Here is a 572854-nt window from a genome sequence, read left to right on the forward strand (position 1 = left end):
TGCTTTACAGACACCGATTAACCCCACAGCTGCTCCCACTGAATTTAACGGCAGATTGGCCAGTTACTTCAACGGAAGCCAGATCGGGCCCAGGGAGGTAGATTACATGGAAAGCCAATGGCAGAGCTAGGAACAGAATCTGGGAATCCTGACTCCCCCAGCTCCTGTTGTCTTAGGCTCCACTCCTCTCCCACAGTGGGAAGTAGAACCCAAGAGTCCTTATTCAAGCTGGGAATAGAACCCAGGACCCTCTGCTCTAACCACTAGACCCCCCCAGCCCCTCCGGAGCTGTGACTAGAACCCAGGAGTCCCAATGCCCAGCCCACTATCATATTAAGAGTGCGCTTCCTCCCAGACCCAGGCTATTAGCCCAGAATCCCAGCGCTCAGCTCTGACTCACCTCCCGGCATTTCACCACCCCGAACATCTGTCAGAGCCGGCGCAGCCCCCAGAGTGCTCCAAACTCAGGTAGGGAACGGTGCAACTCTGATCAATGCAAACATTGCCCTCACGAGAGCAGAAAGAAGGGCAGAGGGGTCTGCTCTTTAAGGGTAAGGGTGTGTGTGGCAGGTCCTGTGGGAGACAGGCCCACAGCCTCCCATGTCCCCTAGGGAGGCGGCATCCAAGTAGGGTGACCAGACCGCAAGTGTGAAAAATCGGGACAGGGGGTGGGGGGTAATGGGCTTCTATATAAGAAAAAGCCTCAAATATTGGGACTGTCCCTATAAAATTGGGACATCTGGTCACCCTACATCCAAGGCTTGGAAGGATTCGATTTTTATCTGTGTCAGTAAACGTCAATTTCACCATACACACCCACAAACCGAGGACAAAAGCTATTTCCATTGGTAATCGTAGAAATGTACAGATGGGCAAAGTGAGAAAAAATGCTGCCTGAGAACGTATTGGGGTTTGATTTCAGGCCGTTTACTTTGTATATTTTGACATGCGATGTTTGACCATTTGTGTTTGAACCGTTATAAAGCTTTAACAGTTGAAATCTCAACCCCTACTTAGTTAAATAACTGCCTCCCCCCGCCTCCCCGTGTCTCCCAACTATGAACACTGAAACCAATAAGAACAGGAGGGGAAAAGCGACCCGTAATTTTGCACCATTGTGAACATTTACATTCATAAAAAAAATTTAAAATGTCTAAAATAAACATCAATATCATCCATCAAATTATGAACAATTCTGCCCCCTCCCCCCCGTCCCAAACATGCCCAGTGGCCCTGGGGTAATGGATAAATAACCCTTAGATACAGCTGCTCCCTGAATATCAGGGAATACTCATTGGAAAATAAATAGGTGCACACACTTACATACATTCACGGCACATAAAGCAGCACAGGGAATGGCGGGAGCCGGGCCACATCCCCAGCGACTGGAAATCCGCTTCGCCCCAAGGACTCCGATGAGTCGACACTAACGTCTCCCCACCGGAGATCTGGGCCCGTCACGCAGGATCCTCCCCTCGGCTAAGTCTTACATCAGCGCCGCTTCCGCGAACTTCCTCCGGATTCACACCGCAGCGAGTGAGAGGAGAACTTGGCCCGTTCTCGCCAAGGGCGGAGACGCGGGGCTAAATAGCGAGGGCCCGAGCCTCGGCAGGGATATTGCCCCATCGCAGCCATGCTGATTTGCACCAGTTGACGAGACGGCTCTCTGACGCTCTTCCTCGGGCAGACTCCTCAGGTCAGACCCTCAACGGGAGGTGCCCGAATCAGGATCTTCCCCGTGAGCAAAGGGAACGGCAGGATTTGATCCCGTCAAGCACCATCAGTTGCTAAGCAGAACGGCAAGCCAATTAAATACACTTCCCTCCCTCCAACACCCGGTCAGCTGGCACAAACAAGCATGGAATGATTGAAGTTACACTGATATACAGTGGCTGAGGGTCGGCCGGCCTTGGCGACCTGGAGGCAAAATGTCCCATAGTCCCTTGGGGTAGCCAGTTTCTTTGTCTCTCCACTTTCAAAGCTCATCTTGGCTTTCGAAGCTATTTGAAAACCGCTGGACCTGATGGCGGGACAGTGGCCAGCTACGCAGGGCAGAGCATTATGGCCTATAACACAAGGGTAAGGGAGAACCAGCATCCCTTTTTTGCAGCTAGGGAAATGGAGGTACAGAAAGGCATGGTTTCACAGCAGGTGGGTGGCACAGCTGGGGATAGAACCCAGGAGTCCTGACTCCCAGTCTCCCCTGAGCAAACTGCTAGATCCAGCTGCCTCTCCCAGAGCGAGACTAGAACCCAGGAGTCCTGACTCCCAGTTCAGTGACCTCCCCCTGGACCGACCTACTGCTTACTAGAGTCTCTTCCGTCCAAAGCACTCCGCGCAGCTTAAGCTTCGGGATACCCTCGTGAGGCGGCATTTTTGTGCAGCAAGCCATACAGAGAGAAAGTGTCTGGACTGAGGTCACTCAGCAAGTCAGTAGCAGAGCTAGGACGAGGCCCCCGGAGTCCTGATTCCTAGTACAAGGCCTCAGCTGGAAGCCCACCCTTCCTTCTTCTGAGCTCTATGACCAGCCTCTGAAGTTAACCTCACGAGCCGGATCCAGTCTGGGGAGCATATTAGACCGGGAAGGTGCAACAGTATTTTGGGGGGTGCTGGGTCAGAGGGATGGTCCATGTAGGAAAACCAGATCAGTGGCAGATTAAAAAGCACAAGGCCTCAACCCAAAACCCAACACTTGCAGCTGTGGGAAGGGCCTGCTCAGATCATGAAGGTGCCGAAATAAGACCTGGTGCCGTCTCTGACCTGTAGCATCTGTCTCTGTGACACCTTGACGTAAATCTGCTCCTCCTCCTCCAGGTGGAAGATTCCTCCGAGGAAGCTGTTTTGCCGCCAGAACCTGCTCTCTTTCCCATCGCAGAAAAGGATCAGGTTCTCCACCAGTTTCATCTCCTCGACATACCTGGGGGTCTTCTTATAGATGCTATGATAGATAACGGAATTCTGGTCCTGCTGAGAGCAGCTCTGCGCCATGAGATGGATCTTGGAGTAGATGTAATAGTAGCCCGGCTTGATGCAGACCAGGGAGCCGCCCTGGTAACGCATGTCATGCAGGAAAGCCCAGTCCTTACTGTGTTCCCACTGCAGAGAACCGTTCCCAGAGGTGGTGAAGGCTGCACCTGGGGAACAGGATGCCCACAACATGTCAGGCCTCAGCTCCCTCCCCGGGTCTCAGCCCAGAAGGAGGCATAACTGGGAAGGGAACCCTGGAGTCCTGGCCCCATCCTCCCCTGCTCTAATCACTAGACCCCACATCCCTCCTAGAGCTAGGAAGAGAACCCAGGAGTCCTGGCCCCATCCTCCTTCACTGCTTCTAATCACTGGACCCCACATCCTTTCCAGAGCTAAGAATAGAACCCAGGAGTCCTGACCCCATCCTCCTTCACTGCTCTAATCACTGGACCCCACTCCCCTCCCACAGCTGTGAACAGAACCCAGGAGTCCTGATCCCATCCCCCACTGCTCTAACCACGCCCCTCTACAACAGAGGCAGCAGACTATGCAGGGTTAAGGAGGACTTCAACCTACCCAAGACGTGAGCTGCTGGCTTCTCAGCGTGAAGTTTCCGGTCTGCAAATGAGACAAACAAACAAACAAAGGCCCAGCTGTGAGATCAGCCCAGTTCCGAGTCCTGTCCCCAGCGTGGGCTGGAGAAGAGCTGAGTTCTGGAGATGGCCCTGGATCTAAACTGGGACTCACCCTCCTATGTAAAGCAATGGTGCCCTGTGTCCCCCCCCCCCAGTAATGTCACATTCATCTTGTCCCCCATCTGCCTTGTTCCATTGCACCCTCATCACGTTCCCCCCACTCACTCCATTACACCCCCATTCCATTCACCCCTCACTGTTGCAACCCCCTCTCCTTCCCTCTCCCCCCCCAACCCGTCACCACTTCCTTCCACTCTCCCCCGCACTGGGTCTAGCCTGCACTTTCATCGGGGCCGCTATTTAATTTCTCTCTCTGTTTCCTTTCTGTCTCGTTTCCACACACACCGCGGCCCCCCCTCCCGCCGCACGCTTCACTGCACCCAGCTCAGAAAAGACTCCCCCTCCCGCCCCCCCCGGAAAGCAGTTGCGGGGGAGGATGCACTAGGCAAACATGCTGCTTCATGTTGTATTGCAGTGAACCGTCTAGCACCTCTGGGCCCCACTGTCCTCTGCTGGATGGGGTTGGAACTGCTTAGCCATGTGTCAGAGACCCCATCCCGCTAGCAGCTAAAAGGAGATTTTCTGTTAGGGGGAAGCGTTTTTCCAGGAGCGGGGTCTGGGCCTGCAAGTTCTTTTGTGCGGCATGGCTGCGGAGCCATCCCAACCCATCCCACGGCCACTATTCAACTGCCTAGGCCAGAACCTCAGATGGTGCAAAGCAATGGAGCTCCTTTGACTTCAGGGAAGCTCTGCTAATTTGCACCAGCTGAAGAACTGGTACACTAAAAGCAGTAAGCTCACTGGGGCAGGAACTGTCTTTTTGTTCTGTATTTAAATTGTACAGCGCCTAACACAACGGAGTCCTGGGTCATGACTGAGGCTCCTAGGTGGTACCGTAATACACCTAATCAATAATGTACAGCACCTAGCACTGGGATCCCGAGCCATGACTACTGTATACGCTACTGTAATAAAAATCCACCACCCTGACTTGGCAATATCCCCAACCCCCACCCGCTGTACCAAATCAAAACCACCTCATCCTGTCCTGGGTCTTGCTTTGCTGAACGACAGGGATGCTCAGAACCTGAAAGCAGCAGCAGGGACAGGACCCATAATTTCTGTTCCAAAAAGAGCTGAAGGAGAATCTCTGTTCACAGTGTCGGGACTATGAAACACAGATGAGCAGTTCTGGTACCATCCAGCAGAGGACAGCGGCGCTCATACACCACTAGCCACCTCATTACTGTGCTCTTGACCAACATAATCAACACATTAAAGACATAGTGCCACTGCCAAGTCAATATCATCATCATCCCTAACTCACGTATATGCCCCTTTACATCAGTGGACTCCACAGGCCTTTACAAAGGAGGTCAGTATCATTGTTCCCATTATAGAGAAGGGGAAACTGAGGCACAAAGAGGGGAAGTGACTTGCCTAAGGTCACCCAGCAGGCCAGTGGCATAGGTGGGGATAGAACCCAGGTCTCCCAGTCGAAGGCTCTGTCTGCTAGGCCGCACAGCCTCCAAATACCTGCAGCCATTAACCTCATCGCAAAATGCTCCCCGAGCAGAATGGTACCCCGGCTCCTCACTCTAGAGTCATCGATTCCCAGGCCAGAAGGGATCGTTTGGATTATCTAGTCTGACTTCCTGTATCACACAGGCCACAGGACTTCCCTGGATTAGTTCCTGTTGGAACTAGAGCAGGTATGTTAGAAAAACAGCCCATCTGGAACACAAAATTCCCAGGGATGGAGAATTGTAGCCCAGTGCACACTCTGATCCATTACATCAGAGTCACGCAGCAGGAGAAGTTTCCTTTCCTCCTCCTGCCACCAAGAAGGGCTATATATATAAACCACCGAGAGGCCCGACCTGAGAGTCCTTGAGGCTATGAATAAACCTTGGTTGACCAACCCATTACAAATAACCCATTGCAATTCTTTGTGCGAGCACACATCTCTGTCCCTAGCGTGGAAGGTCTGATGCAGAGCTGTTAACCAGAGGAAATGGGGTGGGGTGTGGAGACAAGGGGGCTTCGTTAACAGAGATTAGACCCACCCCCTGTCGGAGTCACACTAGGCTTTGTGGAAACTCACTTCTGGGTACGGTCGGTGGGACTGTTCGTGGCAAATCAGTCGACCGACGAATTTAGAACCAGATTCCAAGCTGGTGTAAACGGGCATTGCTCCACCGGCGTCAACAAGGGCTAGCCTGACTTACACCAGCTGAGGATCTGGCCCCAGTCCGCGTCTGCTTGGGAATAAATGGGTGAATGTTTTTATTTCAGCGGGTCCAACCGCGGGGCAGGAATTCTCCTCTCCCCGCTGGCGAGGTCACAGCCGCATAAGGGAGCTCATAGTCAGGCACTGGGAGATTGTAGCTGCGTTTGGCTGGTTCATTCTCCTGGCCACACCCCTCAGCTGGTGCGAACTCAACGGGGCTACTCAGATTTACAAGAGCTCAGTTCCCATTTAGGCACCGACATACGGATCTTCCAGTGGTCAGCACCCCGGGTGCCTCTGAATATCTGGCCTTGACTTAGGTCCCTTTGGGTGCGTCTACACAGTGGCGAGTCTCAGAGCCTGGGCCAATTGATTTGGATTCATGGGGCTTGTGCTACAGGGCTAAAAATAGCCATGTAGACATCTGGGCTCAGACTGGAGCCCGGACTCTGAGACCCGGCAAGAGGGGAAGGTCCCAGAGCCCAGGGTCCAACCTGAGCCCAAACGTCTACCCCACAATGAAACAGCCAGGCAGCCCTAGCCCTGTAAGCCGGAGTCAACTGACACAGGTCACCTGCAGGTGTTTAATTGCAGTGTAGACATACACTGTGTAATGTAGTGGCGCGCTTCTGGAAAAAATCTGTCCTTCATTGGGAGAACCGAGTTCCTAAAATCTGGTCTGTGTTTCAGTGGGCTGGCAGCTGAGGGTTAGCAAAAGGGGGAAGAGATTTACCTTGAATGGACTTCTCGGAGATGGCCCCTGCTTCCTCCTAGAATACAAAATACAAGGCTGTCAGAAAGGCCACACACACACACACACACACACACACACACACACACATGCACACACACACACCCCGAACCCCTAATATCAGAGTAGGATGAAAATATTCCATCAGCATTTTTTTTTCCAATTGAAAACATTGGGCTTTTCACTAAACAAAAGGGTGTTTGGTTTTTTTTAAAGGAAACGGCCTGATTTCCTTGAAAACGTTTGATTTTTTTTGTCAGCAAAAAAAAAAAAACCCTCAACTCCCAAACCCTGAACATTTTCAGCCAAATCGTTTTTGGGTTTTGTCTGAAGAATTTCCGGGGTTCGTTTCTTCAATAAAGGGTTGACATTTCCAGTGGATCCCCCCCACCCCCATTTTCCGACTAGCTCAACCTACCTTCCTCCCACTGGAGCTGTGATTGGCTCAGCCCCGGGCAGGATCAGACACCTGGCTACGTGGGGTGTGCAGACACCTGGCTACGTGGGGTGTGCAGACACGGTCACGACTCTGCCAGTGACATTGGCTGCCCAGCTGGGCAAGCTTCAGGCCTGATTCTATGAGGTGCTGAGAACCTGGGGCTCGCCTAGAGTTTCAGGTGCTTGGGCCCAGACCTTCAAAGGTATTTAGACACCGAACTCCAGTGCCTGTGGGGGTCTGAGCCTTGGCATATATGAAATTGAGGACTGAACTGCTGCAGCATAACTAAAACCTTTGGGCTTTAGAGGGATATCTGGCTGAAATGTAATGGCCTGTGACGAATAGGAGGTCAGACTAGATCACCTAATGATCCCTGCTGGCCTTCAATGCTATGGAAGTTTGGCCCAGAGTTGGGGATAGAACCCAGAAGTCCGACCTACTTACCCACTCCCCTCCCAGAGCCGGGCGGCCCGGCTCTGTGCCTGAACTTAAACCCAGCCTTATAACAGGATGCAGTTTACAAGCTCTTGTAGCTGACCCAGGTTCTAACACCGTTTTTGAGGGCAGCACGAGCCAGGCCGGCTCCCCAGTAGGGGAGGTAAAAGACCCACAAGGGCAGGGGCAAATCAGACTCCCAGGGGAACAGCCCCTTCTCTAGCTGCCCCTCCGGCCTGTTCTCCTGCCTGCCCCTGGGATCCCCATGGTCAACGCAGATTTCTGCAGGGGTTCTTGGGGCTCGTTGGTGGAGGGGGTTGGTTGTTGGGGTGGAAGGAAGACCCCTGAAAGGAGGGGGCTTGGACACGGTCCCTGGATTTTCCCGCTGTAGAGACCCCCCAGGAGGGGCAGCGGCAGGGCCCGGGCCTGGGCAGTTTTGAGATTCCACAGGAATGTTTGCAACCAGCTGGCCTGGGCGCCCACAAGCACAATGTGGCTTGAAACGTGTCTCATGTTATAAGGTGTGTACACACACACACACACACACACACACACACACACACACACACACACACCGGGTGTTCACACACAGACACACACAGTAATACACAAGAGTGCCACCCCAACCTACATACACACACACACACACACACACACACACACACACAACTCCAACACCATTTATACACACAAATCCATACACACACACAACACACACACACACACACACACACACACACACCGGGTGTTCACACACAGACACACACAGTAATACACAAGAGTGCCACCCCAACCTACATACACACACACACACACACACACACACAACTCCAACACCATTTATACACACAAATCCATACACACACACACACACACACACACACACACACACACACACACACACACACACACACTCTCTCTCTCTCTCTCAGAACCACACAGTGCCCTGTCAGAGCACACAGACACACCCGGGCTCACCCTAGCAAAGCCACACTGCTCATTCCCAGCACACACACAAAAGCAGGTGTGCACATGCCTGTCCTGATTCAACACACACTCCAGGTTAACACAAACATATTGTCCCATACTACTGCACACAGCCCCATTGCAGCACACAGACACACGACTCTCTGCTTAACACAACTCAGCACGACTCTCTGCTATCACAAACCTGCGTTGTCCCATACTAGCAGACACGAGTCCCCAAAATCACATAGTCCCATCACAGCACACTCACACACAGCCCTGTCCCAGCAGACACACAACTCCATCCTAACATACACTGTCCCTTCTGCCGCACACACAGTTCCATCCAAACTCTCTTACACACAGCTCCATTCTAACACACAGATGCTGCCCAGACCCCGCACAAGCGCACAAACACACGCCCAGATCCCTGTCCCAGCAAATACCTAGCTTTATCCTAACACACACACACACACTCACACCAGCGCATTTCCAAATTACAGCGCACGCATGCGTACACACACACACACACAGCGCCTTCCCAACACACATGCAGTCTGCTCATTTTCACATTCCAGCAGACACACACACACACACACATACACACACAGCCCGATCCCAGCACACAAGCACTTCCCAGACACTGTGTCACTACACCCCTGCCTCCAAGTGCATACCAGCTCATTTCCCTATTACTGTGTACACACATACACACGCAGAGCCCCCTGCCAACACACGCTGCCCCATCCTCTCGTGCACACACACACACACACACACACACACACACACATGTCCCATCACTGCCCATGCGTGATGCAAGACTCTTGTCTCCCAATCCCCTTTCCCAGTCACTCACCCCAACCTGGGACGTCGCCTTCTCCAGCTCTTTCTGGAAGCGGATCAGGAAATAGCCTTCGGTGGCCACACCAGCCAGGGCTAAGATGACCAGAGAGGCCAGGAAGAACTGGCTGTGCAAACACACCCGTCGCTTCCTCCTCATGGGCGGGACAAAGGGGACCCCGTGCTGCTGGCCGTCCACCACGAAGACAGAAGGATACACCACCCCATCGCCCATGATTGCTCTCGGTGGAGCAGGAGAAGGTCCACAGCAGAGCCCGGGAGATGCTTATGGACTTGACGGCAGAGCCAGAAGCAGATTGGACGCCGTCCCTAGCAAGAAGAGGATTGATCATCCCCGCTGTGGCCTGGGTTATGTATCTGAGCTGTGATGACGCCCACAGCCCCAGAGAGGAAACCACACTATTACCCAACTGGCCTGTGTGTCCTTACACTTTTCTCTTGCTTGGCTGGGTGGGGCTACCCTGCCAGAAGCCACGCCCCCCCCGGCTTTGCCTCCTTGCGGGAGCACATGTCTTTCTGCTAGAGGCAGCCACAGGCTCTCTGTGCTTTCCAATGTGTGGTAGGAAAAAGGGACCTCCATGGGGATTTCCCAGCCCTGAATAACTCCCTCCTTCAAGAGCTTCATGAGAGACCACCCGGACTCATAATTAATCAGCGACCTCAGTTATCGAGGGGGATCAAACCCAGGCCCCTCAGTGTGGAAGCCCCCACCCCAGGCCACTTGAAGTAAAGAAGCGACTCCTGTTGTTATAGGTTAAACACCAGGCTGCTTTAGTTGCTAGGGTCAGCACTAAGACCTAGGGTTACCATATTTTGTGCCTCCAAATGGAGGACACTCCACAGGGCCCCGGCCCCGCCCCCAGCTCTGCCAACGCCCCCGCCCCAACTCCGCCCCTTCCCCAAAGTCTCCGCCCCCTCCCCTGCTTCTCGCGAACATTTGATTCGTGGGAAGCCTGAAGCAGGTAAGGGGGGTGTGGGGGGAGGAGGCGCGGCCCAGGCTGGCCCCCCTGGCGGCTCCAGCCTGGGTCGGCTCGGGCCCTGGGGTGCCGGCCCCGGCCCCCGGCCGACCACCCCCAGCCCGCCCAGCACTGCCAGCCCCCGGGCCCCCGGCCGAGCACCCCCAGCCCGCCCAGCACCCCCGGTCCCTGGCCTGCCCAGCACCGCCGGCCCCCGGCGGCCCGGCGCACCCCCTGGCCGCCCAGCACCGCCGGCCCCGGGCCAGCCCCCGGCCCAGCAGCACCGGATTTTCCCGGACATGTTCAGCTTTTTGGGGTTTCCCCCCGGACGGGGATTTGAGTCCCAAAAAGCCGGACATGTCCGGGAAAATCCGGACGTATGGTAACCCTATAAGACCCCTCCCTAAGGTGGGCACTAAATATCTTATTACTACTATTATTTATGAGGTGTGTTATGGCCGTGCCTAGAACCCCAGTCCTGGAGTGGGATCCCATTTTGCTACCTGCTGTACAGACACAGAACAAATCTGTCCCCTGCTTCACAACCCCAAACTGCCACCACCAAAACCATCACTTTCCGTCTGAATCGCAATGAATTACAATCTGGCTTTTCAAGCACTTTTTCTCAGCGAGAAAAGCGTCTCCGGCCTCGCGCCTCTTCAGCTGGTTGGGCTGAACAAAATGGGGTTTCTTTGGATCGGGAATGGGCACCTCTCAGGTTCTGCCCTCCGGTGAGCTCAGCATTTGCTTTGCAAATCGTCATTAAAAGAAAATAAAGTAACAGTTCTCCGAATCGCCCCTTCCCCGGAGCTCCCGCCCAGGGTTACCCGGTGAGCCTAGAAGAGAGCAGGGAATGGAACCCAGGAAACCTGGTTCCTAGATAGCCGCTCTAATGCATTCCCCCTACCGGAGCTAAGAGTAAGGGTGTGTCTATACTGCAATTAGAGACGGGTGGCTGGCCCAGGTTAGCTGACTCAGGCTCGCCTGGGCCATTAGAAATCCGATCGGCAGTGGAGTGGGGGCACATGGCTAATGCAGGCTCCCTGCCTGCTCTGGGTCCGCACGGCTCCTGGCATCAGCTGCCAGGTCCCTGTGGCCTCTTGACACATGGGTGGCCAGGGATGTTCCATGCACTGCCCCTGCCCCGAGTGCTGGCTCCGCAGTTCCCATTGGCCAGGTCCCCCTCCCACACCCTAACACCCTCCTGGAGCCCGCACCTCCCAACACCCTGCCCTAGCCCCCTCCTGCACCCCAAACCCCTTATCCCCAGCCCCATCCCAGAGCCCACAACGCCAGCCGGAGTCTGCACCCCCACTCCCTGCCCCAGCCCGGAGTCCGCTCCTGCATCCAAATACCCTCCTGGAGCCCCCCCAACCCCCTGCCCCAGTCCCCTCCTATGCCCGAAACCCCTCATCCCCAGCCTCACCCCCACCCCAGAGCCCACACCCCCAGCCGGAGCCTGCACCTCTTCCAGCACTCCGAACCCCTCATCCCCAGCCAGACCCCTCACCCCCCAGATCCCAACTCCCTGTCCCAGCCCAGAGACCTCTCCCGCTCCCGGAACCCCTCATTTCTGGCCTCACCTGAAGTCCGCACCCTCAGCCCAGAGCCCATACCCACCCCAACCACTGCCCCAGCCTAGAGCCCTCTCCCGCACCCCAAAGCCCTTATCCCCGGCCTCACCCCAGAACCCACACCCCCAGCTGGAGCCCTCATTCCCAGCTCAGTGAAAGTGAGTGAGGGTGGGGGAGAACGAGTGACAGAGGGAGGGGGGATGGAGCGGGCAGGGGAAAGGGCCTTGGAGAAGGGGCGGGCTCTCGGGGAATGGGCAGGGCCAGGGGGCGGGGCAAGGGTGTTCAGTTGTGTGCGATTAGAAAGTTGGCAACCCTAGTTTAATTGCGGTGTAGATGTTCTGGCTCGGGCTGGAACCCGAGCTCCGGGTCCCTTCCCACTCACGGGATCCCAGGGTTTTTCTCCAGCCTGAGCATCTACACCACAGCTAAACAGCCCCTTAGTCCGAGTCCCTTTCCCCGAGTTGGCTGACCTGGGCCAGCCGTGAGTTTTCAATTGCAGTGTAGACATACCCTAAGAGTCTGGACTTCCAAGCCCCAGCTCTAACCCACTAGACGCCTCCCCTCCAAGAGCCAGGAATAGAAGCCAGGAGTCCTGACTCTGAGCATTTCCCGCTCTAACCCACTAGACCCCACTCCCCTTGCAGAGCTGGGAATAGGACACAGGAATCCTGGCTTCCTGCTCTAACCCGCTAGACCCACTCCCCTTCCAGAGCTGGGAATAGAACACAGGAATCCTGGCTTCCTGCTCTAACCCGCTAGACCCCACTCCCCTTGCAGAGCTGGGAATAGGACACAGGAATCCTGGCTTCCTGCTCTAACCCGCTAGACCCCACTCCCCTTCTAGAGCTGGGAATAGGACACAGGAATCCTGGCTTCCTGCTCTAACCCGCTAGACCCACTCCCCTTGCAGAGTGAGGAAGAGAATCCAGGTGTCCTGACTCTCAGTATCTTGCTCTGACTCACTAGAGCACAGACTTTTAAATCCTTTAATTAATTTGCCAGGTCACTAGGAGCCTTTGGATGATGAAGTCGCCTGGTAACTCTCCATGGGAACCATGGACTTGGGCTCATGTGGAACTACACAGATAAAGAACACTTCAGGGATGTGGGAAAGGAGGTGAAGAAGAGGAAAGTCCAAGTTATCTTCTCGGAGATCCTTCCGGCTCCGAGTGAGAGACAGGACAAGGCCGAAAATACTGGAGGTGACCCATCGGCTGCACGACCGGCGGGAAGCTGAATGTTTTGTGGAACATTGGGCCACACTTCAGGGGAGAAGTGGCTCTAGGAATGGGATGGCCTGCATCTCACAGGCAGGGGGCTAATCTCCTTGGCTGGAGCCTAGCTGGCACAGGTGCCGACTTTCCAATATGCTAGGGGATGCTCGACCCCTGGCTTGGCCCCAGGCCCCATCCCGACTCCACCCCTTCCCCCAAGGCCCTACCCCACCTCTTCCCACCCCTGCTCCTTTCCCCTCCTCCCCAGAGCCTCCTGCACACCGGTGGGTGGGAGATGCCGGGGCTGGGGGGGAGGGAGCTGATCGAGGTGTTGCCGGTGGGTGCTCAGCACCCACCATTTTTTCCCCGTGGGTGCTTCAGCCCTGGAGCACCCACGGAGTCAGCGCCGGTGCTAGCTGGAGCAGCCAGGATGACATTAGAATAATAACACGAGGGGAGGGTGCTTAGGAGGCAAACGTGGTACAAATTCCGTGAGCAAAGTGAGCAGATACGACGCAGAACGTGAGAACATTGTTCAGCGGCCGATGTGCTAACGCTAGAGGCGTTGGTAACCAACAAGAGGAATTGGAAACGCCCATGGAGGAGATGATATTTGATATAACTGGCATTACTGAAACGCGGTGGCGGGACGATTTGCATGACTGGAATGTTAAAATCTCTGGTTCAGGAAGGATGGAGTGGGTAAAACAGGAGTGTGGGGGAGGTGGCACTCAGCATTAAAGACACAAATCGCTTGTTTTTGAGCTATTGATAATTCACACATTCAAGATCCTGCGAGTCTATGTGAATGCGCTCACTAACAAAGCCCTGGACCGGGTACTGGTGGGGGTCTGTTACAGCTCACCGGATCCAACCAGAGAACAGGATGAGTTACTCCTTAAACTCCTGCCTGCAAGGCATGGAAATAAAAATTGTGTTCTTATGGCAGACATATATTGGAGGTCTCAGACAGCCAGGAGGAAAACATCATTCGAAATTCTAAAAGTCATAGATGATCATTTTCTAACACGAAAAGTATTGCCCCCGATATGAGGCAACTATTTTGGACCTCATTATGTCATATAAAGATGAAATAATCACTGGACTGGAAGATGGTGGTGCGGGACCAGTGATCATGACCTGATTACATTCAGTATGGACAGAGGACAGTCCTGACCAGTAATACAGATACTTGTAGAGCCTTGTGCGGATACGAAATTTGTATCCGCATCCGAGCCACGATCTGCAAAAATGGTTCATGGATATCTGCATTCGTGGATATAAAGCAGATAGCTGCAGATTTGCAGAGTTTTACATACTTGGTCCCTCAAAAGGGCTGGTTTCCCAAAACTGAGAAAAATTATAAACAAAATTGATCAGAAGGGAAAACGTTAGATAGAAAAATGTGAATGAAAATTGGGAGTTCTTTAAGAGTTTATTAGGTGGCCAAAAGGCCATAGTTCCACAATCAAGAAAGGGGGCAATTTTGGCAGAAAAGTCCATTGTGGTTCAGTGGCAAAGTGAAGGCCAATTAGAAATAAAAAAATCAATATATAAAAAATGGAAAAAGGGGGAAATAGATAGCAATCAATATAAATGGGAAGTTATTAAATATAGAATATTGATAAGGGAAGCTAAAGACCTGGAGGGGGGGGAATCTATGGCTGGCAGGGTTAAGGACAATAAGAGGAGGGTTTTTTAAGTATGTTAGGAACAAAAAAACCCTCTAGCAATGGTACAGGCCCACTACTAGATGTTCTGGCACTGGTGAAATTGTTAATAATGATACTGAAAAGACAGAAGTGCTCAATAATTATTTCTGATCTGTATTTAGAAAGAAGCATTAGGATGTACTCAGATCCAAAGCCTATTGATGTCAGTAGTAGTCTTTCCATTGACTTCATTGGGCATTGGAACAGGCTCAGAGAGCCTGTCTCCTGAGGTCACTGTGTCAAACCAACCTAAGTCATCCCAAATGACCAATAGTCATTCCAATTTAGTAGCTGTTGAATGGCCCTGGTTTGAAATGAGTTTGCTGGGTCTCAGTCCAGTTCCAGGATGTCATAAAAACCCACCCATAGTTTTGTGCTAAATTGGGCCCACCTTGGTAGCGGTTTCAACAGAAAAGCCAAGGATTGAAGGGGACATGGATATTTCTTCTCACCCTCTAAGATGCCTCCTGTAGACTTAGGAGCATCTGCGGGGAGTGCAGCAACTTGCATAGAAGTGGGAGGCAGGGCACAGGTTGTAGGAGGGAAGAGAGTTTGGAGAAGACCACAGGAAGTCAGTCTGTGTGCCCATGGCTAGAATGCTAGCCACAGTTGCAACACCTCTTTATATAAACAGCTCTCTTAATAAAGAGTTTAGTTTTAGAAACAGGAATCCTTCCTGGTTATTAGCCAGTATGAGGCACATGAAAAATGGCGGCTGTGGTCATTTTAGCGAGACCCACGGCAAGGAACAGAATGTGGGTCTAAAAACAGAGCAAAAAGGCAGCATGGAGGAAATGCTGGATTTCTGGACAAAAAACTTTGCACAAGCATGGAAGCAGTAGAAACAAGCACTGAGTCTGTGTACGAAGCTGATCACGGATGTAAAGATGAGAAAAAGAAGGTAAAGATTTTATACCATCTCTTTGGGAGGAAAAGGACAAGAAGTGAGTGAGACACTGTGGTCAGAAATAAAGCCCAAACTGTTGGAACATCTGGTAATGGTGTTGGTGAGTGCAAGGAGGCCAGACACAAGCAGACTGTCCAGAGAAACTTTTTTTTAAACTCAAATCCAGGAAGCGGAAAGATGGAAGAGACACTTACATTACAGAGCTGAAAACTCCAGAGTCCACATGTAACTTTGGAGTCATTAAAGATTCCCCACAAAAATGTTGGTGGAACATGTGATTCCAGCTTACAAGCGAGATGGTTGAGAGATCCAGAGCTCATCCTAGGGAAATGCATCCAAATAGCAAGGGCAGCTGAACTGTTCAGGGAAAGGATCAAAACTATGACAGCCACTTGCACAGAATAAATACGCAGGTTCAAGCCAGAGGAACCCAGGAGGCAGGAGAGAGAGACACAGACTGAGAATGCAGAGAGGTTCAGTGAAGAGGAGAATATCTGCCGTGTGACTCGAGCAGCGCCAACGACTCAGTGTCTTCACACTGCAGAAGGAGGCTGCCACCTATTCTGCTGGCGTAGCTGCAATGATGGTATTGCATCAATGAGCAGTTTGGGTCCAGCAGGATTGCAGGATCAGCTGCAATGTAAGTCCAGCAGTCCCAATAAGCCACCAGGCTGGTCTTTTACAATGAACCCATTCTGAGGCCAGTGGGCAAACGCAGGCTCAGAAACCAACCAAAGGAGAGATGTTATCACAGGAGTACCGCCAGCTGCTGGGCACTGCAAGCATGGATTGGGGAAGCACATGGGATCCCTGTTGGGAGGGCAGGATTCCCTGATGTTAAGACCAGAAGGGACCATACTGATCATCTAGTCCAGGGGTCAGCAACCTTTCAGAAGGGGTGTGCCGAGTCTTCATTTATTCACTCTTGTTTAAGGTTTCGCGTGCCAGTCATACATTTTAACGTTTTTAGAAGGTCTCTTTCTATAAGTCTATAATATATAACGAAACTATTGTTGTATGTAAAGTAAATAAGGTTTTTAAAATGTTTAAGTAGCTTCATTTAAAATTAAATTGCAGAGCCCCCTGGACCGGTGGCCAGGACGCAGGCAGTGTGAGTGCCACTGAAGATCAGCTCGTGTGCCATCTTTGGCACATGTGCCATAGGTTGCCTACCCCTGATCTAGTCTAACCTCCTGCATAGGACAGGCCAGAAGATTTCACCCAGTGGTGCCTGCCTCCAGCCCACATCCTGTGAAAGAAAGCAGGGTGAGAACAGCAACACGCACCAGATGTTCTTAGAAATCTATCCCAGGCAGGAATTGAACTCCTAGCCTGCGGAAGGGGGTTCAGATGACTGCTTTCTTCCTTAAGGCACCAAATGACACGGCTGGTGGAAATTCATTCTCCAGGGCAGCTGTGTTGGTTACTTTCAGAAGCCTGACTGGTTGAATCTGGATAGCGGGACCCTCTGTAACAACCTGTTGGTGGTTGTGCAGGAGTCATCTCTGTATGGTATCTCATCGCCTCCTCTTGCACGCCCACAGTCACTTCCTCACCAGCCCCACTATTGCTAGCCCCAAGAGGCCTGTTATCTCATCAGGATCTGTGGTTCTGGTGGAAGCTGCTCATTCACGTTCTCACCAGCAGGTGTCTTCTCCTTCCCCACCATGTCAGGAGTTCTGAAGCTTCTGGGGGTGCCTGACTCATACCATGGCCTGTACTGGGTGAGCTATGACCAGAGTGAGTAGGACTGGAATTCCCCAGACAGGGGTGTGAAGGCTGTAGATTTTTAACCAGGGCCAAAAAGAAAAACCCAAGGGCCTTCTTCAAACTCTCGATGACTTCAGCGGGAGCTTGTGTAATAATTCGATCATCACCAGGAACTGCACTCCGGCTTCCCAGAGCATAAGACGCTACAGCTTGAGATAAGCAGCTAAGCCCGCCGGCCTTCAGTTATAGCACTCAGACGGTTACGTTCAAGGCAAACGCACAGAGAAGTTAGATAAAAACCTAAAATATTCTTGTTGGAAGGCTGCAACATAAAACCACTTTATGTCTTAGAATCCAGACCCCTAAGGCACAAGAACCAAAAGACAGAGAGAGACAAAGCAGGTTGTTTCCTAAGATAGAAAGACACAACTCAACCCATCTTGTGGTAGGCTGGCTTTCTGCAGACTGACTGCTGAAAGACCCAGATCATATGCTTCCCTACAGAGCCTCTGGCCTTCCAAGAAGGACCAGGCAACCCCTCACAAATGTAAAGTGATACCTTGTCATTTGAACGCCGTTTTCACTACACCACACACATCCCAGGTGAACCGCTCGCTGGAGGAGATTGCATAACACGTGCTGAACAATGGGTTAGATTCATCTGCCACAGATAGACCTCAAGTCTGTAACAAGATGACTCCACACAGGAGTCCCCTTGTGACCCCCTTCATTCAATCACTGATTGGCCGTGTAACTGGATTGATTCAATCCTCCCATCTCCCAGGCCTCCGTGAAGGAGGCTATCCCAACACGCACCGCAGCGTGTGGGAAAATAGCTGCCGTGCGCTGCACCAGCAGCTGAGGCATTATGGGAAAGCTGCCCGTATGTCCCAGCCCAGATGCACACCGGTAACAAAGACAGCGATCTCCCCCACAAAGCCACTGAGGTTTCTCAGCGCTCATCCGTGACACTTGTTTATCCCCTGACGTGATGGAGGGTTTTGTTGTACTGTGCTGCACCACACTGACCGGATACAACCCCCACTCCGCTTCGCCCCCCCCTCGCCAGCGCTAGCTTGATGCCCTTCCTGCCCACATACAGCAGAGAGCCTGCAGCTCCGGTCCTGTCAGTCAATGTCACCTGTGGTTGGGCCGGCCGGGCAGAGAACGCCACATGATGGGAACAGAGTGAGTTGAGAAGGAAGTTTATGTGAGCACCTAGCCACAGCAGGGGAAGAGAGGGGAGCTTATACTGAAATGAGGAAACCGTCTGAGCCAGAGGTTCAGCTCTGCCTGTGCCCCCTTGCCGTGCTACAGCTGGGTGCTGTCTCACCGCCGCGCAGGTGGAATGCCTGGCAGGCATGGGGGTTTTACCCCACTCTAGAGCAGGGTGTGCAGGAAACTCCATTAAGAGGCGGTAAGGCTGTGAGCATCCACTCTAGGAGGGGGTGTTTGCCCCCCACCCCACTGGGCTGTGAGCTCCCAGCCCCAAAGATCACACCCCGGTCAGCATCCCCCAGTTAAGCAAAGCCGGCTGCTGAGAACGTGCAAGAGGAAGAGATACTCAAGAGGCTGTGCGTTCATTCACTCACTTCTCCTCCTGCTGCTGCTTTGGCCCAAATTTTCAAACCAGGGCATCTACAGGGTGGCCCCTTTAGGCTCTGAAAATGTGTGGCCTGATTTTCAAAGGTGCGGAGCATTCTCAGTTCCTGCACGAATCACTGGGAGAGCGTGGACTTGGAAAATCAGTCTCCTTATTTCCAGAGCTGCAATATGGATTCAAAAGCATAACGTTAGGGACCCTGGTTTGAAAATGTTGGCCCTGGGGCAGATTTTCACAGGTATTTAGGCAGTTAAAGATAAAGGTATCTAGTGGGATTTTCAAAAGTGCCCAAGCAGATGAGGCACAGGCCTGGGCACTTCTGAAAATCCCATTAGGAGCCCAAATAACTTGGAAACTCTGGCCTTTAGTGGTTTAAACTTCTGAGACAAAGTTCTCCAATTTATCCACCAGAAGACAGTGCTACCTTGTGCCTAAGTAGTTCTTTGGGAGACATGTTAACTAGGTCCCTGATTCAGCAGAGCGTTTAGTCATGTACTGAAGTCCATCCCCATTCAGTCAAGCACATGTATAACTTTAAGCGCACGCCTAAGTCCCATTAGGATGTGTTGAAGAGACAGGGACCATCTTTTTGTTGTGTGTTTGTACAGCACCTAGCACACGGAGCCCTAATCCATGAGTGAGTGAGCCCTAGACATGTCCGCATTATGAATAATCAATAATAATATTAAGTGCTTTGCTGAGAGTAGCGAGGGACTGCTTACTCAGGGCCCAGGAGAGGAGTGGTTTTTAGCTATGCAGAAAGCTTTCTGAATTTCAAACTCTCCAGCCTACCTGGATTCTCTGTTCATGACACATTGTTTAGAAAAGAACCAAGGTATAAACTGTGTAACAGAATCATAGAATCATAGGACTGGAAGGGACCTTGAGAGGTCAACTAGTCCAGTCCCCTGCACTCAAGGCAGGACTAAGTATTATCTAGACCATCCTTGACAAGTGTTTGTCTAACCTGCTCTTAAAAATCTCCAATGATTGAGATTCCACAACCTCCCTAGGCAATTTATTCCAGTGCTTAGCCAGGAAGCTTTTCCTAATGTCTAACCTAAACTGCCCTTGCTGCAATTAAAGCCCATTGCTTCTTGTCCTATCCTCAGAGGTTAAGAAGAACAATTTTTCTCCCTCCTCTTTGTAACAACCCTTTATGTAGTTGAAAATTGTTATGTCCCCTCCCGGTCTTCTCTTCTCCAGACTAAACAGACCCATTTTTTTCAGTCTTCCCTCATAGGTCATGTTTTCTAGACCTGTAATCATTTTTGTTGCTCTCCTCTGGACTTCCTCCAATTTCACAGAATGATAGAAGATTGGGGTTGAAAGAGACTTCAGGAGGTCATCTAGTCCAACCCTCTGCTCAAAGGGGGACCAACCCCAACTAAATTATCCCAGCCAGGGCTTTATCGAGCCGGACCTTAAAAACCTCTATGGAAGGAGATTCCACCACCTCCCTAGGTAACCCATTCCAACGTTTCACCACCCTCCTAGTGAAACGGTGTTTCCTAATATCTACATTTGTCCACATCTGTCCTGAAATATGGTGCCCAGAACTGGGCACAATACTCCAGTTGAGGCCTAATCAGCGTGGAGTAGAGCGGAAGAATTACTTCTCGTGTCTTGCTTACAATGCTCCTGCTAATACATCCCAGAATGACGTTTGCTTTTTTTGCAAGACTGTTACATGGTTGACTCATATGTAGCTTGTTAAATATTAAGCTGTACTATACTGTTCAGACACTAGGTGGAGCCATATGTAACATACTTAAGGTCACAACATTTCCTGGCGGTGTATTAAAGGATTTTATAGTGAACACATCTGGTGCATCTCTCTGAGACGGAAGCGCTGTAGCCAGTCCATACCTGTACAACAGTCTGTCCTGCAACCTACCGTGTACAAGCACAACATGACATGGTGTCAGAAGTAAAGGTACCCTAACTGGTGCCACAGGAGACCAGAAACGGAAGGAAAACAGCAATGAAGGTTGCAAACAGAAGAAACAAAGCACCAAAGGTTGCAAGATCTTCAGTGCCCCAGAGAACTTCAGCTTTGATAGACCTTTGGAATGGACAGACTGGAAGCAACATTTTGCATGATTTTACATTGCTACAAAATTTCATAAGGAAAGTGAAGATATCCAGTTATCATCTTTCATTGATGCTATGGGGAAGCAGGCAGACCATATCTTTAAATCTTTTACCTTTACTGAAGATGGTCACAAGATGAGTATGAAAGGGTTTTGGCTATGTTTGATGCATAATTTATACCTCAAAGAAATGTGGTTTATGAAAGAACATATTTTCACTAGAGAATTCAGGAACTAAGAGAGCACGTTGAAGCTTTTATAAGAGCTTTGTATGCATGGGTTGAAAACTGTTTTTGGGATGGCAAAACCTGAAAATATCAAAGACAGGTTTTGGGTTATTGGGTTAGCAGAAAAGAACCTTTCACAGCATCTACCATTAAAGACAGACAAGCCTACCCTCAGCTATACAGATAAGTCTGAACTAGTCAAACAGCAGAATAAAAGGCAGGAGCAAACGGAAACACCTGAAACTAACTTAGATGCTGTAAACACACAACGCCATAAAAAGCCCTGAGGCTCTGAGGCTAACTACAAAGCATTTCAGACTAAATGCACAAGATGTGAAAAATTTCCTAGCTCAAGACGTGTGTCCAGCTAGCAGTGACATGTAATAAAGGCACAAAATATGGACATTTTTGCAGATGTTTGCTGTTCTAGGGCAGTCAGGGAGCTGACTACGATGGCAGACAATCAAGAGCCATTGTTTCTGGGATCTATCATGTGTGATGAAACAGGGCAAGCCTGGACAGTGAAACTGAATATTCATGGAAAACTCCTGATTTTAAAATGGACTCAGGAGCAGATGTGACTGTCATCTCAGAAGGGCCTTACAATCATCTTCAACCACTCCCAGAGCTGAAATCACCTATCACAGCCACGAAGGGGTATTTAGAATGGAACAGTGCACCACAAAAACAACGTACAAAGACAAAACGTTGGCCTTCAGAGCGCATGTGGTCAAAAGATCAAAGACCAACAACCTTCTCAGCTGCAACATAATAGCCGTGATGGGCCGAGTGAGAAAGGTGCAAGAACACGACAGAGAATTTGGTGATTTCTGAAAGGAGCTCCTGTACAAATAACCTCAAGAGACGCTGCTGAACCATCTCGTGTCCAAACATCTCCAACGCACAGACCCTGGAAGAGACTAGCTGCAGATTTATGCAAATTCAGAGAACATCAGTACCTGGTCTTAGTTGGCTATTTTTCCTGGCATCTCAGAGGAATGTACTTGAAAGACATAACATATGGATTGTTATTGAGAAACTGAAGTGCACTTTTGTTCATTCCAGGACCACTAGTGACGGACAACGGACCTCAATTCACCACAGCAGAATTTAAATAATTCCAAACGAAATATGATTTTGATCATATTACCAGCAGCCCACATTATTCACAAGCAAATGGAGAGGCTGAGAGAGCTGTACAGACAGCCAAGAAAATCCTACAGCAGGAAAAATCCATTCCTTGCTCTTCTGAGCTATGGATCAACACCAACGGCAGCTACCAGATATAGTCCAGTACAACTCCTGATGGGATGACAACTCAGAACTACAGTTCTGGCTCTGGGAAATAATCGGTCTCCAAAGTGGCCTGACGTGAAGAGTAGCCAAATCAGATAAAAAGGCAACAAGAGCTTACAAACACTTTTATAACATGTCACTAAGTTAGAGACCTGCCGGGTCTACAACTTGGTGAGTGTGTTTTTGTGTCAAACCGGCTGGAGAAAAAGGATGGAGAACTCCAGCTACCATGAAGAAAAAGACGTCATCGCCCAGATCACATGTGGTCGAGACCGATAGTGGAGAAGTTCAACAGAAACCTTTGACATCTAAAGAAAAATCAACAGAGCCAACTCTACAGAGGGTGGATGCAGTCCAAGATGATGACACCTCACAGATTCCAAACCAACCAGAGACAGTGGGACAGCCAGATGGCCAAGTTGTGACATGTTTGGGTCGTGTAATCAGAAGACCAGTATGATTCAGAGACACTCAAGAGAGTGAGCCAGACTGAACTTTAAAGATAGTGTGATCGCATGGGCGGCAGGTGATACTTCCCCTTGGGGAGGCTAGCCCACTGCCCTACTTCTTCCGATCAAGGCCAGGCCCCTGTTTGCTGCTCTCTGCCCCCCCATGGCCCCAGCCGGGGGGTGGGGAGGGGCGCTAAGAGACCAGCCCCTCACCCCATGGCCTCGTCTGGGACCGCAGTGGAGCTCTCGGCTCTGGCTGGAGCGCCAAGCCTGGAGCCCCTCCCCCGTTCCGCCCCTTCCGTCCATGGCCCCACCCATTCCACCCCTTCCCCTGTGGCCCCACCCCCATCCCACCCCAACTCCACTGAGGCCCCGTCCCCCACTCACTCCTTTCCCATACCCCCACTGCGGCCCGGAGACCAGAAAAGCTCTGTGCCTGCCAGCCCTGATGCCATGGCAGGGGGAGATTTTTCCGGGGGCCCCAAATCCGCCACGGTCCCCTGCCTCCAGCAGCACGAGGTTTCGGGAGGCTTAGCCTCCCACAGCCTCCATTATGTGCCACCCGTGCGTGATCCTGTAAATGGTAGGAATGTAAAACCAAGGGGAAGAAGTAATTGAATGTTAAACTGGATTATACTGTTCAGCCACTGTGTGGCGCCATGCGCAACATACATTACTTAAGCTCCTAACAGCTGTTCCTAGCAGTGCATTAAAGGATGGTATAAGCAAACACATCTGGAGTCTCTCTCTGAGAAAAGCTCTTCCGTCAGTCCATATCTGGCACAGAAGCCTGACCTACTAGTCACAGTCCTGCAACCTACCGTGTACATGACAAACTGCACACATCGAATTCCTCACTACTTTACTCTGGACTTTTACTCTTCCCTCGAACCTGATTCACAGAGTTTTAGGCCAACAGAGACCATTAGATCATCTAGCCTCACCTCCTGTATAACACCGGCCGGAGAATTTCACCCACTTACCCCTGTACTGAGCCCAAGAACCTGTGCTGGACTGAAGTATATCCAGTCTTGATTTGAAGACATCAAGAGGCGGACAATCCACCGCTTCCCTTGGGAGTTTGTTCTTGTGGTTAATCGTCCTCGCTATTAAATCTGGTTCCTTATTTCTAATTTGAATTGATCTGGCTTTAACTTCCAGCCTTTGGTTTCTTATTATACCTTTTGCTGCTAGGTTTTGCCACCTGACCTTTCCCCTCTCATTCATTACAGAGCCGTCACCGCTCGCCTCCGATTGGCCCATGGTGCACAAATATCTGCAAATCTGCCTCATTCTCCCCCCTTCAAATCCCTCCTCAAAAAAACTCGACAACAGTTCGGCCGCTAGTGTGGAGTGACCACCACCCATCATGCTGACCAATATCTGTTTCCTTGCACTCCCCGATCGGTCTATATCCATCTGTTCGCTCTTGTCTTATTCTTTGAGTGTAAGGCCCTCGGGGGAGGGGGGGGGGCGGGGACAGTCTTTTTGCTCTGTGATTGTACAGCGCCTGGCACGGTGGGGTCCTGGTCTCTGATGAGGCCCCTTAGGCGCTACAGTAATCATCACCAGCTTCTTCTCCCAACCCCAAGGTTGGGTAGGGCCAAGCTAGGGTGATACAAATAAAATAAATAAATAAATAAATAATCTAAGAACATTAACGAACCTTTTAGTACCTGGCATTTCCTCCCCATGAAGGTTTTTATACATTAACTTAATTGAGTGCACTCATGGCCCTCATAATTAGCCACATGAGCTGTATTGTAGATGATGTGATAGTTGTAAAAATCCACCACAAGAGATCCGTGTAAGAAGTCAGGCATTTTATATCTACGGAAATGATTGGTAAGGGGGCAGGAGAGGAAGCACAAGCAGGGTAGGGGATATTACACCATAGGAATGTCGGAAGGAAGGTGTCTCAGCCTTGCGTGACGCTGCAGCTGAGCTCAGACCCTCCCATCTGGACTCTCGCCGCGAGTGCCGGTTCCGCCTTTACGTCGGGCAGCCGACCATGGTCATGGCTTGCGAGAACTCTTCGAATTCCTCGCACAGGGTCTGGAATTCCTCCTCCTGGCAGTCTCCCTCATTGGGCCACTTCTCGATCCAGGTGTCCTTGCTAATGATGTAAGTGATCCTGGAATGGAGAAGAAGGTTTGTGCCTTTGAGCTCAGGATTTACTGAGTAATCTACCTGCGTGGCTCCTCGAGGCTGTCCAGGCTTTGCCCTGTTGGCGTAGCTCACACCCGCGCTGGGGCAGGCTGGGCCACATCCAGTGGTGTCTGTTACAACCTTGGCTGACGGAGATGGGTCTTTTAGCTCAGGCAGTAGATGCTCCTGCTTTAAGTTCCAGAGGTCCCAGATTCAACCCATGCCATCGTCAACTCATCCAGGATCCTGATGTAGCATTGGCCGGAGTCTGAGGAGCACATCTGACTTGCGTAAGAATTGAACTGACTGCATCCTGTTTATCTTTAATATGGAGGTGGAGTCTAGCCAGAGACTACAGTTCCCAGCATGCAATGCTCTGCATTCAGCCACACTATATTAGGACGGAAGTCTCTGAAGAGCAGCACCCTCCTTGTTAAAGAGGAAGGCCCCATTTTGGAACTCCCTGGTTATGGGCTTGGAGGACTCTGGGCTACCCTGGAGAACAACTCAATAAGGAAGCTCAGTTGAAGCTATTGGATAAACTAGACAAAAGGGCAACTGTTTCAGGTCACACATCCTAAAGAGGCCCTCTCCTCTGGTCACTTTCTATCATCAGGAGGTGTCCCTGACTATTGTCCCATCATGTCAGATCCTAACAAGTCCCCCCAAGAATCTGACCCAACATTGCTAGTAGGTAGGGCCCTACACATTCATGGCCATGAAAAATGAGTCACAACTGTGAAATCTGGTCTTCATTGTGAAATCTGGGTATTGTGGTGGGGACAGGGTCATGGTATTGCCACCCTTACTTCTGCACCGCCTTCAGAGCTGGGCGAAACGGCACCTGCAATCTCCAGCCCGACAGCGCAGACCTGAAGACGCTTGGAGGGTAGGTTACTTACTCAGTTTTCAAGTCCCACAAGTCACTGCTGAGTCCCCAGATCAAGTAGTCCTTGTTAGGTTCCAATCTCAGAGACTCCCTGCACTTCACGTGGCTGATGAACGGGCGGGTTTGTCCTAGTGGATTTTCATCAGTCCCTGGGGAAGAGAAGAAAGATGGTCATTTAGCTGTTCCAGGTAGGGGAGCCAGTTTATTAGCTTGTTTATTAGTGTCCGGAAGGGGGAGCTCTTACCTGCTTTAATGACTCGCAAAATGTTCATCTTGTAGTTGTCATGACTGTTTGATTCTTCAATTCCAACCAGCCTGGCTTTATACACTGAGGGGGGAGAAAGTGACACTGGTTAAAGACTGTAGCAGTTTTCTGTAGGGAAACTGGTGTGTGGTCAACTCACGGAGAGGCAGAGAGAATTAAGCAAACAGGGTAGTAGACCTTGATCCATTCCATTTGTTCTAAGATTCCTCCAGGGCTTGGATTAGGAGTTTCACATCATTTTTTTGATCTGGTGCTGATAATAGTGACATACATGGTAGACAGACAGTTTCGTCAAGGGACATTTTGGCAGCTTGTCATAAGCACAGCCATACTGGGTCAGACCAAAGGTCCATCTAGCCCAGTATCCTGTCTTCCAACAGTGGCCATTGCCAGGTGCCCCAGAGGGAATGAACAGAACAGATAATCATTCAGTGATCCATGTCCTGTGGCCCAATCCCAACTTCTGGCAAACAGAGGCTAGGGACACCATCCCTGCCCATCCTGCCTAATAGCCATGGATGGATCTATCCTCCATGAACTTATCTAGTTCTTTTTTGAACCCTGTTATAGTCTTGGCCTTCACAACATCCTCTGGCAAGGAGTTCCACAGGTTAACTGTGCGTTGTGTGAAAAAATACTTCCTTTTGTTTGTTTTAAACCTGCTGCCTATTAATTTCATTTGGTGACCCCTAGTTCTTGTGTTATGAGAAGGAGTAAATAAACATTTCCTTATTTATTTTCTCCACATCAGTCATGATTTTATAGACCTCTATCATAGGTGTCAACTCCGTGGGTGCTCCGGGGCTGGGGCACCCATGGGGAAAAATTGGTGGGTGCTCTGCACCTACCAGCAGCTCCCTGCCCCGCCCCAGCTCACCTCCACCTCCGCCTCCTCCCCTGAGCCCGCCGCGTCCCCGCTTTTCCCCCTAGCTCCCAGCACTTCCCTCCGCGAAATAGCTGTTTTGCGGCAGCAAGCGCTGGGAGGGAGAGAGGTGGAGGGGGAACGTGGCGCGCTCGGGGAAGAGGTGGGGCTGGGGCGGGGATTTGGGGAAGGAATCCAATAGGGGCAGGGAGGGGGCAGAGTTGGGGTGGGGACTTTGGGGAAGGGGTTGGAATGGGGATGGGGCAGGGGCAGGGCCGGGGTGGAGTCAGGGCGGGGAGGTGTCAAGCACCCATTGGCGCCAGGAAAAGTTGGCACCTATGACCTCTATCAAATCCCCCCTTAGTCGTCTCTTTTCCAAGCTGAAAAGTCCCAGTCTTATTAATCTCTCCACATCTGGAAGCCGTTCCATACCCCTAATCATTTGTGTTGCCCTTTTCTGAACTTTTTCCAATTCCAATATATCTTTTTTGAGATGGGGCGACCACATCTGCACACATTATTCAAGATGTGGGCGCACCATGGATTTATATAGAGGCAACATGATATTTTCTGTCTTATTATCTATCCCTTTCTTAATGATCCCCAACATTCTGTTCGCTTTTTTGACTCCGCTGCACATTGAGTGGATGTTTTCAGAGAACTAGACCACAGTGACCCCAGGATCTCTTTCTTGAGTGGTAACAGCTAATTTAGACCCCATCATTGTATATGTATAGTTGGGATTATGTTTTCCAATGTGCATTACTTTGCACTTATAACTTCAAGAGCTGCACCTAAACTGGGGTTCACAGAGTGAGTGGCCAGGGTGGCCAATGGAGACTCCAGATTGATACTGTAAGCCTTCTATTAGGGTCAAAATGGAGAATTGCAGGCCCTGGGCCAAAGATAGAGCATCCGATCTCAATCTGAATATTTCCGTGCAAGAGGTTGGATTTGAATTCTTAGAACCTCTGGTTTTGGCTCTGGGTTGGGTTCCAAAGCAGAAGAGGTCTATTTTCCAGATCTTGTTGGTAAAGCAGGCGAGATCTCGTGAAAACAGCTGATTTGGTGAGATTTCTGCCATTTTGGGGACCCAAAAATCTCACGAGTCTTTTGTACTGATAAATCCAAAACCTACCCTTAGTTCAAGCTCAGATCCAGCTGTAAATCTGGACCGTGTCTCTACTCTCAAAATGTAAAACTCTGCAGATCCAAAGAGCAGTTTTACCATAATCGACTCCAGGTTCACATGCCAACTCAATTCGTCTGTTCAGGTTGATGGGACCCGTCATCTTGTGCTGCAGGAAACAGTTTTCTGGAGGGGAAGAGGAAGGAGGGAGTCACCAGGGAAGACATTCAAGTAGAGCTGGGTGAAATTTTTCAACCACAATTCATTCAGCACAAAAGGCAGAATCAGCGATACTGAAACATTGTGCGAATCTGTGTCAAATTCGCCAAATTGTTTATGAACTTCCCCTCCCCAAATTCTGAAATATCTAAACATTAAAAGCACGATAGGAGAGCTAGGCTGGGTCATTACATGCTCCGAGAACCTGTATCCTAGCCTGCCCTGGTTTAAGTAGAAACAGGACCATCCTTACCCTCCGCACACCGACACACGTCCCCGTGACAGATCTTATTGAGAAAGCCGCTCTCTTTAGGCAGGCGGTAGAACATAGTGCATTGGTCAACTACAGAATGAGCAGAGAATCACAGATTAGTAGATTTTAAGGACTCAAGGCACCATTGGGATCTCGCCTGACCCCTTGCATCACACAGACTATAGAATTTCACCCGCCAGACCCGCATCAAGCCCATATCTTGTGATTGAGCCAGGCTCTGTTGTTTAGAAAGACATCCAGAGATGGGAAGCAGGGGCGCCGGAACTGGGGAGGTCAGGGGGGCCGTGGCCCCATCACTTTTTACCGGCCGTAAGGGTGAGCAACAGGGAGGAGGGGCAGAAAGGAGGGAGGGGCAGGGTCTTTGAGGGAAGAAGTGGTGCGGAAGCAGGGCTTGGGGAGAAGGGGCGGGCTGAGGGCGGGAGGCTCGGGGAGAAGATGCAGCGCGGGGTCAGGGCTTCAGGGGGCAGGGCCACAGTTCGGGCACCGGCAGTCAGCCCACTTTCAGGAAGCTTCCGCCGCTCCTGATGGGAAGCATTACCCTTCATGCAGATTGATACCCATTAACAAATTGGAGCTCCTAGGGGACAACCCTGAAGTCCTTACTCAACCCAAAGTCTCACTGAGGTCATTGCCAGAGCATTGACTGAGCGAAGTGAGAGTCACGACTAAGATCTGGAACCAACTCGAGCAGTGAGAGATTTTAATGTCTTGAGTCTCTTGGGGAGACCTAGGTGGTGCTGGGCCCTAGAAGAGACCAACTGGCCATTTTATCTAGAGATGATCCTGAATCAAATCTTGTATCTTCTTTTCATAGATTGAGAGCTTTTAAGGCCAAACTAAATGTTAAACGACTTATGCCGACCAATCTGTCCCACCTTGCCTTTAGCTGTGACGCTCGGAGTACCTTTCCCAGGCCTGAAGAAGAGCTGTGTGTGTCTCGAAAGCTTGTCTCTCTCACCAGCAGAAGTTGGTCCCATAAAATACATTCCCTCTCCCACCTTGTCTTTTTGATTCCATGACGACATCAAGAGATTTCCCGTGGTCGCACGTTCCAATGATTTATTGCCCTCAACTTCTGAGCAGAAGTGTGGAAGTTTGGATCTGGATCTGAATTTCCTGACTCACCTTTATTAGATTCTTGTATCCTCTCTTAGACAGAGACCGAGGCCAGATACTACATAGGGAGGCATGAAATGCACCTTACAGTGCCACATGGCTTGTCTGTTCTTTCCTGCTCCTGCCTGGTGATCAGCTCATGCTTTGATGCATGAAGAATGAGAACTCTTGTCACTTTCATTCTAGCTACGGTCACTCCTGGTGCTTTCCTTATTCATGCACCTGAGAAAGCTCTTCTGAGTGTCTGGGAGAAAGGGACATATTGGGGGTGACCCCAGTGATGAGAAAAGATTACCTAAAGAGTAATACTCATAGACTTTGACAGAGCCCGGCTGAATGAGACCAACTTCGAAAAACTGGTGAGCTTTGAACTGCAGGCATTCCTCCTCTGTGTGAGAAACCTGGGTGAGGAGAGAACAGAAAAGGAATGCTTAGGTCTTTGGAAAGGAAGAAATGGCAGAGAAGACAAAAAGAAAGAGAGAAAGGTTGAAGGAGAAAGAGTGATACACGGGGGATCAGATTCAGCCGTTGGTGTTAGCTGGGGCATCTCCCATTAAAGACCATGGGACCTGTGCACAATTTATCCTGCGGGCGATTCTGCCACCAGTTATACCTGGGCATCTCTGGGGACACCTGGGTGTGCAAATTGGCTAAAGCGGGAGCCTGCAGCCGTTGGTCCTGAATTTAACACAAGATCAGAGAACGCCCTTGTAAAGTCTTACCTTGTCCAGGTAGATGATGAGGGTGCTTCTGTCCGAAGGGGATCGGTCAATTTCATACTTGGAAATGTATCTGTCGACCCCTTTGGAAAGCTAAACACAACGAAGGAAAAGCAAGAGGCATCACGGTAAGGCAGGGACACAAAATCCTGAAGAAAGAAGAACAGGAGGACTTGTGGCACCTTAGAGACGAACAAATTTATTAGAGCATAAGCTTTCGTGGACTACAGCCCACTTCTTCGGATGCTGTAGTCCACGAAAGCTTATGCTCTAATAAATTTGTTAGTCTCTAAGGTGCCACAAGTCCTCCTGTTCTTCTTTTTGCGGATACAGACTAACACGGCTGCTACTCTGAAAATCCTGAAGCTGCACCCAAATGAGTCAATCCCCACTACTAAGCCGTACCATATGGATGTGATCATAACTCCCTCTAGTGGCAGGCCTGTATAAAGCCTGACCCTATTTCGAGCTGAAAGAGTTATTGCTTTAGGTCAGTGGCTCTCAAACTTTTTTACTGGTGACCCCTTTCACATAGCAAGTCTGAGTACAACCCCTCTTAGAAATTAAAAACACGTTTTTATATATTTAATACCATTATAAATGCTGGAGGCAAAGCGGGGTTTGGGGTGGAGGTTGACAGTTCATGACCCCCCCATGTAATAACCTCGCGACCCCCTGAGGGGTCCCAACCTCCAGTTTGAGAACGCCTGCTTTAGGTCAAGTGCAAGAGGTAGGGCTAAAGGTCCCAGGTACCGTCCTCACTGACGATCATGATTTCTGTATGGATGGGGACCTATTTCACATAGGCCTGATGGTAATGAGTTTCCATTGCTGACCAGAGGAGACCTGCTCTCCTACAACTGGAAGGCTCCATGGCCTGATTCCTTGAGCCATCCAGCCTCTAACCTCCTCGTGTAGCTTCCACATCTCAGACAGTGGGAAGAACCTCCCCCAGCTCGAGCTTTAAGCTCTGTTTAGCCTGGGCCTTCATGTTCTACTGAATAGTTCGGATGATGCCAACGTACTCTGGTCAGATCTTCCACATCTGGCGAGAAGCCCGTGAGCATGGAGACATCGAGGATTGACATTGTGGCATCAACTTCACGGAGGTACCTAGCGAGGAAAAGAAAATGCCCTTGCATCAAAATTTAACACTGAGAAACCCATTTTGATATTGACTTGCCAGCTCTTAATATTTTTTTCTGCTGTCCTCTAGGAAAATCTATAGCCCATGAGCATTCATCCCCATATACACCCATCTATCTATCTCTCTGTCCCCACATACACCTAGGGTGACCAGACAGCAAATGTGAAAAATCAGGACAGGGCGTGAGGGGTAATAGGAGCCTATATAAGCAAAAGACCCAAAAATCGGGACTGTCCCTGTAAAATCGGGACATCTGGTCATCCTACATACACTCCTCTATCTCTCCCCACAGTATCCATACATTTCTGAAGCTCCCACCAACACTGTATGGTATTAAGCGGTAAAGCACATCTGTCTGAGGCATTTAGGGCTAGATTTACTAAGGTATTTCAGCACCGAAAGAGTTTTACCAAAGCAGATTAGGTACCTAACTCCCACTGAACGTCAATGAGAGTTAGTCACTTATCTCACTTAACTCCCCACTAGGCACCTATCTGCATTATTAGGCCATTTAAATACTTTTGTAGCTCTGGGTCCTTTTCCTTGCTTAGATGCTCTAGTTGTAATGAGGGACAGTAAAAAATTAAAAACCTCAAAACCGAATAGTCTTTGCAATTTGATTCAAATTTTCAAAATTAAAAAAAAACCCAAGTCGATTTGCATGGGAAAGAAAACAGGGCAACGTGTAGCATTTTTACACTCAAATAGGGGCCTTCCTTCCTTATCGGAGTGGAAAATGCATCCTTTTCAAACACGTCGTGGCTGAAAATCAACAGGCACTGGAAAAAAAATGTGCGGCCTTGCTTGTGGAACTGGCCATTTGGACAGAAATTCAACGGAAGTTCTCATTTGTTGAAATAGCCTGGACTAAGAGGGTGAAGTAGTTGCGTGGAAGTTTCTAGCCAGAACGGTTCCACGGCAATGCTGGGAATTAGCTATAAAGTCTATTTATCTGCCTTTCTCTCTCGCTAGGTATTATTAATTATTGTAGTGCCTCGGTCCCCAGTCATTGTGCTGGGCACTGTAAAAACATAGACCCAAAAGACGTTCCCTGCCCCAAAGATCTTACAGTCTAAGGATAAGGCCAGATCTAACTGGTGGATACAGACTGATGGGAGAGCCCAAAGAAACAATGAGACAATATTGGCCAGCATGATGGGCATTGGCCTCAGTTCACCCGCTGCCTAACTGTTGTCAATTTTTTTGTGTGGGCATCAAAGCAAAGGAGCGTTTAAAGACAAGATTAGAGGGGCAGTGAGGTAGCTTTGTGGAAACTTACATAAGGTACTTATATGGCTGTCATCACAGCAGGGCCTAGCCCCTATTCCTGACCAGGTCTTTATTTAAAGCATGCCAACCAGAGACTTTCCTTGAGGATGCCATCACAGGATTTATACAAGACCAGTGCGTGCTGGGCCAGGATCCTTCCATGTAGACCAGCATCAAATCCAGCTGTGCTGCAGTGTGGTCTAGTGCACAGAGCACTGGACTGGAACTCAGGAGACCTATCTTCTATTCCTAGCTCTGCCCCAAGCCTCCCGGGTGACGTTAGGCAAGTCACAGCACTGCTCTGTGCCTCAGTTTCCCCACCTGTAAAATCGGGGTCATGATACTGTTTTCCTTTATAAAGCACGTTGTTAGCTCCTAATGACAAGGGCTAGATAAGAGCTGGGGCTCGTAATAGTTATTCAGTAATACTGATCCTTATTCTATGGAAGTGTGTCCTGTGTAGCAATATTCATAGGTTCTAAGGCCAGAAGGAACCATTGTGATCATCTGCTCTGACCTCCTGTATAACACGGGCCATAGAACTGCCCCCAAATAATTCCTGTTTGAGCTAGCACATATCTTCCAGAAAACCTCCCCATTTTGATTTTAAAATGGCCTGTGATGGAGAATCTGCCACACTCCTTGGTAAATTGTTCCGATGGTTAGTTACCCTGGCTGTTAAAAATTTACACCGTATTTGTAAATTTGAATTTGTCTAGCTTCAACTCCAACATTATCATTAAAGGTCAGTGTTGTCACCTGGTGCAGATTTTGATGTAGACTGAACGCAGGGCTCCTTCCGGCTTCTTAGCTAGAAATGTTTCAAAAGAGGAAAAAATATTTTTTGGTGTAAGTTTCATTTTTGTTTTGTAGCAAGCCCCAAAACTTGGAAACTCAGCACTTTAATCAAATAGATCCTAGAACTGGGGTGAAAACCCCCCCAAAGGAACCAGCCACCCTGAAGGATACCTGACACACAAGCTAAAAAACAGCATTGCCAACTCTTGTGGTAAGTCTTAAGATTTTTGATGTGTTTCTTTATGCCCCAGCTCCTGGAACCAAAAGATCACACGAGAATCTCAGCTTTCACTTAGCACAAAAGTCCTTTTCTAGACCTTGAGCTTGTGGAGAAAAGCTTTCGTGAAGTGGGAGCAACTGAAAGACTCAGAAACCAGAAGGCTAAGAAAACGAACCCCAAATATATTATTTTTTAAAATCTCATGATTTTAAGCGGATGTCATTGTTTTTTGGGGACATGACTAATGGGTTTTGAATGCTCGAGTTTGGCAATAGTAAAAAAGCCTCTCCCACAGAAATGTGGTTTTGTGTTAGCAGGAGAGAGAGGCCTGAATCAGAATCTCGGATCTGAACTCCCTTGAACTTTGGAAAGTTCAGAACTTGATCCAAAACTCCTGGCTGGCCTTGATCTCTCCAACAGGCCAAGACAAGATCCTGGCTCTGTCACAGGCTACATCTACACTACGCGCTAGGGTGTGATTCCCCGGCTCATGCTAGCTCTCATCAAGGGTATGAACAGTAGTGTTGCTGCAATCAGTACTCAGCGGGGCTAAGCCGTGCCTCTGTTGCCTTACCCATGGCACGGCAGCGTCATCACTATTTATACTCATGCTAGCTAGATGTGTGCTTGCGTGGGTAAGTGAGAACCCCTAGCCTTCAGTGTGCACATGGCCCAGGGGTTCTCAAACTGAGGTCAGGACCCCTCGGGGGTGTGTGTGTGTGTTACCATTTTATTACATGGGGAGTCGCGAGCTGTCAGCCTCCATCCCAAACCCTGATGCATCCAGCATTTATAATGGTGTTAAATAGATAAAAAGTGTTTTTAATTTATAAGGGGGGGGGTCGCACTCAGAGGTTTGCTATGTGAAAGGGGTCACCAGTACAAAAGTTTGTGAACCACTGACATAACCTAAGTGTGTGTGCTCATGTCTCCATCTAGTGGCTCATATCAAGAACAGCAGCCAGTTTAGTCAGCCACATTTTTCAGTGCTGATGGCTGGAAGCAGGGCCGCCGAGAGTGGGTTCGGGCCCCGGTGAAAATTTCTTTTCAGACCCCCCAGCAAGGGCGGACCGGCTAAACAGGGCCAATGGGGGGCGGGGGGGGAGGGAGGGACGGGGAAGCTGGGCCCCCTTCCGGACCGCCGGGTCCCTATAATTTGTACCGGCTTCCCTCACCTCTCGTCGGCCCTGGCTGTAAGTCCGAGCCCACTGACAAGTGTGATGATTCTACCTCCGAGGCGACATGAATGCTCCCAAACTTTAGACCCTTATATCTCTAGCAAGCTGAACTGAGCTCTAGATCTGAGCCCCCAGCCCTTGGGAGAAGTGTGGACCCGGTTCTAAACTTGGTTCAGACTCATCTCTCCTTTAGAGGGAGCGAGTCCCGTGCCTGACTTTTCATCCATATTGGATTGTGGGATCATGAGACGTTCTAAGCCTGCTGATCACAGGTGTCATGATGACAGCATGCTGTCCTTCAGCTGGACTGACCCTGTGTCGGAACATGTAGTGCCTAGTGAGAACAGTAATAGTAGCAAAATAAAAAAGACTTATTAATTATTATTATTATTATTAATAATAATAATACCTTGCTCTACAGTATTTTTCATTTTACAGTGTCATTATCCCCATTTTACAGCTGGGGAGACCGAGATACAGAAAGGTGAAGCAAGTTGTCCAAGGTCACCCAGCAGGCCAGTGGCAAAAAGGGAACAGAACCCGGATGTCCTGAGTACCAGGCCAATGCTCTGTCCACTAATAAACATTGCTGCATTTGCTAATCTACCTGCCCTGACCTCACTATTACTTTACACTCCACTCAACTCTGCACTGGTCCGGTGGTTAACACACAGTTCCTGGCTTTGACCCAAACTCCAGAGGAAAGTAACTGAAATGTTCTGTTTCCCCTGTGTAAAATGGGAATAAGACTCCTCCCTTTGGCTGGTTAGATTGGAAGCTCTTTGGGGCAGGGACTGTCTCTTACCATTTGTATGTACAGCGCCTGGCACAATATGTCCTTGATCTCGGTTGAAGTCTCTAGGTCCTGCTCTAATACTAATATTTCTATTCTGGTCCTTCCACTCTGTGCATCCTGTTCTCCTGGTCTTAATTTAGCCCGCAATTCTGAAAACATTTATGCACATCTTTGATTTTATGCTTCTTTGACTTCAATGGGACTTCTCATGTGTGTAAAGTTAAATACTTGTGTAGGTGTTTGGGTAGCGACAGCAAACTTAATTTAACCAGTCAGAAGGGAACTTACCATTCTGGGCTTCCCTGACAGACACCTTCAAGTCAAAGTTCTTACATTGAGATGTATCCTCCGGTATCTTTGCATTGTAAACAGTTACCACGGTCAAGGTTCCTTGTCCGGTGCCTCTCGCGCTCACAACAAAGTCTTTATTCAGCCTAGTCTGTAAAGAATCCTCAGTCAGATTGGGTGACTCTTACATTTCTTAATTTTAAATAGGCTAGTGCCGATGAAACATGCCAGACTGATAGCCTGCAAGATTTCTGATGTTCTCTATACGCCAAACAGGTGAAGGGCGAGCTTCATACACGCCTACTGCCCCTTAATGGGCTTTCATTTGTTCTTATAAAGCAGTATATAAATGCTAAATCTTATTACAGAAGGGAGTTCACTCTCATTCACCCCTTCAGCCGTTAGTTTCTCTGCTGAGCCTGTCAACCAGCGTGATGGGGATTCACCATCAGTGAACGGAGACCTCTCAACTCATCTCATGCAGGACAGTAAACAACCATCTGATGGTAATGCCTAGAACTGGGCAAATAACTACGGAGCTGGGCGAATAACTGATCTTTCGGTTTGCTGGCAGGTCCAAAAAATTGGCAAAAAAAAAAAAAATAGGTTCAACCCAAACCAAATCTTAAAATTACAAAAAATTTTGGCAAATCAAAAAAAAAAAAATAATAATCCATTTTGGGTGGAAAGAAGCCTTTGTTAAGAGGTAGCTTCACAAAAGAGCAGCAGGAAAAGGTAGTGCTCTGCTTGTGACCCTTAGATCAGTGGCCTGGGATATCGGAGACCCTTGTTCAATTCCCCTCGGCCTGTGGTGAAGGGTTTTGCGTTGGGGTCTCCCATATTGCACCAGGGTGTCCTAGCCACTGGGCTATGGGATATTCTCCTAAAGGGCTTTCTCAAGCTTTCCAGTTCGAGCGGTTCCACTTTTCAGAAATAATGACTCTCACTGGAGCAAATGTAAATGGAGCGAGGGCGGGGCTGAGCACCCACTGGGAAAAAGAAAAAAGTCAGCGTCTGTGGTGCCTAAGGACCCCGAGATTGGGCAGGGGCTGGACTCCTTTCAGACTGCAGGAGCATGAAGCACCCTGGGCATCCAGAGCAGAGACGCTTGGATTTCCCTCGCAGCCGTCCTAGCGCATGGTCAGGAAGGGGCACACAGTAGGATCTGTGGCAGCAGGGAAAGACAGTACCTCCGCCGTTCTGAGCACCATAGCAGTCTCATACTCAATCCTGTAAGTGAGGGGTTTAGTCCGGCCAGGCAGAAGAACAGAAACATCTAAATTCAGCTCCTCGTGTTGGGGGATGTCTATCTGGTACTGCGCAAGAGCCTGGAACGCCATGACGATAGCCTGGAAGACCAGGAAAAAGACAAGAGTGTTACACCTTATTGTCCTCAGCGGCGGTTCCAGGCACCAGCACTCCAAGCGTGGGGCGCCCTGCCGGTCCCTGCGAGGGCGGCAGTCAGGCAGCCTTCGGCGGCTTGCCTGCGGGAGGTCCGCCGGTCCCGCGGATTCGGCGGCAATTCGGCGGCGGGTACGCCAAAGCCGCGGGACCGGCGGACCTCCCGCAGGCAGGCCGCCGAATCCGCGGGACCAGGGACCTCCCGCCAAAGGCAGCCTGCCTGCCGTGTTTGGGGCGGCAAAAAGATTGTCCTATTGCCACAAACCAAGGGCCTGCATCCTTTTTGCTCCTGAATTACCCCAGTGGCCCGTGAATGAGATCAGAATCCAACCCTGACTGTTTAATGAACAGGAACTGAAAATACAACAGTTAACTCTCAGCGTTAGATGTTACACAGGATAGCAGGAGGTACATTTTTGTGCGGTGATTAACATATAGTCATTAACACAGATATGAGCCAGCCCAGTAGCAGAGGCTCATGGGGAAAGGGTTATCCATCCGCTATAGACCACTATAGGCCTTATGTTTAGGTTACACATTAGGAAAAACTTTTTAACTGTACCGATAGTTCAGTACTGGAACAAATTACCTAGGGAGGTTGTGGAATCTCCGTCATTGGTGTTTCTTAAGAACAGGTTAGACAAACCCTGTCAGGGATGATTTAGGTAATACTTTGTCCTACCTCAGTGCAGGGGACTGGACTAGATCAGTGGTTCTCAACCAGGGGTATACGTTACCCTGTGGATACACGGGGTCTTTCAGGGGTTACATCAACTCATCTTGATAGTTTTACAACAGGCAACAGGGTTGTGAGTTAAATCCTTGAGGGGGCCACTTGGGGATCTGGGGCAAAATCAGTACTTGGTCCTGCTTGTGAAGGCAGGGGGCTGGACTCAATGACCTTTCAAGGTCCCTTCCAGTTCTAGGAGATGGGATATCTCCATTTATTATTATAATTGTATGGTAAAAATGAGAAACTCAGCAATTTTTTAGTGATAGTTTATGTGACATTTGGGCATAAGCTTTCGTGAGTAAAAACCTCACTTCTTCGGATGCAAGAAGAAGGGAGGTTTTTACTCACGAAAGCTTATGCCCAAATAAATCTGTTAGTCTTTAAGGTGCCACCAGACTCCTTGTTGTTTTTGTAGATACAGACTAACACGGCTACTCCCTGATATGTGACATTTGTATTTTTATGTCTGGGTTTGTAAGCAAGTAGTTTTTAAGTGAGGTGAAACTTGGGGGTACACAAGACAAATCAGACTCCTGGAAGGGGTACAGTTGCCTGGAAAGGTTGAGAGCCACTGGACTAGATGACCTAGTGAGGGCCCATCGTGCACTATATTTTTATAATTCTAGGATTAACAGGAGCCATGTCTCAACTGTATGGGGCATAAAATTAGTGGCAATTTATACACATAAAAAGTTACATATGAAGTCTGTGTAACAGTGAGGATCATTAACCGTTGGAACAATTTGGGAAGAGTCATGGTGGATTCTCCACCCCGGGCAATTTTTAAAATCGAGATTGGATGTTTTTCTAAAAGCTCTGATATTGTTAAAAAAGGAATTAGACTAGGGAAGCTCTGTGGTCTGTGTTATACATGAGGTGAGAACGGATGCTCACAACAGTCCCTTCTGACCTTGGAAACTATGAATTTATATTAGGTTATCATGTCCACCTCCTGGACCAACACACGGTTGTTCCCTACGGTGGAGTCTCCATCTCAGTGGACCAAGTGATGGAGTTTCCATTCCTTCTATTGGGAGACCTTCCTACAAAACATATTATGTCTGCCAAAAATTATACTCACTTGGGTAGATCCATACCACCCGTCATAGAATTTCTGCTCTGACATCCATCTGACTATGGGACTGACCAATTCGTACTTCTTCATGCGCAGCAAGGCCAGCAAAGCGTACGAGGTGGCCTCAATGCTGTAGGTGAGGGCGTTCGTGTCTTTCCAGTGATTTCCCTCTAAATGCCATAAAAGAACGAGAACTAGAATCATCTTCACCAGGACACCGAACAGCACAGCTCCAAATGGAAAATCCCACCTCTTGAACCATACCCATGGGAAGAATGGTCAGTGTGATGCAAATCCATAGCTACATAGATATTCCCACAGAAAATATCTAAGTGCTACAGAAAGGATGACTGGTCTTGCGGTTCAGATGCTGGCTTAGGACTCGGATCGGGGCTCAGTTCCCAGCTCTGCAACAAGCTATTTTGGACAAGTTGTGACTAAGTGGGAATGTTCTTAATGTTTTCTCTGAATACTGTGTGGGTGCCTCAGTTTCCCCTATGCATTTCTTAGGTATGTAGGTGGGGAGGGATCAGGGTGTATGATTGTTGCAGAGCCCAAGAAGGCCCCTGTGATACTGTCTGCACAGAGAATGGCCGGCACTCTGTCTCCTGGCAACTAATGGCCTGGGCCCCTCCTCTGCAAAGATGCCAACTGAAGATGTTGGAGAACAAAGAGATCGGGTGACCTCCTGGCCCGGGAAAGAGACAAAGGCCAGAGAGGCGGGGCTGGAGAGTTTCCGTTTGGAGCTGGCTGTGAAAAAGGGGGGGGAGCCCAGATGGGGCTCTGGCCTCCCTGGGCCCCCCCCAAGATGGACTTAACTGAGGGGTGTTCTGTTGTCTGTACCTGCAAGACCTGTCTGGGACTGTGTTCCTGTCATCTAAATAAACCTTCTGTTTTACTGGTTGGCTGAGAGTCACGGGGTATCAGGGCTGCCCAGAGGATTCAGGGGGCCTGGGGTCTGCAGCAGCGAGTCCCAGGGCAGAAGGAACCCCCGCCACCGAATTGCCCCCAAGTCCATGACACAAGTTGCATAGGGTACATGTCTACTGCGATAAAAGACCCATGGCACAGCTGCAGCTGGCCCGGGTCAGCTGACTTGAGCTCCTGGGGATCGGGCTGTGGGACTATAAAATTGCAGTATACATTTGAGCTTGGGCTGAAGCCCCCACTCTGGGAAATCCCTCAGAGCCCAAGTTTGAGTGACCATGCTGCAGGTTTCTAGCCCCATTCCCCAAGCCCTGCGAGCCCAGATCAGCTGAGCCAGGCTGTCTTTTATGGCAGTGTAGACACTCTGGGTCTTAGTTTCCCCATCAGTCTGCCTTGTCTATGTAAACTGTGATTTTTCAAAGCAGCCTGAAAGAAGTAAGCAACCCACTCCCGTTGGGCCTAATGAATTTGAATAGGCGCCTTTGAACTAGACTTTAAGCATTGTGGGATAGGGACTGTCTCTTGCCATGTGCCTAGCAAAAAGGGGCCCTGATCTGGGTTGGATGTCATTGTAGAACAGATTAGAATAATATCAGGCCAACTAGACAATACTCACTGTTAAACAAAACCACACCAAACTCTCAGCTGTTGTAGATCTCGCTAGCCCTTTGATCACTTCCCTCCTCCCCTACCCCCCGTGAGCTCCCTCCCAAGTTGGCCACATCTTTCTGGTACTGAGTACCTGCCAATAATCTACCTGTTGAAGCGCTCATAAGCACTTTCTCGCTGTCCAGTTCCCCCATCAGGGCTAAGGCATAGGATGTGAGAGCCACCGTGTAAGGTCTTCTCAGAGATGGATACCTTCTGGCTAAGTATTCCCCAGCTTTGTTAATGCCATTCTTCAGACTCTGGGAGGTCAAAAAAACCCCAAAACACATCAAGAAACCAAACCCACAGATCAGGCTGAAATTCTATTAATTTATATATTTTTACATTACATAGTTTAAAAAAAAACCCACAATTCATTGAATTGTATTGTGGGTGAATTTCATTCTCTCCGCACACACCCTTCCACCATTGTGCCTTACCTTTGACCTAGAGGGGCTCCCCTAGAGGTTAGAGAGGGGAGTGCATCCTCCATGGACCACTTGGGTCTTGGTTCCCCTGGTGAAACTACTAACATGGGGACCAACCAGGAGGGTGGGTTTTGTGATCTAGACACCTGTCTGTCAAGAACTGTACAGACACACTCTCCTTCCACAATTCACTTCCCATAGGAGAACTAAAAACCTCAATAACATTTTTCCATCACTGCAGGTCTGAATTTGGCGGGAACAAGGTCTCTAGAAGCGAAAGACTCCATGTCCCATTGACAATCCATCGAGCTAACCAGTTCCTCTGAATATGTTTGCCATTTTTACTGCTTCTATCAAATACTGGAAATGGAGACCAGCCTGGCCTAGTTGGATGGGTGTATTTGGAAATTCCTCTCTCTTACTGGTAAAAAAAAATCAAAGGAGAAGGATGGTCTTACAGGGACAGCATTGGGCTGGCAACCTGAGCGCTAGCGGCAGGTTTGGATAATTTTTGGTGGTGCCCAGAACGGGTCCAAGTCTCGCCCCGTACCCAAGGCTCTGGGAGGGAGTTTGGGTGCAGGAGGGGGTTCGGGCTCTGGGAGGGAGTTTGGGTGCGGGGTTTGGGCTCTGGGCCGGGGCAGGCGTTGGGGTGCAGGAGGGGTGTGGGTTCTGGGAGGGAGTTTGGGTGCGGGAAGGGTGAGGGGGGGGTCGGACTCTAGGAGGGAGTTTGGGTGCTGGGTGTGGGCTCTGGCCTGGGATAGGGGTGTAGGAAGGGGTGTGGGCTCTGGGAGGTAGTTTTCGTGTGGGAGGGTGAGGAGTTGGGCTCTGGGAGGGAGTTTGGGTGAGGGCTCTTGGAGGGAGCTGGGGGGATACAGGAGGGAGTCAGGGGGTCGGCGCTTACCTGGGGTGGCATCGGCTCCCGAAAGTGACCCGCACACCCCTCTGGCAGCAGCTCAGCGCTCAGGGAGGGGAGACACCCTCCTCCCCCAGGGGCTGCAGAGACATGCTGGCCACTTCCAGGGGCGACACGGAGCGGGCGGGCAGAAAGCTGCCATAGTCCCACTGTGCTGCGGGTGGTGGCTGCAGTGGCCGCCATGGGCTCCTGGCCCAGGCCCTTTTAAATAGCTTGGGGCTAGCAGACAGGGCGGGGGGATGCTCTGGGGGAGAGACCCATCCCCAAACATTGGTGGAGCCGGGCTCTGGGCTCTGAATATTCCTGGACCCAGGGCACCACAGGCCCATACAACTCGCCACCCCTGAACCTGGGTCAATTCCTGGTTCTCCTACCCATTTCCTGCATGGCCTTGGGCACATCAGTTGTCTCTCCATGCCTCTTCCCCCCCATCAGTAAAAGGGGGATAATAATACATCCTTGCTCTGTCCTGTTTATTTAGATTGTAAAAATCTTTGGAGCAGGGATTTGCTGTTATTACAATATAAATCTAAGCTCCTGGAGGATTGTGCTGAGATCTCTGGAGGACGTGGAGTCTGGCCCCACAGCCCAGTTTGACATGTGAACTCAAATCTGGCAACTCTATTCATTCCTTTAGGCCAAATTCTTTCCACCACATGTTCAGGCACCACATCTGGAAAGGCAAATCATGCGACTAGATGAAGATACATGACAGACATACTCACCGGGACATGATTCTCACAAATGTCTTTAGACTCCAGCAAGGCAACAAGAACGAAAGCTGTTAGAGATGCCTCAGGCTCAGCACCCCGGTACCCTCCCTAAGGGGGAAACAAAGAACAAACCTCAGGAACAGATTCATGACATTATCTACCTACCTCTCTACTCTACCGAATCTATTGACAAGATTTAGCTCTGCATTCTTAATCCCCTCATCACTACAGTATCAGGGCACCAATTACAGTAATAGTATTGCAATGTTCTGACGTCACACCGTCACGGTCCTGCATCAAATGCAATGTCACAGTGTGCCAGCTCCAAAAAGAAATGATCTATCTACCTATCCCCACATAAACACTATCCATCCATCCCCGTACACACCCTCTCTGTTTATTTATCTGCTTCCTACATCCTCCATGGGCCAGCTTACAGCCGCTCTCTCCATGGCAGTGTCAAATGTTATTACTCCTGGGGGAATTCTGTGCCGCTGCAGATGCGCAGAATTAATGTGTCCTGCAGAATTTTTTTCCCTGCAGAAAATACATTTCTGCGCAAGAAGTGCTGCAGTTCCACCTTTCGCTCACTAGAGGCCACTATGGCACCAGAACAGCCCGCAGCATGAATGCAGTTGGTTGTTCGGGTGCCACAGCAGCCTCTGGTGGGCAAAAGGCAGAACTGCAGCGCTTCTGGGACAGAGTGTATTTTCGGTGGGGGAAAAAATTCTGTGCATGCCCAGTGGTCCCCCAGGAGTAGAAATGATCACAGTACCTGCCTGTGGAGCCAGGTTAGGACAGAGTGGGGCACACAGGGCTGCTGGGGGGGGGGTCCACAGGCTGGGGTTCAGAATAGCTACTGGGGGACAGACTGGGGCAGGAACTAGTGGGCTGACATTGTTGAGCCTGGGGATGGGGGAGGGGAGCTGCAGGGACACAGAATCATGGAATATCAGGGTTGGAAGGGACCTCAGGAGGTATCTAGTCCAACCCCCTGCTCAAAGCAGGACCAATTCCCAACTAAATCATCCCAGCCAGGGCTTTGTCAAGCCTGACCTTAAAAACCTCTAAGGAAGGAGATTCCACCACCTCCCTAGGGAACCCATTCCAGTGCTTCACCACCCTCCTAGTGAAACAGTTTTTCCTAATATCCAACCTAAACCTCCCTCACTGCAACTTGAGACCATTACTCCTTGTTCTGTCATCTGGTACCACTGAGAACAGTCTAGACCCATCCTCTTTGGAACCCCCTTTCAGGTAGTTGAAAGCAGCTATCAAATCCCCCCTCATTCTTCTCTTCTGCAGACTGAACAATCCCAGTTGCCTCAGCCTCTCCTCATAAGTCATGTGTTCCAGCCCCCTAGTCATTTTTTTTGCTCTCTGCTGGACTCTTTCCAATTTTTCCACATCCTTCATGGGGATGGGCGAGGAGGCTGCAGAAACCCATGGGGATGGGAGGTGTGGGGACAGGGGCAGATGTGCCTGACTGAATGGGAGAGGGCTTGGGCCAGGGTCTATATGGGGGAGGCTCCCCAACTCTTTAGCAATCCTGCCCCGCCCCCCCAAAAAACCTGTTCCATGTTTCTCCCACCCATATCCAACAGCCCTCCAGCCTGGTTCACTCTAAGCTCCTTCCCTCTCCTTCAGCTCCTCCATTACCCCTGACTTCCCCAAGCCTTTGCACTGCTTCTGACAGGTGCAAGAAATATAGTTCTGTATTGTCATTTAAACAAATTACTCAAAGTTCTGTATTAATATGCCTAGTAAGGAATCTATGTGTCAAAAAACATTGCAAGAATCTTTTTTTTTGGTCTATATTGTTATAGACACACTTGCTGACAGAAATTTTGAAATAAATTACCAAAATAATTTAAACTGGCATGATTATATTGTGTTATTTTGACAAATAAAATATGCAGAATTTTGTGCGCAGAATTCTTAATTTTTTGGCACAGAATTCCCCCAGAAGTATGATGTCCCTGTTTAAGCAGGCTCAGAAATGCCAGAGGTAGCTATAAATATAACCCATGCTTACTCAGGGGGACGCAATTACACAAACACTGGGCCAACCCAAATATTTTACTCACTTCTGCTTCAGATAAAATTTCCATTGACTTCAACAGAGGTTTTGCCTGGGTAAGGACCCAGTGAGAAAGAGTAAAGACTTTGGGATCTGGCTTAGTGAGTCAAAGTGCTGATTTAGGAAGTGTCAAGCTGCTAGGCTGAATAGAATGGGGACAGTCTGAGGTATTATGGGAACTAAGGTTAAACTTACCGTCATAGGTGTAGACGACACGGGAGCATTTTCCTGGAAGACACCATCAGGTTTCTGCTTTTCTAGGATCAGCCATTTCACAGCCCCACAGATAACTTGAGATTCTATGGGCGCTAGCTTGCTAGCCAGGGCAAAGACCTTCGCTACGTATGCCGTCAGCCTGAGGGGTTAACACGCAGAATCAATCAGGTCAGAAGGTCACTCCTGCCTTCCTGAAATTCTCCTTGACACAGATGTTTGAGCCAAAGTGCTACCATCTGTGCTGATGGATGAGTTAAATGTGTATGAAAACGTCACCAATAATTAGTGTCGGGACAGGTTTTGTGTGGATCAACCTAGTAAATCAGTTGTTGTAACTTGATTACCGTGCCCACAAATAAGCAGGGGAAAGAGAGAGAGAGAGAGAGGGGTGAGCTTAGAAATACACGAATGCTTAGAAATCCTTGAGTGTATGGCGCAAACTTCCTGCAGTAACTGGGTTTTCACTGGCATTCCACCATCCAAGTACTAACCAAGTCTTACCATAGGCGCCGACTCTGTGGGTGCTCCAGGGCTAGAAAAATTGGTGGGTGCTTTTCATGCACCGGTAACCAAGATCCCCGCCCTGCTCCAGCTCACCTCCGCCTCCGCTCCGCCTCCTCCCCTGAGCGCGCCACATCCCCGCTTCTCCTCCCAGCGCTTGACGCTGCGAAACAGCTGTTTCGAGGTGTAACAAGCTGTGGGAGGGAGGGGGGAAGAGCGGGAACGCTGCGCGCTCGGCAGGGAAAAGGCGGGGCCGGGGATTTGGGGAAGGATTCCAATAGGGGCAGGGAGGGGCGGAGACTTTGGGGAATGGGTTGGAATGGGGGCGGGGCAGGGGGGGAGTCGGGATGCGGCCGGGGGAGAGGGGGTGTCGAGCACCCACCGGCGCCCCTGAGTCTTACTTTGCTTAGCGTGAAATGTGTTGGGATCATGACCAGTAGAGCTGTGATTATAAAATTTTTGTGTGCCATGGACACCTTCCCACTGGGAACTGGCCTGAAACCCACCAAATTCATTTCACACAAGCCATCATGTTCTAACGAACACGTGTTAGACCTCTACTGATCTAGGCCACTCTGGTATCAGCAACCAGGCAAGGATCTGTGTTCCATTACCAATCTCTGATGCTGTCAAGTCCCCTCCGTTTTTACTCCCCTGGTGTATTTTTCTAACTATCCAGTTCTACACATTAACTTTGTCCATTCAGTGTAGCCAGGGGACTAGATTGCTCTGGCTCATGTCTTCCAGAGGACTGGTTTACAAAGGAGAAGCTGAACCCAACTCAGCAGAGCGTTATAGAAAAGCTGCCTTTACCATGTGCTTGAGGGTGAACTTAAATAGGCTGCATAGGAGTGGTTGGGTTTCTTATATGCCAGTTGCTGTGTGTAACCTGAAAAGGAGAAAGAAAGGTCTTTGAAATGTGTTGTGCACTTCTCCTGCCTTATCCCTCCCATCTGTTATCCCTCTCCCCTTCTCTCCTTCCTCTTTGCAAAGCACCATCTCTATCCTCAGCTACCTGCCTGCCTCCATTCTGTGTTTGTTAGCAGCAGTCAGTTTGACTGGCCATTGAAGCAACTAAACTGAGCACTCCAGAGACCAGGATCCAAGGTCATGCCCACCCAGTTTTTAACATGGGTGGAGTAGCCCTGGTCAGGCGTGGAGCAGTGATGGCATGGGCGTAGTTTGGGAGAACAGGGGAGGCCTTGCCCCCTCAAACTGCAAGCTTAGGGCCAGGGGCGACAGGAGGAGTGGTGCCACAGGCGGTGGGTGAACCACCAGCTTGGGGAGGCCAACCCCCCGCTCACCCCTTCCACCTGAGGCCCTGCCCCTGGAGGGGGCAGGAGGCTGGACTGGAGCCCCTGCCCCTGGGTCCCACCAGCAGTGGTGTGCCCCAGGTGGTGGGGACATGGGCTGGGAGCTGTTCTCGGGCACCCAGGCCCTCTCCTCAGGGCAGGTGGAAGGTCCAGGGCTTCCCACAGCAGCTCGGGCTCCATAGGCAGCTCTTAGCATTGCCTGGCTCTGGCTTCTGGCCTGGCCAGGAGGCGGGGCCCCAAGGGGAAAAGGAGGAGCAGGGGGCAGGGACACAGTTCTGGTGCCAGTGCCCCCTACACTTCTAACCAGGTTCCGGCACTCCTGCTGGTGCCCCCAGATTGGATTTTGGTAACACTGATGTGTCCCGCTAGGAACTGACTTGAGATCCATCAATTGAGCTCACAAAGACCCCCAAACAGCAGTCCCTAAGTAATTTTTTTGCTGTTATCAAGATGGAACAGATTTTAACCATCAACTATGTACATCTTTCCCACTAGGAAGTAGGCTAAGACATACCAGTCCAGAAAATAACAATTTAATTGTTGAGGTGAAACAGATCTGAGCTGGAAGCATATGGGAAAATGGTTCTATTATAATCCTGGGGGAATTCTGTGCCACTGCGCATGGGCAGAATTCATGTCCCATGCAGAATTTTTTTTGTCTGCAGAAAAAACATTCAGCCAGAGAGGTTCTGCAATTACACCTTTCACCCACCAGGGGCTGCAGTGGCACCAGAACAGAGGGTAGCTGCTTCTGGGTGGGTGCAGCCCCAGCTGCAGATAGGGGAAGAGAAGAGGCTGCGTTCCTCAGCGCTCTGCCCATGGGGCCAGGTCAGGAGGCACGGGATATGGGGGGATGGACAGCATGGGTACATGGGGCTGCTGGGTGTGTGTGTCAAAGACCGCTAGTGGGAGGGACAGACTGGGGTGGGGGCTGAATGGGAGTGGAGGTGCAGGGATACATGGGGACAGGCAGAAAAGGGGCGGTTGAGTGGGGGTTAAGGGACATGGGGCACAGGGGGAGGAGGGGTGGCTGAGTGGGGGTGCAGGGTCACATGGGGACCGGGGAGGGGGTTGCAGTGACACATGGGGGAGGCAGGAGAGGGTGGCTGAGTGAAGGTGCAGGGCCATATGGGGACAGGGGGAGGGGGTGGCTGAGTGGAAGTGCAGGGACACATGGGAACTGGGGGTACAGGGACACTTGGGGATGGGGCAGATGTGCCTGACTGAATGAGAAAGGCTAGGGGTCAGCCAGGGTCTGCATGGGGGAGGCTTCTTAACAATCCCCCCCCCACCCAAAAAACCCCACATGTTCCATACTTCTCCCACCCACACCCACCAACCCTCCAAGTTCACACGAAGGCTCCTTCCCAGCCATTACTACCCTCTCCCTCAGCTTCGACTTCACTCCCGGCTCCCTCAAGCCTTTGCACTGCTTTTTAGGGGTGTGGGAAATAAATTTCTGTATTGTAGTTTAAATGAATTATTACTCAGAGTTCTGTAGGAATATGCCTAGTAAGGAATCTATTTGCCAAAAAACATTTCCTGAATCTTTTTTGTTGTCTGTATTGTTACAGACAAACTTGCTGACAGGTATTTTGCAATAAACTACCAAAATAATTGAAACCGGTGTGATTATATTGTGTTATTTTGACAAATAAAATATGTTGAATTTTGCAGAATTTTAAAATATTGTGGCAGAATTTTTAATTTTTGGCACAAAATTTCCCCAGGAGTATTCTATAGGTTGACACCACTCACCTTAGCCATCCTGGCCCCCCACCCAATAGCCATATGCAGGAATAACCTAGTAATGAACAGGAATCTGGAGAAGGACCTGCTGTCACCCAGGAAAGCCTCTTACCTCTCCTGATCAGGTTGATGGCTTCAGCCCGGCGATCCACCCCCATCTTCTCCCACTGGTTGGTGCTGTCCAAGAAGTAGGTGGAAATGACCGTTGGGGTCAAACTGATCATGTTCTGTTCCCCACAGCCAGAAGGCACCACGATAAGATGCCTCAGCTTGGCCCCGTCGATAGAGTTTTCTACAATCTGAGCCACGGGGTTTCCTGGCCAAGAGAAGAACCTGGTGTGAATTCAAGCATGGGAGTGGTGGCCTGTGGGAATGGGGAGAAAGTGACCCCTCAATGGGTTCTGTAGACTTAACACTCTGAAATGTGCCTCAATGTACCCTGAAGTCTGGGGCACCCACTGCCCTGTAGAACTGGGTCCTAAGACTGGATCAGTTGATCCAAACCCCTGCTGGGACCTTGCAGGTTGGAAGAGAAATCAATGACGTTGAGTCTGGGTATATTTTCAGTGCAACTTGTTTCATTTACACTGCACTTCATTTACTATGCACACCAGTCCTGGAGCAGAGGGAGTTGCATACTGCATGCAGGTCAGTCCCCTCTCTCCGGGATCTTGGCCGCAAACACTAATTCTCAGATCCCAGGGAACAACTCTAGTAACAGAGATGAAAGCAAATGCTCCTGCTGCTTTCCATAGCTCCCCCAAAGAAAATTCACAAAAAGAACACAACCACCATATTTCTTCCTCGACTAAAAACTCGCTCGCACATTAGGAAAAAACTTGTAAGACTGTGTAACATTTGGTCCATTTGTTGACCTCTGGCCTAACAGTCTTACAAACTTCTGAGTTTCACTCAGTATGATTTCTAAGCACTTCACAATCACAGGCTCTTACTTACCACTGATGGAGACTTTGGTTTCTGGTTCAGTATTTGGAACGATATCATTTATATCTGGAGCTTTCACCTTTGTTATCTGTTCCCCACCTGTGAAAAGGAGAAAAGAATCCACAGTGAAAATATGAGCGTCCTGTGGGCTTTGCAGCTGCTATTTCTCCAGGGTTACAGGATCCCTGCCTTCAAACAGAACCTGAAATGATGTCTTGTGGAGGGAGATGGAGGAAGGTACCAAGATGAGAGGGGGGTGGTGACATTGCAGTCCAAACTGAGTGTCCCAGGATTCATACTGCTGACTTCCGAATAAGCCAAACCAGCTGTGTGATCACAGGCATGAATTCGGCTGATTTAAAGTGACGGTAAAGACATTAATATTAGTGGCCTGATTCTCCACTACTTTTCACCTTATTATTAATTATGATTATTTGTACTGCAGTAGTGCCCAGAGGCACCAGTCCAGGGCCGGGCCTCCGTTTTTCCTCTGTTGCCTCCAGTGATGGAGATTCATGTCTAGTTTTGGAATCAAACATTTTCTAAAATGTTCTCCTCTTCTACCCTGTTGCATCAGCTAACAGCAAAATCTGTGTCACACTTTATATTCAAAAGTATGATTATACGGAGTTTATAAAAGGATTGACAACTTCTTAATACATGTTTTAATAGACGGCTAATCAATTGTTATAGATTGTTAGAGTTCAGCAGATCAATAAGTTGCTTATAAGCATCTACAACGCCTTCTATTGATATCTGCAACATATCCTGCTCATGTCTGCACCCCACTTATAACATATAGTAATATTTTAAATCCTTTATTAACTGCTGTGACGGGGCAAGGCCAGAGGGCTATAGAAAAGTAGTGGGTGCCAGATATATTAGCCCCAGGTTAAACAAATCCCTGGTACCAGGATAAGTAAATGGCAGCTGCTCCAGGTCAATTAAGACACCTGGGGCCAATTAAGATCTTTCCAGAAGGCAGTGGAGATTGCTAGGTTGATTGGGGCTCCTGATTGGCTTAAACTAGTTAAAAAGCCTCCCAGTTAGTCAGGTGGGCGTGTGTGTCAGGAGCTGTAGGAGGAAGCCGTGCTGTTGGAGAGACTGAGCTGTACACACCATATCAGGCACAAGGAAGGAGGCCCTGAGGTAAGGGGTGAAGTGGAGCTTGAGGAAGTGGGGGTTGCTGTGGGGAAGTAGTTCAGGGAATTGTATGTGTCCTCTTCCTAAAAGGTCAGCTACCAAAGCTGATACTATTAGGGTCCCTGGGCTGGAGCCCGAAGTAGAGGGCGGGCCCAGGCTCCCCCCCTTTTGCCCCCTGATTAATCACTGAAACTGGGAGACAACAGAGACTGTGCGAGGGAGGATAGTTTCTCCTCCCCTCCCTTGCTGGCTTATGATGAAAATGGCTCAGTAGGCTGTGACCCTTGTCTCTAGAGAGAGAAGGGTTAAGGGGAAGGTCAACATGAGCCTCTGAGTCTAGCAAAATCCGTCAGGAAATGCAGGGCCCACGGAGACAAGGACAGAGCTTTGTCACACTGCTTATAAATGTACTCAACATTGTGTGACCAAAATCTGTTTTGATTTCTGTCTGACTCCTTTGAGAAGAACATTAGTCCACCGGCTAAGACATTATCCTTGGACTGAGAACCTGGACTCATTCCTTACTCTGGTGCAGACTCCCTGTATACCTTTGGGTTAGTAGTTAATAGCTTGGTGCCTCAGTTTCCCCAGCTGTAAAATGGGGATAAAAACATTTCCCTATCTCATAAGTGTGTTGTGAGGATAAGTACATTAAAGATCATGAGGTGCGCAGTGTGACACTGCACCCCATATTCTTCATAGAAATATTGTTATGAATTGAATATGGCACAACAAAGATACGTTTTATGTAAGATGGGTCATGTGAGGTATCATTGGAAAGGTTATGATCTACTGAATGTGTTTATCCAATTTGTATGCATGTATCATTTCTGTATCTGAGGTTAGGAATATTGACTATGTAACAATTACAACTGTGTGTATTTGGGGGAACGCCCACCAGACAATAGGCCATCAGCCTCAATGGGCCATTAGGAAGAACAATAAGATTTAGAAGATACTAATCTCAGCGCCTTCCTGAGAAACTCCTGGGGTTGCTGCTTTGAGACTACAGGGTCAAGTGATCAACTCACCTGGTACTAGATCCCCATCTTGGGCTTTCAGTGTTTTTCCATTAAGAGGTGGTGGTTGGGGGGGTCAGACTGGGAAACAAAAGATTCCTGCCTTATGTATATTCTGTTTAAGGCTGGGAAGTAAGACAATCGGATGTTTTCTCCATTGCCTCCCGTACAAGGAAGAAAGACTGCTAAAAACATCTGAACGAAAAGGAACTAAGCAAGGGCTGAGTCCAGGCTGAGAACAGGGGTTTACCCTGTAAAGAGACATAACTGGAACTCTGACCTGCAGAAACTCGGCAACCTGCCCAAAACAACATTTAGGGTGAGAAATTACAATGTGTGACCTGTTTCTTTAGTATATTAAGCTTAGTTTGCATGTTTTGTTTTATTTACTCAGTAATCTGCTTTGTTCTGTTTGCTATCCCTTATAATCACTTAAAATTTACCTTTTATAGTTAATAAAATTGTTTTTAGTTCATGCCAAAACCCAATTTGTGCAATTCATATCTGGGGGGAAGGGGTGGGCAAAAAGCTGTGCATATCTCCCTCCACATTGAGGAAGGGGGCGATTTTTATGAGCTTGCATTGTCTCTATCTCTCTATATAGAGCAAGACAATATTAATTTGGGTTCACACCCCAAATGAGGTGTGCATGGGAGTGTTGGGTAACTCCCCGAGCTGAATCTTCCCACACAGAGATGATTTCAGTCTGTGTCTGCCGCTGGGTGTGGTCTTACCTGTGTCTGGGCCAGAGAAGGCTTGAGGGCCTGGCACAGCAAGGACAGGGTGAGGAAGCCCAGGCTGGTGGAACGGACAGATGCAGTGGGACCCCTGTGCATCAGGTGGCACCCTGGACGTGGGGGGTCTAACCTGTCACGCTCAGTTACTACGGTATGTGTAAGTACCGCAGACGGATATAATGCTGTGGTGTTACATGATTGTGTAAGGCAGACACAGGGACCAAAGAAACGTCAATATTTCACACAAATTTTAAACAAGTGTGGGGCATTCCATGGAACTGATGCAAGTCGTCCATTGACAGCTTGACACTGGCAGCCTCACATGTCCCCACAAATCGAAGCAATCCATTTGAAAATCCCCAGGCACGATCGTATGCTAGGTGCAGAATTTTTCTGGCGAGTTTGAGGCAAACTGGGCAAAGTGTGTGAAAGATACGAGGGCTCCAAAAATGAGAGACCCTCCCTTGTCTACACATTGTGTGTTCGCTGGGCTCTTGTGGAAGGAAAGGCGCTATGTAAAGACAAATCATTGTGGTTGCTCACCTGCTGCAGCTGGATCCAGCACAGTGGATACAACAGTCTGTGATATTCTCATCCCTTCAGGCTAGGAGGGAAGAACAAGAACACATGATCAAAGTGTAACAAAAGTTATTTGCAGTGTTGTAGGCGGGTTGGTCCCAGGACAGGGGTGACGGCATAGGCACCGACTCCCTGGGTCCTCTGGGGCTGGAGCACCCACGGGACAAAAATGGTGGGGGCGGATCACCCACCGTTAGTCCCTCCCAGTGTTTGTCGCCCACCGGTCGGCCCCGCGGATCAGCGCCTCCCCCTCCTTCCCACGCCTCTTGCTCACCGCAAACAGCTGTTTTGTGGCGTGCAGGAGGCTGGGAGGATGAGTGAGGACACGGCATGCTCGGGGGAGGGGGCAGGAAGAGGCAGGGAGGGGGTGGAGCCTTGGGAGAAAGGATGGAGTGGGGGCGGGGCCTGGGGTCGAGCACCCCCTGGCTCTTTGAAAAGTTGGCTCCTGTAGGCAATGGATTCTTAAAAGTGGGGGGCCCATGAGGCCCCATGCCCTCTGTGGCCCTGCCCCTCCTCTTCCCCCAAAGTCCCACTCCCTCAGCCAAGCTGACAGCTGGAGCCCAGCTGGGGAGCCCTGGGCGCACCACCTGCCCGGGGTCAGAGGGCCCAAGAGCAGCGCCCAGCCCGCGTCCCTACCTAGGGCAGGTGGAGGGTCTGCGGCTCCCCACAGCTGCCCATGCAGCTCTTACCCCAACCCCAGGGGGTGGGGACATGGGCCAGGGGCTGCTCTCGGCCCCTCCCCCAGGCAGATGGAGGATCTGCGGCTCCCCACAGCAGCCCAGGCTCCCTGGGCCGCTCTTACCTGGGCCGGGCTCCAGCTTCCGGCCTGGCCAGGGGGCAGGGCCTTGGTGGGGGGGGGGGGGGGAGAAGAGGAAGGGCTGGGGGCTTGTCCCATGGCAAAAGTGGGAGGGCCTTGGCCCCCCCATCCCGGGATAAGAGAGAGACAAGGGCAGGGGGTCAGGTAATATCTTTTATTGACCAACTTCTGTTGGTGGAAGAGACAAGCCTTTTGAGCTTCACAGAGCTCTCCCTCAGGTCTGGAGAAAGAAACTGGAGAAGGAATGTTTCCTTCTGGTCTGGCTAAATCTTGGACAGAAAAGGGGGAAGCCCCATTCACAGCCCCAAATGCCACCCTGGTGTACATCTACTGACTTCACTGGAGCGCTACCAGGAATGAATCAGTCCCCTAGAACCAAGCAGGGTAAGGAATCCGTGTTCTCACGGCTATATGTTGTTGCAGTTCTCAGTGAAGGACTCCTGATCCCCAAGTGAAGTCTCCCGTTAAGAGGCCAAATGGCACTTCTGGTACTTCTGGACCCACCTCGCTCTCAAATATAACTGACTCATGTCCTCCAATATCAGACCACAGTTCACAGGGTCAGCCTAAAGAAGTTTAGGAGGGTTTATCTTGGCCCTCATCACTGTAGTATCTGAGTGCTTCATGATCTTGTATGGATCTATCCCCACAACCCACCCGGGACGTAGGGCAGCGCTAACATCCCCATTTTACAGACGGATAATTGAAGTGCAGAGAGACTAAGTGACTTGCCCAAGGTCACACAGGGCGTCTGTGGCACAGCAGGGAATCAAACCCAAGTCTCCTACGTCAATACTTTAACCACTGGACCATCCTTCGTGTGTAGTGAGGGCTCGTGAGATGATTCTTTGAGATACACCAGCAACGTTTTCCATGAAGTGTGTGAGAATATCTTTAAAACGTCCTCCCACAATTTTACGGCAGAAATGGAGCCCGCTGAGGATGTTGGTCCAAGGAGCAAGACACTAGGGGGCTTAGCACCTGAGCTCGGGTCTCTCATGGGACACCTTGCAGAGTTACGTGCAGCAACGAGGCCATTAACAAGGCTGCTGTGGTCACCACAGTGGAGGGAAGGAAGTGGGCCGAGGACATAGGTGCTAACTTCTGAGGTAAGGTAAAGGCCAGATTCCAAAGACAACCTAGCCAGGCCACCGGCTGCTTGTCCTGTGACCAGACGGGAGGGGCCTGTGACCCGATACGTACCACAACCTTCAGCTTCTTCTTCACACCGTCGGACACGTACGAGTCCCACACAGCTGCTTTCACCTCAACGTCGTGCAACCCTAGCTCCAGCGGGACGATCACGAGTGGCACCGCCCAGGAAGACATGGGCGCAATTTCCAGGATCTGCCGGTATTTTGCTTTGGAAGAGGACGCGCTGCAGAAAGCTGGATTGTGTAACAGCTCCATTCGGACCTGGGAAGAGAGCACAGGGGCAGCTTTGAACCAGAGAAATACGGTAACCAGAGGGGAGCTGTTCTCTCTGTTACAAACGGCCGCTTTGCTGGCTGGGGTCTGCGAGTCCGGTCCCGCCCAGTGCTGAATGCCTCCAGCAAGCTCAAGGTGCCCAGCGTTTCTCCAAAAACAAGTCCTATAACAAGGCTAAAAAGCACTGGTTGATGAGTAATGAAGCCGAAGGATCCAGACTGGCAGCCTCTAGAAACGTAAGTACCACATTTGTCCACAGATCAGGGACAGCACACGCAGTAAGAGGGCAAGCCTGCCTATTCATCTCTATTGAATCTTTAGACTGACGGCTGAGATGGACAGGAAGAAGGCCAATGAACGTCAACCGGGCCCGTGGCTTTGCGATGAGGAAACTGGGGGGAGGAGGTCAGCAAGCATGTGGACAAGGGTGATCCAGAGGATACAGTGTACTTGGACTTTCGAAAAGCTTTGACACGATCACAAACCAAAAGCTCTTGAGCAAAGTAAGCAGTCGTGGGATAAGAGGAAAGGTCCTCTCCTGGATCAGTAACTGGTTAAAAGATAGGAAACCAAGGGTAGCAATAAATGATCAGGTTTCAGAGTAGCAGCCGGGTTAGTCTGTATCTGCAAAAAGAACAGGAGTACTTGTGGCACCTTAGAGACTAACAGATTTATTAGAGCATAAGCTTTCGTGGATATGCATCCGAAGAAGTGGGCTGTAGTCCACGAAAGCTTATGCTCTAATAAATCTGTTAGTCTCTAAGGTGCCACAAGTACTCCTGTTCTTTTTAATAAATGATCAGTTTTCACAGCTGAGAAGTAAATAGCGGGGTTCCCCAAGGATCTGTATTGGGACCTGTTCTCTTCAACATCGTCATAAATGATCCGCAAAAGGGGATAAACAATGAGGTGACAAAGTTTGCAGACAATATAAATTTACTCAAGATAGCGAAGTCCAAAGCAGACTGCAAAGAGTTACTAAGGGATCTTGCAAAACTGTGTGACTGGGCAAGAAAATGGCAGATGAAATTTAACGTTGATAAGTACAAAGCAGTGCATATTGGACAACATAATGCTAACTATACGCATAAAATGATGGGTCTAAATTAGTTGTTCCCAGTCAAGATAGAGATCTTGGAGTCACTGTGAAGAGTTCTCTGAAAATATCTGATCAATGTGCAGCAGCCGTCAAAAAAGCGAACAGAATGTTTGGAACAATTAGGAATTAGATAGATAACGAGACATAAAATATCATAATGCCACTATATAAATCCATGGTATGCCCACACCTTGAATACTGCTTGCAGTTCTGGTCACTCCATCTGAAAAAACATATACACCTCTACCCCGATATAAGGCGACCCAATATAACACGAATTCGGATATAACGCGGTAAAGCAGCGCTCCGGGGGGGGGCGGGGCTGTGCACTCCGGATCAAAGCAAGTTCAATATAACGCGGTTTCACCTATAACGTGGTAAGATTTTTTGGCTCCCGAGGACAGCGTTATATCGGGGTAGAGGTGTACAAGAATTGGAAAAACTACAGAGAAGGGCAACAAAAATGATTAAGGGGATGGAACAGCTTCCATATGAGGAGAGATTAAAAAGACTAGGAATGTTAATCTTAGATGACTGTGGGAAGGGTATAATAGAGATTTATAAAATTATGAATGGTGTCAGGAAAGTGAATAAGGAAGTGTCATTTACTCCTTCACATAACACAGGAACCAGGGGTCATCCAATAAAATTAATAGGCAGCAAATTTAAAACAAATGTAAGGAAGTATTTCTTCACGCACTGCACAGTCAACCTGTGGAACTCATTGCCAGGGGATCTTGTAAAATCCAAAAGTATAATTGGGTTCAAAAAAGAATTAGCTAAGTTTATGGAGGACAGGTTCATCAATGGAATTAGCCAACATGGTCAGGTGCAAACCAATGCTCTGGGTGTCCCTAAAACTCTGACAGCCAGAAGTCGGGACTGGATGACAGGGGAGGGATCACTCGATAATTGCCCTGTTCTGTTCATTCCCTCTGAATCACCTGGCACCGGCCACTGTTGGAAGACAGGTTACTGGGCTAGCTGTCCCACTGCTCTGACCCAACATGGCTGTGTATTCAGAACTACCACTAGAGGACACTCAAGCCCACATTACAAACATATGTCCCATTCGGAAGTGAAACCGTGAACTCCTTTTAATCAGCTGGTAACCAACAAGCAGCCCTCATTTTGGGAATGACCTTCTGTAAATACACACTGTGAATGGGTTCTGTTTGACCTGATCACTTTGATTTGTCTATTTCAGGACAGAATCAGCTTGGCATGGGTGATGCATGACTCCCATGATGGGGAAGGGTGGGGGCCTGAGTGTTGGAAGCTCCCTAGAAGTGTGTGTGTGTGTGTGGGGGGGCCCACCAGCACCCAGACCGTGGCCCCGCCCCCTGCTCCCCCCGAGGCCCCACCTATGCTCCACTGCCACTCCGCCCCAGGCCCCACTCCTGCTCAGCCCCCTCCCCCGAGGGCCCCCCCACTGCTCACGCCTCTCTCTGCTTCCTCCCCCACCCGCCACCTGCCACCCTCATCTCTCTAACCTCGTTATCTCCACACTGATTTATACCTGCCTCTGGAGATTTCCTTTACTTGCATCTGAAGAAGTGAGGTTCTTACCCACGAAAGCTTATGCTCCCAATACTTCTGTTAGTCTCAAAGGTGCCACAGGACCCTCTGTTGCTTTTTACAGATTCAGACTAACACGGCTACCCCTCTGATACTCTCTAGAAGAGGTGTAAGTGGCGGGTGTGGGAGGGGGTGAAGAGGCACGAGACGCGGGTGGGGGGACACTTAGGGGGGTGCGGAGAGGCATGACAGGTGGGCGGGGAAGTCATGGGGGAAGTGGGGGAACATAAGAACATAAGAACGGCCGTACTGGGTCAGACCAAAGGTCCATCCAGCCAGTATCCTGTCTGCCGACAGTGACCAATGCCAGGTGTCCCAGAGGGAGTGAACCTAACAGGTAATGATCAATTGATCTCTCTCCTGCCGTCCATCTCCACCTTCTGACAAACAGAGGCTAGGGACACCATTCCTTACCCATTCTGGCTAGTAGCCATTAAAAGGCAGCACGAGAGGCGGGCAGGGTGGCCTCGGGGGAAGAGGAGCAGTGTAGGTAAGGCCAGGGGGAAGAGCGGAATGCAGGAACGGGCCTCAGGGCGGAGCGTTGGTGGGCCGCATCGTGTTTTGGGCTTCGCCTCCCCAGGCCTATTATACCCACTGCTCATGCAACTTGGGGCTGTAGTTTTCTGTGTGGAATGGCGATCTCGAGTTGGCCACTCCTGGATCTAGTGGCCTGTCTGAAGTGTAACTAGCAATGCAATATCTAGGTGCTAGATGGGAGTTTACCTTGAGTTTGTCATTCTGATAGTTGTAGAGAATAGCCCGGATCTCCACCTGCTCATTCCTCACGACCGAGTAGGGCAGCCGGAGGTCAATGAAAAAGTCCTTCATCACTGTTATCTCATAGGGGTCAGCCACACAGATCCCTGCAGTGGGAAAGGACCCCGGGTCAGGATCAATGGGGTTTACGCTTGAATATCGAAACCTGTTTGTTATCGCCTGGATTGTTCCATCTCACGGTGAGGTTTTTAAGGTCCGTTGCTGCCTGGAGCCCCTTTCCCCCCACTTTTGATTTTCTATTGGCTCACTTCAGCAAGCTGGCTGAGTTCCTCACCTTTGGTCTCGGAGAGGCTCACAGCCAGCACCTCCCAGGTAGTGATGGAATCTTTCAGGTAAAAATTCAGGGTCTTGGAAGAAACTCTACAAGGAGAGAGAGGCAGTTTTAATTTACAGAAGGAAGAAGCTAGATCTCACGGGCATTCTCAATCCAAGGGTCTAAATCCCAAATCCACCCATCCTTAAATGAGATCGGACATTGAGATCCTAACCAGTTATAGACACTGACTTCAGCAGTGGTTGGACCCACTTATGCCATCCCTTTGGTTTTGGGGCACAAATATAGCACGGAACAATGGGCCAGGTCAGCAGAGATTTACTGATTTACACCCATTGTGGATCTGGTCCCATGAGAACCGCAGAGCTACACGCTCTTACCCATCTTTGTTTGACAGCTGGGGCAGCTGTTCCACTTGCCATAACCAACTTTCTGGAAAGTGGCTCCTCGAGGTAATATCTTCATCTTGTAAGAACCCTTCATCAATGTCACCTGGGAGGTTAAATCAGAGGTAGTTAGCCGAGCTGTGAAATCCTCAATGCCCTGCATTGAGACTCAATGAGATGGCAGTGATGTCGTGGCATAAACTGTTATGTTTTGATGCCACCATGTTCTGGGGTTGGAGCACAGATGGGTGGCTAGATGGGGGAAGGTGCCAGCCACCCACATTTGGTTGCCTCTCTCCCCCACAACATCCCAGAGTGACGTGCTCTTCTTCTTTGGCTGCTTCCGCATATGGTGAACCTCTTCCAGCTGTCCATACTCTGGGACACGGATCTCACCCAGGGAACGTGAGCAGCACTGGCTCGTGTGGCCCAATATTCTTCCACCATCCCTCCTCTGAGTGATATTAAAACCCCGGTACTTGCTTCGTGACAGTTCCAGGTGGAGCTCCCGCTGCCGCTCGTCCCGTATAGTTTTGATATAGTTGCAGCAGTCGAGGAAGGCCTTCTTGCACTCGGCTGTATCCAGGATGTACCCGGCCCGCTTCTCACAGCTGTGCCCCATGGGGTTCTCGTACATCCCATCTTCGCAGCATTTCTTCACTGCCTGGTCCTGGTAATCTGCCGCTGAAACGTACAAACCACAAGGTCTCTCCTACTGAGCCTGTTGTGTCGCGCAATGTCTCAGTCCTCTTAACTCTCTAGTAAAGATGGGCGAAAGGCAGAGGGGAGTCAAACTGGTGAAACTTGCCCCTTCTCCCAGCCCACGCAGAGTGTATGTTACCCCAACATAGACTCCCTTACGCTCACACTCACCTACCAGTGCGTCTCACATCCCCCCTTGCGCATCACACCTGAATTAGGTCCCCTGAAACTGGGGTCCAGATTTTCCCCTGCATCTGAACGGGGATTCAGTTACAGTGCCCTTATCCAGGGCCGGCTCCAGGGTTTTTGCCGCCCCAAGCGGCAAAAAAAAAAAAAAGCCGCCACCACCATCGGGGGCACTTCAGTGGCAGCTCCACCGCGCCGCTTTCTTCTTTGGTGGCAATTTGGTGGCAGGTCCTTCCCTCCAAGAGGGACCGAGGGACCCGCTGCGGAAGAGCCCGACATGCTGCCCCTTCCCCTTGGCCACCCCAAGCACCTGCTTGCATGGTGCCTGGAGCCGGCCCTGCCCTTATCCTGTAGGTGGATCTTTCCCAGTGATGCATACAGCAGCCTATGGGTTGTTCTAACCTATGCTTCTAGCATTAGGTCCATTGTTCCAACGGGCCTTACCCCAGAAGAGGATTGGCAAAGCAGAATACCCCCTTTCAGTCTCTCCCTGCCTTGTTGTCCTTCCCCCCCCCCCTCCCCCTTGAGCAGCTGCCTACACTGGAGATGGAGCAGGGGGGCTGGCACAAAATGTGCCTTTGCTGATTTAATGGGGAATTCCCATCCACCAGGGGAGTTGTCCACTATGGACATAGAATCTCAGGGTTGGAAGAGACCTCAGGAGGTCATCTAGTCCAACCCCCTGCTCAAAGCAGGACCAACACCAACTAAATCATCCCAGCCAGGGCTTTATCGAGCCTGACCTTAAGAATCTCTAAGGAAGGAGATTCCTCCACCTCCTCCCTAGGGAACCCGTTCCAGTGCTTCACCACCCTCCCTGACATTGACTGAATGGTTCATGCAAATGAGCATCTGGCCCAGAGTCGAAGCCCGTGTAATCCGCACCGGGAAGGGACAGAAGAGAGACGTGCAGCACGAAAAGCAACAAAAGAAGGGTGCTGGAGTACGCATGGGAAAGTTCCTTCCTCATTTTCACGTAAACCTTCTTCCAGCTTCTTGGAGTGGGCATTAGACCAGCCTAGATCCCCCTACACCTGCTGTTCCAGTGCATCACGCAGACAGCTGCATCTGAACAAGCTAAAACTGAGCTTCTCATCTCCCCCCTTAATCCAGCTCCACTTTCCCTAGTCTCGATTACGGCGAGCACCATGCTCCACTGCGTCACCCAGGCATCATCCTCATCTCTCCGGTACAGAGGCAGCGCTTCTCAAACGTTAGCAACCTGAGGACCCCCATTTTGATTTAAAATTTTTCGTGGACCCCCAAACCCCCTGCTCAGCCCCAGGCCCCGCCCCCACTCTACCCCTTCCCCCAACGCTCCACCCCACCTCTTCCCACCCCTGCCCTTCCTTTCCCCCTGTTCTTTCCGCCCCCTCCCCTGAGCACACCCTGTCCTCGCTCCTTCCCCTCCTCCCAGCGCCTCCTGCTGAACAGCTGTTCCCCGGCGTGCAGGAGGCGCTGAGAGGGAGGGGGAGGAGTTGATCAGTGGGGCTCATGGACCCCTTGGAGTACCCTCGCAGACCCCAGTTTGAGAAATGCTGCAGTAGGGGGTCAGGTGCCTTGGCATGGGAGGGAATTTTGCCTTCCTCTAAAGCGTCGGATGTTGGTCACTCTTGGGAAGCAGGATATCCACCTTGCTGGACAGATGGTTTGACCAGGGATGACAAACCCTTTCCCCCAGTCTCACTGGTACCTACTTTTGTTTGCCTTATACTCAATGAGCTGAACGGAGCGACGTCGGCGTTTTGCGGGCCGGGGACACTCTGGATCTGCGGAAAGAGCAGAGAAACAGAAATGAAGCCCTGGACAGAGGGGAGCTGAGTCTCTGTGACCCAACCAGTCCTTAGCCTCCCTGCTGAGTGGGTGGGGATGGCTTTTGTGATGTAACAATCACACACTGCACGTCTATGCCCCTTTCATCCAAGAACCTCAACACACGTTACAAAGGCAAATATCACTATCCCCAATTGGTAGATGGCAAAGCGGAGACACACAGAGGTGAAATGATGTCCGCCAAAAAATCACGCCAATGGCAGAGTCCGAAATGGAATCTAGGCTTCCTGAATCCTGCATCCTACTGCAACCACCTAACCTACCCCACTACCTCCAAGAGCTGGGAACAGAACCCAGGAGTCCTGATTCCCTGTCCCCCTCTAAACTCTAGGCCGAGGGTCATCAATTATTTTTTGCCAAGGTCCAAATTTCTGAGTCAAGGTGTAGTCAGGGTTCAGACTAAATAGAAAGATTTCGGGGTCCATTCAAAAGCATCTGGCAGTCCGGATTTGGCCTGTGGTCCGCCTATTGACTACCCCGTTCTAGGCCAAGCCGCCTTCTCTGGACGCTTGCCCACTGGGAGGCAGATTGAAACCATCACAGCACAGACCACCACGAGGCCGGCTTTCAATTGCCACTGTCCTGGGGCAGGCGAACAAAGACTTGGAGGTGGATGGTTTTGAAACCCTGTTATCAATACCTCGAGCCACCCAGAGATCAGCCAGTCTGTGAAGCAAGTTGTGGAATGGGGAGGTAAGCAAGGAGTTTCAGATCCATGCAGTGATACCTGATCTCGGGGGTGTTGAAATCTTAATGCTGGTCTCCAGGCTCAGTCCAGCATCTGCAAACACACCCTTATTGTCCTTGCCACTGCCAGGTGTGCACCCGCTGTCGCTCTTCTCCACGGCGTCCCAGATCTGTGACGAGTGGGCACAGATGATAGGAAATCATTAGGAATCATGGAATTTTGCACCTGTATAGGCCTGGACTTCCACAGAGGTCTAATTCCCCTTGGTCCCTTTGGACTCCCAGCCAGAAGGGTCTCAAAGCACTTTATCAGCAGAAGACTAGATTTTGCGCTTTGAATGCTATGGATTAAAAATGGTCTATCTACACAGCGTTTTGTGTCTGGTGCAGGTCGACAGACTTGAGCTAATAGGGCGCGTGCTAGCCCTCTGAAAATAGCCACCTGGACAGTGCCGTGAAGTGGTGGCTTAGGCTGGAGCTCAGGCTCTGAAGCCCACCCCCCTTCCTCGGCGCCATCTATATATTTAGAGTGCTAGCAGGAGTCCCATTAATCCACATGTGTCGACTAGGGCTGGGAAGCTCGCTCCCGCTTGCTCCAAAATGCTGTGTAGACGTACCATGTAAGATCATAGCCACCTCTAGCATTGTGTTGGAGTGAGAACTGACTCAGAGGGAATAAGGCAGAGGTGCTGGAACACTTTTTAGAGTGGGGGAGCTGCGCCCCTTCCTCCCCGTCCATGCCCCCTGCCACCTCCTAGAGCTGGGGCCGGGAGCAGGACCATGGCTCCAGGAGCAGGGGGACGGGACGGGATAAGGGGGCCAAGGCTGGGGCCACAGCTGGGGATAGATGTGGAGTCCTGGATGCAGGTCTGGCAGCCGGGACACTTGGCACAGGAGCAGGGGGCTGGGCGCGGAGCTGGCAGCCGGGTCCCCAGGCCTGGAGCCCCGCCCCATGTAAAATCTGGGGGTGCTGCAGCACCCCTCACACGCCTAGTTCCCGGGCCTATGGAGGAAGGCCTCCTTCTGAATCACCAAAACTACTTCTTGCAGCTCCCTGGGTTTCCTTTAAAGTCTCCCATTCAAGGACTGAACCGGCCCACCCCTGCTTTGATTGAGTCCGAGGAAGAGCCCACCCCAAGGAGTACGCTCGCAAGCGAAAAATTCTTGCTATTACCAAACAAAATCTCAGCTCGGTACCTTCCACCCCGTAAAACACCACCAGCCACCGCCAATGTCCTGATGTTTTCACGGCCCACCTTTGTTTGCGAAATCTTGTGTTTCTTGTTCAGAACGTAGACTCCCTTGTCCACAGCCACCAGCCCGACACGCGCTCCGGCATCTCCTTCCACTTTGATTTTCATTGAGGACCCTGGCTTGTGGATTCTATTGTCTGCCTCGGTGGCCCCTTTCACCACCAGCTATTTGGAAAAGGGCGAAGCAAGGGGGTTATTCTGTGGCAGAGGGAAGCCATTTACTTCCTTTCTTAGCAAAAAAAAAAAAAAAAAAAGGAGTAAATCTGAAGTTGATTCTAGATTTCAAAGGAATCTATTTATAGACCTTAATTTCTATCCATCTTTCTATTGCATCTCTAAGGAATCTCTTAATTGTGCTATTGACTCCGGAGACGCTGAGAGCTGCATCTGTCCCATTATCCCTAAAAATGACTTTGTGTGTGTTTCGACTCTCCAGTCATGATTGAATGGTGCCCTGGTCTCCGTTGTGCTAAAGGAGGAGGAAAAAAGTCTGAACCTTGAAACGAGAAGAAAATTGTGGATAATAGTGATGGCTTTATGACAAGTGTCAATTTGTATTAACAGGCCTAGACCCAGAGGACCAGAGAGAAAATCAACCCACCGTTCCCATGCAGGTGTCCTGGACGTCCACCCAGACTGAGTCTGCTACAATCTCTGAATTTCCTACTTGGTAGTAAGCCACAATGCGGAATGAAGGGATGAGGTCTGGAGTGATGTGCAGGGACATGGTCACCAGAGTTTGTGCAGCTTGCTTGGCCTGTCTTCCAGCCCGGATGATCTTCCCTTTATTCAGGATCTAACAGGGAAACATGAGACATGAGTTGTGAAGGACAATGAACCTCATCATGCACCTGGACAAGACCAAGAGACTTGGAATGTTTCAGATATGCATTAAGATCTAGAGTTGATGGAACTGGTTGAGGACTGCAGGACCTGGCTCTGAGGTATGGAGGGTCTGGTATTCAGATACTCTTCAGACTCCCAAATCCAAGCATCATCCAATTTAGGACCATCCCTCACGACTGGAATGGGTTAGACGAGGAACTGGTTGGAGCAAAGGCCTGGGAGTCTGGACCCCTGGATTCTAATTCTGGTTCTGAGTAGGAGTGAGATCTAGCGGTTAGAGCAAAGGACTGTGGGTCAGTGATGGATTTAGAGTTAGTGGGGCCCTGTGAGCGGCTTCATTTTCGGGGGGCCCCCCTTCAGCACCCAGCCAAGAAAAAGAACGTTCTCTTATCTCCCCTGTTTTTCCATTCTTTTTTTCTTCATCCTCCTCCTATATTATAAAGTAATGAAAAGTAAATGAAAATAAAGTGAGGTACCTTGATTGTGGCAGGGGGTTGGGGTGCAGGAAGGGTGTGGGCTCTGGGCAGGGGTGTGGGAGAAGGGGTGCAGGCTCTGGGAGGAAGTTTGGGTGTGGGTTGCAGGCTCTGGGCTGGGGTTGGGGGGCAGGTAGGGGGGCAGCACGGCTCCCAAAGCGACCGGCACACCCACCCCCCTCCAGCAGCAGCTCCTAAGCGGGGGATGAGGGGTTATCCAAGATAGTTCTGTGCACTGCTGCCCCCAGGCGCCGCCCCTGCAGCTCCCATTGGCTGCAGTTCCCAGCCAATGGGAGCTGTGGAATCAGCGCGGAGACACCCTCCCTCCCCCCCCGCCAGGGGCCGCAGGGACATGCCAGCCACTTCCAGGAGGGAGGGAGGCAGAGCGGGCAGGAAGCCACTTCAGCTCTGCTGCTGGCACGTCTCTGCGCACCCCTTAGGGAGAGGGGGGCAGCGGGTCTCCGTGCACTGCCCAGGGCAGAGGGAGTGTGTGGAGCTGTCTCCACCCCCGCCAGGGGCACGCAGAGACGTGCCAGCAGCTGGCTGCTTCCTGGAGCGGTGTGGGGTCACCGGCCATTGAATCTCCTCCCATTTCCCAATCGGGACTTGGGAGCGACTAAAGCAGACTCCTGTTCCCAGATAATCCAGCCTCGGTTTATGTTCAACCTTGAGAAGATGACATTGGGGGTTTAGTCAGTGTTGGGTGGCTACTCCAGGCCACATAGACATGAGTAATAAAGCTTCTATGCAGGGCTTAAATTCAGCCGGAGCTCTCCGGGAAATATTTTCAACCTCCCTTGAGGTTTTTATAGCAGGCTGGGGGACTCCGGGAAATACTCTATAAGAATGTAAGCCCTGCTTCTGTGTCACTTTGGAGTCTTCAGTGCCTGGATGTAAAAGGAGAACCTCCTACCTTGGAGCACAACACTTACCAGGTAGGTGAAGTACATGTTCGTGTTCACAATACTTTGGCTACTAGTTTGCAGGTGGAAGTTCACAAGTAAGTTGTCTCCAGGTTTGATTTCAGTAGAGGTGACTGCCAGATGGAGATAATTTCTAGATCCTCCTTGGGTCTGATAGGCTTCAGCCACCATGGACTTACGGGCCTGGCGGTTCTCTGGGAGGTCCCTACGGTCAGTTTTTACCTGGAAGGGTCAGGGGTATAAAAACAGTGTCAGTTAAACTAAATTTGAGCCTGAAAACAGAGTCTTTAACACATCCGTCTGGGCCAGATTCTGTTCTCAGTTACGCTGGTGTAAATTCAGCGTTGCTTCAGATTTACGTCATTTTCATGAAAAGCGGAGTCGGGACCCTAAATCTTTAAATAAATAAAAACTAGTTCATTAAGCCAAGAAAAATTAACGACCTCCAGTCCTTATTCTAATAGCAGCAACTAGTGCTTTTCATGCCTGGCTCTCCGAGAGCTCTACAAAGGAGGTCCCTAGTTTACACAGTGGAAACTGAGGCACAGAGAGGGGAAGTGACATGCTGAAGATCGCACGGCAAACCAGTGGCAAAGCCAGGATTTGAACCCAGGCCTCCTGAGCCCAAGGCACAAAGCTGCATTGCCTCCCTTCAGGTATTCTTAGTGTTTCAGAAGCGTCCATTCAGTTTCTTTATATAGTTTAGTGCTTTGAAAGGCCCAGGAGACTGAAGCCTCTCTAGCCACAGGACAACCACAGCATGGATTCTGGCAGGGGAAGCTTCCCCACATGGCCCCCACATCACTGTATCTCAGCCTTGCCCCTTCTGGTATTAAGAAGGAAGTTTAGTCTCTACGGCCCAGTCAATCATTGGCTTCTCTGGTGCCCTTTTCCAAGCCCCCAACCAGCCAGCCCTCCATGCTGTTGCATTTTCATTAACCATACAGTCAATTCCTTTAGCTCTTTGCCAGATATCTGTGCATTTCCCACAAGACTCTGCCCCTTGTGAAATCCAAATCACAGGCTGCTGGAAATGACCTGATCTCACCCAGCATAGGGAGAATTTTTTTAATTAATGGAGATATCCCATCTCCTAGAACTGGATGGGACCTTGAAAGGTCATCGAGTCCAGCCCCCTGCCTTCACTAGCAGGACCGAGTACTGATTTTTGCCCCAGATCCCTAAGTGGCCCCCTCAAGGATTGAACTCACAACGAGTGTTCAGGAGCTATGCCAGTCTGAGATGGAAATAATGGTCATATTGAAACTGCATCACTATTATCCATGAGTTTCCCACGACTGATTTAGGGCTCAGTACAAAGCCCAGGGTGCTGCCCAGAGGGAGCTGCCCAATGGGTGCACACCTCGTGCCCAGCCTCCCGTGATACCGGAAGGTTACTCACAGTGATGTCTAACTGTGATTTCCCCCCAGGCGTGTTGATAACCAGCTTTGCCGTCCCGTCTCCGTGAGTCAGCCTAGAATCTTGGGAGCCATCCACCTTAACGGGAACGCGGGCCGCTGGCGAGCCATCGGGGTTTGTAACGTAGACCTGAGATCACGGGGAGACAAAGGGATTACTGCCTAGCATCATGTTGGACTAGGTTAGAGATTCTGTGAGTTCATTAAGCAACGGAGACACAGACAGGAGAGAATGATCCCACGGCTGCCCCACCCTCCAATTTCACTGCCTTCTGCAGATCCACACTAGCGCCCCCTACTCCCCAGGGCTGTGGATTGCCAATTCTCCCCTTCCTCCACCATTCACCCATTCCCCACCTCTCCCCACCCCTCAACCCTGGCCTCTCCCAAACCTTTCTTCTTACTGCATTTGAACCTCAGTTCAAATTTGCAATGCAGGAGCAAATACACATTTAGCTGCATACTGAGGGTATATCTACACTGCAATCAAAGGGGCGACCCCAGCATGTGTAGACATACCCAAGCTAGCTTCGGTTTAGCTCTCTGGAATAACACAGGCTGGTTGCTTGAGTTCCCATCCAGGGTCCCTGGCAGGGTTGTACAGCCTGCCGTGGCTTCACTGCTATCATAATTGGAGCTAGCTAGAGCAAAGCTGGATCAGGTATGTCTACATGGGCTGCAGTCACACCTCTGATTGCAGGGTAGACATGTAACCCGAGCCAAACAGCCCTGGAGCACTGGGCCCAGCATACAGCCTCATTAGGAGAGTGGAGGAGTCTAGAACCCCGAAGCGCTCGTTACTGGTACAAGGCCCAGGAAGTAGCATGCACTGTCCTAAGGTGTATGAGTGACCTCATGCCATATTTTGTATCCAGTGCCACCGCACCGCTTCCTAGATAGACCGTCAGCCAGATTCTGATCTCAGTTACATCCGCATGAATTGATGTCAATGGAGAGACTCCGGCTTGAGATAAGAACCCGGCCCTTTGTCTCCCGTTAATACCCCAAAAAAGGCCTAGATCCAGGCAGAAGAGATATTACCATGAGTTCAAAGGGCATCCCCGGCTTGAAGTACTTGGCTGTTTTTGTGAAGTGGATCTGATAGGGAGAGGTCACAATGTTAATTCCGGTTCTCTCCGCTTCCACCATGTCGCTGCCTGCAGAGAGAAGCCACAGGATGGGTTAAGAAAAGCTGTTTCAGGACAGATTCTGATCTCATCTTCCCCACTGTCAGTCAGAAATAAATCTACTGGGGTCACTCTATATTTATGCCATTGGAATTAACAGTAGGATCTGGCCTGGTGTTTCCAAGGTACAAGGGACCTAAGCCATGAAAGGGCTTTAAAGATCAAAAGCTATGCCCTGAATTGCTCACCAGACTGCGTCAAAACCGTCACCGTAACATAGATTGAGTGGCCGATGAGCTCCCTCAGGTCGACGAAACGGCTCTGCAGCATTGCTCTGGTTAGCTCTGCTTCCCCATTCCCGTCAGTTATCTAGAAAGAGAGAAAAGGTTTCTTAATGTCACATGCGCACACGTATGCGTGCAGCTCTCAGCTCCCAAACTTCCATGGGTTTAGAGCAGAGGACAACTTTCTCCGAATGCCTCAGGTTGGTCTTCTACCCAGAGTCAGAGGATTGCACCCGGAATGGCATAGATTGTAGCCCACTTTATTAGTTTCGGGGTGGGGAGGCCCTGGTGTCCACAGGTCCCAGCGTACAACTCTGAGCTCTGTAGTCTCTGCTGCTGCCCCTCTGTATCTGGGTGGTGGGGTGACGCATCGCAGAGCTACATATGGTTCACCAGCAACACTTTGGCCACCCCGCCATAGGGAGCAATGGTGCAGTCCCTATGCTGTCCCTTTAACTCCTCTTCTGCGGTGGCTGCAGGGGGAGCTGCATGAAGCAGGCATGGCAGCGAGGGTCATGGCAGCAGAGACGCTTGAGCCAATGGACTATTCCCTGAGCCCAAAGCCCTATACGGGCGAGTAGCACCTACAGCCAGCTGGTGGGAGAGCAGGTGGACAGCTTTTAAGGAACCACCTACCACTTTATACGTAAGAGCACACTGGGACTTTGTGCGGCCTTATAGGGCGAATCTAGTAGGGACACACAAGTTGGCTCTGCTCCATCTCATGTCCCCACCCCACACTGACCTTGACTACAGCCCTTGGTGGCATTGAAGGTAAATGCCTGATTAAGGTGATGTACACTTGGGGAGGCTCTTAACTACTTCGTTAGTGCGGGCGCATCACTTCCCCAGCATTTCCCCTCCGAGAACGTTACCTCAATTCTCTTGAGTGACTGGGGGATGCTTTTCTTCTCGTCGCCTATCTTCACCCCAAAGAGGACAAAGGCAGTGCCCTGTAAGTCTTTCCCATAGAGGAACCTGAAAGAGGAGGGGATGGGTAAGAAAAGCCCCACGGAAACCTCCTGAGAACCTGTGGTGCTGGCTTGTGGGTTATACCAATGACATTTCCATCGTGGTCTCTTGAAAGATACCATGTGCCCTTGGTTGAAGGTGGCCCAGTCACAGATCAAACTAAAATAACTCATTTGTTTTCAATTAACCTCTTTCTGATGTGGTAGCTGGAGGTAATGGCAGAAATAGTAGATGAAGGAACTGAGCTGAAGCCACGGAGTTTGCTTATGGGTCAAGCCAGGTTTCAGTTCCTCACCAGAAGAAACTTTACTTTGGGAGAATAGCTTGCTGAACGTTTCCCCTCTAAACTGTTTTTCGATGGCAAACCGGGTTATTTACCAAACAAATTTTTCTGTAAGAACTGTCTGCTTTCCATAGGGGGGAAAAAGAAATCTATTTTTAATTGAAAAAATGGAATGCCTGAAAGCCCAAAATATTTAAATTTGGGAATGCTGCCATAATGCCTCATGGGAGTTGTAGTTCTGTTGTCTCATGTGCCCATTCTCCTCTCTGGGCCCAGGCCACCCAGCCAGACAGCATCTCCCATGATGCACCATGGCCAGGGACTCCCATGATGCACCGCCTCTCCTTCCACTCTACCAGCTCACAGAGACTCACCTCGCGTTGATATGAATTCTGAGGTCCTCGTTGCCATCTATGTAAAAAAACTTCTCAGATGGCTCCAATGTGACTTCAAAACTCGGTAACACTGGAGAAACGAGAGGGGAAGGAGAGAACGTTGAGTTTATAGGATGGTACAGCCGGTCTGTAAAGCCAAATTGAATAAAAAGTCTCCTCTACGATGGGGTCAGGAGATTAGAGAGAGGAGAGCTTTCTGGGATGGATGAAGGACAATAGCGGGGATCCTTACCATACTCTTTAATGTCAAACTGCGCACTGAAGCTCTGCTTTGGGGAATCTTCATACTTAGCCACAATAGTCCAGGTTCCCAAACTACAGGGGAAAATAAAAAGACGAATGAATGCTCCTAGCACTTATTTTGCTATGTCTGACTTTCCCTCTTCTTTCTCCAGGAAATTTTATTGGCCTGTAATGCTAAATTTAAGCCATGCATTGATCCCAAGATGACTTCAGGTCAATAAAAACGACAGTTCACCATCTTAGCTTCTGGCAATCTAACATACGGTTGCATATTTTGAGGGGTATAGGGAGCCCAACAAAATCTACCCTCCTTGGGGCAGGAGTGAAACATGCTGGGTAGGAGGACAAATTTGGACGGGTTCTCCAATCAAAAAGGGTTTGGACATTCATATGGCTCCTAAGAATAAGAACAGTTAATGCTAACGACAATTCTGGAAGGGTTCTTAAACCTCAGGCTTCAGGGCTTACGCCAGTCTCTAAATATCAGGATGACACTGTCATAGGGATATTATCCCACATCTGCCTACTTCAGAGGATCTTACACTGTCCTCTGCACCATCTGGTGGTAGCACTTTTGGCCACAGAACATTGGACTAGATGGATCTTGAGTCTGATCCACTCTGGCAATTCCTAGGTCACAATCACTGTGTTACTGGGGATAGATCGCTCTCAATAGGAAAACAGCCACCATGTGTCCACATCTGCTTTAAACACTGCTTAGGAGGTTATTATCTCCAGGAAAGGTGAAACAGCTTATGAATCATACAGATAAATCTTCCGTTTCACTGCCTGATCGCTGTAGGTCTTTATTACTAGGGCCCTACCAAATTCATGGTCCATTCTGGTCAATTTCTCAGCCATAGGATTTGAAAATTAGTCAATTTCACTTTTTCAGATGTTTACATCTGAAATTTCACAGTGCTGTAAGGATGGGGTTCCCGACCCAAAAGGCAGCTGTGTGGGGGGTGGGGGTTGCAAAGCTGTTGTAGGGGGCGTTGTGGGATTGCCATCCTCACTTCCATGCTGCCTTCATAGCTGGGCTTCCTGCAGCTTCAGGAGGTACCTGGAGGTGGGTCTGATTCCCGCCCCCCCCCCCGATAGTGGCTGGGCAGGAGAAGAGTAAGTCCTGTTCCTCCCCTGCCCTGGGGACTAGTAGCTGGAGCCTGGGGAGCCCCCTGCCCTGCCCCTCTCCTTCCCCTCCAATCGCTAGATTTCATGGGGGAGGGCTTATTTCACAGTCCGTGGCATGTTTTTCACAGCCATGACTTTGGTAGGGCCCTATTTATTACATATGCATATGGTGACATTTAGGGCAACTTACCTGATAATTTCAGGTAAGCGATGATTCATAGGGAAGATCCCGACTTTGCTGGGTGACGATACAGATTCCCTCTTCACGATAATGCCCTCAGGTGTCTGGCAAGTAAAATCAGGTCAGAGTTTAGAGATGTCAGAAAACATTGTGAATTGTTCTGCCCAATACGATCATGTGGTTTTAATTTGTGGGCTTCCTAATAAAAGATTCGGAGGTTTATAAATCAGCATGTAACAGTCAGTTGCTTCGGCTGCTTTGGTTGATATGATGCAGAGACCCCTTGGAAAAGGACCCCCTGTTCTTTGCAAATAACTCTTGCCTCAGACCTGACAAACTTACTACACCAAACACACGTCTTGCAAGGTGAAAAGCAACAGAGGGTCCTGTGGCACCTTTGAGACTAACAGAAGTACTGGGAGCATTAGTCTCAAAGGTGCCACAGGACCCTCTGTTGCTTTTTACAGATTCAGACTAACACGGCTACCCCTCTGAGTCTTGCAGGGTGTTTATCCATGAGGGATAACATGTCTGGTATCTACAGAAGGCTTGCAACCTATCAAGACTCAATCATTGCAAGATTGCTCAGCACGCACCAGCCACAGATGTCTGGAGGTTTGGGGGAGGGCGTAATATGCACTTCATGGACATGTCATGAAATAATGTAAAAATAAGAGAAACATAATATATAAATAATTATTCTAATATAATTATAAATATATTTTGAAACAAAAACACATTTGAAACAAAACATGGATGCTTTCTCAAAACAACTTTTTCCACTTTGAAAATATTTTTTTTGCAGAAATTTCGTCAAAATCATATCAACGTTGTGAAAAATTTTGCTCTTTGTCAAAATGGCATTTTCTTGTGGAAAACTGTTTCACCAAAGACCAGATCTATTTGTAGCTTCCACTTCAGACCCATGCTGGTTACTGATAACCTTTCCACCCTCCCAAAGTGCTCCCAAAACCTTGCTCCAATGCTACACACAACATCTCCAACTGAACCATGAAACCTCCCAAACAGCACAGCTGCCCCTCCGGAACCATAGAACTTTCCTAGTCAATGACAGAAGGAAACTTTCCACGCATTAGGTTTACAAGGTGAGGCTTCAATCAGCTATTAACTCATCTCCTATCCTTACCATGTTTTTATAGGTTTGCAGTGTTGTTGTAGCCGTGTTGGTCCCAGGATATGAGACACAAGGTGGGTGAAGTTATATCTTTTATTCTGTTGATGGAAGACACACAGACCTGACGAAGAGCTCTGTGGAGCTCAAAGCTCGTCTCTTTCCACCAACAGAAGTTGGTCTAATAAAAGATATTATCCCACCCACCTTGTCTGTCTCCTGTTGCTGCTGGAGTGTTTACATTCAGTGATGCTAGTTAAAACAGTTATGTTTACAGAACTCAATTCTTACACCTAGCCATTGTGACGAAGGGACAGGAAAATGTCTTACATGAAATTCAACAATAACTGGTTTTGACACTGGTTCCAGTTGATGACCCACAGAGAAGATTCGACAATAGACTGAAAAAAAATTCAGAAGGCAAATTAATGGTTTATTGCTCTGCCAGGCCCTTTGGTTGGTTTATTTCACTTTAAGCAGAGCGCAATGTGAGATATCCTGAGTATAGAGGTTAAAATATAGGAAACAAAAGGTAGGATGGAATTAATAGGCAGCGTGTTTAAAACAAACAAAAGGAAAAACTTGGCCACACAACACAGAGTCAACTTGTGGAACTCATTGCCATGGTATGTTGTGTGAAGGCCAAAAGTATAACTGGTTTCAACAAAGAATGAGCTAATTTCATGGAAGATTGACCATCTTGGCTAATAGCCATTGGTGGATCTGCTTCAAGTGTCCCTAGACCCTCACTGCCAGGAGCTGGGACTTGACAACGGAAGATGGATCACTCGAAATTGCCCTGTTCTGTTCATTCTGATGAGGCCTTTGTGACTACGTGCATCTGCGCCATGAGGAGTTAGGCTGAGATCAAATGATTCTATTTCCATAGGCCACATAACAGCTGTGAAATGTAATGGCTGTGTCACTACCAACATAAAATGGAACTGAAAGGGGTCCATATCCCATTCCCATCCAGGTCCAATCTGTCTATGGTGCTTATATGGCCCCTCTTTCTGTAATATATGGGTGCCTCACAATCTTTAATGTGTTTATCTTCACAACACATCTGCAAAGCAGGGCAGTGGTTTTATCCCCATTGTTCAGATAGGGGAACTGAGGTACAGAGAGGCTAGGCAACTTGCCCAAGGTCACACACAGTTTGTAGAAGAACAGGAACTTGACCACCAATCTTCCAAGACTTAGACTAGTTCCCTAACTACTCGACCATGCTTCCTCTCTTCCCGCATCGATATCTAAAGCTCTGAACACTCAATGGAAACGTCTTGAGGCATCATTCACTAATGTTTTGTACCTTGTGTCCAGAGTTGAGTGAATGATTTTTTTTTTTTTGGTTCAGCGGCCAAACTGAAAAATCCCCCCCAAATTTTTGTTCCGGATCAACACGAAACGGAAGTTTGTTTGTTTTTTCTTGCCAAAACAAAAAATGATTATCTATTATGACGGGCAATGCCCTTGCGTGAAGTGTATTATGACTGGTAAACATTTTGTTTCAGGTCAAACAAAATGTTTTATTTTGTTGAGTTTTCTGGTGGTTTTTACTTAAAAGCAAATTTAACTGAATTTCTAAATGGAACATCATTTCCAAACAAAACGTCAAAATGTTGTATTTCCAAAACATCAAAATGAATCATTTTGACTTTAAAAAAATCATCTTTTTTTCAGTCAAAACCATTCTCCAAAATCAACCTGAATTTGTGAACAGTTTTGGTCAACTCAAAACTGATTTGTTTGGAGCATAAACTATTTGTCTGAGAAATTTCACGCAGCTCTACTTGTGTTATCATTTACCCCAGGGCAGAGTGGAGTAAAATGCTACCTCTGGCATGAGGGGAGAGTTCTGTTTGGGAGCGATTTAGGTCTGATTTGCACAGGTGTGACTGCTGACCCAAGGTGCAAGGCAGCAGATGATCAGGTGTGAAGATATGACAGTTCCCTTGCAAGGAGTGTACTGCAAATGGTCAAGTACCAATGAATGGTAACATACTCCTGGGGATGGGGACTTAAGAAGCCACTAATGAAATACAGAAGAATTAAAACCGGAAGATGAGAGACACAATAATCTCCACAATATGCAACCTGCAGCCCTGCTGTAGATCTAAAATGAAGTCAGTGCACCCAAAGCCCAAAAGAGGTCAGAAAAAGACAGTACCTGTAGATCCAGGTGTGTAGATGGTTTTATCTGTCTGGATGAAGATGTAGCCACTGTGGAAGGTGACCAGAACCACTTTCTCCAAGTTGAATTGTGGGCTTCTGGCTTGGATAGCCACATACTGTTTGCCATCTTTCTTTAGGTCTTTGGTAGGAACCTGAGTGAACATAAGATTATTCAGTGTGGGGTTATTGGTTCACCAGGTCAATAGTCACAATGTATAAGGTATCCATGCTGGAACAGTGAAACTCAATCATAAATCATGTTAGCAATCCTGACAAAAGTTACAAAGCTCCATGAGAAACCCTATGTCATAAATTTCCCCTTGATCCATCTATCTCAGGGGCGGGCAAACTTTTTGGCTTGAGGGCCGCATCGGGTTTCGGAAATTATATGGAGGGCCGGTTAGGGGAGGGTTATATGGAAATAATATGGAGGGTCGGTTAGGTAGCCCGGCCCCGACCTCCTATTCCCCCCCCCCTCCCCGGGACTCCTGCCCCATCCACCCCCCCGTGCTCCCTGTCCCCTGACCACCCCCGCCCCTGACTGCCCCCGCCACCCAATCCAACCCCCCTTCTCCCTGTCCCCTAACTGCCCCCAGAACCCCTTCCCCCCACTGCCCCATCCAACCCCTCCTCTCATTCCTGATGGCCCCCTGGGACCCCTGCCCCATCCAACCACTCCTTCTCCCTGTCTCTGGGACCCCTGCCCGTGACTGCCTCACTGCCCCATCCAACCCCCCCTCCTTCCTGACTCCCCCCCCGGAACCCCTGCCCCATCCAGCCAGCCCTTCTCCCTGTCCCCTGAAACCCCTGACTGCCCCCCATCACCCCATCCAACCCCCCCTCCTTCCTGACTCCCCCCCCGGACCCCTGCCCCATCCAACCACCCCTTCTCCCTGTCCTCTAACTGCCCCCGGGACCCCTGCCCCTGACTGCCCCCTGCCGTCCCATCCAACCACCCCTTCTCCCTGTCCCATGACTGCCCCCTGCCCCCCATCCAACCCCTCTTCTCATTCCTGACTGCCCCCCCCAGGACCCCTGCCCCCATTCAACCCCCCTGTTCCCCGCCCTCTGACCGCCCCAACCCCTATCCACACCCCGTGACCACCACCCCGAACTCCCCTGCCCTCTATCCAACCCCCCCTGCTCCCTGCCCCCTGAGACTGCAGGGGAGGGGGAACAGCAGGGGAGGGGCCAGGGGCTAGCCTTCCAGGCCAGGAGCTCAAGGGCCGGGCAGCAGGGTCCCGCAGGCCAGATGTGGCCCACGGGCCATAGTTTGCTCACTTCTGGTCTATCTGAATGGTAAGATCTTCAGGACAGGGACTGATTCGTAGACTTCGTACAATACCTAAGAGATTGGAGCTTTGGCTTTGCTTAGGGCCTCTGGACACCGGAATAAGAAAGTGTAATCTAGTGGATATTAAAAGAATGAGTTAAAAGTAATTTCAGCTCCTACCCCTGCCTTGGATCCTCGCCCCCTCCCAATTTTTGTGATTTACAATCCTGTTTTACTATTTTTTTTTTTAAACCTCTCCCTGGGTGCTGTGGGCAAATCCCACCCAGACAACAGAAATTCTGACAACTAAGTAGATGGGGGAGCCAGTGAACTGGAAAATCTCCCTTTCCGTGTATCAAAGGCACAAATGGGTTTTAGCTTTAAACCACCTTTGCACCCTCCTTATCCTGGGCTGCTCCCCGGCATCCAGTTTATTTGGACGGCCCCAGGGACTTGACTAGGGCTGCAGCCCAGATATGCTTCTCCACTCCAGCGTGCTTCCTATGCCAGGACTAATGAAGGGATCCTCAGAAGGCAGCGTTATTCCCTCAGTGCTTGGGCCTGACGGTATCCTCCCTGGCCAGATATGGGGCTTTTAGGGCCCCTTTACGCCACTTTGGTCCTTTTCCCTGGTGTAAAGAGGCCGTGAAAGAACTGATGATCTCATCCCTCAACTCTTTCCATGGTAATGAATTTAGGGGACAGGAGTCCGGGGGGGCCAGGCCACGACCCCCTCCCCTAACCGGCCCTCCATACAGTTTCCGAAACCCGATGCGGCCCTCAGGCCAAAAAGTTGGCCTGCCCCTGATTTAGACAATGCAAAAGGCAAAGAAAGGACTACAGGAACAATGACTACTGGGGGATTTGAACCAACTGGCTAAGTGATTTATTTTTTCCCTCTTTGGTGGAAATTACCCCAAAACATCCGTGTTCCCAACGCTCATGATTTTATTGAGAGTCTCACGATAGTCATTATTTTTCCTCAAAGCTCCAGCTCCTGGATTCATGTGATTAGGCGCAAATCTCAGCTTTCCTGTTTTTAAACAAGGAAGTTCTCATAGTTGCAGAGAAAAGCTTGAAAACATGACCCAAGTGCACCCGAACGGCCCAGAAGCCAGAAGACAAACAAAATGATGGGGGCGGGGGGAGGGGGAGAGAGGCAAAAAGCCCTCATGATTTTTAAGCCAATCTCGTGACTTTTTGATGCCTGACCGATGGTTTTTGAATACCTGGGGTTGGCACCATTGAAACATATATTGTGATATGGTTTAACCATTTGTTTTGCTGAGCGATACGAGGCTGGGGTTTTACTCACCTTTATTATGGCTGTGCCCATCATCCCATTGTCAGCGTTCAGGTTGGTTCTGACTTGGTATAAAATGAGCCTCTTCAGAGGGAAGTCTTGTACGGTGATTGTCACCTCGGTTGGAGTGGTGAGGCCATGTGCTTCTACCACGATATTCTCTTCGCTCTCCACCCGCAGAACGTTAGGGGTGATCAGAGTGTATCTATGAAATGTTTATTCATTTACAGAAAATCTTTGACAAGGTCCCTCACCAAAGTTCTTAAGCAAAGTAAGCTGTCATGGGATAAAAGGGAAGGTCCTTTCATGGATTGGTAACTGGTTAAAATATAGGAAACAAAGGGTAGGAATAAATGGTCAGTTTTCAGAATGGAGAGAGGTAAATAGTGGTGTCCCCAAAGGGTCTGTACTGGGACCAATCCTATTTAACATATTCATAAATGATCTGGAAAAAGGGGTAAACAGTGAGGTGGCACAATTTGCAGATGATACAGAACTACTGAAGATAGTTAAGTCCGAAGCAGACTGCGAAGAGTTACAGAAGGATCTCACAAAACTGGGTGACTGGCAAACAAAATGGCACATGAAATTCAATGTTGTAATGCACATTGGAAAACATAATCCCAACTATACATATACAATGATGGGGTCTAAATTAGCTGTTACCACTCAAGAGAGAGATCTTGGAGTCATTGTGGAGAGTTCCCTGAAAACATCCACTCAATGTGCAGCGGCAGTCAAAAAAGCAAACAATGTTGGGAATCATTAAGAAAGGGATAGATAATAAGACAGAAAATATCGTATTGCCTGTATATAAATCCATGGTATGCTCATATCTTGAATACTGCATGCAGATGTAGTCGCCCCATCTCAAGGGGACTTGGAAAAGGATTTGGAAAAGGTTCAGAAAAGGGCAACATAAACGGTTAGGGGTATGGAACGGCTTCCATATGAGGAGAGATTAATAAGACTGGGCCTTTTCAGCTTGGAAAAGAGACGACTAAGGGGAGATATGATAAAGGTCTATAAAATCATGACTGGTGTGGAGAAAGTAAATAAGAAATGTTATTTATTCTCTCATAACACAAGAACTAGGGGTCACCAAATGAAATTAATAGGCAGCAGGTTTAAAACAAACAAAAAGGAACTATTTTTTCACACAGCGCACAGACAACCTGTGGAACTCTTTGCCAGAGGATGTTGTGAAGGCCAAGTTTATAACAGTGTTCAAAAAAGAACTAGATAAGTTCATGGAGGATAGGTCCATCAATAGCTATTATCCAGGATGGGCAGGAATGTTGTCTCTAACCTCTGTTTGCCAGAAGCTGGGAATGAGCGACAGGGGATGGATCACTTGATGATTGCCTGTTCTGTTCATTCCCTCTGGGGCACCTGGCATTGGCCACTGTCGGCAGACAGGATACTGGGCTAGATGGACCTTTTGTCTGACCCAGTATGGCCGTTCTTATGTTTTTATGTACTACATTTTAAACTTCATCTGAGACACCCACTTCCCCAAGCATGCCTCCTGCCTCTTCATCACCAATGAGCGTCATACCCTCCCTGCCCACCTCTAAACCACAAAGCCCAGGAATTACAGAGGAATGCAATTGGCCCATATAAATCACCTTCTCTCTTGCTGTCTCTCTGAGACACCGCCCCCCATTCCTCTAGCAAGTCAACAGTTGCCTACCGAGGTCAGAAATGTGACACTGGTAGGCAACCTAATTCTTAGACAACCTAATTTTTTCTTCTTAACTTAACTTTCTTCACAGGGTTCCCATGGGACAACTCTATGTTTCCTAGCTTGTGGCTTCGCTTCGGGTGTTATTTGCCTGTTGGAATTTTAACTCGTTTAAAGGTGCCTTTTTGTAGCTTCATAATACCAGAATTTGGGAACTATATTATGTGGCTACTAGTAAGGAGCAAAGGGTCATATCTGAAGTCTCCTTCGGATAAGCTTGCATAAGTTGATGCCAAGCCATAAACACATTCACTGGAAATAATCTCAAACTAAATCTCCAGGATGGGACATCGTTTTTTGAAATCTAGCTCTTGGCCCACCCCTAAGATTTACACAGCATGGTCAAGCAAAGTTCTCCCTTCACCGGGAGAGACGCAGCCAACCATGCCTACTGCAGACATCTCAGTAATGAGATCTGAATTCACAGGAACGTACAAATCCACAGGCAAAATTGTTACCAAGGCTCAATCACGGATTTTCATCTCAAAGCTGTTTCAAACCAGTGCATCGCTGCTGACTTCAATGCAATCATTCCTGATTTACATCGCTGGAAGTGAGAGCAGAATTCTGCCCAATGGGAAGGTTGCCTTATGCTCACATTATAGAAACTTGGCACTAGAGTTCTGCTTTTCAGGTTAAAGCACTTCCAAATTTTACAATCCTGAAATAATTTGAAAATGAATGAGGTTGACAAAGATCAGAGCAAACGGGAAAGAGAATTTCTGAAGCTGGCTTCCACTTGTCACAGAATTTCAGCGAAGGAAGAAAAATTCAGGGTAGGCTCCACTCAGAACAGTCTAACGAACCCCAGGCTAATATCCTCACCTGCTCAGAATCACGGGAGGTACTTACAGTTGGCTGTGAGAAACGGCTGGGAAACAGAACCCAAACACGGCCAGTAGATAGAGAATACATCCCTCCATGGCGATGAGGGTTGAAGTAGTAGCTCCTACTGGGCTATTTATATTCAGAGTCCAATGTACACCAAGCCCTTATGCAAACCACTGAGCAGTTATTAAGTTTTGGGAAGAAGCCAAGACAGCTTTGCATCTTAATAGAAGACCTAGGAGGGATATTTGGACTGCTAGTTTGATGTTTGTTCTGTTATTTATTCAGGCTAGTGACAGCCAAGAATGGCCAGGCTCAAATCTACGGATGGGGAAATTGATCAAAACACATCTTGTTCAGATCTCCACAGGGAACCAAGTACAAGGATTAGGAGTCAGGACTCCTGAGTGCCGTCGCTGTCTCTGCCACTGCCTCGTCATAGAACAGGGGTGAGCAAACTACGGCCCGCAGGCCGGATGCAGCCCGCCAGCCGTTTTAAGTCAGCCCTCGAGCTCCCGCTGGTGAGCAGGGCCTGCCCCACTCCGGCGCTCCAGCCTGGGAGCAGGGTCAGGGGCTGCTCCACGCAGCTCCCAGAAGCAGCGGCATGGCCCAGCTCTGCTCCTAGATGGAAGGGCAGCCAGGGGGCTCCGCTCTGCATGCTGCCCCCGCCCCAAGCGCCGTTAATAGCCATTGATGGACATATCCTCCATGAACTTCTCTCATTCCTTTTTGAGCCCAGTTATACTTTTGGCCTTCACAACATCCCCTGGCAATGAGTTCCACAGGTTGACTGTGCATTGTGTGAAGAAATCCTTCCTTATCCTTCTTTTAAACCTGTTGCCTCTTAATTTCATTGGGTGACCCCTGGTTCCTTTGTTATGTGAAGGGGTAAATAACACTTCCTTAGTCACTTTCTCCACACCAGTCAGGATTTTATAGGCCTTTATCATATCCCCCCCACCCCACAGTCACCTCTTTTCTAAGATGAACAGTCCCAGTCTTGTTAATCTCGTCTCATACGGAAGCTGTTCCATATTCCTAATCATTTCTGTTCCTCTTCTTTCCAATTCTAATATATCTTTTTTGAGACGGGGTGACCAGAACTGCAAGCAGCATTCAAGGAATGGGCGTACCATAGATTTATACAGAGGCATTATGATATTTTCTGTTGTCTTATCCATCCAGTTCCTAATAGTTCTAACATTCTGTTCGCTTTTTTGACAGCCGCTGCACCTTTGAGCAGATGTTTTTAATAGCACAATCCACAATGACTCCAAGGTCTCTTTCTTGGATGGTAACAGCTAATTTAAACCCCATCGTTTTCTATGCATAATTGGCATTATGTTTTGCAATGTGCATTACTTTGCATTTATCAACATTGAATTTCATCTGCCATTTTCTTGCCCAGTCATACAGTTCTGTGCGCTCCCTGAGTAACGCTTCATAGTCTGCTTTGGCCTTAACTATCTTGAGTAAATTTGTATCGTCTGCAAACTTTGTCACCTCACTGTTTACCCCTTTTTTCCAGATCACTTATGAATAGGTTGAACAGCACAGGTTGCTGCAAGATTCTTAGGGGACCAATATTCCCTCTAATTTTTTACACCCATGTGCAGAATGAATTTTGTTATGTGCACTAATATGGAGGTGATGTGTGGTGGGGATGGGGCCAAAGGGTTTGGAGTGTGGGACAGGGCACAGGGTTGTGGTATGGAAGGGGATGAGGGCTCTGTCTGGGGGTGCAGGCTCTGGGGTGGGGCCAGGGATGAGGGTTTGGGCTGCAAATTGTGGCAGGAGATAGGACTCTCCCCAGCTCTCTCTCGCTATGGCAGCTCTGAGGCTGGGGTCGGGGGAGAGGTGCCACACCCTGCCTGTGTGGCCCTTGGTAGCCTGCTGTGCAGCTTAGAAGCAACTTAGTGGGGGACCCAACTATTTTTACCTGTCTCCACTGTGAAAACTGAGTTTATTCCTACCCTTTGTTTCTTATCTTATAACCAGATACCGATCCATGAGAAGATCTTCCGTCTTATCCCATGACCCCTTACTTTGCTTAAGAGACTTTGGTGAGGGACCTTGTCAAAGGCTTTCTGAAAGTCCAAATGTACTATATCAACTGGAGCCCCCTTGTCCACATGTTTGTTGACACCCTCAAAGAATTCTAATATACGATGAGGCATGAATAAATTGCCTAGGGAGGTTGTGGAATCTCCATCTCTGGAGATATTTAAGAGTAGGTTAGATAAATGTCTATCAGGGATGGTCTAGACAGTATTTGGTCCTGCCATGTGGGCAGGGGACTGGACTCGATGACCTTTCGAGGTCCCTTCCAGTCCTATAATCTATGATTCTATGAATCTATGATTTGCCTTTACAAAAGCCATGTTGACTCTTCCAACAAATTGTGTTCATCTACGTGTCTGATCATTCTGTTCTTTACTATAGTTTCAATCAATTTGCCTGGTACCCAAGTTAGGCTTACCAGCCTGTATTTGTCAGGAACATCTCTGGAGCCTTTTTTAAAAGTCGGCATCATATTAAACATTCACCAGTCAGCTGGTGATACAAGGATGATACAAGCAGTAGGTATGTCCCCCATGACATACCACCGTTAGTAGTTCTGCAATTTATATTTGAGTTCCTTCAGAATGCTTGGGTGAATACCACCTGGTCCTGGTGACTTATTACTGCTTAACTTATCAATTTGTTCCAAAACCTTCTTGATTGACATCTCGATCTGAGACCATTCCTCAGATTTGTCACCTAAACAGAATGGCTCAGGTATGGGAATCTCCCTCACATCCTTTGGAGTGAAGACCGATGCCTCTATTACGTTTTTTTTAAAGTTTCCATGCAGCTTGCAGGCGTTTCACTTTTGTGACTGTTCCTTTTAATTTCTGTTTAATTAGCCGCCTCCTTTTTATGTAGCTCCCCTTTTGGAAATTAAACTCACCACAGTAGCATTTCTTTGGATTTTTCCTCCCTAAAAGGATGTTTAATGTAATTACATTATAGACTCAGACTTTAAGGTCAGAAGGGACCATTATGATCATCTAGTCCGACCTCCTGCACAACGCAGGCCACAGAATCTCACACGCCCACTCCTGTAACAAACCCCTAACCTATGTCTGAGTTATTGAAGTCCTCAAATCGTGGTTTAAAGACCTCAAGGTGCAGATAATCCTCCAGCAAGTGACCCGTGCCCCACGCTGCAGAGGAAGGCGAAAAACCTCCAGGGCCTCTGCCAATCTGCCCTGGAGAAAAATTCCTTCCTGACCCCAAATATGGCGATCAGTTAAACCCTGAGCATGTGGGCAAGACTCACCAGCCAGCACCCAGAAAGAATTCTCTGTAGTAACTCAGATCCCACCCATCTAACATCCCATCACAGATCATTGGGCATATTTACCTGCTAATAATCAAGGATCGATTAATTGCCAAAATTAGGCTATCCCATCTGGTCACTATTACCGAGTGGTTCAGCAACATTCACCTCTTAGACCGGATTATGTGCAACACTTCAGTCTAAATCAAGACTTGTCTCTCCCCTTCTGGGTTCCAGGACTAGCTGCTTCAAGAAGCAGTCATTAATAATGTCTAGATATTTTATCTCTGCATCCTGTCCCAAGGGGACATGTTCTCAGGCAATATGGGGGATAGTTGAAATCCCCCATTATTATTGGGTTTTCTGTTTTTATAGCTCTCTAATCAACCTGAGCATTTCACAATCACCGTCACCATCATGGTCAGTAGTATATTCCCTCCTGTATACTCTTACTGGTCAAGCAAGGAATTTCTATCAGAGATCCTATGATATTATTTGATTCATTTAAGAGTTTTACTATATTTGACTTTATGCTTGCTATCACATACTGTGCACTCCTCCACCAGTACAACCTACTCTGTCATTCCTACACAATTTGTATCCTGTATTACTGTGCCCCATTGATTATCATTACAGTTCCTGTAATGCCTATTACATCAATATCCTCATTTAATACCACGCATTCCACTTTGCCTATCTTAGTATCTAGACTTCTTGCACTTCTATACAAATACTTAGAAAATGTGTCAATTTTTAATTGTCTGCCTTCATAGGATGGAATTGGACTTTTTTGTTTGACTATTTCTCTTCAGTACCTTCCTGTACTTATTGGGGACATATGTCTCGTTTGTGAGTACTGCACCCTTGCAAGAAATGCAATTTTAAACCTGGGGATTTAGGGTTTGACGTGTCTAAGCCCCAGTACCAGGAAAAAAGATATACAAAGTTAAAATGGAAACCTATCAAAAGCATGTGGCAATGGACAAAAAACCTAAAGCGATGCATTAACGCCAACAGGGAAACTAGAAATATACACAATAAACTAAATGGGACTGAAACAGACACCAGCCAGCGCTGGCTCACAGCCATGGGTAGCAAGAAGGAGCTGAGTGGAGGCTGGGCAGCTCTGCCTATATGCCCTCAGCACAGGGCACGAGGACAGTGAGGGTGCACGGGCATTGCTAGCCAAAAGACTCTGATCTCGGATGCATGGGGCAGATGAACCCCAAGAGTGGAAGCATATAGACAAATGTTCTAAGAACTTTTTTTTAAACTTACTCTAAGTGCCAATGCAAAAAGTAACCCCCCCCAAGGGGTCCAGCTGCAAGCCAGCAAAGAATTAATGGGAAAGTCGGTTATCAGCTGGTTTCCGATAATAACGGTTTGTTTGCCTGGCATTAGACAAGCTAGTTGGAAGTGATCCAAGTCTGGGCAGTCTCCAAAATATGAAATTTGCAAAATATTATACTATGGGAGCATCAGTCATGATTCCATCGTTAAGGTTGGCACAAGAAGTCTATCAGTTCCCCCACTCCCATACATACAACCCTCTCGGACTTTCATGGGACAGGGCAGTCTTTGGTAAAAGGGTTAATCGTGCAATGTGTGTTGGCCTCCCTGGCAGAGGGTCAGTATTTTAAGAGGACGGGCCTGACCGCCCCTGACCCTGCATTGCATCAGCCTCCCACACAAACTGCTGATCCTGTTCGGTGGGTGGATTATAGACTCTGATAAAGGCTGAGTGTTGGGTTTGAGTTGTGTCCAGAAATCTCCTGGGTGAATGATATCGTTTGCAGAATGCTCTCTGCTCCAAACCTGCCCTCAGCTTAACCTTGAGTGAAACCCTTCCTGCCCCAAATTTACCACTGTTGGGTTTTGGTTTTATTCTGGGTTAGATCTAATACCAGAAGAAGACCTGTTTTTCCTGCTCTGGCTTGAGCATGGCTGACGCCACCTCAGAACAGTGTAGTCCCTCCAGTTAGTCATCTTGTGCCTCCTCTGAGCCCAGGGACACATGGGACTGGGTTGGGGTGTTGGATTTTCATGAGTGGGTTCACTCCAGTGCCTGCCCTCACAGGCCATAAAATCTCACCCAGTTACTGACCCCAATCGCTTGTGTTTGACTAAAGTATATTGCCAGAAAGGCAGCCAATCTTTATTTGAAAATCTCAATAAATGGAAAATCCACCACTTCCCTTGTAGTCTGTTCCAAACGTCAATCTTCTTCACCGTTAAAAAATGTGCCCCTTGTGTGATTTGAAGTAGCCTGGTTCTTGTTATTCCATTCTCTGCCAGATTAAGGAGCCCTTTAGTATCTGGTATTTCTCCCCCCCCCACCCGTGACTAAGACCACCAGTCCCTATTTCACAAAAGTCATAAGATAAGAAGGCAAGGTATATACTAAAGGGTTGAATAGCTTGTAACTGAACTGGTGGAATAGAACCACCTAAGCATAAATGGCTCAACTTGTCCATAGCCATGGTGATTTTGTTTAATAACTCTCCCACTTTTGCTCTGCATCCACACTGGTATTGTTCTCATACTCAGACTTTAAGGTTAGAAAGGGCCATCACCATCAGCTAGTCTGTCCTCCTGCACATCACAGGCCACAGAACCTCGCCCACCCATTCCTGGAATAGACCCCGAACCTCTGGACAAGTTACTGAAGTTCTCCAATCATGATTTAAAGATTTCAAGTTACAGAGAACCCACCATTTGCACTATTTAAACCTGCAAGTGACCTTTGCCCCATGCTACAGAGGAAGGCAAAAAACTTCCAGGGTCTCTGCCAATCTGACCCGGGGGAAAATTCCTTCCCGACCCAAAACCTGGTGATTAGTTGGCTCCTGAACATGTGGGCAAGACCCAGCAGCTGGACACCTGGGAAAAGATTTGCTGCAGTAACTCAGAGCCCTCCCCATCTAGTGTCCCATCACCGGCCAATGGAGATATTTGCTGCTAGCAGTTGTAGACCCTAACCCTAATCCTTTCTTCTTGTTCTAAACCATTTCAGTTGCAGTACCCTCAAGGGACCTGTCCCAGAGCCCCTGCCATAGCTTCCAGAAGCAGTGCATTCTACATCCTAACAGGTGCATTAAGGGACAAAAGTGAGAGGACTTGTGGAACAGGTTTGTGTTGATCTCCATCCACAATGGCACCAGAATGATTCCAATTTAAACAGCCAAATTCTAACCAGTTCTTAAACCATCTCAAAGTGAATTTTACAACAACTGGTTATTAGACTGCTTGGAGAGAGTGAGCACGCTGGGGTGTGTGTGTATGTGTGTGTGTGTGTGTGTGTGTGTGTAGCGTTGCACAACTAGTTCTTAAGATGGCCAATAGCAGTGTTGACAAGCCTAAAAAGGACTATGAAGAACAAAGCATTAAGGAGAACTACCCATCTCATGGATGGCAAAGTGTCTGCTGTAACTCCATGCTCCCTTCTACCACAAGCCAAGCAAAACAATAACTCCAGCATTCGGAATCTGCAGACCTCCTATATAGCTAATGTGAAGTCAATAGCTCCCCCCGCTTCCTGTTAGAAGGAATAAGTGGAATACAGCACCTGAAGACCCAGGTGTGCAGATGGCTTTATCCATCTAGACAAAGATATAACTACTGTAGAAGAAGATAAGAACCACCTTCTCCGGTCCAGGGTGAACTGAGGGGCACGTGGCCTGCATGAACACATACTGGTTTTGCTTGGAATCTTTCTTCTTGTCTTTGATGGGAACCTGAATGAGAAGGAGATCATGGGGGCTCTGGGAGTTCTTCCTGGTTTCAGTCACCAGGACAAAAGATTAATTATCACTACAAAGCCTTTTTGCATAAAGCGTGAGCTGCGCAAGTCCAGAGCTGCTCATACACCATCGACGGTGTGTACATTATATGTTTGCCCGACGTGTGACAGGACGTTCCACGCCCGAATCGGACTGATCAGTCATCTCCGGACGCACAGAGCCCGGTCATCAAAAGAATGAGTTGTTGAGGTCTTCATCGATAACGATGGACGAACATCATTTTAAGGACTATATTGATATTGACAAGACTTAGTAAGAGAAAGAGTCCATCAAAATCAAGGCGGTCAGGAGCCTTGTACTACCCAGCCATACACACAATTCCTCCAGAAGCACTGAGGTATCATAAGACAGTGGATCTGCTCAGTGGAGAAGACTCTCGGTGTAGGGGGATTCCCTGGATGGCATAAAGCTAGCAAGGTGGCTCTCTGCCCTCCCCTCTTGCAGTCTATGTCATAGCATGTACGCTCGGAGGAAATGGGGGTTTGACCGAAGCAGGCTCTGTATTCTGGCTACTAGCACTCTACAGGGAGCTGCTGTGTGTGAATAAGAGTCGCTCTGAGGATGATCTAAATTATGCCGGAGGCTGGACCCAGAGTACAAAGAGGGGCAGAGGTGGCTTAAAACTGCATCAAATGTACCTGGGATGGAACAAATAATCCAGACTTTAAAAACAACAACAACAAAAAAGCCCAAACCCAACAACCTCATCTATGAAAACTGGATTCAACATGTTGATAGGGATTTAAGACCAATGTATTCTCCAATCAAGTCCAGATCCTCACCAAAAATATTACATCTCCAAAATACTGTATAATTGAGGTGCTGGTCGTGACTCCGTGACTAAAGTTGATACCATGAGTCTATTATGGTTGCACCTAAGGATGGCTGCTTCTGGCTGAAACGAACATCAGATAGACACATGCTCTGTGGCGACTTCACCACAAACAGACCATGGCAGGAGGAACCGCTTGGAAACCAAGTGACTCTAGGAGCAGAAAGCCATGGAGATTAGTTACTGACAGATGTCCAGTAAATGATAATTAGCTCTTAGATAGTACTTGTCATCAGTAGATCTCAAAGCTCTTTACAAAAGGTCAATAGCACTGTAATGGGGGTGCTCTCATCTCTCATGAGCGCCCCCTGGCGGAGTGCGTGTGCCTGGACCCACTCTCCTTTGCTGACTCAGCCCTCCAGCCGAGTCACACACAGTCTGTATGTGAAATAAAAACAAAGCAAACCCCTTCCGGGGTACAAGTCCAACAGGGGCCTCTCTCAAGTTGTCCCTGCCACTTTAGAGAGCAGTGGCCCAGGGCTCCCTCCCTGGAGGCAATGTCTTCACCCTCTCAGGGCCTTTCAGGCCACAGCTCTTCAACTGGGCCACTACAGTTCAGTTCCCTTTCTGGGGTGCCTCAAAGTCCAGGCCTCTTTCCCGGTGGCTGGTGGGGGGAACCTAGACCTGTCCACCCTCTACTCTGGGTCCCAGCCCAGGGACCCTATCGATAGCAGCCATCCACCATGTCCCTTTAAATAAACTGTGTGGTTGCTACAGTTCCCTGGGCCACTTCCCCATGGTTCCTGCACAGTCTTCACCCTTACCTCAGTGCATTGTCTTGGTGGAGTCCAAGCAGCCAGCCAGGAGCACCATCCACTCTCCTCCAGCTCTACCAAGAAACTGATCTCAGGCTGGCCCTGCAGCTCATCTTATACTAGCCTGCTGGGCCCTGATTGCTTGCTTCCCACACAGCCATTTTAGACCTCTTTATTGCCATTTTCTGGGGGAGGGTGTGGCAGGGCCACAAGGCCTCCAGCAGGGAGCCTCAGGGCCTAGTCCACCCTGTCACAATCATTATACCCATTTTACAGATGTATAGTTATAAATAAAATCCTGGCACCATTTGTTTTTAATTGTAAGTTTGTCCTGCGGGTATGTGGTGTGTATCACATGACTAGTTTTTATTTGTTTGTTTTTATTTTGTTGCAACACAAGTCAATTTTATACTTTTATTTAATTTAAGTGGTACCACACTATTTTAATATTGTGATTGGGGTATAACCATCATCATATTATTAATACCAATTTTTTTGCAAAGTTCAAAAAGGCATCAATTATAAATATATGTACATATATTTTTGCCTACACAAATAATGCAATTGCAAACAAAAATATTTTTTTTTTATTCAAAGAAAAAATGTATTGTATAAATGTAATGTAAAGAATTTATTCAAAATGTAAGGGTAAACCACAACATTAAGATAAAGGTAATATTAATGTAACATCAATTTCTTGTTTGGATTTTTATAAACTTGTTTGCACTTTCAAATACGGTTATAAGAATGTTATAGCAAAAATTATTAAACCCTCCCCCCCCCCCCACAGTTTATGCTATGTCTGGTTATGTTGCAAAATGTTAACGCTAACCAAACAATTTCAACAGGTTTCCACCTTTGTCTCCCAAACAGATTGAAGTATCATGAAAGTTTAATACATCAAAGTATTTGCATACCTGTATTTAAAATTCATGTTGGTTTATTTTGAATTCTCTTTTATGTTATGTTCAATGGAAATAGTGGTTGTTAAAGTTTATGCTTCTAAACAGTTAACAAAAGCGGAATTGGTATCACAAGCAAATTAACAATATAAAGCTTGGGTAAAATTTCATTTACTAACTCTTTTGCTAAAACAGAGTGCTCAGCAGGGGAAAGCAACACTTTCTCAGAGAAGATTGTGAGCATCTATTTTAGCAGTTAAGCGTTATATTTAGTATAAAATATTAGTAATGCACCTCAAGTGAAAATAAATGTATAACAATTGCAAAAGTATAGTTTGTGTTATAAAAGACATGGTCCCCATTACAAACTAAATTTATCTGTGTATTAAATTTGGATTACTGAAAACAAGAGAAATGTAAAAAAACAAGCAAAAAACTTATGTTATCTAACTGAAAGCTGTTTAAGGTTGCCTCCCACAGACTGAAGACACCAGAAGATATCACACCTCGAAGACACCAGAAGATATCACACCTCGAAGACACCAGAAGATATCAGTATACAGTCAAGAAACCCTCAAGCATCAAGGCCTGTTAGTTTAACATTGTAATATGCAAGGTCTTGGAAAAGATGTTGAAGGAGAAAGTAGTTAAGGACCTTGAGGTCAATGGCAATTGGGACAAATTACAACATGGTTTTACAAAAGGCAGATCGTGCCAAACCAACCTGATCTCCTTCTTTGAGAAAGTAACAGATTTTTTAGATAAAGGAAATGCGGTGGATCTAATATACCTCGATTTCAGTAAAGCGTTTGATACGGTACCGCATGAGGAATTACTGGTTAAATTGGAAAAGATGGGGATCGATATGAAAATCCAGAGGTGGATAAGGAACTGGTTAAAGGGGAGACTGCAGCGGGTCGTACTAAAAGGTGAACTGTCAGGCTGGAGGGAGGTTAGCAGTGGAGTTCCTCAAGGTTCGGTTTTGGGTCCGATTTTATTTAATCTATTTATTACTGACCTTGGAACCAAATGTAGGAGTGGGCTGATAAAGTTTGCAGATGACACAAAGTTGGGGGGTATTGCCAATTCAGAGAAGGATCGGGATATCCTGCAGGGAGACTTGGATGACCTTGTAAATTGGAGTAATAGTAATAGGATGAAATTTAATAGTGAGAAGTGTAAGGTGATGCATTTAGGGATGACTAACAAGAATTTTAGTTATAAGCTGGGGACGCATCAGTTGGAAGTAACGGAGGAGGAGAAGGACCTCGGAGTCCTGGTTGATCGCAGGATGACTATCAGTCGGCAATGTGACGTGGCCGTGAAAAAAGCTAATGCGGTCTTGGGATGCATTAGGCGAGGTATTTCTAGTAGGGATAAGGAGGTGCTGCTTCCGTTATACAAGGCACTTGTGAGACCTCATTTGGAGTACTGTGTGCAGTTCTGGTCTCCCATGTTTAAAAAGGATGAACTCAAACTGGAACGGGTGCAGAGAAGGGCCACTAGGATGATCCGAGGAATGGAAAACCTGTCGTATGAAAGGAGACTCGAGGAGCTCGGTTTGTTTACCCTAACCAAAAGAAGGCTGAGGGGGGATACGATTGCTCTCTTTAAATATATCAGAGGGATAAATACCAGGGAGGGAGAGGAATTATTTAAGCTCAGTACCAATGTGGACACAAGAACAAATGGATATAAATTGGCCGTTGGGAAGTTTAGGCTTGAAATTAGACGAAGGTTTCTAACCATCAGAGGGGTGACGTTCTGGAACAACCTTCCCAGGGAAACAGTGGGGGCAAAAGACCTCTCTGGCTTTAAGATTAAGCTTGATAAGTTTATGGAGGGGATGGTTTGATGGGATAATGTGATTTTAGCAATAGGTCAATAACGTGCCATCACTGGTAATTGGTAACAATGGTCAATGAGGGTCTGGCTAGAGAATCTTGCCCACATGCTCGGGGTTCTGCTGATCGCCATATTTGGGGTCGGGAAGGAATTTTCCTCCAGGGTAGATTGGCAGAGGCCCTGGAGGTTTTTCGCCTTCCTCCGCAGCATGGGGCAGGGGTCGCTTGCTGGAGGATTCTCTGCAACTTGAAGTCTTCAAATCATGATTTGGGGACTTCAACAGCTGAGTCAAGGGAGAGAATTCTTCCAGGAGTGGGTGGGTCAGCTTTTGTGGCCCGCATCATGCGGGAGGTCAGACTAGATGATCATAATGGTCCCTTCTGACCTTAAAGTCTATGAGTCTATCAAAAAAAAAAAAGAAAAATGAATTGCTTTATAAATAACAGAGTGGTCAACTACATCTCATTCTACCATATATGGACAATTAAGTAGACAATCAGCTAAAAACCATTAGCTGGACCAGGTCTAATTGTCATTTAAATTGTATACTATTAAGCAAAGTGAATTCATGTGCCTTTGGTTTTAAATCTTTAGCATCAAAATATGGATGAATTTGACGACTGTGTAAAAGCAACTGCCTTATGGCTGTATTACTGCATTATTGCTGTACAACATTTACAAAGTTCATAACATTTCTAAACCGTTACACCAACGCACAGGTAAAAATTAACAAAAGACTGGCAGCAAACAACATGAAGGCAAGAAAAAAAAAAAAACAAATTGGCACCTGCCTCTATGGGGCCTGCATTTCTCCCGGAGTACCTCACCCTTAGGAGAGCTTCTCTCTCAGCACCACCACCTAATGATGGGCTTTTATCATGCCCAGGTGCTCGTTAGTCAATTAACTACCCAGGTGGGCTCATTCCCCTTAAATTAGCTCCTCTCCGGTCTGGATGCTCTGGTTTAAAGAGGCCAGCAAACTGGTGATCGTTTCCTTTTGGGGGGAGGGGGGGTTGGAGGGGGTGGAGGTGTTAGTCTTATGGTGGAAAGGCTTTTTCCAGAAAGGGAACTGAGGCATAGAGCAATGAAGTGACTTGTCCAAGGTCACCCTGGGAGTCAGTGGCAAAGGAACCCAGGAGTCCTGACTCCCAGCCCCCACTGCTCTAACCAGAGCTGGGAACAGAACCCAGGTTTCCCCGAGTCCCGGCCGCAAGACTCTGAAGGCAGCTCAAGAGAAGAGCTATCCTTGTAGCTGAGCACCTCGTGAGCTTTAAAGCTGTTTTTGGGACAGAGCTATTCTCCCTATGTTATGAAGGGGGAAACTGAGTCACAGAGCAAAGGTCAAAAGCAGAGCTGGGGAATCAAACCCAGATCTCCTGCCTCACAGGCTAGTGCCCTAGGCACCGTACTGTCTTGCCTTCCTGAAGAGCTAGTGGGGTGATAAGGATCAAGCCTGTTCTGATTCGGTAAAGCGCTACACCAGGGCCAGCGTGCTGAGACGAGTGAGTGATGAATGCTCTAACCCAGGGAGTAGTACTCGTACACCGTCACGGCTGCCGGCTGGATCAGACCCACTTCGAAGTGCTGGTGAGCTTTAAACTTCAGACAATCTGTCTCTTTGCTGGACACCTAGGGAGGAAGAGAAAGGCCCTTAGGCGCTGGAATGGTCCAGTCATTGCAGGCAGGAGAGAGCAAAGGGGCAAAGGGCCCGATTCCCAGTTACTCCACTCTGCACTTGGCACAGGGGCCATTTATCAATCACTCTCAAGCATTTATTAATCCATTATCAGTCGGACCTTAATATTAAGTGTGACTGAAAGAGAGAGAGAGACAGAGAGAGAGAGAAAGGTGGGGAAAGAAAGAAGCGGGGATGGCCAAGCCGTACCTTGTCTAGATAGAGGATGAGGGAGCCTCTCTCAGACAGGTCCGTGTCCAGTTCAGACTTGGAGATGTATTTGTCCACACGGTTCGTGAGCTGGGCATGGAAACCAAACGGATCAGCCGGTAGAATCCGCAAGCTGGATGGTGCCCACTTCAGCCCCACCTCTGCCAAAGCTTTGGGGGTGCCCAGCTCTGCCCCTCCTGGCTTCGTACCCCCTTCCCCACCCCCTACTATCTGCGTCTTGCTCTCCACTCTGATCCCATGAACAAGGCTTGGCCGACTGACATCCCCAGGATCTGATTCCTCTTGTGACACCCTGGTCAGGGCATCGATAGTGTGAGTCCTCCTGCGCTTCTCACCCTCTCTGGAAGTGGTTCAACCCTGCCTGGGAGGGACCCCGCCTTAGGAACGAGAGGGGAGCACCATCTCCTTGGCCCGTCCGACACCGGGGCTGCCAACGAGGGGGCTGGTTCGTGCCAGTGACACAGTGACATTCCTGTCCCGCTAGGAACCGGGCTGAGAACCCACCAAACCAGCTACTGCTGCCCCAAGCAGGGTCGGAGTCTGTGACCGAGGGTGACCAAGAGGTGAAAGGCACCAAGCCCCTGTTTCCTGACCCAGCTAGCATCAGGAGGTTGTGATGCCCTTCCCAGATGGCTAAGTTTGTGTGTGTGTGATCCTGGCATGGAAGAGTTTAACCCCCCTGCCTGAACCACCACCACCGCCACCACTCTTAGGTTGGTCCCAGGGGACCAGTCGACTCCCCGCACGTTGAGGGGGTGGGACTCACCTTATCCAAGTCGTCCATGTCTGGAGAGAAGCCTGTGGGCATGGAGACGTCCAGGATGGTCATGGTGGAGTCCACCCCTCCCAAGAACCTGGAGGACGCAGAGAGGATTTGGCTAGGAAAACACCTGCCAGGCAAGGAAGCGGATCCCTCTATGGAGGCCACTGGCACTCCTGGGGGGCTGTGGAGGGTGTCGTACCCCTTTAGGGGGCAATCTAGAGCTTGTACCCAAAACAGCCGGGGTACAGTCAAGGAGATCGGCCGGCCTGGCGGTGGGCACTATAGCCAGGAAAAGAAAGCTGAATGGGGCTGGGGGAGAGGGTGGGCCTGGAAATCACACTGGCTGCTGCAGGCCCCAGGGCCCAGATCCTCCAAGGTATTTAGGAGCCTAACTCCCATTGGTTATCATTGCTACAGGGACACTAACCACTAGAGCAGGGGTCTCAAACTTCATTGCATCGCGACCCCCTTCGGACAAGAAAAGTGACTACACGACCCCAGGAGGGGGGACTGAAGCCTGAGTCTGCCTGAGCCCCACACCCAGCATGGGGGGCCAAAGCCTGAGCCTCACCGCTTCAGCCCCAGGCCCCAGCAAGTCTAATGCCAGCCCTGGCGACCCCATTAAAGCGGGGCTGCGACCTACCGCTTGAGAACCGCTGCACTAAACGGAGACGTGGACGCACGCCTCAAGCCAGGATCTGACACGCTCTCCGCCATTCTAGGGTGCGGGGAGACGGCAGGGGGGCCTGGTGCAGCTCCCACCTGGTCTGACTCACCGCATGCAGATCTGGATGAACACAGAGTCCAGGGCTCCTTCTGGCTTCTTGGCTGCAAAGACCCATCAGCACAGCAGGGGGGGTCACATTCCTGTCTCATCAATGTGTCGTCCCCCAACCCCCCCCCCCCCCCCGAGCATTTAAAAATGGTTCCGGAAAGGAAATGCACCAGGATCGTCCCAAATTTATTCCGAGGGGAGGACTCCCAGCTCCTCAGGGATTCCCCCACCCCACTTACAGACACAGTCACACAAGATGGGTACCAAACTATCCCAGCCTGTTTTACACTGGTCCTTATCCTGCTCCCATCACCGCAGTGTCTGGGCGCCTTCCAGTCGCTCATTTAAGCGACACGATTCTCATCTGTCCTGTGTGGTTCCTTGTCTCTCTTTCAGTGCCTCTTTGTCCTTGTATCTCCTCTGGGAAGTGCTTGGGGCCAGACAGTTAAAGGTACGTTGGTGTCTAAGTCTCATTGATTTCAATAGGAGCTAGGAGCCTAAATACCTTTAAAGATCTGTCCCTTTGAGAGCCACTGATGAAAAGCACTAGATAAGAGACAGGACTTCTCCTCTCTCTCCAAAGTATTTCTCCGGGCCCCATCGCCCTAGTATCTGAGCACCTCACAGTCTGTCCTCGTTGTGGGGGAGGGAAGTCCCATTTCCCCCCATTTCCAGATAGGGAAACTGAGGCACTGAGAGACTAAATACCGGACCAAGGTGTGACAGGAATCTGTGGCAGAGCAGAATTGAACTGCGGGTTGTTGACTGTTCACCTTCCTCTGTATGCAGCTCTATCCCACCCCTTCAGTTCCTCCCTTCTTGTAAACAACCCTAATCTTTTCGATCTCTGATAGCGGTTTCCAGGGAAGTGTCAATTGTGACTAGTTTGTTTGCCAAGTGCGGCTGCTTCCTTCACGGGAAGAAAAAGGATCTAGTGGTTACTGGCATGCAAATCAGGAGCCCTAGGGTCCAGTAGTCCCAGCTGTGGGAGAGGAGTGGGGTCTAATGGTTAGAGCAGGGGGGCTAGAAATCAAAACTCCTAGGTTCTAGCCTTGCCTGTGGGAGGGGAATGGGGTTGAACGATCTAGGTGGGGAATGGGAGCCAGGGGTCTATACCCCACCGTGCTGCTGAGTGACCCGTGCCTTAGTTTCCCCATCTCTGAAGTGGCTAATGCGTCCCCCACCGCACTGGGGCGTAGTTAGGTTCTGAGATCAAAGCCTGTAGAGGAAGCAATTTTTCTTTCAGTGGGGAAATTCATCCACACCCCAACCTGCTTCCCCAGCCCCTTGCGGCTCCTGGCTAATCATGAACCAAGGGGCCCATTTCTGGGAGAACCCCGTGCTCAAACCTTGCCCGTGCACCCCTGCTCCAAGCAAGCCCCAAGCAAGCAGCTGGAACCCGGTCGGATTGAACTGGTGACCAATAATGCCACTGTTATACAATTGCAACAAGTCTTGTCAAAGCGTGTCATGGAAAAGTGATGATTGGCTAAGTAGGATTGTCCTGTTTATATGCATGTATCAGCTGTGTACCTAAAGTGATGACTATTGCCCAGGGACTTGTATTTTACACCTGTGCTGTGTTCCCGGGTAACACCCATCAGATAAGATTTACATCAAGGCTAGACAGCTGTGGGGTGATGGCCCATTAAGGACACTTCACTCTAACAATGGGCCACAGACAATGGCTGCCCCTGTGAATTATCAAACTTGCCAAGGAGGGGTGATATGCCCATGTGACCTGGACTCCATCTCAGGCCAGTAACTTTGCCCAAACAGAGACCGTACGTCTCCGGGCACATGGCAGAGGAGATAAAAGACCCCTGAGATGGCTTCATTTTGCCACTTGCCTGCCCTGATTCTCTGGCCTGTGGATTTACAATTAGAAGGAGCATTTTGAACTATGGACTGAGGACCTTCCAGTCTTTTGGAAGTTCCCAGAGAGACTTTACAAGCCAGCCGTCTATTCCATCATTGCTACAGGACTTTGCAATTATTTGTATGTACACCTCTACCTCGATATAACGCTGTCCTCGGGAGCCAACAAATCTTAGTGTGTCATAGGTGAAACCGCGTTATATTGAACTTGCTTTGATCCACCAGAGTGTGCGCCCCGCCCCCTGCGTTATATCCAAATTCGTGTTATATCCGGTCGCGTTATATCAGGGTAGAGGTGTATATAATCTATTTAGGGTGACCAGACGTCCCGATTTTGTCGGGACTGTCCCGATATTTGCTCGTTTGTCCCGCGTCCCGACCAATGACCAAAAAACAAGCAATTTTTGCCCTCCGCTCTGGCTCGCGCCCCCTCCCTCGCCCCAACTCCGCCCCCTCCTTCCCCCATTGGATAGCTCCCCAAATCCTCGCCCTGGCCCCACCCCCTCAACTGCCCCATTGGATCCCTCCCCAAATCCCCGCCTCTTTCCGAAGCACGCCGCATTCCTCCTCCCTCCCAGGCAAGCGCTGGAGGGAGGAGGCCCGGGGACAGCGGGGTGAGTCCGGCCTGGCCCTGGCCCAATCGCAGGCAGGAGGGCGGGGGTACCTGCAGGGGGGCAGCCCCGGATCCAGCCTGGGGAACCGGCTCCCTACGCGCCCATGGGTGGGGGGGCAGCAGCTGTCCGCGTGGGGACTCTGGTTCCTGGGGGCTTCACCTCCGCCACGTGCGCCCCGGCCCCGGAGGGGTGTAGTTGGCGCTGGGTGCCAGGCAGATGCCTCTGCCTGACACGCGGCGAGGGAGAGGCGGAGTAGCAGCTGGAAGGGCCGGTCGGGCTGCGGCTCCGCCGCGGTGCTGGGGATAATTAGAGTCTGTCTGCCTCCGGGGGGCAGGGCGGGGGGAGCAGTGCATGCCTGGCTGGGTGTGCGACCCTAGGTGAGGCGATCCCGTCCCGCGATGCTTGGGCGAGTCCCGGCCTGGGGGCCGCGGCAAGGTCCCGCTTCTCCAGCGGGGTGTAGCCCAGTGGCGCGAAGGTAGCTACAGCTCTGCACTCCCGGGCCCGCGGGGAGCTGAAGCCTGCCAGGGTATGGGCTGCCACACGCTGGCGCGCCTGCGGCCAGCCCAGGACGGTCTCCGCGCAGGGTCTCCCTCCCCCCCCCCCCCCCCCCCCCCCCCGCGTCCCGATATTTCGCCTCTCTGATCTGGTCACCCTAAATCTATTAACCGTTATTATCTCTTCTTCTTTTCTTTTCTTATTAACCCTTTAGTTTCAGTTACTACAGGATTGGCATCAAGATGATTATTGGGTAAAATCCGAGTTGTAGATTGACCCGGCTAAGTGGCTGATTCTCTTGGGATGAGAAGGATCCTACAATTGGATTACATTGGTTTTCCGTAACCGCTCATCATAAAGTCTAGTGCCTGGGTGGTGAGCCAGAAGTTTTACTCGTCTTACTGGCTTGCTATAATCTTGTGACAGAATAACCACCGGTGGGGGGTGAGTCTGCTCTATTCTTCACCAGTTTGTCCTGAATTTGGCATTCTCAGCTGTGCCCCACTGAGGCCTGGTGACAGAGGTCTGTTCCTCAGCCAGCTCGGAAAAGGGGTAAGCTGCATGGAGGTTAACCCCTTTCTCACCGGGGGCTTGCGGCCTGGCACCCCTCAAACCAGCCCCCCTCTCCCCCGATCAGGAATCCCAGCTCTTTACCATCAGGTGCCCTTTGCACAGAGACGCTAAAGTCAAACTTCTTGCAGGCTGCCGCCCCCTCCGTCAGGGGCGTGTAATAAACCGTCATCACCTGGGAAAGAAAGGGGCAATGAGCGGAGGGATATTGACCAGGCTGCTCCGGCCCAGGGGGTCTATGGGGAGGGGTCTCAGGGAAAGCCAGGCTGTCGCAGGATTCCCAGGGCAGATAGAAATGACCAGACCTGAGAGAAGCTCGGGATGGGGGGAGAGAGGGATAGAACGAGGGACGTGGCCTCCCCAAATCATGTCATTGCCCGGCAGCCCTGCTCAGATCCATCCAGCAGGGGGCAGTGCCGAGATGGGGGGTTGCTGCCCCCTCAGAACCAGGAGGACCCCTGCCAGCTGGGGAAATGGGCTTTCGTCCAGGAGCCCCCTAGGCCGATGGGAGGGTTCTCAGCGGCCCATACGTACCGACAGGGTCCCTTTGCCGTGTCCCTTGGCCGAGATGGTGAAGCCATCGGTCAGCTTGGTCTGTGGGAGAGGGTAGGTTAGCGTCCACGTTGTCCGAGACACAAGTGGTTTGTTCCCGGGCAAGGCTGGGTTCCCCCACTTTCTGTAGGGGGAAGGCACTGCCCCCTGCCCATGGCACCTCCTCACCCTAGGGCCATCCCCCTCCCCGCCTCTTCACACATGGCCGATTTCCCACCCTCCCCATGGCCTCTCTCCAGGGTGACCATGCCATCCCCGCCCACACAGGCGAGCCCCCTGCCATTCCACCGACCCCCCCATGCCTGCATCTGCTGCCATTCACCCTTGTGCCACCCTCACCCTGGCGGGGCACTCAGCCCAGTCCCCCCTCTCCACGCCCCTGGGACTTACTCGCTCCGTCCGGGCCACCATGGCATTGTCCCTGTTGATCCTCCAGAGCAGCGGCCTGCTCCGACCCGGCAGGTTAATGGAAACGTCCAGGGCCATGTCCTTGGTTTCCGACACATCCATCTGGTACTGGGCCAGAGCCTGGAAGACCATGATCGTGGCCTGTCGCGAGGAAGGGGCGTGGGGGTTAATACACAAGGACTCAGAGGAACGCCCAGCAAACCCGGCAGCAAGACCCCTGCAGCCGGGGCGGATGGGGCGCAGGGAGGCTAGAAATTCAGTGGCAGCCCCAGGGAGGCCAGTGGAAACTGCAGCTTTGGGGAGATGGGCCCCGAGGAGGTGGATGGGGGTGCGGGCTCGACTCATCAGCTGGTGATTTGCGCTAAACGAGGCTCATCAATGAAAGAGAAAATCTTACGCCACAGCCACAAAGGGGAATTGTGCTACTCCGCGGAGCGGTGACTAAGAGCAGGGAGGGGAGTTTTCCTCTGTGTACGGCATTGGTGAGCCTGAAACGCTGCGCCGGGGGCGCTGGAATGGGGAGGGGGGCCATGGCCCCATCACTTTTTACCGGGCAAGCGATAGCAGGGAGGGGGCAGAGAGGAGTGAGTGGGGGGCGGGGTCTTGGGGGGAAGAGGCGGCACAGAGGTGGGGCCTTAGGGGAAGGGGCAGCGCAGGGGCGGGGCATCGGGGGAAGGGGCGGCACAGGAGTGGGGCCTTAGGGGAAGGGGCAGCGCAGGGGCGGGGCATCGGGGGAAGGGGCGGCACGGGGGGGAGGCTGCGCCTAGTTCTGGTGTGTGCAACAAAGGACGTGGGAATATTGGAGTGGGTAGAAAAGAGCCACGAACACGATTCGAGGGGCTGGAGAAAATGCCTTTAGTGAGACACAGAAGGAGCCGAATCAGCTTCTCAAAGAGATCAAGAGGTGACTTGCTGACACCCTTCGTGGGGTGGGGGGTGGGGGAACCCCGGGTTCTAAAGGGTACTTTGATCTAGTGCAGGAACGCAGAACAAGAACAAACAATAAGGCCAGACAGGACCATTAGACCATCTAGTCTGACCTGCTGGATTTCACAGGCCAGGGGATGTCACCCAGTTATCCCGGCATTGAGCCCTATCACTCTGCTAGGCTACAGAAGTCCTTCCTGGAAGATACTTTAGTCATTCTCTGCACTCTGCGACGTGCTCCATAGACTGCCTGCTTTAGTCATTCTCGCCACTGAGCACAGCGGGCTGTCATCATTAGGGACCAGAGTGAACACATACTTCTGATGAGCCACAGCAAAAAAGGAGCAAATAATACTCCACCACCAGCATTAGCTCCTGAGGGTTCGAACACCGCAGTGGGCTAGCCAGGGGCCAACTCCTTTCTCCCACAGCCAAGTCAGACTGTCTGCAGACTCAGGCAGGCAGCGCTGCCTGGGTGACCCTTGGCTGGCAGCTTCCATAAAAGGCTAGAAGTGGAGATTCCATGGCACGATTCTGTGACCACGGGGCAGAGTCTGGGGCTTCATGGGATCCGCTGGGCCCTGCTTGCGCATTGTGGGGTGAGACCTGACCCAAGAGGCAGGTGTTTCAGACACAGCCCAGCTCAATCTCACCAGACCGACCAACGTGTTCACTGAGCCGCTGGCAAGATTTTAACAAGAGGCTCCCACAGCAGCTGCCCCCTCAGTCTGTGATTAACCCAGGGCAGCCGGGCTGCGCTTCCCCCTTGGAACAAAGAACCCTCTGTCTGCCATGCAGAACAAAGGGCTGAGAGCAAACGGCCTTGGCAAGGGCTGTGGGAGGGGCTTTCCTAGGAACTGGGAGGGGCACAGCTAGCGCTGGAGGCTGGCAAGGAATGGGGGTGTGAGTCGAAGGCTTTGGAAAGGGGATAATCCTGGGGTGGGGGCATAACCCCTCCTTGGGGAGGAGGCAAGGCTCTGGAGGGGGCAATATTGGGGGGCATATTCCCTTCGGGGGGCAAAGGCTCTGGAAGGGGGTAACATATCTCCTCATGGGGACTGGGGGTGGGGAGGAATACCAAAGGAGATGTATTCTCTCCTAGAGGCAGCGGTGGCAACGGGTCTGAGGGAGGTAATCCTGGGGGGGCAGGAGGAGGGGGTGTATCCTACTTCTGGGAGCTGGAAGGGGGGGGGAAGGCCCAACCGCCAGCAGCGGAGCAATGACCCACACTTCACGTCAAGCTGGCCATGGGGTTTCAGCAAGGAGCTCCCCAGAGGGGAGGGGAATGCTTTACAAAGGGGGGAAATCACTGTGCTTTTCAGAGGGGGAAACTGAGGCACGGAGCAGGAAAGGGGCGTGTCCGAGGTTGTGGAGTAACACAATGGAAAAGCTGGGAAGGATCCCAGGCCCCCTGCTCTAACACTGGAGTCCATTCCCCTCCCAGAGCTGGGAAGGGAACCCAGGAATCCTGCCTCCAAGTCCTATGCCCTATCCGCGGGGCCAGGCCACCCCAGTACATAAGCCTCCCTAGGATGTGGCATAGTCTCCCCTGGGACAAATACAAGCCCCATGCCTGGAGCCGTCCCCAGAGATGGGATGATGCCCTGGACCTAGGCAATATGCTCCTCACCTGCCATTTCTCACGTCACACGTGGGCCGCCTCCGGCCTGGGCCGGGGCTCTGCAGTCGTGATATTTACCTGGGTCGAGCCGTAGCCTCCGCCGTAGTACCGCTGCTCCGTCAGCCACCGGACAATGGGCCCCGTCAGCTCCAACCTCTGCTGCTTCAGCAAGGCCAGCAGGGCGTAAGAGGTGGATTCGATGGAGTAGAGCCGGGACTGGGGGTCGGCCCAGTGTGTTCCCCCTGCGGAGCAGCGAGGGACCCGCCCCGTCACCTCCACAGCCGGCAGCTAGCGCGGAATAGCCGGTGTGGCTGGGAGTGGGGAGGGGTATCGGGTGGGCCCGTTGTCCTGATTTTGGGGGCAGGGAGGCAGGATACCAGGTTGGATGGGCCCATTGGTGTGATCTGATGGTGTAGTTATCGGGGAGAGACACAAGGCAAGGTGGGGCTATTGGTCTGATCTGAGGTGCACAGGCGCTGACAGCCCTGGAGCACCCCTGGAAAAAAAAGTGGGTGCTTAGCACCCACGAGCCACAGCTGTTCGGCGGCACCCCCGATCAGCTGATCGGAAGCGTTCCCGAACAGCTGATCGGGGGTGCCGCCAAACAGCTGTTTGGTGGCTGGGAGGGGGCAGAGAGCAGCATGCAGCGGGCGGGCGGGCGCCTTGGGGAGGGGGCGGGAAGAGGCAGAGTGAGGGTGGGGCCTCGGGGGAAGGGGAGGGTGGGGGCAGGGCCTGGGGCAGAGTAGGGGTGAAGCACCCGGGGGAAAAGAAAAACTCAGCACCTATGCTGAGGTAGCAGGAGATACCAGCCCATGGCTCTGACCCAATGCCGTGCTGGGGGAGATCTCAGCCCAGCTGGGCCCGTGGGTCTGATCCACACAGCAAAGGCGAGGGGGGATACGAGGCTAGTCAGCCCAATGGCTTGCTCTGGCTCAGTGTCTCTCCTGCTGCCCGGCTGAGACGCAGACGTGGGTTCTGGAGCCAGAGACTCGCTCACCCGTGGAAAGCGCCATGAGCCTCTCTCCTGCTCCGGCGTGGCCCAGCAGCGCCAGCGCATAGGACGTGATGGCCACGGAGTAGGGTTTCTTCAGGTCTTTCAGGCGCCTTGCCAAGTAATCTCCAGCCTTCGTGATGCTTCTGCCCAAGCTCTGAAAGGCACCGAGACCCCGGAGCCCACATTAGAGCCCAGAGGGGAGACAGCGTCAACTGGGGAAACTGAGGCACGGGGAGGGGAAGTCATATTTTCCAAGGTTAAATGGTGAATCTGCAGCAGAACTAGGAATAGAACCCAGGGGTCCTGACTCCCAACCCCCCTGCTCCAACTACTAGGCCCCACAAATCTTGACTCCCAGCCCCTTGTCCTGACTACTAGACCCCCACTCTCCTCCCAGATCATCCTGGGATAGAACCCAGGAGTCCTGTTGCCCCGTCTCTTCCCACCCCAGAGTTGGGAATAGACCCCAGGAGCCCTGACACCCAGTCCCCTGGTCGCTAGCCCCCAGTCCTACATTCTTGTCACTAGATGAAAAAATGCCACGTGCTAGACTCGGTGGCCTCGCGGGCTGCATGACTCACCTCCACATACCGCTGACAGGCGTCTCTGGCCTCCACCATAGCGATGACAACGAAGGCCGTCAGAGAAGCATCCGGCTCTGAACCTTGGTACCCTCCCTAGGGAGAGAGGAGCCAGAGGAAAGGCTGGGTTTCCGGAAGGCTCCGCATCCTATGCCCTGTGGGCCCCGTTCCCAGGCGCTGCCCGAACTCGGAACCCGGCTCCCGAGCTCCCAAGCTGCTGGAGCAAAGTGACACCAGCCCCAGATCCAGCCCCCCAGGGCGAGCAGCTCACCACCATCTCCCCGTGGATCACGGGGGCATCCTCCTGGAACGCCCCGTCAGGCTTCTGCTTGTGCAGAATCAGCCACTTCACAGCCCCGCACAGCACCTCGGGGTCGATAGCGATCAGTTCGTAGGCCAGGGCAAAGACCTTCACCACGTAGGCCGTCAGCCTGCCAGGGAGGAAAGGCAGGGGTGAGCGGGGGAGGAGCAGCCAGTCGCCCCGACCCCCTATTAATGTGGGTCACTCTTTAAACGAAGGGTACATTTGTAACGGGTTAATATGCCCCGGAGACGAGTCGCAGCCTTATCGATTGCTATCAGCCGGGTATAAGAGCTGGAGACTCGAACAATCTCTTAACCAGTTCTTGCAACAGCTCTTAACTAGGGTTACCATACGTCCGGATTTTCCCGGACATGTCCGGCTTTTGGGGGCTCAAATCCCCGTCTGGGGGGAAATCCCCAAAAGCCGGGCATGTCCGGGAAAATCGGGAGGGCTCGGTGGTGCTCGGCCGGGGCCGGCGGTGCGGGGCCGGGGGCATGGTGCTGGGCCGGGAACCAGGGGCGCAGTGCCGGGCCAGGGTCACAGTGCCGGGCCGGGAGCCGGGCCCGCGGGGAGCCGGTCAGCCGGGCCCGCGGGGAGCCGGTCAGCCGGGGAGCCGAGCCCGCGGGGAGCCGGTCAGCCGGGGAGCCGGTCAGTCGGGCCCGCGGGGAGCCGGTCAGCCGGGCCGGCGGGGAGCCGGGCCGGCGGGGAGCCGGTCAGCCGGGCCGGCGGGAAGCCGGGCCCGCGGGGAGCCGGTCAGCCGGGCCGGCGGGGAGCCGGGCCGGCGGGGAGCCGGTCAGCCGGGCCGGCGGGGAGCCGGGCCCGCGGGGAGCCGGTCAGCTGGGCCGGCGGGGAGCCGGGCCGGCGGGGAGCCGGTCAGCCGGGCCGGCGGGGAGCCGAGCCCGCGGGGAGCCAGGGAGCCGGGGAGCCGGGCCCGCGGGGCGGGGAGCTGAGGAGCCGGGCCCGCGGGGCCGGGAGGTGCACCGGGCCGCCGGGGGCCGGCAGTGCTGGGCGGGCCGGGGGTGGTCGGCTGGGGCTGGCACCCCAGGGCCCGAGCCGACCCAGGCTGGAAACGCCGGGGGGCCAGCCTGGGCCGCGCCTCCTCCCCCCACGCCCCCCTTACCTGCTTCAGGCTTCCCGCGAATCAAATATTCGCGGGAAGCAGGGGAGGGGGCGGAGACTTTGGGGAGGGGGCGGGGTTGGGGCGGTGGGTGTGTGGGCGGGGCTGGGGGCGGGGCCGTGGGCCGTGGAGTGTCCTCCATTTGGAGGCACAAAATATGGTAACCCTATCTTAACCATTTGTTAATCTAAAGAGTGACCATAACCTGTCTTATGGTTGAACCTAGAGGCCCCCAACTGAGATCACATCCTACCCCTACCTCACTGTCATGCTGGGGACTGCCCGGGATCCCAACCAAGACTGGGCCCCCCAGCCACGTCATAATGGGCACACTGCACAGACCCCGACCGAGATGGGGGCTTCGTTGTTTCAGGTGGTGCCCAGACACCGACTGAGATCAGGGCCCCGTTGTGCCGGGCGGTGCGCAGACCCACAGCCAGCGGCAGTCCCTGCTCCAAAGGGCTCACAATCAAACCAGACAAAAGGAACGGCCTTTAACCCCATTTTACTGATGGGGAACCTGAGGGCCAGAGCGACAAAGGGACTTGCCCAAGGTCCCACACGGAGATGTCAACGGAAGAGGCAGAATTGAACCCAGGTGTTCTGGGTCCCACTCCAGTCCCCCCCGTGACAAGGCCAGCAGCAGGAGACTTTAGCGGGGAGTCTCTGGAGTCAGATGTGTGTTAGGACAACAACTCAGCCCCAGTTCCCCCCAGGTTTCTGCCCCCCGCGCTTTACCAGGTGCTCGCTGGTCTGTTTGTGAAGGCTGCGTAGGAGTTATCTGCTTTCCGGTAAGCCAGCTGCTGGGTGTACCCTGAAATCAAGAGATCAGAGATGGGGCCTGAGCTGCAGAAGTTAAGATCTGGATTCCCAGTTTGAGGTGCTCAGCCCAGCTGTAACACGCTCTGCTCCTGCAGCTGGGCATGGAACCCAGGCGTCCTGAGGCCCACCCCCGCACTGCTCTAGCCCACTAGTCCCCATTTCGACTCCCAGTCCCCACTGATACCACTAGACCCCTCTGTAGCTCTTTCATCTCATGATCTCCCGGGGCTCCTTGCTAGCCAAGGAAAGTACAGATTGCCACAGCATCTCCACCCCCAGGGACGAGGACCTAGCCCCACGTACCCACATTCCCATCCCCTTTGGGTTAGATGCTGCATCTCAGTCTCCCTGACACTGAGCGATACTGCCACAAGGCGACGGCTGCTGGTGCAACGCATGTCGTAAGCAGCACAGGCCAGGATGAGTGTGTTACCTCGGTGCTTCCCAGACACTGCAGAGACTCCCCTCGTGAAGGGGTGATCCCAGCTGCAGTGCAGGGTCTTGCTCCCAGCCTCCTGGTGGAGGGGGCAGATTGTGGGCATGGCCAGAGCATGCTGCACTATGGTTAGTCCCTGATTCCCATACCAGAGTAAATCAGAGCAGCCCCAAGGCTGCTGTTGCTCACTCCAGGGGCCAGGAAAGGCCCTGCACAGTCCTAGAACAGGGAGAGCACCAAGGGGGTTTAAAGCCCTGCCCCATGCACGGGAACTGGGAATCAGGCCCCTGCGTCTAATCCACCAGGTTCCTCAAGGGACTGGGACCCGGCTCCCTTACAGACCCCAGGCTCCCAGCCAGCTCCGCTCTACTCAGACAATTCGGCCAGGGCGGCTCAGTGCCCGGGGGCAGGGCAGCAAGAGCCCCGGCGCTATTGCTCAGTGCCCGGCCCAACTCCTCCCCCCCAACCCAGAGAGAGATTCACCCCGAGTGATGAACTTGACGGCCTCCGCCCTGCGATCCACCCCGAGCCTCTCCCATTGCCGGCTGCTGTCCAGGTAGTGGGTGGCGATGACAGCGGGGGTCATGCCGATCATGTTCTGTTCCCCGCAGCCCGCCGGGACCTGGATCAGGTGTTTCAAGTTGGCGCCGTCGATGGAGTTCTCCACCGTGTCGCCCACAATGTCCCCTGGGCAGGCCGGTGGGAGAGGGTGAGAGCTGGGCAGAGCCTGTCATACCGGGCCCTCCCCACCCCCTGCTACCCAGTCCTCACCCACCCAGGCCAACCTCTTCCCTCCTTTGTCCTGGTGGGCATCAAGCCCCACACCCACCCCTCAAAGCCAGCCCCCTTCTCAGCTGCTTCCCCCCCAATGCCCTCAGTCCCGCCCCCTCCTCCCATTACCCCCCAACACCAAGTCCAGGCCCCTCCCCACCTTGTTGGGCGCTGCACCCTCCAACCAGGGGTGCCAGAACAGGGGGCACCATGGCCACATCACTTTTTACTGTCCGTAAGGGCGAGCGATGGGGAGGGGAAAGAGAGGAGTGAGCGGGCGGTGGGGTCTTGGGGGGAAGAGGGGACGGGGCCTCGGGGGAAGGGGCAGTGTGGGAGGTGGGGGCATAGTTTGGATGCCAGTGGCCCCCTAACTTTTAGGAGCATTTTAGGGTTGCCAACTTTCTAATCTCACAAAACCGAACACCCTAGCCCCGCCCCTTCCCCTAGGCCCCACCCCTTGCCGAGGCCCCGCCCCCACTCACTACATTCCCCCTCCCTCGGTGGCTCGCTCTCCCCCACCCTCACTCACTTTCACTGGGCTGGGGCAGGGAGTTGGGGTGCAGGATGGGGTGAGGGCTCCAGCTAGGGGTGCGGGCTCTGGGGTGGGGCTGGGGATGAGGGGTTTGGGGTGCAGGAGGGGACTCCAGGCTGGGGGGTGGGGCCAAGGGATTCGGAATGTAGGAGGGGGCTGTGGGTTGAGGCAGGGGGTTGGGGTGCGGGACGGGGTACGGGCTCTGGGCTGGGGATGCGGTCTCTGGTGTGGGGCTGGGATGAGGGGTTTGGGGTTCAGGAGGGGGCTCCAGGTTTGGGGGGCTTAGGGCTGGGGCAGGGGGTTCAGGCTTGGGGTTGGGGCGTGGGCTTACCTCGGGCGGCCCCCAGTCAGCGGTGCAGCGGGGCTAAAGCAGGCTCCCTGTCTGTCCTGGCACCACGCTGCGTGTTCCCCGGAAGCAGCCAGCCGGTCTGGTATCTAGACGGGGGGGCCAGGAGGCTCCGCGCGCTGCTGTCACCCGCAGGCACCGACCCCCAGCTCCCATTGGCCGTGGTTCCCAGCCAATGGGAGTGTGGAGCCATTGCTCAGGGTGGGCACAGCGTGCAGAGCCCCATGGCCCCCCCGCCTAGGAGCCGGACCTGCTGGCTGTTTCCAGGGCACAGTGTGGTACCAGGACAGGTAGGGACTAGCCTGCCTTAGCCCCGCAACACCGCCAACCGGACTTTTAATGCTGACCGGAGCCGCCAGGGACCCTTTTCAACTAGGTGTTCCAGTCAAAAACCGGATACCTGGTCACCCTAGAGCGTCTGCCGCTCCTGCCGCCTATCGCTCCTGGACTAATGAGACTGCCCGCCCTTGTAAAGCGCCTGGAGAGCTACTGATGAAAGCTAGGGAGTGTTCTCTCCCTAGCCACGCAGTGGGAGGATTCGAGGGCTGATCAGAAACAGCTTAAGTGCCCACCCCAGCATTACTCCTATTTAATGCACAGAGGAAACTGAGGCACAGAGGGGCTGGTGAGCCTGGCCCAGGTCACAAAGCCTGAACCATTTGAGCTAAAGAAGTAAATCCACTCACTGGTAGCGGTAGTAGGCTGTTATCCACTTATGTGGAGCAGCCCCTATGGAGAGACACAGCACGTAACCAATGGACTCCAGCACTGAGCCCATTAACAGGAGAAATAAGTGGATTACGAAGGTGACAGCAGGTATCTGGAGACACCGATGAATGCAGATTAGAACAGGTCAGGCTGTGAGCCGACCGTTAGCCCAGGTGATTATACTTCATGCGCGAGCCCCAGAAGCCTGCCCCACAGCACTGAACCGCAGCAGAAGCACGAGAGAGAAAGAGGGGGACCCACTTGGCTGTAATGTCGATACTAAGCTCATTCTGGTCAACGAGAAAGAACTTCTGGGAAGGCTCCAGTGTCACTTCGAAACTAGGCAGCACTGCAAAAGATCAGAGACATTGCAACAGTCACCCGAGGGCCCGGGGCCATCAGGCTGGAGGTCACAACCCCCAGGGGAAGGGGGTCCTAGGAGACGAAAGGGAACCGGTGTCCAAGATACACAGTGGGAGCGGGAGAGACTCTCCCAGGAAGCAGCTGATGGCCATAAGCCATGGCGAGATGGATCAACAAAGGCAATCGGAAGGTTGGGACTGATTCGGACACCCCAGGTGCTGGGTCTCTCGGGATGCTCTCCCTGGCCCTCGGGAAAGCAGAACCTCACTGCTAAGAGGTGCTTCCCCTAGGACTGTGGTCCTCTGCTGCTACGTCAGCCTTTCTCCCAGCGGGCTCTTCTCCTTCAGTCAATGAGAGACGGGGTACACTGGTACTCAGGACGGCTGGGTTCTAGCCCCAGCACAGGGAGGAAAATGGGGTCTAGTGATTAAAATAGGGAAATGAAGAGTCAGGACTCCTGGGTTCTAACCCCGGCTCTTGATTTGGAGTAGTTCCTCATTTACTTTTCACCTACGTAGCTCGGAAGACACTTTGCATGTTCAGTGCCCTTTACAAACACTGTCACTGCCCTGGGAGGAAGACAGGGGAATAAGCAGACTCCAAAGTTCCTACCAATTGGTATTAAGCCACTAGCCACATGAAGGCAGGATCAGGGGAACTCCTGGCTGTCAATTCCCTTCTCAGTCCACTGCAATCTCACAAATACGGATGCAACACACTTGTATAGCGGGCAGGGCCGGCTGCAGGTTTTCTGCCGCCCCAAGCAGGAAAAAAAGAAAAAAGCAACAGCAGCACGATCGCGCTGCTCCACTCTTCGGCGGAGGGTCCTTCGTTCAGAGAGGGACCGAGGGACCCGCCGCCGAAGGCCCGTCCGTGCCGCCCCAAGAGCGGCCGGAGTGCCGCCCCTTGGTATTGGCCGCCCCGAGCACCTGCTTCCTTAGCTGGTGCCTGGAGCCGGCCCTGATAGCGGGTGTGGTCCTGTCGCTCTCTAGTGGCGGACCCCCAGGACTACTACAATCGCTTGCTCATTACCCATTGCTAAGCTTAGACCAAGTAGCAGGAGATGTTGTGTGTTTCTCAGCTGACGCAGCTAAGACAGCAGGTGAGCTGTAAGGCCGTCCAGATGTTAGCAAATAATCCCATCTGCAAATACTGGGGCATGCAATTAAACACAGTGGTATGACATGCCAATAAACCAATATGCAAAAGAAATTGGTATGCAAATCAGCAGCATGCCGCAAAGCTACTGGGGTTCTTCCAGGTTTATTCTGAGCGCAGTAACAGCAGTTTCCAGCCCCTGATACTAAGGCACTGCCTTTCACTGAAAATCCCCACAGGGCTCCCCTTGTTTGCAAATTGCAGCAGGGACCTGTTGCCCAATAAATCCTTCCTCGGTGGAGTATTGAACCCAGTTCTTTATCCAGCCGAGATCACAGTCCACCCATGTGTTTTTTCAATAACAGGCGCAGGTTGTCTGTGGGTTGGAGGGTCAGGGCCATGTTCATCTGAATCAATCTAATATTAAATTATTCAGTGTGAAAGGTGGAATTTTCCAGAAGCCTGTGTCTGAAATTGAGCAAGTGTGCCTAGAAGCGTGCGGTCCCCGGATATTTCACACAGCAGCTACAAGGTGGCTCGCTAATCCTGCAAATCACACGTCTCGGGCACGCTGCATTTCTTTTATGTTCTTTCTGTAGCAACTTGTGGCAAATAGTATAAAGTGCAGATCTGAAACTGCAGTTCCTGGGGGCCGCCTCAGGCTAAACTTACTGTTATGACGTTTATTTCTCTTTTCCACGTCGCACTGTTTGGCTTTTGTGTTTTCACGTTTCACTTTTCATCATCGCTCCGATCTCACTGAGAGCTTTGTTTTGATGTGTTGTAGAGCAGCGATTTAGTGTGCATTTGAGTGCAGGCTTTGCGAAATGGGGCCCAGAAAGAGTTTTTGGGAAATACCTGGACTCCTCCTCCTACCCAATCCCCTGATTTCCAATTATATTTTTCAGGAGTTCCTTTCCTGACCTTTCAGAAGTATGCGCTGAAGTGAACCAAATACTTTATTTCATAAATTGAAATACACCCCTTGAATTCTGCTTGCAGCTCTGGTCGCCCCATCTCAAAAAAGGTGTATTAGAAATGGAATAGGAACAGAGAAGGGCAACAAAAATGATTAAGGGATTAAGCTTCCATATGAGAAGAGATTAAAAAGTCTGGAGCTCTTCAGCTTGCGAAAGAGATGGCTAATGAGGGATATGACAGAGGTGTGTAGAATCAGGACTGGTGCGGAGAAAGTGACTAAGGAAGTGTTATTTACCCCGTCACATAACACAAGAAGCTGGGGTCACCCGATGAAATTAATAGGCAGCAGGTGTAAAACAACCAAAAGGAAGTACCAGTACTTCAGACGTCATGTAGGCAACCTGTGGAACTCATTGCCAGGGGATGTTGTGAAGGCCAAAACTATAACGGGGTTCAAAAAAAGAACTACATAAGTTCATGGAGGATAGATCCATCAATGGCTATCAACCAAGATGGCCAGGAATGCAACCCCATGCTGTGGGTGTCCCTAAGCCTCTGACTGCCAGACACTGGGACTGGATGACAGGGATGGATCACTTGATAATTACCCTGTCTTGTTCATTCCCTTTGAAACACCTGGCATTGGCCACTGTCGGAAGACAGGATACTGGGCTAGGACCATTGGTCTGACCCAGTATGGCCGTTCTTATGTTCTTATCTTAATAATCCTCTTTCCACTGCTGGGAAGTCATCGTCAGGACAGAAAGGGCAAGATTGCAGGACCACTCATCCCCTACCAGTCCTAGAATAGTCAGAGAATTGCTGTATAGTACGGCCTGGCAGAGTGGTCACGGTCCAGCCTTTGTCTGTCTTCCTTATTCAGATTGTAAACAGTCTCTCATCATGAATCCGTGCAGCACCTGGTACAATGGGGCCCTGATCTCAGCTGGGGCAGAGGCTGTCTCTCACTCTGTGTCTGCGCAGTGCCCGGCATAATGGGGCACTGATCTCAGCTGGGGCCTCTAGGCACTGCTGTGATACAAATATTCATTAATGAGGGCACAAAATCTACTTGCCCATTGATAGTGGGACAACTAATGACATTTTACCTGCCTGCTAAAATAAATTTGCAAGGCTGGTGTGTGGATTATGGATTATTATTGTATACTCACCCCCAAATCGAGACGGATACCTTTCTGGAAGATATATGCTTTAGAGGGTCACCAGTTATTGGGCTCAATACAGGGGGAACTGAGTGAAATACAATAGCCTGTGCGTTGCAGGAGGTCAGACTGGATGATCAGATGGTCTCTTGAAAATCTGTGCCTTTTGGACCAGATATTGCCTCGGCCAGTGTAAATCGGTGTCGTTTCACTGACGGGAGTGGGGGTAAACGGCTTGACATCAGCTGAGCATCTGTTCCATTCAATACTCACTACTCATTCAATACAGTAACTCCACCGAGACCAGCCTGTGATCTGACCCTGAGTGTATAAATTAACGCGTTGGGACAGGGACTGCATCTTGCTGTGTGTAGGTACAGCGCCTAGGACAGTGGGCCCCCGATCTCAGCTGGCGTTATCCTAATACCAGGCCACAAAGACGACTTGCTCCCCTGTCACCCTGATGGAAAAATTAAAATCTTGCTTGTAAAACAAAGGGCGAGGCTGATTATTACAGTAGATTCAAGTCTTAGGCCTTGGGCTCACGCACGGATTTGGGGCCAGCGCCTCGGCTGGTGCAAACCAGCATTGCTCTAACGAAGTCGATGGAAGTTGGGCCGTTTACGCCAGCTGAGGATGTGGCTCTCAGGTTTTAAATGGAGCTAATGATGGAAGCATCTGCCCAGCTCTGTATTTATTATTCATATTGCATTAGCACCTCGAGGGCCCAGCATGCTAGGCGCTGGTCATACATAGCAAGGGGCAGTGGCTCTGTCCCAGAGATTCATCATCCAGAGGCAATGCTAGAGGTCACACTGCAGGTCCGGGGCAGAGCCTGGAAGAGAATTCAGATCTCCTGGGTTCCAGGCGACTGCCTTAGCCACGACACCACGTTGCTTTTACTTTCACCGCTCCCATTCTATTGAGCCCTCCTTGGTCCCGCTAGCCATATGGCATTGTCACTGCTCAGACGTGTGACACCCGTTGTTAGGTAAGCCCAGTCAGCTGTTTATCCATAAGTAAATACGTTGCAACTGGGTGTCTTTGGATATTGTCCAGACTGAAGCCCTGTCCAAATACCACTGTCATGAAAAGAAACCTGTTACTGGAAGGCAGCTGATAACCTGCCCTCCCCCATTAACCCTTCCCTGGTTTGCTTTTACATAGAGGAAGGAAAAAACAGACTCTGAGATGAGTGATCTCAGTGGGGCGAGGCAGGTTCATACCAGTGGAGGATCTGGCCCAGAGATCTGAAGGTCTGGTTCATCAAGGAGGTTAACCTCTAAAAGGCCAGGTACTGGATTACAGGGTTATTGCAGGTGAACACCGATAGGTTAACCGGTGTCTGTGCAAATTGCTGTTTCAAGCTTCAAAGCCACCGAAGGGATTTTGATACCCTTCTGCCCAGGTCCGGTGCAAGGATATTTTGCGCCCTAGGCGAAACTTCCACCTTACGCCCCCCCTCCCCTCCCCTCCCCCTGGAGCATCGCTTATTATAAACTTTCAAAAATGAACACTGCATAATGTGGCATTGTTCATTAGAATTAATACACGTTCGACTTGAACATTTATTAATTTCATTATTTAGTCTACATATTTAATAAAAATAAATGAATAACCTGACAGTGTTGACATTGTTATTGTTTTCACTTTGCACAACATAGCATTGATCTTAAAATAAATCACATACATTATACACAATACACTGTCACTTCTGTCCTTCATTCTTTCATATCAAAATCTACTACATTTTATTCTACCTTTATAATATCCAATTATTGTTATTAATAAAATTTATAAAATTAGAGCCTTGCATGGTGTCAAGTATTAGGGGGTAGCCGTGTTAGTCTGTATCCACAAAAACAACAAGGAGGCTGCCAGCAACTACACACCACACCACAGAAACACTAACCCAGGAACCAATCCCTGTAGCAAACCTCGTTGTCTACTCTGTCCCCATATCTACTCTGGCGACACCATCAGAGGACCCAACCACATCAGCCACACCCTCAAGGGCTCATTCACCTGCACGTCTACCAATGTGATATATGCCATCATGTGCCAGCAATGCCCCTCTGCCACGTACATTGGCCAAACCGGACAGTCCCTACATAAAAGAATAAATGGACACAAATCTGATATCAGGAATGGTAACATACAAAAGCCAGTAGGTGAACACTTCAATCTCCCTGGACATTCTATAATAGATTTAAAAGTCACTATTCTTGAACAAAAAAACCTTCAGAACCAGACTTCAAAGAGAAACAGCAGAACTAAAATTCATTTGCAAATTTAACACCATTAATTTGGGCTTGAATAGGGACTGGGAGTGGCTGGCTCATTAGAGAAGCAGCTTTTCCTCTCCTGGAATTGACACCTCCTCATCTATTATTGGGAGTGGATTACATCCACCCTGATTGAATTGGCCCTGTCAACACTGGTTCTCCACTTGTGAAGTAACTCCCTGCTCTCCATGTGTCAGTATATAATGCCTGCATCTGAAACTTTCACACCATGCATCTGAAGAAGTGAGATTTTTTTACCCAGGAAAGATTATGCCTAAATAAATCTGTTAGTCTTTAAGGTGCCACCGGACTCCTTGTTGTTTTTATAAAATTAGAATGGCGGATACTCTGTCATACTGGGGGATCGGGTTTGGTGAGGAACAGAAGCAGACTGGGTTCGGTCAGTGGGGGTTTGGGTTTGGCTGGGGAGTGCAAGGGGAGCAGACCGGGTTCGGTCACTGGGAGGATCGGGTTTGGCTGGGGAGGGGAAAGGGAGCAGACCGGGTTGAGTCAGTGGGGTATTGGGTTAGGTGGGGAAGGGACGCAGACTGGGTTCGGTCAGTGGGGGTTCGGGTTTGGCTGGGGAGTGCAAGGGGAGCAGACCGGGTTCGGTCACTGGGAGGATCAGGTTTGGCTGGGGAGGGGAAAGGGAGCAGACCGGGTTCAGTACTGGGAGGATCGGGTTTGGCTGGGGAGGGGAGGGGAAGCAGACCGGGTTTGGGTGTGGAGGGGGAGAAGGCGCAATCTGGGTTTGGCCGGGGGGCGGCGGACGGGGTAGGAGCCACAAGGTGAAATGGGCGCTCTCCTCTCCAGTCCCTGGCATGCAGCAGTGGGCCAAGTGCAATTGCAACAGGGCAATGGGAGCGTGTCGCCTGCTTTGCCTTCACGAGTCCGTCCTGCGCCCGGGCTGGGGAGTTGAATGCAGGGCCGGCTCCAGGCACCAGGCAACCAAGCACATGCTTGGGGCGGCACCTGGTAAGGGGCGGCGGGGGGAGCGCGGCGCGGCATTCCGCGGGGGGGGGGGGCGCTCTGGCGGCGCGGCGCTCGGCGGGGGGGGCGGGCTCCGGCGGCGCGGCGCTCGGCGGGGGTGGGGGCAGGCTCCGGCGGTGCGGCGCTCGGCGGGGGGCGGCGCGGGGCTCGGCGCTGGGGGGGGTTTCTGGCAGCGCTCGGCGGGGGGGGGGGGGGCGGCGCTTTTTTTTGCTGCTTGGGGCAGCAACAAAGTTAGAGCCGGCCCTGGTTGAATGCTGGGCTCTCGCTCCAGCAGGGGGGCGTGGGGCAGGCAGGACTGTGAGGCAGAGCGTGCGGGGCTCTCACGCCAAAGCAGGGTCGGAAGGGTAGAAAGCCGGGGCGCAGGGAGGTGGGTTAAAGCGGCTTAGCCGCCCCTCCACGCGAGAGAGCCCACAGAGCTGCCAGCTGCGGCCTCCCTCCCTTCTCTCCCCAGGGAGCACCAGAGCCTCCTCTGCCTGCAAATCCTGCAGCCCGCTCTCGGAGCAAGCCGGTCCCGGCTGCACCGCACTGACAGCACCGCTCAGCCCCAGCGGGGGTCTTACACTTCCCAGCGCAAGCTGCTCCACTCGCCTTCTGGCTGCCTAGTTTGCCTAGTGGTTGCACCGGCCCTGCTTCTGACATTAAAATGTGTCTGAATCTCCTATGTGGCTTTGAAGATGCCAACCACGATGTATTGCTTAGGGGCACAGGAACTGCCACACCGGATCAGATCATAGGGTCATGGCCAAGCATTGCCATTACCAGACATTTCAGAGCCAAGTGCAAGAAACTCTACTATGAACAATTATAGCCTGCGTGGGGAGGGGACATTGCCCCATGATAGTCCTGCTTCAGCAGATAAGGCAATGGGTGTTAAGAGGTAATGAGTTCCACAGGCTAATTCCACATTATTTCCTTTGATCAGTTTTATGTTACCTGGCAGTAGCACCCAAAGGCCTTCTTTGTGCTAGGTGCTGTGCAAACATACAGAGCAGGTATAGATGATGGGTGGCTGAACATGCTGGTGCCCTGTCTTTATTAGCACTCCCACCATTGCTACCAGCAGCGTAGATTCCCTAATAGAGTGTAGCGGAGTCCTGGCGTAAGAGACAGTTTCTGCCCCAAAGGTTTTACAATTCAAGTGAGTGGGATAGACAGAGAGATCCACCCTTCCGGGGCTCCCTTCATGACTGGGACCGCTTGCCCTACTGAAACATCCCAGGACTTGCCCAAGGTAAAACAGAGTCAAAAGGCAGATCCAGGAACAGAACCCAGGAGTCCTGATTCTCAGCCTGCCTCCTCGTTGTAACCCAGTAGATCCCACCCCAGCATCCTGACAACCAGCCCCCCCGCTTTATCCCACTTGATCCTATTTCTCATTCACAGCTGGGAGCAGAACCCAGGAGTCCTGACTTCCAGCCCTCCCCCTCCATGCAAAACTGAACTGCAGTATTGATCAGAGCCCCTCCATTCTGATCTGTGGCCAGCACCTTGGCATGGAGTAAACACAACCGCAGTCTCAGGTCCCTAATTCCAACTCTCCCCTTGGAAAGACAAATAAACTCTTCTGTCAAGGGAGTGAAGAAAACATCATTTGTTCTGAACTTTTCAGGTTTCCTGGACTCCTCCCCCTCACTGACTAACCCGCCCAGCTGTGTGCACGAGGGCTCAGCTTACAGGCAACTCAGGATAAATAGCCCCGGAGGAGCTACTTCTCCTGACCCTCCTGTCCTCACCATGGGGGGCTCTGCTCTCTGCCTGGTGGCCGTGTTTGCTTTCTACTTCCCGGCTGTTTCTCACAGCCAACTGTAAGTACCCCGCGCTTCTGCCACGGTGATGGGGATATTACCTGGGTTCATTACATGGCTGCCAATGGAAACCAAGCTCAATTTTCCTCTCTTCTCTGCTACTGTGAGTGGAGTGGGAACAGGCTGTAGAAATTCTCTTCCTCACCTGGTCCAACCCTCTTCTCCCTCGCTCAGTTCCGAGGCTAATTTGGGGGTTTGGAAGATGGAATTGTTTTAAAGAATAAATTGGATTTTGAGCCTCACTTGGTCTAAATGAACCAGGTCTAGACTGGGAGTAACTCCATAGAAAACAATAGGGTTGCACCCCCCTGAAATGCACTGAAATCAGTGGGGTTGTCTTTCCTTTGGCTTCAGCGGGCTTTGGATCAGGCCCTAAAAAGAGACCAGAATCAGGTTCTATAGGGCCACATCTTGAACTCCTTGCTCAGTTTCTATGTCTGCAAGACACCCAGTGGGGCTAAATTCTATTTTCAGTGTATACTGGTGCAAATCTGGAGTAACTCCTCTGAGTTCAAAGGGTAGTTACACTGGTAGTTAGTTACACTGGAATAACTCCATAACTTGGGGGAGGGGGCTGCTTAAAGGTTCATCCTACCTCAGGGGCCTGCTGAGCCAGTGAGAAGCCAGAAGCTGCATGAGATGCATTGATGTGTCAGGATGACCCAACTCACCTATGGAGGTTGGGTTGGGTTCCCACCTTCCCCTTGGTGCTGGAGTGGCTGCCGTCCGGATGCCAGACTTAGGGGTGGTAGACAGAGGTCCGGATGTGGGTCTGGGTTTTGCAGCTTGACCCCACTGGGAATGCACCACGGTGGGCTGCAGGCCAGACGCGCAGACCTCGGTGCAGCTTTCCCCAAAGGGTTCCAGAGATTTATGTTTCTGAGCCTGGGCCAACTTTCAGGAAAGCAGGAGGGAGGGGTCCCCCAGGAGGGAGAGAGGAGATTTGGTAGCCACCGTGCAGTGCTCACTCCAGGTCTCACCCCTGACCTGCATCTCTAGGACTTCTAAGAGGAACATCAGGGGCTACCTGGTCCATTTTGACAGCGCTCTGGTGGATGGCTGATACCAAGCACACGCCCTGCTTAGATGCTCCTGGTATTGCCTGCGGAGCAGATGAGCAGTAAACATGGCCCATGCTCGAGGACTGCCCAGCGCAGCATGCTCCTCTCTAGGCAGGGTCAGGCCGTGCAAAGGACAACACATTCCAGAGGGCTCCGTAACGGGGTCACACACGCTGGCTGCAGACTGTACGATCGGAGTTGATGGAATGCAGGACACAGTATCGCCCTCTCCAAGGGGCACTGGGGTCAGCACTAGCTCAGATGGGAGAGCTCCTTCTACTGAGCCACACACCCTGCTCCCTGCAGCACAGCGCCCCCTAGCGCCGCACTGGGGCATTGGGGCCAGCACTCACTTCCAGGGGCCAGCGCCCCTGCTGAGCCCCCACCCCCAACAGTGCCAGATTAAAGAATTTTGGGGCCCTGTGTGCACTATGGCAGTAGTTCTCAAATTTTTTCACGGACAACTTGAAAATCGCTGAGGGTCTCGGCAAACCACTTAATGATCTTGCCAAATGTTGTTTGTACTGTTAGATAAATATTGTAAAGTGCTTTGGATAAAAGCTCTCTATAAAAAATAATAATTAACTTATTTTTGTTCTACAAATAAAAGCACACAACTCATATTTTAATATCAGTAATATTACCTTTCTAATGCGGTGGATGTGCCCTCTCTCCCCCACCACAGCAGCCCCCGAGCTGGGGCTGGAAAGGAGGGGGGGTCTCTCCCTCTCTCCCCCGCTGCGACAGCCCCCGAGGGGGGGTCTCTCCCTCTCTTCTCTGCCACAGCAGCCACAGAGCTGAGACTGGGAAGGAGGAGGGTCTCTCCCACCGCAGCAGCACCCGAGCTGGGGCTGGGAAGAAGTTGAGTGAGACATTGCACTCCATATACTTTATACAAATATGTTTATGAGTGTGGATATGATGTAATTGGCATATGATTTACGCAAAAGGTCTCTTGTAAGGTATCATTACAAAGCTTCAAATCTACTGAGTGTGGTCATCCTATTTGTATGAATGTATCATTCTTGTATCTGAAACTAGGAATATGAAATATAACTCTGAGGGCCTATTGTAATTGTGCAAAGTGTGGGCCATTAATGGTGGTTTGGAATCTTGATGGCTCCCTTGAAGTCTTGCAGTGACATGTGATCATGTCACCTGAACTGGAATCCATCTTAAACCTGGTGCTTTTCCATTTAGAAGGGGGGTGGGGACCCAGAGAGACAAAGGATCCCCGCCTTGGGCCAAAGCTATAAAAGGGGGAGGAACAGAACAAAGGGGGCTGCCAGTCATGAAAAATCCCTGAGTTACCACCTGAGCTGGAACTAACAAGAACTGTACCGGGGAAAGGATTGGGCCCAGACTAGGAAGGAGTCTCGTCTGTGTAAGAAGCTTATTGAAACATCTCTAAGGGTACGTCTTCACTACCCGCCATATCGACGGGTAGCAATTGATTTATCCGGGATCGATATATCACGTCTCATTAAGACGCGATATATCGATCCCCGAACGTGCTCACGGTCGACTCCAGAACTCCACCAGAGCGAGCGGCGGTAGCGCAGTCAACAGGGGAGCCGCGGCCGTCGATCCCGCGCCGTCTGGACCCCAGGTAATTCGATCCAAGATACTTCGACTTCAGCTATGCTATTCGCGTAGCTGAAGTTGCGTATCTTGGATCGATCCCCCCACCCCCAGTGTAGACCAGCCCTAAGGATGAAATTTACCTATATTCAGTTTCTTAACGTATTAGGCTTAGACTTGCATGTTTTGTTTTATTTTGCTTGGCAACTTACTTTGTTCTGTTTGTAATTACTTGGAACCACTTAAATCCTACTTTTTATACTTAATAAAAATCACTTTTGTTTATTAATTAACCCAGAGTAAGTGATTAATACCTGGGGGAGCGAACAGCTGTGCATATCTCTCTATCAGTGTTATAGAGGGCAGACAATTTATGAGCCTGGGCCAACTTTCAGGAAAGGAGGAGGGAGGGTTCCCCCAGGAGGGAGAGAGGAGATTTGGTAGCCACTGTTCACGGATTTATTTGGGGTTTGGATCCCATTGGGAGCTGGGTGTCTGGGTGCTGGAGACAGGAGAACTTGCTGAGCTGTTTTCAGTAAGGTCTGTAGCTTTGGGGGCGTGGCTCAGACGCTGTTGCAGCCAGTTAACACATCTGGCTCAATAAGACAGGGTTTTGAAGTCCCAAGCTGGCAAAGAAAACGGGCTCAGAGGTAGTCTCAACACATCAGGTGACAGTCCCAAGGGGGTCTCTGTGACTGAACCCGTCACAGGGGGTCTCGCCCTCTCTCCCCCACTGCAGAAAGTCACCTCTTTCTCTGGCCACAGCAGCCCTGCATGTCCCAAATTCCCCCCCCTTCTCACCCCACTTCCTCCTCCATCCTACCCCTTATGCCCCCCAAGGCCGCCACCTCACCTTACATGTGCATCTTCTCTAGGGTAAAGGCACCTAATCAGTGACGACACGCCTGCGTCACTCCACTAATTAAGTGGATGGCCCTTCATTCTCTCATGTGTGGCCACCCAGGTGCGCACCTTAGAGGGAACTATCTGCGGACCACCTGAATGGAGCTCGCAGACCACCTCTGCACTATGGAAATGGTGGGGGAGTGTGTGACTGGGGGGGTTGGTTCCTACCCCTAGGGAGTGGGAGGAACTAGGAGGGTATTGGAGAGTGAGCCCACCCCACAGTTACCCCACATGGTGACTCCTGTCACATGGGCCTGGCATGGCTCCCTGCTCCGACTCATTGGCTCTCACCATAGTGCACCTGCAGAGGTAGGCGGGGGGCTCTGTTTCCATCCTGGTCCTGGCGCCCTCGGCTGGACTATGATGGGCCAAATAAAATAATCTGGCAGGTTTTGTTCACCCCCACCCCCTCGGGTGGACAGGCACCCCCGGAGATGGGGGCCCAGTGCAAGAGCACTGAATACATGTGGGTTAAACCGGGCCTGCCCCCACCAGCACAGTACTAGCATCAAACTGGGGCCTCAAGATCAGCACAGAGTTGGAAGAGAGCGCCCCCTACTGGGCCAGCCACCACCTAGCTGGTTGCAATGCAGCACCCCCAGCACCATGCCAGGGCATTGGGGTCAGCGATGACTTAAAGGGAAGAATATCCCCTACTGTATCGGTGTACAGCGGGGCCCCCCATTTCAGAAAAGTGGCAACAGCAATGTCTTTTATGACAGAGGATCGGGCTGGGGACACATCCACTCACAGCAATTTTCATTAGGGACAGGAGTGCATTATGCCCTGAACTTTTTGCCTACGTGTGTGTGTGTATGATCTTTATCTGGTATGAAAAACTCGAGTCCAATCGTCCATCAGCATTCATACTAGAGTGACACACAGACAACTTGGCTGACATTTAGCAAAACTTTTTATTTCCCTCCAGGCCTTCCTTGTGAATTCACAACACCCTGGGTGATGTAATCAGTCAATTATTTCTCCGGGAAGCAAACTCCTGGTGGCCACATTTGAGAAATACTGGCCGAGGTACCCCTGACCCTGCCTAAGTGTGGACGGATGCACTAGATCATCTCTGGAGGTCTCATCAAGCCCTACATCTCAATGATTTCATTATCTTATATTAGTATTTATTAAAGTCAAAACAAAGTGCCTCCATCTTATTGAAACACATCCTTTTTTGCATTGAAAAAGCTGACAAAATCGCTGTGTCTCTGCAGAACGTTTTCATTTTTGCCAAATCAGCATTTTCCCACGGAGACGCCCCCACTAGGCACCAGCTCTACTTCTAAGCTCTTCGGCTACGTCTGCACAGCCGATGGCAGGTGTGATGCCCAGCTCAGGGAAACTTACACGCGCTAGCTCGGCTCGGGCAAGTGCCAAAAAACAGCAGTGGCCGCTGTGGCCAGAGGGTGGCTTGGGCCATCAGCCTGAGTCTGTAAGCAGGGAGTTGGGTGAGATTGTTCTCAGGCGGCCAGTCCAAGCAGGGCCCCAGCTGCCGTGACCCCGCTGCAATTTTTAGGCACCAGCTCGATCAGAGCTAGCACCTGTGTGCCCTGGTCTACATTTAACATTTAGGTCAACCTAGCTACATTGCCCAGGGGTTTAAGCAGTACTGTAGTTAAGCCAACCTAACTGCCGGTGTGGATGTGGCTAGGTTGATGGAGGAATGAATGGTGCATTATCTACGCCGACAGAAAAACCCCTTCCATTGATGTAGGAAGCATCTATGCTACTGTCGCCCTCATAGGTCTGGTCTATACTACCCGCCTGAATCGGTGGGTAGAAATCGACCTCTCGGGGATCGATTTATCGCATCCCGTCGGGACGCGACAATCGATCCCCGAATCGGCGCTCTAACTCCACCAGCGGAGGTGGTAGTAAGCACCGCCGACAAAAAGCGGCAGAAGTCGATTTTGCCGCCGTCCTCACAACGGGGTAAGTCGGCTGCAATACGTCGAATTCAGCTACGCTATTCACGTAGCTGAATTTGTGTATCTTAAATCGACTCCCAGCTGTAGTGTAGATGTACCCATAAGTGTAGACAAGCCCTATGTCTATCCAAATTGGGAGTCACGCCTCCCAGCAGCTGTGTAGACATACCCCTAGGGGCAGGAACTGTCTCTAGCTCTGTGTTTGTACCGTGCCTCAGTCGCTGTTGGGATTTCAAGATGCTGCCGTAAAGCAAATAATAACTTATAAACCGTGGTAACAAGCTTGGTATCAAACCTCCTTGGGGATGTGGGAATCGCAGCCAGTGGGGTTTTAAATACTGACTGAATTAATCACATTGACCTTTTTGCCATTCACAGCTACTCCCTGATCACGCCCAACGTCCTGCGGGTGGAGAGTGAAGAGAAGGTTGTGGTGGAAGCCCATGGCCTCAATGCCCCAATCGCGGTTACAGTCATCGTGCAGGACTTCCCGCTTAAGCAACACATCTTATACCAGGTCCAAACCGACCTCAACCCTGCGAATGGGATGATTGGCACAGCCGTAATAAAGGTGTGTAAAACCCCAGCCTCAGGTCATCCAGTGACACAAAGGGTATCATTGTCAACAGTGTCCTACTCATTTTAGGAGCCTCCAATATTTTGGCTCCCCAACTCTACAATACCGAGACGTTCAGACCCGTCCAGGTTGGATGTCGTTCTAGAAGAGACACTCTAGCCCAGCATGAAGTTATGAGCTGGAATTGCTGGGTGAAAGTCTATGGCCTGTGTTATACATAGGTCCCTACCAAATTCACGGCTGTGAAAAACGCATCACGGACCGTGAAATCAGACCTCCTCTGTGAAATCTAGCTATTGGAGGGGAGGAGAAGGGGCAGGGCTGGGTGCGTCCTAGCCGGGGGCTCTGACCATGCCCCTGGCTCCAGCTGTTAGTCCCCTCAGGGCTGGGGAGGGACACAACTTACTGTTGCCCTGCACAGCTGCTCTTTGCAGGAGATCAGACCCACCTCTGGGGAGCTCCCTGGGCTGTAGGAAGCTCCATCACTGGGCAGCAGCTCCAGAGCTTCGTGCAGCCACAGGAGGTTGCCAGAGGTGGGTCCGATCTCCCCCATGCTGCTGGGAACTCCCCAGCCAGGGGAGGTACACAGAGGTGGGTCTGATCTCCCCCCGAGGGCTGTGCAGGGGAAAAGAAAGTCCTGTCCCTCCCCAGCCTGGTTGGGACTAGCAGCTAGGAGCCCCTGGCTGGGGCGCTCCCAGAAGTACGGGGGAGATCAGACCCACCTCCACCTCTGGGAACCTCCTGCAGCTGCAGGAAGCCGAAGGCAGTGCAGAAGTGAGGATGGCAATCCTATGACCCCACTATAACAGGTTTGCGACCCCGCCCCCCCACAAATCCCTTTTCGGTCAGGAGCCTCACAGTTACAACACCCTGAAATTTCAGATGTAAACAGCTGAGAACATGAAATTGACTAATTTTCAAATCCTAGGGCCATGCAATTGACCAGAATGGACTATGAATTTGGTTGGGCCCTAGTTATACAGGAGGTCAGACTAGCTGATCGTGTTGGTCACTTCTGTTCATAACATCTACGAATCTATTAGTGATGGGGGATGTATAGCTAACTAGTCAGATAAGCACCGTGGGGGTCTCTTGTTGGGGACTTAAAAACTGAGGTGCCCCAAATTTGGAGGTAGAAGAAAAAAAGTTGAGAGGAAGGATGGTCTGGTGGTTAGGGTGCTAGCCTGGGACTCAGAGGACGTGGGCTTGATTTCCAGCTGTGTCATAGACTCTCTCTGAGTCCTTGGGTAAGTTGCTCTGTGCCTCAGGGTTTTCCCATCTGTGAAATATAGATAATAGCTCTTCTTTATTTTGTGCGGGGGAGGGCGAGGGGGCATGCTGTGAGGGTAAACGCATTAAAATTGAGGCACTTGGGTAATAATATACTGACATGTTAATATGGGCCATATAATAACTTAAACAGATAAACTGAATCACAGTGAGATCTAACATCAAACCACATTGGACAGATAGTAGTTCCGTTGCTTAAAGCATGACTGGGAGATACTCAGGTATTGCGGTGGTGAGGTCGGTACAAGAATTTGTACTGAACAAAACATGCCAATGACATGATTTTGTTCATTTTTTGGCATTTTCCATTGCAAATAAATAAAAAAAAGACGACTATGAAATGGTTAAAGTCACAAGAGTTTTGGTGAATACTTTGGTCTTAATTCCTGTTAACACGTCAAAGCCAATTATTTGTGTCTCAGCTGACTTGGGAGCGTCTTCATTCAATGCACCGAGGTTCTGTGGTCAGGTACATAACCATATGCACTATGGCTCGTGTGTGCACTGCCTGGGAAACTTGCTCAGAGCTTGCCAAGTCCTGTCCCTAGTCTGCACTGGGCACAGCAGCATTTCTGGGTGGGGTTCGCTGGTGGAGCAGGATTCTCGTTGTGAGTTGATCCAAAGTCCTGGCCAGGAATGGAGAATTGGGGGGACAGAGGGAAGGTCTCCAAGATGTTACAGTTTTAGGGGAGCACAGTAGGAATAGTCGGGAGCACATCAGTGCAGTAGAACTGACTTCAGCAGGGCACCCATGGGACGCCCTTTGGTTAACAAACATTCCATATAAGAGGAGGTGACCGGACAATGGGTACTGGGCCGTCCAAATGGTCTGGCCTGATACACTGGTGGTGACCTACGCTGACTGTGCCATCCTGGGGATCCCCCTCCACCTGGGGTATTCCCCAATGAGGAGACCCACCATCTTCTCCCAGCTGTGTAAGCTGCTGGAGGAACTGAATGTAGAGCGGGTTAGTAAAAGGCCAGGGTTTCTTATGGATTCTTTCCATGTATAACTTAAGCATCATTAAAACTTTTGCGTAGAACATCCCTTGTGGTGGTGAGTAAAAGCAGGAAGAACTCGTCCATGCTCTTCTTCTCATGCAGGTTTCCACTAAAGACATAAAGAAAAATTCCAAACGAAACCAGTATGTTGTAGTCCAGGCTAAGTTCCCTCAGCAAACCCTGGAGAAAGTGGTTCTGGTCCATTTCCACAGTGGATACATCTTTATCCAGACGGATAAAACCATCTATACACCCGGGTCTACAGGTACTGCCTTCCCCTGGTCTCTTCTAATGGGAAGGGGTGGGAGCTGCTGATGTCATGTCCTATCTACAGCAGGGCTCCCGGGTCATATCCTGTGCATATTGCTTTGCTTGTTGAAGACAGAGGAGAATTGGAGCAGAGACTCTGCCACCACCAATTTGCAATATTTCACCCTTCACCATCGTCCTAGCTGGGATGTCCCATTGAGTGTTAGATACCGAAAGACTGGGTGGGCTTTGGGATTGTGAATGGGTGATAGAACTTTTCAAATCCAGTGACTGGTTCTGCTCCACCTTGTACCGAGATACATGTCCCCATCGGACGACCATCCCAAAGGCTGTGTGAAATAGGGGCTGCTAATCCCAGCCCATTCGGAGCAGGACAGGCCCCTGCAATGACAAAGCCCGCCCACCTGGTACTTAGGGACAGGGGAGAAAAGCAAGACAGGCACTGGACTCCCGTTGGTTTCAATCAGACTTAGACACCTAAGTAGCTTTGAGGATCTGGGCCAAGGTGTCTATCAGTTAACGACGTCCTTCTCTTCTCTCTTTATTTTCTCAGTCCTCTCCCGGATCTTCACCGTGGGTCACAAACTGGAACCGGTGTCTAAGACAGTGATCGTGGAGTTTGAGGTGAGGTCGCTGTTCTGAGTGAGCCCGTGGGGGGATAGGTGGGTTTAGCCACTTGTCTGGGTAACGCGCAGCAATTTATTGTGTGTAGCAGCAACATGGTACGGCCGGGAGAAAAGCAAATGATTGTCTGAGGTCTCTCCTTGCAAACCTCTTCCATGCAAATTCTCCTCCAATCATTAGGAAGGTTACAGAGATTGCAGGGGCAGCAGCCAGGCAGCTCTCAGGGGAGGTCCCGCGGTTCTGCAATGGTGTTAACGCTTGAGGAAAGTTGCGTGGAGTTCTTTGGGAAGAGCCAGGCAGGTGCTTGTCTGGGAAGGCTGAAGACAAGGAGGAACTGCAAGGAGCCCTTTGAAGGACGTGTAAAGTGGTGGCAGGAACAGGGATTATAGCTCCAGGCGTTAGTCCTATTAAGGCCCTTTCCACTGGGCTTTATGGTCCATAAAATAAAGTAAATCAGCTGCAATCCCCTGGGCAATAATCCTCTGGGGTTTCCTCACCTCAGCCAGCTGGGAGGGGAGAGAACACATCTGTCCCTTCAGTTCCTATTTGACTCAGTTTCCCCTTTCTTTGACACTCTGCCTTGAGCAGCAGCATAACCAGCTGGGGCCTTGCGATGGGGAGCAGCTGTGTCTGGCAGAGCGACGCAGCCCTTGGGGCAGCTCCAAGGTTTGCAGATAGCTCAGGGTTAAGCCTGGCGTCTGCAAGATTCTGCCGTGGAGGCTCTTCAGCTTCCGAGCTTCTTCCTTGAGTTCTTTGGTGGCCTCGCTGAGCCAGGTCAGGAGAGATTTGTCGGTTTTCCCAGTGTCTCTGGCTAGTTAAGAAATTCAAGCCAATCAGTGGAGTCCAGATTGTTACATGCTATTGTTGGAAGTGTGGAGAACCCTCCACTGGCCCAGGAATGTAAACGTGGCAGATGATGTTGTTAAGAGCAATTAACAGCATTTTTCTCCCTAAACTTTTAACTCGTTTCCTTTCCAGACCCCTGAGTCCATTATTGTCAAGCAGATTCCCATCTCCACCCCCTTGGTATCCGGCATCTTCTCTCTGAACCACACCTTGCCGGAGATTGTCAGGTAGATTGCCCTGATGTTACTATGCCTGAACAGAACAGAGCTTTCCAGGAGTTGGGCAGGGAAGCAGAAGAGATGATGTGGAGCTAGTTACTGTGTGTGGCCCATCAGCTAGATCATCTCCTACAGGCATTTCCAAGTGACGTGGAGAAAACAAACTCTCCTGCCACATACCCAGTCTTGGCATAATTTGATTGGTATTTGTTATAGTTTCGATGGATAATCATGTTTATTTGTAAGCCTTTTTTCCAGTTTCGATCACTTCAAATGCTCAGTTGTGCAAAATTAAATTATGGGTTTTTATTGTCCCCCATTCTGAGTTTTAGCACTTTAAATTTTCACAGGTGGGTGAAAACATGGGGGGGCCAGACAACGGTGGCGGGGTCTGAAAATAATTATTTAATGACAATAGACAATGAGATTCAAAAAAGGGAAAGCTTTATAGCCATTAACACACAAATTCTCAATATCATATGTCCAAATACACAAGCTATAAAGTATAAAGACTTAAATCAAACAATAGTAAGTTCTCAAGCAGCATTTTTCTTGCTTTGCCTATCTGTAAATTTCGATATTAGCGATGGAAATGTGTTTTTGTCGGTATGTGTGTGCACAGTGAAATCAATGACACGTATCGATAAAAATCTAATCCTTCCAAGTCTACGCAGACACCAGAATGAAGCTGCACTGACTTCCTTGCCATTACTCCTGATTTATTCCAGAGTATGTGAAGGCAGGATTAGGCCCTGTTGGCCTGTTTTCCAAAAGTGCTGAGCACCGTACCTCCCATTCTGTGGGATTTATGAATGCTCAACTATTCTGAAAACTATGTCAGTGAGCTGGTGAGCGAGGGGCCTGATTTTGGTATGCATTGGAGTTTCCTTAAGTTTCAGGGTGTTTGGATTGAGGGTTTTGGACCACGCAAACAAGTGCCGGCCACAAAGTTTAGATCCAAACTTCCCAAACCTTGCTGGCCAAAGGTTGAGGTTCTGTTCCAAGTCCCTACCTCTAGTTCTGGTTCATGAGAACATCAAGGTGCAGCAAAAAATGACTTGTCTGAGGTTCCCTGTGGTTCCCTCAAGATGGCTTGAGTTCCATGTATGGCTCAGATTTAGCTTCAGGACCCGATAAAATTACTCAAGAAATAAGTGAGCCAGGTGGGCCTTGCGAAATGTGCATGTTAAGTGCATTCAGTGTTCCTTCTTATTTCCTTCCTCCAGTCTGGGAACCTGGAAGATCACGGCCAGGTATGAAGACTCCCCTCAGCAGACCTTCAGTGCGCAATTTGATGTTAGGGAGGATGGTAAGAATCCAGCACGCACGCAGGCTCAGGGAGCGGGTCTGTCTCTACTCTCCTGACCCCATCTTGGAGCAGACTCTCCATTTGGCTTGGCTTTGCTGGCAACCCACCCTGTCCTACAGGCTCAATGTTCTCCTCTTCCCCTCTCATTTCTCCAGTGTTGCCGAGTTTCGAAGTTATATTGGAACCGTCTGAGAAGTTTTTATACATCGATAGCAATGAAGACTTCAGGGTTTCTATCACTGCGAGGTGGGTCTGTGAGAGGGTGGATCAGCTGACTGGGGTAGCAACCGCAGGTTTTAGTGCAGAAAGAAACCTAAATCTTGCATCACTTTGGGAATGTTTTCCACTCAATGTTGTTTTTTTCATCAAGAGCATCCATTTTCCAAGGAAAATTCCGATTTTTTTTTCATCCAAAAACCAATGTCCAAAAATGGAAAGAAAAAAAAAATTGGCTGAAAACCTTGTGATTCAGAAATGCTGGCGTGGTGCCTCTTGGGAGTTGCCATTCAGGTGCTTCATTCTTCTCCATGGGCTGGGCTTGCCAGCTGGACTTAAACTCCCATGATTCACCATAGCCATGATATTCCACTTCTCCTTACCATGGTGGATCATGGGAGATATAGACCAACCAAGGAGCTGGGCCTGTAGAGAAGAAGGGTGGCATGAGGCCATAATTTTCAGCAATAGGCAGGGGTGAAAGTAACTTAAAGAACTTATCAGTATGCCGGAGTCCTGAGCAGGGGGTGGGGCCTCAACCAGAAGAGGCGGGGCCTTTAAATCCCCGGGCCTTTTAAATCAAGATTTAAAGGGCCCAGGGCTCCGGTGCGGTAGCGGTGGCTGGGAGCCCCGGGCCCTTTAAATCACCACCGGAGCTACCAGCTGCAGCGGCGACTGGAGCCCCGGGGCTCGGGAGCGATTTAAAGGGCCAGGGGCTCTGGTCGCCACTACTGCAGCAGAGCCCCGGACCCTTTAAATGGCTGACGGAGCCCTGGGGGCCCCCGGCTACTGCTGCTACCCCAGGACTCAGGGCTCCAGCAGAGATTTAAAGGGCCCGAGGTTCTGCTGCGGTAGTGGTGGCTGCGAGCCCCTGGCCCTTTAAATCACTGCCAGAGCACCGCCGCCGCTACCCTTGGGCTCCAGCAGTGGGGCTCCAGCAGCGATTTACAGGGCCTGGGGCTCCCCACTGCAGCCGGAGCCCCGGGCCCTTTAAATCACCTCCAGAACCCCGCTGCCGGAGCCCCTGGGGTCGCGGTGGCAGCCGGGGCGCTGGTGGTGATTTAAAGGGCCCTGGGCTCCCAGCCATGCTACCACAGCGGAGTCCTGGGCCCTTTAAATCACTGCCCGAGCCCTGGGGCTCCCGGCCGCCTTCGCTACCCGGGCGCTCTGGCAGCGGGGTTCTGGCAGCATTTTAAAGGGCCTGGGGCTCCAGCCGCTGCCGGGAACCCCAGGCCCTTTAAATCGCTGGCCTGGGGAAGTCGGTCCGGTACAGTGTACCGTACTGGACTGGACTGGCTTACTTTCACCTCTGGAAATAGGTTTCCTTGTGGCTTCTCTTACCCATCCGTATCTCCTCCAGGTATCTATATGGAAAAAAACTAGATGGCAATGCCTTTGTTCTCTTTGGGGTGAAGATGGATGATGAGAAGAGGAGTATCCCGCAGTCTCTCAAGAGAATCTCGGTAATTCCTGTTCTCAGCTGGGGGGTGGGGAGTCATGCCTCCTGGGGAACTGCGTGGGTGAGGTCATGAAACTCTCTCTCTCTTTCTAGATAGAAGATGGAGACGGGGAAGCAACGCTGACCAGAGAGATGCTGCGGGCTCGGTTCGCCAACCTGAACGAACTGGTTGGCCACTCGCTGTACGTCTCTGTCACCGTTTTGACAGCATCTGGTGAGCATCAGCAATAAGTGCAAAGCCAAGTGCTTTATTCACGGGATGTTCCAAACCGGTGCCGAGTGCAGTTCAAGGTGTTGATTTAGATGCATAAAGCCCTATCTGCTTAGGGTCTGCAGATCTTAAAGGCTGCAGGCCAGATTCTGATCTCATTCGCTCTGGGGTAAACCTGGTGTGAGGGTTGCTCCCCCCCCGGGGTGCCACCTGATGTATTGGGGTATCACTGAGCCTGCCTGTTCCACCAGCCTGGGCTCCCTTACACTGTTCTGCTGAGCCAGGCCCTCTCAAGCCTCCTCCAGCACAGACACAGGTAGGGACACGCCCAGCTGCAGAAAGACAGACACTGAAATCAGCACTGCACGGGAAGGCTTCAGCTAAGGAATTTCCCAGCACTCAAGTGCACACTCCCTGGAGTGTAAAACCCAAATTGTACTGTCTTGCACTGCACAGAGAACTGTACAGCGTAAGCCCTGAAATCTGCCCCCTCCCTCAATGTGGAGGACAATATGCACAGCTTTTTGCTCCCCAGTTATGAATTCCACTAACTGGATTTAGAGAAAACAAAACCAAGTTTATTAACTACAACAGATAGATTTTAAGTGATTATAAGGCATAGCAAACAGATCAAAGCAGATTACCCAGCAAACAAAACAAAAATGCAACATAAGCTCAGATAATAAAGAAACTGGTTACAAGCCATTATTTCTCACCCTAAAGGTTGTTTAGGCAGATTGCAGAGTTTCTTGAAGGCAAGCTGCTCTTGCTTGCAGCTTCAAACTCCAGGTATTTCTTTCACAGGCCAGACACACTCTAGCCTGAGTTCAGTCCTGTCTTCCCCAGCTCAGTCTTAGGTGTGTTTACAGCAGTCACCTTGGGCGGGGATTCAGTGAAGAACAGACCCTGATTATCTCACTTCCCTGCCTTAAATAGGTTTCACATATGGCGGGAATCCTTTGTCTTGCAGTGTGATTCCCATCTCTGGCCAGTGGAAAAGTACTAATTTTATTATGGAGTCTAGTATCAGGTGACTTTATCACATGATCCTGCAGCCATAACTCAAAGTCCATTTGCAGTGTTCAAGGAAGGTGGGAGATTAGCCTCTTCAAAGTCCTATTGTTCTCCCTAATAGTCTATTGACTTGTATCCAGCTAGCCAGCCAGACTGATTGTATTTTCTCTAGTGGGCGTTCTCCCGGTGCAAACACTTTTGTAGTACAGATGTATAGTCAATATTCCTAACTTAAGATACAAAAATGATATATGCATACAAATGCGATAATCATATTCAGTAAATCATAACCTTTCCAATGATATCTCACAAGACCCATCTTGCATAAAACACGTCTTAGTTATGCTATAATCATATAATAACAATATTTCTCTGAAGAATATGGGGTGTAGTGTCACACCTGGAGTAATTCCAGATTTATACCAGCGAAAGTAGCTTGAAACAGTTGCACCTTTGTTTTCTGTGCATTGCACCTTTCCATTTCTAAGAGCTCTGGGTCAGCTCTTAGGGATGGTCTAGGCATACTTACTCCTGCCTCAGTGTGGGGGATGGACTAGATGACTTCTTGAGGTCCCTTCCAGCTCTACATAGCTATGATTTCTAAACTTTCCCTGCAGAGGGAGCAGCCATTCTGTTCCGAGCAGCTGTAGCTTGTTAATGATGAAACTAGTAACTGAAAGCCTGTGCCGTTGCACGGGTGTGGCAATTGGACCAAGTAATCCAAACAACCAATGATATTACGGCATGCAAATTAGTAGTAGAGTCAAGGTGGTGATTGGTTGGTTGAGTTGTGTCTGATATCACAATGGTCTAGAACTCTTGGCATGGCACATGCCTTACTGGAGTTGTACACCAGCCTGGTAAAGGCAGAATGCCTCGGGACTTAAAAATTGGCCTGTAACAGACTTCAAATCCCGGTGACGATTGAACCTGGTGATATTGTAAGTAAAAAGAGCCCTTCTCTTGTTTGTATAGCTGCTTCCATCACTTCACACAGATGCAACAGATGTTCTAGGCTTCAGAGTGGTACATGGACAGAATGACAGTCCTGGAATATTATTATATAGATACACACACACTGTGCTCTCTCTCTCCCAGAGACTTTGTTTTTGTTCTTTCTTGTTGCTTCTTTAAAAGCTAAAATAAGTCGTTTTAGCATGAAAGGGGCTGATTCTGTTTTCACTGCTACAGTGCCACTGACTACAGGGGAGTTATTCCTGATTTATACTGGCATGAGAACAGAATCAGGCTCAACGGCCTGCATTAATGCCAACCCCTAACGTGCAAAAATCACAAGTCATTCCCCCCGCTGCCAAAATCATGAGATCATATTAAAAATCATGAGCTGTTGTTTTTTTAAATAGTAAACTTTGGGTGTTTTTTATTTCCCTCCTGACTTTTGAGACATTAGATCGCACTTGGAACATGTTTTCAAGCTTTTCTCTGCAACCAGGAGGGTTAGAAACTTATTTCTTCTTTTAAACGACAGCTGAGATTCTCATGCCATATGGTGATTCTAGCAGCTAGGGCTTGAAGACAAGGAATTAAAACAGGAGACTCATTATAAAATCACAAGAATCAGCAGCACTGAATCAACGTCTGACTATGGCCTATTCCTTGTGTTTTATTCTGGACCTTAAGGACAAAACCTGTATTCCCTAGCTCAGTTTTAATTGACCCATGGCTTCTCTCTGCAGGCAGTGACATGGTGGAAGTGGAGAGAACCGGAATTAAAATTGTGACGTCTCCCTATCAGATCCACTTCACAAAAACACCCAAGTACTTCAAGCCGGGGATGCCCTTTGAACTCATGGTAATATCTCTTCTTCTGGATCATTCCCACTGTTGCCTGAGGTGTATAAAGAGGAGAGAACTATGGGTACCAGGGTGATGAGGGTGGTATAAGAACGTAGAATACAATGGAAACAAAGGGCCACATTCCGATCTCAGTTACACCAACCTAATTCCAGTGCGACTCCACTAAATGCAATGGAATCACTGTAGATTTGCACCAGACTAACAAGAACAGAGTCTGGCCCAAAAGCTGACAGCAAATACAAGGTGTGGAATGGCACCTAGCTACAGGCTTGGCCCAAAATGTGCCCTGGGGTCACTCATGTATTGTGAGATAATATTCCCTGGACTGTGTGTTAGTTGCTGGCACTTCAGGCTTTTCTGACTGTAGAGGGGAATTGGGCACAGGTGAGGAATTCCAAAGAGGGGGGGGCATTTGCAGAACTAGGGGGCAGAGGGACCATTGTGGATAGGAGGATGTGGAGGAATTTCAAAATTGACACTGACAGAATGATTCTTCTCCTAGAGAGTTAGGCTGCATTACAGGGGGAGAAATATTATGCTCCTTAAATTCTGAACCAATCAGCATCAGTCTTCTTGTCTGCAGAGAATATGGTTTTGGGGTCCCACGCTCGTCTGGGGCTGAAGAGTTTGTGAAGGGAATTTGGTATTTTTCTGACAGCAGGTGCGTAAGACTATAAATTAGCAGAGAACTGAAGCAATTATCTTTGGCTGCAGACCAAAGGTGCATAAACGAGTAATCGATGACCACAATAATGAGCAGGTTAAGTCCATTTCTCATCTGGATATTTGCTTTACATACAGTGGTGAATGGGATAAACATAAAAAGGAGTCAAAGGGCTGAACCGTAAGATCCATGCAAGTAGCTGTTTGTTTTTCTTGTGTGCCTGGGGGTAATTGAATTGTACCGGCCCTCTGAATGCTTAGGGCTAACGTGGGTGCTCAAATTTTATACCGTGTGGAAATTTGGGGCTGGAAAGTTCTTAGGTCCGAGGTGCTGACTCTCTGATTTCCCGGGGGTGCTCAACCCCTGCTCTGTCCCAGGCCCCGCCCCCACTCCACTCCTTCCCCCCTGGCCCCACCCCCCTCTTCCCGCCCCCGCTCTGGCCTGGCTGCTCTTCCCCCTCCCCCACAGCACCTCCTTCCCACTGCTGAACTGATCCTCGGTGGGCGGGAGGCGCTGGGATGGAGGGGGTGGACCTGATCAGCAGGGACTGCCAGCGGGTGCTATGCTGAGCACCCTGTGACGGGTTGGATCACAGAAACTGCCTCAAGAGTGTCACTAGATGTACTGGGATACCATTGAGAACAACCCCCCCCTGCCAGAAAAGGCTTTCCTCCACTCCCGTCTTGTTGAACTAGGCACACCAGTCTGCTCCACCACAGAGCAAGAGGTTGGGCCATGCCCCCTGAAATTAAGGTTCACTTAGTCCAGGGGCTTCTCAGTTAACAGGGACTTTCCCAGAACCCAGTATTCAGTCTTTCTGGGAGCCTAAACCCCAAATAAATCAGTTTTACTCTGTATAAAGCTTATACAGGGTAAACTCATAAATTGTCTGCCCTCTATAACACTGATCGAGAGCTATGCACAGCTGTTTGCCCCCCCCCCCCCAGGTATTAATACATACTCTGGGTTAATTAATAAACAAAAGTGATTTTATTAAGTATAAAAAGTAGGATTTAAGTGGTTCCAAGTAATTACAGACAGAACAAAGTAAGTTACCAAGCCAAATAAAACAAAACATACAAGTCTAAGCCTAATACATTAAGAAGCTAATTACAGATGAAATCTCACCCTCAGAGATGTTCCAATAAGCTTCCTCCACAGACTGGACTCCTTCCTAGTCTGAGCCCAATCCTTTTCAGACCAATGTTGTAGTTTGTGGTCTGGGTCCAGCAATCACTCACACCCCCATAGTTACTGTCCTTTGTTCCAGTTTCTTTCAGGCATCTCTTTGGGGTTGAGAGGCCATTTCTTGAGCTAGCTGAAGACAAAATGGAGAGGCTTCCAGGACCTTTTATATTCCCTCTCTTGTGGGCGGAAACCCCTTTGTTCTTCTGTGCAAAATCATAGCAACAAGATGGAGTTTGTAGCCACCTGAGCAAGTCACATGTCCATGAATGATTCTGCTTTTTGCAGGCCAACGCCACTGTTTACATATTAGTTTGAACATTCCCAGGAAAGCTCAGATGTGGATTGGCATCTCCCAAAGTCCATTGTTAGTTAAGTACTCTCAATTACTTGAGTAATCCCTTCAGTGTCCCTACAGCAAACACTTTAAATACAAGCACAGAGCCAACGCTCATAACTTCAAATATAAAAATGATACATGCATACAAATAGGATGAATATATTCAGTAGATCATAACCTTTGCAGAGATATGTTACATGGCACATCTAGTATAAAACATATTCCAGTCATGTCATATTTCCACTCATAAGCATATTTCTATAAAGCATTATGGAGTGCAACATCACACACGCATTTTTTTCCCTGTGGGTGCTCCAGCCCCGGAGCACCCACAGAGTCGGCGCCTATGCTTAGGTCATTAGAGGTAGTGCAAAATACATTCTTGAGGAGAATGTTTGATCTTCTTAACTAACCCCCAGTTGATTTACGTAGGACAGAGGTGGCTGAATGTTCTACATCAGCCAAAGCCCAATATGTAAGGGTTGGTGTCAGAGTAGGAATGAATTTACGTCGGCTACCAAGGTTCTGTTTGGAGCAATAGCATAATAAATTTAAAACTTTAAAATCCCCTTGGCTTTTGCAAGGCCATTGATCTCTGCAGTCTTGAGGGTTTTAAGAACCAGGTCTAGTCAGCACTCAAAGGATATGTCTAGACTGCAGTCACGGGGTGCAACTGGAGCTCTAGCTGACATCGCTGAACTAGCTTCCATCAGGGCCGGCTCTAGGTTTTTTGCTGCCCCAAGCAAAAAAAATGGCTGCCCCCCACCCCAGCCCTGGGATCCCCCCTGCTGCCCCAGCCCTGGGCTCTCCCCCCAACCTGCACCCTCCTGCTGTCCCAGCCCTGGGTCACTGGTAACTCGCTCCCAGGGCGGGTCATTCAGCAGGAATTTTGGATGTGCACAGAACACAGACAGGATTGGTTCCCATATGGTTACAGAACTGCAGTGAAGTGGACCAATTTTCAGCTTGTGTGATTGGAGGATATCTGGATGCATATTATGAGACTGTCCTCCATAAATGAGGAAAAGTTGAGGTGCCTTTATTATTCTTTTGTTCCACTCTTCGTTTCTTTGGGGAATTTGCCAATGCAATATCACTGTCTTCCTTTTAAACAAACAAACAAACAAACAAACAAACAAACAAACAAAAAGGCAATGGCTGTTGAAAATAGCAATTCCAGTCCTAATAACCATTGGGAAGCATTTCTTGCTCAATTTTATCCTACTTTTTCTACAGCAAGTTACAGTGGATCAGTAGATTTGATTTGGGAGAAATGAAGTAACAGCCGCCCGAATTGAGCTTGAGCACTGCTGAATTTTGAGGTGTTCAAATCTGGAAGGCAGGTGCTAGATTCCCTTTCTGAATATTAGCTACATCTGGAAAGGAAAAGTCAATTTCTGCTTCCATGGCTCAGAAGTGGAAATCTTCCTACGTGCCTGGTATTGATCTACAGCTGCCCAAGTACTCTAGCAGAGCCTCCCCTCCCTTACTTTTCATTTTAAATTCTAGTGGGATCCACGTACCTCCCTTGCTAGGTTTCAGGTAGAGAGGGGCAGTGTCCATTTAGTCCACCCAATTCCTTCTTTGGGGGCTGCAAGGTGAGATCACACCTGTTTCCCTAATCCAGTCTGGGGAAGTCTTCTGAAGGGGATATCTGGGGCAAAGCCTTCTACTCCTTGGGCAACTTGTTCCCCATTCACAGTGCCACCCCTTTCGACTCACAGCAAGCTGCAGCATGGCTCAGCTACCTCACTCCCTACCCCTCCCTTTCCTGTTGATAGCTGCCAAGGGATTGCTGGGAAACGTAGTTCTTTCCCTGCTCTAGGGCTGGCTCTATAAGCAGGGAGCTAACCAAGGAACTACAGCTCCCAGGGTCCCATGGGTTCTCCACTTCTGCAGCATTGCGAGAGGGGATGAAGTGAGTGTTATGGGGCTCTACGGCGGGCCACCAAGCAAATCAAAACAAAACAAAACAAAAAAGGATGGCCTGAATGCTGCCCCCTGCAAATGTGCTGCCCCAAGCATCTGCTTGCTTTGCTGGTGCCTAGAGCCAGCCCTGGCTTCCATCATCTAGCTTGGGTCCAGGAACAGTGAAACCGCGGCAGCGCTAGCTATAGAAGCCCACCCTGGACCCTGGACAATTACTCACGGGTCTAGCCCGCGCTGATGCTCACGCTGCCTTGGCTTCACCGTTCCAGGACCCAAGATAATGAGATTAAAGCTAGTGTGGGTACGTCAGCTCGAGCTGCCTTCACACCCTGTGGTCTGTTGGAAATATTTGGAAGTCTTGACTCACTGGCTTGACTACGCCAATCAACTCTACTCCCATCCACTTCCTGTGTGTTAATTGCCACTTGAGAAGTAAATGGCTATCTCCAAGCTTGGCTCAGAAGCCTTTTGCCTCATTAGCTCAAAAAGCAGAATATTTGTTGGCAGTGATCGTAGATGGGCAGTTGCCTTATTTGCCTGGGGCCAAAACAAGAAAAGACTAGCGTGACATTAATTTCCTCTCTGGCCTACATGAATCAATTTATTCTTAATTTTTGTATATTGTTTTGCTGGGTATATAAAAGTGTACACTGAATTTAGGAGCAGGGTTGAAGTTGTGGTTTTTATATTTTTGTATGCTTGTAGTTTTTAAAATGTGTGTGCATTTTGTGGTGTGATACAGCAGATCACTGAGACCCCATTCCTCAAGGTTATTTACATGCCTAATTCCCATTGAAATCCACGGAAGTTAGGCACCTAAATACCTTTGAGGCTATGGACCTGAGATGCGGATTGTGGAAGAAAACAGAGTCTTCACTCTCAGGTTGGTTGCAAGAAGCCAGAGACAGCTTTATTTTCGAACAATTGCAAATGCTCGGGAGAGTACACAGGGTCGGGTCTCCGTTAAATAAACAGTTAGAGCAAGCTTTTATACCTGTTGTGACAGGCGATAATGAGCAACAGCTGCATTTTGTTATACATATTTCTTCCTGATATCTCACTTTTCTCATTAATTTCTGCTACAGTCTACATTCCATTCTTCTCTAACACAAGGTCAAAACAGTATCTCTTACTGTCTGTTCCCATTCACTTTCTCGCTTTCTACCCGCCAAGACCTTCAGGTCTCGCGTTATTAGAGTCAGTGTTGGCCTGACTTTGTTAGCCTGACTCTTGCTCAGAGACAAACTAAGATCTCTATGTTCAGTTCCCTTTCTCTCTTTCTCCCTTCCACAATATGCAACTTTGATTTGAAGTTAGGATGCAGGGAGCGCTGCACCCCTTGTTTGATGCATCCCTTTTTGATCGTGCCCCTCAGGTCTACGTCACAAACCCCGATGGCTCCCCAGCCCCCCGTGTCCCAGTACAGGCTGAAGGATTCCAGTCGGTTGGGTTGACTCAGGGAGATGGAACTGCCAAGCTGATTATAAACATGCCCGGGGATAGGCAGCAGGTTCCCATCACGGTGAGTAACCTTCAAACACTGAGGCTGGGCTAAGTACTACATGCACCCAGAGGGCAATGCCCTGTTGGTGGCGTTCACTCCCCTCTCATGCACTAAGCAGGAGGATAACTGAACTCCGTGCATTCCACCTGTGCCTGGGGTCAGATTCATGTATACCAGGGGTCAGCAACCTATGGCACGCGTGCCAAAGACAGCAAGCGCGCCGATTTTTAATGGCACACTGCTGCCTGTTGGGGTCCCAGCAGGCAGCAGCGTGCCATTAAAAATCCCGCCCAGCCCGGCCCGGCCCACTCTTCTCCGCCCTCCACCCCCCCTTCTCCCTCCCGCGGGGGCAGGGGGCAGAAGCGTGGTCCTGCCGGCTCCCCTGCCTCTTCCTGCAGCGTGCTGGGTTCCTGCCCCTTCTCCTCCTCTCCGTCCCTCCCTGCCGGCTGATCAGCTGATGGCCCTTGCAAGGGAGGAGCTGGGGGGGAGGAGAGGGGTCAGCGTGCTCGCCGCTCCTGGTGGAGGCAGAGAAGAAACAGGGGCAGGGCCTTGGGGAAGGGGTGTGTGGAATGGGGCATATCCCCTCCAGCCCCTTGCCGTGAGCACCCCACGACCCCAGCCCTCTGCCCTGAACCCCCCTCACACACACCCAGCCCTCTGCCCTGAACCCCCCCTCACACACACCCAGCCCTCTGCCCTGAACCCCCCTCACACACACCCAGCCCTCTGCTTGACTCCTTCACCACCCCCCCACGACCCCAGCCCTGACTCTGCCACCCCCACACATACCCAGACCCCCCACCCCATTCCCTGACACCTGCACCCCCATCACATGCCCCCAGCCCTCTGCCCTGACTCTTGCATCCCCCCCACATACCCAGCCCCCCCACACCCCATGCACCCCCCACATCCTGACTCTTGCACCCCCCACATCCCCAACCCCACCCTGAGCATCAAACGGGAACTCCTGCACCCCCTCCCCACATTCCCACCTGCACACCTCGCACCAAATGGGAGCTGCCCAAGTAAGCGCTCCACACCCAAACCTTCTACCCCAATCATGAACCCCCTCCCTCATTCTAGCTCCTGGCCAGACCCTACACCCCAACCTCCAGCCTGCTCCTTCACCCCCAGCCCTGTGCTCAGTGCACTCCCACCCTCAGCTCAGTGCAGAGAGAGAGGAAGAGAATGGGCCAGAACCAGGGAGAAGGTAGGTACCCACTGTATGTGGGCAGGGCCGGGACCCCAGACCGGCAGCGGGCTGAGCGGGTCTGGCAGCCAGGATCCCAGCTGGCAGGAGCCGGCGGATGGAACCCCTGAGCGGCAGTGGGCTGAGCCGCTCATCCCACTGCCAGTCTGGGGTCCCAGCCGCTGGCCCTGCACAGCCTGTTGCTGGTCCGGGGTTCTGGCTGCCGGCCCCTTGCCAGCCAGGGTCCCGGCTGCAGGCCCCGCTCAGCCCACTGCCGGCCTAGGTGAACGGAACCCCAGACCAGCAGCGGGCTGAGCGGGCTGGTGGCGTAAGATCAACATTTTAATTTAATTTTAAATGAAGCTTCTTAAACATTTTGAAAACCTTGCTTATTTTACATACAACAATAGTTTAGTTATATAATATATAGACTTATAGAGAGAGACCTTCCAAAAAATGTGAAATGTATTACCGGCACGTGAAACCTTAAATTAAAGTGAATAAATGAAGACTCAGCACACCACTTCTGAAAGGTTGCCGACCCCTGATGTATGCCATTTGGTTTTGGAGATGCTCCGATCACCATGTAACCAATGCTCCATCGTGGGGCCAGAAGAGATCCCAGAAAACATTGACATGGGCATAGGCATGTCCAGATTAGTCCCCTTGCCACAATGAAGGTACCCACCATGCAGCAAAGGAGCCTGTAGACAGCACATGGCTGCTTAGTGTGAAGACCCTGTGAGGTGACACCAGGCTCAAGCTACAAAGCCCGAGAGAACACTGGATCTATCTGTGTCTGGCCGCTTCAGGAGAGAGTCCCTCTTCATATTCATCTCACCCCTCCTGCAAGGGGCTAGGCAGTCTCCTCTGTTCAGGGACATGTTCTCTGACAGTCCAGAAATCTGGAGTCCCAGCAGGACTGTGCTGAAGCGACGGGCCAGTTAAAAGTGACATTTGGCGTTTCTCTGAGGTGTCATGCCTAGAATGGCTGTTAGCGGCAGAATCCACCAACAATGGCGTCTCAGGGAAGCTTCCTTTGCTATTGCTCATGGTGTGACCCAGCGTGAGGGGCTATAGACCCTAAGCTCAATCCCAAATTTAACTAAGATTTTATCTCCACCTCCCCTGCAGGTAAAAACTGCCCATCCCAACCTCCCAGCAAACCGCCAGGCCTCTAAGTCCATGGTGGCTGAAGCCTATCAGTCCCAAGGAGGGTCTCAAAACTATCTCCATCTGGCGGTGACGGCTTCTGACCTCAAACCTGGAGACAACTTACCTGTGAATTTCTACCTGAAGAGCAACAATCCAGCTGTTCTGAACCAGATCCGGTATTTCACCTACATAGTAAGTGCTGCGTCCCTGGGTCCTGGGATCTCCTGGAACTTAGGCATCATCTGAGTTTCCACCTGTCCTTTAATAGTCCCACTGCATGTAAGGAGAACCTGTAGCACAGAATTCTTCCCAGTCAGGCAGTATATTCATTGTGTGTCTGTGTAGCAGTGTGTGGCAGGGCCCCCTTGGCTTTTGCCTCTGCTAGGTTCATAAAGTCACTCTGAGACCCTGGGTTTAGTAACCACTGGTGCACTTTATTCTCAGGCTTGTTCCCATCACTGTTTCACCACGTACAGGTAACCCTCACTGTCTGCAGGCAGGAGGGAGGGGGAGCTACCTCCCTGCTTTCATTCCCTGCCTTTTTCCTTTTCTCCTGCTCTCCCCTGGCTTCCTTCCCCTGAGACTTTTATGCAGCCACAGTCTAATTAGTAGCAGCTGTCTCTGCCCCTCCAGTTATGGCCAGATTACCTCCAGCCTGTTCTAATTTGTTCCCCTAATGAGGAGTGGGCATGACAGAGGGCTGAAGCTGCAACCCTTTGCCCAGCACCCTGTCGCAGTGTGAATGAAATAAAGTCAGTCATGGGGACGACCCCTTATCCACTTCTGGTTACTGATTCCAGGCCCTGTGATAATCAATAGAGCCCACTTCCTCCAGGAGCTGGAGACAGAACCCAGGAGTCCTAACAACCATCCCTCTGCACTCGCTGCTAAACCATCTTCCTCTTCGATGTGCGGATGGAACCAGGAGTCCTGACTCCTCCCCGTGCACTCACTAGAGCATATTTCCTCTGAGAGCTGGGGATGGAACCCAGGAGTCCCAGGTCTCAGTTCCCTGTTCTGAACACTAGACTGCACTGCGACTTTTTCAACGCAGAGTAGAAGGTCAACGCTGTTATTTTTAGAGATGGACAATCAAATAATAAAGTTGCCATAGAGCGCGGATATGAAGTATATTTGGCGAATAGGGTGGGGGAAAGGAGGGGTGGTCTCTGTTGGTGAAACATAAACAGTACTCAGATTTGGGAATCAGATTTGGTGAATATTAGCAACACTGCCATTACAGCCTGTTCCTGGAACACATGGATTTTAGCTTATTTTCCTCTCTCCGCTCAGATGTAAATGCCCATCTGAAAAGTTGCAAGTGACCGTCTCTTACTTGTAGAACACAGGTGGATGGAATCTGAATCACCCATTGTGCTAACCCTTGCGGCCTTTAACAATCCACGTCTCATGTTTCACTGTTAGATCCTGAATAAAGGGAAGATCATTCGTGTAGGGAGACAGGCCAGGCAGGTGGGACAAAATCTGGTGACCATGTCCCTGCCCATCACTCCAGACCTCGTCCCTTCATTCCGCATCGTGGCTTACTACCAAGTAGGAAATTCGGAGATTGTAGCAGACTCGGTCTGGCTGGACATCCAGGACACCTGCATGGGAACGGTAGGTTGATATTCAAATTGGCCTTCTGCATGTTAATTCCTATAAAGGTGTCATTATGGGGGAGTTTTTCCTAGCTTGAAAGACTCTCAAATGGGACTCTAAAAATGGCACTGTGGGGCTGCTCATTGACTGTTTCCCAGCAAATTCTGGATGAGATTTGATCGGTTTACATGTACAAAGATGTTCCTCAGTCCCCACAAGCCAGTGCTGTCAACCCGCTCTAGGATCCGGGCGTCAAGCTGAGGTTCTTTCTAGCTCAGCAATAAAGACTCTGTGGATGGTGGATTGAAGTGGATGGAGCTCTACTGACTTGTGCCACCTGAGATCAGTGATCAAGCACACAGAGCAGATCCATTACATTTCAAACTTCTTTGTAGATTTCCCAGGACTGCCTGAGGGACAAATTCCCCCGAATCAGGCCCCGCGCATAAGAGGGCCCCACGCTCAGTGGCCTTTTTAATTTTTACTCACCTGGCGGTGCACCGGATCTTCGGAAGAACTTCGGTGGTGGGTCCTTCACTCCCTCCGGGTCTTCGGAGTGCTGCTCCCCCAGATGGAGTGCTGCAAGCCCCCAGCCCCGCTTCCCTGGCCGGAGCACAGGGCAGAGTGTGGCAATCCCCGCAGCCCCGCTACCCCGGCCGGAGCCCAGCAAGCCCGTGACCCGCTTCCCCAGCGGAGCGCGGCAAGCCCTGCGGCTCCACTCCTCCGGTCAGAGCGCTGGCTGGAGCGCGGCAAGCCCCGCCGCCCTCTTCCCCCAGCCGGAGAGCGGGCAGACTGCTCTAAGCACACGGCCCCGCTTCCTAGACTGGAGTATGGCAAGGCCGCGGCCCCACTCCCCGCGCCGAGCTCCGGCTGGAGCGCGGCAAGCCCCGCCACCCCGTTTCCCTGGCCGGAGCCCGGGCAGACCGCTCTAAGCCAGCGGACCCGCTCCAGGTACAAGCCCCCGGGCCCGCTCCCCTGGCCGAAGCACAGCAATCCCCATGGCCCTGCGACTCCGGCCGGAGCGTGGCAAGCCCCATGGACCTGTGACACCGGCCGGAGCGCTGCAAGCCCTGTGGCCCCGCAACCCTGGCCAGAGTGTGGCAATCCCCATGGCCCTGCACCCCCTGCCAGCGGACTGCAAGTCCCGCAGCCCCGCTTCCCTGGCCAGAGCACTGTGAGCCCCACGGCCTCCCTCCCCCGTCCGGAATGCCGCTGAAGACTCGGAGCGCCGCCCGGTGAGTACAAGCCCCATGAATTGGGCCCCACACTTGCTAAAGCCGGCCCTGGTCACCTTTCCATGATGGCTGGAACAAAGGGGCCTCATGGACATTGGGTCCAATTCTGTTCTTAGTTTACACAAGCATGAATATGGAGTAACAGCACTGAAGTCAGTGGAGCTCCTCCAGATTTACACAACTGCCCCTGAGATCAGAACCAGGCTTTCAGATGCTCAAGGAACAAGAGGTCTGACATCCTTTTCTCCTATGTTTTGCAAAGGACAGGTTCTTAGCTGTTCCCTCTGCTTTAAAACAAAACCTCTCCCTTCACTCTCTTTCATACAGCTAGTGGTGACCGGGGCTACCGATGAAGACAGGGGAATCCATGAGCCGGGAACTGAAATAAAACTCAAGCTGGAAGGAGACCACAGAGCTTATGTCGGCCTGGTGGCCGTGGACAAAGGGGTCTACGTTCTGAACAAAAAACACAAAATTACACAATCTAAGGTGGGGCATGAAAGATGTTGGTTGTAACTTGTGATGTTTTATAGCGGGAAATGCAGCTCGGCTCTTATCCTTGTTCTACGCCCCAAAGCAAAGTGAGCCTTTTGTTTGCAGACCTGCCGCTTGGGGTGTGAGCTCCACTGTACTTTAACTGAACTGGGCCGGGCCAGGTTAGTACTTGGCTGGGAGACACCCAGTGAAACCCAGCGTACTGCAGGGAGCTGTTCTGCACACACTAAAGGACACCCTGCCCTTGGGACACTGTTGACCCAGATGGTGCTGGGCTGTAGGGAGCTGTGCGGGTGATGCAGTAGGGGGCGCTCTCCCTTCAGAGGCAGTTCTCACCCCAGTGCCCATGGTGGTGCTGTACATCAGGGAGTGGGGGTGTGCTCAGGAGGGGGCGCTCTCCCTCCCCAGCCAGAGCTGAACCCAATGCCCCAATGCGGTGCTAGGGGGCGCTGTGCTGCAGGGAAAAGCGTTAGTGACTCAACAGAGGGTGGCTTTCTTCTGAGTCAGCGCTGGTCCCCGGGCCCTATCAAGGTTTAGGGGATGCAATGCTACTGAAACTGCCATTTCTCAGCTGACATATCAAACAGAGGTTCTGGTCATTAAATGTCCTGTGACCCTTTCCACAAGGGTCAGGCCCCGGGTGCTCTGTCTGAATTCTAATTTGGGTATTTAATGTCTCTCTGCCTAACATCCTCCTCTGTCTGGGTTCAACTGGCTGCCTAACACTTTCTTTCTCCTCCTAAGATCGGTTGTGTTGCTGGTGCAGAATGGCTGTTGTGCTCCATCCCAGAGGTGGCTGCATTTCAGTGTGGATTGAATTGCAATAAATCCTTTACTTATGGCTCAGATTTTGCTTTCATTTACACTGCTGCAAACACGGAGCTAGTCAAAGGAAGTCAGTGAAGTTACTGCAGATTGCACAGCTGTACCTGAAACCAGAATCTGGTCACAGCCTGTATAATGCTTTGGGATCATGCTGGATGGCACCGTATAAATGGGAGGTACCATTGTTAACAATAATCTCTCAACCATTGTGTTTGCACCTCACAGATCTGGGACTCCGTGGAGAAGAGTGACATTGGCTGTACGGCTGGCAGTGGAAAGAACAATCTGGGGGTATTTACGGATGCTGGACTGGCCCTGGAGACGAGCAATAGGATTTCCACAGCCCAGAGAACAGGTATCACTCTATAGAGCTGAACGGTCGCCATGAGCGATGGAGGAAGGGAGGAAAGAGTCAGTAAAGCAAGGAAGAGTGACCTACACCATGAGCCCGGGGTAGGGACATCAGTCTAGCAGGGCAAATCCCACTGGAATGGCCTAGGAATGGAAATGTTGGGGTTACCGTCGGGGATGAGAATAAGGTCCTGAATTCCCACTGGCCCCCACCTATTAAAAGAGGGATTAATTTTAAGGATGGGATGGTTTCAAGGATGGGATTCAAAGAGTTTCTCTTCTAGCTCACTGGGTTTCTCCCATTTCCAAAGTATCTTTCTTCCACCTGGCCTGGAAGGGACAGGCAGGTGGCTGGTGCTTCTCTCTGACTCTCTCTGTCCCAGACTGCAGGCTTTTGGGGGCAGCGCGCTAGGAAGGAGGAAGGAATGAAGCCTCCTTCACTCTCCTCTCTTTCTGGTTGCCCTGGCTGGCTGAGCATCTGCCCAACAGCTCTTATGTGGCAGGGACAGGAAGGAGCAATATGTTATGTGCCAAAATGGCTTTTCTGGTTTTCTGATTCCCCCCTAAATCAATGGGGTTCTGCTCATTGAGCAATAGACCATTCTCGGAAATTTGGGAACTGACCGGATGCGGTGTTCGAAAGTTACCCTGTTACATTCACACAGAGAAATGGCAGTAAGTTGAGTGTAGGGCCTCACTCGGTGGGTGGGTTTTATTTTCTGTTTCTCACTTCCTTCTGCAGATCCAGAGTGTCCCCAGCCAGCAAAACGCCGGCGTCGCTCCGTTCAGCTCATTGAGTATAAGGCAAACAAAGGTAGGTACTAATCAGGGGGTTTGCTGTCCTTGGTCAAAGCAAGCATGCGAAGCAGGAACGTGATTCCCTAGTGTGACCAGTTTCACCCTGCTACAGCCTCCTGCCAGCTGCATTTTCTGTAACTGGAGATGCGGGAGTCTGGATAGACTTCCATATGAGGAGAGATTGGAACTGGTCAGTTTATAGAGGGGATGCGATAGAGGTATAGAAAATAATGAATGGTAAATTGCTCTTTGGGACACAGAACGTCTCTCTGTTCTGTGTTGGTTCAGCACCCAGCACTGTGGGGTGCTGGGCCATGACTGGGGACCCAAAGTGCTACTACAACTCAAATAACAACAACAGGTACATTGTTAAATTACCCACTCAACCCAACTGATGGTTTCTAATTAAGAATTTATAAAAGGAACTATTTTCATACACGATTCATAATTAACCCATAGTGCTCACCACCACAAGATTGTATTGAGGCCAAGAGCCTAGCGGGATTCAAAAAAGGATGAGCCATTTACATGGAAAAGGAGGATGTTCACCATTCCATAGGATAGAATTTTTTAAGAAGAGCTATACATCCTCATGCTTCAGGGATGAGCCAATCTCTGATTGGGGTCAGGAAGGAACTTCACTGTGGGCACTTAATTCCACTATGGGGTTTCTTGCACCTTTCTCTGAAGCTGCTGGTGCTAGTGACTGTTAGAGACAAGATACAGGATTAGAGCGGAGTGCCAGTTCCTATGTTCCTTCTTTGGCCATGTCTACAGTAAATTAATGAGAGAGAGAGTGAGGACTAGAAGACGCTTGGTAGGAATGACCTTCTGGCTTGTACATTTCAGTGGCAGATTACCAGGACCAGAAGCTGAAGAAATGGTGTGAAGACGGGATGCACGAGAACCCCATGGGGCACAGCTGCGAGAAGCGGGCTGGGTACATCCTGGATACGGATGAATGCAAGAAGACCTTCCTCGACTGCTGCAATTATATCAAGACCATGTGGGACAAGCTGCAACGGGAGCTCCACCTACAACTTGCAAGAAGCAAGTACCAGGGTTTCAATATCTCTCAGAGGAGCAAGACTGGGGGGATTGTTAGAGAAATAAGACCACGCCACATGAACCAACCCTGCTCATGTTCACACATCCCCCCGGGGGGAGATGGGCATGAATGCAGTGGCAGCAATCCTGTTAGCGTTGCACCATATTGATATGGGGACCCAGATGAGTCAGGGTAATAACCTCTTCACAGGTCTCCGCTGAGGTTTAACCTTTGTTTCTAAAGCACAATTCTCTACCACTTGAGCTAAAGGGGTAACTCCCCTAGCTAGGAATAGTAGTAGGCTCTTACCCTTTGCAGAATATCCACTAGAGGGCGCACATATAGCACTGAGCCAGTGGCTTATATCAGTGTTATAGGAGCCCAGAAAAGGCTAGCTCCTGGGGGAACAGCAAGGTAGGCATGGAGAGCCTGTGGCTTCCCCTCCAGCCATTCAACCACACTCCAATTCATGCTCTTCTGGGCTGGCAGCATCAAAACCTGGCAACGTTGATGAAATCACGGATGCTTTCAGGTCAGTAGAGCAGGCCAACCCCCAAATCCTTTCAGGTTTGCCCCCATCCCAATCAATGTCACTGCAGAGCCAGACGGTCTGTGATTTGACTTCCCAGGTGACCTGGATGAAGATTTCATGTCCGACGAAGATATCACCTCCAGGAGCCAGTTTCCAGAGAGCTGGCTGTGGCAAGTGGAGCAGCTGACTGAGCGACCAAATAAACTGGGGTAAGAGCCTGTGGCCGTGTCGCTCCCACTCATCAAAGGGCCACATTCAGACGTGGCATGGTGTAGCTCCCACTCAAGTCAGTGTCTCTCCACAGCAAGATCCCCCGTGGAGCCGGCTGGAGTATTTGCAATGAATTAGGGCCAGCATTCAGCAGCCGATCCATATTCATAGAGTCACGTCTAGATTTTAAAGCCAGAAGGGGCCATTAGATCATCTAGTCTCACCTCCTGTGTAACAGAGACCAGAGAATTTCATTCAGTTACTCCAGTTTTGAGCCCATATTTAGGTACCTAAAAGAACTGGCCCAACTTCCAGAGGTGCTGAGCAGCCAGCGGTATCCCCTGGCTTCAGCCCTAATGAAAAACCAGGCTGCTGATTTAGGTGCTAGAATAGGATGTAGGTGTCTGGCTGTTTAGCGTTGGCCTTTTATCCTGTTTGGGAACCGTTCCTCATTTGTGTTTGTTGTTCAGGGTGTGTTATTGGGTTGTTGAGTCATGTGATATTGATGGTGCTTTCTAACTGGATGGCTGAACCTCTTTTTTAAAAAAATGGTAAATGAAACACTGGGCCAGGTCCCTCTCCACTGGAATGGAATATAATTCCCCTGCTTGGATAGCTCAGTGGTTTGAGCATTGGCCTGCTAAACCCAGGGTTGTGAGTTTAATCCTTGAGGGGGCCATTTAGGGAACTGGGGTAAAAACCTGTCTGGGGATTAGTGCTGCTTTGAGCAGGGGGTTGGACTAGATGACTTCCTGAGGTCCCTTCTAACCCTGATATTCTATGATTAATTGAATTAGACCTGGACACTACAATTAATATCCTTGCTCTTGAGACCTTTAAAGGAGGATCTAGACCCTTAGCTGGGGAATGTCCATGAGTCCTAGCTCCTTCCTTCTATAAAAGACTCTGTCTTTCTCTTTCCATGTAGAATTTCTTCCAAGACGGTGCTTATTTCCCTGAAGGATTCCATCACCACCTGGGAAGTCCTGGCTGTGAGCCTTTCAGAGACCAAAGGTGAGGAACACCACAAGCTCTCCAGAGAACAGGCAGAAAAGCTAATAGGGAAAAGATGCCAGGCCACAATGGACCTTGGAAATGTCACAGTTAAATGGAACAATCGAGGAGACAGCAGACACATTTCAGGACTAAAGTATCAGCCCCCCTTTGTCTCTGACCCTGGGTCTTTCCCCATTGCAGGGATCTGTGTGGCTGACCCCTATGAGATAAAAGTAATGAAAGATTTTTTCATCGACCTCCGGCTGCCCTACTCTGTAGTGAGGAATGAGCACGTGGAAATCCGGGCTATTCTCTACAACTATCGGAACAAAAACCTTAAGGTAAGCTCACCGCCTCATGGGGCTCTGCAATGGACCTGAGGTGTCAATGCTTTGACAGACAGCGAAACCAAAACAAAATGGTGGAAGGCTTGTTCTTCTAGGGTCTGATCCCTTTGGGGCTGGACACCCTTGTCTCCCATTGACCTTGTTGGGTGCTCAGCACCTTGCAGGATCAGGGCTATGGAATCCATCCAGTTAAGAACATAAGAATGGCCATACTGGGTCAGACCAATAGTCCATCTAGCCCAGTATCCTGTCTTCTGACAGCGACCAGTGCCAGGTGTTTCAGAGGGAATGAACAGAACAGGTAATCATCAAGTGATCCATCCCCTGTTGCCTATTCCCAGCTTCTGGCAAGATTGCATGATATAAAGGGAGATAAAAAAATACCTTTCTGTCTGCCATTCTTCTCTGGTTGGGCCCCAAATCTGTGAGTGGGTACCAGGTTCAGAGCTTTCTGCTGACTCACACTGGTAGCCAGACCAGGTGGATCTCATTACTTCCACTCAGGAACACCACAGGCTGAGGGCCTCTCTGAGGCAGGACAGAACTAGAGTGAGTCGTGAAGGGCCTCTCAGGAAGGAGGTGAGGATATAGTCATGTGCTTTGTAAGTACAGTCCTGTCTGTTATTTATTAAGATTAAAGGCAAACTCCAGTCAGTGGGTACATTTTGGATCAATGCCCTACAGTCTCATGGTGTGCAGACTGCCCTCTCACGAATCTTTGTTCTCTTCTCAGGTCCGGCTGGAGCTGCTGCATAACCCAGTTTTCTGCAGCGCATCCACTTCCAAGGCTAAATACCGGCAGATCCTTGACATCAAAGCCAAGTCCTCCCTGGCCGTGCCATTAGTGATTGTCCCCTTAGAGCTGGGATCTCACGACATTGAGGTCAAGGCAGCAGTGTGGGGCAGTTTTGTGTCTGATGGCGTGAAGAAAAAACTGAAGGTTGTGGTAGGTATCAGGTGACAGGAGCGTGATGTGTGCTGGAGGGCAAGAGGCTGAAGGCCAGATTGGCTGGCTTCTGGAATCGGTGCTGTACCTTAACCTGTAAAATTAACAACCTGCATCTCCATCCTCGTCTCACTTCCTCCCCTCCCCTGTGGCAACTACAGCAGGGCTGGGGCTGGCCTGGTTATCTTACACTCAGTCCTCTGAGCCATCGTATAAGAGACCTAGGTTCAGTTCCTCAGGCCCAGGGTCTTGCTTCTTGGATCAGTGGATGCTGGAATCAATGTAGACTCAGTGCACCCAGGGAGAACCTTATATCACTCGGCAGAGAGAGCTGAGCAAAGGAGCAGCATTGGTGGGTTGTGCTGGGCGTCCCATTGGCCTGCTCTAGGAGATCACTGCAATGCTGGGTGAGAGGAAGATCCTTCTCTGAAGATCAGGGCATAGAAAAGTCCTTGAGGGAGGTCACAGAGCAATGATAGAATGAATTGAGCTTCTCACTTCCTCCCCTTGCCAGACTCTGTAGTCCAGATTCATAAGAATGGCCATACTGAGTCAGACCAAAGTCCATCTAGCCCAGTATCCTGTTCTTAAGGCTAAATTCCACTCTGGCACTTCTAGTGCAGAAGGTGGGGCCCGCAAGGATTCTAAAAATTAATACTGGCCACTCCAGGCTTGTATTAAACTCCCAGAGTTACAGCTTTTCTCTGACCTTGGCTTGGTAAACGCTGCCACCACCGAAATGCAAAAAAAGCCCCCTTGAACTCGGGAAGGAACATTTGGGAATTCCTCCCTGTGGGGTACTCTCAAGCCCTTTCCCCCTTCTTCCCCCTTCCCCGCTCGAGAAGAGTTGAGAAAAAAAAAAGGAAATTAGTTGTAGCCACCAGCTAATCAAACAGCAGAAGCACAAACCTCTTAGGATAGAAAAATCCAAATACTTCTTAAAAAACGGTAAATTTTATTAAAAACAAAAGGAAGAAAATACATCTGGAACTTAGGCTTTTGCTAGATTTTAAAAGAGCAATTCCAAAAATTAAGCACCCAAACTAGCTTTCTTGGGGGTTCAGCTTAAAGGTTACAAACAAACAAAAGCATCAGGGTTTAGCACAGAGGAGATCCAAAAGCCCAAATAAGAAATAAACTTGATTGTGTCTAACTAAACATTCCCTATCCAAATAATTTCTTCTAGGTATGGAAGATACTTTTTCATACCTGGTTCAAACCTTACATAGCATTGCTGCTCCGTGTCCCTCCAGCCCAGAGAACAACAGACAAAAGGAAAGTTTCTTTCTCAGTTTAAAAAGTTCTAGCCTTCCCATTGGCTCTTTTGGTCAGGTGCCCACTCCTTTTCTTTTACCTGTGAGCTTGTTAACCCTTTACAAGTAAAGCAAGCAGAGAACAGCTGTCAAGAGGGATTTTACAGCTAACTGGCTGGCTGGGTGTCCATCAAAGGGAGCTATCCCTCCCCACCCCCAAATCAGAGATGGTGCTGGTCAGCCTGGTTCAGGTCAGGTCCACACTGCCTGGGATTTTTTCCTGGAGGTTTAGGAAGCAGAGTTAATAAGATACACGCACCTCTAATTTTACTAATAATTACATGAAGAACTAAACTTTTTACATTTCAGAGATTACAATGACTTAGAATACAGGGACATTTTTACCCAGCTGATTCTGGGAAACCTTTCCGAGAAAGTACATCTGCCACTTTGGTAGAGGCTTCTGAAATGTGTTGTATTTCAAAATCAAAGTTTTGAACAGCTAAACTCCACCGAAGACGTTTTTTGTTAGTCTCTTTGACTGTGTGAAGCTACTTCAGTGCAGCATGGTCAGTCTGCAGGTGGAACCGCCATCCCCAAATGTATGGGTGTAGCCTCTCCAGAGCGTACATAATGGCATAACATTATTTTTCTGAGACCAACCAGTGGCTTTCCCTCTCAGAAAGTATTTTGCTGAGAAACATGACAGGATGGAATTGTTGATCCGGTCCTTCCTGCATTAAAACTGCTCCTAGACCACGCTCAGGCATCTGTGGTTACGATGAAGGGTTGATTGAAGTTTGGGGCCCTTAGTACAGGATCAGACATAAGGGCTGCCTTAATCTGGTTAAAGGCTTTCTGACACTTCTCAGTCCACTGAACTGCATTTGGCTGTTTTTTCCTGATCAGGTCTGTCAGTGGGGTGGCAATTTGGCTGTAGAGTGGTATAAATCGTTGGTAATACCCGGCCAAGCCCAAGAAGGATTGGACCTCCTTCTTTGACTTAGGGACAGGGCAATTTTGGATAGCATTTACCTTAGCCTGTACGGGGGTTGATAGTACCTTGACCCAGGTGCATTACCCTGGTGTCCAAGGTGCGTTACCCTGTTTAGGCCTATTTGACACTTTTTGACCTTAACGGTTAATCCTGCCTCCCTTATGTGCTGGAAGATAGCTTGGAGGTGTTCCAGGTGTTCTGCCCATGAATCTGAGAATATAGCCACATCGTCGAGGTAGGCGACTGCAAATTCCGCAAATCCAGCCAGAAGGTTATCTACCAACCACTGGAAAGTGGCGGATGCATTTCACAGTCCGAAAGGGAGCACTTTAAATTCATACAGCCATACATGGGTGATGAAGGCTGACCTTTCCTTGGCTGGGTCATCTAGCGGAACTTGCCCCTTAGTTAAGTCTAAGGTGGAGCACTGGGCACATCCCAGTTTCTCCAGTACCTCATCTGTGCATGGCATTGGACAGTTGTCTGGGTGAGTTACAGCATTTAGCTTATGGTAGTCCACACAAAAGCGGATGTCCCCATCTGGTTTGGAAACCAGAACCATTGGAGAGGCCCATGCATTCTCAGAGGGGCGGATTACACTCATCTGTAACATGTCCTTGATCTCCCTTTTTATTGCAGTTTTGGCTTGAGGAGCCATCCAGTAGGGTTGGGCTCTAATTGGGTGAGCATCACTTGTGACAATGGAGTGGTACGCCCGTTCTGTCCCTCCTGGGGTGGCTGAAAACATTGGCGTGAAGTTGATGCATAGCTGCTGGATTTGCTGTCGCTGCTTACGCCCAAGGGTGATGGAAAGGCTCACCTCTTCTATGCCACCATTGCTTTTTCCGTCATAGTAGACTCCTTCAGGCCACTCAGTGTCGTCTCTCTCCTAGGCTGTAAACTGGAGAACCTTGAATTCTCAGGGAATAAAAGGGCTTTAGACAATTAACATAGTATACTTTAGGTTTTAGGGTAGAGTCTGGCAACGGTATGAGGTAATTAACAGCTCCCAGGCGCTCTTGAACCATAAATGGCCCCTCCCACAACGCTTCCATCTTATTGGTCTGGAGCGCTTTCAGGACCATGACTTGCTCACCTACTTTGAAGGAACGCTTTCTGGCATGTTTATCATACCAGGCCTTTTGCTCTTGTTGAGCATCCTGTAGGTTTTTCCAAACAAGGCTTAGAGAGTCCTTGAGGGTGTTTTGCAGGTTGGTTACAAAGCCCAAAATGTTGGTTCCTGGAGAAGATGTAACCCCCTCCCATTGCTGCTTCACCACCTGTAATGGCCCCGTAACTTCGTGGCCGTAAACGAGTTCAAAGGGTGAAAATCCCAAACTGGGATGTGGTATAGGCCTGTGGGCAAAGAGCAACTGCTGCAACACTAGGTCCCAATCAGTGGAGTGCTCATTCATGAATTTATGTATCACGGCCCCCGAAGTCCCATTAAACTTTTCCACCAGGCCATTCGTTTGATGGTGGTCAGGGGGGCAACCAAGTGGTTCACCCCATGAGCTTCCCAAAGACGTTTCATGGTCCCTGCCAGGAAGTTAGTTCCCGAATCCGTAAGGATGTCGGAGGGCCAACCTACCCTGGCAAAAATGTCTGCCAATGCCTGGCTAACGCTTTTAGCCCTGGTGTTGCTTTGAGCTACAGCTTCCGGCCATCGAGTGGCAAAATCCATGAAAGTCAGCATGTACTGCTTTCCTCTGGGTGTCTTCTTAGGGAAAGGACCTAGAATATCCACAGCTACATGCGGAAATGGAACCTCAATGATGGGGAGTGGCTGGAGAGGGGCCTTGACCTGGTCATGGGGCTTTTCCACCCTCTGGCACACCTCACAAGACCTGACATAGGTAGAAACGTCCATGCCCTTTTCCTCCCAGTGGAATGACTTCTCCAAACAGTCCTTGGTCCTGTTTACCCCAGCATGGCCACTAGGGTGATCGTGGGCTAAGCTCAAGAGCTTTTCCCTATACTTAGTTGGAACTACCAAGTGTCTCTGAGGATACCAGTCCTCCTTGTGCCCACCAGAAAGGGTCTCCTTGTATAAGAGTCCCCCTTCTTTAACAAACCTGGACCTATTAGAAGAGCTGAGAGGTGGTGGGTTGCTCTGTGCCGCCATCCAAGCTTCCTTGAGTCTTCCATTTGCTTCCTGCTCTGCCTGGAACTGCTCCCTTGATGCTGGAGACATTAGTTCCTCGCTGGGTTATGGACTTGGGCTTGGTCCCACTGGAAGCGATGCAGGTGATGCGGTTGTTTCTGTTAACTGTGATCCGCTCTCCGCTGGTGCACTAGGTGGTATTTTAGGCTCCGGTTGAGCCTCTTGTGCCAGTTTAGCTGCTGCTGCAGGTGCAGGCTCTGTGGCACCCTTTGGTGCTGGCTTCCCTGACTCTGGTGGGGTTGCAAGCTCGGGCTCTGGTGCGGACTGCTCCACCCGTTCCGATCCTTGGGCTGGTTCTGGCTCGGTCCCAGGAACTGGATCTACAACTGCTGCCTTAGACTTTGGTTTGGGGTCTGGTTCCACCACCTCTGGCTGGGTTCCTGTAGGAGGCTGAGGAATGGAGTTAGGTGTGGAGGCCTGTTTAGCCTGGCTGCGGGGGACCAACCCCACCCTTTTCGTTAGCCTTACATGGTTGGCTAAGTCTTCTCCCAGCAGCATGGGAATGGGATCATTGGCATAGACTGCAAAAGTCCATATTTCTGACCAGCCCTTGTACTGGACAGGCAACTTGGCTGTAGGCAAGTGTCATGAATATAGGGGGAAGGATAGCAACCTTTATGTATGCAGTAGCATAAAATCCCTCCTTGGCAGCTGTACTGGATTGCCTTACCTGTAAAGGGTTAAGCAGTTCAAATAACCAAGTTGGCACCTGACCAGAAGAACCAATGAGAAAAGAAGATACTTTCAAATCTGGGGGCGGGGAAGGATTTGTTTGTTGTTCTGTGGGTTGTTTCCTCTCTGGACGGAGGGAGAAGCCAAGCAGGTACAATATCTCCTGAAAAATATACCTGGAATAATCCATATAAAAGCACAGAAACTGTGAGTAGGGCAAGGAAATCATTAAGTTATCTCTTGTTTTGGCTGAATTTTGGTGAATTTTCCTATGCTACAGAGGTAGTTTCATTCCTGTTTTTGTAAAAAGCGACAAAGAGTCCTGTGGGACCTTATAGACTAACAGACGTATTGGAGCATAAGCTTTCGTGGGTGAATACCCACTTCATCGGATGCATGTAGTGGAAATTTCCAGAGGCGGGTATAAATATGCAGGCAAGAATCAGTCTAGAGATAACAAGGTTAGTTTAATCAGGGAGGATGAGGCCCTCGGTGTTCACACCTCAACTGCTAGAAGAGGGCCTGTGGTTCTTTTACCTTTTTCTATATAAGAAAAGTTCTTCTTTTAAGAACCTGATTGATTTCAGTGTCCTAAAGACAAAGGGTCTGGTTGAGCTCACATTGCTAAGGCAACTGGTTGGTATTTTATTCTCAAGCCTCCCCAGGAAAGGGGGTGAAGGGGCTTGGAGGGATATTTTGGGGGATAAGGATTCCAAGTGACCCTTCCCTGAATTTTTGTGTAAATCACTTGGTGGTGGCAGCAATATACCGTCCAAGGACAAGAAAAGGAATTTGTGCCTTGGAGAAGTTTTCATTTAAACTGGTAGAATATAAGCCTAGGGGGTCTTTCATGCAGGTCCCCACATCTGTACCCCAGAGTTCAGAGTGGGGGGGTATCCTGACAGCAAGTTAAAAGAGTTGGCCTTAAAAGGTTGCACCGTCACTTGGGCCTCTGGGTCGATGAATTTGGGGTCACCAGGGATTGGTGGATAGCTGACACCTGTGCGCCAGTGTCTCTCCATGCAATAATCTTCTCCTGCCCACATTCACAGTTCTTCTTTGAGTGATTGCTCATGTGTATTCCCGTAGCGACCCCTGGAGTGGCACCTCCATGGCGTGGTATAAGGGGCGCTACGCGCTCCTCCCACCCTCAGTTTCTTCTTGCCACCAGTGAAGGTGCTTCAGGACTGCTCTGCTCCAGCTTGTCTGCAGTGTCCCTCCAGAACTCTTGTTCGTTCAGTGTAGTAGTACCTGTAGTTGAAATTAGCTTAGTTTAGTGTAGTTTAGTTTAGTTTAGTGCGCCTGGGCCAGGGCATGCCCCATGCCCCGGGTTTTAAGTTGTGTGACACTTGTAGGCGGCCTTCCATCCGCTGGTGCAGGGGCACACGGTCTTCTCGCATGCTATGGCCGATTCCTTAAGGTGTTCCATAAGGATAAGGTCCAGCTCCGCCCTCATCCTTCGTTCCTCCCGAAGGTGGTCTCCGCCTACCACATGGGTCAGGACATTTTTCTGCCGGTCCTCTGCCCCAAGCCCCATGCCTCCAGTGAGGAGCACTGCCTCCACACGCTGTATGTTAGATGGGCTCTGGCCTTTTACCTGGAGTGGACTAAGCCGTTCAGGAAGTCTTCGCAGCTGTTCATCGCCTAGGCCAGAAGCATGAGGGGTCGGCCGATCTCCACTCAGCGGCTCTCTGACTGGATCACCTCATGCATCCGTACCTGTTACGACTTGGCGGGTATCCCCCCACCGTTGATTGTGAGGGCATATTCAATTAGGGTGCAGGCCTCGTCGGCTGCCTTTTTAGTCCATGTCCCCATTCAGGACATTTGTAAGGCTGCCACATGGTCTTCAGTTCACACGTTCACCTCTCATTATGCAATCGTCTCCCAAACCAGGGAAGACACTGGGTTCGGCAGGGCTGTGCTCCGTCCTGAGAGTTTGTGAACTCCTACCCATCTCCAACAGATATAGCTTGGAATCACCTATTGTGGAATACACATAAGCAATCACTCGAAGAAGAAAAGACAGTTACCTTTTCCATAACTGGTGTTCTTCGAGATGTGTTGCTCATGTCTATTCCAAAGCCCGCCCTCCTTCCCCTCTGTCGAAGTTGTCTGGCAAGAAGGAACTCAGGGTGGGGGGAGTGTGCAGCGCCCCTTATACCGCACCGTGGAGGCACCACTCCAGAGGTAGCGGGGGGCGCTCCCCCCCAACGGGTACTGCTAGGGGAAAAACTTCAGTCACCAGTACACATGGCAAGCACGCACACCTATTGTGAAATACACATGAGCAACACATCTCGAAGAACACCAATTATGGAAAAGGTAACTCTGGGGGTATTTACGAGGCATCTGGGCCTGAAGGCTCTCGGTGTGTCTCCGGGGTGATGAGTTGCAGTCGGCTGGTGCTCTTGGGGAAGTTGGCCTTCACATGCCCCAGCTCATTACATTTGAAGTATCGCCCAGCTGACTGTAGGCTGGGGCCAGGTGGGTGATTGGAGAGTGGGGTGGTGGGACGAGAGCATCTGGGGTCTCCCTGGCTGTGTGGAGGGTTCCTCCTTGAGAGGTGGGGCTTTGGGCTGACCTTGATGGTGGGGTGTTGTCTCGGGTTGCCCCTTCTGGTATTTGCTCCAATTGCTACTAGCTTTCTTCTACGCCACCTCCACCCATTTGGTTCCGATCTCCCCTGCCTCGGTTACAGTTTTGGGCTTCCCATCTAGGATGTACCTTTCTATTTCCTCAGGAACACCCTCTAAGAACTGCTCCATTTGCATTAGGAGAGACAGATATTCCAGAGATTTAACACAGATTTATCCAGGCATCCCAAATGTTTACAATGTGGTAGACATGTTGGGAAAATGCCATGTCTGGTTTCCACCTTAGGGTTCTGAACCGCCAATGGGCATGCTTGTGTATTAGCGCCATTCTAATTCTGGCCTTTTGTTTAAAAAGTTCGTACTTGTTCATGTGTGCTTTAGGCATTTCAGCTGCCACTTCTGCTAAGGGTCCACTGAGCTGTGGCCTTAGCTCCACCATATACTGGTCTATAGGGGTGTTGTACCCAAGGCAGGCCCTTTCAACATTTTCTAAGAAGGCCTCTGTGTCATCGCCTACCTTGTATGTGGGGAATTTCTTAGAATGGGGAGCGGTACGTGGTTGATCCAGGTTAGCCTTTTCCATCTCTAAGCACTTTAGCTCCATTTCCGCCTCCAAGCACTTCATTTCTAAGTGCTTCTCCGCTCTCCTCTCCTACCTGCCAGCACTTCGCCTTCGCTTCCAAGATCTTTGCCTCCACTTCCGCCTCCAAGCGCTTGTCCTCCACTTCCAAGCACTTCATCTCTAGGAAGAAATTCCTTTCTGCCTCAGTTAGAACTCAGCCTGAGTTAAAGGCAACCCTCCATCTTGGCAATTGGATCTTGGGTTAGGGAGGGCTGACCCTTCTCTCCTGGGAAGTTCCCGGTCCCTCATCCTTTCCCTGCATTTCTGTCATGGAGCTGGATGTCTGGGCTTGATCTGGGTCTGTCTTCTCCGTGGCGTGCTGCTTTGGGAAGACTGGTTTCTCTAGGGTTTCGGTGCCTGACCGCAACCTCGTGCACAGGCTGCCCTACTCTAGTCTAGCTATTTCATTGCCACAAAGCTAGAAAAAAAAATAAACTGCTTCTTGGACTCCCTGGCTTTGCAGGCTAATCCTTTGGCGTGCCTGTTCCCCCCAAGGAAGCAAAGAAAAGAAAGAAAAAAAACCTCCCTGGCTTTTAAGCAGCCAAAAGGAAAAATGTGTCCTTTTAAAATCCCGAGGTCTGTGCTTCTGGTTCAGAATGATCCCACCGCTCTGCCACCATGTCAGGGCTGAATCTCCACTCCGGCACTTCGAGTGTAGAAGGTGGGGGCCCGCAAGGATTCTAAAAATTAAAACTTGCCACTCCACTTCTCTGACCTTGGCTTGGTAAATGCTGCCACCACCCAAATTAAAAAACAAAAAAACGCAACAACCACCGTTGGACACAGGAAGGAGCACTTGAGAATTCTTCCCTGTGGGGTACCCTCAAGCCCTTTCACCCCCCCCCCAAACTCTGGGGAAGAGTTGAAAAAGAAAGAAAACAAAAGAAATTAGCTGTTGCTACCAGCTAATCAAACAACATGCACAAACACCAAAAATCCAATCCTGTTCTTCAAAAGGTAAATTTTAATTTTAAAAGAGCAATTCCAAAAATTAAGCACCCAAACTAGTTTTCTTGGGGGTTCAGCTTAAAGGCTACAAGCAAACAGAAGCATCAGGGGTTAGCACAGAGGAGATCCACAAGCCAAAATAAGAAATACACCTGATCGGGTCTACCTAAATCCAAATGATTCTTCTAGGTATGGAAGATACTTTTTCATATCTGGTTCAAACCTTCCACAGCATTCCTGCTTATAGCCTTGTTGCTACGTGTCCCGGCAGCCCAGAGAACAACAGACAAAGGGAAAGTTTCTTTCCCAATTTTTAAAAGTTCAAGCCTTCCCATTGGCTCTTTTGGTCAGGTGCCAACTTTTTTTTCTTTACCTGGGGGACTTTTTAACCCTTTACAGGTAAAGCAAGTAGAGAACAGAGTTAACTGGCTGGCTGGGTGTCCATCAAAGGGAGCTACCTCCCCGCCCCCTTCTTTTATCATACCTGTCTTCCGACAGTGGCCAATGCCAGGTGCCCCAGAGGGAATGAACAGAACAGGCAATCATCAAGTGATCCATCCCCTGTCGCCCATTCCCAGCTTCTGGCAAAAATCCCTCCTGTTCATCTGTGGTGGAATCAGTGGTGTTATGCGAGGGATGAATTTGGCCTAGGGACTTCTCCTTGGATGCATCCTAACCAGGATCCAAAACGAAAGGGGACGCTGCCTGAGGTTGAGGACAGATTCCAGACTTATTGGGATGGAGCCTGATCTCAGTTTCACTTGAGCGCTGACTTCCAGTGGAGTCACTCCTGATTCACACTGATCTCAAGATCAGCAAGTTGATCACCTTTTCCTACTGCTCTTCATTGTCTCTGAATGCTACTGTGCTTACTATGCTCTTGTCATTCCTTTCTAGCCAGAAGGGATGAGGATGAGCAAAACAATTATGTCTGTGGTACTGGATCCATCTGCGAAAGGGCCAGGTGAGTAGCCGCACTGCTTTGTGTTTACATGGCGCCTCTCATCCTGAAGGTCTCAAAGAATTCCACAATCTATATCTAAGTGAGAGCATCTCTGTTTTTGGAGCCCTTGTATCTAACCCAAACCCTTAATCGAATCTGCAGCAAACTTCCCTGAAAAATTCTACCCTGGCATTCGATTGTGCATGGGAGATTTCAGAGGGATTGGTTTCATGTTGGCTGAGATGGAGGTCAAAACCAGGCTCATCGCCGAAGACTAGAATCGGCAATATGCTGATTCCCATCTCAGCTGTCCCCTCCCTCCCTTTGCCCTAGCACATCAGTGGATAGTGCAGGGCTCTATGAGCATTGTAGAGTATTATTCAAGAACCAGCAGCAAAGCTCACCCGGCTGGACGGATGGCATTTCACTGTCTCTTCTCCTCGTCCTTCCTTTTCAGGGGGAGTCCAAGAAGTGAAGGTGAAAGCAGCAGATATGGATGACATGGTTCCAAACACAGAATTGGAGACCAAAGTCAGCATCCAAGGCAAGGGCCTCTGATTTGAAAGTGTTTTATGCTGTAGAAACAGTGAAGGGAGCAATGAATTCTTCCCTGGTAGCCACACTCGCAGGAGGTGAACCGATTACCCACTTGGTTCTGTTACAACTGTCTACGTGCACTATCGAGCATTTATGGCCAAGATACAGCAAAGTCGTTGTCGGCATGTGGCTAAGCAAGGTGCTCTCGGGAGAGACATGTGCACAGAAATAAGGAGCACCCAGGGGGCAGCCTATGTCTCTGGACAAGATGGCCTAGTGGTTTGAGCCCTCGCTTAGTATTTGGGAAGCCTGAGTTCAAAACCTTGCTCTTCCACAGATGTTCCTGGTGACTTCGGGCAGCACCCTTAGCCTATCTGTGCTTCAGCTCCCCATCTGTAAAATATGGATAATAGTCCTTCCTTTGTCCCCATTTAGCTCGACCAGCAAGGGCTGGTGCTTTCACAGTGGAAGTATCCAGGTTCTATCCCCACTGCTGGCGGGGCTGGAGTGAAGTAGCCTAGGAGGGCTTGGTGAGAAGTGCTCAGAGCATTGTGGGGACCTTGTCAGCACACAGGGCCCGGATCAATTGTTGCTGGTTAGGATCCAACCTTCATGGGGTTTGGGTTTGCTCAGCACCATGCCGGACTGAGCTCTCAATCCACCACTGCCCGCAGAGAGGTCTGTCTGTCTCTCTGTCCCCACCAACGCCTGCTCTCCGTGCTCGAATTCACGCCGTGTTATTTCCTTGGTCAGGAAACCCTGTGACAATCATTGTCGAAAACTCCATCGATGGGGCCAACCTTAAGCACCTCATTGTGACGCCGTCTGGCTCCGGGGAAGCAAACATGATCCGCATGACCCTCCCGGTCATTGCTACCATCTACCTGGACAGCACCGAACAGTGGGAAAGGATTGGGGTGGAACGCAGGGCAGAAGTCATCAAGTTGATCATGCAAGGTAAGTACTTCTCATGCCAGACAGCAAATCCCTCTTCAGGCTCGCGTTAGGGACACAGGACTGGCCCTGAGGTCCATCTAGCCCAGTAGCCTTTCTCGGAGAGTGGCCGGTACCAAATGCTTCAGAAACCTCCCTTTAAGCACATTGGGCAATAGAGAGTCCAGGGATCAGGCAGGTAGCCTGGCACTCAGGGGACTCCAGTTCAGTTCCCTGCTCTGCCACACACTCCTGGTGTGATGTTGGGCAAGTCACTTTAATTTCCAGCAGCGGCAGGGGTCACAGCTCTGACTTTGTTTGCCTTACGCATGTAAAGTCCTCATTAGACACTCGCCAGACATTGTCACAGCTCCTTCTTACTCTCCCTGTTTCAGGTTACACGCAGCAGATGGTTTACAAAAAACCCGACTTCTCATACGCCGCTTTCAAAGACCGGCCATCAAGCACTTGGTGAGGACAGTGGGTTTTCTAATGCACCCTCTTGATCAGCGTTAGCCTGACCCTACACATGCAATACGTGAGCCAGAGCAAGTCAGTCTCCAGCCCAGAACCAGAGGGCAAAGGTCAACACACACAATGGGAAAAAAATACTGAATCCAACTCCCACAGATGGCAATGGAAAGACGCCCAAAGATGAGACAGGCACCTGGCAGAATCTACAAAATCACCTAAGCACAGTAGGGGCTTAATTCCCTTTGAACGTCAATGGGAGTTGGGTGTCTAACTCACTTAGGCACTTTGGTAAATCCCATTAGGTGCCTATTTGCATCTTTAGGTGCCTAAATACCTTGTAAATGTGGCCCCCAGTGATTTCAGTGACAGTTCAGTGTGGGCGAGTGGAGGGCTTGAGGGATTGGCAATGAATAAGGCGAAGATTTAGTCATGGGTATTTTTAGTAAAAGTCCTGGACAGGCCACGGGCAATAAACAAAAATTCACAGCCCATGACCTGTCCATGACTTTTCCTAAAAATACCCCGTCAGGGTGTCACACCCTTGACTAATTCTTAGCTGCTCCTAGGATGCTGCTGCTCTGGGGGTCCCCGGGGTGCTGCTGCTCTGGGGGTCCCCGGGGTGCTGCTGCTGTGGGGGGTCCCTGCAACGCCATTGCTCTGGGGGATTCCCGAGGGCTGACAGCTGGCTCCTGCTTCAGCGGCAGAGTCTGACTGCATCCGGCCGCCCGCTGTTCCGAGGCCCCTGGGGACTCTCTCCACGGCCTACGGGGCTGCCCCCTGGCTGCTGCTCCAGCCGCTGCTCAGACAACCCCCAGGGTGGCCCCTGGGACTGCTGCTGCTCAGGGGGTACCCAGGGACGCCCCAGGGACTGATGCTTGGGCAATCCCCTGGGCCAGCCACACCAGCCGCTTCATCTGTGGAAGTCATGGAACTTCACGGAATCCGTGAAGTCATGGAACTTCCACGACCTCCATGACAGACTCACAGCCTTAGTAATGAACTCCAGGTCCTTTCACTTTTAGGTGGCTAGTTTGTCGCTGGCTCAGACTAACCGTTACCATCTTGACGGCTGTTCACTGGCTTGTGTGAAGTTGAGTTTGATGACTCTCCGGTCCAGTTCCCAGTGGCCAGCTGTCCACAGTGGGCCCCCAACCACACCATCCTGGTCATACCACTGCAGGTGGTGAGAGCTCGGCACATCTCAAGTAGAGCCGGCCGTAATAGGGAGCAGTGTCTGGATGCGCTTTCCCAGACAAGCGGTGACATTTTCCCTAGCTCCTGCTCACTCAGGTTACCATAAACTGACCCACATGAACCTCACTCCATTTACTGCGGTGAAATGTCTCAACTGATACCTGTGTGCAGCCGGTCCAGCTTTCACACTGAGGGCAATTCCGGGAAGGCAGGAGTGACCGTGATGTGATTGATTCTGCCCTTAGGTTGACGGCCTACGTGGCGAAGGTCTTTGCCATGGCTAAGAAACTGGTGCCCATTGAAAACCAAGTTATCTGCGGAGCGGTGAAATGGCTGATCCTGGAAAAGCAGAAACTGGATGGGGTCTTCCAAGAAGATTCCCCCGTAATCCATGGAGAGATGGTGGTACGTGTTTCCTTTGACTTTTACACACCAATCACTACCCACCTCAATCATCACAGCAACTTGTTGGTTCATAATTCAAAGGGACGTGTTACTGGGCTACATCCCAAAGTCTGTGCTCACGCAGACTGATCTCCTCTCTCTCTCTCCCTTCAGTGGAACAACCCAGTGCAGTTACCTGGGCAGCAGTGAATGGAGATTCAGGCCCAGTGGGCCAGATTGTATCTATTTAGTCCTTAGTGGACTTCATGGAGTCTTAACACTTCTCCCCTGTTGGGGGTAGATCATTTTTGGTTTTGTTGTTGTTTGGGGTTTCGGAGTGGAAGGGGGGGGTCATTGTTGGAGCTAGGGGTGTCAGGGTTGGGATTTATGGGTGCCAGGATTTAGGGTGTGTCAGTGTTAGGGCTTATTAGGTAAAAGGGGGTGTCAGTATCAGGCTTTTGGGGGTGTCAGTGTCAGGCTTTTGGGGTGTCAGTGTTAGGGTTTAGGGTAGAAGGGGTTGTCAGAGTCAAGGTTTGGGGGTTTCAGTGTCAGGGTTTAAGGTGTAGAAGGGGTTGTCAGGATTTAGGGGGCCTCGGTGCTAGGTTTTAGGGGTGTTAGTGGTGGGTTGAGGGGTCTCAGTGTTAGGGTTTAGGGTTTGAAGGGATGTCAGGGTTTAGCAGAGGTGCTGGAACTAGGGGTGCATGAGGTGCTGCAACAACCCCTGGCTTGAAGTGGTTTCCCTTATATACAGCAGTGGTGGCCAACCGGCAGCTCTGGAACCGCATGAGGCTCTTCAAAAGAAAATAAGCAGCTCCTGCCAGGAGCCAACTCTGGGGAAAAAATGGTGGGTGCTCAGCACCCACCAGCAGCCCTATTAGTCCCCCACCCCTCCCGCCTGCCAGCGCCCCCTCATCAGCGCCTGCCCCTCCTGCCCGCCCACCGCTGCAATCAGCAGTTTCGCAGCATTGCGGCTCTGGGAGGGAGGGGGAGGAGCGAGGAGCACCCAGCCCCCCTCCCTCCCTCATCCCCTCCTGCCGCGATCAGCTGTTTCGCGGTGTTGAGGCGGCTCGGGGGGGAGGGACGGGGGCTGGGCGCCGCGTCCTTGCTCCTCCTTCTCCCTCCCTGAACCGCCTCAATGTCGAGAAACAGCTGATCACAGCAGGAGATGCTGGGGGAGGGAGGAGCGAGGACCTGGTGCACAGCCTCCCCCCCCTCCTCCTCTGTCCCCTGGCCTGCTGCCCCTGTTTTGCACCAGGAGGCTCTGGGAGGGAGAGGGGGAGGAGCAAGGACATGGCTCGCTGGGGGAGGAGGTGGAATGGGGCAGGAAGAGGCGGGGGTGGGGCAGGAGCAGGAAGGGGCAGGGTGGGGGTGGGGACTTGGTGAAAGGGGTGGAGTGGGAGGTGGGGCCTGGGGCAGAGCCAGATGTCCAGCAACCCCTGGCTGGAGCCTGGTCTCCTTCAATAAAGTACACAGCGACTACTAGCTGCTGTGGAAATATTTAATCAACATTTTTCTTACACTATCTAACAATGGAAGGCAAGTGCAAACGGAAAAGAAAATACACAGATGAAAATCAAGGCTTCCAGCAGGAGTGGGAGCATAAGTACTTTTTCATTGAACGTAATGGTAAGGCCATGTGTCTTCTTTGCCAGACGTGTCTCTCTCAGTTCAAATCTTCAAACTTGCAGCGTCATTTCGCTTCTAGCCATGTACATATGGATCAAGAATTCCCACAAGGTTCTGAAAACTGAACATTTTGAAAAAACAAACAGATGTAGAAGCCCAGTTCTTCACTGGATTTGCCAACCGATCGCAGACTGTAACGTTAGCCTCCTATTATGTGGTCTGGCACATAGCCCGCGCAAAAAAGCCCTACTCTGAAGGCGAGTTTATAAAAATGTGCCTCACTGATGTGATTTCAATCCTGTCACCAGAGAACCAGAATCTACCGAAGAAAATTTCTGGCCTGCAGCTTTCATGCCACACAATAGACCACAGAATCTCCGACCTGAACAGTGACATCGAATCGCAACTGCACTTGCAACTTCAGCAGTGTGAGTTTTTGAGCATCGCTTTGGATGGCTTGTGCGATGTACAGGATAAACCTCAATTATCGGTATTTGTCCGGACTGTGTTTGACGACTGTGTTGTAAGGGAAGAACTCCTCCTGGATATCGTCCCACTAAAGGACAGAACTCGTGGACGAGCTCTAAAGGAGTCATTGATGTTGTTAGCTGTGAAACACCACTTCTCTTTACAGAAGCTCACTGCCATTGCAACAGATGGGGCTCCATCCATGTGGGGATCTGTGAATGGATTAGTAGGGCTTTGTAAGTCTGACGAGAGCTTTCCCGAATTTTGGATATTTCACTGTATTATTCATTGGGAGCAACTGGTATCTAAAAATCTCAAATTTCATCACGTCATGAAACCAGTCTTGCACATTGTGAATTTGATTTGCTCAAATGCATTCAATCACAGACAATTTCAAAATCTAATCGAAGAACTGGATGAAGACGATTTCCCTGCTGATTTGCCATTTCACTGCGCAGTTCGATGGCTCTCAAGAGGTAAAGTTATTTCCCATTTTTTCGAGCTCCTGGAACCAGTAAACTTGTTTATGGAGGAGAATCAAAGAATACACCCTGAGCTTGCAGATCCTGGGTGTGTTCTAGACTTGGCATTTCTTGCAGACATGCTGCTGCATTTGGATAAACTAAACATGGACTTAGAAGGAAAATTCCGGTTGCTGTCTCATCTAGTGCAAAGTGTATTTGCTTTCATGAACAAACTGCAGTTGTTTCACAGACAAACGCTTGAGGGAGAGCTGACACACTTTCCCTCAATGTCACAACTTCCAGACAGATCAAAAGAAGATGCAGCAGAACCCCTAAAATGGAGCACAGCTAGATATGTGAGCATGATTAAAGATCTTAAGGACAGTTTTGAGGAAAGATTTCAAGATTTGCAGCAGAAAAGACCTCAAATCAGATTTCTGATTGACCCTTTTAGTGCTGAAGTTACTGACGAAGCAACATCCCAGATGGAAATAATAGAACTTTTAGAAGATGACAGATTGAAATCTGTTCAGAAGACAGAGGGGACTCTTACTTTCTGGAAATCTGTACCAAAGGATAAATACTCCAACATCAGAGGTGCAGCCCTAAAATTAATCTCAATGTTTGCCTTGACCTATCTTTGTGAGTCTCTTTTCTCAACACTCAAACATGTGAAAACCAAGCACCAATCCATTTTGATAGACAGCCACTTAAGAGAACTGCTGCGTGTGAACACAACTGAACACAAACCAGAGTTCAAGGGAATTGTTGAAAGCAAAGATTGCCAGAAGTCCCACTAAGTAAAACGTTGAGACAAGTTATTGTTATTATCGTTAACTGTATATTATAAATGCATAATAAATATACATTATCAAATTATATAATGATTGTGTGTGCATATATATATATACACACACACACACACACATACATATACGTACATAATCATTACATAATACCGTGGGTCTTTGGCAATGTATATTGATAAATTCTGGCTCCTTCTCAGGCTCAGGTTGGCCACCCCGATATACAGGGTTACAGTTTGGTTCAATGGCTCTCAGCACCCCACTTATAAACATTGTTCCAGCACCCCTGGGGTTTAGGGCTGTTGGGGTTTAGGGCTGTCAGTATCTAGGTTTAAGGGGTCTCAGTGTTAGGGGCTCAGTGGTAGGGTTTAAGGTAGAAGGGGGTGTCTGTGTCAGGGTTTATTAGATAGCAGGGGGTGGGGTTAGTGCTGTGAGTGTTGTTCTGGTGGTGGAGAGACGTCTCCAAAGGGGATAGTTTTGCAGCGTTTACTAAAGACACTTAGGCTCTGGCCTGGCCTGATGTTCCCTGGGCATTGGTTCCCCAGCCAGCTGCCCTCGACTAAGAAGGCCTTGTCCTCGCCTCTCATGTGCTTCGTCCTGGGCTTAGTGATTTGCATTGTCCCAGAAGAGCGCAGCTGTCTTGGTGCTTCACAGGCCAAAGTTTGGTCTTTGATATCGCTGGGGCTCGATCCATTAACTGCACGGGAAGCTGCCTGGGAGCTAGTGACAGGACCTGAGCATCGGCCTGGTGAGCTAAATTCTCTCATGCTGGTTTAATACGAAGCATCTCTATTGACTTGGATGGAGTTCCTCCACACTGACAAAGGAGTAACTGACATCAGAACCTAGCCCTTTGCACGACAGGTGTTCATTAGCCAAAAGGAGGTTCAGCGATAGGTCTAAGCATGACTGAGAGTCCATTCTTGGGTACCTTTCTAGGAAGCATGTGTTCTAATTTCCGATGCTGAGGGCCTGGGATTAATTCTTTCTTTTCATGGTACTTGGGGGACTTTCTTATCCCAAATCTGTCCTTTGCTCCCCTTTAGGGAGGGTACAAGGGTGCTGAGCCTGATGTCTCTTTAACGGCTTTTGTGCTGATTGCATTGGAAGAGGCCAAGGTCATCTGCAAGGATCAAGTCAACGTGAGTATCTCTGCACCGTATGTGCACTTCTAAGTTCATACCCAGGTTTGCCCATCTTACCATCCCCTATGGACAGTGGCACATGGAATTTACTGGGGAAGGAGTTAGTGGCGTTGCCAGATAGTCTTCTCTCCTCGCACACCCGTTGAGGAGCTCAGATCTCGAATGTCTGGGACGCAGCCTTCGGAGTCCTCCAACGATTTTGCAAGAGTCTGCCAGGAAAACGAGAGAAGCTGGGCTTGGATATTTATCATATAAAAAACCAAGCAGGGGAAAACAAATTAAAATAATGTAGAGACCATCTTCATACATTGGAAAGAAGCAATGAGTCCTTATTTGGGTTTGGCTTTATGCTATGGTTTATTGGCTTCTCCATGTACAAAAGGAGAGACTATCAGAATACAAGGCTTTCAGAATTACAAGCTGGGCGGGTTTATGTTTCCTGTTATTATATTGAGGTAGCCCCTTGGAGCTGCAGTCCATGACCAGAGATCCCGTTGTGCCAGGTGCTGTACAAACACAGAACCAGAAGACAGTCTCTGCTCCAGAAAGTTTGCAATCTAAGCATGAAGGAATATTAAGCGGAACTGGACGGGTCAGGGGATTAGTTACGGGACATTGATTTACTTATTTAGATTTTAAATAATTTTTAAAAGATGCATGTGCAATGCTCTAGCACAGTGTGGGCAAGCTACGTCCTGCAGGCTGCATCCGGCCCGTCAGACATTTTAATCTGGCCCTCGAGCTCCTGCCAGGGAGCAGGGTCAGGGTCTGCTCCACATGGCTCCCGGAAGCAGTGACATGTCCCCACTCTTGTTCCTGCATGTAGGGGCAGCCAGAAGCTCCGCACGCTGTCCCCGCTCCAAGCGCCTCCCCCGCAGCTCCCATTGGCCAGGAACTGCGGCCAATAGGAGCTGCAGGGGCGATGCCTGTGGATGGGGCAGCGTGCAGAGCTGCCTGGCTGGCACTGCGCCTCCACGTAGGAGCCGGAGTGGGGACATGCTGCTGCTTACGGGAGCTGCACCTGCAGATGGGGCAGCGCACAGAACCGCCTGGCCATGCCGCCGCATAGGAGCTGGAGCGGGGACATGCCACTGCTTCTAGGAGCTGCTTGAGGTTAGCGCTACTCAGAGTCTGCATCCCTGCCCCCCTCCCGGAACCCAGCCCCCTGCCCCAGCCCTAATCCCCCTCATGCCCTTCGAACCCCTCGGTCCCAGCCCAGAGCATCTTCCTACACCGCAAACCTCTCATCCCCAGCCTCACCCCAGAGCCCTCAACCCCGCCCCCCTGTACCCCAACCCCCTGCCCCAGCCCAGAGCCTCCTGTACCCTGAACATCTCATTTCTGGGCCCACCCCAGAGCCCAAACCCCCAGCTGGAGCCCTCACCCCATCCCACACCCAAACCCCAATTTAGTGAGCATTTGTGGCCCACCATACAATTTCCCATACCCAGATGTGGGCCTCAGCCCAAAAAGTTTGCCCACCCCTGCTCTAGCACCCTGCCACGTCATTAACCACAGTTACATCCCCCAGGGTTAAAGTGATCATTTCAGTAGGAACTCAGCTGGCCAGACAGCAACAGAACCTCCTTTCTACCCCCTCATCTTTAGGAGAAGCAAACCCTCAGCCCTCTCCAAGGACCCTATCAAAGAGGTGTCTTTTGCAGCACGCTCAGGTCACCACATTTGAACTATTTTAAGCCAAGCTGGGGAACAACTTCCAGAGTCTTGGAGCCCTTGTAGAGAACAGCCTGGCAGCTGTCCCCTCTCTTTTATAGTGTGGGGGGGCCCGCTGACTGCAGCTGTAGCAATACAGCATGAGGAGAGAGGCAACCATCTGTAGGATGAAGACAGTGTGGTCTAGTGGGTAGCGCACTGGGCTAGGCTTCAGGAGACTTGTGTTCTCATCCCACACCTGCTGTGGTACCTCAGGCAAATAATTTTCTTGCTCTTTACCTCAGTTTCTCTTTCTGTAATATGGGGCTAACAAGACTGACCTCCTTTATAAAGCGCTTGGAGATCTGCTGAGGAGAAGTGTTATATAAGAGCTTGGTATTATTAGATCCTAGGACCCGGTAAAACCGGGACTGGGGGACGACACTACCCTCTCATCGTGCGGAGGCTTGCTCGGCCACTACCGTTCGTGGGGCTAAACAGAGGACATCCTCCTCCAGAATTGCCTCCATCTTTCTTCTTCAGGCTTGCCAGTCCTACATTTGATCCATATGCGCTTTGTCCTCCTGTACACTTTCTATCCACTATTTTTTTGGCCGTCCTCTTGTTTTCTGCCTGTAAACGTTACTCTCAAATGCCTCCCTAGCAGGATTCCCTTCACAAGCGCTGACTTTTGTTTTTCCCGGTGGGTGCTCCATCCCCGCTCTGCCCTGAGGCCCCATCCCCACTTCACCCCTTCCCTGCCCTTGCTCCACCTCTTCCTGACCCCGCTCCTCCCCCTCCCTGCCAGCCCACCGCTCCCTCTTCTCCGTCTCCTCCCCCGAGAGCTTCCCACCAGCCGCTTGCTGATCAGTGGCCAGCCCCAGGGACCTGCTAAACAGCTGATCGGCGGCTAGCCGGGGCAGAATCACTGTGCCTGGTGGGTGCTGAGCACCCCCTATTTTTTTCCGTGGGTGCTTGAGCTGCAGAGCACCGATGGAGTCAGCACCTATGATTCTCTTCATCCCCTCTTTGTACATGCCCACCACAACATCTCATCCTCCTCTCTTGCAGCTTCTGTCTGATACCACAGACCAGGGCCAGATTTAGGGGTAGGCAATCCAGGCAACTGCCTTGGGTGCTGGGCTGTGGGTTGGGGCTGGGGCGATGGGCTCAGGGTGCTGTTTTTGTTGTTAGAGACAAAAGGGAAAATCGAATGTTTGAAGTAAAACGTTTCCGGTATTCCGCATGTGGATTCATTTCTCACTAACCTCCTAGAATGTTCTGGACCTATAAGCTTTGTTTCTATAAGCTTAGAGGAAACAAATGTTTTTTTTTTATTTGCTTATATATGGCATGAATAAATACAGATTTACAGCTCCTAACCTGCAAATGTATCATCTTATACGACAGGGATAAATCATGCATGCGAATCGTGCATCAAAGTGGTGAAATGGGCTACAAATGCAATAGAAAATAAGGTATTCAAAAATTTAACAAATAGACGGGGGGATGCCAAAGATGCTCTGGTCTCACTCCTGATGACATTCTGCATGTGACTCATAGACTCATAGAATATCAGGGTTGGAAGGGACCTCAGGAGGTCATCTAGTCCAACCCCCTGCTCAAAGCAGGACCAATTCCCAACTAAATCATCCCAGCCAGGGCTCTGTCAAGCCTGACTTTAAAAACCTCTAAGAAAGGAGATTCCACCACCTCCCTAGGTAACCTATTTCAGTGCTTCACCACCCTCCTAGTGAAAAAGTTTTTCCTAATATCCAACCTAAACCTCCCTCACTGCAACTTGAGACCATTACTCCTTGTTCTGTCATCTAGTACCACCGAGAAAAGTCTCGATCCATCCTCTTTGGAACCCCCTTTCAGGTAGTTGAAAGCAGCTATCAAATCCCCCCTCATTCTTCTCTTCTGCAGACTAAACAATCCCAGTTCCCTCAGCCTCTCCAGAAATGTCCCCTTTTGCCGCCTTCAAATATCTCACTTCCATGCCTTCCTACCTCCTCCATCTTTCACCAGCACAAAATTCACTGTGAAATTAAATAAAGCTGGAAGCCACATGAATTCATAATGTCTTAATGTAACCCAGACACCTCCTGGTGTGGTGTTCTGTCCCATCTAGTAGCACTGAGACCACTTAGAGAGTCGAAACAGTCGAAATGACAGACTGGACCTCTACATAGAGTGCTTCCGCAGACGTGCACAGGCTGAAATTGTGGACAAACAACATCACTTGTCCCATAACCTCAGCCGTACACAACGCAATGCCATCCACAGCCTCAGAAACAACTCTGACATTATCATCAAAGGGGCTGACAAAGGAGGTTATGTAGTCATAATGAACAGGTCGGATTATGAACAGGAGGCTGCCAGGCAACTCTCCAAGACCACATTGTACAGGCCACTATCCTCTGATCCCACTGAGGAATATCAAAAGAAACTACACCATCTGCTCAAGAAATTCCCAGCTACAGTACGGGAACAAATCTACATGGGCACACCCCCAGAACTCCGACCAGGGGTATTCTATCTGCTACCCAAGATCCATAAACCCGGAAACCCTGGACGCCCCATCATCTCAGGCATTGGCACTCTTATAGCAGGATTATCTGGCTGTTTGGACTCTCTCCTCAGACCCTACGCTACCAGCACTCCCAGCTATCTTCGAGACACCACCGACTTCCTTAGGAAACTACAATGCATTGGTGTTCTTCCTGAAAACACCATCCTGGCCACCATGCATGTAGAAGCTCTTTACACCAATATTCCACATGAGGATGGACTACAAGATGTCAGGAACAGTATCCCTGATGAGGCCACAGCACGCCTGGTGGCTGAGCTTTGTGACTTTGTCCTCACCCACAATCACTTCAGATTTGGGGACAACTTATACCTTCAAGTCAGTGACACTGCTATGGATACCCGCATGGCCCCACAGTATGCCAACATTTTTATGGCTGACTTAGAACAACGCTTCCTCAGCTCTCATCCCCTAGTGCCCCTCCTCTACTTGCGCTACATTGATGACATCTTCATCATATGGACCCACGGAAAGGAGGCCCTTGAAGAATTCCACCTGGACTTCAACAATTTCCACCCCACCATCAACCTCAGCCTGGACCAGTCCACACAAGAGATCCACTTCCTGGACACTACAGTGCAAATAAGTGATGGTCACATAAACACCACCCTATACTGGAAACCTACTGACCGCTATACGTACCTACATGCCTCCAGCTTCCATCCAAGACACATCACACTATCCATTGTCTACAGCCAAGCCCTAATTTGCTCCAACCCCTCAGACGGAGACAAACACCTACAAGATCTTTATCAAGCATTCTTAAAACTACAATACCCACCTGGGGAAGTGAGGAAACAGATTGACAGAGCAAGATGGGTACCCAGAAATCACCTACTACAGGACAGGCCCAACAAGGACAATAACAGAACACCACTGGCCATCACATACAGCCCCCAGCTAAAACCTCTCCAGTGCATTATCCGTGATCTACAACCTATCCTGGATAATGATCCCTCACTCTCACAGACCTTGGAAGGCAGGCCAGTCCTCGCTTACAGACAACCCCCCAACCTGAAGCAAATACTCACCAGCAACTACACACCACACCACACCACAGAAACACCAACCCAGGAACCAATCCCTGTAGCAAACCTCATTGCCTACTCTGTCCCCATATCTACTCTGGCGACACCATCAGAGGACCCAACCACATCAGACACACCCTCAAGGGCTCATTCACCTGCACATCTACTAATGTTATATATGCCATCATGTGCCAGCAATGCCCCTCTGCCATGTACATTGGCCAAACGGGACAGTCCCTCCACAAAAGAATAAATGGACACAAATCGGACATCAGGAATGGTAACATACAAAAGCCAGTAAGTGAACACTTCCATCTCCCTGGTCATTCTATTACAGATTTAAAAGTCACTATCATTGAACAAAAAAACTTCAGAAACAGACTTCAAAGAGAAACAGCAGAACTAAAATTCATTTGCAAATTTAACACCATTAATCTGGGCTTGAATAGGGACTGGGAGCGGCTGGTTCATTACAGAAGCAGCTTTTCCTCTCCTGGAATTGACACCTCCTCATCTATTATTGGGAGTGGACTACATCCACCCTGATTGAATTGGCCCTGTCAACACTGGTTCTCCACTTGTGAAGTAACTCCCTGCTCTCCATGTGTCAGTATATAATGCCTGCATCTGAAACTTTCACTCTATGCATCTGAAGAAGTGAGGTTTTTACCCACGAAAGCTTATGCCCAAATAAATCTGTTAGTCTTTAAGGTGCCACCAGACTCCTTGTTGTTTTTGTAGATACAGACTAACACGGCTACCCCGATACTTAGAGAGAGATTCATGAGTCTGCTCTAGGGCCTTAGGGCTTTTAGTTCATGCAGTAAAGGCTCATGCATTTAGCTCCCGAGGTCCCAGGTTCGATCCTGCCCTCCGACGACCAGCGTCTGTCGGTGTTACATGAACACCACCCAAAACCTCAGCCTAACTCACAAGTTTGATTTTCCTTTTGTTTTCTTTGTCACCCCTCCTAGAGTTTCGAAGGCAGCATCAGCAAAGCCGCTGACTACTTAGTCCAAAGGTACCAGTCTCTAACCAGACCTTACACTGTGGCTCTTGCGTCCTATGCCTTAGCAATGGTGGGGAAACTGAACACCGAGAAGACGCTCATGAGAGCTTCGACAGGTAAATGAGGGCATCTTATCAACTACTGGAAAGATGTGGCCAAGTCAGGATGGGGTTCAGGGAAGAGAAGCAAAGGAGGTTGGAGAGGGAGTAACTTAGGAGGAATGAATAACAGGCATAGATTTGTTCCTTTTGGCCAGATTTGAGCTTTTAGAGTCTGTCTGGGCAAAAATCACATTGGGGAAGAAATCTATTAGAGCCTCCCTTGGGATAGTGCTTGGGGTGTGGTATAGACCGCCGGGATCCGACTTGGATATGGATAGAGACTTCTTTAATGCTTTTAATGAAGTAAATACTAATGGGAATTGTGTGATCATGGGAGACTTTAACTTCCCAGATATAGACTGGAGGACAAATGCTAGTAATAATAATAGGGCTCACATTTTCTTGGATGCGATAGCTGATGGATTCCTTCACCAAGTAGTTGCTGAACCAACAAGAGGGGATGCCATTTTAGATTTGGTTTTGGTGAGTAGTGAGGACCTCATAGAAGAAATGGTTGTAGGGGACAACCTTGGTTCGAGTGATCATGAGCTCATTCAGTTCAAACTAAATGGAAGGATAAACAAAGATAGATCTGTGACTAGGGTTTCTGATTTCAAAAGGGCTAACTTAAAAAAATTAAGGAAATTAGTTAGGGAAGTGGATTGGACTGAAGAACTTGTGGATCTAAAGGTGGAGGAGGCCGGGATTTACTTCAAGTCAAGGTAGCAGAAACTATCAGAAGCCTGCATCCCAAGAAAGGGGAAAAAACTCATAGGCAGGAGTTGTAGACCAAGCTGGATGAGCAAGTATCTCAGAGAGGTGATTAAGAAAAAGCAGAAAGCCTACACGGAGTGGAAGATGGGAGGGATCAGCAAGGAAAGCTACTTTATTGAGGTCAGAACATGTAGGGATAAAGTGAGAAAGGCCAAAAGCCATGTGGAGTTGGACCTTGAAAAGGGAATTAAAACCAATAGTAAAAGGTTCTATAGCCATATAAATAGGAAGAAAACAAAGAAAGAAGAAGTGGGACCGCTAAACACTGAGGATAGAGTGGAGGTTAAGGATAATCTAGGCATGGCCCAATATCTAAACAAATACTTTGCCTCAGTCTTTAATGAGGCTAATCAGGAGCTTAGGGATAATGGTAGGATGACAAATGGGAATGAGGATATGGAGATAGATATTACCACAGCCAAACTCGAACAGCTTAATGGAACTAAATTGGGGGGGAAAAAAAGTGATCTGGGTAACTACAGGCCCGTTGGTTTGACATCTGTAGTATGCAAGGTCTTGGAAACATTTTTGAAGGAGAAAGTAGTTAAGGACATTACGGTCAATGGTAATTGCGACAAAATACAATATGGTTTTACAAAAGGTAGATCGTGCCAAACCAACCTGATCTCCTTCTTTGAGAAGGTAACAGATTTTTTAGACAAAGGAAACACAGTGGATCTAATTTACCTCAATTTCAGTAAGGCATTTGATACAGTTCCACATGGGGAATTATTAGCTAAATTGGAAAAGATGGGGATCAATATGAAAATTGAAAGGTGGATAAGGAATTGGTCAAAGGGGAGACTACAATGGGTCATACTGAAAAGTGAACTGTCAGGCTGGAAGGAGGTTACTAGTGGAGTTCCTCAGGGATCGGTTTTGGGACCAATCTTATTTAATTTTTTTATTACTGACCTTGGCAAAAAAAAGGGAATGTGCTAATAAAGTTTGCGAATGACATGAAGCTGGGAGGTATTGCCAATACAGAGGACAGGGATATCATACAGGAAGATCTGAATGACCTTGTAAACTGGAGTAATAGTAATAGGATGAAATTTAATAGTGAAAAGTGCAAGGTCATGCATTTAGGGATTAATAACAAGAATTTTTGTTATAAACTGGGGACGCATCACTTGGAAGTAATAGAGGAGGAGAAGGACCTTGGAGTATTGGTTGATCACAGGATGACTATGAGCCGCCAATGTGATATGGCTGTGAAAAAAGCTAATGCGGTCTTGGGATGCATCAGGCGAGGTATTTCCAGTAGAGATAAGGAGGTGTTAGTACCATTATACAAGGCACTGGTGAGAGCTCATCTGGAATACTGTGTGCAGTTCTGGTCTCCCATGTTTAAGAAGGATGAATTCAAACTGGAACAGGTTCAGAGAAGGGCTACTAGGACGATCCGAGGAATGGAAAACCTGTCTTATGAAAGGAGACTCAAAGAGCTTGGCTTGTTTAGCCCAACCAAAAGAAGGCTGAGGGGAGATATGATTGCTCTCTATAAATATATCAGAGGAATAAATACCAGGGAGGGAGAGGAATTATTTAACCTCAGTACCAATGTGGACACAAGAACAAGTGGATATAAACTGACCATCAAGAAGTTTAGACTTTAAATTAGATGAAGGTTTCTAACCATCAGAGGAGTGAAGTTCTGGAACAGCCTCCCAAGGGGAGCAGTGGGGTCAAAAGACATATCTGGCTTCAAGACTAAGCTTGATAAGTTTATGGAAGGGATGGTATGATGGGATGGCCTAATTTTGGCAATTAATTGATCTTTGACTATTAGCGGTAAATATGCCCAATGGTCTGTGATGGGATGTTAGATTGGGGGGGGGGGGGAATCTGAGTTACTGCAGAGAATTCTTTCCTGAGTGTCTGGCTGGTGAGTCTTGCCCACAAGCTCAGGGTTTAGCCATATTTGGGGTTGGGAAAGAATTTTCTTCCAGGGCAGATTGGCAGCGGCCCTGGGGGGTTTTCACCTTCCTCTTCAGCGTGGGGCACTGATCACTTGCTGGAGGATTCTCTGCAGCTTGAAGTCTTTAAACCACAAGTTGAGGACTTCAATGGCTCAGACATAGGTCAGGGGTTTGTTACAGGCATGGGTAGGTGAGATTCTGTGGCCTGCGTTGTGCAGGAGATCAGACTAGAAGATCATAATGGTCCCTTCTGACCTTAAAGTCTATGAATCTATTAACTTGATTGGGCTGGGTGTAAATCTAGAGTAACTCTCCTGGGTTGAGTGGAGTTACTCCAGATTTACACCCATGTGTCTGAGCTCTGGATGTGGCAGAGATATATGGTATTACTTGTCCTCAGGAGGAATCGGAGAGCCCTGTACGTATATCTAAAGCAGGGGTCTCAAACTCAATATACCCTAGGGCCAGGGCCAGTCCTCAAATCCTCCCAGTGGGCCAATAATGTCACTCATGCCGCTCAGAACCTGCCCCCCAAAATTCCACCCCTACCTGCCTAAGGGTCTGGGAGGGAGTTTGGGTGGGGGAGGAGGTCTGGGGTAGGGGATTGGGGTGCAGGCATCAGGAGGGAGTTTGAGTGGGGGAGGGGGTCTGGGGTGCAAGCTCTGGGATGGAGTTTGGGTGCTGGATGCAGGCTCTGGGCTGGGGCAAGAGGTAGGGATGCAGGAGGAGGGTGGGGTTGCAGGCTCTGGGAGGGAGGAGGGGGAGGGGTGCAGGCTCTCTGAGGGAGTTTGGGAGCGGGAGGTGGTATGTGGGGAGGGGGTGAAGGCTCTGTGAGGGAGTTTGGGGGTGGGAAGAGGTGTGTGGGAAGGGGGTACAGGCTCTGTGAGGGAGTTTGGGGGTGGGAGGGGGTATGTGGGAACAGGGTTCAGGCTCTGAGGGAGTTTGGGGGTGGGAAGGGTATGTGGGGAGGGGTGCAGGCTCTGTGAGGGAGTTTGGGAGCAGGAGGGGGTATGTGGGGAGGGGGTGCAGGCTCTGTGAGGGAGTTTGGGAGCAGGAGGGGGTGTGTGGGAAGGGGGTGCAGGCTCTGTGAGGGAGTTCGGGGGTGGGAAGAGTATGCGGGGAGGGGTGCAGGCTCTGTGAGGGAGTTTGGAGGTGAGAGGGGTGTGTGGGAAGGGGGGTTAGGCTCTCGGAGAGAGTTTGGGGGCTGGAGGGGGGTGGGAAGGGGGTGGGGGTGTAGGCTCTGGGAGGGGGCCAGGGGGTGCGGTGCTTACCTGGGGCTCCAAGGCATAGAGGGCCGGGGAGCCTCCGCACACTGTTGTCCCCAGGCACCACCCCCACAGCTTCCCACTAGCTGCAGGGGTGCTCGGGGCCGGCAGACACATGGAGGGAGTAGGCAGACACCTCTCAGCTCCGCTGCGCTGCTGGGCCGCTAGACCATTTTAAATCACCCGGGGGAGGGGAGCGCCCGGGGGCGGCAGGTGGGGCCAAGGGAAAAACCCAGTCCCAAAACTGCTGGAGTCCCGCGGGCCACATTGGAGAGGTTCACGGGATGCAGATGGCCCACGGGCCGCGAGTTTGAGACCCCTGACTTAAAGGATGTAAAACCCGAAATGAAAGAGAGAGAAAAGTGTGGGTCAAGAGGATGTAACTGGATGAAACTGAGGAAAGGGGAATTTCAGAGGATATAGAACAATATTACTCACCAGGAAAATGGAGTTTGCCCCATTGTTTGGGATAGTTAAAACAGGGCAGGACAAAGCTGTTGTCTAGATATAACAATGTTATGTTGAAAAGTGCCAGGTGGGTCTTTGATCCCAAAACGGTCACTGACCTTGGCTATGTCTACAATGCAGGGACTAGAGCGGCACAGCTACGGTGCTGTAGCTATGCCGGTATCACCCCCTATTGTAGATGCAGACTGCACCCATGGAAGGGGTTTTCCATCTCTGTAGGGAGTCCACACCCATGGTCAACGGTAGCTAGGTCAACTGAAGCATTTTTCCATTGACTTAGCTGTGTCTGCACTAGGGGTTAGTTTGGCATAGCTATAGCGCTCCGGAAGGGTGTGTGTGTGTAGATTTTTCACATGCCCTGAATCACACAGCTATGACGACCTAAGTTTTAAGTGCAGACCAGGCCCTTGTTGAAGTTAATGGGTGTGCCAGACACTCTTTCAGACTCAGTGAAAGGAGCAATCAAGACTCTTTCTGTAGTTGATACAGCTAAAAACAATGTAAGGACTGCCCAAGGCACACAGCAGGTAAAGAGCTAAGTCATGTGGGCTGAGGGGTTTCCCTGATTGCAAACATAGGGACTAGTATGTTGGTTTTGCACCCTGTGCGTTAGAGGCAGAAACCAGCTGAAAGCCTGGAGAAGTGTTATGAAACAAGGAGAGAGACATTGCTTGATGGGCCTAGAACTCACTTCAGGGGCAGACTTGGGGATTTCTCAGCAAAGAAGTTGCGTGCTGTTGGGTTCTCTTATGCTCAGGGAAGTGGGACTTTCTGTGCATTTTCGTAAGCAATCCAGTTTACACCAGAGAAAATACCTGAGGCCTATCACCAATTCCTCATCCTAATTGAAACAATCCTCCAAGACCCCAAATATTGGGTAGCTGCTCGGCCCAAAAGGGGCAACAATCAGTTCGACTTACCGATCCTCCATGCGGAAAGTTGGGGAAGTAGTCAGGCGATGGCATGGTCCAGTCAGATCTGCTCAGAATGAGTGGATGTCCTTGGGAAGAGTCCTTTAGCTCGCCTTCTTTGATGCTGCCTAGAGGGAAATCGCTGGGAAGAGCTGAACGCCCGCACCTTCAACATTGAGGGCACCTCGTACGCCTTGCTGGCCTTGCTGAAAATGAAGAAGTATGAGTTGACCGGTCCCATAGTCAGATGGCTGAGAGAGCAGAACTACTACGGCGGGGGATATGGATCTACCCAAGTGAGTATGATCCTTATAATCCCGGGTATCCTTCCAAGACTGTTTTTTGTGGGCAGGTCTCCCATCGGAAGGGATGGGATTCCGATCACTTGAGTCATTGTAGAAAGCCCTGGAGAATGCCCAGAAGAGAACAATCCCTTGTTAGCAAGGGAGGTTTAGGTTGGACATTAGGAAAAAGTTCCTAACTGTCAGGGTGGTTAAACACTGGAATAAATTGCCCAGGGAGGTTGTGGAATCTCCATCTCTGGAGATATTTAAGAGTAGGTTAGATAAATGTCTATCAGGGATGGTCTAGACAGTATTTGGTCCTGCCATGAGGGCAGGGGACTGGACTCGATGACCTCTCGAGGTCCCTTTCAGTCCTAGAATCTATGAATCTATGAATCCTGCATTGCCTGGGAGATGGGCAATGTGACCTATCAGGTCTTTGCCATTGTTAATCTAAGGCGGAGACCAGCATAGGAGTATGACTGAATCTTCTCACTAGAGGCTGCATCCTGCCAAGGTGATGGGTGTGAGCACATGCTTCAGTTTAAGACAGGGAGTTGTCCCAGGGAGTCAATGGGCCTTCTCTTCCCATGGGCAGAAACACACGCACATCTGGATTCATTCTGGCATTTGTTTGTTTTTTGGCCATTAGTCTGGAGACAGGGTACCAGGCGTGTACGACCAATGGTCTGAGTACATATGACAAAGCCATGGTGGATCATGACTAATCTGAATAAATTTGGGTTTAATCCATCGCTGAGTAGAACTGTAAACTTATTATTTTTGGATTTTTTTTAAACTGTTCTTATACAAGGCACTGGAGAGGATAAAAGCCCTACTGCTAGTGACAGCTAAATAAAGATCACTATGGAGTGTCCTCAGATATCCCTCCCTTCTCTGGGGTACGGGGCCACTAGGAACTATAGGGTCTGTCTGTGTCCAGCAGCCTCAGTAGAGAAACCCCTTTACATTCCTTGCTACCGAGTCTTGTCTTTTCTCTACCTAAATGGATGCTACAAGCTCTGCTGGGAGTGGTCTGTATTTTTGGAAAAGGTAACAGAGGGTCCTGATGGCATCTGAAGAAGTGAGGTTCTTACCCACGAAAGCTTATGCTCCTTATACTTCTGTTAGTCTCTAAGGTGCCACAGGACCCTCTGTTACCTTTTACAGATTCAGACTAACATGACTACCCCTCTGATATATTTTTGGAGTCACAGGCCATGTGTTCTATCCCTAACACTGTGCTGTGTGTGGCATAGATGTCTCTATATATGTGACCTACACACCTCCTGGGTGTGGTGCCTGTCCCCTCCAGTGGCACCGAGACAACTTAGAGAGAGAGTTTAATGTATCCGCTACAGCCTTAGCTAAGGGACACAGGGCTTTTAGCTCAGGCAATAGAGGCTCATACTTTTAGCAAGAGGTCCTGTGTTTGAGTCTTGGACAAGCCCCCACTTGTAATACCGATAGATCCTGGTTGTCGGTGGGTGGGATCGAACCTGGGACCTCTGGAGCTAAATGCATGAGCCTCTCCTGCATGAGCTAAAAGCCACATGGCCCTTAGCTAAGGCTGTAGCATACTCATTAATCTCTCGCACTAAGTGGTCTCAGTGCCACTAGAGGGGATAGAGCACCACACCCTATGGAGGTGTGTGGGTTACATATACATAGAAGGAGCCACTATCTTGTTGCGCTGTGTCCAGCTGACAATTGGCCCCTGTTAATAGCTAAGGGCCATGGGAAGCTAATTGACCATGCACGATTTATTTATTGACCATGGGTTCTATTCCTGGCTTGGCCACTGGCTTCCTGGGTGACCCTGGGAAAGTTAGTTCCCTGCCCTGTGCCTCTGTTTCCCCATCTGTACAATGGGGATAAAGATACTGTACTGCTTTGTAAAGTGCTTGGAGGTCTACTGATGAAACACACGACAGAGGAGCCAGGTAATATTATCATATAACCCTTTGCCTGCGTGACACCCAGTGGAACCCTGGTGTTCTTCTTCGAGTGCTTGTTCATGTCAATTCCAATCAGGTGTGTGCGCGTGCACGTGCACGTTGGCCGGAATATTTTTCCCTTAGCAGCATCCATCGGGTCAGCCTGGGTGCCCCCTGGAGTCGCACCCTCATGGCGCCTAATATATAGCCCTGCTGACCAGCCACCCCTTCAGTTCCTTCTTACTGCCAGTGACGGTGGCTGGAACTTCCCTTAGCTCTTGCTCAGCAAGTTTCTTCTCTATTCCATTGTATATAGTTAGTTCTTAGTGTTGTTTGAGTTAATAGTTTAGTATAGTACAGTGTTTATTGGGGTTTCCTCCCCCACTCTGGCCCCGGCACCATGATATGCCGCGGTCCCCGGGTTTCAAGAACTCTGTGGCCTGCACCAAGCGCATGCAGAAAAGTGACCCGCACTCGTTGGGTCTACGGTGCCTGGGGGGATACCCATCAGAAAGATTGTTGTAATATCTGCCGCGAGTTCTGTCAGAGAACATTTAAAGAAAGGGAACAGCGGCTCAAGGTGATCTTCATGGAGGCAGCCCTATGCCCCCACTCTGACCCGGGCTCGAGAGACCCGACCCCTACGGCGTCATCCTCAACGCGGAGCGCCCCAGTGCCGTCGGCGAGTTCAGCACCAAGGAAGGACTCCTCCAGGGACATGGTTCCGCACGGGGCCTATCTCACAGTAGGAACCGCTCCCACTTGCCAGTGCCTCAAAAGAAGAAAAAGCTGGACGACCGTTCTCCTCCAGCTAAGCCAGGAGACGTCCGACCCCAGGTGGGCCACTCCTCGGCATCTCCTTCTGGGGCCGTGTCGACTCCTGCCCAGGGGTGGCAGTCGAGTCCGGCCCCATCTTGATCACCGGGGCCTACGCAGCAGCTGCAGCTCCCGTCCACGCCAGAAGCGTACCAGGCTGCTCAGCACTTCGTCCACCTGATGGCACCGTTCTCGCCTGCCAGGGAGGAACCCTCAGCACCGACATAGCTGCATCCTCCGGTGCACTCTAAAGGGAAGCTGGCTATGATGTCGAGGTGCTCCCCTTTGCCTTGTCCATCGGCGCCTACCCGCTCCAACAGAGAGCCTTACTGCTCCTCAAGCTCTTGACATTCGAGGCACCGAGGACCAGCTCCTCCGTGGTCTTCAGTGTCTGAGACCTTGGAGTCGGAGTCTGACTCCTATTGCTCGGGTAGGAGCAGAAGTCGTAGAGTAAGGTTGGGTAGAGACAGAAGAGAGCATCAGGCGTGGCCTCCACAGTGGCAGAACCCGCCTCAGTGGCCCTTCTGGACCCCCTGGGCTTTTCACCAGGGCCAGGGAGGAACCCAGGGCCCACGCTCAGCAACATCTTCACCACCTTCGTACCACCTTCCGCGGTGCATCTGCCCTTTGCCTCCAGCCCAGTCGTTGACTCCGGCACCGTGCTCAGCTCCGACTTCGGCACCGGCCTTCACGGCATCGATGCACCCGTCTCCCACTCCTGCACCATTGTTGATGTTGACCTCGATGCAGACACCTACGGCCCCAGTACCAATGTCGGCACCGGGCCCCCCTGCCACCCACTGCCAAATGCAATGAGTGGCAGTATTTCATGTCATCAAGAAGCTTTGAGCATCTATATTCCCACCCACCTCTGGACTTGCTGGTTGTCGAGGCGGCTAACCAGCGGGAGAGACAGGTTTCCAAGGTCCTTCCCCAAAGAACAGGGACGCTAAATGCCTAGACTTCGTGGGTAGAAAGGTCTACTCGACTGGTGGTTTGCAGCTCCGTATTGCTAACCAACAGGCCATTGTGAGCAGGTACTCTTATAACACCTGTGCGGCAATGGCAAAGTTCACGGAGCTCATCCCTTCGGATTCCCAATTGGAGTTCACCGCCTTGGTGGAAGAAGGGAAATTAGTGCCCTGGTCCTCCTTGCAGGTAGCTTTAGATGCTGCCCATGCTGCCACTAGAGTGATGGCGACAGGGGTGGCTATGCAGTGGGGGGGCCGACAGCAAGTCTCAGGGTTACCCTACGAGGTCCAGTAAACCATTCAGGACCTTCCGTTTGAGGGTGAGACTGTTTTCAGAGAAGACGGACAAACGGCTCCACAGCCTAAAAGATTCCCGAGCCACCCTCAGATCCTTGGGCTTGCATACCCCTGCCACACAGTGGAGACACTTCCGCCCGCAGCCTCCTAAAAGGTTCCAGCAGCAGAACCGCCAAGTCAATTATCGGAGGAGGAACCGGAGTGGCAGGAGGAGGCAACATCCCTCTGCTAATCAAGGCTCTGGCCAGCCCAAACCGCCCTCTGGCCCTACACCGGCCTTTTGAAGGTGTGATCGAGGACGGCGTTCCAGACCAGAGACTGGATCTACCCCGCCTTACATTTTCCTCATGACTATCCCCTTTCCACTGTGCATGGTCCCATATCACGTTGGTCTGCTCCGCATGGTACAGGGGGGATATTCCATCCAGTTCTGTGCCCTCCTGCCTTCCCACCTTCCTTCCCCATCCCTCTTCAGGGACCCTTCTCATGAGCAACTTCTCATTCAGGAGGTGCAGTTGCTCCTAGCACCAGGGGCGGTGGAGGAGGTTTCACTGGAACACAGGGGCGAGGGTTTCTATTCCCACTATTTCCTAATACCGAAGGCCAAAGGTGGCCTCAGACCTATCCTGGACCTGCGTGACCTCAATAAGTTTGTGAGGAAACTCAGGTTCCCCATGGTCTCCCTGGCCTCCATCATCCCTTCACTGAATCCAGCAGACTAGTATGCTGCCCTCGACTTGAAGGACACATATTTTCATATAACAATCGCGCACAACCCCAGAAAGTTCCTCAGGTTTCTGGTCAATGGTTCCCATTACTAATTTACTGTCCTCCCGTTCGGCCTGTCATCAGCACCTCGAGTATTTACCAAGTGCATGGCAGTCGTCGCCACCTTTCTGCGGAGACAACAGGTACAAGTGTTTCCGTACCGCGAGGGCTGGCTGGTCAAAGGCCGCTCCAGGGCTCAGGTGGAAGCTCAGGTGGCATTTATCAGAGCCACCTTCGACAATCTAGGCCTGTTACTGAACAAAGCCAAATCGACTCTGTCCCCAGTCCAGAGGATAGAGTTCATGGGGCGGTACTGGACTCAACTCAAGCCAGAGCATCCCTCCTGCAGGCGAGATTCTAGGCCCTCAACACCATGATCTAGGGACACATGCAGTTCCCCACCACCACCGCGAGAAATTGCCTGAAGCTTCTCGGGCACATGGCAGCCTGTTCGTACGTGGTACAACACGCCAGACTCAGGCTTTGGCCGCTTCAGTCGTGGCTTGCGTCAGTGTACAGACCTGCCAGGGACAGCTTGGACCGGATCGTGACCCTGCCTCGCCCTATCCTCGACTTGCTCCGGTGGTGGACGGACGTTCAGCAGGTGTGCTCAGGAGTTCCCTTCGCTGCCCCACAGCCATCCCTAGGGCTGGTGACGGACACATCAGATTTGAGATGGGGAGCTCATCTGGGGGACCACAGGACTCAGGGCCTCTGGTCGCAGACAGATCTCGGTCTTCATATCAACGTCAGGGAGCTCAGAGTAGTGCACCTAGTGTGTCAGTCATTCCGCCCTTATCTAACAGGTCAATGTGTATCGGTCATAATGGACAATATGACTGCAACGTTCTATATCAACAAACAGGGGGGTGCACGCTCCTCTCCCCTGTGCCAGGAAGCCCTCAGGCTATGGGAGTTTTGTATAGAACACTCAGTTAATCTACAGGCGTCGTACCTTCCCGGGGTCCAGAACAAGCTGGCAGACCACCTCAGCAGGTCGTTCCACAGCCACGAGTGGTCCCTTCGCCCGGACGTCGCATGTTGGCTCTTCCAGAGGTGGGGCTGCCCCCTGATCCATCTCTTCACCCCGTGATGCAACAGGAAGTGTCAGCAGTTCTGCTCCTTCCAGAATCACAGTCTGGGTCCCACAGCAGACACGTTCCTCTTCCATTGTGGGGGACCTCTTCTATACGCCTTGCCACCTATACTGCTCATCCACAAGATCCGCAGAGACTGGGCTTGCGTCATTCTCTTAGCACCAGCCTGGCCCCGTCAGCATTGGTACACGTCTCTCCTAGACATGTCCGTGGGAGCCCCGATTACCTTGCCGCTCTTCCCGGACCTTCTCACTCGGGATCATGGGTGTCTCCAACACCTGAACCTGCAGTCGCTCCATCTCACAACATGGAGGCTCCATGGCTGAATCTGTTCAAGCTTTCCTGTTCAGAACAAGTCAGACACGTCCTTCTTGGAGTAGGAAACCCTCCACTCCATGTACCTGGCCAAGTGGAAGAGATTTTCAATCTGGTCAGCGCAGTGCATCTTGCCCCCGGCACTAGCCTCAGTGCCCCACATTTTGGATGATCTTCTCCACTTGAAGCAGGAGGGTCTCTCCTTGTCTTCTATAAGAGTGCACCTGACTGCCATCTCAAGCTTTCCATCCGGGGGTACAGGGCTGTTCAGTTTTCGCTAACCCTCTGGTCAGCCACTTCCTGAAGGGACTTGACAGGTTGTACCTGCACATCTGCCAACCGGTTCCTGCTTGGGACCTCAACTTGGTCCTCTCTAGGCTCATGGGGCATCCCTTTAAGCCTTTAGCAACCTGCGCCCTGCTCTACCATTCTTACAAGGTCTCATTACTGGTGGTGATAACTTCAGCCCAGAGGGTGTCTGAACTCAGGGCCCTAACGTCGGAGCTGCCCTTCACCGTATTTGATAAGGACAAGGTTCAGCTCAGGCCCAATCCGGCCTTCCTCCAGAATGTTGTATCGCAGTTCCACATCAACCTGGACAGTTTCCTCCCAGTTTTCTACCCTAAACTCATTCGAGTAGTAGGGAGCAGAGGCTCCACACTCTAGATGTCTGCAGAGCGCTGGCCTTTTACATCGAGAGGACAAAACCATTCAGGAAGTCGGTACAGCTCTTGTGGCAATAGCGGCCAGGATGAAGGGTCAGCCGATTTCGACCCAGTGCATTTCATCATGGATTGTGGCCTGCATTACTGAGTGCTACGATCTAGCAGGGATCCCAGCACCCCCCGATAACGGCGCACTCTACAAGGGCGCAAGCTTCATCAACAGCATTCCTGGCTCAAGTCCCCACCCAGGAAATCTGCAGGGCGGCAACGTGGCCATCCATATACATTTTCGCTGCGCATTATGCGATTACTAGGTAGGCCAGAGACGATGCGGCCTTTGGTAGAGCAGTACTCCAATCAATGGACAGCTCCGACCCAACCTCCTAGATTTGGTTTGGGAGTCACCTGATTGGAATCGACATGAACAAGCACTCGAAGAAGAAAAAGCGGTTACTCACCTTTTGTAACTGTTGTTCTTCGAGATGTGTTGTTCATGTCCATTCCAACACCCACCCTCCTGCCCCTCTGTCAGAGTAGCCCGCAAGAAGGAACAGAAGGGGTGGCTGGTCAGCAGGGTTATATATTAGGTGCCATGAGGGTGCAACTCCAAGGGGCACCTAGGCAGACCCTACGGATGCTGCTAAGGGAAAAATCTTCCGGCCAACGTATACGTGCGTGCGCACACAATTGGAATGGACATGAACAACACATCTCGAAGAACAACAGTTACGAAAGGTGAGTAACTGTTTTTTTTCTTTCATTGTACTTTTGGTTCCTCTTCATTAAAAAGTCAATTTAGAAGCTGTCAGATGTTCAGAGCAATAGGACAATATGGTGTAACCCTCTTGTCTTTCTTCTGGTGTTCTAGGCGACCATCATGGTGTTCCAGGCTCTTGCGCAGTACCAGATAGACGTTCCACAGTACAAAGACTTGAATTTGAATGTTACTATTCTCCTGCCGGGCCGTGTTAATCCGATAAAGTACAGCATCTTAAATCACAACGCTCTGGTGGCCCGAACAGCAGAGGTATCATGCTTTCTGTGTGATTAGTAGAGACCACTGATTATAGAGAAAGGGGATTTGACTAGAACCTCCTATCCAAACCCTTTTGGGAGGGGGAGGGGAATTCATATTCCTGGCACCAGATCCAAATGCATCCACACTTTTGACTCAGATTTTTAAGACCAGAAGAGACCATTATGATCATCTCGTCTGACCTTCGGCATGACACAGTCCAGAGAATCTCACCTACTAATTTCGGCATCAAGCCCATAACTTCTAGCTGAGCTGTGAGATGTCTCTTAGATAGATAGATATCCAATGTTGACTTAAAGTCTTCAAATGATGAAGAATCCACCACATCCTGTCAGGCTCTCGGTTCTAGGCAGTCAGGCCTGGTGGTTGGAGCTGGCAGTAGAGTCGGGACTGGGCCAAGGGCAATGCTGAAATCAGGGTCTGGGGACAGGCCGTGGGTCAGAATCCACAGATAAGCCAAATCAATTGCAGTCAGAGTCCGGTTGCAGGCCACCGGTCAAAGCCAGGTTGGAGTCAGTCCGAGGGCCTGGGAGGTCAGGAGGAGGATGCAGGCTGGAGCGGGTCTGTAACAGGGCTGGAGCAGGGCACAGACAAAGCTGAAGTGAGATGGAACAAGGCTTGGGCATGGCTGGGGCAGGAACAGGAACCGGATCAAGGGCAGGCCAGAAGCCTGGGGCGTCTGTAACACTGCAAGGCCGGAGGAAGGTCCCTGGCCAACTAGAGCTGTTGTTCAGAGTAACTCTCAGCTCTAATGGGGACAGTGAAATACTTGTGCCTGGGGGTCATCTGGCCTGGGCCCTGACCAGGGATAGTCACTGCAGGCTCCGTTGGAGGGGTGAGTCGCCGCAGCTGAGTGATCAGCCCTGGGCTGGCTGGGGTTTGCCTCACACATCCCGAGGTAAATTGTTCCAGGGTTAGTGACCCGGAGTGTGTGGTTTTGAGCTGAATCCAGAAGTAGGAGGGGATGGGTTGCTATTTAGGCTTGTCTCTGGAGAAGCAATATGTCTGGAGATCAAAGAGTTACTGCCTGGGAGTGACCTTTTTTCTCCTTCATGCTATTGTCTCTGCAGAGTCCCCCCAGCCCCTCCGGGTGAGTGACTGTCAATCTCACCAGCTTCATTTTCTTCATTAGCTTCATTTGCCCTGTCTTTAAATAATAAAAATAATTAATAATGAAGTACAAAAGAAAATTAACCTTGGATCAACTTTACAGACCAAACGGAATGCAGACTTCACTGTGAAGGCAGAAGGAACTGGACAAGGGACCTTAACTGTAGTAACGGTTTATAACGCAAAGCTACGGGAGGATGATTCTCAGTGTAAGAAGTTTGACCTGAGGGTATCGGTCGAAGAAGCCCAGGGCGGTAAGTAACCGCCTGTCTTTTCTCTTCTGAAGCTTGCTGTCAATCCTCAGATCTGGACAAATTTGGCTCCGTTACAGCAGTTTAACTCCATGGACAGCAGCGGATTGACACCAATGTGTAAACCAACCACCATCTCTGCAATCACATTCTTAACTTTGGAAAGTATTTTTGTGAAGCTTCTTCAAACTCTCCCAGTTCCCGAGTCCTACAAAATTATACCCATAGGGCAGGCACTAAATAATATTTCCAGCTACTACATGTTCTAGGTTGCAACTAATGAGGGAGCAGATGCTGCCTTCTCTCATCCTGGCACTTGTTAGCAGCAGAGGTGGAGCATCGGATGTGGATGGGAACACAGGCGAGCTACTCTGGGTATGGTCTCTCTCTAACGTAGAGATGAGCCCATGCCAGGCAGTCTGGTGACAGACCCAGACTTCTAGTGCACACATTTCCAGACAGCCTGGGTGTGAAATCAGCCTGGGACAGAGGTCAGGATCTTCAGCACCCAAAACACAAGCCTCTGTGGCCTGGGCTAAAGGAGTAATTTCCTTTAGCTGTGAATAGCTGATCGCTAGTTGCTAGGGCTGGCCAGTAGAGGGAGACATGACCACACATTAGACCAGCATAGGATAGAGGGATCCGGGATTTTGGCACTGCTTTTACAGAAACGAGCCAGCCATAAATTGTTCTTAACTTTCCCAGCTGTCCAAGTCCACACCCACCGGCTCTGTCTGTTTCAGTTCCCCTTTCTGCTAACCCAAGACTATATTTCGTTTGTGCCACCCAGCTGGGAGAGGCTTTTTAGTTTGCGTGCCACGGATGGGAAGAATTATTTATGGATTGCTGGAGGGGCGGGGAGGTTTATTGAGGGATTTCTCACACCTACTGTAGGACCTGTTTAAGCCATGTTAGTGCACCTAAAAAACAAAAGAGGATTTATTTGGCATGAAATTTACACTGAGATATGAATTTCTTTTCTCTTCTGCAATGTTTCTAGTGAAGAAGCCGGAAGGAGCGATGCGTTCAGTCTATATTAAAATCTGCATCAGGTGAGAACAATGCCCTTTAATGAGGATAAATAGATGGACAGATGCAGGGGGTACCTGGAGAATCCTGGGCTATGAATTTTTCTATGGAATGGCCAAAAAAATTATGATAAAGCAACAGGAGCTGGTGGAGTGATCACAAAATCAGTGTTCAAGTGATGAATTCTGATCAAAAGGGTATTTTCTCTTCTCCTTGTTAGGTTCCTCGGTGTGGTTGATGCCACAATGTCCATCATCGATGTCTCCATGCTTACTGGCTTCTCACCGGACGTGGAGGATCTTAAGAGAGTACGTCAGTGTAATCTGAGAACAGGGAACGTAATAAACAATGCAGTGGCTCGGCTGGGGCTTTCAGATGAGAAAATCCAAGGCAGCAGGTGAACAGTCAGGCTCCAGGGTTAAACCTGGAGGGAGACCAGAAGGTTGTAAGGATTGGTAACAGCTTTAGGAAACCGCAACCAGTTCTCTCCAGGTCGGTGATGGAATGTCATCTCCAGTGGGCAGTTTTGGGGGCCTTTTGGGGACTCAACTCAGTTTCCTTGGGGATGGGTGTTCACATCTCCATAACCAGCTTGGCAGTTCATAGCCCCGGCACCTCTGGGCTTGCTGCTTCAGTTATGAAAGTAAAAAAAAAAAAAAAAATTGGTTGAGCCCAGGTACACTGTGGTCACTGAACCTGGGACCTTTATCATGAAAAGCACAATTGTTTCAGCGAGAGTACCAGCTCCCTTAGCTGTGGATAGGGTTGCCAACTTTCTAATCACATGAAACCGAACACCCTTGCCCCGCCCCTTCCCTGAGGCCCCGCTCCTGCCTCGGCTCTTCTCCAAAATCCGGCCTCCCCACTCACTCCATCGCCATCCCCTTGTCGCTCACTCTCCCTAACCCTCACTCACTTTCACCAGGCTGGGACAGGTGGTTGTGGTGCGGGAGGGGTCAAGGGCTCTCGCTGGGGGTGCGGGTTCCAGAGTGGGGCAACAAATGAGGTGTTCAGGGTGCGGGAGGTGGTTCCAGGCTGGGGCATGAGGTTGGGGTGTAGGGAGCAGGTTAGGGCTCCGGGTGGGGATGTGGGCTCTAGGGTGGCGCCAGGGATGAGCGGGTTGGGGTGCAATAGGGGGCTCCAGACTGGGGCAAGGGGTGGACTTGCGGGAGGGGGGGAGGGGTGCAGGCTATGAGAGGGCATTAGGGTATGGGAGGGGGTTCTAACCTGGGGCAGGGGTTGAGGTGCAGGAGGGGGTTCATGGTGCGGGCTTCAGCCAGGCAGCACTTATCTCAGGCAGCTCCTGGAAGCGGTGACATGTCCCTCCAGCTCCTAAGCGAAGGGGCCAGGGGGCTTTGTGTGCTGCCCGCACCTGCGGGCACCGCCCCTGCAGCTCCCATTGGCCGCTGTTCCTGGACAATCGGAGCTGCAGAGCTGGCGCTTGGGGCAGGGTCAGTGTGCGGAGCCCCTGTGACCGCTCCTGCGCCTAGGAGCTGGACATGCCGGCCACTTCTGGGAGCTGTGCGGAGCCAGGACAGGTAGGGAACCTGCCTTAGCCGCACTGCGCTGCTGACTGACGCTCCCAGGGTCCCTTTTCGACCAAGTTTTCCACTCGAAAACCAGACGCCTGGCAACCCTAGCTGTTGAATAAATAGCAGGCTAGTATCCTCCATGCAGATCCTATCATGGGAGACGTGATCACAAGCGCGACACCACTGAGTCACGTAGTGAGATGGTGGGTTTTTTTCGCCCAGCTGCAGGACTTTCACAGAGACGCTGCCTTACCCACAATGCCTCTTGCTTTTCCTTGTTCACATTTAGCTTTCCCAAGGGGTCAACAGATACATTTCCAAGTTTGAAATCAACAAAGCCCCGTCCGACAGAGGCAACCTCATAATCTACCTGGACAAGGTAAAGACTCGACGGGGGCTTCTCTGATCCTGTGTTAATTTCATGGGCTCCTGATGATCCAAACTGCTCTCCCAGATACACCCTGGCATCCCCGCAGACGTCAGCAGGTTGACAAACTGCAACCCATGGCCAAATTTGACTCACTGGTCCAGATTCAGGCTTTCCACTAGGAACAACTGAATGGGCCAGATCCTCAGCTGGTGTATATGGATGTAGGTCCATTGACTTCAGTGGGAAATGCAGCATCAGACACTGAGGTTGAATCTGCTTCTCTGTGTCATTCACTTCTTCTTTCCTTTCCTTTCACTTCTCTAGTTTTTCTTTCCTCCACCTGCCTCACTTTCTCTTTCCCCTCTTTTTCCCCCAACATCTCCCACTCTTTTATTCCTTTTCATTCTCTCTTTTCCATCCAGCCACCCTTTGGCCTAAGCAATCCTGTTATTTCCCCCGCACCCAGGTTTCTCACACAGAGGAGGAATGCCTGCAGTTTAAAGCTCACCAGTTTTTCGAAGTTGGTCTCATTCAGCCGGCATCCGTCACAGTCTACGACTATTACGCCATAGGTAACAGATCGCAGCTCTCCTCACCATTCAAGGCACCATGGCTTCAAATTCTGCTCTGGGTTACATTGGTATCATTACCTCTTGCAGTCTTTTGCTGCAGTACTTAGGTATCATTATCCCCGTGTCACAGAGGGGATGCACTGAGGTGTTGAGAGACTTGCTCTCAGGTAAGCCCTAGACAGCTAGTAGCACAGCTGGGAGCAGACTGCCAGTTCAGAGCTCTAAGTACAGCTTCCGCACACACAGTCCCCTCCCACCATTGGAAATAGAACCCAGGCGTCCTGAATCCCCATCTCCTGCTCTTCACTATTCACGCTCCCTTCTTGACTTTTCCAGATCACTGTACCCCTTTCAGGAGTCTGATTTGCCGTGCGTACCCCAAGTTTCACCTCACTTAAAAACGACTTGCTTACAAAATCAGACATAAAAATACAAAAGTGTCCCAGCCGCACTAGTACTGACAAGCTGCTGACTTCCTCATTTTTTACCATGTAATTATGAAATAAATCAATTGGAATATAAATATTGTACTTACATTTCAGTGTGAGACGTGAGCCTGTTTTCACTTATGAGCCTGGTCATTCGGTGGCTGGAGAGCGGCAGCTGCCGGCCAGTTCCCAGCTCTCAAGGCAGCACCGCTGCCAGCAGCAGCGCAGATATTAGGGGGGCATGAGCTGCTGCTGGCGGGAGCGCTGCCTTCAGAGCTGTGCGGCCAGAGAGCGGCAACTGCTCGCCGTGGAGTTCATGTTGCTGGCGGTGAATGAGGACTAGTTTTTCAATCCTGCTCCTATCCCGCCCCACAATATCTACTCCCACTCCCACCCGCTCCTGCATTGTTTGTTGAATTTTTATCCTGCTCCCACTATTTTGGTAGCAGGACCTGTGGGATCTCAGTCCCACTGCAGGGCTCTAGAGCCTGTTGTAAAACTAGGCAAATAAGTTAACATACCCCCTGGAAGACCTGTGCGGACCCCAGGGTTATGTGTCCCCCTGCTTGAGAACTACTGAATTAGAACACAGGGGTTTTAGACTCATAGACTTTAATGCCAAACAGGACCATCATGATCATCTAGTCTGACTACCTGCCCACCTCCTAGTTCCTCTTGTTCTAACATTACCCCATGTTGGAAGTATATGGTCACGCTCATCGCCTTAACACACCCATGCAAAGGTAGACAAAATAATAAAGGGACCTCTGACTACTGGCAATAATTATCCTACTTGCCATCTCCCCACCTTTTACCTCCAGCGGTGAATTTGCTGCTAGTGTGATTAAGAGGGTGTCTCCAACAAGCACCAGCCCATCATTTCAAGTTGATGGTTTCCTATAGCTAAGAAAGTCGTTCCCACAGACTGCTGTTCCCTTCCCCAGGGTCACCCGGGGGGACTTCTGCTTGAGTAAGGGCTTCTGGGTTGTCTCCTAGGTGCTGTAAACTGTGGCCGTTGTTCTGCGGGAGGGGGAATGATCCGTGTCTCTGATCTTTCTCTAGATGACCGGTGCACCAAGTTCTACCGCCTGTCTAAGCAGAGCGGGCTCTTCAATAAGATCTGTCACGGGGAAGTCTGCCGCTGTGCAGAAGGTAAGGAGAGTCCTGTCTCTGCTTACACCTCTGGTGGGGGGTCCCCTGTCAGCTTTACCAGCAAACGTGCACTCCCAGGGGCCCCCAGCATCAGCCCTCTCCATTGCCGATCTGGGTCCTCCTTCCCTGTGGGCTCTGGGCGATTCTCACGTGCGCTACAGGCTCATGGCAGCCACAGGCAGGATGGTTCCTGAGTCTGTCCCCCAGCCTGAAGCTCTGACTCTTGGCCAGCTGTGTCTCTGCTACACACCACCACATACGGGAATGGTGGGACCAGGGTCGGGGTGAGGGCACCCTCAGTGGAAATATGTGGGGGATGCACCCCCACATGAACTCATGCATGCCTGGGGAGGGGAGACAAGAAAGGACCCAGAAGGGACTGCAGGGCCTGAGATTGGGCCCGGGAGCGGAACAGGCCTTGGAGGCTGTAGGAATCCCCAGGACCCACCTTCCCAGCCTGAATCCTGCCCCTCACCCCCACAGAGTTTCAATATCTTCCTTCACTCCCTCTCCTATCCCCTCTCCCCCACATTTGCAGATGGTTTCCACCCTCCCTGACCACCTATCCTCATATGTGGTCCCTCCCTCTCTTTTCCAATGGCAACCCCACCCGCCAATCACAGGAGAGCTGGCGGCAGGACGTAGAAGCAGAATTTCTCTAGCTAGCTGGGTGACCAGGAGGGAGCGGGTATTGCAGACGTCAGTTCCTCCTCTCTGCCCATCCGGGGCTTGGGGGCTGGGCCAACCCAGCTGATCCGTGTGTGATGATATGCTCCATATGTTTTATGAAAATTTACTTTGAATGTGAATATAATGTAACTGGAATATGCTTTATGCAAAAGGTCTCTTGTAAGATATCATTACAAAGCTTATAATCTACTGAGTGTGTTCATCGTGTCTGTATGAATGTATCATTCTTGTATCTGAAAGTAGCAATATGAAATATAACTCTGAGGTCCTATTGTAGTTATGCAAAGTGTGGGCCATTAATGGTAGTTTAGAATCTTGATGGCTCCCATTGACTAGGACAATTGATTGTAAATGGCTCTGTTTACTTGTAAGCCTTCCTGTATACCTGTGTGCCAGCCAGCGGGTAATGAGGTCTCACAGAACATGTGAACATGTCAAATGATACTGAAATTCATCTTAAACCTGGTGCTTCTCCATTGAGAAGGAGGGGTGGGAACCCAGAGAGAGGCAAAAGATTCCCGCCTTGTGCCAAAGATATAAAAGGGGGTGGAACAGAACAAAGGGGGCTTCCAGTCATGAGAAATCCCCTAGTTACCACCTGAGCTGGAACTAACAAAGATTGTACCAGGGGAAAGGATTGGGCCCAGACTAGGAAGAAGTCTAGTCTGTGAAAGAAGCTTATTGGAACATCTCTAAGAGTGAGATTTACCTGTATTCACTTTCTTAATGCATTAGGCTTAAACTTGCGTGTTTTGTTTTATTTTGCTTGGTAACTTACTTTGTTCTGTCTGTTATTACTTGGAACCACTTAAATCCTACTTTTTATAAGAACACTTTTGCTTATTAATTAACCCAGAGTAAGTAATTAATACCTGGGGGAGCAAACAGCTGTGCCTATGTCTCTATCAGTGTTATAGAGGGCGGACAATTTATGAGTTTACCCAGCATAAGCTTTATACAGAGTAAAACGGATTTATTTGTTGTTTGGATCCCATTGGGTGCTGGAGACAGGAGAACTTGCTGAGCTGTTTTCAGTTTAATCTGCAGCTTTGGGGGCGTGGTTCAGACCCTGGGGCTATGTTGCAGCAGGCTGGCCTGTCTTGCTCAACAAGACAGGGTTCTAAAGTCCCAAGGTGGCAAATAAAACGGGCTCAGAGGTAGTTTCAGCACTCAGGTGACAGTCCCAAGGGGGTCTCCGTGACTGAACTAGTCACACCGTGGAGTGGGGCTGCACACATTGAAGCAGGGCAGTCTGGGATGCAGGAGTTGCTGGGTTTCCAGCCATTTCGACAGGGATGCTCCTCCCTGGTTATGAAACTTCAGTGGAAACATACCAGCTGTTTCAGTGGTTGGAATCCGGTCTGGGGGTGGGGGGTGTGACATGAAGTCAGGCACTTCTTGAAAATATCTGGGTCCTCTTATTACAGGATGCCCAGAGCTGGCCCCCCTAAACCCCCCCGCTGTCAGTTTCAGCACAGAGGCCAAGTATTGAATGAGCCATGGAGGCTCCACTCCCCGCTGACTCTTAGGAAGGGATCCCCTAGAAGAGGGTGGAGACCCATTGGTGGGGCCGTTGTTCAGTGGGGAACTTGCTGTAGCCCGGCTGTCTGCCGGGCACACAGAGAGGCGCTCAGTCTCCGGATCTGTCCTTCCCATCACCTTTGATTCCCCATCTGCAGCTCCACTAAGTCCTGTGACCAGGCTCCTCCTGGCGCTGACCCAGGCTGATATCCATCAGTGCAGAGAGGGAAGTGAGCTGTGATTGCCAGGCCTATTTATGGTCCTTGGTTATTTCATACATCCAGGCAGAGTTCCTCTGGGCAACGTCTACGGATTCCTTTGCAGAGTGTCTGAGTCGGTCTGCTCAGGATCGCCTCATTTAGACCCTGCAACCTACCCCTCCGTCCCTTGTTTCTTCTTTTACCGTGCCCCATAGCACTGGCGCTGACTTTTATTTTTCCCGGTGGGTGCTCCACCCCCACTCTGCCCCTTCCCCCGAGACCCCACCCTCTCTCTGCCACTTCCTGCCTCCGCTCCACCCCCTCCCCCAAGGCCCGCTGCTCTCTGCCAAGTGCCTCCTGCCAGCAGCCAAACAGCTGATCAGCAGCCCCGCCGAATGGCTGTGGCTGATTGGTGCTGAGCACTCCCTATTTTTTTTCCATGGGTGCTCCCTTGTCGAAGGAGGTGGGCCTGTCACTGTTTGGGTTAGCGCGGCTCACCTTTCCCAGGATTCAAATAGATGGGCACCTGTGGGTCACTAATAACAGAGCTGAAACTATGGTCTCCCTTGGTGATTCTCTACCCATCTTCCTTCCCCATAGAAAGCTGCTTCATGCAGCAGAAGATAGAGGGTCCCATCACCCTGAACAAGCGAATGGAGGAAGCCTGTGAACCTGGAGTGGATTATGGTAAATCTGTGATTTGCATCTGTGGAGTCTTTCTCCATGAGGAGGGCGCAGAGACAGGGTTCGGAATTCGATTTGGATTGTAAAGTTTGCCTTTGAGGCTGAATCAGGGGTAAGGTCTGAATCTGCTGGGGCAGAAACCTGATGAGATTTTGGGACCTTAAACTCCCAGAAATGAACAAGATCAGATGACTGGTTAAGATTCAATCTAACCCTAAGTATTTATCTGCCCCCCATTTCCCTAGTATCTGAGCACTTCACAATCTTTAATATGCTTATCCTCACAACCTCCTGTGCTGTGATCTTTTTCAGGGTAAAAGGCAATACACATTGTTTACTGAAGATGCAACAATTAGAATATGAATTCAATTACATCATACACACACACACTGTCCCGCCAGTCGATGTTATAGTTTCCAGTCCAGAGTCCGGATCAATCTACTGGCCAGCTAGGTTGATCATGGGTACGGAGGAGCCGGGTTCCATCGGTCGTGACACGATGCTCCGGGGAAGCCTTGGCAGGATGAACCCAGGGTTTCATGGCAAGGCACTCTGTTTATAGAGTGATTTTCCTTCATTGGGAACAATGAGTTGTGCACCGTCATGCTGTAATCAATTATTGTTTGATGAGTGCTTGTTTTCTTAAATTGTCCTTCCCATTCTTTATCACAGCTGTCTTGTCCCCATTGATAGGTGCCTGTCTCATCTTTAGAGTTGTCAATCTGCCCGCCTCTGACATTTCAATAGGGGCGTGTTCAGCCTCCTGGCTCCCTTGCGTCTGTCTCCGGTTCCTCCCTTGTACATCTAGTTCAGCGATGGCCTTCACACATATCTCTTAACACGTATGTTCCTCATTTACACACGAAACAGAATTAATTTACACAGAACATTTTGAACAGGAATATCAAGTTGCAGTGCAAAAGAATCATGGCATTCTTTTACTGATTTTAAAATGCTAAACCTACAACAACGTAGTGAGCTTTAAACATTTGTTACTGCCTTGAACTCAGCCCAGACACAGATTCCGGCTGATGCATCTTTGCCAATTGGCCCATTAGGCCATTCCTTTCTCCTATTCAAAACGGGTGGCTGGCAGCATATGATCAAATCATACACCACTACATTTACTACATGCTACATTATCTCATTATTCTTTATCCTTCATTCTAAATCATACAAAATACAAACATAAAATCCTACTACTACATGTGAGGCATGGAGCGACTAAGTGACTTGCCCAAGGTAACGCAGCATGTCTGTGGTGGAGGAGAGAAACGAACCCAGGTCTCCAGCTATTGCCCTCACCATGGGACCATCTTTCTCACAGCCAGTTTGGGAGTCAGTTACACACTGAATTCTCTACAGAAAAGTACTGTAGACCTTCAACTGGTGTTTTGTATGTCTTCCTTTTTTTTAAGTGTATAAAACCAGGCTTGTTAGAAGTGAAGAAGTGGGCGGTTCTGACTACTACACCATGGAAATATTGGAAATCATTAAAGAAGGTAAGAGCTCCCCTTCTACAATCAGGTGCAATTTCTTTGAATGGCCCTTGGAATAAAGGCCGGCATAAGAGCTATTTCTCTTAGCCAGAGGAAGTGCTAAAGCCAGGCTAATCTAGTCTCATGCTCCAGGGAATTAACTTCTCGCCACAAGGGGACAAGAAAGAATTTGCTCAACCCACCTAGGCAGCCATGCCACGAAGAGGCAGACAAAATAACAGGGGGGAACCTCTCCCTGTGGTCAGCCTGGCACAATTGGCCAGTCTCATTATGGGCTTTTTCAACCTTCCTCTGAAGCAATTGGCATTGGCCATTGTGGGAATCAAGATCCCAGACTTGGGGCCCTTTGGCCCAAGCTGCTATAGGGGAGGTGGAGTCTCTCTTCCTCAATGCTGAGTTTTATAAATAGATATAAAGGCAAAGTAAGCAGGGATCTATCTGCGCTGAAAGCGGCTTTTCTCACTGGGAGCTGATAGGCCTGTTCTAATTATTTGTATTACCTCAGATTAGGGGCCCCTTGTGCTAAACACTGGACATACCCAGATACAACCCCCTGCCTGGACAAGGTTACAATCTAAATCAACACTGGGTGGATTTATTAGCCCCATTTCACAGGTGGGGAATTGAGTCACAGGGAGATCGAGTGACTTGTGCAGGGTCACACCAGGAGTCTGTGGCAGAAACAGGAGCTGAGGCCTGACCTCTTCAGGCCCAGCCCGGTGCCGCAACCACAAGACGGACCTTCCTGTCTCCAATGACTGCTGGAGCTTCAGTGATTGGTTATCGTAGCAGTCACACTGGGGCTGAATTTGTACTGAAATCTCAAGAGAACACCTAGGAGTCACCTCTTCTCTGTTCCTTTCATCTTCATCCCTCTCCACCCCGTACTATCTCCTCCTCACTCTGCTCTTATGTGTGACGTCTTTTTTCACCTTCCCCCGCCTTCCCAGGGACTGATGAAAATCCACAAGGAAAAACCCGCCAATTCATCAGCCACATAAAATGCAGGGAGTCTCTGAGGCTGGAGCGTAACAAAGACTACTTGATCTGGGGACTCAGCACCGACTTGTGGCCCAGGAAAGCTGAGTAAGTAGCCTCCTGTGGTTACCCTGCGTTAGTCAGTTTCAAGCAGACACGCCCTTAACTAATTACCCATCTATTTTAGGTACAGTAACTCCTCCCTTTAAATCCTTAACGTTGTTTCGTTGTTACGTTGCTGATCAATTAGGGAACATGCTCATTTAAAGTTGTGAAATGCTCCACTCTTACGTTGTTTGGCTGCCTCCCTATGCCCCCCCTCCCCACAGCGCCTCCCGCCCGCCGGCAGACCCCGTGTATCAACGCCTTCCCCCTCCTCCCCCGCCTCCTGCCCAGGGCAATCACGTGGCTTGTGGCATTTAGAAGGGAGAGGGGAGGGAGGGAGGAGGAGCGAGGATGCAGCCTGGGAAGTAAAAGGGGAGGAGGTGGGGTGGGGGAAGAAGAGGCAGGTGAAGGATGGGGGTTTGGGGGAAAGGGTGGTGTGGGTGGGCTGAGGGTTGAGCCCGCCACCGTTGGTGCTTGCAGAGTAGGGGAAAAGTGGTCGCTGCTGCGCAACGTGCTTCTCCTAGCCTACATCACCTTCAGCCTCCTTGCCTGCCTCATCTCCAGTGCCAGTGGGCTGTGCCTGTGTAGGGTAAGGCAGGGGCACCTCCAAATTATAGTACAGTACCTGTATTAAATTGCATGTTTAAAATGTATATAATGCCTTTTGTCTGGCAAAAAAAATTTTCCCTGGAACTTAATCCCCCCATTTATATTAATTCTTAGGGGGAAATTGGATTAGCTTAACATCATTTCACATAAAGTCGTATTTTTCAGGAACATAACAACGTTAAGTGAGGAGTTACTGTACCTATCAGGCCCCCATTACTGTACTTTCTGAGAGCCTCACAATACTGAATGTATTTATTCTCACTACGGGAGGCAGGGCAGCGTTATTACCCTCATTTAATGGATGGGGAAACTGAGGCATGGACAGCCTAAGGTCCAGGTCCTCAAAGGTATTGATGCACCTAACTCCCACTGACTGGCCTTAGGTGACCTCTCCAAAGTACCAAAAGGAAGTATCTAGAGTTGCTGGGAATTGAATCCAGGTTCGCCAAGTAGTCTAACCCTGGACCACCATTCCTCACAGGGGCTACCCAACTATTTCACCAGCACAAATCACATTGTCAGTGCAATTTCATGGTCCCTGCATCCAGCCACAGTTGTTCTTAAATCACTTAGGTTTAAACTGGGTGGAAATATAATTAATTAGGGTAAAAACTGCACCTAAAAATGAGCTTCACCAACAAAGATGCAGCTCACAGAGGCGGCCAGAGCGCTGGGAGCAGGGCGAAGAGCCCTGCTGGGGCTCTCCGCTCTCCCCGGCGGCCAGAGCGCTGGGGGGAGGGCGGAGAGCCCCTGGTGGCCAGAGCGCCGGGAGGAGGGCGGAGAGCCCGGCTGGGGCTCTCCGCTCTCCCCGGCAGCCAGAGTGCCGGGAGCAGGGCGGCGAGCCCGGCCGGGGCTCTTTGCTCTCCCCGGCGGCCAGAGTGCCAGGGGAGGGCGGAGAGCCCCCGGCGGCCAGAGCGCTGGGGGGAGGGCCCGCCGCGGCTCTCCGCTCTCCCCGACCGGCCGGAGCGCCGGGGGGAGGGCGGCGAGCTCGGCTGGGGCCCCGCTCCCCTCGACAGTCCAGAGCGCCGGGGGGAGGGCGGCGAGCCCGCTGCGGCTCCGCTCTCCCCGGCGACGGGAACGCGGCGGGGAGGGCGGCAAGCCCAGTCGCGGCCCCGCTCTCGGGCTGGAGCGCCCCGCCGCCCCCCTCCAGGCGCCGCCCCAAGCAGATGCTTGGTGGGCTGGTGCCTGGAGCTGGCCCTGATGAGAGGGAGGCAACCCACTGTTTCTCTACAAGTCAGATGTGGCCCTTAGGCGTGGATGGTGTGTGAGCCACCTGTTTGGGAAGGCTAGACCCCGGCACCGGCCCTCCTCCTCCCACCGGCGCCCCGAGCCTGCCAGCCCCCCTGCACCAGCCCTGGGCCCCTGCAGCCGGCTAACCTGAGCGCCCCCAGCCCTGAAGTGTTGGGCGCCGCAGCCCCAGCATCCCCAGCCCCAGAGCACCAGGTGCCGCGGCTCCAGTGCCACCAGCCCAGGAGCGCCGTGTGCTGCCGCCCCAGCGCCTCAAGCGCCACCAGGTCCACAGCTGGGGGGCACCCACCCGCTTCAAGTCCCGAGCCGCAGGCCAGCCCGTGCTAGTCCCAGCCCACCTGGGGAAGTGGAGCAACTTGCGTGGGCTATGGCTGGGGGGAAGCGCGAGAAGCAGGATGGGGTTCGGGATGGAGAATGAGTGGGGCCACGCCTGGCTGTTTGAGGAGACTCAGCCTCCCCTGGCCAGCCATACCCGCTGCCCATGCCCTTAGGCAAACCCGGCTGCCCCTAAGGAACTGAGCAAACAAGTTGGACAAATGTGGTGCTTCATTGCTCACCCTTCTGCCTGTCCATCCCAGGCTATCCTACATCATTGGCAAGGACACCTGGATCGAGAAGTGGCCCAACGAGGACGAATGCCGGAACCCGGATTTCCAGAACCTCTGCCAGGAATTCCTTGAGTTCTCTGAAGCCATGACCATGTTTGGCTGCCCAACCTAAACTTGGACCCAGCTTTCCCAGCCCCCCCAAGGGGACAGTTTGAGCGGAGACGGAGCATAACGCTCAGGTGGAGACATCTCCACTCAGTGTCCCAATGCTGCTGACACTCGCCTCTAGCCCTGTCCTCTTTGGGGGTTTCTCTCTCTTTTCTTCTTATTGTTTCTATATATATATAAAAGGCTGATTTCTTACCCTGGCCTGCTGTGTGACTTTTTACCAATCTTTACATAGTCTGCAATATAGCTTTATAAGTAACCAGCTACTAGGATCATGGGTGCATGAGAAACACCTTAAATTAGATTAGGATGGACAAGCATGAATGGGTGGCTAGATACGCATGGATGGATATTTGGGAGCGAGTCTTCTATGAGTGTCTAGGGTGACCACACAACCCGTTTTGGCCAGGACAGTCCCTTTTTTCAGACCTGCCCCGTCCTGACTTTTTGTAAAAAATGTGGGGTGTTGATGAATGTGTAGGGAGGGGGGAGCGGCGATGCCAGCTCTTCCCCGGGGGGGGGGGGGGGGGGGGGAGGCAGGACTCGCACAGTGGGCAGGCAGGGCTCAGGCCTCCCGCAAATACAGTAGTCTGCTGTCAGTGGGAGTCCTGCTATTGACTTCAAGGGGAGAAGGATTAATCTCTTAGTCCCAGACTGCCAAATGTATTTAGGCACCTAACTCCTATTGAAAACAATGGGAATTAGGCACCTCAATGCCTATGAGAATCTGGGCCCCAGTGCATTTACTGTTGTAACTTTAGAAGCACTAGCACAAAGCTTGTGAGGTGGCAACAAGAAGTTGCACAAAGTGGCAGATCTCGGAAGCTTGAAACAATTCAATTCCCCCTCCTCCTCCCCTCTTTCACTTGGCGAATTTTTCACGTGGATCCCTTTTATTATTTTTTATTGTGGTAGCACCTAAAAGCCCCAGTCACAGACCATAGACCCTGTGCTAGGAGCTGTATGAACAAAGAACAAAACCACAGCCCTGGCCCCAAAGAGCTTCCACTCTAAACACGTTTCAAACCATGCAGCTTGTACAGAGGATTGTTTGTAACTCTGAAATGTTTGTAACTCTAAACAAGCCATTATGGGCTGCTCCTCAGGGGCGTCTGCTCGGAGCGGGGGGAGGGGCGCACAGCTCTGCAGGGGCTGCCTGGCAAGTGGCCACGAAGACCCGAAACCGCACACACGGTCGCTGCGATGGACTGCCCCATCAGCCTGTGACCCCAGCTCTGTTACAGACTCTACGACGGGAAAACATGGTACGATCCGCAGAAAGGCGGGAAACAGTCTGAGGTGATGGAACCTTGGGGATCGCCCAGTGGCGGGAAAAACCGGTTCAGTCCAGTTTTATCCAGACCAGGCTGGCAGTGGACAGAAGGTCACAAGATGGAGTCACAAGATGACAGTTTTCAGGCTCCATCTTGGATTGCCACAGTGTCCTTCAAATCACTGATCATTGGGTCTGCTACCCTCACATAATTTAATAAACCGTGTGTAATGAACCAGAGAACAATACAACAGTCTATACCCAACAGGACCCCAAATTCTATAGGCTGTGTATGTTCTCATTAACGTTGGCGTACCACATTTATCTTGTGGTTAAGGCATGTGTTAGAGACAGTATCTGTTGTTACAGCATTTATTATTTAAATATAAGACCTTATACTTTCACAATATTACCAAATTCATGCAGTCCTCACTCTACAGGTTCTTGCGTTTCAGCTTATCTTACTCATGTCTACTACATAGTGCCTCTAAATACTGATCAATCTTATACTTTTATACAGGGTCGGCTCCATCTTTTTTGCCGTCCCAAGCAGTGAACCGGGGGCGGGGGGGGGGGGGGAGGAGAGAAAGCTGATCAGCGGCACTTCAGTGGCAGCTCAATTGTGCTGCTCCCTCTCTTCCTCTTCGGCGGCACTTCAGCAGATGCTCAAAGAGGAAGAGAGGGACTGAGGGACCCGCTGCCAAATTGGCGCCGAAGACCTGGACGTGCCACCCCTTTCCATTGGCCACCCTAAGCACCTGCTTCCTTCACTGGTGCCTGGAGCCGGCCCCGCTTTTATAATCCTACAAATCAACTTTGGTGAATTTACAATTATTATATATATTATATAAAATACGGATTAATCATAACATCACACAATAAATGGAAACTAAACTAAAATCACTGGCTACAGAGACTAGCACAGAGACTGCAGGGTGTGAGTAGACTCCAATGGAGGCAGCTGGGATGTGGGGAGTGGGACAACAGGCAGGAAAAGTCTGGGGGTGACCTGATAAAGAGGGGCGCATGGATGCACTTGAGGAAGGACTGGCAAACTTTATTTTGCAATATTTGTTAATTTAATAAACCCAAACATGAGATGGGCTGTGAAAGGGCTTGTGAGTTATTGCAGAAGCCCCTCGAAAGGGGGAAACTGAGGCAGGGGGCTACCTGCTGGATTGGCTTGAGGCCATGAGGGGGTGCGTGGGAGGAGGCCGCCCCACAACAGGGCTCTTGCAATGGGACAGTTCTAAGCACTGAATGTTTGCAAGGCGGAAAGAAGGTGACCGGACTGGGATACAGCACCAGTTGCCCCTAATTTACCCCTGAAATTGACAAGAAATTCAAAGCCAAAGCTGAAGCCGAGGTAAACAGCCCTAATACTCAGGCCCTGATCCTGCAAACACTCATGTGCTTAACTTTCCAACTCTGACCCATCCCTCCCCCAGGCTTACGTTGCTCTCCGGGGCAGGGACTGTCTCTTTCTTTTACGGGTGTGCAGCACCTACAACCAGGTACCCCCCATTTTTGATCGGGGCCTGTAGGTGCTCCTGTGATACACACAATAAATAATTAGACTGTAAGATCTTTGGGGCAGGGACTTTTTGGTTTTTGTTCGTACAGTGCCTAGCACAATGAAGGGGGGCAGCTCCTATGTGCCACTGTAATATACCTAATAAATAATCTGAATTTGCAGATTGCTGCAATGTGACGCTGGCTTCTCCCGTTGCAAAAAAAGAAAGAAGATACATTGCAGCCCCTTTCTTGCCTGTGAACGTAACTAAAACAGCTCTGCCAAACAGGCTAGACATAAAAATACAGACACAAAGAATGAGCAAGAAAAGCAAAACATATAGGCCAAAAAAAATTATAAAAACACAAGAGGTGCAAATTGACTGATTTATTTGCATAATCAAGGCAGGAGACAAAGGTCTCCTGGATTCTGCTCCTGAATGTGGGAAGTTATGTCCATATACGTGGGATGTCTATTGGTTGAAACAGGGAACTAGGGGTCTGGACTCCTGGTTCTATTCTCAGAACAGCGAGGGAATATTGGCCAGTGTTTAGAGCAGAGAACCCAGGAGTCCTAGCTCCTAGCCTGATTCTCAGAACAGCTTGGGAATATTTTCCAGAGTTTAGAGCACAAAGACCAGGAGTCAGGACTCCTGGGTTCTACCACTCCTAATTCTGTCACTGCCCTGTTGTGGATGAGTCACATGAGCATTCCATGCCTCGGTTTACCCACCTGGGAAAAAGGTATAATCCTTCTCTCTTAGTGGAGCTTCATAGCTGTGAAGTTGTTTCACTCTTGTTGTTACTCCAAGAATTTATTTGGTGTCCATCCCAGTGGTATCTGGGCACGGCACAAAGATTAACTGCAGACGTTTCAGATCTCAATAAGAGATCAGAGCCCGTCATCCCCTCCCGCTGTATGAGCTGACTAGGAAACCGGGGTAGAATTGGCTGTGAAAGGCCTGTACTCTTGCAGCTTCGTCTGAAAGGGGCAGGATCATATAGGGGACAAACTCCAGATAAATCCCTGTGGATACCTCTGGGAAGGAAGCTGGCAGCTTTTTAACGACTGTAAAAACAGCTGTTTAGGACAGGAAGTGAAGACGAATTCCATATGCAAAAGGAACTGCAGGGGGAAGTGAGGGAGTACCAAAGTGGACACTGGAGCAAACATCCTGACTATTATCATAGTGGTACGGTATCTGTAAATACTACAGCATGGCCAGGCCCTCTGATTTCGGCTTTCTTGCAGTGCTTCTACATCGTGATGCCAACTTTTCCCAACCTAGAGCTAAAAAATTCCCAAATCTGGTGAAAAATTCCCAGATAAAGTTTTTTATTTCAAAATCTCAAAGGAACGTAATATGTGTGTTTTTAATAACTATATAATATATATTATATCCAAATTATTCTTATTCGTTCAAGATATTTCACATTTATTATAATTTTTATCCGTATAGACATGTTTTTCAATTTTAAACTTAGGTTACTTATACAGTAAATAAAATATTTAACACATGAGGAGTAGGATTGAAATTATAGAAAACAATGTATTTTACACAAACTTCACTAAAGTATTACAATACAAAAGTATTAATACAAAAGTATTAATAAGTACAGCAGATGCCCTGCAGTGTACTGTACATCAAAGTTACTTTGAAAAAAGAAAAAGTAAACATATGATTATAAAATAAGATAAAAAAGCAAACAGAAAGAACAAATAACACTTTTATATCATTTTCCTGATTATTATAATCTCTGAGTTTTATCCATTTTCTGACTCATGGTCTGAGTCGTCACTAGGATCATTATTACCATCATTAATATTTTTACTGGTTTTATCACTGTCAGAGTGGCCAATCTTTCTTGATGTAGTGGGAATCTCTTGCACGACTATCCCATTCGCAGAGAAAACAGCAGTACTTTGTGTATCCAGTCTGCAGATCAAGCAAGAGAGCAACAACCTTCAAATCGCCACAAAGCTGCCACTGATGTTGGTCATAGTTTATGCACCTCAAAAGTTGTTTCATGTTGTCATAGGTTTCCTTCACATGGACTGCATGACCAACTGGAATTGATGGCAAAACATTGCCATTATGCAGTAAAACAGCTTTAAGACTAGTCTTCGATGAATCAATGAACAGTCTCCACTCATCTGGATCGTGAACGATGTTGAGGGCTGCCATCACACCATCGATGTTGTTGTAGGCTACAAGATCACCTTCCATGAAGAATGGGACAAGATCCTTTTGACGGTCACAGAACATGGAAACCCTAACATCACCTGCCAGGAGATTCCACTGCTGTAGTCTGGAGCCCAACAGCTCTGCCTTACTCTTGAGTAGTTCCAAATCCCTGACAAGGTCATTCAGTTCACCTTGTGTTATGAGGTGTGGTTCAGAGGAGGAGGATGGGAGAAAATGTGGGTCCTGTGACATTGATGGTTCAGGACCAGAAGTTTCATCCTCTTCCTCTTCCTCATCTGACTCAAGTAAGAATGATTCTGGTGCATCAGGAACCGTCAGTCCTTCTCCGTGGGGTACTGGGCATATAGCTGATGGAATGTTTGGTTAATGCACAGTCCACTTTTTCTTCTTTGACACACCTTTCCCAACTGGAGGCACCATGCAGAAGTAACAATTGCTGGTATGATCTGTTGGCTCTCTCCAAATCATTGGCACTGCAAAAGGCATAGATTTCCTTTTCCTGTTCAACCACTGGTGAAGATTTGTTGCACAAGTGTTGCAGCATATGTGTGGGGCCCACCTCTTGTCCTGCTCTCCAATTTTGCAGCCAAAATAAAGTTGATAGGCTTTCTTAACCATAGTGGTTATACTGCGCTTTTGTGATGCAAAAGTCACTTCACCACAAACATAGCAGAAGTTATCTGCACTGTTCACACAAGTACGAGGCATCTCTGCTCACTTTGGCTAAACAGAAATGTGTCCCTTTGCAAAATCAAACACTGACAAATAAGAGAGCACGACACTGTATGATTTCTAGAGCTGATATAGGGCAATTTGTTCAGCAGAGTGATGTAAGCTTCGTTATGATTGCATCATCCATGACTTCTAGGAATAACATGATGCAATTCATATCCTGTATGACGCAATACCAGCTTCAGATTGCATCATTCATTGTTTTGCCTAAAAAGCAAGTACTGTCCAAACCCAGTCATAGATTTATTCATAGATCCAGTCAAAGATGTATTTTAGTCATTTCTGGTTTAAATTGAGATCCCTTCCCTTTATAACTCACTTATCCTCCGCCATTCCCAAGTCAAGGGTCGTATATACTGACCCAACAGCATATCTTGAAAACTAGAGCCAATCAACAATTTTAAGCATAATTTTTGTTCTCAGTGACCCAGAATTAGTAAAGTTTGACTACATTTATTTCAGAAGCATTTTGGCTGTAGAGCAGTGTAATTAGTATAATGTGTATTTCAATTTATATTTAAATCAAAGAAGGGAACATATTATATATTACCTAACACAGTAGGCGAAGATATTTAATATCTGCCTGGAGGAAGGTGCTGTTACAAATGTATGAACAGCCGAAGGCTCTGGTCCACATTCTCTGTGCAACTGCAAGCACGAAATACATAATTTTAGAGATTTAATGACAGATCAAGAAACTAATCGTAATCAGTAAGTATTGCAATATATTTAATTATTGGAAGAAACCTTACCTAGAAGATAAATTTGATAACCATCTCCTCATTACCCGCCAGCCAGCTGTTGCTGAGGTTGGTTTGTTGTGAGTGCATGTGCGCACGTGTCACTTCACTTGTGCTGTCATGAAGTACCACCAATAGGAGAGCGGCACAGCCCGACCCTAACCCTAAAACTAACCCAAATATTTTACTTTTTATGAAAACTTCCCAGGATTTTTGAGATTTGGAAAGTCTTTACTTTGTAGGAAATTTTCCCAGGATTATTTAAGTTTTGAATGAAAATTCCCAATTTCCCAAGGTGAAACATTTTTCTCAAAAATTCCCAGATTTTGGGAAATTTCCCAGCATATAGAAGCACTGCCTTCTTGCTCAAGCCTGGCACCCTGAGCAGCACAGCGCCCCCTTGAGGAGAACACCCGCTACTGAGTCACCTCCGCTGCTTCCTAGCACCGTGCTGGGACCGTGGGGTCAGCGCTGACTGCAAGGAGCACCCACTACTGAGTGGAGCTGCAGATGGGGGCGGAGCTGGTGTGGGGGCAGAGTGGGGCTGAGTCGTGCTTCCTCTCGGCCCCAGGTGGTGGGTGGGGTTGTGTGGTGCTCCCTGCCATGCGCCCCCCCACACCAAATGTTCCTCCACACACCCCTAGGGGGGCTTGTCCCACAGTTTGGGGACCACTCCTCTCATGAGCCTTTAACACAGTAGTTCTCAACCTGTGGGTTAAGGCATGGATGGTAGCGGGGGTCAGCCATATGTTCTCGGCAGGTTCCATGAGTGCTGAGTTAATCAGGAGGGCAAGCTGGGAGGAGGTGGCCGTGTGGAGCATGTCCAAGAGAGACTTCCTCTAAGGTTACCTGGAGCATGTCAGCAATTTGTTTGAAGAGATCCTGGAAGTTCCTGAGCTCATCCCCAGCAGTGGGTGGAGAGGGCATAACATTCTCCTCTGGCGAGAAGGAGTTACAGGTAGCAGGAGCTGCCTCCTGATCTAAGATTACTTCCGCCTCCTCAGAATTCTGTTCGGCCGGGGCATCTGGTGGCGCTGTGGATTTTGGTGGAGAGTGTCTGTGTATCTCCATGGTGCCAGCCGGGACAGAGCTGAGAAAAGGGACTGTCCCGGCCAAAACGGGTTGTGTGGTCACTCTAGGCACACATAGGTACAGAAGATTCGCTCCCAAATATCCATCCATGCGTACCTATCTAGCCACCCCTTCATGCTTGTCCATCCTAATCTAATTTAAGGTGTTTCTCATGCACCCATGATCCTAGTAGCTGGTTACTTATAAAGCTATGTAAGCCCCAAAGAGATGACCTAGATTCCTGGGGCTCTGTCTGCTCTTAGGGAGGGGGAGCCAAGGCAAACCCAGAGTCTGCCCGGCAACCAATAGGGAGCGAGATGCCCCTCTCAGGGAGTTCAGGAAAGGGGAGAAGTCAGTCTGGAGCCAGCCAGGGCAAGGGCAGGACTGGCTGTGTGGGGAGCTGGGGAGTCCCAGGCCTGCATGCAGGGTTCCCCCTGAGAACTGGCCTCTAGGGACTTGACAGCAAGATCCCTCAGCTGGGCCTTTCCCTCTCCACTGATGACTCCCCGTTTGTGGAGTTTTGCTGGGAAATTTCCCCAGCCAGGCTGAGTTCGCCCTCCAGCTCCCTACGTGAGACCAGTCCCCACATGGTCAGCTCTGCTCTGTCTGCTAAGTCCAGGGAAGCTGCCTGCGGGGTGTGTGCCTGGAGGTTGGCCTAGGAGATGACAGTTTGGATGTTAGTGTAGTTGTGTAACCTACACCTTGAGCCCTGAACCCCTTTGTGGTGAGGGGAAATCCTGGGACCGACGCAGCCTGACGAGGATCCCTGCCCACAGAGATCAGCCCTCTGCAGTGACCGAGGAGTCCAGAGTCAGCTCTGAACCTGAGGATCATTCATGGAGTTTGTGAGTGCACCAGCTTTTAGTTAATTAGTCAGGGAATTTGTGTTGGGGACCCCCTGCTCCCTGAACTGTGTCCTCAAGCCAGGGAGTGAGGGTTTGAGGATTTTATAACCCGCTGCATATTACACCTGTGGAAGGATTTACCACCTCCTCCCACTTGTGAGTCCTTTGGGCTGTACCGAGCCCAGTCAGCCTGTCAAGGCTGTATCCCCACTTTGAACTTTAGGGTACAAATGTAGGGGCCTGCATGAAAACTTCTAAGCTTAACTACCAGCTTAGCTCTGGTCCGCTGCCACCATCCCAAGGCTAATTTCCTTCCCTGGGTAGCCTTGAGAGACCTTCACCAATTCCCTGGTGAATACAGATCCAAACCCCTTGGATCTTAAAACAAGGAGAAATTAACCATTCCCCTCCTTCCTCCCACCAACTCCTGGTGAATACAGTTCCAACCCCCCTGAGATCTTAAAACAAGGAGAAATTAACCATCCCCCACTTCTTTCTCCCACCAACTCCTGGTGAATACAGATCCAACCCCCTTGGATCTAAAACAAGGAAAAAATCAATCAGGTTCTTAAAAAGAAGGTTTTTAATTAAAGAAAAAGGTAAAAATCATCTCTGTAAAATCAGTATGGAAAATAACTTTACAGGGTAATCAAACTTAAAGAGCTCAGAGGACTCCCCTCTAGTCTTAGGTTCAAAGTACAGCAAACAAAGATAAACACTCTAGTAAAAGGTACATTTACAAGTTGAGAAAACAAAGTAAAACTAAGACACCTTGCCTGGCTATTTACTTACAAGTTTGAAATAGGAGAGACTTGTTTAGAAAGATGTGGAGAACCTGGATTGATGTATGGTCCCTCTCAGTCCCAAGAGCGAATGAACTCCCAAACAAAGAGCACAAACAAAAGCCTTCCCCCCCATCCCCCGCAAGATTTGAAAGTATCTTGTCCCCTTATTGGTCCTTTGGGTCAGATGCCAGCCAGGTTACCTGAGCTTCTTAACCCTTTACAGGGAAAAGGATTTTGGAGTCTCTGGCCAGGAGGGATTTTATAGTACTGTACACAGGACAGCTGTTACCCTTCCCTTTATAGTTATGACACGGCCACACTGCTAAATCACCACAGAGAAGAATTTTGTGGTTCTAGGTCATCAAGGGCCGCAGCAAAGTACGTGTACCAACGGGACACTCATTTTACATTTACTACATCAAGTCACAGGTATTTTCAGTGTGGGCACCGGTGACCCTAAAAATAGTGTTTCACTATAATAGTGTTGTATTTGTCTCCTGTTTAATATAATTATTGTGTTGAATATATTTTTGTGTTATTTCTTGGAAGTCTCCAACTATCTGGCAAGTAAGTGGGGATTGCTCTGTAGTTAGAATTTTCCCCCAAGCTGCCTTGGTGACCCTGCCAGGGAGGAGCGAGGGGGGTGGAGGCACCGCCAAATAATTTCATAGGAAAAAAAGAAAGAAGATACACCCTGCTGAGTGGGTGGTGGGATCCAAAAGAAGCCAGACCTTGTCCATCAAAACTTGTAAGCGGATTGGCATTAAAGGAGGTAACCAGGTGGAGAGGGGCGCTACAGCTATATTGCAGACTATGTAAAGATTGGTAAAAAGTCACACAGCAGGGCAGGGTAAGAAATCAGCCTTTTATATATAGAGAGAGAAACAATAAGAAGAAAAGAGAGACAAACCCCCAAAGAGGACAGGGCTAGTGGCGAGTGTCAGCAGCATTGGGACTCTGAGTGGAGATGTCTCCACCTGAGCGTTATTCTCCATCTCAGCTCAAACTGTCCCATTTGGGCTGCTGGGAAAGCTGGGTCCAAGTTTAGGTTGGGCAGCCAAACATGGTCATCTTTTCAGAGAACACAAGGAAATCCTGGCAGAGGTTCTGGAAATCCGGCTCCTGGCATTCGTCCTCGTTGGGCCACTTCTCGATCCAGGTGTCCTTGCCAATGATGTAGGATAGCCTGGGACGGACAGGCAGAAGGGTGAGCAATGAAGCACCACATTTGTCCAACTTGTTTGCTCAGTTCCTTAAAGGCAGCTGGGTTTGCCTAGGGGCATGGACAGCGGGTATGGCAGGCCAGGGGAGGCTGAGTCTCCTCAAGCAGCCAGGTGTCGCCCCACTCATGCTCTGCCCAGAGCTCCATCCTGCTTCCCGCCGCTTCCCCCCGGCCACAGCCCATGCAGGCTGCTCCTCTTCCCCAAGGGGGCTGGGGCTGGGGCTGGGGCTAGCACGGGCTGGCCTGTGGCTCAGGACTTGAGGCCGCTGGGTGCTCCTGGGGCTGGGGCCCCCCGGTGCTGGTGCTCCCTGGTGCTCCAGGACTGGTGGCGCTTGAGGCGCTGGGGCCGCAGCACACGGCGCTCCTGGGCAGGGGGCACTGGGGCCGCAGCACCTGGTGCTCCGGGGCTGGGGACGCTGGGGCTGCGGCACCCAACGCTTCAGGCCTGGGGATGCTCGGGTTGGCCGGCCGGAGTGGCCTGGGGCTGGGGTAGGGGGGGCTGGCAGCCACGGTGGTGGGCTTGGGGCTCCAGCAGGAGGGAGGGGTAGCTCAGCGGTTTGAGCATTGGCCTGCAAAACCCAGGGTTGTGAATTCAGTCCTTGAGGGGGCCATTTAGGGATCTGGGGCAAAAATCTGTCTTGGGATTGGCCCTGCTTTGAGCAGGGGCTTGGACTAAATGACCTCCTGAGGTCCCTTCCAACCCTGATATTCTGTGGAGAACGGGCAGGGCCGGGGTCTAGCCTCCCCAGACAGGCAGTCCACACTCCACCTATGCCTAAGGGCCACATCTGACTTCCAGAGAAACAGTGGGTTGCCTCCCCTCTCATAGGTCCTGCCCAGAGACTACAGAGCCCAGCATGCAATGCTCCAGATACAGCATGAGGATGGAACTTTTAGCCTCTGTGAGCTGCATCTCTGTTGCTGAAGCTCATTTTTAGGTGCAGTTTCTACCCTAATTATTTATATTTCCACCCAGTTTAAACCTAAGTGATTTAAGAACAACTGTGGCTGGATGCAGGGACCATGAAATTGCCCTGACAATGTGATTTGTGCTGGTGAAATAGTTGGGTAGCCCCTGCGAGGAAAGGTGGTCCAGGGTTAGATTATGAGGTGAATCTGGATTCAATTCCCAGCAACTCCAGAAACTTCCTTTTGGTACTTTGGAGAGGTCACCTAAGGCCAGTCAGTGGGAGTTAGGTGCCTCAATACCTGGACCGTAGGCTGTATGTGCCTCAGTTTACCCACCCATTAAATGAGGGGAATAACGCTGTCCTGCCTCCTGTAGTGAGAATAAATATATTCAATATTGTGAGGCTCTCAGAAAGTACAGTAATGGGGGCCTGATCGGTACCTAAAATAGATGGGTAATTAGTTAAGGGCGTGTCTGCTTGAAACTGACTAACGCAGGGTAACCACAGGAGGCTACTTACTCAGCTTTCCTGGGCCACAAGTCGGTGCCAAGTCCCCAGATCAAGTAGTCTTTGTTACGCTCCAGCCTCAGAGACTCCCTGCATTTTATGTGGCTGATGAATTGGCGGGTTTTCCCTTGTGGATTTTCATCAGTCCCTGGGAAGGTGAAAAAAGACGTCACACATAAGAGCAGAGTGAGGAGGAGATAGTACGGGGTGGAGAGGGATGAAGATGAAAGGAACAGAGAAGAGGTGACTCCTAGGTGTTCTCTTGAGATTTCAGTACAAATTCACCCCAGTGTGACTGCTACGATAACCAATCACTGAAGCTCCAGCAGTCATTAGAGACAGGAAGGACAGTCTTGTGGTTGCGGCACCGGTCTGGGCCTGAAGAGTTCAGGCCTCAGCTCCTGTTTCTGCCACAGACTCCTGGTGTGACCCTGCACAAGTCACTCGATCTCCCTGTGCCTCAATTCCCCACCTGTGAAATGGGGCTAATAGACTCAGAAGGGACCATTATGATCATGTAATCTGACCTTCTGCACAATGCAGGCCACAGAATCTCACCCACCCACTCCTGTAACAAATCCCTAACTTATGTCTGAGTTATTGAAATCCTCAAATACTGGTTTAAAGACCTCAAGGTGTAGAGAATCCTCCAGCAAGTGACCTGTGCCCCACGCTGCAGAGGAAGGTGAAAAACCTCCAGGGCCTCTGCCTGTCTGCCATGGAGGAAAATTCCTTCCCAACCCCAAATATGGCAATCAGTTAAACCCTGAGCATGTGGGCGAGACTTACCAGCCAGCACCCAGGAAAGAATTATCTGTAGTAACTCAGATCCCCCCCCCCATCTAACATCCCATCACAGGCCATTGGGCATATTTACCTGCTAATAATCAAAGATCAATTAATTGCCAAAATGAGGCTATCCCATCATACCATCCCTTCCATAAACTTATCCAGCTTAGTCTTGAAGCCAGATATGTCTTTTGCCCCCACTGCTCCCCTTGGGAGGCTGTTCCAGAACTTCACTTCTCTGATGGTTAGAAACCTTCGTCTAATTTCAAGTCTAAACTTCCTGATGGCCAGTTTATATCCATTTGTTCTTGTGTCCACATTGGTACTGAGCTTAAATAATTCCTCTCCCTCCCTGGTATTTATCCCTCTGATGTATTTATATAGAGCAATCATATCTCCCCTCAGCCTGCTTTTGGTTGGGCTAAACAAGCCAAGCTCTTTGAGTCTCCTTTCATAAGACAGGCTTTCCATTCCTCAGATCATCCTAGTAGCTCTTCTCTGTACTTGTTCCAGTTTGAATTCATCCTTCTTAAACATGGGAGACTAGAACTGCACACAATATTCCAGATGAGATCCCTGCTTACTTTGCCTTTATATTGATTTATAAAAAACTCAGCATTGAGGAAGAGAGACTCCACCTCCCCTATAGCAGCTTGGGCCAAAGGGCCCCAAGTCAGGGGTCTTGACTCCCACAATGGCCAATGCCAATTGCTTCAGAGAAAGGTTGAAAAAGCCCGTAATGAGACTGGTCAATTGTGCCAGGCTGACCACAGGGAGAGGTTCCCCCCTGTTATTTTGTCTGCCTCTTCGTGGCATGGCTGCCTCGGTGGGTTGAGCAAATTCTTTCTTGTCCCCTTGTGGCGAGAGGTTAATGGCCTGGAGCATGAAACTAGATTAGCCTTGCTTTAGCACTTCCTCTGGCTAAGAGAAATAGCTCTTATGCCGGCCTTTATCCCAAAGGCCACTCAAAGAAATTGCACCTGATTGTAGAAGGGGAGCTCTTACCTGCTTTAATGATTTCCAATATTTCCATGGTGTAGTAGTCAGAACCGCCCACTTCTTCACTGCTAACAAGCCTGGTTTTATACACTTTAAAAAAAGGAAGACATACAAAACACCAGTTGAAGGTCTGCAGTACTTTTCTGTAGAGAATTCAGTGTGTAACTGACTCCCAAACTGGCTGTGAGAAAGATGGTCCCATGATAATGGCAATAGCTGGAGACCTGGGTTCGTTTCTCTCCTCCACCACAGACATGCTGCGTTACCTTGGGCAAGTCACTTAGTCGCTCCATGCCTCTGTTTCCCCTTTTGTACAATGGGGATAATGGCACTGCCATTCCTCACAGAAGGTTGTGAGGATAAACACATTAAAGACTGTGAAGTGCTCAGATACTAGGGAAATGGGGGCAGATAAATACTTACGGCTAGATTGAATCTTAACCAGTCATCTGATCTTGTTCATTTCTGGGAGTTTAGGGCCCCAAAATCTCATGAGGTTTCTGCCCCAGCAGATCCAGACCTTACCCCTGATTCAGCCCCAAAGGCAAACTTTACAATCCAAATCGAATTCCGAACCCTGTCTCTGCTCTCTCCTCATGGAGAAAGACTCCACAGATCCAAATCACAGATTTACCATAATCCACTCCAGGTTTGCAGGCTTCCTCCATTCGCTTGTTCAGGGTGATGGGACCCTCTATCTTCCGCTGCATGAAGCAGTTTTCTATGGGGAAGGAAGATGGGTAGAGAATCACCAAGGGAGACCATAGTTTCAGCTCTGTTATTAGTGATGCACAAGAGTCCAGCTATTTGAATCCTGGGTGAGGCGCAATAACCCACACAGTGACAGGCCCATCTCCTCCGACAAGGGAGTGGCCATGAAGGCAACCACCCCTCACGTTATGGGGCATAGGCGCCAACGCCATGGGTGCTCTGGGTCTCAAGCACCCATGGAAAAAAAATAGGAAGTTCTCAACACCCACCAGCCACAGATGTTTGGTGGCTGGCGGGAGGCACTCAGTGGAGAGCAGCGGGCAGGAGGTCTCAGGGGAGGGGGCAGAGTGGGGACAGGAAGTGGCAAAGCGGGGGTGGGGTCTTGGGGGAAGGGGCAGAGTGGGGGTGGAGCACCCACCGGGAAAAATAAAAGTCAGCGCCAGTGCTATGGGGCACGGTAAAAGAAGAAACAAGGGACGGAGGGGTAGGTTGCAGGGTCTAAATGAGGCGATCCTGAGCAGACCGACTCAGACACTCTGCAAAGGAATCAGTAGACGTTGCCCAGAGGAACTCTGCCTGGATGTATGAAATAACCAAGGACCATAAATAGGCCTGGCAATCACAGCTCACTTCCCTCTCTGCACTGATGGATATCAGCCTGGGTCAGCGCCAGGAGGAGCCTGGTCACAGGACTTAGTGGAGCTGCAGATGGGGAATCAAAGGTGATGGGAAGGACAGATCCGGAGACTGAGCGCCTCTCTGTGTGCCCAGCAGACAGCCGGGCTACAGCAAGTTCCCCACTGAACAACGGCCCCACCAATGGGTCTCCACCCTCTTCTAGGGGATCCCTTCCTAAGAGTCAGTGGGGAGTGGAGCCTCCATGGCTCATTCAATACTTGGCCTCTGTGCTGAAACTGACAGCAGGGGGCTGAGGGGGGCCAGCTCTGGGCATCCTGGAATGAGAAGACCCAGATATTTTAAAGAAGTGCCTGACTTCATGTCACCCCCCTCCCACCCCAGGCCGGATTCCAACCATTGAAACAGCTGGTATGTTTCCAATGAAGTTTCAGAACCAGGGAGGAGCATCCCCGTCGGAATGGCTGGAAACCCAGCAACTCCTGCATCCCAGACTGCCCTGCTTCAATGTGTGCAGCCCCACTCCACGGATCAGCTGGCTTCGCCCAGCCCGCAAGGCCCTGATGGACAGAGAGGAGGAACTGACGTCTCCAATACCCGCTCCCTCCCAGTCACCCGGCTGGCTAGAGAAATGCTGTTTCTACATCCTGCTGCCAGCTCTCCTGCGATTGGCGGGTGCGGTTGCCATTGGAGAAGGGAGGGAGGGACCGTGTGTGAGGGTAGGTGGTCAGAGATGGTGGAAACCCTCTGTGAATGCCGGGAGGAGGGATAGGAGAGGGAGTGAAGGAAGATATTGAGACTCTGCGGGGGTGAGGGACAGGCTTCAGGCTGGGAAAGTGGGTCCCGGGGGTTCCTACCTCCTCCAAGGCCCATTCCAGCCCCTCTGGGTTCCACTCCCTGGCTCGATCCCAGACCCTGCAGTCCCTTCTGGGTCCTCTCTTGCCTCACCTCCCCAGGTGTGCATGAGTTCATGTGGGGGTGCATCCCCCACATATTTCCACTGAGGGTGCCCTCACCCCGACCCTGGTCCCACCATTCCTGTATGTGGTGGTGTGTAGCAGGGACACAGCTGGCCAAGAGTCAGAGCTCCAGGCTGGGGGACAGACCCAGGGACCATCCTGCCTGTGGCTGTCATGAGCCTGTATCGCACGTGAGAATCACCCAGAACCCACAGGGAAGGAGGGTCGTGATCAGCGACAGAGGGGGTGATGCTGGGGGGCCTTGGGAGTGCACGTTTGCTGGTAAAGCTGACAAGGGAGCCTCCACCCGAGATTAGGGTTACCATTCGTCCGGATTCTCCCGGACATATCCGGCTTTTTTGAGTTAAAAATAGCATCCGGGGGGGGATTTGTAAATGTCCGGATTTCCCCCCCATGCAGAGCGCGTGCGGCTGACAGGGCAGCCAGCCGGATCGTGCCACTCGCACGGGGCTCCGGCAGCCAGAGCCCCTCCTCCGCTTCCCCCTCCTCTCCCCTGCAGCTTGAGATCACTCCCCTCCTCTCTCTCCCTCCCTCCCCATCCCTGCATTCGCAGATCGCCGGCCGTTCGCATCGGGCCTCCGGCAGTCTGGAGCTCCTCCTCCTCTCCCCCCCCCCCCCCCCGCTGCCCAGCGCGCCGCTCTGCAGCACTCTGCGAAGGCGGGGACCAGGTTGCGCGCTCCGCCAGGGAGCGCAGCAGCGTGTTGGGCTCCACGCGGAGCTCGAGATGCTGTTCTGAGCGGCACGGTAAGGGGGCCAGGGGGTCAGAGATGGGGCAGGGATAGGGTTACTATATCTATTAACTAAAAAAAGAGGTCCCTCCACGGGCCCTGGCCCCGCCCATTTCCCCACCCCCGCCCGCCCCAACTCCGCCCCTTCCCCGCCCTAACTCTGCCCCCTCCTCCCTCTCACTCCCAGCCACGCGGAAAGGGCTGCCCGAGCGCTACCGGCTTCACGGTTTGCCGGGTAGCCCCCAGACCCTGCGCCCCCGGCCGGCGCTTCCCCAGCGCAGCTGGAGCCCGGGAGGGGAAGCGCCCAGCCGGGGGCGCAGGGTCTGGAGGCTGCCCGGCAAACCGTAAAGCCGGTAGCGCTTGGGCTTCGGGCAGCCCCCTTGCCTCCGGACCCTGCGCCCCCGGCCGGGCACTTCCCTTCCCGGGCTCTGGCGGCGCAGGGTCCGGAGGTATGGGGGCTGCCCAAAGCCCGTAGCGCTCGGCTCTTAAACAGAGCCGAAGAGTCGGGGAGGAGCAGAGCCGCCGCGGCCGGAGGCTCTGCTCCTCCCCTGACTCTTTGGCTCTGTTTAAGAGCCGAGCTGCCCCAGCGCTACCGGCTTCGGGCAGCCCCCATGCCTCCGGACCCTGCGCCGCCGGAGCCCGGGAGGGGAACTGCCTGCCCGGCGGCTGGGGTCCGGAGGCAAGGGGGCTGCCCGAAGCCGGTAGTGCTCGGGCAGCTCGGCTCTTAAACAGAGCCGAAGAGTCAGGGGAGGAGCAGAGCTACCATTTTCCCGGACATGTAGCTCAGTGGTTTGAGCATTGGCCTGCTAAACCCAGGGTTGTAAGTTCAATCCTTAAGGGGGCTATTAAAGGATCTGGGGCAAAAATCTGTCTGGGGATTGGTCCTGCTTTGAGCAGGGGGTTGGACTAGATGACCTCCTGAGGTCCCTTCCAACCCTGACATTCTATGATTCTATGTTTGGCTTTTTGGCAATTCCCCCGGGACAGGGGTTTGAGTGCCGAAAAGCCGGACATGTCCGGGAAAAAGAGGACGTATGGTAACCCTAGGCAGGGAGGTTCTGCAGTCCAGAGACAGGGAGCAGGGTTGGATGGGTCGGGAGTTCGGGGAGGGGGGCTTTCTGGGGGTGGGGGGGTGGATAAGGTTTTGGCCAGTCAGGGTACAGGTAGGGGATAGGGTCCTAGGGGGGCAGTTAGAGTGGGGGGGGTCCCAGGAGGGGGCAGTCAGGGGACAAGGAGCGGGGGGGGGGGTTGGGAGTTCTGGGGGGGGGCTGTCAGGGGGCAGGAGTGGGGAGAGGGATCGGAGCAGTCAGGGAACAGGGAGCAGAGGGGTTTAGATGGGTCGGGAGTTCTGGAGGGGGCTGTCAGGGGGTGGGGAGTGGTTGGATGGGACGTGGGAGTCCCGGGGGTCTGTCTGGGGGTGGGGGTGTGGATAAGGGTTGGGGCTGTCAGGGTACAGGTAGGGGGTAGAGTCCTAGGGGGCCAGTTAGGATGGGGAGAGGGTCTCAGGAGGGGGCAGTCAGGGGACAAGAGGCAGGGAGGCTTAGGTAGGGGGTGGAGTCCTGGGGGGCAGTTAGGGGCAGGGGTCCCAGGAGGGGGCAGTCAGGAGACAAGGAGTGGGGGGAAGGGTTAGGGGTTCTGAGGGGGGCAGGAAGTGGGAGGGAGTGGAAGGGGCGGGGCTAGGGCAGGACAGGAGCAGGGCTAGGGCTGGGCTCCTCCCGTCCTCTTTTTTGATTGATGAAATATGGTAACCCTACCCGAGATGTAAGCAGAGACAGGACTCTCCTTACCTTCTGCACAGCGGCAGACTTCCCCGTGACAGATCTTATTGAAGAGCCCGCTCTCCTTAGACGGGTGGTAGAACTTGGTGCACCGGTCATCTAGAGAAAGATCAGAGACACGGATCATTCCCCCTCCCGCAGAACAACGGCCGCGGTTTACAGCATCTAGGAGACAACCCTGAAGCCCTTACTCAAGCAGAAGTCCCACTGGGTGACCCCGGGGAAGGGAGCAGCAGTCAGTGGGAACGACTTTCTTAGCTATAGGAAACCATCAACTTGAAATGATGGAATGGTGCTTGTTGGAGATACCCTGTTAATCACACTAGCAGGAAATTCACCGCTGGAGGTAAAACGGGGGGAGAGGGCAAGTAGGATAATTATTGCCTGTAGTCAGAGGTCCCTTTATTATTTTGTCTACCTTTGCATGGGTGTGTTAAGGTGATGAGTGTGACCATGTATTTCCAGCATGGGGTAATATTAGAACAGGAGGAACTGGGAGATGGGCAGGAAGTCAGACTAGATTATTATGATGGTCCCGTCTGGTCTTAAAGTCTGAGTCTAAAACCCCTGTGTTCTAATCCAGTAGTTCTCAACCAGGGGGACACATACCCCAGCGGTACCCCAGGGTTATGTTAACTTATCTAGATATTTGCCTAGTTTTACAACAGGCTCTAGAACCCTGCAGCAGGACTGGGATCCCGCAGGGCCCTTTGCCATAATAGCAGGAGTGAGATAAAAATTCAACAAACACTGCAGGAGCAGGTGGGAGTGAGAGTAGATATTGTGTGGGGGTATGAGAGCAGGATTGAAAAAAATAGTCCTCATTCGCCTCCAACAACATGAACTCCCCAGCCAGCAGCCACTGTTCTCTGGCCGCTCAGCTCTGAAGGTAGCGCTCCCGCCAGCAGCAGCGCACAAGTAAGGGTGGCAATATCATAGCACGTTACCCTAACGTCTGCGCTGCTGCTGGCAGCGGCACTGCCTTGAGAGCGGGAAAGCTGGCCAGCGGCTGCTACTTTCCATCCACTGACTAACAAGGCTCACAAGTGTAAACAGGCTCACGTCTCACACGGAAATGTAAGTACAATATTTATATTCCAGTTGATTTATTTTATAATTATATGGTAAAAAATGAGGAAGTCAGCAATTTGTTGGTATTAGTGTGGCTGGGACACGTTTGCATTTTTATGTCTGATTTTGAAAGTAAGTCATTTTTAAGTGAGGTGAAACTTGGGGTACGCACGGCAAATCCGACTCCTGAAAGGGGTACAGTGACCTGGAAAAGTCAAGAAGAGAGCATGAGCTAGTGTAGAGCAGGAGATGGGGATTCAGGACGCCTGGGTTCTATTTCCAATGGTGGGAGGGGACTGTGTGTGCGGAAGCTGTACTTAGAGCTCTGAACCGGCAATCTGCTCCCAGCTGTGCTACTAGCTGTCTAGGGTTTACCTGAGGGCAAGTCTCTCAACATCTCAGTGCATCCCCTCTGTGACACGGGGATAATGATACCTAAGTACTGCAGCAAAAGACTGCAAGAGGTAATGATACCAATGTAACCCAGAGCAGAATTTGAAGCCATGGTGCCTTGAATGGTGAGAAGAGCTGCGATCTGTTACCTATGGTGTAATAGTCGTAGACTGTGACGGATGCCGGCTGAATGAGACCAACTTCGAAAAACTGGTGAGCTTTAAACTTCAGGCATTCATCCTCTGTGTGAGAAACCTGGGTGGGGGGGAAATAACAGGATTATAATAATATTTAATGGAGATAGCCTATCTCCTAGAACTGGAAAGGACCTTGCGTCAAGTCCCCTGCCTTCACTAGCAAGACCAAATACTGATTTTTGCCCCCAATCCCTAAGTGGCCCTCTTAAGGATTGAGCTCACAACCCTGGGTTTAGCGGGCCAATGCTGAAACCACTGAGCTATTCCTCCCCCCGTTGCTTAAGCTGAAGGGTGGCTGGATGGAAGAGAGAAAATGAAAAAGAAAGGGAGATGTTGGGGAAAGAAGAGGACAAAGAGAAAGTGAGGTAGGTGGAGGAAAGAAGAACTAGAGAAGTGAAAGGAGCAAGGAAAGAAGAAATGAATAACACACAGGAGCGACGCCAGGGTTTTTGCTGTCCTAGGCGGCAGCGCTCTTCCTCTGAGCATTCGGTGGCGGGGGTCCTTCCGCTCCACATCTTTGCGGCACTTCGGTGGAATTTCCGCCGAAGACCCGGAGCGGAAGGACCCCCCACCGCCGGATTTCCGCTGAGTGCAGCAAAATGCCGCCCCCCAAATCCTGCCGCCCTAGGCGACCGCTTAGGGTCACCTAGTAGAAGCGCCGGCCCTCATGACACAGAGAAGCAAATTCAGTCTTCATATCAGATGCTGTATTTCCCACTGAAGTCAATGGACCTACATCCATATACACCAGCTGAGGATCTGGCCCATTCAGTTGTTCCTAGTGGAAAGCCTGAATCTGGACCAGTGAGTCAAATTCGGCCATGGGTTGCAGTTTGTCAACCTGCTGACGTCTGCGGGGATGCCAGGGTGTGTCTGGGAGAGCAGTTTGGCTCATCAGGAGCCCATGAAATTAACACAGGATCAGAGAAGCCCCTTGTCAAGTCTTTACCTTGTCCACGTAGATCATGAGGTTGCCTCTGTCGGACGGGGCTTTGTCGATTTCAAACTTGGAAATGTATCTGTCGACCCCTTTGGAAAGCTAAATGTGAACAAGGAAAAGCAAGAGGCGTTGTGGGTAAGGCAGCGTCTCTGTGAAAGTCCTGCAGCTGGGCGAAAAAAACTCACCATCTCAATATGTGACCCAGTGTTGTCATGCTTGTAATCATGTCTCCCATGATAGGATCTGCGTGGAGGATACTAGCCTGCCATTTACTCAACACCTAGGGTTGCCAGGCGTCTGGTTTTCGAGTGGAACACCTGGTTGAAAAGGGACCCTGGCAGTCTGGTCAGCAGCGCAGCTGCCTGACCTGGCTCCACACAGTTCCCGGAAGCGACCGTCATGTTCGACTCCTAGGCACAGAAGCGGCCACAGGGAGACCGCACACTGACCACGCCCCGAGCGCCAGCTCCGCAGCGCCCATTGGCCAGGAACTGCGGCCAATGGGAGCTGCAGGGGCGGTGCCTGCGGGTGCAGGCAGCACGTAGAGCCCCCTGACCCCTCCGCCTAGGAGCTGGAGGGACATGTCACCGCTTCCAGGAGCTGCCTGAGGTAAGTGCTGCCTGGCTGCCTTTATATGACCAGATTTTCAAAGTAGCCGGCGCAACCTACATAATTTGTCCCGGCCCCTGTTTATGTCTGTGAATTTGGACATTGGGCTCATGGCCTATTCATCCACTGGCATCTCCTCTATCAATGCCAACAAAGGGCCCACATCATGCCAATTGCGGTGCTGGTTACGGAGATGTGAACACCCATCCCCAAGGAAACTGAGCTGAGTCCCAAAAAGGCCCCCAAACTGCCCGACGGAGATGACGTTCCATCACCGACCTGGAGAGAACTGGTTGCGGTTTCCTAAAGCTGTTACCAATCCTTAGAGCCATCTGGTCTCCCTCCAGGTATAACCCTGGAGCCCGACTGTTCACCTGCTGCATTGGATTTTCTCATCTGAAAGCCCCAGCCGAGCCACTGCATTCTCTGTTCTCAGATTACACTGACGTACTCTGTTAAGATCCTCCACGTCCGGTGAGAAGCCAGTGAGCATGGAGACATCGATGATGGACATTGTGGCATCAACCACACCGAGGAACCTAACGAGGAGAAGAGAAAAAACCCTTTTGATCAGAATTCATCACCTGAACATTGATTTTGTGATCACTCCACCAGCTCCTGTTGCTTTATCATAACTTTTTTGGCCATTCCATAGAAAAATTCATAGCCCAGGATTCTCCAGTTACCCCCTTCATCTGTCCATCTACCACTACATCTGTCCATCTATTTATCATCTATCATTAAAGGGCATTGTTCTCACCTGATGCAGATTTCAATATGGACTGAACGTATCGCTCCTTCCGGTTTCTTAACTAAAAACATTGCAGAAGAGAAAAGAAATTAATATCTCAGTGTAAATTTCATGCCAGATAAACCCTCTGTTGGTTTTTAGGTGTCCTAACATCGCTTAGTAATTAAACAGGTCCTAGAGTAGGTGTGAAAAATCCCTCAATAAACCTCCCCGCCCCTCCAGCAATCCATAAGTAACTCTTCCTGTCCCTGGCACACAAACTAAAAAGCCTCTCCCAGCTGGGTGGCACAAACGAAATATAGTCTTGGGTTAGCAGAAAGAGGAACTGAAACAGAGAGAGCCGGTGGGTGTGAACTTGGACAGCTGAGAAAGTTAAGAACAATTTATGGTTGGCTCCTGTTTCTGGAAAAGCAGTGTCAAAATCCCGGATCCCTCTATCCTATACTGGTCTAATGTGTGGTCATATCTCCCTCTACTGGCCAGCCCTAGCAACTAGCGATCAGCTATTCACAGCTAAAGGAAATTACTCCTTTAGCCCAAGCCACAGAGGCTTGTGTTTTGGGTGCCGAAGATCCTGATTTCTGTCCCAGGCTGATTTCACACCCAGGCTGTCTGGAAATGTGTGCACTGGAAGTCTGGGTCTGTCACCAGACTGCCTGGCATGGGCTCATCTCTACTTTAGAGGGAGACAATACCCAGAGTAGCTGCTAACAAGTGCCAGGATGAGAGAAGGCAGCATCTGCTCCCTCATCTGGAATGACCCTGCATTAGTTGCAACATAGAACATGTAGTAGTTGGAAACCTTATTTAGTGCCTGCCCTATGGGTATAATTTTGTAGGACTCGGGAACTGGGAGAGTTTGAAGAAGCTTCACAAAAATACTTTCCAAAGTTAAGAATGTGATTGCAGAGATGGTGGTTGGTTTACACATTGGTGTCAATCCTCTGCTGTCCATGGAGTTAAACTGCTGTAACTGAGCCAAATTTGTCCAGATCTGAGGATTGACAGCAAGCTTCACAAGAGAAAAGACAGGCGGTTACTTACCATCCTGGGCTTCTTCGATCGATACCCTCAGGTCAAACTTCTTACACTGAGATTCATCCTCCCGTAACTTTGCATTATAAACTGTCATTACGGTTAAGGTCCCTTGTCCAGTTCCTTCTGCCTTCACGGTGAAGTCTTCATTCCATTTGGTCTGTAAAGTTGATCCAAGGTTAATTTTCTTTTGTACTTCATTATTATTTAAAGACAGGGCAAATGAAGCTAATGAAGAAAATGAAGCTGGTGAGATTGACAGTCACTCACCCGGAGGGGCTGGGCGGACTCTGCAGAGACAATAGCATGAAGGAGAAAAAAGGTCACTCCCAGGCAGTAACTCTTTGATCTCCAGACATATTGCTTCTCCAGAGCCAAGCCTAAATATAGGGTTACCATATTTGAACATTGAAAAAAGAGGACACTCCACGGGGCCCCGGCCCCGCCCCAACTCCGCCCCTTCCCTGCCCCCATTCCAACCCCTTCCCCAAAGTCTCCGCCCCTTCCCCTGAGCACCCCACATTCCCCCTCCTCCCTCCCAGCCACAGGAAACAACTGCACCAATTCTAAAGTCAGGCACTCCACTAGTATAGACTCCCATGACTTTAATGAAGCTGCTCAGTGGAGGAGCTGCTCAGTTTTTGGGAGCGGTCAGGACACGCAGCTCACACTGTTCTGTTTCCCAGCTCCCCAGATGCCTTGGAGCACCCAGTTCTCCTCCCTGCCCGGTAAAATCCTGGACATTTTGAGCTATTTAATTCTTTAATTCTAAAATTAGCAACTGCTGCTGCTCCCTGACTCTTCCAGCAGCCCCGTTGCCTCCGGACCCCAGCTGCTGGCCAGGCACTTCTCTTACCTGGGCTCCAGCTACTCTGCTCCTCCCCTCTCAGACTGTAAGAGCCGAGCTGCTGGCTTCGGGCAGCCCCCCCCCTGCCTCCGGACCCCACTTCTCCTACCTGGGCTCCGCTGCTCTGCTCCTCCCCTCTCAGACTGTAAGAGCTGAGCTGCTGGCTTCGGGCAGCCCTCCCCTGCCTCAGGACCCAGAGCTGGCTGGGCACTTCCCTTCCCCGGCTCCAGCTGAGCTGCTCGGCTCCTCCGCTCTCAGACTTACAGAGCTGAGCTGCCCGAGCCAGCGTTACCGGCTTCGGGCAGCCCCCCCCGCCTCCGGACCTTGCACCGCGGGAGCAGCTCAGCTGGAGCCGGGTAGGAGAAGTGCCTGGCTGGGGGCTCGGGGTCCGGAGGCAGGGGGGGGCTGCCCGAAGCCAGTAGCGCTGGCTCGGGCAGCTTGGCTCTGTAAATCTGAGAGGGGAGGAGCGGAGCAGAGCCGCAGCAGGAGAGGAAGTGCCGGCCGGCATTTTCCCGGACATGTGTGGCTTTTCAGCAATTCCCCCCGGACGGGGGTTTGATTGCTGAAAAGCCGGACATGTCCGGGAAAAACCGGATGTATGGTAACCCTACTAAATAGCAACCCATCCCCTCCTACTTCTGGATTCAGCTCAAAACCTCACACTCCAGGTCACTAACCCTGGAACAATTTACCTCGGGATGTGTGAGGCAAACCCCAGCCAGCCCAGGGCTGCTCACTCAGCTGCGGTGACTCACCCCTCCAACGGAGCCTGCAGTGACTATCCCTGGTCAGGGCCCAGGCCAGATGACCCCAGGCACAAGTATTTCACTGTCCCCATTAGAGCTGCGAGTTACTCTGAACAACAGCTCTAGTTGGCCAGGGACCTTCCTCCGGCCTTGCAGTGTTACAGACGCCCCAGGCTTCTGTCCTGCCCTTGATCCGGTTCCTGTTCCTGCCCCAGCCATGCCCGAGCCTTGTTCCAGCTCACTTCAGCCTTGTCTGTGCCCTGCTCTGACCTTGCTCCAGCCCTGTTACAGACCTGCTCCAGCCTGCATCCACCTCCTGACCTCCCAGGCCTGTGGACTGATTCCAACCTGGCTTTGACCGTCGGCCTGCAACCGGACTCTGACTTCAATCCTGATTTGGCTTGTCTGTGGATTCTGACCCACGGCCTGTTCCCAGACCCTGATTTCGGCATTGCCCTTGGCCCAGTCCCGACTCTACAGCCAGCTCCAACCACCAGGCCTGACTGCCTAGAAGCTAGGGCCTGACAGGATGTGGTGGATTCTCCATCACTTCAAGTCTTTAAGTCAAGACTGGATATCTACCTAAGAGACACCTCACAGCTCAGCTAGAAGTTATGGGCTTGATGCAGAAATTAGTAGGTGAGGTTCTCTGGCCTGTGTCATGCCGAAGGTCAGAAGAGATGATCATAATGGTCCCTTCTGGTCTTAAAAATCTGAGTCAAAAGTGTGGATGATTTGGATCTGGTGCCGGGAATCTGAATCCCCCCTCCCAAAAGGGTTTGGATAGGAGGTTCTAGTCAAATCCTCTTTCTCTATAATCAGTGATCTCTACTAAACAGGGAAGCACGATACCTCTGCTGTTTTGGCCACCAGAGCGTTCTGGTTTAAGATGTTGTACTTTATCAAACTAGCACGGCGCGGCAGGAGAATAGAAACGTCCAAATTCAGGTCTTTGTGCTGCGGAATGTCTATCTGGTACTGTGCAAGAGCCTGGAACACCATGATGGTCGCCTAGAACACCGGGAGGAAGACAAAGAGTTACACCTTATTGTCCTATTGCACTGAACATCTGACAACTTCTAAAGAGACTCTTTAATGAAGTGGAACCAAAAATACAATTAAAAGAAAACACCAGGGTTCCACTGGGTGTCACGCAGGCAAAGGGTTGTATGACAATATTACCTGGCTCCTCTGTCGTGTGTTTCATCAGTAGATCTCCAAGCACTTTACAAAGCAGTACAATATCTTTATCCCCATTTTACAGATGGGGAAATGGAGGCACAGGGCAGGGAAGTAACTTTCCCAGCGTCGCCCAGGAAGCCAGTGGCCAAGCCAGGAATAGAACCCATGGTCAATAAATAAATCATGCATGGTCAATTAGCTTCACATGGCCCCTAGCTATTAACAGGGGCCGATTGTCAGCTGGACACAGCGCAACAAGATAGTGGCTCCTTCTGTGTATATGTAACCCACACACCTCCTGGTGGCACCAAGACCACTTAGAGAGAGAGATTAATGAGTGTGCTACAGCCTTAGCTAAGGGCTGTATGACTTTTAGCTCATGCAGGAGAGGCTCATGCATTTAGCTCCAGAAGTCCAAGGTTCGATCCCGCCCACCGACGACCGGGGTCTATCGGTATTACAAGTGGGGGCTTGTCTGGGACTCAAACACGGGACCTGTTGCTAAATGCATGAGCCTCTCCTGCATGTGCTAAAAGCCATGTGGTCCTTAGCTAAGGCTGTAGCAGATGCATTAATCTCTCTCGCTATGTGGTCTCGTTGCCACTGGAGGGGACAGAGCACCACACCCAGGAGGTGTGTAGGTTACATATATACAGACATCTATGCCACACACAGCACAGTGTTAGGGATAGAACACATGGCCCGTGACTCCAAAAATACAGACCACTCCCAGCAGAGCTTGTAGCATCCTTTTAGGTAGAGAAAAGACAAGCCTCAGTAGCAAGGAATGTAAAGGGGTTTCTCTACTGAGGCTGCTGGACAGACAGACCCTATAGTTCCTAGTGGCCCCGTACCCCAGGGAAGGGAGGGATATCTGAAGACACTCCATAGGGATATTTATTTAGCTGTCACTAGCAATAGGGCTTTTATCTCTAGTGCTTTGAGTAAGCACAGTTTAAAAAAAAGAATCCAAAAAACCATAAGCTTACAGTTCTACTTAGAGATGGATTAAACCTAAATCAATTCAGATTAGTCATGATTCAACAATGGCTTTGTCATATGGACTCAGACCGTTGGTCCTACATGCCTGGTACCCTGTCTCCAGACCAATGGCCAAAAAACAAACAAATGCCAGAATGAGTCCAGATGGGAAGAGAAGGCCCCATGACTCCCTGGGGACAACTCGCTGTCTTAAAGAGAAGCATGTGCTCACACCCATCACCTTGGCAGAATGGAGCCTCTAGTGAGAAGATTGAGTCATGCTCCTTTGCTGATCTCTGCCTTAGGTGAACAATGGCAAAGACCTCATAGGTCACGTTGCCCATCTCCCAGGCAATGCAGGATTGTTCTCTACCGGGCATTCTCCAGGGCTTTCTACAATGACTCAAGTGATCGGAGTCCCATCCCTTCTGATGGGAGGCCTTCCCACAAAACAGTCTCGGAAGGATACCCGGGACTACAAGGATCATACTCACTTGGGTAGATCCATATCCCCTTTCGTAGTAGTTCTGCTCTCTCAGCCATCTGACTATGGGACCAGTCAACTCATACTTCTTCATTTTCAGCAAGGCCAGCAAGGCGTACGAGGTGCCCTCAATGTTGAAGGTGCGGGCGTTCTGCTCTTCCCAGCGATTTCCCCCTAGGCAGCAACAAAGAAGGCGAGCTAAAGGACTCTGCCCAAGGACATCCGCTCATTTGAGCAGATCTGACTGGACCATACCATTGCCTGACTCCTTCCCCAACTTTCTGCACGGAGGATCGGTAAGTCAAACTGGTTTTTGCCCCTTTCGGGCTGAGCAGCTACCCAATATTGGGGTCTTGGAGGATTGTTTCAATTAGGATGAGGAATTGGTGATAGGCCTCAGGTACGTTCTCTGGTGTAAACCTGATTGCTTACGAAAATGCACAGAAAGTGCCGCTTCCCTGAACATAAGATGAACTAAAAGCAGGCAACTTCCTTGCTGAGAAATCCCCAAGTCCGCCCAACAAGCAATGTCTCTCTGCTTGTTTCATAATACTTCTCCAGGTTTTCAGCTGGTTTCTGCCTCTAACGCACAGGATGCAAAACCAACATACTAGCCCTTGCGTTTGCAATCAGGGAAACCCCTCAGCCCACATGCCTTAGCTCTTGACCTGCTGTGTGCCTTAGGCAGTCCCTACATTGTTTTTAGCTGTGTCTACTACAGAAAGAGTCTTGATTGCTCCCTCCACTGAGTCAAGTTAATGGGCACACCCATTAACTTGAACAAGGGCCTGATCTACACTTAAAACTTAAGTCGTCATGGCTGTGTCACTCAGGGCATGTGAAAAATCTACACACACCCACCCTTCCGGAGCGCTATAGCTATGCCAAACTAACCCCTAGTGCAGACACAGCTAAGTCAATGGAAAAATGCTTCAGTTGACCTAGCTACCGTTGATCATGGTGGTGGACTCCCTACAGAGATGGGAAACCCCTTCCATGGGTGCAGTCTGCGTCTACAATAGCGGGTGATACCACAATAGCTGTAGCACCATGACTGTGCAGCTCTAGTCCCTGCATTGTAGACATGGCCAAGGTCTGTGACCGTTTTGGGATCAAAGACCCACCTGGCACCTTTCAACATAACATTGTTATATCTAGACAACAGCTTTGTCCTGCCCTGTTTTAACTATCCCAAACAATGGGGCAAACTCCATTTTCCTTGCGGGCAATATTATTCTCTATCCTCTGAAATTCCCCTTTGTTCAGTTTCATCCAGTTACATCCTCCTGACCCACTCTTTTCTCTCTCTTTCTCTTTGGGGTTTACATCCTTTAGATATACGTACAGGGCTCTCCGATTCCTCCTGAGGTCAAGTAATACCATATATCTCTGCCACATCCAGATCTCAGACACATTGGTGTAAATCTGGAGTAACTCCACTCAACCCAGGAGAGTTACTCTGGATTTACACCCAGTCCGATCAATCTCAAATCTGGCCAAAAGGAACAAATCTATGCCTGTTATTCATTCCTCATAAATTAATCCCTCTCCAACCTCCTTTGCTTCTCTTCCCTGACCCCCATCCTGACTTGGCCACATCTTTCCAGTAGTTGATAAGATGCCCTCATTTACCTGTTGAAGCTCTCATGAGCGCCTCCTCGGTGTTCAGTGTCCCCACCATCGCTAAGGCATAGGACGCAAGAGCCACAGTGTAAGGTCTGGCTAAAGACTGGTACCTTTGGACTAAGTAGTCAGCGGCTTTGCTGATGCTGCCATTCAAATTCTATGAAGTGACAAAGAAAACAAAAGAAAATCAAACTTGTGGGTTAGGCTGAGATTTCGGGTGGTGTTAATGTAACATCAACGGACCCTGGTCATCGGAGGACAGGATCGAACTTGGGAAGCTAAATGCATGAGCCTTTACTGTCTGAACTAAAAGCCCTAAGGCTGTAGAGCAGACTCATTAATCTCTCTCTAAGTGGTCTTAGTGCCATTACATGGGACAGAACACCACGCCCAGGAGCTGTGTGGGTTACATTAAGACATTACAAATTTACGTGTCTTCCAGCTTTATTTAATTTCTCAGTGAATTTTGTGCTGGTGAAAGACAGAGGAGGCAGGAAGACATGGAAGTGAGATATTTGAGGGCAGAGAAAGGGGGCATTTCTGGACCACATGCAGAATGTCATCAGGAATGAGATCAAAGTCTGTAGCAGGGCCAGCCCTAGCCCAAATGGCACCCCAGAGCATTTTTGGCGTCCACCCTTCTATTTGTTACATTTTTGAATAACTTATTTTTTATTGCATTTGTAGCCCATTTCACGACTTTGATGCACAATTCGCATGCATGATTTATCCCTGTTGTATAAGACGAAATACGGGACCCTTGGGGTAAGTGGCTGTCTGTAGTGTGTGTTTGTGTTTGGGGGTTACTTGCTGTGTGCTGAGCTTGTGTTCGTCTGTTTGAAGGACCATGTGCTGTGGCTGGCAGTTGGAAGCTGTGAGCTTCTAAACAAGGTTTGAAATCTAGAAGCCTCTGTTCATTGGCTGAGCCTTAGTCAGAGGGCGGGGCTATCAAGGAGGCCAGGGCTTTATAAAGCAGTGAGCAAGTGACCAGGGAGCTTTGCGAAATAGGGGCCGCTAACAGGGAGTTTCGAGAGGGAGTTGGGAAGGGGGCAAGATACACTTGCCATTCTTTAAAATCTGTAAACTAAACTATAATCAAAACTTCTTGATTTAAACAAAAACCCTCTCAGTAACCTAGGTAGCTGTAGATGAGAATGGAGGCAGAAGCCCAGCAGCAGAGTGTGGGCTATCCTGTTTATTGCGCTCAGTGTAGCATGTATGATTATCTGCCCTGTGGGCGGGTGGCGTATGTGTGCATTTGCTGCAAGGAGCTCCTGGCCCTCAGAGACCGCGTACGGGCTTTGGAGGCCAGGGTGGCAGAACCAGAGGAGCTAAGGAACTCCAGTCATAGGAAAAGGCAGGTGTTAGTAATGGGAGATTTGATCATTAGAAACATAGATAGCTGGGTTTGTGATCACCGGGAGAACCGTATGGTGACTTGCCTGCCTGGTACGAAGGTGGCGGATCTCTCAAGGCATCTAGATAGACTTATGTATAGTGCTGGGGAGGAGCCGGTGGTCGTGGTACATGTAGGTACCAATGACATAGGGAAGGGTAGGAGAGATGTCCTGGAGGCCAAATTTAGGCTGCTAGAAAAGAGACTGAAATCCAGGACCTCTATGGTGGCATTCTCAGAAATGCGTCCAGTTCCACGCGCAGGGCCAGGTAGGCAGGCAGAGCTTCAGAGTCTCAATGTGTGAATGAGACGATGGTGTAGGGAGGAGGGGTTTAGTTTTATTAGGAACTAGGGAAACTTTTGGGATAGGGGAGCCTATACAGGAAGGATGGGCTCCACCTAAACCAAAGTGGAACCAGACTGCTGGCACTAAACATTAAAAAGGTTGCAGAGCAGTTTTTAAACTAAGAGATGGGGGATAGCCGATTGCTGCAGAGGAGCACCTGGATCAGACAGAGACTTCTCTTAGAGGAGAGTCTATTGATAGAGATTCTCTAGGTTTTAGTCAGGAGGAGAGGATGGAAGTGGATAAAGTGTGGACCAGATCAGACGAGAAACATTCACATAAAAAAGAATCTGACACATCAGAAAAAGGCAGACAATTAAACAGTGACAAGTTTTTAAAGTGCTTGTACACAAATGCTAGAAGTCAAAATAATAAGATGGGTGAACTAGAGTGACTCGTGTTAAAAGAGGATATAGATATAATAGGCATCACAGAAACCTGGTGGAGTGAGGACAATCAATGGGACAGAATCATTCTGGGGTACAAAATATATTGGAAGGACAGAACAGGGCGTCTGGCGTGGGGAGTGGCACTATATGTGAAGGAAAATGTAGAATCAAATGAAGTAAAAATCTTAAATGAATCTACATGTTCCATAGAATCTCTATGGATAGTAATTCCATGCTCTAAATATAACAATAGACATCTATTATCGACTACCTGACCAGGACAGTGATAGTGATGATGAAATGCTAAGAGAGATTACAGAGGCTATCAAAATAAAGAACTCAATAATAGTCAAGGATTTCAATTATCCCCATATTGACTGGGTACATGTCACCTCAGGACGAAATGCAGAGAAAAAATTTCTTGATACTTTAAATGACTGCTTCATGGAGCAGCTAGTACAGGAACCCACAAGGGGAGAGGCAACTCTCGATTTAATCCTGAGTGGAGCCCAGTATCTGGTCCAAGAGGTAACTATAACAGTACTGCTTGGAAATAGTGACCATAATATAATAACTTTTAATATTCCTGTGGTGGGAAGAACACCTCAACAGCCCAACACTGTGGCATTTAATTTCAAAAAGGGGAACTATGCAAAAATGAGGAGGTTAGTTAAACAGAAATGAAAAGGTAAAGTGACTAGAGTGAAATCCCTGCAAGCTGCATGGACACTTTTCAAAGACACCATAATAGAGGCTCAACTTAAATGTATCCCAAATTAAAAAACACAGTAAAGGAACTAAAAAAGAGCCACCGTGGCTTAGCAACCATGTAAAAGATGCAGTGAGAGATAAAAAGGCATCTTTTAAAAAGCGGAAGTCAAATCCTAGTGAGATAAATAGAAAGGAGCATAAACACTGCCAAATTAAGTGTAAAAATGCAATAAGAAAAGCCAAAAGGGAGTTTGAAGAACAGCTAGCCAAAACACAAAAGGTAATAACAAAATGTTTAAGTATATCAGAAGTAGGAAGCCTGCTAAACAACCAGGGGGCCCCTGGACGATCAAGATAGAAAAGGAGCACTTAAAGACGATAAAGTCATTGCGGAGAAACTAAATGAATTCTTTGCTTCAGTCTTCACAGCTGAGGATGTTAGGGAGATTCCCAAACCCAAGCCGTCTTTTATAGGTGACAAATCTGAGGAGTTGTCACAGATTGAAGTGTCACAAGAGGAAGTTTTGGAATTAATTGATAAACTTAACAGTAACAAGACACCGGGACCAGCTGGCATTCACCCAAGAGTTCTGAAAGAACTCAAATGTGAAATTGCAGAACTATTAATTATGGTTTGTAACCTGTCCTTTAAATCAGCTACTGTACCCAACAACTGGAAGATAGCTAATATAACACCATGTGGAGGAGGGATAGCTCAGTGGTTTGAGCATTAGCCTGCTAAACCTAGGGTTATGAGTTCAATCCCTTGAAGGGGCCAAGGATCTAGAGCAAAATGTATGTATATATATATGGGGATTGGTCCTGCTTTGAGCAGTGGGTTGGACTAGATGATCTCCTGTGGTCTCTTCCAATGCTGATATTCTATGATTCTATTTAAAAAGGGCTCTAGAGGTGATCCCAGCAATTACAGAACAGTAAGTCTAATGTCAGTACCAAGCAAATTAGTTGAAACAATATTAAAAAAATAAAATTGTCAGACACATAGAAGAACATAAATAGTTGGGCAAAAGTCAACATGGTTTCTATAAAGGGAAATCATGTCTTACTCATCTAGTAGAGTTCTTTGAAGGGGTCAACAAACATGTGAACAAGGGAGATCCAGTGGATATAGTGTATTTAGATTTCCAAAAGGTCTTTGATAAGGTCCCTCACCAAAGGCTCTTACAGAAATTAAGTTGTCATGGGATAAGAGGGAAGATCCTCTCATGGATTAAGAACTGGTTAAAAAAAAAACAGGGAACAAAGGGTAGGAATAAATGGTACATTTTCAGAATGGAGAAGGGTAACTAGTGGTGTTCCCTAAGGGTCAGTCCTAGGACCAATCCTATTCAACTTATTCATAAATGATCTGGGGAAAGGGGTAAACAGTGAGGTGGCAAAGTTTGCAGATGATACTAAACTGCTCAAGATAGTTAAGACCAAAGCAAACTGTGAAGAACTTCAAAAAGATCTCACAAAACTAAGTAATTGGGCAACGAAATGGCAAATGAAATTTAATGTGGATAAATGTAAAGTAATGCACAATGGAAAAAATAACCCCAACTATACATACAATATGACGGGGGCTAATTTAGCTACAACTAATCAGGAAAGAGATCTTGGAGTCATCGTGGATAGTTCTCTGAAGACATCCACGCAATGTGCAGCGGCCATCAAAAAAGCAAACACGATGTTAGGAATAATTAAAAAAGGGATAGAGAATAAGACAGAGAATATCTTATTGCCCTTATATAAATCCATGGTACACCCACATCTTGCATACTGCGTACAGATGTGGTCTCCTCATCTCAAAAAAGATATACTGGCATTAGAAAAGGTTCAGAGAAGAGCAACTAAAATGATTAGGGGTTTGGAACGGGTCCCATATGAGGAGAGATTAAAGAGGCTAGGACTTTTCAAGTTGGAAAAGAGGAGACTAAGGGGGGATATGACAGAGGTATATAAAATCATGAGTGGTGTGGAGAAAGTGAATAAGGAAAAGTTATTTACTTATTCCCATAATATAAGAACTAGGGGTCAGCAAATGAAATTAATGGGCAGCAGATTTAATACAAATAAAAGGAAGTTCTTCTTCACACAGCGCATAGTCAACCTGTGGAACTCCTTGCCTGAGGAGCTTGTGAAGACTAAGACTATAACAGGGTTTAAAAGAGAACTGGATAAATTCATGGAGGTTAAGTCCATTAATGGCTACTAGCCAGGATGGGTAAGGAATGGTGTCCCTAGCCTCTGTTTGTCAGAGGGTGGAGATGGATGGCAGGAGAGAGATCACTTGATCATCACCTGTTAGGTTCACTCCCTCTGGGGCATCTGGCATTGGCCACTGTCATTAGACAGGATACTGGGCTGGATGGACCTATGGTCTGACCCAGTATGGCCATTTTTATGTTCTTATGATAAATTTGCATGCTGGGAGCTGTAAATCTGTATTTTTTCATGCCATATATAAGCAAATAAAAAAATTGGTTTCCTCTAAGCTTATAGAAACAAAGTTTATAGGTCCAGAACATTCTAGGAGGTTAAGGAAAAATGAATCCACATACGGAATACCGGAAACGTTTTACTTCAAACATTCGATTTTCCCTTTTGTCTTTAACAACAAAAACTGCACCCTGAGCCCGGTGCTCCTCCTCCCCCAAGCCCAGCACCCCAGACGGTTGCCTGGATTGCCTGCCCTTAAATCTGGCCCTGGTCTTTGGTATCAGACAGAAGCTGGAAGAGAGGAGGATGTGATGATGTGGTGGGCACGTACAAAGAGGGGATGAAGAGGAAATCCTGTTAGGGAAGCATTTGAGAGTAACATTTACTGGTGGAAAACAAGAGGATGGCCAAGAAAATAGTGGACAGACAATGTACATGAGGACAAAGCGCATATGGAGCAAATATAGGACTGGCAAGCCTAAAGAAGAAAGATGGAGGCAATTTTGGAGGAGGATGTCCTCTGTTTAGCCCCACAAAGGCTACAGTGGCTGAGCAAGCCTCCCCAAGTTGAGAAAGGGTATGTCGTCCCCATATCGGTTTGACTGGAGCACGGGATCTAATAATACCAAGCTCTTATATAACGCTTCTCCTCAGCAGATCTCCAAGCGCTTTACAAAGGAGGTCAGTCTCATTAGCTCCAAATTACAGAAAGGGAAACTGAGGCACAGAGCAGGGACGTTATTTGCCTGAGGTCCCCCAGCAGGTGTGGGATGAGAATTCAAGTCTCCTAAAACCTAGTCCAGTGCGCTACCCACTAGGCCACGCTGTCTTCACCCTACAGATGGTTGCCTCTCTCCTCATGCCGTATTGCTACAGCTGCAGTCAGCGGGCTCCTCTTCACTATAAAAGAGAGGTGGCAGCTGCCAGGCTGTTCTCTACAAGGGCTCCAAGACTCTGGAAGTTGTTTCCCAGCTTGGCCTGAAATAGCTCAAATGTGGTGACCTGAGCGTGCTGCAAAAGATGCCTCTTTGATAGGGTCCTTGGAGAGGGCTGAGGGTTTGTTTCTCCTAAAGATGAGGGGGTAGAAAGGAGGTTCGGTTGCTGTCTGGCCAGCTGAGTTCCTACTGAAATGATCACTTTAACTCTGCGGGATGTAACTGTGGTTAATGACGTGGCAGGGTGCTAGAGCAGGGGTGGGCAAACTTTTTGGCCTGAGGGCCACATCTGGGTATGGAAATTGTATGGTGGACCACGAATGCTCACTAAATTGGGGCTTGGGGTGTGGGATGGGGTGAGGGCTCTGGCTGGGGGTGTGGGCTCTGGGGTGGGCCCAGAAATGAAGAGTTCAGGGTACAGGAGGTGCTGGGGTGGGGCAGGGGGTTGGGGTATGGGGGGGTTGAGGGCTCTGGGGTGGGGCTGGGGATGAGGGGTGCAGGATGTGCGGCGCCAGCCAGGCAGCTCTGCGCACTGCACCATCTGCAGGTGTCACCCCTGCAGGTCCCATTGGCTGCAGTTCCCGGCCAATGGGAGCTGCGGGGATGGCTCTTGGAGCAGGGCCAGCGTGCGGAGCCCCCTGGCTGCCGCTACACATAGGAGCCGGAGTGGGGACATGCTGCTGCTTCCAGGAGCTGCACGGAGCAGTCCCTAACCCCGCTCCCTGGCGTGAGCTTGAGGGCCAGATTAAAAGATCTGACGGGCAGGATGCGGCCCGCGGGCCGTAGTTTGCCCACCCCTGTGCTAGAGCATTGCATAAGCATCTTTTAAAAATGATTTTAAATCTAAATAAGTAAATCAATTGAAGGGACAAATCCCAATCATATGTATGTAAGATCTTGACCACTGTTTCTGTCAAGAATCTTTCACATAGGCCCAAAATTCCACAGCTTGGTCTGAGGCATGTGGCCTAGTTAACAATAAACAATACATGGCTAAAAAAAAAGCTGGAATAAACTAAAGACAACCTTGTTTGTTTCAAGTAAACATGAGATAAGCTGGGTCAGCATAACTCCAAATGAAAAGCAGTAATTGGTAGGCGTATCAGACATCGCAGGCACACAACTCACTGAAAGGAGCTTTAAAGTCTGCCCGCTGGTTCAGGAAGAAAATAAAAGACGGTTACTCACCGTTGTAACTGTTGTTCTTCGAGATGTGTTGCTCATATCCATTCCAATCAGGTGTGCGCGCGCCGCGTGCACGATCGTCGGAGAATTTTCTACCCTAGCAACACCCGGCGGGTCGGCTGTGGAGCCCCCTAGAGTGGTGCCTTCATGGCGCTGGATATATACCCCAGCCGACCCGGCGCCCCCTCAGTTCCTTCTTGCCGGCTACTCCGACAGAAGGGGAAGGGGGGCGGGTTTGGAATGGATATGAGCAACACATCTCGAAGAACAACAGTTACAATGGTGAGTAACCGTCTTTTCTTCTTCGAGTGCTTGCTCATATCGATTCCAATCAGGTGACTCCCAAGCCTTACCTAGGTGGAGGGGTCGGAGTGAGACATTGCTGTGTGTAAAACTGCTGATCCGAATGCAGCATCGTCCCTGGACTGCTGTACCAGTGCGTAGTGAGCTGCAAACGTGTGGACTGATGACCAAACTGCAGCTCTACAAATGTCCTGGATCGGAACCTGAGCCAGGAAGGCAGTCGAGGAAGCTTGGGCCCTCGTGGAGTGAGCAGTGAGGTGCGGTGTTGAGACACCTGCCAGGTCATAGCAAGTCCGGATGCAAGACGTGATCCAGGAGGATAGGCGTTGTGAGGAGACCGGTAAGCCCTTCATCCGGTCGGCCACTGCAACGAAGAGTTGCGTTGTCTTTCTAAAGTGCTTTGTGCGGTCAATATAGAAAGCCAGGGCCCTGCATACGTCCAAAGAATGCAAACGCTGGTCTTGGCGAGTAGCATGTGGTTTAGGATGGAAGACTGGGAGAAATATATCCTGATTCAAGTGAAACGGAGAGACCACCTTAGGAAGAAAGGCAGGATGTTGACGAAGCTGCACTTTATCCTTATGGAAAACCGTGTAAGGGGGCTCGGATGTAAGCGCCCTGATTTCAGAAACGCGCCTTGCTGAGGTGATGGCTACGAGGAAGGCTGTCTTCCAGGATAGATACAGAAGTGAACAGGTGGCTAGTGGCTCGAATGGAGGCCCTGTGAGCTTAGAGAGAACCAGGTTGAGATCCCACGTCGGAACGGGCTGACGTTGTTGTGGGTACATCCGGTCTAAGCCCTTGAGGAATCTAACGACCATCGGGTTAGAGAATACCGAGGACGCGAGTTCCCCTGGGTGAAAGGCCGATATAGCAGCCAGGTGAACTCTAATTGAAGATATCGCCAAGCCCTGCTGTTTTAGGGAGAGGAGATATTCCAATATGAGAGGAATAGGTGCCTGTAACGGGGACATGGCTCGTTGTTCGCACCAACAGGAGAACCGCTTCCACTTGGCCAAGTACGTGGTCCGTGTTGAAGGCTTCCTACTGCTCAGCAGAATCTGTTGGACAGAGTGCAAGCATTGCCGCTCTGCCTGGGTGAACCATGGAGCAACCACGCCGTGAGGTGGAGTGATTGTAGGTCGGGGTGACGTAGTCGGCCGTGGTCCTGAGAGATGAGATCTGGACACAACGGAAGTGGGATCAGCGTCTGAACCGAGAGCTCCAACAGTGTGGTGTACCAGTGTTGTCTCGGCCACGCTGGAGCAACTAGAATTACTCGAGCCTGGTCTCTGCGTAATTTGAGCAGCACCTTGTGGACCAGTGGAAATGGAGGGAAGGCGTAAAACAGGTGGTCTTTCCAAGGAAGGAGAAACGCGTCCGATAGAGAGCCCGGGGCTCGCCCTTGCAGGGAGCAGAACACGTGGCACTTCCTGTTGGCTCGAGATGCAAACAGGTCTACCTGGGGAAATCCCCACCTCTGGAAAACGGAATAGATGATGTCCGGACGAATAGACCACTCGTGTGTCTGAAAGGACCTGCTGAGTCGGTCCGCTAAAGTGTTCTGGACTCCAGGGAGGAACGATGCCATGAGATGGATTGAGTGGGCGATGCAGAAGTCCCACAGGCGAATGGCCTCTTGGCATAGAATCGACGAACGTGCTCCTCCTTGCTTGTTGATGTAAAACATGGCCGTGGTGTTGTCGATGAGAACTAACACACAGCGGCCACGTAGGAGATTGAGGAATGCCTGGCACGCCAGGCGCACCGCCATCAGTTCCCGAACATTGATGTGCAGGGCTAGCTGGGGTGCAGTCCACAGGCCCTGGGTATGGTGTTCGTTGAGATGGGCACCCCAACCCAGAGAAGAAGCATCTGTGACCAGGTGCAGAGAGGGTTGTGGGGCGTGAAACGGCATCCCCTCGCAAACCACACTGCGATCTAGCCACCAGGTGAGGGAGGTCAAGACCGAGTTCGGAACCGTGATCACCATGTTCAGGCTGTCCCGATATGGGCGGTATACCGATGACACCCAGGTCTGGAGTGGGCGAAGCCGAAGTCTGGCATGCCTGGTTACGTACATGCAAGAAGCCATGTGACCCAGGAGGGTGAGGCACGACCTCACCGTGGTAATTGGGAAGGCTCTGAGTCCTCGAATGAGGCTTGTGATGGTATGAAAACGATTGTCCGGTAGAATAGCTTGTGCACGTCCGGAGTCTAGGACTGCCCCAATAAATTCTATCCTCTGGGTAGGCTCTAGAGTGGATTTCTCTTCGTTGAGTAGGATGCCCAACCCGTGGAATGTGTGTACTATGATGTGGACGTGAACTCGAACTTGCTCTCTGGTGCGACCGCGTACCAGCCAGTCGTCTAAATACGGGAACACCTGTATCCCTTGCCGACGAAGGTATGCCGCCACGACGGCCATACATTTTGTGAACACTCTTGGGGCCGAGGATAGGCCGAAGGGAAGGACTGCAAATTGGTAATGCACCTTGTTTACCACAAATCGCAGGAAGCACCTGTGAGGTGGGTAGATTGCTATATGGAAGTATGCGTCCTTCATGTCGAGGGCGGCGAACCAGTCTCCAGGATCCAGGGAAGGGATAATAGTCCCCAATGAGACCATGCGGAACTTCAACTTTACTACGAATTTGTTGAGTCCGCGTAAGTCTAAGATGGGTCGCAGACCCCCTTTGGACTTGGGGATCAGGAAGTAGCGGGAATAAAATCCCCTGCCCCTTAACTCTAATGGAACCTCCTCTATGGCCCCCATAGATAGGAGCGTAGAAACCTCCTGTATAAGAAGTTGCTCGTGAGAAGGGTCCCTGAAGAGGGACGGGGAGGGGAGGTGGGAGGGGGGGGATGAAGAAAACCGGAGAGCGTATCCCCTCTCCACCGTGCGAAGGACCCAACGGTCCGAGGTTATAAGGGACCAAGCACGGTGGAAATGGGAGAGGCGATCCCGAAAGGAGGGGGCTGGATCCTGGGAGATGACTGGGGCGCCGTCCTCGACCGCACCTTCAAAAGTTCTGCCTGGGGCCTGAAGGTGGCCGAGGTGGCCCCTGGTTCTGACCGGGTTGAGGGTCGGTCAACCTTCTCCTACCACCTCGCCCCCGCCTTCTGGTAGAGTCCTGTCTCGGACGAGGTGGGGGGGGATAGAACCACTGAGGTTGAGGCCGAAATGGCCTGCGCTGGGGTCCCGGAACATGCATCCCCAGGGAGCGCATGATTGTTCTCGAGTCCTTGAGGCTCTGCAGACGAGAGTCCGTCTTGTCCGAGAACAATCCGTGTCCCTCAAATGGTAAATCCTGCAGGGTTTGCTGCAGTTCCGGAGGCAAACCCGAGACCTGGAGCCAGGAGATTCTCCGCATGGCGATACCTGAAGCCAGGGTTCTCGCAGCCGAGTCTGCTATGTCCAAGGAGGCCTGTAAGGAGGTCTGTGCCACCTTCTTACCCTCCTCCACTAAGGCCCCAAACTCTTCCCTGGAGTCTTGGGGGACCAATTCCTTGAACTTCCCCATAGAGTTCCAGGAAGTAAAGTTATAGCGGCTCAGGAGCGCCTGCTGGTTAGCCGCTCTAAGTTGTAGCCCCCCGGCTGAATAAACCTTACGCCCAAACAAATCGAAGCGCTTAGCGTCCTTCGATTTGGGCGCTGCAGCCTGTTGACCATGGCGCTCCCTTGCATTCACTGATGACACCACCAGTGAGCACGGCTAGGGATGAGTATACAAGTACTCATAATCCTTTGAGGGGACAAAGTACTTTCTTTCCACCCCTCTGGCTGTGGGTGGAATAGAGGCAGGAGTTTGCCATATCGTAGTGGCGTTAGCCTGGATCGTGCGGATCAGGGGCAACGCCACTCTGGATGGGGCATCCGCAGAGAGGATATTCACAATGGGGTCCTGCACCTCCACTATCTCCTCTGCCTGTAGGTCCATATTACGCGCCACCCTACGTAATAGGTCCTGGTGCGCACGAAGATCAATCGGGGGTGGACCTGTGTTCGTTGTGCCTGCCACTGCTTCATCTGGGGAAGATGAAGAAGATGCCTCAGGTGGCAAGGGATCCAAGGGCGGGTCCTGGTCCAATGAGCCCTGGAGCGGAGCATCACCTGCCCCTGGGTCCAGGACGTCAGGTGGTGCGGGTACGGAAGCCTCCATGCCCCCTGGAGGAGGGCGAGAGATGGTGGACTCTGGGGCCCTTTGCTCAGAGTGCACCGAGCGAGAGGCTGATGGTGGTGGAGCCCCTTGTGCTTGGTGGTACGCCCACGGGGTCCAGAACGACCAGTGCGAAGGACCCTGAGCGGGATCCTCCGCTGCCTCCTGCCAGTGGCCCATGTCCGGTTCATCGGCCTGCCCCTGAGGGGGGTATGCCGATCTCGATGCCCCATCGGTGGAGCGAGACACTGATCTCGATGGCCATGGCGGTGCCGACCGCGCCGAGATGAGCTCCGGAAGATACGGTGCCGTTCGGTGCCGGTCTGGAGATGATCGGTCCTTATGCGGTGCCGGTGAGCGGTGCCGAGATCGGGATCGGTGCCGATGACCGCGTCGGTGCCGAGAGTCCGACCTGGACCTGGACGGCGATCTCGAGTAGGCCCGGTGCCGGGAGCAGCCCCTCGACGTCGAGCGTCGCTCGTATCGGTGCCGGGAACTACGTCTCGAGGTCGAACGGTACCGACGATCATAATGGTGCCGGGACGTAGAACGGTGCCGCAACGATGATTTTAGCCGCGAGTACGACCGGTGCCGAGGTGATATTCGGCGCCGGGACTGCGAGCGGCGTCGGGACCTGCTTCGGGACCTGGATCGGTGCCGTGGCTCCAGTCCTTGAGACGGTGGTCGCATCAGGGCAGGTTTCCCCCTGGATTGCACCGGACGAGGGGCCAACGGTGCCGGTGGTTGGGGCGGTGCCGGCTCCGTGAGAGCAATCAAGTCTCTCGCCGTCGCAAAGGTCTCTGGGGTCGACGGGAGGCACGGTTCCACCACTGACTCAACGGCCTCGGAGCCGGAGTCGACAGTGCCGGAGGCACCTGCTTTTGGTGCTCCACCGGTGGACGCGGCTCTACCCCCGGCACCGGGAGGGCCGGCGTCTTCAGGACGGCAGTCTCCTGCGCCTTACGGGATTTCTTATGTCCCGGTGATAACGATCGGCGCCGAGGCACTTGCGGCGGGTGCGGTGCCGAAGGGGTCCGGTGCCGCGGAGGCTTGTCCGACTCCACCCGTGGTGCCGGGGCAGTCGGTGCCGCAGGGGCACTGCGCACCGAGGCGCTTGGCGCTGGGGCTTGACGCGCCGATGGAGTGTCCGGGCTAAGTGCCGCCTCCATGAGGAGTTGCCGAAGCCGAAAGTCCCGCTCCTTTTTGGTTCTCGGTCTGAAGGCCTTACAGATCTTACACTTATCTGTTTGATGGGACTCTCCCAGGCACTTCAGACACGAGTCGTGCGGGTCACTTGTGGGCATAGGCTTAGCGCAGGACGCGCACTGCTTAAAGCCGGGAGCCTTGGGCATGAGCCTGGCTACGCGCCGGGGGAAAAAGGGGGAAGAACAACCCCCTTAATCCCCTTTAACTATATAACAACTATTAATAGAGTAAACTGAACAACTATCTAACTATATAACAACTACAACTATAACTACAACTATCTACAAAATGGAATAAGCTAGGGAGAGTGGAGAACAGCTATGCCACGCTCCACAGTTCCAATGACCGTCAGGGGCGGTAAGAAGGAACTGAGGGGGCGCCGGGTCGGCTGGGGTATATATCCAGCGCCATGAAGGCGCCACTCTAGGGGGCTCCACAGCCGACCCGCCGGGTGTTGCTAGGGTAGAAAATTCTCCGACGATCGTGCACGCGGCGCGCGCACACCTGATTGGAATCGATATGAGCAAGCACTCGAAGAAGAACAGTACATTCTCTCCAAATGCCAACCAGAGTTCAGGGAGAGGCCTAACATGATAGCATGAGTTCTGGCATCCTCTCTTTCACAAATGCATCCTCCCTCACAGATGCCAATCCTAGTTTGCAGAAATGCAAGGGTAAACCACACACAATTGGGTATGGCTGTGTACTGTTTAATGTTCTTTTGCTTTAAACCCTCCAGGTATGTACTTGTGGGCCAACCTGTCTGAAAAGAGCCACCGTCATCTCTATGGATCTAAAATCAGGATTTAACTTACACATTGCAAAAGAAGAATTTTGAGGAATAACACCTGTGTATTAGCCAATACGTTAACCTGAGCTATGGGCAGAGCCATTATGTAATCTTTTAGACTAATGGCTTATTGTGCTCATTCTGTCTTGCTGCTAGAACCTATCCAGGGGCTCGGGAATTCCCACCCCGTCACTTCTCTCCACCCATTGGCACCCTATATGATCTACTGTAATCAATTGTTTAGCCTAATAAGCGAAGTGACACTCCTCCAGCACTGTGTGTAATAAACCCTCATGCTTAATTCTACATGGTGTCAAACTTCTGTTCCTTCATCAATGTCCTGTAACTAATTCCCTGACACGTTCAGTTCCCCTTAATATTCCTGCATGCTTAGATTGCAAACTCTCTGGGGCAGAGACTGTCTTCTGGTTCTGTGTTTGTACAGCACCTGGCACAATGGGATCTCTGGTCCTGAACTGAGGGTCCAAGGGATTACCTCAATATAAATAATAATTATAATAATAACGGGAAACTTAAACCAGCCCAGATTGTAATCCTGAAAGCCTTGTATTCTGATAGTCTCTCCTTTTGTAGATGGGGAGGCTGTTAAACCATAGCAAGATGAAGCCAAACCCAAATAAGGACTCATTGCTTCTTTCCAATGTATGAAGATGGTCTCTACGTTATTTTAAATCATTTTTCTCTGCTTGGTTTTTTTATATGATAAATATCCAAGCCCAGCTTCTCTCATTTTCCTGGCAGACTCTTGCCAGATCGTTGGAGGACTCCGAAGGCTGCGTCCCAATGGCATTTGAGACCTGAGCCCCTCAATGGGTGTGCGAGGAAGAGAAGACTATCTGGCAACGCCACTAACTCCTTCCCCAGCAAATTCCACATGCCACGGGGTGTGGTTTATAGGGGATGGAAAGATGGGAAAACCTGGGTATGAACATAGAAGTGCACATACGGTGCAGAGATACTCACGTTGACTTGATCCTTGCAGATGTCCTTGACCTCTTCCAATGCAATCAGCACGAAAGCCGTTAAAGAGACATCAGGCTCTGCACCCTTGTACCCTCCCTAAAGGGAAGCGAAGGACAGATTTGGGATAAGAAAGTCCCCCGAGTACCATGAAAAGAAAGAATTAATCCCAGGCCCTCAGCATAGGAAATTAGAACACATGCTTTCTAGAAAGCTACCCAAGAATGGACTCTCAGTCATGGTCAGACCTATCGCTGAACCTCCTTTTTTCTAACGAACACCTGTCGTGCAATGGGCCACGTTCTGATCTCAGTTACTCCTTTGTCAGTGTGGAAGAACTCCAACCAAGTCAATAGAGATGCTTCGTATTAAACCAGCGTGAGAGAATTTAGCTCACCAGGCTGGTGCTCAGGTCCCACCACTAGCTCTCAGGCAGCTTCCCGTGCGTTAATGGATCAACCCCAGTGACATCAAAGACTAAACTTTGGCCTGTGAACCACCAAGGCAGCAGCACTCCTCTGGGGCAATGCAAATCACTAAGCCCGGGACGAAGTTCATGAGCGGTGAGGACAAGGCATTCTCAGTCAAGGGGACCTGGCTGGGGAACCAATGCCCAGGGGAGATCAGGCCAGGCCAGAGCCTAAGTGTCTTTAGTAAATGCTGCAAAACTATCCCCTTTGGAGACGTCTTTCCACCACGAGAACAACACTCACAGCACTAACCCCACCCCCTTCTATCTAATAAACGGGGCCGCCCAGAGGATTCAGGGGGCCTGGGGCAAAGCAATTTCGGGGGCCCCTTCCATAAAAAAATGTTACAATACTATAGAATACTATATTCTCGTGGGGGCCCCTGTGGGGCCCGGGTCCTGGGGCAAATTGCCCCACTTGCCCCCCCCCACCGGGCAGCCCTGCTAATACACCCACACACGGACACCCCCTAAACCCAGACATGGACACCCCCTTCTGCCTTAAACTCTAACACTGAGACCCCTAACACAGAGTCCCCTTAAACCTCGATACTGACAGCCCTAAACCCCAGGGGTGCTGGAACAATGTTTATAGTGGGGGTGCTGAGAGCCATTGAACCAAACTGTAACCCTGTATATAATGGAAACCACTTCAAGCCAGGGGTTGTTGCAGCACCCCATGCACCCCTAGTTCCAGCACCTCTGCTAAACCCTGACACCCCTTCAGCCCCTAAACCCTAACACTGAGACCCTTAAACCCCACCACTGACACCCCTAAAACCTCAGAGGGGTAGCCGTGTTAGTCTGGATCTGTAAAAAGCAACAGAGGGTCCTGTGTCACCTTTAAGACTAACAGATGTATAGGAACATGAGCTTTTGTGGGTGAATGCCCACTTCGTCGGATGCATGTAATGGAAATTTCCAGAGGCAGGTATAAATATGCAGGCAAGAATCAGTCTGGAGATAACGAGGTTAGTTCAATCAAGGAGGGTGAGGCCCTCTTCTAGCAGTTGAGGTGTGAACACCAAGGGAGGAGAAACTGCTTCTGTAGTTGGATAGCCATTCACAGTCTTTGTTTAATCCTGATCTGATGGTGTCAAATTTGCAAATGAACTGGAGCTCAGCAATTTCTCTTTGGAGTCTGGTCCTGAAGTTTTTTTGCTGTAAGATGGCTACCTTTACATCTGCTATTGTGTGGCTAGGGAGGTTGAAGTGTTCTCCTACCGGTTTTTGTATATTGCCATTCCTGATATCAGACTTGTGTCCATTTATCCCTTTACGTAGTGACTGTCCAGTTTGGCCAACGTACATAGCAGAGGGGCATTGCTGGCACATGATGGCATATATAACATTGGTGGACGTGCAGGTGAATGAACCGGTGTTGTAGCTGATCTGGTTAGGTCCTGTGATGGTGTTGTTGGTGTAGATACGTGGACAGAGTTGGCATTGACGTTTGTTGCATTGATTGGTTCCTGAGTTAGAGTTGTTATGGTGCGGTGTGTGGTTGCAGGTGAGAATATGCTAAAGGTTGGCAGGTTGTCTGTGGGCGAGGACTGGCCTGCCTCCCAAGGTCTGTGAAAGCGAGGGATCGTTGTCCAGGATGGGTTGTAGATCACTGATGATGGGTTGGAGAGGTTTAAGCTGAGGACTGTAGGTGATGGCCAGTGGAGTTCTGTTGGTTTCTTTCTTGGGCTTGTCTTGTAGCAGGAGGCTTCTGGGTACACGTCTGGGTACATGCTAAAACCTGACACTGATGCCCCCTAAATCCTGACATTGACAGCCCACTCTACACTGTAAACCCTGACACTGAAACCCCCAAACCTCAACACTGACAACCCCTTCTACCCTAAACCCTAACACTGAGACCCCTTAAATCCTGAGACTGATACCCCCAAGAGCCCAACACTGACACCCCCTTTTACCTAATAAACCCTAACACTGACATGCCCTAAATCCTGGCACCCATAAATCCCAACCCTGACACCCCTAGCTCCAACAATGACCCCCCCTTCCACTCCTAAACCCCGAACAACAACAAAACCAAAAATGATCTACCCCCAGCAGAATGTTTACCCCCAACAAGTGAGAACTGCCAAAGACTCCATGAAGTCCACTAAGGACTAAATAGATACAATCTGGCTCATTGGGCCTGAATCTCCATTCACTGCTGCCCAGGTAATTGCACTGGGTTGTTCCACTGATGGGAGAGAGAGAGAGGAGATCAGTCTGCGTGAGCACAGACTTTGGGATGTAGCCCAGTAAGACGTCCCTTTCAATTATGAACCAACAAGTTGCTGTGATGATTGAGGTGGGTAGTGATTGGTGTGTAAAAGTCAAAGGAAACACATACAACCATCTCTCCGTGGTATACAGGGGCATGTTCTTGGAAGACTCCGTTCGGCTTTTGCTTTTCCAGGATCAGCCATTTCACCGCCCTGCAGATAACTTGGTTTTCAATAGGCACCAGTTTCTTAGCCATGGCAAAGACCTTCACCACGTACGCCGTCAACCTAAGGGCAGAATCAATCACATCACGGTCACTCCTCTCTTCCCGGAATTGCCTTCAGTGTGAAAGCTGGACCATCTGCACTCAGGTATGAGTTGAGACGATTCACAGCAGTAAATGGAGTGAGGTTCATGTGGGTCAGTTTATGGTAACCTGAAACCTGAGTGAGCAGGAGCTAGGGAAAATGTCACCGCTTGTCTGGGAAAGCGCATCCAGACACTGCTCCGTATTACGGCTGGCTCTACTTGAAATGTGCCGAGCTCTCGCCGCCTGCAGTGGTATGACCAGGATGGTGGGGTTGGGGGCCCGCTGTGGACAGCTGGCCACTGGGAACTGGACTGGAGAGTCATCAAACTCAACTTCACACAAGCCAGTGAACAGCTGTCAAGATGGTAAAGGTTAGTCTGAGCCAGCGACAAACTAGCCACCTAAAAGTGAAAGGACCTGGAGTTCATTACTAAGGCTGCGAGTCTGTCACAGAGGTCATGGAAGTCATGGATTCCGTGACTTTCCGTGACTTCCCCAGCTGCAGAGGCTGGTGTGACTGGCCTCAGGGACCGCCCGAACATCAGTCCCGGGCGCGTCCCCGGGGACCCCCTGAGCAGCAGCAGTCCCAAGGGCCTCCCTGGGAGCAGTCTGAGCAGCAGCGGCTCTGGGAGTAACCCCGGAGGCCATCCGAGAGCAGTCCCCAGGGGCCTTGGAACAGTGGGCGGCCGGATGCAGTCAGACCCTGCCGCTGGAGCAGGAGCCAGCTATCAGCCCCTGGGAATCCCGCAGTGCAACGGTGCCCCAGGGACCCCAAGAGCAACGGCTCCCCAGGGACCCCAGAGCAGCAGTGCCCTACGAACAGTTAAGAATTAGTCAGGGGTGTGACACCCTGATGGGGTATTTTTAGTAAAAGTCATGGACAGGTCATAGGCCGTGAATTTTTGTTTATTGGCCGTGGCCTGTCCATGACTTTTATTAAAAATACCCATGACTAAATCTTCACCTTATTCATTCCCAATCCCTCAAGCCATCCGCTCGCCCACACTGAACTGTCACTGAAATCACTCGAGCCACATTTACAAGGTATTTAGGCGCCCAAAGATGCAAATAGGCACCCTGCAAGATTTACCAAAGTGCCTAAGTGAGTTAGGCACCGAACTCCCATTGAGTTTCAAAGGGAATTAAGCCCCTACTCTGCTTAGGTGCTTTTGTAAATCCCACCGGGTGCCTGTCTCATCTTTGGGCGTCTTTCCATTGCCATCTGTGGGAGTTGGATTGGGTACTTTTTTCCCATTGTGTGTGTTGACCTTTGCCCTCTGGTTCTGGGCTGGAGACTGACTTGCTCTGGCTCACATATTGCATGTGTAGGGTCAGGCTAACGCTGATCAAGAGGGTGCATTAGAAAACCCACTGTCCTCACCAAGTGCTTGCTGGCCGGTCTTTGAAAGCGGCGTATGAGAAGTCGGGTTTTTTGTAAACCATCTGCTGCGTGTAACCTGAAACAGGGAGAGTAAGAAGGAGCTGTGCGATGTCTGGCGAGTGTCTAATGAGGACTTTACATGCGTAAGGCAAATGAAGTCAGAGCTGTGACCCCTGCCGCGGCTGTCTGAGTTGTGTGGCTCTCCCTTTTTCTGCAGGCATCTCTCAGGAGGGACACAGCACAGCAACTCAAGGGAAGCAAAGGCAGAAAGCTGTGTGGTGGGGAAGCCGATTGGCATGGGCACTGCCCCGTTCCTCACCAGCATGAATCCTCCCTTCGGGGTGGAAGTGGGGCCAAGTGATTACAGTGTATGGGGACCTGGGAGGTGGGATGCCTGGGTTCTATGCCAGGCTCTGGGAGGGGAGGGTGGGTTAGTGTTTGGAGCAAGGTTCACTTGTCAGTTGTGTCACTCACTGTGTAATGTGCTGTTGTGCAAGTCACTGTCTGCCTCAGTTTCTCCATATTGTAAAAAGTTAAGGGATGGGATGTTTGTAGTTCAGACACTGCGCCTAATGTAGGCGGCCCACAAGAGGGCCTGTGGTGTAGTGACAGGGACACCTGTTCCTTCAGGAGCTAGGCTGAAACCTACCAAGTTCTCTCAATCGTCATGAGATTCTCTCTCCTTCCTCGCTACCAAGTGTCAAACTGACATGGATTTGAACTGTGGGTGAATGGCCTCCACCCCACAACCATCCCATCCCCCACACAACAGCCATAGACCAGCAATGAACAGGAGCCCAAAAGCCCAGCAGGACTGAAAACGGGGTTGGGCCTTTGTCTGCATAGGAAGGTCTATTCAGAGTTATCATGACTAATACCAACGTACATTGTGGGAGGGATATTAAACCTCATGCTTCAGGTCTTAAACCAACCTCTAAAGGGAGTAGGAGACCAAATATGGGAGGCAGATTCTCTCTCTATTTTAGGGACTTATCTGGCCCCCATTACCATAGTACCAGGGTGCCTCACAATCTTCAATGTATCTACCAAGGGCGCCGGAACAGGGGGAGCCAAGGGGACATGGCCCCTCCCACTTTTTTCCTGCCTTATGGGTGAGTGACAGGGGGAGGAGAGGGCGGAGAGGAGTGAGCAGCAGAATGGGGATGGGAAGAGGGGGAACAAGGGCAAGGGCAAGGACTCCGGGGGAAAGAGGCCTCTTGGGGTGGAGTGTGGGTGGGCCCACAGAGGGAGAGTCAGAGCGGGGGTGGGGCTTTGTGGGGAAGGGCAGAGTGGAGGCAGGGCCACGATCCAGGTGCCGGTGGGAGCTTATGGAGCTCCTACTATCTACCCTCACAACCCCCCTGTGCAGTAGGGCACAGCGACTCTCTCCGTTTGCAGAGGGGGAAATGGAGTCACAGAGAGATTAAATGACTTGCCCAACATCACACCAAGAGTGTGTGGCAGAGCAGGGAACTGAACTGGTGTCCCCTGAGTGCCAGGCTACCTCCCTGATCCCTGGACTCTCTATCACCCAATGTGCTTAACATGAGGTTTCTGAAGCATTTGGTACCGGCCACTCTCCGAGACAGGCTACTGGGCTAGATGGACCTCGGGGCCAGTCCTGTGCAGCAGTTCCTGTGTCCCTAACGCGAGCCTGAAGAGGGATTTGCTGTCTGGCATGAGAAGTACTTACCTTTCATGATCAACTTGATGGCTTCCGCTCTGCGTTCCACCCCAATCCTTTCCCACTGCTCGGTGCTGTCCAGGTAGATGGTGGCGATGACCGGGGAGGTCATTCTGATCATATTCTGTTCCCCACAGCCATACGGTGTCACAATGAGGTGCTTCAGGTTGGCCCCGTCGATGGAGTTTTCGACAATGATTGTCACGGGGTTTCCTGGCCAAGGAAATAACACGGCGTGAATTCGAACACGGAGAGCAGGCGCTGGTGGGGACGGAGAGACAGACAGACCTCTCTGCGGGCAGTGACGGATTGAGAGCTCAGTCCGGCATGGTGCTGAGCACACCCAAACCCCATGAAGGTTGGATCCTAACCAGAAACAATTGATCCAGGCCCTGTGTGCTGACAAGGTCCCCGCAATGCTCTGAGCATTTCTCACCAAGCCCTCCTAGGCTACTTTCCTCCAGCCCTGCCAGCGGTGGGGATAGAACCTGGACATGCCCACTCTGAAAGCACCGGCCCTTACTGGTTGAGCTAAAAGGTGGCAAAGGAAGGACTATTATCCACATTTTACAGATGGGGAGCTGAAACACAGACAGGCTAAGGGAGCTGCCCAAAGTCCTCAGGGACGTCTGTGGCAGAGCAACGTCTTGAACTCAGGCATCCCAAATACTAAGCTGGGGCCCAAACCACTAGAGCAGGGGTCTCAAACTCAAATGACCACGAGCACCACATAAGGACTAGCACATTGGCCTGAGGGCCGCATCACTGACAACCACCCCCCCGCTGCCCCTGGCCCTGCCCCCACTCCATCCCTTCCATTAGGCCCCACCCCTGCCCCGCTTCTTCCCACCCCTTCCCCACCCCCATTCCAACCCCTTCCCCAAATCCCCGCCCCTGCCCCACCTCTTCTCCGCCTCCTCCCTGAGTGCGCAGCTCCCCGCTCCTCCCCCCTCCCTCCTGGAAAGCGCTAAGCGCCGCCAAACAGCTGTTTGGTGGTGGGAAGTGGCTGGAGGTAGGTAGAGGAGCAGGGATGCGGCACGCTGGGGGAGGGGAATTTGGCAGCCACATAGGGTGACCAGATGACAGGAAGAAAATATCGGGACACAGGGGGGGGGGGGGGGTCACTGGCGGAGCAAAAAAAAACCAAAAAACCGAGTGCTGCCGGTGTAAGGACACAAACAGCTCCCTCTCCCAATTCCCTACTGTGACCCAGTGCTGCTGGCAGTCGGGGGCGGGAGCTGAGAACAGCCCAGGGCTGCGGGCAGTCAAAGGAGATTATGCACCCTTCCTTAGGTATGCATACCTTCAGCCTCTGGTTTTTAGGAGGGGGGGGGGGGGGGAGAGAAACCAACAGAAAACAGCTGAGTGCTGCCGGCAGTCAGAGGAGAAGAAAAAAAAAAGCCGAGAACAGCTGAGTGCTGCCGGCAGCCCGGCAGAGAAAAAAAAAAAAAAAAAGCGGAGTGCAGCGTCCCGACCGAAGATCAATCGGGACGCGGGACAAATGCCTAAATATCGGGACGGTCCCGATTTTATCGGGACGTCTGGTCACCCTACAGCCACAGGAAATAACTTGGTTGGGGCGGGGGGGAGGGGGAGGCGGTCACAGGGAGCTTGGTGGGCCGCAGCAAATAACAACGTGGGCCGCAGGCTGTGTGTTTGAGACCCCTGCACTAGGCCATCCTGTCCAACGACATAGGCTGCCCCCTGGGTGCTCCTTATTTCTGTGCACCTGTCTCTCCTGTGAGCACCTTGTTTAGCCACACGCCGACAATGACTTTGCTGTATCTTGGCCATTAATGCTCGATAGTGCACGTAGACAGTTGTAACAGAACCAGGTGGGTAATCGGTTCACCTCCTGCGAGTGTGGCTACCAGAGAAGAATTCATTGCTCCCTTCACTCTGTTTCTAAAGCATAAAACACTTTCACATCAGAGGCCCTTGCCTTGGATGCTGACTTTGGTCTCCGATTCTGTGTCTGGAACCCTGTCATCTATATCTGCCGCTTTCACCTTCACTTCCTGGACTCCCCCTGAAAAGGAAGGACGAGGAGAAGAGACAGTGAAATGCCATCCGTCCAGCCGGGTGAGCTTTGCTGCTGGTTCTTGAATAATACTCTACAATGCTCATAGAGCCCTGCACTATCCACTGACGTGCTAGGGCAAAGGGAGGGAGGGGGCAGCTGAGATGGGAATCAGGAAGCTATGAATACGGGGCAGGCAGAGGTGGCTGCATTTCAGTGGCAGCAGAATTGCTCTGCATAGTGCTGATTCTAGTCTTCCGTGATGAGCCTGATTTTGACCTCCATCTCAGCCAACACTAAACCAATCCCTCTGAAATCTCTCACGCACGATCAGATGCCAGGGTAGAATTTTTCAGGGAACTTTGCTGCAGATTCGATTAAGGGTTTGGGTTAGATACAAGGGCTCCAAAAACAGAGATGCCCTCACTTAGATATAGATTGTGGAATTCTTTGAGACCTTCAGGATGAGAGGTGCCATGTAAACGCAAAGCAGTGCGGCTACTCACCTGCTCCTTTCGTAGATGGATCCAATACGACAGACATAATTGTTTTGCTCATCCTCATCCCTTCCGGCTAGAAAGGAATGACAAGAGCATAGTAAGCACAGTAGCATTCAGAGACAATGAAGAGCAGTAGGAAAGGATGATCGACTTGCTGATCTTGTGATCAACGTGAATCAGGAGTGACTCCACTGGAAGTCAGCGCTCAAGTGAAACTGAGATCAGGTTCCACCCCAATGAGTCTCGAATCTGACCTCAACTTCAGACAGCGTCCCCTTTTGTTTTGGATCCATTCAATTCATTCCATTGTTGCTCTGTGATCTCCCTGAAGGATTTTTCTACTCCCTCATCTTCAGTGGAGGATCTTTCTCTCACCCAGCATTGCAGTGATCTCCTAGAGCAGGCCAATGGGATGCCCATCACAACCCACCAATGCTGCTCCTTTGCTCAGTTCTCTCTGCCGAGTGATATAAGGTTCTCCCTGGGTGCACTGAGTCTACATTAATTCCAGCACCCACTGATCCAAGAAGCAAGACCCTGGGCCTGAGGAACTGAACCTAGGTCTCTTATACAATGGCTCAGAGGACTGAGTGTAAGATAACCAGGCCAGCCCCAGCCCTGCTGTAGTTGCCACAGGGGAGGGGAGGAAGTGAGACGAGGATGGAGATGCAGGTTGTTAATTTTACAGGTTAAGATACAGCACCGATTCCAGAAGCCAGCCAATCTAGCCTCCAGCCTCTTGCCCTTCAGCAGACATCACGCTCCTGTCACCTGATACCTACCACAACCTTCAGTTTCTTCTTCACGCCATCAGACGCAAGACTTCCCCACACCGCTGCCTTGACCTCAATGTCGTGAGATCCCAGCTGCAAGGGGACAATCACTAATGGCACGGCCCAGGAGGACTTGGCGTTGATGTCAACGGTCTGCCGGTATTTAGCCTTGGAAGTGGATGCGCTGCAGAAAACTGGGTTATGCAGCAGCTCCAGCCGGACCTGAGAAGAGAACAGAGATTCATGAGAGGGCAGTCTGCACACCATGAGACTGTAGGGCATTGATCCAAAATGTACCCACTGACTGGAGTTTGCCTTTAATCTTAATAAATAACAGACAGGACTGTACTTACAAAGCACATGACTATATCCTCACCTCCTGTCCTGCCTCAGAGAGGCCCTCAGCCTGTGGTGTTCCTGAGTGGAAGTAATGAGATCCACCTGGTCTGGCTACCGGTGTGAGTCAGCAGAAAGCCCAGAACCTGGTACCTACTCACAGATTTGAGGCCCAACCAGAGAAGAATGGCAGACAGAACGGTATTTTTTTATCTTTCTCTATATCATGCAATCTTGCCAGAAGCTGGGAATAGGCAACAGGGGATGGATCACTTGATGATTACCTGTTCTGTTCATTCCCTCTGAAGCACCTGGCACTGGTCGCTGTCAGAACACAGGATACTGGGCTAGATGGTCTATTGGTCTGACCCAGTATGGCCGTTCTTATGTTCTTAACTGGATGGATTCCATAGCCCTGATCCTGCAAGGTGCTGAGCACCCAACAAGGTCAATGGGAGACAAGGGTGTCCAGCCCCAAAGGGATCAGACCCTAGAAGAACAAGCCTTCCACCATTTTGTTTTGGTTTCGCTGTCTGTCAAAGCATTGACACCTCAGGTCCATTGCAGAGCCCGATGAGGCGGTGAGCTTACCTTAATTGTTTGGTCCCCATAGTTGTAGAGAATAGCCCGGATTTCCACCTGCTCATTCCTCACTACAGAGTAGGGCAGCCGGAGGTCGATGAAAAAATCTTTCATTACTTTTATCTCATAGGGGTCAGCCACACAGATCCCTGCAATAGGGAAAGACCCAGGGTCAGAGACGGGGGGGCTTATACTTTAGTCCTAAAATGTGTCTACTGTCTCCTCGATTGTTCCATTTAACTGTGACATTTCCAAGGCCCATTGTGGCCTGGGGTCTTTTCCCCATTGGCTTTTCTGCCTGTTCTCTGGAGAGCTTGTGGTGTTCCTCACCTTTGGTCTCTGAAAGGCTCACAGCCAGGACTTCCCAGGTGGTGATGGAATCCTTCAGGGAAATAGACATCGTCTTGGAAGAAATTCTATATGGAAAGAGAAAGACAGAGTCTTTTACAGAAGGAAGGAGCTAGGACTCATGGACATTCCCCAGCTAAGGGTGTAGATCCTCCTAGCTTAGGACTGAGCTCCATGATAAAGCCTTCTTCACCCACCCACTGAAATACAGAGTCGTCTCTGGAGAGGAACTCAGCGGTCCAAGTTTTGCACCAGCCACAGGACATGACCTGTTTTAAAGGTCTCAAGGGTAGGGATATTAATTCTAGTGTCCAGGTCTAATTCCAAGGAGGGGAATTATATTCCATTCCAGTGGAGAGGGGCCTGGCCCAGTGCCTCATTTACAATGGTTCAGCCATCCTGTCAAGGCTGATTCCCCACTCTGGCACTTCGAGTGCAGAAGGTGGGTGCCAGCAAGGATTCTAGAAATTAATACTGGCCACTCCAGGCTTGTATTAAACTTCCAAGGTTGCAGCTTTTATCTGACTTTGGATGGGTAGATGCTGCCACCACCCAAGTGCAAAAACCCCTTTGAGAACCCAGGAAGGTGCACTTGGGAATTCCTTCCTATGGGGTACCCTCAAGCCCTTTCACCCCGCCCCCTTTAGGGGAGAGCTGAGAAAGAAAACAAAGGAAATCAGCTTTTGCCACCAGCTAATTAAACAACACGTGCACAAAGCGCTTAAGACACAAAACTCCAATCATTAAAAAAGGAAAACTTTATTAAAAAAAAGAAAAAAATACATCTAAAACTCAGGCTATTGCTAGATTTAAAAAGAGCAAATACAAAAATTAAGAAGCAAGAATAGCTTTCCTGAGGTCCAGTTTAAAGGTTACAAACAAAACAAAAGCACCTGGGGTTAGCACAGAGGAGTCCACAAGCCATAAAGAAATAAAAGAGATAAACCTATTCGCGTCTTCCTAGACATTTCCTGATCTACTTACATATCTGGGGTTCTGTGGTGGGGCAATTACCCCACACCCAGAGAGACTGGGCTGCGGCAGGCTTAAGCGCCTGCGTAGACGCGCGGCCAATCAGGAGAGGGCTTACTGGGAGCCAATAAGAAGGCAGATTGGAGCCAGCCAATCAGAGCCCGGCTTAGCCATATAAAAGGCTGCCCAGAGCAGGAGCAGTCAGTCTGTCCCAGGCCTTCAGAGGGGAAGGTCTGTCTCCAGAGCTGGGAGGCCAGCAGCTCGGACAGCGCAGTGCAGGCCAGCCTGAGAGTGGGAGAAGGCCCTACTCCATAGCCTGCTAGGCGGCAGGCCTGGGAGGAGGAGGCCTAGCGTAGCGAAGGGCTGTTGGGGAAGTGGTCCAGAGGGATAGTCAGAGGAGTAAGGAGAAGGAAGACAGTGAGACTGTCACTCGAGGGCCTCTGGACCGGGACTCAGTGTAGTGGGCGGGCCTGAGTCCCCCCCCCCCTTTTTCCCCTTTGTTTGCTGTGCTACCCCGCGCACAGTCACAGACCGCAGGGAGCGGCCGGTCAGAATCACACCAGGTCCTGGACTGTGAGGATCGGACTTGAGGGTGTGGGACTGTTGTTTAACACCCCCCCCCCCGGAAGGGGGTGTGAGTGGACAAAGGGGCACTGTCGGAGGACAGTGCTCCGAAAGAGGACTCCGTACCTGGAGGGCGACGCAAGTCCACGCCCCCAACGCAGGTGGAACGACAGGCTAGACGCCACCCGAAGGGGCACCCTACTGGTGCGAGCCAATTCCCCAAGACGACCAGGAGGAGGCGTCACAGCGGTGAGCTACTACCCTGTCACACGTGGTGGAGAATGCGGGTATAGCGGTCCGCCCCTGATACGAGGGGCCAGCGCCAAGACTGCGGACTATTGCCCAGAGCAATGCCGTGCGCTGACAGACGGTCGACCCGGATTGTGGGTGCAGACCAGGACCCACCAAAGGGGTCCAGAGTGTGGGGGTTGAATCGGGAATAACCCGCTGAACCCCAACATGGAAGCTGAGAAGCTATTAAAATGGCTGCTAGAGAAGCAGCAGGAGCAGTCGGCCCAGCAGCACCAGCAGCAGGTGCAAACGCTGCAGCAAATGACCACTCAGCAGCAGCTGCTGATGACTCAGCACCAAGAGAATCAGCAGCAGCTCCTCCAAGAGTTGGCCACCCAGCAGCGGGTGCAACAGGAACATTTGGTGCAACAGATGGCCGCACTATTACGGCCGGCAGGAGGCACCCCTGCCACCCCCATGGGAACCGGACTGGGGGATACCCCAGGGGCACTACCGATACGTCTCACCAAGATGGGGCCCGAGGATGACCCAGAGGCCTATCTGGTGACATTTGAACGGGTGGCGACTGCTGCCCGGTGGCCCTCAGAACATTGGGCCACGTTACTAGCCCCTTATTTGACGGGGCAGGCTCAGGCCGCATATCGGAGCCTCGACCCCCGGGAAGCGCTCGAGTACGCCCGAGTCAAGGCGGCCATCCTAGACCACACCGGCATTAGCCCAGAGACCTACCGACAACGTCTCCGTAAGGAACAATATCCTTCGGGGGCCCGACCCCGCGCCGTAGCCCAAAGCATCCGGGACCACTGCTGGAGGTGGTTGAACCCAGAGGGCCTGACGGGACCCCAGGTGGCGGAGCTCGTGGCCTTAGAGCAGTTCACCCAGATCCTACCCCCGGGAGGGAGGGCCTGGGTGCGACGGCACCGACCGGCCACCCTCTCCGCAGCAGTGGCCTTAATGGAGGACTACTTATCGGCCAAGGGGGCAGAGGCGCCACCCCGAGCAGCCGAGAGCCTTGGTCGCAAGGGCGGCGCAGAGAAGGGGAACTCCCGTGGGGCGGGAGCCTCTGGACCACTGGCAGGCAACAGCCATCGGCACCAGATACCCCCCAACCCTGAACCCCGACCCAAGTTATTACCGATGGCGACTCGGAGGGAGCGACAGCCCCCGGAGCGAACAGGCCCCCCCGGAGGAGGCCCAAGCCCGGCTGAAACCCGAGAGAGGTGCTGGGGCTGCGGTCAAGAGGGACATTTCCGGCGAGATTGCCCTTTTATGGACTGCAGCTATGGGCAGGCCTGGATGGCCGGACAACGGGCACGGAAGAACGGGGTAAGAAAGTTGATAGCCCCGGTCCAGGTTGAAGGGAACCCCACCAATGCCCTCGTAGATTCGGGGTGTAGTCAGACCCTCATACGAGAGGGGCTGGTCCCGAATCTCACTCTTTCGGGGCCCCCGATCTACCTGCAGTGTGTGCATGGAGACATCCGCCAGTATCCCACAGCCTGGGTCAAGATGGGAGTAGGCTGCCGAGAGGAGGGTCTCCGGGTAGGAGTGGCCCCTAGGCTGGCCTACCCGGTGGTGTTGGGACGAGATTGGCCCGGCTTCGGAGAGGTCCTCCTGAGATACCAGCCACCCAAGCCCCGACCAGACAGGACTATAGCACCGGGGACAGGGCTGCTTGGGAGCAGGCTAAGGGATGACCCCGGCGAGGGGCCCTCCTCGACGGCGGAGACCCCTGCGAATTGTCCAGGAGACAGACCCCGTTTGGTGGAGGACGCCCAGGCAGAGTTAGAGCGTGACGGGGACTTCTTACGGGAGCAACGGGAAGACCCAACCCTAAGCCGAGCCTGGGAACAAGCTACCAACCCTGCCATTGAGGGGGACGGGACGCAACGGATTCCGCAGGGCCCCCGCTTTGAGGTATGGCAGGATCGCCTGTACCGAATAGCGCAGGAACCCCAGACCCGGGAGACGTTCCGTCAGCTGTTGGTCCCCCGGAGACTGCGAGCCGGCCTCCTCCACTTAGCCCACGCGAACCCTTGGGCTGGACACCTGGGACGCGAGAAGACCCTACAGAGGGTGGCCTGCCGGTTTTTCTGGCCAGGCATCCACCGGGAAGTGGCAGACTTTTGCGCCTCGTGCCCAGAATGCCAGCGAGCCGGACCGAAAGGGGTAGCTCCTGCACCCCTGGTACCCATGCCAGTCGTGGGGGTACCCTTTGAACGGATCGAGATGGACCTCGTCGGCCCCCTTGAGCGAAGCAAGATAGGGAACCGCTTTATACTAGTAGTCGGGGACTACGCCACATGCTATCCCGAAGCCGTTCCCCTAAAGACAGCGACGGCACCGACCATTGCGGGTGAACTGGTAAAGATTTTCGCCCGGGTTGGGATACCCGGTGAAATATTGACGGACCAGGGCACCAATGTGTCCTCCAAGTTAATAGCCGAGCTATGTCGCCTTCTCCATATCCGGACCCTCCGGACATCGGTGTACCACCCGCAGACCGATGGCTTGGTAGAGCGGTTCAATGGTACGCTAAAAGCCATGTTGCGGAAGTTTGTGGAGGAGGACCCCTCACATTGGGACACCTTGTTGCCGGCCCTGCTGTTTGCAATAAGAGAGGTACCACAGGCCTCGACGGGGTTCTCGCCCTTCGAGCTCCTATACGGCAGGCAGCCCAGAGGAATACTGGACCTCCTGAAAGAGGAATGGGAAGCACAGGAAACACGGGTCCTTGGGACCACACAATATGTGTTACAACTCCGGGAGCGACTCCAAACGTTAGGGGCCTTCGCCCGTGAAAACCTGGAACGGGCCCAGGCAGGTCAGGAGCGCCTCTATAATCGAGGGGCTAGAGGGAGGAAGTTCGCCCCAGGCGATAGGGTGCTGCTTTTGCTGCCCTCTTCCGAGTCGAAGCTCCTGGCCAAATGGCAGGGTCTATACGAAGTGATCCGACGAGTGGGACCAGTCGATTACGAGGTCAGACTACCTGGTCGACGCAAAGAGACCCGTATTTACCATATTAATCTCCTAAAGGCCTGGAAGACCCGGGAAGCCATGTTCATCGGCCCGTCCACCCCAGAGTCGGAACTTGGACCCCTAGCAGGAGATCTTCCCGACCCCGGACCAGCTGTGGTGGGGTCAGGCCTCGACCCCAGACAGAGAGGACAACTGCAACAGATGGTGGAGAAGTTTTCAGATGTGTTATCGGCCCGCCCGGGCCGGACGACCCTAATGAGTCATCATATTGCCACAGACCCCGGGAAGAGAGTGACGGACAACCATCGACCGTTACCCAAGAAAATGTGGGACACCGTCCGGCGGGAGGTGGAGACGATGTTGGAGATGGGAGTGGTAGAAGAATCGACGAGCGAGTGGCGAAGCCCTATCGTCTTAGTACCGAAACCAGATGGGGCGACCCGGTTTTGCATCGACTTCAGAAAGGTCAACGCTATCTCTCGTTTTGATGCCTATCCAATGCTGAGAGTGGATGAACTGTTAGAGCGCCTCGGAGGAGCCAAGTACCTGTCAACTTTAGATTTGACTAAAGGATATTGGCAGATCCCACTGACGCCAAACTCCCGAGCGAAGACGGCCTTCCCTACGCCTTTCGGCCTCTTCCAGTTCGTAACCATGCCGTTCGGCTTGCACAGAGCAGCAGCCACGTTTCAGCGCCTGATGAACAAGGTCCTCCAGCCCCACGACCAATACGCGGCGGCGTACATAGATGATATCGTGGTTTATAGCCTTGACTGGGAGAGCCATTTACACCACCTGGCAGCAGTGCTACAAGCCCTCAGAGCGGCCGGCCTAACAGCTAACCCGGCGAAATGTCACTTTGGCCAAGAAGAAGTGACCTACCTGGGATACACGGTAGGAGGGGGGAAACTAACACCCCTGATTAGCAAGGTACAAGCCCTCAGAGATGTACCCACCCCCACGACGAAGAAACAAGTGCGTCAGTTTTTGGGATTAGCTGGGTACTATCGTCGTTTTGTACCAGACTTCGCATCTATAGCTGCCCCCTTGTCAGACCTAACGAAGAACTCCCAACCTCGACAGGTACAGTGGACTACGCAATGCGAGCGAGCCTTTAACACACTCAAGGAACGGCTCACTCAAGAACCAGTACTACGACATCCCGACTTCACGAAAGAGTTTATACTACAAACAGACGCTTCGGAAGTCGGCCTAGGCGCAGTACTCTCCCAGGAAGTAGACGGGGAGGAACACCCGGTACTGTATTTAAGTCGGAAGCTGTTCCCCCGAGAAAGACACTTCTCAACGATAGAGAAAGAGGCCCTGGCGGTGCGGTGGGCTATCGACGCCCTCCGTTACTATCTGCTAGGGAATAGTTTTAAGTTAATCACAGATCACGCCCCTTTGCGATGGATCCACAGCATGAAGGACACGAACGCTAGAATTATGCGGTGGTACCTCGCCCTCCAGCCTTACGACTTCCAGGTGCTCCACCGACCGGGTAAGGCTCATACTAACGCCGATTTCTTCTCCAGGCTAGGGGAGGAGGGCGAAGAATCGGATCAAGGAGGGGGATCCTTAGCGCAGGGGGTGGTCTGCGAGGGGGCAGTCAAGCTCCCCTCCAACTGCCGAGGCCCTAAACAGTTAGCCCTGACGGCAGAGGATCCGTCACGCTTGTACGGGGTGTGTCCCAAATGCACAGAGAGTGCGAGAGGAGGGAGCATACCCCAGCCTAGACAGACGGCCGTGGGAGGAGAACCCTTGCGGGAAGCCCCGGTGGAGGACCAGCCCACACTCCTGGAACCGCCGAGGACTGCGATTTCTCCAGGTCGAGAGGGAGCCTCACTGTGGGAGGGACCAGCCGAGGCGGGGGACCACGAGACCCGTGGAGAATCAGGAGACCCGTGGGACACTCTGGCAGCGGAACCGATAGGAGGCAGCTTAAGGGAAGAGACGGACTGGTACGTCGGACCCGGTAAGCCTCAGCGTGTTTCGGTGGGACCCCCCCCGCTGAGACGGTGGATAAGCCGGGTTGCCCGTTGGCAAAGACTAATTTCCGGGACTTTGGGGCCAGTAGGCCATAGGGCCCAGTGACAAGGGCTACGTTCCTAGACTTTGAGCCGGTAAGCCTAGCCACTGCGGGACAAAGGTCGCTTTCCGAGCTCTAGGCTATTAGGCCGGTTAGGATACCCCCCCCCCCGGGAGGGTTCTTAAGGGGGAGGGTGTGTGGTGGGGCGATTACCCCACACCCAGAGAGACTGGGCTGCGGCAGGCTTAAACGCCTGCGTAGACACGCGGCCAATCAGGAGAGGGCTTACTGGGAGCCAATAAGAAGGCGGATTGGAGCCAGCCAATCAGAGCCCGGCTTAGCCATATAAAAGGCTGCCCAGAGCAGGAGTAGTCAGTCTGTCCCAGGCCTTCAGAGGGGAAGGTCTGTCTCCAGAGCTGGGAGGCTAGCACCTCGGACAGCGCAGTGCAGGCCAGCCTGAGAGTGGGAGAAGGCCCTACTCCATAGCCTGCTAGGCGGCAGGCCTGGGAGGAGGAGGCCTAGCGTAGCGAAGGGCTGTTGGGGAAGTGGTCCAGAGGGATAGTCAGAGGAGTAAGGAGAAGGAAGACAGTGAGACTGTCACTCGAGGGCCTCTGGACCGGGACTCAGAGTAGTGGGCGGGCCTGAGTTCCCCCCCCCTTTTTTTCCCCTTTGTTTGCTGTGCTACCCCGCGCACAGTCACAGACCGCAGGGAGCGGCCGGTCAGAATCACACCAGGTCCTGGACTGTGAGGATCGGACTTGAGGGTGTGGGACTGTTGTTTAACACACCCCCCCCCCGGAAGGGGGTGTGAGTGGACAAAGGGGCACTGTCGGAGGACAGTGCTCCGAAAGAGGACTCCGTACCTGGAGGGCGACGCAAGTCCGCGCCCCCAACGCAGGTGAAACGACAGGCTAGACGCCACCCGAAGGGGCGCCCTACTGGTGCGAGCCAATTCCCCAAGACGACCAGGAGGAGGCGTCACAGCGGTGAGCTACTACCCTGTCACAGGTTCCAAATGAGTGGTTTCTAGGTATGATTTGATGATTTTTCATACCTGGCTCAAACTCTTAGAGCATAATTCCAGCCCTGTCTCTGCGCTCTGGGAGAACAACACAGACTGACAAAGGGGAATTTTTTTCCCAATTTTAAAAAGTTTTAGCCTTCCCATTGGCTCTTTTGGTCAGGTGCCCACTCCCTTCCTTTTATCTATGGACTTTTTAACCCTTTACAGGTAAAGCAAGTAGAGAACAGCTACTAAGAGGGAGTTTATAGCTAACTGGCTGGCTGGGTGTCCATAAAAGGGAGCTACCCCCCTTCATTTATCACACATCCAATTAGAAAGCACCATCAATATCACATGACTCAACAACCCAATAACACACCCTGAACAACAAACACAAATGAGGAATGGTTCCCGAACAGGATAAAAGGCCAACGCTAAACAGCCAGACACCTACATCCTATTCTAGCACCTAAATCAGCAGCCTGGTTTTTCATTAGGGCTGAAGCCAGGGGATACCGCTGGCTGCTCAGCACCTCTGGAAGTTGGGTCAGTTCTTTTAGGTACCTAAATATGGGCTCAAAACTGGAGTAACTGAATGAAATTCTCTGGTCTCTGTTACACAGGAGGTGAGACTAGATGATCTAACAGCCCATTCTGGCTTTAAAAAGTAGGCGTGACCAGCTGCTGAATGCTGGCCCTAATTCATGACAAATACTCCAGCCGGCTCCACGGGGGATCTTGCTGTGGAGAGACACTGACTTCAGTGGGAGCTACATCGTACCACGTCTGAATGTGGCCCTTTGATGAGTGGGAGCGACACGGCCACAGGCTCTTACCCCAGTTCATTTGGTTCCTCAGTCAGCTGCTCCACTTGCCACAGCCAACTCTCTGGAAACTCGCTCCTTGAGGTGATATCTTCGTCGGACATGAAATCTTCATCCAAGTCACCTGGGAAGTCAAATTACAGACCGTCTGGCTCTGCTGTGACATTGACTGGGATGGGGGCAAACCTGAAAGGATTTGGGGGTTGGCCTGCTCTACTGACCTGAAAGCATCCGTGATTTCATCGACATTGCCAGGTTTTGATGCTGCCATCCCAGAAGAGCATGAATTGGAGTGTGGTTGAATGGCTGGAGGGGAAGCCACAGGCTTCTTCTCCTCTCCATGCCTGCCTTGCTGTTCCCCCATGAGCTAGCCTTTTCCGGGCTCCTATAACACTGGTATAAGCCATTGGCTCAGTGCTACATGTGCGCCCTCTAGTGGATATTCTGCAAAGGGTAAGAGCCTACTACTATTCCTAGCTAGGGGAGTTACCCCTTTAGCTCAAGTGGTAGAGGACTGTGCTTTAAAACAAAGGATAAACCTCAGCGGTGCCCTGTGAAGAGGTTATTACCCTGACTCATCTGGGTCCCCATATCAACATGGTGCAACACTAACAGGATTGATGCCACTGCATTCATGCCCATCTCCCCCCGGGGGGATCTGTGAACATGAGCAGGGTTGGTTCATGTGGCGTGGTCTTATTTCTCTAACAATTCCCCCAGTCTTGCTCCTCTGAGAGATATTGAAACCCTGGTACTTGCTTCTTTCAAGTTGTAGGTGGAGCTCCCGTTGCAGCTTGTCCTGTATGGTCTTGATATAATTGCAGCAGTCGAGGAAGGTTTTCTTGCATTCATCCGTATCCAGGATGTACCCAACCCGCTTCTCGCAGCTGTGCCCCATAGGGTTCTCGTGCATCCCGTCTTCACAGCATTTCTTCAGCTTCTGGTCCTGGTAATCTGCCGCTGAAATGTACAAGCCAGAAGGTCATTCCTACCACGCTTCTTCAAATCCTCACTCTCTCTCTCATTAATTTACTACTAGACATGGCCAAAGAAGGAACATAGGAACCGGCACTCTGCTCTGTCTAATCCAGTATCCAGTTACTAGCACTAGTAGCTTCAGAGAAAGGTGTAAGAAACCCCATAGTGGAATGACCTGCCCACAGAGAAGTTTCTTCCTGACCCCAATCAGAGGTTGGCTCATGCCCTGAAGCATGAGGATGTATAGCTTTTCTTAAAAAATCCTATCCTATGGAATGGTGAACATCCTCCTTTTCCATGTAAATGGCTCATCCATTTTGAATCCCGCTAGGCTCTTGGCCTCAATACAATCCTGTGGTGGTGAGTACTATGGGTTAATTATGCATTCTGTATGAAAATAGTTCCTTTTATAAATTCTTAATTAGAAACCATTCAGTGGGTTGAGTGTCTCCTTGTGCTTATATGGGTAATTTAACAATGTACCTGTTGTTATTTGAGTTGTAGTAGCACTTTGGGTCCCTAGTCATGGCCCAGAACCCCACACTGCTGGGGGCTGAACCAACACAGAACAGAGAGACGTTCCGTGCCCCAAAGAGCAATTTACCATTCATTATTTTCTATACGTCTATCGCATCACCTCTATAACCTGAATAGTTCCAATCTCTCCTCATATGGAAGTCTATCCAGACTCCCCCATCTCCAGTTACAGAAAATGAAGCTGGCAGGAGGCTGTAGCAGGGTGAAACTGGTCACACGAGGGAATCACATTCCTGCTTCTCATGCTTGCTTTGACCAAGGACAGCAAACCCCCTGATTAGTACCTACTTTTGTTTGCCTTATACTCAATGAGCTGAACGGAGCGACGTCGGCGTTTTGCTGGCTGGGGACACTCTGGATCTGCAGAAGGAAGTGAGATACAGAAAATAAAACCCACCCACCGAGTGAGGCCCTACACTCAACTTGCTGCCATTTCTCTGTCTGGATGTAACAGGGTAACTTTCGAACACTGCATCCAGTCAGTTCCCAAATTTCCGAGAATGATCTAGGCCTCAATGAGCGGAACCCTGTTGATTTAGGGGGAAATCAGAAAACCAGAAAAGCCATTTTGGCACTTAACATATTGCTCCTTCCTGTCCCAGCTGGGAGCCACATAAGAGCTGTTGGGCAGATGCTCAGCCAGTCAGGGCAACCAGAAAGAGAGGAGAGAGAAGGAGGCTTCATTGCTTCCTCCCTCCTAGTGCACTGCCCCCAAAAGCCTACAGCCTGGGGCAGAGAGAGTCAGAGAGAAGCACCAGCCACCTGCCCGTCCCTTCCAGGCCAGGGGGAAGAAACATACTTTGGAAGTGGGAGAAACCCAGTGGACTAGAAGAGAAAGTCTTTGAATCCCATCCTTGAAACCATCCCATCCTTAAAATTAATCCCTCTTTTAATAGGTGGGGGGCCAGTAGGAATTCAGGACCTTATTCTCATCCCCCACTGTAACCCCCACATTTCCATTCCTAGGCCGTTCCAGTGGGATTTGCCCTGCTAGGCTGATGTCCCTACCCTGGGCTCATGGCGTAGGTCACTGTGCCTTGCTTTGCCGACTCTTTCCTCCCTTCCTCCATCGCTCATGGCAACCGTTCAGCTCTATAGAGTAGTACCTGTTCTCTGGACTGTGGAAATCCCATTACTCGTCTCCAGGGCCAGTCCAGCATCCGCAAATACCCCCAGATTGTTCTTTCCACTGCCAGCTGTACAGCCAATGTCACTCTTCTCCACTGAGTCCCAGATCTGTGTGGTCAAAACACAATGGTTGAGAGATTATTGTTAACAATGGTACCTCCCATTTATACGGTGCCATCCAGCATGATCCCAAAGCATTATACAGGCTCTGAGCCAGATTCTGGTTTCAGGTACAACCGTGCAATCTGCAGTAACTCCACTGACTTCCTTTGACTAGCTCCGTGTTTGCAGCAGTGTAAATGAAAGCAAAATCTGAGCTGTAAATAAAGGCCATTCTGCACCATCAACACAACCGATTTTAGGAGGAGAAAGAAAGAATTATGCAGCCAGTTGAACCCAGACAGAGGAGGATGTTAGGCAGAGAGAAATTAAATACCCAAGTTAGAATTCAGCCAGAACACCCGGGGCCTGACCCTTGTGGAAAGGGTCACAGGACATTTAATGACCAGAACCTCTGTTTGATATGTCAGCTGAGAAATGGCAGTTTCAGTAGCATTGCGTCCCCTGAAACCTTGATAGGGCCCGGGGACCAGCGCTGACTCAGAAGAAAGCCACCCTCTGTTGAGTCACTAACGCTTTTCCCTGCAGCACAGCACCCCCCAGTGTTGCACTGGGACATTGGGTTCAGCACTGACTGGGAGGGGACAGTGCCCCCTGCTGAGCCCCCACTCCACTCAATGCAGCACAGCGCCCCCTAGCGCCGCATTGGGTTCAGCTCTGACCGGGGAGGGAGAGCACCCCCTCCTGAGCACACCCCCACTCCCTGATGTACAGCACCACCATGGGCACTGAGGTGAGAACTGCCTCTGAAGGAAGAGCGCCCCCTATTTCATCACCCACACAGCTCCCTACAGCCCAGCACCATCTGAGTGAACACTGTCCAAAGGGCAGGGTGTCCTTTAGTGTGTGCAGAACAGCTCCCTGCAGTACCCTGGGTTTCACTGGGTGTCTCCCAGCCAAGTACTGACCTGGCCTGGCCCAGCTCAGTTAAAGTACAGTGGAGCTCACACCCCAAGCGGCAGGTCTGCAAACAAATGGCTCACTTCGCTTTTTGCCATCCTGGGGCATAGAGCAAGGGTAAGAGCCGAGCTGCATTTCCCGCTATAAAACATCACAAGTTACAACCAACATCTTTCATGCCCCACCTTAGATTGTGTAATTTTGTGTTTTTTGTTCAGAACGTAGACCCCTTTGTCCACGGCCACAAGGCCGACATAAGCTCTGTGGTCTCCTTCCAGCTTGAGTTTCATTGGAGTTCCCGGCTGATGGATTCCCCTGACTTCATCATTAGCTCCATTCACCACTAGCTGTATGAAAGAGAGTGAAGGGAGAGGTTTTGTTTTGAAGCAGAGGGAGCAGCTAATAACCCTCCTTTGCAAAACATATGAGAAAAGGAGGTAAGACCTTTTGTTCCTTGAGCATCTGAAAGCCTGGTTCTGATCTCAGGGGCAGCTGTGCAAATCTGGAGTAGCTTCACTGACTTCAATGCTGTTACTCCATATTCATGCTGTGTAAACTGAGAGCAGAATCGGACCCAATGTCCATGAAGTCCCTTTGTTCGAGCCATGATGGAAAGGTGACTTTGTCCCTCAGGCAGCCCTGGGAAATCTACAAAGAAGTTTGAACTGTAATGGCTCTGCTCTGTGGGCCTGATTCTGATCTCACACTGGTGTAAATTAGGAGCAATTAACTGGAGTTACAGCACTGTAGCATTGTAGTTTTGTCAGTCAGGTCCCCTATAGGCATCTGGAGTTACATCTCCTGAATTCATGGGCCAAAAATAAGCATCTTACTCCTGTTAGCCCTGAAGAGCCAGCCCAGCTCTGGGAGAGGGAGCTGGAATCAATTCTGACTGCCACATCTGTCATAAATATAAAGGGAAGGGTAACAACCTTTATGTATGCAGTAACATCAAATTCCTCCTGGCCAGAGGTACAGAATCACTTTGCCTGTAAAGGGTTAAGAAGCTCAAATAACCTGGTTGGCACCTGACCAAAAGGCCCAATAAGGAAAGAAGATACTTTCAAATCTGGGGGGGAGGGGAGAGGTTTTTTTGTGCTCTCTTTCTTGTTCCTTCTCTGGACAGAGAGAGAGAGACCAAGCAGGTAACCCATCTCCTGAAAAGATACCTGAAATCTAAAATTACAGAAATTGTAAGTAAAGGCAAGGAAATGCGTTAGATTATCTTTTGTTTTAGCTTGTGAATTTTCCCTGTGCTCAGAGGTAATTTCATTCCTGTTTTGTAACTGGGAAGCAGAGTCAGAGGGGAATCCTCTGTGTTTCAAATCTTTTTATTTACCCTGTAAAGTTACCGTCCATCCTGATTTTGCAGGTGTGATTCTTTTACTTTTTAAATAAATAAAATTCTTCTCTTGAAAACCTGACTGATTTTCAGTGTCCTAAAAACCCAGGGGTTTGGTCTGTGCTCACTTTGTAACCAATTGGTTAGTATATTATTCTCAAGCCTCCCCAGGAAAGGGGGTGAAGGGGCTTGGGGGAATATTTCGGGGAAACGGGGACTCCAAGTGGCCCCTTTTCCTGGATTTTTGTCAAAATCACTTGGTGGTGGCAGCAATACTGTCCAAGGACAAGGAAAGGATTTGTGCTTTGGGGAAGTTTTAACCAAAGCTGGTAGAAATAGGCTTAGGGGGGTCTTTAATGTGGGTCCCCACATCTGTACCTCAGAGTTCAGAGTGGGGAGGGAAACCTGACAACATCAGCAAAATTATGGTGCACATACAAAGCCAGATACTCAGCTGGCACAAGTCAGTATAGCTCCATCCACTTCAATCCACAATCCACAGAGCCTTTTGAGCTAGAAGGAACCACAGCTTGACTCCCGTACCCCAGAGTGGGTTGACAGCATTGGCTTGTGGGGACCGAGGAACATCTTTGTATGTGTAAACCAATCAAATCTAATCCAGAATTTCCTGGGAGACAGTCAATGTGTAGCCCAACGGTGCCATTTTTAGAGTCCATTTTGAGAGTCAGTCGGCACTTTCAGGCTAGGAAAAACTCCCCCATAATGACACCTTTATAGGAATTAACATGTAGAAGGCCAACCTGAATATCAACCTACCGTTCCCATGCAAGTGTCCTGGATGTCCAGCCAGACCGAGTCTGCTACAATCTCCGAATTTCCTACTTGGTAGTAAGCCACGATGCGGAATGAAGGGATGAGGTCTGGAGTGATGGGCAGGGACATGGTCACCAGATTTTGTCCCAACTGCCTGGCCTGTCTCCCTACATCAATGATCTTCCCTTTATTCAGGATCTAACAGGGAAACATGAGACATGGATTGTTAAAGGCCACAAGGGTTCCATGAATCTTCCCATCCACCTGTTTTCTACTAGTAAGAGACGGTCACTTGCAACTTTTCAGATGAGCATTTACATCTGAGCAGAGAGAGGAAAATAAGCTAATATCCATGTGCTGCCGGAATAGATTCTAGAGGCGGTGGTGCTAATATTCATCAAATCTGATTCCCATATCTGAGTATTGTTTATGTTTCACCAAGAGAGACCACCCCTCTTTTCCCCCACCCCACTCACCAAATATACTTCATATTCGCATTATATGGCAACTTTACTATTTGATTTGGCCAGCTCTAAAAATAACAGAGTTGAACTACTACTCTGTGCTGAAAATGTAGCACTGAAGTCTAGTGTTTAGAACAGGGAACTGAGAGCAGGGACTCCTGGGTTCCATCCCCAGCTCTAAGAGGAAATATGCTCTAGTGCAGGGGTCTCCAAACTATGGCCCGTGGGCCGGATCCGGCCAGGGGCTTCAATTTGTCCAGCCCGCATTGAAAAAATAGGAGTTAAGTCTAGTGTTAGAACAGGAAATTGAGACCTTGGGCTCCTGGGTCCATCTGCAGTATGGTTTAGTAGGGAGTGCAGAGAGATGGTTGTTAGGACTCCTGGGTTCTGTCTCCAGACAGTAAAGGGTTACTTGTAGGTGGTGAAACAGTGGTGGGAACAAGCTTGAGAATAAAGTGCACCAGTGGTTACTAAACCCAGGGTCTCAGAGTGACTTTGTGAACCTAGCAGAGGCAGAAGCCAAGGGGGACCTGTCACACATTGCTACACACACAATCAATATACTGCCTGATGGGAAGAATTCTGTGCTACAGGTTCTCCTTACATGCAGTGGGACTATTAAAGGACAGGTGGAAACTCAGATGATGCCTAAGTTCCAGGAGATCCCAGTACCCAGGGACGCAGCACTTACTATGTAGGTGAAATACTGGGTCTCCTTCAGAACAGCTGGACTGTTGCTCTTCAGGTGGAAATTCACAGGTACCTTTTCTCCAGGTTTGAGCTCAGAAGATGTCACCGTCAGATGGAGATAGTTTTGAGACCCTCCTTGGGTCTGATAGGCTTCAGCCACCATGGACTTAGAGGCCTGGTGGTTTGGTGGGAGTTTGGGATGGGCAGTTTTTACCTGCAGGGGAGGTGGAGATAAAATCTTAGTTGAATCTGGGAGTGAGCTTAGGGTCTATAGCCCCTCACGCTGGGTCACACCATCAGCAATAGCAAAGGAAGCTTCCCTGAGACGCCATTGTTGGTGGATTCTGCTGCTAACAGCCATTCTGGGCATGACACCTCAGAGAAACGCCAAATGTCACTTTTAACTGGCCCATGACTTCAGCACAGTCCTGCTGGGACTCCAGATTTCTGGACTGTCAGAGAACATGTCCCTGAACAGAGGAGACTGCCTTGCCCCTTGCAGGAGGGGTGAGATGAATATGAAGAGGGACTCTCTCCTGAAGCGGCCGGACACAGATAGATCCAGTGTTCTCTCGGGCTTTGTAGCTTGAGCCTGGTGTCACCTCACAGGGTCTTCACACTAAGCAGCCATGCGCTGTCTACAGGCTCCTTTGCTGCATGGTGGGTACCTTCAGTGTGGCAAGGGGACTAAACTGGACCTGCTTACACCCATGTCAATGTTTTCTGGGATCGCTTCTGGCCCCACGATGGAGCATTGGTTACATGGTGATGGAAGCATCTCCAAGATCAAATGACATACATGAAACTGACCCCAGGTGCAGTGGAATGCACAGAGTTCAGTTATCCTCCTGCTTAGTGCATGAGAGGGGAGTGAACGCCACCAACAGGGCATTGCCCTCTGGGTGCAAATAGTACTCAGCCCAGACTCAGTGTTTGAAGGTTACTCACCGTGATGGGAACCTGTTGCTTATCCACGGGCATGTTTATTATCAGCTTGGCAGTTCCATCTCCCTGGGTCGACCCAGCCAACGGGAATTCTTCAGCCTGTACTGGGACACGGGGGGCGGGGGAGCCATCGGGGTTTGTGACGTAGACCTGAGGGGCACGATCAAAAAGGGATGCATCAAATAAGGGGTGCAGCGCTCACTGCATCCTAACTTCAAATCAAATGGCATGTATAGCATCTCAGGTCCATAGCCTCAAAGGTATTTAGGTGCCTAACTTCCATGGATTTCAACGGGAATTAGGCATCTAGATAACTTTGAAGAATGGGGCCTTAATGATCCCCTGTATCATACCACAAAATGCACACACATTTTAAAAACTACAAGCATACAAAAATATAAAAACCACAACTTCAACCCTTCTCCTAAATTCAGTTTACACTTTTATACAACCAACAAAACAATATACAAAAATTAAGAATAAATTGATTCATGTAGGCCAGAGAGGAAATTAATTTCCCGCTAATCTTTTCTTGTTTTGTCCCCAGGCAAATAAGGCAACTACTCATCTAACCAAAACAGGATCACTGCCAACAAATATTCTGCTTTTTGAGATAATGAGGCAAAAGGCATCTGAGCCAAGATTGGAGATAGCCATTTATTTCTCAAGTGGCAATTAACACACAGGAAGTGGATGGGAGTTGAGTTGTTTAGAGTAGTCAAGCCAGTGAGTCAAGACTTCCAAATATTTCTTGAATCTATGGATGCTCTTTAAATAAGGGAGCCAGGGAGACGTATTTGTTGCGCTAACATCCGTCGTGTCCAGTCGGTTACAAATATCTTCAGCTCTGAGGTTAATTAAAGTTTTCACACTCTGACTTAGGGGATGTCTAGGCTGCAGTTGTACGCACGCCATGCCGGCTGGCTGTGGCGCTCTGTCCCCCTCTAGTGGCACCTAAATCACTTAGAGATTAATGAGTCTACTACAGCCTTAGCTAAGTGCCATGTGGCTTTTAGCTCATGCAGTAGCGGCTCATGTACTGAGCTCCAGAGATCCCAGGTTCGATCCTGGCCACTGACAGACCCTGGTGGTTGGTGTTACCCAGTCACAGGGCGTGAACGCAGCTCGAGCTGACGTACCCACACTAGCTTTAATCTCACCAGCTTGGGTCCTGGAACGGTGAAGCCAAGGCAGCGTGAGCATCAGGGTGGGCTAGCCCCGTGAGTAATTATTCAGGGTCCAGGGTGGGATTGTATAGCTAGCACTGCCGCAGTTTCACTGTTCCTCGACCCAAACTAGGTGATGGAAGCTAGTTCAGCGATGTCAGCTAGAGCTCCAGTCGCACCACGTGACTGCAGTCTAGACATACCCTTTGAGTGCTGACTAGACCTGGGTCTGAAAACCCTCAAGACTGTAGAGATCAATGGCCTTGCAAAACCCAAGGGGATTTTAAAGTTTTAAATTTGTTATGCTGTTGCTCCAACCATAACCTTACTAGCCAACATAAATTCATTCCTACTCTGAAACCAATACTTACATATTGGGCTTTGGCTGAAATAGAACATTCAGCCACCTCTGTCCTACGTAAATCAACTGGGGGTTAGTTAAGAAAATCAAGCATTCTCTTCAAGAATGTATTTTGCACTACCTCTAATGACCTAAGCATAGGCGCCGACTTTGTGGGTGCTCCGGGGCTGGAGCACCCACAGGGAAAAAAATAGTGGCCCCGCTGATTAGCTCCTCCCCCTCTGTCCCAGCACCTCCCGCCCACCGAGGATCAGTTCAGCAGGAGGTGCTGGGGCGGGGGAGGAGCAGGCAGGCAGAGCGGGGGCGGGAAGAGGGGGGTGGGGCCTTGGGGGAAGGAGTGGAGTGGGGGCGGGGCCTGGGACAGAATGGGGGTCAAGCACCCCCTAGGAAATCAGAAAGTCAGCACCTTGGACCTAAGATCTTTCCAGCCCCAAATTTCCGCATGGTATAAAATTTGAGCACCCACGTTAGCCCTAAGCATTCAGAGAGCCGGTGGAATTAAATTACCCCCGTGCACACAAGAAAAAGACAGCTACTTGCATGGATCTTACAGTTCAGCCCTTTGACTCCTTTTTATGTTTATCCCATTCACCACTGTATGTAAAGCAAGTATCGAGATAAGAAATGGACTTAACCTGCTCATTACTGTGGTCATAGATTATTCGTTTATGCACCTTTGGTCTGCAGCCAAAGATAATTGCTTCAGTTCTCTGCTAATTTAGAGTCTTACGCGCCTGCTGACAGAAAAATACTAAATTCCCTTCACAAACTCTTCAGCCCCGGAGGAGTGTGAGACCCCAAAACCATATTCTCTGCAGAGAAGAGGACTGAGGCTGATTGGTTCCGAATTTTAGGAGCATAATATTTCTCCCGCTGTAATGCAGCCTAACTCGCTGGGAGGAGAATCATTCTGTCAGTGCCACTTTTGAAATTCCCCCACATCCTCCTATCTACAATGGTCCCTCTGCCCCCTAGTTCTGCAAATCCCCCCCTCTTTGGAACTCCTCACCTGTGCCCAATTCCCCTCTACAGTCAGAAAAGCCTGAAGCCCCAGCAACTAACACACAGTCCAGGGAATATCATCCCGTGGTACACGAGTGACCCCAGGGCACATTTTGGGCCAAGCCTGTAGCTAGGTGCCATTCCACACCTTGTATTTGCTGTCAGCTTTCGGGCCAGACTCTGCTCTTGTTAGTCCGGTGCAAATCTACAGTGATTCCATTGCATTTAGTGGAGTCGCACTGGAATTAGGTTGGTGTAACTGAGATCGGAATGTGGCCCTTTGTTTATGTTCTATTCTAAGTTCTTATACCACCCTGATCACCCTAGTACCCATAGTTCTCTCCTCTTTATACACCTCAGGCAACAGTGGGAATGATCCAGAAGAAGAGATATTACCATGAGTTCAAAGGGCATCCCCGGCTTGAAGTACTTGGGTGTTTTTGTGAAGTGGATCTGATAGGGAGACGTCACAATGTTAATTCCGGTTCTCTCCGCTTTCACCATGTCGCTGCCTGCAGAGAGAAGCCATGGGTCAATTAAAACTGAGCTAGGGGGATACAGATTTTGTCCTTAAGGTCCAGGTAAAACACAAGGAATAGGCCATGGTCAGATGTTGATTCAGTGCTGCTGATTCTTACGAGTTTATCATGAGTCTCCTGTTTTAATTCCTTGTCTTCAAGCCCCAGCTGCTAGAATCCCCATATGGCATGAGAATCTCAGCTGTCATTTAAAAGAAGAAATAAGTTTCTAACCCTCCTGGTTGAGGAGAAAAGGTTGAAAACATGTCCCAAGTGTGATCTAATGCCTCAAAAGCCAGGAGGGAAAGAAAAAGCAATCAAAGTTTATTATTAAAAAAAAAAACCTCATAATTTTTTAATATGATCTCTTGATTTTGGCAGCGGGGGGAATGACTTGTGATTTTTGCATGTTTGGGGCTGGCATTACTGCAGGCCGTTGAGCCTGATTCTGTTCTCATGCCAGTATAAATCAGGAATAACTCCCCTGTAGTCAGCGGCACTGTAACAGTGAAAACAGAATCAGCCCCTTTCATGCTAAAACTACTTATTTTAGCTTTTAAAGAAGCAGCAAGAAAGAACAAAAACAAAGTCTCTGGCAGAGAGAGAGCATAGTGTGTGTGTGTGTATCTATATTATAAGATTCCAGGACTGTCACTCTGTCCATGTACCACTCTGAAGCCTAGAATGTCTGTTGCATCTGTGTGAAGTGATGGAAGCAGCTATACAAACAAGAGAAGGGCTCTTTTTAGTTACAATATCAACAGGTTCAGTCATCACCCGGATTTGTTACCAGTCAATTTTTAAGTCCTCAGCCATTCTGCCTTTACCAGGCTGGTGTACAACTCCTGGAAGGCATGTGCCATGCCAAGAGTCCTAGACCATTGTGATATCACACATGACTCAACCAACCAATCACCACCTTGACTCCACTACTAATTTGCATGCAGTAATGTCATTGGTTGTTTGGATTACTTGGTCCAATTGCCACACCCGTGCAACGGCACATGCTTTCAGCTATTAGTTTCATCATTAACAAGTTGCAGCTGCTCAGAACAGAATGGCTGCTCCCTCTGCAGGGAAAGTTTAGAAATCATAGCTATGTCGATCTGGAAGGGACCTCAAGAAGTCATCTAGTCCATCCCACACACTGAGGCAGGAGTAAATATGCCTAGATCATCCCTAAGAGCTGACCCAGAGCTCTTAGAAATGGAAAGGTGCAATGCACAGAAAACAAAGGGCCAACAGTTTCAAGCTACTTTCGCTGGTGTAAATCTGGAGTTATTCCAGGTGTGACACTACACCCCATATTCTTCATAGAAATATTGTTATTATATGATTATAGCATAACTAAGATGTGTTTTATGCAAGATGGATCTTGTGAGATATCATTGGAAAGGTTATGATTTACTGAATATGATTATCCCATTTGTATGCATGTATCATTTTTGTACCTTAAGTTAGCAATATTGACTATACATCTGTACTACAAAAGTGTTTGCACCTGGAGAATGCCCACTAGACAAAATGCAATCAGTCTGGCTGGCTAGCTGGATACAAATCAATAGACTATTAGGGAGAAAAACGGTTACTCACCTTCTTGTAACTGTTGTTCTTTGAGATGTGTTGTTCATGTCCATTCCAATCAGGTGTGTGCGTGCCGCTTGCACGGCAGCCGGAAGATTTTTCCCTTAGCAGCATCCGTCGGGTCGGCCTGGGCGCCCCCTGGAATCGTGCCTTCATGGCGCCCAATATAGGGCCCTGCCGACCCTCCACCCCCTCAGTTCCTTCTTACCGGCTACTGTGACAGAGGGGTAGGAGGGTGGGTATTGCAGTGGACATGAACAACACATCTCAAAGAACAACAGTTACGTGAAAGCGAGTAACCTCTTTTTCTTCTTCAAGTGCTTGTTCATGTCCATTCCAATCAGGTGACTCACAAGCCATAAAAGCAACAGAGGGTCCTGTGGCACCTTTAAGACTAGAAGTATTGGGAGCATAAGCTTTCGTGGGTAAGAACCTCACTTCTTCAGATGCAAGCCATAGTTCAGGAGGTGGGGTCGGAGTCATCCACTGATTGCAGCACAGCTGGTCTGATGGCTGCGTCATCTCTGGGCCTGTTGAGTGATTGCATGGTGCGTGGTGAAGGTGTGTATCGAGGACCATGTTGCTGCCTTGCAGATTTCCTGCGTGGGGACCTGTCCCATGAATGCTGTTGAGGAGGCCTGAGTCCGGGTGGAGCGTGTGGTGATCGGCAGAGCAGGCACCTTCCCCAAGTCATAATACTCCCGAATGCAGCACGTGATCCATGACGAGATACGTTGCGATGATACAGGGAGGCCTTTCATCCTGTCTGCCGCCACTTGGAATAACTGGACGGACTTTCGGAATGGCTTCGTTCTCTCTATATAGAAGGCTAGCGCCCTGTGAACATCCAATGAGAGAAGCCTCTTCTCCCTGCCGCTGGAATGCAGCTTAGGATAGAACACTGGGAGGAAGATGTCCTGGTTGATGTGAAACTGGGAGACAACTGGAACAGGTGGGAACGCGTATAGGAGACGGCCTCCCCATGGAAGTAGGAATGTATCCACAATAGAGCCTGGGCTGTGACTCAGGAAGGAGCAGAGTAGCTGGCACTTCCTGTTGCATCATGTGGTGAACAGGTCTATTTGGGGAAAGCCCCAGTGTTGGAAGATTGAGCTCACTACGTCCGGCTGGAGGGACCCCTCGTGGCCGTCTCTTATCCATTTTGTTGGAGAAGATGGCTGAGCCCTCGAAGGGGAGGTCCTGGATCATTTACTGGACCTCATGGGGCAGACCAGAGACCTGCAACCAGGAACCCCTTCTCATTACAACCCCTGTGGCCATTGTACGTGAGGCCACATCTGCTGTCTCCAATGCCACCTGTAAGGAAGCTTAGGAGACCAGCTTTCCCTCCTCCACCAGTGCCGAGAACTCAGTACGAGAGTCCTGCGGCAGGAGCTCCGCAAACCTGGCCATCGCAGCACAGGTGTTGTGTACACATCTGCTCACGATGGCCTGCTGGTTTGCAAAGAGGAGCTGTAGTCCCTCAGTAGAATAGACCTTACTGCTGCAAAGGTCGAGTCTTTTGGCCTCCCTATTCTTAGGGGAGGGACCCTGGAAGCACTGGCGCTCCCACTGATTGGCTGCATCAACCACCAGTGAGTCGGGGATTGCATGGGTATATAAATGTTTATATCCCTTAGAAGGGACAAAATACCGTCTTTCATTCCTCTTGGCTGGAGGGGCCAGAGAAGAAGGAGTCTGCCACAGGGTTTTGATCAGCTCAATGAAGGGCCAAAATCCATTTGCTGTGGATGTAAGATCTTAACTACAGTTTCTGCTAAGAACTTTTCATATAGGCCCGGATGAGGACTAGCTAACAGAGACCAATACATGGCTAAGAGAAAGCTGGGCTAAACAGACAACCTTGTGTGTTTCAAGTCAGTGAGCAGAGTCAGCATAACTCCGAATGTAATTGGGCGTCTTTATCGCGAGTTATAGACACATGAAGCACTGAGAAAGGCCTCACGGTTACTCCTTAATGCAGGGAGGAGACAGTGGTACAATACCCCTCAGATCCCAGACGGTGTTCGGGGAGAGGCCTAATATGATTGACATGAGTTATGACACCCTCCCCTCACAGATGTATGCCAATCCTAATTGTTATTGTTAAATACTAACTACTGCTTTTTTTGCTTTAAATCTCCAGGAATGTACCTGTTGGTCAGTCGGGAGAGTTGCTACCTCATTCCATGGACCCCAAAATTAGGATTTAACCTATATATTTTAATATGCATAGTTTGGGGGTAATTACCTGTGTGTCAACAATATGTTAATTTGAACCATGGGCAGAGCCATTATGTAATCTTTTAGATCAGGGGTCTCAAACACACAGTCCCTGCACCCTCCTTCTGCCCCCCCCAAGTTATTTCCTGCCCCGCTCCCCCTCTCCCCAGTACACCACGTCCCCGCTCCTCTGCCTACCTGCAGGTGCTTCCTGCTGCCAAAAAGCTGTTTGGCGGCACTTAGCGCTTTCCAGGAGGGAGGAGGAGGAGCGGGGAGCTGTGCGCTCAGGGAAGGAGGTGGAGAAGAGGTGGGGCAGGGGCGGGGATTTGGGGAAGGGGTTGGAATGGCGGCGGGGAAGGGGTGGGAAGAAGAGGGGCAGGAGTGAGGCCTCATGGAAGGGGTGAATTGGGGGTGTGGCCGGGGGTAGCATGGGAGGGGGTCAGTGATGTGGCCCTCGGGCCAATGTACTAGCCCTCATGTGGCCCTCGTGGTGATTCGAGTTTGAGATCCCTGTTTTAGACCATTGGTTTATTGTGCTTATCTTGTCTTGCTGCTAGAACCTATCCAGGGGCTTGGGAAACCCGTCCCCATCACTTCTGTCTGCCTGTAGGGACACACAGCTCCCGAATCGCTAGTTCACGGCTGCGGCACACTGCGCCCATGGCTGCGAGGCCGGAGCGGCCTACAACCCAGTGCCTGTGTTTGGGAAACTTATTGGCTGACCTGATCCTCACCCTCGCTGCTCGCTTTCACGTGCACAAGATATGGGTTTGTTAGGTCATGTTGATGGGTATTGTATGTTCCTCCTATGCGCAAAAATTCAACCACTCATAAGTGTTGTAAACAGAGAAGTAAGAGAATAAAAACCCCAGTGGAAAGTCCCTGGGAGGCTTTTTCGGCTACCACGGCCTGGCGCTCTGTCTCCTTCCTTTTTCGTCGCCACATCTGCCCAATGAGCACCCTATATAATCTATTGTAATTAATTGTTCTGCAGTGTCTCTGAGCCTAATAAGCAAAGTGACACTCCGCCAGCGCTGTGCATAATAAACTCCTGTGCTTGACTCTACATGGTGTAGATTACTGTTCCTTCACTCAACAATTGTCTTTATCAAAGATAATGCGACCCACAATGGACCAGAGTGCGTCAACAACTGGGTCCACTTCCTCCACCACCTCCTCTGCCTGTATGCCCAAGCTTTGGGCAGCATAGAGTAAGAGCTGCTGGAGGACCCTGTTGTCCTCCAGAGCTGGGGCCATCGAAGTCCCCACAACCGCTTCATCTGGGGAGGATGAGGCAGAGAGGCCTGGCAGCAGACCTTGCTCACTGCCTTCAGTTCCCCGTGGGTCTCGCGGCACGTGGTATTCCCTGGTGGGCAGTGCCGGGGCCACTGGAGATGGAAATATCGGTACTAAGGTCGGTGCTGAAGCTGCTAAATCCGGCCATGCCGATCTCGTTGATGCCGGTGGAGTCGAACCGAAGCCGTCAACGGTGCCGCTGATGGTAGGGTCAGTGGCGAAGCTGTGGGGTGTAACAGTGGTGCCGGCGCTTTGGTCAGCGGTGCCGCTACTAGCGGTGCCGGCATTGCCTGCACGGGGTGGACACTGACGCCGACCTGGACCTTGGGCCCTGGACCTGTCCCTGGTGATATGCCCAAGGTGTCCAAAAGGGCCACTGTGATGAAGGCTGCCACTGCGGAGGCCAAGGTGCTGGGTAGGGCTGATGGCTATGGCGGGACCTGGACCTCCTGCTCCTGGTCCTACTGGAATGATAGGAGTCTGCCTCTGACTCCGAGGTTTCCAAATAGAAGGACCATGGAGGAGCAGTGCCCTGGGCTGCCGAAGAGCGGTGCCAAGAGGCTGGGGATCAGTGCGGCTCCCCTGCATGGGTGGGCTGTGCCAGGGAGAGGTGTCCCGGGGATAGGGATTGGCGCACCATCAGTGCTGGTTGCCCCTTGACTGAAAGTGGGGCCGCACAGTCACCGGCGACTTGTCCCTCCTCTGCGGGTAGGACGGCACCGGGAGGTGCATCAGGTCCTTGGCTGCTTCAAATGCCTCCAGCATAGATGGGAGGTGGAGGTGGTCACATTGGTGTTCCAGGGGCCATGGGGGGTTCGGACTCAACTGAACCCCAGCCAGGGCAGGAGTCAACAAAACCCTAGGGGGCTGGAGGGATGAGGTAGCCTGGCTTGAGGTGCTCGTGGATGCCACAGGCCTCTTAGACTTTAGCCAAGGGGACCGACCCCCCTCCGGCCTTTTCTTCTTTAGTGGCACCAGGGACTGAGAGTGGTGCTGCACCGAAGATGTCTTTTTATGGCTGGAGCCGTGGTGGTGCCAAGGGGCCTTAGGGCCTTTGTTCAGTGCCAGCTCATGCACCATTGGTACCTGAGCACTGCGGACCGACGATGACGTATTTGGCACAGGTTCTGCAGACCCGGGGTCGGAATGTGTCCGGAGTGCCGCTTCCATCAGCAGGATCTTAAGTCTCTGCTCCCGGTCTTTGAGCATCCTAGGTTGAAACCCCTTGCAGATCCTGCACTTGTCCTTTTGGTGGCTCTCCCCGAGGCACCACAGACAAGAAGAGTGTGGGTCACTCTTGGGCATAAACTTGCCACAGTCCTCACAGAGTTTGAACCCTGGGGACCTGGGCATACCCCAGAGGCTGGGAAGATGTTGTTGGGGCGGGAACCCCCCGAACAAAACTAAACTACCACAAAAACTGTTTTTAATTAATTATTTACACTAATGTACAATTAACTACAGAGGACACTGCCAAAGCGTTTGCAAGCAAGAGTGAGCGACATTCCAGCTAGCCGTCACCAGTGGTAAGAAGGAACTGAGAGGGTGGTGGGTCGGCAGGGCCCTATATTGGGCACCATGAAGTGGGAACTCCAGGGGGCGCCCAGGCCAACCCGACGGATGCTGCTAAGGGAAAAATCTTTCGACTGGCATTCACGCAGCGTTCACACACCTGATTGGAATGGACATGAACAAGCACTCAGAGAAGAATGGAAAGTTGCAATGCACAGAAAACAAAGGTGCTACTGTCAGGGCCGATGAGAGGGGGAGAAAGCCGATACAAATTACCGGGGCCGGCAGTCTGGAAGGAGGCCCGGGGCCTGACTTCCCCGGTTCCCCACCCCGCCTCTTGTCGGCCCTGTTTAGCCGGTCCGCCCTTGCTGGGGGGCCCGAAAAAAATTTTCACCGGGGCCCAAACCTGCTCTCGGCGGCCCTGGCAACAGTATCAAACTACTTTCGCTGGTGTAAATCTGGAGTTATTCCAGGTGTGACACTACACCCCATATTCTTCAGAGAAAAAACAGTTACTCACCTTTTGTAACTGTTGTTGTTCGAGATGTGTTGTTCATATCTATTCTAGTTAGGTATGTGCGCATGCCGCGTGCACGGCTGTCAGAAAATTTTCCCTAGCAGCTACCCATTGGGCCAGCTGTGGAGCCAACTGGCATGGCGCCGGTATGGCCCGACCCCCCCTTCAGTTCCTTCTTACCGGCTACTCCAACAGAGGGGAAGGTAAGAGGGAATGGAATAGATATGAGCAACACGTCTCGAAGAACAACCATTAGAAAAGGGGAGTAACCATTTTTTCTTCTTCGAGTGCTTGCTCATATCAATTCCAGTTAGATGATTTCCAAGCCTTACCTCGGAGGTGGGGTCAGAGTCAAGGTATTGCAAATCAAAGAACCACTCTGCCGAAGGCCGCATCATCCTTAGATTGGTGGACGATGGCATAGTGTGACGTGAAAGTACGCACTGAAGACCACGTCGCAGCCCTGCAGATCTCCTGGAGAGGTACTTGGGCTAGAAAAGCTGTCGACGAGGCCTGCGCCCTCGTGGAGTGAGCTGTGATGGCAGGCAGAGGAACCTTCACCAAGTCATAACAAGCATGGATACACGCCATGATCCAGGAGGAGATCCGCTGGGAAGAGACTGGCAATCCCTTCATCTGCTCTGCTATAGCAACAAACAACTGGATTGTCTTGCGGAACGGCTTCGTGCGATCGATATAGAAGCTGTTGTTGTGTGGCTTTGGATAGAAGACTGGCAGGAAGATGTCCTGGCTAATATGGAAGCGGGACACCACCTTAGGAAGGAAAGCTAGATGAGGTCTAAGTTTTATCTTGTCCTTATGAAAGAGAGTGTACGGAGGCTCAAAGGTGAGGGCCCGTAGTTCAGACCAGATAGCCACCAGAAAAGCAACCTTCCAAAAGAGGTAGAGGAGTGAACAAGAAGCTAATGGCTCAAAGGGAGGGCCCATGAGGCGGGAGAGGACAAGGATAAGGTCCCAGGTGGGATGGGGGGCTTCATCGGGGGATGTATTTTTTCCAGTCCTTTCAGGAAACATCCCACAATGGGGTGCGCAAACATCTAACGCCCAGAATCACCTGGGTGAAAAGCCGAGATGGCCGTGAGGTGGACCTTGAGAGAATCAAATGCCAGAAGCTGGTCTTTCAGGTACAGAAGATAGTCCAGGATACAAGGGATGGGAGCCTGGAGCGGGAGCATCTGCCTTTGGGTGCACCAGTTAGAGAACCTCTTCCATTTCGCCCTGTATGTGGCCCTAGTAGATGGCTTGCGGCTCTCCAGAAGTACCTGCCTCACCAAATCTGAACAGGCGAGCTCGGCCTGATTCAGCCACGGATTCTCCAGGCCATGAGGTGGAAAGACTGAAGGTCTGGGTGAAGGAGGCGACCGTGGTTCTGTGTAATGAGTTCGGGAGTGAGAGGTAGCCGTATTGGTGACTGGACCGACAAATCCAGGAGGGTGGGGTACCAGCACTGGCGAGGCCAAGCTGGGGACACCAAAATGACATCCTCTTTGTCCCTGCGGACTTTGAGAAGCACCTTGTGGATGAGCGGGAATAGTGGGAAGGTGTACAGCAGCTGACTGGACCATGGAATAATGAACACATCTGCGACTGAGCCTGAGTTGTTACTCCTGAAGGAGCAAAAGGTTGGGCACTTTCTGTTGGACCATGTGGTGAACAGGTCACTTTGGGGACACCCCCAACTGCGGAAGATGGAGTGAATGATGTCCGGGCGAATCGACCACTTGTGCATGAGGAAATGTCTGCTTAGGCTGTCCGCCAGCACATTCTGAATGCCCGGCAGGTTTGAGGCCTGGAGAAGGATGGAGCGGACTAGACAAAATTCCCACAATAGAAGGGCTTCCTGACTGAGAGGAGACGATCAGGGTCTGCCTTGCCTGTTTATATAAAACATGGCCGTGGTATTGTCCATCAATGCTGCTACGCAGTGGCCCTGCAAGTGGGACAGGAACTCCTGGCATGCAAGGCGGATCACCCTGAGTTCTTTGATATTGATATGCAAAGCTAGTTCCTCTACCTGCCATAAGCCCTGAGTCATCAGGCTTCCAAGATGCGCTCCCCAGCCCAAAGTGGATGCGTCTGTGACTAAAGTCAAAATGGGATGGGGTGGGTGAAAAGGAACCAGGTGACGCGTCTCTGGCAGGAACACTCTCGCTTGAGTTGCATCCAGAATGGCTCCAATTAACTCTATCCTTTGAGTTGGGGTGAGCACTGATTTGTTGATGTTAAGAATTATACCTAATCGTTCGAATGTGTCTCTGACTATCTGCACTTGCGATTCCACCTGCTGATGGGAGCGGCCCCGAAGGAGCCAGTCGTCCAGGTAAGGGTAGACATGCACGTGGTGGTGATGGAGAAAAGCTGCCACAACCACCATGCACTTGGTGAAGACGCGAGGTGCTGTGCACAGCCCGAACAGGAGGGCCATGAACTGATAATGCACCTTCTTCACCACGAAACGGAGGAACCATCTATGAGCCAGGGTGATAGATATGTGAAAATAAGCGGCTTTCATATCGACGGTGGCATACTAATTTCCCGGGTCTAGGGAAGGGATGATTGTGCTCAGGGAGACCATGCGGAACTTCAAGCTCACTATGAACTTGTTGAGTTCCCACAGGTCCAGGATGGCCTGAGGCCCCCCTTCGCTTTGGGGACGAGAAAGTATAGGGAGTAGAAACCCTTGCCTTTGAGCTCCTGAGGGACCTCCTCCACTGCTCCTAGAGTGAGGAGAGCCTGGACCTCCTGGACGAGAAGTTGCTCATGAGAGGAGTCCCTGAAGAGGAATGGGCAAGGGGTATGGGAGGGTGGGAAGGAGCAAAATTGGATAGACTATCCCACCTCTACCGTGCGGAGCACTCACCGGTCCGACGTAAAAAGGGACCATGCATGGTAGAAGCGGGATAGATGGTTCAGGAAAGGAGAGTGAATAACTGGGTTGTGGACTGGTAATCCATCCTCGTGCGCACCTTCAAAAGGGGCGCTTAGGGCCCAAAGGGTGTTTGGATTGTCCCTGGCCCTGCCCAGAAGGAGGAAGCGACGGCTTGCGTCAATTGTATCTACTTCTCCTACAAGAGAAGTCCTGTCTGGGCCTGGGGGGAAAGACTGCTGCTGGGTGGTCTGCAGTTTAAAGGGCTTCCTTTGGGTTGCTGGAGTATGCATGCCGAGGGACTTTATTGTGTTCCAGGAGTCCTTTAGGCTATGTAGTTTGGAATTCGTTTGTTCAGCAAACAGGCCCTGGCCATCAAAGGGAAGGTCCTGTAGGGTCTGCTGAAACTCCGGGGGAAGACCAGAGGATTGGAGCCAAGCGTTGCGCCTCATTGCAATCCCGGAAGCCAGAGTACACGGCACCAAGTATGTGGCATCAAGGGAGGCTTGGAGGGAAGTCTGGGCAACAGCTTTGCCCTCTTCAGCAATCGCCCCCAACTCCGTTCATGACTCAGAGGGGAGGAGCTCTTTAAATTTTAAGATTGAGGATCATGAGTTATAGTTTATCTACTCAGGACCACAAGTTCATTAGCGATCCTGAGAGAGAGGCCCCCTGTGGAATAAATTTTCCTTCCAAACAAATCAAGCTGTTTAGCATCTCTTGATTTGGGTGTGGGGGCCTGCTGACCTTACCTTTCTTTTTCATTAACTGCCTCCACCACAAGAGAGCATGGGGGAGGGTGGGTGAATAGATACTCATATCCCTTAGTGGGAACAAAGTATTTACGTTCAGCCCCCTTGGCCGTAGGAGGAATGGAGGCAGGCATTTGCCAAATAGTTTTGGCATTGGACTGAATAGTTTTTCTTCTTTAAGTGCTTGCTCATATCGATTCCAATTAGGTGCGCGCGCGCTGCCTGCACAGCCATTGGAGAACTTTTACCCTAGCAACACCCGGTGGGTCAGCTGTGGAGCCCCCTGGAGTGGCTCCTTCATGGTGCTGGATATATAACCTAGCCAATCCAGCGCCCCCTCAGTTCCTTCTTACTGCCCGTGACAGTCGTTGGAACTGCCGACCTCAGATTTGCTGCTCTCCACTCTCCCTAGCGTTTTTTCTCTCAACAGTGTTAATAGTTTGTTAATAGTTTATAGTTAGTATAGTTAAAGACCTTTTATACAGTTATAGTGTATATAGTTCTATTTAGCAGGGTTGGCAGGGATCTTTCCCTCTTCCCCATCGGTAGCTTGGGCTCATGCCCAAGGCTCCGGGCTTTAAACCCTGTGCGTCCTGCTCCAAGCCCATGCCAACGGGCGACCCCCATGACTCTTGCCTGAAGTGTCTGGGGGAATCTCATCAGACCGAGAAGTGCAGGATCTGCAAAGGTTTTTGGTCCCGGACTAAAAAGGAGCGGGACTTTCATTTGTGACAGCTCCTTGTGGAGGCAGCTCTTAGCCCTCAACCTCCAGGACTGCGCCAAGACCCAGCACCAAGCGCTTTGGTGCGCAGCACCCCAGCAGCAACAGTAGGAACTGCACCACAGTCAGACTCTGATAGAGACCTGCGGCACCGGCGTTCCCCAGCACCGCAGCCGACATCATCGATCCAGCACCGCTCCCACTCGCTTGGTCAGAAGTGGCACCGTAGACCGTAAAAGGCTGGCCCACCTCAGCCAGCCTCCCTGGATCCGCCCTCGGTGCCACATCCCGTGGAGGAGCGACCAGGGGCACAAGTGCCAACTTTGGCACTGTTGATTCCGGCACCGAGAGTGGAGCCATTGAGTCTGGTGCATCTGGACTCCCCGACGCGTAGCGTGGTTGAAGTCCAGTTGCCATCAACTCCGGACACATTTGCGGCTGCAAGGGATCTGATTGCTATCACAGCGTCGGCATCCCCTCAGCAGACAAAGGCACCAGTTCCTGCTCCTGTGGTCCCTTCCCAGGGCAAGCCAGCCCTTATCCACCCATTGGCACTGTCGGTTGAGCCACGGCACCTTTCCCGCTCCCGACACCACTCGCAGTCCCAACTTCGCTCGCAGTCCTGGCACTGCTCTCCTTCGTGGCGCTGGCTGTACTCATGGCGCTGGTCGTACTTGCGGCACCGATCAGACTCCCGGCACCATTCTCGGCACTGCTCTGTACACCAGTCACTGTCCGGGGGCGGATCTTGGTCCAGACACCACTCCTGATGACGATCACCATCACGGACTAGGTCCAGATATCGGCACCGGTACAGACCCCAGCACCAATCTAGGTCCCGGCACCACTCCCCATCATGGCTCCGCTCTCCATTCTTGTGGTACCGATCTCCATCGCGTCGACATGACTCGGCGCAGACCCGCTCGGCACCACTGTGGCCATCCCATTCTGCCTCTCGTTCAACGGAGTCAGACGCGGGGTCGCATCTATGCGACCGCCACCACTTGGATTGCAGCCATCCTAACTCCAGGGCTGCTCATTGGCAGGCGCAAGGACAAGGTCCGGTCCAAGGATCTACTCAATGGCCCTTTTGGAAGCCCCGGGCATACCACCAGGCCCAGGGTGCTCCGTCAGGGGCTTCTCGTTCATCCCCCTCCGAGCTGCAAGTGTCAGCCATCCTGCTCCTAGGAGCATGGAAACTGGGACATCATCAATCCAGGCTCCAGACTCTCCTCCAACTCCGCTTCCGGGTCCAGATGCTGAGATCGTGGGCTCATGACTCTGAGACACAGCTCACCAAGAGGGCCCAGATGATCCTCTTCCTCTTGTGGCCTCCTCCTCCTCCTCACCTGATGAGGCAGTGGCAGGCACTGTTATTTCAGGTCCCCCCGCAATAGACCTCCGTGCCCACCAGGACCTCTAACGCAGGGTGGCCCGGAATATGAACCTCCAAGCGGAGGAGGTTATGGAGGTGGAGGACCCTGTGGTTGACATTTTGTCCACAGAGACTCCATCTAGAGTGGCCCTACCGCTCATCCGGATCATTCAGACCACGGCCAGGGCAATCTGGCAAATGCCTGCATCCATTCCTCCGACTGCTAAAGGGGTGGAGCAGAAGTACTTCGTCCCCTCCAAGGGATATGACTATTTGTACACACATCCACAGCCCTGTTCACTGGTGGTGGCCTTGGTGAATGGGAAGGAGCGCCATGGTCAGCAAGCCCCGAAACCCAAATCAAAAGAGGCCAAATGCCTCGACTTATTTGGGCGCAAATTTTACTCCTCGGGCGGTCTTCATCTCCGGATCGCAAACCAGCAGGTGCTCCTGAGCCGATACAACTATAACTCTTGGAACTCCATGTTAAAGTTCAAGGAGCTGGTTCCTTCAGAGTCCAGAGAGGAGTTTGGGGCCCTGGTGGAAGAGGGCAAGACGGTGGCGAGGACCTCATTACAGGCCTCGTTGGACACCACAGACTCTGCCATTTGGACCCTCTTTTCAGGGATTGCAGTGAGGCGTATCTCTTGGCTGCAAGCTTCCGGCTTACCACCAGAGCTTCAGCAAACAATACAGGATCTCCCCTTTGATGGAGAGGGCCTGTTTGCAGACAAAACTGACTCGAGGCTTCAGAGCCTCAAGGACTCAAGGGCCATAATGGGGATGCACACACTGGCTACCCAGCAAAAGCCATTTAAGCCTCAGCCCCAACGCTCCTATCCCCCTCCTCGGCTGAGGCAGGACTTCTATAGGAGGCGGGGGTGCAATACCAGGAGGAAACCTTCCAACCATCAACCTGCCCAAGGCCAGGGCCAGGGCCCTTCCAAGCCCTCAGTGGGCCCTAAGCAAAACTTTTGAAGGGATGCTCGAGGATGATGTACCGGACCTCAGTCAGGATCCTACCCCACCCTTCTTGAATCGTTTATCCCGTTTCCACCGTGCTTGGTCCCTTATAACCATGAACCATTGGGTTCTTCACATGGTGGAAAGGGGATACTCTCTCCAATTTTCCTTTCTCCCTACCCTCCCACCCTCCCTTCCCGTCCCTCTTCAGGGACCCCTCTCATGAGCAACTCCTTATTCAGGAGGTTCAGATGCTCCTCACCATGAGGGCGATCGAGGAGGTTCCAAGGGAGCTAAGGGGCAGGGAGTTTTACTCCCATTACTTCCTAATCCCCAAAACAAAGGGCAGGCTTCGGTCTATCCTGGACCTGTGTGGACTCAACAAATTCATGGTAAAGTTGAAGTTCCACATAGTCTCCTTGGGCACCATTATACCTTTCCTGGATCCTGGAGACTGGTACGCCACCCTCAACATAAAGGATGCGTTTTTCCACATAGCAATCCATCCGGTGCACAGATGCTTCCTCCGCTTTGTGGTCAACTGCGAACACTACCAGTTCACGGTCCTTCCATTCGGCCTTTCCATGGCCCCCCGGGTGTTCACCAAATGTATGGCAGTTGTGGCAGCCTCCCTTTGTCGGAGATGGATTCAGCTTTACCCGTATCTCAACGACTGGCTCATCCGAGGTAGCACTAAAGAACAAGTGCAGTCCCACATTCAAGTGGTCATGGACATGTTTTCACTATTAGGTCTTCTCATCAATGTGGCAAAGTCGACTCTAGAACCAACCCAGAGAATAGAATTCATTGGGGCGGTCCTAGATTCCATGCGTGCCCAAGCCCTCCTGCCAGACGCTCTTTTCCATGCTCTGACGGGCCTCATCCAGAGCCTTCAAAGCTTCCCAACCTCAATGGCAAGAACATGCCTGAGTCTCCTGGGTCATATGGCTTCCTGCACATACGTGACCAAACATGCCAGACTTCGGCTCTGACCGCTTCAGGCCTGGCTGGCATCTGCCTACCGCCCAGGTCGAGACAGCCTGAACCTGGTGGTCACTGTCCCGGAAAAGGTCCTGGCCTCCTTCCAATGGTGGCTCGACCCAAGGGTGATATGCAAAGGAGTCCCCTTCCACACCCCTCAGCCCTCCTTGTCCCTCGTCGCGGACGTGTCAGCCCTGGGATAGGGCACCCACCTCGGGGACATCCAGATGCAAGGTCTATGGGCCCCGTCCGATCTCTCTCTCCATATCAATGTACGGGAGCTGATGGTGGTGCGTCTGGCGTGCCAAGCAGTTGCACGGTCATTGTGTGGCGGTCTTCACAGACAACACCACGGCCATGTTCTACATCAATAAGCAAGGGGGGTGTTATAACCAGACAGTTAAGGGTTAATTCTTCTTTTACCTGTAAAGGGTTAAGAAGTTCACATAGCCTAGCTGACACCTGACCAGAGGAACCAATGGGGGGTCAAGATGTCTCAAGAGGAAGGAGGGAAGTTTTTCCTTTGTTCTCTTTTATAAGTGTGTGTGCCGGAGTGAAAAAACCCAGGAATCAAACAGGGTAGTGAGTATTAGAGAAGGAATGAATTAGCTTATGTTTATTTCCTTTTGTGACTTGTCTTTTTGCATAGAGGGATAATCAAATTGGGTTTTTTTTTGTGTAACTAAGATTTTTGCCCGGAAGAACATCCTCTGTGTTTTAAATCTGTTGTCTGTGAGAATAGCTTGCATGCTAATCTCACAGAGGTATTCCTTTCACCCCTTTTCTTTAATTAAAAGTTTTCTTTATAAGAACCTGATTGATTTTTCCTTGTTTTAAGATCCAAGGGGTTTGGATCGGTGTTCACCAGGAAATTGGTGGAGAAGTTTCTCAAGGCTACCCAGGGAAGGGTTATAGTGCTTGGGAAGGAGATATTTTGGGGGGAAGACAAAGTTCCCGAATGACTCATAAATGGTTGTTTAAACGATTTGGTGGTGGCAGCATACTGACTTGAGCTGGTAAATCAGCTTAAGGGTTCTCATGCTGGTCCTCACATCTGTACCCTAAAGTTCAGAGTGGGGGTAAAACCTATGACGGGGGGCTCGTTCCTCCCCCATCTATCAAGAGGCCATTCGACTGTGGGAGTTCTGCATAGCCCATTCCATTCACCTGGTGGCGTCGTTTCTCCCAGGGGTCCAGAACTTGTTGGCGGACCACCTCAGCAGGTCCTTCCAACCCCACGAGTGGTCACTCTGCCCCGATGTTGTCCACTTCATCTTCCTAAAGTGGGGGTTTCCCTAGGTCTACTTGTTTGCCTCGTGCAGCAACCAGAAATGCCTGGTGTTATGCTCCCTCCAGGGCCATTCCCTGGGCTCTCTCACAGATGCCTTCCTACTCCAGTGGACGAGCAGGTTGTTTTACGCCTTCCTGCCATTTCCCCTTGTACACAAGGTCCAGATCAAGGCACGCAGAGACAGATCATGACTGATTCTGATCGCCCTGGCGTGGCCCAGGCAGCATTGGTACACCACACTGTTGGAGATCTCGGTGGATGCCCCAATTCCACTGCCTCTCTTTCTGGACCTGATCACACAGGATCGCAGCCACCTCTGTCACCCCAACCTGCGGTCCCTCCAGCTCATGGCATGGATGCTGCATGGCTGAGCCACTCTGAACTCCTCTGTTCTCATTTGGTGCGGCAGGTCCTGTTGGGCAGCAGGAAACCTTCCACTCAGGCTACATATATGGCTAAATGGAAGCGATTCTCATGCTGGTGCTCTCACCATGACGCACTTCCCCTCCAAGCGTCCGTGCCTCTCATTCTGGACTATCTCCTGCAGCTGAAACAGCAGGGCCTGGCGATATCATCCATTAGAGTTCACCTGGTGGCCATCTCAGGTTTCCACCCGGGAGTGAATGGCTGATCTGTCTTCGCCAACCCCATGGTTGGTAGGTTCCTCAAGGGCCTGGACCATCTATATTCACAGGTACGACAGCCTGTACCCTCATGGGACCTTAACTTGGTCCTCTCCAGACTTATGGGACCCCCATTTGAACCCCTGGCCACATGTTCCCTTTTGTACCTCTCTTGGAAAACAGCTTTCCTCGTTGTTATCACTTTGGCGAGGCGTGTCTCTGAGCTAAAGGCTCTTATATCAGAACCACCTTACATGATCTTCCATAAGGTTAAGGTGCAGCTACGACCTCACCCTGCCTTTCTTCCCAAGGTGGTATCGACTTTTCATATCAACCAGGACATCTTCCTTCTGGTTTTCTTCCCAAAACCTCACCCCAATAATCAGGAACAATGGCTTCACTCCCTCGATGTTCGTAGGGCTCTTGCCTTCTACATTGAACGTAAGAAGCCATTCCAGAAAAAGACGCAGCTCTTCGTCGCAGTAGCAGACCCAATGATGGGTCTTCCAGTTTCCTCCCAGCGGATCTCTTCTTGGATCACGTCATGTATTCGTTCTTGCTATGATCTGGCTGGGGTCACAACCCACCATCTCATTGCTCACTCCACAAGGGCTCAGGCCTCGTCGGCAGCCTTCCTGGCAAAAGTGCCAATCCAGGAGATCTGCAGAGCTGCTACTTGGTCTTCAGTGCATACATTTGCCTCACACTATGCCATCGCTAGACAGGCCAGAGACGATTCGGCATTTGGTAGGGCGCTCCTACAATCCACGGTACTTCACTCCGACCCCACCGCCTAGGTAAGGCTTGGGAGTCACCTAGTTGGAATCGATATGAGCAAGCACTCGAAGAAGAAAAGATGGTTACTCACCTTTGTAACTGCTGTTCTTCGAGATGTGTTGCTCATATCCATTCCAAACCTTCCCTCCTTCCCTTCTGTCAGAGTACCCGGCAAGAAAGAACTGAGGAGGCGCTGGGTCGGCTGGGGTATATATCCAGTGCCATGAAGGCCCCACTCCAGGGGGCTCCACAGCCGACCCACTGCGTGTTGCTAGGGTAAAAGTTCTCCGACAGCCATGCACGCGGCGCGTGCACACCTAATTGGAATGGATATGAGCAACACATCTCGAAGAACAACAGTTACAAAGGTGAGTAACCGTCTTTTATAATGGGTAAGGGCACCCTAGAGAGCCCCTTTGGTGTCAGGATGTCCACCATAGGGTCCTCCTCTTCGACCACTTCCTCCACCTGAAGGTTTATATCCAGGGCCACTCATTGGAGGAGTTCCTGCAGGGTCCTGTATTCCATGGGTGGTGGCCCAGGCATAGAAGTGCCTGCTACCACCTCGTCAGGGGACGAGGAGGAGGAAGCCACCGGCAGGACCGGTTCCATGGTGGCCTATTGATCCTCAGAGACCAGGTTCTCACGAGCACCGGGTGTATCCTCCACCAGTGGATGTGGAGCTGGGTCCGGGTTTTATGGAGGGTGTTGGGGTGGGCAGCTGAGGGTTGCCTCTGGAAGGCGAGATCCCAAATGGAAAGGCGGAGGGATGCCAGGAGGGCCACCCTGGGCCTGATGGTTCACCCAAGGGGTCCAGAATTGCCACTGGGGCTGCCACTGGGGCTGCCATTGGGGCGCCGAAGCATCCTGTCTTAGGCTCCCCGGCCCTTATCTGGGTGCCTCAGACACCTCCGATGCCCTGCCTGAGCGGAGAGAGGGCGATCTCGAGAGGGATGGTCAAGGGGGAGCGGTGCGAGACTGCACCAGAGAGGCATCCTCCTCTGATAGATGGGCCGGGTGCCGTGAAGCATAGTGGGGCCTCAATGTCGATCGGCGCCGCAATGTACGGTGGTGCCGCTGCAGGGAACGGTGGCGGGATGTGGAGCAGTGCTGCAAAGTAGAGCGGTGCCGCAAAGTAGAGCGGTGCCGTGACATGGAGCCGCACCGAGGCAGGGAGGAATGCCAAGATGAAGAGCAGTGCCAAGATGTAGAGCGGTGCCACGATCAAGGACAGTGCCAAAGCAGGGACCAGTGCCGTGAACTGGAGAGGAAATGGTGCCTCAAGCAGGAATGGTGCCGCATTGGGGAGCGGTGCCACGATGTGGAACAGTGCCGTGATGTAGAGCGGTACCGCTGTATAGAGCGGTGCCGGTCCGTTGAGTGATGACTGGAAGGTGAGTGGTGTGCAGGATGAGGCCAATGCTGAGAATGGTGCCACGAGGTCACAGAGCGGGATCTGGACCTCAAGAGGGACCATGACCTATCCACCAATGACCTCCTCGAGCGGGAACGGCTCCGAGGGTCGGGGCTGGGGGACAAGTGCTGTGAGTCGGACCGATGCCATGACTCAGACCGGCGTGGGGCATAGGCATGGTGCCAGGACTCAGAGTGGCACGGAGATCCAGGTCGGGGGGCAGACAGGCCGAACCTGGCAGGCTTGCCTCTGGACGGTGCTGTGCCTTGAGGGAGTGGAGACTTATCCCTCATAGTTAAATACTTGGGCGCCATCATCTCAATGAGCCCCCTAGCAGCTTTGAAAGTGTATGGGGTGGGAGGCATCATAACTTTCCCCACATGCAGCTGTGGTGAGTCCAAGAGAGCAGGGCTTCCTGGGGAGACGGGGCCCACAACAATTGTGCCTGGCCCGAGGGTCTGTCAGCCATAGGCCCGTTCCCTGCACCGTCCCCTTCTGGGGGTGCAGTGTCTGTAGCAGGCCACTGTGGGGACTTCAACTTACGGGCAGCCGGTGAATGAGAGCGGTGCTGGGGAGAGCACTCCTGTGGCCCGGAGGACTGGCAGCTCTTGGGTTGGCATGCCGAATCTTTTTTCAGCACCGCAGATGGCACCGCAGGAGAAGCACTCTGCACCGAGGTGCTCGGGACCGGGTCCTACTGCGGACGGAGGGCTGACTCCATAAGGAGTTGTTTTAGGCGAATGTCCCTCTCTTTCCTGGGGAGAGGCTTGAAAGCCTTGCAGATCTTGCACTTGTCCGATTGATGGGCTTCTCCCAGACACCGGAGGCAGGAGTTGTGGGGGTCGCCTATGGTCATAGGCTTAGCGCAGGAACTACAGAATTTGAAGACCTGGGATGTCATGACCCGAGGCCCTGTGGGGCGCGTGTTGGAGGAAAGGCCCCCCAACCACTAAAAACTACAATTAACAACTAAGAACTATTAACTAACAATGGGTAACTATATTCAGAGATTAGCAGAAGAGCTAGGGATTAGTGGGACACTTGCAGGCAAGAGACCACTGTTCCAACAACCGTCACTGGTGGTAAGAAGGAACTGAAGCGGGGTTGGGCCGGCAGGGTCGTATATAGAGCGCCATACCGGTGCCACTCCAGGGGGCTCCACAGCCAGCCTGACGGGTAGCTGCTAGGGAAAAGTTTCCGACTTCTGTGCACACACCTAACTGGAATTGATATAAGCAAAAATTCAAAGAAGAAATATTGTTATAATATGATTACAGCATAACTAAGATGTGTTTTATACAAGATGAGTCTTGTGAGATATAACAAATATGGGAAAATAACACAGCAGGGCACAGACTATCCAACAAATTCTTGGACTGCATTGGAGACAACTTTTTATTTCAGAAGGTTGAAAAAGCTACTAGGGGGGAAGCTGTTCTAGACTTGATTTTAACAAATAGGGAGGAACTCGTTGAGAATGTGAAAGTAGAAGGCAGCCTGGGTGAAAGTGATCATGAAATCATAGAGTTTGCAATTCTAAGGAAGGGTAGAAGGGAGAACAGCAAAATAGAGAAAATGGATTTCAGGAAGGCAGATTTTGGGAAGCTCAGAGAGCTGATAGGTAAGGTCCCATGGGAATCTAGACTGAGGGGAAAAACAACTGAGGAGAGTTGGCAGTTTTTCAAAGGGACACTATTAAGGGCCCAAAAGCAAGCTATTCCGCTGGTTAGGAAAGATAGAAAATGTGGCAAAAGACCACCTTGGCTTAACCACGAGATCTTGCACGATCTAAAAAATAAAAAGGAGTCATATAAAAAATGGAAACTAGGACAGATTACAAAGGATGAATATAGGCAAACAACACAGGAATGCAGGGGCAAGATTAGAAAGGCAAAGGCACAAAATGAGCTCAAACTAGCTACGGGAATAAAAGGAAACAAGAAGACTTTTTATCAATACATTAGAAGCAAGAGGAAGACCAAAGACAGGGTAGGCCCACTGCTTAGTGAAGAGGGAGAAACAGTAACAGGAAACTTGGAAATGGCAGAGATGCTTAATGACTTCTTTGTTTCGGTCTTCACCGAGAAGTCTGAAGGAATGCCTAACATAGTGAATACTAATGGGAAGGGGGTAGGTTTAGCGGATAAAATAAAAAAAGAACAAGTTAAAAATCACTTAGAAAAGTTAGATGCCTGCAAGTCACCCGGGCCTGATGAAATGCATCCTAGAATACTCAAGGAGCTAATAGAGGAGGTATCTGAGCCTCTAGCTATTATCTTTGGAAAGTCATGGGAGACGGGAGAGATTCCAGAAGACTGGAAAAGGGCAAATATAGTGCCCATCTATAAAAAGGGAAATAAAAACAACCCAGGAAACTACAGACCAGTTAGTTTAACTTCTGTGCCAGGGAAGATAATGGAGCAAGTAATTAAGGAAATCATCTGCAAACACTTGGAAGGTGGTAAGGTGATAGGGAACAGCCAGCATGGATTTGTGAAGAACAAATCATGTCAAACTAATCTGATAGCTTTCTTTGATAGGATAACGAGCCTTGTGGATAAGGGTGAAGCGGTGGATGTGGTATACCTAGACTTTAGTAAGGCATTTGATACGGTCTCGCATGATATTCTTATTGATAAACTAGGCAAATACAATTTAGATGGGGCTACTATAAGGTGGGTGCATAACTGGCTGGATAACCATACTCAGAGAGTTGTTATTAATGGTTCCCAATCCTGCTGGAAAGGCGTAACGAGTGGGGTACCACAGGGGTCTGTTTTGGGACCGATGCTGTTCAATATCTTCATCAACGACTTAGATATTGGCATAGAAAGTACGCTTATTAAGTTTGCGGATGATACCAAACTGGGAGGGATTGCAACTACTTTGGAGGACAGGGTCATAATTCAAAATGATCTGGACAAATTGGAGAAATGGTCTGAGTTAAACAGGATGAGGTTTAACAAAGACAAATGCAAAGTGCTCCACTTAGGAAGGAAAAATCAATTTCACACATACAGAATGGGAAAAGACTGTCTAGGAAGGAGTACAGCAGAAAGGGATCTAGGGGTTATAGTGGACCACAAGCTAAATATGAGTCAACAGTGTGATGCTGTTGCAAAAAAAGCAAACGTGATTCTGGGATGTATTAACAGGTGTGTTGTGAGCAAGACACGAGAAGTCATTCTTCCGCTCTACTCTGCTCTGGTTAGGCCTCAGCTGGAGTATTGTGTCCAGTTCTGGGCGCCGCATTTTAAAAAAGATGTGGAGAAATTGGAAAGGGTCCAAAGAAGAGCAACAAGAATGATTAAAGGTCTTGAGAACATGACCTATGAAGGAAGGTTGAAAGAATTGGGTTTGTTTAGTTTGGAAAAGAGAAGACTGAGAGGGGACATGATAGCAGTTTTCAGGTATCTAAAAGGGTGTCATAAGGAGGAGGGAGAGAACTTGTTCACCTTAGCCTCTAAGGATAGAACCAGAAACAATGGGTTTAAACTGCAGCAAGGGAGGTCTAGGTTGGACATTAGGAAAATACTGTCAGGGTGGTTAAACACTGGAACAAATTGCCTAGGGAGGTTGTGGAATCTCTGTCTCTGGAGATATTTAAGAGTAGGTTAGATAAATGTCTATCAGGGATGGTCTAGACAGTATTTGGTCCTGCCATGCGGGCAGGGGACTGGACTCGATGACCTCTCGAGGTCCCTTCCAGTCCTATAATCTATGAATCTATGAATCTATATCATTGGAAAGGTTATGATTTACTGAATATGATCGTCCCATGTGTATGCATGTATCATTTTTGTATCTTAAGTTAGGAATATTGACTATACATCTGTACTACAAAAGTGTTTGCACCTGGAGAACCCCACCAGACAAAATGCAATCAGTCAACTGGCTGGCTAGCTGGATACAAGTCAATAGACTATAGAAGAATAGGTCTTTGAAGAGGCTAATCTCCCACCTTCCTGGGGCACTGCAAATGGACTTTGAGTTATGGCTGCAGGGTCATGTGATTAAGTCACCTGATACTAGACTCCATAATAAAATTAGTACTTTTCCACTGGCCAGGGGTGGGAATCACACTGGAAGACAAAGGATTCCCGCCATATGTAAAACCTATTTAAGGCAGGGAAGTGAGATAATCAGTGTCGGTTCTTCACTGAATCTTCACCCAAGGTGACTGCTGTAAACACCTAAGACTGATCTGGGGAAGAAAGGACTGTCCAGGCTAGAGTGTGTCTGGCCTGTGAAAAGAAATACCTGGAGTTTGAAGCTGCTAGCAAGAGCAGCTTGCCTTCAAGAAACTCTGCAATCTGCCTAAAACAACATTTAGGATGAGAAATTACTGCTTGTAACCAGTTTCTTTAGCATCTACGCTTATATTGTGTTTTTGTTTTGTTTGCAGGGTAATCTGCTTTGATCTGTTTGCTATCCCTTATAAACACTTAATATCTATCGTTTGTAGTTAATAAACTTGTTTTTGTTTTCTCTAAAACCAGTTAGTGGAATTCATAAATGGGGAGCAAAAAGCTGTGCATATCGTCCTCCACACTGAGGGAGGGGGCAGATTTCAGGGCTTACGCTGTACAGTTCTCTGTGCAGTGCAAGACAGTACAATTTGGGGTTTACACTCCAGAGGGGGAGTGCACTTGAGTGCTGGGAAATTCCTTAGCTGAAGCCTTCCCCTGCAGTGCTGATTTCAGTGTCTGTCTTTTTGCAGCTGGGCGTGTCCCTACCTGTGTGTGTGCTGGAGGAGACTTGAGAGGGCCTGGCTCGGCAGAACAGTGTAAGGGAGCCCAGGCTGGTGGAACAGGCAGGCTCAGTGATACGCCAATACATCAGGTGGCACCCCGGGGGGGGAACAACCCTCACACCAGGTTTACCCCAGAGCGAATGAGATCAGAATCTGGCCTGCAGCCCTTAAGATCTGCAGAACCCTACGCAGATAGGGCTTTATGCATCTAAATCAACACCTTGAACTGCACTCAGTACCAGTTTGGAACACCCCGTGAATAAAGCACTTGGCTTTGCACTTATTGCTGATGCTCACCAGATTCTGTCAAAACGGTGACAGAGACGTACAGCGAGTGGCCAACCAGTTCGTTCAGGTTGGCAAACTGAGCCTGCAGCATCTCTCTGGTCAGCGTTGCTTTCCCTTCTCCATCTTCTATCTAGAAAGAGAGAGAGAGTTTCATGACCTCAGCCATGCAGTTCCCCAGGAGGCGTGAATACCTCCCAGCTGAAAACAGGAATTACCCAGATTCTCTTGAGAGACTGTGCGATACTCCTCTTCTCATCATCCATCTTCACCCCAAAGAGGATAAAGGCAGTGCCCTCTAGTTTTTTCCCATATAGGTACCTGGAGGAGATAAGGATGGGTAAGAGGAGCCACAAGAAAACCTATTGCTGAATATTATGGCCTCGTGCCACCATTCTCCTCTATAGGCCCAGTTCCTTGGTTGGTCTATATCTCCCATGATCCACCATGGTAAGGAGAAGTGGACCATCATGGCTATGGTGCAACATGGGAGTTTAAGTCCAGATAGCAAGCCCAGCCCATGGAGAAGAATGAAGCACCCGAATGGCAACTCCCATGAGGCACCGCACCAGCATTTCTGAATCACAAGGTTTTCGACAATTTTTTTTTCCATTTTTGGACATTGGTTTTTGGATGAAAAAAAAAATCAGAATTTTCTATTGGAAACAGAGACTTTTCATGGAAGAAAAAAAAACATTTAGTGAAAAACATTCCCAAAGTGATGCAAGACTTAGGTTTCTTTCTGCACTAAAACCTGTGGTTGCTACCCCACTCAGCTGATCCCTTCCACCCTCTCACAGACTCACCTCGCAGTGATAGAAACCCTGAAGTCTTCATTGCTATCGATGTACAAAAACTTCTCAGACGGTTCCAATATAACTTCGAAACTCGGCAACACTGGAGAAATGAGAGGGGAAGAGGAGAACATTGAGCTTGTAGGAGAGGGTGGGTTGCCAGCAAAGCCAAGCCGAATGGAGAGTCTGCTCCAAGATGGTGTCAGGAGAGTAGAGACAGACCCGCTCCCTGAGCCTGGGCCTGGTGAGTGCTGGATTCTTACCGTACTCCTTAACGTCAAATTGCGCACTGAAGGTCTGCTGAGGGGAGTCTTCATACCTGGCCGTGATCTTCCAGGTTCCCAGACTGGAGGAAGGAAATAAGAAGGAACACTGAGTGCACTTAACACACACATTTCACAAGGCCCACCTGCCTCACTTGTTTCTCCAGTAATTTTATCGGCTCCTGAACCTAAATCTGAGCCATACATGGAACTCAAGCCGTCTTCAGGAAACCACAGGGACCCTCAGACAAGTCATTTTTTTCTGCACCTTGATGTTTTCATGAACCAGAACTAGAGGTAGGGACTTGGAACAAAACATTTGATCCACAACCCCCTCAGCCTTTGGCCAGCAAGGTTTGGGAAGTTTGGATCTAAACTTTGTGGCCGGCACTTGTTTCTACAATCTGCGTGGACCAAAACCCTCAATCCAAACAACCCCAAACGTAAGGAAACTCCGATCCATACCAAAATCAGTCCCTTGCTCACCAGCTCACTGATGTAATTTTCAGAGTAGTTGAGCATTCATAAATCCCACAGAATGGGAGGTACAGTGCTCAGCACTTTTGAAAAACAGGCCAACAGGGCCTGATCCTGACTTCACATACTCTGGAATAAATCAGGAGTAATGGCAAGGAAGTCAGTGCAGCTTCATTCTGGTGTCTGCGTAGACTTGGAAAGATTAGATTTTTATCGATATGTGTCATTGATTTCACCGTGCACACACAGACCGACAAAAACACATTTCCATCGATAATATCGAAATTTACAGATAGGCAAAGCAAGAAAAATGCGGCTTGAGAACTTACTACAGTTTGATTTAAGGATTTATACTTTGTGTATTTGGCCAAACGATGTTGACAATGTGTGTGTTAATGGCTATAAAGCTTTTGCTTTTTTGAATCTCAGTGTTTACTCTCATTAAACAAGTATTGTCAGACCCCGCCACCGTTGTCTGGCCCACCATGTTTTCCCCTACCTGTGAAAATTTAAATTGCTAAAAATCAGAATGGGAGACGATAAAACACCATAATTTTAATTTTGCACAACTGAGCATTTGAAGTGATCGAAACTGAAAAAAAGGCTTACAAATAAACATGATTATCCATCGAAACTATAACAAATACCAATCAAATTATGCCAAGACTGGGTATGTGGCAGGAGAGTTTGTTTTCTCCACGTCACTTGGAAATGCCTGTAGGAGATGAGCTAGTTGATGGGCCACACACAATAACTAGCTCCACATCATCTCTTCTGCTTCCCAGCCCAACTCCTGCAAAGCTCTGCTCCAGCCAGGCATAGTAACATCAGGGCAATTTACCTGACAATCTCCGGCAAGGTGTAGTTCCGGGAGAAGAAGCCTGATTTCAAGGGGTCGGTGATGGAAAGCCGCTTGACAATAATGGACTCAGGGGTCTGGAAAGGAAACGAGTTAAGAGTTTAGGGAGAAAAATGCTGTCAATTATTCTTAACTTCATCATCTGCCACGTATACATTCCTGGGCCAGTGGAGGGTTCTCCACACTTCCAACAATAGCATGTAATAATCTGGACTCCACTGATTGGCTTGAATTTCTTAACTAGCCAGAGACACTGGAAAAAACGACAAATCTCTCCTGACCTGGCTCAGCGAGGCCACCAAAGAACTCAAGGAAGCAACTCGTAAGCTGAAGAGCCTCCACAGCAGACTTGCAGACGCCAGGCTTAACCCTGAGCTATCTGCAAACCTTGGAGCTGCCCCAAGGGCCGCGTCGCTCTGCCAGACACAGCTGCTCCCCATCACAAGGCCCCAGCTGGTTATGCTGCTGCTCAGGGCAGAGTGTCAAAGAAAGGGGAAACTGAGTCAAAGAGGAACTGAAGGGACAGATGTGTTCTCTCCCCTCCCAGCTGGCTGAGGTGAGGAAACCCCTGGGGATTATTGCCCAGGGGATTGCAGCTGATTTACTTTATTTTATGGACCATAAAGCCCAGTGGAAAGGGCCTTAAGAGGACTAACGCCTGGAGCTATAATCCCTGTTCCTGCCACCACTTTACACGTCCTTCAAAGGGCTCCTTGCAGTGGCTCCTTGTCTTCAGCCTCCCCAGACAAGCACCTGCCTGGCTCTTCCTGAAGAACTCCACGCAACTTTCCTCAAGCGTTAACACTGTTGCAGAACCGCGGGACCTCCCCTGAGAGCTGCCTGGCTGCTGCTCCTGCAAACTTTGTAACCTCCCTAATGACTGGAGGAAAATTTGCATTGAAAAGGTTTGCAAGGAGAGACCTCAGACAATCATTTGCTTTTCTCCTGGCCGTACCATGTTGCTGCTACACGCAGGGGTTCTGTGCAGCCTCCTCAGTCACAATAAATTGCAGCGCGTTACCCAGACAAGTGGCTAAACCCACCTATCCCCCCCACGGGCTCACTCAGAACAGCGACCTCACCTCAAACTCCACGATCACTATCTTATTCAATGGTTCCAGTTTGTGACCCACAGTGAAGATCCGGTAGAGGACTGAGAAAATAAAGAGAGAAGAGAAGGACGTCGTTAACTGATAGACACCTTGGCTCAGATCCTCAATGCTACTTAGGTGTCTAAGTCTGATTGAAACCAACGGGGGTTCGGTGCCTAACTCCATGGAGGATCTGATCCATTAGCCCCCATCACAGGTTGTTTCACGATAGCCTCTTTCTACAGCCTGAGATCTCCATGGCTTTTTTCTTTAGGGCGTTGTCTTGCATTTCTCCTGTCGCTACGTACCAGGTGGGCGGGCTTTGTCATTGCAGAGACCTGTCCTGCTCTGAATGGGCTAGGATTAGCAGCCCCTATTTCACACAGGCTTTGGGACGGTCGTCAGATGGGGACATGTATCTCGGTACAAGATGGAGCAGAAGCAGTCACTGTAATTTGAAAAGTTCTATCACCCATTCTCAATCCCAAAGCCCACCCAGTCTTTCGGTATCTAACACTCAATGGGACATTCCAGCTAGGAGGATGGTGAAGGGTGAAATATTGCAAATTGGTGGTGGCAGAGTCTCTCATCCAACTGTCCTCCATCTTCAGCCAGACAACAAGCAAAGCAATATGAACTGGATGGACCCGCAGCTGCTGTAGATATGACATGACATCAGCAGCTCCGACCCCTTCCCATTAGAAGAGACCAGGGGAAGGCAGTACCTGCAGACTCGGGTGTATAGATGGTTTTATCTGTCTGGATAAAGATGTATCCACTGTGGAAATGGACCAGAACCACTTTCTCCAGGGTTTGCTTAGGGAACTTAGCCTGGACCACCACATACTGGTTTCGTTTGGAATCTTTCTTTATGTCTTTGGTGGGAACCTGTATGAGAAGAAGAGCATGGATGAGTTCTTCCTGCTTTTACTCACCACCGCAAGGGATGCTCTACGCCAGGGGTCTCCAAACTTTATGAGACGAGGGCCATATTTGACTGTGAACGAAATAAAATATATGCAAATATATGCACAATCGTTTAAAAACAACACTTCTCTACTGTGTCAGTATTGCATTAAATTCTAAATCAGGTATAAAAGTTAATCGATGCAGGTACTGTGAAATCACACAAAATATTTGTCAATACATTAAAAATCATTTCACATTTTTTTTTATTTTATTTCTAAAAACTCACACATTTGTATCATACAAATACTGTTTGGTTCTATTAGTGCTGTAGTTAAAATTTAACCATTATGAAATTGTTAATTTCCATCTTCTTTACTCCATTTATTGGAGATGTAATTAAGCATCTGGCTTGTATTTTTACTCTAAGGCAGGGGTCCATGCCTGCTCGGCTGCAGCAACGATTCTCCCCTAAGTTGGCTCCCCTTTTGGGAGGACACTGGCTCCCAGAGGCATAGGCGGCGAGTTGTATGTGCTGGTGGTGCCCGGGCTCCAGCTATATTCAGAGCCCGGGAGCCCAGCTCCACCAATGTTTGGGGTCGGGTCTCTACCCCGGCCCCACCTGCCACCCTCACACGCCTCCCCCAAGTGTCCCCCTGACCCCCACTTGCTACCCCACTTGCCTTCCCGGGTCCCAGAGCAGAGCGTCCCAGGCTCTCCCCTGCAGCTCCATGTTGCCTCCTGCATCAATTGCCACCCCAGGGTCCTAGTTCCCCCCCATCCACTACTGCCAGGGCAGGCTGACCCTGAGCCTTCCCTTTCCCCTCAGACTCTTTCATTTTCCAATGGGACCCTCCACCAGCACAGCCCCTCCCCCCGCCCACAGTCACCACTCCTGCCCCATGCTGGGCAAGGGGCAGCCCCACCCCCACCCCCAGTGAGGCTACAGTGAGGGGCAGCAGCAGGGGAGGAGGTGCACATGTGATGGCAGCCCCTCCCCCGGCACCCACCGCAGGGGAGACAAGGGGGCTTCCTGTACCTGAGAGGGGCCCTAGGAGCACGTGCAGTGACAGTGGTGCGAGGTGAGTGTGGTGCAGAGGGGAAGTGTGGGGGGGGCTCCCCCGGAGCGCACTGCTGCCTGTGGGGAGAGGGCTGGAGGGAATCCTCCACTCTGGCCCTTGCCCTGGGGCAGCCTGTCTGCACCCAAACTCCTCATCCTGAGGCCTGTCCCACCCCAGAGCCCGCACCCCCTGCACCTCAACCCTCTGCCCCAGCCCTGAGCCCCTCCCACACCCCAAACCCCTCATCCACAGCCCTCAACCCTGCACCCCAAACTTCTGCCCCAGCCCTGAGCCCCTCCCACACCCCAAACGCCTCATCCCCAGCCACACCCCAGAGCCCTCACCCCTGCACCCCAGCCCTCTGCCTTAGCCCTGAGCCCCCTCCCATGCCCCAAACCCCTCATCCACAGCCCTCACTCCTGCACCCAAGTCCTCTGCCTGAGCCCCTCCCACACCTCAACCCCCTCCTCCCCAGCCCCACCCCAGAGCCCTCACCCCTGCACCCCAGCCCTCTGCCTTAGCCCTGAGCCCCTCCCACACCTCAAACCCCTCATCCCAAGCCCCACCCCAGAGCTGTCACATTTTTACATTGTTTAAAAAAATATACAGTAACTCCTCACTTAATGTTGTAGTTCTGTTCCTGAAAAATGCTACTTTAAGTGAAACGATGTTAAGCAAATCCAATTTCCCCATAAGAATTAATGTAAATGGGGGCTTAGGTTCCAGGGATTTTTTTTGGGGGGGGGGGCAGACAAAAGACTATATATATATAGTATAAGTTTTAAACAAACAATTTAATACTGTACACAGCAATGATGATTGTGAAGTTTGGTTGAGGTGGTGGAGTCAGAGGGTGGGATATTTCCCAGGGGAAGCTAAATGATGAACTAGCACTCGGCTGAGCCCTCAAGGGTTAACACATTGTTGTTAATGCAGCCTCACACACTATAAGGCAACAGGAATGGGGGGAGGGGAGACAGCATGGCAGAGAGTGACAGAGACACTCACCCTGTGTGTGGGAGAGAGACTTTGAGACAGCAGCTGCTACCAGCAAGCTCCCTCCATTCTGAGCCCTGTCGTGTCCCCCCTGCTCTGTAGAGATGGAGGGGCAGGAATGGGGGAGGGGGACACCCTGACAACAGCACCCCTCTTCCCCCCCCCCCACAGCAGGAGGCTCCCGGAGCAGCTCCAAGGCAGAGGGCAGGAACAGCACACAGCTGTAGGGGGAGGGACACCTGAACTGCCCAGCAATTGATAGCCTGCTGGGGGGCAGCCGCACAGGGAACTTAGGGGAGCTGATAGTGGGGCTGTCTTTCCACCCTGGTTCCAAGCCCCCATCAGCTAGCTCCAACGGGCTGCTCTTTCTGCAAGCAGTGGACAAAGCAGGTGGCTGACAAACAACACTATACGGGAGCACTGGGCAACTTTAAATGAGCATGTTCTCTAATTCAGAGGTTCTCAAACTGTGGTCCATGAACCACCAGTGGTCTGTGAGCTCCATTCAGGGGGTCCGCGTATAGTTCCCTTTAAGGTGCATTCCTGGGCCGCGGCACATGAGAGAATGAAGGGCCACCCACCTAATTAGTGGAGCCACGCACCTCTAATTAGGTGCCTGGACCCTGGAGAAGATGCACATGTAAGGAGAGGTGGTGGCCTTGGGGAGAATAGGGAGTAGGTAGGAGGGGCAGTGGTGTAGGTAGAGGGGGTGGGGGGAATTTGGGAAGTGCAGGGCTACAGTGGCCAGAGAAAGAGGCTCAGGGCTGCGGCTGCTGGGGAGAGACCCCCTTCCTTCCCAGCTTCAGCTCTGTGGCTGCTGTGGCAGGGGAGAGACCCCCCCTCCTATCCAGCCAGACCTCAGGGGCTGCTGCGGTAGGGGAGGGAGGGAGAGAACCCCCCTTCTTCCCAGTCCCAGCTTGAGGGGCTGCTGCGGCGGGGGAGAGAGGGCACATCCATCACATTAGAAAGGTTAAGACTACTGATATTAAAATATGAGTTGTGTGCTTTTATGTGTAGAACAAAAAAAGTTAATTATTAATTAGGGGTTTTTATATAGCACTTTTATCCAAAGCATTTTACAATAGTTAGCTAATGGTACATACAGCATTTGGAAAGATCATTAAGTGGTTCGCTAAGTCCCTCAGCAATTTTCAAGTGGTCCGCGGGAAAAAAAGTTTGAGAGCCACTGTAATTGATCAGCAATGTAACAACAAAACAACGTTAACCAGGACAACTTTAAGTGAGGAGTTACTGTCTATTGGCTTACAAAGCAGGTGTGGGGGGGGGGGGGGAGGGGGACTTGGACCTGTTCTGGGCACCACCAAAAATTATAAAAACCTGCTGCCCCTGCCCAGAGGCACTCACCCCTCTGCACAGCTTAGCTGTGCTGCCGCCCCTGTGAGCTGCTGCCAGCGGCCCCTCCCCGTGTTCGCGTCTCCCCTGTTGGTTGGAGGGCCGGACAAATGGAATCCCCGGGCTGGATCCGGCCCATGGGCTGTAGTTTGGAGACCTCTGCTCTACACAAAAGACCTTTGTAGTGTTAATGATGCTTAAGTTACAGAATCATAGAATCATAAAACTGGAAGGGACCTCGAGAGGTCATCTAGTCCAGTCCCCTGCACTCAAGGCAGGACTAAGTATTATCTAAACCATCCCTGACAGGTGTTTGTCCAACCTGCTCTTAAAAATCCCCAATGATGGAGATTCCACAACCTGCCTAGACAATTTATTCCAGGTTTAACCACTCTGACAGTTAGAAAGTTTTTTCTTATGTCCAACCTAAACCGCCCTTGCTGCAATTTAAGCCCATTGCTTCTTTTCCTACCCCCAGAGGTTAAGAAGAACAATTTTTCTCCCTCCTCCTTGTAACAACCTTTTATCTACTGGAAAACTGTTATCATGTCCCCTCTCAGTCTTTTCTTCTCCTGACTAAACAAACCCAATTTTTTCAATCTTCCCTCATAGCTCATGTTTTCTAGACCTTTAATCATTTTTGTTGATCTTCTCTGGGCTTTCTCCAATTTGTCCACATCTTTCCTGAAATGTGGCGCCCAGAACTGGACACAATACTCCCATGGAGGCTTAATCAGTGCAGAGTAGAGTGGAAGAATTACTTCTCATGTCTTGCTTACAATACTCTTGCTAATACATCTCAGAATGATGTTTGCTTTTTTTGCAACAGTGTTACACTGTTGACTCATGCACTATGACCCCCAGATCCATTTCTGCAGTATTCCTTCCTAGGCAGTCATTTCCCAGTTTGTACGTGTGCAACTGATAGTTCCTTCCTAAGTGAAGTACTTTGTATTTGTCCGTATTGAATTTCATCCTGTTTACTTCAGACCACTTCTCCAGTTTTTCCAGATCGTTTTGAATTTTAATCCTATCCTCCAAAGCACTTGCAACCCCTCCCAGCTTGGTATCGTCTGCAAACTTTATAAGTGTACTCTCTATGCCATTATCTAAATCATTGATGAAGATATTGAACAGAACCGGACCCAGAACTGATCCCTGCGGGACCCCACTTGTTATACTTTTATACATGGAAAGAATCCATAAGAAACCCTGGCCTTTTATTAACCCGCTCTACATGCAGTTCCTCCAGCAGCTTACACAGCTGCGAGAAGATGGTGGGTCTCCTCACTGGGGAATACCCCAGGTGGAGGGGGATTCCCAGGATGGCACAGTCAGCGTAGGTCACCACCAGTGAGTCAGGCCAGACCATTTGGATGGCCCAGTACCCATTGTCCGGTCACCTCCGGTTATATGGAATGTTTGTTAACCAAAGGGTGTCCCCTGGTGTCCTGCTGAAGTCAGTTCTACTGCACTGATGTGCTCCCGACTATTCCTGCTGTGCTCCCCTAAAACTGTAACATCTTGGAGACCTTCCCTCTGTCCCCAAAACTCTCCATTCCCGGCCAGGACTTTGGATCAACTCACAATGAGAATCCTGCTCCACCAGGGAACCAGAGAAAGAAATGATGCTGTGACCAGTGCAGATTAGGGACAGGACTTGGCAAGCTCTGAGCAAGTTTCCCAGGCAGTGCAAACACGAGCCATAGTGCATATGGTTATGTACCTGACCTCAGAACCTCGGTGCATTGAATGAAGACGCTCCCAAGTCAGCTGAGACACAAATAATTGGCTTTGACGTGTTAACAGGAATTAAGACCAAAGTATTCACCAAAACTCTTGTGACTTTAACCATTTCATTGTCGTCTTTTTTTTTATTTGCAATGGAAAATGCCAAAAAATGAACAAAATCATGTCATTGGCATGTTTTGTTCAGTACAGGTTCTTGTACCGCCCCCACCACTGCAGTACCTGAGTATCTAGTCGTGCTTTAAGCAACGGAACTGCTATCTGTCCAATGTGGTTTGATGTTAGATCTCACTGTGATTCAATTTATCTATTTAAGTTATTATATGGCCCCTATTAACATGTCAGTATATTATTACCCAAGTGCCTCAACTTTAATGCATTTACCCTCACAGCATGACCCTTTCCCTCCCCCCCACAAAATAAAGAAGTGCTATTATCTATATTTCACAGATAGGAAAACTGAGGCACAGAGCAAGTAAGTGACTTACCCAAGGACTCAGAGAGAGTCTATGACACAGCTAGAAATCAAACCCAGGTCTTCTGAGGCCCAGGCTAGCACCATAACCACTAGACCATCCTTCCCCTCAACATTTTCTTCTACTTCCTAATTTGGAGCACCTAGGGAAGTGGTCCCCAACGTGGTGCCCGCGGGCGCAGGGCCGGCTCCAGAGTTTTTGCCACCCCAAGCAGCCCAAAAAAAAAAAAAAAAAAATCTGCGATCACGATCTGCAGCTGCAATTCGGCGGGAGGTTCTTCGCTCCGAGCGGGAGTGAGGGACCGTCCGCCGAATTGCCGCTGAATAGCAGGACGTGCCGCCCCTCTCCGGAGTGGCCGCCCCAAGCGCCTGCTTGCCAAGCTGGTGCCTGGAGCTGGCCCTGCACGGGTGCCATGGGGCCCGCCAGGGCATTTATGTGCGCCCGCCTAGTGCCCAGCAGGGGAGAGAAGCCGGTGCCCCGCGCCTGCTGAGGACAGAGTACTCTGGGGCTGCGGGCGTGGGTGTTCTTTGTCCTCGCGGCTTCTCTCTTCTCTCTGCTGTGAGATATATTCATATATTATGTAATATTAAATATGATGTTTTTCATATTATTTAATGTACAAATACAAAATAAGCCTTGAAAAATTGTTGGCGCCTGCCACACTCTTCTGAAAACATGAATGTGCTACTGGCCACAAAAAGGTTGGGGACCACTGACCTAGGGTGACCAGACAGCAAGTGTGAAAAATCGGGACAGAGGGTGGGGGGTAATAAGAGCCTATATAAGAAAAAAACCCAAATATCAGGACTGTCTCTATAAAATCGGGAAATCTGGTAACCCTAGGGGCACCTCAGTTTTTAGGTCCCCAACAAGAGACCCCCACAATGCCTATCTGACTAGTTAGCTATACGTCTCCCATCACTAATAGATTCGTAGATGTTATGGCCAGAAGGGACCAACACGATCAGCTAGTCTGACCTCCTGTATAACTAGGGCCCATCCAAATTCATAGTCCATTCTGGTCAATTTCATTGCCCTAGGATTTGAAAATTAGTCAATTTCATGTTCTCAGATGTTTACATCTGAAATTTCAGGGTGTTGGAACTGTGAGGATCCTGACCCAAAAGGGATTCATGGGGGAGGGGTCGCAAGCCTGTTATAGGAGGGTCATAGGATCGCCACCCTCACTTCTGCACTGCCTTCAGCTTCCTGCAGTCACAGGAGGTTCCCGGAGGTGGAGGTGGGTCTGATCTCCCCCGTGCTTCTGGGAGCGCCCCAGCCAGGGGCTCCTAGCTGCTAGTCCCGGCCGGGCTGGGGAGGGACAGGACTTCCTTTTCCCCTGCACGGCCCTCGGGGGGAGATCAGACCCACCTCTGTGTACCTCCCCTGGCTGGGGCGTTCCCAGCAGCATGGGGGAGATTGGACCCACCTCCATCTCTGGCAACCTCCTGTCGCTGCAGGAAATTCTGAAGCTGCTGCCCAGCCTTGGAGCTTCCTGCAGCCAGGGGAGGTCCCCAGAGGTGGGTCTGATCTCCCCCAGAGAGCAGCTGTGCAGGGCAACAGTAAGTCCTGTCCCTCCCCAGCCCTGAGGGGACAAACAGCTGGAGCCAGGGACATGGTAGGAGCCCGCGGCTGGGGCGCCCCCAGCCCTGCCCCTTTTCCTCCCCTCCAATAGCTAGATTTCACAGAGGAGGTCTGATTTCACGGTCCGTGATGCGTTTTTCACAGCCGTGAATTTGGTAGGGCTCTATGTATAACACAGGCCATAGACTTTCACCCAGCAATTCCAGCTCATAACTTCATGCTGGGCTAGAGTGTCTCTTCTAGAACGACATCCAACCTGGACGGGTCTGAACGTCTCGGTATTGTAGAGTTGGGGAGTGAAAATATTGGAACCTCCTAAAATGAATTGGACACTGTTGAAATGATACCCTTTGTTTCACTGGATGACCTGAGGCTGGGGTTTTACCCACCTTTATTATGGCTGTGCCCATCATCCCATTTGAAGAGTTGAGGTTGGTTTGGACCTGGTATAAGATGTTTTTCTTAAGCGGGAAGTCATGCACGATGACTGTAACCTCGATTGGGGCACTGAGACCATGGGCTTCCACCACGATCTTCTCTTCACTCTCCACTCGCAGGACGTTGGGTGTGATCAGGGAGTAGCTGTGAATGGCAAAAAGGTCGATGTGATTAATTCAGTCAGTATTTAAAACCCCACTGGCTGCGATTCCCACATCCCCAAGGATAGTTTTATACCAAGCTTGTTACCACGGTTTATAATTTATTATTTGCTTTACAGCAGCATCTCGAAATCCCAACAGCGACTGAGGCACGGTACAAACACAGAGTAAGAGAGAGTTCCTGCCTCTAGGGGTTTGTCTACACAGCCGCTGGGAGGCGTGACTCCCAATTTGGGTAGACATAGGGCTTGTCTACACTATGAGCTTATTCTACCAGTGTAGATAATGCACCATCCATTCCTCCATCAACCTAGCCGCATCTACACCGGCAGTTAGGTTGTCTTAACTACAGTACTGCTTAAACCCCTGGGCAATGTAGCTAGGTTGACCTAAATGTTAAATGTAGACCAGGGCACACAGGTGCTAGCTCTGATCGAGCTGGTGCCTAAAAATTGCAGCAGGGCCACGGCCGCTGGGGCCCAAGGTGCACAAAGACAAAGTGCACTAAGGAACTGTTAGTGCACATTAACAGTGTCCTCACAGACAGTTAGTGTGCAGTGGGGGGTAGATTTCCACCTCAGTTTGCTGTGAACTAACTCTTCATGGAGACAAGCCCTTCCAAGTCCAGTTGACTTTGCCCCTAAATCACCTAAGGCTGTCTGGAAAATCCCCCCTCAGGCAATGGCGCTAAAGCAAGGCTGCGGTCTTCCTGGTGAAATCATTGACTGATTACATCACCCACGGTGTTGTGAATTCACAAGGAAGGCCTGGAGGGAAATAAAAAGTTTTGCTAAATGTCAGCCAAGTTGTCTGTGTGTCACTCCGGTAGGAAGGGTGACAGACGATTGGACTTGAGTTTTTCATACCAGATAAAGGTCTCACACACACACACACACACACACACACACACACACACGTAGGCGAAAAGTTCAGGGCATAATGCACTCCTGTCCCTAATGAAAATTGTTGTGAGTGGATGTGTCCCCAGCCTTTTCCTCTGTCATAAAAGACATTGCTGTTGCCAGTTTTCTGAAATGGGCTGCCCCGCTGTACACCAATACAGTAGGGGATGCTCTTCCCTTTAAGTCAGTGCTGATCCCAATGCCCTTGCATGGTGCTGGGGGTGCTGCATTGCAATTTTCAAGGTGGTGGCTCAGTAGGGGGTGCTATCTTCCAACTCTGTGCTGATCTTGAGGCCCCAGTTTGATGCTAGTGCTTTGCTGGTGGGGGCAGACCTGGTTTAACCCACGTGTACTCAGTGCTCGGGGCGCGGGGGTGGTGGTGGTGGTGAACAAAGCCTGCCAGATTATTTTATTTGGCCCATCACAGTCCAGTTTGGGCAGGTGAGCCAATGGCACCAGACCAGAATGGGTACAGAGGCCCCACCCCTGCCAGTGCACTATGGTGAGAGCCAATGGGCTGGAGCAGGGAGCCAGGCCACCATATTGGGTAACTGTGTGGTGGGCTCACTCTCCAATACCTGTAGAACTGATAAATGAAATTGTTTTTAATTGTTCACTTTATTTATGTAACTTCATAAGTAAAGTTTTATGAATGAAATAACATTCATTCATTAACTGGCTAATTGATAGTTAAGATGCTTGTTAAGAGCCATAGCTGTTCAGTCAGCTATGGCTCTGTAAGTTTCACTATCAATCCAATTCCTGCTTAAATCACTAAGACTTGCACTGTTTCAGTATTGGAACTTCTGTTCACCATTTATTACACTTGTCTATATTATAACTTCTGTTCACTGTTTGCCATATTGTAATTCAAACCCCATTTTAAAACGCGTACTCCATTTTGTAAGGGCTTGCTGCAACCTTCATTTTTGCAAACCCTGCTGTAATCTTATTAGTTTAGTTTAGACGTGTGAATGAGCTATGTATGGGTGATGGAATCAATCTCCAACCCCAGCCTGTCCTGATGAAACAGAGCTCCAACACCAACGGCTGAAGATGCAGACAACAGCCCTAACAAAGTAAGAAGAGTCCACACTAAAAAGAAAAGGTACAATAGAAGGAAGATCAAAGCCAGGTCCCAGGCTGAATGTCAGGTCTGCAATTGACGGGTGATCAATCACCAAACCCAGAGGCAGCGTGACACAGTGACCTATAGACTCTGGATTCAAACTAAAGCCTACAAAAAGGATGGGTGAGATGGAAAACTTTGGAGGGTAACATTCTGCTGCCAACATGGAAGGGCATCGGTGCATGCCCAACAGAGACCCAGCTCGTCCTTGTGCCTGGCTTTCCTGGCCAGTTAGCCGCCACAAGCTACGAACCCAAGCTGCAAAATCAAGCCACGAACTCAAGCTACGTTTAGGATTGGTAACTATGCAGCAGCTGCAGAACATCTGATGGATGTGTGAGTGTGTGTGTGTGTGTGTGTGTGTGTATAGGTATTAGGTATAATGTGTGTGTAGAAGGATTAAGATATTAGTTATTGGTCATAAATCAAATTGTTATCATAATAAATGTGGCATCTTTGTCTTGCCCCCTGAAAAGATCCTGTGTAGTTTTGTCTGTATAACATACCCTCCTAGGTCCTCCCACCCCCTAGGGGTAGGACCCAACTCCCCCGGTCACACACTTCCCACCATTTCCATAGTGCACACAGGGCCCCAAAATTCTTTAATCTGGCACTGTGGGGGGGCTCAGCAAGGGCTGCTCTCCCCTGGCAGTCAGTGCTGACCCCAATACCCCAGTGTTGTGCTCCGGGGCGCTTTGCTGCAGGGAGCAGGGTGAGTGGCTCAGTAGAGGGCGCTCTCGCCTGGCAGTCAGTGCTGACCCCAATGCCCCAGTGCGGCGCTAGGGGGCGCTGTACTGCAGGGAGCAGGCTGTGTGGCTCAGTAGAAGGAGCTCTCCCATCTGAGCTACTGCTGACCCAAATACCCCAGGATGGCACTAGAGGGCGCTGTGCTCCAAGGAGCAGGTTGGGGGGCTCAGTGGGGGGTGCTCTCCCCTGGCAGTCAGTGCTGACCCCAATACCCCAGTATGGCGCTAGGGGGCGCTGTGCTGCAGGGAGCAGGTTGGGGGGCTCAGTAGAAGGAGCTCTCCCAACTGAGCTAGTGCTGACCCCAGTGCCCCTTGGAGAGGGCGATACTGTGTCCTGCATTCCATCAACTCCGATCGTACGGTCTGCAGCCAGCGTGTGTGACCCTCTTACGGAGCCCTCTGGAATGTGCTGCCCTTTGCACGGCCTGACCCTGCCTAGAGAGGAGCATGCTGTGCTGGGGAGTCTTCGAGCATGGGCCATGTTTACTGCTCATCTGCTCCGCTGGCAATACCAGGAACATCTAAGCAGGGCGTGTGCTTGGTACCAGCCATCCACCAGAGCGCTGTCAAAATGGACCAGGTAGGCCCCTGATGTTCCTCCTAGAAATCCTAGAGACGCAGGTCAGGGTTGAGACCTGGAGTGAGCGCTGCACGGTGGCTACCAAATCTCCTCTCTCCCTCCTGGGAGAATCCTCCCTGCTCCTTTCCTGAAAGTTGGCCCAGGCTCAGAAACAGGTTTCATAAATCTCTGGAACTCTTTGGGGAAAGCTGCACCGAGGTCTGCGTGTCTGGCCTGCAGCCCACCGTGGTGCATTCCCAGTGGGGTCAAGCTGCAAATCCCAGACCCACATCCAGACGTCTGGCTACCACCCCGAAGTCTGGCACCCGGATGGCAGCAGCTCCAGCACCATGGGGAGGGTGGGGACCCGACCCAGGCTCCGTAGGTGAGTTGGGTCATCCTGACACATCAATACATCTCTCATGCAGCTTCTGGCTTCTCACTGGCTCAGCAGGCCCCTGAGGTGGGATGAACCTTTAAGCAGCCCCCTCCCCCCAGTTCTGAAGGGGGGAATCCCTCGGAGTTTCCCTCTGTCACCCGCTCAGTGTCACGTCCATCGTTTGGCCTGGCCATAGGGGACAGCACCAAATCAAATCAAACTACCTGTTCCTGCCTCCTCCCTTTTATCACTGCCAGCCCCTTGCACCAAGATCCCTTCCCAGCTTTAGAGCCAAGCACATGGGCAATTGGTCTGGCTCTTGGCTGTTCATCTGGCCACCCCAGCACAGACATGAACAGGCCGGGAGGCGGTAACCATGCCAGGCAGCCAATCAGTCAGAGGGACAATAGAAGCTTAGCCCCAGGGTCACGCTCAAAGCACTCGCCAGACATAGATCTCGCAGCACTTTACAGAGGTAAGTAAGTGTCATGATCCCCCTTTCACAGATAAGGGAGAGGCCGGCACAGAAAAGGGGAGGGACTTCCTTAAGGTCACACAGCCAGTCAGTGATTCAGCTGGGAATAGAGCCCAGCAGTTTTGACTCCTAGTCACACCATCTGGCTCTGACCACTAGACATCATTCCCCTCCTAGAATCCAGGCGTCTCCTGGATATCCCCCTAGTGAGAGCGTCAGGTAGAACCAAGGAGTTCTGACTCCCATTCCCATCTTCTGGCCCCCCAGGCACATTCCCTCCAACAGCTGGAAATAGAACCCAGGAGTCCTGACTCCCAGGGCAGTGCCCAAGCTGTGGACCACTGTGTTTTGGAAGCCCACCAGCCCCTTGGAAGTGAACTGGGTTCCGGTCTGCCTCATGCACCATAAGCAATCCCCTTAGCCAGTGGAGTTACTCCAGTGTAACTACCCATTGAAGTCAGTGGAGTTACTCCAGGTTTGCACCAGTATACACCGAAAATAGAATTTAGCCCCACTGGGTGCTTGCGGATGTAGAAATTGAGGAAGGAGTTCAAGATGTGGCCCTATAGGACCTGATTCTGGTCTCCTTTAGGGCCTGATCCTAAGCCCCCTGAAGCTAAGGAAAAGACAATCCCACTGATTTCAGTGCATTTCAGGAGGGTGCAACCCCATTGTTTTCAATGGAGTTACTCCCAGTCTAGACCTGGTTCACTTGGATCAAGTGAGACTCAAAATCCAGTTTATTCTTTAAAAAAAATCTGTCTTCCAAACCCCAAAATTAGCCTCGGAACTGAGCGAGGGAGAAGAGGGTTGGACCAGGTGAGGAAGAGAATTTCTACAGCCTGTTCCCACTCCACAGACAGTAGCAGAGAAGAGAGGAAAATTGAGCTTGGTTTCCATTGGCAGCCATGTAACGAACCCAGGTTAATATCCCCATCACCGAGGCAGAAGCGTGGGGTACTTACAGTTGGCTGTGAGAAACAGCCGGGAAGTAGAAAGCAAACACGGCCACCAGGCAGAGAGCAGAGCCCCCCATGGTGAGGACAGGAGGGTCAGGAGAAGTAGCTCCTTCTGGGCTATTTATCCTCAGAGTTGCCTGTAAGCTGAGCCCTCGTGCACACAGCTGGGCGGGTTAGTCAGTGAGGGGGAGGAGTCCAGGAAACCTGAAAAGTTCAGAACAAACGATATTTTCTTCACTCCCCTGACACAAGAGTTTATTTGTCTTTCCAAGGGGGGAGTTGGAATTAGGGACCTGAGGTTGTGGTTGTGTTTACTCCACGCCAAGGTGCTAGCCACAGATCAGAATGGTGGGGCTCTGATCAATACCACAGTTCAGGCCTAGCATGGAGAGGGGGGCTGGAAGTCAGGACTCCCGGGTTCTGCTCCCAGCTGTGAATGAGAAATAGGATCAAGTGGGTTAAAGCGGGGGGGCTGGGAGTCAGGACAATTGGGTTATAGTTCTAGCTCTGGGAGAGGAGTGGGATCTACTGGATAACAACGAGGGGACAGGCTAAGAATCAGGACTCCTGGGTTCTGTTTCTCGCTCTGCCTTTTGACTCTGTTTTACTTTGGGCAAGTCCTGGGATGTTTCAGTAGAGAAAGGTTTCAGAATGGTAGCCGTGATAGTCTGTATCAGCAAAAATAATGAGGAGTACTTGTGGCAGCTTATAGACTAACAAATTTATTTGGGCATAAGCTTTCATGGGCTAAAACCCACTTCATCAGATGCACGGAGTGGAAAATACAGTAGGAAGATAGCAGTACTGCTATATATATCTTCCTACTGTATTTTCCACTTCATGAAAGCTTATGCCCAAATAAATTTGTTAGTCTATAAGGTGCCATAAGTACTCCTCGTTGTTTCAGTAGGGAAAGCAGTCCCAGTCCTCAAGGGAGCCCCAGAAGGGTGGATCTCTCTGTCTATTCAACTCGCTTGGATTGTAAAATCTTTGGGGCAGAAACTGTCTCTTAGGCCAGGACTCCTCTACACTCTGTTATGGAATCTACGCTGCTGGTAGCAATGGTGGGAGTGCTAATAAAGACAAGGCACCAGCATGTTCGACCACCTGTCATCTACACCTGCTCTGTATGTTTGCACAGCACCTAGCACAAAGAAGGCCTTTCGGTGCTACTGCCAGGTAACATAAAACTGATCAAAGGAAATAATAATGTGGAATTAGCCTGCAGAACTCATTGCCACATGATACTCCTGCTTCAGGACATAAGGCAATGGGTGTTAAGAGGTAATGTCCCCCGTGGGCAGGCTATAATTGTCCACACTAGAGTTTCTTGCACCTGGCTCTGAAATGTCTGATCCAGTTCCTGTGCCCCTAAACAATACATCATGGTTGGCATCTTCAAAGCCACATAGGAGACTAAGACACATTTTAATGGCAGATGGGTATCAAAATCCATTCGGTGGCTTTGAAGCTTGAAACAGCAATTTGCACAGGCACCGGTTAACCTATCGGTGTTCACCTGCAATAACCCTGTAATCCAGTACGTGGCCTTTTACAGGTTAACCTCCTTGATGAACCAGACCTTCAGATCTCTGGGCCAGATCCTCCGCTGGTATGAACCCGCCTAGCCCTACTGAGATCACTCATCTCAGAGTCTGTTTTTTCCTTCCTCTGGGTAAAAGCAAACCAGGGAAGGGTTAATGGGGGAGGGCAGGTTATCAGCTGGATTCCAGTAACACGTTTCTTTTTCTGGCAGTGGTATTTGGACAGGGCTTTAGTCTGGACAATATCCAAAGACATCCAGTTGCAACATATTTACTTACAGCTAAACAGCCGACTGGGCTTACCTAACAACGGGTGTCACACGTCTGAGCGGTGACAATGCCATATGGCTAGCGGGACCAAGGAGGGCTCAATAGAATGGGAGCGGGGAAAGTAAAAGCTACTTGATGTCATGGCTAAGGCAGTCGCCTGGAACCCAGGAGATCTGAATTCTCTTCCAGGCTCTGCCCCGGACCTGCGGTGTGACCTCTAGCATTGCCTCTGGATGATGAATCTCTGGGACAGAGCCACTGCCCTTGATATGTATGACCAGCACCTAGCATGCTGGGCCCTCGAGGTGCTAATGCAATATGAATAATAAATACAGAGCTGGGCAGATGCTTCCATCATTAGGTCCATTTAAAACCTGAAGGCCACATCCTCAGCTGGCGTAAACGGCCCAACTTCCATTGACTTCGTTAGAGCAATGCTGGTTTGCACCAGCCGAAGCGCTGGCCCCAAATCCGTGTGTGAGCCCAACGCGTAAGACTTGAATCTACTGTAATAATCAGCCTCGCCCTTTGTTTTACAAGCAAGATTTTAATTTTTCCATTAGGGTGACAGGGGAGCAAGTCGTGTTTGTGGCCTGGTATTATGGAAATGTCAGCTGAGATCGGGGGCCCACTGTCCTAGGTGCTGTACCTACACACAGCAAGATGCAGTCCCTGCCCCAAAAGGTTAATTTATACATGCAGGCTGGTCTCAGTGGAGTTACTGTATTGAATGAGTAGTGAGTGGAACGACATTGATTTACACTTGCGGAGGCAATATCTGGTCCAAAACGCACAGATTTTCACGAGACCATCTGATCATCCAGTCTGACCTCCTGCAAAGCACAGGCTATTGTATTTCACTCAGTTCCCTCTGTATTGAGCCCAATAACTGGTGACCCACTAAAGTATATATCTTCCAGAAAGGTATCCGGTCTCGATTTGGGGGTGAGTATACAATAATAATCCATAATCCACACACCAGCCTTGCACATTTATTTTAACAGGCAGGTAAAATGTCATTAGTTGTCCCATTATCAATGGACAAGTAGATTTTGTGCCCATCATTAATGAATATTTGTTATTATTTGTATCACAGCAGTGCCTAGAGGCCCCAGCTGAGATCAATGCCCCATTGTGCCAGGCGCTGCACAGTAATTTAGTGAGGGACAGCCCCTGCCCCAGCTGAGATCAGGGCCCCTTTGTGCCGGGCACTGTGCAGACACCCAGTGAGAGACAGTTCCTGACCCAGCTGAGATCAGGGCCCCATTGTACCAGGTGCTGCACGGATTCATGATGAGAGACTGTTTACAATCTGAATAAGGAAGACAGACAAAGGCTGGACCGTGACCACTCTGCCAGGCTGTACTATACTCTAATTCTCTGACTATTCTAGGACAAGTGGGGGATGAGTGGCCCTGCAATGAAAGGGTTAATCTTGCCCTTTCTATCCTCCGATGACTTCCCTGCAGTGGAAAGAGGATTATTAAGATAAGAACATAAGAACGGCTATACTGGGTCAGACCAATGGTCCTAGCCCAGTATCCTGTCTTCCGACAGTGGCCAACACCAGGTGTTTCAAAGGGAATTAACAAGACAGGTCAATTATCAAGTGATCCATCCCCTGTCGTCCAGTCTCAGTGTCTGGCAGTCAGAGGTTTAGGGACACCCACAGCATGGGGTTGCATTCCTGGCCATCTTGACTAATAGTCAGTGATGGATCTCCTCCTCCATGAATTTATCTAGTTCATTTTTTTGAACCCTGTTATAGTTTTGGCCTTCACAACATCCCCTGGCAATGAGTTCCACGGGTTGACTGCATGATGTGTGAAGGACTTCCTTTTGGTTGTTTTAAACCTGCTGTCTATTAATTTCATCGGGTGACCCCAGCTTCTTGTGTTATGTGAAGCAGTAAATAACACTTCTTTAGTCATTTTCTCCGCACCAGTCCTGATTCTACACACCTCTGTCATATCCCTCCTAGTCAGCTCTTTTCCAAGATGAAGACCCCCAGACTTTTTAATCTCTTCTCATATAGAAGCTTAATCCCTTCATCATTTTTGTTGCCCTTCTCTGTTCCTATTCCATTTCTAATACACCTTTTTTGAGATGGGGCGACCAGAGCTGCAAGCAGAATTCAAGGGGTGTATTTCTACTTATGAAATAAAGTATTTGGTTCACTTCAGCGCATACTTCTGAAAGGTCAGGAAAGGAACTCCTGAAAAATATAATTGGAAGTCAGGGGATTAGGTAGGAGGAGGAGTCTAGCATTTCCCAAAAACTCTTTCTGGGCCCCATTTCACAAAGCCTGCATTCAAATGCACACTAAATCGCTGCTCTACAACACATGAAAACAATGCTCTCAGTGAGATCGGAGCAATGATGAAAAGTGAAACGTGAAAACACAAAAGCCAAACAGTGCGACTTGGGAAATAGAAAGAAATGTCATAACAGTAAGTTTAGCCTGAGGCGACCCCCAGGAACTGCAGTTTAAGATCTGCACTTTATACTATTTGCCACAAGTTGCTACAGAAAGAACGTAAAAGAAATGCAGCGTGCCCAAGACGTGCGATTTGCAGGATTAGCGAGCCACCTTGTAGCTGCTGCGTGAAATATCCGGGGACCGCACGCTTCTAGGCACACTTGCTGAATTTCAGACACAGGCTTCTGGAAAATTCCACCTTTCACACTGAATAATTTAATATTAGATCGAGTCAGATGAACATGGCCCTGACCCTCCAACCCACAGACAACCTGCGCATGTTATTGAACAAACACATGGGTGGACTGTGATCTCGGCTGGATAAAGAGCTGGGTTCAATACTCGAGTGAGGAAGGATTTATTGGGCAACAGGTCCCTGCTGCAATTTGCAAACAAGGGGGAACATGAGAAGGGGAAACCTATGGGGATTTTCAGTGAAAGGCAATGCCTTAGTATCAGGGGCTAAAAGCTGCTATTACTGTGCTCAGAGTAAAGCTGGAAGAACCCCATTAGCTTTCAGATGGGTAGCTGTGTTAGTCTGTATCAGCAAAAACAACTAGGAGTCCTTGTGGCACCTTAGAGACGAACAAATTTATTTGGGCATAAGCTTTCGTGGGGTATAACCCATTTCATCAGATGCATCAATGAACCTACAATGAATATATGTAACATAACACATTGATTAATCATAACATCACACAATAAATGGATACTAAACTAAAATCATTGGCTACAGAGACTAGCACAGAGACTGCAGGGTGTGAGTAGACTCCAATGGAGGCAGCTGTCTGGAGGTGACCTGATAAAGAGGGGCGCATGGATGCACTTGAGGAAGGACTGGCAAACTTTATTTAGAAATATTTGTTAATTTAATGAACCCAAACCTGAGATGGGCTGTGAAAGGGCTTGTGAGTTATTGCAGAAGCCCCTCGAAAGGGGGAAACTGAGGCAGGGGGCTGCCTGCTGGATTGGCTTGAGGCAATGAGGGGGTGCATGGGAGGAGGCCGCCCCACAACAGGGCTGTTGCAATGGGACAATTCTAAGCACTGAATGTTTACAAGGTGGAAGGAAGGTGACCAGAGTTTTGCGTCACCAGGCTGGGATACAGCACCAGCTGCCCCAAATTTATCCCTGAAATTGACAAGAAATTCAAAGCCAAAGCCAAAGCCGAGGTAAACATCCCTTATACTCAGGCCCTGACCCTGCAAACACTCATGTGCTTAATTTTCCAACTCTGACCCATCCCTTCCCCAGGGTTACATTGCTCTCCGGTGCAGGGACTGTCTCTTTGTTATACGGGTGTACAGCACCTACAACCAGGTATCTCTCATTTTTGATCGGGGCCTGTAGGTGCTCCTGTGATACACACAATAAATAATCAGACTGTAAGATCTTTGGGGCAGGGACTTTTTGGTTTTTGTTCGTACAGTGCCTCACACAATGAAGGGAGGCAGCTCCTGGGCGGGAGGGATAGCTCAGTGTTTTGAGCATTGGCCTGCTAAACCCAGGGTTGTGAGTTCAATCCTTAAGGGGGCCACTTAAGGATCTGGGGCAAAATTAGTACTTGGTTCTGCTAATGAAGGCAGGGGGCTGGACTTGATGACCTTTCAAGGTCCCTTCTAGGAGATAGGATATCTCCATTAATCTAATTTATGTGCCACTGTAATATACCTAATAAATAATCTGAATTTGCAGATTGCTGCAATGTGACGCTGGCTCCTCCCATTGGAAAAAAAGAAAGAAGATACATTGCAGCCCCTTTCTTGCCTGTGAACGTAACTAAAACAGCTCTGACAAACAGGCTAGACATAAAAATACAGACACAAAGAATGAGCAAGAAAAGCAAAACATATAGGCCAAAAAAATTATAAAAGCACAAGAGGTGCAAATTGTCTGATTTATTTGCATAATCAAGGCAGGAGACAAAGGTCTCCTGGGTTCTGCTCCTGAATGTGGGAAGCTATGTCCATGTACGTGGGAAGTCTATTGATTGAAACAGGGAACTAGGGGCCCTCCGATTTCGGCCTTCTAGCTAAAGCCTGGCACCCTGAGCAGCACAGCGCCCCCTTGAGGAGAACACCCGCTGCTTCCTAGCACCATGCTGGGACCGTGGGGTCAGCGCTGACTGCAAGGAGCACCCACTACTGAGTGGAACTGCAGCTTGGGCCGGAACTGCTGTGGGGGCAGAGTGGGGCTGGGTGGTGCTCCCTCTTGGCCCCAGTTGGGGGATGGCCCGGGCCCTGCCACATGCCTCCCCACCAAATGTTCCTACATACACCCCTAGGGGGGCTTGTCCCACAGTTTGGGAACCACTGCTCTAATGTGCCTTTAACACAGTAGTTCTCAACCCGTGGGTTAAGGCATGGATGGTAGCGGGGATCAGCCATATGTTCTCGGCAGGTTCCATGAGTGCTGTTAATCAGGAGGGCAAGCTGGGAGGAGGTGGACGTGTGGAATGTGTCCAAGAGAGACTTCCTCTAAGGTTATCTGGAGCATGTCAGCAATTCATTTGAAGAGATCCTGGAAATTCCTGAGCTCATCCCCAGCAGTGGGTGGAGGGGGCATAACATTCTTTGGGGATTTATAAAGCAGTGAGTCAGCGACCAGGGAGCTTTGCGAACAGGGGCCGTTAACAGGGAGTTTTGAGAGGGAGTTTGGAAAGGGAGTGGGAAGGGGCGATATACAATCGCCATTCTTTAAATCCTTTAAACTTAAGTATAATCAAACTCTTCTTGATTTAAACAACACCCCCTATCATTAACCTAGGTAGCTTTAGATGAGAATGGAGGCAGAAGCCCAGCAGCTGAGTGGGGGCTACACTCAGTGTAGCATGTATGATTACCTGCCCTGTGGGGCAAGGAGCTCCTGGCCCTCAGAGACCAAGTATGGGCTTTGGAGGCCAGGGTGGCGGAACTGGAGGAGCTAAGGGAGGCAGAGAGGTATGTTGATGAGGCTTTCCGGGACACTGTAGATTTGTCCCACCTCAGGTCAGACAGCCCCTGCGCTGTTAAAGAGGATGAAAGGCTCAGGGAAGGAGAGAAGTCAACAGGAGCAGAGGGAAACCTTCCCATAGTTGGGACCCTCCTTCCAGATGATGTTGGGGTATCCTCTCACACTGAGGTTACCTCTCCGGGTGAGGGAACTCCAGTCATAGGAAAACGCAGGTGTTAGTAATGGGAGATTCGATCATTAGAAACATAGATAGCTGGGTTTGTGATGACTGGGAAAATCATATGGTGACTTGCCTGCCTAGTGCAAAGGTTGTGGATCTCTTGAGGCATCTAGATAGACTTACGTGTAGTGCTGGGGAGGAGCCGGGGGTCCTGGTACATGTAGGTACCAATGACATAGGGAAAAGTAGGAGAGATGTCCTGGAGGGCAAATTTAGGCTGCTAGGAAAGAGACTGAAATCCAGGACCTCTATGGTGGCATTCTCAGAAATGCGTCCAGTTCCACGAGCAGGGCCAGGTAGGCAGGCAGAGCTTCAGAGTCTCAATGCGTGGATGAGACGATGGTGTAGAGAGGAGGGGTTTAGATTTATTAGGAACTGGGGAAACTTTTGCGATAGGGGAGCCTATGCAGGAAGGATGGGCTCCACCTAAACCAAAGTGGATCCTGACTGCTGGCACTTAACATTAAAAAGGTTGCAGAGCAGTTTTTAAACTAGGAGATGGGGGAAGCCGATTGCTGCAGAGGGGCATGTGGATGGAACAGAGACTTCTCTTAGAGGAGAGTCTATTGACAGAGATTCTCTAGGTTTTAGTCAGGAGCAGAGGATGGAGGAGGATAATGTAAGGGCCAGATCAGATGAGAAACATTCACATAAAAAAGAATCTGACACATCAGAAAAAGGCAGATTAATAAACAGTGACAAGTTTTTAAAGTGCTTGTACACAAATGCTAAAAGTCTAAATAATAAGATGGGTGAACTAGAGTGTCTTGTGTTAAAGGAGGATATTGATATAATAGGCATCACAGAAACCTGGTGGAGTGAGGACAATCAATGGGACAGAATCATTCCGGGGTACAAAATATATCAGAAGTACAGAACAGGTCGTGCAGTGGGGGAAGTGGCACTATACGTGAAGGAAAATGTAGAATCAAATGAAGTAAAAATCTTAAATGAATCCACATGTGCCATAGAATCTCTATGGATAGTAATCCCATGCTCTAATAAGAGTATAACAGTAGGGATCTATTATCGACTACCTGACCAGGACGGTGATAGTGACGATGAATTGCGAAGGGAAATTAGAGAGGCTATCAAAATAAAGAACTCAATAATAGTGGGGGATTTCAATTATCCCCATATTGACTGGGTACATGTCACCTCAGGACGAAATGCAGAGACAAAATTTCTTGATACTTTAAATGACGGCATCTTGGAGCAGCTGGTACAGGAACCCTCAAAGGGAGAGGTAATTCTCGATTTAGTCTTGAGTGGAGTGCAGGATCTGGTCCAAGAGGTAACTATAACAGGACCGCTTGGAAATAGTGACCATAATATAATAACATTTAACATTTCTGTGGTGGGAAGAACACCTCAGCAGCCCAACAATGTGGCATTTAATTTCAAAAAGGGGAACTATGCAAAAATGAGGAGGTTAGTTAAACAGAAATGAAAAGGTAAAGTGACTAGAGCGAAATACCTGCAAGCTGCATGGACACTTTTCAAAGACACCATAATAGAGGCCCAACTTAAATGTATACCCCAAATTAAAAAACACAATAAAGAACTAAAAAGGAGCCACCGTGGCTTAACCACCATGTAAAAGAAGCAGTGAGAGATAAAAAAGGCATCTTTTAAAAAGTGGAAGTCAAATCCTAGTGAGGTAAATAGAAAGGAGCATAAACACTGCCAAATTAAGCGAAAAAATGTAATAAGAAAAGCCAAAAAGGAGTTTGAAGAGCGGCTAGCCAAAAACACAAAAGGTAATAACAAAATGTTTTTTAAGTACATCAGAAGGAGGAAGCCTGCTAAACAACCAGTGGGGCCCCTAGACGATTGATATAAAAAAGTAGCACGTAAAGACGATAAAGTCATTGTGGAGAAACGAAATGAATTCTTTGCTTCAGTCTTCATGGCTGAGGATGTTAGGGAGATTCCCAAACCTGAGCCATCCTTTGTAGGTGACAAATCTGAGGAATTGTCACAGATTGAAGTGTCATTAGAAGAGGTTTTGGAAATAATTGATAAACTTAACAGTAACAAGTCACTGGGACCAGATGGCATTCACCCAAGAGTTCTGAAAGAACTCAAATGTGAAATTGCGGAACTATTAACTATGGTTTGTAACCTGTCCTTTAAATCAGCTTCTGTACCCAATGACTGGAAGATATTCAATGTAACGCCTCACCAAAGGCTCTTATGTAAATTAATTTGTCATTGGATAAGAGGGAAGATCCTTTCATGGATTGAGAACTGGTTAAAAGACGGGAACAAAGGGTAGGAATCAATGGTAAATTTTCAGAATGGAGAGGGGTAACTAGTGGTGTTCCCCAAGGGTCAGTCCCAGGACCAATCCTATTCAACTTATTCATAAATGATCTGGAGAAAGGGGTAAACAGTGAGGTGGCAAAGTTTGCAGATGAAACTAAACTGCTCAAAATAGTTAAGACCAAAGCAGACTGTGAAGAACTTCAAAAAGATCTCACAAAACTAAGTGATTGGGCAACAAAATGGCAAATGAAATTTAATGTGGATAAATGTAAAGTAATGTACATTGGGAAAAAATAACCCCAACTATACATACAATATGATGGGGGCTAATTTAGCTACAACTAATCAGGAAAGAGATCTTGGAGTCATTGTGCATAGTTCTCTGAAGACGTCCACACAGTGTGCAGCGGCAGTCAAAAAAGCAAACACGATGTTAGGAATAATTAAAAAAGGGATAGAGAATAAGATGGAGAATATCGTATTGCCCTTACATAAATTGATGGTACACCCACATCTTGAATACTGCATACAGATGTGGTCTCTTCATCTCATGGGGTTGGGGTGCAGGGAGCAGGTTACAGCTCTGGCTGGGGATTTGGGCTATAGGGTGGGGCTCCAGCCAGGCAGCACTTACCTCAGGCGGCTGCTGGAAGTGGTGACATGTCCCTCCGGCTCCTAGGCGGAGGGGGCATGGGGCTCTGTGCACGGCCCATGCAGCTCCCATTGGCTACAATTTCTGGCCAATGGGAGCTGCGGAGCTGGCGCTTGGGGCAGGGTCAGTGTGCGGAGCCCCTGTGGCCGCTCCCGCCCCTAGGAGCCGGATATGCCGACCACTTCTGGGAGCTGCGCTGAGCCAGGACAGGCAGGGAGCCTGCCTTAGCTGCGCTGCGCTGCTGACTGGAGCTGCCAGGGTCCCTTTTCGACCAGGTGTTCTGCTCGAAAACCAGACTCCTGGCAATCCTAGCTGTGGAGTAAGTAGCAGGCTAGTATCCTCCATGGGAGTAAGTAGCAGGCAGATACTATCATGGGAGACGTGATCACAAGCATGACATCACTGAATTACGTAGCAAGATGGTGGGTTTTTTCGCCCAGCTGCAGGACTTTCTCAGAGACGCTGCCTTACCCACAATGCCTCTTGCTTTTCCTCCTTCACATTTAGCTTTCCCAAGGGGTTGACAGATACATTTCCAAGTATGAAATCGACAAAGCCCCGTCCAACAGAGGCAACCTCATAATCTACCTGGACAAGGTAAAGACTCCACAAGGGGCTTCTCTGATCCTGTGTTAATTTCATGGGCTCCTGTTGAGCCAAACTGCACTTCCAGACACACCCTGGCATCCCCGCAGACGTCAGCAGGTTGACAAACTGCAACCCATGGCCGAATTTGAGTCACTGGCCCAGATTCAGGCTTTCCACTAGGAACAACTGAATGGGCCAGATCCTCTGTTGGTGTATGTGGATGTAGGTCCATTGACTTCAGTGGGAAATGCAGCATCTGATATTAAGACTGAATTTTCTTCTCTGTATCATTCACTTCTTCTTTCCTTTCACTTCTCTAGTTCTTCTTTCCTCCACCTCCCTCACTTTCTCTTTCCCCTCTTCTTTCCCCAACATCTCCCTTTCTTTTATTCTTTTTCATTCTTTCTTCCATCCAGCCACCCTGCGGCCTAAGCCAGGGGTAGGCAACCTATGGCATGCGTGTCAAAGGTGGCACACAAGCTGATTTTCAGTGGCACTCACACTGCCCGGGTCCTGGCCACTGGTCCGGGGGGCTCTTCATTTTAATTTAATTTCAAATGAAGCTTCTTTAACATTTAAAAAACCTTATTTACTTTACATACAACAATAGTTTAGTTATATATTAAAGACTTATAGAAAGAAATTTTCTAAAAACGTTAAAATGTATTACTGGCACGTGAAACCTTAAATTAGAGTGAATAAATGAAGACTTGGCACACTACTTCTGAAAGGTTGCCAATCCCTGGCCTAAGCAATCCTGTCATTTCCCCCACAACCCAGGTTTCTCACAGAGAGGACGAATGCCTGCAGTTTAAAGCTCACCAGTTTTTTGAAGTTGGTCTCATTCAACCGGCATCCGTCACAGTCTATGACTATTACAGCATAGGTAACAGATCGCAGCTCTCCTCACCATTCAAGGCACCATGGCTTCAAATTCTGCTCTGGGTTGCATTGGTATCATTACCCTTTGCAGTCTTTTGCTGAAGTACTTAAGTATCATTATCCCTGTGTAACAGAGGGGATGCACTGGAAATAGAACCCAGGCGTCCTGAATCCCAATCTCCTGCTCTACACTAGCTCACGTTCCTTTCTCGACTTTTCCAGATTACTGTACCCCTTTCAGGAGTCGGATTTGCCGTGCTTACCCCAAGTTTCACCTCACTTAAAAACGACTTGCTCACAAAATCAGACATAAAAATACAAAAGTGTCCCAGCCACACTAATACTGACAAATTGCTGACTTCCTCATTTTTTATCATATAATTATAAAATAAATCAGTTAGAATATAAATATTGTACTTACATTTCAGTGTGAGACGTGAGCCTGTTTTCACTTGTGAGCCTGGTCATTCGGTGGCTGGAGAGCGGCAGCTGCTGGCCAGTTCCCAGCTCTCAAGGCAGCGCCGCTGCCAGCAGCAGCGCAGAAGTTAGGGTAACGTGCTATGATATTGCCACCCTTACTTGTGCGCTGCTGCTGGGGGGAGCGCTGCCTTCAGAGCTGAGCGGCCAGAGAACAGTGGCTGCTGGCTAAGGCGTTCATGTTGTTTGCAGTGAATGAGGACTATTTTTTCAGTCCTGCTCCCATCCCGCCTCACAATATCTACTCCCACTACCACCTGCTCCTGCATTGTTTATTGAATTTTATCCCGCTCCTGCTATTATGGCAACGGGCCCTGCGGGATCCCAGTCTTGCTGCAGGGCTCTAGATTCTGTTGTAAAAGTAGGCAAATATCTAGATAAGTTAACATACCCCCTGGGGTACCGCTGGAGTATGTGTCCCCCTGGTTGAGAACTACTGGATTAGAACACAGGGGTTTTAGACTCATAGACTTTAAGGCCAGACAGGAGCATCATGATCATCTAGTCTGACTTCCTGCCCACCTCCCAGTTCCTCCTGTTCTAACATTACCCCATGCTGGAAATATATGGTCACACTCATCACCTTAACACACCCAAGCAAAGGTAGACAAAATAATAAGGGGAACCTCTGACTACAGGCAATAATTATCCTACTTGCCCTCTCCCCCCATTTTACCTCCAGCGGTGAATTTGCTGGGCCCTCCTTTCCTGTGGGATCTGGGTGATTCTCATGTGTGATACAGGCTCATGGCAGCCACAGGCAGGATGGTCCCTGGGTCTGTCCCCCAGCCTGGAGCTCTGACTCTTGGCCGACAGTGTCCCTGCTACACTGTGACGTTATTGATATAATCTGGGACCATATAGATCATTGTTGCAACCAAGGTCCTGTAGTGGCACCCAGATCTTGTATAAAGGGGGTCAAATGGGGTGTCTAAGACAAGGTTATGGTTTACTGGTTATGATTTTGCTGTCTATATGTGTGTATCAGTTTTGTAGTTGAAGTTATGAATATTGGCTCTATACTGTCTGTATGGCAAATTTATGCTATGCTTCTGGGTGACATCCCAGACAAGCTGAGATTAGCTCTGCCTAGCCTGCTTGATGGCCCAGTAAGAACCATCAGCTATATAATGGACCCATTGAGAGAAGGCAAATATGCCTTGAGACTCAGCAAAGTATGCAGGGACTGGCCCATGTGACTCCAGACTCCATTTTGCTGTAATTTTCCACAGTAAGAACAAAGAGGTGTTCTTACACCTGGAAAAGACTATATAAGGCTGATGCCGCATCTCCATCTGGTCTTCAATCCTGCTTCATACCTCTGGAGGAACTTTGCTACAAGCTGAAGCTTTGAACAAAGGACTGAGGACCCATCCCAGCGGGGGATGTATTCCAGAGACATGATTTGAACCTGCAGTTTATTTTATCGCTGCTGCAAGCCTGAACCAAAAACTTTGCCATTACTGTATGTAATTGATTCCATTTAACCAATTCTAACTCTCATCTCTATCTTTTTCCTTTTATGAATAAACCTTTAGATTTTAGATTCTCAAGGATTGGCAACAGCGTGATTTGTGGGTAAGATCTGATTTGTATCTTGATCTGGGTCTGGGGCTTGGTCCTTTGGGGATCAGGAGAACCTTTTTCTTTTACTTGGGTATTGGTTTTCATAACCATTTGTCCCCATAACGAGTGGCACTGGTGGTAATACTGGGAAACTGGAGTGTCTAAGGAGATTGCTTGTGAGACTTGCGGTTAGCCAGTGGGGTGAGACCAAAGTCCTCTTAGTCTGGCTGGTTTGGTTTGCCTTAGAGGTGGAAAAAACCCCAGCCTTGGGCTGTAACTGCCCTGTTTGAGCAATTTGTCCTGAATTGGCACTCTCGGTTGGGTTCCGCCAGAACCGCATTGTCACACACCTAAAAGCCCCAGTCACAGACCATAGACTCTGTGCTAGGAGCTGTATGAACAAAGAACAAAACCACAGCCCTGGCCCCAAAGAGCTTCTACTCTAAACACGTTTCAAACCATGCAGCTTGAACAGAGGATTGAAGCGGGGCTGAGACTTTGAAACTTAAAAAGCTCAGCCCGTAGCTAACCAAGAGGCAGCTCCCCCACCTCATGACTACATCATTCCTGAGGAGCGGGTTGATACCAGCCTGGCTGGAAATGTTACAGAATTCTGTCTAAGCAGCTGCCCGCTTCGCACAAAGCACCAGGTGGCAGCGAGTTCCCATTTCCAGTAGCTGTTCTAAGCTAAGACGAATCCCTGGTACTGGAGTCAAATTGAATCCTTGTGGATGAAACCCCTCGAGAGGCAGGTAACAACTTTTTGAGGAGACTAATGATGTAACAAGCAGGGCCAGGAGTCGCTTTGCAATACAGCACAACCTCAGAATTATGGACACCCCGGGACTGGAGATTGTTCATAACTCTGAAATGTTTGTAACTCTAAACAAGCCATTATGGGCTGCTCCTCAGGGGCGTCTGCTCGGAGCGGGGGGGAGGGGCGCACAGCTCTGCAGGGGCTGCCTGGCAAGTGGCCACAAAGACCCGAAACCGCACACACGGTCGCTGCGATGGACTGCCCCATCAGCCTGTGACCCCAGCTCTGTTACAGACTCTACGACGGGAAAACATGGTACGATCCGCAGAAAGGCGGGAAACAGTCTGAGGTGATGGAACCTTGGGGATCGCCGAGTGGCGGGAAAAACCGGTTCAGTCCAGTTTTATCCAGACCAGGCTGGCAGTGGACAGAAGGTCACAAGACGGAGTCACAAGATGACAGTTTTCAGGCTCCATCTTGGATTGCCACAGTGTCCTTCAAATCACTGATCATTGGGTCTGCTACCCTCACATAATTTAATAAACCATGTGTAATGAACCAGAGAACAATACAACAGTCCCTACCTAACAAGACCCCGAATTCTATAGGCTGTGTATGTTCTCATTAACGTTGGCGTACCACCTTTATCTTGCGGTAAAGGCATGTGTTAGAGACAGTATCTGTTGTTACAGCATTTATTATTTAAATGTAAGACCTTATACTTTCACAATATTACCAAAGTCTTGTAGTCCTCACTCTACAGTTTCTTGCGTTTTAGCTTGTCTTACTCATGTCTACTACATAGTGCCTCTAAATACTGATCAATCTTATACTTTTATACAGGGCCGGCTCCATCTTTTTTGCCGTCCCAAGCAGTGAACCGGGGGCGGGGGGGGCGGGGGGGGGAGCGGGGGAGAAAGCTGATCAGCGGCACTTCGGCGGCAGCTCAATTGTGCTGCTCCCTCTCTTCCTCTTCGGCGGCACTTCAGCAGATGCTCAAAGAGGAAGAGAGAGACTGAGGGACCCGCTGCCAAATTGCCACCGTAGACCTGGACGTGCCACCACCCCTTTCCATTGGCCACCCCAAGCACCTGCTTCCTTCACTGGTGCCTGGAGACGGCCCTGCTTTTATAATCCTACAAATCAACTCTGGTGAATTTACAATGATTATATATATTATATAACATACTGATTAATCATAACATCACATAATAAATGGAAACTAAACTAAAATCACTGGCTACAGAGACTAGCACAGAGACTGCAGGGTGTGAGTAGACTCCAATGGAGGCAGCTGGGACTTGGGGAGTGGGACAACAGGCAGAAAAAGTCTGGGGGTGACCTGATAAAGAGGGGCGCATGGATGCACTTGAGGAAGGAGTGGCAAACTTTATTTTGCAATATTTGTTAATGTAATAAACCCAAACCTGAGACGGGCTGTGAAAGGGCTTGTGAGTTATTGCAGAAGCCCCTCAAAAGGGGGAAACTGAGGCAGGGGGCTACCTGCTGGATTGGCTTGAGGCCATGAGGGGGTGCCTGGGAGGAGGCCGCTCCACAACAGGGCTGTTGCAATGGGACAGTTCTAAGCACTGAATGTTTGCAAGGCGGAAAGAAGGTGACCGGACTGGGATACAGCACCAGCTGCCCCTAATTTACCCCTGAAATTGAAAAGAAATTCAAAGCCAAAACTGAAGCCGACGTAAACATCCCTAATACTCAGGCCCTGATCCTGCAAACACTCATGTGCTTAACTTTCCAACTCTGACCCGTCCCTTCCCCAGGGTTACGTTGCTCTCCAGGGCAGGGACTGTCTTTCTTTTACGGGTGTGCAGCACCTACAACCAGGTACCCCCATTTTTGATCAGGGCCTGTAGGTGCTCCTGTGATACATACAATAAATAATCAGACTGTAAGATCTTTGGGGCGGGGACTTTTTGGTTTTTGTTCGTACAGTGCCTAGCACAATGAAGGGGGGCAGCTCCTATGTGCCACTGTAATATACCTAATAAATAATCTGAATTTGCAGATTGCTGCAATGTGACGCTGGCTTCTCCCGTTGCAAAAAAAGAAAGAAGATACATTGCAGCCCCTTTCTTGCCTGTGAAGCTATACAATGAACCCATAGAGAGAAGGCAAATATGCCTTGAGACTCAGCAAAGTATGCAGGGACTGGCCCATGTGACTCCAGACTCCATTTTGCTGTAATTTTCCACAGTAAGAACAAAGAGGTGTTCTTACACCTGGAAAAGACTATATAAGGCTGATGCCTCATCTCCATCTGGTCTTCAATCCTGCTTCATACCTCTGGAGGAACTTTGCTACAAGCTGAAGCTTTGAACAAAGGACTGAGGACCCATCCCAGCGGGGGATGTATTCCAGAGACATGATTTGAACCTGCAGTTTATTCTATCGCTGCTGCAAGCCTGAACCAAAAACTTTGCCATTACTGTATGTAATTGATTCCATTTAACCAATTCTAACTCTCATCTCTATCTTTCTCCTTTTATGAATAAACCTTTAGATTTTAGATTCTAAAGGATTGGCAACAGCGTGATTTGTGGGTAAGATCTGATTTGTATATTGACCTGGGTCTGGGGCTTGGTCCTTTGGGATCAGGAGAACCTTTTTCTTTTACTTGGGTAATGGTTTTCATAACCATTTGTCCCCATAACGAGTGGCACTGGTGGTAATACTGGGAAACTGGAGTGTCTAAGGAGATTGCTTGTGAGACTTGCGGTTAGCCAGTGGGGTGAGACCGAAGTCCTCTTAGTCTGGCTGGTTTGGTTTGCCTTAGAGGTGGAAAAAACCTCAGCCTTGGGCTGTAACTGCCCTGTTTGAGCAATTTGTCCTGAATTGGCACTCTCGGTTGGGTTCTGCCAGAACCGCATTGTCACACACCTAAAAGCCCCAGTCACAGACCATAGACTCTGTGCTAGGAGCTGTATGAACAAAGAACAAAACCACAGCCCTGGCCCCAAAGAGCTTCTACTCTAAACACGTTTCAAACCATGCAGCTTGAACAGAGGATTGAAGTGGAGCTGAGACTTTGAAACGTAGAAAGCTCAGCCCGTAGCTAACCAAGAGGCAGCTCCCCCACCTCATGACCACATCATTCCTGAGGAGCGGGTTGATACCAGCCCGGCTGGAAATGTTACAGAATTCTGTCTAAGCAGCTGCCCGGTTCGCACAAAGCACCAGGTGGCAGCGAGTTCCCATTTCCAGTAGCTGTTCTAAGCTAAGACGAATCCCTGGTACTGGAGTCAAATTGAATCCTTGTGGATGAAACCCCTCGAGAGGCAGGTAACAGTTTTTTGAGGAGACTAATGATGTAACAAGCAGGGCCAGGAGTCGCTTTGCCTACTATGTCTACTACATAGTGCCTCTAAATACTGATCAATCTTATACTTTTATACAGGGCCGGCTCCATCTTTTTTGCCGTCCCAAGCAGTGAACCGGGGACGGGGGGGGCGGGGGGGGGGGGCGGGGGAGAAAGCTGATCAGCGGCACTTCGGCGGCAGCTCAATTGTGCTGCTCCCTCTCTTCCTCTTCGGCGGCACTTCAGCAGATGCTCAAAGAGGAAGAGAGAGACTGAGGGACCCGCTGCCAAATTGCCACCGTAGACCTGGACGTGCCACCACCCCTTTCCATTGGCCACCCCAAGCACCTGCTTCCTTCACTGGTGCCTGGAGACGGCCCTGCTTTTATAATCCTACAAATCAACTCTGGTGAATTTACAATGATTATATATATTATATAACATACTGATTAATCATAACATCACATAATAAATGGAAACTAAACTAAAATCACTGGCTACAGAGACTAGCACAGAGACTGCAGGGTGTGAGTAGACTCCAATGGAGGCAGCTGTCTGGAGGTGACCTGATAAAGAGGGGCGCATGGATGCACTTGAGGAAGGACTGGCAAACTTTATTTTGCAATATTTGTTAATGTAATAAACCCAAACCTGAGACGGGCTGTGAAAGGGCTTGTGAGTTATTGCAGAAGCCCCTCGAAAGGGGAAAACTGAGGCAGGGGGCTACCTGCTGGATTGGCTTGAGGCCATGAGGGGGTGCATGGGAGGAGGCCGCTCCACAACAGGGCTGTTGCAATGGGACAGTTCTAAGCACTGAATGTTTGCAAGGCGGAAAGAAGGTGACCGGACTGGGATACAGCACCAGCTGCCCCTAATTTACCCCTGAAATTGAAAAGAAATTCAAAGCCAAAACTGAACCGAGGTAAACAGCCCTAATACTCAGGCCTGATCCTGCAAACACTCATGTGCTTAACTTTCCAACTCTGACCCATCCCTCCCCCAGGCTTACGTTGCTCTCCGGGGCAGGGACTGTCTTTCTTTTACGGGTGTGCAGCACCTACAACCAGGTACCCCCATTTTTGATCAGGGCCTGTAGGTGCTCCTGTGATACATACAATAAATAATCAGACTGTAAGATCTTTGGGGCGGGGACTTTTTGGTTTTTGTTCGTACAGTGCCTAGCACAATGAAGGGGGGCAGCTCCTATGTGCCACTGTAATATACCTAATAAATAATCTGAATTTGCAGATTGCTGCAATGTGACGCTGGCTTCTCCCGTTGCAAAAAAAGAAAGAAGATACATTGCAGCCCCTTTCTTGCCTGTGAACGTAACTAAAACAGCTCTGCCAAACAGGCTAGACATAAAAATACAGACACAAAGAATGAGCAAGAAAAGCAAAACATATAGGCCAAAAAAAATTATAAAAACACAAGAGGTGCAAATTGACTGATTTATTTGCATAATCAAGGCAGGAGACAAAGGTCTCCTGGATTCTGCTCCTGAATGTGGGAAGTTATGTCCATATACGTGAGATGTCTATTGGTTGAAACAGGGAACTAGGGGTCTGGACTCCTGGGTTCTATTCTCAGAACAGCGAGGGAATATTGGCCAGTGTTTAGAGCAGAGAACCCAGGAGTCCTAGCTCCTAGCCTGATTCTCAGAACAGCTTGGGAATATTTTCCAGAGTTTAGAGCACAAAGACCAGGAGTCAGGACTCCTGGGTTCTACCACTCCTAATTCTGTCACTGCCCTGTTGTGGATGAGTCACATGAGCATTCCATGCCTCGGTTTACCCACCTGGGAAAAAGGTATAATCCTTCTCTCTTAGTGGAGCTTCATAGCTGTGAAGTTGCTTCACTCTTCTTGTTACTCCAAGAATTTATTTGGTGTCCATCCCAGTGGTATCTGGGCATGGCACAAAGATTAACTGCAGACGTTTCAGATCTCAATAAGAGATCAGAGCCCTTCATCCCCTCCCGCTGTATGAGCTGACTAGGAAACCAGGGTAGAATCGGCTGTGAAAGGCCTGTACTCTTGCAGCTTCGTCTGAAAGGGGCAGGATCATATAGGGGACAAACTCCAGATAAATCCCTGCAGATACCTCTGGGAAGGAAGCTGGCAGCTTTTTACTGACTGTAAAAACAGCTGTTTAGGACAGGAAGTGAAGACGAATTCCATATGCAAAAGGAACTGCAGGGGGAGGTGAGGGAGTATCAAAGTGGACACTGAAGCAAACATCCGGACTCTTATCATAGTGGCACGGTATCTGTAAATACTACAGCATGGCCAGGCCCTCTGATTTCGGCTTTCTTGCAGTGCTTCTATATCGTGATGCCAACTTTTCCCAATCTAGCGCTAAAAAATTCCCAAATCTGGTGAAAAATTCCCAGATAAAGTTTTTTATTTCAAAATCTCAAAGGAACGTAATATGTGTATTTTTAATAACTATATAATATATATTATATCCAAATTATTCTTATTCGTTCAAGATATTTCACATTTATTATAATTTTTATACGAATAGACATGTTTTTCAATTTTAAATTTAGATTACTTATACAGTAAATAAAATATTTAACACATGAGGAGTAGGATTGAAATTATAGAAAACAATGTATTTTACACAAACTTCACTAAAGTATTACAATACAAAAGTATTAATACAAAGTATTAATAAGTACAGCAGATGCCCTGCAGTGTACTGTACATCAAAGTTACTTTGAAAAAAGAAAAAGTAAACATATGATTATAAAATAAGATAAAAAAGCAAACAGAAAGAACAAATAACACCTTTATATCATTTTCCTGATTATTATAATCTCTGAGTTTTATCCATTTTCTGACTCATGGTCTGAGTCGTCACTAGGATCATTATTACCATCATTAATATTTTTACTGGTTTTATCACTGTCGGAGTGGCCAATCTTTCTTGATGTAGTGGGAATCTCTTGCACGACTATCCCATTCACAGAGAAAACAGCAGTACTTTGTGTATCCAGTCTGCAGATCAAGCAAGAGAGCAACAACCTTCAAATCGCCACAAAGCTGCCACTGATGTTGGTCATAGTTTATGCACCTCAAAAGTTGTTTCATGTTGTCATAGGTTTCCTTCACATGGACTGCATGACCAACTGGAATTGATGGCAAAACATTGCCATTATGCAGTAAAACAGCTTTAAGACTCGTCTTTGATGAATCAATGAACAGTCTCCACTCATCTGGATCGTGAACGATGTTGAGGGCTGCCATCACACCATCGATGTTGTTGCAGGCTACAAGATCACCTTCCATGAAGAATGGGACAAGATCCTTTTGACGGTCACGGAACATGGAAACCCTAACATCACCTGCCAGGAGATTCCACTGCTGTAGTCTGGAGCCCAACAGCTCTGCCTTACTCTTGAGTAGTTCCAAATCCCTGACAAGGTCATTCAGTTCACCTTGTGTTATGAGGTGTGGTTCAGAGGAGGAGGATGGGAGAAAATGTGGGTCCTGTGACATTGATGGTTCAGGACCAGAAGTTTCATCCTCTTCCTCTTCCTCATCTGACTCAAGTGAGAATGATTCTGGTGCATCAGGAACCGGCAGTCCTTCTCCGTGGGGTACTGGGCGTATAGCTGATGGAATGTTTGGTTAATGCACAGTCCACTTTTTCTTCTTTGACACACCTTTCCCAACTGGAGGCACCATGCAGAAGTAACAATTGCTGGTATGATCTGTTGGCTCTCTCCAAATCATTGGCACTGCAAAAGGCATAGATTTCCTTTTCCTGTTCAACCACTGGTGAAGATTTGTTGCACAAGTGTTGCAGCATATGTGTGGGGCCCACCTCTTGTCCTGCTCTCCAATTTTGCAGCCAAAATAAAGGTGATAGGCTTTCTTAACCATAGTGGTTATACTGTGCTTTTGTGATGCAAAAGTCACTTCACCACAAACATAGCAGAAGTTATCTGCACTGTTCACACAAGTACGAGGCATCTCTGCTCACTTTGGCTAAACAGAAATGTGTCCCTTTGCAAAATCAAACACTGACAAAGAAGAGAGCACGACACTGTATGATTTCTAGAGCTGATATAGGGCAATTTGTTCAGCAGAGTGATGTAAGCTTCGTTATGATTGCATCATCCATGACTCCTAGGAATAACATGATGCAATTCATATCCTGTATGACGCAATACCAGCTTCAGATTGCATCATTCGTTGTTTTGCCTAAAAAGCAAGTACTGTCCAAACCCAGTCATAGATTTATTCATAGATCCAGTCAAAGATGTATTTTAGTCATTTCTGATTTAAATTGAGATGCCTTCCCTTTATAACTCACTTATCCTCCGCCATTCCCAAGTCAAGGGTCGTATATACTGACCCAACAGCATATCTTGAAAACTAGAGCCAATCAACAATTTTAAGCATAATTTTTGTTCTCAGTGACCCAGAATTAGTAAAGTTTGACTACATTTATTTCAGAAGCATTTTGGCTGTAGAGCAGTGTAATTAGTATAATGTATATTTCAATTTATATTTAAATCAAAGAAGGGAACATATTATATATTATTACCTAACACAGTAGGCGAAGATATTTAATATCTGCCTGGAGGAAGGTGCTGTTACAAATTTATGAACAGCTGAAGGCTCTGGTCCACATTCTCTGTTCAACTGCAAGCACGAAATACAAAATTTTAGAGATTTAATGACGGATCAAGAAACTAATCATAATCAGTAAGTATTGCAATATATTTAATTATTGGAAGAAACCTTACCTAGAAGATAAATTTGATAACCATCTCCTCATTACCCGCCAGCCAGCTGTTGCTGAGGTTGGTTTGTTGTGAGTGCATGTGCGCACGTGTCACTTCACTTGTGCTGTCATGAAGTACCACCAATAGGAGAGTGGCACAGCCCGACCCTAACCCTAAAACTAACCCAAATATTTTACTTTTTATGAAAACTTCCCAGGATTTTTGAGATTTGGAAAGTCTTTACTTTGTAGGAAATTTTCCCAGGATTATTTAAGTTTTGAATGAAAATTCCCAATTTCCCAAGGTGAAACATTTTACTCAAAAATTCCCAGATTTTGGGAAATATCCCAGGATATAGAAGCACTGCCTTCTTGCTCAAGCCTGGCACCCTGAGCAGCACAGCGCCCCTTTGAGGAGAACACCCGCTACTGAGTCACCTCCTCTGCTTCCTAGCACCATGCTGGGACTGTGGGGTCAGCGCTGACTGCAAGGAGCACCCACTACTGAGTGGAGCTGCAGATGGGGGCGGAGCTGGTGTGGGGGCAGAGTGGGGCTGAGTCGTGCTCCCTCTCGGCCCCAGGTGGTGGGTGGGGTTGTGTGGTGCTCCCTGCCATGCGCCCCCCCCACCAAATGTTCCTCCACACACCCCTAGCGGGGCTTGCCCCACAGTTTGGGGAGCACTGCTCTAATGAGCCTTTAACACAGTAGTTCTCAACCCGTGGGTTAAGGCATGGATGGTAGCGGGGGTCAGCCATATGTTCTCGGCAGGTTCCATGAGTGCTGTTAATCAGGAGGGCAATCTGGGAGGAGGTGGCCGTGTGGAGCATGTCCAAGAGAGACTTCCTCTAAGGTTACCTGGAGCATGTCAGCAATTTGTTTGAAGAGATCCTGGAAGTTCCTGAGCTCATCCCCAGCGGTGGGTGGAGAGGGCATAACATTCTCCTCTGGCGAGAAGGAGTTACAGGTAGCAGGAGCTGCCTCCTGATCTAAGATTACTTCCGCCTGCTCAGAATTCTGTTCGGCAGGGGCATCTGGTGGTGCTGTGGATTTTGGTGGAGAGTGTCTGTGTATCTCTATGGTGCCAACCAGGACAGAGCTGAGAAAAGGGACTGTCCCGGCCAAAACGGGTTGTGTGGTCACTCTAGGCACACATAGGTACAGAAGATTCGCTCCCAAATATCCATCCATGCGTATCTAGCCACCCATTCATGCTTGTCCATCCTAATCTAATTTAAGGTGTTTCTCATGCACCCATGATCCTAGTAGCTGGTTACTTATAAAGCTATGTAAGCCCCAAAGAGATGACCTAGATTCCTGGGGCTCTGTCTGCTCTTAGGGAGGGGGAGCCAAGGCAAACCCAGAGTCTGCCCGGCAACCAATAGGGAGTGAGATGCCCCTCTCAGGGAGTTCAGGAAAGGGGAGAAGTCAGTCTGGAGCCAGCCAGGGCAAGGGAGGACTGGCTGTGTGGGGAGCTGGGGAGTCCCAGGCCTGCATGCATGTGCTTGGGGTGGTACCTGGAGGGGGTCGGCGCTCCGGCCCAAGAGCGGGGCCACGGCCGGGCTTGCCGCCCTCCCCCCAGGCGTTCCACCCGGCCAGGGAGAGCGGAGCCGCGGCCAGGCTCGGCGCCCTCCCCTGCCGCGCTCCCCGCCGGGGGGTGGGGGATGGGGGGGGGGGCGGGAGGCTTTTTTGCCTGGGGTGGCAAAAAAGCCAGAGCCGGCCCTGGTCCCAGGCCTGCATGCAGGGTTCCCCCTGAGATAGGGTTACCATTCTTCCGGATTTACCCGGACATGTCCTCCTTTTGTGTGCTAAAAATAGCGTCCGGGGGGAATTTGTAAAGCACTCACAATGTCCGGGATTTCCCCCTCCCCCGGCAGAGCGAGCGGCTGGGAGGGCTGCAGGAAAGTCCCGGGCTGGACTCCGGAGCAGCTTCCTCCTCCCACCCCCCCCCTCCCTGCATTCTGAGCCGGCAGCAGCTCCTCCTCCTGCAGCCCGCTCCGGCAGCCCTGTGCAGGGCCAGGGACCGGGTTTTGTTGTGCTGGGGAGCTCAGCCATGTGTCCGGCTGGCACAGAGCCCAACACCCTGTTCTGAGCAGCAGGGTAAGGGGGGGCAGGAGAAGGGACAGGGAGGTTCTGGAGGGGGCAGTCAAGAAACGGGGGGGGGAGCTTTTGGAGGGGAGTGGAGAAAGTTTTGGGCAGTCAGGGTACAGGTAGGGGGTAGGGTCCTGGGGGGCAGTTGGGGGGGGGTCTTAGGAGGGGGCAGTTAGGGGACAAGGAACAGGGAGTCTTAGGTAGGGGGTGGGGTTCTGGAGGGCAGTTAGGAGCAGGGGTCCCAGGAGGGGGCAGTCAGGGGACAAGGAGCGGGGGGTAGGGGGCTGGGAGTTCTGGGGGGGAGCTGTCAGGGGGCAGGAGTGGGGAGAGGGATCGGAGCAGTCAGGGGACAGGGAGCAGAGGGGTTTAGATGGGTTGGGAGTTCTGGGGGGGCTGTCAGGGGGCAGGAGTGTGGAGAGGGATCGGAGCAGTCAGGGGACAGGGAGCAGAGGGGTTTAGATGGGTTGGGAGTTCTGGGGGGGGGCTGTCAGGGGGTGGGGAGTGGTTGGATGGGGCGTGGGAGTCCCAGGGGTCTGTCTGGGGGTGGGGGTGTGGATAAGGGTTGGGGCAGTCAGGGGACAAGAGGCAAGGAGGCTTAGATAGGGAGTGGAGTCCCGGGGGGCAGTTAGGGGCAGGGGTCCCAGGAGGGGGCAGTCAGGGGACAAGGAACGGGGGGAGGGTTGGGGGTTCTGGGGGGGCGGGAAGTGGGAGGGGCAGGGGCGGGGCTAGGGCGGGGCTCCTCCCGTCCTCTTTTTTGCTTGTTGAAATATGGTAACCCTACCCTGAGAACTGGCCTCTAGGGACTTGACAGCAAGATCCCACAGCTGGGCCTTTCCCTCTCCACTGATGACTCCCCGTTTGTGGAGTTTTGCTGGGAAATTTCCCCAGCCAGGCTGAGTTCGCCCTCCAGCTCCCTAGGTGAGACCAGTCCCCACATGGTCAGCTCTGCTCTGTCTGCTAAGTCCAGGGAAGCTGCCTGCGGGGTGTGTGACTGGAGGTTGGCCTAGGAGATGACAGTTTGGATGTTAGTGTAGTTGTGTAACCTACACCTTGAGCCCTGAACCCCTTTGTGGTGAGGGGAAATCCTGGTACCGACGCAGCCTGACGAGGATCCCTGCCCACAGAGATCAGCCCCTCTGCAGTGACCGAGGAGTCCAGAGTCAGCTCTGAACCTGAGAATCATTCGTGGAGTTTGTGAGTGCACCAGCTTTTAGTCAGTCAGTCAGGGAATTTGTTTTGGGGACCCCCTACTCCCTGAACTGTGTCCTCAAGCCAGGGAGTGAGGGTTTGAGGATTTTATAACCTGCTGCATATTACACCTGTGGAAGGATTTACCACCTCCTCCCACTTGTGAGTCCTTTGGGCTGTACCGAGCCCAGTCAGCCACACTGCTAAATCACCACAGAGAAGAATTTTGTGGTTCTAGGTCATCAAGGGCCGCAGCAAAGTACACGTACCCACGGGACACTCATTTTACATTTCCTACATCAAGTCACAGGTATTTTCAGTGTGGGCACCGGTGACCCTAAAAATAGTGTTTCACTATAATAGTGTTGTATTTGTCTCCTGTTTAATATAATTATTGTGTTGAATATATTTTTGTGTTATTTCTTGGAAGACTCCAACTATCTGGCAAGTAAGTGGGGATTGCTCTGTAGTTAGAATTTTCTGCCCAAGCTGCCTTGGTGACCCTGCCAGGGAGGAGCGAGGGGGGTGGAGGCACCGCCAAATAATTACATAGGAAAAAAAGAAAGATACACCCTGCTGAGTGGGTGGTGGGATCCAAAAGAACCCAGACTTTGTCCATCAAAACCTGTAGGCGGATTGGCATTAAAGGAGGTAACCAGGTGGAGAGGGGCGCTACAGCTATATTGCAGACTATGTAAAGATTGGTAAAAAGTCACACAGCAGGCCAGGGTAAGAAATCCGCCTTTTATATATATATATATATATATATATATATATACAGAAACAATAAGAAGAAAAGAGAGAGAAACCCCCAAAGAGGACAGGGCTAGTGGCGAGTCTCAGCAGCATTGGGACTCTGAGTGGAGATGTCTCCACCTGAGCGTTATGCTCCATCTCAGCTCAAACTGTCCCCTTGGGGCGGCTGGGAAAGCTGGGTCCAAGTTTAGGTTGGGCAGCCAAACATGGTCATGGCTTCAGAGAACTCAAGGAAATCCTGGCAGAGGCTCTGGAAATCCGGCTCCTGGCATTCGTCCTCGTTGGGCCACTTCTCGATCCAGGTGTCCTTGCCAATGATGTAGGATAGCCTGGGATGGACAGGCAGAAGGGTGAGCAATGAAGCACCAAATTTGTCCAACTTGTTTGCTCAGTTCCTTAAGGGCAGCCGGGTTTGCCTAAGGGCATGGGCAGCGGGTATGGCTGGCCAGGGAAGGCTGAGTCTCCTCAAACAGCCAGGTGTGGCCCCACTCATTCTCCATCCCGAACCCCATCCTGCTTCTCGCCGCTTCCCCCCGGCCACAGCCCATGCAGGCTGCTCCTTTTCCCCAGGGGTCTGGCGCTGGGGCTAGCACAGACTGGCCTGTGGCTCGGGACTTCAGGTGGGTGGGTGCCCCCAGTGCTGGGGCCCCCCAGCATTGCGGCTCCCTGGCGCTCCAGGGCTGCTGGCGCTTGAGGTGTTGGGGCTGGAGCACACGGCGCTCCTGGGCAGGAGGCACTGGGGCTTCGGCGCCCAACACTTCAGGGCTGGGGGTGCTCAGGTTGGCCGGCCGGAGTGGCCTGGGACTGGGGCAGGGGGGTTGGCAGCCACAGTGGTGGGCTCAGGGCTCTGGTGGGAGGAAGGGGCGGAGAACGGTCAGGGCCGGGGTCTAGCCTCCCCAAACAGGCAGTTCACACTCCACCCATGCCTACGGGCCACATCTGACTTCCAGAGAAACAGTGGGTTGCCTCCCCTCTCATAGGTCCTGCCCAGAGACTACAGATTCCAGTATGCGATGCTCCAGATACAGCACGAGGATGGGACTTTTACCCTCTGTGAGCTGCATCTTTGTTGGGGAAGCTCATTTTCAAGTGCAGTTTTTACCCTAATTAATTATATTTCCACCCAGTTTCAACCTAAGTGATTTAAGAACTGTGGCTGGATGGAGGGACCTTGAAATTGCACTGTCAATGTGATTTGTGCTGGTGAAATAGTTGGGTAGCCCCTGTGAGGAATGGTGGTCAAGGGTTAGCCTACAAAGCGAACTTGGATTTAATTCCCAGCAACTCCAGAAACTTCCTTTTGGTACTTTGGACAGGTCACCTAAGGCCAGTCAGTGGGAATTAGGTGCCTCAATACCTTTGAGGACCTGGACCTTAGGCTGTCCGTGCCTCAGTTTCCCCATCCGTTAAATGAGGGTAATAACTCTGCCCTGCCTCCCGTAGTGAGAATAAATACATTCGATATTGTGAGGCTCTCAGAAAATACAGTAATGGGGGCCTGATAGGTACCTAAAATAGATGGGTAATTAGTGTCTGCTTGAAACTGACTAACGCAGGGTAACCACAGGAGGCTACTTACTCAGCTTTCCTGGGCCACAAGTCGGTGCTGAGTCCCCAGATCAAGTAGTCTTTGTTACGCTCCAGCCTCAGAGACTCCCTGCATTTTATGTGGCTGATGAATTGGCGGGTTTTCCCTTGTGGATTTTCATCAGTCCCTGGGAAGGTGAAAAAAGACGTCACACATAAGAGCAGAGTGAGGAGGAGATAGTACGGGGTGGAGAGTGATGAAGATGAAAGGAACAGAGAAGAGGAGACTCCTAGGTGTTCTCTTGAGATTTCAGTACAAATTCAGCCCCAGTGTGACTGCTACGATAACCAGTCACTGAAGCTCCAGCAGTCATTGGAGACAGGAAGGACCGTCTTGTGGTTGCGGCACCGGGCTGGGCCTGAAGAGGTCAGGCCTCAGCTCCTGTTTCTGCCACAGACTCCTGGTGTGACCCTGCACAAGTCACTCGATCTCCCCGTGACTCAATTCCCCACCCGTGAAATGGGGCTAATAAATCCACCCAGTGTCGATTTAGATTGTAACCTCGTCAAGGCAGGGGTTGTATCTGGGTATGTCCAGTGCTTAGCACAAAGGACCCCTAATCTCAGGTAATTCAAATAATTAAAACGGTCATATCAGCTCCCACTGAGGGGAGCCGCTTTGAGCTCAGTTAGATCCCTGCTTACTTTGCCTTTATATTGATTTATAAAACTCAGCATTGAGGAAGAGAGACTCCACCTCCCTATAGCAGCTTGGGCCAAAGGGCCCCAAGTCTGGGATCTTGACTCCCACAATGGCCAATGCCAATTGCTTCAGAGGAAGGTTGAAAAAGCCCTTCATGAAACTGGCCAATTGTGCCAGGCTGACCACAGGGAGAGGTTCCCCCCTGTTATTTTGTCTGCCTCTTCGTGGCATGGCTGCCTCGGTGGGTTGAGCAAATTCTTTCTTGTCCCCTTGTGGCGATAGGTTAATGCCCTGGAGCATGAGACTAGATTAGCTTTGCTTTAGCACTTCCTCTGGCTAAGAGAAATAGCTCTTATGCCGGCCTTTATCCCAAAGGCCATTCAAAGAAATTGCACCTGATTGCAGAAGGGGAGCTCTTACCTGCTTTAATGATTTCCAAAATTTTCATGGTGTAGTAGTCAGAACCGCCCACTTCTTCACTTCTAACAAGCCTGGTTTTATACACTTAAAAAAAAGGAAGACATACAAAACATCAGTTGAAGGTCTACAGTACTTTTCTGTAGAGAATTCAGTGTGTAACTGACTCCCAAACTGGCTGTGAGAAAGATGGTCCCATGGTGAGGGCGATAGCTTGAGACCTGGGTTCATTTCTCTCCTCCACCACAGACATGCTGCGTTACCTTGGGCAAGTCACTTAGTCACTCCATGCCTCAGTTTCCCCTTTTATACAATGGGGATAATAGCACTGCCCTGCCTCACAGGAAGTTGTGAGGATAAACACGTTAAAGACTGTGAAGTGCTCAGATACTAGGGAAATGGGGGGGCAGATAAATACTTAGGGTTAGATTGAATCTTAAACAGTCATCTGATCTTGTTCATTTCTGGGAATTTAAGGCCCCAAAATCTCATGAGGTTTCTGCCCCAGCAGATCCAGACCTTACCCCTGATTCGGCCCCAAAGGCAAACTTTACAATCCAAATCGAATTCCGAACCCTGTCTCTGCGCCCTCCTCATGGAGAAAGACTCCACAGATCCAAATCACAGATTTACCATAATCCACTCCAGGTTCACAGGCTTCCTCCATTCGCTTGTTCAGGGTGATGGGACCCTCTAGCTTCTGCTGCATGAAGCAGTTTTCTATGGGGAAGGAAGATGGGTAGAGAATCACCAAGGGAGACCATAATTTCAGCTCTGTTATTAGTGACCCACAGGTGTCCACATATTTGAATCCTGGGTGAGCCGCGCTAACCCAAACAGTGACAGGCCCACCTCCTCCGACAAGGGAGTGGCCCCGAAGGCAACCACCCCTCACGTTATGGGGCATAGGCGCCAACGCCATGGGTGCTCTGGGTCTCAAGTAGCTGTTTGGCGGCTGGCAGAAGGCACTCCATGGAAAGCAGTGGTCAGAGGGTCTTGGGGGAGGTGGCAGAGTGGGGACAGGAAGTGGTAGAGCGGGGGTGGGGTCTTGGGGGAAGGGGCAGAGTGGGGGTGGAGCACCCACCGGGAAAAATAAAAGTCAGCGCCAGTGCTATGGGGCACGGTAAAAGAAGAAACAAGGGACGGAGGGGTAGGTTGCAGGGTCTAAATGAGGCGATCCTGAGCAGACCGACTCAGACACTCTGCAAAGGAATCCGTAGACGTTGCCCAGAGGAACTCTGCCTGGATGTATGAAATAACCAAGGACCATAAATAGGCCTGGCAATCACAGCTCACTTCCCTCTCTGCACTGATGGATATCTGCCTGGGTCAGCGCCAGGAGGAGCCTGGTCACAGGACTTAGTGAAGCTGCAGATGGGGAATCAAAGGTGATGGGAAGGACAGATCCGGAGACTGAGCGCCTCTCTGTGTGCCCGGCAGACAGCCGGGCTACAGCAAGTTCCCCACTGAACAAGGGCCCCACCAATGGGTCTCCACCCTCTTCTAGGGGATCCCTTCCTAAGAGTCAGTGGGGAGTGGAGCCTCCATGGCTCATTCAATACTTGGCCTCTGTGCTGAAACTGACAGCAGGGGGCTGAGGGGGACCAGCTCTGGGCATCCTGGAATGAGAGGACCCAGATATTTTAAAGAAGTGCCTGACTCCATGTCACCACCCCGACCCCCAGGCCGGATTCCAACCATTGAAACAGCTGATATGTTTCCACTGAAGTTTCATAACCAGGGAGGAGCATCCCCGTCGGAATGGCTGGAAACCAGCAACTCCTGCATCCCAGACTGCCCTGCTTCAACATGTGCAGCCCCACTCCACGGATCAGCTGGCTTCGCCCAGCCCCCAAGGCCCTGGTGGGCAGAGAGGAGGAACTGATGTCTCCAATACCCGCTCCCTCCCGGTCACCCGGCTGGCTAGAGAAATTCTGCTTCTACATCCTGCTGCCAGCTCTCCTGCGATTGGTGGGTGTGGTTGCCATTGGAGAAGGGAGGGAGGGACCACGGGTGAGGGTGGGTGGTCAGGGAGGGTGGAAACCGTCTGTGAATGCCGGGGAGGAGGGATAGGAGAGGGAGTGAAGGAAGGTATTGAGACTCTGTGGGGGTGAGGGACAGGCTTCAGGCTGGGAACGTGGGTCCCGCTGCTTCCTACCTCCTCCAAGGCCCATTCCAGCCTCTCTGGGTTCCGCTCCCTGGCCCGATCCCAGACCCTGCAGTCCCTTCTGGGTCCTCTCTTGTCGTCCTTCCCCAGGCATGCATGAGTTCATGTGGGGGGTGCATCTCCCACATATTTCCACTGAGAGTGCCCTCACCCCGACCCTGGTCCCACCATTCCTGTATGTGGTGGTGTGTAGCAGGGACACAGCCGGCCAAGAGTCAGAGCTCCAGGCTGGGGGACAGACCCAGGGACCGTCCTGCCTGTGGCTGCCATGAGCCTGTATCACACGTGAGAATCACCCAGAGCCCACAGGGAAGGAGGGCCCAGATCGGCGATGGAGAGGGCTGATGCTGGGGGGCCCTGGGAGTGCACGTTTGCTGGTAAAGCTGACAGGGGAGCCCACACCAGAGGTGTAAGCAGAGACAGGACTCTCCTTACCTTCTGCACAGCGGCAGACTTCCCCGTGACAGATCTTATTGAAGAGCCCGCTCTGCTTAGACGGGTGGTAGAACTTGGTGCACCGGTCATCTAGAGAAAGATCAGAGACACGGATCATTCTCCCTCCCGCAGAACAATGGTCATGGTTTACAGCACCTAGGAGACAACCCTGAAGCCCTTACTCAAGTCCCACTGGGTGACCCTGGGGAAGGGAGCAGACGTCTGTGGGAACGACTTTCTTAGCTATAGGAAACCATCAACTTGAAATGATGGGCTGGTGCTTGTTGGAGACACCCTCTTAATCACACTAGCGGCAAATTCACCGCTGGAGGTAAAACGGGGGGAGAGGGCAAGTAGGATAATTATTGCCTGTAGTCAGAGGTTCCCCTTATTATTTTGTCTACCTTTGCTTCGGTGTGTTAAGGTGATGAGTGTGACCATGTATTTCCAGCATGGGATAATGTTAGAACAGGAGGAACTGGGAGATGGGTAGGAAGTCAGACTAGATTATAATTATCGTCCTGTCTGGTCTTAAAGTCTGTGAGTCTGAAACCCCTGTGTTCTAATCCAGTAGTTCTCAACCAGGGGGACACATACCCCTGGGGTCCGCACAGGTCTTCCACGGGGTATGTTAATTTATCTAGATATTTGCCTAGTTTTGCAACAGGCTCTAGAGCCCTGCAGCGGGACTGGGATCCCACAAGTCCCGCTGCTATAATAGCAGGAGCAGGATAAAAATTCAACAAACAGTGCAGGAGCAGGTGGGAGTGAGAATAAATATTGGCGGGGGGAGGGGATGGGAGCAGGTTTGAAAAAATAGTCCTCATTCACCACAAACAACATGAACTCCCCGGCGAGCAGCCACTGCTCTCCGGCTGCTCAGCTCTGAAGGCAGTGCTCCCGCCAGCAGCAGCGCACAAGCAAGGGTGGCAATATCATATCATGCCATCCTAACTTCTGTGCTGCTGCTGGGAGCGGCGCTGGCTTGAGAGCGGGGAAGCTGGCCAGCAGCTGCCGCTTTCCAGCCACTGAATGACAAGGCTCACAAGTGAAAACAGGCTCATGTCTCACACGGAAATGTAAGTACAATATTTATATTCCAATTGATTTATTTCATAATTACATGGTAAAAAATGAGGAAGTCAGCAACTTGTCACTACTAGTGCGGCTGGGACACTTCTGTATTTTTATGTCTGATTTTATAAGCAAGTCGTTTTTAAGTGAGGTGAAACTTGGGGTACGCACAACAAATCAGACTCCTGAAAGGGGTACAGTGATCTGGAAAAGTCGAGAAGAGAGCGTGAGCTAGTGTAGAGCAGGAGATGGGGATTCAGGACGCCTGGGTTCTATTTCCAGTGGTGGGAGGGGACTGTGTGTGCGGAAGCTGTACTTAGAGCTCTGAACTGGCAATCTGCTCCCAGCTGTGCTACTAGCTGTCTAGGGCTTACCTGAGAGCAAGTCTCTCAACATCTCAGTGCATCCCCTCTGTGACACAGGGATAATGATACCTAAGTACTGCAGCAAAAGACTGCAAGAGGTAATGATACCAATGTAACCCAGAGCAGAATTTGAAGCCATGGTGCCTTGAATGGTGAGGAGAGCTGCGATCGGTTACCTATGGTGTAATAGTCGTAGACTGTGACGGATGCCGGCTGAATGAGACCAACTTCGAAAAACTGGTGAGCTTTAAACTTCAGGCATTCCTCCTCTGTGTGAGAAACCTGGGTGCGGGGGAAATAACAGGATTGCTTAGGCTGAAGGGTGGCTGGATGGAAGAGAGAGAATGAAAAAGAATAAAAGAAAGGGAGCTGTTGGGGAAAGAAGAGGGCAAAGAGAAAGTGAGGGAGGTGGAGGAAAGAAGACCTAGAGAAGTCAAAGGAAAGAAGAAGTGAATGACACAGAGAGGTAAATTCAGTCTTCATATCAGATGCTGCATTTCCCACTGAAGTCAATGGACCTACATCCACATACACCAGCTGAGGATCTGGCCCATTCAGTTGTTCCTAGTGGAAAGCCTGAATCTGGACCAGTGAGTCAAATTCGGCCATGGGTTGCAGTTTGTCAACCTGTTGACGTCTGCAGGGATGCCAGGGTGTATCTGGGAGAGCAGTGTGGATCATCAGGAGCCCATGAAATTAACACAGGATCAGAGAAGCCCCTTGTTGAGTCTTTACCTTGTCCAGGTAGATCATGAGGTTGCCTCTGTCGGACGGGGCTTTGTCGACTTCAAACTTGGAAATGTATCTGTCGACCCCTTGGGAAAGCTAAATGTGAACAAGGAAAAGTAAAGTATCAGGGGGTAGCCATGTTAGTCTGTATCTACAAAAACAACAAAGAGTCTGGTGGCACCTTAAAGACTAACTGATTTATTTGGGCATAAGCTTTCGTGGGTAAAAACCTCATTTCTTCAGATGCATAGAGTGAAAGTTACAGATGCAGGCATTATATACTGACACATGGAGAGCAGGGAGTTATTTGGCAAGTGAAGAACCAGTGTTGACAGGGCCAATTCAATCAGGGTGGATGTAGTCCACTCCCAATAATAGATGAGGAGGTGTCAATTCCAGGAGAGGAAAAGCTGCTTCTCTAATGAGCCAGCCACTCCCAGTCCCTATGCCCCTCTGCCATGTACATTGGCCAAACCGGACAGTCCCTCCGCAAAAGAATAAATGGACTCAAATCGGACATCAGGAATGGTAACATACAAAAGCCAGTAAGTGAACACTTCAATCTCCCTGGTCATTCTATTACAGATTTAAAAGTCACTATCATTGAACAAAAAAACTTCAGAAATAAACTTCAAAGAGAAACAGCAGAAATAAATTTCATTTGCAAATTCAACACCGTTAATCTGGGCTTGAATAGGGACTGATTGAATTGGCCCTGTCAACACTGGTTCTCCACTTGCCAAGTAACTCTCTGCTCTCCATGTGTCAGTATATAATGCCTGCATCTGTAACTTTCACTCTATGCATCTGAAGAAGTGAGGTTTTTACCCACGAAAGCTTATGCCCAAATAAATCTGTTAGTCTTTAAGGTGCCACCAGATTCCTTGTTGTTTTTTAAGGAAAAGTAAGAGGCATTGTGGGTAAGGCAGCGTCTCTGTGAAAGTCATGCAGCTAGGGGAAAAAACCCCACCATCTCGCTATGTGACTCATTGGTGTTGTGCTTGTGATCACGTCTCCCATGATAGGATCTGCGTGGAGGATACTAGCCTGCCATTTACTCGACACCTAGGGTTGCCAGGCGTCTGGTTATCGAGCGGAATACCTGGTTGAAAAGGGACCCTGGCAGCTCCGGTCAGCAGCGCAGCTGCCTGACCTGGCTCCACACAGCTCTCGGAACCGACCGCCATGTTCGACTCCTAGGCGCAGGAGCGGCCACAGGGACACTGCGCACTGACCCCGCCCCGAGCGACAGCTCCGGAGCTCCTATTGGCCAGGAACCACGGCCAATGGGAGCTGCAGGGGCGGTGACTGCAGCTGTGGGCAGCGCGAAGAGCCCCCTGGCCCCTCCGCCTAGGAGCTGGAGGGATATGTCACCGCTTCCAAGAGCCGCTTGAGGTAAGTGCTGCCTGGCTGGAGCCCGCACCATGAACCCCCTCCTGCACCTCAACCCCTTGCCCCAGCCCTGAGCCCGCTCCCACGCTCCAAACCCCATGGCCTCAGCCCGGAGCCCACTCCTGCACCCTAAACCCCTCATCCCCGTCCCCACCCTAGAGCCCGCATCCCCAGCCGGAGCCCTAACCCGCTCCCTGCACCCCAACCGCATACGCCACCCCAGAACCTCCTCCCGCACCCTGAACGCTTCATTTGTGGGCCCCACCCCAGAGCCCGCAACCTCAGCCAAGCCCTCACCCACTCCCGCACCACAACCACCTGCCCCAGTCCAGTGAAAGTGAGTGAGGGTGGAGGAGAGTGAGCGACAGGGGGGAGGGAGATGGAGTGAGCGTGGGGTCAGATGCTGGAGAAGAGGCGAGGCAGGGGCGGGGCCTCATGGAAGGGGCGGGGCAAGGGTGTTGGGTTTTGTGTGATTAGAAAGTTGGCAACCCTACCCACAGCTAAGGGAGCTGGTACTCTCGCGGAAACAATTGTGCTTTTCATGATAAAGGTCCCAGGTTCAGTGCGCACAGTGTACGTATGCACAGCGCTTACGTGTGTAATGAAAGAGGTGCTGGGGCTCAAGCAATTTTTTTTTTTTAACTTTTAAAACTGATGCAGCAAGCCCAGAGGTGCCGGGGCTCTGAACTGCCAGGCCCAGAGGTGCCGGGGCTGTGAACTGCTAGGCCCCGAGGTGCCGGGGCTGTGAACTGCCAGGCCCCGAGGTGCCGGGGCTGTGAACTGCCAGGCCCAGAGGTGCCGGGGCTCTGAACTGCCAGGCCCAGAGATGCCGGGGCTGTGAACTGCCAGGCCCAGAGGTGCTGGGGCTCTGAACTGCCAGGCCCAGAGGTGCCGGGGCTGTGAACTGCCAGGCCCAGAGGTGCCGGGGCTGTGAACTGCCAGGCCCAGAGGTGCCGGGGCTGTGAACTGCCAGGCCCAGAGGTGCCGGGGCTCTGAACTGCCAGGCCCAGAGGTGCCGGGGCTCTGAACTGCCAGGCCCAGAGGTGCCGGGGCTGTGAACTGCCAGGCCCAGAGATGCCGGGGCTGTGAACTGCCAGGCCCAGAGGTGCCGGGGCTGTGAACTGCCAGGCCCAGAGGTGCCGGGGCTCTGAACTGCCAGGCCCAGAGGTGCCGGGGCTCAGCCCTGGCACAAAGGAAGCACTGCATATGCAGCCAGAGATGATCCGTACCTGCATATAGTTGGAGGGCAGACTGAGGGCAGCAGTGTCAGTAGATGTTACTGAGCATGCTCAGTACAAGCCAAGCAGGAACTCTGGGCCCACTATAGTTCTGGTTTGGCATTCTGGCTGATTTTATGCAGCTGCAGGAGGAGAACACCAATGCTGGAAACATCCCTGGGTTTGTTTGCCTAATAATCCACCCTCATTTTATACCAGGGCAGCAATTCACTGCAATGACTCCTTCGGGGCCTGGCTTTTCTGTGCAGCCTCTTTTTCTGTATCCACAGTTCTCCAGGCCCAAATAACTCTGCACCGTGTAGGTCAGAGGATCTAAAGGGAAACCATTTTTAAAAAAATTCTGGCCCCACTGTACAAGAGACTGTATCAAATGCCATCTGCTCTGGCATGTACAGTCAAATGACAGCAGCCCCTCAATTTGCTATCCAATAAAGCAGGATTGAACTTACCTAGATTGGTATGGCCATATTTTCAAAGCAGCCGGCACAACCTGCAAAATTTGCCTTGGCCCCTGTTTGTGTCTGTGAATTTGGATGTTAGGCTCATGGCCTATTCATCCACTGGCATCTCCTCTATCAATGCCAACAAAGGGCCTACATCATTCCAATTGCGGTGATGGTTATGGAGATGTGAACACCCATCCCCAAGGAAACTGAGCTGAGTCCCAAAAAGGCCCCCAAAACTGCCCACTGGAGATGACATTCCATCACCGACCTGGAGAGAACTGGTTGCGGTTTCCTAAAGCTGTTACCAATCCTTAGAACCATCTGGTCTCCCTCCAGGTTTAACCCTGGAGCCCGACTGTTCACCTGCTGCCTTGGATTTTCTCATCTGAAAGCCCCAGCCGAGCCACTGCATTGTTTATTACGTTCCCTGTTCTCAGATTACACTGACGTACTCTCTTAAGATCCGCCACGTCCGGTGAGAAGCCAGTGAGCATGGAGACATCGATGATGGACATTGTGGCATCAACCACACCGAGGAACCTAACGAGGAGAAGAGAAAATACCCTTTTGATCAGAATTCATCACTTGAACACTGATTTTGTGATCGCTCCACCAGCTCCTGTTGCTTTATCATAATTTTTTTGGCAATTCCATAGAAAAATTCATAGCCCAGGATTCTCCAGGTACCCCCTGCATCTGTCCATCTATTTATCCTCATTAAAGGGCATTGTTCTCACCTGATGCAGATTTTAATATAGACTGAACGCATCGCTCCTTCCGGCTTCTTCACTAGAAACATTGCAGAAGAGAAAAGAAATTAATATCTCAGTGTAAATTTCATGCCAAATAAACCCTCTTGTTTTTTAGATGCACTAACATGGCTTAAACAGGTCCTACAGGAGGTGTTAAAAATCCCTCAATAAACCTCCCCGACCCTCCAGCAATCCATAAAAAACTTTTCCCGTCCCTGGCACACAAACTAAAAAGCCTCTCCCAGCTGGGTGGCACAAACGGAATATAGTCTAGAGTTACCAGAAAGAGGAACTGAAACAGAGAGAACCTGTGGGCGTGAACTTGGACAGCTGGGAAAGTTAAGAACAATTTACAGTGATCTCCTGTTTCTGTAAAAGCAGTGCCAAACCCCTGGATCCCTCTATCTATACTGGTCTAATGTGTGGTCATATCTCCCTCTACTGGCCAGCCCTAGCAACTAGCGATCAGCTATTCACAGCTAAAGGAAATTACTCCTTTAGCCCAAGCCACAGAGGCTTGTGTTTTGGGTGCCGAAGATCCTGACCTCTGTCCCAGGCTGATTTCACACCCAGGCTGTCTGGAAATGTGTGCACTGGACGTTTGGGTCTGTCACCAGACTGCCTGGCATGGGCTCATCTCTACTTTAGAGGGAGACAATACCCAGAGTAGCTGGCCTGTGTTCACATCCACATCCGATGCTCCAACTCTGCTGCTAACAAGTGCCATGATGAGAGAAGGCAGCATCTGCTCCCTCATTAGTTGCAGCTTAGAACATGTAGTAGCTGGAAATATTATTTAGTGCCTGCCCTATGGGTATAATTTTGTAGGACTCGGGAACTGGGAGAGTTTGAAGAAGCTTCACAAAAATACTTTCCAAAGTTAAGAATGTGATTGCAGAGATGGTGGTTGGTTTACACATTGGTGTCAATCCGCTGCTGTCCATGGAGTTAAACTGGTGTAACTGAGCCAAATTTGTCCAGATCTGAGGATTGACAGCAAGCTTCACAAGAGAAAAGACAGGCGGTTACTTACCACCCCGGGCTTCTTCGACTGATACCCTGAGGTCAAACTTCTTACACTGAGATTCATCCTCCCGTAGCTTTGCGTTATAAACCGTCATTACGGTTAAGGTCCCTTGTCCAGTTCCTTCTGCTTTCACAGTGAAGTCTTCATTCCATTTGGTCTGTAAATAATATTATTTAATAATAATTTAATATTATTATTATTTAAAGACAGGGCAAATGAAGCTAATGAAGAAAATGAAGCTGGTGAGATTGACAGTCACTCACCCGGAGGGGCTGGGCGGACTCTGCAGAGACAATAGCATGAAGGAGAAAAAAGGTCACTCCCAGGCAGTAACTCTTTGATCTCCAGACATATTGCTTCTCCAGAGCCAAGCCTAAATAGCAACCCATCCCCTCCTACTTCTGGATTCAACTCAAAACCTCACACTCCAGGTCACTAACCCTGGAACAATTTACCTCGGGATGTGTGAGGCAAACCCCAGCCAGCCCAGGACTGCTCATTCAGCTGCGGTGACTCACCCCTCCAACGGAGCCTGCAGTGACTATCCCTGGTCAGGGCCCAGGCCAGATGACCCCCAGGCACAAGTATTTCACTGTCCCCATCAGAGCTGCAAGTTACTCTGCACAACAGCACTAGTCAGCCAGTGATCTTCCTCCGGCCTTGCAGTGTTACAGACACCCCAGGCTTCTGGCCTACCCTTGATCCAGTTCCTGCCCCAGCCATGCCTGAGTCTTGTTCCAGCCCACTTCAGTCTCGTCTGTGCCCTGCTCTGACCTTGCTCCAGTCCTGCTACAGACCTGCTCCAGCCTGCATCCTCCTCCTGACCTCCCAGGCCTGCGGACTGATTCCAACCTGGCTTTGACTGTTGGCCTGCATCCGGACTCTGACTGCAATTGATTTGGCTTGTCTGTGGATTCTGACCCACGGCATGTCCCCAGACCCTGATTTCAGCATTGCCTTTGGCCCAGTCCTGACACTAGAGCCAGCTCCAACCACCAGGCCTGACTGCCTAGAACCTAGGGCCTGACAGGATGTGGTGGATTCTCCATCACTTCAAGGCTTTAAGTCAAGACTGGATATCTACCTAAGAGATACCTCACAGCTCAGCTAGAAGTTATGGGCTTGATTCAGAAATTAGTAGGTGAGGTTCTCTGGCCTGTGTCATGCAGAAGGTCAGAAGAGATGATCATAATGGTCCCTTCTGGTCTTAAAAATCTGAGTACAAAGTATGGATGATTTGGATCTGGTGCCGGGAATCTGAATCCCCGCTCCCAAAAGGGTTTGGGTAGGAGGTTCTAGTCAAATCCCCTTTCTCTATAATCAGTGATCTCTACTAATCAGACAGAGAAGCACAATACCTCTTCTGTTCTGGCCACCAAAGCATTGTGATTTAAGATGCTGTACTTTATTGGATTAGCACGGCGCGGCAGGAGAATAGAAACGTCCAAATTCAGATCTTTTTGCTGCGGAACGTCTATCTGGTACTGCGCAAGAGCCTGGAACACCATGATGGTCGCCTAGAACACCAGGAGGAAGACAAGACAGTTACATCTTATTGTCCTACTGCGCTGAACATCTGACAGCTTCTAAAGAGACTCTTTAATGAAGAGGAACCAAAAATACAATGAAAGAAAACACCAGGGTTCCACTGGGTGTCACGCAGGCAAAGGGTTATATGCTAATATTACCTCGCTCCTCTGTCGTGTGTTTCATCAGTAGATCTCCAAGCATTTTACAAAGCAGTACAGTATCTTTATCCCCATTTTACAGATGGGGAAACGGAGGCACAGGGCAGGGAAGTAACTTTCCCAGCGTCACCCAGGAAGCCAGTGGCCAAGCCAGGAATAGAACCCATGGTCAATAAATAAATCATACATGGTCAGTTAGCTTCCCATCACCCCTAGCTATTAACAGGGGCCAATTGTCAGCTGGACAAGGTGCAAAAAGATAGCGGCTCCTTCTATGTATATGTAACCCACACACCTCCTGGTGGCACCGAGACCACTTAGCGAGAGAGATTAATGAGTGTGCTACAGCCTTAGCTAAGGGCTGTATGACTTTTAACTCATGCAGGAGAGGCTCATGCATTTAGCTCCAGAGATCCCAGGTTCAATCCTGCCTACCGACGACCGGGGTCTATCGGTATTATAAGTGGGGGCTTGTCCGGGACTCAAACACGGGACCTGTTGCTAAATGCATGAGCCTCTCCTGCATGAGCTAAAAGCCATGTAGCCCTTAGCTAAGGCTGTAGCAGACGCATTAATCTCTCTAAGTGGTCTCGGTGCCATTAGAGGGAACAGAGCACCGCACCCAGGAGGTGTGTAGGTCACATATATACAGACATCTATGCCACACACAGCACAGTGTTAGGGATAGAACACATGGCCTGTGACTCCAAAAATACAGACCACTCCCAGCAGAGCTTGTAGTGTCCATTTAGGTAGAGAAAAGACAAGACTCAGTAGCAAGGAATGGAAAGGGATTTCTCAACTGAGGCTGCTGGACACAGACAGACCCTATAGTTCCTAGTGGCCTCCGTACCCCAGGGAAGGGAGGGATATTTGAAGACACTCCATAGGGATATTTATTTAGCTGTCACTAACAGTAGGACTTTTATCCTCTCCAGTGCCTCATGTAAGCACAGTTTAAAAACAAGAATAAAAAAACCCATAAGCTTACAGTTCTACTAAGAGATGGATTAAACCCAAATCAATTCAGATTAGTCATGATCCACCATTGCTTTGTCATATGGACTCAGATCGTTGGTCCTACACGCCTGGTACCCTGTCTCCAGACCAATGGCCAAAAAACAAACAAATGCTAGAATGAGTCCAGATGCGCGTGAGTTTCTGCCCATGGGACGAGAAGGCCCATTGACTCCCTGGGACAACTTGCTGTCTTAAAGAGAAGCATGTGCTCACACTCATCACCTTGGCAGGATGGAGCCTCTAGCGAGAAGATTCGATCATGCTCCTATGCTGGTCTCTGCCTTAGGTTAACAATGGCAAAGACCTGATAGGTCACTTTGCCCATCTCCCAGGCAATGCAGGATTGTTCTCTACCGGGCATACCGGGCTTTCTACAATGACTCAAGTGATCGGAATCCCATCCCTTCTGATGGGAGGCCTTCCCACAAAACAGTCTCGGAAGGATACCTGGGACTACAAGGATCATACTCACTTGGGTAGATCCATATCCCCCTCCGTAGTAGTTCTGCTCTCTCAGCCATCTGACTATGGGACCAGTCAACTCATACTTCTTCATTTTCAGCAAGGCTAGCAAGGCGTACGAGGTGCCCTCAATGTTGAAGGTGCGGGCGTTCCGCTCTTCCCAGCGATTTCCCCCTGGGTAGCAGCAAAGAAGGCGAGCTAAAGGACTCTGCCCAAGGACATCCACTCATTCTGAGCAGATCTGACTGGACCGTACCATCTCCTGACTCCTTCCCCAACTTTCCACGTGGACGATTGGTAAGTCGAACCGATTGTTGCCCCTTTCGGGCTGAGCAGCTACCCAATATTTGGGGTCTTGGAGGACTGTTTCTATTAGGATGAGGAATTGGTGATAGGCCTCAGCTATATTCTCTGGTGTAAACCTGAATGCTTACAAAAATGCACAGAAAGTCCCACTTTCCTGAGCATAAGAGAAACCAGCAGCAGGCAACTTCCTTGCTGAGAAATCCCCAAGTCCACCTCTGAAGTGAGTTCTAGGCCCAACAAGCAATGTCTCTCTCCTTGTTTCATAACACTTCTCCAAGCTTTCAGCTGGTTTCTGGACAAGGTGCAAAACCAACATACTAGCCCCTGTGTTTGCAATCAGGGAAACCCCTCAGACCACATGGCTTAGCTCTTGACCTCCTGTGTGCCTTGGGCAGTCCCTACATTGTTTTTAGCTGTGTCTACTACAGAAAGAGTCTTGATTGCTCCTTCTGCTGAGTCTGAAAGAGTGCCTGGCATACCCATTAACTTGAACAAGGGCCTGGTCTACACTTAAAACTTAGGTCGTCATAGCTGTATCACTCAGGACATGTGAAACATCTACACACACACACACCCTTCCGGAGCGCTATACCTATGCCAAACTAACCCCTCCCTAGTGCACACAAAGCTAAGTCAATGGAAAAATGCTTCAGTTGACCTAGCTACCGTTGACCACCATGGTAGTGAAGTTCCTACAGAGATGGAAAACTCCTTCCATGGGTGCAGTCTGCGTCTACAATAGGGGGTGATACCGGCATAGCTACAGCACCGTAGCTGTGCCGCTCTAGTCCCTGCATTGTAGACATGGCCAAGGTCTGTGGCACCTTTCAACATAACATTATTATATCTAGACAACAGCTTTGTCCTGCCCTGTTTTAACTATCCCAAACAATGGGGCAAACTCCATTTTCCTTGCGGGCAATATTATTCTCTATCCTCTGAAATTCCCCTTTGTTCAGTTTCATCCAGTTACATCCTCCTGACCCACTCTTTTCTCTCTCTTTCTCTTTGGGGTTTACATCCTTTAGATATACATACAGGGCTCTCGGATTCCTCCTGAGGACAAGTAATACCATATATCTCTGCCACATCCAGAGCTCAGACTCACTGGTGTAAATCTGGAGTAACTCCATTCATCCCAGGAGAGTTACTCTGGATTTATACCCAGTCCGATCAATCTCAAATCTGGCCAAAAGGAACAAATCTATGCCTGTTATTCATTCCTCATAAATTAATCCCTCTCCAACCTCCTTTGCTTCTCTTCCCTGACCCCCATCCTGACTTGGCCACATCTTCCCAGTAGTTGATAAGATGCCCTCATTTACCTGTCGAAGCTCTCATGAGCGCCTTCTCGGTGTTCAGTGTCCCCACCATTGCTAAGGCATAGGACGCAAGAGCCACAGTGTAAGGTCTGGTTAGAGACTGGTACCTTTCAACTAAGTAGTCAGCGGCTTTGCTGATGCTGCCTTCCAAACTCTACGAAGTGACAAGGAAAACAAAAGAAAATCAATCTCGTGGGTTAGGCTGAGGTTTCGGGTGGTGTTAATGTCGGAGGGCAGGATTGAACCTGGGACCTGTGGAGCTAAATGCATGAGCCTTTACTGAACTAAAAGCCCGAAGTGTCTAGAGCAGATTCATTAATCTGGCTCTACCTGGTCTCAGTGCCACTAGATGGGACAGACACCACACCCAGGAGGTGTGTGGGTTACATTAATTCATTACGAATTTATGTGGCTTCCAGCTTTATGTAATTTCACAGTGGTGAAAGACAGAGGAGGCAGGAAGACATGGAAGTGAGATATTTGAGGGCAGCGAAAGGGGACATTTCTGGACCACATGCAGAATGTCATCAGGAGTGAGCCCAAAGTCTGTAGCAGGGCCAGCCCTAGCCCAAATGGCGCCCCAGAGCGTCTTTGGCGTCCCTCGCTCTATTTGTTAAATTTTTGAATACCTTATTTTTTCTTGCACTTGTAGCCCATTTCACCACTTTGATGCATGATTCATATGCATGATTTATCCCTGTAGTATAAGATGAAGGAGGAGCAAATACAGGACCCTTGGGGTAAGTGGCTGTCTGTAGCGTGTGTTTGTGTTTGGGGGTTACTTGCTGTGTGCTGAGCTTGTGTTTGTCTGTTTGAAGGACCATGTGCTGTGGCTGGCAGTTGGAAGCTGTGAGCTTCTAAACAAGGTTTGAAATCTAGAAGCCTCTGCTCATTGGCTGAGCCTTAGTTAGGAGGCGGGGCTATCAAGGAGGCCAGGGCTTTATAAAGCAGTGAGCAAGTGACCAAGGAGCTTTGCAAAACAGGGACTGCTAACAGGGAGTTTTGAGAGGGAGTTGGGAAGGGGGCAAGATACACTTGCCATTCTTTAAAACCTGTAAACTAAACTATAATCAAAACTTCTTGATTTAAACAAAAACCCTATCATTAACCTAGGCAACTGTAGATGAGAATGGAGGCAGAAGCCCAGCAACTGCGTGGGGGCTATCCTGTTTATTGCGCTCAGTGTAGCATGTATGATTACCTGCCCTGTGGGCGGGTGGCGTATGTGTGCATTTGCTGCAAGGAGCTCCTGGCCCTCAGAGACCACGTACGGGCTTTAGAGGCCAGGACGGCGGAACTGGAGGAGCTAAGGGAGGCAGAGAGATATGTTATTCAGGCTTTCCAGGACACTGTAGATTTGTCCCACCTTTGGTCAGACAGCCTCTGTGCTGTTAAGGAGGATGAAAGGCTCAGGGAAGGAGAGCAGTCAACAGGAGCAGAGGGAAACCTTCCCATAGTTGGGACCCTCCTTCCAGATGATGTTGGGGTATCCTCTCGCACTGAGGTTACCTCTCCGGGGGAGGGAACTCCAGTCATAGGAAAAGGCAGGTGTTAGTAATGGGAGATTTGATCATTAGAAACATAGATAGCTGGGTTTGTGATGACCGGGAGAACCGTATGGTGACTTGCCTGCCTGGTGCGAAGGTTGCGGATCTCTCGAGATGGACTTATGTATAGTGCTGGGGAGGAGCCGGTGGTCATGGTACATGTAGGTACCAATGACCTAGGGAAGGGTAGGAGAGATGTCCTGGAGGCCAAATTTAGGCTGCTAGGAAAGAGACTGAAATCCAGGACCTCTATGGTGGCATTCTCAGAAATGCTCCCAGTTCCGCGCGCAGGGCCAGGTAGGCAGGCAGAACTTCAGAGTCTCAATGTGTGGATGAGATGATGGTGTAGAGAGGAGGGGTTTAGATTTATTAGGAACTGGGGAAACTTTTGGGATGGGGGAGCCTATACAGGCGAGATGTGCTCCACCTAAACCAAAGTGGATCCTGACTGCTGGCACTTAACATTAAAAAGGTCGCAGAGCAGTTTTTAAACTAAGAGATGGGGGAAGCCAATTGCTGCAGAGGAGCACGTGGATCAGACAGAGACTTCTCTTAGAGGAGAGTCTAATGATAGAGATTCTCTAGGTTTTAGTCAGGAGGAGAGGATGGAAGTGGATAAAGTGTGGACCAGATCAGACGAGAAACATTCACATAAAAAAGAATCTGACACATCAGAAAAAGTTTTTAAAGTGCTTGTACACAAATGCTAGAAGTCTAAATAATAAAATGGATGAACTAGAGTGCCTCAAGTTAAAGGAGGATATTGATATAATAGGCATCACAGAAACCTGGTGGAGTGAGGACAATCAATGGGACACAATCATTGCGGGGGTGGGGGGGGAGTGGCACTATATGCGAAAGAAAATGTAGAATCAAATGAAGTAAAAATCTTAAATGAATCCACATGTTCCATAGAAGAATCTCTATGGTTAGTAATCCCATGCTCTAATAAGAGTATAACAGTAGGGATCTATTATCGACCACCTGACCAGGACAGTGATAGTGACAATGAAATGCTAAGGGAGATTAGAGAGGCTGTCAAAATAAAGAACTCAATAATAGTGGGGGATTTCAATTATCCCCATATTGACTGGGTACATGTCACCTCAGGATGAAATGCAGACACAACATTTCTCGATACTTTAAATGACGGCTTCTTGGAGCAGCTGGTACAGGAACCCACAAGGGGAGAGGCAACTCTCGATTTAGTCCTGAGTGGAGCCCAGTATCTGGACCAAGAGGTAACTATAACAGGACTGCTTGGAAATAGTGACCATAATATAATAAAATGTAATATTCCTGTGGTGAGAAGAACACCTCATCAGCCCAACACTGTGGCATTTAATTTCAGAAAGGGGAACTATGCAAAAGTGAGGGGGTTAGTTAAACAGAAATGAAAGGTACAGTGACTAGAGTGAAATCCCTGCAAGCTGCATGGACACTTTTCAAAGACACCATAATAGAGGCTCAACTTAAATGTATACCCCCAAATTAAAAAACACAGTAAAGGAACTAAAAAAGAGCCACCGTGGCTTAGCAACCATGTCAAAGATGCAGTGAGAGATAAAAAGGCATCTTTTAAAAAGCGGAAGTCAAATCCTAGTGAGATAAATAGAAAGGAGCATAAACACTGCCAAATTAAGTGTAAAAATGTAATGAGAAAAGCCAAAGAGGAGTTTGAAGAATGGCTAGCCAAAAACTCAAAAGGTAATAACAAAATGTTTTTTAAGTACATGAGAAGCAGGAAGCCTGCTAAACAACCAGTGGGGCCCCTGGACGATCGAGATACAAAAGGAGCACTTAAAGACAATAAAGTCATTGAGGAGAAACTAAATGAATTCTTTGCTTCAGTCTTCACAGCTGAGGATGTTAGGGAGATTCCCAAACCCAAGCCGTCTTTTGTAGGTGAGAAATCTGAGGAATTGTCACAGATTGAAGTGTGACTAGAGGAGGTTTTGGAATTAATTGATAAACTTAACAGTAACAAGTCACTGGGACCAGATGGCATTCACCCAAGATTTCTGAAAGAATGCAAATGTGAAATTGCGGAACTATTAACTATGGTTTGTAACCTGTCCTTTAAATCGGCTTCTGTACCCAACGACTGGAAGATAGCTAATGTAACACAATGAGGGGGGAGGATAGCTCAGTGGTTTGAGCATTAGCCTGCTAAACCTAGGGTTGTGAGTTAAATCCTTAAGGGGGCCATTTAGGGATCTGGGACAAAAAAAAAGTTGCGGATTGGTCCTGCTTTGAGCAGGGGGTTGGACTAGATGATCTCCTGAGGTCCCCAATTACAGAGCAACAAGGAGTCTGGTGGCACCTTAAAGACTAACAGATTTATTTGGGCATAAGCTTTCGTGAGTAAAAACCTCACTTCTTCGGAATTACAGAGCAGTAAGTCTAATATCAGTACCAGGCAAATTAGTTGAAACAATAGTAAAGAATAAAATTGTCAGACACATAGAAGAACATAAATTGTGGGGCAACAGTTAACATGGTTTCTGTAAAGGGAAATCATGTCTTCCTAATCTATTAGAGTTCTTTGAAGGGGTCAACAAACATGTGGACAAGGGGGATCCAATGGACATAGTGTACTTAGATTTCCAGAAAGTAATTGGGCAACAAAATGGCAAATGAAATGTAATGTGGATAAATGTAAAGTAATGCACATTGGAAAAAATAACCCCAACTATACATACAATATGATGGGGGCTAATTTAGATACAACTAATCAGGAAAGAGATCTTGGAGTCATCGTGGATAATTCCCTGAAGACGTTCACGCAGTGTGTAGAGGCGGTCAAAAAAGCAAACAGGATGTTAGGAATCATTAAAAAAGGATGGAGAATATCTTATTGCCCTTATATAAATCGATGGTACGCCCACATCTTGAATACTGCATACAGATGTGGTCTCTTCATCTCAAAAAAGGTATACTGGCATTAGAAAAAGTTCAGAAAAGGGCAACTAAAATGATTAGGGGTTTGGAAAGGGTCCCATATGAGGAGAGATTAAAGAGGCTAGGACTTTTCAGCTTGGAAAAGAGGAGACTAAGGGGAGATATGATAGAGGTATATAAAATCATGAGTGGTGTGGAGAAAGTGAATAAGGAAAAGTTATTTACTTGTTCCCATAATATAAGAACTAGGAGCCACCAAATGAAATTAATGGGCAGCATATTTAAAACAAATAAAAGGAAGTTCTTCTTCACACAGTGCACAGTCAACCTGTGGAACTCCTTGCCTGAGGAGATTGTGAAGGCTAGGACTGTAAGAGGGTTTAAAAGAGAACTAGATAAATTCATGGAGGTTAAGTCCATTAATGGCTATTAGCCAGGATGGATAAGGAATGGTGTCCCTAGCCTCTGTTTGTCAGAGGGTGGAGATGGATGGCAGGAGAGAGATCAATTGATCATTACCTGTTCGGTTCACTCCCTCTGGGGCATCTGACATTGGCCACTGTCAGTAGACAGGATACTGGGCTGGATGGACCTTTGGTCTGACTCAGTATGGCCATTCTTATGTGCTTGCATGCTGGGAGCTGTAAATCTGTATTTTTTCATGCCATATATAAGCAAATAAAAAAAATTGGTTTCCTCTAAGCTTATAGAAACAAAGCTTATAGGTCCAGAACATTCTAGGAGGTTAGTGAAAAATGAATCCACATACGGAATACCGGAAACATTTTACTTCAAACATTCGATTTTCTCTTTTGTCTTTAACAACAAAAACAGCACCCTGAGTGCGGCGCCCACCCAACCCCAAGCCTGGATTGCCTGCCCTTAAATCTGGCCCTGGTCTGTGGTATCAGACAGAAGCTGGAAGAGAGGAGGATGTGATGATGTGGTGGGCATGTACACAGAGGGGATGAAGAGGGAATCCTGTTAAGGAGGCATTTGAGAGTAACGTTTACTAGCGGAAAACAAGAGGATGGCCAAGAAAATAGTGGACAGACAGTGTACAGGAGGACAAAGCGCATATGGAGCAAATGTAGGACTGGCAAGCCTGAAGAAGAAAGATGGAGGCAATTCTGGAGGAGGATGTCCTCTGTTTAGCCCCACGAATGGAACAGCGGCTGAGCAAGCCTCCCTGGGATGAGAGAGGGTAGTGTCATCCCCATGTCAGTTTGACCGGGGCACGGGATCTAACAGGACCAAGCTCTTATATTACACTTTTTTTCAGCAGATCTCCATGCGCTTTACAAAGGAGGTTAGTCTTGTTAGCTCCAAATTACAGAAAGGGAAACTGAGGCACAGAGCAGGGATGTTATTTGCCTGAGGTCCCCCAGCAGGTGTGGGATGAGAATTCAAGTCTTCTGAAACCTAGTCCAGTGCGCTACCCACTAGGCCACGCTGTCTTCACCCTTTGGCTGATTGTCTCTCTCCTCATGCCGTACTGCTACAGCTGCAGTCAGCGGGCTCCCCTTCACTATAAAAGAGAGGGGGCAGCTGGCAGGCTGTTCTCTACAAGGGCTCCAAGACTCTGGAAGTTGTTCCCCAGCTTGGCCTGAAATAGCTCAAATGTGGTGACCTGAGCGTGCTGCAAAAGACACCTCTTTGATAGGGTCCTTGGAGAGGGCTGAGGGTTTGCTTCTCCTAATGATGAGGGGGTAGAAAGGAGGTTCGGTTGCCAGTTGAGTTCCTACTGAAATGATCACTTTAACTCTGGGGGATGTAACTGTGGTTAATGACGTGGCAGGGTGCTAGAGCAGGGGTGGGCAAACTTTTTGGCCTGAGGGCCACATCTGGATATGGAAATTGTATGGTGGGCCACGAATGCTCACTAAATTGAGGGTTGGGGTGTAGGATGGGGTGAGGGCTCCGGCTGGGGGTGTGGGCTCTGTGGTGGGCCCAGAAATGAGGAGTTCAGGGTACAGGAGGCTGGGGCAGAGGGTTGCTTTAAACCCTCCAGGTATGTACCTGTGGGCCAACCTGTCTGAAAAGAGTCACCGTCATCTCTATGGATCTAAAATCAGGATTTAATTTACACATTGCAAAAGAAGAATTTTGAGGAATAACACCTGTGTATTAGCCAATATGTTAACCTGAGCTATGGGCAGAGCCATTATGTAATCTTTTAGACTAATGGCTTATTGTGCTCATTCTGTCTTGCTGCTAGTACCTATCCAGGGGCTCGGGAACTCCCACCCCGTCACTTCTCTCCACCCATTGGCACCCTATATGATCTATTGTAATCAATTGTTTAGCCTAATAAGCGAAGTGACACTCCTCCAGCACTGTGTGTAATAAACCCTCATGCTTAATTCTACACGGGGTCAAACTTCTGTTCCTTCATCAATGTCCCGTAACTAATTCCCTGACACGTTCAGTTCCCCTTAATATTCCTGCATGCTTAGATTGCAAACTCTCTGGGGCAGAGACTGTCTTCTGGTTCTGTGTTTGTACAGCACCTGGCACAATGGGATCTCTGGTCCTGAACTGAGGGTCCAAGGGGTTACCTCAATAGAAATAATAATTATAATAATAACAGGAACTTAAACCCACCCATCTTGTAATCCTGAAAGCCTTGTATTCTGATAGTCTCTCCTTTTGTAGATGGGGAGGCCGTTAAACCATAGCAAGATGAAGCCAAACCCAAATAAGGACTCATTGCTTCTTTCCAATGTATGAAGATGGTCTCTACGTTATTTTAAATCATTTTTCTGTGCTTGTTTTTTTCATATGATAAATATCCAAGCCCAGCTTTTCTCATTTTCCTGGCAGATTCTTGCGAGATTGTTGGGGGACTCCGAAGGCTGCGTCCCAGACATTCGAGACCTGAGCCCCTCAACGGGTGTGCGAGGAGAGAAGACTATCTGGCAACGCCACTAACTCCTTCCCCAGCAAATTCCACGTGCCACGGGGCGTGGTTCATAGGGGATGGAAAGATGGGAAAACCTGGGTATGAACATAGAAGTGCACATACGCTGCAGAGATACTCACGTTGACTTGATCCTTGCAGATGTCCTTGGCCTCTTCCAATGCAATCAGCACAAAAGCCGTTAAAGAGACATCAGGCTCAGCACCCTTGTACCCTCCCTAAAGGGGAGCAAAGGAAGATTTGGGATAAGAAAGTCCCCCGAGTACCATGAAAAGAAAGAATTAATCCCAGGCCCTCAGCATAGGAAATTAGAACACATGCTTCCTAGAAAGCTACCCAAGAATGGACTCTCAGTCGTGGCCAGACCTATCGCTGAACCTCCCGTTGGCTAACGAACATCTGTCGTGCAATGGGCCAGGTTCTGATCTCAGTTACTCCTTTGTCAGTATGGAGGAACTCCATCCAAGTCAATAGAGATGCTTCATATTAAACCAGCGTGAGAGAATTTAGCTCACCAGGCCGGTGCTCAGGTCCCGCCACTAGCTCCCAGGCAGCTTCCCGTGCGTTAATGGATCAAGCCTCAGTGACATCAAAGACTAAACTTTGGCCTGTGAACCACCAAGACAGCGGCACTCCTCTGGGGCAATGCAAATCACTAAGCCCGGGATGAAACGCATGAGAGGCGTGGACAAGGCATTCTCAGTTGAGGGCAGCTGGCAGGGGAACCAATGCCCAGGGGAGATCAGACCAGGCCAGAGCCTAAGTGTCTTTAGTAAACACTGCAAAACTATCCCCTTTGGAGACGTCTTTCCACCATGAGAACAACACTCACAGCACTAACCCCACTCCCTTCTATCTAATAAACCCAGACACAGACACCCCCTTCTACCCTAAGCCTGAGACCCCTTAAACTCAGACACTGGCAGCACTAAACCCCAGGGGTGCTGGAACAATGTTTACAGTGGGGGTGCTGAGAGCCATTGAACCAAACTGTAACCCTGTATATAATGGAAACCACTTCAAGCCAAAGGGTGTTGCAGCACCCCGTGCACCCCTAGTTCCAGCACCTCTGCTAAACCCTGACACCCCCTTCAATTCCTAAACCCTAACACTGAGACCCCAAAAGCCCAACACCGATACCTCCTTTTACCTAATTAACCCTAACACTGACATGCACTAAACCCTGACACCCCTAACTCCAACAATGACCCCCCCTCCACTCCTAAACCCCGAACAACAACAAAACCAAAAATGATCTACTCCCAGCAAAAAGTTTACCCCCAACAAGGGAGAAGTGCAAAGACTCCATGAAGTTCACTAAGGACTAAATAGATACAATCTGGCCCACTGGGCCTGAATCTCCATTCACTGCTGCCCAGGTAACTGCACTGGGTTGTTCCACTGATGCGAGAGAGAGAGAGAGAGGAGATCAGTCTGCATGAGCACAAACTTTGGGATGTAGCCCAGTAACACGTCCCTTTGAATTATGAATCAACAAATTGCTGTGATGACTGAGGTGGGTAGTGATTGGTGTGTAAAAGTCAAAGGAAACACGTACCACCATCTCTCCGTGGATTACGGGGGCGTCTTCTTGGAAGACCCCATCCGGTTTCTGCTTTTCCAGGATCAGCCATTTCACTGCCCCGCAGATAACTTGATTTTCAATGGGCACCAATTTCTTAGCTAGAGCAAAGACCTTCGCCAAGTAGGCCGTCAGCCTGAGGGCAGAATCAGTCACATCACGGTCACTCCTGCCTTCCCTGAATTACCCTCAGTGTGAAAGTTGAGACGTTTCACAGCAGTAAATGGAGTGAGGTTCATGTGGGTCAGTTTATGGTAACCTGAGTGAGCAGGAGCTAGGGAAAATGTCACCGCTTGTCCGGAAAAGTGCATCCAGACACTGCTCCCTATTACGGCCGGCTCTACTTGAGATGTACCGATGACCAGGATGGTGGGGTTGGGGGCCCGCTGTGGACAGCTGCCCACTGGGAACTGGACTGGAGAGTCACCAAACTCAACTTCACACAAGCCAGTGAACAGCCGTCAAGATGGTAACGGTTAGTCTGAGCCAGCTACAAACTAGCCAGCTAAAATGAAAGGACCTGGAGTTCATTACTAAGGCTGCGAGTCTGTCACAGAGGTCGCGGAAGTCACGGATTCCATGACGTTCCAGGACTTCCACAGATGCAGCGGCTGGTGTGGCTAGCCCCGGGGACTGCCTGAGCAGCAGCAGTCCCAGGGGCAGGGCCGGCTCCAGCTTTTTTGCCACCTCAAGCGGCGAAGCGGAAAAAAAAAGAAAAAAAAGAAAAAAAGCCAATCGGCGGCACTTCAGCGGCAGCTCAATCATGCCGCTTCATTCGGCAGTGGGTCCTTCGCTCCCTCTCTTCCTCTTCAGTGGCACTTCAGCGGCAGCTCAAAGAGGAAGAGAGGGACTGAGGGAGCCGCCGCCGAATTCCCACCGAAGACCCGGACCTGCCGCCACTTTCTTTTGGCCGCCCCAAGCACCTGCTTCCTTTGCTGGTGCCTGGAGCCGGCCCTGCCCAGGGGCCAACCTGGGGGCAGTCTGAGCAGTGGCTGGAGCAGTGGTCCTGCGGGCAGCCCCGGAGGCCATCACAGAGCAGTCCCCAGGGGCCTCGGGACTGTGGGCGGCTGGATGCAGTTAGAAAATACCCATGACTAAATCTTCACCTTATTCATCACCAATCCCTCAAGCCATCCACTCACCCACACTGAACTGTCACTGAAATCACTGGGGGCCACATTTACAAGGTATTTAGGCACCTAAATATGCAAATAGGCATAGTTGACATGCCTAAGTGAGCTAGGCACCCAACTCCCATTTCAAAGGGAATTAAGCCCCTACTCTGCTTAGGTGATTTTGTAAATTCTGCCAGGTGCCTGTCTCATCTTTGGGCGTCTTTCCATTGCCATGTGTGCGAGTTGGATTGGGTACTTTTTTCCCATTGTATGAGTTGACCTTTGCCCTCTGGTTTTGGGCTGGAGACTGACTTGCTCTGGCTCACGTATTGCATGTGTAGGGTCAGGCTAACAGTGATAAAGAGCGTGCATTAGAAAACCCACTGTCCTCACCAAGTGCTTGATGGCCGGCCTTTGAAAGCAGCGTATGAGAAGTCGGGTTTTTTGTAAACCATCTGCTGTGTGTAACCTGAAACAGGGAGAGTAAGAAGGAGCTGTGCGATGTCTGGTGAGCGTCTAATGAAGACTTTACATGCGTAATGCAAACGAAATCAGAGCTGTGACCCCAGCCGCGGCTGTCTGAGTTGTGTGGCTCTCCACTTTCTGCAGGCGTCTCTCAGGAGGAACACAGCACAGCAACTCAAGGGAAGCGAAGGCAGAAACCTGTCTGGTGGAGAAGCCGATTGGCATGGGCACTGCCCCATTCCTCACCAGCATAAATCCTCCCTTCGGGGTGGGAGCGGGGTCAAGTGAATAGAGTGTATGGGGACCTGGGAGGTGGGATGCCTGGGTTGTATGCCAGGCTCCGGGAGGGGAGGGTGAGTTAGTGTTTGGAGCAAGGTGCTGTGAGTCAGGACTCCTGGGTTCAGTTCTCAGTTCTGTCGCTCACTGCGTGATGTGATGTTGGGCAAGTCACTGCCTGCCTCAGTTTCCCCATATTATAAAAGCTTAAGGGATGGGATGTTTGTAGTTCAGACTCCGCACTTAATGTAGGCGGCCCACAAAGGGGCTCGGGGTGTAGGGAAAGGGACACCTGTTCCTTCAGGAGCTAGGCTGAAACCTACCAAGTTCTCTCAATGGTGATGAGATTCTCTATCCTTCCTTGTTACCAAGTGCCAACCTGACACGGATTTGAACTGTGGGTGAATGGCCTCCACCCCACGACCATCCCATAGTACCGAGGTGCCTCATAATCCTCAATGTAACTACCAGGGGTGCCGGAACGGGGGCGGCCAGGGGGACATGACCCCACCCACTTTTTTCCTGCCTTATGGGTGAGTGACGGGGGAGGAGGGGACGGAGAGGAGTGAGCGGCAGAATGGGGGCGGGAAGAGGTGGAGCAAGGGCAAGACCTTGGGGGGAAGAAGCCTAGTGGGGCGGGGCCTCGGGGTGGAGCGTGAGTGGCCCACAGGGGGAGGGGAAAAGCGGAGGGGCTTCGTGAGGAAGGGCAGAGTGCAGGCAGGGCCACGATCCAGGTGCCGGTGGGAGCTTGCGGAGCTCCTGCCATCTACCCTCACAACCCCCCTGTGCAGCAGGGCACTGCTACTCTCCCCGTTTGCAGGGGGGAAATGGAGTCACAGAGAGATTAAGTGACTTGTCCAACATCACACCAGGAGTCTGTGGCAGAGCAGGGAACTGAACTGGTGTCCCCTGAGTGCCAGGCTACCTCCCTGATCCCTGGACTCTCTATCTATCACCCAATGTGCTTAACATGAGGTTTCTGAAGCATTTGGTACCGGCCACTCTCCGAGACAGGCTACTGGGCTAGATGGACCTCAGGGCCAGTCCTGTGCCGCAGTTCCTGTGTCCCTACTGCGAGCCTGAAGAGGGATTTGCTCTCTGGTATGAGAAGTACTTACCTTGCATGATCAACTTGATGGCTTCCGCTCTGCGTTCCACCCCGATCTTTTCCCACTGCTCGGTTGTGTCCAGGTAGATGGTGGCGATGACGGGGGGGGTCATGCTGATCATGTTCTGTTCCCCACAGCCAGACGGCGTCACAATGAGGTGCTTCAGGTTGGCCCCGTCGATGGAGTTTTCGACAATGATTGTCACAGGGTTTCCTGGCCAAGGAAATAACACGGCGTGAATTCGAGCACCGAGAACATGCGCTGATGGAGACAGAGAGACAGACAGACCTCTCTGCGGGCAGTGACGGATTGAGAGCTCAGTCCGGCATGGTGCTGAGCACACCCAAACCCCATGAAGGTCGGATCCTAACCCAGCAACAAACAGCTGTTTGACGGCGGGAAGCGGCTGGAGGTAGGCAAAGGAGCGGGGACGCGGCGCGCTGGGGGAGGGGGGACAACGGGTAAGGGGAGCTTGGCGGCCGCAGGGAATAACTTGGTGGAGGTCAGGGCGGAGGGGCGCACGGAGCTTGGTGGGCTGCAGCAAATAACTCTGCGGGCCGCAGGCTGTGTGTTTGAGACCCCTGCACTAGGCCATCCTGTCCAGAGACAGAGGCTGCCCCCTGGGTACTCCTTATTTCTGTGCACCTGTCTCTCCCGAGAGCACCTTGTTTAGCCACACGCCGACAATGACTTCGCTGTATCTTGGCCATTAATGCTCGATAGTGCACGTAGACAGTTGTAACAGAACCAGGTGGGTAATCGGTTCACCTCCTGCGAGTGTGGCTACCAGAGAAGAATTCATTGCTCCCTTCACTCTGTTTCTAAAGCATAAAACACTTTCAAATCAGAGGCCCTTGCCTTGTATTCTGACTTTGGTCTCCGATTCTGTGTCTGGAACCATGTCGTCTATATCTGCCGCTTTCACCTTCACTTCCTGGACTCCCCCTGAAAAGGAAGGACGAGGAGAAGAGACAGTGAAATGCCATCCGTCCAGCCGGGTGAGATTTGCTGCTGGTTCTTGAATAATACTCTACAATGCTCATAGAGCCCTGCACTATCCACTGACGTGCTAGGGCAAAGGGAGGGAGGGGGCAGCTGAGATGGGAACCAGGAAGCTATGAATACGGGGCAGGCAGAGGCGGCTGCATTTCAGTGGCAGCTGAATTGCTCTGCATAGTGCTGATTCTAGTCTTCCGTGATGAGCCGGATTTTGACCTCCATCTCAGCCAACACGAAACCAATCCCTCTGAAATCTCCCACGCACGATCAGATGCCAGGGTAGAATTTTTCAGGGAAGTTTTCTGCAGATTCGATTAAGGGTTTGGGTTAGATACAAGGGCTCCAAAAACAGAGATGCCCTCACTTAGCTATAGATTGTGGAATTCTTTGAGACCTTCAGGATGAGAGGTGCCACGTAAAGGCAAAGCAGTGCGGCTACTCACCTGGTCCTTTCGCAGATGGATCCAGTACCACAGACATAATTGTTTTGTTCATCTTTATCCCTTCAGGCTAGAAAGGAATGACAAGAGTATAGTAAGCACAGTAGCATTCAGAGACAATGAAGAGCAGTAGGAAAAGGTGAGCGACTTGCTGATCTTTTGATCAGCGTGAATCAGGAGTGACTCCACCGGAAGTCAGCGGTCAAGTGAAACTGAGATCAGGCCCCATCCCATGAGTCTGGAATCTGACCTCAGCCTCAGGCAGCGTCCCCTTTCATTTTGGATCCTGGTTAGGATGCATCCAAGGAGAAGTCCCTAGGCCAAAATCATCCCTGGCATAACACCACTGATGAACGGGAGGAATTTTTGCCAGAAGCTGGGAATGGGCGACGGGATAGATCACTTGATGATTCCCTGTTCTGTTCATTCCCTCTGGGGCACCTGGCAGTGGCCACTGTTGGAAGACAGGACACTGGGCTTGGTGGACCTTTGGTCTGACCCAGTATGGCCGTTCTTATGAATCTGGCTTACAGAGTCTGGCAGGGTGAGGAAGTGAGAAGCTCAATTCATTCCATCATTGCTCTGTGACCTCCCTGAAAAGACGGTTACTCACCTTTGTAACTGTTGTTCTTCTAGATGTGTTGCTCATATCCATTCCAATTAGGTGTGTGCGCGCCGCGTGCACGGCCGTCAGAGAATTTTTACCCTAGCAACACCCGGTGGGTCGGCTCTGGAGGCCCATGGAGTGGCGCCTTCATGGCACTAGATATATACCCCAGCCAACGCAGTGTCCCCTCAGTTCCTTCTTGCCAGCTACTCTGACAGGGTACATCTATACTTACCCGCTGGTTCGGAGGCAAGCAATCCATCTTCTGGGATTGATTTATCGCGTCTTGTCTAGATGCGATAAATCGATCCTGGAAGTGCTCGCCATCGACGCCGGTAATCCTGCTCCGTGAGAGGAGTAGGCGGAGTCGACGGGGGAGCCTGCCTGCCGCGTGTGGACCCACGGTAAGTACCTTTAAGTTCGAACTAAGATACTTCGACTTCAGCTACGTTATTCACATAGCTGAAGTTGCGTATCTTAGTTCGAACTGGGGGCTTAGTGTGGACCAGCCCACAGAGGGGAAAGGGGGCGGGTTTGGAATGGATATCAGCAACACATCTTGAAGACTAACAGTTACAAATGTGAGTAACTGTCTTTTCTTCTTCGAGTGCTTGCTCATATCCATTCCAATTAGGTGAGTCCCAAGCCTTACCTAGGCGGTGGGGTCGGGGTGAAGTAATGTGGATTGAAGGACCACTCTACCAAATGCCGCATCGTCTCTGGCTTGCCGGACAATGGCATAGTGTGAAGCAAAGGTATGTACTGAAGACCAAGTGGCAGCTCTGCAGATCTCCTGGATTGGTAGTTGGGCCAGGAAAGCTGCTAACGAAGCCTGGGCTCTTGTGGACTGAGCAGTAAAAGGCAGGATCGGGACACTGGCAAGATCATAGCAAGCATGGATCCAAGAAGAGATCTGCTGAGAGGAGACTGGGAGGCCCTTCATGCGGTCCGCCACTGCGATGAAGAGCTGGGTCATTTTTCGGAGTGGCTTCGTACGCTCAATGTAGAAGGCAAGGGCCCCATGAACCTCGAGGGAGTGCAGACGTTGTTCCTGATGACTGGCATGTGGTTTTGGGCAGAAAATCGGGAGGAAAATATCTTGGTTGATATGGAAAAAAAGGCTGGGTGAGGTCGCAGCTGCACCTTATCCTTATGGAAGATTGTGTAAGGTGGTTCCGAGGTAAGGGCCTTGAGTTCGGAGACACGCCTCGCTGACGTGGTAGCGATGAGGAAAGCTGTTTTCCAAGAGAGGTATAAAAGAGAGCAGGTGGCCAGCGTCTCAAACTGGGGCCCCATGAGTCTGGAGAGGACCAGGTTAAGGTCCCATGTAGGGACTGGCTGCTGCACCTGTGGGTAGAGACGGTCCAGGCCCTTGAGGAACCTGCCGACCATGGAATTAGCAAAGACAGATCTACCATTCGCACCTGGGTGAAAAGCCGAGATGGCCGCCAGGTGAACTCAGATAGATGATGTCGCCAGACCCTGCTGTTTCAGGCTCAAGAGGTAGTCCAGAATGAGAGGCATAGATGCTTGGAGAGGGGGCGTGCCGTGGTGAGTGCACCAGCATGAGAATCGCTTCCGCTTAGCCATATATGTGGCCCGAGTGGTTTCCTGCTGCCCAACAGGACCTGCTGCACCAAGTGAGAACAGAGGAATTCTGAATGGCTCAGCCATGCAGCATCTACGCCGTGAGGTGGCGGGATCGTAGGTCGGGGTGACATAGGTGGCCGTGATCCTGACTGATCAGGTCCAGAAAAAGGGGCAGTGGAACTGGGACGTCCATGGAGATCTCCAACAGCGTGGTGTACCAATGTTGCCTGGGCCACGCCGGGGCGACTAGTATCAGTCGAGTCCTGTCCCTGCGTCCTTTGAGCAGGGTCTTGTGTACAAGGAGAAATGGTGGGAAGGCGTAGAATAATTGGTTCGTCCACGGGAGTAGGAAGACATCCATGAGGGAGCCCGGGGAGCGACCTTGGAGGGAGCAGAACACCGGGTATTTCCAGTTGCTGTGTGAGGCAAACAGGTCGACCTGGGGAAATCCCCACTTTAGGAAGATGGCGTGAATGACATCCGGACGGATCGACCACTCGTGGGCGTGGAAGGATCTGCTGAGGGGGTCCGCCAGCGTGTTCTGGACCCCTGGGAGGAACGAAGCCGCCAGGTGAATGGAGTGGGCTATGCAGAACTCCCACAGTCAAATGGCCTCCTGACAGAGAGGGGAGGAACGAGCCCCGCCTTGCCTGTTGATGTAGAACATGGCCGTGGTGTTGTCTGTGAGGACCACCACACAGCGACCATGCAGGTGGTCTCAGAAGGCTTGACAAGCTAGATGTACTGCCATCAGTTCCCGTATGTTGATGTGGAAAGAGAGTTCGGACGGGGTCCACAAGCCCTGTCTGAATGTCCCCGAGACGGGCACCCCAACCCAGGGCTGGCGCGTCTGTAACAAGGGACAAGGATGGCTGGGGTGTGTGGAAGGAGACTCCGCATACTGCCCTGGGGTCTAGCCACCAGTGGAGAGAGGCCAGGACTTCCCCCAGAACAGTTACCACCAGGTTCAGGTTATCTCAACCAAGGCGGAAGACTGACGCCAGCCAAGCTTGAAGCGAACGGAGCCGTAGTCTGTCATGCCTGGTCATGTACGTGCAGGAAGCCATGTGTCCTAGAAGTCTCAAGGACGTTCTTGCTGTTGAGGTTGGGAAGCTTTGAAGGCTACGAATGAGGCCCGTCAGAGCGTGGAAACAAGCATCCGGCAGGAGGGCCCGGGCATGCACAGAATCTAGGACCGCCCCGATGAATTCTATTCTCTGGGTTGGTCCTAGAGTCGACTTTGCCACTGATGAGAAGACCTAATCGACAAAATGTGTCTGTAACCACTTGAATGTGGGACTGCGCCTGTTCTTTGGTGCGATCTCGGATGAACCAGTCATCGAGATACGGGTATACCTGTATCCGCCTCCAACGAAGGGAGGCTGCCACGATTGCCATACATTTGGTGAACACCCGGGGGGCTGTGGAAAGGCCAAACAGAAGGACCATGAACTGATAATGTTCGCGGTTGACCACAAAGCGGAGGAAGCGTCTGTGTGCTGGATGGATTGCTATGTGGAAATACGCATCCTTCATGTCGAGGGCGGTGTACCAGTCTCTAGGGAAGGTATAATGGTGCCCAAGGAGACCATGCAGAACTTCAACTTTACCATGAATTTGTTGAGTCTGCGCAGGTCCAGGATAGGCCGAAACCCGCCCTTCATCTTGGGAATTAGGAAAAAATGGGAGTAAAAACCCCTGCCCTTTAGCTCCGTTGGAACCTCCTTGATTGCCCCCATGGATAGGAGCGTTTGAGCCTCCTGACTGAGGAGTTGCTCGTGAGAAGGGTCCCTGAAGAGGGACAGGGAGGGAGGGTGGGAGGGTGAGGAGAAAGAAAATTGGAGAGAGTATCCCCTTTTCACCGCGTGAAGAACCCAACGGGGTCCATGGTTATAAGGGACCAAGCACGGAGGAAACGGGATAAACGAGTCAGGAAGGGTGGGGTAGGATCCTGACCGAGGTCTGGTACCTTGTCCTTGACCGTCCCTTCAAAAGTTTTGTTTAAGGCCCGCTGAGAGCTTGGAAGAGCCCTGGCCGGGTTGGTGGTTGGAGGGTTTCCTCTTGGTATTGTGCCCCTGCCTACTATAGAAGTCCTGCCTCAGCCGAGGAGGGGGATAGGAGCATTGTGGCTGAGGTTTGAATGGCTTCCGCTGGGTAGCCGGCATGTGCATCCCCAGCAATCACATTATGGCCCTTGAGTCCTTGAGGCTCTGAAGCCTCGAGTCAGTTTTGTCTGAAAACAGGCCCTCTCCATCAAAGGGGAGATCCTGTATTGTTTGCTGAAGCTCTGGTGGTAAGCCGGAAGCTTGCAACCAAGATATACGCCTCATTGCAATCCCTGAAGAGAGGGTCCAAGCGGCAGTCTGCAGTGTCCAACGAGGCCTGTAATGAGGTCCTCGCCACCGTCTTGCCCTCTTCCACCAGGGCCCCAAACTCCTCTCTGGACTCCGAAGGAACCAGCTCCTTGAACTTTAACATGGAGTTCCAAGAGTTATAGTTGTATCGGCTCAGGAGCGCCTGCTGGTTTGCAATCTGGAGCTGAAGTCTGCCCGAGGAGTAGACTTTGCGCCCAAATAAATCGAGGTGCTTGGCCTCTTTTGATTTGGGTGCCGGGGCTTACTGACCATGGCACTCCTTCTCATTCACTGAGGCCACCCCCAGTGAACAGGGCTATGGGTGCGTGTACAAATAGTCATATCCCTTGGAGGGGGCGAAGTACTTCTGCTCCACCCCTTTAGCAGTCGTAGGAATGGACGTGGGCGTTTGCCAGATTGTTCTGGCTGTGGTCTGGATGGTCCGGATGAGTAGTAGGGCCACCCTAGACAGAGCTTCTGTGGACAAAATGTCAACCACAGGGTCCTCCACCTCTATAACCTCCTCTGCTTGGAGGTTCATATTCTGTGCCAGCCTACGTAAGAGGTCCTGATGGGCACAGAGGTCTATAGTGGGGGGAACCCAAAATAGCAGTTCCTGCCACCACCTCATCAGGTGAGGATGAGGAGGAGGCTACGGAAGGAAGAGGATCATCTGGGACCTCTTGCTGAGCTAGGTCTTGGCGTCCTGAGGCCGCAACCTCAGCGTCTGGGCCAGGAACCGGAGTTGGAGGAGAGTCTGGAGCCTGGATGGACGACGCCCCAGTTTCCATGCCCCCAGGAGCAGGACGGCTGATGGCCTCTGGCACACGCAGCTCGGAGAGGGCTGAATGAGAAGTGGTATGCCCAGGGTGTCCAAAAGGGCCATTGAGTAGACTCTTGGACAGGACCTTGTCCTTGCACCTGCCAATGACTAGCCCCTGAGTCCAGGCGGCTGGGATCCAAGTGGTGGCGCTCTGACAGACACGACCCCACGTCCGACTCCGTTGAACAAGAGGCGGAGCGTGATGGCCATAATGGTGCAGAGCGGGTCTGTGCCGAGTCACGTCGATGCAATGGGGATCAGTACCTCCAAGATGGAGAGTGGTACTGCGACGGGGAGCAGTGTCAGGACCTGGACCTAGTCTGCGACGGTGATCATCGTCGGGAGTGGCGTCTGGATCGAGATCTCCTGGACAGTGACCAGCGTGCAGAGAGAGCGGTGCCAGGAGTCTGATCGGTGCCGCGAGTACAACCGGTGCCGCGAGTACGACCGGCGCTGCGAAGGACAGCGGTGCCGGGACTGCGAGTGACATCAGGACTGCGAGCGATGTCGGGAGCAGGAACGGGGCCGAGAGCGGGATCGGTGCCGTGGCTCAACTGACAGTGCCAGCGGGGATAAGGGTCGGTTTGCCCCGAGATGGGGCCACATGAGCAGGAACCGGTACCTTTGTCTGCTGAGGGAATGCCGAAGCTGTCATAGCAATCAGATCCCTTGCAGCCGCAAATGTGTCCGGAGTCAATGGCAACTGGACTTCAACCACGCTATGCGTTGGGGAGTCCAGACGCACCGGACTCAACGGCTCCGCTCTCGGTCCCTAGTCAACGGTGCCAAAGTCGGCCCTTGTGCCCCTGGTCACTCTCTACATGATGCGGCGCTAAGGGCAGATCCAGGGAGGCTGGCGTCTGCTGAGGTGGGCCAGTCTTTTCCGATCTACGGTGCCGCTTCTGACCAGGTGAATGGGAGCGGTGCCGGATCGATGATGTCGGTTGCGGTGCCAGGGAACACCGGTGCCGTGGGTCTCTATCAGAGTCCGACCAGGGTGCAGTTCCTACTGTTGCCGCTGGGGCGCTGCGCACCGAAGCGCTCGGTGCTGGGTCTTGGCACGGTGCTGGGGGTTGAGGGCTAAGAACCGCAAGTTCCGCTCCTTTTTAGTCCGGGGCCGAAAACCTTTGCAGATCCTGCACTTCTCGGTCTGATGAGATTCCCCCAGACACTTCAGACAAGAGTCATGGGGGTTGCCCGTTGGCATGGGCTTGGAGCAGGACGTGCAGGGTTTCAAGCCTGGAGCTTTGGGCATGAGCCCAACCTACCGGCGGGGAGGAGGGCAAGATTTACACTACAACTATATAAAACTCTATAACTATACTACTATAAACTATTAACAAACTATTAATAACTGTTGAGAGAAAAAACGCTAGGGAGAGTGGAGAGCAGCAAAGCCGAGCTCCACAGTTCCAACGACCATCACGGGCAGTAAGAAGGAACTGAGGGGGCGCTGGGTCAGCTGGGTATATATCCAGCGCCATGAAGGCGCCACTCCAGGGGGCTCCCCAGCTGACCCACCGGGTGTTCTTAGGGAAAAGATCTCCGATGGCCGTGCACGCAGCACACGCACACCTAATTGGAATCACTATGAGCACGTGCTCGAAAAAGAAGGACTTTTCTACTCCCTGATCTTCAGTGGAGGATCTTCCTCTCACCCAGCATTGCAGTGATCTCCTGGCGCAGGCCAATATGCCCTTCGCAACCCACCAATACTGCTCCTTTGCTCAGCTCTCTCTGCCGAGTGATAGGAGGTTCTCCCTGGGTGCATTGATTCCAGCACACACTGGTCCAAGGAGCAAGACCCTGGGCCTGAGGGACTGAACCTAGGTCTCTTATATGACGGCTCAGAGGATTGAGTGCAAGATAACCAGGCCAGCCCCAGCCCTGCTGTAGTTGTCACAGAGGAGGGGAGTTAATGGGATGAGGATGGAGATGCAGAGTGTTAATTTAACAGGTTAAGGTACAGCACCAATTCCAGAATCCAGCCAATCTGGCTTCCTGCCTCTTGCCCTCCAGCAGACATCACGCCCCCATCACCTGATACCTACCACAACCTTCAGTTTCTTCTTCACACCATCAGACAAAGAACTTCCCCACACTGCTCCCTTGACCTCAATGTCATGAGATCCCAGCTGCAGTGGGACAATCACTAATGGCACGGCCCGGGAGGACTTGGCTTTGATGTCAAGCATCTGCCGGTATTTAGCCTTGGAAGTGGATGCGCTGCAGAAAACTGGGTTGTGCAGCAGCTCCAGCCGGACCTGAGAAGAGAACAGAGATTTGTGAGCAGACAGTCTGCACACCATGACACTGTAGGGCAGGGGTTGGCAACCTTTCAGAAGTGGTGTGCCGAGTCTTTATTTATTCACTCTAATTTAAGGTTTCACGTGCCGGTAATACATTTTAATGTTTTTGGAAGGTCTCTTTCTAAAAGTCTATAATATATAACTAAACTATTTTTGTATGTAAAGTAAATAAGGGTTTTAAAATGTTTAAGAAGCTTCATTTAAAATTAAATTAATATGCAGAGCCCCCCCCCGGACCGGTGGCCAGGACCTGGGCAGTGTGAGTGCCACTGAAAATCAGCTCGTGTGCCGCCTTCGGCACACATGCCATAGGTTGCCTACCCCTGCTGTAGGGCATTGATCCAAAACATATCCTCTGACTGGAGTTCGCCTTTAATCTTAATAAATAACAGACAGGACTATACTTACAAAGCACTTGACTGTATCCTGACCTCCTTCCTGAGAGGCCCTTCAGGACCCTCCTCAGAGAGGCCCTCAGCCTGTGGTGTTCCTGAGTGGAAGTAATGAGACCCACCTGGTCTGGCTACTGGTGTGAGTCAGCAGAAAGCTCTGAACCTGGTACCTACTCACAGATTTGGGGCCCAACCAGAGAAGAATGGCAGCCAGAAGGGCATTTTTTATCTCTCTCTGTATCATGCAATCTTGCCAGAAGCTGGGAATAGGCAACAGGGGATGGATCACTTGATGATTACCTGTTCTGTTCATTCCCTCTGAAGCACCTGGCACTGGTCGCTGTCGGAAGACAGGATACTGGGCTAGATGGACCACTGGACTGTCCCAGTATGGCCATTCTTATGTTCTTAACTGGGTGGATTCCATAGCTTGATCCTTCAAGGGGTTCAGCACCCAACAAGATCAATGGGAGTCAAGGGTGTCCAGCCCCAAAGGGATCAGGCCCTAGAAGAACAAGCCTTCCACCATTTTGTTTTGGTTTGGCTGTCTGTCAAAGCATTGACACCTCAGGTCCATTGCAGAGCCCCATGAGGTGGTGAGCTTACCTTAATGTTTTTGTTCTGATAGTTGTAGAGAATAGCCCGGATTTCCACCTGCTCATTCCTCACTACGGAGTAGGGCAGCCGGAGGTCAATGAAAAAATCTTTCCTTACTTTTATCTCATAGGGGTCAGCCACACAGATCCCTGCAATGGGAAAAGACCCAGGGTCAGAGACAGGGGGACTTATACTTTAGTCCTGAAATGTGTCTGCTGTCTCCTCGATTGTTCCATCTCACTGTGATGTTTCCAAGGCCCATTGTGGCCTAGGGTCTTTTCCCCATTAGCTTTTCTGCCTGTTCTGGGGAGAGCTTGTGGTGTTCCTCACCTTTGGTCTCTGAAAGGCTCACAGCCAGGACTTCCCAGGTGGTGATGGAATCCTTCAGGAAAATACACGTCGTATTGGAAGAAATTCTACATGGAAAGAGAAAGACAGAGTCTTTTACAGAAGGAAGGAGCTAGGACTCATGGACATTCCCCAGCTAAGGGTGTAGATCCTCCTATCTTAGGACTGAGGTTCATGGTAAAGCCTTCTTCACCCACCCACTAAAATACAGAGTAATCTCTGGGGAGTAACTCGGTGGTCCAAGTTTTGCACCAGTCACAGGACATGACCTGTTTTAAAAGTCTCAAGAGTAGGGATATTAATTCTAGTGTCCAGGAATAATTCCAAGGAGGGGAATTATATTCCATTCCACTGGAGAGGGGCCTGGCCCAGTGCCTCATTTACAGTGGTTCAGCCATCCTGTCAAGGCTGATTTCCCACTCTGGCACTTTGAGTGCAGAAGGTGGTGCCAGCAAGGATTCTAGAAATTAATACTGGTCACACCAGGCTTGCATTAAACTTCCAAGGTTGCAGCTTTTCTCTGACCTTGGATTGGTAGATGCTGCTATCACCCGAGTGCAAAAACCCCTTTGAGAACCCAGGAAGGTGCACTTGGGAATTCCTTCCTATGGGGTACCCTCAAGCCCTTTCACCCCGCCCCCTTTGGGGGACAGCTGAGAACGTAAACAAAGAAAATCAGCTGTTGCCACCAGCTAATTAAACAATGTGTGCACAAACCGCTTAACACAAAAAACTCCAATCCTTTAAAAAAGTAAACTTTATTAAAAAAAAGAAACAAATACATCTAAAAACTCAGGCTATTGCTAGATTTAAAAAGAGGAAATACAAAAATTAAGAAGCAAGAATAGCTTTCTTGAGGTCCAGCTTAAAGGTTACAAACAAAACAAAAGCACCCGGGGTTAGCACAGAGGAGTCCACAAGCCATAAAGAAAGAAAAGAGATAAACCTAATCACGTCTTCCTAGACATTTCCTGATCTACTTACATATCTGGGGTTCCAAATGAGTGGTTTCTAGGTATGATTTGATGATTTTTCATACCTGGCTCAAACTCTTAGAGCATAGTTCCAGCCCTGTCTCTGCGCTCTGGGAGAACAACACAGACTGACAAAGGGGAAGTTTTTTCCCAATTTTAAAAAGTTCTAGCCTTCCCATTGGCTCTTTTGGTCAGGTGACCACTCCCTTCCTTTTACCTATGGACTTTTTAACCCTTTACAGGAAAAGCAAGTAGAGAACAGCTACTAAGAGGGAGTTTATAGCTAACTGGCTGGCTGGATGTTCATAAAAGGGAGCTACCCCCTCTTTCATTTATCACACATCCAATTAGAAAGCACCATCAATATCACATGACTTGTCGATCCAATAACACACCCTGAATAACAAACAGAAATGAGGAACTGTTCCTGAACAGGATAAAAGGCCAACACTCAACAGCCAGACACCTACATCCTATTCTAGCACCTAAATCAGCAGCCTAGTTTTTCATTAGGGCTGAAGCCAGGGGATACCGCTCGCTGCCCAGCACCTCTGGAAGTTGGGCCAGTTCTTTTAGGTACCTAAATATGGGCTCAAAACTGGAGTAACTGAATGAAATTCTCTGGTCTCTATTATGCAGAAGGTGAGACTAGATGATCTAACAGCTCCTTCTGGCCTTAAAATCTAGGAGTGACTCTATGAATATGGATCAGCTGCTGAATGATGGACCTAATTCATGACAAATACTCCACCCGGCTGCACTGGGGATCTTGCTGTGCAGAGACACTGACTTCAGTGGGAGCTACACCATGCCACGTCTGAATGTGGCCCTTTGATGAGTGGGAGTGGCACGGCCACATGCTCTTACCCCAGTTTATTTGGTTTCCCAGTCAGCTGCTCCACTTGCCACAACCAGCTCTCTGGAAACTGGCTCCTTGAGGTGATATCTTCGTCGGACATGAAATCTTCATCCAAGTCACCTGGAAAGTGAAATCACAGACCGTCTGACTCTGCAGTGACATTGATTGGGATGGGGCAAATCTGAAAGGATTCGGGGGTTGGCCTCCTCTAGAACTGACCTGAAAGCATCCGTGATTTGACCTATGTTGCCAAGTTTTGATGCTGCCAGCCCAGAAAAGCAGGAACTGGAGTGTGGTTGAATGGCTGGAGGGGAAGCCACAGGCTTCTTCTCCTCTCCATGCCTGCCTTCCTGTTCCCCCAGGAGCTAGCCTTTTCCGGGCTCCTATAACACTGGTATAAGCCACTGGCTCAGTGCTACATGTGCGCCCTCTACTGGATATTCTGCAAAGGGTAAGTGCCTACTACTATTCCTAGTTACCCCTTTAGCTCAAGTGGTAGAGGACTGTGCTTTAGAAACAAAGGTTAAACCTCAGCGGCGACCTGTGAAGAGGTTATTACCCTGACTCATCTGGGTCCCCATATCAACATGGTGCAACACCAATAGGATTGTTGCCACTGCATTCATACCCATCTCCCCCTGGGGGGATCTGTGAACATGAGCAGGGTTGGTTCATGTGCCGCGGTCTTATTTGTCTAACAATCCCCCCAGCCTTGCTCCTCTGAGAGATATTGAAACCCTGGTACTTGCTTCTTGCAAGTTGCAGGTGGAGCTCCTGTTGCAGCTTGTCCCGTATGGTCTTGATATAATGGCAGCAATCAAGGAAGGTCTTCTTGCATTCATCCGTATCCAGGATGTACCCAGCCCGCTTCTCGCAGCTGTGCCCCATGGGGTTCTCGTGCATCCCGTCTTCACAGCATTTCTTCAGCTTCCGGTCCTGGTAATCTGCCGCTGAAATGTAAAAGCCAGAAGATCATTCCTACCACATTTCTTCTAGTCCTCACTCTCTCTCATTAATTTACTGCTAGACATGCCCTAAGAAAGAACACAGGAACTGGCACTCTACTCTAATCCAGTATCTTGTCTCTAACAGTGACTAGCACCAGCAGCTTCAGAGAAAGGTGCAAGAAACCGCATAGTGGAATAACCTGCCCACAGAGAAGTTTCTTCCTGACCCCAGTCAGAGGTTGGCTCATGCCCTGAAGCATGAGGATGTATAGTTCTTCTTAAAAAATTCTATCCTATGGAATGGTGAACATCCTCCTTTTCCATGTAAATGGCTCATCCTTTTTTGAATCCTGCTAGGCCCTTGGCCTCAGTACAATCCTGTGGTGGTGAGTACTATGGGTTAATTATGCATCGTGTATGAAAATAGTTCCTTTTATAAATTCTTAATTAGAAACCATTCAGTTGGGTTGAGTGTCTCCTTGTGCTTATATGGGTAATGTAACAATGTACCTGTTGTTGTTATTTGAGCTGTAGTAGCACTTTGGGTCCCCAGTCATGGCCCAGAACCCCACAGTGCTGGGGGCTTTACCAACACAGAACAGAGAGACGTTCTGTGCCCCAAAGAGCAATTTACCATTCATTATTTTCTATACCTCTATAAATTGACCAGTTCCAATCTCTCCTCATATGGAAGTCTATCCAGACTCCCTCATCTCATGTTACAAGAAATGCAGCTGGCAGGAGGCTGTAGCAGGGTGAAACTGGTCACACTAGGGAATCACATTCCTGCTTCGCATGCTTGCTTTGACCAAGGACAGCAAACCCCCTGATTAGTACCTACTTTTGATTGCCTTATATTCAATGAGCTGAACGGAGCGACGCCGGCGTTTTGCTGGCCGGGGACACTCTGGATCTGCAGAAGGAAGTGAGAAACAGAAACTGAAAACCCACCCACCGAGTGAGGCCCTACACTCAACTTACTGCCATGTCTCTGTCTGGATGTAACAGGGTAACTTTCGAACACCACATCCGGTCAGTTCCCAAATTTCCGAGAATGGTCTATGGCTCAATGAGCGGAATCCCGTTGATTTAGGGGGAAATCAGAAAACCAGAAAAGCCATTTTGGCACATAAGATATTGCTCCTTCCTGTCCCAGCCACATAAGACCTGTTGGGCAGATGCTCAGTCAGCCAGGGCAACCAGAAAGAGAGGAGAGTGAAGGAGGCTTCATTCCTTCCTACTTCCTAGCGCGCTGCCCCCAAAAGCCTGCAGCCTGGGGTAGAGAGAGAGTCAGAGAGACGAACCAACCATCTGCCCGTCCCTTCCAGGCCAGGGGGAAGAAACATACTTTGGAAATGGGAGAAACCCAGTGGACTAGAAGAGAAGGTCTTTGAATCCCCTCCTCGGAACCATCCCATTCTTAAAATTAATCCCTCTTTTTTTAATAGGTGGGGGCCAGTGGGAATTCAGGACCTTATTCTCATCCCCCACGGTAACCCCAACATTTCCATTCCTAGGCCGTTCCAGTGGGATTTGCCCTGCTAGACTGATGTCCCTACCCCGGGCTCACGCCGTAGGTTACTGTGTCTTGCTTTGCTGACTCTTTCCTCCCTTCCTCCAACGCTCATGGCGACCGTTCAGCTCTATAGAGTGATACCTGTTCTCTGGACTGTGGAAATCCTATTGCTCGTCTCCAGGGCCAATCCAGCATCCGTAAATACCCCCAGATTGTTCTTTCCACTGCCAGCTGTACAGCCAATGTCACTCTTCTCCACGGAGTCCCAGATCTGTGAGGTGCAAACACAATGGTTGAGAGATTATTGTTAACAATGGTACCTCCCATTTATACGGTGCCATCCAGCATGATCCCAAAGCATTATACAGGCTCTGAGCCAGATTCTGGTTTCAGGTACAACTGTGCAATCTGCAGTAACTCCACTGACTTCCTTTGACTAGCTCCGTGTTTGCAGCAGTGTAAATGAAAGCAAAATCTGAGCTGTAAGCAAAGGATTTATTGCAACTCAGTCCCCACTGAAATGCGGCCACCTCTGGGATGGAGCACAACAGCCATTCTGCACCAGCAACACAACTGATTTTAGGAGGAGAAAGAAAGAATTATGCAACCAGTTGAACCCAGACAGAGGAGGATGTTAGGCAGAGAGAAATTAAATATCCAAGTTAGAATTCAGCCAGAACACCCGGGGCCTGACCCTTATGGTACGGGTCACAGGACATTTAATGACCAGAACCTCTGTTTGATATGTCAGCTGAGAAAGGGCAGTTTCAGTAGCATTGCATCCCCTAGAACCTTGATAGGCGCTGACTCAGAAGAAAGCGCACCCTCTGTTGAGTCACTAACGCTTTTCCCTGCAGCACAGCACCCACTAATGTTGCACTGGGACATTGGGTTCAGCACTGACTGGGAGGGGACAGCACCCCCTGCTGAGCCCCCACTCCACTCAATGCAGCACAGCGCCCCCTAGCGCCGCATTGGGGCACTGGGTTCAGCTCTGACTGGGGGAGGGAGAGCGCCCCCTCCTGAGCACACCCCCACTCCCTGATGTACAGCACCACCATGGGCACTGGGGTGAGAACTGCCTCTGAAGGGAGAGCGCCCCCTACTGCATCACCCGCACAGCTCCCTACAGCCCAGCACCATCTGAGTGAACACTGTCCCAAGGGCAGGGTGTCCTTTAGTGTGTGCAGAACAGCTCCCTGCAGTACCCTGGGTTTCACTGGGTGTCTCCCAGCCAAGTACTGACCAGGCCCGGCCCAGTTCAGTTAAAGTACAGTGGAGCTCACACCCCAAGCAGCAGGTCTGCAAACAAAAGGCTCACTTCCCTTTTCGCCATCCTGGAGTGTCAAGCAAGGATAAGAGCCGAGCTGCATTTCCCGCTATAAAACATCACAAGTTACAACCAACATCTTTCATGCCCCACCTTAGATTGTGTAATTTTGTGTTTTTTGTTCAGAACGTAGACTCCTTTGTCCACGGCCACCAGGCCGACATAAGCTCTGTGGTCTCCTTCCAGCTTGAGTTTTATTTCAGTTCCTGGCTCATGGATTCCCCCGTCTTCATCGCTAGCTCCGGTCACCACTAGCTGTATGAAAGAGAGTGAAGGGAGAGGTTTTGTTTTAAAGCAGAGGGAGCAGCTAATAACCTGTCCTTTGCAAAACATAGGAGAAAAGGACGTCAGACCTCATGTTTCTTGAGCATCCAAAAGCCTGGTTCTGATCTCAGGGGCAGCTGTGTAAATCTGGAGTAGCTCCACTGACTTCAGTGCTGTTACTCCATATTCATGCTGGTGTAAACTGAGAGCAGAATCGGACTCAATGTCCATGAAGTCCCTTTGTTCCAGCCATGATGGAAAGGTGACTTTGTCCCTCAGGCAGCCCTGAGAAATCTGTAAAGAAGTTTGAAATGTAATGGATCTGCTCTGTGGGCCCGATTCTGATCTCACACTGGTGTAAATTAGGAGCAATTAACTGGCGTTACAGCAGCTCAGCATTTGTAGTTACATCACAATCAGGTCCCCATAGGCATTTGGAGTCACATCTGCTGAATTCAGGGGCCAAAAATTAGCATCTTACTCCAGCCCAGCCCTGGGAGAGGGAGCTGGAATCAATTCTGACTGCCACATCTGTCATAAATATAAAGGGAAGGGTAACATCCTGATGTTTATGTATGCAGTAACATCAAATTCCTCCTGGCCAGAGGTACAGAATCACTTTACCTGTAAGGGGTGTGATGGGGCAGGCCAGATGGCTACAGGAGAGTGATCCTATTGGGATCCAGGAAGTGGGAGGGCCCACTGCTAAAGGACCTTTCCCAAGACTAAGGGGAGGATCTACAGGACCTGGAAGCCAAATGATTCCAGGGGACAACTAATGAGGTTCCAGAGGGTGGCCAGAAAGCCCGGGGCTGGGACCAGGGTGTTGAGCCGGTACCAGAGCATGGACAGGACTAGTTGATTGAACACCAGTGCCCTCCCTCAGAGGGAGAGGCACTGGAGTAGTCCTGTCCATTTCCGGAGCCGCTCCATCACCCTGCCCTCTAAGCCATGCCAGTTCTCCGGATGGCTGAGTGGCTGAGATAGAGCAGCGGACCCGCGCTCTACCGGATGGCCTGAAGCGTGGGTGGGAGGGAGCTCGCCCGCCACCCATCCCCGACCACCAGGCCAGAGCTCTTGACCCAGTTGACCCGGGCAGAGGAGGCTGCCGAGTAGATGGCCTGGCAAGCCTCCACCTGTGCCAAGTCGCCCTGGTCCTGGACCACAAGGAGAACGTCATCGGCGTTTGCCGACAGGACCAGCCACAGCTCTGGCTCTCACAGCACCAACCCTGTCAGCCTCCGGCAGAGGAGACAGGGCTCGATCGCCAGAGGGTACAGCTGGCCCGAGAGGGGGCACCACTGCCGTACTCCCCGCCCGAAGCTGACCGGTTCGATCAGGGTCCAGTTGAGCCTGACCAGACACTCTGCGGAGGCGTACAGCACCTGGAGAAAACCCACAAATTGGGGTCCGCAGCCTAACACTCGCAGAGTGCTCAGGAGATACCCGTGGTCCATCCTGTTGAATGACTTCTCCTGATCCAGGGACAGGAGAGCGAACGACAGATCATCCCTACACCCCAGCTCCAGGAGATACCGGAGCAGATATAGGTTATCAAAGATGGTTCAGCTCGGGATGGCGTAGGTCTGGTCTTGGTGAACCACGTCCACCAGCACGGACCACATCCACCAGCACGGACCCCAGCTGCAGTGAGATGGCCTTTGCCACGATTTTGTAATCCATGCTGAGGAGCGATATGGGACGCCAATTCTGTAAGTCACGGAGATCCCCCTTCTTTGGCAATAAGGCAAACAAGGCTCACCTGCATGAGAGAGGGAGGACCCCGCTCAGCCCAGACGGTGACAAGGTCTGGGCTGAGGACGTCCCAGAACATGTGGTAGAACTCCACGGTCAGCCGGTCCAGGCCCGGAGATTTATTGGTGGGCATGCGGCGGAGGGCTTCTGAGAGCTTGGCCAGAGAGCGAGGCAGCTCTAGCCAGTCTCGGTCGCCCGTGCTGACCATCGGGAGTCCATCCCAGAGCACTCTGCGAGTGTCAGGATCGGTCGGCTCCGGGGAGAAAAGGCCCTGGCCCTCTCGCACATCTCTGCTGGATCCATGCAGGGGGTGCTGTCCTTCACCAGGAAGCAGATGACCTGCTTCTTGGCCCCTTTCCTTTTCTCCAGGGCATAGAAGAAGCGGGAGCCATGATCCATCTCCCGAAGGAGGCGGAGGCGGGATTGAACAAAGGCTGGCCCCTCGCTCGCCTCCTCTGGGGAGCGAGCAGGCAGCCCCCCCCCACAAAGGAGTCTACAGCAGGAGCAGCAGCAAAGGATAGTTACCTGTTCCGTAACTGGCGTTCTTTGAGATGTGTTGCTCAGGTGTATTCCACTGTAGGTGTAGATGTGTGTGCTCCTCACGTGCACCGGTGCCAGAAGTTTTTCCCTTAGCAGTACCTGTAGTGGGGGAGCCCCACTGTGACCCCTGGAGTGGCGCCTGTATATCGTGCCATAAAGGGGGCTGTGTGCTCCCCCCACCCTCAGTTCCTTCTTGCCAGACAACTCCGACCGAGGGGAAGGAGGGCGGGATGTGGAATACACCTGAGCGACACATCTCAAAGAACGCCAGTTACGGAACAGGTAACTGTCCTTTCTTCTTCGAGTGATTGCTCATGTGTATTCCACTGTAGGTGACTCCAAGCTATATCTGACGGAGGTGGGTAGGAGTTTTAAGGGTTACCCGGGTGGAGCACCGCCCTACCAAACCCTGCGTCATCCCGTGTTTGGGAGACGATCGCATAGTGTGATGAGAAGATGTGGACAGAGGACCACGTAGCAGCCCTGCAGATGTCCTGAATAGGGACGTGAGCCACATAGGCCGCTGACGAGGCCTGAGCTCTCGTCGAATGAGCCGTCACTATAAGAGGCAGGGGAACCCCTGCCAGGTCAGAACAAGTGCGTATGCACGAGGTGATCCAGCGGGAGATCTGCTAGGTGGAAACCGGTCGCCCCCTCATGCGCTCGGCCGATGCAATAAACAGCTGGGGGGATTTCCTAAATGCTCTGGTTCTGTCAAGGTAAAAAGCCAGCGCTCTACGCACATCTAACATGTGCAGGCGCCCTTCCTCGTTGGAGGAATGGGGCTTAGGACAGAGGACCGGGAAGAAAATGTCCTGATCTATGTGAAAAGCTGAGACCATCTTCGGCAGAAAAGCCGGATGGGGGCGGAGCTGAACCTTATCCCTATGGAAGACCGTGTATGGGGGCTCGGAGGTCAGGGCCCTGAGCTCCGAGACCCGGCGGGCTGAGGTGATGGCCATCAGGAACGCCACTTTCCACGATAAGTGGGACCAAAAACACGTGGCCAAGGGCTCGAAGGGGGGCCCTGTGAGGCGGGAGAGCACAAGATTCAGGTCCCAGAGCGGGACTGGGGTCTAGCGTACGGGAAGGCCCGATCCAGTCCTTTCAGGAACTGGGACATCATGTAGTATGAAAACACCGAGTGGCTCTGCACCAGGGGATGGAAGGCCAAGATGGCTGCCAGGTGCATCCTGACCGAGGAGGGCGCCAGCCTTTGGGACCTAAGGGACAGGAGGTAATCAAGGATGAGTTGGAGAGGTGCGGAGGAGGGGGAAGTACCCTTTCCCCTCGCCCACCTGGAGAACCGATACCATTTTGCCAAACAGGTTCGACGGGTGGATGGTTTCCTGCTCTCTAGCAGGACCTGTCGAACACCCTCCGAACACCTCCCCTCCTCCTCATTTAACCATGGAGCACCCACGCTGTCAAGTGGAGCGCGGCCAGGTTGGGATGGAGCAGACGTCCTCCCTCCTGGGAGAGGAGGTCCGGCCGAAGCAGCAGCCTGTGCGGGGGGGGCCACCGAAAGCTGCAGGAGGGTCCCATACAAATGTTGATGGGCCCAATCCGGGGCTATGAGGATAATTCATGCCCCGTCCACCTTCACCTTCTGTAGGACTTTGCCTATCAGGGGAAGGGGTGGGAAGGTGTAGAACAGGTGGCCCACCCATGGAATCAGGAATGCGTCCGATATCGCCCCTTTGCCCTCCCCCGCCCTGGAGCAGAATCATGAGCACATGCGATTCTGGGCAGTGGCGAACAGATCTACCTGGGGAGTGCCCCAGCACAGGAAGAGACGCGTGGCCACCTCCTTGCGTAGAGACTATTCGTGTTGTTGGGAGAAAAACCTGCTCAGGTGATCCGCGAGCGTATTGCGCTTGCTGGGCAGGTGAAAGGCCCTCAGGAGGATGTCTTGGGCTATACCAAACTCCCACAGGAGTTGGGCTTCCTGGCACAAGGCCGCTGAACGTGTGTCCCCCTCCTTGTTGATATAATACATTGCGGCCGTATTGTCTGTGAGGACTCTGACCACCTTCCCTCCTAAGTGCTGGCGGAAGGCCACGCACCCTAGGCGTACCGCCCTGAGTTCCCTGATATTTATGTGCAGGGATAATTCCGAGGGTGACCATCTGCCCTGGGTCCTGAAGTTCCACACATAGGCTCCCCATCCCAGGTCTGAAGCATCCGATACCAGATCTAGTGAGGGAGGGGACTCCCAGAAGGGGATACCCTGGAGCATGTTGCCTGGGAGGGACCACCATTGCAGGTCGGCCACTATATAGTGTGGCAGCTTGACGACCTTGTCCAGGCCGTCCCTGGCCTGGGAATAGTGGGAAGCCAGCCAAAGCTGGAGGGGCCTCATCCTGAGCCCTGCATGTCGCACCACGAAGATGTATGCTGCCATATGGCCTAGGATTTGAAGGCACATCTGTGCCGTCATCACCGGGAAGGCCATGACCAAGGCGATGAGACCTTTGAGCGTCTCGAACCTGTCCCGGGGGAGGGAGGCCGTGGCCACCAGCGAGTCTAACTGCGCCCCTATGAAATGTATGCACTGAACCGGGGCTAACGTGGATTTCTCCTCGTTTACCACTAGGCCTAGACTCGTGCAGGTGTCTAGCAGGAATTCCATCTGCACCTGCACCTGGGACCGAGACTTGCCCTTGAGCAGCCAGTGGTCCAGGTAGGGGAAGATCTGCAGCCCGTTCCTCCTGAGGTGGGCTGCGACCACCGCCATACATTTGGTGAAAACCCTGGGGGCCGTAGAAAGACCAAAGGGGAGGACCGTGAACTGGTAGTGGTCTCTCCCTACCAGGAAGCGGAGGAAACGCCTGTGGCCCTCGAAAATGTGGATGTGGAAGTACACATCCTGGAGGTCCAGGGCTGCGAACCAATCTCCCGGGTCCAGGGACGGGACAATAGAGGCCAGGGACACCATATGGAATTTGTAGCGAACCAGAAATTGGTTGAGATTCCACAGGTCGAGGATGGGCCTGAGCTCAACTTTCGCCTTTGGGATCAGGAAGTACTGGGAGTAAAACCCCGTCCCGGAATTCCTGAGGTACCTAAGGTGAGGAGGCGAGTCACCTCCTTACTTAACAGAAGGGCGTGCTCCGGGTCCCACGGGGCATCCCGGGGCAGAGGGTCATGCGGTGGGGTTGAAACGAACTGCAGCCTGTACCCCTCGGAGATGGTACTGAGGACCACTGGTCCGATGTTATACGGGACCAATGTACCCTGAAGGCTGATAAACGGTTGCCAAAAACTAACTTTATTAACTGGGGGGGCGTTCCCTGGCAACACGCCGGGTGGGCCCCCACAAACAGTCAAAAACGCCTCTTGCCCTGCCTCTTGCCCTTCAAGGGTCCAGGGCGTGGGGCCGAGTGGGATTGATGCTGAGATCTGTGCCTCTGGTCCCTAGGCCTCTTGGGTGGGGGCTCTTATCTGCCCCATGCAGGGGGAGCCAAGGGCTGTGGTCTGGGCTTGTCCTTGGCCGGCGGGATGTACAGACCGAGTGTCTGCAGGGTGGTGCGGGAGTCCTTCATCCCGTGCAGACGGGTGTCTGTCTGGTCTGCAAACAATGCTTTGCCACCAAATGGCAGGTCCTGCATCAGAGCCTGGGACTCCACTGACAGCCCCGACAGGGAAAGCTACGACACCTGTCTCATGGAGATCGCTGTGGCCATCAAATGAGCCGCCGTGTCAGCTGCGTCCGAGGCAGCCTGGAGAGCTGCTTTCGCTACCGCCGCACCCTCAGCAAGTAGCCCCGGGTATGCCCCGGGCCAGGCTACTAACTGCAGAACTAGTAACGATTGAGGTACTACCAAGGATAGAAGCTACAGCAACTGCTGGAGCAGAAGTTCCGACTACCTTCACTGGCGGCAAGAAGGAACTGAGGGTGGGGGGAGCACACAGCCCCTTTATGGCACAATATACAGGCACCACTCCAGGGGTTGCAGCGGTGCTCCCCCACTATGGGTACTGCTAAGGGAAAAACTTCCGACATCGGTGCACGTGGCGGGCATGCACACCTACACCTACAGTGGAATACACATGAGCAAGCACTCGAAGAAGAACTGAGGGTTGCGGGGGAGGTCCACTAGCCAGCCAGCAACCAGGTAGCAGAGGGCTACAGGAGAGTGATCGAAGGGAGAGACAGTAGCCTCAGATGAAGCAGGTCCCTTTTCCCTGGGTAAGGTAACGGGGCGGTTCCAGAACAATCAGGAACTTGCTGGGACCAATTAAGGCAGGCAGACTAATGAGGACACCTGGAGCCAATTAAGAAGCTGCTAGAATCCATTAAGACAGGCAGGCTAATCAGGGCACTTGGTTTAAAAACGACCTCACTGCAGTCAGTGAGGGGTGTGCAAGCAGCTGGGAGCAAGAGGTGTGCAAGAAGCTGAGAGTGAGTAGGCGTACTGCTGTAGGACTGCGGAGTACAAGCGTTACCAGACATCAGGAGGAAGGTCTGGTGGTGAGGACAAAGAAGGTGTTGGGAGGAGGCCATGGGGAAGTAGCCCAGGGAGTTGTAGCTGCCACGCAGCTGTAACAGGAGACACTAAAGACAGCTGCAATCCACAGGGCTCTGGGCTGAAACCTGGAGTAGAGGGCGGGCCTGGGTTTCCCCTGTCCCACTCCTCCAACTCCCTATGTGATATAAGAGGAGCTGATCTGGACTGTGGGTCCCACCAGAGGGGAAGGTCTCTGGCCCGTCCCCCGACCCATTAGGTGGGCCAGCAGAGACTGCAGGGGATTGTTCTCCTCCTTTTCCCCCTGCTGGCTAGTGATGAAGTTAGCTGAATGAACGGCAGGTTTGTGCTACTAACAAAAGAAGCCAAACTGAGGACTGCCGAAAACCTCTGAGGTGAGCAAATCCACCAGAAAGCACAGAACCCACCAAGGCAGCGGAGGAACTTTGTCACAGGGGTTAAGAAGCTGAAATGACCTGTCAAGTATCAGAGGGGTAGCCGTGTTAGTCTGAATCTGTAAAAAGCATCCCTTGCGTCTGATGAAGTGGGCATTCACCCACGAAAGCTTATGCTCCAATACTTCTGTTAGTCTTAAAGGTGCCACAGGACCCTCTGTTGCTCAGATAACCTGGTTGGCACCTGACCAAAAGGACCAATAAGGAAAGAAGATACTTTCAAATCGGGGGGGAGGGGGAGAGGTTTTGTTGTGCTCTCTTTCTTGTTCCCTCTCTGGACAGAGAGAGAGAGAGACCAAGCAGGTAACCCATCTCCTGAAAAGATACTTGAAACGAGAGATCTAAAATTACAGAAATTGTAAGTAATGGCAAGGAAATGCGTTAGATTATCTTTTGTTTTAGCTTGTGAGTTCTCCCTGTGCTAAGAGGTAATTTCATTCCTGTTTTGTAACTGGAAAGCAGAGTTAGAGGGGAATCCTCTCTGTTTTAAATCTTTTTATTTACCCTGTAAAGTTACTTTCCATCCTGATTTTGCAGGTGTGGTTCTTTTACTTTTTTTTTTAATAAAATTCTTCTCTCGAGAACCTGATTAATTTTCAGTGTCCTAAAAACTCAGGAGTTTGGTCTGTGCTCACTTTGTAACCAATTGGTTGGTATATTATTCTCAAGCCTCCCCAGGAAAGGGGGTGAAGGGGCTTGGGGGGATATTTGGGGGAAACAAGGACTCCAAGTGGCCCTTTTTACTGGATTTTTTCAGAGTGGGGAGGGAACCCTGACAACATCATCAGCAAAATGGCTAATTGTGGTGCAGATACAAAGCCAGATACTCAGCTGGCACAAGTTAGTAGAGCTCCATCCACAATCCACAGCGTCTTTATTGCTAAGCTAGAAAGAACCTCAGCTTGACTCCCGAATCCTAGAGAGGGTTCACAGCATTGGCTTCTGGGGGCTGGGGAACATCTTTGTATGTGTAAACCGATCAAATCTAATCCAGAATTTCCTGGGAGACAGTCAATGTGAAGCCCTACGGTGCCATTTTTAGAGTCCCGTTTGAGAGTCAGGCTAGGAAAAACTTCCTCGTAATGACACCATCATAGGAATGAACATGTAGAAGGTCAACTTGAATATCAACCTACCGTTCCCATGCAGGTGTCCTGGATGTCCAGCCAGACCGAGTCTGCTACAATCTCCGAATTTGCTACTTGGTAGTAAGCCACGATGCGGAATGAAGGCATGAGGTCTGGAGTGATGGGCAGGGACATGGTCACCAGATTTTGTCCCTCCTGCCTGGCCTGTCTCCCTACACGAATGATCTTCCCTTTATTCAGGATCTAACAGGGAAACATGAGACATGGATTGTTAAAGGCCACAAGAGTTAACACAATGGATGACTCAGATTCCATGAATCTTCCCATCCACCTGTTTTCTACTAGTAAGAGACGGTCACTTGCAACTTGCAACTTTTCAGATGGGCATATACTGCCTGACTGGGAAGAATTCTGTGCTACAGGTTCTCCTTAACATGCAGTGGGACTATTAAAGGACATGTGGAAACTCAGATGATGCCTAAGTTCCAGGAGATCCCAGGACCCAGGGACGCAGCACTTACTATGTAGGTGAAATACCGGATCTCCTTCAGAACAGCTGGACTGTTGCTCTTCAGGTGGAAATTCACAGCTAAGTTGTCTCCAGGTTTGAGCTCAGAAACTGTCACCGCCAGATGGAGATAGTTTTGAGATCTTCCTTGGGACTGATAGGCTTCAGCCACCATGGACTTAGAGGCCTGGCGGTTTGCTGGGAGGTTGGGATGGGCAGTTTTTACCTGCAGGGAAGATGGAGATAAAATCTTAGTTGAATCTGGGAGTGAGCTTAGGGTCTATAGCCCCTCACGCTGGGTCACACCACGAGCAATAGCAAAGGAAGCTTCCCTGAGACGCCATTGTTGGTGGATTCTGCTGCTAACAGCCATTCTAGGCATGACACCTCAGAGAAACGCCAAATGTCACTTTTAATTGGCCCGTCGCTTCAGCACAGTCCTGCTGGGACTCCAGATTTCTGGACTGTCAGAGAACATGTCCCTGAACAGAGGAGACTGCCTTGCCCCTTGCAGGAGGGGTGAGATGAATATAAGGAGGGACTCTCTCCTGAAGCGGCTGGACACAGATAGATCCAGTGTTCTCTCGGGCTTTGTAGCTTGAGCCTGGTGTCACCTCACAGGGTCTTCACACTAAGCAGCCATGCACTGTCTACAGGCTCCTTTGCTGCATGGTGGGTACCTTCAGTGTGGCAAGGGGACTAATCTGGACCTGCCTATGCCCATGTCAATGTTTTCTGGGATCTCTTCTGGCCCCACAATGGAGCATTGGTTACATGGTGATTGGAGCATCTCCAAAACCAAATGGTATACAGGAAACTGACCCCAGGCGCAGATGGAATGCAGAGTTCAGTTATCCTCCTGCTTAGTGCATGAGAGGGGAGTGAACACCACCAACAGGGCATTGCCCTCTGGGTGCATATAGTACTTAGCCCAGACTCAGTGTTTGAAGGTTACTCACCGTGATGGGAACCTGCTGCTTATCCACAGGCATGTTTATAATCAGCTTGGCAGTTCCATCTCCCTGGGTCGACCCAGCCGATTGGAATCCTTCAGCCTGTACTGGGACACGGGGGGCTGGAGAGCCATCGGGGTTTGTGACATAGACCTGAGGGGCACGATCAAAAAGGGATGCATCGAATAAGGGGTGCAGCGCTCCCTGCATCCTAACTTCAAATCAGATTGCATGTACAGCATCCAGGTCCATAGCCTCAAAGGTATTTAGGTGCCTAACTTCCGTGGATTTCAATGGGAATTAGGCATGTAAATAACTTTGAGGAATGGGGCCTCAGTGATCTGCTGTATCACACCACAAAATGCACACACATTTTAAAAACTACAAGCATACAAAAATATAAAAACCACAACTTCAACCCTGCTCCTAAATTCAGTGTACACTTTTATATACCCAGCAAAACAATATACAAAAATTAAGAATAAATTGATTCATGTAGGCCAGAGAGGAAATTAATTTCACGCTAGTCTTTTCTTGTTTTGGCCCCAGGCAAATAAGGCAACTGCCCATCTATCCAAAACAGGATCACTGCCAACAAATATTCTGCTTTTTGAGCTAATGAGTCAAAAGGCATCTGAGCCAAGATTGGAGATAGCCATTTATTTCTCAAGTGGCAATTAACACACAGGAAGTGGATGGGAGTAGAGTTGTTTGGAGTAGTCAAGCCAGGTAGTCAAGACTTCCAAATATTTCTTAAATCTATGGATGCTCTTTAAATAAGGGAGCCAGGGAGACATATTTGTTGCGCTAACATCCGTCGTATCCAGTTGGTTACAAATATCTTCAGCTCTGAGGTTAATTAAAGTTTTCACACTCTGACTTAGGGGATGTCTAGGCTGCAGTTGTACCCACGCCATGCCGGCTGGCTGTGGCGCTCTGTCCCCCTCTAGTGGCACCTAAATCACTTAGCGATTAATGAGTCTACTACAGCCTTAGCTAAGTGCCATGTGGCTTTTAGCTCATGCAGTAGTGGCTCATGTATTGAGCTCCAGAGATCCCAGGTTCGATCCCGGCCGCCGACAGACCCTGGTGGTTGGTGTTACCCAGTCACAGGGCGTGAACACAGCTCGAGCTGACCTACCCACGCTAGCTTTAATCTCACTAGCCCAGGTCCTGGAACGGTGAAGCCAAGGCAGCGTTAGCATCAGCGCGGGCTAGCCCCGTGAGTAATTATCCAGGGTCCAGGGTGGGCTTGTATAGCTAGCGCTGCCGCAGTTTCACTGTTCCTGGACCCAAGCTAGGTGATGGAAGCTAGTTCAGCGATGTCAGCTAGAGCTCCAGTCGCACCCCGTGACTGCAGTCTAGACATATCCTTTGAGTGCTGACTAGACCTGGGTCTGAACCCCTCAAGACTGCAGAGATCAATGGCCTTGCAAAAGCCAAGGGCATTTTAAAGGTTTAAACCTATTACGCTGTTGTTCCAAATATAACCTTGGTAGCCGACGTAAATTCATTCCTACTCTGACACCAACCCTTACATATTGGGCTTTGGCTGATGTAGAACATTCACCAACCTCTGTCCTACATAAATCAGCTGGGGTTTAGTTAAGAAGATCAAGCGTTCACCTCGATAATGTATTTAGCACTACCTCTAACGACCTAAGCATAGACGTCGACTCTGTGGATGCTCCGGGGCTGGAAAAAAAATAGTGGGTGCTCAGCGCCCACCGTCAGGACCCGCTGATCTGCTCCTCCCCCTCCCTCCCAGCGCCTTCCGCCCGCCGAGGATCAGTTCAGGAGTGGGCAGGAGGTGCTGGTGTGGGTGCAGAGGGAGGATCAGGCAGGGCAGAGCAGGGGCGGGACGTGGGGCAGAGCAGAGGTCTAGCACCCCCTGGGAAATCAGAAAGTCAGCACCTCTGACCTAAGATCTTTCCAGCCCCAAATTTCCGCATGGTATAAAATTTGAGCACCCACATTAGCCCTAAGCATTCAGAGAGCCGGTGCAATTCAATTATCCCCAGGCACACAAGAAAAACAAACAGCTACTTGCATGGATCTTACGGTTCAGCCCTTCGACTCCTTTTTATGTTTATCCCATTCACCACTGTATGTAAAGCAAATATCCAGATAAGAAATGGACTTAACCTGCTCACTACTGTGGTCATGCACATTTGGTCTGCAGCCAAAGATAATTGCTTCAGTTCTCTGCTAATTTATAGTCTGATGCGCCTGCTGACAGAAAAATACCAAATTTCCTTCACAAACGCTTTGGCCCCAGAGGAGCGTGGGACCGCAAAACCATATTCTCTGCAGACAAGAGGACTGATGCTGATTGGTTCTGAATTTTAGGAGCATAATATTTCTCCCCCTGTAATTCACTGGGAGGAGAATCATTCTGTCAGTGCCAATTTTGAAATTCCCCCACATCCTCCTATCCACAATGGTCCCTCTGCCCCCTATTTCTGCAAATGCCTCCCCTCTTTGGAACTCCTCACCTGTGCCCAATTCCCCTCTACAGTCAGAAAAGCCTGAAGCACCAGCAACTAACACACAGTCCAGGGAATATTATCCCGTAGTACAGGAGTGACCCCAGGGCACATTTTGGGCCAAGCCTGTAGCTAGGTGCCATTCCACACCTTGTATTTGCTGTCAACTTTTGGGCCAGACTCTGCTCTTGTTATGCTGGTGCAAATCTACAGTGATTCCATTGCATTTAGTGGAGTCACACTGGAATTAGGTTGGTGTAACTGAGATTGGAATGTGGCCCTTTGTTTATGTTCTATTCTAAGTTCTTATACCACCCTCATTACCCTAGTACCCATAGTTCTCTCCTCTTTATACACCTCAGGCAACAGTGGGAATGATTCAGAAGAAGAGATATTACCATGAGTTCAAATGGCATCCCCGGCTTGAAGTACTTGGGTGTTTTTGTGAAGTGGATCTGATAGGGAGATGTCACAATGTTAATTCCAGTTCTCTCCGCTTCCACCATGTCACTGCCTGCAGAGAGAAGCCATGGGTCAATTAAAACTGAGCTAGGGAATACAGGTTTTGTCCTTATGGTCAAGGGTAAAACACAAGAAATAGGCCATGGTCAGATGTTGATTCAGTGCTGCTGATTCTTGTGATTTTATCATGAGTCTCCTGTTTTAATTCCTTGTCTTCAAGCCCCAGCTGCTAGAATCACCATATGGCATGAGAATCTCAGCTGTCGTTTAAAAGAAGAAATAAGTTTCTAACCCTCCTGGTTGCAGAGAAAAGCTTGAAAACATGTCCCAAGTGCGATTTAATGTCTCAAAAGCCACGAGGGAAGAAAAGCACCTAAATTTTATTATTTTTATATGATCTCGTGATTTTGGGAGCGGGGGGACTGACTTGTGATTTTTGTATGTTTGGGGCTGGCATTACTGCAGGCCGTTGAGCCTGATTCTGTTCTCATGCCAGTATAAATCAGGTGGCACTGTAGCAGTGAAAACAGAATCAGTCCCTTTCATGCTGAATGACTTATTTTAGCTTTTAAAGATGCAACAAGAAAGAACAAAAACAAAGTCTCTGGAGAGAGAGAGAGAGAGAGAGGACAGTGTGTGTGTATCTATATAATAAGATTCCAGGACTTTCATTCTGTCCATGTACCACTCTGAAGCCTAGAACGTCTGTTGCATCTGTGTGAAGTGATGGAAGCAGCTATACAAACAAGAGAAGGGCTCTTTTTACTTACAATATCACCAGGTTCAATCGTCACCGGGATTTGAAGTCTGTTACAGGCCAATTTTTAAGTCCCCAGCCATTCTGCCTTTACCAGGCTGGTGTACAACTCCAGTAAGGCATGTGCCATGCCAAGAGTTCTAGACCATTGTGATATCAGACACAGCTCAACCAACCAATCACCACCTTTACTCTACTACTAATTTGCATACAGTAATGTCATTGGTTGTTTGGATTACTTGGCCCAATTGCCACACCCGTGCAACGGCACAGGCTTTCAGTTACTAGTTTCATCATTAACAAGCTACAGCTGCTCAGAACAGAATGGCTGCTCCCTCTGCAGGGAAAGTTTAGAAATCATAGCTATGTAGAGCTGGAAGGGACCTCAAGAAGTCATCTAGTCCATCCCACACACTGAGGCAGGAGTAAGTATGCCTAGACCATCCCTAAGAGCTGACCCAGAGCTCTTAGAAATGGAAAGGTGCAATGCACAGAAAACAAAGGTGCAACAGTTTCAAGCTACTTTCACTAGTGTAAATCTGGAATTACTCCAGGTGTGACACTACACCCCATATTCTTCAGAGAAATATTGTTATATGATTATAGCATAACTAAGATGTGTTTTATGCAAGATGAGAAAGGTTATGATTTACTGAATATGAGTATCCCATTTGTTTGCATGTATCATTTTTGTATCTTAAGTTAGAAATATTGACTATACATCTGTACTACAAAAGTGTTTGCACCTGGAGAACTCCCACCAGACAAAATACAATCAGTCTGGCTGGCTAGCTGGATACAAGTCAATAGACTATTAGGGAGAACAATAGGTCTTTGAAGAGTGTAATCACCCACCTTCCTCGAACGCTGCAAATGGACTTTGAGTTATGGCTGCAGGGTCATGTGATTAAGTCACCTGATACTAGACTCCATAATAAAATTAAGAACAGGAGGACTTGTGGCACCTTAGAGACTAACAAATTTATTAGAGCATAAGCTTTCGTGGACTAGTCCACGAAAGCTTATGCTCTAATAAATTTGTTAGTCTCTAAGGTGCCACAAGTCCTCCTGTTCTTCTTTTTGCGGATACAGACTAACACGGCTGCTACTCTGAAACCTTTCATAATAAAATTAGTACTTTTCCACTGGCCGGGGGTGAGAATCAAACTGGAAGACAAAGAATTCCTGCCATATGTGAAAACTATTTAAGGCAGGGAAGTGAGATAATCAGGGTCGGTTCTTCACTGAATCCCCGCCCAAGATGACTGATGAAAACTCCTAAGACTGGTCTGGGGAAGACGGGACTGAACTCAGGGCAGACACCCTGTGAAAGAAACACCTAGAGTTTGAAGCTGCAAGCAAGAGCAGCTTGCCTTCAAGAAACTCTGCAATCTGCCTAAACAACCTTTAGGATGAGAAATAACTGCTTGTAACCAGTTTCTTTAGTATCTCATCTTATGTTGCATTTTTGTTTTGTTTGCTGGGTAATCTGCTTTGATCTGTTTGCTATGCCTTATAATCACTTAATACCTATCTTTTGTAGTTAATAAACTTGTTTTCTCTAAAACCAGTTTGTGGAATTCATAACTGGGGAGCAAAAAGCTGTGCATATTGTCCTCCACATTGAGGGAGGGGGCAGATTTTAGGGCTTACACTGTACAGTTCTCTGTGCAGTGCAAGACAGTACAATTTGGGGTTTACACTCCAGAGGGCGTGTGCACTTGAGTGCTGGGAAATTCCTTAGCTGAAGCCTTCCCGTGCAGTGCTGATTTCAGTGTCTGTCTTTCTGCAGCTGGGCGTGTCCCTACCTGTGTGTGTGCTGGAGGAGACTTGAGAGGGCCTGGCTTGGCAGAACAGTGTAAGGGAGCCCAGGCTGGTGGAACAGGCAGGCTCAGTGATACCCCAATACATCAGGTGTCACTCCGGGGGGGAGCAACCCTCACACCAGGTTTACCCCAGAGCGAATGAGATCAGAATCTGGCCTGCAGCCTTTAAGATCTGCAGAACCCTACGCAGATAGGACTTTATGCATCTAAATCAACACCTTGAACTGCACTCGGCACTGGTTTGGAACACCCCGTGAATAAAGCACTTGGCTTTGCACTTATTGCTGATGCTCACCAGATTCTGTCAAAACGGTGACAGAGACGTAGAGCGAGTGGCCAACCAGTTCGTTGAGGTTGGCAAACCGAGCCTGCAGCATCTCTCTGGTCAGCGTTGCTTCCCCGTCTCCATATTCTATCTAGAAAGGGAGAGGGAGTTTCATGACCTCACCACACAGTTTCCCAGGAGGCGTGAATCCCTGCCCCCCCCCCCACAGCCGAGAACAGGAATTACCGAGATTCTCTTGAGAGACTGTGGGATACTCCTCTTCTCATCATCCACCTTCACCCCAAAGAGGACAAAGGCAGTGCCATCTAGTTTTTTCCCATATAGGTACCTGACGGAGATAAGGATGGGTAAGAGGAGCCACAAGAAAACCTATTGCTGAATATTATGGCCTCGTGCCACCATTCTCCTCTATAGGCCCAGCTCCTTGGTTGGTCTATATCTCCCATGATTCACCATGGTAAGGAGAAGTGGACCATCATGGCTATGGTGCATTATGGGAATTCAAGTTCAGCTGGCAAGCCCAGCCCATGGAGAAGAATAGAAGAATGAAGCACCCGAATGGCAACTCCCATGAGGCACCGCACCAGCATTTCTGAATCACAAGTTTTCAGACAATTTTTTTTTCCATTTTTGGACATTGGTTTTTGGATGAAAAAAAAACAAACAGAATTTTCCATGGAAAAAGGACGCTCTTCATGAAAAAACCCCAACACATTTAGTGGAAAACATTCCCAAAGTGATGCAAGATTTAGGTTTCTTTCTGCACTAAAACCTGTGGTTGCTACCCCAGTCAGCTGATCCACCCTCTCACAGACCCACCTCGCAGTGATAGAAACCGTGAAGTTTTCATTGCTATCGATGTATAAAAACTTCTCAGATGGTTCCAATATAACTTCGAAACTCGGCAACACTGGAGAAACGAGAGGGGAAGAGGAGAACATTGAGCCTGTAGGAGAGGGTGGGTTGCCAGCAAAGCCAAGCCGAATGGAGAGTCTGCTCCAAGATGGTGTCAGGAGAGTAGAGACAGACCCGCTCCCTGAGCCTGGGCGCGGTGGGTGCTGGATTCTTACCGTACTCCTTAACATCAAATTGCGCACTGAAGATCTGCTGAAGGGAGTCTTCATACCTGGCCGTGATCTTCCAGGTTCCCAGACTGGAGGAAGGAAATAAGAAGGAACATTGAATGCACTTAACACACACATTTCGCAAGACCATCCTGCCTCACTTGTTTCTCCAGTAATTTTATCGGGTCCTGAAGCTAAATCTGAGTCATACATGGAACTCAAGCCGTCTTGAGGGAACCACAGGGAACCTCAGACAAGTCATTTTTTGCTGCACCTTGATGTTTTCATGAACCAGAACTAGAGGTAGGGACTTGGAACAAAACCTCAACCTTTGGCCAGCAAGGTTTGGGAAGTTTGGATCTAAACTTTGTGGCTGGCACTTGTTTCTTCAGTCTGCGTGGACCAAAACTCTCAATCCAAACAACCCCAAACGTAAGGAAACTCCGATCCATACTAAAATCAGCCCCTCGCTCACCAGCTCTGTCATAAACATACAGCTAAGGGTAGCATAAAATCCCTCTTTACCCTGTAAAGGGTTAATTCCTCTTTTACCTGTAAAGGGTTAAGAAGCTCAGATAACCTGGTTGTCACCTGACCAAAAGGACCAATAAGGGGAAAAGATACTTTCAAATCTGTGGGGGAAGGTTTTTGTTTTGTGTCTTTGTTTGGTTCTCTTCGAGTCAGCAAGGAACCAGGGCAGGAAAAATACATCTCCTTAAGCATATCTGGACTAAGCATCTAGTATTGCAGAAATAATAAGCAATAGCAAAGAAATGTGTTAGATTATCTTCTGTTTTAGCTTGTGAATTTTCCCGTGCTAAAAGGGAGATTTATCCCTGTTTTTGTAACTTTAAAATCTGGCCTAGAGGGGAAATCCTCTGTGTTTTTTAAACTTTTGTTATTCTGTAAAGTACTTACCATCCTGATTTTACAGAGATGATTCTTTTACCTTTTCTTTAATTAAAATTCTTCTTTTAAAAACCCGATTGATTTTTCATTGTTCTTAAGATCCAAGAGTTTGGGTCTATGTTCACCTGTACCAATTGGTGAGGATATTATTCTCAAGCCTTCCCCAGGAAAGGGGGTGCAGGGCTTGGGGGAACAGAACTCCAAGTGGTCCTTTCCCCGATGCTTTGTCTAAATCACTTGGTGGGGGTATCATACTGTTCAAGGACAAGGTGGAACTTGTGCCTTGGGAAAATTTTAACCTAAGCTGGTAAAAATAAGTGTAGGAGGTCTTTCATGCAGGTCTCCGCATCTGTACCCCAGAGTTCAGAGTGGGGAAGGAACGCTGACAAGCTCACTGATGCAATTTTCAGAGTAGTTGAGCATTCATAAATCCCACAGAATGGGAGGTACGGTGCTCAGCACTTTTGAAAAACAGGCCAACAGGGCCTAATCCTGCCTTCACATACTCTGGAATAAATCAGGAGTAATGGCAAGGAAGTCAGTGCAGCTTCATTCTGGTGTCTGCGTAGACTTGGAAGGATTAGATTTTTATCGATATGTGTCATTGATTTCACCGTGCACACGCATACCGACAAAAAGACATTTACATCGATAATATCGAAATTTACAGATAGGCAAAGCAAGAAAAATGAGGCTTGAGAACTTACTACAGTTTGATTTAAGTCTTTATACTTTGTGTATTTGGACATACGATGTTGACAATTTGTGTTTTAATGGTTATAAAGCTTTCGCTTTTTGAATCTCAGTGTCTACTGTCATTAAATAATTATTGTCAGACCCCATGTGACGTTATTGATATAATCAGGGACCATCTAGATCATTGTTGCAACCAAGGTCCTGTAGTGGCACCCAAATCTTGTATAAAGGGGGTCAAATGAGGTGTCTAAGACAAGGTTATGGTTTGCTGGTTAGGATTATGCTGTCTATATGTGTGTATCAATTTTGTAGTTGAAGTTATGAATATTGGCTCTATACTGTCTGTATTTCAAACTTATGCTATGCTGCTGGGTGACATCCCGGACAAGTTGGTGTTAGCTCTGCCTAGCCTGCTTGATGGCCCATTAAGGACCATTAGCTATACAATGAACCCATAGAGAGAAGGCAAATATCCCTTGAGACTCCGCAAAGTATGCAGGAACTAGCCCATGTGACTCCAGACTCCATTTTGCTGTAATTTTCCACAGTGAGAACAAAGAGGTGTTCTTACACCTGGAAAAGACTATATAAGGCTGATGCCTCATCTCCATTTTGTCTTCAATCCTGCTTCTTATCTCTGGAGGGACTTCGCTACAAACAGAAGCTCTACACCAAGGACTGATGACCCATCCCAGCTGGGGATGTTCCAGAGACTTGATTTGAACCTGCAGTTTATTCTATCTCTGCTGCAAGCCTGAACCAAGAACGTTGCCATTTCTGTATGTAATTGATCCCATTTAACCAATTCTAGCTCTCATCTATATCATTTTCCTTTTATGAATAAACCTTTAGATTTTAGATTCTAAAGGATTGGCAACAGCGTGATTTGTGGGTAAGATCTGATTTGTATATTGACCTGGGTCTGGGGCTTGGTCCTTTGGGATCAGGAGAACCTTTTTTCTTTTATTGGGGTATTGGTTTTCATAACCATTTGTCCCCATAACAAGTGGCACTGGTGGTAATACTGGGAAACTGGAGTGTCTTAGGGAATTGCTTGTGTGACTTGTGGTTAACCAGTGGGGTGAGACCGAAGTCCTCTTTGTCTGGCTGGTTTGGTTTGCCTTAGAGGCGGAAAACCCCCAGCCTTGGGCTGTAACTGTCCTGTTTTTAGCAATTTGTCCTGAATTGGCATTCTCAGTTGGGTCCCGCCAGAGCCGCATCGTCACACCCCACCACCGTTGTCTGCCCCCCCCCCATGTTTTCACCCACCTGTGAACATTTAAAGTGCTAAAACTCAGAATGGGGGACAATAAAAACCCATAATTTAATTTTGGGCAACTGAGCATTTGAAGTGATTGAAACTGGAAAAAAAGGCTTACAAATAAACATGATTATCCATCGAAACTATAACAAATACCAATCAAGTTATGCCAAGACTGGGTATGTGGCAGGAGAGTTTGTTTTCTCCACGTCACTTGGAAATGCCTGTAGGAGATGATCTAGCTGATGGGCCACACACAGTAACTAGCTCCACATCATCTCTTCTGCTTCCCTGCCCAGCTCCTGCAAAGCTCTGTTCTGTTCAGGCATAGTAACATCGGGGCAATTTACCTGACAATCTCCGGCAAGATGTGGTTCAGAGAGGAGATGCCTGATATGAAGATGGGAATCCGCTTGACAATAATGGACTCAGGGGTCTGGAAAGGAAACAAGTTAAGAATTTAGGGAGAAAAATGCTGTCAATTGCTCTTAACAACATCATCTGCCACGTTTACATTCCTGGGCCAGTGGAGGGTTCTCCATACTTCCAACAATAGCATGTAACAATCTGGACTCCACTGATTGGTTTGAATTTCTTAACTCCCCAGAGACACTGGAAAAACCAACTAATCTCTCCTGACCTTCTGAGATGGTTCAGCGAAGCCAGCAAAGAAGTCTAAGAAGAGTGAAGAGCCTCCACGGCAGACTCTTGCAGACGCCAGGCTTAACCCTGAGCTATCTGCAAACCTTGGAGCTGCCCCAAGGGCTGTGTCGCTCTGCCAACCACAAGTGCTCCCCATCGCAAGGCCCCAGCTGGTTATGCTGCTGCTCAGGGCAGAGTGTCAAAGAAAGGGGAAACTGAGTCAAAGAGGAACTGAAGGGACAGATGTGTTCTCTCCCCTCCCAGCTGGCTGAGGTGAGGAAACCCCAGGGGATTATTGTCCAGGGTTTTGCATCTGATTTACTTTATTTTATGGATTATAAAGCCCAGTGGAAAGGGCCTTAACAGAACTAACACCTGGAGCTATAAGCCCTGTTCCTGCCACCAGTTTACACGTCCTTCAAAGGGCTCCTTGCAGTTCCTCCTTGTCTTCAGCCTCCCCAGACAAGCACCTGCCTGGCTCTTCCTGAAGAACTCCACGCAACTTTCCTCAAGCGTTAACACCATTGCAGAACCGCGGGACCTCCCCTGAGAGCTGTCTGGCTGCTGCCCCTGTAGACTTTGTAACCTCCCTGATGACTGGAGGAGAATTTGCATGCAAGAAAAGCAATCATTTGCTTTTCTCCCGGCCGTACCATGTTGCTGCTACACGCAGGGGTTCTATGCAGCCTCCTCAGTCACAATAAATTGCTGTGCGTTACCCAGACAAGTGGTTAAACCCACCTATTCCCCCCACGGGCTCACTCAGAACAGCGACCTCACCTCAAACTCCACGATCACTATCTTATTCACTGGTTCCAGTTTGTGACCCACAGTGAAGATCCGGTAGAGGACTGAGAAAGTTAAGAGAGAAGAGAGGGACGTCGTTAACTGATAGACACCTTGGCCCAGATCCTCCAAGCTACTTAGGTATCTAAGTCTGATTGAAACCAACGGGAGTTCGGTGCCTAACTCCACGGAGGATCTGAGCTATCAGCCCCCATCACAGGTTGTTTCACGATAGCCTCTTTCTACAGTCGGAGATCTCCATGGCTTTTTTCTTTAGGGCGTTGTCTTGCTTTTCTCCCCTGTCGCTAAGTACCAGGTGGGAGGGCTTTGTCATTGCAGGGACATGTCCTGCTCTGAATGGGCTGGGATTAGCAGACCCTATTTCACACAGCCTTTGGGACGGCCGTCAGATGGGGACATGTATCTCGGTACAAGATGGAGCAGAACCAGTCACTGGATTTGAAAAGTTCCATCACCCATTCGCAATCCCATGGCCCACCCAGTCTTTCAGTATCTAACACTCAATGGGACATCCCACCTAGGACAATGGTGAAGGGTGAAATATTGCAAATTGGTGGTGGCAGAGTCTCTGCTCCAATTCTCCTCTGTCTTCAGCCAGACAACAAACGAAGCAATATGCACAGGATATGACCCGGGAGCCCTGCTGTAGATATGGCATGACATCAGCAGCTCCCACCCCTTCCCATTAGAAGAGACCAGGGGAAGGCAGTACCTGTAGACCCGGGTGTATAGATGGTTTTATCTGTCTGGATAAAGATGTATCCACTGTGGAAATGGACCAGAACCACTTTCTCCAGAGTTTGCTGTGGGAACGTAGCCTTGACTACAACATACTGGGCTTTTTTTGTATCTTTCTTTATGTGTTTGGTGGGAACCTGCATGAGAAGAAGAGCATGGATGAGTTCTTCCTGCCTTTACTCACCACCACAAGGGATGCTCTACGCAAAAGACCTTTGCAGTGTTAACGACACTTAAGTTATACATGGAAAGAAACCCTGGTCTTTTACTAACCCGCTCTACATGCAGTTCCTCCAGCAGCTTACACATCTGCGAGAAGATGGTGGGTCTCCTCATTGGGGAATACCCCAGGTGGAGGGGGATTCCCAGGATGGCACAGTCAGCGTAAGTCACCACCAGTGTATCAGGCCAGACCATTTGGACGGCCCAGTACCCATTGTCCGGTCACCTCCTCTTATATGGAATGTTTGTTAACCAAATGGCATCCCATGGGTGCCCTGCTGAAGTCAGTTCTACTGCACTGATGTACTCCTGACGATTCCTACTGTGCTCCCCTAAAACTGTAACATCTTGGAGACCTTCCCTCTGTCCCCACAACTCTCCATTCCTGGCCAGGACTTTGGATCAACTCACAACGAGAATCCTGCTCCACCAGCGAACCCCACCCAGAAATGATGCTGTGCCCAGCACAGACTAGGGACAGGACTTGGCAAGCCCTGAGCAAGTTTCCCAGGCAGTGCACACACGAGCCATAGTGCATATGGTTATGTACCTGACCACAGAACCTCGGTGCATTGAATGAAGAAAGGACAGTTACCTGTTCCGTAACTGGCGTTCTTCAAGATGTGTTGCTCCTGTCTATTCCACAGTAGGTGTGCGTGCTCGCCACATGCACCGGTGCCGGAAGTTTTTCCCTTAGCAGCATCCGTAGTGGGGGAGCACCGCTGTGACCTCTGGAGTGGTGCCGAAATATCGCGCCATAAAGGGGGCTGCGTGCTCCCCCCACCCTCAGTTCCTTCTTGCCAGACAACTCCGACAGAGGGGAAAGAGGGTGGGATGTGGAATAGACAGGAGCAACACATCTTGAAGAACGCCAGTTACGGAACAGGTAACTGTCCTTTCTTCTTCGAGTGATTGACCCTGTGTATTCCACAGTAGGTGACTCCAAGCTATACCTAACGGAGGTGGGTAGGAGTTCTAAATGATAAGTTTACGGGTTATCCGGGCGGAGCACCGCCCTACCAAACCCGGAGTCATCCCTTTCTTGGGAGACGATCGCATAATGCGATGAAAAAGTGTGGACAGAGGACCACGTAGCAGCCCTGCAGATGTCCTGAATAGGGACATGAGCCACATAGGCCGCAGACGAGGCCTGGGCTCTCGTCGAGTGCGCCTTGACAATAGGAGGTGGGGGAACCCCAGCCAGGTAATAACACGTGCGTATGCACGAGGTGATCCAGCGTGAGATCCGCTGGGTGGAAACCGGTTGCCCTCTCATGCGCTCGGCCGATGCAATGAAAAGCTGAGGGGATTTCCGGAATGGCCTCGTTCGGTCTAAGTAAAAGGCCAGTGCCCTATGCACATTTAGCATGTGAAGGCATTGTTCCTCATTGGCGGAATGGGGCTTAGGACACAGGACTGGCAGGAAAATGTCCTTGTCCATATGAAACGCTGAGACCACCTTCGGTAGGAAGGCCGGGTGCGGGCGAAGCTGGACCTTCCCCTTATGGAAGACAGTGTACGGGGGATCCGAGGTGATAGCCACCAAAAACGCCACTTTCTCAGATAAGTGGGACCAGGAGCATGTGGCCAGGGGCTCAAAGGGTGGCCCTGTGAGGTGTGACAGTACCAGGTTCAGGTCCCACAGTGGGACCGGGGGTCTAGCATAAGGGAACGCTCTGTCCAAACCCTTTAAAAACCTGGAAGTCATATGGTGGGAGAACACGGACTGTCCTGCCACCGGAGGTTGGAAGGCTGAGATGGCCGCCAGGTGCACCCTGATCGAGGAGGGGGCCAGCCCTTGGGTCCTAAGGGACAGGAGGTAGTCCAGGACCAACTGGAGCAGAGCAGACACGGGGGAGGAACCTCTCTCCCTTGCCCATATGGAGAACCGATACTACTTAGCCAGGTAGGACCTCCGTGTGGATGGCTTCCTGCTCTCAAGCAGGACCCATCTAACAGCCTCGGTATACCTCCTCTCCTCCGCATCTAGCCACGGAGCAGCCACGCTGTCAGGTGGAGCGGGACCAGGTTGGGATGGAGGAGATGACCTCCCTCCTGGGAGAGGAGGTCCGGGCAGAGCGGCAGCCTGCAAGGGGGGGCCGCCAACAGTTGCAGTAGGGTCCCGTACCAGTGTTGACGGACACATTCCTGCTCACTTGATCGGGGCCCCTGATGTACGCCCTTGCCCCATCTGACTTTACCTTCTGTAGGACCCTGCCTATGAGGGGCAAGGGCGTACATCAGGGGCCCTGACCAAGTGAGCAGGAATGCATCCGTCATGGCCCCGTCGCCCTCTCCCGCCCTGGAGCAGAACCTGGGACACAGGTGATTTTGGGCGGTGGCGAACAGGTCCACCTAGGGAGCACCCCACTGTAGGAAGATCCACTCCGCTACCTCCCTGTGAAGGGACCACTCATGTTGATGTGAGAACACCCTGCTCAGGCGATCTGCGAGCGTGTTGCTCTCGCCGGGTAGGTGGAACGCTCGGAGGAGGATGTTGTGGGCTACACAGAACTCCCACAGGAGCTGGGCTTCCTAGCATAAGGCCTTGGAGCACGTGCCCCCTTGCCTGTTGATGTAATACATAGCGGTGGTATTGTCCGTGAGGACACTGACCACTTGCCCCTGTAAGCGCTGGCAGAAAGCTACGCACGCCAGCGCACTGCCCTGAGTTCCCTGACATTTATATGCAGGGTCAGTTCATCGGGTGACCACATACCCTGGGTCCTGAAGTCCCCCACATGAGCTCCCCAGCCCAGGTCCGAGGCATCCGACACTAGATCTAGCGACGGAGAGGGCTCTCAGAAGGAGATACCCCAGAGCATGTTGCTCGGGAGGGACCACCATTGTAGGTCTGCCACTACCGTTGGCGGCACTGTGACGACCTTGTCCAGGCCGTCCCTGGCCTGGGAGTACCAGGAGGCCAACCAGAGTTCGAGGGGCCGCATCCGGAGCCTGGCATGTCACACCACCGAGGTGCATGCGGCCATGTGGCCGAGGATTTGAAGGCACACCCAAGTCGTGGTCACCGGGAAGGCTGTGACCGAGGCGATGAGGCCTTTGAGCGCCTCGAACCTGTCCCTTGTAAGGGAGGCCATGGCAGCCCAGGAATCTAACAGCGCTCCTATGAATTCTATGCATTGGACCGGTACTAACATGGATTTGTCCTTGTTTACCACTAGGCCTAGAGCTGAGCAGGTGCATAGCAGGAAGGTTATCTGCTGCTGCACCTGGGACCGGGACTTGCCCTTGAGCAGCCAATCGTCCAGGTAGGGAAAGATCTGCAGCCCTCTCCTCCTGAGGTGGGCCGCTACCACCACCATACATTTGGTGAAGACCCTGGGGGCCATCGAGAGGCCAAAGGGGAGGACCATAAACTGGAAGTGGTCCTGACCCACCAGGAAACGGAGGAAGCGCCTATGACCCTCGAAAATGTGGATGTGAAAGTACGCATCCTGGAGGTCCAGCGCTGCAAACCAATCCCCCGGGTCTGGGGAGGGAATAATAGAGGCTAGGGACACCATGCAGAATTTGCAGCGAACCAAGAACTGGTTGAGCTTCCGCAGATCAAGGATGGGCCAAAGCCCGCCCTTCGCCTTTGGGATGAAAAAATACCTGGAATAGAACCCCTTGCCCCGGAATTCCCAAGGTACCCTCTCTACGGCTCCCAGGGAGAGGAGGCGCTGTACCTCCTAATCTAGGAGGAGCGCATGTTCCGGGTCCTCCACCGACTCCCTGGCCAGAGGGCAACTGGGAGGGGGTGAAAGAAACTGCAACCTGTACCCCAGGGATATAGTGTTGTGGACCCAGCGGTCCGTAGTAATACGGAACCATTGCAGACTGAAGGCAGGTAAACGATTGGCAAACCTGAACTTTATTAACTGGGGGCGGGGTTAACCTGGCAACCAGCCCAGTGACCCCCCACAAGCAGTCAAAAACGCTGCTTCCCCGGCCTTCTGGCCTTATAGGGCCCCGGACGAAGGGCCGAATGGGATTGGCGTTGTGACCGGCGCCTCTGCTCCCGCTGCTTCTTAGGCGGGGGCTCATATCTGCCCCAAGCCTGTGGACCGGAGGTGTGAGGCATGGGCTTGTCCTTGGCCGGCAGGACGTATAGACCCAGCATCTGCAGGGTGGTACGGGAGTCTTTCATCCCATGCAGACGGGTGTCTGTTTGATCAGTAAACAGGGCCCGACCGTCGAATGGAAGGTCCTGCATGATCGACTGGGACTCCGACGATAGTCCAGAGAGCGAAAGCCAGGACGCCCTTCTCATGGAGACCGCCGCGGCCATCGAACGAGCGGTCGTGTCTGCCACATCAGAGGCCGCCTGGAGCGCTGCTTTAGCCGCCGCCATACCTTCATCAACCAGATCCCGGAACTCCTTCCTGTCCTTCTCGTGGAGGGAGGGCTCAAACTTGGGAAGGGATCCCCAAAGGTGAAAATCATATCTGCTCAAGAGTGCCTGGTGGTTGGCCACTCTGAGCTGAAAACTTGCAGACAAATAAACCTTTCTCCCAAAGGAATCCAGCCTGCAAGCATCTTTGTCCTTAGGGGTGGGAGCGTGTTGGCCGTGTCTCTCCCGGTGGTTAACGGACTCCACCATTAGAGAGTTCGGAGCTGGGTGAGAGTAGAGATACTCATACCCCTTTGTGGGCACAAAGTACTTCCACTCGGCCTTTTTGGAAATAGGACTGAGGGATACAGGGGTCTGCCAGAGGCCAGTAGTGATATTGGCCACCCCCTGGTGGAGCGGGAGGGCCACGCGCCCCGGCGTCGAGGAGGTAAGGACATTGAACAACGTGTCCGATGGTTCCTCATCTCCTCAGCCTGGAGCTGGAGGTTTGATGCTACCCTCCTGAGAAGCTCCTGGTGGGTCTTGAAATCCTCCTGAGAGACCGGAGGAAGGGCAGCCACAGAGTCATCCAGTGCCAAGCAGGTCGGTGCCGCGGTGTCGTCGGCACCTGGCGGTACCGGTAGCTTGATGTCCTGACCCTGGGCCCGAGTCGGTGCCGGAGGTTCGGTGCCCACTGCCTCATCCTGGTGCCGAGGCGGTGACATCGGCTGGGCTTGGGACACTCCCGCCACAGAGCGGGGTCCCGGCGGTGCCAGTGCCTGGGGCCACTGTGCCCACTGGCACCACTGTCCCTGCCAGGGAACGGCCTGGCCCTGGGACGCAAGGGGGCCCGGAATAGGGTGACCAGACAGCAAATGTGAAAAATTGGGACAGGGGGTGGGGGGTAACAGGAGCCTACATAAGAAAAAGACCCAAAAATCGGGACTGTCCCTATAAAATCGGGACATCTGGTCACCCTAGCCCGGAAGGGCCGGCTGGTCCTGCGGTACCGAGTGGCTCGAGGACGGGCAGCTGCGTACTGAGGCGGAGGTCCGGGACGAACGCACGGTGCTGTACGAACGGCTGGAGTGGTCCTGAACATGACGTCTCTGGCCCCTGGAGGATGACAGGTAGGAGTCGGGAGTGCTGTCTCTGTATTCCCTCTGGCGTCCAAGACTACGATGCCTCAGTGCCTGGGATTCCCATGACAAACTCCCAGCATGGCACCTTCCATGGCGGGTGCCGGAGTATGAACATCGGTGCTGCCGCTGACGAGACCTTTCCCTGCGGTTAAGGCTCGAAGAGGAGCGGCAACGTCTTTTAGTGCCACCCCTACGGTCTCCTGGAGAGGAGGAGGTAAGCTCACTCACAGACAACCCTGCTTGCGGCATGGAGGCGCGCCTTGGTCCGGGGCTCGGTCCTTCGACTCGGGACGGAGCCTCAACCTTGGAGACGTCAGGAGAAGGTTGATGGGCACTCAGCGGTGGCTTCCCATGGGATTGGGGGCCCGACTGAGGCGGCGCTCCCGGCACCGGAAGCGTCATGATGTCGCACGAGGCCTGAGCTGCCTCCAGCGTCAAAGGCATTCTCACCTCTGGCGAGGCGCGCGTGGACAGCACCAGACAACTCCGCTCCACCCGAATCAGAGGTCTCGGTCCTGATGGGGATCGTGGGCTGCCCAACGCAGGTCTGGCCTCACCCCGTTCTTTCTCCCAGCACCGCTGAGTCTTCCCTTGCTTCTTAGAAGGGGAGCGGTGCCGGCTTGTCGACGGCACCTCGCTGCGCACCGACAATGCGGTACCAGGCGCGGAATCAGGACGGTGCACCGGAGGTGCTTCGCTACGCGCCGAAGACGAGGTGCCCGGCGTGGGGTCGGCTCGACACGCCGGTGCCGGGGCCAAGGCCGACTCCATTAGGAGAGCTCGGAGTCGGATCTCACGCTCCTTCTTTGTTCGCGGATTGAAGGAGTGGCAAATTTTACACCTCTCACTAATGTGAGCCTCACTCAGAAAGCAAAGACACTGACTGTGTGGATCGCTTCTGGGCATAGAGTTGCGACAAGAGTCGCACGACTTGAAGCCTGGGCCACGGGGCATGCCCCGAGCCAGGCACCAACCAAAGAAAGTTCAGCAAGAAAGTTCAGTGAGACTGGACACCACTAAGGATATAAACGCTGCAGCCAAGGCTGGAGCACAAAGTTCCGACTACCTTCACTGGCTGCAAGAAGGAACTGAGGGTGGGGGGAGCACGCAGCCCCCTTTAAGGCGCGATATGTTGGCGCTACTCCAGGGGTTGCAGTGGTGCTCCACCACTACGGATGCTGCTAAGGGAAAAACTTCCGGCACCGGTGCAAGTGGCGAGCACACACACCTACTGTGGGATACACAGGAGCAATCACTCGAAGAAGACGCTCCCAAGTCAGCTGAGACACAAATAATTGGCTTTGACGTGTTAACAGGAATTAAGACCAAAGTATTCACCAAAGCTCTTGTGACTTTAACCATTTCATTGTCGTCTTTTTTTTATTTGCAATGGAAAATGCCAAAAAATGAACAAAGTCTTGTCATTGGCATGTTTTGTTCAGTACAGGTTCTTGTACCGACCTCACCACCGCAATACCTGAGTATCTAGTCGTGCTTTAAGCAACGGAACTACTATCTGTCCAATGAGGTTTGATGTTAGATCTCACTGTGATTCAGTTTATCTATTTAAGTTATTATATGGCCCCTATTAACATGTCAGTATATTATTACCCAAGTGCCTCAATTTTAAAGCCTCCTAAAATGAGTGGGTCATTGTTGAAAATGATACCCTTTGTTACCCTCACAGCATGCCTCCTCCCTCATTCCCTCCCAGCAAAATAAAGAAGTGCTATTATCTATATTTCACAGATGGGAAAACTGAGTAACAGAGCAATTAAGTGACTTACCCAAGGACCCAGAGAGAGTCTGTGACACAAACCCAAGTCTTTTGAGTCCCAGGCTAGCACCCTAACCACTAGATCATCCTTCCTCTCAACATTTTCTTCTATCTCCTAATTTGGAGCACTAGGGCAGGGGTGGCCAACCTGTGGCTCCGGAGCCACATAAGGCTCTTCAGAAGTTAATATGCGGCTCCTTGTACAGGCACCGACTCTGGGGCTGGAGCTACAGGCGCCAACTTTCCCATGTGCCGGTGGGTGCTCAGTGTTCAACCCCTGGCTCTGCCACAGGCCCTGCCCCCACTCCACCCCTTCCCGCCCCCTCCCCTGAGCCTGCCATGCCCTCGCTTCTCCCCCTCCCCCCCAAAGCTTTCCGCACACTATGAAACAGCTGATGGGGAAGGAAGGGGAGGTGCTGATTGGCTGGGCTACTGGTGGGTGGGAGGAGCGGGGAGCAGGGGGGTAGCTGATGTGGGGCTGCTGACATATTACTGTGGCTCTTTGGCAATGTACATTGGTAAATTCTGGCTTCTTCTCAGGCTCAGGTTGGCTGCCCCTGACGGTCACCTCAATTTTGGGTCCCCAACAAGAGACCCCGCAGTGCCTATCTGACTAGTTAGCTATACGTCTCCCATCACTAATAGATTCGTAGATGTTATGGCCAGAAGGGACCAACACGATCAGCTAGTCTGACCTCCTGTATAACTAGGGCCCAACCAAATTCATAGTCCATTCTGGTCAATTGCATGGCCCTAGAATTTGAAAATTAGTCAATTTCATGTTCTCAGATGTTTACATCTGAAATTTCAGGGTGTTGTAACTGTGAGGCTCCTGACCCAAAAGGGATTCATGGCGGGGGGGGGGGGGGGGGGGGGGTTTGCAAACCTCTTGTAGGGGAATCATAGGATCGCCACCCTCACTTCTGCACTGCCTTCAGCTTCCTGCAGTCACAGGAGGTTCCCAGAGCTGGAGGTGGGTCTGATCTCCCCCGTGCTTCTCGGAGTGCCCCAGCCAGGGGCTCGTAGCTGCTAGTCCCGGCCGGGCTGGGGAAGGACAGGACTTCCTTTTCCCCTGCATGGCCCTCGGGGGAAGATCAGACCCACCTCTGTGTACCTCCCCTGGCTCCCAGCAGCACGGGGGAGATCGGCCCCACCTACACCTTTGGCAACCTCCTGTCGCTGCAGGAAGCTCTGGATCTGCTGCCCAGTGATGGAGCTTCCTGCAGCCAGGGGAGGTCCCCAGAGGTGGGTCTGATCTCCCCCAGAGAGCAGCTGTGCAGGGCAACAGTAAGTCCTGTCCCTCCCCAGCCCTGAGGGGACAAACAGCTGGAGCCAGGGGCATGGTCAGAGCCCCCGGCTAGGACGCCCCCAGCCCTGCCCCTTCTCCTCCCCTCCAATAGCTAGATTTCACAGAGGAGGTCTGATTTCACGGTCCGTGATGCATTTTTCACTGGTCTGAATTTGGTAGGGCCCTATGTATAACACAGGCCATAGACTTTCACCCAGCAATTCCAGCTCATAACTTCATGCTGGGCTAGAGTGTCTCTTCTAGAACGACATCCAACCTGGACGGATCTGAACGTCTCGGTATTGCAGAGTTGGGGAGTGAAAATATTGGAGCCTCCTAAAATGGGTGGGTCATTGTTGAAAATGATACCCTTTGTTTCACTGGATGACCAGAGGCTGGGGTTTTACCCACCTTTATTACGGCTGTGCCCATCATCCCATTCGAAGAGTTGAGGTTGGTTTGGACCTGGTATAAGATGTTTTTCTTAAGCGGGAAGTCATGCACGATGACTGTAACCTCGATTGGGGCCTTGAGGCCATGGGCTTCCACCACAACCTTCTCTTCACTCTCCACCCGCAAGACATTGGGCGTGATCAGAGAATAGCTGTGAATGGTAAAAAGGTCAATGTGATTAATTCAGTTAGTATTTAAAACCCCACTGGCTGCAATTCCCACATCCCCAAGGAGGTTTTATACCAAGCTTGTTACCAGGGTTTATAATTTATGATTTGCTTTACAGCAGCACCTCAAAATCCCAACAGCGACTGAAGCACAGTAAAAAACACAGAGTAAGATGATGCTGGAATCCATCATAAATCTGGTACTTTTCCATTTAGAAGGAGGGGTGGGAACCCAGAGAGACAAAAGGTTCTTGCCTTGTGCCAAAGCTATAAAAGGGGGTGGAGCAGGACAAAGGGGTGACCAGTCATGAGAAACCCCCTGCTTACCACCTAAGATGTCTGCTGGACTGTACCAGGGGAAAGGATTGGGCCTAGACTAGGAGGGAGTCTAGTTCATGATAGAAGCTTATTGGAACATCTCTGAGGTGAGATATTACCTGTAATCAGTTTCTTAATGTATTAGGCTTAGACGTGCATGTTTTTGCTTTATTTTGCTTGGTGACTTACTTTGTTCATATGTTATTACTTGAAACCACTTAAATCCCACTTTTATACTTAATAAAATCACTTTTGTTTATTAATAAACCCAGAGTATGTGATTAATACTGGGGGAGCGAACAGCTGTGCATATCTCTATATCAGTGTTATAGACGGCAGACAATTTATGAATTTACTCTGTAGAGCCATTATACAGAGTAATATGGATTTATTTGGGGTTTGGATCCCATTGGGAATTGGGTGTCTGGGTGTTGGCGACAGGTAACCTGCTAAGCTGTTTTCAGTTAAGTCTGCAGCTTTGGGGGCGTGGACCAGACCTTGGGTCCGTGTTGCAGCAGGCTAGCATGTCTGGCTCAACAAGGCAGGGTTCTGGAGTCCCAAGCTGGCAGGGAAAATGGGCTCAGAGGTAGTTTCGGCACATTAGGTGACAGTCCCAAGATGATATCTGAGACCGAAACCATCACACCAACCACGCCCGGTCACATACTCCAAAGGGCAGGACCTAGAGTTGACACCTCCCCCACTATTTCCATTGTGCACACAGGGCCCCAGAATTATTTAATCTGGCACTGTGTGGGGTGCTCAGCAGGGGGCGCTCTGCCCCGGAAGTCAGTGCTGACCCCAATGCCACAGTGCGGCACTAGGGGGCGCTGTGCTGCAGGGAGCAGGTTGGGGGGCTCAGTAGAAGGAGCTTTCCCAACTGAGCTAGTGCTGACCCCAGTGCCCGTTGGAGAGGACGATACTGTGTCCTGCATTCCATCAACTCCGATCGTACGGTCTGCAGCCAGCGTGTGTGACCCTGTTACAGAGCCCTCTGGAATGAGCTGCCCTTTGCATGGCCTGACCCTGCCTAGAGAGGAGCATGCTGTGCTGGGGAGTCGTCAAGCATGGGCCATGTTTACTGCTCATATGTTCCACAGGCAATACCAGGAACATCTAAGCAGGGCGTGTGCTTGGTACCAGCCATCCACCAGAGTGCTGTCAAAATCGACCAGGTAGCCCCCTGATGTTCCTCTGAAAACTCCTAGAGACGCAAATCAGGGGTGAGACCTGGAGTGAGCACTGCACGGTGTCTACCAAATCTCCTCTCTCCTTCCTGGGGGAACCCTCCCTCCTCCTTTCCTGAAAGTTGGCCCAGGCTCAGAAACAGGTTTAATAAATCTCTGGAACCCTTTGGGGAAAGCTGCACCGAGGTCTGCGCGTCTGGCCTGCAGCCCACCGTGGTGCATTCCCAGTGGCGCAAGCTGCAAAAACCAGACCCACATCCAGACGTCTGTCTACCACTCCTAGGTCTGGCATCCGGACGGCAGCGCCTCCAGCACCATGGGGACGGTGGGAACCCGACCCAGGCTCCATAGGTGAGTTGGGTCATCCTGACACATCAATGCATCTCTCATGCAGCTTCTGGCTTCTCACTGGCTCAGCAGGCGTTTGGCCTGGCCATAGGGGGCAGCACAAAATCAAATCAAACTACCTGTTCCTGCCTCCTCCCTTTTATCACTGCCAGCCCCTGGCACCAAGATCCCATCCCAGCTTTAGAGCCAAGCACATGGGCAATTGGTCTGGCTCTTGGCTGTTCATCTGGCCACCCCAGCACAGACATGAACAGGCCGGGAGGCGGTAACCATGCCAGACAGCCAATCAGTCAGAGGGACAATAGAAGCTTAGCCCCAGGGTCACACTCAAAGCCAGGGCCGCCCAGAGGGGGGGGGGCAATTGGGGCAATTTGCCCCAGGCCCCTGGCTCCAGAAGGGCCCCAACAAGAATATAGTATTCTATAGTATTGCAACTTTTTTTTTATGGAAGGGGCCCCTGAAATTGCTTTGCCCTAGGCCCCCTGAATCCTCTGGGCGGCCCTGCTCAAAGCACTCGCCAGACATAGATCTCGCAGTACTTTACAGAGGTAGGTAAGTGTCACGATCCCCCTTTCACAGATGAGGGAGAGGCCGGCACAGAAAAGGGGAGGGACTTCTTTAAGGTCACACAGCCAGTCAGTGATTCAGCTGGGAATAGAGCCCAGCAGTTTTGACTCTTAGTCACACCACCCAGCTCTAACCACTAGACTTCATTCCCCTCCTAAAATCCAGGAGTCTCCTGGATATCCCCCTTGTGAGAGCATCAGGTAGAACCAAGGAGTTCTGACTCCCATTCCATCTTCTGGCCCCCCAGGCACATTCCCTCCAACAGCTGGTAAATAGAACCCAGGAGTCCTGACTCCCAGTGCAGTGCCCAAGCTGTAGACCACTGTGTTTAGGAATCCCACCAGCCCCTTGGAAGTGAACTGGGTTCTCGTTTGCCTCATGCACCATAAGCAATCCCCTTAGCCAGTGGAGTTACTCCAGTGTAACTACCTGTGTAACTACCCATTGAAGTCAGTGGAGTTACTCCAGGTTTGCACCAGTATACACCGAAAATAGAATTTAGCCTCACTGGGTGTCTTGCCGATGTAGACACTGAGGAAGGAGTCCAAGATGTGGCCCTGTAGAACCTGATTCTGGTCTCTTTTAGGGCCTGATCCAAAGCCCACTGAAGCCAAGGGAAAGACAACCCCACTGATTTCAGTGCATTTCAGGGGGTGCAACCCCATTGTTTTCAGTGGAGTTACTCCTAGTCTATACCTGGTTCACTAAGATCAAGTGAGGCTTCCAAAACAAATTCCATCTTCCAAACCCCAAAATTAGCCTCGGAACTGAGCGAGGGAGAAGAGGGTTGGACCAGGTGAGGAAGAGCATTTCTGCAGCCTGTTCCCACTCCACACACAGTAGCAGAGAAGAGAGGAAAATTGAGCTTGGTTTCCATTGGCAGCCATGTAACGAACCCAGGTTAATATCCATATCACCGTGGCAGAAGCGCGGGGTACTTACAGTTGGCTGTGAGAAACAGCCGGGAAGTAGAAAGCAAACACGGCCACCAGGCAGAGAGCAGAGCCCCCCATGGTGAGGACAGGAGGGTCAGGAGAAGTAGCTCCTTCTGGGCTATTTATCCTCAGAGTTGCCTGTAAGCTGAGCCCTTGTGCACACAGCTGGGCGGGTTAGTCAGTGAGGGGGAGGAGCCCAGGAAACCTGAAAAGTTCAGAACAAACGATATTTTCTTCACTCCCCTGACACAAGAGTTTATTTGTCTTTCTAAGGGGGGAGTTGGAATTAGGGACCTGAGGTTGTGGTTGTGTTTACTCCACGCCAAGGTGCTGGCCACAGATCAGAATGGTGGGGCTCTGATCAATACCGCAGTTCAGGCCTAGCATGGAGAGGGGGGGTGGGAAGTCAGGACTCCTGGTTTCTGCTCCCAGCTGTGAATGAGGAATAGGTTCAAATGGGTTAAAGCGGGGGGGGGGGGGGCTGGGAGTCAGGACAATTGGGTTATATTCCTAGCTCTGGGAGGGAAGTGGGATCTACTGGATTACAACAAGGAGGCAGGCTAAGAATCAGGACTCCTGGGTTCTGTTCCTGACTTTGCCTTTTGACTCTGTTTTACTATGGGCAAGTCCTGAGATGTTTCAGGAGAGAAAGGTTTCAGAATGGTAGCCGTGTTAGTCTGCATCAGCAAAAACAATGAGGAGTCCTTATGGCACCATAGAGACTAACAAAATTATTTGGGCATAAGCTTTCGTGGGCTAAAACCCACTTCATCAGATGCACTGAGTGGAAAATACAGGAAGATAGCAGTACTGCTATATATATCTTCCTACTGTATTTTCCACTTAACAAAAGCTTATGCCCAAATAAATTTGTTAGTCTATAAGGTGCCACAAGTACTCCTTGTTGTTTCAGTAGGGAAAGCAGTCCCAGTCCTCAAGGGAGCCCCAATAGGGTGGATCTCTGTCTATCCCACTCACTTGGGTTGTAAAACCTTTGGGGCAGAAACTGTCTCTTAGGCCAGGACTCCGCTACACTCTATTAGGGAATCTACGCTGCTGGTATGAAAGATGAGAGTGCTAATAAAGACAGGGCACCAGCATGTTCAGCCACCCATCATCTACACCTGCTCTGTATGTTTGCACAGCACCTAGCACAAAGAAGGCCTTTGGGTGCTACTGTCAGGTAACATAAAACTGATCAAAGGAAATAATAATGTGGAATTAGCCTGTGGAACTCATTGCCACATGATAGTCCTGCTTCAGGACATAAGGCAAGGGGTGTTAAGAGGTAATGTCCCCCAGGGGCAGGCTATAATTGTCCACAGTAGAGTTTCTTGCACCTGGCTCTGAAATGTTTGATCCAGTTCCTGTGCCCCTAAACAATACATGACGGTTGGCATCTTCAAAGCCATGTAGGAGATTCAGACACATTTTAATGGCAGATGGGTATCAAAATCCCTTTGGTGGCTTTGAAGCTTGAAACAGCAATTTGCACAGGCACCGGTTAACCTATCGGTGTTCACCTGCAATAACCCTGTAATCCAGTACCTGGCCTTTTAGAGATTAACCTCCTTGATGAACCAGACCTTCAGATCTCTGGGCCAGATCCTCCACTGATATGAACCCGCCTAGGCCCACTGAGATCACTCATCTCAGAGTGTTTTTTCCTTCCTCTGGGTAAAAGCAAACCACTGCAAACCAGTGAAGGGTTAATGGGGGAGGGCAGGTTATCAGCAGGTTTCCAGAAACATATTTCTTTTCCTGGCAGTGGTATTTGGACAGGGCTTCAGTCTGGATAATATCCAAAGACATCCAGTTGCAACATATTTACTTACAGCTAAACAGCCAACTGGGCTTACCTAACAACGGGTGTCACAAGTCTGAGCGGTGACAATGCCATATGGCTAGCGGGACCAAGGAGGGCTCAATAGAATGGGAGCGGTGAAAGTAAAAGCAACGTGGTGTCATGGCTAAGGCAGTCGCCTGGAACCCAGGAGATCTGAATTCTCTTCCAGGCTCTGCCCCGGACCTGCAGTGTGACCTCTAGCATTGCCTCTGGATGATGAATCTCTGGGACAGAGCCATTGCCCCTTGCTATGTATGACCAGCGCCTAGCATGCTGGGCCCTCGAGGTGCTAATGCAATATGAATAATAAATACAGAGCTGGGCAGATGCTTCCATCATTAGCTCCATTTAAAACCCGAGGGCCACATCCTCAGCTGGCGTAAACGGCCCAACTTCCATTGACTTCGTTAGAGCAATGCTGGTTTGCACCAGCCGAGGCGCTGGCCCCAAATCCGTGTGTGAGCCCAAGGCCCAAGACTTGAATCTACTGTAATAATCAGCCTCGCCCTTTGTTTTACAAGCAAAATTGTAATTTTTCCATCAGGGTGACAGGGGAGCAAGTCGTGTTTGTGGCCTGGTATTAGGATAACGCCAGCTGAGATCGGGGGCCCACTGTCCTAGGCGCTGTACCTACACACAGCAAGATGCAGTCCCTGCCCCCAAAGTGTTAATTTATACACTCAGGGTCAGATCACAGGCTGGTCTCAGTGGAGTTACTGTATTGAATGAGTAGTGAGTATTGAATGGAACAGATGCTCAGCTGATGTCAAGCTGTTTACCCCCACTCCCGTCAGTGAAACGACACCGATTTACACTGGCCGAGGCAATATCTGGTCCAAAACGCACAGATTTTCACGAGACCATCTGATCATCCAGTCTGACCTCCTGCAAAGCACAGGCTATTGTATTTCACTCAGTTCCCCCTGTATTGAGCCCAATAACTGGTGACCCACTTAAGCATATACCTTCCAGAAAGGTATCCGCTCTCGATTTGGGGATGAGTATACAATAATAATCCATAATCCACACACCAGCCTTGCAAATTTATTTTAGCAGGCAGGTAAAATGTCATTAGTTGTCCCATTATCAATGGGCAAGTAGATTTTGTGCTCTCATTAATGAATATTTGTATCACAGCAGTGCCTAGAGGCCCCAGCTGAGATCAATGCCCCATTGTGCCAGGCGTTGCACAGTAACTTAGTGAGAGACAGCCTCTGCCCCAGCTGAGATCAGGGTCCCATTGTGCCAGGTGCTGCACGGATTCATGATGAGAGACTGTTTACAATCTGAATAAGGAAGACAGAGAACGGCTGGACCATGACCACTCTGCCAGGCTGTACTATACTGTAATTCTCTGACTATTCTAGGACTGGTGGGGGATGAGTGGCCCTGCAATGAAAGGGTTAATCTTGCCCTTTCTGTCCTAACGATGACTTCCCAGCAGTGGAAAGAGGATTTTTAAGATAAGAACATAAGAACGGCCATACTGGGTCAGACCAATGGTCCTAGCCCAGTATCCTGTCTTCCGACAGTGGCCAATGCCAGGTGTTTCAAAGGGAATGAACAAAACAGGGCAATTATCAAGTGATCCATCCCCTGTCGTCCAGTCCCAGTGTCTGGCAGTCAGAGGCTTAGGGACACTCACAGCATGGGGATACATTGCTGCCCATCTTGGTTAATTGCCTCTGATGGATCTATCCTCCATGAACTTATCTAGTTCTTTTTTTGAACCCAGTTATAGTTTTGGCCTTCACAACATCCCCTGGCAATGAGTTCCACGGGTTGCCTACATGATGTCTGAAGTACTGGTACTTCCTTTTGGTTGTTTTAAACCTGCTGCCTATTAATTTAATCGGGTGACCCCAGGTTCTTGTGTTATGTGAAGGGGTAAATAACACTTCCTTAGTCACTTTCTCCGCACCAGTCCTGATTCTACACACCTCTGTCATGTCTCTCCTTATTCAGTTCTTTTCCAAGATGAAGAGCCCCAGATTTTTCAATCTCTTCTCATATGGAAGCTTAATTCTTTAACCATTTTTGTTGCTCTTCTCTGTACCTATTCCATTTCTAATACACCTTTTTTGAGATGGGGCGACCAGCGCTGCAAGCAGAATTCAAGGGGTGTATTTCTACTTATGAAATAAAGTATTTGGTTCATTTCAGCGCATACTTCTGAAAGGTCAGAAAAGGAACTACTGAAAAATGTAATTAGAAGTCAAGGGACGAGATAGGAGGAGGAGTCCAGACTTTTCCCCAAAACTCTTTCTGGGCCCCATTTCACAAAGCCTGCACTCATGTGCACACTAAATCACTGCTCTACAACACATCAAAACAAAGCTCTCAGTGAGATCGGAGCGATGATGAAAAGTGAAATGTGAAAACACAAAAGCCAAACAGTGCGACTTGGGAAATAGAAAGCAATGTCATAACAGTAAGTTTAGCCTGAGGCGGCCCCCAGGAACTGCAGTTTAAGATCTGCACTTCATACTATTTGCCACAAGTTGCTACAGAAAGAACGTAAAAGAAATGCAGCGTGCCCAAGACATGTGATTTGCAGGATTAGCGAGCCACCTTGTAGCTGCTGTGTGAAATATCCGGGGACTGCACGCTTCTAGGCACACTTGCTGAATTTCAGACACAGGCTTCTGGAAAATTCCACCTTTCACATTGAATAATTTAATATTAGATTGATTCAGATGAACATGGCCCTGACCCTCCAACCCACACACAACCTGCGCCTGTTATTGAACAAACACATGTGTGGACTGTGATTTCGGCTGGATAAAGAACTGGGTTCAATACTCGAGTGAGGAAGGATTTATTGGGCAACAGGTCCCTGCTGCAATTTTAAAACAAGGGGGAACATGAGAAGGGGAAACCTATGGGGATTTTCAGTGAAAGGCAGTGACTTAGTACCAGGGGCTAAAAGTTGCTGTTACTGTGCTAAGTGTAAAACTGGAAAAAACCCATTAGCTTTCAGAGGAGTAGCCATGTTAGTCTGTATCAGCAAAAACAACTAGGAGTCCTTGTGGCACCTTAGAGATTAAAAAATTTATTTGGGCATAAGCTTTTGTGGGGTATAACCCATTTCATCAGCTGCATCGAAAGCTTATGCCCAAATAAATGTGCTAGTCTGTAAGTGCCACAACGACTCCCATTAGCTTTGCTGCATGCTTCTGATTTGCATACCAATTTATTTTGCATATTGGTTTATTGGCATGTCATACCACTGTGTTTAACTGCATGCCCCAGTATTTGCAGATCGGATTATTTGCATGCCAGTTTGCTAGCAGCTGGACGGCCTTACAGCTCACCCACTGTCTTAGCTGTGTCAGTTGGGAAACACACAACATCTCCTGCTACTTCAGAGGTGGGCAAACCAGGGGCTTTTCCTGAACAAGCAGCGGCCCAAGTTGGAGAACCACTGCATCAGACCACACTTGCCTCTCAGTGCTGAAGATAGAACCCAGGAGTTCTGAGTTCCAGTATACACATTTCTCTAACCACTAATCCCATTCTCCTCCCAGTGCTGGGGATAGAACCCAGGAATTTTGAGTCCCAGTATATAAACCACTCTAACCATTAGAACCCACTCTCCTCCCAGGGCTGCTGATAGCATCCAGGAATTCTAAGTACTAGTATCCACACTGCTCTAACCATTAGACCCCATTCTTCTCCCGTGCTGAGGACAGACCCCAGCAGTTCTAAGTCCCAGCTGAAGGTCGGGGTCCGCAAGGATTCTAAAAATTAATACTGGCCACTCCAGGCTTGTATTAAACTCCCAAGGTTACAGGTTTTCTCTGACCTTGGATTGGTAGATGCTGCCACCACCCAAGTGCAGAACCCCTTTAAGAGCCCAGGAAGGAGCACTTGGGAATTCCTTCCTGTGGGGTACCCTCAAGCCCTTTCACACACCCCTGGGTGTGAGCTGATAAATTAAAAAAAAAATCAGCAATTGCACTAGCTAATTAAACAACATGAACAAACCTCTTAAGACACAAAAAATTAATTCTGTTCTTAAAAACAGTAAATTTTATTTAAAAAAAAGGGAGAAAATACATCTGGGAACTCAGGCTATTGCTAGATTTTAAAAGAGCAACTACAAGGATTAAGCACCAAGAATAGCTTTCTTGAGCTCCAGCTTAAAGGATACAAGCAAAACAAAAGCACCGGGGTTAGCACAGAGGAATCCACAAGCCATAAAGAAATAAAAAGGATAAACCTAATCATGTCTCCCTAGACATTTCCTGATCTACTTACATATCTGGGGTTTTACATGAGTAGTTTCTAGGTATGATACTAATGATTTTTCATACCTGGCCCAAGTGTCTTACTGCATAGCTCTGCCTTGTCTGCCTCTCCCCAGGAGAACAACAACAGAACAGACAGACAGGGAGTCGTTCCAATTTTAAAAAGTTCTAGCCTTCCCACTGGCTCGTTTGGCCAGGTTCCCACTCACTTCCTTTTACCTATGCATAGCAGTGAGACTTATTAACCCTTTACAGGTAGAGCAATTAGAGAACAGCTACAAAGAGGGATTTTATAGCTACTGGCTGTCCATAAAAGGGAGCTACCCCCACCCTTCTTCATTTATCACAACACCACTCTAACCATGAGACCCCACTCTCCTCCCAGTGCTGGAGATAGAACCCAGGAGTCCTGAGTCCCAGTATACACACCGCTCTAACCACTAGCAGGGCCAGCACTTCCATTTAGGTGACCTAGGCGGTCTCCTAGGGTACCAGGATTTGGGGGGGCAGCAATTCGGCGGCGAGGGGTCCTTCCGCGCTCCGGGTCTTCGGCGGCAATTCTGCAGCGGGTCCTTCACTCGCTCCAGGACCCGCCGCCGAAGTGCCCCGAAGACCGAGTGCGGAAGGACCCCCCCACCGCAGAATTGCTGATGACAACCGGGAGCGCGGAAGGACCCCCGCCTAGGGCGCCAAAAACCCTGGCGCCGCTTCTGACCACTAAACACAACTCCCCTGCCAGAGCTGGAACAGAACCCAGGAATCCTGACGCCCAGCCCTTTTGCTCTAACCTACCCCACCCCCTACCCATTTAAGATACAGAAGAGGCAACTCCTGAGTTTTCTTTTTCTGGGGTTTCCTAAGAGGCCGGCATGCCCCGCACCTCATGTCCACAGAGATTACAAGGAAATTCCAACATGTTGCTACACTGGAAGGTATGAGGCACTTCCCCCACTCTCCCCCAGATACCCTCCCATCCCTGAATCCATGTCAGCTCTTGCGTGCCAGTTCCTGTCAATCCCACACAATCCTTGATTTCTTCACTATTTACCCAGGATTGATGGGAAACAGAGGAATTTTTACTCTCAAACGTATTCAGAGATTTCTCCAAATCTGAGGTTCATCGCTTTGGTGAGGAGAATTCTGGGAACCTGTGAGCAGATGGCACCCCCAGCCTGTCCAAACACATTACTCACGGCCAATTGCACTCTCTTCCTGGAAGCTGACTTTATTAGCAAACTAATAACTATATTCTACCCCAGTATAACGCGACCCGATATAACACAAATTTGGATATAACATGGTAAAGCAGCTCTCTGGAGGGCGGGGCTGCGCACACTGGTGGATCAATGCGTCAGCATGTCTGGCTCTGACATGCTGCTCTGAGTAGCATGTTAAGGGTGCCGGGCCGAGGCTGAGAGGTTGGATAAGGGGCAGAGGGTCTGGGGGGGGAGGTCAGGGGACAGGGAGCAGGGGGAGTTGGATGATTCGGAGGTTTTGGGGGCGGGGAGGTCAGGGGATGGGGAACGGGGGCATTGGATAGGGCGTGGGAACCCTGGGGGTGATTAGGGGCAGGGGCTCTCTGGAGGGGGTAGTCAAGGGACAAGGAGCTGGGGGGGTTGGATGGGTTGGGGGTTCCGAGGTGTCAGTCGGGGGGCGGGAAGTAGGTGGGGGTCGGACAGGGGGCGGGGCCAGGCTGTTTGGCGGGGCCAAAGCAAGTTCATTATAACGCGGTTTCACCTATAACGTGGTAAGATTTTTTGGTTCCTGAGGACCTCATTATATCGGGCTAGAGGTGTACCAGGCTTCCGAGGCCAGCTTCCTTTCCCAGGGTTGGCTGTTTCTCAGGTTCCCCGGTAGGATCGCTGTGTCCTGGGCCGCGCAGACAATGGGCTCTGCGGACGCTGAGCCCCTGTAAAACTCAGGCCTTCATAGCTCACACTGGGCACCCCCAAAAACAGAGGCATTCAGAATTAAAGGCTGCTTTTGCTATTTTGGTTCTGAGCATCTTGGCTAATATTACACAGCAAGCCCATGACAGGAACAGAACCAGGTGTCCTGCCCCGCCCCCTTCTTCTCTAACCATTAAACCATACTCCCGTAGCAAGGAAGAGAACCCATAGCCTTGACTACTCATCCTCTTCTTTAACCCATAGATCACAGTCCCCTCTCTAAGCTAGGAGTAGAACCCAGAAGTCCTGACCCTCAATTCCCTTCTCTAACCATTAGATAACCCTCCCCTCCCTCAGCTAGAATAGACCACAGGCCAGTTCTACCCACTCAATCCCACTCTCCCCCCGGAGCTGGAAATAGAACCCAGGAGTCCTGACTCCTTAGTTTTGTGTCTTAACCACAAGATCATCTTTCTTCCCCTTCCTGGTGCTTCTTTGATGTAGAAGGTAAACAAGACCTTATGGCACAGTCAGGTTTCTCTTGGCAAGTACAATCTCTGTGGATTGTACAGAGCACAATTGTCCCACCCTGCCTCTGTGCCAGCCTCTCTAAGCCCTGACTCTGCTCCCTCCCCCTCACTGCATTGCCAGGGAACGGGCAGGACGTGCAGGTTGTTGAGAGGGTTGTCGTTTGGCTGAATGTCATTAAAAAGGTTCATTTCCCCTCCAAATGTCTGAAAGTCATTCCGGAATGGGGGGGGCGGGTGTTCCAGACCTCCCAACAGCCCTGGGGTTCATGGGACTGTCCCACTTTCACACACCCCAACCCCCCTGCCCTGGTTGGAGTGAACATTTCCTGCATTCTGGGTCGCCCAGAGGGGCCATTTGCTTTGGGCCCCCAGTTTGAGGAGCCCCCAAACTCTGTGGCACTGCGACCTGGTGCACGGGTTTGCAGTGCTGCTCAGGTTTGGCTTCCCCGGCCCTCTGACGCCACCTATGGAGGGGCGAGCGAGCCAAACGTGAGTGGCATAGTGAGCCCGGGTGCTAGGCTATAACACCACTCACATTTGGCCCATCCACCTCTGTCCAAAGAGGCCGAGTGGGCCAAACACCTGAGTGGTGCTGCGTCCTGCTTTAGCCACCTGAAATGTTGAGGGGGGGGAGTTCTCTGTGCAATACCTAGTTAAAATGCGCCCGCGTTACAAAACCACAGGCACGAGTAGGCAGTGGAATGGACCAGAGAACTGAAATTGCCCATCCTGCCAATAGAGGGCCTTATCTCCTAGATTAGGGGTGGAGGCACATTGCCAAGGGACGTCCTGTACCCCTGGCTATAAATAGAGACTATCAATCCATTCGTCTAGTACCTTCCCCCAGCATGAAATTCACTAAGATCATCCTCTTAAAGTAGCCTCTTCTGCTTCCCGACTGAGCAGCGGGGACGCTAACCCATCTCACCTCCCCTGTAGTGAGATCAAGTTAGTGCTGGGGGTCTGGGAGCTTCTGCAATTATATATTGACCACTGCCCGGGGGTTAGCTCACAACAGAAGAGGCATCCAAACAAAAAGCAGATGTTTCTGGGAGAAGTGGCATCTTCTAGTGCCATGGGAGGATCTGCTGTCTACCTGCTGGCTGTGTTTGCATTCAGCTTGTCAGCCATGTCGCAATGATCAGTGGAGATCATAGTGTATGTGTAAGCGGGGGAGTGGTTTAGAAGCTTTCGCAGACAGGAAATGTGGAAGTGATTGAGCCTTCGTGCATGACTCCGATAGACAGTCCCCGTCTCGCAGGCATACAGCAGAGTTGGAAGCACCACTGCTCGGTAGACCTTCAGCTTCGTTGGCAGGCTGATCCCGCGATGTTCCCAAACGTTGGAGCGCAATCGGCCAAATGCAGAGCTGGCTTTAGCAATTCTGCAGTTTACTTCATCATCGATTGACACTGCTCGGGAAAGGGTACTGCTCAGGTACGTGAAGTGGTCCACTGTCTGAAGTCTCTGTCCATTTACAGTGATGGACGGTTCTGAGGACGGAGCGTGGGGAGCTGGCTGGTGCATGACCTCAGTCTTCTTGATGTTAATAGTGAGACCGAAGTTGTTGCATGCAGTTGAAAACTTGTCCATACTGGCTTGCATTTCTGGCTCTGTACTAGCATTCAGAGCACAATCATCGGCAAAGAGAAAGTCTTGAAGTACAGTTTCCTTCACCTTGGTGATGGCACACAGTTGCCTCAGATTGAATAGTTTCCCGTCAGTTCTATACTTCAGGCCTACTCCTTCAGTGCAGTGTTGAAAGGCATAAGTCAAAGTGGCAGAGAATATCATGCTGAACAAAGTGGGTGCTAAAACACACCCTTGCTTGACGCCGTTCGTGACCGGGAAGGCCTCAGATGTTTCACCGTCATCCAGGACACGAGCCATCATACCGTGATGAAATTGACGTACCATTCGTATAAATCTGTCTGGACAGCCAGATTTCGACATGATCCTCCACAGGCCCTGACGACTGACAGAGTCAAATGCTTTTGTGAGGTCCACAAAAGTTGTGTAGAGTTCACGATTCTGCTCTTGACATTTCTCCTGTAGCTGACGCACAGCAAAGATCATGTCAATAGTCCCACGTCCCTTGCGGAAGCCACACTGTGATTCTGGCAGTAAGCCCTTCTCCAGGTGAGTGATCAATCGGTTCAACAGAACCCGTGCAAGAACTTTCCCCGCTGTAGAAAGCAGCGAGATTCCACAGTGATTGTCGCATACCTGGTGATTGCCCTTCCTCTTATAGAGGTGCAAGATGGACACGTCTCTATATTCTTGTGGAATGGTTCCCTGCTTCCAGAAGGACTGAAACAGCTCAGTGAATTTCCGCAGCAGCACGGGTCCACCGACTTTGTACACCTCTGCTGGTATGGCATCTGACCCTGGGGCTTTGCCACTTGACAGCTGATTGATAGCTTTCTTCACTTCGTCCTCTTCTGGTGAAGCATCCATTGACTGCAACCTGGGGCATCTTGTCAATGGCCTCATCATTGATGACTGAGGGGCGATTGAGAATTGCTTCAAAGTGTTCATCCCATCTCTGGAGAATCTGCGTCTTCTCTGTAAGGAGCACAGTACCATCAGAGTTCAGGAGGGGAAAGCTCCCAGAAGACTGTGGACCATAGAGTGTGTTGAGGTCTTCATAAAAACGCTTATCGTTCCTGTCCGCATATGCCTGCATTTCATCTGCTTTGGTGCTCAGCCACAAGTCCCGCATTTTGCACAGTCGGTTCTGTACTGTTCTGCGAGTGTTGATAAAGGCGGTCTTCTTTGCCGCTGAGGATGGATCGTTTTGATATGCACGATGCAGGCGGTGCTTCTCAGCAAGTAAGGCCTGGATTTCTGCATCATTTTCGTCAAACCAGTCTTGCCGCCTGCATGTGGAGGGCCCCAATACCTTCGATGCAGCTGTATGGACAGTGTTGCGGAATCGCTCCCAGTCTTTCTCAGCGTCGTCCTCAATACGAAGATCAGCAAGCTCATTCTCTAGGTCTTCCGCTAGATTTTCAGTGATGCGGCTGTTCTTCAGCTTCGACACGTTGATCCTTTTGAAAGCCTTACAGCCTTGTGGTCGTCTCTTCGGCATGATACGGAGCTTCATTTTGGATACTATGAGCCTATGATCCGTCCAACAGTCAGCGCCACACATAGTTTTTGTAACCCTGACATCTTGTCTGTCCCTTCTCCTGATGATGACATAATCGATCAAATGCCAGTGCTTGGAACGGGGATGCATCCACAAAGTCCTGTTACGGGTAGGAAGGCAGAAGACCGTATTGCTGATCAGAAGGTCATGTGCTGCACAGGTTTTCAGCAGTAACTGGCCATTGCTGTTACACTTTCCCACTCCATTTTTCCCGATGACTCCTTCCCAGGCTGCAGCATCACATCCGACTCTTGCGTTAAAATCGCCAAGCCAGAATCAGCTTGTCTGTGCGGTGCACTGACGATAGCAGAGTATCTAGTTCTTCGTAGAATTTATCCTTCACATCCTCTGGGTTGGTCATTGTAGGAGCATATGCGCTGATCAAAGTAGCTTGTTTTCCTTTTTGAAGCGGAAGCTGCATTGTCATGAGCCGGTCATTCATACCCTTGGGGGACCTGGCAAGTTTCCGAACAAGATGATTCTTGATGGCGAAGCCAACTCCAGATTCGTGACGCTCATCACTGCTGTGGCCACTCCAGAAGAATGTATAGCCACTAGGGTTACCATATTTTGTGCCTCCTAATGGAGGACACTCCCGGGGGCCCCGGCCCCGCCCCCAGCCCCGCCCACTCCCACGCCCCAACTCCGCCCCCTCCCAAAGTCTCCGCCCCCTCCCCTGCTTCCCGCGAACATTTAATTCGCGGGAAGCCTGAAGCAGGTAAGGGGGGGTGTGGGGGGGGAGGAGGAGGCGCGGCCCAGGCTGGCCCCCCGGCGGCTCCAGCCTGGGTCGGCTCGGGCCCTGGGGTGCCGGCCCCGGCCGACCACCCCCGGCGGCCCGGTGCACCCCCCGGCTCCCAGCCCCGCGGGCCCGGCGCCCGGCTCCCGGCCCCGCGGGCCCGGCTCCCCGACCCCGGCCCGGCTCCCCGACCCCGGCCCGGCTCCCAGCCCCACGGGCCCGGCCCGGCTCCCTGACCCACGGGCCCGGCTCCCCGGCTCCCCGGCCCCGCGGGCCCGGCTCCCCGGCCCCGCGGGCCCCGCGGGCCCGGCTCCCCAGCCCCGCGGGCCCGGACTGGCCCCGCGACCCCGGCCCCGCGGGACCGGACCGGACCGGCACTGCGACCCTGGCCCGGCCTGGCCCCCAGCCCGGCACCGCGCGTCCGGCCCGGCTCCCGGCCCGGCACCATGCCCCCGGCCCCGCGACCCCGGCCCCGCACAAAGAGGCCCCGGCCGAGCCTCCCGATTTTCCCGGACATGCCTGGCTTTTGGGGATTTCCCCCCGGACGGGGATTTGAGCCCCCAAAAGCCGGACATGTCCGGGAAAATCCGGACGTATGGTAACCCTAATAGCCACCGCCTGACTCGGACAGCTGTCCTTCATTAGCAAGGCGAGTTTCGCTAAGGGCTGCAATGTCAATGTCGTAGCGTGCGAGCTCTCTAGCGACAAGTGCTGTTCTTCTCTCCGGTCTGTCTGCCGTGATATTGTCCAGTAACGTGTGCACATTCCATGTGCCAATAGTGATTGGTGTCACTCTAAATTTTGTTTTTGTTCGACCGCTTTTGTGGGATCCCCGCCAGCCGCGGTATGCTGGCCAGGGTAAGGTGAAGCAGGCAATGTTTAGGGCCCCTTTTCTAGCCCCCTCCTCATTCTACGGAGGTGAGCAGTGCAATCCTGAATAGGGCTGCTCAGTCGCTCAAGAAGATGCCGAGCTCCACTGCGGCTTCGGTCAGTGAGGAACAACCATTATGCCTGAGCCGCCTATGTGCAGGTCCGCGGCTACAGCTCCCAGTGTATCCACACCTGCTGCTTCGTCGCTCGCCCATCGCCACAGGACTTGATATGAGGTAATATGATGTCGAGACTTGCGCGTGAATTGGATTAAAGTGAGGGAGAGTTGCGCAATGTCAACCTCACTCTCTCTTCCCAGTCCCTATCTGTATCCAGTGGCAGGACAGAAGTCGAGACGGCTGGAGATAGGGCAGGGCGCAGTGGATGACCAGGACACCTACGTGTCTTGTCGTGCTCTTAAGCGTTCCACAATTCTTGCTGTCACCGCCTTCCTGACCAATGAACCTGGTTGAACCAGGTTGCCTCAGTCAGCCGGATCCAGCCTTCGCATGCAATGGGTAGACAGGCCCTGACTCACCGAGAGTCTCATACTCATCGGCTACCCTCACCTGGTTTAGCCCGCCAGCCGAGACGGTCTCCGGGGTGTGGCCGCTGTCGCATGCTGACAGCTACTTGGAGCCACAGGTGAGAGCTGGGTGTCAAGTGGGGACCAAAGTGAATGAGCTACCCACTGATCATTACATACAGTTCAAAGCAAATACAATTTACTAAACAATCAATTTTAAAAATAAGGAAAACATGGAAAAGGTTAAAGGAAAGCCCGTCACCCTGCTCGGTGGCACAGGGACATCACACCCAGGGTCTCTGGGATGTCAGGGACGTTCAGTCTGTTCCTCACAAGTCCCAGGCCCCTTCTCAGGCCCTGGCTGTGCTGCAGGGATGCTGTGGGTTGGACACTTGCTCTGGCGGTGGCTACACGCCCTCAGGCTCTAGGTGGCAGGACCCTTCTTCCCAGCGTCGCCCCTGCCCCGTCGGGGTTATGATCCCCCTCAAAGTCTGGCTTGCAGGGCGCCTTGGCTGGGGGCATCTCACTGCGCCGGGGTCCCCCTCGCTCCCCCCAGCTCAGCTTGGACTCCTGCTTTCTCCTTAGCTCGGCCGCACGCTGACTGACCCAGGCAATTCCAGCTAACACAGAGGATAAGGATGGCACCCCCCGGCCTCCTGACTCCCTGATTAGCCTGCCTGCCCTGTCAATTAGGCTGACCTGGGGCATTGGCCTCTCCCCATTGTTGCTGGGGACTGTCAGTCTCAGGGTCCTGATTTCTCATCGACCCTTCCCCTTTCTTTTGCTACTGGGAGCTAGCCAACCAAAACACCCCCACTGAGTTTTAGTAAGGGGACCCCTTACATATTTGTGGGAATGGGGCATTTCCCTGAAGAGACCCTGGCCAAGATTCGCAATAGGGAGTTGGGGGCCTGCAGTTTTGAAACGCCCAACCTGACGCGCTTTCAAGGCCTGATTTTCAGAGGGGCGGGTGCTCTAAAACCCAAGACCCCTTATAAAGGTGCTGAGTCACTGCAGAAAAGTCTGGTCTTTGGACATGGCACAGCAGTGCCAACGCCAAGCCTTCCAAAGATGAGTCAGGCCCCCAAAATCACGGGATTGGTTGGACGCTCACAAGATTTTTATAAAAACAACAAACTGGAGGTTCTTTTTATTTATCTTTGGGTTTCTGAGCCTTTTAGGGTCCTGCTCAGGCCACATTTTCAAGCTTTCATCCCCAATCAGCAGTGCTAGAAACTTCCATTTGATGTCAACAAAAGCCGAGATCCTCACATATTCACAGGATTCGGAGAAGCTGGCGGTTCAAGGGAAACACCAAATCTTGCGAGCCATGCAGTCAAATCATGAGAGTTGGCAACACTGGCCGCATGCTCTCAGTTTTGACTCTGCATGTGGGATGGGGCTTGTGGGTGGCTGGCCTGTGAAGGGCTAGAGGCCTGGGGCCAGACAACCCTAATTACTAAGCTGATTTCCCTGTAAAGAGCTTAGAGCAGCAGGAATGTGGAGAGAGGGGAATTTCTAGGGAGATGGGGCCTTTTGTTCTATTTAATGTTAGTCCTACTTCAGTGGGATCAGCTCTGTTGGCTTCAGTCTCAAGTTCAACAGAGTTATCTCTGTTTGTTCTGGATCTAGAGTTCATAGGAACACGTGTAACCACAGGTAAATAACACCGACAATTACAAGAGCGTCTGTCTTTTAGTAGTGTTATTAAAGTTACCAACAAAGTTATAAATGTCACAGCATATACAATTCCTAGAGATAAGTACCACGTACCAGTTATACCTACCGACATACTCACATCCTCCTAGACGGTGTTAAGGTCTGTTGGCCGGCTCATGGATGGATCGATACGGGTGTGGTTCCTGCGGGAGTTTCCCATAGGAAGCTCAATTTTCCTGCTCTGGGCACCCCTTCTTCTTCTGTGAGTCTGTCTATACCTACATCTGCACATGTACATGGAAGTGTCACCCCGGTCTTTCTTACTGGTCTGTGTCCCCAGGAAACACAAGGGACTGTTATCTCAAAGAGGAGCCAACATAACTCTGAATGTGGAAAGTGCTGTAGGTATCGACATAGAAACAAGCCCCTGTTTCTCAAAGGAGCAGATTCGCCCTCTGCGGCGGCCTGGTGCAGATCTCCTCCCCTCTCCCCTGGTGTGGGGCACAACCAATCGAACTGACAAGAGAGAAGGGTCAAGAACACAGAGGTAAATGTCTGGGGGGAGAGAATTACACAGACAGCGAAGGGGTAAATGTAAATAACAAACCAGCCCAGTGACACAGCAGCTCTGCCCTGCCGGCGTGAGGCTCGGGCCCAAGAATGAAACTAAACCCACCTGGCATTCAGGAAACCTGACCCCCAAGGCAGAAACCCTCATTGCTTTCTCACTCCGTTCCCAGCACTTCCCTGGCGGGGTGACGCCCAGGACCTCTACTCCGCGGGTAATTGAAACCCTTGGAGGAGGAGCACTGGGGAGTCCCTCGGTGGACGTCAGGGCGGAAGACGCGGACCAGGAACCCTCTGGAGGGCGACGTTCCCCAGGTGCAGGACGGGTAAGATGGTAACGTGTCGTCGTCTTGTCCTTTCATTCCGGGCACGAAGGGCGTTCTTCGCTGACGCACGAGTGCCACAAAGACCCGAAACCGCACACACGGTCGCTGCGATGGACTGCCCCATCAGCCTGTGACCCCAGCTCTGTTACAGACTCTACGACGGGAAAACATGGTACGATCCGCAGAAAGGCGGGAAACAGTCTGAGGTGATGGAACCTTGGGGATCGCCCAGTGGCGGGAAAAACCGGTTCAGTCCAGTTTTATCCAGACCAGGCTGGCAGTGGACAGAAGGTCACAAGATGGAGTCACAAGATGACAGTTTTCAGGCTCCATCTTGGATTGCCACAGTGTCCTTCAAATCACTGATCATTGGGTTTGATACCCGCACATAATTTAATTAACCGTGTGTAATGAACCAGAGAACAATACAACAGTCCATACCCAACAGGACCCCAAATTCTATAGGCTGTGTATGTTCTCATTAACATTGGCGTACCACCTTCATCTTGTGGTTAAGGCATGTGTTAGAGACAATATCTGTTGTTACAGCATTTATTATTTAAATTTAAGACCTTATACGTTCACAATATTACCAGTTGGTACCTCTTTCCCATAAGTTTTTGGGTTATTTCTCGGTCATGGACTTGCGCCATCATTTCTTGTCTCCAAGGCCTAAAATAGCTAAAGTCTTGCAATCCTCAGTCTACAGGTTCTTGCGTTTCAGCTTGTCTTACTCATGTCTACTACATAGTTCCTCTAAATACTGATCAATCTTATACAGCTTGGGAATATTTTCCAATGACCAGGACTCCTGGGTTCTAGCACTCCTAATTCTATCATTGCCCTGTTGTGAGTGAGTCACATGAGCTTTCCGTGCCTCAGTTTAGCCACCTGGGAAAAGAGTGGAGCTTCATAGCTGTGAAGTTGTTTCATTCTTGTTGTTACTCCAAGAATTTATTTGGTGTCCATCCCTGTGGTATCTGGGCATGGCACAAAGATTAACTGCAGACGCTTCAGATCTCAATAAGCACGGGGGGGGAGGGATAGCTCAATGGTTTGAACACTGGCCTGCTAAACTCAGGATTGTGAGTTTAATCCTTGGGAGGGCCATTTAGGGATCTGACGCAAAAATCTGTCTGGGGATTGGTCCTGCTTTGAGCAGGAGGTTGGACTAGATGACCTTCTGAGGTCCCTTCCAACCCTGAGATTCTATGATCAGAGCCTTTCATCCCCTCCCACAATACGAGCTGACTAGGAGACCGGGGTTGAATCGGATGTGAAAGGCCTGTACTCTTGCAGCTTCGTCTGAAAGGGGCAGGATCATATAGGGGACAAACTCCAGATAAATCCCTGTGGATACCTCTGGGAAGGAAGCTGGCAGCTTTTTACAAACTGTAAAAACAGCTGTTTAGGATAGGAAGTGAAGGCAAATTCCATATACAAAAGGAACTGCGGGGGAAGTGAGGGAGATAAAATGGTACCAAAGTGGACACTGGAGCAAACATCCGGACTCTTGTCATAGTGGCACGGTATCTGTAAATACTACAGCATGGCCAGGCTGATCGATTTCGGCCTTCTTGCTCAAGCCTGGCACCCTGAGCAGCACAGCGCCCCCTTGAGGAGAACACCCACTACTGAGTCACCTCCGCTGCTTCCTAGCACCATGCTGGGATCGTGGGGTCAGCGCTGACTGCAAGGAGCACCCACTACTGAGTGGAGCTGCAAATGGGGGCGGAGCTGGTGTGGGGGCAGAGTGGGACTGGGTCGTGCTCCCTCTTGGCCCCAGGTGGTGGGTGGGGCTGGGTGGTGCTCCCTGCCATACGCCCCCCCACCAAATGTTCCTCCACACACCCCTAGCGGGGCTTGTCCTCTAATGGGGGGACCACTCCTCTAATGAGCCTTTAACACAGTAGTTCTCAACCCGTGGGTTAAAGCATGGATGATAGCGGGGATCAGCCATATGTTCTCGGCAGGTTCCATGAGTGCTGAGTTAATCAGGAGGGCAATCTGGGAGGAGGTGGCCGTGTGGAGTGGGTCCAAGAGAGACTTCCTCTAAGGTTACCTGGAGCATGTCAGCAATTTGTTTGAAGAGATCCTGGAAGTTCCTGAGCTCATCCCCAGCAGTGGGTGAAGAGGGCATAACATTCTCCTCTGGCGAGAAGGAGTTACAGGTAGCAGGAGCTGCCTCCTGATCTAAGATTACTTCCGCCTGCTCAGAATTCTGTTCGGCCGGGGCATCTGGTGGTGCTGTGGATTTTGGTGGAGAGTGTCTGTGTACCTCCATGGTGCCAAGCGGGACAGAGCTGAGAAAAGGGACTGTCCCAGCCAAAATGGGTTGTGTGGTCACTCTAGGCACACATAGGTACAGAAGATTCGCTCCCAAATATCCATCCATGCGTACCTATCTAGCCACCCATTCATGCTTGTCCATCCTAATCTAATGTAAGGTGTTTCTCATGCACCCATGATCCTAGTAGCTGGTTACTTATAAAGATATATTGCAGACTATGTAAAGATTGGTAAAAAGTCACACAGAAGGCCAGGGTAAGAAATCAGCCTTTTATATATATATAGAAACAATAAGAAGAAAAGAGAGAGAAACCCCCAAAGAGGACAGGGCTAGAGGCGAGTCTCAGCAGCATTGGGACTCTGAGTGGAGATGTCTCCACCTGAGTGTTATTCTCCATCTCAGCTCAAACTGTCCCCTTGGAGCTGCTGGGAAAGCTGGGTCCAAGTTTAGGTTGGGCAGCCAAACATGGTCATGGCTTCAGAGAACTCAAGGAATTCCTGGCAGAGGCTCTGGAAATCCGGCTCCTGGCATTCATCCTCGTTGGGCCACTTCTCGATCCAGGTGTCCTTGCCAATGATGTAGGATAGCCTGGGACGGAAAGGCAGAAGGGTGAGCAATGAAGCAACAAATTTGTCCAACTTGTTTGCTCAGTTCCTTAGGGGCAGCCGGGTTTGCCTAAGAGCATGGGCAGCGGGTATGGCTGGCCAGGGGAGGCTGAGTCTCCTCAAACAGCCAGGTGTGGCCCCACTCATGCTCCACCCCAAGCCCCATCCTGCTTCTCGCCGCTTCCCCCCAGCCATAGCCCACATAGGGCTGGTGCTAGCGCGGGCTGGCCTGCGGCTCAGCACTTGAGGCAACTGGGTGCCCCTGGTGCTGGGGCCCCCCGGCGCTGGTGCTCCCTGACGCTCCAGGGCTGGTGGCGCTTGAGGCGCTGGGGCCACAGCACACGGCGCTCCTGGGCAGGGGGCACTGGGGCCACAGCACCTGGTGCTCCGGGGCTGGGGACACTGGGGCTGCGGCACCCAATGCTTCAGGCCTGGGGGCGCTCAGGTTGGCCGGCCAGAGTGGCCCAGGGCTGGGGCAGGGGGGCTGGCAGCCGCGGTGGTAGGCTTGGGGCTCCAGCAGGAGGGAGGGATAGCTCAGTGGTTTGAGCATTGGCCTGCAAAACCCAGGGTTCTGAATTCAGTCCTTGAGGGGGCCTTTTAGGGATCTGGGGCAAAAATCTACCTGGGGATTGGCCCTGCTTTGAGCAGGGGCTTGGACTAGATGACCTCCTGAGGTCCCTTCCAACCCTGATATTCTGTGGAGAAAGGGCAGGGCCGGGGTCTAGCCTCCTTCAAACAGGCAGTTCACACTCCACCTATGCCTAAGGGCCACATCTGACTTCCAGAGAAACAGTGGGTTGCCTCCCCTCTCATAGGTCCTGCCCAGAGACAACAGATTCCAGCATGCAATGCTCCAGATACAGCACGAGGATGGAACTTTTAGCCTCTGTGAGCTGCATCTTTGTTGGGGAAGCTCATTTTTAGGTGCAGTTTCTACCCTAATTATTTATATTTCCACCCAGTTTAAACCTAAGTGATTTAAGAACAACTGTGGCTGGATGCAGGGACCATGAAATTGCCCTGACAATGTGATTTGTGCTGGTGAAATAGTTGAGTAGCCCCTGCGAGGAATGGTGGTCCAGGGTTAGACTACGAGGCGAACCTGGATTCAATTCCCAGCAACTCTAGAAACTTCATTTTGGTACTTTGGAGAGGTCACCTAAGGCCAGTCAGTGGGAGTTAGGTGCCTCAATACCTTTGAGGACCTGGACCTTAGGCTGTCTGTGCCTCAGTTTACCCATCTTTTAAAAGAGGGTAATAACGCTGCCCTGCCTCCCGTAGTGAGAATAAATATATTCAATATTGTGAGGTTCTCAGAAAGTACAGTAATGGGGGCCTGATAGGTACCTAAAATAGATGGGTAATTAGTTAAGGGCGTGTCTGCTTGAAACTGACTAACGCAGGGTAACCACTGGAGGCTACTTACTCAGCTTTCCTGCGCCACAAGTCGGTGCTGAGTCCCCAGATCAAGTAGTCTTTGTTACGCTGCAGTCTCAGAGACTCCCTGCATTTTATGTGGCTGATGAATTGGCGGGTTTTTCCTTTTGGATTTTCATCAGTTCCTGCGGGAGTGGGGGAGGTTAAAAAAAGACGTCACACATAAGAGCAGAGTGAGGAGGAGATAGTACGGGGTGGAGAGGGATGAAGATGAAAGGAACAGAGAAGAGGAGACTCCTAGGTGTTCTCTTGAGATTTCAGTACAAATTCAGCCCATTGTGACTGCTACGATAACCAGTCACTGAAGCTCCAGCAGTCATTAGAGACAGTATAGACAGTCTTGTGGTTGCAGCACCGGGCTGGGCCTGAAGAGGTCAGGCCTCAGCTCCTGTTTCTGCCACAGACTCCTGGTGTGACCCTGCACAAGTCACTCAATCTCCCTGTGACTCAATTCCCCACCCGGGAAATGGGGCTAATAAATCCACACGGTGTCGATTTAGATTGTAACCTTGTCAAGGCAGGGGTTGTATCTGAATATGTCCAGTGCTTAGCACAAAGGACCCCTAATCTCAGGTAATTCAAATAATTAAAATGGTCATATCAGCTCCCAGTGAGTGAAGCCGCTTTGAGCTCAGTTAGATTCCTGATTACTTTGCCTTTATATCGATTTATAAAACTCAGCATTGAGGAAGAGAGACTCCACCTCCCTATAGCAGCTTGGGCCAAAGGGCCCCAAGTCTGGGATCTTGACTCCCACAATGGCCAATGCCAATTGCTTCAGAGGAAGGTTGAAAAAGCCCTTCATGAAACTGGCCAATTGTGCCAGGCTGACCACAGGGAGAGGTTCCCCCCTGTTATTTTGTCTGCCTCTTCGTGGCATGGCTGCCTCGGTGGGTTGAGCAAATTCTTTCTTGTCCCCTTGTGGCGAGAGGTTAATGCCCTGGAGCATGAAACTAGATTAGCCTGGCTTTAGCATTTCCTCTGGCTAAGAGAAATAGCTCTTATGCCGGCCTTTATCCCAAAGGCCATTCAAAGAAATTGCACCTGATTGCAGAAGGGGAGCTCTTACCTGCTTTAATGATTTCCAATATTTCCATGGTGTAGTAGTCAGAACCGCCCACTTCTTCACTTCTAACAAGCCTGGTTTTATACACTTAAAAAAAAGGAAGACATACAAAACACCAGTTGAAGGTCTGCAGTACTTTTCTGTAGAGAATTCAGTGTGTAACTGACTCCCCAAACTGGCTGTGAGAAAGATGGTCCCATGATAATGGCAATAGCTGGAGACCGGGGTTCATTTCTCTGCTCCACCACAGACTTGCTGCGTGACCTTGGGAAAGTCACTTAGTCGTTCCATGCCTCTGTTTCCCCTTTTGTACAATGGGGATAATAGCACTGCCCTGCCTCACAGGAGGTTGTGAGGACAAACACGTTAAAGACTGTGAAGTGCTCAGATACTAGGGAAATGGGGGGCAGAAAAATACTTAGGGCTAGACTGAATCTTAAACAGTCATCTGATCTTGTTCATTTCTGGGAGTTTAAGGCCCCAAAATCTCATCAGGTTTCTGCCCCAGCAGATCCAGACCTTACCCCTGATTCAGCCCCAAAGGCAAACTTTACAATCCAAATCGAATTCCGAACCCTGTCTCTGCGCCCTCCTCATGGAGAAAGACTCCGCAGATCCAAATCACAGATTTACCATAATCCACTCCAGGTTCACAGGCTTCCTCTATTCGTTTGTTCAGGGTGATGGGACCCTCTAACTTCTGCTGCATGAAGCAGCTTTCTATGGGGAAGGAAGATGGGTAGAGAATCACCAAGGGGGACCATAATTTCAGCTCTGTTATTAGTGACCCACAGGTGCCCATCTATTTGAATCCTGTGTGAGCTGCGCTAACCCACACAGGGACAGGCCCACCTCCTCCGACAAGGGAGTGGCCATGAAGCCAACCACCCGTCACATTATGGGGCATAGGCGCCAACGCCATGGGTGCTCTGGGGCTCAAGCATCCATGGAAAAAAAACAGGGAGTGCTCAACACCCACCAGCTACAGCCTTTCGGCGGGGCTGCTGATCAGCTGTTTGGCGGCTGGCAGGAGGCATTTGGCAGAGAGCAGCTGGCAGGGGCCTTGCAAGGGGGGGGCAGAGTGGGGGCAGGAAGTGGCAGAGAGAGGGTGGGGTCTTGGGAGAAGAGGCCTAGTGGGGGTGGAGCACCCACCGGGAAAAATAGAAGTCAGCGCCAGTGCTATGGGGCACGGTAAAAGAAGAAACAAGGGACGGAGGGGTAGGTTGCAGGGTCTAAATGAGGCGATCCTGAGCAGACCGACTCAGACACTCTGCAAAGGAATCCGTAGACGTTGCCCAGAGGAACTCTGCCTGGATGTATGAAATAACCAAGGACCATAAATAGGCCTGGCAATCACAGCTCACTTCCCTCTCTGCACTGATGGATATCTGCCTGGGTCAGCGCCAGGAGGAGCCTGGTCACAGGACTTAGTGGAGCTGCAGATGGGGAATCAAAGGTGATGGGAAGGACAGATCCGGAGACTGAGCGCCTCTCTGTGTGCCCGGCAGACAGCCGGGCTACAGCAAGTTCCCCACTGAACAACGGCCCCACCAATGGGTCTCCACCCTCTTCTAGGGGATCCCTTCCTAAGAGTCAGCAGGGAGTGGAGCCTCCATGGCTCATTCAATACTTGGCCTCTGTGCTGAAACTGACAGCGGGGGGCTGAGGGGTGCCAGCTCTGGGCATCCTGGAATGAGAGGACCCAGATATGTTAAAGAAGTGCCTGACTTCATGTCACCCCCGTCCCACCCCGAGGCCGGATTCCAACCATTGAAACAGCTGGTATGTTTCCACTGAAGTTTCAGAACCAGGGAGGAGCATCCCCGTCGGAATGGCTGGAAACCCAGCAACTCCTGCATCCCAGACTGCCCTGCTTCAACGTGTGCAGCCCCACTCCACGGATCAGCTGGCTTCGCCCAGCCTGCAAGGCCCTGATGGGCAGAGAGGAGGAACTGACATTTCCAATTCCTGCTCCCTCCTGGTCACCCAGTTGGCTAGAGAAATTTTGCTTCTACATCCTGCTGCCAGCTCTCCTGCGATTGGCGGGTAGGGTTGCCATTGGAGAAGGGAGGGAGGGACCGCGGGTGAGGGTAGGTGGTCAGGGAGGGTGGAAACCCTCTGTGAATGCCGGGGAGGAGGGATAGGAGAGGGAGTGAAGGAAGATATTGAGATTCTGCGGGGGTGAGGGACAGGCTTCAGGCTGGGAAGGTGGGTCCCGGGGGTTCCTATCTCCTCCAAGGCCCATTCCAGCCCCTCTGGGTTCTGCGCCCTGGCCCGATCCCAGACCCTACAGTCCCTTCTGGGTCCGCTCTTGCCTCCCCTCCACAGGCATGCATGATTTAATGTGGGGGTGCATCCCCCACATATTTCCACTGAGAGTGCCCTCACCCCGACCCTGGTCCCACCATTCCTGTATGTGGTGGTGTGTAGCAGGGACACAGCCGGCCAAGAGTCAGAGCTCCAGGCTGGGGGACAGACCCGGGGACCATCCTGCCTGTGGCTGCCGTGAGCCTGTATCGCACGTGAGAATCGCCCAGAGCCCACAGGGAAGGAGGGCCCAGATCGGCGATGGAGAGGGCTGATGCTGGAGGGCCCTGGGAGTGCACGTTTGCTGGTAAAGCTGACAGGGGAGCCCCCACCAGAGGTGTAAGCAGAGACAGGACTCTCCTTACCTTCTGCACAGCGGCAGACTTCCCCGTGACAGATCTTATTGAAGAGCCCGCTCTGCTTAGACGGGTGGTAGAACTTGGTGCACCGATCATCTAGAGAAAGATCAAAGACACGGATCATTCCCCCTCCCGCAGAACAATGGCCGCGGTTTACAGCACCTAGGAGACAACCCAGAAGCCCTTACTCAAGCAGAAGTCCCCCCGGGTGACCCCGGGGAAGGGAGCAGCAGTCAGTGGGAACGACTTTCTTAGCTATAGGAAACCATCAACTTGAAATGATGGAATGGTGCTTGTTGGAGACACCCTCTTAATCACGCTAGCAGCAAATTCACCACTGGAGGTAAAACGGGGGGAGAGGGCAAGTAGGATAATTATTGCCAGTAGTCAGAGGTTCCCCTTATTATTTTGTCTGCCTTTGCTTGGGTGTGTTAAGGTGATGAGTGTGACCATGTATTTCCAGCATGGGGTAATGTTAGAACAGGAGGAACTGGGAGGTGGGCAAGAAGTCAGACTAGATGATCATGATGGTCCCGTCTGGCCTTAAAGTCTGGGTCTAAAACCCCTGTGTTCTAGTCCAGTAGTTCTCAACCAGTGTGACACATATCCCTAGGGGTAGGCACAGGTCTTCCACAGGGTATGTTAACTTATCTAGATATTTGCCTAGTTTTACAACAGGCTCTAGAGCCCTGCAGTGGGACTGAGATCCCACAGGACCAACTGGCAAAATAGCGGGATAAAAATTCAACAAACAATGCAGGAGTGAGTGGGAGTAGATATTGTGAGGCGGGATGGGAGCAGGATCGAAAAAATAGTCCTCATTCGCCTCCAAGAACACGAACACCTCAACCAGCAGCCGCCGCTTTCTGGCCGCTCAGCTCCGAAGGCAGCGCTCCCGCCAGCAGCAGCGCACAAGTAAGGGTGGCAATATCATAGCACGTTACCCTAACGTCTGCGCTGCTGCTGGCAGCGGCGCTGCCTTGAGAGCTGGGAACTGGCCAGCAGCTGCCGCTCTCCAGACACCGAATGACCAGGCTCACAAGTGAAAACAGGCTCACGTCTCACACTGAAATGTAAGTACAATATTTATATTCCAATTGATTTATGTTATAATTACATGATAAAAAATGAGGAAGTCAGCAACTTGTCACTACTAGTGCGGCTGGGACACTTCCGTATTTTTATGTCTGATTTTGAAAGTAAGTCATTTCTAAGTGAGGTGAAACTTGGGGTACGCACGGCAAATCCGACTCCTGAAAGGGGTACAGTGATCTGGAAAAGTCAAGAAGAGAGTGTGAGCTAGTGTAGAGCAGGAGATGGGGATTCAGGACGCCTGGGTTCTATTTCCAGTGGTGGGAGGGGACTGTGTATGCAGAAGCTGTACTTAGAGCTCTGAACTGGCAGTCTGCTCCCAGCTGTGCTACTAGCTGTCTAGGGCTTACCTGAGAGCAAGTCTCTCAACATCTCAGTGCATCCCCTCTGTGACACGGGGATAATGATACCTAAGTACTGCAGCAAAAGACTGCAAGAGGTAATGATACCAATGTAACCCAGAGCAGAATTTGAAGCCATGGTGCCTTGAATGGTGAGGAGAGCTGCGATCAGTTACCTATGGTGTAATAGTCGTAGACTGTGACGGATGCCGGCTGAATGAGACCAACTTCGAAAAACTGGTGAGCTTTAAACTGCAGGCATTCCTCCTCTGTGTGAGAAACCTGGGTGCAGGGGAAATAACAGGATTGCTTAGGCTGAAGGGTGGCTGGATGGAAGAGAGAGAATGAAAAAGAATAAAAGAAAGGGAGCTGTTGGGGAAAGAAGAGGGCAAAGAGAAAGTGAGGGAGGTGGAGGAAAGAAGAACTAGAGAAGTCAAAGGAAAGAAGAAGTGAATGACACAGAGGAGCAAATTCAGCCTTAATATCAGATGCTGCATTTCCCACTGAAGTCAATGGACCTACATCCATATACACCAGCTGAGGATCTGGTCCATTCAGTTGTTCCTAGTGGAAAGCCTGAATCTGGACCAGTGACTCAAATTCGGCCATGGGTTGCAGTTTGTCAACCTGCTGACGTCTGCGGGGATGCCAGGGTGTGTCTGGGAGAGCAGTTTGGCTCATCAGGAGCCCATGAAATTAACACAGGATCAGAGAAGCCCCTTGTTGAGTCTTTACCTTGTCCAGGTAGATTATGAGGTTGCCTCTGTCGGACGGGGCTTTGTCGATTTCAAACTTGGAAATGTATCTGTCGACCCCTTCAGAAAGCTAAATGTGAAGGAGGAAAAGCAAGAGGCATCGTGGGTAAGGCAGCGTCTCTGTGAAAGTCCTGCAGCTGGGCAAAAAAACCCCACCATCTCACTACGTGACTCAGTGGTGTCGCGCTTGTGATCACGTCTCCCATGATAGGCAGGGGCGGCTCCAGGCACCAGTGCAGCAATCGTGTGCCTGGGGTGGCCTACCAGTCGCTGTGAGGGCGGCAGTCAGGCTGCCTTCGGCGGCATGCCTGCGGGAGGTCCCCCGGTTCCCCGGCTTTGGCGGCAATTCAGCGTCGGGGACGCCGGAGGTGCAGCACCGCTGGACCTCCCACACGCATGGCGCCAAAAGCCGCCTGACTGCCGTGCTTGGGGCGGCATAAAACATAGAGCCGCCCCTGATGATAGGATCTGCATGGAGGATACTAGTCTGCTGTGTATTCAACAGCTAGATTGCCAAGCGTCTGGTTTTCGAGCGGAACACCTGGTCGAAAAGGGACCCTGGCAGCTCCGGTCAGCAGAGCAACGGGGCTAAGGCAGGCTCCCTGCCTGTCCTGGCTCTGCACAGTTCCTGGAAGCGACCGACACGTTCGACTCCTAGGAGCAGGAGCAGCCACAGGGGCTCCGCACACTGACCCCGCCCCGAGCGCCAGCTCCACAGCTCCCATTGGCCAGGAACTGCGGAAAATGGGAGCTGCAGGGGTGGAGCCTGCGGATGCAGGCAGTGAGCAGAGCCCCCTGGCCACTCCGCTTAGGAGCCGGGAGAACATGTCACCGCTTCCAGGAGCCACCTGAGGTAAGTGCTGCCTGGCTGGAGCCTGCACCAAAACCCCTTGCCCCAGCCCTGAGCCCGCTCCCACACTCCGAACCCTTTGGCCCCAGCCCGGACCCACTCCTGCACCTCAAAACCCTCATCCCCGGCCCCACCCTAGAGCCTGCATCCCCAGCCGGAGCCCTAACCCGCTCCCTGCACCCCAACCCCATACCGCAGCCCGGAACCTCCTCTCGAACTCTGAATGCCTCATTTGTGGAGCCACTCTGGAGCCCGCACCCCCAGCCAGAGCCCTCGTCCCCTCTCGCACCACAACCACCTGCCCCAGCCCGGTGAAAGTAAGTGAGGGTGGGGGAGAGTGTGCGATGGGGGGGTGGAGTGAGCGGGGGGGACGGGTCTTGGAGAAGGGGTGGATGCAAGGGTGTTGGGTTTTGTGTGATTAGAAAGTTGGGAACCCTATCCACAGCTAAGGGAGCTGGTACTCTCGCGGAAACAATTGTGCTTTTCATGATAAAGGTCCCAGGTTCAGTGCCCACAGTGTACGTATGCACAGCGCTTACGTGTGTAATGAAAGAGGTGCCGGGGCTGAAGCAATTTTTTTTTTACTTTCATAACTGACGCTGCAAGCCCAGAGGTGCCGGGGCTGTGAACTGCCAGGCCCAGAGGTGCCGGGGCTGTGAACTGCCAGGCCCAGAGGTGCCGGGGCTGTGAACTGCCAGGCCCAGAGGTGCCGGGGCTCTGAACTGCCAGGCCCAGAGGTGCCGGGGCTGTGAACTGCCAGGCCCAGAGGTGCCGGGGCTGTGAACTGCCAGGCCCAGAGGTGCCGGGGCTCTGAACTGCCAGGCCCAGAGGTGCCGGGGCTGTGAACTGCCAGGCCCAGAGGTGCCGGGGCTCTGAACTGCCAGGCCCAGAGGTGCCGGGGCTCAGCCCTGGCACAAATGAAGAACTGTGTATGACCTGTACCTGCAGATGGCGGGGGGGGGGGGGGGCGCAGACTGAGGGCAGCAGTGTCCGTAGATGTTACTGAGCATGCTCAGTACAAGCCAAGCAGGAACTCTGGGCCCACTATAGTTCTGGTTTGGCATTCTGGCTGATTTTATGCAGCTGCAGGAGGATAACACCAATGCTGGAAACGTCCCTGGGTTTGTTTGCCTAATAATCCACCCTCATTTTATACCAGGGAGCAATTCACTGCAATGACTCCTTCGGGGCCTGGCTTTTCTGTGCAGCCTCTTTTTCTGTATCCACAGTTCTCCAGGCCCAAATAACTCTGTACCATGGAGGTCAGAGGATCTAAAGGGAAGCCACTTTTTTAATACTCTGGCCCCACTGTATACTGGCCCCCAAAACTGCCCGACGGAGATGACATTCCATCACCGACCTGGAGAGAACTGGTTGCGGTTTCCTAAAGCTGTTACCAATCCTTAGAGCCGTCTGGTCTCCCTCCAGGTTTAACCCTGGAGCCCGACTGTTCACCTGCTGCATTGGATTTTCTCATCTGAAAGCCCCAGCCGAGCCACTGCATTGTTTATTACATTCTCTGTTCTCAGATTACACTGACGTACTCTCTTAAGATCCCCCACGTCCGGTGAGAAGCCAGTGAGCATGGAGACATCGATGATGGACATTGTGGCATCAACCACACCGAGGAACCTAACAAAGAGAAGAGAAAAAACCCTTTTGATCAGAATTCATCACTTAAATGTTGATTTTGTGATCGCTCCACCAGCTCCTGTTGCTTTATCATAACTTTTTTGGCTGTTCCATAGAAAAATTCATAGCCCATCTCCATCTGCCCCCTTCATCTGTCCATCTACTCACTGCATCTGTCCATCTATTTATCATCTATCATTAAAGGGCATTGTTCTCACCTGATGCAGATTTTAATATAGACTGAACGCATCGCTCCTTCCGGCTTCTTCACTAGAAACATTGCAGAAGAGAAAAGAAATTCATATCTCAGTGTAAATTTCATGCCAAATAAATCCTCTTTTGTTTTTTAGGTGCACTAACATGGCTTAAACAGGTCCTACAGTAGGTGTGAGAAATCCCTCAATAAACCTCCCCGCCCCTCCAGCAATCCATAAATAATTCTTCCCATCCGTGGCACGCAAACTAAAACGCCTCTCCCAGCTGGGTGGCACAAACGAAATATAGTCTTAGGTTAGCAGAAAGAGGAACTGAAACAGACAGAGCCGGTGGGTGTGAACTTGGACAGCTGGGAAAGTTAAGAACAATTTACAGCGATCTCCTGTTTCTGTAAAAGCAGTGCCAAACCCCTGGATCCCTCTATCCTATGCTGGTCTAATGTGTGGTCATATCTCCCTCTACTGGCCAGCCCTAGCAACTAGCGATCAGCTATTCACAGCTAAAGGAAATTACTCCTTTAGCCCAAGCCACAGAGGCTTGTGTTTTGGACGCTGAGGATCCTGACCTCTGTCCCAGGCTGATTTCACACCCATGCTGTCCGGAAATGTGTGCACTGGAAGTCTGGGTCTGTCACCAGACTGCCTGGCATGGGCTCATCTCTACTTTAGAGGGAGACAATACCCAGAGTAGTTGGCCTGTGTTCCCATCCACATCCGATGCTCCACCTCTGCTGCTAACAAGTGCCAGGATGAGAGACGGCAGCATCTGCTCCCTCATTAGTTGCAACCTAGAACATGTAGTAGCTGGAAATATTATTTAGTGCCTGCCCTATGGGTATAATTTTGTAGGACTTGGGAACTGGGAGAGTTTGAAGAAGCTTCACAAAAATACTTTCCAAAGTTAAGAATGTGATTGCAGAGATGGTGGTTGGTTTACACATTGGTGTCAATCCGCTGCTGTCCATGGAGTTAAACTGGTGTAACTGAGCCAAATTTGTCCAGATCTGAGGATTGACAGCAAGCTTCACAAGAGAAAAGACAGGCGGTTACTTACCGCCCTGGGCTTCTTCGACCGATACCCTCAGGTCAAACTTCTTACACTGAGAATCATCCTCCCGTAGCTTTGCATTATAAACCGTCAATACAGTTAAGGTCCCTTGTCCAGTCCCTTCTGCCTTCACAGTGAAGTCTTCATTCAATTTGGTCTGTAAAGTTGATCCAAGGTTAATTTTCTTTTGTACTGAAGTGACTATCCCTGGTCAGGGCCCAGGCCAGATGACCCCCAGGCACAAGTATTTCACTCTCCCCATCAGAGCTGAGAGTTACTCTGCACAACAGCACTAGGTGGCCAGGCTTCTGGCCTGCCCTTGATCCAGTTCCTGTTCCTGCCCCAGCCATGCCCGAGTCTTGTTCCAGCTCACTTCAGCCTTGTCTGTGCCCTGCTCTGACCTTGCTCCAGCCCTGTTACAGACCCGCTCCAGCCTGCATCCGCCTCCTGACCTCCCAGGCCCTCGGACTGACTCCAACCTGGCTTTGACTGTTGGCCTGCATCCGGAATCTGACTTTAATCCTGATTTAGCTTATCTGTGGATTCTGGCCCACGACCTGTCCCCAGACCCTGATTTCAGCATTGCCCTTGGCCCAGTCCCGACTTTACAGCCAGCTCCAACCACCAGGCCTGACTGCCTAGAAGCTAGGGCCTGACAGGATGTGGTGGAATCTCCATCACTTCAAGTCTTTAAGTCAAGACTGGATATCTATCTAAGAGACATCTCACAGCTCAGCTAGAAGTTATGGGCTTGATTCAGAAATTAGTAGGTGAGGTTCTCTGGCCTGTGTCATGCCGAAGGTCAGACGAAATTATCATAATGGTCCCTTCTGCTCTTAAAAATCTGAGTCAAAAGTCTGGATTCATTTGGATCTGGTGCCGGGACTATGAATTCCCCTCCCCCTCCCAAAAGGGTTTGGATAGGAGGTTCTAGTCAAATGCCCTTTCTCTATAATCAGTGATCTGTACTAATCACACAGAGAAGCATGATACCTCTGCTGTTCTGGCCACCAGAGCGTTCTGGTTTACGATTTTGTAGTTTAGAGGTTGAGCACGGCCCGGCAGGAGAATAGAAACATCCAAATTCAAGTCTTTGTGCTGCGGAATGTCTATCTGGTACTGCGCAAGAGCCTGGAACACCATGATGGTCGCCTAGAACACCAGGAGGAAGACAAGAGGGTTACACCTTATTGTCCTCTTGCGCTGAACATCTGACAGCTTCTAAAGAGACTCTTTAATGAAGACGGTCCAAAAATACAATGAAAGAAAACACCAGGGTTCCACTGGGTGTCACGCAGGCAAAGGGTTATATGATAATATTACCTGGCTCTTCTGTAGTGTTTCATCAGTAGATCTCCAAGCACTTTACAAAGCAGTACAATATCTTTATCTCCATTGTACAGATGGGGAAACGGAGGCACATGGCAGGGAATTAACTTTCCCAGGGTTATCCAGGAAGCCAGTGGCCAAGCCAGGAATAGAACCCATGGTTAATAAATAAATCGTGCATGGTCAATTAGCTTCCCATTGCCCTTAGCTATTAACAGGCCAATTGTCAGCTGGACAGAGCACAACGAGATAGTGGCTCCTTCTATGTATATGTAACCCACACACCTCCTGGTGGCACCGAGACCACTTAGAGAGAGAGATTATTGCTACAGCCTTGGCTAAGGGCCATGTGGCTTTTAGCTCATGCAGGAGAGGCTCATGCATTTAGCTCCAGAAGTTCCCAGGTTCGATCCCGCCCACCGACGACCGGGGTCTATCGGTATTACAAGTGGGGGCTTGTCCAGGACTCGAATGTGGGTCCTCTTCCTAAATGCATAAACCTCTCCTGCATGAGCTAAAAGCCATGTGGCCCTTAGCTAAGGCTGTAGCAATAATCTCTCTAAGTGGTCTCGGTGCCACTAGAGGGAACAGAGCACCATACCCAGGAGGTGTGTAGGTTACATATATAGAGACATCTATGCCACACACAGCACAGTGTTAGGGATAGAACACATGGCCTGTGACTCCAAAAATACAGACCACTCCCAACCGAGCTTGTAGCATCCATTTAGGTAGAGAAAAGACAAGCCTCAGTAGCAAGGAATGTAAAGGGACTTCTCAACTGAGGCTGCTGGACACAGACAGACCCTATAGTTCCTAGTGGCCCCCGTACTCCAGGGAAGGGAGGGATATCTGAGGACACTCCATCTTTATTTAGCTGTCACTAGCAGTAGGGCTGTTATCCTCTCCAGTGCCTCGTGTAAGCACAGTTTAAAAAAAAGAATAAAAAAAACCATAACCTTACAGTTCTACTTAGAGATGGATTAAACCCAAATCAATTCAGATTAGTCATGATTCAACAATGGCTTTGTCATATGGACTCAGACCATTGGTCCTACACGCCTGGTACCTTGTCTCCTGACCAATGGCCAAAAAACAAACAAATGCCAGAATGAGTCCAGATGCGCGTGTGTTTCTGCCTATGGGAAGAGAAGGCCCATTGACTCCCCAGGAACAACTCAGTGTCTTAAAGTGAAGCATGTGCTCACACCCATCACCTTGGCAAGATGGAGCCTCTAGTGAGAAGATTCGGTCATGCTCCTGTGCTGGTCTCTGCCTTAGGTTAACAATGGCAAAGACCTGATAGGTCACATTGCCCATCTCCCAGGCAATGCAGGATTGTTCTCTACCAGGCATTCTCCAGGGCTTTCTACAATGACTCAAGTGATCGGAATCCCATCCCTTCTGATGGGAGACCTTCCCACAAAACAGTCTCTGAAGGATACCTGGGACTATAAGGATCATACTCACTTGGGTAGATCCATATCCCCCGCCGTAGTAGTTCTGCTCTCTCAGCCATCTGACTATGGGACCAGTCAACTCATACTTCTTCATTTTCAGCAAGGCTAGCAAGGCATACGAGGTGCCCTCAATGTTGAAGGTGCGGGCGTTCCGCTCTTCCCAGCGATTTCCCTCTAGGCAGCAGCAAAGAAGGTGAGCTAAAGGACTCTTCCCAAGGACACCCACTTATTCTCAGCAGATCTGACTGGACCATACCATCAGCTGACTCCTTCCCCAACTTTCTGCACGGAGGATCGGTAAGTCGAACCGATTGTTGCCCTTTTCAGGCCGAGCAGCTACCCAGTATTTGGGGTCTTGGAGGATTGTTTCAATTACAATGAGGAATTGGTGATAGCCCTCAGGTACGTTCTCTGGTGTAAACCTGATTGCTTACGAAAGTGCACAGAAAGTCCCACTTCCCTGAGCATGAGAAAACCGACAGCAGGCAACTTACTTGCTGAGAAATCCCCAAGTCCGCCTCTGAAGTGAGTTCTAGGGCCAACAAGCAATGTCTCTCTCCTTGTTTCATAACACTTCTCCAGGCTTTCAGCTGGTTTCTGCCTCCAAAGCACAGGGTGCAAAACCAACATACTAGCCCCTATGTTTGCAGTCAGGGAAACCCCTCAGCCCACATGGCTTAGCTGTTGACCTGCTGTGTGCCTTGGGCAGTCCCTACATTGTTTTTAGCTGTGTCTACTACAGAAAGAGTCTTGATTGCTCCCTCCACTGAGTCTGAAAGAGTGTCTGGCACACCCATTAACTTGAACAAGGGCCTGGTCTACACTTAAAACTTAGGTCGTCATAGCTGTGTCACTCAGGGCATGTGAAAAATCTACACACACACACCCTTCCGGAGTGCTATAGCTATGCCAAACTAACCCCTAGTGCAGACACTGCTAAGTCAATGGAAAAATGCTTCAGTTGACCTAGCTACCATTGACCATGGTGGTGAAGTTCCTACAGAGATGGAAAACCCCTTCCATGGGTGCAGTCTGTGTCTACAATAGGGGGTGATACCGGCATAGCTACAGCACCATAGCTGTGCCGCTCTAGTCCCTGCATTGTAGACATGGCCAAGGTCTGTGACCATTTGGGGATCAAAGACCCACCTGGCACCTTTCAACATAACATTGTTATATCTAGACAACAGCTTTGTCCTGCCCTGTTTTAACTATCCCAAACAATGGGGCAAACTCCATTTTCTTTGTGGGCAATATTATTCTCTATCCTCTGAAATTCCCCTTTGTTCAGTTTCATCCAGTTACATCCTCTTGACCCACTCTTTTCTCTCTCTTTCTCTTTGGGGTTTACATCCTTTAGATATACGTACAGGGCTCTCCGATTCCTCCTGAGGGCAAGTAATACCATATATCTCTGCCACATCCAGATCTCAGACACATTGGTGTAAATCTGGAGTAACTCCACTCAATCCACGAGAGTTACTCTGAATTTACACCCAGCCCGATCAATCTCAAATCTGGCCAAAAGGAACAATTCTATGCCTGTTATTCATTCCTCATAAATTAATCCCTCTCCCACCTAGACTATCAGGGTTGGAAGGGACCTCAGGAGGTCATGTAGTCCAACCCCCTGCTCAAAGCAGGACCAATCCCCAACCTCCTTTGCTTCTCTTCCCTGAACCCCATCCTGACTTGGCCACATCTTTCCAGTACTTGATAAGATGCCCTCATTTACCTGTCGAAGCTTTCATGAGCGCCTTCTCGGTGTCCAGTCTCCCCACCATCGCTAAGGCATAGGACGCAAGAGCCACAGTGTAAGGTCTGACTAGAGACTGGTACCTTTGGGCTAAGTAATCAGCAGCTTTGCTGATGCTGCCTTCCAAACTCTAGGAGGTGACAAAGAAAACAAAAGAAAATCAAACTCGTGAGTTAGGCTGAGGTCTTGGGTGGTGTTAGACTCATAGACTTTAAGGTCAGAAGGGACCATTATGATCATCTAGGCTGACCTCCTGCACAACGCAGGCCACAGAATCTCACCTACCCGCTCCTGTAACAAATCCCTAACCTATGCCTGAGTTATTGAAGTTAATCTAACACCGACAGACCCTGGTCGTCGGCAGGCAGGATGCTAAATGCATGAGCCTTTCCTGCATGAACTAAAAGCCCGAAGGCTCTAGAGCAGACTCATTGATCTCTCGCTAAGTGGTCTTAGTGCCACTAGATGGGAAGAGAACACCGCACCAGGAGCTGTGTGGGTTACATTACGAATTCATGTGGCTTCCAGCTTTATTTAATTTCACAGTGAATTTTGTGCTGGTGAAAGATGGAGGAGGTAGGAAGGTGAGATATTTGAGGACAGTGAAAAGGGACATTTCTGGACCACATGCAGAATGTCATCAGGAGTGAAACCAAAGTCTGTGGCAGGGCCGGCCCTAGCCCAAATGGCACCCCCAGAGCGTCTTTGGTGTCCCCCCCTCTGTTACATTTTTGAATACCTTATTTTTATTGCATTTGTAGCCCATTTCACCACTTTGATGCACGATTCGCATGTATGATTTATCCACCTCTTCCTGTCCCTGCCCTGCCCCCTCCGCTGAGGCCCCACCCTTCCTCTGTCTCTTCCTGCCCCCACTCCACCCTCTCCCTCAAAGCCCCCCCCCCCCCCGCCAGCCTGCCACTCCCTCTTATCTATCCCCTCCCCCTCGCGCCTTCCGCCAGCCGCTTGCTGATCAGTGGACAGCCCCAGGGACCTGCTAAACAGCTGATCGGCAGCCAGCCAGGGCACCCCCTATTTTTTTCCATGGGTGCTTGAGCCCCAGAGCACCCACGGAGTCGGCGCCTAAGATTCTCTTCGTCCCCTTTGTATGTGCCGACCACATCATCTCATCCTCCTCTTTGCAGCTTCTGTCTGATACCACAGACCAGGGCCAGATTTAGGGGCAGGCAATCCAGGCGACCACCTGGGAGGTGCCGGGCTCGGGGTGCTGTTTTTGTTGTTAAAGAAAAAGTGGAAATCAAATGTTTGAAGTAAAACGTTTCCGGTATTCCGTATGTGGATTCATTTTTCACTAACCTCCTAGAATGTTCTGGACCTATACGCTTTGTTTCTATAAGCTTAGAGGAAATTTTTTTTTATTTGCTTATATATGGCATGAATCAATGCAGATTGACTAGCTCCTTCCCCAGCAAATTCCACATGCCACGGGGCGTGGTTCATAGGGGATGGAAAGATGGGAAAACCTGGGTATGAACATAGAAGTGCACATACGGTGCAGAGATACTCACATTGACTTGATCCTTGCAGATGTCCTTGGCCTCTTCCAATGCAATCAGCACAAAAGCCGTTAACGAGACATCAGGCTCAGCACCCTTGTACCCTCCCTAAAGGGGAGCAAAGGACAGATTTGGGATAAGAAAGTCCCCCGAGTACCATGAAAAGAAAGAATTAATCCCAGGCCCTCAGCATAGGAAATTAGAACACATGCTTCCTAGAAAGCTACCCAAGAATGGACTCTCAGTCATGGCCAGACCTATCGCTGAACCTCCCGTTGGCTAACGAACACCTGTCATGCAGTGGGCCAGGTTCTGATCTCAGTTACTCCTTTGTCAGTGTGGAGGAACTCCATCCAAGTCAATAGAGATGCTTCGTATTAAACCAGCGTGAGAGAATTTAGCTCACCAGGCCGGTGCTCAGGTCCCGCCACTAGCTCCCAGGCAGATTCCCGTGCGTTAATGGATCAAGCCCCAGTGACATCAAAGACCAAACTTTGGCCTGTGAATCACCAAGACAGCTGCGCTCCTCTGGGACAATGCAAATCACTAAGCCCAGGATGAAACGCATGAGAGGCGAGGACAAGGCATTCTCAGTCGAGGGGAGTTGGCTGGGGAGACAATGCCCAGGGAACATCAGGCCAGGCCAGAGCCTAAGTGTCTTTAGTAAATGCTGCAAAACTATCCCCTTTGGAGACGTCTCTCCACCACGAGAACAATACTCACATAACAAACCTGACCCCCTTCTATCTAATAAACCCACACACGGACATCCCCTAAACCCAGATATGGACACCCCCTTCTGCCCTAAACCTTAACACTGAGACCCCTAACACACAGACCCCTTAAACCCAGACACTGACAGCCTTAAACACCAGAGGTGCGGGAACAATGTTTATAGTGGGGGTGCTGAGAGCCATTGAATCAAACTGTAACTCTGTATATAATGGAAACCACTTGAAGCCAGGGGTTGTTGCAGCACCCCGCGCACCCCTAGTTCCAGCACCTCTGCTAAACACTGACACCCCTAAACCCTAATACTGAGACCCCTAAACCCCACCACTGATACCCCTAAAACTTGACACTGATGCCCCCTTCTACACCTTAAACCCTGACACTGAAGCCTCCAAACCTCGACACTGACAACCCCTTCTACCCTAAACCCTAAAACTGAGACCCCTAAATCCTGATACTGACACCTCCAAAAGCCTGACACCAACACCCCCTTTTACCTTATAAACCCTAACACTGACACACCCTAAACCCTGGAACCTCTAAATCCCAACCCTGACACCCCTAGCTCCAACAATGACCCCCCCCCCCTCCACTCCTAAACCCCGGACAACAACACAACCAAAAATGATCTACCCCCAACAGAATGTTTACCCCCAACAAGGGAGAAGTGCAAAGACTCCATGAAGTCCACTAAGGACTAAATAGATACAATCTGGCCCATTGGGTCTGAATCTCCATTGACTGCTGCCCAGGTAACTGCACTGGGTTGTTCCACGGAAGGGAGAGAGAGAGAGGAGATCAGTCTGCGTGAGCACAGACTTTGGGATGTAGCCCAGTAAGACGTCCCTTTCAATTATGAACCAACAAGTTGCTGTGATGATTGAGGTGGGTAGTGATTGGTGTGTAAAAGTCAAAGGAAACACATACAACCATCTCTCCGTGGCATACAGGGGCATCTTCTTGGAAGACTCCATCCGGTTTCTGCTTTTCCAGGATCAGCCATTTCACCGCCCCACAGATAACTTGGTTTTCAATGGGCACCAGTTTCTTAGCCATGGCAAAGACCTTCGCCACGTAGGCCGTCAGCCTGAGGGCAGAATCAATCACATCACGGTCACTCCTGCCTTCCCGGAATTGCCTTCAGTGTGAAAGCTGGACCGTCTGCACACAGGTATCAGTTGAGACATTTCACAGCAGTAAATGGAGTGAGGTTCATGTGAGTCCGTTTATGGTAACCTGAGTGAGCAGGAGCTAGGGAAAATGTCACCGCTTGTCTGGGAAAGCGCATCCAGACACTGCTCCCTATTACGGCTGGCTCTACTTGAGATGTGCCAAGCTCTCGCCGCGTGCAGTGGTATGACCAGGATGGTGGGGTTGGGGGCCCGCTGTGGACAGCTGGCCACTGGGAACTGGACTGGAGAGTCATCAAACTCAACTTCACACAAGCCAATGAACGGTCATAGGTGCCGACTCTGTGGGTGTTCTGGGGCTGGAGCACCCACGGGGAAAAATTGGTGAGTGCTTAGTACCCACCAGCAGCTCCCCGCCCCCCGCCACAGCTCACCTCCGCCTCCTCCCCTGAGCGCACCATGTACCCGCTTTTTCCCCCTCGCTCCCAGTGGTTGCGCTGCGAAACAGCTGTTTCGTGCAGCAAGCACTGGGAGATGGGGGGAAGAGGGGGAACGCAGCGCACTCAGGGAAGAGGCACGGCTGGGGCAGGGATTTGGGGAAGAGGTCCAATAGGGGCAAGGAGGGGGTGAAGTTGGGGCGGGGACTTTGGGGAAGGGGTTGGAACAGGGGCGGGGCAGGGGCAGGGAAAGGGTGGAGTCGGGGCGGGGCCAGGGGTGAGGAAAGTTGGCGCCTATGGTAACGGTTAGTCTGAGCAAGCTACAAACTAGCCACCTAAAACTGAAAGGACCTGGAGTTCATTACTAAGGCAGCAGCAGGCCTTAGGGCCACCCTAAGGGGCAGTCTGAGCAGCGGCTGGAGCAACGGCCCAGGAGCAGCCCCGGAGGCCGTTGGAGAGAGTCCCCAGGGGCCTCGGAACAGCGGGCGGCCGGATGCAGTCAGACTCTGCCGCCGGAGCAGGAGCCAGCTGTCAGCCCCTGGGAATCCCCCAGAGCAATGGCGCTGCAGGGACCCCCCACAGCAACAGCACCCCGGGGACCCCCAGAGCAGCAGCACCCTAGGAGCAGCTAAGAATTAGTCAGGAATGTGACACCCTGATGGGGTATTGCTGGTAAAACTCATGGACAGGTCATAGGCCGTGAATTTTTGTTTATTGCCCGTGGCCTGTCCATGACTTTTACTAAAAATACCCATGACTAAATCTTTGCCTTATTCATTGCCAATCCCTCAAGCCCTCTGCTCACCCACACTGAACTGTCACTGAAATCACCGGGGGCCACATTTACAAGGTATTTAGGCACTTAAAGGTCCAAATAGGCCCCCTGCGGGATTTACCAAAGTGCCTAAGTGAGTTAGGCACCCAACTCCCATTGACTTTCAAAGGGAATTAAGCCCCTACTCTGCTTAGGTGATTTTGTAAATCCTGCCAGGTGCCTGTCTCATCTTTGGGCGTCTTTCCATTGCCATCTGTGGGAGTTGGATTGGGTATTTTTTTCCCATTGTGTGTGTTGACCTTTGCCCTCTGGTTTTGGGCTGGAGACTGACTTGCTCTGGCTCACATATTGCATGTGTAGGGTCAGGCTAACGCTGATTAAGAGGGTGCATTAGAAAACCCACTGTCCTCACCAAGTGCTTGATGGCCGGGCGTTGAAAGCAGCATATGAGAAGTCGGGTTTTTTGAAAGCCATCTGCTGCGTGTAACCTGAAACAGGGAGAGTAAGAAGGAGCTGTGACAATGTCTGGCGAGCGTCTAAGGAGGACTTTACATGCGTAATGCAAACTAAGTCAGAGCTGTGACCCCGCCGCGGCTGTCTGAGTTGTGTGGCTCTCCCTTTTTCTGCAGGCATCTCTCAGGAGGGACACAGCACAGCAACTCAAGGGAAGCAAAGGCAGAAAGCTGTGTGGTGGGGAAGCCGATTGGCATGGACACTGCCCCGTTCCTCACCAGCATGAATCCTCCCTTCTGGGTGGGAGTGGGGCCAAGTGATTACAGTGTATGGAGACCTGGGAGGTGGGATGCCTGGGTTGTATGCCAGGCTCTAGGAGGAGAGGGTGGGTTAGTGTTTGGAGCAAGGTTCTGTGGGTCAGGACTCCTGGTTCAGTTCTCAGTTCTGTCACTCATTGCGTGATGTGATGTTGGGCAAGTCACTACCTGCCTCAGTTTTCCCATATTGTAAAAGCTTAAGGGATGGGATGTTTGTAGTTCAGACGCCGTACCTAATTTAGGCACCCCGCGGTGTAGTGAAAGGGACACCTGTTGAAACCTACCAAGTTCGCTCGATGGTCATGAGATTCTCTATCCTTCCTCGCTACCAAGTGCCAACCTGACACGGATTTGAACTGTGGGTGAGTGGCCTCCACCCCACGACCATCCAGTCCACTGCACAACAGCCATAGACCAGCAATGAACTGGAGCCCAAAAGCCCAGCTGAACTGAAAACGGGGTTGGGCCTTTGTCTGCATAGGAAGGTCTATTCAGAGTTATCATGACTAATGCCAACGTACATTGTGGGAGGGATATTAAACCTCATGCTTCAGGTCTTAAACCAACCTCTAAAGGGAGTAGGAGACCAAATATGGGAGGCAGATTCTCTCTCTATTTTAGGGGCTTATCCGGACCCCATTCCCATAGTACCGGGATGCCTCACAATCTTCAGTTTAACTACCCGGGGCGCCAGAACAGGTGGGGCCAGAGAGACATGGCCCTGCCCACTTTTTTCCTGCTTTATGGGTGAGTGATGGGGGAGGAGGGGGCAGTAGGGTGACCAGATGTCCCGATTTTATAGGGACAGTCCCGATTTTTGGGTCTTTTTCTTATATAGGCTTCTATTACCCCCCACCCCCGTCCCGATTTTTCACATTTGCTGTCTGGTCACCCAGGGGGCAGAGAGGAGTGAGCGGCAGAATGGGGGTGGAGCAAGGGAAAGACCTCGGAGGGAAGAGGCCTACTGGGGCGGGGCCTCGGGGCAGAGCATGGGTGGACGCATAGGGGGAGGGGCAGAGTGGGAGCAGGGCCACGCTCCAGGTGCCGGTGGGAGCTTGCGGAGCTCCTGCCATCTACCCTCACAACTCCCCTGTGCAGCAGGGCACTGCGACTCTCCCCGTTTGCAGGGGGGGAATGGAGTCACAGAGAGATTAAGCGATTTGCTCAACATCCCACCAGGAGTCTGTGGCAGAGCAGGGAACTGAACTGGTGTCCCCTGAGTGACAGGCTATCTGTCTGATCCCTGGACTCTCTATTGCCCAATGTGCTTAAAGGGAGGTTTCTGAAGCATTTGGTACTAGCCACTCTCCGAGACAGGCCACTGGGCTAGATGGACCTCGGGGCCAGTCCTGTGTCCCTAACGCGAGCCTGAAGAGGGATTTGCTGTTTGGTATGAGAAGTACTTACCTTGCATGATCAACTTGATGGCTTCCGCTCTGCGTTCCACCCCAATCCTTTCCCACTGCTCGGTGCTGTCCAGGTAGATGGTGGCGATGACCGGGGGGGTCATGCCGATCATATTCTGTTCCCCACAGCCAGACGGCGTCACAATGAGGTGCTTCAGGTTGGCCCCGTCGATGGAGTTTTCGACAATGATTGTCACAGGGTTTCCTGGCCAAGGAAATAACACGGCGTGAATTCGAGCACCGAGAGCAGGCGCTGGTGGGGACAGAGAGACAGACAGACCTCTCTGCGGGCAGTGGCGGATTGAGAACTCAGTCCGGCACGGTGCTGAGTACACCCAAACCCTATGAAGGTTGGATCCTAACCCAGCAACAACTGATCCAGGCCCTGTGTGCTGACAAGGCCCTGGCAATGCTCTGAGCATTTCTCACCAAGCCCTCCTAGGCTACTTCACTCCAGCCCTGCCAGTGGTAGGGATAGAACCTGGATACTTCCAATCTGAAAGCACCAGCCCTTGCTGGTCAAGCTAAATGGGGTTGAAGGAAGGGCTATTATCCACATTTTACAGATGGGGCACTGAAGCACAGATAGGCTAAAGGTGCTGCCTAAAGTCACCAGGAACGTCTGTGGCCAAGCAAGATCTTGAACTCAGGCTTCTGAAATACTAAGCTGGGCGTCAAACCACTAGGCCATCCTGTCCAGAGACAGAGGCTTCCCCCTGGGCGCTCCTTATTTCTTTGCACACATCTCTCCTGTGAGCACCTTGTTTAGCCACACGCCGACAATGACTTTGCTGTATCTTGGCCATTAATGCTCGATAGTGCACGTAGACAGTTGTAACAGAACCAGGCTGCGAGTGTGGCTACCAGAGAAGAATTCATTGCTCCCTTCACTCTCTTTCTAAAGCATAAAACACTTTCACATCAGAGGCCCTTGCCTTGGATGCTGACTTTGGTCTCCGATTCTGTGTCTGGAACCCTGTCATCTATATCTGCCGCTTTCACCTTCACTTCCTGGACTCCCCCTGAAAAGGAAGGACGAGGAGAAGAGACAGTGAAATGCCATCCGTCCAGCCGGGTGAGCTTTGCTGCTGGTTCTTGAATAACACTCTACAATGCTCATAGAGCCCTGCACTATCCACTGACGTGCTAGGGCAAAGGGAGGGAGGGGACAGCTGAGATGGGAACCAGGAAGCTATGAATACGGGGCAGGCAGAGGTGGCTGCATTTCAGTGGCAGCAGAATTGCTCTGCATATTGCTGATTCTAGTCTTCCGTGATGAGCCGGATTTTGTCCTCCATCTCAGCCAACACGAAACCAATCCCTCTGAAATCTCCCACACAATATCGGATGCCAGGGTAGAATTTTTCAGGGAAGTTTGCTGCAGATTCGATTAAGGGTTTGGGTTAGATACAAGGGCTCCAAAAACAGAGATACCCTCACTTAGATATAGATTGTGGAATTCTTTGAGACCTTCAAGATGAAAGGCGCCACGTAAACACAAAGCAGTGCAGCTACTCACCTGGTCCTTTCGCAGATGGATCCAGTACCACAGACTTAATTGTTTTGCTCATCCTCATCCCTTCCGGCTAGAAAGGAATGACAAGAGTATAGTAAGCACAGTAGCATTCAGAGACAATGAAGAGCAGTAGGAAAAGGTGAGCGACTTGCTGATCTTGAGATCAGCGTGAATCAGGAGTGACTCCACCGGAAGTCAGCGGTCAAGTGAAACTGAGATCAGGCCCCATCCCATGAGTCTGGAATCTGACCTCAGGTTAGATGGACCTTTAGTCTGACCCAGCATGGCCGTTCTTATGTTCTTATGAATCTGCCCTACAGAGTCTGGCAGAGCGAGGAAGTGAGAAGCTCAATTCATTCCATCATTGCTCTGTGACCTCCCTGAAGGACCTTTCTACTCCCTGATCTTCAGTGGCGGATCTTCCTCTCACCCAGCATTGCAGTGATTTCCTGGGGCAGGTCAGTGGGACGCCCTTCACAACCCACCAATGCTTCTCCTTTGCTCAGCTCTCTCTGCCAAGTGATATGAGGTTCTCCCTGAGTGCACTGATTCCAGCACCCACTGGTCCAAGGAGCAAGACCCTGGGCCTGAGGAACTGACCCTAGGTCTTTTATATGATGACTCAGAGGACTGAGTGTAAGATAACCAGGTCAGCTCCAGCCCTGCTGTAGTTGCCACAGGGGAGGGGAGGAAGTGGGATGAGGATGGAGGGTGTTAATTTAACAGCTAAAGGTATAGCACCAATTCCAGAAGCCAGCCAATCTAGCCTCCAGCCTCTTGCCCTCCAGCAGACATCCCGCTCCTGTCACCTGATACCTACCACAACCTTCAGTTTCTTTTTCACGCCATCAGACACAAAACTGCCCAACACCGCTGCCTTGACCTCAATGTCGTGAGATCCTAGTTGCAGCGGGACAATCACTAATGGCACGGCCAAGGAGGATTTGGCTTCGATGTCAAGGAACTGCCAGTATTTAGCCTTGGAAGTGGATGCGCTACAGAAAACTGGGTTATGCAGCAGCTCCAGACGGACCTGAGAAGAGAACAGAGATTCATGAGCAGGCAGTCTACTCTGCACACCATGACACTGTAGGGCATTGATCCAAAACATACCCTCTGACTGGAGTTTGCCTTTAATCTTAATAAATAACAGACAGGACTGTACTTACAACACACAAGACCATATCCTGATCTTCTTCCTGAAAGGCCCTTCAGGACCCCCTCTAGTTCTGTCCTGCCTCAGAGAGGCCCTCAGCCTGTGGTGTTCCTGAGTGGAAGTAATGAGACCCACCTGGTCTGGCTACTGGTGTGAGTCAGCAGAAAGCTCTGAACCTGGTACCCACTCACAGATTTGAGGCCCAACCAGAGAAGAATGGCAGACAGAAGGGTATTTTTCTATCTCCCTCTATATCATGCAATCTTGCCAGAAGTTGGGAATAGGCAACAGGGGATGGATCACTTTATGATTACCTGTGATCCATCCCCTGAAGCACCTGGCACTGGTCGCTGTCAGAACACAGGATACTGGGCTAGATGGACTATTGGTCTGACCCAGTCTGGCCGTTCTTATGTTCTTAACTGGATGGATTCCATAGCCCTGATCCTGCAAGGTGCTGAGCACTCAACAAGGTCAATTGGAGACCAGGGTGTCCAGCCCCAAAGGGATCAGGCCCTAGAAGAACAAGCCTTCCACCATTTTGTTTTGGTTTTGCTGTCTGTCAAACCATTGACACCTCAGGTCCATTGTAGAGCCCCATGAGGCGGTGAACTTACCTTAATTGTTTGGTCCCGATAGTTGTAGAGAATAGCCCGGATTTCCACCTGCTCATTCCTCACTACAGAGTAGGGCAGCCGGAGGTCGATGAAAAAATCTTTCATTACTGTTATCTCATACGGGTCAGCCACACAGATCCCTGCAATGGGGAAAGACACAGGATCAGAGACGGGGGAGCTTATACTTTAGTCCTGAAACATGTCTGTTGTCTCTTCGATTGTTCCATCTCACTGTGACGTTTCCAAGGCCCATTGTGGCCTGGGGTCTTTTCCCCATTAGCTTTTCTGCCTGTTCTCTGGAGAGCTTGTGGTGTTCCTCACCTTTGGTCTCTGAAAGGCTCACAGCCAGGACTTCCCAGGTGGTGATGGAATCCTTCAGGAAAATAGGCACCGTCTTGGAAGAAATTCTACATGGAAAGAGAAAGACAGAGTCTTTTACAGAAGGAAGGAGCTAGGACTCATGGACATTCCCCAGCTAAGGGTCTAGACCAAAGGTGGGCAAACTACAGCCCGCGGGCCACATCTGGCCCGTGGGACCCTCCTGCCTAGCCCCTAAGCTCTTGGCCTGAGAGGCTAGCCCCCGGCCCCTCCCCTGCTGTTACCCCTCACCTGCAGCCTCAGCTCACTGCTCCGTCGGCGCAATGCTCTGGGTGGCGAGGCTGCGAGCTCTTGCCGGGCAGCGCAGCTGCAGAGCCTCGGCCTGACCCGGTGCTCTGTGCTGGGCAGTGGTGTGGCTGGCTTCAGCCATATGGCGTGGCTGCCTGTCCTGATGATCTGGGCGGCACGGCTGTAGCACCACCAGCCACCAGCGCTCCAGTCTGCGCGGTAAGGGGGCAGGGAGCAGGGGGGGTTGGATAGAGGGCAGGGGAGGTTAGGGTGGTGGTCAGGGGGCAGGGGTGTGGATAGGGGTTGGGGCGGTTAGAGGGTGGGGAACAGGGGGGTTGAATGGGAGCAGGGGTCCTCGGACGGGCAGTCAGGAAGGAGAGGGGGGTTGGATGGGGCGGCGGGGGGCAGTCAGGGGCAGGGGGTCCGAGGGCAGTCAGGGAGAAGAGGTGGTTGGATGGGGCAGGGGTTCCGGTGGAGCAGTCAGTAATGTGAGGAGCAGTTGGATAGGGCAGTCAGGGGCGGGAGTCCGGGGGAGGCCAGGGCACAGGGAGGGGTGGATGGGGCAGGAGACCCGGGAGGGCGGGCATAAGGGGACAGGGAATGCGGGGGTTGGATGGGGCAGGAGTCCCGAAGGGGCTGTCAGGGGGTGAGAAGCGGGGGAGGGGGTCGGATGGGAGTGGGGACTGGGCCACGCCTGGCTGTTTGGGGAGGCACAGCCTCCCCTAACCGGCCCTCCATACAATTTTGGGAATCCGATGTGGCCCTCAGGCCAAAATGTTTGCCCGCCCCGGTCTAGAACCTTCTATCTTAGGACTGATATCCATGGTAAAGCCTTCTTCACCCAACCACTGAAATATAGAACCATCTCTGAGGAGGAACTCAGTGGTCCAAGTTCTGCACCAGCCACAAGACACAACCTGTTTTAAAAGTCTCAAGGGTAGGGATATTAGTTCTAGTGTCCCAGTCTAATTCCAAGCAGGGGAATTATATTCCATTCCACTGGAGAGGGGCCTGACCCATCACTTCATTTACCTTTTAATAAAAAAAAAAAAAAAAAGTTCAGCCGTCCAATTAGAAAGCACCATCAATATCACCATCAGCAACCCAATAACACACCCAGAATAACAAACACAAATGAGGAATGGTTCCCGAACAGGATAAAAGGCCAACGCTAAACAGCCAGACACCTACATCCTATTCTAGCACCTAAATCAGCAGCCTGGTTTTTCATTAGGGCTGAAGCCAGGGGATACCGCTCACTGCCCAGCACCTCTGGAAGTTGGGCCAGTTCTTTTAGGTACCTAAATATGGGCTCAAAACTGGAGTAACTGAATGAAATTCTCTGGTCTCTGTTACACAGGAGGTGAGACTAGATGATCTAATGGCCCCTTCTGGCTTTAAAAAGTAGGAGTGACTCTATGAATATGGATCAGCTGCTGAATGCTGGCCCTAATTCATGACAAATACTCCAGCCGGCTCCACGGGGGATCTTGCTGTGGAGAGACACTGACTTCAGTGGGAGCTACATCGTACCACGTCTGAATGTGGCCCTTTGATGAGTGGGAGCGACACGGCCACAGGCTCTTACCCCAGTTCATTTGGTCGCTCAGTCAGCTGCTCCACTTGCCACAACCAGCTCTCTGGAAACTGGCTCCTTGAGGTGATATCTTCGTCGGACATGAAATCTTCATCCAATTCACCTGGGAAGTCAAATCACAGACCGTCTGGCTCTGCAGTGACATTGATTGGGATGGGGGCAAACCTGAAAGGATTCGGGGGTTGGCCTCCTCTAGAACTGATCTGAAAGCATCTGTGATTTGACCAACGTAGCCAAGTTTTGATGCTGCCAGCCCAGAAAAGCAGGAACTGGAGTGTGGTTGAACGGCTGGAGGGAAAGCCACAGGCTTCTTCTCCTCTCCATGCCTGCCTTGCTGTTCCCCCAAGAGCTAGCCTTTTCCGGGCTCCTATAACACTGGTATAAGCCACTGGCTCAGTGCTACATGTGCGCCCTCTACTGGATATTCTGCAAAGGGTAAGAGCCTACTACTATTCCTAGATAGGGGAGTTACCCCTTTAGCTCAAGTGGTAGAGGACTGTGCTTTAGAAACAAAGGTTAAACCTCAGCGGTGCCCTGTGAAGAGGTTATTACCCTGACTCATCTGGGTCCCCATATCAACATGGTGCAACACTAACAGGATTGCTGCCACTGCATTCATGCCCATCTCCCCCATGGGAGATCTGTGAACATGAGCAGGGTTGGTTCATGTGGCGTGGTCTTATTTCTCTAACAATTCCCCCAGTCTTGCTCCTCTGAGTGATATTGAAACCCTGGTACTTGCTTCTTGCAAGTTTCAGGGGGAGCTCCCGTTGCAGCTTGTCCCGTATGGTCTTGATATAATTGCAGCAGTCAAGGAAGGTCTTCTTGCATTCATCCGTATCCAGGATGTACCCAGCCCGCTTCTCGCAGCTGTGCCCCATGGGGTTCTCGTGCATCCCGTCTTCACAGCATTTCTTCAGCTTCCGGTCCTGGTAATCTGCCGCTGAAATGTACAAGCCAGAAGGTCATTCCTACCACGCTTCTTCAAATCCTCACTCTCTCTCTCTCTCATTAATTTACTACTAGACATGGCCAAAGAAGGAACATAGGAACTGGCACTCTGCTCTAATCCATTATCTTGTCTTTAACAGTCACTAGCACTAGCAGCTTCAGAGAAAGGTGCAAGAAACCCCACAGTGGAATTACCTGCCCACAATGAAGTTCCTTCCTGACCCCAATCAGAGGTTGGCTCATGCCCTGAAGCATGAGGATGTATAGCTCTTAAAAAATCCTATCCTATGGAATGGTGAACATCCTCCTTTTCCATGTAAATGGCTCATCCTTTTTTGAATCCTGCTAGGCTCTTGGCCTCAATACAATCCTGTGGTGGTGAGCACTATGAGTTAATTATGAAAACAGTTCCTTTTATAAATTCTTAATTAGAAACCATTCCGTTGGGTTGAGTGTCTCCTTGTGCTTATATGGGTAATGTAACAATGTACCTGTTGTTGTTATTTGAATTGTAGTAGCACTTTGGGTACCCAGTCATGGCCCAGAACCCCACAGTGCTGGGAGAGACGGTCCGTGCCCCAAAGAGCTATTTACCATTCATTATTTTCTATATGTCTATCGCATCGCCTCTATAAATTGACCAGTTCCAATCTCTCCTCATATGGAAGTCTATCCAGACTCCCTCATCTCATGTTACAAGAAATGCAGCTGGCAGGAGGCTGTAGCAGAAGGAAACTGGTCACACTAGGGAATCACATTCCTGCTTCGCATGCTTGCTTTGACCAAGGACAGCAAACCCCCTGATTAGTACCTACTTTTGTTTGCCTTATACTCAATGAGCTGAACGGAGCGACGTCGGCGTTTTGCTGGCCGGGGACACTCTGGATCTGCAGAAGGAAGTGAGAAACAGAAAATAAAACCCACCCACCGAGTGAGGCCCTACACTCAACTTACTGCCATTTCTCTGTCTGGATGTAACAGGGTAACTTTCGAACACCGCATCCGGTCAATTCCCAAATTTCCGAGAATGGTCTATGGCTCAATGAGCGGAATCCCGTTGATTTAGGGGGAAATCAGAAAACCAGAAAAGCCATTTTGGCACATAACATATTGCTCCTTCCTGTCCAGGCCACATAAGAGCTGTTGGGCAGATGCTCAGTCAGCCAGGGCAACCAGAAAGAGAGGAGAGTGAAGGAGGCTTCATTCCTTCCTACTTCCTAGCGCGCTGCCCCCAAAAGCCTGCAGTCTGGGACAGAGAGAGTCAGAGAGAAGCACCAGCCATCTGCCTGTCCCTTCCAGGCCAGGGGGAAGAAAGATACTTTGGAAGTGGGAGAAACCCAGTGGTCTAGAAGAGAAACTCTTTGAATCCCATCCTTGAAACCATCCTATTCTTAAAATTAATCCTTCTTTTAATAGGTGGGGGGCCAGTGGGAATTCAGGACCTTATTCTCACCCCCCACGGTAACCCCAACATTTCCATTCCTAGGCCGTTCCAGTGGGATTTGCCCTGCTAGACTGATGTCCCTACCCCGGGCTCACGCCGTAGGTTACTGTGCCTTGCTTTGCCGACTCTTTCCTCCCTTCCTCCATCGCTCATGGCAACCGTTCAGCTCTATAGAGTGATACCTGTTCTCTGGACTGTGGAAATCCTATTGCTCGTCTCCAGGGCCAGTCCAGCATCCGTAAATACCCCCAGATTGTTCTTTCCACTGCCAGCTGTACAGCCAATGTCACTCTTCTCCACGGAGTCCCAGATCTATGAGGTGCAAACACAATGGTTGAGAGATTATTGTTAACAATGGTACCTCCCATTTATACAGTGCCATCCAGCATGATTCCAAAGCATTATACAGGCTGTGACCAGATTCTGGTTTCAGGTACAGCTGTGCAATCTGCAGTAACTCCACTGACTTCCTTTGACTAGCTCCGTGTTTGCAGCAGTGTAAATGAAACCAAAATCTGAGCCGTAAGTAAAGGATTTATTGCAACGCAGTTCCCACTGAAATGCAGCCACCTCTGGCATGGAGCACAACAGCCATTCTCCACCAGCAACACAACTGATTTTAGGAGGAAAAAGAAAGAATTATGCAGCCAGTTGAACCCAGACAGAGGAGGATGTTAGGCAGAGAGAAATTAAATACCCAAATTAGAATTCAGCCAGAGCACCAGGACCCTAACCCTTGTTGAAAGGGTCACAGGACATTTAATGACCAGAACCTCTGTTTGATAAGTCAGCTGAGAAATGGCAGTTTCAGTAGCATTGCATCCCCTAAAACCTTGATAGGGCCCGGGGACCAGCGCAGACTCAGAAGAAAGCGCACCCTCTGTTGAGTCACTAACACTTTTCCCTGTAGCACAGCACCCCCCAGTGTTGCACTGGGACATTGGGTTCAGCACTGACTGGGAGGGGACAGCACCCCCTGCTGAGCCCCCACTCCACTCAATGCAGCACAGCGCCCCCTAGTGCCGCATTGGGACATTGGGTTCAGCACAGACTGGGGAGGGAGAGCGCCCCCTCCTGAGCACACCCCCACTCCCTGATGTACAGCACCACCATGGGCACTGGGGTGAGAACTGCCTCTGAAGGGAGAGCGCCGCCTACTGCATCAACCGCACAGCTCCCTACAGCCCAGCACCATCTGGGTCAACAGTGTCCAAAGGGCAGGGTGTCCTTTAGTGTGTACAGAACAGCTCCCTGCAGTACGCTGGGTTTCACTGGGTGTCTCCCAGCCAAGTACTAACCTGGCCCGGCCCAGCTCAGTTAAAGTACAGTTGAGCTCACACCCCAAGCGGCAGGTCTGCAAACAAACGGCTCACTTTGCTTTGGGGCGTAGAGCAAGGATAAGAACCGAGCTGCATTTCCCACTATAAAACCTCACAAGTTACAACCAACATCTTTCATGCCCCACCTTAGATTGTGTAATTTTGTGTTTTTTGTTCAGAACGTAGACCCCTTTGTCCACGGCAACCAGGCCGACATAAGCTCTGTGGTCTCCTTCCAGCTTGAGTTTCATTGGAGTTCCCGGCTCATGGATTCTCCTGTCTTCGTTGCTGGCTCCGGTCACCACTAGCTGTATGAAAGAGAGTGAAGGGAGAGGTTTTGTTTTAAAGCAGAGGGAGCAGCTAAGAACCTGTCCTTTGCAAAACATAGGAGAAAAGGACGTCAGACCTCATGTTCCTTGAGCATCTGAAAGCCTGGTTCTGATCTCAGGGGCAGCTGTGTAAATCTGGAGTAGCTCCACTGATTTCAGTGCTGTTACTCCATATTTATGCTGGTGTAAACTGAGAGCAGAATTGGACCCAACGTCCATGAGGTCCCATTGTTCTGGCCATGATGAAAAGGTGACTTTGTCCCTCAGGCAGCCCTGGGAAATCTACAAAAAGTTTGAACTGTAATGGATCTCCTCCTCCGTGGGCCCAATTCTGATCTCACACTGGTGTAAATCAGGAGCAATTAACTGGAGTTACAGCAGCTCAGCATTGTAGTTACATCACAGTCAGGTCCCCTATAGGCATTTGGAGTCACATCTGCTGAATTCATGGGCCAAAAATAAGCATCTTCCTGCTGTTAGCCCCTAAGAGCCAGCCCAGCCCTGGGAGAGGGAGCTGGAATCAATTCTGACTTTCCACATTATCAGCAAAATGGCTAATTATGGTGCAGCTACAAAGCCAGATACTCAGCTGGCGCCAGTCAGTAGAGCTCCATCCACTTCAATCCACAATCCACAGCGTCTTTATTGCTGAGCTAGAAGGAACCACAACTTGACTCCCGTACCCCAGAGTGGGTTGACAGCATTGGCTTGTGGGGGCTTGTGAACATCTTTGTATGTGTAAACTGACCAAATCTGATTCAGAATTTGCTGGGAAACAGTCAATGAGAAGCCCCACGGTGCCATTTTTAGAGTCCCTTTTGAGAGTCAGTCGGCACTTTCAGGCTAGGAAAAACTCCCTCGTAATGACACCATCATAGGAATTAACATGTAGAAGGCCAACTTGAATATCCACCTACCGTTCCCATGCAAGTGTCCTGGATGTCCAGCCAGACCGAGTCTGCTACAATCTCCGAATTTCCTACTTGGTAGTAAGCCACGATGCGGAATGAAGGGATGAGGTCTGGAGTGATGGGCAGGGACATGGTCAACAGATTTTGTCCCACCTGCCTGGCCTGTCTTCCTACACGAATGATCTTCCCTTTATTCAGGATCTAACAGGGAAACATGAGACGTGGATTGTTAAAGGCCACAAAGGTTAGCAGAATGGGTGATTCAGATTCCATGAATCTTCCCATCCACCTTTTTTCTACTAGTAAGAGACGGTCACTTGCAACTTTTCAGATGGGCATTTACATCTGAGCGGAGAGAGGAAAATAAGCTAAAATCCATGTGTTGCAGGAATAGGCTGTAATGGCAGTGTTACTAATATTTACCAAATCTCATTCCCAAATCTAAGTATTGTTTATGTTTCACCAACAGAGACCACCCCTCCTTTCCCCCACCCTATTCGCCAAATATACTTCATATCCGCGCTATATGGCAACTTTATTATTTGATTTGTCCAGCTGCCGGCAGCAGCTCACCGGGGGAGGCGGGTAGCTCAGCTGAACTGTGCAGAGGGGTGAGTGTCCCTGGGAGCCAGTGTCCCCCCAAAAGGGGAGTCAACTTAGGGGAGAGTCATTGCTGCAGCCGAGCAGGCACGGACCCCTGCCTTAGAGTAAAAATACAAGCCAGATGCTTAATTGCATCTCCAATAAATGGAGTAAAGAAGATGGAAATTAACAATTTCATAATGGTTAAATTTTAACTACAGCACTAATAGAACCAAACAGTATTTGTATGATACAAATCTGTGAGTTTTTAGAAATAAAATAAAAAAAATAATATGAAATGATTTTTAATGTATTGACAAATATTTTGTGTGATTTCACAGTACCTGCATCGATTAACTTTTATACCTGATTTAGAATTTAATGCAACACTGACACAGTAGAGTAGTGTTGTTTTTTTAACAAATTTGCATATATTTGCATATATTTGCATACATTTAATTTCTTTCGCAATCCCTTCGGCCCCCGAAGCCCCTTCAAAAATCTAATATGGCCCTCATCTCATAAAGTTTGGAGATCCCTGCTCTAGTGCAGGGGTGGGCAAACTTTTTGGGCTGAGGGCCACATCTGGGTGGGGAAATTGTATGCAGGGTCAGGGCAGGAGGTTGGGGTGCGGGAGGAAGTGCGGGGTGTTGGATGGGGTGCGGTGTGCAGGAAGGGGCTCAGGGCAAGGGGTTGGGGAAGAGGGGGGTGTGGAGTGTATGAGGGGGCTCAAGGCAGGGGGTTGGGGTGGAGGGGTGCGGACTACAGAAGGGGGCTCAGGGCAGGGGTTGGGGTGCAGGAAGGGTGCGGGCTGCGGCAGGCGGCTCAGCGCAGGGGGTTGGGATGGAGGGGTGTGGGGTGCGGTAGGGGGCTCAGGGCAGGGGTTGAGGTGCAGGAGGGGTGCAGGGTGCAGCAGGGAGCTCAGGACAGGGGGTTGGGGTGCAGGGTGTACGAGGGGGCTCGGGGCAGGGGTTGGGGTACAAGAGGGGTGCAGGGTGTGGCAGGGGGCTCAGGGCAGGGGGTTGGGGTGCAGGAGGGGTGCGAGGTGCAGGCAGGGAGCTTAGGACAGGGAGTTGGGGGGTTGGGTTCAGGCAGGGTTTGGGCTCCGGCTCGGCACCGCTTACCTAAAGCGGCTCCAGGGTGGCAGAGGAGGGCACCGGGGCTAGGGCCATGCATGCCCTGGATGCCTGCCCTGGCCCAACGCAGCGCCGCTCCAGAAAGCGCTGCGGCCCCTGAGGAAGGGAAGGGCTCTGCGTGCGCTGCCCTTGCCGCGCCTCCAGGTACCTCCCCCGAAGCTCCCATTGGCTGTGGTTCCCCCTTCCCGGCCAATGGGAGCTGCGGGGGGCAGCTGCTACCTAATTAACCTGTGGCTGCATAAAAATCTCAGGGGAAGGAAACCAGGGGAGAGCAGGAGAAAAGAAAAAGGCAGGGAATGAAAGCAGGGAGGTAGCTCCCCCTCCCTCCTGCCTGCAGACAGTGAGGGTTACCTGTACGTGGTGAAACAGTGGTGGGAACAAGCCTGAGAATAAAGTGCACCAGTAGTTACTAAACCCAGGGTCTCAGAGTGACTTTATGAACCTAGCAGAGGCAGAAGCCAAGGGGGCCCTGCCGCACTCTGCTACACACACAATGAATATACTGCCTGACGGGAAGAATTCTGTGCTACAGGTTCTCCTTACATGCAGTGGGACTATTAAAGGACAGGTGGAAACTCAGATGATGCCTAAGTTCCAGGAGATCCCAGTACCCAGGGACGCAGCACTTACTATGTAGGTGAAATACCGGATCTGGTTCAGAACAGCTGGATTGTTGCTCTTCAGATGGAAATTCACAGGTAAGTCGTCTCCAGGTTTGAGCTCAGAAGCCGTCACCGCCAGATGGAGATAGTTTTGAGACCCTCCTTGGGACTGATAGGCTTCAGCCACCATGGACTTAGAGGCCTGGCGGTTTGCTGGGAGGTTGGGATGGGCAGTTTTTACCTGCAGGGAAGATGGAGATAAAATCTTAGTTGAATCTGGGAGTGAGCTGAGGGTCTATAGCCCCTCACGCTGGGTCACACCACGAGCAATAGCAAAGGAAGCTTCCCTGAGACGCCATTGTTGGTGGATTCTGCTGCTAACAGCCATTTTAGGCATGACACCTCAGAGAAACGCCAAATGTCACTTTTAAATGGCCCGTCGCTTCAGCACAGTCCTGCTGGGACTCCAGATTTCTGGACTGTCAGAGAACATGTCCCTGAACAGAGGAGACTGCCTAGCCCCTTGCAGGAGGGGTGAGATGAATATGAAGAGGGACTCTCTCCTGAAGCGGCTGGACACAGATAGATCCAGTGTTCTCTCGGGCTTTGTAGCTTGAGCCTGGTGTCACCTCACAGGGTCTTCACACTAAGCAGCCATGCGCTGTCTACAGGCTCCTTTGCTGCATGGTGGGTACCTTCAGTGTGGCAAGGGGACTAATCTGCACCTGCTTACACCCATGTCAATGTTTTCTGGGATCGCTTCTGGCCACACAATGGAGCATTGGTTACATGGTGATTGGAGCATCTCCAAAATGGCATACAGGAAACTGACCCCAGGCACAGGTGGAATGCACAGAGTTCAGTTAACCTCCTGCTTAGTGCATGAGAGGGGAGTGAACGCCACCAACAGGGCATTGCCCTCTGGGTGCATATAGTACTTAGCCCAGCCTCAGTGTTTGAAGGTTACTCACCGTGATGGGAACCTGCTGCCTATCCCCGGGCATGTTTATTATCAGCTTGGCAGTTCCCTCTCTCTGGGTCGACCCAGCCGACTGGAATCCTTCAGCCTGTACTGGGACACGGGGGGCTGGAGAGCCATCGGGGTTTGTGACATAGACCTGAGAGGCACGATCAAAAAGGGATGCATCAAACAAGGGGTGCAGCGCTCCCTGCATCCTAACTTCAAATCAAATGGCATGTACAGCATCCAGGTCCATAGCCTCAAAGGTATTTAGGTGCCTAACTTCCGTGGATTTCAATGGGAATTAGGCATGTAAATAACTCTGAGGAATGGGGCCTCAGTGATCTGCTGTATCACACCACAAAATGCACACACATTTTAAAAACTACAAGCATACAAAAATATAAAAACCACAACTTCAACCCTGCTCCTAAATTCAGTGTACACTTTTATATACCCAACAAAACAATATACAAAAATTAAGAATAAATTGATTCATGTAGGTCAGAGAGGAAATTAATTTGACGCTAGTCTTTTCTTGTTTTGGCCCCAGGCAAATAAGGCAACTGCCCATCTATCCAAAACAGGATCACTGCCAACAAATATTCTGCTTTTTGAGCTAATGAGTCAAAAGGCTTCTGAGCCAAGATTGGAGATAGCCATTTATTTCTCAAGTGGCAATTAACACACAGGAAGTGGATGGGAGTAGAGTTGTTTGGAGTAGTCAAGCCAGGTAGTCAAGACTTCCAAATATTTCTTGAATCTATGGATGCTCTTTAAATAAGGGAGCTAGGGAGACATATTTGTTGCGCTAACATCCGTCGTGTCCAATTGGTTACAAATATCTTCAGCTCTGAGGTTAATTAAAGTTTTCACACTCTGACTTAGGGGATGTCTAGGCTGCAGTTGTATGCATGCCATGCCTGCTGGCTGAGGTGCCCTGTGCTCCTCTAGTGGCACCTAAATCACTTAGAGATTAACGAGTCTACTACAGCCTTAGCTAAGTGCCATGTGGCTTTTAGCTCATGCAGTAGCGGCTCATGTATTGAGCTCCAGAGATTCCAGGTTCGATCCCGGCCGCCGACAGACCCTGGTCGTCAGCATTACCCAGTCACAGGGTGTGAACGCAGCTTCAGCTGACGTACCCACGCTAGCTTTAATCTCACTCGCCCGGGTCCTGGAACGGTGAAGCCAAGGCAGCATGAGCATCAGCGTGGGCTAGCCCCGTGAGTAATTATCCAGGGTCCAGGGTGGGCTTGTATAGCTAGGCACTGCCGCAGTTTCACTGTTCCTGGACCCAAGCTAGGTGATGGAAGCTAGTTCAGGGATGTCAGCTAGAGCTCCAGTCGCACCCCGTGACTGCAGTCTAGACATACCCGTTGAGTGCTGACTAGACCTGGGTCTGAACCCCTCAAGACTGCAGAGATCAATGGCCTTGCCAAAGCCAAGGGCATTTTAAAGGTTTAAACCTATTACGCTTTTGCTCCAAACATAACCTTGGTAGGCGACGTAAATTCATTCCTACTCTGACACCAACCCTTACATATTGGGCTTTGGCTGATGTAGAACATTCACCAACCTCTGTCCTACATAAATCAGCTGGGGTTTAGTTAAGAAGATCAAGTATTCTCCCCAAGAATGTATTTTGCACTACCTCTAACGACCTAAGCATAGGGGCCGACTCTGTGGGTGCTCCGGGACTGGAGTACCCACTGGAGAAAAAAAAGTGGGTGCCCAGCACCCACCGGCAGGCCCCACTGATTAGCTCCTCCCCCTCCCTCCCAGCGCTGAGGATCAGTTCAGCAGTGGGCAGGAGGTGCTGGGGGGGAGGGGGAGGAGCAGGCAGGCAGAGCAGAGGAGGGAATTTGTGGGGTGGGGCCTTGGGGAAGGAGTGGAGTGGGGGCGGGGCCTGGGACAGAGGGGGCGTCGAGCACCCCCGGGGAAATCAGAAACTCAGCACCTCGGACCTAAGATCTTTCCAGCCCCAAATTTCCACACAAAATTTGAGCAGCCACGTTAGCCCTAAGCATTCAGAGAGCCGGTGCAATTCAATTACCCCCAGGCACACAAGAAAAACGAACAGCTACTTGCATGGATCTTACGGTTCAGCCCTTTGACTCCTTTTTATGTTTATCCCATTCACCACTGTATGTAAAGCAAGTATCCAGATAAGAAATGGACTTAACCTGCTCACTACTGTGGTCATCGATTACTCTTTTATGCACCTTTGGTCTGCAGCCAAAGATAATTGCTTCAGTTCTCTGCTAATTTATAGTCTTACGCGCCTGCTGACAGAAAAATACCAAATTCCCTTCACAAACTCTTCAACCCCAGAGGAGCGTGGGACCCCAAACCATATTCTCTGCAGACAAGAGGACTGATTCTGATTGGTTCCGAATTTTAGGAGCATAATATTTCTCCCCCTGTAATGCAGCCTAACTCGCTGGAAGAAGAATCATTCTGTCAGTGCCACTTTTGAAATTCCCCCACATCCTCCTATCCACAATGGTCCCTCTGCCCCCTAGTTCTGCAAATGCCTCCCCTCTTTGGAACTCCTCACCTGTGCCCAATTCCCTTTACACACAGTCCAGGGAATATTATCCCGCAATACACGAGTGACCCCAGGGCACATTTTGGGCCAAGCCTGTAGCTAGGTGCCATTCCACACCTTGTATTTGCTGTCAGCTTTTGGGCCAGACTCTGCTCTTGTTAGTCTGGTGCAAATCTAGAGTGATTCCATTGCATTTAGTGGAGTCACACTGGAATTAGGTTGTTGTAACTGAGATCGGAATGTGGCCCTTTGTTTCTGATCTAAGTTCTTATACCACCCTCATCACCCTAGTACCCATAGTTCTCTCCTCTTTATACACCACAGGCAACAGTGGGCATGATTCAGAAGAAGAGATATTACCATGAGTTCAAATGGCATCCCCGGCTTGAAGTACGTGGGTGTTTTTGTGAAGTGGATCTGATAGGGAGATGTCACAATGTTAATTCCAGTTCTCTCCGCTTCCACCATGTCGCTGCCTGCAGAGAGAAGCCATGGGTCAATTAAAACTGAGCAAGGCAATACAGGTTTTGTCCTTAAGGGTAAAACACAAGAAATAGGCCATGGTCAGACGTTGATTCAGTGCTGCTGATTCTTCTGATTTTATCATGAGTCTCCTGTTTTAATTGCTTGTCTTCAAGCCCCAGCTGCTAGAATCACCATATGGCATGAGAATCTCAGCTGTCGTTTAGAAGAAGAAATAAGTTTCTAACCCTCCTGGTTGCAGAGAAAAGCTTCAAAACATGTCCCAAGTGTGATCTAACACCTCAAAAGCCAGGAGGGAAAGAAAAAGCACCCAAAGTTCATTATTTAAAAAAAAAACCTCATGATTTTTTAATATGATCTCTTGATTTTGGGAGTGGGAGGACTGACTTGTGATTTTTGCACGTTAGGGGTTGGCATTACTGCAGGACGTTGACCCTGATTCTGTTCTCATGCCAGTATAAATCAGGAATAACTCCCCTATAGTCAGTGGCACTATAGCAGTGAAAACAGAATCAGCCCCTTTCATGCTAAAACTACTTGTTTTAGCTTTTAAAGAAGCAACAAGAAAGAACAAAAACAAAGTCTCTGGAGAGAGAGAGAGAGAGGACAGTGTGTATGTCCTCTATAGAATAAGATTCCAGGACTTTCATTCTGTCCATGTACCACTCTGAAGCCTAGAACGTCTGTTGCATCTGTGTGAAGTGATGGAAGCAGCTATACAAACAAGAGAAGGGCTCTTTTTACTTACAATATCACCAGGTTCAATCGTCACCGGGATTTGAAGTCTGTTACAGGCCAATTTTTAAGTCCCCAGCCATTCTGCCTTTACCAGGCTGGTGTACAGCTCCAGTAAGGCATGTGCCATGCCAAGAGTTCTAGACCATTGTGATATCAGACACAACTCAACCAACCAATCACCACCTTTACTCTACTACTAATTTGCATGCAGTAATGTCATTGGTTGTTTGGATTACTTGGCCCAATTGCCACACCCGTGCAACGGCACAGGCTTTCAGCTATTAGTTTAATCATTAACAAGCTACAGCTGCTCGGAACAGAATGGCTGCTCCCTCTGCAGGACAAGTTTAGAAATCATAGCTATGTAGAGCTGGAAGGGACCTCAAGAAGTCATCTAGTCCATCCCCCACACTGAGGCGGGAGTAAGTATGCCTAGACCATCCCTAAGAGCTGACCCAGAGCTCTTAGAAATGGAAAGGTGCAATGCACAGAAAACAAAGGGCCAACTGTTTCAAGCTACTTTCGCTGGTGTAGATCTGGAGTTAGTCCAGGTGTGACACTACACCCCATATTCTTCACAGAAATATTGTTATTATATGATTATAGCATAACTAAGACGTGTTTTATGCAAGATGGGTCTTGTGAGATATCATTGGAAAAGTTATGATTTACTGAATATGAGTATCCCATTTGTTTGCATGTATCATTTTTGTATCTTAAGTTAGGAACATTTACTATACATCTGTACTACAAAACTGTTTGCAGCTGGACAACGCTCACCAGACAAAATACCATCAGTCTGGCTGGCTAGCTGGATACAAGTCAATAGACTATTAGGGAGAACAATAGGACTTTGAAGAGGGTAATCTCCCAGCTTCCTGGGATGCTGCAAATGGACTTTGAGTTATGGCTGCAGAGTCATGTGATTAAGTCACCTGATACTAGATTCCATAATAAAATTAGTACTTTTCCACTGGCCAAGGGTGGGAATCGCACTGGAAGACAAAGGATTCCTGCCATATGTAAAACCTATTTAAGGCAGGGAAGTGAGATAACCTGGGTCGGTTCTTCACTGAATCCCCACCCAAGATGACCGATGAAAACACCTAAGACTGATCTGGGGAAGACGAGACTGAACTCAGGCTAGAGTGTGTCTGGCCTGTGAAAGAAATACCTGGAGTTTGAAGCTGCTAGCAAGAGCAGCTTGCCTTCAAAAAACTCTGCAATCTGCCTAAAACAACATTTAGGGTGAGAAATTACTGCTTGTAACCAGTTTCTTTAGTATCTGAGCTTATATTGCGTTTTTGTTTTGTTTGCAGGGTAATCTGCTTTGATCTGTTTGCTATCCCTTATAATCACTTAATATCTATCGTTTGTAGTTAATAAACTTGTTTTTGTTTTCTCTAAAACCAGTTAGTGGAATTCATAACTGGGGAGCAAAAAGCTGTGCATATCGTCCTCCACACTGAGGGAGGGGGCGGATTTCAGGGCTTACGCTGTACAGTTCTCTGTGCAGTGCAAGACAGTACAATTTGGGGTTTACACTCCAGAGGGGGAGTGCACTTGAGTGCTGGGAAATTCCTTAGCTGAAGCCTTCCCGTGCAGTGCTGATTTCAGTGTCTGTCTTTCTGCAGCTGGGCGTGTCCCTACCTGTGTCTGTGCTGGAGGAGGCTTGAGAGGGCCTGGCTCAGCAGAACAGTGTAAGGGAGCCCAGGCTGGTGGAACAGGCAGGCTCAGTGATACCCCAATACATCAGGTGGCACCCTGGAGGGGGGAGCAACCCTCACACCAGGTTTACCCCAGAGCGAATGAGATCAGAATCTGGCCTGCAGCCTTTAAGAGCTGCAGAACCCTAAGCAGATAGGGCTTTATGCATCTAAATCAACACCTTGAACTGCACTCAGTACCAGTTTGGAACACCCCGTGAATAAAGCACTTGGCTTTGCACTTATTGCTGATGCTCACCAGATTTTGTCAAAACGGTGACAGAGACGTAGAGCGAGTGGCCAACCAGTTCGTTCAGGTTGGCGAACCGAGCCCGCAGCATCTCTCTGGTCAGTGTTGCTTCCCCGTCTCCATCTTTTATCTAGAAAGGGAGAGAGAGTTTCATGACCTCACCCACACAGTTTCCCAGGAGGCGTGAATCCCTCTCCCCCACAGCCGAGAACAGGAATTACCGAGATTCTCTTGAGAGACTGCGGGATACTCCTCTTCTCATCATCCACCTTCACCCCAAAGAGGACAAAGGCATTGCCATCAAGTTTTTTCCCATATAGGTACCTGCGGGAGATAAGGATTGGTAAGTGATCAGAAACAGTCAGCATGGATTCACCAAGGGCAAGTTATGCCTGACTAACCTAATTGCCTTCTATGACGAGATAACTGGCTCTGTGGATAAGGGGAAAGCAGTGGATGTGTTATTCCTTGACTTTAGCAAAGCTTTTGATACGGTCTCCCACAGTATTCATGTCAGCAAGTTAAAGAAGTATGGACTGGATGAATGGACTATAAGGTGGATAGAAAGCTGGCTAGATCGTCGGGCTCAATAGGTAGTAATCAATGGCTCCATGTCTACTTGGCAGCCAGTATCAAGTGGAGTGCCCCAAGGGTCGGTCCTGGGGCTGGTTTTGTTCAATATCTCCATTAATGATCTAGAGGATGGGATGGACTGCAGATGACAATAAACTGGAAGGAGTGGTAGATACGCTGGAGGGTAGGGATAGGATACAGAGGGACCTAGACAAATTAGAGGATTGAGCCAAAAGAAATCTGATGAGGTTCAACAAGGACAAGTGCAGAGTCCTGCACTTAGGACGGAAGAATCCCATGCACTGCTACAGACTAGGGACCGAATGGCTTGGCAGCAGTTCTGCAGAAAAGGACCTAGGGGTTACAGTGGACGAGAAGCTGGATATGAGTCAACAGTGTGCCCTTGTTGCCAAGAAGGCTAACGGTATTTTGAGCTGTATAAGTAGGGGCATTGCCAGCAGATCAAGGGACGTGATCGTTCCCCTCTATTCGACATTGGTGAGGCCTCAGCTGGAGTACTGTGTCCAGTTTTGGGCCTCACGCTACAAAAAGGATGTGGAAAAATTGAAAAGAGTCCAGCGGAGGGCAACAAAAATTATTAGGGGGCTGGAGCACATGACTTATGAGGAGAGGCTGAGGGAACTGGGATTGTTTAGTCTGCAGAAGAGAAGAATGAGGGGGGATTTGATAGCTGCTTTCAACTACCTGAAAGGGGGTTCCAAAGGGGATGGATCTAAACTGTTCTTAGTGGTACCAGATGACAGAACAAGGAGTAATGGTCTCAAGTTACAGTGTGGGAGGTTTAGGTTGGATATTAGGAAAAACTTTCGCTAGGAGGCTGGTGAAGCACTGGAATGGGTTACCTAGGGAGGTTGTGGAATCTCCATCCTTAGAGGTTTTTAAGGTCAGGCTTGACAAAGCCCTGGCTGGGATGATTTAGTTGGGGATTGGTCCTGCTTTGAGCAGGGGGTTGGACTAGATGACCTCCGGAGGTCCCTTCCAACCCTGATATTCCATGATTCTATGAAGAGAAGCCACAAGAAAACCTATTGCAGAATATTATGGCCTCATGCCACCATTCTCCTCTATAGGCCCAGTTCCTTGGTTGGTCTATATCTCCCATGATTCACCATGGTAAGGAGCAGGGGACCATCATGGCTACAGTGCATTATGGGAGTTCAAGACTTAGGTTTCTTTCTGCACTAAAACTTGTGGTTGCTACCCCACTCAGCTGATCCCTTCCACCCGCTCACAGACTCACCTCGCAGTGATAGAAACCCTGAAGTCTTCATTGCCATCGATGTATAAAAACTTCTCAGACGGTTCCAATATGACTTCAAAACTCGGCAACACTGGAGAAACAAGAGGGAAAGAAGAGAAAATTGAGCTTGTAGGAGAGGGTGGGTTGCCAGCAAAGCCAAGCCAAATGGAGAGACTGCTCCAAGATGGTGTCAGGAGAGTAGAGACAGACCCGCTCCCTGAACTTGGGCCCAGAGGGTGCTGGATTCTTACCGTACTCCTTAACGTCAAATTGCGCACTGAAGGTCTGCTGAGGGGAGTCTTCATACCTGGCCGTGATCTTCCAGGTTCCCAGACTGGAGGAAGGAAATAAGAAGGAACATTGAATGCACTTAACACACACATTTTGCAAGGCCCACATGGCTCACTTGTTTCTCCAGTAATTTTATCGGGTCCTGAAGCTAAATCTGAGTCATACATGGAACTCAACCCGTCTTGAGGGAACCACAGGGAACCTCAGACAAGTCATTTTTTTCTGCACCTTGATGTTTTCATGAACCAGAACTAGAGGTAGGGACTTGGAACAAATCACTTGATCCACAAGCCCCTCAACCTTTGGCCAGCAAGGTTTGAGAAATTTGGATCTAAACTTTGTGACCGGCACTTGTTTCTACAGTCTGCCTGGGCCAAAACCCTCAATCCAAACAACCCCAAACATAAGGAAACTCCGATCCATACCAAAATCAGCCCCTCGCTCACCAGCTCACTGACATAATTTTCAGAGTAGTTGAGCATTCATAAATCCAACTGAATGGGAGGTAGGGTGCTCAGCATTTTTTAAAAACAGGGCCTAATCCTGCCTTCACATACTCTGGAATAAATCAGGAGTAATGGCAAGGAAGTCAGTACGGCTTCATTCTGGTGTCTGCGTAGACTTGGAAAGATTAGTTTTTTATCGATACGTGTCATTGATTTCACTGTGCACACGCATACCAACAAAAACACATTTCCATCGCTAATATCGAAATTTACAGATAGGCAAAGCAAGAAAAATGCTGCTTGAGAGCTTACTACAGTTTGATTTAAGTCTTTATACTTTGTGTATTTGGCCATACGATGTTGACAATTTGGATTTTAATGGCTATAAAGCTTTTTGCTTTTTTCAATCTAAGTGTCTATTGTCATTAAAGAAGTATTGTCAGTTCCTGATAGCTTTCTTTGATAGAATAACGAGACTTGTGGATAAGGGTGAAGCGGTGGATGTGGTATACCTAGACTTTAGTAAGGCATTTGATACGGTCTCGCATGATATTCTTATCGATAAACTAGGCAAATACAAATTAGATGGGGCTACTATAAGGTGGGTGCATAACTGGCTGGATAACCGTACTCAGAGAGTTGTTATTAATGGTTCCCAATCCTGCTGGAAAGGCGTAACGAGTGGGGTTCCGCAGGGGTCTGTTTTGGGACCGGCTCTGTTCAATATCTTCATCAACGACTTAGATATTGGCATAGAAAGTACGCTTATTAAGTTTGCGGATGATACCAAACTGGGAGGGATTGCAACTACTTTGGAGGACAGGGTCATAATTCAAAATGATCTGGACAAATTGGAGAAATGGTCTGAGTTAAACAGGATGAAGTTTAACAAAGACAAATGCAAAGTGCTCCACTTAGGAAGGAAAAATCAATTTCACACATACAGAATGGGAAAAGACTGTCTAGGAAGGAGTACAGCAGAAAGGGATCTAGGGGTTATAGTGGACCACAAGCTAAATATGAGTCAACAGTGTGATGCTGTTGCAAAAAAAGCAAACATGATTCTGGGATGCATTAACAGGTGTGTTGTGAGCAAGACACGAGAAGTCATTCTTCCGCTCTACTCTGCTCTGGTTAGGCCTCAGCTGGAGTATTGTGTCCAGTTCTGGGCGCCGCATTTTAAAAAAGATGTGGAGAAATTGGAAAGGGTCCAAAGAAGAGCAACAAGAATGATTAAAGGTCTTGAGAACATGACCTATGAAGGAAGGCTGAAAGAACTGGGTTTGTTTAGTTTGGAGAAGAGAAGACTGAGAGGGGACATGATAGCAGTTTTCAGGTATCTAAAAGGGTGTCATAAGGAGGAGGGAGAGAACTTGTTCACCTTAGCCTCTAAGGATAGAACCAGAAACAATGGGTTTAAACTGCAGCAAGGGAGGTCTAGGTTGGACATTAGGAAAAAGTTCCTAACTGTCAGGGTGGTTAAACACTGGAACAAGTTGCCTAGGGAGGTTGTGGAATCTCCGTCTCTGGAGATATTTAAGAGTAGGTTAGATAAATGTCTATCAGGGATGGTCTAGACAATATTTGGTCCTGCCATGCGGGCAGGGGACTGGACTCGATGACCTCTCGAGGTCCCTTCCAGTCCTATAATCTATGAATCTATGAATCTATGAATCCCGCCCACCATGTTTTCCCCCACCTGTGAAAATTTAAAATGCTAAAAATCAGAATAGGGGATGATAAAAACCCATTATTTATTTTTGCACAACTGAGCATTTGAAGTGATCGAAACTGGAAAAAAAGGCTTACAAATAAACATGATTATCCATCGAAACTATAACAAATACAAATCAAATTATGCCAAGACTGGCAGGAGAGTTTGTTTTCTCCACGTCACTTGGAAATGCCTGTAGGAGATGATCTAGCTGATGGGCCACTTTTGTATATATTTAACACCATTATAAATGCTGGAGACAAAGCGGGGTTTCGGGTGGAGACTGACAGCTCGCGACCCCCCATGTAATAATCTCGCGACCCCATGAGGGGCCCCGACCCTCAGTTTGAGAACCCCTGAACTAGCTCCACATCATCTCTTCTGCTTCCCTGCCCAATTCCTGCAAAGCTCTGCTCCGTCCAGGCATAGTAACATCAGGCAATCTACCTGATAATGTCCGGTAAGCCGTGGCTCAGGGAGAAGATGCCTGATTTCAAGGGGGCGGAGATGGGAATCTGCTTGACAATAATGGACTCAGGGGTCTGGAAAGGAAACAAGTTGAGAGTTTAGAGAGAAAAATGCTGTTAATTGCTCTTAACAACATCATCTGCCACGTTTACATTCCTGGGCCAGTGGAGGGTTCTCCACACTTCCAACAATAGCATGTAACAATCTGGACTCCACTGATTGGTTTGAATTTCTTAACTAACCACAGACACTGGAAAAACCGACAAATCTCTCCTGACCTGGCTCAGCGAGGCCACCAAAGAACTCAAGGAAGCAGCTCGGAAGACTTAAGAGCCTCCACGGCAGAATCTTGCAGACGCCAGGCTTAATCCTGAGCTATCTGCAAACTTGGAGCTACCCCAAGGGCCGCGTCGCTCTGCCAGACACAGCTGCTCCCCATCGCAAGGCCCCAGCTGGTTATGCTGCTGCTCAAGGCAGAGTGTCAAAGAAAGGGGAAACTGAGTCAAAGAGGAACTGAAAGGACAGATGTGTTCTCTCCCCTCCCAGCTGGCTGAGGTGAGGAAACCCCAGGGGATTATTGCCCAGGGGATTGCATCTGATTTACTTTATTTTATGGATTATAAAGCCCAGTGGAAAGGGCCTTAAGAGGACTAACGTCTGGAGCTATAAGCCCTGTTCCTGCCACCACTTTACACGTCCTTCAAAGGGCTCCTTGCAGTGCCTCCTTGTCTTCAGCCTTCCCAGACAAGCACCTGCCTGGCTCTTCCCAAAGAACTCCACGCAACTTTCCTCAAGCATTAACACCATTGCAGAACCGCGGGACCTCCCCCGAGAGCTACCTCCCTAATGACTGGGGGAGAATTTGGACGCCAGAAGTTTGCAAGGAGGAACCTCAGACAATCATTTGCTTTTCTCCCGGCCATACCATGTTGCTGCTACACGAATTGTGTCTATGCATCCTCCTCAGTCACAATAAATTGCAGCGCGTTACCCAGACAAGTGGCTAAACCCACCTATCCCCCCACGGGCTCACTCAGAACAGCGACCTCACCTCAAACTCCACGATCACTGTCTTAGACACTGGTTCCAGTTTGTGACCCACGGTGAAGATCCGGTAGAGGACTGACAAAATAAAGAGAGAAGAGAGGGACGTCGTTAACCGATTGAAACCAACGGGAGTTCTGGGCCTAACTCCATGGAGGATCTGAGCCATCAGCCCCCATCATGGGTTGTTTCATGATAGCCTCTTTCTACAGTCCGAGATCTCCATGGCTTTTTTCTTTAGGGCGTTGTCTTGCTTTTCTCTCCTGTCGCTACGTACCAGGTGGGCAGGTTTTGTCATTGCAGGGACCTGTCCTGCTCTGAATGGGCTGGGATTAGCAGCCCCTATTTCACACAGGCTTTGGGACGGTCGTCAGATGGGGACATGTATCTTGGTATAAGATGGAGCAGAAGCAGTCACTGTGATTTGAAAAGTTCCATTGCCCATTCTCAATCCCATGGTCCACCCATCTTTCAGTGTCTAACCCTCAATGGGACATCCCAGCTAGGATGATGGTGAAGGGTGAAATATTGCAAATTGGTGGTGGCAGAGTCTCTGCTCCAATTCTCCTCTGTCTTCAGCCAGACAACAAGCAAAGCAATATGCACAGGATGGACCCCGCAGTCCTGCTGTAGATAGGACATGACATCAGCAGCTCCCACCCCTTCCCATTAGAAGAGACCAGGGGAAGGCAGTACCTGTAGACCCGGGTGTATAGATGGTTTTATCTGTCTGGATAAAGATGTATCCACTGTGGAAATGGACCAGAACCACTTTCTCCAGGGTTTGCTGAGGGAACGTAGCCTTGACCACAACATACTGGTTTCGTTTGGAATCTTTCTTTATGTCTTTGGTGGGAACCTGCATGAGAAGAAGAGCATGGACGAGTTCTTCCTGCTTTTACTCACCACAAGGGATGCTCTACACAAAAGACCTTTGCAGAGTTAGCGACACTTAAGCTATACATGGAAAGAAATCATGGACTTTTACTAGCCCGTTCCTGCAGCACCTTACACACCTACCATAAGATGGTGGGTCTCCTCACTGAGGAATACCCAGGATGGCACAGTCAGCGTAGGTCACCACCAGTGAGTCAGGCCAGACCATTTGGACGGCCCAGTACCCATTGTCCGGTCACCTCCTCTTATATGGAATGTTTGTTAACCAAAGGGCATCCCATGGGTGCCCTGCTGAAGTCAGTTCTACTGCACTGATGTGCTCCCGACTATTCCTACTGTGCTCCCCTAAAACTGTAACATCTTGGAGACCTTCCCTGTGTCCCCTCAACTCTCCATTCCTGCCCAGGACTTTGGATCAACTCACAACGAGAATCCTGCTCCACCAGGGAACCTCACCCAGAAATGCTGCTGTGCCCAGCGCAGACTAGGGACAGGACTTGGCAAGCTCTGAGCAAGTTTCCCAGGCAGTGCACACACGAGCCATAGTGCATATGGTTATGTACCTGCCACAGAACCTCGGTGCATTGAATGAAGATGCTCCCAAGTCAGCTGAGACACAAATAATTGGCTTTGACGTGTTAACAGGAATTAAGACCAAAGTATTCACCAAAACTCTTGTGACTTTAACCATTTCATTGTCGTCTTTTTTTTTTATTATTTGCAATGGAAAATGCCAAAAAATGAACAAAATCATGTCATTGGCATGTTTTGTTCAGTACAAGTTCTTGTACCGACCTCACCACCGCAATACCTGAGTATCTCCCAGTCATGCTTTAAGCAACGGAACTACTATCTGTCCAATGTGGTTTGATGTTAGATCTCACTGTGATTCAGTTTATCTGTTTAAGTTATTATATTACATTAACATGTCAGTATATTATTACCCAAGTGCCTCAATTTTAATGCATTTACCCTCACAGCATGCCCCTTTCCCTCCCCTGCACAAAATTAAGTACTATTATCTCTATTTCACAAATGGGAAAACTGAGGCACAGGGCAATTAAGTGACTTACCCAAGGACCCAGGGAGTCTATGACACAGCTAGAAAACAAACCCAGGTTTTCTGAGTCCCAAGCTAGCACCCTAACCACTAGACCATCCTTTCTCTCAACATTTTCTTCTACTTCCTAATTTGGAGCACCTAGGGTGACCAGACAGCAAGTGTGAAAAATCGAGACAGAGGGTGGGGGGTAATAGGAGCCTACATAAGAAAAAGCCCCAAATATCAGGACTGTCTCTATAAAATCCAGAAATCTGGTCACCCTAGGGTCACCTCCGTTTTTAGGTCCACAACGAGAGACCCCCACAGTGCTTATCTGACTAGTTAGCTATACGTCTCCCATCACTAATAGATTCGTAGATGTTACGGCCAGAAGGGACCAACACGATCAGCTAGTCTGACCTCCTGTGTAACTAGGGCCCAACCAAATTCATAGTCCATTCTGGTCAATTGCATGGCCCTAGGATTTGAAAATTAGTCAATTTCATGTTCTCAGATGTTTACATCTGAAATTTCAGGGTGAGGATCCTCACCCAAAAGGGATTCATGGGGGAGGGGTCGCAAACCAGTTGTAGGGGAGTCATAAAATTGCCACCTTCATTTCTGCACTGCCTTCAGCTTCCTGCAGCCACAGAAGGTTCCCAGAGCTGGAGGTGGGTCTGATCTCCCCCGTGCTTCTGGGAGCGCCTAGCCAGGGGCTCCTAGCTGCTAGTCCCAGCCGGGCTGGGGAGGGACAGGACTTCCTTCTCCCCTGCACGGCCCTCGGGGGAAGATCAGACCCACCTCTGTGTACCTCCCCTGGCTGGGGCGTTCCCAGCAGCACGGGGGAGATCGGACCCACCTCCACCTCTGGCAACCTCCTGTGGCTGCAGGAAGCTCTGGAGCTGCTGCCCAGTGATGGAGCTTCCTGCAGCCAGGGGAGGTCCCCAGAGGTGGGTCTGATCTCCCGCAAGGAGCAGCTGTGCAGGGCAACAGTAAGTCCTGTCCCTCCCCAGCCCTGAGGGGACTAACAGCTGGAGCCAGGGACATCGTAGAGGCCCCCGTCTGGGGCACCCCCAGCCCTGCCCCTTCTCCTCCCCTCCAATAGCTAGATTTCACGGAGGAGGTCTGATTTCAGGGTCCGTGATGCGTTTTTCACAGCTGTGAATTTGGTAGGGCCCTATGTATGTAACTTTAGCGCCCTCGTGGCCAAGATGGAGTCTGCTCTGGCCAAGAGAAGGCGCGCGCAGGAATGCAGCAGGAGAAAATCCTTCCACCCCAGAGGCACCTGTTCCAAACCCCCCAGAGTGAACACACCCACCCACAGGAAAAGTACAATGGATATAACAAAGGGAAATATTTATTTACAGAGGGATGAGAGGAGAAAAACAACAAGGGGAAATAGGGGGAGCAGTAGAACAGCGTTGCATTCAAACAAAGGCCCCCCAGGCCCAGTGGTAGCACAGTCTGGAAGGGCAGACACTGAGCAATGTGTCTGCACACAGAGTTCAGGAGTCCTGCGCAAAGTTCCAGTCCAGTGGTGAGTCTTGGGTGCTCCTGGTCGTCTTCGGCGCCAGTGAACTTTCCCCAGCAAACCCCTCCGATGCCCTCTTCTGCCGCTCTCTGCAAAGCCCACAGAGCGACCACCTCCCCACTTAACTAGCTACAGCCTCCCTCCTTGTCCCCAGTGCAGAGTCCCAAGCCCCAGTACTCACAGCCCCGTGCAGCTCTGGGCAGTCCTGATACTGGGTCCAGCTCCAGCCTGTCCTTCTCAGGCGATTCCTCCCTGGCACAATGCTCCTCCTGGCGCCTCTCCTGGGCTGTCCCCCATCGGCCGCCCTGCCCTTCCCACTTCCCAGCCATCAGGCAGGTTCTCTCTTGCTTCCTTTGTGAGGGTCTGTGGGCTCCTGCTGCTCTCTCTCCCTCTGAGCTCCAGAGTCACCCGCTGGAGTTTCCCTCCTTTTTTCTCACTCTCCCCCTCACCCCTAGGAAAAAGATTTAAAGGGGCCATGCTCTCTAAACCCCAAAGGGGTTACATGGATAACACAGGCAATAGACTTTCACCCAGCAATTCCAGCTCATAACTTCATGCTGGGCTAGAGTGTGTCTTTTAGAACGACATCCAACCTGGACGGGGTCTGAATGTCTCAGTATTGCAGAGTTGGGGAGCCAAAATATTGGAGGCTCCTAAAATGAGTGGGTCATTGTTGAAAATGATACCCTTTGTGTCACTGGGGTTTTACCCACCTTTATTACGGCTGTGCCCATCATCCCATTCGCAGGGTTGAGGTCGGTTTGGACCTGGTATAAGATGTTTTTCTTAAGCGGGAAGTCCTGCACAATGACTGTAACCACAATTGGGGCATTGAGGCCATGGGCTTCCACCACGACCTTCTCTTCACTCTCCACCCGCAGGACGTTGGGCGTGATCAGGGAGTAGCTGTGAATGGCAAAAAGGTCGATGTGATTAATTCAGTCAGTATTTAAAACCCCACTGGCTGCGATTCCCACATCCCCAAGGATAGTTTTATACTAAGCTTGTTACTGCGGTTTGCCATTTATTATTTGCTTTACAGCAGCACCTTGAAATCCCAGCAGCGACTGAGGCACGGTACAAACACAGAGTAAGAGAGAGTTCCTGCCCCTAGGGGTATGTCTACACAGCCGCTGGGAGGCGTAATTCCCAATTTGGGTACACATAGGGCTTGTCTACACTACGGGCTTTTTCTGTCGGTGTAGATAATGCACCATCCATTCCTCCATCAACCTAGCCGCACCTACACCAGCAGTTAGGTTGTCTTAACTACAGTACTGCTTAAACCCCTGGGCAATGTAGCTAGGTTGACCTAAATGTTAAATGTAGACCAGGGCACACAGGTGCTAGCTCTGATCGAGCTGGTGCCTAAAAATTGCAGCAGGGCCACGGCCGCTGGGGCCCAAGGTGCACGAAGACAAAGTGCACTAAGGAACTGTTAGTGCACATTAACAGTGTCCTCACAGACAGTTAGTGTGCAGTGGGGGGTAGATTTCCACCTCAGTTTGCTGTGAACTAACTCTTCATGGAGACAAGCCCTTCCAAGTCCAGTTGACGTTGCCCCTAAATCACCTAGGCTGTCTGGAAAATCCCCCCTCAGGCAATGGCGCTAAAGCAAGGTTGCGGTCTTCCTGGTGAAATCATTGACTGATTACATCACCCACAGTGTTGTGAATTCACAAGGAAGTAGGCCTGGAGGGAAATAAAAAGTTTTGCTAAAGGTCAGCCAAGATGTCTGTGTGTCACTCCGGTAGGAAGGGTGACGCAGGGCCGGCTCCAGGCACCAGCTTGGCAAGCAGATGCTTGGGGCGGCCACTCCGGAGAGGGGCGGCAGGTCCAGGTATTCGGCGGCAATTCGGCGGATGGTCCCTCACTCCCGCTCAGAGCGAAGGACCTCCCGCTGAATTGCCGCCGCAGATCGCGACCGCGATCGCGGCTTTTGGGGGGTGGGGGCGCTGCTTGGGGCGGCCAAAACCCTGGAGCCGGCCCTGGGGTGATAGACGATTGGACTTGAGTTTTTCATACCAGATAAAGATCATACACACACACACACACGTAGGTGAAAAGTTCAGGGCATAATGCACTCCTGTACAATAGGGGATGCTCTTCCCTTTAAGTCAGTGCTGACCCCAATCCCCAGCATGGTGCTGGGGGTGCTGCATTGCAGCTAGCTAGGTGGTGGCTCAGTAGGGGGCGCTCTCTTCCAATGCTGTGCAGATCTGCATGCCCCAGTTTGATGCTAGTGCTGTGCTGGGGGGGCAGGCCCAGTTTAACCCACATGTACTCAGTGCTCTTGCACTGGGCCCCCATCTCTGGGGGTGCCTGGCCACCCGGGGCGGGGGTGAACAAAGCCTGCCAGATTATTTGTTTTGGCCCATCAAAGTCCAGTTTGGGGCAGGTGAGCCAATGGCGCCAGACCAGAATGGGAACAGAGGCCCCACCCCTGCCGGTGCACTATGGTGACAGCCAATGGGCTGGAGCAGGGAGCCAGGCCAGCCCCATGGGACTCAAGCCACCATGTGGGGTAACTGTGAGGTGGGATCACTCTTCAATACCTTCCTAGGTCCTCCCACTCCCTAGGGGTAGGACCCAACCATCCCAGTCACACACTTCACCCCCCCCACCACCATTTCCATAGTGCACACAGGGCCCCAAAATTCTTTAATCTGTCACTGTGGGGGCGATCAGCAGGGGGCGCTCTCGCCTGGCAGTCAGTGCTGACCCCAATGCCCCAGTGCGGTGCTAGGGGGCGCTGTGCTGCAGGGAGCAGGGTGTGTGGCTCAGTAGAAGGAGCTCTCCCATCTGAGCTAGTGCTGACCCCAGTGCCCCTTGGAGAGGGCGATACCGTGTCCTGCATTCCATCAACTCCGATCGTACGGTCTGCAGCCAGCGTGTGTGACCCCGTTACGGAGCCCTCTGGAATGCGCTGCCCTTTGCACGGCCTGACCCTGCCTAGAGAGGAGCATTAGCTGTGCTGGGGAGTCTTCGAGCATGGGCCATGTTTACTGCTCATCTGCTCCGCAGGCAATACCAGGAGCATCTAAGCAGGGCGTGTGCTTGGTACCAGCCGTCCACCAGAGCGCTGTCAAAATGGACCAGGTAGCCCCTGATGTTCCTCCTAGAAATCCTAGAGACGCAGGTCAGGGTTGAGACCTGGAGTGAGCACTGCACGGTGGCTACCAAATCTCCTCTCTCCCTCCTGGGAGAATCCTCCCCGCTCTGTTCCTGAAAGTTGGCCCAGGCTCAGAAACAGGTTTCATAAATCTCTGGAACCCTTTGGGGAAAGCTGCACCGAGGTCTGCGCGTCTGGCCTGCAGCCCACCGTGGTGCATTCCCAGTGGGGTCAAGCTGCAAAAACCAGACCCACATCTGAATGTCTGTCTATCACCCCGAAGTCTGGCGCCTGGACAGCAGCCCCTCCAGCACCCTGGGGAAGGTGGTGACCTGACCCAGGCTCCATAGGTGAGTTGGGTCATCCTGACACATCAATGCATCTCATGCAGCTTCTGGCTTCTCACTGGCTCAGCAGGCCCCTGAGGTGGGATGAACCTTTAAGCAGCCCCCTCCCCCCAGTTCTGAAGGGGGGCATCTCTCGGAGTTTCCCTCTGTCACCCGCTCAGTGTCACATCCATCGTTTGGCCTGGCCATAGGGGGCAGCACCAAATCAAATCAAACTACCTGTTCCTGCCTCCTCCCTTTTATCACTGCCAGCCCCTTGCACCAAGATCCCTTCCCAGCTTTAGAGCCAAGCATATGGGCAACTGGTCTGGCTCTTGGCTGTTCATCTGGCCACCCCAGCACAGACATGAACAGGCAGCCAATCGGTCAGATGGACAATAGAAGCTTAGCCCCGGGGTAACACTCAAAGCAGTCGCCAGACATAGATCTCGCAGCACTTTACAGAGGTAGGTAGTTGTCATGATCCCCCTTTTCATAGATGAGGGAGAGGCCGGCACAGAAAAGGTCACACAGCTAGTCAGTGACTCAGCTGGGAATAGAGCCCAGCAGTTTTGATTCCTAGTCACACCACCTGGCTCTAACCACTAGACTTCATTCCCCTCCTAGAACCCAGATGTCTCCCGGATATCCTCCTTGTGAGAGCGTCAGGTAGAACTAAGGAGTTCTGACTCCCATTCCCATCTTCTGGCCCCCCAGGCACATTCCCTCCAACAGCTGGAAATAGAACCCAGGAGTCCTGACTCCCAGTGCAGTGCCCAAGCTGTGGACTACTGTGCTTCAGATGCCCACCAGCCCCTTGGAAGTGAACTGGGTTCTGGTCTGCCTCATGCACCATCAGCAATCCCCTTAGTCAGTGGAGTTACTCCAGTGTCAGTGGAGTTACTCCAGATTTGAACCAGTATACACTGAAAATAGAATTTAGCCTCACTTCGTGTCTTGCGGATGTAGAAACTGAGCAAGGAGTTCAAGATGTGGCCCTATAGAACCTGATTCTGGTCTCTTTTATTGCCTGAAGCCAAAGGAAAGACAACCCCACTGAAGCCAAAGGAGAGACAACCCCACTGATTTCAGTGCATTTCAGGGGGGTGCAACCCCATTGTTTTAAATGGAGTTACTCTCCGTCTACACCTGGTTCACATAGATCAAGTGAGGCACAAGATCCAATTTATTCTTTAAAAACAAAATCCATCCTCCAAACCCCCAAATTAGCCTCGGAACTGAGCGAGGGAGAAGAGGGTTGGACCAGGTGAGGAAGAGAATTTCTACAGCCTGTTCCACTCCACACACAGTAGCAGAGAAGAGAGGGAAATTGAGCTTGGTTTCCATTGGCAGCCATGTAACGAACCCAGGTAATATCCCCATCACCGTGGCAGAAGCGCGGGGTACTTACAGTTGGCTGTGAGAAACAGCCGGGAAGTAGAAAGCAAACACGGCCACCAGGCAGAGAGCAGAGCCCCCCATGGTGAGGACAGGAGGGTCAGGAGAAGTAGCTCCTCCTGGGCTATTTATCCTGAGTTGCCTGTAAGCTGAGCCCTCGTGCACACAGCTGGGTGGGTTAGTCAGTGAGGGGGAGGAGCCCAGGACACCTGAAAAGTTCAGAACAAACGATATTTTCTTCACTCCCTTGACACAAGGGTTTATTTGTCTTTCCAAGTGGGGGAGTTGGAATTAGGGACCTGAGGTTGCGGTTGTGTTTACTCCACGCCAAGGTGCTGGCCACAGATCAGAATGGTGGGGCTCTGATCAATACCACAGTTCAGGCCTAGCATGGAGAAGGGGGCTGGAAGTCAGGACTCCTGGGTTCTGCTCCCAGCTGTGAATGAGGAATAGGATCAAGTGGGATAAAGCAGGGGGGATGGGAGTCAGAATGCTTGGGTGGGATCTACTGCGTTACAACGAGGGGGCAGGCTGAGAATCAGGACTCCTGGGTTCTGTGCCTGGATCTGCCTTTTGACTCTGTTTTACCTTGGGCAAGTCCTGGGATGTTTCAGTAGGGAAGGCGGTCCCAGTCGTCAAGGGAGCCCCGATAGGGTGGATCTCTCTGTCTATCCCACACACTTGGGTTGTAAAACCTTTGGGGCAGAAACTGTCTCTTAGGCCAGGACTCCTCTACACTCTGTTATGGAATCTACGCTGCTGGTAGCAATGGTGGGACCAGCATGTTCGACCACCCATCATTTACACCTGCTCTGTATGTTTGCACAGCACCTAGCACAAAGAAGGCCTTTGGGTGCTACTGCCAGGTAACATAAAACTGATTAAAGGAAATAATAATGTGGAATTAGCCTGCGGAACCTATTGCCACATGATAGTCCTGCTTCAGGGCATAAGGCAACGGGTGTTAAGAGGAAATGTCCCCTCCCCACGCAGGCTATAATTGTCCATAGTAGAGTTTCTTGCACCTGGCTCTGAAATGTCTGGTAATGGCCATGGTTGGCCATGACCCTATGATCTGATCCAGTGTGGTAGGTCCTGTGCCCCTAAACAATACATCATGGTTGGCATCTTCAAAGCCATGTAGGAGTTTCAGACACATTTTAATGGCAGATGGGCATCAAAATCCCTTCGGTGGCTTTGAAGCTCGAAACAGCAATTTGCACAGGCACCGGTTAACCTATCGGTGTTCACCTGCAATAACCCTGTAATCCAGTACCTGGCCTTTTAGAGATTAACCTCCTTGATGAACCAGACCTTCAGATCTCTGGGCTAGATCTTCCGCTGGTATGAACCTGCCTCGCCCCACTGAGATCACTCATCTCAGAGTCTGTTTTTTCCTTCCTCTATGTAAAAGCAAACCAGGGAAGGGTTAATGGGGGAGGGCAGGTTATCAGCTGGCTTCCAGTAACAGGTTTCTTTCCATGACAGTGGTATTTGGACAGGGCTTCAGTCTGGACAATATCCAAAGACATCCAGTTCCAGTGTATTTACTTATGGCTAAACAGCCGACTGGGCTTACCTAACAACGGGTGTCACACGTCTGAGCGGTGACAATGCCATATGGCTGGCGGGACCAAGGAGGGCTCAATAGAATGGGAGCGGTGAAAGTAAAAGCAACGTGGTGTCATGGCTAAGGCAGTCGCCTGGAACCCAGGAAATCTGAATTCTCTTCCAGGCTCTGCCACTGACCTGCGGTGTGACCTCTAGCATTGCCTCTGGATGATGAATCTCTGGGACAGAGCCACTGCCCCTTGCTATGTATGACCAGCGCCTAGCATGCTGGGCCCTCGAGGTGCTAATGCAATATGAATAATAAATACAGAGCTGGGCAGATGCTTCCATCATTAGCTCCATTTAAAACCCGAGGGCCACATCCTCAGCTGGCGTAAACGGCCCAACTTCCATCGACTTCGTTAGAGCAATGCTGGTTTGCACCAGCCAAGGCGCTGGTCCCAAATCCGTGCGTGAGCCCAAGGCCTAAGACTTGCTGTAATAATCAGCCTCGCCCTTTGTTTTACAAGCAAGATTTTAATTTTTCCATCAGGGTGACAGGGAGCAAGTCGTCTTTGTGGCCTGGTATTAGGGTAACGCCAGCTGAGATCGGGAGCCCACTGTCCTAGGCGCTGTACCTACACACAGCAAGATGCAGTCCCTGTCCCAAAGGGTTACTTTATACACTCAGGGTCAGATCACAGGCTGGTCTCAGTGGAGTTACTGTATTGAATGAGTAGTGAGTATTGAATGGAACAGATGCTCAGCTGATGTCAAGCCGTTTACCCCCACTCCTGTCAGTGAAACGACACCGATTTACACTGGCCGAGGCAATATCTGGTCCAAAACGCACAGATTTTCACGAGACCATCTGATCATCCAGTCTGACCTCCTGCAACGCACAGGCTATTGTATTTCACTCAGTTCCCCCTGTATTGAGCCCAATAACTGGTGACCCACTTAAGCATATACCTTCCAGAAAGGTATCCGGTCTCGATTTGGGGGTGAGTATACAATAATAATCCATAATCCACACACCAGCCTTGCAAATTTATTTTAACAAGTGGGTAAAATGTCATTAGTTGTCAATGGGCAAGTAGATTTTGTGCTCTCATTAATGAACATTTGTTATTTGTATCACAGCAGTGCCTAGAGACCCCAGCTGAGATCAATGCCCCATTATGCCGGGCACTGCGCAGACACAGAGTGAAAGACAGCCCCTGCCCCAGCTGAGATCAGGGTCCCATTGTGCCAGGTGCTGCACGGATTCATGATGAGAGACTGTTTACAATCTGAATAAGGAAGACAGAGAACGGCTGGACCGTGACCACTCTGCCAGGCTGTACTATACAGCAATTCTCTGACTATTCTAGGACTGGTGGGGGATGAGTGGCCATGCAATGAAAGGGTTAATCTTGCCCTTTCTGTCCTAACGATGACTTCCCAGCAGTGGAAAGAGGATTATTAAGATAAGAACATAAGAATGGCCATACTGAGTCAGACCAATGGTCCTAGCCCAGTATCCTGTCTTCCAACAGTAGGCAACACCAGATGTTGCAAAAGAAATGAATAAAACAGGGAAATTATCAAGTGATCCATCCTCTGTCGTCCAGTCCGAGCATCTGGCAGTCAGAGGCTTAGGGACCCCCAGAGGATGGGGTTGCATTCCTGGAAATCTTGGCTAATTGCCATTGATGGATCTATCCTCCATGAACTTAGTTCTTTTTTTGAACCCCTTATAGTTTTGGCCTTCACAAGATCCCCTGGCAATGAGTTCCACAGGTTGATTGCCTGATATGTGAAGGACTTCCTTTTGGTTGTTTTAAACCTGCTGCCTATTAATTTAATTGGGTGACCCCTGGTTCTTGTGTTATGTGAAGGGGTAAATAACACTTCTGTAGCGGGGCGGTCACCCCGCTCCAGCTTAGAAAGCGTTAAAAGCCAGCCCTTGGAGAAGGCTGGGGCTGAGAGCCAATCTGAAAGAGGCGGGAGGCAGCCAATCAGAGCTGGCCAAGCAAGTATAAAAGAGGGAAGACCAGACCACCCTGGAGAGAGATGGGCCTGGCTACCTTAGACAGTGCAGTGCTGGAGAAGGGCAGGAGGAGCTCGGGGAGTTCCAGCCTGGCAAACCCCCAGGCAGAGGCCTTCCTGTCAGGGCCGGAGGAGGTATTAGGGCTGTGGGGAGGCAGCCAGGGAAGGAAGAGGCTGCAGGCCCAACTCCCTGGCCGATGATGAGTGGCCACTTCAGACTGCAGTTTGCCCCTGAGGGAAGGGGCTAGATGAAGACTGGCAGTGGGTCACTGAGGCGAGGTGAGCTTAAGGGATTGGGGTTCACCAGGTGACCCAGAGGAGGAGCCCAAGTGTGTGTGCACTGCTGCGGGGCGGTACCCAGGAGAAGGGGCACTGCAGGCCAGGAGGGACGTGGGGTCTCAATTACAGTGGTGGAGATTGATAATGAAAAGATAAGTAGCGACAACAGGAGGTGCTCTGAGGCTAGGATGAGCTCATTCCCGAGGTAGCCAGCAGGAGGCACCACAGCAGCGAGTGTGCGCTGTGTTACAACTTCCTCAGTCACTTTCTCGACACCAGTCCCGATTCTATACACCTGTGTCATATCCCTCCTTAGTCGTCTCCGAGCGATGATGAAACGTGAAAACACAAAAGCCAAACAGTGCGACTTGGAAAATAGAAATAAATGTCAAAACAGTAAGTTTAGCCTGAGGCGGCCCCCAGGAACTGCAGTTTAAGATCTGCACTTTATACTATTTGCCACAAGTTGCTACAGAAAGAACATAAAAGAAATGCAGCGTGCCCAAGACGTGTGATTTGCAGGATTAGCGAGCCACCTTGTAGCTGCTGCGTGAAATATCCGGGGACCGCACGCTTCTAGGCACACTTGCTGAATTTCAGACACAGGCTTCTGGAAAATTCCACCTTTCACACTGAATAATTTAATATTAGATCGATTCAGATGAACATGGCCCTGACCCGCCAACCCACAGACAACCTGCGCCTGTTATTGAACAAACACATGGGTGGACTGTGATCTCGGCTGGATAAAGAACTGGGTTCAATACTCGACCGAGGAAGGATTTATTGGGCAACGGCCCCTGCTGCAATTTGCAAACAAGGGGAGCCCTGTGGGGATTTTCAGTGAAAGGCAGTGCCTTAGTATCAGGGGCTAGAAACTGCGCTCAGAGTAAACCTGGAAGAACCCCAGTAGCTTTGCGGCATGCTGCTGATTTGCATACCAATTTCTTTTGCATATTGGTTTATTAGCATGTCATACCACTGTGTTTAATTGCATGCCCCAGTATTTGCAGATGGGATTATTTGCTAACATCTGGACGGCCTTACAGCTCACCCGCTGTCTTAGCTGCATCAGCTGAGAAACACACAACATCTCCTGCTACTTGGTCTAAACTTAGCAATGAGTCATGAGCAAGTGATTGTAGTAGTCCGGGGGGTCAGCCACTAGAGAGTGACTGCAATGCCAGTGTATTACATCCTTCTTTGTAAGAGTGCAATGGACTGAGAAGGGAAATGACAGCCAGGAGTTGCCCTGATCCTGTCTTCACGTGGCTAATGGGTAAATACCTATTGGCCGGGCCAGCTCCAGGCAAGCAGGTGCTTGGGGCGGCCAACGGAGAGGGGCGGCACGTCCGGCTCTTCGGCGGCAATTAGGAGGCGGGTCCCTCAGTCCCTCTCGGAGCGAAGGACCTGCCGCCAAATTGCCGCCGAAGAATGAAGCGGCGGTAGAGCTGCTGCCGAATTGCCGTCGATTGTGATCGCAGCTTTTTTTTTTTTTTTGCTGTTTGGGGCAGCAAAACCGTTAGAGCCGGCCCTGCCTATTGGTAAGAACTTTGGAGTCTGCTTATAGTCCTGTCTTCCTCCTAGGGCAGTGACCATGTTTGTAAAGGGCATTGAACATGCAAAGTGTCTTCCGAGCTATGTGGGTGAAAAGAAAATTAGGACCCACTCCAAATCAAGAATCAGGGCTAGAACCCAGGAGTTCTGACTCTCATTCCCCTATTCTAACCACTAGACCAGGGGTGGGCAAACATTTTGGCCCCTGGGTATGGAAATTGTATGGTGGTCCATGAATGCTCACGAAATTGGGGGTTGGGGTGCGGGGGGGGGGGGTGAGGGCTCCAGGAGGGGGTGAGGACTCCAGCTGGGGGTGCAGGCTCTGTGGTGGGTCCAGACATGAGGAGTTCAGTGTGCGGGAAGGGGCTCCAGACTGGGGAAGGGGGTTGGAGTGCTGGGGGAGGGGATGTGAGGGCTCCAGCTGGGGGTGTGGGCTCTAGGGTGGGGCTGAGGATGAGGGTTTGTAGTGCAGGAGAGTGCTCGGGCTGGGACCGAGGGGTTTGGAGGGCAGGAGGGGGATCAGGGCTGGGGCAGGGGGTTGGGGCGCAGGAGGAGGCCAGGGGTGCAGGCTCCGGGAGGCGCTTACCTCAAACAGCTCCCAGAAGCAGCAGTATGTCCCCCCCTCTAGCTCCAAACAGCTCAGCACGCTGCCCCGTCCGCAGGCGCCGCCCCTGCAGCTCCTATTGGCCAGGAACTATAGCCAATGGGAGCGGGGATGGCGCATGGGGCGGGGGCAGTGTGTGGAGACCCTTGGCTGCGCCTACATGTAGGAGCCGGAGGGGCGACATGCCGCTGATTCCAGGAGCCATGTTACACATGGAGCGGGACAAGATGATGACCCTGCTCCCTGGCGGGAGCTCAAGGGCTAGATTAAAATGTCTGTAGGGCCGGATGTGGACCCCAGGCCATAGTTTGCCCAGCTCTGCACTAGAGACCACTCTCCTCCCAGTCCTAGGGATAGAACCCAGGAGTTCTGAGTACCAGGATGCACACTGCTCAAACTACTAGACTGCACTCTCCCCTCAGATAGAACCCAGCAGCTCTGAGTCCCGGTGTACACACCTCTTTAAGCATAAGATCCCACCCTCCTCCCAGTTTTGGGGATAGAAAAAACGGTTACTCACCGTTGTAACTGTGGTTCTTCGAGATGTGTTGCTCATATCCATTCCAATTAGGTGTGTGCGCGCCACGTGCACGATCGTCGGAGAATTTTTACCCTAGCAACACCCGGTGTGTCGGCTGCGGAGCCCCCTGGAATGGCGCCTTCATGGCACTGGATATATACCCCAGCCGACCCGGCGCCCCCTCAGTTCCTTCTTGCCGGCTACTCCAACAGTGGGGAAGGAGGGCGGGTTTGGAATGGATATGAGCAACACATCTTGAAGAACAACAGTTACAAAGGTAAGTAACCATTTTTTCTTCTTCGAGTGCTTGCTCATATCGATTCCAATTAGGTGACTCCCAAGCCTTACCTAGGCGGTGGGGTCGGAGTGAGACATTGCTGAGTGCAGAACCGCTGAGCCTAATGCAGCATCCTCTCTAGATTGCTGTACTAACGCGTAGTGAGCGGCAAAGGTATGAACGGATGACCAAACTGCCGCTCTACAGATCTCATGGATCGGAACCTGAACCAGGAAAGCGGTCGAGGAGGCTTGAGCCCTCGTCGAGTGGGCGGTGAGGCGTGGTGTCGGAACACCGGCCAAGTCGTAGCAAGCACGAATACAGGACATGATCCAAGAGGAGATGCGTTGCGAGGAGACCGGTAGACCTTTCATCCGGTCAGCCAGTGCAACGAAGAGTTAAGTCATCCTCCTAAACGGCTTTGTACGCTCGATATAGAACGCGAGGGCCCTGCGTACGTCCAAAGAGTGCATACACTGATCTTGTTGCATGGCGTGCGGCTTAGGATGGAAGACTGGGAGAAATATATCCTGGTTCACATGAAAAGCTGATACCACCTTGGGGAGAAAGGCAGGATGGGGGATGCAGGAAGCTGCATCTTGTCTTTATGGAAGATTGTATATGGAGGTTCTGACGTGAGGGCTCTGATTTCAGAAACACGCCTTGCTGAAGTGATGGCTACAAGGAAGGCTGTCTTCCAAGATAGGTAAAGGAGTGAGCAGGTAGCCATTGGCTCGAACGGGGGCCCCGTGAGCCTGGAGAGGACCAGGCTAAGGTCCCACGCCGGAACCGGTTGACGCAGTTGTGGGTATAGGCGATCTAAGCCCTTTAGGAATCTGACGACCATCGGGTTCGAGAAAACCGAGGAAGCATGTTCTCCTGGATGGAACGCCGAGATAGCTGCCAGGTGCACCCTGACAGAAGATATCGCCAGGCCCTGCTGTTTTAGGGATAGGAGATAGTCCAGTATAAGTGGTATCGACGCCTGCAAGGAGTTGCTCATGAGAGTGGTCCCTGAAGAGGGACGGGGAGGGAGGATGGGGGTGGAGGGGAAAGAAAATTAGAGAGCGTATCCCCTTTCCACCGTGCGAAGAACCCATCGGTCCGAAGTTATAAGGGACCACGCATGGTGGAAATGGAAGAGGCGATCCCGAAATAAAGGGAATGGATCCTGGATGGTGACTAGTACGCCATCCTCGGGCGCACCTTCAAAAATTTTGCCTGGGCTCTGAAGATGGTCTAGGAGGGCCTTGGTTCTGACTGGGTTGGTGGCAGGTGGACCTCCTTCTACCCCCTCGTCCACATCTTCTGGAAAAGTCTTGTCTTGGACGAGGGGGAGGGTAGAACCTTTGGGGCGGTGGTCTAAAGGGCCTGCGCTGGGGTCCTGGGACATGCATTCCCAGGGAGCGCATGATGGTTCTGGAATCTTTAAGGCTCTGTAACCGAGAGTCCGTTTTGTCCAACAACAGGCCCTGCCCATCAAATGGCAGATCTTGAAGGGTCTGTTGCAGTTCTGGTGGTAAGCCAAACACTTGCAGCCAGGAGATGCATCGCATAGCTATGCCGGACGCTAGTGTCCTAGCAGCAGAGAGTCTGCTATGTCTAGAGAGGCCTGTAAGGATGTCCTGGCCACATTTTTGCCCTCTTCCACTAAGGCGCCAAACTCATACCTCGACTCTTGGGGGGATCAACTCCTTAAATTTACCCATGGAGTTGCATGAGTTATAATCATAGCGGCTCAAGAGCACCTGTTGGTTTGCGGCTCTGAGCTGCAGACCCCCCGCTGAGTAAATCGCTGAGTAAATTTTGCATCCAAACAAATCGAAGCACTTGGCGTCCTTCATAGAATCATAGAATCATAGAATATCAGGGTTAGAAGGGACCTCCGGAGGTCATCTAGTCCAACCCCCTGCTCAAAGCAGGACCAATCCCCAACTAAATCCCCAAATGGCCCCCTCAAGGATTGAACTCACAACCCTGAGTTTAGCAGGGCAATGCTCAAACCACTGAGCTATCCCTCCCCCCTTAGATTTGGGCGCTGCAGCCTGTTGACCATGGTGTTCCCTTCTGTTCACTGAGGACACCACCAGTGAACACGGCTGAGGGTGAGTATAGAGATATCCATAGTCTTTACAGAGAACAAAGTATTTCCTCTCTACCCCTCTGGCAGTAGGTGGGATAGAGACAGGGGTTTGCCATATTGTGTTGGCATTAGCCTGAATAGTGCAGATCATGGGTAACGCTACCCGGGATGGGGCATCAGCTGAGAGGATGCTCACTACCGGGTCCTCCAACTCCACTATCTCCTCTGCCTGAAGATCCATGTTACATGCCACCCTATGTAAAAGATCTTGGTGGGCACGTAGGTCTATCGGGGGTGGACCTGAGGTTGTTGTCCCCGCCACCGCCTCATCTGGAGAAGATGAGGACGATGCTTCAGGGGGTAATGGATCCTGTGGCGGTTCCAGTTGCGAGGGGTCCTGATGTCCAGGATCCATTGTACTGGGGTCTGGGGCATGTGTAAGAGTGAGCGCAGGTGCCTCCATACCCCCCAGAGGGGGACGACTGATGGTGGCCTCCGGTACTTGGGTCTCTGAACGTGCCAAGCAGGAGGCCGCCGGTGGGGCCCCTTGGACTTGGTGATATGCCCACGGGGTCTAGAAAGACCAGTGTGCAGGATCCTGTCTAGGGTCTTCAGCCCCATCCTGCCAATGGCCTAGGTCGTCCGCTGCTTGACCTGGAGCGGGATAGGCTGAGCAGGAGGCGCCATCAGACTGTGAAGAGCGTGAGGCAGATCGTGAGGGCCAGGATGGTGCAAAGCGTGTCTGCATTGACTCCGCTGGGAACGGTGCCAAGCGGTGCCGGCCCACAGGTGTGCAGTCTCTGCGCGGTGCCAGGGAGCAGTACCGGGATCGAGAACGGGCTGGATCTGGCCTAAGGGCCGTAGTTTACCCACCCCTGGGCTAGTGGGTGGCTGGCCTGTAAAGGGCTAGAGGCCTGGGGCCAGACAACCCTAATTACTAAGGTGGCTCCCCTGAGCAGGGGTCAGCTGATTTCCCTATCAAGAGCTTAGAGCAGCAGGAATGTGGAGAGAGGGGAATTTCTAGGGAGAAGGAGCCTTTTATTCTATTTAATGTTAATCCTTTTTCAGTGGGATCAGCTCTGTTGGCCACAGTTTCAAGTTCAACAGAGTTATCTCTGTTTGTTCTGGATCTAGAGTTCATAGGAACACATGAAACCACAGGCAAATAACACCGACAATTACAAGAGCGTCTGTCTTTTAGTAGTGTTATTAAAGTTACCAACAAAGTTATAAATGTCACAGCATATACAATTCCTAGAGATAAGTACCACGTACCAGTTATACCTACCGACATACTCACATCCTCCTAGATGCTGTTAGGGTCTGTTGGCTGGCTCATGGATGGATCGATACGGGTGTGGTTCCTGCGGGGGTTTCCCATCGGAAGCTCAATTTCCTGCTCTGGGCACCTCCAACCCCGACCCTGCTCTCTTGGTCTGTGTCCCCTGGAAACACAAGGGACTGTTATCTCAAAGGGGAGCCAAGATAACTTTGAATGTGGAAAGTGCTGTAGGTATCGGCATAGAAACAAGCCCCTGTTTCTCAAAGGAGCAGATTCGCCCTCTGCGGCGGCCTGGTGCAGATCTCCTCCCCTCTCCCCTGGTGTGGGGCACAATAAATCGAACTGACGAGAGAGAAGGGTTAAGAACACAGAGGTAAATGTCTGGGGGGAGAGAATTACACAGGACCTCTACTCCGCGGGTAATTGAAACCCTTGGAGGAGGAGCACTGGGGAGTCCCTCGGTGGACGTCAGGGCGGACCAGGAACCAGGAACCCTCTGGAGGGCGACGTTCCCCAGGCGCAGGACGGGCAAGATGGTAACGTGTCGTCTTCTTGTCCTTTCACTCCGGGCACGAAGGGCGTTCTTCGCTGACGCACGAGTGCCACAAAGACCCCAAACCGCACACACGGTCGCTGCGATGGACTGCCCCATCAGCCTGTGACCCCAGCTCTGTTACAGACTCTACGACGGGAAAACATGGTACGAGCCGCAGAAAGGCGGGAAACTGTCTGAGGTGATGGAACCTTGGGGATCGCCCAGTGGCGGGAAAAACCGGTTCAGTCCAGTTTTATCCAGACCAGGCTGGCAGTGGACAGAAGGTCACAAGATGGAGTCACAAGATGACAGTTTTCAGGCTCCATCTTGGATTGCCACAGTGTCCTTCAAATCACTGATCATTGGGTCTGATACCCACACATAATTTAATAAACTGTGTGTAATGAACCAGAGAACAATACAACAGTCCATACCCAACAAGACCCCAAATTCTATAGGCTGTGTAGGTTCTCATTAACGTTGGCGTACCACATTTATCTTGTGGTTAAGGCATGTGTTAGAGACAGTATCTGTTGTTACAGCATTTATTATTTAAATTTAAGACGTTATACTTTCACAATATTACTAGTTGGTACCTCTTTCCCATAAGTTTTTGGGTTATTTCTTGGTCATGGACTTGTGCCATCATTTCTTGTCTCCAAGGCCTAAAATAGCTAACCTAAAGTCTTGCAGTCCTCAGTCTACAGGTTCTTGCATTTCAGCTTGTCTTACTCATGTCTACAACATAGTTCCTCTAAATACAGATCAATCTTATACTTTTATAATCAACAAATCAACTCCGGTGAACTTACAATGATTATAGATATTATATAACATACTGATTGATCATAACATCACACAATAAATAGATACTAAACTAATATTTGTTAATTTAATAATCCCAAACCTGAGATGGGCTGTGAAAGTGCTTGTGAGTTATTGCAGAAGCCCCTCGAAAGGGGGAAACTGAGGCAGGGGGCTGCCTGCTGGACTGGCTTGAGGCCATGAGGGGGTGCATGGGAGGAGGCTGCTCCACAACAGGGCTGTTGCAATGGGACAGTTCTAAGCACTGAATGTTTGCAAGGCGGAAAAAGATGACCAGAGTTTGGTGTCACCGGGCTGGGATACAGCACCAGCTGCTCCAAATTTACCTCTGTAATTAACAAGAAATTCAAAGCCAAAGCTGAAGCCAAGGTAAACAGCCCTAATACTCAGCCCCGAACCTGCAAACACTCATGTGCTTAACTTTTTAACTATGACCCATCCCTTCCCCAGGGTTGCGTTGCTGTCCAGGGTAGGGACTGTCTCTTTGTTATACGTGTGTACAGCACCTACAACCAGGTACCCCCATTTTTGATCGGGGCCTGTAGGTGCTCCTGTGATACACACAATAAATAATCAGACTGTAAGATCTTTGGGGCGGGGACTTTTTGTTTTTTGTTCGTACAGCGCCTAGCACAATGAAGGGAGGCAGCTCCTATGTGCCACTGTAACATACCTAATAAATAATCTGAATTTGCAGATTGCTGCAATGTGACGCTGGCTTCTCCCGTTGCAAAAAAAGAAAGAAGATACATTGCAGCCCCTTTCTTGCCTGTGAACATAACTAAAACAGCTCTGCCAAACAGGCTAGACATAAAAATACAGACACAAAGAATGAGCAAGAAAAGCAAAACATATAGGCCAAAAAATATTATAAAAACACAAGAGGTGCAAATTGTCTGATTTATTTGTATAATCAAGGCAGGAGACAAAGGTCTCCTGGGTTCTGCTTCTGAGTGTGGGAAACTATGTCCATGTACGTGGGAAGTCTATTGGTTGAAACAAGGAACTAGGGGTCTGGACTCCTGGGTTCTATACTCTAAACACTGGACAATATTCCCTCACAGTTCTGAGCAGAGAACCCAGGAGTCCTAGCTCCTAGCCTGATTCTCAGAACAGCTTGGGAATATAAGTTTAGAGCACAACGACCAGGAGTCAGGACTCCTGTGTTCTAACACCTCTAATTCTATCACTGCCCTGTTGTGAGTGAGTCACATGAGCATTCCGTGCCTCAGTTTACCCACCTGGGAATCAAGTATAATCCTTCTCTCTTAGTGGAGCTTCATAGCTGTGAAGTTGTTTCATTCTTGTTGTTACTCCCTGTAGTATCTGGGCATGGCACAAAGATTAACTGCAGACGTTTCAGATCTCAATAAGAGATCAGAGCCCTTCATCCCCTCCCGCTGTTTGAACTGACTAGGAAACCGGGGTAGAATCGGCTGTGAAAGGCCTGGACTCTTGCAGCTTCGTCTGAAAGGGGCAGGATCATATAGGGGACAAACTCCCGGTAAATCTCTGCGGATACCTCTGGGAAGGAAGATGGCAGCTTTTTAACGACTGTAAAAACAGCTGTTTAGGACAGGAAGTGAAGACTAATTCCATATGCAAAAGGAACTGCAGGGGGAAGTGAGGGAGATAAAATGGTACCAAAGTGGACACTGGAGCAAACATCCGGACTCTTGTCATAGTGGCACGGTATCTGTAAATACTACAGCATGGCCAGGCCCTCTGATTTCGGCTTTCTTGCTCAAGCCTGGCATACTGAGCAGCACAGCACCCCCTTGAGGGGAACACTCGCTACTGAGTCACCTCTGCTGCTTCCTAGCACCATGGTGGGACCGTGGGGTCAGCGCTGACTGCAAGGAGCAGCCACTACTGAGTGGAACTGCAAATGGGGGCGGAGCTGGTGTGGGGGCAGAGTGGGGCTGGGTGGTGCTCCCTCTCGGCCCCAGGTGGTGGGTGGGGCTGTGTGGTGTTCCCTGCCATGCGCCCCCCCACCAAATGTTCCTCCACACACCCCTAGGGGGGCTTGTCCCACAGTTTGGGGATCACTGCTTTAATGAGCCTTTAACACAGTAGTTCTCAACCCGTGGGTTAAGGCATGGATGGTAACGGGGATCAGCCATATGTTCTCAGCAGGTTCCATGAGTGCTGTTAATCAGGAGGGCAATCTGGGAGAAGGTGGACGTGTGCAGTGTGTCCAAGAGAGACTTCCTCTAAGGTTACCTGGAGCATGTCAGCAATTTGTTTGAAGAGATCCTGGAAGGTCCTGAGCTCATCCCCAGCAGTGGGTGGAGGGGGCATAACATTCTCCTCTGGCGAGAAGGAGTTACAGGTAGCAGGAGCTGCCTCTTGATCTAAGATTACTTCCGCCTGCTCAGAATTCTGTTCGGCCGGGGCATCTGGTGGTGCTGTGGATTTTGGTGGAGAGTGTCTGTGTACCTCCATGGTGCCAGCCGGGACAGAGCTGAGAAAAGGGACTGTCCCGGCCAAAACGGGTTGTGAGATCACTCTAGGCACACATAGGTACAGAAGATTTGCTCCCAAATATCCATCCATGTGTATCTAGCCACCCATTCATTCTTGTCCATCCTAATCTATTTTAAGGTGTTTCTCATGCACCCATGATCCTAGTAGCTGGTTACTTATAAAACTATATTGCAGACCATGTAAAGATTGGTAAAAAGTCACACAGCAGGCCAGGGTAAGAAATCAGCCTTTTATATATATATAGAAACAATAAGAAGAAAAGAGAGCAAAACCCCCGAAGAGGACAGGGCTAGTGGCGAGTGTCAGCAGCATTGGGACTCTGAGTGGAGATGTCTCCACCTGAGTGTTATGCTCCGTCTCAGCTCAAACTGTCCCCCGGGGGCGGCTGGGAAAGCTGGGTCCAAGTTTAGGTTGGGCAGCCAAACATGGTCATGGCTTCAGAGAACTCAAGGAATTCCTGGCAGAGGCTCTGGAAATCCGGCTCCTGGCAATCTTCCTCGTTGGGCCACTTCTCGATCCAGGTGTCCTTGCCAATGATGTAGGATAGCCTGGGACGGACAGGCAGAAGGGTGAGCAATGAAGCACCACATTTGTCCAACTTGTTTGCTCAGTTCCTTAGGGGCAGCCGGGTTTGCCTAAGGGCATGGGCAGCGGGTATGGCTGGCCAAGGGAGGCTGAGTCTCCTCAAACAGCCAGGCGTGGCCCCACTCATTCTCCATCCCGAACCCCATCCTGCTTCTCGCCGCTTCTTCCCGGCCACAGCCCATGCAGGCTGCTCCTCTTCTCCAAGGGGGCTGGGGCTGGGGCTGGGGCTGGGGCTGGGGCTGGGGCTAGCACGGGCTGGCCTGTGGCTTGGGACTTGAGGCGGTTGGGTGCCCCAGGTGATGAGGCCTCCCAGCACTGGGGCTCCCTGGTGCTCCAGGGCTGGTGGCGCTTGAGGCGCTGGGGCTGCAGCACACTGCGCTCCTGGGCAGGGGGCACTGGGGCCGTAGCACCTGGTTCTCCGGGGCTGGGGACGCTGGGGCTGCGGCACCCAACACTTCAGGCCTGGGGGCGCTCAGGTTGGCCAGAGTGGCCCGGGGCTGGGGCAGGGGGGCTGGCAGCCGTGGTGGTGGGCTTGGGGCTCCAGCAGGAGGGAGGGATAGCTCAGTGGTTTGAGCATTGGCCTGCAAAACCCAGGGTTCTGAATTCAGTCCTTGAGGGGGCCATTTAGGGATCTGGGGCAAAAATCTACTTGGGGATTGGCCCTGCTTTGAGCAGGGGCTTGGACTAGATGACCTCCTGAGGTCCCTTCCAACCCTGATATTCTGTGGAGAACAAGCAAGGCTGGGATCTAGCCTCCCCAAACAGGCAGTTCACACTCCACCAATGCTTAAGGGCCACATCTGACTTCCAGAGAAACAGTGGGTTGCCTCCCCTCTCATAGGTCCTGCCCAGAGACTACAGATCCCAGCATGCAATGCTCCAGATACAGCATGAGGATGAAACTTTTAGCCTCTGTGAGCTGCATTTTTGTTGCTGAAGCTCATTTTTAGGTGCAGTTTCTACCCTAATTATGTATATTTCCACCCAGTTTAAACCTAAGTGATTTAAGAACAACTGTGGCTGGATGCAGGGACCATGAAATAGCACTGACAATGTGATTTGTGCTGGTGAAATAGTTGGGTAGCCCCTGTGAGGAATGGTGGTCCAGGGTTAGACTACGAGGCGAACCTGGATTCAATTCCCTGCAATTCCAGAAACTTCCTACTTTGGAGAGGTCGCCTAAGGCCAGTCCGTAGGAGTTAGGTGCCTCAATACCTTTGAGGACCTGGACCTTAGGCTGTCTGTGCCTCAGTTTACCCATCCATTAAATGAGGGTAATAACGCTGCCCTGCCTCCCGTAGTGAGAATAAATACATTCGATATTGTGAGGCTCTCAGAAAGTACAGTAATGGGGGCCTGATAGGTACCTAAAATAGATGGGTAATTAGTTAAGGGCGTGTCTGCTTGAAACTGACTAACGCAGGGTAACCACAGGAGGCTACTTACTCAGCTTTCCTGGGCCACAAGTCGGTGCTGAGTCCCCAGATCAAGTAGTCTTTGTTACGCTCCAGCCTCAGAGACTCCCTGCATTTTATGTGACTGATGAATTGGCGGGTTTTCCCTTGTGGATTTTCATCAGTCCCTGGGAACGCGGGGGAAGGTGAAAACAGACGTCACACATAAGAGTAGAGTGAGGAGGAAATAATACGGGGTGGAGAGGGATGAAGATGAAAGGAACAGAGAAGAGGAGACTCCTAGGTGTTCTCTTGAGACTTCAGTACAAATTCAGCCCCAGTGTGACTGCTATGATAACCAGTCACTGAAGCTCCAGCAGTCATTGGAGACAGGAAGGACCGTCTTGTGGTTGCGGCACCGGGCTGGGCCTGAAGAGGTCAGGCCTCAGCTCCTGTTTCTGCCACAGACTCCTGGTGTGACCCTGCACAAGTCACTCGATCTCCCTGTGACTCAATTCCCCACCCGTGAAATGGGGCTAATAAATCCACCCAGTGTCCATTTAGATTGTAACCTCGTCAAGGCAGGGGTTGTATCTGGGTATGTCCAGTGCTTAGCACAAGGGGCCCCTAATCTCAGGTAATTCAAATAATTAGAACAGTCATATCAGCTCCCAGTGAGTGAAGCCGCTTTGAGATCAGTTAGATCCCTGCTTACTTTGCCTTTATATCGATTTATAAAACTCAGCATTGAGGAAGAGAGACTCCACCTCCCCTATAGCAGCTTGGGCCAAAGGGCCCCAAGTCTGGGATCTTGACTCCCACAATGGCCAATGCCAATTGCTTCAGAGGAAGGTTGAAAAAGCCCTTCATGAAACTGGCCAATTGTGCCAGGCTGACCACAGGGAGAGGTTCCCCCCTGTTATTTTGTCTGCCTCTTCGTGGCATGGCTGCCTCGGTGGGTTGAGCAAATTCTTTCTTGTCCCCTTGTGGCGATAGGTTAATGCCCTGGAGCATGAGACTAGATTAGCTTTGCTTTAGCACTTCCCCTGGCTAATAGGGTTACCATATTTCAGCAAGCAAAAAAGAGGACGGGAGGAGCCCCGCCCTAGCCCCGCCCCTGCCCCTCCCACTTCCCGCCCCCCCAGAACCCCCAACCCTCCCCCCGTTCCTTGTCCCCTGACTGCCCCCTCCTGGGACCCCTGCCCCCCAGGACTCCACTCCCTATCTAAGCCTCCCTGCCTCTTGTCTCCTGACTGCCCCAACCCTTATCCACACCCCCACCCCCAGACAGACCCCTGGGACTCCCACGCCCCATCCAACCACTCCCCACCCCCTGACAGCCCCCCCCCAGAACTCCCAACCCATCTAAACCCCTCTGCTCCCTGTCCCCTGACTGCTCCGATCCCTCTCCGCACTCCTGCCCCCTGACAGCCCCCCCCAGAACTCCCAACCCATCTAAACCTCTCTGCTCCCTGTCCCCTGACTGCTCCGATCCCTCTCCCCACTCCTGCCCCCTTGACAGCCCCCCCCAGAACTCCCAACCCATCTAAACCTCTCTGCTCCCTGTCCCCTGACTGCTCCGATCCCTCTCCCCACTCCTGCCCCCTGACAGCCCCCCCCCCAGAACTCCCAACCCATCTAAACCTCTCTGCTCCCTGTCCCCTGACTGCTCCGATCCCTCTCCCCACTCCTGCCCCCTTGACAGCCCCCCCCCAGAACTCCCAACCCATCTAAACCTCTCTGCTCCCTGTCCCCTGACTGCTCCGATCCCTCTCCCCACTCCTGCCCCCTGACAGCCCCCCCCCAGAACTCCCAGCTCCCCACCCCCCTGCTCCTTGTCCCCTGACTGCCCCTTCCTGGGACCCCTGCTCCTAACTGCCCTCCAGAACCCCACCCCTAAGCCTCCCTGTTCCTTGTCCCCTAACTGCCCCCTCCTAAGACCCCCCCCAACTGCCCCCCAGGACCCTACCCCCTACCTGTACCCTGACTGCCCAAAACTTTCTCCACTCCCCCCAAAAAGCCCCCCCCCGTTTCTTGACTGCCACCTCCAGAACCTTCCTGCCCCCTGACCTCCTTACCCTGCTGCTCAGAACAGAGTGTTGGGCTCTGTGCAGCCGAGCCGGACACGTGGCTGAGCTCCCCAGCACAACAAAACCCAGTCCCTGGCCCTGCACAACAAAACCCGGTCCCTGGCCCTGCACAGTGCTGCCGGACCGGGTTGCAGGAGAGGCCAACTCAGAATGCAGGGCGGCTCCGGCTCCTCTACAGCTGCTCAGGAGTCCAGCCCGGGATTTTTCTGCAGCCCTCCCAGCCACTCGCTCTGCCGGGGGAGGGGGAAATCCCGGACATTGTGAGTGCTTTACAAATTCCCCCCGGACGCTATTTTTAGCGCGAAAAGGAGGACATGTCCGGGTAAATCCGGACGAATGGTAACCCTACTGGCTAATAGAAATAGCTCTTATGCCGGCCTTTATCCCAAAGGCCATTCAAAGAAATTGCACCTGATTGCAGAAGGGGGGCTCTTACCTGTTTTAATGATTTCCAAAATTTTCATGGTGTAGTAGTCAGAACCGCCCACTTCTTCACTGCTAACAAGCCTGGTTTTATACACTTAAAAAAAAGGAAGACATACAAAACACCAGTTGAAGGTCTGCAATACTTTTCTGTAGAGAATTCAGTGTGTAACTGACTCCCCAAACTGGCTGTGAGAAAGATGGTCCCATGGTGAGAGCGATAGCTGGAGACCTGGGTTCATTTCCCTGCTCCACCACAGACTTGCTGCGTGACCTTGGGCAAGTAACTTAGTCGCTCCATGCCTCAGTTTCCCCTTTTGTACAACGGGGATAATGGCACTGCCCTGCCTCACAGGAGGTTGTGAGGATAAACACATTAAAGATTGTGAAGTGCTCAGATACTAGGGAAATGGGGGGTAGATACATACTTAGAGCTAGACTGAATCTTAAACAGTCATCTGAGCTTGTTCATTTCTGGGAGTTTAAGGCCCCAAAATCTCATGAGGTTTCTGCCCCAGCAGATCCAGACCTTACCCCTGATTCAGCCCCAAAGGCAAACTTTACAATCCAAATCGAATTCCGAACCCTGTCTCTGCGCCCTCCTCATGGAGAAAGACTCCGCAGATCCAAATCACAGATTTACCATAATCCACTCCAGGTTCGCAGGCTTCCTCCATTCGCTTGTTCAGGGTGATGGGACCCTCTAGCTTCTGCTGCATGAAGCAGCTTTCTATGGGGAAGGAAGATGGGTAGAGAATCACCAAGGGAGACCATAGTTTCAGCTCTGTTATTAGTGACCCACAGGTGCCCATCTATTTGAATCCTGGGTGAGCCGCGCTAACCCAAACAGTGACAGGCCCACCTCCTCCGACAAGGGAGTGGCCATGAAGCCAACCACGCATCATGTTATGGGACATAGGCGCCAACGCCGTGGGTGCTCTGGGGCTCAAGCATCCATGGAAAAAAAACAGGGAGGTCTCAGCATCCACCAGCCACAGCCATTCAACGGGGCTGCTGATCAGCTGTTTGGCAGCTGTTGGGAGGCATTCGGCGGAGAGCAGCTGGCAGGGGCCTCGCAGGAGGGGGCAGAGTGGGGACAGGAAGTGGCAGAGCGGGGGTGGGGTCTTGGGGGAAGGGGCGGAGTGGGGGTGGAGCACCCACCAGGAAAAATAAAAGTCAGCGCCAGTGCTATGGGGCACGGTAAAAGAAGAAACAAGGGATGGAGGGGTAGGTTGCAGGGGGTGAGGCGATCTAAATGAGGCAATCCTGTGAATGCCGGGGAGAAGGGATAGGAGAGGGCGTGAAGGAAGATATTGAGACTCTGCAGGGGTGAGGAGCAGGCTTCAGGCTGGGAAGGTGGGTCCCGGGGGTTCCTACCTCCTCCAAGGCCCATTCCAGCCCCTCTGGGTTCCACTCCCTGGCCCGGTCCCAGACCCTTCAGTCTCTTCTGGGTCCTCTCTTGCCTCACCTCCCCAGGCGTGCATGAGTTCATGTGGGGATGCATCCCCCACATATTCCCATATTGGGGTGTCCTCACCTCGACCCTGGTCCCACCATTCCCGTATGTGGTGGTGTGTAGCAGGGACACAGCCGGCCAAGAGTCAGAGCTCCAGGCTGGGGGACAGACCCAGAGACCATCCTGCCTGTGGCTGCCATGAGCCTGTAGCGCACGTGAGAATCACCCAGAGCCCACAGGGAAGGAGGGCCCAGATCGGCAATGGAGAGGGCTGATGCTGGGGGGCCCTGGGACTGCACGTTTGCTGGTAAAGCTGACAGGGGAGCCCCCACCAGAGGTGTAAGCAGAGACAGGACTCTCCTTACCTTCTGCACAGCGGCAGACTTCCCCGTGACAGATCTTACTGAAGAGCCCGCTCTGCTTAGACGGGTGGTAGAACTTGGTGCACCGATCATCTAGAGAAAGATCAAAGACACGGATCATTCCCCCTCCCGCAGAACAACAGCCGCGGTTTACAGCACCTAGGAGACAACCCTGAAGCCCTTACTCAAGCAGAAGTCCCACTGGGTGCCCCTGGGGAAGGGAACAGCAGTCTGTGGGAACGACTTTCTTAGCTATAGGAAACCATCAACTTGAAATGATGGAATGGTGCTTGTTGGAGACACCCTCTTAATCACACTAGCAGCAAATTCACCACTGGAGGTAAAACGGGGGGAGATGGCAAGTAGGATAATTATTGCCTGTAGTCGGAGGTTCCCCTTATTATTTTGTCTGCCTTTGCATGGGTGTGTTAAGGCGATGAGCGTGACCATATACTTCCAGCATGGAGTAATATTAGAACAGGAGGAAGTGGGAGGTGGCCAGGAAGTCAGACTAGATGATCAGGATGGTCCCATCCGGCCTTAAAGTCTATGAGTCTAAAACCCCTGTGTTCTAGTCCAGTAGTTCTCAACCAGGGGGACACATATCCCAGCGGTACCCCAGGGTTATGTTAACTTATCTAGATATTTGCCTAGTTTTACCACAGGATCTAGAGCCCTGCAGTGGGACTGGGATCCCGCAGGGCCCGTTGCCATAATAGCAGGAGTGAGATAAAAATTCAACAAACAATGCAGGAGCGGGTGGGAGTGGGAGTAGATATTGTGGGGCGGGATGGGAGCAGGATCGAAAAGTCCTCATTCGCCTCCAACAACATGAACGCCTCAGCCAGCAGCCACTGTTCTCTGGCCGCTCAGCTCTGAAGGCAGCGCTCCCGCCAGCAGCAGCGCACAAGTAAGGGTGGCAATATCATAGCACGTTACCCTAACGTCTGCGCTGCTGCTGGCAGCGGCGCTGCCTTGAGAGCTGGGAACTGGCCGGCAGCGGCCGCTCTCCAGCCACCAAATGACCAGGCTCATAAGTGAAAACAGGCTCACGTCTCACACTGAAATGTAAGTACAATATTTATATTCCAATTGATTTATTTCATAATTACATGGTAAAAAATGAGGAAGTCAGCAATTTGTCAGTACTAGTGTGGCTGGGACACTTTCGTATTTTTATGTCTGATTTTGAAAGTAAGTCATTTCTAAGTGAGGTGAAACTTGGGATACGCACGGCAAATCCGACTCCTGAAAGGGGTACAGTAATCTGGAAAAGTCAAGAAGAGAGCATGAGCTAGTGTAGAGCAGGAGATGGGGATTCAGGACGCCTGGGTTCTATTTCCAGTGGTGGGAGGGGACTGTGTGTGCGGAAGCTGTACTTAGAGCTCTGAACTGGCAATCTGCTCCCAGCTGTGCTACTAGCTGTCTAGGGCTTACCTGAGAGCAAGTCTCTCAACATCTCAGTGCATCCCCTCTGTGACACGGGGATAATGATACCTAAGTACTGCGGCAAAAGACTGCAAGAGGTAATGATACCAATGTAACCCAGAGCAGAATTTGAAGCCATGGTGCCTTGAATGGTGAGGAGAGCTGCGATCGGTTACCTATGCTGTAATAGTCGTAGACTGTGACGGATGCCGGCTGAATGAGACCAACTTCGAAAAACTGGTGAGCTTTAAACCGCAGGCATTCATCCTCTCTGTGAGAAACCTGGGTGCGGGGGAAATAACAGGATTGCTTAGGCCGAATGGTGGCTGGATGGAAGAGAGAGAATGAAAAAGAATAAAAGAAAGGGAGATGTTGGGGAAAGAAGAGGGCAAAGAGAAAGTGAGGGAGGTGGAGGAAAGAAGACCTAGAGAAGTCAAAGGAAAGAAGAAGTGAATGACACAGAGAAGAAAATTCAGCCTTTATATCAGATTCTGCATTTCCCACTGAAGTCAATGGACCTACATCCATATACACCAGCTGAGGATCTGGCCCATTCAGTTGTTCCTAGTGGAAAGCCTGAATCTGGACCAGTGAGTCAAATTTGGCCATGGGTTGCAGTTTGTCAACTTGCTGACGTCTGCGGGGATGCCAGGGTGTATCTGGGAGAGCAGTTTGGATCATCAGGAGCCCATGAAATTAACACAGGATCAGAGAAGCCCCTTGTCGAGTCTTTACCTTGTCCAGGTAGATCATGAGGTTGCCTCTGTCGGACGGGGCTTTGTCGATTTCATACTTGGAAATGTATCTGTCGACCCCTTGGGAAAGCTAAATGAGAATAAGAAAAAGCAAGAGGCATCGTGGGTAAGGCAGCGTCTCTGTGAAAGTCCTGCAGCTGGGCGAAAAAACCCCACCATCTCACTACGTGACTCAGTGATGTCGTGCTTGTGATCACGTCTCCCATGATAGGATCTGCATGGAGGATACTAGCCTGCTATTTATTCAACAGCTAGGGTTGCCAGGTGGCTGGTTTTTGAGCAGAACACCTGGTCGAAAAGGGACCCTGGCCGCTCCAGTCAGCAGCACAGCGGGGCAAAGGCAGGTTCCCTGCCTGTCTTGCTCCGCACATCTCCCGGAAGCAACCAGCATGTTCGACCCTTAGGCACAGGAGCGGACACAGGGGCTCCGCGCACTGACCCTGTCCCGAGCGACAGCTCCGCAGCTCCCATTGGCCAGGAACTGCGGCCAATGGGAGCTGCAGGGGCGGTGCCCGCAGGTGCGGGCAGCGAGCAGAGCCCCATGGCCACTCCGCTGAGGAGCCGGGGGAACATGTCACCGCTTCCAGGAGCCGCCTGAGGGAAGTGCTGCCTGGTTGGAGCCCGCACCATGAACCCCCTCCCACACCTCAACCCCCTACCCAGGTCAGAAACCCCTCCCACACCCTAACTCCCTCCCAGAGCCCACACCCCTCATCCCCTCCAGCTCACCAACCTCTTGCCCCAGCCCTGAGCCTTCTCCTGCACCCCAAACTCCTCGGCCCCAGCCCCAACCTAGAGCCTGCATCCCCAGCCAGAGCCCTAACCCGTTCCCTGCACCCCAACCCCATACCCCAGCCCAGAACCTCCTCCCGCACCCTGAACACTTCATTTGTGGGCCCCACTCTGGAGCCCGCACCCCCAGTCAGAGCCATCGCCCCCTCCCGCACCACAACCACCTTGCCCCAGCCCGGTGAAAGTGAGTGAGGGGGCAGGAGAGTGAGCAACGAGGGCGGGGGCATGGAGTGAGCGTGGGGTCAGATGTTGGAGAAGGGGCGAGGCAGGGGCAGGGCCTCACGGAAGGGGTGGGGCAAGGGTGTTGGGTTTTGTGTGATTAGAAAGTTGGCAACCCTATCCACAGCTAAGGGAGCTGGTACTCTCGCGGAAACAATTGTGCTTTTCATGATAAAGGTCCCAGGTTCAGTGCCCACAGTGTACGTATGCACAGCGTACATACATTACATTTGTCATGAAAGAGATGCCGGGGCTCAAGCAAATTTTTTTTTTACTTTCATAACTGAAGCAGCAAACCCAGAGGTGCCGGGGCTGTGAACTGCCAGGCCCAGAAGTGCCGGGGCTCTGAACTGCCAGGCCCAGAGGTGCCGGGGCTCTGAACTGCCAGGCCCAGAGGTGCCGGGGCTCTGAACTGCCAGGCCCAGAGGTGCCGGGGCTCTGAACTGCCAGGCCCAGAGGTGCCGGGGCTCTGAACTGCCAGGCCCAGAGGTGCCGGGGCTCTGAACTGCCAAGCCCAGAGGTGCCGGGGCTCTGAACTGCCAGGCCCAGAGGTGCCGGGGCTCTGAACTGCCAGGCCCAGAGGTGCCGGGGCTGTGAACTGCCAAGCCCAGAGGTGCCGGGGCTGTGAACTGCCAAGCCCAGAGTTGCCGGGGCTCTGAACTGCCAGGCCCAGAGGTGCCGGGGCTGTGAACTGCCAGGCCCAGAGGTGCCGGGGCTCTGAACTGCCAGGCCCAGAGGTGCCGGGGCTCTGAACTGCCAGGCCCAGAGGTGCCGGGGCTCAGCCCTGGCACAAATGAAGAACTGTGTATGCAGCCAGAGATGACCTGTACCTGCAGATGGCGGGGGGCGGGGGGGGCAGACTGAGGGCAGCAGTGTCCGTAGATGTTACTGAGCATGCTCAGTACAAGCCAAGCAGGAACTCTGGGCACACTATAGTTCTGGTTTGGCATTCTGGCTGATTTTATGCAGCTGCAGGAGGATAACACCAATGCTGGAAACATCCCTGGGTTTGTTTGCCTAATAATCCACCCTCATTTTATACCAGGGCAGCAATTCACTGCAATGACTCCTTCGGGGCCTGGCTTTTCTGTGCAGCCTCTTTTTCTGTATCCACAGTTCTCCAGGCCCAAATAACTCTGCACCATGTAGGTCAGAGGATCTAAAGGGAAGTCACTTTTTTAAAACTCTGGCCCCACTGTTCACTGGCCCCCCAAAACTGCCCGACAGAGATGACATTCCATCACCGACCTGGAGAGAACTGGTTGCGGTTTCCTAAAGCTGTTACCAGTCCTTACAACCTTCTGGTCTCCCTCCACGTTTAACCCTGGAGCCTGACTGTTCACCTGCTGCATTGGATTTTCTCATCTGAAAGCCCCAGCCGAGCCACTGCATTGTTTATTACGTTCCCTGTTCTCAGATTACACTGACGTACTCTCTTAAGATCCTCCACGTCCGGTGAGAAGCCAGTGAGCATGGAGACATCGATGATGGACATTGTGGCATCAACCACACCGAGGAACCTAACGAGGCGAAGAGAAAATACACTTTTGATCAGAATTCGTCACTTGAACATTGATTTTGTGATCACTCCACCAGCTCCTGTTGCTTTATCATAACTTTTTTGGCCATTCCATAGAAAAATTCATAGCCCAGGATTCTCCAACTACCCCCTTCATCTGTCCATCTACCACTGCATCTGCCCATCTATTTATCATCTATCATTAAAGGGCATTGTTCTCACCTGATGCAGATTTTAATATAGACTGAACGCATCGCTCCTTCCGGCTTCTTAACTAGAAACATTGCAGAAGAGAAAAGAAATTAATATCTCAGTGTAAATTTCATGCCAAATAAACCCTCTTGTTTTTTAAATGCACTAACATGGCTTAAACAGGTCCTACAGGAGGTGTTAAAAATCCCTCAATAAACCTCCCCACCCCTCCAGCAATCCATAAAAAACTTTTCCCGTCCCTGGCACACAAACTAAAAAGCCTCTCCCAGCTGGGTGGCACAAACGAAATATAGTCTAGAGTTACCAGAAAGAGGAACTGAAACAGACAGAGCCGGTGGGTGTGAACTTGGACAGCTGGGAAAGTTAAGAACAATTTATGGCTGGCTCCTGTTTCTGTAAAAGCAGTGCCAAACCCCTGGATCCCTCTATCCTATACTGGTCTAATGTGTGGTCATATCTCCCTCTACTGGCCAGCCCTAGCAACTAGCGATCAGCTATTCACAGCTAAAGGAAATTACTCCTTTAGCCCAAGCCACAGAGGCTTGTGTTTTAGATGCTGAGAATCCTGACTTCTGTCCCAGGCTGATTTCACACCCATGCTGTCCGGAAATGTGTTCACTGGAAGTTTGGGTCTGTAACCAGACTTCCTGGCATGGGCTCATCTCTACTTTAGAGAGAGACCATACACAGGGTAGCTGGCCTGTGTTCCCATCCACATCCGATGCTCCAACTCTGCTGCTAACAAGTGCCGGGATGGGAGAAGGCAGCATCTGCTCCCTCATCTGGAATGACCCTGCATTCGTTGCAACTTAGAACATGTAGTAGCTGGAAATATTTTTTAGTGCCTGCCCTATGGGTATAATTTTGTAGAGTTTGAAGAAGCGTCACAAAAATACTTTCCAAAGTTAAGAATGTGATTGCAGAGATGGTGGTTGGTTTACACATTGGTGTCAATCCGCTGCTGTCCATGGAGTTACTCTGGATTTAAACTGCTGTAACTGAGCCAAATTTGTCCAGATCTGAGGATTGACAGCAAGCTTCAGAAGAGAAAAGACAGGCGGTTACTTACCACCCCGGGCTTCTTCGACCGATACCCTCAGGTCAAACTTCTTACACTGAGACTCATCCTCCCGTAGCTTTGCATTATAGATCGTCATTACGGTTAAGGTCCCTTGTCCAGTCCCTTCTGCCTTCACAGTGAAGTCTTCATTCCATTTGGTCTGTAAAGTTGATCAAAGCTTAATTTTCTTTTGTACTTCATTAATTATTATATTATTACTATTATTTAAAGACAGGGCAAATGAATTTAATGAAGAAAATGAAGCTGGTGAGATTGACAGTCACTCACCCGGAGGGGCTGGGTGGACTCTGCAGAGACAATAGCATGAAGGAGAAAAAAGGTCACTCCCAGGCAGTAACTCTTTGATCTCCAGACATATTGCTTCTCCAGAGCCAAGCCTAAATAGCAACCCGTCCCCTCCTACTTCTGGATTCAGCTCAAAACCACACACTCCGGGTCACTAACCCTGGAACAATTTACCTCGGGATGTGTGAGGCAAACCCCAGCCAGCCCAGGGCTGCTCACTCAGCTGCGGCGACTCACCCCTCCAACGGAGCCTGCAGTGACTATCCCTGGTCAGGGCCCAGGCCAGAAGACCCCCAGGCACAAGTATTTCACTCTCCCCATCAGAGCTGTGAGTTACTCTGAACAACAGCTCTAGTCAGCCAGGGACCTTCCTCCGGCCTTGCAGAGTTACAGACGCCCCAGGCTTCTGGCCTACCCTTGATCCAGTTCCTGTTCCTGCCCCAGCCATGCCCGAGCCTTGTTCCAGCCCACTTCAGCCTCGTCTGTGCCCTGCTCTGACCTTGCTCCAGCCCTGTTACAGACCCACTCCAGCCTGCATCCTCCTCCTGACCTCCCAGGCCTGCGGACTGACTCCAACCTGGCTTTGACTGTTGGCCTGCAACCGGACTCTGACTGCAATTGATTTGGCTTGTCTGTGGATTCTGACCCACGGCTTGTTCCCAGACCCTGATTTCAGCATTGCCCTTGGCCCAGTCCCGACTCTACAGCCAGCTCCAACCACCAGGCCTGACTGCCTAGAAGCTAGGGACTGACAGGATGTGGTGGATTCTCCATCACTTCAAGTCTTTAAGTTAAGACTGGATATCTACCTAAGAGACATCTCACAGCTCAGCTAGAAGTTATGGGCTTGATTCAGAAATTAGTAGGTGAGGTTCTCTGGCCTGTGTCATGCCGAAGGTTAGACGAGATGATCATAATGGTCCCTTCTGGTCTTAAAAATCTGAGTCAAAAGTCTGGATTCATTTGGATCTGGTGCCGGGACTATGAATTCCCCTCCCCCTCCCAAAAGGGTTTAGATAGGAGGTTCTAGTCAAATGCCCTTTCTCTATAATCAGTGATCTGTACTAATCACACAGAGAAGCATGATACCTCTGCTGTTCTGGCCACCAGAGCATTCTGGTTTACGATTTTGTAGTTTATCGGACTAGCACGGCGCGGCAGGAGAATAGAAACATCCAAATTCAGGTCTTTGTGCTGCGGAACGTCTATCTGGTACTGCGCAAGAGCCTGGAACACCATGATGGTCGCCTAGAACACCAGGAGGAAGACAAGAGGGTTACACCTTATTGTCCTCTTGCGCTGAACATCTGACAACTTCTAAAGAGACTCTTTAATGAAGAGGAACCAAAAATATAATGAAAGAAAACACCAGGGTTCCACTGGGTGTCACGCACGCAAAGGGTTATATGATAATATTACCTGGCTCCTCTGTCGTGTGTTTCATCAGTAGATCTCCAAGCACTTTGCAAAGCAGTACAATATCTTTATCCCCATTTTACAGATGGGGAAATGGAGGCACAGGGCAGGGAAGTAATTTTCCCAGAGTCACCCAGGAAGCCAGTGGCCAAGCCAGGAATAGAACCCATGGTCAATAAATAAATCATACATGGTCAATTAGCTTCCCATTGCCCTTAGCTATTAACAGGGGCCAATTGTCAGCTGGACACAGCGCAACAAGATAGTGGCTCCTTCTATGTATATGTAACCCACACACCTCCTGGTGGCACCGAGACCATTTAGTGCGAGAGATTAATGAGTGTGCTACAGCCTTAGCTAAGGGCCACGTGGCTTTTAGCTCATACAGGAGAGGCTCATGCATTTAGCTCCAGAGGTCCCAGGTTCGATCCCGCCTACCGACGACCGGGATCTATCGGTATTACAAGTGGGGGCTTGTCCGGGACTCAAACGCAGGACCTCTTGCTAAATGCATGAGCCTCTATTGCCTGAGCTAAAAGCCATGTGGCCCTTAGCTAAGGCTGTAGCAGATGCAATAATCTCTCTCTCTAAGTGGTCTCAGTGCCACTAGAGGGAACAGAGCACCACACCCAGGAGGTGTGTAGGTTACATATATAGACACATCCGTGCCACACACAGCACAGTGTTAGGGATAGAACACATGGCCTGTGACTCCAAAATACAGACCACTCCCAGCAGAGCTTGTAGCATCCATTTAGGTAGAGAAAAGACACTCCATCTTTATTTAGCTGTCACTAGCAGTAGCGCTTTTATCCTCTCCAGTGCCTCCTGTAAGCACAATTTAAAAAAAAGAATCCAAAAAACCATAACCTTACAGTTCTACTTAGCGATGGATTAAACCCAAATCAATTCAGATTAGTCATGATTCAACAATGGCTTTGTCGTATGGACTCAGACCATTTGTCCTACATGCCTGGTACCCTGTCTCCAGACCAATGGCCAAAAAACAAACAAATGCTAGAATGAGTCCAGATACGCGTGAGTTTCTGCCTATGGGAAGAGAAGGCCCATTGACTCTCTGGGGACAACTCGCTGTCTTAAAGAGAAGCATGTGCTCACACCCATCACCTTGGCAGGATGGAGCCTCTAGTGAGAAGATTGAGTCATGCTCCTGTGCTGGTCTCTGCCTTAGGTTAACAAAGGCAAAGACCTGATAGGTCACTTTGCCCATCTCCCAGGCAATGCAGGATTGTTCTCTACTGGGCGTTCTCCAGGGCTTTCTACAATGACTCAAGTGATCAGAATCCCATCCCTTCTGATGGGAGGCCTTCCCACAAAACAGTCTCGGAAGGATACCCGGGATTATAAGGATCATACTCACTTGGGTAGATCCATATCCCCCGCCGTAGTAGTTCTGCTCTCTCAGCCATCTGACTATGGGACCAGTCAACTCATACTTCTTCATTTTCAGCAAGGCCAGCAAGGCGTACGAGGTGCCCTCAATGTTGAAGGTGCGGGCGTTCCGCTCTTCCCAGCGATTTCCCCCTAGGCAGCAACAAAGAAGGCGAGCTAAAGGACTCTTCCCAAGAACACCCACTTATTCTGAGCAGATCTGACTGGACCGTACCATCGCCTGACTCCTTCCCCAACTTTCCACATGGACGATCGGTAAGTCGAACCGATTGTTGCCCCTTTCGAGCTGAGCAGCTACCCAATACTTGGGGTCTTGGAGGACTGTTTCTATTAGGATGAGGAATTGGTGATAGGCCTCAGGTATATTCTCTGGTGTAAACCTGATTGCTTACGAAAATGCACAGAAAGTCCCGCTGCCCTGAGCATAAGAGAAACCAACAGCAGGTAACTTCCTTGCTCAGAAATCCCCAAGTCTGCCTCTGAAGTGAGTTCTAGGCCTCAAGTTTCTGCTTGTTTCATAACACTTCTCCAGCCTTTCAGCTGATTTCTGCCTCTAATGCACAGGGTGCAAAACCAACATACTAGCCCCTGTGTTTGCAATCAGGGAAACCCCTCAGCCCACATGGCTTAGCTGTTGACCTGCTGTGTGCCTTGGGCAGTCCCTCCATTGTTTTTAGCTGTGTCTACTACAGAAAGAGTCTTGATTGCTCGCTCCACTAAGTCTGAAAGAGTGTCTGACACACCCATTAACTTGAACAAGGGCCTGGTCTACACTTAAAACTTAGGTCGTCATAGCTGTGTCACTCAGGGCATGTGAAAAATCTACACACACACCCCCTTCCGGAGTGCTATAGCTATGCCAAACTAACCCCTAGTGCAGACACTGCTAAGTCAATGGGAAAATGCTTCAGTTGACCTAGCTACCGTTGATCATGGTGGTGGAGTCCCTACAGAGATGGAAAACCCCTTCCATGGGTGCAGTCTGCGTCTACAATAGGAGGTGATACCGGCATAGCTACAGCACCATAGCTGTGCCACTCTAGTCCCTGCATTGTAGACATGGCCAAGGTCTGTGACCCTTTGGGGATCAAAGACCCACCTGGCACCTTTCAACATAACATTGTTATATCTAGACAACAGCTTTGTCCTGCCCTGTTTTAACTATCCCAAACAATGCGGCAAACTCCATTTTCCTTGCGGGCAATATTATTCTATATCCTCTGAAATTCCCCTTTGTTCCGTTTCATCCAGTTACATCCTCCTGACCCACTCTTTTCTCTCTTTCTCTTTGGGGTTTACATCCTTTAGATATACGTACAGGGCTCTCCGATTCCTCCTGAGGACAAGTAATACCATATATCTCTGCCACATCCAGATCTCAGACACACTGGTGTAAATGTGGAGTAACTCCACTCAACCCACGAGAGTTACTCTGGATTTACACCCAGTCTGATCAATCTCAAATCTGGCCAAAAGGAACAAATCTATGCCTGTTATTCATTCCTCATAAATTAATCCCTCTCCAACTTCCTTTGCTTTTCTTCCCTGAACCCCATCCTGACTTGGACACATCTTTCCAGTACTTGATAAGATGCCCTCATTTACCTGTCGAAGCTCTCATGAGCGCCTTCTCGGTGTTCAGTGTCCCCACCATCGCTAAGGCATAGGACGCAAGAGCCACAGTGTAAGGTCTGGTTAGAGACTGGTACCTTTCAGCTAAGTAGTCAGCGGCTTTGCTGATGCTGCCTTCCAAACTCTAGGAGGTGACAAAGAAAACAAAAGGAAAATCAAACTCGTGAGTTAGGCTGAGGTTTTGGGTGGTGTTCATGTAACACCGACAGACCCTGGTCGTCGGTGGGCAGGATCGAACCTGGGACCTCGGGAGCTAAATGCATGAGCCTTTACTGCATGAACTAAAAGCCCAAAGCTCTAGAGCAGACTCATTAATCTCTCTCTAAGTGGTCTTAGTGCCACTAGATGGGACAGACACCACACCAGGAGGTGTGTGGGTTACATTAAGACATTACGAATTCATGTGGCTTCCAGCTTTGTTTAATTTCACAGTGAATTTTGTGCTGGTGAAAGACGGAGGAGGCAGGAAGACATGGAAGTGAGATATTTGAGGGCAGCGAAAGGGGACATTTCTGGACCACACGCAGAATGTCATCAGGAGTGAAACCAAAGTCTGTGGCAGGGCCAGCCCTAGCCCAAATGGCGCCCCAGAGCGTCTTTGGCGTCCCCCCCCCCTATTTGTTAAATTTTTGAATACCTTATTTTTTACTGCATTTGTAGCCCATTTCACCACTTTGATGCACGATTCGCATGTATGATTTATCCACCTCTTCCTGTCCCTGCTCCGCCCCCTCCCTCAAAGTCCCCCCCCCGGCCCGCCGTTCCCTCTTCTGTCCCCTCCTCGGAGCGCCTCCCGCCAGCCGCTTGCTGATCAGTGGCCAGCCCCAGGGACCTGCTAAACAGCTGATCAGCGGCTAGCCGGGGCGGAACCAGTGTGGCTGGTGGGTTCTGAGCACCCCCTATTTTTTTCCATGGGTGCTTGAGCACCAGAACACCCACGGAATTGGCACCTATGCTTCTCTTCATCCCCTCTTAGTATGTGCCGACCACATCATCTCATCCTCCTCTCTTGCAGCTTCTGTCTGATACCACAGACCAGGGCCAGATTTAGGGGCAGGCAATCCAGGCAACCACCTGAAGGGCTCGGCTTGGGTGGGGGGTGCCGGGCTCGGGGTGCTATGTTTGTTGTTAAAGAAAAAGGGGGAAATGGAAAGTTTGAAGTATTCCGGTATTCCGTATGTGGATTCATTTTTCACTAACCTCCTAGAATGTTCTGGACCTATACGCTTTGTTTCTATAAGCTTAGAGGAAACAGGTTTTTTTTTATTTATTTACATATGGCATGAATCAATGCAGATTTACTAGCTCCTTCCCCAGCAAATTCCACATGCCACGGGGCGTGGTTCATAGGGGATGGAAAGATGGGAAAACCTGGGTATGAACATAGAAGTGCACATACGATGCAGAGATACTCACGTTGACTTGATCCTTGCAGATGTCCTTGGCCTCTTCCAAGGCAATCAGCACAAAAGCCGTTAAAGAGACATCAGGCTCTGCACCCTTGTACCCTCCCTAAAGGGGAGCAAAGGACAGATTTGGGATAAGAAAGTCCCCCGAGTACCATGAAAAGAAAGAATTAATCCCAGGCCCTCAGCATAGGAAATTATAGCAGAACACATGCTTCCTAGAAAGCTACCCAAGAATGGACTCTCAGTCGTGGCCAGACCTATCGCTGAACCTCCCGTTGGCTAACGAACACCTGTCGTGCAATGAACCAGCGTGAGAGAATTTAGCTCACCAGGCCAATGCTCAGGTCCTGCCACTAGCTCCCAGGCAGCTTCCCGTGCATTAATGGATCAAGCCCCAGTGACAACTTTGGCCTGTGAATCACCAAGACAGCTGCATTCTCACTAAGCCCAGGATGAAACGCATGAGAGGCGAGGACAAGGCATTCTCAGTCGAGGGGAGTTGGGTGGGGAGACAATGCCCAGGGAACATCAGGCCAGGCCAGAGACTAAGTGTCTTTAGTAAATGCTGCAAAACTATCCCCTTTGGAGACGTCTTTCAACCTCTCAACCCGAGAACAACACTCACATAACAAACCTGACCCCCTTCTATCTAATAAACCCACACATGGACATCCCCTAAACCCAGACATGGACACCCCCTTCTGCCCTAAACCCTAACACTGAGACCCCTAACACACAGACCCCTTAAACTCAGAAACTGACAGCCCTAAACCCCAGGGGTGCTGGAACAATGTTTATAGTGGGGGTGCTGAGAGCCATTGAACCAAACTGTAACTCTGTATATAATAGAAACCACTTGAAGCCAGGGGTTGTTGCAGCACCCCATGCACCCCTAGTTCCAGCACCTCTGCTAAACCCTGACATCCCTTCAGCCCCTAAACCCGAACACCAAGACCCCAAACCCCACCCTGACACCCCTAAAACTTGACACTTATGCCCCCTAAATCCTGACACCAACACCCCTTCTACCTAAACCCTAACACTGAGTCTCCAAAATCCTGACACTGACACCCGCAAAAGCCCGACACCCACACCCCCTTTTACCTAATAAACCTTAACACTGACACCCTAAATCCTGGTACCCCTAAATCCCAACCCTGACACTCCTAACTCCAACAGTGACCCCCCCTTTCACTCCTAAACCCCAAACAACAACAAAACCAAAAATGATCTACCCACAGCAGAATGTTTACCCCCAACAAGGGAGAACTGCCAAAGACTCCATGAAGTCCACTAAGGACTAAATAGATACAATCTGGCCCATTGGGCCTGAATCTCCATTCACTGCTGCCCAGGTAATTGCACTGGGTTGTTCCACTGATGGGAGAGAGAGAGAGGAGATCAGTCTGCGTGAGCACAGACTTTGGGATGTAGCCCAGTAACACGTCCCTTTGAATTATGAACCAAGAAGTTGCTGTGATGATTGAGGTGGGTAGTGATCGGTGTGTAAAAGTCAAAGGAAACACGTACCACCATCTCTCCATGGATTACGGGGGCATCTTCTTGGAAGACCCCATCTGGTTTCTGCTTTTCCAGGATCAGCCATTTCACTGCCCCACAGATAACTTGGTTTTCAATGGGCACCAGTTTCTTAGCCATGGCAAAGACCTTCGCCACGTAGGCCGTCAGCCTGAGGGCAGAATCAATCACATCACGGTCACTCCTGCCTTCCCGGAATTGCCTTCAGTGTGAAAGCTGGACCGTCTGCACACAGGTATCAGTTGAGACATTTCACCGCAGTAAATGGAGTGAGGTTCATGTGGGTCAGTTTATGGTAACCTGAGTGAGCAGGAGCTAGGGAAAATGTCACCGCTTGTCTGGGAAAGCGCATCCAGACACTGCTCCCTATTACGGCCGGCTCTACTTGAGATGTGCCGAGCTCTCGCCGCCTGCAGTGGTATGACCAGGATGGTGGGGTTGGGGGCCCGCTGTGGACAGCTGGCCACTGGGAACTGGACTGGAGAGTCATCAAACTCAACTTCACACAAGCCAATGAACGGTCATAGGTGCCGACTCTGCGGGTGTTCTGGGGCTGGAGCACCCACGGGGAAAAATTGGTGAGTGCTTAGTACCCACCAGCAGCTCCCCGCCCCCCGCCACAGCTCACCTCCGCCTCCTCCCCTGAGCGCACCACGTACCCGCTTTTTCCCCCTCGCTCCCAGTGGTTGCGCTGCGAAACAGTTGTTTCATGCAGCAAGCACTGGGAGATGGGGGGAAGAGGGGGAACGCAGCGCACTCAGGGAAGAGGCACGGCTGGGGCAGGGATTTGGGGAAGAGGTCCAATAGGGGCAAGGAGGGGGTGAAGTTGGGGCGGGGACTTTGGGGAAGGGGTTGGAACAGGGGCGGGGCAGGGAAAGGGTGGAGTCGGGGCGGGGCCAGGGGTGAGGAAAGTTGGCGCCTATGGTAACGGTTAGTCTGAGCAGGCTACAGACTAGCCACCTAAAACTGAAAGGACCTGGAGTTCATTACTAAGGCAGCAGCAGGCCTTAGGGCCACCCTGGGGGCAGTCTGAGCAGCGGCTGGAGCAACGGCCCAGGAGCAGCCCCGGAGGCCGTTGGAGAGAGTCCCCAGGGGCCTCGGAACAGCGGGCGGCCGGATGCAGTCAGACTCTGCCGCCGGAGCAGGAGCCAGCTGTCAGCCCCCGGGAATCCCCCAGAGCAATGGCGCTGCAGGGACCCCCCACAGCAGCAGCACCCCGGGGACCCCCAGAGCAGCAGCACCCTAGGAGCAGCTAAGAATTAGTCAGGAATGTGACACCCTGATGGGGTATTGCTGGTAAAACTCATGGACAGGTCATAGGCCGTGAATTTTTGTTTATTGCCCGTGGCCTGTCCATGACTTTTACTAAAAATACCCATGACTAAATCTTTGCCTTATTCATTCCCTATCCCTCAAGCCCTCTGCTCACCCACACTGAACTGTCACTGAAATCACCGGGGGCCACATTTACAAGGTATTTAGGCACCTAACGGTGCAAATAGGCACCTAACAGGATTTACCAAAGTGCCTAAGTGAGTTAGGCACCCAACTCCCACTGACTTTCAAAGGGAATTAAGCCCCTACACTGCTTAGGTGCATTTGTAAATCCTGCCAGGTGCCTGTCTCATCTTTGCAAGTCTTTCCATTGCCATCTGTGGGAGTTGGATTGGGTACTTTTTTCCCCATTGTGTGTGTTGACCTTTGCCCTCTGGTTTTAGGCTGGAGACTGACTGTCTCTGGCTGACATATTGCATGTGTAGGGTCAGGCTAACGCTGATCAAGAGGGTGCATCAGAAAACCCACTGTCCTCACCAAGTGCTTGCTGGTCGGTCTTTGAAAGCGGCGTATGAGAAGTCGGGTTTTTTGTAAACCATCTGCTGCGTGTAACCTGAAACAGGGAGAGTAAGAAGGAGCTGTGCAATGTCTAGTGAGTGTCTAATGAGGCTTTACGTGCGTAAGGCAAATGAAGTCAGAGCTGTGACCCCTGCCGCAGCTGTCTGAGTTGTGTGGCTCTCCCTTTTTCTGCAGGAGGGACACAGCACAGCAACTCAAGGGAAGCAAAGGCAGAAAGCTGTCTGGTGGGGAAGCCGATTGGCATGGGCACTGCCCCGTTCCTCACCAGCATGAATCCTTCCTCCAGGGTGGGAGTGGGGCCAAGTGATTACAGTGTATGGCGACCTGGGAGGTGGGATGCCTGGGTTCTATGCCAGGCTCCAGGAGGGGAGGGTGGGTTAGTGTTTGGAGCAAGGTGCTGTGAGTTAGGACTCCTAGGTTCAGTTCTCAGTTCTGTCACTCACTACGTGATGTGCTCTTGGGCAAGTCACTGCCTGCCTCAGTTTCCCCATATTGTAAAAGCTTAATGGATGGGATGTTTGTAGTTCAGACTCCGTGCCTAATTTAGGCAGCCCACAAGGGGGCCTGCGGTGTAGTTAAAGGGACACCTGTTCTTTCAGGAGCTAGGCTGAAACCTACCAAGTTCTCTCAATGGTCATGAGATTCTCTATCGTTCCTCGCTACCAAGTGCCAACCTGACACGGATTTGAACTGTGGGTGAATGGCCTCCACCCCATGACTATCCCATCTCCCGCACAACAGCCATAGGCCAGCAATGAACAGGAGCCCAAAAGCCCAGCAGAACTGAAAATGGGATTGGGCATTTGTCTCCATATGAAGGTCTATTCAGAGTTATCATGACTAATGCCGATGTACACTGGTGAAGGGATATTAAACCTCATGCTTCAGGTCTTAAACCAACCTCTAAAGGGAGTAGGAGACCTAAAGTGGGAGGCAGATTCTCTCTCTATTTTAGGGGCTTATCTGGCCCCGATTCTCATAGTACCAGGGTGCCTCACATTCTTCACTGTAACTACCAGGGGCACCGGAACAGGGGGAGCCGGGGGTCATGGCCCCTCCCACTTTTTTCCTGCCTTATGGGTAAGTGACGGGGGAGGAGAGGAGTGAGCAGCAGATTGGGGGCGGGAGGAGATGGAGCAAGGGCAAGACTTGGGGAAGAAACCTAGTGGGGCGGGGCCACGGGACAGAGCATGGGTGGGCCCACAGGGGGAGGGGCAGAGTGGGGGTGGAGCAGAGTGGGGAGGGGCAGAGTGGGAGCAGGGCCACGCTCCAGGTGCCGGTGGGAGTTTGCGGAGCTCCTGCCATCTACCCTCACAACCCCCCTGCCAGCAGGGCACTGCTACTCTCCCCATTTGCAAAAGGTTGGAAATGGAGTCACAGAGAAATTAAGTGACTTGTCCAACATCCCACCAGGAGTATGTGGCAGAGCAGGGAACTGAACTGGTGTCCCCTGAGTGCCAGGCTACCTGTCTGATCCCGGGATTCTCTATTGCCCAATGTGCTTAACGGGAGGTTTCTGAAGCATTTGGTACTGGCCACTCTCCGAGACAGGCTACTGGACTAGATGGACCTCGGGGCCAGTCCTGTGTCCCTAACGCGAGCCTGAAGAGGGATTTGCTGTCTGGCATGAGAAGTACTTACCTTGCATGATCAACTTGATGGCTTCTGCCCTGCGTTCCACCCCAATCCTTTCCCACTGCTCGGTGCTGTCCAGGTAGATGGTGGCAATGACCGGGGGGGTCATGCCAATCATATTCTGTTCCCCACAGCCAGACGGCGTCACAATGAGGTGCTTCAGGTTGGCCCCGTCGATGGAGTTTTCGACAATGATTGTCACAGGGTTTCCTGGCCAAGGAAATAACACGGCGTGAATTCGAGCACCGAGAGCAGGCGCTGGTGGGGACAGAGAGACAGACAGACCTCTCTGCGGGCAGTGGCGGATTGAGAGTTCAGTCCGGCACGGTGCTGAGCACACCCAAACCCCATGAAGGCTGGATCCTAACCCAGCGACAACTGATCCAGGCCCTGTGTGCTGACAAGGTCCCCGCAATGCTCTGAGCATTTCTCATCAAGCCCTCCTAGGCTACTTCACTCCAGGCCTTGCTGGTCAAGCTAAATGGGGTTAAAGGAAGGGCTATTATCCACATGGGGAGCTGAAAGACAGATAGGCTAAGGGTGCTGCCCAAAGTCACCAGGAACGTCTGTGGCCAAGGAAGGTCTTGAACTTACATTTCCTAAATACTAAGCGAGGGCTCAAACCACTAGGCCTTCCTGTCCAGAGACAGAGGCTGCCCCCTGGGTGCTCCTTATTTCTTTGCACACATCTCTCCTGTGAGTATCTTGCTTAGCCACACGCCGACAATGACTTTGCTGTATCTTGGCCATTAATGCTCGATAGTGCACGTAGACAGTTGTAACAGAACCAGGTGGGTAATCGGTCCACCTCCTGCGAGTGTGGCTACCAGAGAAGAATTCATTGCTCCCTTCACTCTGTTTCTAAAGCATAAAACTCTTTCACATCAGAGGCCCTTGCCTTGGATGCTGACTTTGGTCTCCGATTCTGTGTCTGGAACCATGTCGTCTATATCTGCCGCTTTCACCTTCTCTTCCTGGACTCCCCCTGAAAAGGAAGGACGAGGAGAAGAGACAGTGAAATGCCATCCGTCCAGCCGGGTGAGCTTTGCTGCTGGTTCTTGAATAACACTCTACAATGCTCATAGAGCCCTGCACTATCCACTGACGTGCTAGGGCAAAGGGAGGGAGGGGACAGCTGAGATGGGAACCAGGAAGCTATGAATACGGGGCAGCCAGAGGCGGCTGCATTTCAGTGGCAGCAGAATTGCTCTGCATAGCGCTGATTCTAGTCTTCCGTGATGAGCCTGATTTTGACCTCCATCTCAGCCAACACGAAACCAATCCCTCTGAAATCTACCACGCACGATCAGATGCCAGGGTAGAATTTTTCAGGGAAGTTTTCTGCAGATTCGATTAAGGGTTTGGGTTAGATACAAGGGCTCCAAAAACAGAGATGCTCTCACTTAGATATAGATTGTGGAATTCTTTGAGACCTTCAGGATGAAAGGTGCCATGTAAACGCAAAGCAGTGCGGCTACTCACCTGGTCCTTTCGCAGATGGATCCAATACGACAGACTTAATTGTTTTGCTCATCCTCATCCCTTCCGGCTAGAAAGGAATGACAAGAGCATAGTAAGCACAGTAGCATTCAGAGACAATGAAGAGCAGTAGGAAAAGGTGAGCGACTTGCTGATCTTGTGATCAGCGTGAATCAGGAGTGACTCCACTTTGGAAATCAGCAGTCAAGTGAAACTGAAATCAGGGTCCGTCCCAATGAGTCTGCAATCTGACCTCAACTTCAGGCAGCGTCCCTTTTCATTTTGGATCCTGGTTAGGATGCATCCAAGGAGAAGTCCCTAGGCCAAATTCATCCCTAGCATAACACCACTGATTCCATCACAGATGAACGGGACAAATATTTCCCAGAAGCTGGGAGTGGGCGACGGGATGGATCACTTGATGATTGCCTGTTCTGTTCATTCCTTCTGGGGCACCTGGCATTGGCCACTGTCGGCAGACAGGATACTGGGCTAGATGGACCTTTGGTCTGACCCAGTAGGGCCGTTCTTATGAATCTGGCAGGGCGAGGAAGTGAGAAGGTCAATTTATTCCATCATTGCTCTGTGACTTCCTAGAAGGACTTTTCTACTCCCTGATCATCCCTGGAGGATCTTCCTCTCACCCAGCATTGCAATGATCTCCTAGAGCAGGCCAGTGGGACGCCCTTCACAACCCACCAATGCTGCTCCTTTGCTCAGCTCTCTCTGCCAAGTGATATGAGGTTCTCCCTGGGTGCATTGATTCCAGCACCCGCTGGTCCAAGGAGTAAGACCCTGGGCATGAGGAACTGAACCTAGGTCTTTTATATGACGGCTCAGAGGATTGAGTGTAAGGGTACGTCTATACCCAGCCGCTAGTTCGGCGGCTGGCAATCGAACTTCTGGGTTCGACTTATCGCGTCTTGTCTGGACGCGATAAGTCGAACCCGGAAGTGCTCGCCGTCGACTGCGGTACTCCAGCTAGACGAGAGGAGTACCGCGGAGTCGATGGGGGAGCCTGCCTGCCGCGTGTGGACCGAGGTAAGATCGAACTAAGGTACTTCGAACTTCAGCTACGTTATTCACGTAGCTGAAGTTGCGTACCGTAGTTCGATTTGGGGGGATAGTGTAGACCAAGCCTAAGATAACCAGGCCAGCCCCAGCCCTGCTATAGTTGCCACAGGGGAGGGGAGGAAGTGGGATGAGGACGGAGATGCAGGTTGTTAATTTAACAGCTTAAGGTACAGCACCGATTCCAGAAGCCAGCCAATCTGGCCTCCAGCCTCTTGCCCTCCAGCGAACATCATCCCCACCCCCCGTCACCTGATACCTACCACAACCTTCAGTTTCTTCTTCACGCCATCAGACACAAAACTGCCCCACACTGCTGCCTTGACCTCAATGTCATGAGATCCCAGCTGCAGCGGGACAATCACTAATGGCACGGCCAGGGAGGACTTGGCTTTGATGTCAAGGATCTGCCGGTATTTAGCCTTGGAAGTGGATGCGCTGCAGAAAACTGGGTTGTACAGCAGCTCCAGCCGGACCTGAGAAGAGAACAGAGATTCGTGAGCAGGCAGTCTGCCCACCATGACACTGTAGGTCATTGATCCAAAATGTACCCTCTGACTGGAGTTTGCCTTTTTAGTCTTAATAAATAACAGACAGGACTGTACTTACAAAGCACAAGACTGTATCCTGATCTCCTTCCTGAGAGGCCCTTCAGGACCCCCTCTAGTTCTATCCTGCCTCAGAGAGGCCCTCAGCCTGTGGTGTTCCTGAGTGGAAGTAATGAGACCCACCTGGTCTGGCTACTGGTGTGAGTCAGCAGAAAGCTCTGAACCTGGTACCTACTCACAGATTTGGGGCCCAACCAGAGAAGAATGGCAGACAGAAAGGTATTTTTTTATCTTCCTCTATATCATGCAATCTTGCCAGAAGCTGGGAATAGGCAACAGGGGATGGATCACTTGATGGTTACCTGTTCAGTTCATTCCCTCTGAAGCCCCTGGCATTGGCCACTGTCAGAACACAGGATTCTGGGCTAGATGGACCATTGGTCTGACCCATATGGCCGTTCTTATGTTCTTAACTGGGTGGATTCCATAGCCCTGCTCCTGCAAGGTGCTGAGCACCCAACAAGGTCAATGGGAGACAAGGGTGTCCAGCCCCAAAGGGATCAGGCCCTAGAAGAACAAGCCTTCCACCATTTTGTTTTGGTTTCGCTGTCTGTCAAAGCATTGGTCTCCTCAGGTCCACTGTAGAGCCCCATGAGGCGGTGAGCTTACCTTAATTGGTTGGTCCCGATAGTTGTAGAGAATAGCCCGGATTTCCACCTGCTCATTCCTCACTACAGAGTAGGGCAGCCGGAGGTCGATGAAAAAATCTTTCATTACTGTTATCTCATAGGGGTCAGCCACACAGATCCCTGCAATGGGGAAAGACCCAGGGTCAGAGACGGGGGGGCTTATACTTTAGTCCTGAAACGTGTCTGTCGCCTCGATTGTTCCATCTCACTGTGATGTTTCCAAGGCCCATTGTGGCCTGGCATCTTTTCCCTATTAGCTTTTCTGCCTGTTCTCTGGAGAGCTTGTGGTGTTCCTCACCTTTGGTCTCTGAAAGGCTCACAGCCAGGACTTCCCAGGTGGTGATGGAATCCTTCAGGAAAATAGGCACCGTCTTGGAAGAAATTCTACATGGAAAGAGAAAGACAGAGTCTTTTACAGAAGGAAGGAGCTAGGACTCATGGACATTCCCCAGCTAAAGGTCTAGACCAAAGGTGGGCAAAGTACAGCCCACGGGCCACATCTGGACCCTCCTGCCTAGCCCCTAAGCTCTTGGCCTGGGAGGCTAGCCCCCGGCCCCTCCCCTGCTGTTACCCCTCACCTGCAGCCTCAGCTCACTGCTCCGTCGGCGCAATGCTCTGGGTGGCGGCGCTGCGAGCTATTGCCGGGCAGCGCAGCTGTAGAGCTGGCCTGACCCGGTGCTCTGTGATGCACAGTGGTGTGGCTGGCTCCAGTCGGATGGTGTGGCTGCCTGTCCTGGTGCTCTAGGCGGCACGACTGTAGCACCAGCAGCCACCGGTGCTCCAGTAAGGTAAGGGGGCAGGGAGCGGGGGAGGGAGGGGTTGGATAGAGGGCAGGGGAGTTTGGGGTGGTGGTCAGGGGGCAGGGTTGTGGATACGGGTCGGGGTGGTCGGAGGGTGGGGAACAGGGGGGTTGAATGGGGGTAGGGGTCCCGGGGGGGCAGTTAGAAAGGAGAGGGAGGTTGGATGGGGTGGCGGGGGTCAGTCAGGGGCAGGGAGTCTGGGGGCAGTCAGAGGTGGATGGGTCCCGGGGGGGCCATCAGGGGACAGGGAACGGTGAGGTTGGATGGGGCAGGAGACCTGGGGGGGTCATCAGGGGGCGAGAAACAGGGGCAGTCGGATAGGGGCCGGGGGCCGGGCCACGTCTAGCTGTTTGGGGAGGCACAGCCTCCCGTATCCAGCTCTCCATGCAATTTCAGGAACCCGATGTGGCCCTCAGGCCAAAAAGTTTGCCCGCCCCTAGTCAAGATCCTTCTATCTTAGGACTGAAGTCCATGGTAAAGCCTTCTTCACCCAAACACTGAACTATAGAGCCATCTCTGGGGAGGAACTCAGCGGTCCAAGTTCTGCACCAGCCACAGGACGCAACCTGTTTTAAAAGTCTCAAGAGTAGGGATATTAATTCTAGTGTCCCGGTCTAATTCCAAGCAGGGGAATTATATTCCATTCCACTGGAGAGGGGCCTGACCCATCACTTCATTTACCTTTTTTTTAAAAAAAAGGTTCAGCCGTCCAATTAGAAAGCACCATCAATATCACATGACTCAACAACCCAATAACACACCCTGAACAACAAACACAAATGAGGAACGGTTCCCGAACAGGATAAAAGGCCAACGCTAAACAGCCAGACACCTACATCCTATTCTAGCACCTAAATCAGCAGCCTGGATTTTCATTAGGGCTGAAGCCAGGGGATACCGCTCGCTGCCCAGCACCTCTGGAAGTTGGGCCAGTTCTTTTAGGTACCTAAATATGGGCTCAAAACTGGAGTAACTGAATGAAATTCTCTGGTCTCTATTATGCAGAAGGTGAGACTAGATGATCTAACAGCTCCTTCTGGCCTTAAAATCTAGGAGTGACTCTATGAATATGGATCAGCTGCTGAATGCTGGCCCTAATTCATGACAAATACTCCACCCAGCTCCACTGGGGATCTTGCTGTGGAGAGACACTGACTTGAGTGGGAGCTACACCATGCCACGTCTGAATGTGGCCCTTTGATGAATGGGAGTGACACGGCCACAGGCTCTTACCCCAGTTCATTTGGTCGCTCAGTAAGCTGCTCCACTTGCCACAACCAGCTCTCTGGAAACTGGCTCCTGGAGGTGATATCTTCGTCGGACATGAAATCTTCATCCAAGTCACCTGGGAAGTCAAATCACAGACCGTCTGGCTCTGCAGTGACATTGATTGGGATGGGGCAAATCTGAAAGGATTCGGGGGTTGGCCTCCTCTAGAACTGACCTGAAAGCATCCCTGATTTGACCTATGTTGCCAAGTTTTGATGCTGCCAGCCCAGAAAAGCATGAACTGGAGTGTGGTTGAATGGCTGGAGGGAAAGCCACAGGCTTCTTCTCCTCTCCATGCCTGCCTTGCTGTTCCCCCAAGAGCTAGCCTTTTCTGGGCTCCTATAACACTGGTATAAGCCACTGGCTCAGTGCTACATGTGCGCCCTCTACTGGATATTTTGCAAAGGGTAAGAGCCTACTACTATTTCTAGCTAGGGGAGTTACCCCTTTAGCTCAAGTGGTAGAGAATTGTGCTTTAGAAACAAAGATTAAACCTCAGCGGCACCCTGTGAAGAGGTTATTACCCTGACTCATCTGGGTCCCCATATCAACATGGTGCAACACTAACAGGATTGCTGCCACTGCATTTATGCCCATCTCCCCCCCGGGGGGATCTGTGAACATGAGCAGGGTTGGTTCATGTGGCGTGGTCTTATTTCTCTAACAATCCCCCCAGTCTTGCTCCTCTGAGTGATATTGAAACCCTGGTACTTGCTTCTTGCAAGTTCCAGGTGGAGCTCCCGTTGCAGCTTGTCCCGTATGGTCTTGATATAATTGCAGCAATCGAGGAAGGTCTTCTTGCATTCATCCGTATCCAGGATGTACCCAGCCCGCTTCTCGCAGCTGTGCCCCATGGGGTTCTCGTGCATCCCATCTTCACAGCATTTCTTCTGCTTCCGGTCCTGGTAATCTGCCGCTGAAATGTATAAGCCAGAAGGTCATTCCTACCACGCTTCTTCAAATCCTCACTCTCTCTCATTAATTTACTAATGGACAAAGCCAAAGAAGGAACATAGGAACTGGCACTCTACTCAGTGGGTTGAGCATTGGCCTGCTAAACCCAGGATTGTGAGTTCAATCCCTTAAGGGGGCCACTTAGGGATCTGGGGCAAAATCAGTACTTGGTCCTGCTAATGAAAGCAAGGGGCTGGACTCAATGACCTTTCAAGGTCCCTTCCAGTTCTAGGAGGTAGGATATCTCCATAAATTTAACCCAGTATCTTGTCACTAGTACCAGCAACTTCAGAGAAAGGTGCAAGAAACCGCATAGTGGAATAACCTGCCCACAGAGAAGTTTCTTCCTGACCCCAATCAGAGGTTGGCTCATGCCCGGAAGCATGAGGATGTATAGCTCTTCTTAAAAAATCCTATCCTATGGAAGGGTGAACATCCTCCTTTTCCATGTAAATGGCTCATCCTTTTTTGAATCCTGCTAGGCTCTTGGCCTCAATACAATCCTGTGGTGGTGAGCACTATGAGTTAATTATGAAAATAGTTCCTTTATAAATTCTTAATTAGAAACCATTCAGTTGGGTTGAGTGTCTCCTTGTGCTTATATGGGTAATGTAACAATGTACCTGTTGATGTTATTTGAATTGTAGTAGCACTTTGGGTCCCCAGTCATGGCCCAGAATCCCACAGTGCTGGGGGCTTTACCAACACAGAACAGAGAGACGGTCCGTGCCCCAAAGAGCAATTTACCATTCATTATTTTCTATACCTCTATAAATTGACCAGTTCCAATCTCTCCTCATATGGAAGTCTATCCAGACTCCCCCATCTCATGTTACAGGTAATGCAGCTGGCAGGAGGCTGTAGCAGGGTGAAACTGGTCACACTAGGGAATCACATTCCTGCTTTGCATGCTTGCTTTGACCAAGGACAGCAAACCCCCTGATTAGTACCTACTTTTGATTGCCTTATATTCAATGAGCTGAACGGAGCGACGCCGGCGTTTTGCTGGCCGGGGACACTCTGGATCTGCAGAAGGAAGTGAGAAACAGAAAATAAAACCCCACCCACTGAGTGAGGCCCTACACTCAACTTGCTGCCATGTCTCTGTCTGGATGTAACAGGGTAACTTTCGAACACCACATCCGGTCAATTCCCAAATTTCCAAGAATGGTCTAGGCCTCAATGAGCAGAACCCCATTGATTTAGGGGGGAATCAGAAAACCAGAAAAGCCATTTTGGCACATAACATATTGCTCCTTCCTGTCCCAGCCACATAAGAGCTGTTGGGCAGATGCTCAGTCAGCCAGGGCAACCAGAAAGAGAGGAGAGTGAAGGAGGCTTCATTCCTTCCTCCTTCCTAGCGCGCTGCCCCCAAAAGCCTGCAGCCTGGGGCAGAGAGCGAGTCAGAGAGAAGCACCAGCCACCTGCCCGTCCCTTCCAGGCCAGGGGGAAGAAAGATACTTTGGAAATGGGAGAAACCCAGTGGTCTAGAAGAGAAACTCTTTGAATCCCATCCTCGAAACCATCCCATTCTTAAAATTAATCCCTTTTTTAATAGGTGGGGGGCCAGTGGGAATTCAGGAACTTATTCTCATCCCCGACGGTAACCCCAACATTTCCATTCCTAGGCCGTTCCAGTGGGATTTGCCCTGCTAGACTGATGTCCCTACCCCGGGCTCACGCCATAGGTTACTGTGCCTTGCTTTGCTGACTCTTTCCTCCCTTCCTCCAACGCTCATGGCGACCGTTCAGCTCTATAGAGTGATACCTGTTCTCTGGACTGTAGAAATCCTATTGCTCGTCTCCAGGGCCAGTCCAGCATCCGTAAATACCCCCAGATTGTTCTTTCCACTGCCAGCTGTACAGCCAATGTCACTCTTCTCCACGGAGTCCCAGATCTGTGAGGTGCAAACACAATGGTTGAGAGATTATTGTTAACAATGGTACCTCCCATTTATAGGTGACATCCAGCATGATCCCAAAGCATTATACAGGCTCTGAGCCAGATTCTGGTTTCAGGTACATCTGTGCAATCTGCAGTAACTCCATTGACTAGCTCCGTGTTTGCAGCAGTGTAAATGAAAGCAAAAACTGTAAGTAAAGGATTTATTGCAACTCAGTCCCCACTGAAATGCAGCCACCTCTGGGATGGAGCACAACAGTCATTCTGCACCAGCAACACAACCGATTTTAGGAGGAGAAAGAAAGAATTATGCAGCCAGTTGAACCCAGACAGAGGAGGATGTTATGCAGAGAGAAATTAAATACCCAAGTTAGAATTCAGCCAGAACACCCGGGGCCTGACCCTTGTGGAAAGGGTCACAGGACATTTAATGACCAGAACCTCTGTTTGATAAGTCAGCTGAGAAATGGCAGTTTCAGTAGCATTGCATCCCCTAGAACCTTGATAGGGCCCGGGGACCAGCGCTGACTCAGAAGAAAGGCACCCTCTGTTGAGTCACTAACGCTTTTCCCTGCAGCACAGCACCCACTAATGTTGCATTGGGACATTGGGTTCAGCACTGACTGGGAGGGGACAGCACCCCCTGCTGAGCCCCCACTCCACTCAATGCAGCACAGCGCCCCCTAGCACCGCATTGGGGCACTGGGTTCAGCTCTGACTGGGGGAGGGAGAGCACCCCCTCCTGAGCACACCCCCACTCCCTGATGTACAGCACCACCATGGGCACTGGGGTGAGAACTGCCTCTGAAGGGAGAGCGCCCCCTACTGCATCACCCGCACAGCTCCCTACAGCCCAGCACCATCTGTCTCCCAGCCAAGTACTGACCTGGCCCGGCCCAGCTCAGTTAAAGTACAGTCGAGCTCACACCCCAAGCAGCAGGTCTGCAAACAAACGGCTCACTTTGCTTTGGGGCGTAGAGCAAGGATAAGAGCCGAGCTGCATTTCCCGCTATAAAACATCACAAGTTACAACCAACATCTTTCATGCCCCACCTTAGATTGTGTAATTTTGTGTTTTTTGTTCAGAACGTAGACCCCTTTGTCCACGGCCACCAGGCCAACATAAGCTCTGTGGTCTCCTTCCAGCTTGAGTTTCATTGGAGTTCCCGGCTCATGGATTCTCCTGTCTTCGTTGCTGGCTCCTTTCACCACTAGCTGTATGAAAGAGAATGAAGGGAGAAGTTTTGTTTTAAAGCAGAGGGAGCAGCTAAGAACCTGTCCTTTGCAAAACATAGGAGAAAAGGGCGTCAGACCTCTTGTTCCTTGAGCATCTGAAAGCCTGGTTCTGATCTCAGGGGCAGCTGTGTAAATCTGGAGTAGCTCCACTGACTTCAGTGCTGTTACTCCATATTTATGCTGGTGTAAACTGAGAGCAGAATCGGACCCAATGTCCATGAGGTCCCATTGTTCCGGCCATGATGAAAAGGTGACTTTGTCCCTCAGGCAGCCCTGGGAAATCTACAAAAAGTTTGATCTGTAATGGATCTCCTCCTCCGTGGGCCCAATTCTGATCTCACACTGGTGTAAATCAGGAGCAATTAACTGGAGTTACAGCAGCTCAGCATTGTAGTTACATCACAGTCAGGTCCCCTATAGGCATTTGGAGTCACATCTGCTGAATTCATGGGCCAAAAATAAGCATCTTCCTGCTGTTAGCCCCTAAGAGCCAGCCCAGCCCTGGGAGAGGGAGCTGGAATCAATTCTGACTTTCCACATTATCAGCAAAATGGCTAATTATGGTGCAGCTACAAAGCCAGATACTCAGCTGGCGCCAGTCAGTAGAGCTCCATCCACTTCAATCCACAATCCACAGCGTCTTTATTGCTGAGCTAGAAGGAACCACAGCTTGACTCCCGTACCCCAGAGTGGGTTGACAGCATTGGCTTGTGGGGGCTTGTGAACATCTTTGTATGTGTAAACTGACCAAATCTGATTCAGAATTTGCTGGGAAACAGTCAATAAGAAGCCCTACAGTGCCATTTTTAGAGTCCCTTTTGAGAGTCAGTCGGCACTTTCAGGCTAGGAAAAACTCCCTCGTAATGACACCATCATAGGAATTAACATGTAGAAGGCCAACTTGAATATCCACCTACCGTTCCCATGCAAGTGTCCTGGATGTCCAGCCAGACCGAGTCTGCTACAATCTCCGAATTTCCTACTTGGTAGTAAGCCACGATGCGGAATGAAGGGACGAGGTCTGGAGTGATGGGCAGGGACATGGTCACCAGATTTTGTCCCACCTGCCTGTCCTGTCTCCCTACACGAATGATCTTCCCTTTATTCAGGATCTAACAGGGAAACATGAGATGTGGATTGTTAAAGGCCACAAAGGTTAGCACAATGGGTGATTCAGATTCCATCCACCTGTGTTCTACAAGTAAGAGACGGTCACTTGCAACTTTTCATATGAGCATTTACATCTGAGCGGAGAGAGGAAAATAAGCTAAAATCCATGTGTTGCAGGAATAGGCTCTAGATGCAGTGGTGCTAATATTCACCAAATCTGATTCCCAAATCTGAGTACTGTTTATGTTTCACCAACAGAGACCACCCCTCCTTTCCCCCACCCCACTCACCAAATATACTTCATATCCGCGCTATATGGCAACTTTATTATTTGATTTGTCCAGCTCTAAAAATAACAGCGTTGACCTTCTACTCTGCGTTGAAAAAGTCGCAGTGCAGTCTAGTGTTCAGAACAGGGAACTGAGACCTGGGACTCCTGGGTTCCATCCCCAGCTCTCAGAGGAAATATGCTCTAGTGAGTGCACGGGGAGGAGTCAGGACTCCTGGTTCCATCCGCACATCGAAGAGGAAGTATGGTTTAGCAGCGAGTGCAGAGGGATGGTTGTTAGGACTCCTGGGTTCTGTCTCCAGCTCCTGGAGGAAGTGGGCTCTATTGATTATCACAGGGCCTGGAGTCAGTAACCAGAAGTGGATAAGGGGTCGTCCCCATGACTGACTTTATTTCATTCACACTGCGACAGGGTGCTGGGCAAAGGGTTGCAGCTTCAGCCCTCTGTCATGCCCACTCCTCATTAGGGGAACAAATTAGAGCAGACTGGAGGTAACCTGGCCCTAATTGGAGAGGTGGAGACAGCTGCTACTAATTAGACTGTGGATGCATAAAAGTCTCAGGGGAAGGAAGCCAGGGGAGAGCAGGAGAAAAGGAAAAAGGCAGGGAATGAAAGCAGGGAGGTAGCTCCCCCTCCCTCCTGCCTGCAGACAGTGAGGGTTACCTGTACGTGGTGAAACAGTGGTGGGAACAAGCTTGAGAATAAAGTGCACCAGTGGTTACTAAACCCAGGGTCTCAGAGTGACTTTATGAACCTAGCAGAGGCAGAAGCCAAGGGGGCCCTGCCACACACTGCTACACAGACACACAATGAATATACTGCCTGACTGGGAAGAATTCTCTGCTACAGGTTCTCCTTACATGCAGTGGGACTATTAAAGGACAGGTGGAAACTCAGATGATGCCTAAGTTCCAGGAGATCCCAGTACCCAGGGACGCAGCACTTACTATGTAGGTGAAATACTTGATCTGGTTCAGAACAGCTGGATTGTTGCTCTTCAGATGAAAATTCACAGGTAAGTTGTCTCCAGGTTTGAGGTCAGAAGCCGTCACCGCCAGATGGAGATAGTTTTGAGACCCTCCTTGGGACTGATAGGCTTCAGCCACCATGGACTTAGAGGCCTGGCGGTTTGCTGGGAGGTTGGGATGGGCAGTTTTTACCTGCAGGGGAGGTGGAGATAAAATCTTAGTTGAATCTGGGAGTGAGCTTAGGGTCTATAGCCCCTCACGCTGGGTCACACCACGAGCAATAGCAAAGGAAGCTTCCCTGAGACGCCATTGTTGGTGGATTCTGCTGCTAACAGCCATTCTAGGCATGACACCTCAGAGAAACGCCAAATGTCACTTTTAACTGGCCCGTCGCTTCAGCACAGTCCTGCTGGGACTCCAGATTTCTGGACTGTCAGAGAACATGTCCCTGAACAGAGGAGACTGCCTTGCCCCTTGCAGGAGGGGTGAGATGAATATAAAGAGGGACTCTCTCCTGAAGCGGCTGGACACAGATAGATCCAGTGTTCTCTCGGGCTTTGTAGCTTGAGCCTGGTGTCACCTCACAGGGTCTTCACGCTAAGCAGCCATGCGCTGTCTACAGGCTCCTTTGCTGCATGGTGGGTACCTTCAGTGTGGCAAGGGGACTAAACTGGACCTGCTTACACCCATGTCAATGTTTTCTGGGATCTCATCTTGCCTCATGATGGAGCATTGGTTACATGGTGATTGGAGCATCTCCAAAACCCAATGGTATACAGGAAACTGACCCCAGGCACAGGTGGAATGCACGGAGTTCAGTTATCCTCCTGCTTAGTGCATGAGAGGGGAGTGAACACCACCAACAGGGCATTGCCCTCTGGGTGCATATAGTACTTAGCCCAGCCTCAGTGTTTGAAGGTTACTCACCGTGATGGGAACCTGCTGCCTATCCCCGGGCATGTTTATAATCAGCTTGGCAGTTCCATCTCCCTGGGTCGACCCAGCCGACTGGAATCCTTCAGCCTGTACTGGGACACGGGGCGCTGGGGAGCCATCAGGGTTTGTGACATAGACCTGAGAGGCACGATCAAAAAGGGATGCATCAAACAAGGGGTGCAGCGCTCCCTGCATCCTAACTTCAAATCAAATGGCATGTACAGCATCCAGGTCCATAGCCTCAAAGGTATTTAGGTGCCTAACTTCCGTGGATTTCAATGGGAATTAGGCATCTAAATAACTCTGAGGAATGGGGCCTCAGTGATCTGCTGTATCACACCACAAAATGCACACACATTTTAAAAACTACAAGCATACAAAAATATAAAAACCACAACTTCAACCCTGCTCCTAAATTCAGTGTACACTTTTATATACCCAGCAAAACAATATACAAAAATTAATATAATAAATTGATTCATGTAGGTCAGAGAGGAAATGAATGTCACGCTAGTCTTTTCTTGTTTTGGCCCCAGGCAAATAAGGCAACTGCCCATCTAACCAAAACAGGATCACTGCCAACAAATATTCTGCTTTTTGAGCTAATGAGGCAAAAGGCATCTGAGCCAAGATTGGAGATAGCCATTTACTTCTCAAGTGGCAATTAACACACAGGAAGTGGATGGGAGTAGAGTTGTTTGGAGTAGTCAAGCCAGTGAGTCAAGACTTCCAAATATTTCTTGAATCTATGGATGCTCTTTAAATAAGGGAACCAGGGAGACGTATTTGTTGCGCTAACATCTGTCGGTCCAGTTGGTTACAAATATCTTCAACTCTGAGGTTAATTAAAGTTTTCACACTCTGACTTAGGGGATGTCTAGGCTGCAGTTGTATGCACGCCATGCCGGCTGGCTGTGGCGCTCTGTCCCCCTCTAGTGGCATCTCAATCACTTAGCGATTAATGAGTCTACTACAGCCTTAGCTAAGTGCCCTGTGGGTTTTAGCTTATGCAGTGGCAGCTTATGAATTTAGCTCTGGAGATCTCAGGTTCGATCCTGCTCACCGACAGACCCTGGTTGTCAGTGTTACCCAGTCATAGGGTGTGAACGCAGCTCAAGCCGATGTATCTGTAGTAAGATGAGGCCCTGAAACAAACCCTTGTATAAGAGGCCTGGTATGAGGCCTGAGGCCTGAACTAAAGTAATGGTCGAGACTTTGCTAACATAAAGCAAAGTTAAGCTGTGAGCAAGAGGCAGGCCCTGCTCACAGAAGCTGGCAAGGAAAGGGGGGATGTTGCAAAAAGACACATACCTAAAAGGTACCAGAACACTCAGATACTTGCACATTCCACACAGATAACAAAGAACAGGCCGACCCATCCTAAAGACGGGCAAAAGGGTAACATGATGGATAGAGTTGTTTTGTTCGAACCAACATGTACCAGGTGAGAGGCGGCACCTTACTGCGTAGAGGGGTTGTACCTTGCTACATAGAGGAGTTGCACCTCAGTACGTCAGGAATGATGTGTAACTTGTTTGTACCTGTGTATTAGAATACATCTCTGGGGCAGTGTCTTTGTCTGGCCTAGGGGGTAGTGGAGAGTCCCGACACTGACTGAGCCAGTCCATTGTCAGGGGGCACATATTCGTAGTATGTCCTGTAGAGACTGCTGGAAACTATTACTGTGTTTCGTTTGACAATAAACCTGGCCGGGGGCCTTCGTACCTTATCGGAGTCTGTGGTCATTGGGGGTTCTCTCAGGGTCTCACACACACACACACAGCTGACTGTTATCAACATTAAACAGAGCAGAGCACCACACCGGTGGCGTCTGACAACAGTACCCACGCTAGCTTTAGTTAAGAAGATCAAGTATTCTCCCCAAGAATGTATTTTGCACTACCTCTAACGACCTAAGCATAGGCGCCGACTCTGTGGGTGCTCCGGGACTGGAGCACCCACGGGGAAAAAAATAGTGGGTGTTCAGTACCCACCAGCAGGCCTCACCGATCAGTTCCTCCCCCTCCCTCCTAGTGCCTCCCTCCCAGCGCCTCCTGCCCACCGAGGATCAGTTCAGCAGTGGGCAGGAGGTGCTGGGGGGGCAGTGGGAGGAGCAGGCAGGGTAGAGCGGGGGCGGGAAGAGGTGGGGTGGGGCCTTGGGGGAAGGAGTGGAGTGGGGGCGGGGCCTGGGACGGAGCAGGGGTCGAGCATCGCCGGGAAATCAGAAAGTCAGCACCTCGGACCTAAGAACTTTCCAGCCCCAAATTTCCACATGGTATAAAATTTGAGCACCCACGTTAGCCCTAAGCATTCAGAGAGCCGGTGCAATTCAATTACCCCCATGCACACAAGAAAAACAGACAGCTACTTGCATGGATCTTACGGTACAGCCCTTTGACTCCTTTTTATGTTTATCCCATTCACCACTGTACCTAAAGCAAGTATCCAGATAAGAAATGGACTTAACCTGCTCACTACTGTGGTCATCGATTACTCGTTTATGCACCTTTGGTCTGTAGCCAAAGATAATTGCTTCAGTTCTCTGCTAATTTAGAGTCTTACGCGCCTGCTGTCAGAAAAATACCAAATTCCCTTCACAAACTCTTCAGCCCCGGAGGAGCGTGGGACCCCAAACCATATTCTCTGCGGACAAGAGGACTGAGGCTGATTGGTTCAAAATTTTAGGAGCATAATATTTCTCCCCCTCTAATGCAGCCTAACTCGCTGGGAGAAGAATCATTCTGTCAGTGCCACTTTTGAAATTCCCCCACATCCTCCTATCCACAATGGTCCCTCTGCCCCCTAGTTCTGCAAATGCCCCCCCTCTTTGGAACTCCTCACCTGTGCCCAATTCCCCTCTACAGTCAGAAAAGCCTGAAGCCCCAGCAACTAACACAGTCCAGGGAATATCATCCCGTGGTACACGAGTGACCCCAGGGGACATTTTGGGCCAAGCCTGTAGCTAGGTGCCATTCCACACCTTGTATTTGCTGTCAGCTTTCGGGCCAGACTCTGCTCTTGTTAGTCTGGTGCAAATCTACAGTGATTCCATTGCATTTAGTGGAGTCACACTGGAATTAGGTTGGTGTAACTGAGATCGGAATGTGGCCCTTTGTTTCTGATCTAAGTTCTTATACCACCCTCATCACCCTAGTACCCATAGTTCTCTCCTCTTTATACACCTCAGGCAACAGTGGGCATGATTCAGAAGAAGAGATATTACCATGAGTTCAAAGGGCATCCCCGGCTTGAAGTACTTGGGTGTTTTTGTGAAGTGGATCTGATAGGGAGATGTCACAATGTTAATTCCAGTTCTCTCCGCTTCCACCATGTCACTGCCTGCAGAGAGAAGCCATGGGTCAATTAAAACTGAGCTAGGGAATACAGATTTTGTCCTTAAGGTCCAAAGTAAAACACAAGGAATAGGCCATGGTCAGATGTTGATTCAGTGCTGCTGATTCTTACGAGTTTATCATGAGTCTCCTGTTTTAATTCCTTGTCTTCAAGCCCCAGCTGCTAGAATCACCATATGGCATGAGAATCTCAGCTGTTGTTTAAAAGAAGAAATAAGTTTCTAACCCTCCTGGTTGCAGAGAAAAGCTTGAAAACATGTCCCAAGTGTGATCTAACCCCTCCACAGTCAGAAGGGAAAGAAAAACACGCAAAGTTTACTATTTAAAAAAAAAACCTCATGATTTTTAATATGATCCCATGATTTTGGCAGCGGGGGGAATAACTTGTGATTTTCCATGTTAGGGGTTGGCATTACTGCAGGATGTTGACCCTGATTCTGTTCTCATGCCAGTATAAATCAGGAATAACTCCCCTGTAGTCAGCGGCACTGTAGCAGTGAAAACAGAATCAGCCCCTTTCATGCTAAAACTACTTATTTTAGCTTTTAAAGATGCAACAAGAAAGAACAAAAACAAAGTCTCTGGGAGAGAGAGAGAGCAAAGTGTGTGTGTGTGTATCTATATTATAAGATTCCAGGACTGTCACTCTGTCCATGTACCACTCTGAAGCCTAGAACGTCTGTTGCTTCTGTGTGAAGTGATGGAAGCAGCTATACAAACAAGAGAAGGGCTCTTTTTACTTACAATATCACCAGGTTCAATCGTCACCAGGATTTGAAGTCTGTTACAGGCCAATTTTTAAGTCCCGAGGCATTCTGCCTTTACCAGGCTGGTGTACAACTCCAGTAAGGCATGTGCCATGCCAAGAGTTCTAGACCATTGTGATATCAGACACAACTCAACCAACCAATCACCACCTTGACTCTACTACTAATTTGCATGCAGTAATGTCATTGGTTGTTTGGATTACTTGGCCCAATTGCCACACCCGTGCAACGGCACAGGCTTTCAGTTACTAGTTTCATCATTAACAAGATACAGCTGCTCGGAACAGAATGGCTGCTCCCTCTGCAGGAAAAGTTTAGAAATCATAGCTATGTAGAGCTGGAAGGGACCTCAAGGAGTCATCTAGTCCATCCCCCACACTGAGGCAGGAGTAAGTATGCCTAGACCATCCCTAAGAGCTGACCCAGAGCTCTTAGAAATGGAAAGGTTCAATGCACAAAAAACAAAGGGCCAACTGTTTCAAGCTACTTTCGCTGGTGTAAATCGGGAATTACTCCAGGTGTGACACTACACCCCATATTCTTCACAGAAATATTGTTATATGATTATAGCATAACTAAGATGTGTTTTATGCAAGATGGGTCTTGTGAAATATCATTGGAAAGGTTATGATTTACTGAATATGAGTATCCCATTTGTATGCCTGTATCATTGTATCTTAAGTTAGAAATATTGACTATACATCTGTACTACAAAAGTGTTTGCTCCTGGAGAATGCCCACAAAATGCAAACAGTCTGGCTGGCTAGCTGGATACAAGTCAATAGACTATTAGACTAGTAGGGAGAACAATAGGACTTTGAAGAGGGTAATCTCCCATCTCCCTGGGATGCTGCAAATGGACTTGGAGTTATGGCTGCAGGGTCATGTGATTAAGTCACCTGATACTAGACTCCATAATAAAATTAGTACTTTTCCACTGGCCAGGGATGGGAATCGCACTGGAAGACAAGCAACAAAGACTCCTGTGGCACCTTATAGGCAGATGTATTGGAGCATAAGCTTTCGTGGGTGAATACATCTGTTAGTCTATAAGGTGCCACAGGACTTTGTTGCTTTTTACCGATCCAGACTAACATGGCTACCCCTCTGATACTGGAAGACAAAGGATTCCCGCTATATGTGAAACCTATTTAAGGCAGGGAAGTGAGATAATCAGGGTCGGTTCTTCGCTGAATCTTCACCCCAGGTGACTGCTGTAAACACACCTAAGACTGATCTGGGGAAGACAGGACTGAACTCAGGCTAGAGTGTGTCTGGTCTGTGAAAGAAATACCGGGAGTTTGAAGCTGCTAGCAAGAGCAGCTTGCCTTCAAGAAACTCTGCAATCTGCCTAAACAACCTTTAGGGTGAGAAATAATGGCTTGTAACCAGTTTCTTTAGTATCTCAGCTTATGTTGTGTTTTTGTTTTGTTTGCTGGGTAATCTGCTTTGATCTGTTTGCTATGCCTTATAATCACTTAATATCTATCTCTTGTAGTTAATAAACTTGTTTTTGTTTTCTCTAAAACCAGTTAGTGGAATTCATAACTGGGGAGCAAAAAGCTGTGCATATCATCCTCCACATTGAGGGAGGGGGTGAATTTCAGGAGCTTACGCTGTACAGTTCTCTGTGCAGTGCAAGACAGTACAATTTGGGGTTTACACTCCAGAGGGGGAGTGCACTTGAGTGCTGGGAAATTCCTTAGCTGAAGCCTTTCCGTGCAGTGCTGATTTCAGTGTCTGTCTTTCTGCAGCTGGGCGTGTCCCTACCTGTGTCTGTGCTAGAGGAGACTTGAGAGGGCCTGGCTCAGCAGAACAGTGTAAGGGAGCCCAGGCTGGTGGAACAGGCAGGCTCAGTGATACCCCAATACATCAGGTGGCACCCCGGGGTGGGGGAGCAACCCTCACACCAGGTTTACCCCAGAGCGAATGAGATCAGAATCTGGCCTGCAGCCTTTAAGATCTGCAGAACCCTAAGCAGATAGGGCTTTATGCATCTAAATCAACACCTTGAACTACACTCGGCACCGGTTTGGAACACCCCGGGAATAAAGCACTTGGCTTTGCACTTATTGCTGATGCTCACCAGATTCTGTCAAAACGGTGACAGAGACGTAGAGCGAGTGGCCAACCAGTTCGTTCAGGTTGGCAAACCGAGCCCGCAGCATCTCTCTGGTCAGCGTTGCTTCCCCATCTCCATCATCTATCTAGAAAGGGAGAGAGAGTTTCATGACCCCACCCACGCAGTTCCCCAGGAGGCGTGAATCCCTCCCCCCCACAGCCGGGAACAGGAATTACCGAGATTCTCTTGAGAGACTGCGGGATACTCCTCTTCTCATCATCCATCTTCACCCCAAAGAGGACAAAGGCATTGCCATCAAGTTTTTTCCCATATAGGTATCTGGAGGAGATAAGGATGGATAAGAGAAGCCAGAAGAAAACCTATTGCTGAATATTATGGCCTCATGCCACCATTCTCCTCTATAGGCCCAGCTCCTTGGTCAGTCTATATCTCCCATGATCCACCATGTTAAGGAGAAGGGGACCATCATGGCTATGGTGCATTATGGGAGTTTAAGTCCAGCTAGCAAGCCCAGCCCCTGGAGAAGAATGGAAGAATGAAACACCCGAATGGCAACTCCCGTGTGGCACCGCGCCAGCATTTCTGAATCACAAGGTTTTCGGACAATTTTTTTTCCATTTTTGGACATTGGTTTCTGGATGAAAAAAAAAAAAGAATTTTCCATGGAAAAAGGTCGCTCTTCATGAAAAAAAAAATAATTAGTGGAGAACATTCCCAAAGTGAGGCAAAATTTAGGTTTCTTTCTGCACTAAAACCGGTGGTTGATACCCCACTCAGCTGATCCCTTCCACCTGCTCACAGACTCACCTCGCAGTGATAGAAACCCTGAAGTCTTCATTGCTATCGATGTATAAAAACTTCTCAGACGGTTCCAATATGACTTCGAAACTCGGCAACACTGGAGAAACGAGAGGGGAAGAGGAGAACATTGAGCTTGTAGGAGAGGGTGGGTTGCCAGCAAAACCAAGCCGAATGGACAGTCTGCTCCAAGATGGTGTCAGGAGAGTAGAGACAGACCCACTCCCTTAGCCTGGGCCCGGTGGGTGCTGGATTCTTACCGTACTCCTTAACATCAAATTGCGCACTGAAGGTCTGCTGAGGGGAGTCTTCGTACTTGGCCGTGATCTTCCAGGTTCCCAGGCTGCAGGAAGGAAATAAGAAGGAACACTGAATGCACTTAACACGCACATTTCGCAAGGCCCACCTAGCTCACTTGTTTCTCCAGTAATTTTATCGGGTCCTGAAGCTAAATCTGAGTCATACATGGAACTCAAGCCATCTTGAGGGAACCACAGGGAACCTCAGACAAGTCATTTTTTGCTGCACCTTGATGTTCTCATGAACCAGAACTAGAGGTAGGGACTTGGAACAAAACCTCAACCTTTGGCCAGCAAGGTTTGGGAAGTTTGGATCTAAACTTTGTGGCTTGTTTCTACATTCTGCGTGGACCAAAACCCTCAATCCAAACACCCTCAAACTTAAGGAAACTCCAATCCATACCAAAATCAGCCCCTCGCTCACCAGCTCACTGACATAATTTTCAGAGTAGTTGAGCATTCATAAATCCAACTGAATGGGAGGTAGGGTGCTCAGCATTTTTGAAAAACAGGGCCTAATCCTGCCTTCACATACTCTGGAATAAATCAGGAGTAATGGCAAGGAAGTCACTGCAGCTTCATTCTGGTGTCTGTGTAGACTTGGAAAGATTAGTTTTTTATCGATATGTGTCATTGATTTCACCGTGCACACACATACCAACAAAAACACATTTCCATCGCTAATATCGAAATTTACAGATAGGCAAAGCAAGAAAAATGCGGCTTGAGAACTTACTACAGTTTGATTTAAGGCTTTATCCTTTATACCCTGTGTAATTGGCCATATGATTATCCGTCCAAACTATAACAAATACAAATCAAATTATGCCAAGACTGGGTATGTGGCAGGAGAGTTTGTTTTCTCCACGTCACTTGGAAATGCCTGTAGGAGATGATCTAGCTGATGGGCCACAAACAGTAACTAGCTCCACATCATCTGTTTTGCTTCCCTGCCCAACTCCTGCAAAGCTCTGCTCTGTCCAGGCATAGTAACATCAGGCAATCTACCTGATAATGTCCGGCAAGGGGTGGCTCAGGGAGAAGATGCCTGATTTCAAGGGGGCGGAGATGGGAATCTGCTTGACAATAATGGACTCAGGGGTCTGGAAAGGAAACAAATTGAGAGTTTAGGGAGAAAAATGCTGTTAATTGCTCTTAATGACATCATCTGCCACGTTTACATTCCTGGGCCAGTGGAGGGTTCTCCACACTTCCAGCAATAGCACGTAACAATCTGGACTCCACTGATTGGTTGGAATTTCTTAACTAGCCAGAGACACTGGAAAAACCGACAAATCTCTCCTGACCTGGCTCAGCGAGGCCACCAAAGAACTCAAGGAAGCAGCTCGGAAGACTTAAGAGCCTCCACGGCAGACTCTTGCAGACGCCAGGCTTAACCCTGAGCTATCTGCAAACCTTGGAGCTGCCCCAAGGGCTGCGTCGCTCTGCCAGACACAGCTGCTCCCCATCGCAAGGCCCCAGCTGGTTATGCTGCTGCTCAAGGCAGAGTGTCAAAGAAAGGGGAAACTGAGTCAAAGAGGAACTGAAGGGACAGATGTGTTCTCTCCCCTCCCAGCTGGCTGAGGTGAGGAAACCCCAGGGGATTATTGCCCAGGGGATTGCAGCTGATTTACTTTATTTTATGAACCAAAAAGCCCAGTGGAAAGGACCTTAAGAGGACTAACGCCTGGAGCTATAAGCCCTGTTCCTGCCACCAGTTTACACGTCCTTCAAAGGGCTCCTGGCAGTGCCTCCTTGTCTTCAGCCTCCCCAGACAACCACCTGCCTGGCTCTTCCTGAAGAACTCCACGCAACTTTCCTCAAGCGTTAACACCATTGCAGAACTGCGGGACCTCCCCTGAGAGCTGCCTGGCTGCTGCCCCTGAAAACTTTGTAACCTCCCTCATGACTGGAGGAAAATTTGGACGCCAGAGGTTTGCAAGGAGAGACCTCAGACAATCATTTGCTTTTCTCCCGGCCGTACCATGTTGCTGCTACACGCAGGGGTTCTATGCAGCCTCCTCAGTCACAATAAATTGCAGCGCGTTACCCAGACAAGTGGCTAAACCCACCTATCCCCCCACGGGCTCACTCAGAACAGCGACCTCACCTCAAACTCCACGATCACTGTCTTAGACACCGGTTCCAGTTTGTGACCCACGGTGAAGATCCGGTAGAGGACTGAGAAAATAAAGAGAGAAGAGAGGGACGTTGTTAACTGATAGACGCCTTGGCCCAGATCCTCCAAGCTACTTAGGTGTCTAAGTCTGATTGAAACCAATGGGAGTTCGGTGCCTAACTCCACGGAGGATCTGAGCCATCAGCCCCATCAGGGTTGTTTCACGATAGCCTCTTTCTACAGCCTGAGATCTCCATGGCTTTTTTCTTTAGGGTGTTGTCTTGCATTTCTCCCCTGTCGCTACATACCAGGTGGGCGGGCTTTGTCATTGCAGGGACCTTTCTTGCTCTGAATGGGCTGGGATTAGCAGCCCCTATTTCACACAGGCTTTGGGACGGCCGTCAGATGGGGACATGTATCTCGGTACAAGATGGAGCAGAACCAGTCACTGTGATTTGAAAAGTTCCATCGCCCATTCGCAATCCCATGGCCCACCCAGTCTTTCGGTATCTAACACTCAATGGGACATTCCAGCTAGGACAATGGTGAAGGATGAAATATTGCAAATTGGTGGTGGCAGAGTCTCTGCTCCAACTGTCTTCCATCTTCAACCAGACAACAACCAAAGCAATATGCACAGGATGGACCCGCAGTCCTGCTGTAGATAGGACATGACATCAGCAGCTCCCACCCCTTCCCATTAGAAGAGACCAGGGGAAGGCAGTACCTGTAGACCCGGGTGTATAGATGGTTTTATCCGTCTGGATAAAGATGTATCCACTGTGGAAATGGACCAGAACCACTTTCTCCAGGGTTTGCTGAGGGAACGTAGCCTTGACTACAACATACTGGTTTTGTCTGGAATCTTTCTTTATGTCTTTGGTGGGAACCTGCATGAGAAGAAGAGCATGGACGAGTTCTTCCTGCTTTTACTCACCACCACAAGGGATGTTCTACGCAAAAGTTTTAATGATGCTTAAGTTATACATGGAAAGAATCCATAAGAAACCCTGGTCTTTTACTAACCCGTTCTACATGCAGTTCCTCCAGCAGCTTACACAGCTGGGAGAAGATGGTGGGTCTCCTCATTGGGGAATACCCCAGGTGTAGGGGGATTCCCAGGATGGCACAGTCAGCATAGGTCACCACCAGTGAGTCAGGCCAGACCATTTGGACGGCCCAGTACCCATTGTCCGGTCACCTCCTCTTATATGGAATGTTTGTTAACCAAAGGGCATCCCATGGGTGCCCTGCTGAAGTCAGTTCTACTGCACTGATGTGCTCCCGACTATTCCTACTGTGCTCCCCTAAAACTGTAACATCTTGGAGACCTTCCCTCTGTCCCCTCAACTCTCTGTTCCCGGCCAGGACTTTGGATCAACTCACAACGAGAATCCTGCTCCACCAGGGAACCCCAACCAGAAATGCTGCTGTGCCCAGTGCAGACTAGGGACAGGACTTGGCAAGCTCTGAGCAAGTTTCCCAGGCAGTGCACACACGAGCCATAGTGCATATGGTTATGTACCTGACCACAGAACCTCGGTGCATTGAATGAAGACGCTCCCAAGTCAGCTGAGACACAAATAATTGGCTTTGACGTGTTAACAGGAATTAAGACCAAAGTATTCACCAAAACTCTTGTGACTTTAACCATTTCATTGTCGTCTTTTTTTTTTATTATTTGCAATGGAAAATGCCAAAAAATGAACAAAATCATGTCATTGGCATGTTTTGTTCAGTACAAATTCTTGTACCGCCCCCACCACCGCAATACCTGAGTATCTCCCAGTCGTGCATTAAGCAACAGAACTAATATCTGGGAGAGATAGCTCAGTGGTTTGAGCATTGGCCTGCTAAACCCAGGGTTGTGAGCTTAATCCTTGAGGTGACCATTTAGGGATCTGGGGCAAAAATCTGTCTGGGGATTGATCCTGCTTTGAGCAGGGGTTGGACTAGATGACCTCCTGAGGTCCCTTCTAACCCTGATAAACTATGTTAGATCTCACTGTGATTCAGTTTATCTATTTAAGTTATTATATGGCCCCTATTAACATGTCAGTATATTATTACCCAAGTGCCTCAACTTTAATGCATTTACCCTCACAGCATGCCCCTTTCCCTCCCCTGCACAAAATAAAGAAGTGCTATTATCTATATTTCACAGATGGGAAAACTGAGACACAGAGCAACTAAGTGACTTACCCAAGGACTCAGAGAGAGTCTGTGACACAGCTGGACTATTGTTTTAGTCGAAACAATAGTTAAGAATAAAATTGTCAGACACATAGAAAAACATAAACTGTTGAGAAATAGTAAACATGGTTTCTATAAAGGGAAATCGTATCTTACTAATCTATTAGAGTTCTTTGAAGGGGTCAACAAACTTGTGGACAAGGGGGATCCAGTGGACATAGTGTACTTAGATTTCTAGAAAGCCTTTGACAAGGTCCCTCACCAAAGGCTCTTAGGTAAATTAAGTTGTCAAGGGATAAAAGGGAAGGTCCTTTCATGGATTGAGAACTGGTTAAAAGACCGGGAACAAAGGGTAGGAATTAATGGTAAATTCTTAGAATGGAGAAGGGTAACTAGTGGTGTTCCCCAAAGGTCAGTTCTCGGACCAATCCTATTCAATTTATTTATAAATGATCTGGAGAAAGGGGTAAACAGTGAGGTGGCAAAGTTTGCAGATGATACTAAACTGCTCAAGATAGTTAAGACCAAAGCAGACTGTGAAGAACTTCAAAAAGATCTCACAAAACTAAGTGATTGGGCAACAAAATGGCAAATGAAATGTAATGTGGATAAATGTAAAGTAATGCACATTGGAAAAAATAACCCCAACTATACATACAATGTGATGGGGGCTAATTTAGCTACAACAAGTCAGGAAAAAGATCTTGGAGTCATCATGGATAGTTCTCTGAAGATGTCCATGCAGTGTGCAGAGGCGGTCAAAAAAGCAAACAGGATGTTAGGGATCATTAAAAAGGGGATAGAGAATAAGACTGAGAATATATTATTGCCCTTATATAAATCGATGGTACGCCCTCATCTCGAATACTGAGTACAGATGTGGTCTTCTCATCTAAAAAAAGATATACTGGCACTAGAAAAGGTTCAGAAAAGGGCAACTAAAATGATTAGGGGTTTGGAACGGGTCCCATATGAGGAAAGATTAAAGAGGCTAGGACTCTTCAGCTTGGAAAAGAGGAGACTAAGGGGGGATATGATAGAGGTATATAAAATCATGAGTGATGTGGAGAAAGTGGATAAGGAAAAGTTATTTACTTATTCCCATAATACAAGAACTAGGAGTCACCAAATGAATCTAATAGGCAGCAGGTTTAAAACAAATACAAGGAAGTTCTTCTTCACGCGGCGCACAGTCAACTTGTGGAACTCCTTACCTGAGGAGGTTGTGAAGGCCAGGACTATAACAGAGTCTAAAAGAGAACTGGGTAAATTCATGGTGGTTAAGTCCATTAATGGCTATTAGCCAGGATAGGTAAGGAATGGTGTCTCTAGCCTCTGTCTGTCAGAGGGTGGAGATGGATGGCAGGAGAGAGATCACTTGATCGTTACCTGTTAGGTCCACTCCCTCTGGGGCATCTGGCATTGGCCACTGTCGGTAGACAGGATATTGGGCTGGATGGACCTTTGGACTGACCCGGTACGGCCGTTCTTATGTTCTTATGGAAATCAAACCCAGGTCCTCTGAGTCCCAGGCTAGCACCCTAACCACTGGATCATCCTTCCTCTCAGCATTTTCTTCTACCTCCTAATTTGGAGCACTAGGGCAGGGGTGGCCAACCTGTGGCTCCGGAGCCACATAAGGCTCTTCAGAAGTTAATATGCGGCTTCTTGTATAGGCACCGACTCTGGGGCTGGAGCTACAGGTGCCAACTTTCCAATGTGCCGGTGTGGGGGCTCACTGCTCAACCCCTGGCTCTGCCACAGGCCCTGCCTCCACCCCACTCCTTCCCGCCCCCTCCCCTGACCGTGCCATGCCCTCACTCTTCTCCCTCCGCCCCAGAGCCCCCTGCATGCCACGAAACAGCTGATGGGGAGTTTTACCCACCTTTATTACGGCTGTGCCCATCATCCCATTCGCAGGGTTGAGGTCGGTTTGGACCTGGTATAAGATGTTTTTCTTAAGCGGGAAGTCCTGCACGATGACTGTAACCGCAACTGGAGCATTGAGGCCATGGGCTTCCACCACGACCTTCTCTTCACTCTCCACCCGCAGGACGTTGGGCGTGATCAGGGAGTAGCTGTCAATGGCAAAAAGGTCGATGTGATTAATTCAGTCAGTATTTAAAACCCCACTGGCTGCGATTCCCACATCCCCAAGGAGGTTTTATACTAAGCTTGTTACTGCTGTTTGCAATTTATTATTTGCTTTACAGCAGCACCTTGAAATCCCAGCAGCGACTGAGGCACGGTACAAACACAGAGTAAGAGAGAGTTCCTGCCTCTAGGGGTTTGTCTACACAGCCGCTGGGAGGCGTGACTCCCAATTTGGGTAGACATAGGGCTTGTCTACACTATGAGCTTATTCTATCAGTGTAGATAATGCACCATCCATTCCTCCATCAACCTAGCCGCATCTGCACCGGCAGTTAAGTTGGCTTAACTACAGTACTGCTTAAACCCCTGGGCAATGTAGCTAGGTTGACCTAAATGTTAAATGTAGACCAGGGCACACAGGTGCTAGCTCTGATCGAGCTGGTGCCTAAAAATTGCAGCAAGGCCTCGGCCGCTGGGGCCCAAGGTGCACGAAGACAAAGTGCACTAAGGAACTGTTAGTGCACATTAACAGTGTCCTCACAGACAGTTAGTGTGCAGTGGGGGGTAGATTTCCACCTCAGTTTGCTGTGAACTAACTCTTCATGGAGACAAGCCCTTCCAAGTCCAGTTGACTTTGCCCCTAAATCATCTAAGCTGTCTGGAAAATCCCCCCTCAGGCAATGGAATTAAAGCAGGGTTGCCGTCTTCCCGGCGAAACGCTTGACTGATTACATCACCCACAGTGTTGTGAATTCACAAGGAAGGCCTGGAGGGAAATAAAAAGTTTTGCTAAAGGTCAGCCAAGTTCTCTGCGTGTCACTCCGGTAAGAAGGGTGACAGATGATTGGACCTGAGTTTTTCATACCAGATAAAGATCACACACACACACACACATAGGTGAAAAGTTCAGGGCTTTTGCACTCCCTGTCCCTACTGAAAATTGCTGTGAGTGGATGTGTCCCCCGGCCTAATGCTCTTCCCTTTAAGTCAGTGCTGACCCCAATGCCCTGGCATGGTGCTGGGGGTGCTGCATTGCAACCAGTTAGGTGGTGGCTGGCCCAGTAGGGGGCGCTCTCTTCCAACTCTGTGCAGATCTGCATGCCCCAGTTTGATGCTAGTGCTGTGCTGGGGGGGCAGGCCCAGTTTAACCCACATGTACTCAGTGCTCTTGCACTGGGCCCCCATCTCCGGGGGTGCCTGTCCACCCGAAGGGGTGGGGGTGAACAAAGCCTGCCAGATTATTTGTTTTGGCCCATCAAAGTCCAGCTTGGGGCAGGTGAGCCAATGGCGCCAGACCAGAATGGAAACAGAGGCCCCACCCCTGCCGGTGCACTATGGTGACAGCCAATGGGCCGGAGCAAGGAGCCAGGCCAGCCCCATGGGACAAGAACCACCATATGGGGTAACTGTGCTGTGAGCTCACTCTCCCTATACCCTCTTAGGTCCTCCCACTCCCTAGGGGTAGGACCCAACACCCCGGCCACACACTCCCCCACCATTTCCATAGTGCATACAAGGCCCCAAAATTCTTTAATCTGGCACGGTGGGGGGCACAGCAGGGAGCGCTCTCCCCTGGCAGTCAGTGCTGACCCCAATACCCCAGTGCGGTGCTAGGGGGCGCTGTGCTGCAGGGAGCAGGGTGACTGGCTCAGTGGGGGGTGCTGTCCCCTGGCAGTCCGTGCTGGCCCCAATACCCCAGTGTGGCGCTAGGGGGCGCTGTGCTGCAGGGAGCAGGGTGTGTGGCTCAGTAGAAGGAGCTCTCCCATCTGAGCTAGTGCTGACCCCAGTGCCCCTTGGAGAGGACGATACCGTGTCCTGCATTCCATCAACTCCGATCGTACGGTCTGCAGCCAGCGTGTGTGACCCTGTTACGGAGCCCTCTGGAATGTGCTGCCCTTTGCACGGCCTGACCCTGCCTAGAGAGGAGCATTAGCTGCGCTGGGGAGTCTTCGAGCATGGGCCATGTTTACTGCTCATCTGCTCCGCAGGCAATACCAGGAGCATCTAAGCAGGGCGTGTGCTTGGTACCAGCCATCCACCAGAGCGCTGGCAAAATGGACCATGTAGCCCCTGATGTTCCTCTGAAAACTCCTAGAGATGCAGGTCAGGGGTGAGACCTGGAGTGAGCACTGCACAGTGGCTACCAAATCTCCTCTCTCCCTCCTGGGAGAATCCTCCCCGCTCCTTTCCTGAAAGTTGGCCCAGGCTCAGAAACAGGTTTCATAAATCTCTGGAACCCTTTGGGGAAAGCTGCACCGAGGTCTGCGCGTCTGGCCTGCAGCCCACCGTGGTGCATTCCCAGTGGGGTCAAGCTGCAAAAACCAGACCCACATCTGAATGTCTGTCTATCACCCTGAAGTCTGGCATCCGGACGGCAGCCCCTCCAGCACCATGGGGAGGGTGGTGACCCGACCCAGGCTCTGTAGGTGAGTTGGGTCATCCTGACACATCAATGCATCTCTCATGCAGCTTCTGGCTTCTCACTGGCTCAGCAGGCCCCTGAGGTGGGATGAACCTTTAAGCAGCCCCCTCCCCCCAGTTCTGAAGGGGGGAATCCCTCGGAGTTTCCCTCTGTCACCCGCTCAGTGTCACGTCCATCGTTTGGCCTGGCCATAGGGGGCAGCACCAAATCAAATCAAACTACCTGTTCCTGCCTCCTCCCTTTTATCACTGCCACCCCCTGGCACCAAGATCCCTTCCCAGCTTTAGAGCCAAGCACATGGGCAATTGGTCTGGCTCTTGGCTGTTCATCTGGCCACCCCAGCACAGACATGAACAGGCCGGGAGGCGGTAACCATGCCAGGCAGCCAATCAGTCAGAGGGACAATAGAAGCTTAGCCCCGGGGTCACACTCAAAGCAGTCGCCAGACATAGATCTCGCAGCACTTTACAGAGGTAGGTAAGTGTCATGATCCCCCTTTCACAGATGAGGGAGAGGCCGGCACAGAAAAGGGGAGGGACTTCCTTAAGGTCACACAGCCAGTCAGTGATTCAGCTGGGACTAGAGCCCAGCAGTTTTGACTCCTAGTCACACCACCCGGCTCTAACCACTAGACATCATTCCCCTCCTAGAACCCAGATGTCTCCCGGATATCCCCCTTGTGAGAGCGTCAGGTAGAACCAAGGAGTTCTGACTCCCATTCCCATCTTCTGGCCCCCCCCAGGCACATTCCCTCCAACAGCTGGAAATAAAACCCAGGAGTCCTGACTCCCAGTGCAGTGCCCAAGCTGTGGACCACTGTGCTTCGGACGCCCACCAGCCCCTTGGAAATGAACTGGGTTCTGGTCTGCCTCATGCACCATCAGCAATCCCCTTAGCTAATGGAATTATTCCAGTTTAACTAACTACCCTTTGAAGTCAGTGGAGTTACTCCAGGTTTGAACCAGTATACACTGAAAATAGAATTTAGCCCCCCTGGGGGGTCTTGCGGACATAGACACTGAGCAAGGAGTTCAAGATGTGGCCCTGTAGAACCTGATTCTGGTCTCCTTTAGGGGCTGATCCAAAGCCCACTGAAGTCAAGGGAAAGACAACCCCACTGATTTCAGTGCATTTCAGGGGGGTACAACCCCATTGTTTTCTATAGAGTTACTCCCAGTCTATACCTGGTTCATTTAGACCAAGTGAGGCTCAAAATCCAGTTTATTCTTTAAAAAAAATTCCATCCTCCAAACCCCAAAATTAGCCTCGGAACTGAGCGAGGGAGAAGAGGGTTGGACCAGGTGAGGAAGAGAATTTCTGCAGCCTGTTCCCACTCCACACACAGTAGCAGAGAAGAGAGGGAAATTGAGCTTGGTTTCCATTGGCAGCCATGTAACGAACCCAGGTTAATATCCTCATCACCGTGGCAGAAGCGCGGGGTACTTACAGTTGGCTGTGAGAAACAGCCGGGAAGTAGAAAGCAAACACGGCCACCAGGCAGAGAGCAGAGCCCCCCATGGTGAGGACAGGAGGGTCAGGAGAAGTAGCTCCTCCGGGGCTATTTATCCTCAGAGTTGCCTGTAAGCTGAGCCCTCGTGCAAACAGCTGGGCGGGTTAGTCAGTGAGGGGGAGGAGTCCAGGAAACCTGAAAAGTTCAGAACAAAAGATGTTTTCTTCACTCCCTTGACACAAGAGTTTATTTGTCTTTCCAAGTGGGGGAGTTGGAATTAGGGACCTGAGGCTGCGGTTGTGTTTACTCCACGCCAAGGTGCTGGCCACAGATCAGAATGGTGGGGCACTGATCAATACCACAGTTCAGGCCTAGCATGGAGAGGGGGGCTGGAAGTCAGGACTCCTGGGTTCTGCTCCCAGTTGTGAATGAGGAATAGGATCAAGTGGGTTAAAGCAGGGGTGGGCTGGGAGTCAGGATGCTTGGGTGGGATCTACTGGGTTACAACGAGGAGGCAGGCTGAGAATCAGGACTCCTGGGTTCTGTTCCTGGATCTGCCTTTTGACTCTGTTTTACCTTGGGCAAGTCCTGGGATGTTTCAGTAGGGAAAGTGGTCCCAGTCGTGAAGGGAGCCCCGGAAGGCTGGATCTCTCTGTCTATCCCACTCACTTGGGTTGTAAAACCTTTGGAGCAGAAACTGTCTCTTAGGCCAGGACTCCGCTGCACTCTATTAGGGAATCTACGCTGCTGGTAGCAATGGTGGGACCAGCATGTTCGACCACCCATCATCTACACCTGCTCTGTATGTTTGCACAGCACCTAGCACAAAGAAGGCCTTTGGGTGCTACTGCCAGGTAACATAAAACTGATCAAAGGAAATAATAATATGGAATTAGCCTGCGGAACCTATTGCCACATGATAGTCCTGCTTCAGGGCATAAGGCAATGGGTGTTAAGAGGAAATGTCCCCTCCCCACGCAGGCTATAATTGTCCATAGTAGAGTTTCTTGCACCTGGCTCTGAAATGTCTGGTAATGGCCATGGTTGGCCATGACCCTATGATCTGATCCAGTGTGGCAGTTCCTGTGCCCCTAAACAATACATCATGGTTGGCATCTTCAAAGCCATGTAGGAGATTCAGACACATTTTAATGGCAGATGAGTATAAAAATCCCTTCGGTGGCTTTGAAGTTCGAAACAGCAATTTGCACAGGTATAGTTAACCTATCGCTCTTCACCTGCAATTACCCTGTAATCCAGTACCTGGCATTTTAGAGGTTAACCTCCTTGATGAACCAGACCTTCAGATCTCTGGGCCAGATCCTCCACTGGTATGAACCCGCCTAGCCCCACTGAGATCACTCATCTCAGAGTCTGTTTTTTCCTTCCTCTGGGTAAAAGCAAACCACTGCAAACCAGGGAAGGGTTAATGGGGGAAGGCAGGTTATCAGCTGCCTTCCAGTAACAGGTTTCTTTTCATGACAGTGGTATTTGGACAGGGCTTCAGTCTGGACAATATCCAAAGACATCCAATTGCAACATATTTACTTATGGATAAACAGCCGACTGGGCTTACCTAACAACGGGTGTCACAAGTCTGAGCGGTGACAATGCCATATGGCTAGCGGGACCAAGGAGGGCTCAATAGAATGGGAGCGGTGAAAGTAAAAGCAACGTGGTGTCATGGCTAAGGCAGTCGCCTGGAACCCAGGAGATCTGAATTCTCTTCCAGGCTCTGCCCCGGACCTGCAGTGTGACCTCTAGCATTGCCTCTGGATGATGACTCTCTGGGACAGAGCCACTGCCCCTTGCTATGTATGACCAGCACCTAGCATGCTGGGCCCTCGAGGTGCTAATGCAATATGAATAATAAATACAGAGCTGGGCAGATGCTGCCATCATTAGCTCCATTTAAAACCTGAGAGCCACATCTTCAGCTGGCGTAAACGACCCAACTTCCATTGACTTCGTTAGAGCAATGCTGGTTTGCACCAGCCGAAGCGCTGGCCCCAAATCCGTGTGTGAGCCCAAGGCCTAAGACTTGCTGTAATAATCAGCCTCGCCCTTTGTTTTACAAGCAAAATTTTAATTTTTCCATCAGGGTGACAGGGAGCAAGTCGTGTTTGTGGCCTGGTATTAGGATAACGCCAGC

At 50.5% G+C, this 572854-nt stretch overlaps 7 protein-coding genes and 2 long non-coding RNA genes across 12 annotated transcripts; 3 read left to right on the top strand and 6 right to left on the bottom strand.

Annotated features, from left to right (window-relative positions):
- Nucleotides 1-911: 911 nt before the first annotated feature.
- On the bottom strand, nt 912-9687 carry TNFSF14 (TNF superfamily member 14). The gene is made up of 4 exons (XM_005310156.4): nt 9340-9687; nt 6626-6662; nt 3544-3585; nt 912-3134 (listed from the first exon to the last, which is right to left on the bottom strand). The coding sequence occupies exons 1-4, from the start codon at nt 9556-9558 to the stop codon at nt 2716-2718; spliced, it is 717 nt and encodes a 238-aa protein (XP_005310213.2). The 5' UTR covers nt 9559-9687; the 3' UTR covers nt 912-2715.
- Nucleotides 9688-24893: 15206 nt separating this feature from the next.
- Nucleotides 24894-81479, bottom strand: LOC101952632 (venom factor-like). The gene is made up of 40 exons (XM_005310165.4): nt 81299-81479; nt 78715-78907; nt 76122-76278; nt 74282-74352; nt 72829-72923; nt 71497-71579; nt 71244-71334; nt 70490-70592; nt 69579-69699; nt 69245-69360; nt 68187-68333; nt 66794-67006; nt 65144-65338; nt 64546-64707; nt 63330-63459; nt 62467-62538; nt 60365-60565; nt 59876-59987; nt 59496-59581; nt 59168-59307; nt 55543-55755; nt 53487-53547; nt 50057-50143; nt 49212-49415; nt 46851-46926; nt 45516-45675; nt 43253-43348; nt 41296-41446; nt 39618-39781; nt 37593-37751; nt 36403-36553; nt 33882-33933; nt 31732-31819; nt 30710-30799; nt 30283-30388; nt 28851-28940; nt 28478-28564; nt 26367-26450; nt 26136-26271; nt 24894-25219 (listed from the first exon to the last, which is right to left on the bottom strand). Exons 1-40 carry the CDS (start codon nt 81367-81369, stop codon nt 25078-25080), a joined length of 4956 nt encoding a protein of 1651 aa, XP_005310222.2. The 5' UTR covers nt 81370-81479; the 3' UTR covers nt 24894-25077.
- Nucleotides 81480-93108: 11629 nt separating this feature from the next.
- LOC101952907 (complement C3 alpha chain-like) lies at nt 93109-108208 on the bottom strand. The gene is made up of 14 exons (XM_065576274.1): nt 107977-108208; nt 106974-107049; nt 105086-105245; nt 104815-104910; nt 104237-104387; nt 103318-103481; nt 100674-100832; nt 100266-100325; nt 99816-99906; nt 96176-96227; nt 95403-95490; nt 94616-94705; nt 94254-94359; nt 93109-93131 (listed from the first exon to the last, which is right to left on the bottom strand). Exons 1-14 carry the CDS (start codon nt 108086-108088, stop codon nt 93124-93126), a joined length of 1413 nt encoding a protein of 470 aa, XP_065432346.1. The 5' UTR covers nt 108089-108208; the 3' UTR covers nt 93109-93123.
- A 10108-nt stretch (nt 108209-118316) lies between these two features.
- Nucleotides 118317-332582, top strand: LOC101950459 (complement C3-like). Of its 2 annotated transcripts, XM_042844156.2 has the most exons (40): nt 118317-118475; nt 124336-124528; nt 126929-127091; nt 127650-127720; nt 128699-128793; nt 130011-130093; nt 130249-130339; nt 131670-131772; nt 131862-131982; nt 134691-134806; nt 140305-140451; nt 142757-142969; nt 144203-144397; nt 145942-146103; nt 147160-147289; nt 148028-148099; nt 148933-149133; nt 149761-149872; nt 150802-150887; nt 151071-151210; nt 151950-152162; nt 162313-162379; nt 162816-162902; nt 163649-163852; nt 164224-164299; nt 165742-165901; nt 170291-170386; nt 176638-176788; nt 182246-182409; nt 190132-190290; nt 191513-191663; nt 192661-192712; nt 192910-192997; nt 194511-194600; nt 195058-195163; nt 196654-196743; nt 199755-199841; nt 201257-201340; nt 202288-202423; nt 204856-205188. In XM_042844156.2, the coding sequence occupies exons 1-40, from the start codon at nt 118405-118407 to the stop codon at nt 204995-204997; spliced, it is 4968 nt and encodes a 1655-aa protein (XP_042700090.2). In that variant the 5' UTR covers nt 118317-118404; the 3' UTR covers nt 204998-205188. The 2 variants fall into 2 exon arrangements, with proteins under 2 accessions (XP_042700090.2, XP_065432350.1); XM_065576278.1 differs by lacking the exons at nt 194511-194600; nt 195058-195163; nt 196654-196743; ... (2 more) ...; nt 202288-202423; nt 204856-205188 and adding exons at nt 331503-331592; nt 332364-332582.
- On the bottom strand, nt 213939-433393 carry LOC101953192 (complement C3). 3 transcript variants are annotated; one of them, XM_065576277.1, is made up of 41 exons: nt 433286-433393; nt 427131-427328; nt 423560-423752; nt 307463-307625; nt 306729-306799; nt 305629-305723; nt 304311-304393; nt 304060-304150; nt 303472-303574; nt 303266-303386; nt 279178-279293; nt 276256-276402; nt 275309-275521; nt 274157-274351; nt 272223-272384; nt 270996-271125; nt 270178-270249; nt 269134-269334; nt 268387-268498; nt 259734-259819; nt 259413-259552; nt 258495-258707; nt 257719-257785; nt 257135-257221; nt 255202-255405; nt 253509-253584; nt 251945-252104; nt 249129-249224; nt 234288-234438; nt 232666-232829; nt 230861-231019; nt 228425-228575; nt 227390-227441; nt 227081-227168; nt 226030-226119; nt 225033-225138; nt 223429-223518; nt 219221-219307; nt 218593-218676; nt 216811-216946; nt 213939-215344 (listed from the first exon to the last, which is right to left on the bottom strand). In XM_065576277.1, exons 2-41 carry the CDS (start codon nt 427199-427201, stop codon nt 215203-215205), a joined length of 4968 nt encoding a protein of 1655 aa, XP_065432349.1. In that variant the 5' UTR covers nt 427202-427328; nt 433286-433393; the 3' UTR covers nt 213939-215202. The 3 variants fall into 3 exon arrangements, with proteins under 3 accessions (XP_065432349.1, XP_065432348.1, XP_008172984.2); XM_008174762.4 differs by lacking the exons at nt 213939-215344; nt 216811-216946; nt 218593-218676; ... (33 more) ...; nt 306729-306799; nt 307463-307625 and adding exons at nt 347325-347679; nt 348930-349065; nt 350001-350084; ... (33 more) ...; nt 413622-413692; nt 414361-414523; XM_065576276.1 differs by lacking the exons at nt 423560-423752; nt 427131-427328; nt 433286-433393 and adding exons at nt 315252-315444; nt 320617-320799.
- On the top strand, nt 232811-248232 carry LOC135977128 (uncharacterized). Its single transcript, XR_010594477.1, has 3 exons — nt 232811-232951; nt 234969-235046; nt 248094-248232. It is a non-coding gene; the product is annotated as an uncharacterized LOC135977128 (long non-coding RNA).
- A 12625-nt stretch (nt 433394-446018) lies between the features above and the next one.
- LOC101953483 (complement C3-like) lies at nt 446019-502778 on the bottom strand. Its single transcript, XM_065576275.1, has 40 exons — nt 502354-502778; nt 498218-498410; nt 494731-494893; nt 494042-494112; nt 492970-493064; nt 490323-490405; nt 490072-490162; nt 488459-488561; nt 488247-488367; nt 485421-485536; nt 482520-482666; nt 481577-481789; nt 479235-479429; nt 478135-478296; nt 476852-476981; nt 476041-476112; nt 475017-475217; nt 474266-474377; nt 472393-472478; nt 472072-472211; nt 471119-471331; nt 470302-470368; nt 469718-469804; nt 468784-468987; nt 467019-467094; nt 465192-465351; nt 463545-463640; nt 461995-462145; nt 460270-460433; nt 458464-458622; nt 457477-457627; nt 456426-456477; nt 456120-456207; nt 453706-453795; nt 453147-453252; nt 451544-451633; nt 449505-449591; nt 448875-448958; nt 447795-447930; nt 446019-446351 (listed from the first exon to the last, which is right to left on the bottom strand). Exons 1-40 carry the CDS (start codon nt 502422-502424, stop codon nt 446210-446212), a joined length of 4968 nt encoding a protein of 1655 aa, XP_065432347.1. The 5' UTR covers nt 502425-502778; the 3' UTR covers nt 446019-446209.
- LOC135977129 (uncharacterized) lies at nt 452508-481703 on the top strand. The gene is made up of 2 exons (XR_010594478.1): nt 452508-452610; nt 481479-481703. It is a non-coding gene; the product is annotated as an uncharacterized LOC135977129 (long non-coding RNA).
- Nucleotides 502779-516586: 13808 nt separating the features above from the next.
- LOC101931940 (complement C3-like) lies at nt 516587-570785 on the bottom strand. The gene is made up of 40 exons (XM_065576279.1): nt 570700-570785; nt 566622-566814; nt 563271-563433; nt 562535-562605; nt 561433-561527; nt 560386-560468; nt 560135-560225; nt 559543-559645; nt 559331-559451; nt 556348-556463; nt 553116-553262; nt 552168-552380; nt 550738-550932; nt 549638-549799; nt 548450-548579; nt 547636-547707; nt 546443-546643; nt 545692-545803; nt 543957-544042; nt 543639-543778; nt 542685-542897; nt 541354-541420; nt 540770-540856; nt 539878-540081; nt 538195-538270; nt 536374-536533; nt 534851-534946; nt 533408-533558; nt 531771-531934; nt 530063-530221; nt 528677-528827; nt 527617-527668; nt 527308-527395; nt 524845-524934; nt 524286-524391; nt 522685-522774; nt 521507-521593; nt 520877-520960; nt 518403-518538; nt 516587-516919 (listed from the first exon to the last, which is right to left on the bottom strand). The coding sequence occupies exons 1-40, from the start codon at nt 570768-570770 to the stop codon at nt 516778-516780; spliced, it is 4968 nt and encodes a 1655-aa protein (XP_065432351.1). The 5' UTR covers nt 570771-570785; the 3' UTR covers nt 516587-516777.
- Nucleotides 570786-572854: the final 2069 nt, after the last annotated feature.

The sequence above is a fragment of the Chrysemys picta genome, chromosome 22 (assembly GCF_011386835.1).
Source record: "Chrysemys picta bellii isolate R12L10 chromosome 22, ASM1138683v2, whole genome shotgun sequence".
NCBI lineage: Eukaryota > Metazoa > Chordata > Testudines > Emydidae > Chrysemys > Chrysemys picta.

Excerpts from the sequence above, each read along its gene's own strand:
- LOC101931940 (XM_065576279.1), bottom strand. The coding sequence starts at position 570,770 with ATGGGGGGCTCTGCTCTCTGCCTGGTGGCCGTGTTTGCTTTCTACTTC. Across the intron at positions 559,646-560,134 it reads AGGGTTTCTATCACTGCGAG|ATACCTATATGGGAAAAAAC; the intron begins GTGAGTCTGTGA and ends TATCTCCTCCAG. Across the intron at positions 540,082-540,769 it reads GACCAAAGTCAGCATCCAAG|GAAACCCTGTGACAATCATT; the intron begins GCAAGGGCCTCT and ends TTCCTTGGCCAG.
- LOC101952632 (XM_005310165.4), bottom strand. The coding sequence starts at position 81,369 with ATGGAGGGATGTATTCTCTATCTACTGGCCGTGTTTGGGTTCTGTTTC. Across the intron at positions 63,460-64,545 it reads ACAAGATTTCGCAAACAAAG|ATCTGGGACGCCGTGGAGAA; the intron begins GTGGGCCGTGAA and ends CACTCGTCACAG. Across the intron at positions 33,934-36,402 it reads TGTCAGGGAAGCCCAGAATG|CTAAGAAGCCGGAAGGAGCC; the intron begins GTAAGTTCCCTT and ends AAACATTTCTAG.
- LOC101950459 (XM_042844156.2), top strand. The coding sequence starts at position 118,405 with ATGGGGGGCTCTGCTCTCTGCCTGGTGGCCGTGTTTGCTTTCTACTTC. Across the intron at positions 176,789-182,245 it reads GCTCATGAGAGCTTCGACAG|AGGGAAATCGCTGGGAAGAG; the intron begins GTAAATGAGGGC and ends GATGCTGCCTAG. Across the intron at positions 182,410-190,131 it reads GGGGATATGGATCTACCCAA|GCGACCATCATGGTGTTCCA; the intron begins GTGAGTATGATC and ends CTGGTGTTCTAG.
- LOC101953483 (XM_065576275.1), bottom strand. The coding sequence starts at position 502,424 with ATGGGGGGCTCTGCTCTCTGCCTGGTGGCCGTGTTTGCTTTCTACTTC. Across the intron at positions 488,368-488,458 it reads AGTCTCTCAAGAGAATCTCG|ATAAAAGATGGAGACGGGGA; the intron begins GTAATTCCTGTT and ends CTCCCTTTCTAG. Across the intron at positions 457,628-458,463 it reads TGGTGGCCAGAACAGCAGAG|ACCAAATTGAATGAAGACTT; the intron begins GTATCATGCTTC and ends TCAACTTTACAG.
- TNFSF14 (XM_005310156.4), bottom strand. The coding sequence starts at position 9,558 with ATGGGCGATGGGGTGGTGTATCCTTCTGTCTTCGTGGTGGACGGCCAG. Across the intron at positions 6,663-9,339 it reads AGGCGACGTCCCAGGTTGGG|GAGGAAGCAGGGGCCATCTC; the intron begins GTGAGTGACTGG and ends TTTGTATTCTAG. Across the intron at positions 3,135-3,543 it reads GCCAGCAGCTCACGTCTTGG|GTGCAGCCTTCACCACCTCT; the intron begins GTAGGTTGAAGT and ends CCTGTTCCCCAG.
- LOC101953192 (XM_065576277.1), bottom strand. The coding sequence starts at position 427,201 with ATGGGGGGCTCTGCTCTCTGCCTGGTGGCCGTGTTTGCTTTCTACTTC. Across the intron at positions 259,553-259,733 it reads GAGCCTTTCAGAGACCAAAG|GGATCTGTGTGGCTGACCCC; the intron begins GTGAGGAACACC and ends TCCCTATTGCAG. Across the intron at positions 226,120-227,080 it reads ACGTGGAGGATCTTAACAGA|CTTTCCAAAGGGGTCGACAG; the intron begins GTACGTCAGTGT and ends GTTCACATTTAG.
- LOC101952907 (XM_065576274.1), bottom strand. The coding sequence starts at position 108,088 with ATGATCGGCATGACCCCCGCTGTCATCGCCACCCACTACCTGGACAGC. Across the intron at positions 107,050-107,976 it reads CGTCAAGTTCATCACTCGGG|GGTACACCCAGCAGCTGGCT; the intron begins GTGAATCTCTCT and ends TCTTGATTTCAG. Across the intron at positions 94,360-94,615 it reads TCATCCTCTATCTAGACAAG|GTGTCCAGCAAAGAGACAGA; the intron begins GTACGGCTTGGC and ends CTTCCTCCCTAG.